This window comes from Simochromis diagramma, unplaced genomic scaffold, assembly GCF_900408965.1.
Source record: "Simochromis diagramma unplaced genomic scaffold, fSimDia1.1 OVJJ01000617.1, whole genome shotgun sequence".
Classification (NCBI taxonomy): Eukaryota; Metazoa; Chordata; class Actinopteri; order Cichliformes; family Cichlidae; genus Simochromis; species Simochromis diagramma.
The window spans coordinates 89246-665961 of NW_024386953.1; the positions used below are offsets into that span (position 1 = coordinate 89246).

General features: G+C 42.2%; 11 protein-coding genes and 3 long non-coding RNA genes across 28 annotated transcripts in view; 6 read left to right on the plus strand and 8 right to left on the minus strand.

Moving 5' to 3' along the window:
- Nucleotides 1-27672, minus strand: part of tmem94 (transmembrane protein 94) — a 38728-nt gene extending 11056 nt beyond the window's left edge. The window contains exons 1-23 of one of the 7 annotated variants that reach the window (XM_040038593.1): nucleotides 27532-27672; nucleotides 24622-24719; nucleotides 24112-24445; nucleotides 21287-21406; nucleotides 19828-19955; nucleotides 16723-16859; nucleotides 16298-16503; nucleotides 15428-15579; nucleotides 14516-14618; nucleotides 14328-14414; nucleotides 13980-14096; nucleotides 11293-11349; nucleotides 9716-9823; nucleotides 7821-7994; nucleotides 7496-7717; nucleotides 6843-7155; nucleotides 5426-5599; nucleotides 5136-5238; nucleotides 3258-3466; nucleotides 2741-2922; nucleotides 2199-2331; nucleotides 245-360; nucleotides 34-133 (exon numbers count right to left, since the gene is read on the minus strand). In XM_040038593.1, the coding sequence (XP_039894527.1) occupies nucleotides 34-133; nucleotides 245-360; nucleotides 2199-2331; nucleotides 2741-2922; nucleotides 3258-3466; nucleotides 5136-5238; nucleotides 5426-5599; nucleotides 6843-7155; nucleotides 7496-7717; nucleotides 7821-7994; nucleotides 9716-9823; nucleotides 11293-11349; nucleotides 13980-14096; nucleotides 14328-14414; nucleotides 14516-14618; nucleotides 15428-15579; nucleotides 16298-16503; nucleotides 16723-16859; nucleotides 19828-19955; nucleotides 21287-21406; nucleotides 24112-24135 (2965 nt within the window). In that variant the 5' untranslated portion in view covers nucleotides 24136-24445; nucleotides 24622-24719; nucleotides 27532-27672. The remainder of the gene's footprint in view (nucleotides 1-33; nucleotides 134-244; nucleotides 361-2198; nucleotides 2332-2740; nucleotides 2923-3257; nucleotides 3467-5135; nucleotides 5239-5425; nucleotides 5600-6842; nucleotides 7156-7495; nucleotides 7718-7820; nucleotides 7995-9715; nucleotides 9824-11292; nucleotides 11350-13979; nucleotides 14097-14327; nucleotides 14415-14515; nucleotides 14619-15427; nucleotides 15580-16297; nucleotides 16504-16722; nucleotides 16860-19827; nucleotides 19956-21286; nucleotides 21407-24111; nucleotides 24446-24621; nucleotides 24720-27531) is intronic. The other 6 variants (XM_040038589.1, XM_040038587.1, XM_040038588.1 and 3 more) reach the window with 6 other exon arrangements.
- A 17498-nt stretch (nucleotides 27673-45170) lies between these two features.
- Nucleotides 45171-161922, minus strand: myo15b (myosin XVB). The gene is made up of 53 exons (XM_040038600.1): nucleotides 161772-161922; nucleotides 161580-161675; nucleotides 160452-160583; nucleotides 148316-148441; nucleotides 148162-148239; nucleotides 118801-118949; nucleotides 118319-118364; nucleotides 117367-117491; nucleotides 115599-115713; nucleotides 115330-115505; nucleotides 111468-111561; nucleotides 88513-88575; nucleotides 88371-88428; nucleotides 88110-88234; nucleotides 87544-87639; nucleotides 87215-87450; nucleotides 84424-84593; nucleotides 84234-84306; nucleotides 83943-84128; nucleotides 83725-83834; nucleotides 81512-81579; nucleotides 80981-81065; nucleotides 78999-79031; nucleotides 78074-78172; nucleotides 77495-77598; nucleotides 77130-77402; nucleotides 74093-74168; nucleotides 73475-73603; nucleotides 68325-68493; nucleotides 67179-67269; nucleotides 66862-67075; nucleotides 66592-66701; nucleotides 64702-64761; nucleotides 64522-64597; nucleotides 64285-64403; nucleotides 62693-62808; nucleotides 59746-59887; nucleotides 59509-59620; nucleotides 59100-59406; nucleotides 58930-58993; nucleotides 54257-54329; nucleotides 54090-54166; nucleotides 53934-54010; nucleotides 51115-51245; nucleotides 50933-51027; nucleotides 50208-50285; nucleotides 50011-50107; nucleotides 49155-49303; nucleotides 48946-49076; nucleotides 47851-47984; nucleotides 47637-47770; nucleotides 47275-47415; nucleotides 45171-45269 (listed from the first exon to the last, which is right to left on the minus strand). The coding sequence occupies exons 1-53, from the start codon at nucleotides 161811-161813 to the stop codon at nucleotides 45189-45191; spliced, it is 6141 nt and encodes a 2046-aa protein (XP_039894534.1). The 5' UTR covers nucleotides 161814-161922; the 3' UTR covers nucleotides 45171-45188.
- Nucleotides 161923-162405: 483 nt separating this feature from the next.
- On the minus strand, nucleotides 162406-204850 carry LOC120737746. The gene is made up of 15 exons (XM_040038601.1): nucleotides 203945-204850; nucleotides 201106-203473; nucleotides 200728-200904; nucleotides 196030-196094; nucleotides 195867-195930; nucleotides 185712-185821; nucleotides 184941-185015; nucleotides 179582-179675; nucleotides 179405-179508; nucleotides 179225-179288; nucleotides 177427-177540; nucleotides 177175-177336; nucleotides 176986-177099; nucleotides 163424-163482; nucleotides 162406-162503 (listed from the first exon to the last, which is right to left on the minus strand). Exons 2-15 carry the CDS (start codon nucleotides 203260-203262, stop codon nucleotides 162425-162427), a joined length of 3438 nt encoding a protein of 1145 aa, XP_039894535.1. The 5' UTR covers nucleotides 203263-203473; nucleotides 203945-204850; the 3' UTR covers nucleotides 162406-162424.
- On the plus strand, nucleotides 186793-187471 carry LOC120737747. The gene is made up of 2 exons (XR_005696829.1): nucleotides 186793-187060; nucleotides 187343-187471. It is a non-coding gene; the product is annotated as an uncharacterized LOC120737747 (long non-coding RNA).
- An 8966-nt stretch (nucleotides 204851-213816) lies between the features above and the next one.
- llgl2 (LLGL scribble cell polarity complex component 2) lies at nucleotides 213817-263101 on the minus strand. Its single transcript, XM_040038568.1, has 27 exons — nucleotides 262845-263101; nucleotides 237535-237656; nucleotides 233305-233402; nucleotides 231711-231792; nucleotides 231454-231569; nucleotides 230870-231028; nucleotides 228777-228939; nucleotides 228564-228693; nucleotides 228425-228479; nucleotides 228083-228237; nucleotides 224702-224913; nucleotides 224345-224412; nucleotides 224108-224261; nucleotides 223261-223365; nucleotides 222003-222098; nucleotides 221036-221232; nucleotides 219982-220129; nucleotides 219747-219894; nucleotides 219511-219627; nucleotides 219259-219425; nucleotides 218608-218872; nucleotides 217627-217777; nucleotides 216659-216684; nucleotides 216447-216494; nucleotides 216055-216097; nucleotides 215284-215345; nucleotides 213817-215180 (listed from the first exon to the last, which is right to left on the minus strand). Exons 2-26 carry the CDS (start codon nucleotides 237607-237609, stop codon nucleotides 215306-215308), a joined length of 3018 nt encoding a protein of 1005 aa, XP_039894502.1. The 5' UTR covers nucleotides 237610-237656; nucleotides 262845-263101; the 3' UTR covers nucleotides 213817-215180; nucleotides 215284-215305.
- Nucleotides 263102-263322: 221 nt separating this feature from the next.
- On the plus strand, nucleotides 263323-267881 carry LOC120737731 (E3 SUMO-protein ligase ZBED1-like). Its single transcript, XM_040038569.1, has 4 exons — nucleotides 263323-263863; nucleotides 265562-266622; nucleotides 266768-267084; nucleotides 267293-267881. The coding sequence occupies exons 2-4, from the start codon at nucleotides 265685-265687 to the stop codon at nucleotides 267646-267648; spliced, it is 1611 nt and encodes a 536-aa protein (XP_039894503.1). The 5' UTR covers nucleotides 263323-263863; nucleotides 265562-265684; the 3' UTR covers nucleotides 267649-267881.
- Nucleotides 267882-271381: 3500 nt separating this feature from the next.
- On the minus strand, nucleotides 271382-295043 carry galk1 (galactokinase 1). Of its 2 annotated transcripts, none has more exons than XM_040038598.1 (8): nucleotides 294767-295038; nucleotides 294333-294522; nucleotides 294088-294207; nucleotides 293363-293498; nucleotides 293079-293260; nucleotides 292356-292506; nucleotides 292123-292285; nucleotides 271382-271725 (listed from the first exon to the last, which is right to left on the minus strand). In XM_040038598.1, the coding sequence occupies exons 1-8, from the start codon at nucleotides 294929-294931 to the stop codon at nucleotides 271651-271653; spliced, it is 1182 nt and encodes a 393-aa protein (XP_039894532.1). In that variant the 5' UTR covers nucleotides 294932-295038; the 3' UTR covers nucleotides 271382-271650. The 2 variants fall into 2 exon arrangements, with proteins under 2 accessions (XP_039894532.1, XP_039894531.1); XM_040038597.1 differs by lacking the exon at nucleotides 271382-271725 and adding an exon at nucleotides 282644-283350 and having other exon boundaries at nucleotides 294767-295043.
- A 5343-nt stretch (nucleotides 295044-300386) lies between these two features.
- LOC120737760 (1-phosphatidylinositol 4,5-bisphosphate phosphodiesterase delta-3-A-like) lies at nucleotides 300387-331427 on the minus strand. Its single transcript, XM_040038620.1, has 16 exons — nucleotides 331132-331427; nucleotides 328187-328242; nucleotides 327979-328090; nucleotides 324079-324307; nucleotides 323720-323849; nucleotides 319691-319916; nucleotides 318740-318941; nucleotides 316548-316692; nucleotides 313757-313909; nucleotides 311921-312058; nucleotides 311674-311827; nucleotides 305475-305591; nucleotides 305126-305304; nucleotides 304785-304920; nucleotides 302382-302531; nucleotides 300387-302255 (listed from the first exon to the last, which is right to left on the minus strand). The coding sequence occupies exons 1-16, from the start codon at nucleotides 331220-331222 to the stop codon at nucleotides 302113-302115; spliced, it is 2361 nt and encodes a 786-aa protein (XP_039894554.1). The 5' UTR covers nucleotides 331223-331427; the 3' UTR covers nucleotides 300387-302112.
- Nucleotides 331428-333336: 1909 nt separating this feature from the next.
- acbd4 (acyl-CoA binding domain containing 4) lies at nucleotides 333337-344875 on the plus strand. Of its 2 annotated transcripts, none has more exons than XM_040038585.1 (10): nucleotides 333337-333570; nucleotides 334167-334285; nucleotides 336404-336524; nucleotides 339462-339546; nucleotides 340536-340656; nucleotides 342965-343062; nucleotides 343149-343329; nucleotides 344018-344223; nucleotides 344371-344418; nucleotides 344547-344875. In XM_040038585.1, the coding sequence occupies exons 2-10, from the start codon at nucleotides 334210-334212 to the stop codon at nucleotides 344658-344660; spliced, it is 1050 nt and encodes a 349-aa protein (XP_039894519.1). In that variant the 5' UTR covers nucleotides 333337-333570; nucleotides 334167-334209; the 3' UTR covers nucleotides 344661-344875. The 2 variants fall into 2 exon arrangements, with proteins under 2 accessions (XP_039894519.1, XP_039894518.1); XM_040038584.1 differs by having other exon boundaries at nucleotides 333338-333570; nucleotides 344541-344875.
- Nucleotides 344876-345865: 990 nt separating this feature from the next.
- arhgap23b (Rho GTPase activating protein 23b) lies at nucleotides 345866-438843 on the minus strand. Of its 5 annotated transcripts, none has more exons than XM_040038582.1 (24): nucleotides 413691-417619; nucleotides 396074-396265; nucleotides 395079-395109; nucleotides 394495-394587; nucleotides 386265-386343; nucleotides 386097-386157; nucleotides 384416-385646; nucleotides 384233-384310; nucleotides 376741-376849; nucleotides 375335-375374; nucleotides 373537-373674; nucleotides 370929-371237; nucleotides 370787-370848; nucleotides 361743-361870; nucleotides 361540-361652; nucleotides 356265-356417; nucleotides 352385-352463; nucleotides 352101-352174; nucleotides 351921-352010; nucleotides 351717-351842; nucleotides 350321-350365; nucleotides 350032-350125; nucleotides 348602-348633; nucleotides 345866-348517 (listed from the first exon to the last, which is right to left on the minus strand). In XM_040038582.1, the coding sequence occupies exons 1-24, from the start codon at nucleotides 413742-413744 to the stop codon at nucleotides 347657-347659; spliced, it is 4272 nt and encodes a 1423-aa protein (XP_039894516.1). In that variant the 5' UTR covers nucleotides 413745-417619; the 3' UTR covers nucleotides 345866-347656. The 5 variants fall into 5 exon arrangements, with proteins under 5 accessions (XP_039894516.1, XP_039894515.1, XP_039894514.1 ...); XM_040038583.1 differs by adding an exon at nucleotides 348856-348880 and having other exon boundaries at nucleotides 348400-348517; nucleotides 384233-385646; XM_040038581.1 differs by lacking the exon at nucleotides 413691-417619 and adding an exon at nucleotides 438288-438843 and having other exon boundaries at nucleotides 384233-385646.
- LOC120737740 lies at nucleotides 417620-418790 on the plus strand. The gene is made up of 2 exons (XR_005696828.1): nucleotides 417620-417791; nucleotides 417877-418790. It is a non-coding gene; the product is annotated as an uncharacterized LOC120737740 (long non-coding RNA).
- Nucleotides 438844-454286: 15443 nt separating the features above from the next.
- adgra1a (adhesion G protein-coupled receptor A1a) lies at nucleotides 454287-486308 on the plus strand. Of its 3 annotated transcripts, XR_005696831.1 has the most exons (8): nucleotides 454287-454964; nucleotides 455389-455621; nucleotides 471571-471698; nucleotides 472986-473109; nucleotides 474162-474313; nucleotides 476718-476813; nucleotides 476891-478455; nucleotides 486297-486308. XR_005696831.1 is itself a non-coding variant. In XM_040038621.1 (7 exons), exons 2-7 carry the CDS (start codon nucleotides 455619-455621, stop codon nucleotides 478371-478373), a joined length of 1986 nt encoding a protein of 661 aa, XP_039894555.1. In that variant the 5' UTR covers nucleotides 454287-454964; nucleotides 455389-455618; the 3' UTR covers nucleotides 478374-480339. The 3 variants fall into 3 exon arrangements, 2 of the variants coding, with proteins under 2 accessions (XP_039894555.1, XP_039894557.1); XM_040038621.1 differs by lacking the exon at nucleotides 486297-486308 and having other exon boundaries at nucleotides 476891-480339; XM_040038623.1 differs by lacking the exons at nucleotides 454287-454964; nucleotides 486297-486308 and having other exon boundaries at nucleotides 455301-455621; nucleotides 476891-480339.
- Nucleotides 486309-518005: 31697 nt separating this feature from the next.
- On the minus strand, nucleotides 518006-542573 carry si:ch211-214e3.5 (zinc finger protein 518A). Its single transcript, XM_040038557.1, has 3 exons — nucleotides 542173-542573; nucleotides 527274-527341; nucleotides 518006-522783 (listed from the first exon to the last, which is right to left on the minus strand). Exon 3 carries the CDS (start codon nucleotides 522761-522763, stop codon nucleotides 518717-518719), a length of 4047 nt encoding a protein of 1348 aa, XP_039894491.1. The 5' UTR covers nucleotides 522764-522783; nucleotides 527274-527341; nucleotides 542173-542573; the 3' UTR covers nucleotides 518006-518716.
- On the plus strand, nucleotides 541170-555287 carry LOC120737724. Its single transcript, XR_005696825.1, has 3 exons — nucleotides 541170-541295; nucleotides 554406-554415; nucleotides 555275-555287. It is a non-coding gene; the product is annotated as an uncharacterized LOC120737724 (long non-coding RNA).
- Nucleotides 555288-576716: the final 21429 nt, after the last annotated feature.

Below are 576716 nucleotides of genomic sequence, written 5' to 3' on the forward strand. Positions count from 1 at the left end.
CAATATGGTACCCATATATAAGATAAGACTTACTTTCAGGCGTACAGTCTGTGAAGAGTGGCACCAAAAGAGGCACATTATCAATGTTCTTCAAATGAGGACGAACCTGGTGGATCCCACGAGGTAACTTGGCCTTTACAAAATATATGGAAGCAATACATAAAACACAAGACTGAGTAGACTTTGCTTTTGCCTCTGTGGGCTAGAACAGTAGTTTCACTGGTTGTGATTAAGAGCAAATTACCCTGTTACAGTCCTCCAGGAAGCTGGGGACATCGCTATCTGTGGGCTGGAAACTGGCCAGGTCAGAGTGGGCTTCCTCTTCTGGTAGCAGGGGACCTTCTGCTTCATCCCGAGAATCTGTGTTACAGAAAAAATATAGTGTGGCTTCCTCTACACTTATTAAGAAGCATTACTGAAAAAACCCCCAAAAACAACGAAAAACACCAAAAGTACCAGATTTGTACGTTTACTCATACACTCTTAAGATACACAGTATATTGCATACAGTATGTTATATACAGCAGTGGTCCCCAACCTTTTTTGCGCCACAGACCGGTTTATGCCCGACAATATTTTCACGGACCGGCCTTTAAGGTGTCGCGGATAAATACAACAAAATAAAACTAGTACCGGTACTGAAAAAAAGAAGATTTATTCATAACACACGTGAACAGACCCAGGAAAACCGAGTTAACGACAAAAACGATAACAAACTAACGCTGACAACCGATAAAAACCCTGAAAACCACACATTTCACACCTGAGCCTCAACTCTCGTGGCCCGGTACCAAACGACTCATGGACCGGTACCGGTCCGAGGCCCGGGGGTTGAGGACCGCTGATATACAGTACTAAACTGATTTTTTGCTGAGAAGGAACCCAATACACTGAGAGAGGAGACTGCAACTGTAAGTGGTTTTATAGATATAACAGAGATACGGCTGGGCTGCCATAAATTGCTTTACCTCATAGGAAAACACGCATTGCCAGCTGTTTGTCGCATACACACTAAATGTCCCCTCCCTAACTCAGTGGGAGGAAAGAGTGTGAAGCACTGAGAATTAAAAGTAGCACCTCATGGTTCTCAGCCAGAAAAGGGTGGAGGACCCACTCTGGGTCAGGGACGAGTTGCTGACCTAGGTAGAGAAGTTTAATTATCTCAGGGTCTTGTTCACGAGTGAGGAAAGAGGGGAGCAGAGATTAACAGACAGACTAGTGCTTTAGCTGCAGTGATGCAGACACTGTACTGGTGCATCACGGTGAAGAGAGAGCAGAGCGGAAGTGCACAGCTCTTGATCTACCTTCATGAAGTGTTTGACAGTTTGGGTAATTGTGTTCTTTCAGATGTGGTTGTACATTTAGATATTAGTTGCTTTTTTGCATTACCTCGTTCTGGGAGGATATTATGTTGTTGTATCCTGTTACGACAGTACCTAATAATTCTGTTTCTAGCGACATGAGAGACCTCACATTGGTTAATTGGAACGTAAAAGGTCTTGGACACGTGGTTAAGAGGGGTCATGTCCTTTCACACCTTAAATTTTTGGAAGAAGAAATTATCTTCCTCAAAGAAACGCATGCTAGTGCAGCTGAATAGCACAGGTTGAGAGCAAATTAGGTTTCTCAGGTTTTTCAGGCTCCATTTACTTATAAATCTAGAGGTGTGACAATCCTCATTAGTACAAATATTCTCTTTAGAGTGGCTGACCCATATCATAGATGATTTTGGTTACTCTACCAAATGCTTTTCTAATTATTTATGCTCCTAATGTTGATACTCTTTTTTTTTTTTTTGAGTTTTGATATTATTCCTTCATCTAATTCCAACATTGCATTTGGAAGTAGAGTCAACTGTTATCTTGAGCCCATTCTTGACAGCCAACCCACTCCCAATCATTTTCCAGAACAGATTTTAAATGAGTTAATTAAATCAGAATATTTGGTGGATATTTGGAGATTTCCAATTATTCCAACTTTTGAAAGAGCCATGTTTTTTTCCCTTTTGAATATTTATTGTAAATAAGACAGAAGTACTTCCTATTCGATTACTTGTTGGAATAATCAACAGTTTACTTGATTACTAAAATAATTGATAGCTGCTACACTATTAATGACTAAATATATAATCAGCCTTTAAAATTGTTCCCATTACTAATAACACGAATATTAACTAAACTTGTCAGAAACACAGGTACCTTGGTTCAAATCCTCATGCAGGGAGCCATGACTGGGGCTTGATGGAGCTCCATCACAGGGACCGTCTCCGTTTGGTGTCAGAGAGATATGACAGTTCCAGCCTGTCTCTAAACCCATCTTCTCTGCAAACACCTGCACAAATCCAAAGGAGCCGTCTCAAATTTATAGTAGATTATAGCAGTATACTAGACTATATATAGACACTACTATATAGTAGTATCCAGTATTTTAGTAGGTTTTTCCAAACAAATCCGACAATTTTCTTCAGGTCATAAACTGTGACCTTGTGTGAGAGCACACCTGTCTAAAGTGAAACATGCAATGTCATTTGCTGTTAGACCCTCATGAAATCTTTTTAGATGACGGAGAACAGTAATTAGCAGTAATTAAATAAGTTACCACCTTTGTCCTATTTGTGTGTACGTATGTAAATGAGCAAAAACTTATAGATACTTATAGATAATAGAAATACTAAATAAATAAGTTAAAACTAAATAAGTAAGCTTTTAGTTGCAATGATTAAGAGCTTGACTGTACTCACTTTGCTGCGGAGCTCATCCTCCATGGAAAAGTAAACAAAGCGGATGCAAGCAGTGACGAGGGCATCAATGAGACGGACCGTGTCTAGCCTTGCCTGGAACTGGGATGACACCATTCCCATAAAGATCTGCCCGCTTAGGGCCTGAACACAGTCGTCACGCTCCACACCCTCACCTATACCTTCTGTGAGCACGACGGGAAAGAGGAAAGAGAGGGTAACTAAACAATGTAACATCTGTCTAAAGTCAGAGAAATCTCTTTATCCATACAATTTTGCAATTTACAGTCACTTCCAAGACATGTAGAATCAAAACTTACTAACTCACTTGTATGCAGTGATTGCCAAGAAAGTAAAATGCATCTGTCCAAGTCATGGTCTTTGATAAGCAAGTCAAACTACTGAACCTTGGATAACAGCAATTGAGCTTTGCATTGACAACATATTTCCTTTAATTCTTGTACAGTTTTGTCTTGTTCAAATGCAAAACCACCCATTTCATCAGTGTCACAGTCCATACCATCTGAGCTCCAGCTGTTCCTGCAGGAGTTGTGTTTGATGGGAGTCGTGGAGGGCAACTCTAGTCCAGAAAACAGACAGGGACCAGGAGCCAGTTCCATACATTTCCCATTCAGCTGGCTAGACAGAGATACTTGCATGGGTTTATACGCAAAAGCTGAGCAGTAACCTGATAGACAGGCACGTTGGTAGAAGTCCAGGACCTTCTTTCTGTGACACAGGAACCAAAGGATGAAATGAAAACTTTCCAAATTCACTGTGTGCATTTGGAAAGTGTAACTACAGGGAGTGCAGAATTATTAGGCAAGTGAGTATTTTGTCCACATCATCCTCTTCATGCATGTTGTCTTACTCCAAGCTGTATAGGCTCGAAAGCCTACTACCAATTAAGCATATTAGGTGATGTGCATCTCTGTAATGAGAAGGGGTGTGGTCTAATGACATCAACACCCTATATCAGGTGTGCATAATTATTAGGCAACGTCCTTTCCTTTGGAAAAATGGGTCAAAAGAAGGACTTGACAGGCTCAGAAAAGTCAAAAATAGGGAGATATCTTGCAGAGGGATGCAGCAGTCTCAAAATTGCAAAGCTTCTGAAGTGCGATCATCGAACAATCAAGCGTTTCATTCAAAATAGTCAACAGGGTCGCAAGAAGCGTGTGGAAAAACCAAGGCGCAAAATAACTGCCCATGAACTGAGAAAAGTCAAGCGTGCAGCTGCCAAGATGCCACTTGCCACCAGTTTGGCCATATTTCAGAGCTGCAACATCACTGGAGTGCCCAAAAGCACAAGGTGTGCAATACTCAGAGACATGGCCAAGGTAAGAAAGGCTGAAAGACGACCACCACTGAACAAGACACACAAGCTGAAACGTCAAGACTGGGCCAAGAAATATCTCAAGACTGATTTTTCTAAGGTTTTATGGACTGATGAAATGAGAGTGAGTCTTGATGGGCCAGATGGATGGGCCCGTGGCTGGATTGGTAAAGGGCAGAGAGCTCCAGTCCGACTCAGACGCCAGCAAGGTGGAGGTGGAGTACTGGTTTGGGCTGGTATCATCAAAGATGAGCTTGTGGGGCCTTTTCGGGTTGAGGATGGAGTCAAGCTCAACTCCCAGTCCTACTGCCAGTTTCTGGAAGACACCTTCTTCAAGCAGTGGTACAGGAAGAAGTCTGCATCCTTCAAGAAAAACATGATTTTCATGCAGGACAATGCTCCATCACACGCGTCCAAGTACTCCACAGCGTGGCTGGCAAGAAAGGGTATAAAAGAAGAAAAACTAATGACATGGCCACCTTGTTCACCTGATCTGAACCCCATTGAGAACCTGTGGTCCATCATCAAATGTGAGATTTACAAGGAGGGAAAACAGTACACCTCTCTGAACAGTGTCTGGGAGGCTGTGGTTGCTGCTGCACGCAATGTTGATGGTGAACAGATCAAAACACTGACAGAATCCATGGATGGCAGGCTTTTGAGTGTCCTTGCAAAGAAAGGTGGCTATATTGGTCGCTGATTTGTTTTTGTTTTGAATGTCAGAAATGTATATTTGTGAATGTGGAGATGTTATATTGGTTTCACTGGTAAAAATAAATAACTGAAATGGGTATATATTTGTTTTTTGTTAAGTTGCCTAATAATTATGCACAGTAATAGTCACCTGCACACACAGATATCCCCCTAAAATAGCTAAAACTAAAAACAAACTAAAAACTACTTCCAAAAACATTCAGCTTTGATATTAATGAGTTTTTTGGGTTCATTGAGAACATGGTTGTTGTTCAATAATAAAATTATTCCTCAAAAATACAACTTGCCTAATAATTCTGCACTCCCTGTATGTTGACTTCAAGCACAAACAAAAAGCCAAAGACAGACCTGTCTGAGCCTGAGAGGGGGTAGATATCAGTTCCATCCCAGAAGTCAGTGCAGGCCTCCAGGATAAGGTCAGCTGAACCATGTGACAGCATCTGGACATTATCTAACAGTGCAAAAAAGCATTATCAAGAAAGAAAACAACAAAATATTATGGTACTGTTTGGCCAAAGGGAGGATTGGACAGAAACATACAGGAACATGGATTATGTGCAGGTAATAAAGAGATGGTGCTGAACATTTTATTAAAACTGCATCATAAAACCCAAAACAATAATAGTGTGCTGACTCACTGGATGAAGAGTCTCGTACGAACAGAGAGATGAGATGGGAGATGGGAGGCTGGCGTTTGGTGAAGTAATGAAGGCGGTGGGATGTGAACTCCTTGGTCTTCTCTCCAGATGGCAGCTGGTAGAGGGTCAAGTGGTTCTCCTGTTTAAACAACTCTCTCGCACCAGGGGTGAACCCTGACAAACAGACAAAAAGAAGAAAACAATGGTTCTGAATTGTTCTCTGATAGATTTTAATATCGCACTCAATCGATTCGGATGCAGCGATTTATTTAAAATTATATACCAGTGTATGAGAACATAACGTCTTGAGAAAGCTAATTTTTTGTAATTTAATTTGGTAAAGTAAAGTAAAACATATATTCTATGTTCATTACGAGTAATGAACATAGAATATATAATAATAGAATATATTATTTGTATAAAATCTCTCTTTTAACCCCTGTCGTGTAATATGTGTGTTCCTCAAGCTTGGGTCCTCTAGCAGAGGTGGGGGAGTTTGGGGGTTCTGCACACGATTTCAGCTCTGATGTTGTGCCTTGAATCTGCCTGAGTCACTCATCCGGTTTCAGCATTACAGCTCTTAATGCTTCTATTGCTGCTGGGACCACTTTGCACTTTACCCACATAATAATTTAGCCTACATAATCATACCACACACTCGTTACAAATTAAACACACAGATTCGACATTTGGATTTAGTGGTAAAATAAAAAATAAACCCTGGCTTGTCAGACACAGCAGGGTTAAATCAGTGGTTTTCATTTTTCCTGTTGGGTTGATAAAGGCATGTTGCTGTCGCATCATAGACTACTTGTTTCATTTGTAGAAATATGTTTACAACAATGCACTGTGGTCTGAATATTACTAGGCTACTAGGAGTGTTGCGTTTAACCATCTACATCATGCTGTAGAAATTTCTGTTTGAAATTTTTTTCCTCCCGTCTTTTACTCTGCATTTCTGGCAGGATCATTGACAGGGCCACTCAGAGGTTGCTTCTGGCCACATGTGGCCCGTAGGCCGTTGCTTGAATAGGCTGGGCGTAGAGGATCTGTAAAATCCTCTGTGCCACAGGATAACCATTGTTAAACAGGTTAATATCAGCATGTAACCTGTAATGTACTCTTAATTTGATCTGTTATTGTATATTTTACACATGTTTGTATGGGATATTGTATTTGTTTTAAATGTTATATACCTATGTGGTATGTGACTTTTGTTGCTATGATGCCAGGTCTCTCTTGGAAATGAGATTTTTAATCTCAATGAGATTTTTTACCTGGATAAATAAAGGATTAATTAATAAAAAACTTATACATTGTGTTAAATAGCGACCCACAGGCTGTTGGATATAACCAAAAGATTCAGGGAATTCATTACTTGTTTAGTTTATATAAGAATCAGTTCTGACATGCTCACCTATAAGTCTGGAAAGCTCACAGAGCCCCCATGGAACATATACTGGCAGCACCGTGCCGTGGCTCTCCTGCAGAGCCAGGTTTGATAGATGGTCAGAGAAGCGACAGAGCTGCTTGGTGACACTGGCATTGCAGAGGTTTAGCATGATATTCAGGCCCAGTGGCTTCAGGGAGGGCAGGTGGCACTGCCAGGATTGGTCATCAAACTGGATGCTGGCAGGGTTCTGCTGGTCTTGTGACAGGCTCAGCATCTCCAGGTGGTAGTCACACACAAAGTCATCAGCCTCCACTTCAGGACAGCCCAGTGAAAAATCCTTGAGATAAGAGAAAAAAAACCTGAAGCCACATACCAACTTCCTGAGTTCCTACACTTTATTTGTACTGTGCTGGTTAGTTCCCTGTCATTTTAAGTTATTTCTTATTGGTTAGCTTAAATAGGTAGGCCATAGCAGCAGCAGTGAAAATTCAAACTGACAAAAACAAATTTGAATACAACATTTACATCTCAGATAACCCAAAATTTCAGTATTAATGGGACTAACTCTAACGTTTTCACCATCTGTTTTTAAAATTGTATGTATTCATTTTATTTTATTTTATTTTTAAAAAATAAACTGCAACTGAAATATTAGAAATTTCAGTTGCAGTTTGTACCGGTGTCTGGGCATCCTCGCCTCCCTCAGTGTCATGGCTGAAGCTCACATTCGATCCAGAGTGGTGTTTAGTGCAAGTGGGTACAGGCTGGCAGTGCTGCTGAATCTGGAGAGTGTCAGATGAGACTGCTGTTTCGTGCGACATCTCGCTGGGATCTGGCCCCACTCCCAGCTGAGGGGGGGGCTCTTTCTGCAGACAAAGCAGAGCCTCTGCCTCCTGGCCCTACCAGACAATAAAAAGTTTTCTTGTTTTTTGTTGTTTTTTTTATTAAACTCTAAAATTAATTTTGGGGGGCTAAAAGCTTTGCCTAAGAGAACAAACGAACCTCTTCCCTGTCATCATCCATCTCCATTTGGCAGTATGAGTTAACAGACATGTTGTCTCTGAGGTCATCTTGACTGTTGTGTGATGGTTCCACTCGTCCACTAAAGAACAGCACAGTCTCCGGACTGGGATTTGGCCACGAAAGAATACCCTGCTTGTCCACACAACATAGAACCTGCACGCAAAACAAAAGTACAGATTATATAAAACACACACTTACAGAACAAAAAGCTTCCTGAGAAAATAGCTTTCAGTGATAAGAAGAGTTCTAGGCTTTTTAATCTCTATAAAGCGCTGGCTCAGGGAAGCATTGTTTGGTCACTACTTTAGGAATTCCAAAACTGTTCCAAATATCCACACAGAAGAGTTACACACACACTGTAGTATAAGACCCACGTGCCTAAATACGTACAATTTGAAACTGCATAAGGTTCACGTCCTCAAAAATATTTTAACAGTGCTGTGAGAAAGTATTTCGCCCATTCATGATTTTGTATTAGTTTTTGCAATTTCATCACTCTTACATGTTTCAGATCATCAACCAAGTTTAAATGTATTTGGCAAAGATAACCTAAGTTATTAAGGGAAAAAAGCTATCCAAACCTAACTAGTAATTGGTCTTAACTTAATAATAACTGGTTGTGCCATCCTTGGAAGCAATAACTGTAATTATTGTATCCAAAAGATATAATTTAGAATCTGTTCATTATGTAGAGAGACAACACTGGTTCATCCCTTGCATTAGGTGGTTTTTTATGCTTGAATGATTCATAGGTCAGTGTTAATTGGCAAAAAACAAACAAACAAAAATATTCCTCTGAAAATGGTCAGGTACAAGGACTGAAAAAGAAGAAAAAGTCTGAAAGACAATTTCTTCCCAATCAAGAAAGGTGGATGTTCAGGGTGAATCTATAATCATTGTGCATGTCTATTATGTCAGTGTACTCTATTTCCACCTTTATGGCAGCTCGGAGTGGTGCTTCAAATTTTGGTATCAATCTGATGCCGTCACCAATTTGCAAAGTATATGTTCTAATATATTTCTAAAGGTGCTATTGACATGAAATTCTCACCAGATGTCAGTAACAACCCATCCAATCCAAACATGGACAGAAATCAAAACATAGGTTTCCTTAAATTATGTGTAAGAATGAGAAATGACACAGGGAAAGTATTGAACAGACTTACTGAAATGCATTTAACATTTTATACAAAAGCCTTTGTTGGTGATGACACCCGCTGTATGGATAAAGGTTGCTCGGCTGTGTTTTGACCCATTCTTCCATACAAACGTTCTTCAAATCCTGAAGGCTCTCTTCTATCAACTCTGAGCTTTACTTCATACATGTTTAATCAGAATACTTTATTGATCCCTGGGGGAAATTATTTTTTTGTCACAGTGCTCCATTATAAACCAACATTAAGACAAGACAGACAATATGCTAACTAAGAAAAGTACAAGAATTAATTTATTTATATCTCATTAATAAATAGCTGGAAAAGAAACGTGTAGTTGTAGCAGTAAACAGTGTGTTAAGTGGATGCGTTGTTACTTGGATTCGGGTCAGGTAACTGGATGGTACCACACCCGAGAGCAGTTACTGTGTTCACATCTGCACAAACGAACTGCATCAAGCAGGAAAACTAACCCGAGTTTGATTTAAATGGACTTAATACTGCAGGTATGAAAATACCCTAAGTTTACATAGAAATTTGATATGAGGTTAGCCAGCACAGATTAGGTGTTCTGTTCTATGATCATATATCAAAAGCTTACAGAACAGAGCTGCATATAATTTTATTCTATTTTTAATTTGATCTAGACGCATCATGAAATGCATTTTGGGTAGCATTTTTTTACCTAGATGTATTTGTCTAATGGCCTACAATACTCACTGTGACAGATCCCAGTGTATGTAAAAGGCTGGAAGTACAGCAGAGTGTCTGAGATTTTCCCTTCAGGACAGCAACCAGGTGTCTCCATACACATCGGAGCATCTCCTGCTTAAGTGAAAACACACACACAGACACACAGTTATCAAGAGAACTACTTACTACTAGATATCAAAAACCTAAATGCTTAAATACATGACTAAAATGTATGAGTCTTATGAGGAGGGGCAATATACATGTAGGAACACCAATCGCCTTTGGACCTCAGGTCGGGTGCTCCACTCCTGACTAGGGTGCCTGTATCCAGTAAAAAATACATAACAGACCTGCCTTTTCTCTATGCATAAATACCCCCCCCGTATCCCACCCACTAACCCAGATGCCAATATGAAGAGATAATCACTTTATTATTATTATTGTCAGTGGTCATAAACGTTATGCCTGATCACTGCATGTCAGAGAACTGAAGTGTCATTAGGTTCAGATCAGGAGCATGTTTAACAGAGAAACCTTCCTCTTGATGAATCTTCCACTTCTACTAAGCTGTCAGATACCGTAATTAGACTGTCAGCAGAAGTAGCCACCCCAGTTCTCTTTTGTGAATGCAAATTTGTCCACTACACTTCCCTTTTCTATAGACATGTTCCCTACAAGTTTAAATAACAGATTGAGCTGCTAATGTGCAGGATTGACAGCCGCAGAGGAGTTCAAAGTCTTTCATTGAACTCCCCTGCAGCTCACTGACCAGCATGTCTTCCAAACACAAAGTCAAACTTTATTTCATGAAATTAGGTGGAAAATATTTTCATGGTTCACTGTTGATACGGAGAGGACACAAGGAGAGGAAACCTAATTTCCAGTCATGCAGTATAAGCAAAAAAGCAGAGGTGAAAGGTCCAACAAAGAGTCTGTGCCTCTCTTATCCTCAACACTTTCTATCATTTTCTCTGATTCAAACGCCAAATACTAAATGTTTGCAAAAAGACAGACTGGTGGCAGCTGTTACTGTCCAGTTATAACAGAAGACAATGACTGAGTTTGGTTAGAAGCTGTGTAAGGTGGTGGGAACAGAAGTAGTAACCATGGACATGAACACATAATCTTAAACACACAGGATAGATTATTGAAGGTAACTATTCGATGACAAAACAAATTTCCCACGTGTGGGACTAATAAAGGTTATCTTATCTTATAACGGGAGGCATCTGAGTGTAAAATCACATGAAGAGTTGCTTGGTCAAATTGTGTTGACTAATAATGTCCAAACAAAACCATTCAAAGAGAGGGAAATCACATGTACAGCATTTACAAACAGAAAGCAAAGTCAAGTATTTGGATGAAAGCAAAAAGCAAACAAAAAGGACACCGAATCTAATGTCTATGTAAGACATTCAGATGTAAGTGGGACTGAGGGTGAGAGGGGAAGGTGAAAAAGTAGCAAGAGCTATGTACAATGGTTCCACAGAAGGGTTGCAAACACACGGGTAAAGACAGTGAGTGGGTTCGTTCAGGTGGATTTGGGAGCCAAGCAAGTTTAGGCGGGGGGAGAGAATGGGGTGTCAAACAGCATGAGGTTATACCTGGGAGGAAACCATCTCGGTGTAGCTGCTTAGAGTGTCCTCAGAGAACTTAGCAAGCTAGGGCAAGAGAAGAGTCTAGTTAAAACACAGAAGGAGGCTCTCACTGTGCCTCCTCTGTGTGGGATATGGTGTGTGTGTTTGTGTGTGCATGTGCATGTCTGTGTGTGCATGTGCACTGTTATTACTGAACTGAAGAAGAAAAAAATCTGAAACAGTGTGCAGTGCAGACGATCAGAAGTTAGCAAACAGCAGACACAAAAACACTGGATAACCTATATTTGATGAGACGCCATGAACACTGGTCTGGGCCCTAAAGTGATGCCTTCACCTTTATCGTGCAATTTGCAGCAGACTAAATTCGAATTTTTACCAACACTTACATGCATTGCTCCTAATTAGATTCAGAACATGGAGCTGGTGGGGCTGCTATGACTTTGTGAGTTAGAAGTCCAACTTGAAGTCCAAATTCTGACATCTGATGCACCAACACTCAGCCAACATTCCTTTGACAGGTTCAACTACTGAAACCTTCAAAGGCACATTACTTCCATCTTTATGACCAAAGCCTGGTATTGTTATTGCTGTTTAATCACAAACATTTCACCACAAAAAAGCCTGATATCGCATTTTGAAAGGAAAAAATAAACTATATATGACCTAGACATCTACCAAATATTGACTTCAGAAAGATTTAATCTGTGTACCATTTAGATCTATTTTAGAACCTTTGTCAGAAGAAAATTTGGTGAATGGTTGAAATTAGCTTCAAAGCCTCAAAAGATGATTTTTCACCTCTTCAAACAAATTTACACTTAAAGGGTATGTTTTTAAAGGCTATGACTGGCCACCCAGAGTTGTTGTCAGCCATTAGATATTACCCTTACTGTGACGGATAAACTTTTGTCAATACAGGTAAGAGTGTAAGAAAAAGTGTGATTTCATTGACTATTTACTGTGATAGAATTTGTCAGCCATTATGTCACCACAAGACTGTTTATATATTCCTATTTCTTAGTATTTACCCTCAAAACCACCGACTGAGTTGCAGTGCTGCTAGTAGAAGCAACATTTTGACAATAAAAAGGTGAGAAAATCATCCATTAACAGAAAATTAACTCATGCTCAAGTTTAATGCAGATGCAACACAACAGGATCAAAGTTATACTACGTCCACTATAACTTCACAGATGAAATAATGTTCATTTATACTAAACAGCTGTATTGGGGTCTCATCCGTGCACAAACACATGTATCAACAGTGGGGTCATCGAGCAAACTACTGTTGTCAGCCATTACTTAAACTGCTAAAGACAGCGTTCTCAATCACAAAAGCTATTGATGAAATTGATTTTGGAAGAATGAAGTCCATTCCTTCAGTAGAATTTGGAGAAGGAATCCGAAGGTGCATTAAAGTTATTCTTGATACACATGACTGAATTTCATTTAGTCATTTATCGATATCTAAAAGCATTACTCCAACAGTTTTACACTGTAGTTCTACTCAGTGTGTACAACTAAATGTGTCTGTGTCCCTGAAGGACTTGTTGAGAAAAAAGCATTGGTGTTATTATCGGGGTTTGAAGAGTTCTATAAATAATAGTTATGGATTTATTCACCTTTGAAATCCGATGTGTCTGCTTCTTTGCAACCTCTGTTCAACTGTCTGCATGAAGTTAAAATTTGGTTATCACGTAATTTTCTTACACTGAATGAGAATAAGACCGAAATCATAGTTTTTGATAGTCACACTCCGCCAGACCAGTTAGCTGATGCCCTAGGTCCTCTTGCTAGCCATTTCTCACTCACTGTAAGAAACCTCCGAGTGTTCCTGGATAGCGCTTTTAAACTTGAGAAACAGGTCTCCATTGTGGTAAGAAACAGCTTTTACCAGTTGCGTCAGATATCCAAAGCAAAGCTGTTCCTACCTCTAAAGGACCTTGAAAAGCTTATCCACGCATTTATCACATCCAGACTGGGCTACTGTAACTCCCTCTACTTGGGCCTCCAACATGCTTCTCTTTACCGGCTTCAGTTAGTTCAGAATGCAGCTGCGCGCCTCTTAACAGGTACGAGAATCTATGAACACATCACTCCAATTTTAGCCAGCTTACACTGATTCCCTGTTAAATATCGTATAGATTTTAAAATTCTTTTGTTCACTTTTAAAATTCTAAATAATTTAGCACCCAGCTATCTTTCCGAACTCCTCCACTTGTACAATCCCAATAGAGCACTAAGATCGTCCAATCAGATCAAATCCTAGCACAACCTAGGTCTCGACTGACGTTGAGAGGCGACCGGGCCTTTGCAACCATAGCACCTAGACTCTGGAATAACCTCCCTGTTCATATTCGTACCATCTTTTTACTTTGGCTTTTGATTCTAACTAGTTGGTTGTTATCTGGCTTGTTGTGTTGTCACCTATTGTTTCCTGCCCTGTTTTCTTATTGTTTTGTTTTAATTGTCTCATGCTTTTACTGACTGTGAAGCACTATGGTCAGCTTTGTTGTTTTTAATATGTGCTATAAGAATACATTTTGATTTGATGTGTTCTTTTAGACCTGTTACTAAAAGTTAAAAAAAAAAAATAATAATAATCACTGATAATAACTGAAGCCTTTTCTCCTGTCATTGCATGTTACATTTATGCGTGTGTTTGACCGTGTCCCTGTGTGCATGTCCCTTACCAGGCCAGCTGGTGATACACGGCTGAACTCAGCGAGGACCCTGGCCTCTCCGTAAGCATTCACCAGCACCCACATAATAGGAAAGAGCAGGGGCAAAATGGGCAGAACACCCATTAGCTGAAAAAACAAGTCATACACACATTTCTGTCCAGTCTTTTTCGCTTTCAAGAATCTTCTTAGTACAATCATTATGTTTGGTGCCAACACAGAACAAACTGTTCTGAAAGTTTATTATCAATAGTAATCACAAAAAACACCTTTACATACACACTGGTTGGCTGTGTCCCTACATCACGAATACATTACAGTCTTTGCTGTCTGCACATTTACTGCTTTGAATTATTTTACCTGAAGCTGAACAAAATTGTAGCATCTAGGAGTGAGGCTGGGGGCAGTAAGAAGAAAGCGAATAGTGTTAACAAGCAGGAATGCCACCTAGAAGAGGGGAGCAAAACACACATAAGACTGCACATATTTACATGTTCATGTTCAAATACAATGCAGAATACATTAGGAAGAACACACCAACTACTCACCAGTACAACAGGACAGACTAGCTTGGTGATAACCGACTGTACTGTAAATCTCTCATTATCGAGCACAGTGACTGGGCGAGACAGGGCCAACTCCAAATTGTTCCTGTTGGATAAAAGACAGACAGAAATACAAATGATTTTACCAAAGTTTAACAACTTTTTTCCATTACCATTCATTCCCATTGATACTCTTCTTATGTTCATCATCATTCTTCATCTGTGAGATGTTATGGTTTCTTTTCATTACATCATAGTCACATGACAGCAGTATAGCCAATTAACTTTTGTCAATATGGGTACGAGCGCAAATAAAATGTCACAATTGAGAAAAAGTGTGATTTCTTAATATTTACTTTCCAAAAGCCACAGACTGAGTTGCAGTACTGTTTCCTGAAGCAACTTTTTGATAATAAAAAGGTCAGAAGAAAATTAACTCAAGTTTGATGCAGATCCAGGATAACAGGATCAAAGTTATACTTACCTCCACTATAATTTCACAGATTAAATAATGTTCATTTATACTAAACAGCTGTATTGTGGTCTCATTCGGGCACAAACAAATTTATCATCAGTCTTCTGGGTTATCTAGCAAACTGCAAATGGGAAGCATTGCTCCTTTTGGAGAACAGTAACTTTGCTGTTTATTTTTCTGTTATGGTGGGCAGATGAAGATTCGCCCTTTGACCCTTTTAAACAGCACACTGGTGCATTAATGTGCATAACCTAATGTTAACCTAAGGTGAATGTCATGTATGTATGTTTTGCTTCCATCCCACCAAAAGAATGCATATGTACATGAAAGACTGTATAATACTTTTAACATTCATTTTTAATATTTGAGGATATTAGAAGTAATTCCAATATTTGGTTTAAAAAACAAAAACAAAAAATAAACATGGCTATGTTCCCTACCTTATCGTGTCCAGGACTGGAGTACGGACCACTCTGAAGAGGCGGTGTTGCTGGGGGCTCTGGGGTCCTCTTTTCTCATTGGCCCGTGGTGAAGGAGGAGGGGAGAATGGTGGGAATAAATCTCCTGGTTCAAGCACAATGTGCTCATCATCCTGAGGAGGAAAAATGAAAAGAAAAAAAAAAAAGAACAATTATAATTTCTGAGATACCAGATACCGGTCTTACTGACAGGTTAAGGACCTTCTATGGCCCTGTCAGCTCTCCTAGATTTAACTGCCTGTCTGCTGCACTGTCAACCATAGTCTCAAGACTATGCTGCGAGACACAGCAAACCTTTTAGCAAAAGCAAGTACTGATGTGGCATCCTAGAGGAGTTGGACCTCCTGTGAAACATGTGTATGGTGCAGGTATAGTCTCGTGCTTCCAGTAGAAAAGATGAAAACTCAGCAGAGCATCCAGTCAGAAAATGATGATGAGGGGGAAAAAAGGTCAGAGGTCTCCACCTGTAAAACCATTTTTTTTTTTGCCTCCATTTTCATAAACAGTGTAAAAAACAATGTATTAAATAGAATTTTTTACACAAACTAATAACAAAAATATCCTGTCCATCCTTTTTACCACATATCATACAACAATGCATTAGTTTTGTCTAAATGTGGCTGATAAACTTCCAGTTGATGTACTTGTTATTCCTACCAGCAGAGGAAATACCGGGTGAGATTGTGTCTAATACCTAAATACAGGCTTAAGCTGCCGATATAAATTGTGATACGTGTTGCTTTTTAAAGCTTTTGAAAATTGTTATTTACTCAAAAAAATAGATACTATCTTACAAAAGTATACTACAGCTTACAGTAAATACAGACTAACCTTAATGCCTCTAAGCGATGCAAAGGCCTCTTGACCAGGTCTCAAAGCAATGATATCGCCTTCCACCAGTAGACTGACAGGCAGGTTAACCAGCTGAGAGTCACGATAGGTCCAGTGAAGGGACCACGATGGGGATGAGGGTGTGTAAAGGTCAGGGTAGAGAGATGAAGGCCATTTCACTTCACCAACACAGGCTGACAAGTAATCTAGGATAATGAATTACAAAATTGAGGACTCATTTAGAGAACAAAAGAAGAACTAACATGACAGACTAACTCTTGTTAATGAAATAGGATTTGAAGAAGGTAAAACAAAAAACAATTACAACAACAACAAACAAAACTAAACAAATGCGACTTTTACAGAGAATACAAGTTCCTCAATTCTTCTGTGTTTGCAGTAATGCAGTCATGAGCCTTACTCACCACTGAGCTGTGTGATGATGGCCTTTAGGCGCCATATCATCTCATTTCGCTTCAGTCTCTCCTGGCGTCCACCCAGACACAGGTTCAGCACCAAGAGGAGAAGGAGAGCAGCGGCATTCAGGAGCTCTATGCCAGCACTGTGGAGGTGAAGACAGAAGACCACAGCTATGAATGAAAGATCAAAGAATACAGTGATGAAATATCTCTCATCATGGTGGACGAGGGAGATACATTTCTCAATTACCTGGCTGTGCTAAACATTTTTAATGTAAACTAACTAGAATTTCAACCAGTGCTTTTTTTTTGGAAAGGATGCTATCTTGTAAAGAATCCCTCATGTGCCGAGAAGAAAGCTCTCAAAGCACTGACAGCTATGTGGACTTACCGCCGTGTGGAGGTGAAGAATAAGACATTACCACACAGAACAAAAGTTCTGGTAGTATTAGTTAACATTAATGTTAGGTCATAACAGTAAAGCTAACAAAGTACTTTTCTAATGTCAGGTCATTGTGCCAATGTCATTTTCTACAGTTTAAAAGAGCCACAACTGACAGCCTCGGTGCCCTAGAAAAGCAGGGATTGGTGCAATTTGCCTGTAAGGCAGGGTTAGGAGAGGTGTGCTCACATATTGGCACCATGCTCCACAGCCTTCTGGCAAGTGTAAATAAACATTGATAAGTGCATTCGATAGCACAGCAACTTTCTGGCATGAAGTGTGACGTTAGAATCGAAAACACTTAAAGGATGGCTGGAGGGCAAAGAAGTATTGAAAGTAAAAACGGCAGTATTGTTTTTGTTGTGTCCCAGTAGTTTTGAAATCACCTGAAAACTATGGTATTATTGTATTGACCAGCTTATCTCACTATGCGACACATAATAAGACATTTAAATTATTTGCATGTAGATTTCTAAAGTGCCATAAACATTTTTTTTTGCTTAAACTGTGCCTAAGCAAAAATCCTCATCCCATAACTTCTCCCATAGCACCTCTCAGAGGTGAGACAACTTCTATTCCTTTGTGTATGTTTTAGACTCTCTTCTTTGTAGGAAGAGTAAAATTAATGAATCTACAAAATTGTGTGGTGACATGACCAATTTCTTCTTATGGTTCCTTAGAAACAGAGGGTGGCACAACTTCCCCTCTGGCACAAATCACCCCACTTTCCCCTGCACGCTGTACGTCAAACAGACAACGACTTGAAATAAACTGGTGTTAAATATGGTATGAAAACATGTTACTACAACAGATGTTCACTTATTATTAAAATATGACAAATTAACATCTGAAAAAACGAATGAACTGGAACTGAAGAGAGGCGCATTGTGCCATTATGAATGATGCATATTTAACATTGGTTTATGATATGTGCTTTTCTTCTTCCTCTATTTGGAGTATAATGTGTAATGTTCAAAATGCACGATGAGAGGTGCCCGGAGAGTTAAGCGGCATTATTCATTATTGGAGAGTGTGATTAATGCAAGCAAACACCTTTGTTTAGAGCAGTGGTGTCCAAACCCAGGCCTCGAGGGCCGGTGTCCTGCAGGTTTTAGATGTGTCCTTGGATCCATCACAGCTGATTTAAATAGTTAAATTACCTCCTCAACATGTCTTGAAGTTCTCCAGAGACCTGGTAATGAACTAATCATTTGATTCAGGTGTGCTGACCCAGGGTGAGCCCTAAAAGCTGCAGGACACCGGCCCTCGAGGCCTGCAGTTGGCCAAGCCTGGTATAGTTTGACATTTTCCATTAAACAGTTTTTAGATTTAACTTGATAGCTAACTAAGAGTGTTCCTTAGATTTAGAATAGTAGTTAAGTCTAATTTTTTTTCTCGTTTAGTCGACTTAGAAGTTAGTCACCAGGAATATCCATAGCATCAAGTCCCTCTACCTAAGGCAGCATACCTACAGGATGGTGTAGGGTCATGTGATCCAGTGCCTGTTAGTTTTCTCATTGTAGTGTTTTGAGTCACTGAAGGCTTTTTAAGGAGCAGAATGATAATAACCACAATAGTTTAGCCAAGGAATAATCGTGGACCAACTCTGGACTGTGCTGACTAACCTGCAGCCATTCTTACACTTTCTCAAAATTAAAATCATTCACACAAGTGAATCTGGACTCAATATCCAGACCAACTATAGCAAAGTGATATTGCCTTGTCATGTAGTGAATAACTGACAGTGTGTGATGCATGAATTGTTTAACATTTGAGTATCTGATCCCAAATCCTGTGTTGCTTATTTTAAACATTAAAATGACTAAAATATAGTAGTCCCTTACAGCATCAGTTTGTATTTGTTTTTTTAAATTCTGAACTACTCCAACATTTGAGGGTTTGCGCCTTGTAGCTATGCTAATAGCTAATAGCATCAATGAATTTTATAAAGTGTTCACACTAACAGAGCAGAACTACTGAGAGTGTGATTTGGCACTAAACATTATTTATTATATAAATTGAATAGAATTTAGTTGAACTGAAAAATATGGTCAGTCTATTTCTAGAAACTGTTTACAATAAAACGATATGTCGTCCATTTGTCTGGATGATAGGAAAGTTTCTAACTATGCTGCTGAAGATGTTTAAAAATATATAATGGGAAACTGAAATGGAGCTATCAAAATGTCAACACAAGCTTTCAGCCTTTTTCAAAATTTCCTCATTTGTGATTTGTTCCTCAAATGTGGTCTTCAGCCATATCGAATTGAGTAACCCTGCTCTAAAGCATCAATGCGCTTTTTAAACCTCATTCCTACAAAAGTGTTCAAATAAGTTTTACCAGCTAATTGCTATGATTAAATCTCTATTTATTTAACATCAGGTCAATTATAGGCCACCTTTCTTTTTTTCAAACAAAGTCTTAAAAGTCTTTGTCTGGAAGACATAAATGTACACTCTAAGGAGCTTGTTATGATAAACCTTATAGTTACAGCACAATCAGGTGACCATGAACCACCATCTCCCTCACCTCCCTTTTTCTTCGTGTTAAAAAAAAAAAAAAAAAATTCTTTTTTGGGTTTTTTTTGTTTTTCTTCCCACTATAACCAATTAATTGCTCATAACAGGTTGACTGATTGATTGAGGATTCCCAAAAAGAGGTTACATACCTCCCCTTCGGCTGGCTACCATGGCAACAGACGAGTCCCACCACCACCAGCAGAGTGAGAGCAGCACCCGGCCAATGGACACAAGAGTGACGATTACCATGGTAAAGGAAGCTATTTTGCCACTGTTCCTATGGAAATGTCCCCAAAACAAAAGCAAGTAAGCACAACAATATACAACATGTTACATTACAAAGTAGTGTGCCTACACAGAGCACATGTGTATGTACACAGAGCCTCACAAGTATGAAAGGCTTATAAATAAATATATATTTATTTATTAGGGGTGCAATGATACTCGTATCGATATTGAACCGTTCGATACAGTGCTTTCGGTTCGGTACGCATATGTATCGAACAATACAACATTTTTAATTTATTTTATCAACTTTTCTTCTGACGATGCTGTAAGTGGATCTGCGTTCGACTACTTCGCCTAGGCTGCACTGTCCAGTGCAGATCCACTGAGCGCAGCACATGCTAGCAAGACGGAAGCTAAGCTCGTTGCAACATGGCAACTGCCTCAACGCTACCCGAAGTTGAACCTCCCCCACCCTCATTCAGATCTGGCCTTTGGAACTATTTTGGTCTTCAAGTTAAGTATGACCCTGAAGGTAAGCGCGTCATGGACTAAAGTAAAACAGTATGTTGGATGTGCCACGCAATGCTCAATTACATTGGTGGGAGCTAGTGTGTTAGCGCAGTTAGCTCGTTAACATGTTGGCCGTCTAGCCCCACGCACGGGGCGATCCGCGGTAGCTCGTTAACAGAGATTTGCCGTGTTGTGGCGTTAAAGTCATTTCAACGAGATTAACCTGAAAGCACTAGTGGGAACAAAATGAATATGACTGCACATTTACTCCGACATCATCCTAGTGCAAAGACAAGTGGAAGCAGACAAAAACAACAAGCATGCATGCTACAAACTTTACCCGAGTCATTTAGACAGCCGTTAGCACATGATTCTCCTTATGGGGACCTGATATGTTTAATATTCTGCTGAGAATATAGCCCAGAAGAAGCGTATAGTATAGCTTTTATTTTGAAAGAGCCATTTCTCTGTAATAAACTCTTTTCCAAAGATGAGTGATTCCTCGATCAGATAGATTTATTTTTTATCCCTTTGTTGTTTCAGCAACATTAAATTTAAAAACTGTACTTTTGAGTTAAAATATATATTTATAATTGTAATAAATGACAAATTAAAAAAGCATGAACATTTTTTGTATCGAAAAAATATCGAACCGTGACACCGAGTCACCGTGACAGCTCCTTTTTGGCACGAACAGAAAACAGCAGTGAAGTTGTTAACCTCACCAGGTACCGCCATCCAAGGAATAGTGCATACATATGTAGCATAATTTACAGATATAGCCACATATATGGAAAATCCAAAACGGGGAAATAAGGTTCTAAAGTAAGGACCACTGGTTTAAAAGTGTAGACACAAGTGTGTGCGTACCAGCACAGATGTTCGTCTGCATGCAACTCTCTGATGCTGTTCCAGCAAGCTGCTTAACTGGTCCCGGAGCTTCTCAAGAGCCTGGCCAGTTGAAAGGCCCAGAGTCACAGCATCCTCCTCCTGGAAGAACAACAACAAAATAAAACAATCCAGTCATTTTACTGGTCGATTTTAAAAAAGAAAAAAAAATCCTTTGTTTCACCATTAATCTTGATGCTGGGTATCAAAAATTCTAGAAGTCCCACAGGTAGGCTTGATTAGCCTTGGGGGAGTCGGGGAGTGGGCAGAGGGAAGGGTTAGGAGCAGTGTGTGAATAAAAAGTTTACAACATTAAACCTATGTAGCCCGCAATTGTTCACTAAAAAGCATGATAAAACAACAGCGGCAGTGATAATAACGTTGGCATAGTTGAATATGGAGCTGGAGTCTGTTTACACAGCATGAGGCGCAAAGAGGCAGCACCATTACTGAGATGGTGAGCTCAGGTAGATGGAAGAAAGCATGTTTCTAGCGTCCAAAACAGCAGCGCTGTTCCTGTAGTCAACTTTAAAACCTTTAATTTGAAACAGCTAGCGGGAGTCCTTCATCAAATCACCTGATCAACAAAGTCCGACTTGGGAAAAAAACAAAATTTTTTGCTGCTTCATACACTGCTGTTTGTTTTACACAGCAGTAAACCAGTTGTATTAAAATATGCAGATTAACCAAGTCTGACACCATGTTTACATTATACAGCTTCCAGGCTGACGGCCGACAGCAGAAAGTATGAGGGTAAATATGCTGCAAAATGCCAGAGCTTATAGAATAAAAAAAATTGAGAATTTCAAAAACCACAATTATTAGCACAATTATAACTACTGGACATGGGAGTATAGAGGGTGTCTGGGGAGCGTGAGTGTGTGTACGGTGTTCATTTCTGTGTCTCTACATGTTGGATGAGTGTGTGAGTATTTGTATATGTGTGCATGAGGGAGTGAATGCATTCTTGTGTGCCTGTTTGTCTGTGTCAGGTCTTACACTCCACCTCTCTTAGAACATATCTTAGAATATCTCAGGCGCCCTGGGGGTGAGGGCCTATGAGGTGTACAAACAGGTATTCACAGACACACCATATTATTTGGCTGCTGCCTCTAAATATATTTTGTATTATATTAGTACTGTGTGCTGTTCAGTAACATTTATTATTTATTGTTATTTATGCATATGTCGGTTCTTGCTGTTGTTTCTCTGCGGTGTTATTTTTTTCCAGCAGTTGTTGAAGCAGATTGTGATTACAATAACACTAAATAAAAAAGATCCTAACAAAATATCACCATCAAGTGGACCATTAAAGTAAATGTCATGATGGTCCACTAGGGAAAGTAAAGCCATTTTTTGGTCTTCAGACAACAATTCTGCCAGACAGGACAGAATAAACACAATTATTCCACTATTGATTGAAAATTAGCTCTTCTTTATTTGAAAGTTTCAAACTTTCAAAAACATGTTTAGCCCCATTTTCTGTCAGTACAGAACGTTATGACACCAGGTGGGTTGGTTGCAGTCAATAGACACTTTTGTGTTGTCTCCTGCTGCAACAATCAGTTTTATGTTAAAACCAAGGACATACTCTGCACTGAAACAGGGAAATCCACCTGTTAACCATAATGTTCGGGCTTGTAATGCACCTTATAAATGAGGACTGTGTGGAGAAGAGCCTGTTTGAGTCAGGTGACAGGTGGTTCACCGGACCGACAATCCTGATTAAGAAAATTATTTTTCCTCATCTAGTCGATTGTACCAATCAGCTGATGCAATCAGTTCTATTTTATGCAATAAAATAGTCTCTCTTTTCCTACGCACATCAATCTAGTTGACAACAAAACAGCTTTAATACATGCACATCACACCATAAACATGACTATCTTTCTTACCAAAGCACGATCAGGAATCCCATAAGCACGTGTGCTGGGAAAATTAGAGTTTTTTTCCTCTCGTGTCATCTCACTGACTGGATTGCTTCATTTTAGAAATGAGGAAAAGCGAAATGGAAGTGAAGGATAGAAGGATCGATGTGGAGATTTTGTTTGGTTTGGTTTTTTTCCTGCAGACAGCATGTTCGAACGCGTTTCTGCAAGAAACATTCTTGTGGTGTGATGCACTGGTAGAGAGACTATTTTACTGCATAAAATAGTGCTGAACAGATTTTGCACTCATTTTTGAAGCCAGGGGCAGCACAAAAGTGATCCCTTTAGACTGATTTTTTTTTTGTCTTTAATTTCCCCTGAGTTATTGGTTCTGTTACTAGCTAGCTAAAATAAACTAATGTGAGTCTTGACATCAACAACCACCCAATCCGGTGACATGACGTTCCATACTAACAGAAGATGGCACTAAAAATGTTTTTAAAAAGTTGACTTCAAGCACTTATTTCTTATATCCAGCTACAGACAGTGTTACATCTATGTCTGTTTCTGAAAGCAGAGCTATATTGTGCCTTTATACAATTAGTGTTTTGTTTTCACTTTAATGCAAAAATGTTATCACTTACTCCGAGTTAGCAAAATTCTAATATTTTATTAGCCTGTTACACATATACATCTCTGTGTTGTATCCAACACACTTCTGGTATCACAGTGGTTTCTGTTTATATGTCTGCAGAAAAATTGCTCTCTCTGAAGAAGCAAAAAACCTTGGAAAAACAAGAACCCATGGTAGACGATGTTACAGCAAGCCAGTTAATCTCCTGAGGTCACTCTAAACACCAAGGTAGCTATTAAAACAGCATCCACACAGGAAACATTTACGTTCCAAAGGCATTTGCTAATCTAAGCAACCAGACTCACCTGTTTCTTATCCCTTGGCTCCATGGCAACCACAACCACTCTACATGCTCTGCTCCTTGTTAGGCAAAGATGTGGCAAATTCTGTCAGTTCTGCCACACAAAGTCCAGCTCTAGATGCTACACATCTTTGATTCCAGCAGCTGTAGATCAAGTGGCTAAGATGCGCACAGAGAAAGCTAGGAGAGAAAGCAGTTCTCTGCCTGTTAAGACCTCCTGCACTGCGTCCTTTGCTAGTGTGACAGAAGAAAAGTGGAGAACTCTCTCTGGGATATCTGGTTTTGTTTACTTCCTCAGGTGCTGCACAGGAATCGCGTCATAACGTTGATGCAGAGCCCTGTGAATAAAATGCAAAGCACATGAACAAAAACGTATATCTAACTGGAATGTCATCAACATAGATGACATGAATAACACCTTGGTGTCATTTGGTGTATAAAGTCCAGGAAACATCACCCAGTGTTAGCATAACAGCAGTACTGACAAGCAGACTGCACCATAGAATCTACTCACCTTGAACACAAGTAGTTTCAACTGACACAAAACCCCAGAGTCAGCAATCTCGTTGGCAAAGAGTTGAGAGTGGTGAGCCAATCGAACAGGCAGACAGACTGAAGGGTGGAGGGAGCACATCAAAGTGGGTGTGAAGGAATGCCCAATATATTCCCTGGACTTGGACAGCAACAGTCTTTCTGACACCGCCATCAGAGAGTCTAGCTCCACAGCCACAACATTACTGGCCTCGTGGATTAGTTTGTTGAGTGTGTTGGTGTTGGTTGATTGGTTGTAAGGTGAATAAAGTGCTTTAAGTGTACATAATAAAGCCCTGTAGTCTAAACCTCTTTGAGTGGTCAGTATGAGTAGAAAAGCAGTGTATAAATGTGAGAACATTATATCTGGAAACTAATGGGAAGAGAAGAAACATGCTAGTAGGGCTGGGTGACATGAGAAAAATCTAATATCACGATATTTTTTGGCTACATCACGACACATATAGCAATATGTTTAAATAAACTTCAAAAATAAATATTATTTTCAACAATATAGTGCCTAAAATTACACTGGTATACTCATTCAAATCGACCATTCAAGGTTTTCTTCTACTTTGAATACAAAACATTTGAATCAATTTAAATGTTTTATCCTAACCATTTTTTAACCATCAGTAGCACACACACGTTTTTCACAAATGACAATACTGTCACAGTAAGTCTCTTTCTGTGATCAACACCAGACCTTTAACAAACTAAAGATCATAGCAACAAAAAAGGACATCAAGCAATAATTGAATAAAACAACTGAAAATAAACGGATGCTCTTTTGTGCTTGTAACATATAAAAATTGTAAAATAAAACACGCGATGACCTCAATTTACAGTAACTATAGTAACTATTAAAACGACTGACCAAGAATAGTCCAGGGTATCACAGCTGGTTTGTTTAACGTTTTCTTTGGTTTACGGGAGATGGTGACATGCAGAGTTTAAAACATTTTTCATTTTGCAGTGGATGACTTTTCAGCTGGTAGAATAATTTCGTGATATTGCTCTCTTTTGCAGCAATAGTTTTACGGCATGTTTTGCAAATTATTGCATTTTGTTCTGCATCATCCCCGTGAAATCCAAATGACAGCAAGTGTCAGTCCCTCTCTCGTCTGACGCTCCCACTGTCGCCAAATTTTTCCCAATCTGGTAGTATATAAACACGCATGCTCAGCAGTGTGCCAGGTAGAAAACTTTCCAATTGGGACGGGGGAATTAATGATGCATTCCCAGCGTGTGAGAGAGAAAAAAAATTTCACAGTGAATTACATGAAGACAGCTTAATGTTGCCATGGCAATTTATACTCGATGGTTACGATAAAGCCAACTTAACCATTGTACGTGGAAAAAAATTTGATATATCGCCCACCCCTACATGCTAGTGAAGGCATCTACGTGTTTATCAGAGAACCTCTTTTAAACATTTAGATTCACCTAGCCAAGTAGCTGTGAAATAACTCCTGCTACTTATACTGCATCTCCTTGATACTGACATCATCATACTTTTTGGTATAGTTTATTTTTATTCTTAGGCTTGATGTGAAACTTAACATGTAAACAAATGACAAAAGTGAACACTCATCTCTGCACGCATGCCAAATATCTATGATTGTGCAAACTTGTCTCCATAGACGTTATGGATAAACAATGGAAAGACTGTTCATCTGTATGTCCACATCCACAGCAATGCATAATCTCTGCATACTACTGCTGAAACGGTCGCCCCCTCGGCCTTTACCTAAACAACCACTTTCAGCAGCGACCATTTAAGGGGTCACCACAGTAATTGTCTGCCTCTTTGCATTCTCTACTGTCACCAGAGCCCTTTTCGTGTCTTCCTCCACTACATCCATGAACTCTCTTACCTAGCAAATCCACATTCAACATCCCTTGTCCAGTATATTAATAATCCCTCATCTGTACATCTTCAAACCATCTCAACCTTGCCTCTCTTAACTTTGTCCCAAAACTGCTCAATCTGAGTCGTCCCTCTAATATACTCATTTCTAATGCTGTCAATACTTGCACTGAAAATGTTAACATCTTCAGTTCTGCCTGGGTGATAGACTGGCTACTTGTCCTGGGTGTACCTTGCTACATACCCAAAGTCAACTGGGATAGGCTCCAGTTGACTTTACTCCACAAGCCGTGGCAATGAGGCATTGCTAAACAGAATTCTGCCAACATTTTCCCCTATTTGTGAAGTAAATCGTAAACCGTACCTGGCGGTTTCAAAGACTTTTGGTAGATTTTATCCACACATAACGATCGCGTTGACACAAATATCGCCAAAAGAGAAAGACGGAAAAATACAAAAGTCAGAATTCTGAATTTGACTTAAAGTAAAATCGTCGCAAAACAAGTGAAAACTCTTATTTGTCGTATGGCTTTACGGGCTCTAGCAACTTTACAGAATGGGTATGAATAAGCTCACGTACACCTTGAGAGCTGTACTTAAAGCATAACCCCTAACACAGCTCCAGCATGAAAGCTGTAAAAGCATGTCAATTTGCCAAATCACAATACTTCGCACCAATGAAAATCTTATCGTGGAGAACGACAATAGTGGGTGTTTTCACAAGCACCTCTAAAAGGTCAACAAACGTGACTCGAATACAAAGCGACATGTCGTGAGTCACATTAGCTATAAATGAAATATTCTGCTGTAAACAACAGCTATCACAAGACTAGTCTCGATTTGAGCTTTTAATCGATCTATCTTCTTTAAAAGCAAAGCTGTTGTCAGGCCACATATCTCCTTACCTCCATCTCAGAGGCAGATGCTACCGCAACACAGGCGTTGTTTAAACTACACTTCACCGCTGCAATATTCATCATATCACACTGAGTGGGTGTACATTATTAATATATAAGCACTCACCTTTCCTCATTTTCGAGTCTCTCTGCACATCCTGAAAAAACACCTTTTTCTCTCCATATAAACACACTTCTGATGCTTCACTGTGCAGCAGCAGCCATGTTGGAAAGCGTTCAGCTAGGAGGAAGGAAATATTTGTGTACGTGCGTGCGCGCGTGCGTGCGCGTTCTTCTTCTTCTTTTATATTTAAGGCAGCTTGCATCCAACAATGTTGCACTATTGCCATCTCTTGGGCTATACTGCTACGTCACTTTTAGGGTTCAAGGTTCAAGGTTCTTTATTTGTCACATGCATAGTTATACAAGTATAACACACAGTGAAATGTAGCCTGACACGCTCCTCGACATGTGCAAAAATGGGGGGGGGGGGGGGGGGGGCTGTAGAGGAAGAACATTATATATATATATATATATATATATATATATATATATATATATATATATATATAGTATATAGTATATACATTGGGTGAATGTGCAGTAGTAGCAGCAAGCAGGTGAATTCTGTACATTAATATGAATAGACATCTGACTATTTTACAGGATAGACAATATAAACATATTTAAAATTAAAGGAATTTGAAATGTACATTGTTCCTTGGTTTAGTGTCTGGAAGAGTCCTGTCTCAGTCAATTATAGATTATGTGAGAGGGCGGGTGTGTGTGTTTAGGGCACGGATGGCTTGGGGATAGAAGCTCCTCTTGAGTCTCTCTGTCCTTGCCCGGATGATGCGGAACCTTCTACCAGATTGCAGAAGTTGGAACAGTTTGTTGCCAGGATGGGACGGGTCCTTCAGTATCTGCGCTGCTCTAGTCCGGCATCTCCTGGTGTAGGTGTCCTGAAGCGGGGGGAGAGCAATCCTGCAGCAGCGTTCTGCTGTATGGATCACTCTCTGGAGAGCTTTTTGGTCCTTCACACAGCTGTTCCCAAACCACGATGTTATGTTCTGTGTGAGGATGCTCTCCACAGCGCCTGTATAGAAAATCCAGGATCTTTGGAGAGACCCTGAACTTCCTCAGTTGTCGTAGGTGATACAGGCGCTGCCTAGCCTTTTTGGTCTGGACCTGAATGTGGGCAGCCCATGTCAGGTCTGAGGAGATGTGGACACCAAGATACTTGAAGGACTGCACCCTCTCCACTGGAGCTCCATTGATGATAATGGGCTTGTAGTCTCTGTGCTGACCCCTTCTGAAGTCCACCACCAGCTCCTTGGTCTTGCTGACGTTCAGCTGGAGGTGGTTGTCCTGGCACCATGATGCCAGATTCTTCACTTCATCCATGTAGGCCGTCTCATCGTTTTTGGAGATGGCACCCAACACTGTGTCGTCAGCAAACTTCACAATGGTGTTGGAGCCATGGGTGGCCACACAGTCTGAAGTGTAGAGGGAGTAGAGCAGTGGCGAGAGGACACATCCCTGAGGTGCTCCTGTGTTGATGGTGATGCTGTTGGAGAAGCACCTGCCCACCCTCACCACCTGAGTTCTGCCAGTGAGGAAGTCCAACACCCATGCACACAGACGGCTGTTAAGTCCCAGATCCCTCAGCTTTGTGAACAGTCTGCAGGGCACTATTGTGTTAAACGCTGAACTGTAATCAAAAAACATCATTCGCACATAGTTACCCTGTTTCTTGTCCACATGGCTGAGAGTGGTGTGTAGGACGTGGGCGATGGGCGTGGGCGATTTTATTTCCTTAAACTAGCATCCCCCAGGCTTCTACCTTTCTACCTATAAAACCCGGAGAGCAGTCAAATGGTGGAAGTGGAAGCTAAATTGGCTAGTCATTCATATGTATATTAGGCTGTTACCTGGGAATTCTGGAGGGAGGGGAGTGGGGGTGTGTGATTGAGGGGGTGGGGGAGCTGCTAAAAGCTGTGCACTTCCTTTTGTGTTTCATCTTGATGCATTCTCAATCATCCAGGGAAATAAATCTCCAAAAGTCACCAACTTGGAGTGTTTCAGTTTGCCATCTTAGGGAGAAATCAACACACATGGGTGTAGGTCCTTTGTTGCTGAGATTTATTGATAAAAACAGTACAAAAAACCAACCATTTGCACACATATTTACAAATAATAATAAAAAGCGAGTGAGTACATTACAACATTTTCAGCAATCACTCACAATCCTGGCACTGCCATGGTATCTGTAGTCTGCATTTACCACATGTGTATCTGTAGCAGTGAACACATCGCACAGTGGCCTGATTTCTCTTGCATTTGTGTTTGACCTGACACGTTGCTCTTTTTCCATGGCTAGGTGTGGAGGGTTGTGTCCGAAGCAACTGTTCTTTTCTTGCCTTCTTCGCAGCTACATGAGAGCGAGCCAACTCTGTTGCAAGCGCCACCAGGAAGTCCACCCGTCTTTCCTTCGTCCCGGTGCATGCTTGATACAGCACATGTGCATTCAGTGCTGCCATGTCAATCATGTTATAAAACACGGCGACTGGCCAGCGCCGTGTTCCTTTGCGGACAGTGTACTCCCGAACCATCTGGTCCATCACATCCACGCCACACTTTGTTTTGTTGTAAAGGGTGACAGTGTTTGGCTTCCTTTTGGTAGTGTTATCAGTCTGAACCACGCTGTGCATGCTGCTAAGAATATAGACTGTCTTCTTCCGTTTGGCCGCATACGCCGTCAGCGTGGCAGCAGAGGTTGAAAACACCTAAGAAATAAGATAAATTGTTATTTCCATAGCCCTTTTACACACAATGAAACACATAAACATAGAACCACAAAAGACCTGTAACATACCTGAGTGGTGAATTCATTGCGATCTGTCTGTCTAGTGGATTGAGGAATTTCCCTGCGAATCCTGTTGACTGTGCCGAGGATGGTGGTTTTCCGTCTAAGAAGTTTTTGTGCAAGTGAAAGCGATGTGAAAAAATTGTCCGTGGTAACATTTCTGCCCTTGTCTAGGAATGGTTCCATCAGCCTCATTACTACATTTTCAGAAAGTCTCTCCCCAGTGGGACGATTGGGGTCCTTGCCAAGATATGGGAAGACATTGCAAATGTACTTGGATTTTAGGTCGCAAGCCACCCAAAACTTGATCCCAAACTTGTCAGGTTTACTTGCAATATACTGCAGGAAACAGCACCGAGTCTTTGATGGGAAAAGCTGTTCATCAACGGTGATATGTAGACCAGGGTTGTAGCACGTGATGCAGTTGGTGACAAATGATCCCCACACACTGGAAATTGCAGCAAACTTGTCAGTCTTTGCTCGATCACAGCGGGTGGACTTGTCATCAAAGCGTAGGTGTTGCATGATGTTTTGGAAGCGGTTTCGTGCCATAGTTCCAATTATCTGTGGGTTTCCCAGGTTTGCTGACCAGCAGTCATTTACAGATGGAACCCTGTAAACCCCCCGCAAGATCACAATTGCAATAAATGCCATTAGTTCAGGGAGGTCCATGAACCAATGAACATGCTCCGTTTGCTGTGCATGTTGAATAGTCCATTCTTGAATGCTATGAAGCATGTCAAGAGTGATGAAACACAGGAAGCTCTGAAGGCGACTCGAGATACTTCTCCTGGCCTTAGCCGTTGGCTCTCCATCTGCAGTGTACGCTTCTATTGGGGTGAAAGGGAGACGGGTCCCCACATGTTCATGTACAGATACACATGTGGTAAATGCAGACTACAGATACCATGGCAGTGCCAGGATTGTGAGTGATTGCTGAAAATGTTGTAATGTACTCACTCGCTTTTTATTATTATTTGTAAATATGTGTGCAAATGGTTGGTTTTTTGTACTGTTTTTATCAATAAATCTCAGCAACAAAGGACCTACACCCATGTGTGTTGATTTCTCCCTAAGATGGCAAACTGAAACACTCCAAGTTGGTGACTTTTGGAGATTTATTTCCCTGGATGATTGAGAATGCATCAAGATGAAACACAAAAGGAAGTGCACAGCTTTTAGCAGCTCCCCCACCCCCTCAATCACACACCCCCACTCCCCTCCCTCCAGAATTCCCAGGTAACAGCCTAATATACATATGAATGACTAGCCAATTTAGCTTCCACTTCCACCATTTGACTGCTCTCCGGGTTTTAAAGGTAGAAACGCAAAATAATGTTGCCGTGGGGGTTTAAGGTAGAAACGCAAAATAATGTTGCCGTGGGGGTTTAATTAATAATCAGCTCTGCACATTAGGAGAGTCCAGGTCTTACAGTATAATACTCATGTATTACTGTAATCCTTATACAGTAACGTTAGTTAGTGACTGAGCATCCCGGTGACTTTCTCTTGATTCCTGTAATCAGGGTGAATTAGTTACGGATTAGACTAATTTACCGAAAAAGTACGGCGGGGTGCTCGGGTCCTTCGGTGGGTTTGTCCAGTTTACCGAAAAACACCTCAGCTATAATTTTGAAACAGTCGGTCGTGGTTTTGGAAAGTAAACACTTGACCTCTCAGCATCCCCGCTCTATCTGCCATTAGATAGGCAGGTTTCTCCGTGACTGCAGCTGTCAGTCAAAGCTGTTATGTTGACGTTGGACCCCAATTTAACAGCATTATGGTAGTAATTAAAATCAAACTTATGAGAAAGGACACCCCTTGAACACAAATCAGCGTGATGAAAACTACTGATAATGCAAAACAAAATCTTTGGGAACTTTTTTCTTTTATTTTTATTTTAGTCTGACCCCAGTGCCCTCCGCTAACCTAGAGAAGGCGAGGTTTAAGACCTATACTGAAGCCAGACACCAGGGGGCGATAGAGATGTTTTGGCTTCATTTTCGGGGAGCTATTAGGTAGTCCATGTTTTCTGCAGTCATTGGTAATAACTAACTAATAAATTACAGCAACAATTTATTTAAATGAATCAAATTCAGCTACTTTTAAACTTTTACACTTCTTGCAAAGACCAGACTATTATATGAAGAGGGTAATTCTTGAAAATCCCTGGCTCCATTTAATCCTCTGTTGTTTTGCCATGATGCTGACAGAGAGAGAAAGTGTGTGTGTGTGTGTGTGTGTGTGTGTGTGAGAGAGAGAGAGAGAGAGAGAGAGAGAGAGAGAGCGAGAGAGCGAGAACGACAAAAAGCTTGTGTAGGTTTCAACAGGGTAAATGAATGAGAACATAAGGCTTCGGTTTTATTACCCAAATTAAGTTCTGGAAAGTTAAAGTTTGTTACGTGTCATCACTAACTATGAAGTTGTATAAGTAATACATGCTTGGTGTTGTATATAATGGATTTATACTAAAAGCCTTTTGCCTTGTTATTCAAATCTGTTGGCATATTTTAAACATTATTGTAGTCTTGGCCTCATTTTGGTCAGCACCTTCACTCTGCATTTAAAATATAATATATAAAAAAGAAACAGAAAAAAGAAGTCGGTGTGGATTTAAAAAGGCAGAATACTGTGCAAGAATTCCTGTACCAAAAATATATTTTGAACATTTAGATTTTATTTTTTATTATGGTCAATAATATTGAGATTTACTGATTTAATGCAGGCTTTTACAGGCTGGGGGTTTTAACAGAAATGCCCATTAATTTTTGATTATACTTGATGATGATGTAGAACCATCTCTTTCTGATCACCTCCTTACACTGAGGAGCTCTGAGTTTTCACTGAATGAGAAGAAGGAGACCATCCAGTACTTCTTTTATTTCAGCTGAAATCATCTCTGAAAGCACAGCACCAGATACCCAGATTACTATTTCATTCTACAGTTTGGAGCTAAATTAACTGTACCTGACTGGACGCTCACTTGTCTGAGTAAAGCTAGCCAACTGACTTACAAACAAGGGAAGAATTGAACCTCAGGAATGAATTAAAGAAAATTACAAACTCTTAAACATACCAGAGACAATTTCCTGGATTACCAGATATGTAATGATTTATTGAATTGTGATTACCTTATTCATATTTTAACTACCTTAATGTCAGTATTCTGCAAACTTCAGGTGGGTTATGTTTGCATCTGGCAGTAATTATTTGTATGTTCTGTATCTCTTTGTGCTTTGTCCATGTCAGTTTTCTATTGTAAAGATAGCCCATACTTGTTTGAATTTTGAGTACTTTCATTTTCATTTATAAATCCTTTACAAGGCACAAATAGTCCTCATTTTAGATGATCACACAAAATATTTAACTTACAACTGCCTGAATTAACTGTGAATTGCACTATGAAATAAGTATTTCTAAAATCTCTATTAATACAATCACAATGATCTTATATTTTACTCATTACATCTATAAATGTGCATCTGAATACTTTACTAATCACCTATTTAGACTTTCTAAATTATACCAAGAGTTTATCAATCAAGAATAAACATCTGTATTTAAAAAAAAATACCAAGGAGGAGTAATGCTTTATAAATGATGAATTAAGCACTTACTAATACCTTACGGATGCTTAATAGTGTAACATTTTAAAAAAGTGTACCTCACTTCACTACCTACCTTTCCTTGGACTCAATGAAAACTTCAGTGAGGTCAAGGCTAAAAGATTATGAACAGACGCTAGGACGCACTTTTGCAACACAACCATTGTCTATTGGACTGAACGCAGATGATGTGACTGTCATGGTCCGCAGTCCGTGCCAGTTGACCTGCCATGTCTATGTTGTGTTTTGTTGTTGTTCTCTCCCGGTCACTCATTTCTACCTTTACTTGTTGGCGTGTGTGTCCGGGTTTTCCTGTGACACCAGGCCTGGCGAGTTATTCCCGCCATGGGGTCACCTGCAGCTGATCAGCCTCGTAAGGGCAGAGACTTAACAGAGGAGCTGAGCTTCAGTCGATGCTGGATCATTGTGAGAAACTCTGTCAGTGCCTAGTTAACACTGTGAAAGTGTTGTGTTAGTCATAGGAGCATAGGAAGGTACATAGGTAGATAGGAAGTCCTGCCTTTGCATTCCTGACAGAACGATCCAGAGTGGGGAGGAGAATGCCCTCTGAAGGGCTTTTCTCAACAGCCTCAATGAGGATTTGAAGCGTGAATTGTCCGCTGAAGTCATTAGATGCCTTAATCTCCATGTGTGTTAGTACAAATGTATTATCATGGTTGAGATTCTACCTGTGTGGGAGATCTCAGACTGTTAATTTTTAAATTTGATCTCTCTGAGACCTGTGCTGTGAGGCATGGGTTCCCTGAAGGGTCTGTACTTGGCCCATTGCTGTTTTCTTTGTATCTGCTGCCTCTTTGTCTTCTTCTACGTTTTTTAAAAGTAACCTTTCATTGTTACGCTGATCACCTGCAGCTTTATGTTCCTTAAACATTGGAAACTATGCTGATTTGTCTAAATTAGAAATTTGTCCATTTGCAATTAAGGACTTGTTATCTGATAATTTCCTGCTTCTTAATACTGATAAGACAGATTTGATGGTCAATTGATCACAAAAATTGATGACATTGTCATAAATTGCAGGGACTTGGATGTGTGGTTTGACTCGGAGCTCTCCTTCAAGTCTCATGTAAAAGAGACAACAAGGACTACCTTTCATCACCTTAGGAACATCAATATCAAACAAGTTTTATCACTTGACACTGCAGAGGTTCTTGTCCATGCATTTGTGTCTTTGCACATTTATTATTGTAACACTCTTCTTTCTGGGTTACCAACGAAAAGTTTTAGAGGTTTACAGATGATACAAAATGCAGCTGCTGGCATTTGAACCAAAACTGGGAAATTTGAGCACATTTTCCCAGTACTGAAATCTCAAAGAATGGAGATGCCGGTAAACGTAGGGGTGCTGGTGGGCACAATTACAGACGCCTCCCTACTTGGTCATCAGTGTTCTGCAAAACTCATACTCAGCACCCATACTCACCAGTGTAATGATCTCATTGATTCGAGTGTTTGATCAATCAAGTGTTTGATCAATGAAATTATTTTCATTGATCAAACACTCAATAGGAAATTCAAACTCCCATTGACACCTCTTACTGAACCTCTACAGGTTTCTGCCTTAAAACAGCACTAAGCTCACACAAATCACCCATCGCACTAAGGCCATTCAGCTCTCCCTTTCAGGCAGTCATGTAAGTTTTGATTTTTCCTCTGTTCCTACAGTTTACCATGACCTAGCTGAAGTGTTTAGCAAGGACTTGGCTCTCTCACTTCCTCCGCAGAGACCATATGACTGTGGAATTGATCTGCTCTTGGGGGCACCACTCCCCACCAGTCGCCTGTACAGTCTTTGTAAGCCATGGAACCCTACATCACTGATTCTCTGACAGCTGGAATAATCCGCTCTTCCAAGTTCAAGCAGGGTTCTTCTTTGTGGAGAAAAAGGACAAGTCCCTCCATCTATGCATTTACTTTCAGGGGCTGAACAAAATAACCCTAAAGAACAAGTATCTCCTGCCACCACTATCTTCCGCTTTTGAACGGTTACGGGGGCCACCATTTTCATAAAAGTGGATTTAAGGAATGCCTATCAATTGTCCTTGGTGAATGACTTCTTGAAAGATTTCATTAACCACTGTGTTTTTGTGTACCTTGACAATATTTTGATTTTTCAAAATGTCCATAGCTGAACACGAGAGGAATGTTCACCAGGTGGCACAGCAAGCATTCTCCCAAGTCAAACAGAAGTTTGCCTCTGCGCCCATCTTGGTGCAACTAGACTTCTCTCAGCCATTCGTCTTAGAAGTGGATGCTTTGTGTTATCCCAGGACTCCGGGGGTAAGCTTCACCCATGTGCATATTTCTCTTGTCATCTCTCACAGGCTGAGCAGGAACTGCGACGTGGGACATTGGGAATTGCTGGCAATAAAGCTCACCTTGGAGGAATAGAGGCACTGTCTAGAAGGGATGGCGCAGCCACTCTTCATCTGGACGGACCATAAAAACATCCGTACCTGTAAATGGCAAAGTGCCTCAACTCCCTTCAAGCCAGGTTCTTTACTCAGTTCAATCTAACCATCACGTACAGACCCAACTCTCGTAATGTGAAGCTGGATGTGCTCTCTCTGCAAATTTCCTCACTGGACGAGGCCTCCGAATATGATGAGACGATCCTGCCTGCAGCCTGCATCATCGTGGCCCTCAGATGGGAGATCGAGGGTATAATCAGAAACACTCACCCTGGTCACACATCGCCCTGAATTTCATAGCTAGACCACCACCATCCTCAGGTAATACCACCATACTCACTATTGTGGATCCTTTTTGTTTTAAAGCTACCCATTTCATTGCTCTGCCCAAGTTTCCCACCGCCTTGGAGACTTGAAGCTGTTGACTGATCATGTGTTCCACATGATCAATCGGACACAATTACTCAAAACACTGTGTCCGATCGGGGTCTGCATTTCACATCGCGGGTTTGGAAGGAGTTTTGCTCCATTCTGAGCTTCACGCTGGATTGTTGTGAGAAACTCCGTCAGTCCCTAGCTAGCATTGTGAAAGTGTTTGTGTTATTCGCTCGTGTGGATTGTAGTAATGGCTGCCTTTGTGGTTTCCAGAAGAATTGCAGAAACAAGTGGAGAGAGGTGTTTGACCTATTGGACTGCTGTCACACATTTTGTAGTGACTAGGGCTCAAGCTATGAAGCCAGCAGAAACTGACCTTGTGTGGGTGTGTCCTGCTATCCCCCCTACCTTAAGTGCCAGTTTTTTTGTACAGCTGACTCCCATCAGCAATTAAGAGTACTTAGGGCCAGAGAAAGGTGAGCTTTAGTGCCAGAGAGCCTTGTTGGTTTTTGTAGCTAGTGAGCTGTGTGTATATGGTGACTGATTGTTCCTGCTCTGTGGAGAGGAGTGTGTTTTAGTGACTAAACCTTTTTTTAATTTACTTTTCCGTTTATTGACCAACACCTGGATTTTGTTCTCTTCTTTCTTCAAGAGGTGATAGCGGCTTGTCCGTCTCTTTTGGTTTAGCTGGTAATAGGAACATTAATAAAACCATTTAACCATTTTGCCTCCCTGTCTCCTTTTTTTTTTTTTTACCCGGACACCTTTTGTTACTTTCCCTCATCTCCTGGACCTTTTACTATATATATATATATATATATATATATATATATATATATATACTACTTTTCTATAAAGCAAAATTAGAAACAGCACCCAGGAAGTTGCAGAAGTCCCACAGGCAGAAAAGGTGAAAGAAATTTTTGAAACCACCTTTTGTCATTTAGCCTGAGAGGCCTTTGGATTTTAAAAACCCTGGTAAGCCAAGAAGCAGGAACAAGAAATTAAACCAGATGTCAACAGCAATGTGGGTTTCTTCCTGAAAGACAGCATTCTTTATCGCCGGCAGGTTTCCTAGAAGAGTCAGGGATGTGGTACTAAATTTGCGGCACTCTGTGCCATGAGGGTCATTTGGGGAAGCATAAAACCATTGCACACACATTAGGATGCATTTGCACTGGCCAGGCCTGCGTGCAGATGTGGCCTAACATCAATAATCCCCTCCAGAGCCTTTACCAATTATTAGCACCCCATTTGAATGGCTGGGAACGGACATCATCAGACCTGTTGAGAAAAGCAAATCAGGCAACCGTTATTTGCTGGTCATATAATGGTTGCCTGCTTTGCTTGCAGATTAAATTTCAAGTATCTTGAAGTCTTTCCTCTGAAGTGTATAAAAGCAAAATCTGTGGCTTTTTGTCCGGTGCAGTTTTTTTCAAGGTTGGGATTCCCTCATGAGATCCTGATAAACTGTTGAACTAATTTTATGCCATCTTTATTAGAGCAGGTCTACCAGCTTGTTGGTATCAAAAGCCTTAAAACCACTCCTTACCACCTTCAAACAGATTGCCTGACTAAGCCCTTCAAACAGACCCTGAAGCAAATGTTACGCAAATTGTTACCTGAAAACTGATATGTGGTCATCAATTAAGGGGCTCTCTCTCTTTACTAAAAGAGACACGGGACGGTGACCAGAGAGCGGCAGGGGCTACTAATTTTATCTCTTATGATGAAAGAGTGACTTGGAGAAGATGACTGAGCTAGCTCCAAGCTTGTATGGCAGATGCCCACCAACATCAGAAAGTGTGATATGATTGGTCAGTCCGGGAAAGGTAATTTAATCTTGGACGAAAGGTACTTGTACTCCTTCCAAGTAACGATAGCAAACTGCTAGCTAAATGGCAAGGACCTTTTCAGATCCAGTAGAAACTTGGAGCTAGCAGGTATAAGATGGCAACATTCATACCCGACACCTAGAATTAATGATATGATTGAGCGCCTTGGAAGGCCTGATACCTCACAACTCTAGTTCTCTGCAAGGGCTATTGGCAGGTGATAATGTGTTCCTTTATCTACCTTGAGAAATCACCAGTACAACACTTCTTCCTTCAATTATTATTTAGTAAAGCATAGTAAAAAATTATCATGCCCATGGATCTCTTTTGTTCAATAACCACAGGCTGTAGAACAGTTTGCTGCAGTCCATCTTCCCAAAAGAGTACCTCAACTTAACAGTATACAAAGTTTTATATGAGAATGTGCGTCTATCTGATTGGTTAAAACTGATAGGGAGAAATCATAATTTACACTTAATTCTTCCTTCGTTGGTGCCCCAAGCTGGTCCCAGCCTCTCAGCACTCAGCCTTGTCCAATTCAGGGGAGCAGCACCTGTTACGGCCCGTGGCCATAGGAAATCTGTGTTAGCTGCTGTGTTGTGTTTCTTTACTGTGTTTTAAGAATCTCTGCAGGTCCTTCCTCTAATAAAGAGCAGTAGGCTGCTGATTGGACCATGGATCATTGGACTGGGTTAAAAAAAAAAAGCTGTTCTGCCAGCTGCCGGAAGAGAGAGAGAGAAGCGAGCGAGAGTGAACCGATTTGACAGCAGACTCAGACCTGGCCCTTTGTCTAATTTTGTGTATGTGTAAGTGAGCTCCTCGAGAGCCGCCAAATGTGAGTATATGAGTCCAGTGCTTATGTGTGCATAGGCTGAAGCCGAAGGGGTGTGTCGCCTTTTTGTTTTGAACTGTTTTCTTCTGTTTCTGGGCCAGGAAGCGAGGGATAGTCATTGTCATTTGTTTGTTTTGTTTCTTTCTTAGGGTTTAGTTAGTTTTCTCTGGTGGGACTTAGTTGGTTTTGTTTATTATTTTGGCCCGGGCTCACCTTGGAGTTGTGCTTCTTGTCACTTAATAAAATCACCTTTGTTTTTTTTACTCATAACCGGGTTCGTTGTTTGGCTTGGGAACCGGGGGGGGGGGGGGGGGGGGGGGGGGGTTACTTGCTTCTCTCTCCTCAGAATCTTATGTGCGTCTCTACATGCCTAGACTAGCGGCGTAACAGCACCTAAAAGGGGAAGTCTGCTACATGAGTACTAAATGCTTTTCCCTATTCTCTCATCTTTCACCCAATAACACGCTGTCCTAGTGACCGTAAAAGCAACCCTGACTGAGACTCCAGATATTGTTTTGTCTCAAGTAGTCCCAATGACCCACCTTATCATCTGTATTTAGACAGAAAGTGTAGAGGTTTAAAGGTGAAGGGACACTGTCTGCATGTCTAAATTCACAAGCTATTGTTCATTATTATACCTAACATAGGTACCACTCACTCAACGCTCAGGGGAGCTGACCACCTGCTGGACACCATGAAGGCTATTCCAATTCACAGTCCTGCCTTTTGGATTACGTAGAGCCCCTGCAACATTTCAGAGGCTGATGGATGAGGTACTGTGTGTTTTGTCAGAGTTCACTGCAGCGTATCTTGAGGATATTATGACTTATAGCTATACCTGAGACGAACCCCTCAAACATCTAGCAAAGGTACCATCCAAGATGGCGCAGCCACGTCCAGACGCCTTCCTGACCACTCCGCTCCGACTATCTACTTTTCTTGTTTTTTACCTATTTTTTGCTCTGGTTTTCATCCCAAAATCATCTAGTCTTATAGTTTACAACAGCGGATCACTTATAAACATCGGTGCCAAGATTGCACATCTAATCTTGGACACTTTTAAACCCGACCCTTCCTGGCCGCCAGAGATTCTACGCGGCGCGGAGAACAACAAAGGACGGGCCGCTCATCCGAGGCGCAGAACAAAGAAGCGCCGGGGGAAACGCGCTGGTATTAGGAACAGACTGAGACAGCAGGCGCATCGCGCACCACTGCCCAGTATCCTACTGGCCAATGCACAATCCATGGAGAACAAGCTCGACAACCTAAGAGCAAGGGTCACCTTCCAACGTGACATGAGGGACTGCAACATTCTGTGCTTCACGGAGACATGGCTGACCCCCACCGTGCCGGACCAGGCCGTAACTCCGTCGGATTCATTCTTTGTGCTCCGCGCGGACAGAACGGCAGAGTCAAACAAAACCAAAGGTGGGGGAGTGTGTTTCATGGTAAACAGAAAGTGGTGTGATGCCAGGAGCATTTCTACTCTCTCCAGCGGCTGCTCGCCACATCTGGAGTTCCTGAGCATTAAGTGCCGCCCTTTCTATCTGCCCCGTGAGTTCACCTCGGTCATCGCCACGGCGGTCTACATCCCACCCCAAGCGGACACAGGTATGGCTTTGTCTGAATTACATGATGTGCTGAGCTCGCTTCAAAACAAGGACCCGGGCGCAGCCCTCATTGTAGCAGGAGACTTTAACAAAGCGAACCTCAGACAAGTCATGCCAAACTTTTACCAGCATGTCTCGTGTCCAACGAGAGGGGATCGAATTTTGGATCACTGCTACACGCCATACAAGCAGGGCTACAAAGCTGTCTCACACCCGGCTTTTGGGAAGTCTGACCACAACGCCATCTTCCTCATCCCCCAGTATAAACAAAGCATACGGAGGGAAGAAGTAACCACGAGGGAGGTAAAACGGTGGACTGCCCAATCAGAAGCTACGCTACAGGACGCACTCAACGACGTCGACTGGGACATGTTCAGAGCATGCGCAGTCGACATCAACGAGTTTACGGAAGTAGCAGTATGCTTCATCAATATGCTAGCGGAGGAGATTATCCCCACGGCGAGAGTCACCACATTCCCAAACCAGAAACCGTGGATGGACAGATCAATCCGCACTGCAGTAAACGCCAGGACCACCTCCTACAACGCGGGTCTCGCCACTGGCGATATGAGCGCCTACAAAGCGGCCTCATACGGCGTGCGGCGCACGGTGAGAGATGCCAAAGGCCGGTACCGGGAACGTGTGGAGTCCCACTTCCACCAGGGCGACACACGGAGTATGTGGCACGGACTACGCACCATTACGGACTACAAAGCCAGGGACACTGCGCTGATCAACGCTGACTCTGCATTCACCAACGAGCTGAATCAGTTCTACGCCCGTTTCGAGGTTAGCCAGGCGGCTAATGCTATCTACCGCCTGACTACCGAGGACAGTGACGTCATCAGCGAGAGACCGGTGACCAGCATCGCGGAGCATGACGTCCGAGCGGCACTGAGGAGAGTGAACACAAGGAAAGCGGCGGGGCCAGGCGGCATCACCGGCCGTCTGCTGCGCTGCTGTGCTGACCAGCTAGCAGGTGTGTTCACTTACATCTTCAACGAGTCCCTGGCGAAGTCTGTGGTCCCCACATGCTTCAAAAGATCCACCATCATCCCTGTGCCCAAGAACAGCAAACCCTCATCCCTGAACGATTACCGGCCAGTTGCACTGACCTCGGTAGTAATGAAGGTGTTTGAGAGGCTGCTGAAGAACATCATCTCCTCCTCCATCCCAGACACCACAGATCCGCTGCAGTTCGCCTACAGATCCAACAGATCCACAGAGGATGCCATCGCCCACGTCCTGCACACCACTCTCAGCCATGTGGACAAGAAACAGGGTAACTATGTGCGAATGCTGTTTGTTGATTACAGTTCAGCGTTTAACACAATAGTGCCCTGCAGACTGTTCACAAAGCTGAGGGATCTGGGACTTAACAGCCGTCTGTGTGCATGGGTGTTGGACTTCCTCACTGGCAGAACTCAGGTGGTGAGGGTGGGCAGGTGCTTCTCCAACAGCATCACCATCAACACAGGAGCACCTCAGGGATGTGTCCTCTCGCCACTGCTCTACTCCCTCTACACTTCAGACTGTGTGGCCACCCATGGCTCCAACACCATTGTGAAGTTTGCTGACGACACAGTGGTGTTGGGTGCCATCTCCAACAACGATGAGACGGCCTACATGGATGAAGTGAAGAATCTGGCATCATGGTGCCAGGACAACCACCTCCAGCTGAACGTCAGCAAGACCAAGGAGCTGGTGGTGGACTTCAGAAGGGGTCAGCACAGAGACTACAAGCCCATTATCATCAATGGAGCTCCAGTGGAGAGGGTGCAGTCCTTCAAGTATCTTGGTGTCCACATCTCCTCAGACCTGACATGGGCTGCCCACATTCAGGTCCAGACCAAAAAGGCTAGGCAGCGCCTGTATCACCTACGACAACTGAGGAAGTTCAGGGTCTCTCCAAAGATCCTCAGGATTTTCTATACAGGTGCTGTGGAGAGCATCTTCACACAGAACATGACATCGTGGTTTGGGAACAGCTGTGTGAAGGACCAAAAAGCTCTCCAGAAAGTGATCCGTACAGCAGAACGCTGCTGCAGGATTGCTCTCCCCCCGCTTCAGGACACCTACACCAGGAGATGCCGGACTAGAGCAGCGCAGATACTGAAGGACCCATCCCATCCTGGCAACAAACTGTTCCAACTTCTGCAATCTGGTAGAAGGTTCCGCATCTTCCGGGCAAGGACAGAGAGACTGAAGAGGAGCTTCTATCCCCAAGCCATCCGTGCCCTAAACACACACACCCGCCCTCTCACATCATCTATAATTGACTGAGTCAGGACTCTTCCAGACACTAAACCAAGGCACAATGTACATTTCAATTCCTTTAATTTTAAATATGTTTATATTGTCTATCCTGTAAAATAGTCAGATGTCTATTCATATTAATGTACAGAATTCACCTGCTTGCTGCTACTACTGCACATTCACCCAATATATATACTACATTATATATGTTTTTCCTCTACACCCCCCCCCCCCCCCAATTTTTTTGCACGTCGAGGAACGTGTCAGGCTACATTTCACTGTGTGTTATACTTGTATAACTATGCATGTGACAAATAAAGAACCTTGAACCTTGAACCTTGAAGGTATGAGGGCATCTCCAAGCAACTGTGCTAACTGTTAATCCATCAAAATGTGTCTTTGTCGAAGATGAAACTGAATATCTGGGATTTGTCATAGGAAATGGGGTGATAAAACCGCAAGTAAGCAAAATTGGTGCTATTGAGTCCTGCCCTTTGCCACAGACAAGAAAACTTACATCTTTTCTTGGCATGGCAGGGTTCTACCACCGATGTATCCCTATTTATCCCTCTCTGCCAGGGCGTCTCCCCCTCACCAATGTAATAGGCTCTAGGTGTCCTAACTAGATTTGGTGGACGGAGGAGACAGAGGCAATGCTCCAGTCACTGAATAAGAGTACAGACTTGTATAGCCCAAATTTTGTTTTAATCTTCAAACTGATGCTTCAGATAAGGGTCCAGGGGCTGTTTTTCTACAGGGACCACTGGATGAATGACACCGAGTGGCTTTCGTTAGCCGCAAGATGTTCCCAAGAGAGATGAGCTATTCGACGGTTTCTGTCATTTTGAATTATTTTTGTAGTAACTTTGTTTTGCAGTATAATAAAACCCATTTCTTGAAGATTAAACCTGTACCTGTATGTTCTTGGCTGCTTGGTCCTTGATAGTTATAGATTGAAGAAGGCTCTTGGATGAGAAGTAAAATGTCTTCAGAAACTTGAAGTCCAGCAGCCCTCTTTTTTCAAGCTCTTAAGAGTGTTAGATGTATTATTTGTGAATTTTACTGAAATTATCAAAATTTAAAAAAAAATCTAAATTCAATGAATATTTTTTATGCAGTAGTAAAATGTTAAACATTTGATATGTTTTCTATTTTCTATTGTGAATTATGAGTTTATGAGATTTGCAAATAAAATATTCGGTTTTTATTTATATTTTACTTTTTTTCTGGAATTGGGGTTGGTCTTGGCCTGACTTGGAGATGCCTGGATCACCTCATCTAGCTCCTTTTGATGTGGAGGAGCAGCGCCTCTGCTCAGAGTCTCTCCCGAATGACCAAGCTCCTCACCCCATCTCTAAGCGAGAGCCCAGCCACATTATGTCTTCCTAAATACATATCACATTGAAATAAGAATAACTGAGAAAGCTTGTCTTGATGTATACTTAAGTAAAGCTCAGTAGGTGTGCAGTCATGGAGTACTCATTTGTGAATTGTCATAAAGTAAAATATTTATTGCTTTGATTAACTGCAGAGTTGTAAATTTGATCAGAATTACAGCTTTCAGGTTGCATCTGTGATCATTATACTTCATTTATGGAAGCCTACTAGTGAAAGAAGATAGGAAAAAAAATGCACATACGCTTTATTAAGCAGGTAATGTAAATCTTTAATGATGCTAATTTACTTAAATGACATCAGCATTCATTCCAATAATTAATCAACTTTGCATTCCAACAACAGTTTATAGTTCAGATTATGATCAAATTTAAGGCTTACGTTTATTCTAATACTTTATTGTCTCTAACTTAGTATGCTCCTTAATGAGTGTTACGTGTTGCAGGTTTCCATTCATATAACACAGGACAGATATCAGGATCATGTTTCTACTCAGTTTGTTTCAACAATAGCAATAATAAAACAACAATAACAATAAAAAGAACAAACCCCGTCTTTTCTCTCTGTATCTACTGAATCTACTTTGAAATGGAACTGGAGATTGCCGGTCGAATCAGCTCTTCCATTAATAGAGCAAGGGTGTGGCACAACTGTTTAGCCTGAAACAGATATTTAAAAATTAAATTAGACTTGAATGCAAAAATCTTTTGACAACTTCTTTGGTGATGTGTGTCCCTGACAACAAATTAGAAGTTAACCCACTGCACAAAATCATTGACAAGCATTTTGACATGTGAGTAATCATTTATTGAAAAAGTCTTTAAATGAGAGGATTTATAACACTGGAGAAAGTAAATGGATGTTTTTTTTAATGTATTAAGGGATGCTTTGGTCAAATGTTAAAACAACTGATTGAATAAAAGATTAATTGGAAATGCCAAATTATGGAAAACAAATAGTATGAAAAACCCGCAGAAGTATCAGGACATTTTTATCCTCTAATACGACTGTGGAACACACCAAGATGCCAAACGAGGAAAATGCTTTTTTGTTTCAGAAAAATACAGAACACACACAGTGAAATACAGGGAGTGCAGAATTATTAGGCAAGTTGTATTTTTGAGGAATAATTTTATTATTGAACAACAACCATGTTCTCAAAAAACTCATTAATATCAAAGCTGAATGTTTTTGGAAGTAGTTTTTAGTTTGTTTTTAGTTTGAGCTATTTTAGGGGGATGTCTGTGTGTGCAGGTGACTATTACTGTGCATAATTATTAGGCAACTTAACAAAAAACAAATATATACCCATTTCAATTATTTATTTTTACCAGTGACACCAATATAACATCTCCACATTCACAAATATACATTTCTGACATTCAAAAACAAAACAAAAACAAATCAGCGACCAATATAGCCACCTTTCTTTGCAAGGACACTCAAAAGCCTGCCATCCATGGATTCTGTCAGTGTTTTGATCTGTTCACCATCAACATTGCGTGCAGCAGCAACCACAGCCTCCCAGACACTGTTCAGAGAGGTGTACTGTTTTCCCTCCTTGTAAATCTCACATTTGATGATGGACCACAGGTTCTCAATGGGGTTCAGATCAGGTGAACAAGGAGGCCATGTCATTAGTTTTTCTTCTTTTATACCCTTTCTTGCCAGCCACGCTGTGGAGTACTTGGACGCGTGTGATGGAGCATTGTCCTGCATGAAAATCATGTTTTTCTTGAAGGATGCAGACTTCTTCCTGTACCACTGCTTGAAGAAGGTGTCTTCCAGAAACTGGCAGTAGGACTGGGAGTTGAGCTTGACTCCATCCTCAACCCGAAAAGGCCCCACAAGCTCATCTTTGATGATACCAGCCCAAACCAGTACTCCACCTCCACCTTGCTGGCGTCTGAGTCGGACTGGAGCTCTCTGCCCTTTACCAATCCAGCCACGGGCCCATCCATCTGGCCCATCAAGACTCACTCTCATTTCATCAGTCCATAAAACCTTAGAAAAACCAGTCTTGAGATATTTCTTGGCCCAGTCTTGACGTTTCAGCTTGTGTGTCTTGTTCAGTGGTGGTCGTCTTTCAGCCTTTCTTACCTTGGCCATGTCTCTGAGTATTGCACACCTTGTGCTTTTGGGCACTCCAGTGATGTTGCAGCTCTGAAATATGGCCAAACTGGTGGCAAGTGGCATCTTGGCAGCTGCACGCTTGACTTTTCTCAGTTCATGGGCAGTTATTTGGCGCCTTGGTTTTTCCACACGCTTCTTGCGACCCTGTTGACTATTTTGAATGAAACGCTTGGTTGTTCGATGATCACGCTTCAGAAGCTTTGCAATTTTGAGACTGCTGCATCCCTCTGCAAGATATCTCACTATTTTTGACTTTTCTGAGCCTGTCAAGTCCTTCTTTTGACCCATTTTGCCAAAGGAAAGGACGTTGCCTAATAATTATGCACACCTGATATAGGGTGTTGATGTCATTAGACCACACCCCTTCTCATTACAGAGATGCACATCACCTAATATGCTTAAATGGTAGTAGGCTTTCGAGCCTATACAGCTTGGAGTAAGACAACATGCATGAAGAGGATGATGTGGACAAAATACTCATTTGCCTAATAATTCTGCACTCGCTGTAAAAACAGATCAAAAAGTCATTACCTGTTTGAGACGAATGGTGATTTTTTTGGGAGCAGCTGGATTGCCATAGTCAATGTCCACGGCTGGCACCTTGCCTTTTTTATTGGGGTGAATGGTGCGCATGAACTGAACATCAGTCAGAGGAATCCGAAACACTTGCTCCTGCATCAAACAGAGACAACAACAAAACAGCTGATATGATGTATCATACACCTTTTGGTTAGCATTAGCAGAGAGATTTGTGGCTTGACACAGGACAAATTATGCTTCAGACTGGATCTTAGACTTATTTAATGAAAAAAACCCACTAAACTCTATGAAAAAATCATCAGGTTCAGAAAAGAAGAACAGAAGGCAAGACACACTCTTTAAAAGACCAGCACCTGTGTTTTGGAGTGTAGGAACAGCACTCCTTCCTGGTTGATGCAGACCACACATGGAGAAGGACAACCACGCTGGCTCACCTTCTCAGCCAGGAAAGTGTTGGATCCAAACAGGGGCAGAGAACTCAGAATCTCTGAAAAATACAAAATTTAGACAAATATTATCAACAGAGGAGGAAGAGAAAAGATGAGCTAGAGAAGAGATACTACCTACCAATGAATTGTACTTTGGCATGTTGAGGGCTAAGGGACTGCATGGCAGCAATCTGGCCCTGACAGAAAGTGAGGATCTCCTCCACTTTATTACGGAGCCCAGTCTGTGAAGGCAGGTACCCCTTTATTTCTGACCTTAAAGAGAAATGCACAAATCAGTATATACATACATTTACTAACATTACATACATGATGTTAGTGACATGTTTCAAAGAATAAAATTTGCCAGAAAGTTTTTCAAAAGTGTTTCTCTTTATTGTCCGGGAACACTGTATTCAGTGCTTACAATACAAATCAGGACACACCTACTCATTTAGTCATCAAAACTGGATAAAACCCTTTGATGGATACCAGCACAACCCTGGCAAAATCAAGTGGCCAGCGTTGAACTTGGAAACTAAAACATTGCAGTTCCTCTACTGTCTACTTGAGGCTCTAAATATGTGTCATTGCCCCCAGACTCTCATACTGAAATGCCAATCTTATAATTCTTGGGGTCAAAATGTTTTTTGGCTGTTACAAAAACTGTTTTGGTCTCGCTGGACAGTTTTCCTGTTCATAACAGCTGCAGGTTGTTTTTTTAATAACTCTAAGTATCTACTTTTGGTTTGTGAAATTCTAATATATTACTTCTGTGTCTGTAATTTGCCACGATAAAGTTATGAATATAACTTGCTAGCCTCAATTGCTAACGTAGCACCGCACCTTCTTTCTTGACCATTTTAAGTGATGACTGCATGATATTTCTTGAGATATTCGCAATAGTTCAAATCACCCACTGCACTGAAGAATGTAAAATATAAAACATTTTTTTTACCCAATTATGTGTTATCAGATGGCTGTTCTAAAAAATAAAAAATAATAATAAATAAATTAAGTATCATCAAGTATCACACCTCTGTAAAGGAAAAACAACTTTTTATTTGTATTTTTATATTTTGAATTTAACCAAACAAAAATATGTTAATTAGTCAGATTTTTAAAGAAAGCAGAAACACACACAAGATGGAGCTCTTTGAGGCAACAACAGGTGATTAAAGGTAGTCTTTTATAAACAGTCCACTCTTAAACTGATTATTGTGACTGTGTAACTCACAGTGAGAGCTGGTCCTGCAGGCCCAGAGCCAGATGCTGCAGGGCTGACAGCATTGCTATCTGCTGGATTGTTGATGACCCTCCTGTGACAGGAGGAAGCATCAGTTGCCCGCTCAGATAGTCTGCAAGAAGCTACACACAAACACACACAAGCAGTAATGGTTAGATTAGAATAAGATTATTCAAGCTACATTCAAGTCATTATATTACCTGTTGGTAGTGGAAATCCACATAAAGGTCATTGATAAAAGAAAGAGGCATTCTCCACATCACTCTTCTCAGCAACAAGGAGCTTGAGTTGTCCTCCACCAGAAAGTCAAACAGGTACTCCTCAAAATGAAGGGGACGCACCATCCCATCTAAGAAGTGGGGAGCAGAGGAGTAAGGAAGGGGGCAAAAATCTGTTCATCTTTTTCTTAAGTATCCACAAACATCTACACTGAAGGGACAACATAAAAGAAAAACTTGAATGCTTGAACCCTGTAGTGAGGAATCCCGTGCTTGTGCTGTTTTGTTGGGAAATGGTTGGGTTCAGTTGTTCTGCACTGTATTGTTTTGTTTTTTTTTTGTTTTTTTTTTATATACCTTGGTGTTAAGACAATGCCTTTTTTAGGAAAAATATTTCTCATTTCAGGCAACCATGACTTTACAGTAAAAGCACCATGTGGGTACTAATATAGTGAAAACAAACAAGCATTATGAAACATTATTTTAATAATGAAAAAAGGTAAGCAACAGTAGTAAATGTGAGCCTGTTCTACCCTTCTTTTAAAAGTTTTCTGCTGGCATTAAATTTGGAATGAAAAATGTATTTCAAATGAGAAAAACACTTTAATATTATTAATATTATACATACATGCACAAATATTTATACATGAAGGTGATATGCTATGTATAGTTTTTCAAAGATTTACAAATTACCTTTTAGAAATAGGATTGCAGATGTTTTGATATATTTGCACATAATAGCTTTAAAGACAGGAGTTTGAAGTTGTACAGTACAGTACTTTAATTTGAGTTGAACTTTTTTTCTGTGTCAGACAGAGCTGTCATTATTCTGGTTTACCTTGTTGTCTAATGACAAGGATGGAGAACTCTTTGATTTCTTTGAGTTGGGTGATGCCCATTTCTTTACACAACTCCATTACCACATCTTCAGTGACCTATGTGAAGCAATAAAAATTACACCATAGAATATTAATAATAAATAAGATAAAGATGGTTTTACTGATGGATAAATAAATATGTATAAATAAATCTTACACTGAAGTTTTTTATTTGTATGGGAAATTCCACTCCTCCTGGCAGGTGGATAGGAATATAGATAGAAGTTTTGCCAGCCTGAAGAAAATGAAAACACACTCAAAATGAGATCTGCTGAATTAATTACATTCAGTTCATTTAAGGCTTTTTTTTTTTTTGCTGGGTCAGGACCCTACAACCAAGAACAGGGAGAGACCTCTGGCAGAGCCAGTATCAAGGAGGCACAGTCATCTACTGTGGCTGGATTGGGTGTCAAAGGAAAGAGAAGAAAAACAAAAACAAAAAAAGAACATAGAGAGAACAAGAACGACAAATGGAACAAAACATATAAACACATAGAGAGACTAAGCAAAAGTTAATGACATGCAATATTGGAGCATAAACACATGGGGAGTGAAAAAAGGGAGTGTCCAAAAAAAGCACTCCCCCAGCACTCTAAATGAATAGTAGCCTAAATAATGGATGATTCACCTAATCAAAGTCTAAATAACAGTTTTCATATAATGAAAGCTTAATCTTAAAAGAAAAGAAAAGAAGGCATCTGTCTCCCAAAAGCCTGAGCTGGCCCTGATAGCTGAAAGCTCTGCATCTTATTCTACTTTTACAAAGTGTCAGAATCACAAATAAGTCTATAGTCTGAGAGCAAAGTCTGAAATATTCATTATTATATGATGAGGCCAGATCAATCAGAACTTTGTATTGTTTGAGTGAGTAAGTCAACTTGCCAGTATTGCTTCTATCTCGGGATATGAGGGGATATTGCGGCGACCACCAAAGCGAAGAGAGCGCTGGAGGTTATCATGACTCAAAGATGCCAGTTCTGAGGAGGACATCATATTAGTGAAGAAGCTATTGAAACATTAAATTGACATATAAGTTTTTTCCTCATCAAAACAACTTCCCCTACCATGGTATGGGTGCACATAATCCTGAGAGATGTCATCGAGGTAGCGTGTGATATAAGGCTGCAGTGTAGCAGAGCAAGGGAAAAAGCCAGCCACCACACTGAGTAGTTGCCAACCTAAGGAACAGCTGGATCTGCAGATTCAAGATCAGATAATAATTGCAAAGAATACATCAAAGAAAGAAAAATCAACGTTGAATTTTTTTGTAAATAGTGCACTGTAATTATTGCAGATATGTAGCGGTTAGTGGAAGTGAGAAGCATGAATGATCCTGAATCTGTAAGGGATTTTTAAACACTAAAGATGATGCTAAAGAGCCAATTAAAAGAAATAATAAATAAATAAAAAATAATAAAAAGGCACTATTCTCTTTTTAGCTCTTATATATTACAATCTTGCAAAACATGTAAAAGTAGAAGATGTAAAAGATGGAGGCATGTGCACTTATTATTTCCCTCGGCTTACTGTATCTATAAGGTGAACTGCCATGGCATTCACCTTTGTGAGGTCAGTGCTGTGTTGGGATGAGCCTGAGACACTGCACTTTTTTCCCACTTTAGATTGAGGTGTAATGTAACTGTAGTGTGAAACTGTACATGCCCAAAGTACAAGTACAAGAGACTGCCTAAAGCCTTTACCTTTCTTTATTTTCATCTAAAAGATAAAGACAAAACCTCCTTTATCTCTCTATGAATGTGGATTGCAAGTTATTTTTCCTTTTATGCCTGCAAAAATCATTAATTAATAAGGAATTTTATCATAATATAATCCTTAAAACAGCAATATTACCTAAGTCTCTTACTTTGTTTGTATTCCTGCTTTACCATTTGAATTGCTTTTATTATTTATATTACTTATGAAAGAAAAATGACAAATTGTCCTACAAAGCATGAAAATACATCTAAGCATGACATTAATGTAAGAAAATACAAAGCTGTCATCAAATTAATAAGTTGAGAATGAAAAGCAAATAAACAATAAACACCACCTCTCGACTGAAACAATATTCCTTTTAAATATTCAATTGCAGATAAACAGAACTTACATTTATATAAAAAAATTAAACACTGCATGGTTTTCAACAATTATAGTGTTTAAGCTTTTCTCAGATCCAACATTTCACAAAGAATCTCTTATCTTACTAATATTTTTTTTGCCTTTCCATATTTGTTATTTGTTCCAGGAAAAGAAACAGCAGGTGCATTTTGATCTTTATTTAATGGGGATAATTTTCTGTGATATTGCTTAACAGCAAGACAGCTTGTTTAAAATGTGTCGTTGTTTTGTATTTTTCCGTATGTTTTTGTCTAAATATTTTTGATGAACTTGGTGTTTCGGTGGTATTTATCAGAGCCGTCTTTCTAGTCAGCTCCAATAACAAGTCCCAAAGTGCTATCTTGTTGCTGTCTTGGAGGAAGACTAATAAGAGACTAATAAGACTAATAATTCATATTTTGGATTTCTAACTGACTCATAATGAAAGCATCCAGTTGTTCTTCAAGTTGACTTTTATTTTGCTAATAATGTGCTAATGTTGAAGTTGAAGCTTTGGATAACTTGTTAAAGTTCTACACTTCTGGTTAATCTTTGTCAAAATCTGATTCCATTCTACAGTTAGCACTGCAATCCTATAATTCACAATCAATAGTTTAAAAATATATTATTTACCATCTTAAAACACGGTTTTAGGAAATAGTAGAAGATGCAATATAATGTAAGCTCAGTGTCATGGTCCCTGTGCCTCCCCGGCCAGCCCAGTGTGGCTACAAGTGTTTGTTGTTTCACTCTCTCTCTGCTCTCCTCGCCTTGTGCTCTCTCTCTCCTACCTGTCTGCCTGGGCGGAGCTCAGATTGGGCTCCCGCCCTTGGCCCACGCACCTGCAGCTGATCACGGGTGATTTGCAGTTGATCTCTGGCTCTTCTTAAGGCAGGGGCTCTGAGCTACTCGTCACTGGAATATTGAGTAACTCTCGTTAGTATCGCCTGGCTTCTTTGCGATTCTGCTGTTCCCGTGCTTGCCTTCGACTTACCCTCGTCTGTGTAAATAGGTTTACCTGGATCAGCCCTTTTGTGACCCCTGGACCCCGTGAGTGAGAGTGAGCTGCTTGTGTGGAGACTGTTTGGATGAGGAGCAGAGCGAGTGCGAAGAAGTGTGTCTCCCCAGCCTGTTGATCCCCGGGACCCTGGTGTTTCCCCCCACCCCCCCTTCATGTGTATATAGCGCACCAGTGTGATTAATAAAGAGTTGTTGAACCGTGCTTTCTCAGTCTGCGCCTGAGTCCGTTCCACCGCCATGACACTCAGTATGTATAATATTATTTATACCTGAGAATAATACCTTAAAAAGATGATTTCTGGGTTATACAGCACATGATAACTGGCTAGTGTTATGATAGTTGAAAAGAAACATTAGAAGTTAAAGTAACTTCAAGTAACATCAGTAAATTGCATGCATTGAATAAACTTATTAATAAATGTATCATAATGTAACACAGTTATTTAAGCTATTATCAAAGCTCATCAGTTATAAGTGTAGGTAAAGCATAAGACGTGATTACTGAAAATCATGGTAAGTCTTTAATCACCTACCATTCAATGTTACTTAAGTAAAACAGAAAGTGGCAGAAAGGGCAGTGCTGGACAATCTGCCTGAACAGGTATGAATGAGCACAGTACAGCACATAACTTCATGCAAGCTCAGTCAATGTGCAATTTGTAAACAAAAGTTAAATTTGAAAAATTAAAAATCTCTTTAAGAACCCAAATCTGTTCAATCGCAGTTTACGGCTTTTAAATAGACTCTTTACTTTTGATAGGCTTACTTTTTTGGGTTGTTGGTAGTTTGTTTGATAACCTGGCAGAATATTTCATCCCTCAGCAGTTCCTTTTCCTTCCCTAGCTGAACAGAAGTGAGAGAGTCATTACTATTAAAACAAAAGTCCACCCAACTTACAGAAACTGTTTGAATATGCACTCACCAGAAGAATCTGCCTCAGACACTCTGGCTGGCTGCTGTTCTTCCTCATTGGCATGTCTCCCATGTACTCCATCATGTCTGAAAGGACAGACAAATGCGTGGATGAAGAAAGAACAGAAAAAAAAAGTTTCAATGTATAATACCATGTGTTATTGTGGGTACACTCACTTGTGAAACACTGAATAGATAACTCCTTGATTTCAGGGTCATTATAGAGAATGAGAGATTCCTGGATGGGAGTCTGTGTGAAAAAGACACACATCACAGTTAGCTTTTAGTTTTATTATTTCACAAAGCTTCATTAACACTGACTAGATTCAAATATGTATAATAAACATCTTGGAAATGCCATACAGTCTGAATTCATCATGATCAACAGTTATTTTTGCCAAAGCATTGGAGTTACTCATTTGATCCACACAAAGTCTCTATAATATCCCTCAGTGTTAGAGCCATCGATCGCTTTGGAGTGGACAACGCCAAAGAATTTGTTGATTCTGGATAGAACTAGGTGTGATGATTCTAGATCATATCTATTTTATTTGTTAAAATTATGTGTCAATTACTTCTCCCTTCAGAAGATTAAGACACTGTTTTGAAGTAACAAACTTCTTTGACACAATTAACGATCCACATGAATTAACTGATGCATTACATCATATATACAATTTCATGAGAAATCTGTGATTCAAACTAGAAAATTTACTATGTTCACAAATAATAAGCTGTGGCTGACAAAAGAGCTCAAGGTTTGTCTCAGTAAGAGAAAGATTGCATTTCTAAATCAAAGAAAATCATTAATAGCTTTAAATATTTGAGAACATACATCATTTAGTTTCATGGTTAATATTGACTCTATTTGCGAGAAAGTTAATCAGAGATTGTTATTAGAATGTTAAGAGGCTTTGGAGATAAAGTCTTTCCAAAACGTTGTGGCTATGTAACCTTGACTGATAAACTTGATAAACTTGATCCTTATGTTCAGTTTCAGTCTGGTATAGCAACCTGACTGTGGCCATCAAAAACAAAGCCCGGTGGGCCCGATGGTGATTTTTCGTTTTTATGGGGCGATGGGTTTTTTTCCCCTGTTTTTTCCCGTAACGGTATAAACACTGAAAGGTGGTGGATTGGCCAGATGAAGGGAGATGTGAAAAAATAACTCAGTTGTTTGGTGGTGGCTATTGCGGAGCTTCTACAGATTCAGTAACATTAGCAAGTGGTGGAGGCCAGCAGGCGCAACACGCTGGCAGGTGGATGATGGAAAGGCAGAAGGAGCAGAGACCCGAGGCGGTGAACTGAACTTCAGGTAAGAAGTTATGACCTGCAGTCTATCTGGGTCAGATATAAACGAAGTTTAGTTCATTTTCGTTGTGCTGACTTTTTACAGTCAGTTACAATAACTCGTACTGCGTACTAGCTAGCATGACGGATTTTATATACTGCTGGGTGGGTGCTATGATATTATTGATGTTGAACTTGTTTTATCTTATTTTATTTATAAGGTTAGTTATTAGAGTTTCCAACTGTCCTGTAAAAAACGTAATCGTCTCGTATTCAGAGAAAATATTGCGCGTTTGGTATTGAGCTGAAAAGGAACACGGTTTGTCCCGGACTTCAGCTACAATGAAAAAGACACAAAGCTGGAGTTATTCTGTGTCTTTGCTGCACAGCTGCCTCTTCTCCCCTCTCTCTCCTGTTTCTACTTCAATCATGAAACTGATCAGTGATCAGCAGAGATGGGCAGTAACGCGTTACTTGTAACGCGTTACTGTAATCTGATTACTTTTTTCGAGTAACGAGTAAAGTAAGGCAAGTAAGTAACAAGTAAGTAAGCGCATGGCACAACACAGAAGAGCCACCTCCACAGGACAAGACTCAGCAGTCCATCTGCATCTAAAGGTCAAAGGTCACTCTTTCGAGGATGCCAATGTTCACATTTTGGACAGAGAGGACAGATGGTTTGAAAGAGGAGTGAAAGAAGCATCTATGTCCACTGTGAGCGACCATCTTTGAACAGAGGCAGGGATTTACGACACCAACTCTCTGCCATCTATAATCCAGTTTTGAGATCCCTTCCCAGACGCCTTAACGCCCACTCACATCCTGGGCCATCTGACCTCAGGAATTCGCATGATAAGGTGGGGCCAGGTTTCACAATGAGCTCACCCGAAAATCTGGCTGATTGGGACCCACACCCAGTTTCACACCTTGGCTCAGGCGACTAGAGGATCATCAGGGGGTCCTTTTGTCCCTCTGTGGGGGGGATACTCCCACTAGGTTTATATCTGGGACTCTCCACCATTTGACCTTAGAACTGAAGAAGCTTCTCGGATGAGAGGTGAAACGTCTTCAAGCAACTTAAAGAAGTCCAGACGCTTTTCTTTGCAAGCTCCTTTGACGAGTAAAGTAAGGGATTACTATTGCAAAAACGGTAATTAGATTACCGTTACTTTCCCGTAGGAACGCTGCGTTACTGCGTTACTAAAACCGTGATTTTTTGCGAGAATGTCTCACGACAGTGACGTAAGCGAGTGCGCTGTTAGTGACAACAGCTGTGTGCAGATCAACAGTGGATCACATATCGATTGTGGGAGAGAGTATGAGCGTGCAGCGTTTAAAGCGTGGAAGTACTGACCTTACTTTGAGTTTGATTCCATAAAAAGTGACAAAAACATTAGCGTCCATCGTGCGTGGGAAGAAAACTTCTTTTTACAGCGAAAAAAACCCCTAAACTTCCAAGCAAGCACCGAGTGCGCAACGACGTAATGGGAAACTCACAGAGAAACCCGCGGATTCTTCCACTGACCGCCGCGGCACACCTGCACCAGGGTAAACCTCCGCCTACCCCACTCCTGCTTTACAGGTGAAAATAGAGCAACAGGACCGCTGAGTCTTTGACTTTATTTATTTTTTGCTGTGTTTTACTTGCATCTATTTGAAAGACTGAGTGTAAACACAAAAAATATTTTATTTTATGTGCTGGAATGTGCAGAAAATAGGTTTAAATGTTAAACTAATTTATTCAACTCAGAGAATGTTGCATATAATTAAATTTTTGCTTGATGCATAAAGTTAAAAGATTAAAACTGATAAAACAAGTTAAAAAAAAGAGACTTTTCCATTTGATTACATTTTGTATGATGGATTATGTAGAAAAAGTAGAATTGGGCTGAAAGATCTATCGCTTTATCACCTCTTCAGGTTGTAAATCGTGTTTTTAAAAAGTAACTAAGTAATTAATTACTTTTGAAAATAAGTAATCAGTAAAGTAACGGGATTACTTTTTTGGGGAAGTAATCAGTAATTAGTTATTGATTACTTTTTTCAAGTAACTTGACCAACACTGGTGATCAGCTGATCGTCTTTTTCTCTCTTGTTTGTTTATCGTCCACTTTGCGCCAGAAAGAGGAAACCAGTGGATGTCGCGCTAAACAACATCAGCACGTTTAAGCTTGATCAGCTAGAATTTATTTAATATTACTTTCTAGTATCAGCTGATGTTTGCTGGAGCCACAGCTGTAAAGCTGCTGGTCATGATATGGTTTGGTTATGTGGTGAGAGGGAAACATGAAGATGAAACCAGGAGATGTCCTTACTGAATCATCAGAGCTGAACAGGTGATGGAGAAACAGGTTTACCTTTTAGGTGACATGAATGAGTTGAAGGGAAGTTATGAACTGTTTCTGAGAGACAAATAACACCAGGATCCTTTTTTAGGTAGCTGACAGCTGGTAACTGTGCAGGGGCGGGTCTAGCAAAGTTTTGCCAGGGGTCCAGGTAGGGCATTAACAGGGAGAGGGGGGCACAAATAAAATACTTTTCTTTCTTATTCTCATTTAAAATGTCTAGCTTTTAACAAATAATTATCTGAATCTTACTACAAACGTTTTCATCTGATGTAAAATGTATAGAAATCCATTATTGTACATAGTAATTTTTTTTAGGGTCCCATCATAATTTCTTCAGAAGTAGCTAAGTACTGTATATGATGCCAGTATTTTCCCACATTTTCTAGATACTGTATCAGTACTGTGTGTAAAATGCCATCAAAAAGTCAATTAAGTTTTATTCTTTCTCACCTGTCTTTCTGTCTCCTTTCACTTTTTAAAGGTTGCCATGTTATAAAAAATATTTTGCCCTGCCATGCTGTTTATTGATGTGGAAAATGAATGGTTTATGAAAATATATCTAAATCTGTCATCAGTAATCAGTAATGATCATGTCTCACCTCTAGTCTTCTCTGTCTTAATTTCAGGTTTTCACCATGTGTTCTAGATGGTTTAGGAGGTTAACTCGACCAAGCAGTCTACTTTCGGGTACTGTTTTGAATACCAGAATAGGGAGGATGGTGTAGGTTTAGGTTTATTAGATTGATACATATATACCAACAAGACAGTGTACATCACTGTGACAACAGCGTTTGTTTTCATTCAAAGGCTTTATGGTTTTTCCTATAATACCTGGTGGGGCCGTCTCTAGTCAAAATGCCCGGGCCGATTTTTTGTCCCAGTCCAGCCCTTGTCCCAAGACCAATCAGTATACTGAACAATGGCATGCTGTGATGTGTGTTTGTTCTGTTGTATTTGTATGTGTATGTATGAATGTGCGATGATATAAAGTGATTTGACTAATTTGTTCATGGCTTGGTGAATGAAAGACAATTTTCCATTGATGTGGATAATAAAGTTATTCTATTCTATTTTCAGAGATTACAAGGCATATTTTACTGCAGGAAGGCATCTATTATAGGTGTGCATTGACTATTGGTTATAGGATTAGATCTAACTAATTTCACACTAAAACATGTGGTCATATGACATCAGAGGGACTGCAACACTTACCTCTGTGTATTCAATCACTTGTGAAAAATTCCTTCCGTTGGCTGGCAGACCTGTTGTCCCCAGTCTTCGATAAACAAAGAAGGGTGGAACAAAGTTATACTTTCCATGTTATATGACCCCAAACCACTTCAGCATAGTTCACAATAATACTTAGCATACTTTTATCCTACCTGAAGTACTTCATGGCAAAGTCAGCCATCGGTGAGTTCACCTCTAAGTTGAGGACTGAGCCCTGCATTGAGCTCTGTTGTGATCTCTGGAGAGATCCATGCACCAAACCGTGGGGTGAAGCCTCTCTTCCAGGCTGCTTTGAATTAATGCTGCCCATGTGTTTGTTGATGAGAGTCTTCCTCATGCTTTTCCTCTTCTCATCTCTGTGGTTTAGATTGAGACAGTGGTAGTCTGGGGCTGCAGATGGCTTGGTGAGGTCTTCTGGAAAAAGACCAGAACGTCCTCCCTTGTTGCCAAAACGCCAGCCTGGTGAAACAGACAAATCTAATTAGACTGGAAACAATGAAAATAATATTTGTCTTAGTAACTAACATAAACATATGACTACAATTCAAGTCATGACTTTACCTGGCTCTAGCCCTTCCATTGGCAGCAGTTTGATTATATCACCCTTATTGAAGCTAAGTAGACTCTTGTCATCTGTTACAAAACTCTTCAGGGCAACTACATGGTTTGAGTCCTAAAGGGAGGAGTGAGAGATGAACTAAAATTAAAGAGGCTCTAAAGACAAGGAGACTGTGAATATAAGCTGAAAACCTTTAAAATTATAGACCATGGAATGAACTATGATTATAAAAAGAGTACTTTGATGAGTTCCTGGATGAATGACTGAATCATAGCAATGATCTGAGGAGCCCTGCGTGACTGCAACACCAGTTTTTCACTCTTCAGCTTCAGTGCCACTGTGTCTTCACCCTGAAGTTCAGCTGACAGCACCTCTGCAAAACTTTATTCATGAAGACCCACGTTAACATTTAGTGCAATAACCAACAGCAACAATGAATTAAAATATCAAAGATGTATCAAAAACGTCCATAAGGAATAGCACACGAGACCTGTGATAGTTATTACCATAGCAACTTAATCTAGCTGATGAAAACAGTGGAACAATATAGCTGCTGATATCTTGGGAGCGTGAACTTTGGACTGTACTTGAAAGCCACATTATGAAAACGACTGACAGGCAAAGTTAACAATGTTTGTTTTTGTGGCCATGAGGTGTGTTTTTCGCTGAGCTGCAGGGGGAGAGGTGGTGTTGGCCAATTTAGGGGGCAGTTCCAGGTCAGGCTGGCATATTTTGCTAATGAGGATGATAAATAAATAAATAATATTTTAGGACAGTGATTCTCAAACTTTTCACAACAAGTACCACCTCATAAAATATATCGCTTTTAAAGTTATGAAACTTATGAACTTGTGACCGACATTAAAGTACAGTAGTATAGGCCTATTTAAAACCATATCCAGTTTACATGAGACAATTTTATTTCTTATATGAATGTTATTCGTTATTCATGTGACAAGTGATAATAATAACAACTGTAGGTGGGATGTCTGGTCTTTAAGTCAGGGCTCTAGACTAACTTTTTGCCATGGGCGTACCGGTACGCCTAACTTTTTCGGCACAAAAGTTAGGCGCACACAAATTTTATAATAATTTATATAATATAATGTGTTTTTCTGGATACACTGTGCTTTTTCAGCATTCAAAGATTGATGACACCGTGTCAGAGCACTGGCTATGAATTTCAGAAGGATCAGGCCTTAACAGAAAAGTTAGCAATAGTTCTTTTCCTATTACAGCTACATCAACTTCTGTCGTGCCTAGGCTGCTCACTAGGGCTGGGTATCATCACTGATTTCTATAATCCATTCGATTCCGGTTTTCAAAGTCCCGATTCGATTCAACTTAGCCTCAGACAGTCAGAAATATTATAATTCTGATCATTTATCAGTACTGACTTCATCAGAATTGTGAACATCACAGCAGATGCCTTTGTGTGAAAGTAACTGAGAATAAAACACAGAAAAACATGAAGGAGATTTTCCTGGTCTGGCTTTTTATAGCAGATAACCTTAAAAATATTCTGCAATGTTCTGCATATAAAGTTTAAATTTCTTCAGTATTGAATAACAGAAAAAACAGGCTTTCTTGTCCGAGGTCATTTAAGTGAAAAAAAGAAAAAGAAAAGAAAAAGACAGCAGCCACAGTGCTGTAAACAACGGTAGACTGGTGGGTAATAAGCGAATGAATAATACAGAAAACAGAGATTGGAGACGGGAAACTGTTCTTGAAGTACAGAGAGAGAGAGAGAGAGAGCTAGCTGTGCATGAAATGTGATTTTAATAGTCGTGGAAGCAAAACAGCAAAATTCATGACGACATTGATCAAATGTGAAGCGCAGTTTGCTGCTTCTTTTGCTGCTGGCTCGGTGAATTTTGGTTGGAGAGACAAAACCTGCAGCTCAGAATCAGCGCAAAAAGACGTAATCACAGCGCGGACCGGACGCATCAGGATCGCTAAGCTCCGACAGCGTGTCCGTCTACGGGCTGTCGGGTGAGAAAGCCGAGAAAGACAAAGTTGATTCTGATGCGTCGGGTCTGTGTTTGCGTCTTTGTGTGGAATCCGTGTACCTGCTCTCATTTGCTGTTTGGTTGTTGTTGAAATGGTTTTGTGAGCTTTAATCTGAGAATCTGGCGTTTCTGGCAAAACACAGTTATATTTAAAAGTCGATTCAGGATTTAATGAATCGATATCGCTTTATTCAAGCTACTCACCTCCCACTTCCACCTGCACTTTCAACTGGACCACGGCCAATCAGAGAGGTCCCGCCCCTGACTATCTCTGATTGGTTTAGTCCACGATAGGGGCACAATGTGTGTCTGTTGTTGACCACAGGGAAGGTTGCAGATTTTTTTTTTTGTTACCCGAACAGTTGGTCGCACAGGTGCAACCAAATATTTTTTTTTAGTCGCACCACTGAAAAATTTGGTCGCATTTGCGACCAAATTGGTCGCACTCTAGAGCCCTGCTAAGTGATGACGTATAACCCTGCTTCCGGGTCCAAACTACTGTGTTTATTAAGGCTGTTGTGTTTTTAACATGTTTTAATGCTTTGTATCTTGTTCTATTTAATCTGAACAAGCCCCTAAAAAAAGGCAGTGATCACTGTCGGCCTCTCTCAGATTTTATTACCACTATTCATTTTAAAGCCCAGTTTTTAAACCCTTACGATCTAACTACAGCCCTGCCCATGCAGCAGTATATTAATGACTAACCTCATATTGTGGATGGATTATCTCAGTTGTTCTCCTGACTGAAGTTTGGTCTGTTTACAGCATCCTGCCATGTGATTGCATTTGTCCCTAACCATCGGGAATCCTTACGTTAATTTTTATCGAGTGGAGAAAAAAAAAGCGTATGTGGCCGAGCTGTACATTTTAATTTTTCAGAAATCCCTCAGTCAGAACATGGTATAATTATTTAATCTTAAATATTTTTCAGAGACTTTCTGTGTACCACTAGAGGGAGCCTGCAGTTTGAGAATGACTGTTTTAGGATAATAAATAATGAACTTTACGTAGAGATAATTACGTTTTATATCATTTATTTAGCATGTATATTATGGATCCAGATGAGATTTTTTATTTTAATATTAAAAATGGATAGTATGTAGAATGTACATACACAGTGAGAAAGTATTTCAAATAAATACCCTTACTCTGTGAATTTGTGCATGCAAATGCTTACCTGTAACCTCTGAGTAGCCGGAGATGTTTGGGGTTTATCCCCAATGCCCTCACCATCTTAAGGAGACGAATCCCGCGATGAGACACACCCAACACCTGGGCATCCCCACTGTCTGGCTGCATACAAACAGGAGATGCTTGCAAATAAATATCTGTAAGAAGTGTAAAGTGCAATAGATTCTACTGTATTGCACTTTAAACTACACAGCTCATGTCTCAATCAAGACCCAATATCTCAATCATATACCCCTGAACATACTGTATATGTTATTATAATAAAAACATCAAAATGGGCAGAAACAATCCAGAGTAATGTTGAATCTGAATTTATCAATTGACAATCTTATTTTTCATATGGTGCAATCTTCCAGCTGATACCATGGAGATACTCAACCAATCAGAGTAATATTACCTCATGGTGAACCCAGCATACTCTACACACATTTTCCCCATCCAATCTGTTAGGTTGAAATTGTTAAATGTTGTCATTGTGTTACTTAAATTTATAAATCTTAGTTCAATTACTATGGGTGTTTCTGAGATCCTTCCCGTGCTAGCATGTGAAAAGCCGGTTAAAACTGTTCGTCTTGCTTCTTTGCTTCGTTAATAGGAATAAGTCTCTAAACCAGCGGGGCCTGTGGAAGCGCACACCCAACACAATCCCATCCATGTGTTATGCATACAGATGCCAGTAACGTTGTGGTTGCAGTACTTCAGGATCTACTAAATACTAAGGAAGGGGCGCAAAAATAAACTGTTTGAAGAGGGAGATCGTTTCAAATATAATGTGTCAAAACAACAACCAATATCACCAAACAGACAACTTTTCTGTGCAGTTTGACACATAATCTGTCTGTGCTGCATCCGTTTGAATCATATCTATCAAACAGACTCCAATTTGTTCATGTAACAGGGAAGTCCTCGTCACACATAAATGTTAATTATGGAAATCCAAGGGTTTAGTGCTAGGACTAATTACGTTTTTAATGTAGCTAATTACATGGAGTATAACTGGAAGGCACAGCATAAGTTTTCATTGCTTTGCAGACGATACCCAGCTTTATCTATCCATGAAGCCAGATAACACACACCAAAGTAGTTAAACTGCAGGAATTTCTTGAACACATGATGACCTGGATGACCTTAAATTTCTGGCTAGTTAGATGCCCTATTCATATGATCAATGAGGCTGACTGCTAGAATAAGATCTTATCTTAACCACATACAAAACTGTGTGTGATTGACAAAGGCTGTGTGGGAAAATCCTGGTAGATTTGCAGCTACTGAAATATTAAAACATATAAATATATGTTGAAATATCTGCAGGACCTCTTGGTCCTCTTGGACCTCTACATGCCTGAATGCATTGAGTTGCTAATATTTGATTGGTTGCTTAGATAGAATAACCTGAATCTGTACCTGTTTTTGAATAGTATACTAAATAAAGGTGTGGAAGAGTGTATATTGTAGAATACAGCTGGCTAAACACACAAAGAGCAGTAGAGCTCAGAGAAGCAGCAACCGAACTCGACTGATCACAGAACGGACAGTACAGTTTGGATGTTTTTCACTTTGATTTTTTGGTCTGCTCACCTTCACAGGGAACAGACGAGTAAAGTAGTTTTCCCAGTTGTCTCGAGCTGCAATGACAATCCTCTTCTTCATGTTGTTGTCCTGGATGGTGTTTATAGTTGTTCCTATGTTGAAATTTGCTATTGTGGGTGGCAAAAATGGTGTAACTGAGTCATATTCTTTCAAGCCACTGGCGGATAATGATTGGAAAAGCAGCATTGTCGCATTAAGGTTTATGATAAACTGTCAAAATCTTACCCAGCAGATCTTTCATCTTCCTTCTCTCCTCTTTGCTGATCTTCTCGCAGCTGTCAGAGTAAGTGTCCTTGATTATCTAAAAAAAAAAAAAAAAGTAAAAATAGAGTATTACAGAATTCCAAACTCTGTGTGTCTACCATGTCTATCAGATATATAGATGAACAAAAGAAATATACAGACCTGTTCACACAACAGATTAAGAATATAGGGCTGGTTAAACATCTCTCTGGGGTAAAAAACCTGCACATAAAACTTGCAGTTACTAACATGGACTTACAACAACATCCATCCATCCATTCGCTTCTGCTTATCTTTTTCAGGGTCGTGGGGGGTGCTGGATCCTATCCCAGCTGTCATAGGGCAAGAGGCGGGGTACACCCTGGACAGGTCACCAGTCTGTCGCAGGGCCAACACACTTATAACAGCAGTACTTCAAATTCCAAGTGTAGTGAAATGCCGTTTTTAATTGCATTGTGTCATGGTCCGGGTGAGTACGGGGTTTTTCCACTCCGCTGGGCTCCACCTTCAGGCAGAGACTCCAATCAGCTTCCACACCTCGTTCCAATCAAGTCACCAGCATATAAGACCAGCATTCACAACAGACCTCTGCCAGATCTTCTGCTAACTCACGACCCACCTGGAAGTCGCACTTCCCAAACTAAACTACTCACATCTCCGCCTGGACGCTGGTTCTGTCATCTGGTTGCTTCCTTTCCATCATTGGACTACACCTGCCTGCCTGCCTGCCTCCCTGCCAAGTCCCTCACTCCAAGTATATTCTGGACCCTCTCTGGACACTCCTCACCCAGAACCCCTTGGACACCCCCTCCTCGCATGACACTTTAACCTGCAACGCGTAAGCCCTAACCACCATAGTCTAATCCTTCAGCTGTGATTCACTAGACTGCCACTGACTACTTGTCTCCTCTCATTATAGTGACTGCGTACCTCCATCCAAGCCGCTGCCCCTTTTTCCATTCCCAGGATCCATCCATGAAATCTAGCACCTAGTCATAGCACTCAGAGTTTCATGTTCATAGTTTGACCTCATGGTTCTCAGTTCATAGCTTCCACAGTTCATAGCATTCATAGTTTCCTGCTTTGTAAGTTAACTAGGCACTGTAAATAAAGCACTGTGTTCACGCCCGTTTTGCCTCCCTCTGTGTCTGCATTTGAGTCCACACCCACAGCCTGGCCCTCTCGGCCGTAACACATTGTCCGCTTAAATATTAACACATTTTTTACTTTTAGGCTGGACTGCTATAACAATTATTTTCTGGCTTTCTTAAAAAACGCAAATGCGTTCAATTGCTCCAGAATTGTGCAGTGAGCGTAATGACAGCAGTTGTCAGACTGCTGGCTTACTTGTGGTTCCTAAGAACAACAAGAACGGTAAGTAGAATGGGAGGCCGAGCCTTCAGCTTTTAGGCCCATCTTCTGTGGAACCAGCTACTATTCAGGAGCCAGACAGACTCTTCTGCTTTCAACACTAGGCTTAAAACTTTCCTTTTTGATAAAGCAGGTCTGGATCAGGGGACCCTAAATCCTCCCATAGTTACACTGCAATAGGCCTAGTCTGCTGGCGGCTACCCTACTGCACTGAGTGTTTTTTGTGCTTACACACCACTCTATATTTTCAGTAGTTATTATAAATGTCTGACTCTCTTGCACATTGATTATTTTGTCCTGTCTTCCGTTCATCACCCCCACCTTAATTTCGGTTCTGCTGAAGATTTCTTCCTGTTTAAAGGAAGTTTTTCCCTTCCACTGTCGTGAAGTGTTTGGTTAAAGGGGGCAATTTAGTTGTTGTTTTTTTCTGTATTACTGCGTTTTACCTCAAACACCTTGAGGCAACTGCCTGAAGGCGCTTGTGATTTGGCAGAAACAAAATTGAATTTTATGTAAGACCTTGGTCTTTCAAGAAAGGAGTTTCTTCTCTTATAACAATCTTGTTTCCACAAAACCCACTGCATCCCTATTTGATGGGTCCTTCACAATAGTAAGAAGGACCCAAAACAGTACCCATATAAGTGAACCTCCTAATTGTTTTTGTGTGCATGCAAATCTTACTTCTTTTCGCAGGAACAGTTTTCCTGGCATGTTGTAGTATGAGAAGTAAACCCCAGCAGAGAAGCGGTGGAGTTTGGACTGAATGCCTTCGTCCTCTGGCATATCATCATCTATAGTTAATACACAGTAAACTAAAGTTACTGACAAAGATACATACCCTCAGCCATATGAGGGCATATAGAACTGTCGTCGGCCGATGCTATTTATCGGCCAAATATGTCACAGAATAATGCTGATGTATGGGGAAACATGAAGTCAGGGGACACCCACTTATTGATGGAGCAGCCATTGATGGTGGCTCAGGGATGTCCTGAAAGTCTGGGGAAGGTGGTGGGGAGTCAGGGGGAGAAGGAGGAGGGTGCTGGGGCTGCTGGGAGCTGAACAGGTCCTCCAGGGAGCGCTGTTTCTGTCTCATGCTGTTGGAGATGACTCTGCGACCCCTTGTTGATGGTGGAGATGGGGGTGGAGGAGGCAGCCACTGTTTCTACATACAGGAAGGATGTCAAACTGTTAAAGAATTACCTAATTAAGAGTGTAATTGCATAAACAAACAAAAAAGATTTCTAGTTATTTGTTTGTATTCTGACCTTCTGTTGTGCCACTGGTGCTTTGTTTTTAAGCTTAGCCAGAGCTTCCTCTTTGGGGTTACTCTTCTTTACAAATGATTTTGCAAGATGTCTGCAAAGAGGAGAAAAAAGATATGTAGAAAACAAGACAATTCTATTAAGGTTTCATTTACATGCACGCTCTCAACAAGTTTTATTATGAACTGATAGAATATGAGTAAAACGAGCTAGCTTAAGATGTAAAATCTGATAAAAGGAAACAAAAAAAACATTTAAACATTAGTTTTACTTTTTTTTTTTTTTTAATTCCAGGGAAAAGATACCTAAATCTCTGAGTCATAATTAATACTGGCGTACAAACAAAGAGAGCAGGAGGCCTAACATCACCACCAATGCTATAGAGTGGGAAGAAGAAAACCACTGTGTGTAAGATGGGAGACGGACAACCAGTGGGCAATCTGCAGAGAACAAAAGAGCTAAATAATATCTTTAACAGGGTTAGGTTAGTTTATACCATTGTGGTGCCTCCTCCATCACACATCCTGGATTCCATAAACTTCTACTACTTTCAGCGCTTTTCCTCAACTTCCCCATAAAATGAACCCCTTCCCTATTGTAATTTTTGGCTAGGTTAAGTGACAGCAGGAGAAACTACACGAGAGCAAGGCTGCAGTCCCCGATGACATCATCCCCAAAGTTCTAAGGACCTGGGATGGTGACCCTTTTACAACCTGAGTCTGTACACAAAAAGGGAATAAACTGGCTCTATGTCCTTAGGACGCAGAGATGCTTCAAAGTGAACAGCAAAATGTTAGGGATTTTCTTTCAGTCTGTTTTAGAGAGTGCAATGTACCTCCTATGGTCTGTTAGAGGAGTAACATCAGAGCTGGCGACATCAACAGACTGAATTGGTCAGGATAGCCATGTGACTGGACACATTCACCAAAATTTGGTGAAAGCTCCAATTATGTTTAAAGTGATACTCAAACCTCTGACAATCTAAAATGCCTTTCCATTTTCCCCCCAACATTTATACTGACTCATCTTTGGTAGTTTTTCATCACATGTAAGATATAAAGAATGTTCAAGCAGTATCCAGATGATTAAAGGAAACTTCAATTTCAGACTTTAATGGAAATGTGTACACAGAGGATGAAGTGCTCAGACCTGACGGGCTGAAAGGGTTCGGGTTCTGGTTGTGGTCGGCTGTTGAACTGTTTGATGATTTCCCGAATGTTGGAAGTGGGTTCAGGTTGAGGCTTAGTGAGGGGAGTTGGGGTTGGTTTTTCTTTTGGGGGGTCAACTTCCCTTGCAGGTGGGCTTTGTGGATGTTTCACTATGGGAGACAAAACGCAGGAAATGTAAGATATAAACACTAGCAAGCCTTCCTAATATGCTGCTGATCCATAGTGGCACCAAAACAGCCTGCTGAGGTCAGAATTCTGCAGTAAAGATGCCCTGTGCCATCAGTTACCAAGTCATTAGCAGCAGATTGTATTACGGATCTTTTCACATGTAAGTTTTTGGCTCGGACTATTATCTGAACCGAACCCACTTTCTTTGATGGTTCAGTATTTTGGCCAATTTTCATTAAGTATGAAAGGTCATCACTGAAGCTATTGACAGGAACAATGAATTACAGTAACACATCAGTGAAGGAGGAGTTAGAGTTTGTAATTAAAATATGCTGCAACAATACTGTAAAAAGTTCAAATGAAAGTGTACAGGAGAGCAAAGAATCCTGATTAAAAAGAAACAGCAGTATTGTAACACTGTTGCATATAAGGAGAGGTAGCCCTTAGTAGTAAATAATGTAAGAATAATGGTATGTTATGTCAAGTTCTTAGCTGCATGATAAAAATGCTTAAGCAAAATTAAAAACAAACAATGTAACATGCAAACAACATAAGTCTTCACTAAAATCTTCAACCTTTCCTTGTCATCAAACACCGTCCCGCCCTGCCTCAAAACCTCCACCATCATCCCCATCGAGACAGCTGTGGTCAGCCCAAATGACTACAGGCCTGTTGCACTTACGCCTGTAGTGATGAAGTGCTTTGAGAGACTGGTCTGTCAGCACATCAGGGCCGGTCTGCTTCCCACTCTGACACCAATTTGCCTACAGGACAAATCGATCCACCGAGGACGCTATCACCATAGCGCTCCACACTGCGCTGAGTCACCTGGAGCACCGAGGAAGCTATGTGAGAATGCTCTTCCTGGACTTTAGCTCAGCATTCAATCATATCATCCCGGAGATCCTGGTCCAGAAACTGTCTCACCTGGGACTCTCCACCCCCATCTGCCTCTGGATCAAGGACTTCCTGACAAATAGACCACAGTCTGTCAGACTCGGCCCCCACCTGTCCAGCACCATCACACTCAGCACCGGGTCTCCACAAGGATGTGTTTTGAGTCCCCTCCTGTTTACGCTCTACACATCCGACTGCTCCCCTACCCATCTCTCAAACACCATCATAAAGTTTGCGGATGACACCACAGTGGTTGGACTCATCGCAAGGGGGGATGAGTCGGACTACAGAGATGAGGTCAACAGACTGACTGAGTGGTGTTCAGTTAACAACCTCCAACTGAACACCACGAAAACTAAAGAACTTATCTTGGACTTCAGGAAGGGCAGAGCAGACCCGGTCCCACTCTACATCCACGGGAACCGTGTGGAGAGGGTACACTCCATGAGGTTTCTGGGCGTGCACATCTCTGATGACCTCTCCTGGACTGCAAATACCACGGCGGTGGTAAAAAAGGCCCAGCAACGTCTCCACTTTCTGAGAGTGCTCAGGAGGAACAACCTGGAGGAGAGGCTGCTGGTGACATTTTACAGAGCCACCATAGAGAGCATCCTAACGTACGGCATAACAACATGGTATGCAGGGTGCTCAGCTGCGGACAGGAAAGTACTGCAGAGGGTCATCAACACAGCCCAGAAGATCACTGGCTGCTCTCTGCCCAGCCTGGAGGTCATTGCAAACTCTCGGTACCTCAGCAGAGCTGGCAATATCATCAAGGACTACTCTCACCCCAGCAACCAACTGTTTGAACTATTACCGTCAGGCCGACGGTACAGGTCACATAAAACCAGGACAAACAGATTCAGGGATAGCTTCTTTCCCAGAGCTATCACCGTAGTAAATAAGCACAAAAACAATTGAACCTATTCCATACCGTCACTGTCATTATATTATGCTGCTATTCATACTGTCATTATATTAATGTTGCTATCCTGTATATATCGTACTTACTATTGTTTGAGTACTTGCGATTGTTTTATTGTACTTTTTATATTTATTATTGAAACTTGCACCAAGGGAGTGGCACTCCAATTTCGTTGTACTCTGTACAATGACAATAAAGGCTATTCTATTCTATTCTATAAACCTTGGCTCAGACATTCACGTGTAAAAAGACTTGAATCCATAATGTTTTTGGTACAAAATATTATTATTTGCTATCATTTTACCATTTATTTGGTAGTTAGTTTGGAGATTACCCTAAATGATCTGAATTAAAATGAGCTTTTTAGAGGAAGGATCAAGATAAAGATTCAAGATGGCGCCGAGTATGGCAGCCTCGTCGCGAGCTCCCCCAAGCAACAGCTTTTTTCTGTGTTTAATTTTACTTTTCCTTCATTTTTTCGCGAGTAGCACATGTCTCCTTGTGTACGACCGACAAACCTTACTGGACATAAAAGACGGTCTTTCTTATAACTTTCCGGAGTTCAAGTTTTGCAACACGGACCCTCCGTTTGCAGACCCCCCATTCATCTCACCTGAGACGCCTTTGTTCTCTGGCCCTGGAGGCCGCAAACGCCGACGCAGAGGGAGAAGATCTGGCGTTCTGGTTCGACTGAGACGGCGCACTAACAGACCACCGTTACCCAGTTTATTACTGGCTAATGTGCAGTCTCTGGAGAACAAGCTGTGCGAGCTTCGGGCACGGATCTCATTCCAGCGAGAGATGCGGGACTGCTGCGTGATCTGCCTCACAGAAACCTGGCTATCGGACAAGGTACCGGACTCCGCAATACAACTACCGGGGTTCTCCGTGCATCGCGCGGACAGGTCACAGGATCTTACTGGGAAAAGCAGAGGCGGTGGTGTGTGTTTCATGATCAACAACAGCTGGTGTGATTATGCGAACGTGCACCCGGTCAAATCCTTCTGCTCACCGGACCTGGAGTACCTGATGATTAAGTGCTGGCCATTCTGGCTACCGAGGGAATTTACAGCAGTGATTATTACGGCTGTTTACATTCCCCCACAAGCCGACACTGACCGAGCACTCAGGGAACTGTACAGCGCGATCAGCAGCGAGGAAACCGCACACCCAGAGGCAGCGTTTATCACAGCCGGAGACTTTAATAAGGGAAACCTGAAGAAAGTCTCACCCAAACTCCACCAACACATCCATTTTAACACTCGTGGAGATCGGCTACTCGACCACTGCTACACCTCTTTCCGGGATGCGTACAAAGCCCTCCCCCGCGCCCCATTCGGCCAATCAGATCACCGCTCCATCCTGCTCCTGCCCGCCTACAGGCAGAAGCTGAAACAGGAAGCTCCAACCCGGAGGGCGGTGCACTGTTGGACGGACCAATCGGAGTCTGCGCTGCGGGACTGTTTTGATCACGCGGACTGGGAAATGTTTCACGTGGCTGCTAGGGACATTGATGAATACACAGACTCAGTCTGCGGATTTATCAGGAAATGCGTGGAAGATGTCGTCCCATCCAGAACAGTTAAATCCTTCCCAAATCAAAAACCCTGGATTAACGGAGATGTTCGCGCGGCACTGGCGGCACGGAGCACCGCCTTTGCCTCCGCGAACACATCGGACTACAAACACGCACATTACCAACTCCGTAAGACGATCAAAGCAGCCAAACGTGAGTACAGGGACAGGGTGGAGCAACAGTTTGACAACCCTCGGAGTATGTGGCAGGGACTAAACACGATCACAGACTTTAGAGGGAAAACCAGCACACCGCAGACCACGGCCTCTCTGTGTGAGGATCTAAACGTATTCTACGCTAGATTCGACACAGCGAACACCATGAGACCGGACAGTGTGCACACCGCGGATGACGTCAGTGCGCACACTGTGTCTGAGGAGGATGTGCGGAAGTGCTTCAGGAAGGTGAACGCACGCAAAGCTACTGGTCCGGACGGGATTCCCGGCCGCGTCCTCAAGTCATGCGCGGCTCAGCTGGCTGGAGTGTTCACGCACATCTTCAACCTTTCCCTCTCTCTGTCTGTAGTCCCAGCCTGCTTCAAAATGGCCACCATCGTCCCTGTACCCAAATCCTCCACCATCTCCTCATTGAACGACTGGCGACCTGTAGCCCTGACCCCCGCTGCTGTGGAGAGAGTGAGCGGCTTCCGGTTCCTTGGTGTACATCTGGCTGAGGATCTTACGTGGTCAGTACACACAAACAAAACAGTGAAGAAGGCGCAGCAGCGCCTCTTCTTTCTCAGGAGACTGAAAAGATTCGGCATGAGCCCCCGCATCCTCAGGACCTTCTATCACTGTGCCATTGAGAGCATCCTCACTGGATGCATCACCACCTGGTATGGCAACAGCACCGCCTACAACTGCAAAGCTCTCCAGCGAGTAGTGCGGTGCTCTGAACGGATAATTGGAGGTGAGCTTCCCTCCCTCCAAGACATCTACAGGAAGCGGTGCCTGAGGAAAGCGGGGAGGATCATCAAGGACTCCAGTCACCCCAGCCATAAACTGTTCAGACCACTTCCATCAGGAAGGAGGTTCTGCAGCATCCGGTCCCGTACCAGCAGACTGAGAGACAGCTTCTTCCATCAGGCCGTCAGACTGCTGAACACTTCATAGACACCTCAGCTTCACTACTGGAACTTTAACATTATGCACTCCATACTGTACAGTAATGCCACTGTTTTGCACATGTCTCACTCTGTATATTTTATTTTATATATTTTATTTATTGTTTACTCTATTTAATTTGTAAAATATGTGTACACACACACACACACACACACACACACACACACGTAGGAAAATATTTAGTATACACATCCAGAAATGCATATACTATTATATATTGTACATATATTTATTAGTTTCAGATGTAGCCATTCTTGTATTTTGCTTGTTTACATTATTGTATTTTGCACAACTCTGTTGCTTGTGAAGCTCGCACACAAGAATTTCACTCACATGTGCTGTACCAATGTACCTGCACATGTGATGTGACAATAAAAGTGATTTGATTTGATTTGATTTGATCAGTTCAGAGAACCCTTGAACTTGTAAAATCCTCTTACCTTCTGGCTTAGCTGCTACAGGTGGGGGCAAAGGAGAAGTTAATGGAGGTGAGTGCTGTTGCTGTCTGGTTGTGCTTGGGGCTTGACGTGTCTTTAGGGTTTTAGGGTCTTTAGGGTTGGGCTGAGTGGCTGTAGGACAGCACAAGAAAATGGGATTAAGAAAAACCATGACTTAAAAAAACACTACAGGAGCAATCACTGAAGATGCAAATTGAATTCTATAAATAGAAAAACAATATTTAAACCTCCTGTAAAACATAAAAACATCACAACATGGACCGACTAGTCAAAAGCAACTCCATAAAGATTGCAGCCTAAAATAATTTAATGTGTATATTTTGACTTGAGGACCTTCTTAACAAAAATAAACAATAGGCTAAACCCCTGGCTTTACAAAGTCATGAATCAAGCATTCAAGAAAATAAGGAATCAAGAAAAATTCTTGGGCATGAATCTGACCAATACATTAGAGATAAAAGCGTGGTGAAAGGGAAAAGGTTATTGCAGAAATTTATAAATGTTATACATGACTTGTTGGCAAATAATCTGTCAAACATATATCTTGTGAATGATATTAAGTCATTTGAGCAAGAAAGAACATTTTGCTGTTGAACTCACCAATCTTCTGGAAGAAGTCCCTCTTATCTTTGACAGAGTATAGCTCATCTGCATCTAAGTTTACTTCTGTTTCTGGCTGTAAAAGTAACATTTAAATGATAAGGAGAAAGAAGTGCATAATGACATGACAATATTGTTTCACATTCACAGAGTTTGAGGTAAAAAATCCAAATTGAAAGACTAAAGCAAACACTGTCTGTATCCTACGTTGTAAGTGTATTGACCAGCTGTTTTCAGAAACAAGTCAGTTATCATTTCAATTGAATAATATGTATGTATTTGCAAGTCATTTATAAAAGATTGTACACTAAAAATTTTGGGGGGATTTTTGATTAATAATCTGCTTTATAATCTGCGAGCTCCAGTTCAGTCACATCTATGCGTATGTTGTAGAGAATCCCTCACATTACACTGCTCCCAGGATCAACAGTTTCAAAGTACGGACAGCTACCTGTAATTTCAGTCTGGACGGGTAAACAATGCTGCCATGTAGGAGGTAAAGAACAAGAAACAGTTCATAGTTAAAGCAAAGGAAAGCAGTACATAACTAGCTCAAATAAACTACCACATGGAAAAATTATGTTTTGTTCATTTTGACATTTACAGTGTAGGGCCAGAAAAGTATTCATTTGTCACTTTAATGTTGTGTCATAACAGTAAAGTTTTCACAATGTCAGTGAATCATTCCTACAGTTTAAAATGCAGCCGGGGTTACTGTGGAGAAGCAGGGATTGGTGTGATTAGGTCATTCCCTAAAGTGGGGTTAGGAGAGGTGTGTTGGCGCAATACTTTACGCTCTTCTGGCAGCTGTAAATAAATGTAGATTTGTGCATTCGACAGCACAGCAACTATCTGGCGTTTTGTTAAACTGTGATTGATGGCAAAGGAGTGCAAAGGACTGCAGTACTGTTTTTCCCTCTAGGTGGATGCATCCCCCTAGCTCTGACGCCATGTGAAAACTATGAGTCTGTGGGTGTGGGCAGGACTGGATACAAATATTGCGGGAGCGGGTGGATGTGACAGAGAGGGAAAGTGGGAGTGGGCAGTAATGCTCAGAAATTCAAGGGGGCAAGCATTTTTTTTTAAAAATGTCACAGCAAGTAACCAACTGAATACAAGTACCACACTGACAGTGTTTTGAAAAGTAGATGCTCACACAATATGCTATAAACTATACTAATATATATATATATATATATATATATATATATATATATATATATATATATTAGGGGTGCAACGATACACAAAATTCACGGTTCGGTTCGATACTTTGGTGTCACGATTCGATATTTTTTCGATACAAAAAAAACCTTCATGCCTTTTTAATTTGTCATTTATTAAAATTATAAATATATATTTTAACTCAAAAGTACAGTTTTTAAATTTAACCCTAACCCTTGTGCGTGTTTTTTATTTTGACAGCGAATGCGCACCTGCGGACCACTTATGTGCAGCCCTGGTTATTTAGCTCGTCATATTGCAACCACAGAAATTCTTTTGTCCATGAAACCATAAAGCTGCACTTTCTTTTTGCCTTATAGTCTGATTTGTCATAACTTCTCCGTTTTGTGGTAAGCTTTTCTTTGGCTGTCACTTCTTCACCCTGACCTGTCTTATTTGGCTCAGCAGAACTAAAATATATATCTGTCTGTGAAGGTTCTCAGTCATCCAGGTCATCGTAGTCAAATATATATCCTGCTGCTTTTACACACGCACTCACATAAGCTCAGCGATCCTCTGCGTGATAAACCTCTCACATGTTTAAGCTGCGGGAGATTTCACTTGTCATGTTTGCATAGTAAGCTAACAATTAATAAGACGATGTCAGAGGAATTGGTGCACAAATTATCATCACTCACAGATCAGTGCTGTGGCTCTCTATACACAGTTCGCGCAATTGCAAAGTGAAAGCAAAAAAACAAGCGCAAATTCAAACGCGATTTCAATATGTCACATATTGACAGTGGCTCACCGATGCCAATGACATAATTACCCAGCTACATTTCTGAAAGAATGCAAAAGCATTGACATATATTTTACCTTCCTACAATAGCCCGACGGGCAGGGCAGAGATAGATTTTGGTAGCCCGACTGAAAAAATCGCTTGCCCCGGGACGTCGGGCTAGCGATATTGCGAGCCCTGTATCTGATTGAGGAATCACTCATCTTTGGAAAAGAGAGTTTATTACAGAGAAATGTCTCTTTCCAAAATAAAAGCTATACTATACGCTTCTTCTGGGCTATATTCTCAGCAGCATATTAAACATATAAGGAGAATCATGTGCTAACAGCTGTCTAAATGACTCTGCTAAAGTTAGTAGCATGCTTGCTTGTTTTTTTTCTGCTTCCACTTGTCTTTGCACTAGGATGATGTCGGCATAAATGTGCAGTCATATTCGTTGTGTTCCCACTAGTGCTTTCAGGTTAATCTCGTTGAAATGACCTTAACGCCACAACACGGCAAATCTCCGTTAACGAGCTACCGCCGATTGCCCCGTGCATGGGGCTAGACGGCCAACACGTTAACGAGCTAACTGCGCTAACACACTAGTTCCCACCCATGTAATTGAGCATTGCATGGCACATCCAACATACTGTTTTACTTTAGTCCATGACTCGCTTACCTTCAGGGTCATAAGTCACATGAAAACCAAAATAATTCCAAACGCCAGATCTGAATGAGGGTGGGGGAGGTCCATGTTGCAAGGTGAGCTTAACTTCTGTCTCGCTAGCTTGCCCTGCGCTCTTCCTTCTGACGATGCTGTCTGTGTTGAGCGCTCAGTGAAGTTCGACTACTCCGCCTAGGCTGCACTGTCGAGCCTAGGCGGAGTAGTCGAACGCAGATTCACTGAGCGCTCAACACAGACAGCATCGTCAGAAGGAAAGTTGATAAAATAAATTACAAATTTTGTATTGTTCGATACATATGCGTACCGAACCGAAAGCACTGTATCGAACGGTTCAATATCGATACGAATATCGTTGCACCCCTAATATATACATATATATATATATATATATTTTATATAAATACCTCTGCCTCAGGCTGACTGTAGTTTTGGGTGATTTTAGGCGCAGATGCTTTGGACTGGACAGGTGGAGGTGAGCGAGACTGAGGAGGAGGTGAACTTGAACGGTCCTTAGAACGCCGTTCTGATCTACGCCTCCGTTCCCTCTCATCCTCCTGCCTTCTTTCCTGTTCCCTCTGCCTTTGTTCCTCCCTCTTCAGTCTCTCCTGCTCCTTCTTCTGCTGCTCCTGTGCCTGCTGCTGGGACAGAGTCATTGCCTGCATGGTCATCTGCTGGGCCTGAGAGGACAGGGGAGAAATTTAAACTTTGGCCTTACGAGGGATGAAGGGGTGATAAAGGACATGAACAAAATGATCATCATAGTGCTGACCATGAGAAGGGCTTGCTGGTTGATTAGAGCCTGTTGCGTTGCTGCTGCCATCTGCATGGGGTCAGCAGCAGGAGCAGGCATGGGAGCCTGAGGCATCATCATGGCTGTGTATGATCAATTATGACAAATTGTTACACATATTTAAATACATATATAAAACTCTGCAAACACAGTGCTTATAAACTGGTTCATGCATATATAATTTTGTTTTTTTGCACTTCCAGTTATTTGCTCCACCAGAGCAGTCTTGTGATGACAAATGTTGGACTTTGACCACAAATGTTGATGGTCAAAGTGCGACCTGACGTAGCGTTGGCATTTAATTATTTTGTGATGATTATGGAAAGATTATGCAGAGTGAGTCATGACAATCCCATGCAGGAAGAATGCACACAGTTGTTGGTACCAGTTGTTTGGGGGGGGGGGGGGGGGGGGGGGGGGGGGCAGTGGGTCCAGGAGGCAGTGTCAGAGGAGGCTGGTTGGCTGTCCCTTAGGAGGTGGTAGTTGACCTACCAATAATCTGTGTCATCATATGAGCCCAGGTCTGAAAAAAATGAATAAGAAATGTTGGAGAATTACCTGGCATGGTTGGCATGGTTGGCATGACTGACATCGCTGGCATGGCTGGCATCATGGGATTTGCACCATAACTGGGCATTGCGGGGTTGACTGGTGCTCCTATACATACAGAAAGTAACATATGGAGAATTGAAACATTTTCTGTAATTTATTTGAATCCATAACTTAAAAAAATCCAAAACATAAAAATTAAACTGCATATGAGTATTCTAAAAGATAACCAGTATAAGCGATATACATATATATTATACATACACAGATATGAGATATGAAACTCCACATGGAATAAACCAAGAAACAGCATTAACCAAATCAGCTTTAAAATGGCTTTAAAAACAACAACAAACAGAACAACAATGTTTATTTTAACTGCTTAATATATACAGCAGGTACGTTTAGGCCCAACCTGACCCCTGATCAAAATCGTCACCTATTAGATATCTCCAAATTGAAATCAGACAGCACTAGACCTATAAAAGATATTTTCTAGTTTGTGAAACTATGCTTGTTTAGTGTATGTCTACAAAGCAAGCTAATGATATCCCCCTTTTTAAGAGGTTAAAAAGATCAAGAATTATCAAGAATTACTAAAATTATAAACAGAATGTGAAAAAACTACAAATTCAACACTACATATATCATGTTGTATGTCAAGAAGGGATAATGGTTCACCGCTTTTCAATGTTGAAGGATAGGCAGTAAACTAATGAGGCTTGCAGTACTGTGTTCAGTTACATTAGTTAACTATACTGAAGTGTGCCTTCTACAGGGTCCCCTAACTGCATATCAAATGGAGATCTTAGAACAAACCTGGCTGGCCTAAAGACATTCATAATCAATGGTATGACAAAAAGTGAATATTTTCTCAATGATGAAAGAAGTGAAGGCTTGATTCTTTATATCAGAAATGTAATTAATTACTTACCCAAAGGATAGCTTGGCATTGTCATAGGCATACCTGTAAAAATGGTGTTTTAGTGTGCAGTCAATAAAAATGGCACATAACAAGCTAAAATCCTGTCTTTCAAAAATGTGTATAAGATATATGACGAGCAGCAATACAATTTCAGTTCGTGTGTCCTAGTAATCCCAGGTGCCAGGGGCGTCTGTTGTCCCCTAGTCTCCCAAACCAAATTGTTCCTGGGTGAGGGGTCAGACAAAGAGTAATTCAATCAACCCTTATGAAAAGAACTAAAACAAGGGACCAGGCATCTTGGATGAGAGATGAAATGTCTTCATGAAACTTAAAAAAGGCCAGTTACTTTCTTTCCAAGCTCCTTCAACTGGTTACATATAGTAGATCTCATCTCAACTCACTTACTTGGGCTCCATAACCAATCTCCTGGAGAGGGTTTGGACTCTATTCCAGTCTGGAGTTGCCCTTGAGGAATTGGCCTTTTGTTCTTTTCTTCTCTTTTTTTGCCTTTCCCATCTGGCAGTGTAGCAATCAGAATTATTGTCTGAAGGCCAAGAAAAATGCCCAACAGATTCAACATGACTTTCTGTTAGTCTTGAATCAATTTTGGCACCATTCGGGATCTCATTAAGGGAAAGCATTGCTCTACTCACAGGGTGTTTGATGGGGTGGGGGGCTGCTGAACTCAACTGAGGATATGGTCAAGTGGTAAAAGGAAAACGTTGAGGACCTCTTTAACCACACTGACATGCCTTCTGTAGAGGAAGCAGAGTCGCCCATCACACTGCTACCCACCTGGCAAGATGGGTAATTCATGCCCCCCAGGGGGCCGAGCAGAAAGGAAAGATCTTCCATTTGTTGAACCCTGGTCAATGCAGTTTTTTTTGTCCTGGATGCAGAACACTCAACCAGCTCTTTGTCCTGTTTTTTTTTTTTTTTTTTTGCATACTCAGGAGTATGGGGTGTTCTAGCCTGTTGTTGTGAGCCAAAGGAGAAATGTGAGCTTGGTCCACATTTCTGGCAATAGGTTTGACTCATTTCCAGTGGTTGTTGGACTCTGCCACAGCTGCCACTGGGTAAATGATTCTTTTTATAATTTTATGGACATAATTTCTAGGTGTAGGTGGATGTGGATCTGCTGTCTTCATCGGGCTTCATTGCAAGTAGAGTTGGCCTCCAGCTTGCACTGGAGTTGTTTGCAACCTAGTGTGAAGCACCTCCAAATCTGAGGCCATGGTCCTCAGTCAGAAAAGGCTGGAGCGCCCACGCCGGATCATCAATGAATTGCTGCTCCAAGTGGAGTAGTTTAGGTATCTTGTGGTCTTGTTCACGAGTGAGGAGAGAGTGGAGGAAGTGAGTGATAGAAGGATTGGGACCAAAGATGGATGGATGCAAACGATGTACCGCTTCATCATGGTGAAGAGAGCTGAGCATAAAAGCAAAGCTCTCAATTTACTGGTCAAGCTACGTCCCCTGTCTCACTTATGGTCACGAGCTTTGCGTAGTGACTGAAAGAATGAGGGTGCGGATACAAGCAGTAGAAATAAGCTTTATCCTAAGGGTAGCTGGTCTCTTTTTTAGAGATAGGGTGAGGAGTTCAGTCATTTGAGAGGGGCTAAGAGTTGAGCTGCTGCTCCTCTACATTCAAAGGAGCCAGCAAGATGGTTCAGATATCTGACTAGATGCCTTCTGGTCACCTCCTGTGTGAGGTGCTCTGGATATGTCCCACCTGGAGGAGCCACTGGGCCAGACCCGGGATACACTGGCAAGATTACATCTCTTAGCTGGCTTGAGAATGCCTGGGGTTACCCTGGATAAGCTGGAGGTGACTTGGCAGAGGGAGGTTTGGCTTTGTCTGCTTAGGCTGCTGCCCCTACCCCTAAGCAGATCGATTTTACCTTTTAGTGTGAACATTATGAACAATCTACACATTTAAGAATGTTTTGTAGTTCAACTATGAAGTAAATACATGTGGCGTGTGAATTTCCTACCTGCTCCATACATGCCAGAGTGCATCGGTCCAATCCCCCCTCCCCCTCTCATCCTGCGATTCAGAATAGCTACTCTTTCCATGTCCTACACACACAAACACACAAAAATGAGCTGTGTATCACATTATAAGTGACACGGCAGCCACAACTACACGTGGAGTTGCTGGAAATAAGCCTTAACAAACTCAGTAACAACATAATAACGTTCTACAATATATAAGCATATCTCTGAACTAAACACTAAAAATGCATACTACACAGTTTAGCCTGCACATACTGTCTAGTATAAATTACATCGTTATATACAAGCTTTAAATTTCTAATTTATCAAATGAGCAGTCTTTACCTTAAAGCATCTCTCTTTTTCTCTTTATATCTTTCCTTTCTTACATTGTTTTTCATATCAGAGAAAGTAAAGTTATCATGCATGAACATTTTTTTCTCTGGGAAATACTAGCCTAGTAGTCACTGTGCCCTTAGCTAGAAGACAAAATTATAAGCCAAACTGCAAAGAAACACAACACAACTCACTGGAGGTCCATTGTCCAGTACGGGTTCAAATATGTCATCAACATAGGCCTCCATCTGTCGACTGCGCCCTGAAGATGGAAAGAATTTCTCATTAGTTAGAGTAAAAAAAAGGACCTTTGTGTTGTCTTTGCTGGTTGCCTGTACGACTACTCCTTTATTTTTCAACCAAAAACTAAATATCAACATAATATTTTTTATACTACTTTTTGACACAATCATAATCATAATAGTATTTTTATTTTGTTTTTATTTTGTTATTCAAGTTCATTCATGAGGATGAAAGGAATTGGGCTCGCTGGATAGACCCTTTGTTGTTTGCAGTGTGGGAGGCTCCCCAGGCCTTCATTGTGTTTTCCCCCTTTCCCCCCAAGCCCAGTTAAAAATGAGATTTAGTATGTCCTGGACCTGAAAAGCAAAGCTGCAATCATTGTCAATGTCAACAGCACCTGTACAACAGAGGGGTTAGACTCAGGCAATTTTCAATGGGAGACAAAGTGCTTGTATTATGCCCTTCTTCAAGCTTAAAGACACTCGCCAAGTGGCAAGGACTCTTTGTGGTCACACGGTGAGTTGGCGATGTTGACTATGAGGTGGTATGGCTGGTGAATGAGGTGTCATGGTCTGATGCCTATCTCATGGCCTGGGTTGGGGCTGCTGGACTCCTTAACTGGTAAGATCCGGCTCAATTTTTCACAACACTGGATTTAACCGAGGGCTACTGGCAGATTCCCTTGTCTGCAGTATCCAAGGAAAAAACAGCCTTCTCCATGATGTTATCATCCATAGTAACAACCGGCATGTGTACTGGGTAGCTGTGGTCCTGGAGTCCCTGATGTAGGCGGGGCTCATAGCCAACCCAAAGAAGTCTGCGTTTGGATCAAGGGAGGCACAGTATTAGCGTACCATTTGGGAGGCGGGCAGGTGTGCCTACAGGTGGAGAAAACAGTAGCCATTGCATCTTGGGGCTGGCTGGTTACTACCGCTGGTTCGTGCCTGGATTTGGGGAATGGACCAGACCCTTGACTGACCTCACGTGAAAGGGTGCCCCAGATCTGGGCCAGGGGATAAAGCAGTGCAAGGCGGCATTTGTACAGATGAAAACGGCCCTTCACTGGGAGCCACTGTTTCACACACCTAACTTTTCTGAATATATTTTGGTTTGTAGTGTATAGATTAGTGCTGTCAGCGTTAATCTTGTTAATGCCATAACCGCATGTGGCAAATCTCTGTTAGTGAGTTAATGCGGATCACCCCGTGCGTGGGGCTGCACGGCGTCAACGTGTTAGCGTGTTTAGCTAATTAATGCGTTAGCACCGTGCAGCCCCAGCACTAGTATAGATCTTTTTGCAGTGTGGTGTCTATTCAATATTAAATAATTAGTGTGGACATACTTGTTATCCCCCAGCCATAATAGATATAGATAGAGACAGAGGGAGGACAACCTATCTGCTGGTTTAAAGTGATGGTTGCAAAATAAAGCTTACTATCTCACTTGTATTTTTTGTGGCAGTTTTTTGTTGTCGTCAGTTCTTTTATATATCATTATCATGTTTAGTGAAACATTTTCTGAAATGCTATGTGGACACATTTAGAGCTAGATGGACTGCATGGTTTAGAAAATAAAAAATCTTTCTGGTGAGACAAGTAATGAACTGTGCCTGTGTGCACTTGCAGACAGCCGTTCCTTGCATGATCTGATATTATCATGTTGCTGCCATTACTGGAAGCAGCCAATCACATGTGAAGTCATAGTGGGAAACACAACAAAACATAAATTAAAATTATAGGTCTTTTTTTGTAGAATGTTTCTCTAACTGATATCTTTGTCCTGTCTTACCCCCTTCAACCAGAAATGGTTGTAGCAGATAGCCGCCCCTCCCTGAGCCTGGTTCTGACAGAGGTTTCTTCTGGTTAAAAGGGAGTTTTTCCTTCACACTGTTGCCAAAGTGCTTGCTCATAGGGAGTCATCTGTTGTTGGAATTGCCTCCGTTTTCTCTGTTTTATTGTAGGGTATTAACCTTACAATATAAAGCACCATGATTCAGCTGTTGTGATTTGGTACTATATAAATAAATAACATTAAACTGAAAGTGGTTAATTCCTAAGAGACAAACTATAGCTAAACATTTACATTAGTAGATGGCTCTGTTTGGTCTTCCTGACTGTGTTAATTAGATAACTAGTGTACTAAAATTTCACCATATAATACTTACCTTCCTGTGGATAATCTCTTCTCCACTGGTTTCCTTCAAAAGGAGGTAGACCAGGAGCTTGTATGGGTGGTGCTGGTGGTATAAAGTCATCTTGATCGGTTGTTAACATCCTATAGAAAAACAGTTGTCATAAGTGGCACTGGATTCTTTAAAAGATGCCCCCGACCCTCCAAGAAAATGAAACAAACAAACCCCCAAACAATTGTTCACTATTTTACCTATCTCCCTGGTTGCTGAACAGGTAATCAGAGTAAGTAGAGGTGGGAGTCCCTTCTGGTGGGAGCACTTCAGCTTCAGCTCCAGCCAGCAGATCCATGACAAAATCTGAGCCAGCTAAATCAGACCAGCCGTCATCGATTGAAAAAAGAGACACTGACCAGCCCTGTACCACTTCCGAAACACCTCTATGGCACAAAACAACACATTACACAAAATTTTAAGGAAGATGCATGTAAATGCAAACATTAGTTAGCAAAGTGGGGGAAATCACATATGTTTACAACTTATACCTGAAATGAAGAATCCACGACGCTAGCTGCTCTCCTGTGGTCCAAGACTCCACTTCAGTTACAAACTTCTCATCTGAAATAAAACGCCAAATGGTGTTGTGAGTTTATTAAAGCTGATATTTTTGCACTGCCTTTAGGCCCACTGATCCAGTTTCATGGTACAAAAATGGAAATGTTCAGTTAGTCTCACCATTGTAGGTGTGAACGTCTACCAACATGGTTCCCTTTCTCTGGTTGGACGTCCATTCCAGCTCGGTGGGTGGGTACATCCGGCAGGTTGGAGATGGAAGCTTCATAGATGTCAGCAGTTTATGTTGGCACAGTGAACGGTACTCCCCTGGACCATAGTCAGATACATACCTGCAGGGGTTAAAGTGGGTTGTAACAATCTAGAACAGCATTCAGTGACTGAGTAACAAAATCTGACAGTTTAATAAAAAGTACTGGGAAGCAAGTTTATTTGTCATGTGCTGCAGTCTCATAGTCGTTTAACCTGATGCGACAGAGGAAGTTATGATTATGGTCTGAAGTTTAAATACCTTCATCATCATGGACGTGAATGACATCATAATTTTAGGCTTTTAATGGTTTCTTTGAATCGTTCTTTGATTTAAAAAAATAAAAATCAGGTGCAAAAATGTGTTTCAGTTTTATTTGGTATTTTCTTAAATCAACACAGAGTCAAAATTATACAATCAGGCTCAAATAATTTATCCGAGCATGTTCATCAGTTGTAAATAAGATGTGCCACCACTTTGCAAAAGTCTGAAGAAGATCCAAACTGTCACCCTCAGATGAACAAAAAATGGTTAGGATGTTCAGGAACAACCAAAGCTCAAACCTGTCATGAACAAGAAAGTACTTGATGATCAGAATCACTGTCCAAAGTGAAGCGAGTTTTACTCTGTGAGTATGGTGCTAACACAGCTTCTTGCTGTGTTAGCACCATACTCAGCACGCTCAACTGAAATTGCAAATGCGTCCTGGATAAATTTTTCACAAATTCATTCATAGTTGTGGATGATTACTATACCTTTCTAATGTGATGTTGTTGTCCCTGGCTCTCTTTCTCTCTCTCTCCCCCTCCTGCTCTGTTCCTGTGCTACTGAGTGTAACTACCGCCCCTCCCCCCTCTGCCCAGCGTAAAGCACAAGGCTCGCATGCTGAGTGAAGCGGAAAAAAAGTGCGAGAGAGAGGGTGAGAGAAAGAAAAAAAAAGCCCCACGGCTCGCGATTAGGAGCCGGCTCGCGTCGTTCACGTCAAAGACCCGGCTCTAAGAGCCATTTCGTTCACGACCGACCCATCACTAATACCATCAACACTGACACAAATACAAGAAAACAGCCTTTGAATAGCTGTCCACTGTAGTGACCAGTATGTGTGAAAGGGTTGAAAATCTGTCTTGGTCTTTGGTTGATTAGTTAGAATGACTCGGGGGTGTTGATTCATTTAAACTAACATAATCATCCTGCTGTAACCAGGTTCCTGTAAGGCAGAGTAAATCAACTTATTGATCAATTATTAACTCATGTACTAACAGACACTTGGAAGAGAGAGGCCTAATGTTTAATAATCCACATTGTACTGTTTTACTCTTTGGCGCTGTTGAGGATGCTGTATTGTTCTTTCTTTGTAATTTTTTTTATGTTTAAGTCTCTTTTTTTGCTGGTTTTTAGTTTGTTTTTTGTCTGTTTGGAAGCTGACACAGTCTCTAAGGCAGGGGTGCCCAATCCCGGTCCTCGAGAGCTACCGTCCTGCAGCTTTTAGATGCATCCTTGTTCCCACACACCTGAATCAAATGAATGGCTTGTTATCAGGCCTTTGCCAAACATGATGGCATACTGAAGAGGTAATCAAACCATTTGATTCAGCTGTGTTGGAGTAGGGATGCATCTAAAAGCTGCAGGATAGTAGCTCTCGAGGACTGGGATTGGGCAGCCCTGCTCTAAGGGGATGGGGTTTTAGGTGGATAACAGGAGAAGCTGAAGAGAGGCATGTAAGACTGCAACTCTGCTTCCTGGTTTCAACTCTGGATAGTCATGTTTTGGGGGGTTTAATAAATCTGGCCAGATTTCTAGAAATGAGAGCTGCTCCATCCAAAGTGGGATGCATGTTGTATCTCCTAACAAGACCAGGTTTCCTCCGCAAAGCTTCCCACTTAACTATAAAGTTAAGTAAACCCCACCTAAACACCTTTCTCTATGTGATTATAGCAGCTACCCCAAGATTCAGACCTCAGCACCATCCAGTGACAACAGACAAATTATCCTGCATGTTCACTCATTATAGTAACTCCAAAGTTAACTGATGAGTACAAAAGTACAAAGGCCGAAGTATCACATGATGTAGTCTCTGTGAAAGCTTTTGTGAAAGCTGTTTTTTTTTTAAAATAAAAGGTAAAGAAATAACATCAAAGGGATTAATGATCATTATATAACTTTGTCACTATATAGAGCATAAACGGTAACTCAGTTTGGTGTTTAGGAAAGCTGCTGATCTCAGACCTGCACAGCTTCAGCTGCATGAAGAGAACATTATAATTTCATACGACATCATTAAATAAAATCTGACGAATGGTTAAATATCCTCAAATTTATGTTGAACTAAAAAATTTTAATGTGGAATCTTTCACATTATTTTTTTTGCCTATATTGTGTTATTTACCATAAAGTTATTTAGAGTCATTCATGCCAGAGTAGCCAGTAATGGCTAAGGGTAATGTGTATATTTTAAATACATAACTTTCCACAGGACTGAATGTGACATCATTATGCATAAAGTCAAGAGCCTATGTGTATTATCTAAAGATGATGTGAGTACTAACTCCAAATCACAACAACAGTCGCCTTGAGGTGACTTCAAACCAACAGATCTGTCCCTTCATTTGATAGGGTGACAGGGACATCAGCATGTCAACTCCCCCAAATTTTTCAAAACACAATATTTGAGTTACGGTTACTTTTCATTTTTGCATCGCCTACTTGAGTAGATGTTTGTCCAGTGATGGTGATGGTGTGAAAGCACTTAGGCAGCAGGCCATCAGCAACCAGCCCCTCAGGCTTTGCTGCTCCTCCTTCAGGCTCCAAGTATGGTAAACCAGCTGGACCAGGATCTCATCCCTCAAGGCTGGCAGGCTTTGGCCTTTCTCCACTATGTAGTTGCCTAAAATTTGCTCCTGCCAGCTGCTAATATCTACATCTCCTGTGAAATGCAAAATCTGTAAAGACACGATAACAAAAAATTAAGTTAACGACAAAAGATCATATTTAATGTATTTAATGCCACATAGACTCTAATGAATTCAAAATACCAGTTTGTAAATCTCCAAAGCAGTTCTGGCATCTTCAGGTTCTTGAGCTGTAAGGGGTTTCTGAAGGGGATATCCCTGAGGCTGGCACCATGTATCCTGAGGGAGACATGAGTACGAACAATAAATGTAGCTAATGTTTTTTCAGTACATGCATGCACGAGTGGACTTCTTTGCATGGTAAATTTTTATAGAAGTGTGTCAAAAAATATTTTTCTAATATTTGGCGATTACATCATAAAACTGGAGTTGTCCTGATTTATTTTATTATTTAAATACTTTTAACATGAGTATTCCTTTTTTTAAAAAAAGAAAAGGTCCCATTGTCTAAATATCCACAAGGTGTTCTATGTTTTAATTAAAAGAATTAACTGCTTTTGTAAACAATGACTGCCACAGAAAGGATGTCTTTAACTAAATATCTAGATACCTTGGTCCTGATAGATTGCTTGTTGCCTCCAGAGCCCAAGTCAGATGAGAGGATTTAAGACTGAGGTGAGGTGATTAAATTATTGTAAGTCAATGTAATGCTTTCGGATGTGATGTTAGGGAGCTCATATTTTACTCACCTTTAATACAGACTTGGCATAGCGTGAGAATGGGTAGCTGTCAACATCAAGAGGCAGGTTGAGCTTATGTTCTGCTTTCACCTGTGGAGGTGAGACCTCTGTGACTCCTGATCCCTGCTTCTGCCCTGTGAGAAAGAGGCACAAGTGCATTCGCAAGCTTCATTGGATGAATGGATCCATCAAAAATTGTTAGTACTGTTTATGTTCATATTGTGACTTCTTCATATAGATTCTGTAGTTTGATTTTTTTATGACTATAACCTGCTGTGCTGTGGAGTCTGGCGGACAGCTCAGCAGGGATCTCTAACATCCTCACATCCTACAAGGAAAGCAAAATGTCAGAGAAACAGTTATTATAGAATGGAATTTACAAAGTACGTGGGTCGTCATTTTATTTTCTCACCATCTCTTGAGAGACAGACTTTGCCCTTGTCACGGCTTTCACTTGGCTTCTGTCATGTAATTCCTGAAATCAGCACACAGAGACAATGTCAGTTAGTTGTTAATGTGACCATGAACAAAAATAATTTCAGAACATACACCCAGAGTCATACTAAACAATAGCTTTCTTCACCTTAAGCTTGTTTCTGAGTTATCCAAGCAAAGCTTAATAGCACTTCATCGCACCCACAGGCACACGTTCTGTCAGACCTATTCTTGGATACATGTCTGGTTATATACTCACTCCACACCCTGAGGGCTGTTGCTCCTCCTTGTACCAAAGGCCACACAGAGTCCAGTAAGTTCAACTTTTATCAGGAAGTTTACAGCTTAGTAGTCACCGTAACAGTATTGGTCCGAGAGGGTTCGTTTATGACATAAGCCAACCCATATCTCTGACTTTTCCAGTGTTTATAGATATGTTTGTACATTTTTATTTCACATCCCAACTGTTTATCCTGCTCTTCATCTAGCTTGAGACAACGGAATGCCTACTAATAAAATTAGGTGCGGTAATAGCCCATGGGTGTGGATATATATCAACTTGCAAACATGATTTTTGTGTATATATGTGTATATATATACACACATGTATATATATATGATGTATAACAGTTTACTGTGCCATTCGACCGTTAACGAACCTTAAACTGTTGTTGAAGAAGATGATACATATTAAATAAATACTTGCAATCAGGCTAATAAAACAATTTATTACATTGTTTATTACATTTATTAAATCTTATAATCTGGGCTGGGTCACTGGTGGTTGTTTAACTGCTGTATCAGTGTGCATCTTGTCATACCCAGTACGACCAGTACTCATATAGTGCCTTTCTAATCTCATTCAGATTTAACACTCAGATAATTTCAGACTAGACATACAGTATATTTTTCATACCCTACTGATAAATATAAATTCACATCTTTCTGATGCATTACTTTAATGAAAATGTTGATCTTTTGTCTTTACCTGAAAGAAAACAGCCTTAGCATTATTTAGCATCGGAACAGTGACTTAACAAGTGAGCACAATCCAGCTATCTGACGAGGTAACTGAAAGCCTTTGATGAATGAAAAATACGATAAAAAGATTGATATCACAGAATGTTAAACTAAGGTTTAATGGTACCAGGGGCCTTAGGGATCTTAAGCATAAAAAAAAGTACATGTATGATTGGATGTGATTGGGTGAATGACGCATGTCATATAAAGCACTTTGAGCATTCAGGTAGAGTTGAAAAGCGCTAAACCAATCCATTTACCATTTACCATCAGGGATGTCAAACTCAAATACTGCCCACTTTGATCTTAACTGGGCTGGACCAGTGAAACATCCCATTCTGTTAGTGTAAAGACATTTAACTCATTATTTAATCACAGAGATATTTTAATATAAGTTAAAGAAGTGTACGTTTAACAATATGGCTCAGCATGTTAAAAGTGAGAAGAGTAAAAGAATAAAGACAAAGAATAATAACTTACAGTGAAAAAACGTTTTCAGATTAGTGTATCTATATGTACATATATATATATATATATATATCATGACAATAACCAAGCTTGAATTACTGGGAGCTCATCGCCTAATCCTGACAGCTCCACTGTTCATAGTCCAAAGCTCATAAAACACAAAGCAGCACGAGAGCAATATGACAGAAACAAAGACCAAAAAGAGGAAAAATATCAGCTTACTGCTATTCCAGGCAAGAAACAAAAGATGATCCACAGAAAGCAACAGCTGAGAGAGGCGTCTCAGCTGTTACGATAACAAGTAAACTGCCTGTATCAGATTTCCAAATTTTCCTGGTGTAAACTATGCCTTGAGGGAACAAAAATGCCAGTTACATTTGGCATCTGATCTAACTTACATGGTTAAAGAGAAAAGCAGCCTACCTGTTAGAGATACGAAGCATGAAGTCTAAGAGACACGCTTCAAAAGGCGGAAGGAGAGATGCAGTGCTGCTTCGAATTTCACTGAGAGGGTTTGAAGTCCAAGAACGGAGGTGTAGGTGTGGTTGTGTACACGTGACAAGGCTATCACAAGATAAGAAAGCTAGTTAAAGGAAAGGAAAGAGACTGCTTTTTATGAGGAAAATATTGATAAGCTGAAATATATAAGCCAATGAGAAAATCCAATACAACCTTGTAAAGGCAGGTATTGTAAGCCATAGAGTTAACTATAAACCTTCCTTTTTTTCAGAAATCCCCTATAATAATGTATCTAAAATTAAATACATGTATGGCATAATATAGGAAAACAAACATACACATTGACCATACATGGGATATAATATAGTCCATAAATGATTGACTATATTAAACTGTTCCAGTACGCAGAATCGTGGTTGCGTCATGCCTCATTCCTGCCACAGTGGTGCTGAAACCCAGGAGGCAGCATGAGGCTAGAGCAGGGAGATATGACCAAAAATATTTATCACGATATACATTTGAAAATTTGCGATAACGATATAACTGACGATATAATTGACACTAGACAAAACACTTTACAACTCCACAACTTTATTAGTGCAAAAACCCCAAAAAACCCATCAATGTATTTTCACAAAATACATTGAATCCACAAAACTTAAAAAACTTAAAAAGATGTTATACACACACAATACGGTAATATTATGTTGAAGCACAGTACGTATCACTCCGCGGGGCTCCTGCCTACGATAGCCGTAATGCTCCAACAATCCATCAAGCGGGGCGGTTTTGTAGCTTAGCAAAGTCGTACCGAAACATTTGACAGATTTTCGAGCGCCGTGTACATAAAATCGTTTCGAGGTCAGTAAACACAACCAGAATTCATACATAAGGCACACAGGGCACATAAGGGGCTCTGTCAATTTTCAGAAAAATCAAAGGATTGATTTTAAGTGTACCGTATTTTCTGAAAAACACGGTAATAACGACGGCCCGCTAGCACGCTCTACCAAAAATAGTGCTTTGTTGTGTATCTGACGGACGAAAGCTAAACCAGTTCCACACCACTGAAGTTGCAGCATTTTTACAAACCAGTTCTGGTTCATCTGTTTCATTCAACGATCCGCTTTCACTCTTCTCATTCTCTGTCGCCGCCATGCTTTTTCCGCCATGTGTGTATGAAAACAAAGGCACTGCGCATGCGTGTTTTACCCATATTCTATCGCGATATTTCATTTTCTTATCATTGCCCAACATTATACCGGTATTACCGTGAACGGTAAATGGCTCAGCCCTACATGAGGCGACCACAATTCTGCATACTGGAACATTTTACTTCATTAACCGGTTGCTGCTCACACACTTCTACAGCTGCAGCTCCCTAGCTGCCATCCACACGTAGCCACAACAACAACAACACAACACCCTACACTGCTTTTAAGCTGGCAAGGCGTGATTGCGATGCCGTCTAGATGCATCCGCCTTCTCTGCTACGGCACCGCTGACCACACCCGGCCACATTGTTCTTATAGGTTAGTCCAGCCTGTGGTGGATAGGCATAGCTTTGGTGTTGGTAGTGGTAGTGATTATTATATCACCTGTGAGCTTATGGAGGGAGTTTTTTTGAGTGGGTGGGTGATGGGTGAAGTCGACTTTTGCTGACCGCTCAAGTCTTGAATGTTGTGATCACTGATGTTCGGGTGGATTTTTAAAGATTTTGATAACAAATAAAAGAGACTTAAACTGAAACTTGGATTTATGTTTGAACAGCGGGTGCGTTAAAATTAGTCCCCTATTCAGCTGCTCAGTGACTCAAAGGTTTGACAGTCGCCAGTATTTGTCAGCAAAAACGTCAGCGACAGAGCCTCCCGCACAGTGGCGGTCCTAGCCTGTTTGGTGCACTGGGCTGATTCTGATTGTTTCAGGATGCAGATGTGCCATTATCCAATCACACATCTGCTTACCTGTATCTTTTGCTCGTTTCTCCTCCTCTTCTTTTCTCTTTTTTCTAAACTGAGCACCTGATGGCTTTGAACTTTTCTAATCCATCTTCCATACAGGCAAGTTTTAATTTTGCACTCCAGCATGAACACCCATCCCCCAACCCGAGGATCACCACAACATAACCTAATAGACCTACACCTCAGTTCACAGATTCACTTTGTCTAGGGTTTATTTCTGGGATTTCACACAACCCAGGATTCAAATCGTGAATACATAATGGGCTTGGACTGACAACATTATGAATGAAATGTGCTCTATTTGGAATCAGGTTTGGTTAAACTGTCAGCAAGGAATTTGCATTTGCACTGTTAAATTTTTATATAACTTTAATGCACATAAAAAACAGCTGCTTGTTGAAGTGAAAATACATTGATATTTTTTTTGGGGGTTTTTTGCACAAATAAAGTTGTGGAGTTGTAAAGTATTTTGTCTGGTGTCAATTATATCGTCAGTTATATCATTATCGCAAATTTTCAAATGTATATCGTGATAAATATTTTTGGTCATATCGCCCTGCTCTAATCACAAGCTGCATCTGTTGTTGGAAAACCTGAAAATTATAAAAGATTAATTGTTCTAACCGAGAAAGTTCTTGCAAACAAAATTGAAACCATCCAAACAGATCGGAAAAAGCAGGTAAACAAAATGAAAAGGGTCATTATGTCTTTTAAAGAGCTAATGAAATAAATTTATAAATTATTCACAAGTTGAATTGTTTAATTTAACTATGAGTTAAGAGACCTGTTTAAGGATGGTAGGCATTGCATAAATCTCTTCTTTCATTAATCTCATTTGATTAGAAAGATAATTAAAATACATGGTTCTTAAGCATTGCTAAATACAATAAAGGGTTTATGGAGGGTGTTAAAATATGTCTGTCTGAAACTGACAAACGTTCAGGCAGGCCGTCACCTGACAGGGTACAGTCACAGGAAACACCCCTAGGAGAAGTGAGGGTTCAAGAGCACTTTGGAAAAGAACCTCAACTGTCTCTTAATCTCCAGCATGATGTCTATGATGATGTGTTGCCATCTGATAGTGTGTCAAACCAAGGCAGTAGGTTGAGCTCAAAAATATCATCTACTTCATCTGCATGTCTCAGAGCAGAAGCTAAAATGGCTGCCTTGTTGCAGCCAGCATATGCTCAAAGAAAAACATTTTCTTGACGAACAGGAGGAACAATTGAGGAGAAAGATGGAACAAGGTTTCCAAGCAGCTTGAAGCAGATAATAGCTGCAATTGTTGCAAAAGTGAATGTGCTGAGAACTGGATCCACTGTGGAGAGCACTGGTTCATGGAAATCCAGTGGAATAGAATCATATTTAAAAAAAAAAAAAAAAAAAAAAGAGTAACAGGCTTGAAATCAATGCAGACACAGAGACTTTTGTTCCAGAGATGCTTATCTGAATAAAGTTCACTCATGGCCACTGATTAGATCAGAAGACAGAAAGGCTTTTCAGATGTATTGTTTGCTTATACATACAGGGAATGCAGAATTATTAGGCAAATGAGTATTTTGTCCACATCATCCTCTTCATGCATGTTGTCTTACTCCAAGCTGTATAGGCTCGAAAGCCTACTACCAATTAAGCATATTAGGTGATGTGCATCGCTGTAATGAGAAGGGGTGTGGTCTAATGACATCAACACCCTATATCAGGTGTGCATAATTATTAGGCAACTTCCTTTCCTTTGGCAAAATGGGTCAAAAGAAGGACTTGACAGGCTCAGAAAAGTCAAAAATAGTGAGATATCTTGCAGAGGGATGCAGCAGTCTCAAAATTGCAAAGCTTCTGAAGCGTGATCATCGAACAATCAAGCGTTTCATTCAAAATAGTCAACAGGGTCGCAAGAAGCGTGTGGAAAAACCAAGGTGCAAAATAACTGCCCATGAACTGAGAAAAGTCAAGCGTGCAGCTGCCAAGATGCCACTTGCCACCAGTTTGGCCATATTTCAGAGCTGCAACATCACTGGAGTGCCCAAAAGCACAAGGTGTGCAATACTCAGAGACATGGCCAAGGTAAGAAAGGCTGAAAGACGACCACCACTGAACAAGACACACAAGCTGAAACGTCAAGACTGGGCCAAGAAATATCTCAAGACTGGTTTTTCTAAGGTTTTATGGACTGATGAAATGAGAGTGAGTCTTGATGGGCCAGATGGATGGGCCCGTGGCTGGATTGGTAAAGGGCAGAGAGCTCCAGTCCGACTCAGACGCCAGCAAGGTGGAGGTGGAGTACTGGTTTGGGCTGGTATCATCAAAGATGAGCTTGTGGGGCCTTTTCGGGTTGAGGATGGAGTCAAGCTCAACTCCCAGTCCTACTGCCAGTTTCTGGAAGACACCTTCTTCAAGCAGTGGTACAGGAAGAAGTCTGCATCCTTCAAGAAAAACATGATTTTCATGCAGGACAATGCTCCATCACACGCGTCCAAGTACTCCACAGCGTGGCTGGCAAGAAAGGGTATAAAAGAAGAAAAACTAATGACATGGCCACCTTGTTCACCTGATCTGAACCCCATTGAGAACCTGTGGTCCATCATCAAATGTGAGATTTACAAGGAGGGAAAACAGTACACCTCTCTGAACAGTGTCTGGGAGGCTGTGGTTGCTGCTGCACGCAATGTTGATGGTGAACAGATCAAAACACTGACAGAATCCATGGATGGCAGGCTTTTGAGTGTCCTTGCAAAGAAAGGTGGCTATATTGGTCGCTGATTTGTGAATATATTTGTGAATGTGGAGATGTTATATTGGTTTCACTGGTAAAAATAAATAATTGAAATGGGTATATATTTGTTTTTTGTTAAGTTGCCTAATAATTATGCACAGTAATAGTCACCTGCACACACAGATATCCCCCTAAAATAGCTAAAACTAAAAACAAACTAAAAACTACTTCCAAAAACATTCACCTTTGATATTAATGAGTTTTTTGGGTTCATTGAGAACATGGTTGTTGTTCAATAATAACATTATTCCTCAAAAATACAACTTGCCTAATAATTCTGCACTCCCTGTAGATGCTGCAATGCAATGGAAGAGGTTACACTTGCCAATATGCTTGCTGTGATTAGAAAACTGCCATGTAAATTAAAAGACAAATGGTGAACAGTAGCATGTGACATCCAGGAGAGGCAACATCACAGAGCTGCATTCACTGACATGGTTTCCTTCCTTGAGCGTCATGTTAAAATTGCTACAGATCCTGTCTTTGGAAATCTATGTGATGCTCCATCAACACATCTAACAGCCAAGGGCAGTGATGGACGTTTCGCCATTAAGACCATGCTCGTTTGGACAGTGAATGGGCCACTTAGTCAAGAATGCTGTGAATTGGCCAGGATGTCAGTCAACAGTTACAGCCAACAGAGCTTTTGCTGTTACACTGGACAAGCTATGGAAACAGCAGTTCAAGATGGACTTCCCTCAGAGCAGTCTTGATGAGCAGATTGGGCTATCCAAGGAAGACTCAAAGTTCTTGGACTTATCAAATGGCATGGCTAGCGTGCTGACAAGATTCAGAAAAGAGCCTGTTGTTTTGATGTCTGACATCAAAGTTGTTTCACCAGGTGTATGTGCCAGAGGAAGATGCTGACCTATTGAGATTTACACTGATGGCTGTCATATACTGGGTTGCCTGTGTTGAGGGGGTGGGCATTGCGGCTTTACGCCACCCTGACATGCTTCGCGGCAGGGCTGTCTATGTGCAGTTCTACTCCTAGCTGCCGCACCCGTTGTTGTGCTGTGATAACCCATGCTGGATATACGTTCAATAAAGCAGCATCATAAGAAAGCTACAGAGTGGTCGTTCTACAATGGTATCAGAAGTCACCCGAACCATTGCCGGAATAACGCCATAAGGGAGGAAACAACGAATGGCTAAGTTTAATCCCCCGACAAGCTTCCCCTTCGATAATCCGACGGAATGGCCCGACTGGAAACAGTGTTTCGAGCGCTACAGGATTGCAACGAAACTCCACAAAGACGGAGGACAAGTACAGGTGAGCTGCCTAATCTACGCGATGGGCAATGAAGCAGAGAACATTTCCAAGTCACTCACCTTCGCTGCTGAAGAAAGTCGTGACGACTTCGCCGTTGTAATGAGGAAGTTCGACGAGTATTTTTTCTCGCAGAGGAACATTATACATGAGAGAGCATGTTTTCACCAGCGTGTCCAGCGGCCAGGCGAAACGGCGGAGAGTTTTATCCGAGCCCTGTATGACCTCTCAGGGCACTGTGAGTTTGGTGCATGTAAAGAGGAAAATATCCGCGACCGTATTGTGGTCGGGATACTAGACAAGGACCTCTCCCGCAGGCTACAGCTGATGAAGGACCTCACGTTGGCGCAAACGACCCAGATCGTCAGACAGTCAGAGGAGGTCGCAGCGCAGGTCAGCTTGCAGGGAGATGTGGGAGGCTCAGTACAGGAGGTACGGGATAAATGGAAAAGCATGGACTGGAAATCACAACAACAACAGCGGGTAGGCTACCCGCGGAAAAAAAATGGTCGGGGTGTGACAAGAAATGCGGTAAATGTGGGAAGACAGTCAAAACTGAATAAGTCTGTCAAAAAAGAGCGCTATATCTTGCCTACCCCTGAGGAAACAATGTCCAGGTTGAGTGGGGCAACGGTCTTCTCCTCGCTGGATGCAGCCAGTGGATTTTGGCAGATCCCGTTGCACCACGAGAGTTGCAAACTAACGACTTTCATCGTCAGGCCAGACCCTGAGAAAGTGAACGCCATTCTTCAGCTGCCATCACCAGAAAATGTGCAAAAGCTTAAACGGATCTTAAAAATGGTTAATTACCTGGGCAGATATATTCCTGCGCTTGCCACAGTATGCCAGCCATTGTACGAGTTGCTTAAAAGCAAAAACAGTTGGACCTGGGGCCACCCACAGCAGGCAGCAGGCCTTCGAGAACATTAAGAGACATCAGCACCTGTTCTTGCCTTCTATGACGTCAACAGACTCACAGCCGTATCTGCCGATGCCAGTAGCCACGAGCTTGGGGCTGTGCTGCTTCAGCTTCATGGCGCAGAGTGGAAACCTGTTGCCTACTGCTCTAGACGCCTCACAGAGGCTGTGTTCCTGGCAAAACACTTGTCATCGCCGATACGTTGTCACGGAGTCCACAGACTCGGGCTGAGGATGACACTAGCACTCACAGTGAAGTGGACTGCTACATAGCCACCGTGTTACAGGGCATTCCATCATCCCCAAGCCGAATGGAAAGCATTAAAGCAGCCACTGCAACTGATGTTGAACTACAGACTGTCGTCATGTACATACGCAGGGGTTGGCCTGCATATTGAGCTAGTGTGCCACTGAACATCAAAGCGTACATGAAAGTGAAGAACGAGCTATCAGAGGCTGACAGCCTGGTCATACGAGGCTGCAGGATTGTCATTCCAAAGTCACAGAGAACAGCCATTCTACAAAAACTACATGAAGGGCACCAAGGCCTCACCAAGTGCAGGGATAGGGCTAATTCATCTGTGTGGTGGCCGGGGCTCTCCACTGAGCTAAAGAATGCAGTGCCACACCTGTCTGGCGCAGAGGCCAACACAGACAAGGGAGCCGCTCATCTCCACACCTTTGCTGGATCATCCATGGCAAAGGATAGCCCTGGATCTCTGTGAACACGACCGGAATAATTACCTTGTTGTGTCAGACTACTACTCACGTTTTCTGGAAATACTGCATCAACCAGTGGCGAGGTTGTTCAGAAACTGAAGTCGACCTTTGCTAGGTTTGGGATCCCTGACGAGGTGGTGAGTGACAATGGCCCTCAGTTCTCCAGCTCTGAGTTCCAGGCCTTCGCGAGGGAGATGGATTTCGCCCGCATAACATCTAGTCCCCACCACCCACAGGGAAATGGTCACGCGGAGAGGGCAGTACAGACCGCAAAGAAAATCCTCCAGCATGATGACCCACTAATAGCACTAATGTGCTGTAGGTCTACTCCCTGTGCCACTACAGGCTTCAGCCCAGCGGAACTTGGGAGGAAGATCAGGACAACCCTGCCCACCTTGGAGGAGAATCTTCAACCTAAATGGCCCACCAAAAGAGAGGTTAAACGAAGGCACGCTAGTCAGAAGGCCGAGCAGGCGTTCTACTACGACCACCGCCATGGTACTAAGCCCCTACCTCCACTCCATCCACAACCCCAAAACACATACAAACCCCAAAGCACGTACAAACTCCAGAACACGTAAAAACTCCGAAGCACGTACAAACCCCAAAGCACGTAAAAACTCCAAAAGATGTACAAATTCCAAAACACGTACAAACTCCAAAACACGTACAAAACACAAGAGAAGTGCTCCAGGATGCTAGGCGCAGTGTTGAGCTTTTGTTACCTAGTGGCTACACAAGCCAGGAAGTACCAACAACCGGATTTGGTGTGTGGTAGTAACAGGTAAATGAACATTTTTTTTTTAATTATTTGAATATATATGAGTGCTTGTGTATAAATACACAAACAATACACATATGCTTTCAATTGTGTAATTTTAGTGATCTAGGTAGCTCTGTTTTGGAAGTTCAGTTAACGCTAAAAATGTGTTTTGGAGTTTTTACATGCTTTGTCTCTAGGGGCCACCGTATATATTTATATATAAACATATATAAATAAAACCACAGGGTTTTTTTACATTAGTAATTCCTTTTGTGCATAATTTTATATTGTTGTTAATAATAAATTAAAGCAACAAAACAACCTGAAGAGCCGGATGGGAGCCGGATGGGAGCCGGTTGGGAGCCGAAAGAGCCGGCTCTTTTTAGTGAGCCGAGCCGAAAGAACCGGTTCTCTAAAAAGAGCCGGAAATCCCATCACTACCATCCAGGGGATGCTGTCCTTACTAAGCTGGACAAGGAGAAGGCTTGGGCAACACCTGCCACTGTCTCCAAGGAGAACGTCACTCTGAGGTCCTATCTCGTTGCCACACCCCAAGGTGCGGTGCTGCAACGGAACCACCGCCATCTCCTCCTCGAACCATCTCCACGGGCTATGCCACAACCCCTTCCACCACCCACTGTGGACACTGAGGGGCTGCCATCCCAGTGCGCTGGTGTCTCCACTCCGGACTAGGGGCCCCAATGCTTGCACCCACTCACACAGACGTCCCGGATCAGGTACGCACAAGGTGCGGCTGGGTACGCAGGCCAGTCAAGAGGCTGGATCTGTAGACACTGGGGTAATGGGAGGGAAGGAAGGACTGGAGAGTGGGAATGCTGTATTGTTGCTGTTTTGCACTTATGTTTTGAGCTGCAACCAATGCTGCTGTTACCTGGTTGAGTTAATTACCCTAAAGGTTTAACATGTTTAATAAGTCCTGGTTAGACTACACGCCTTTGGAACAGAGGATCGCAAGTTCGATTCCTGCCTGGGGCGTCTGTATCCAGTAAGGGTCCTAAGGCTAGACCCCCTTAGTCTACCGCAGACATGAGCGAGACAGATAAGTATGAAGGCATGCCGGCTCGGACGTCGCCCGGATCAACAAGGTCCGCGTCAGGTGTTGAGGAACCAGGGCACCCTGACAAAAAGTGGGCTACTGGAACAAGAAGGCATCGGTGGGCAAGAGACGAAAACAGGGCGTTGTTGGAATGCTACTACGCAAGTAACCCCGGCGGAAGGGGCTACATGAATAGGATGAGGGACCTATGGATTCTTCGATACCCAACATCTACAATGACGGCGAAACAACTAGTAGCTCAGTGTTCCAACATTCGAAAGAAGGGACTGCTCTCACAGCTAGAGATTGACGAGGTACAACATAAATGCTACGGCAAGGAGGAGTCAGGATGCCAGGTCAGGGGGGAGATATCATCACCCCCACCCAAGATTGGGTACATAGCCCCAAGTGCGATAGGAGAAGGATCGTTAAGTGCGAGAGGAACTGACCTGAAAAATAGGATCATGGCCAAGCTTGAAACCTGGATCCCCCGTAGCCGGTTACCAAGATTATGTGAAGTACCCTCAGAAGGTCTGCTAGATGATGTTAATGCAGCACTACGGACGATACCTACAGCCACGATTACCGACACTAACAAGCTGATCTACAATACGGCAGCAGTGATCAGTGAGATGCTTGGCTACAAGTTGAACAGCCACAAGGGGCAGTACGCTCCATGGAGAAGGAGGCTAGAGGGCAAGATCAAAGTAGCACGGAGGGAGGTTAGCCAACTAACGGAGTTGCAGAAAGGTGCGGCAAAGAAGGTGCATAAGAAATACAGCAAACTGTCCATACCTGAGGCCTTGGAAACTGCCAAGCAAAGACTCACAGCCTTGGCCAGCCGCTTGAGGAGGTACACCAGAGAGATAGAAGGCAGGAGAATATAGAGCAGGGCGATATGGCCAAAAATATTTATCACGATATATATTTGAAAATTTGCGATAACGATATAACTGACGATATAATTGATGCGAGACAAAATACAACTCCACAACATTACTCACGCGAAAAGACAACCTTCCATTTATTTTCACTTAAACAAGAAGCTGGTTTTTATGTACATTAAAGCTTTATAAAAATTTAACAGTGCAAATGCAAATTCCTTGCTGAAAGTTTAACCAAAAGGCATTTCCAGTAGAAATGGGCTGACATATCCTGAGCATAACCATGTATAATATCCACTGAAGTTAAAAAGAGGTGCTTTGCAACATTAAACTGCAGTGTGCACTACGTATTTTTCAGACCATAAGGTGCACAGAAACAAAGCAGTCAGATAAATCAAACTTTATTAAACTCATTCTTCTTGCTTCCTCCACTTCTGTACCATTGATTCATTAATGTTGAATTCTCTGGCAGCTGCTCTATTCCCATGTTGTTGCAGTATATTAATGACTAACCTCGTATTGTGGATGGATTATCTCAGTTGTTCCCCTGACTGAAGTTTGGTCCGTTTACAGCATCCTGCCATGCGATTGCATTTGTCTCTAACCATGAGGAACCTTCACGTTAACTTTTATAAGTGGAAAAGTGTTAGTGTTCGTCCTCCAGCTTCACTGTTTATGTTATACTAACATAGCTGTGTCGCTAGCGATCACGTAGCACATCATTATATAGCAGCTAGCCCAACTTCAGTAACCCTACAAACGTCACTGCTGTTTAGTTTCCTGTCTTCATTTATGTTGGAAGTGATAGCAGAGCTGTACGTTTGATTTTTTTCAGAAATCTCTCAGTCAGAACATGCAATATCATGCTTAGGTAACTAGCGAAACTAGCGAGCTAACTTCCGCTAGCTTCCTGCTAACTTCTAACTCTGTTAAATGTAATACATTTTGTTTTCATGGATGCCTGGAAGTTAAACTTCATAGTTACACCTGGTAAAGCAGCAATGCTGATCGTTTTATTAAAGATGAAAGAATTTAGACAGTTTTTAACTCTCAGTGATGCTGCAGTGTTCGTTTGACCTGAAGAGAGGGGTTTAGGACCCAGATTACTCCCAGATTTAAGAGCATCTTAGTCCGACAAATACGACAATAACAACAGCCAGCTTGCATGTTCTGAAAAAAAATGTGCTTTGTCGTGTATCTGACGGACAAACACCAAACCAGTTCCACATCACTGAAGTTGCACCATTTTTACAAACCAATTCTGGTTCATCTGTTTCACTCAACAATCGGCCATGTGCGTATGAAAACAAAGGAACTGCGCATGTGCGTTTTACTCATATTCTATCGCGATATTTCATTTTCCTATCGTTGCCTAACATTATACCGGTATTACCATGAACGGTATAATATGGCCCAGCCCTAGGAGAATAAACCAGCTGTTCTCCACAGAACCAGCAAAGGTGTACTCTCAGTGGCAAGGGAACAATAAGAGAACAGCACCACCAAGGCTGGAGACGGAGCAATACTGGAAGAGCATATGGGAGAAGGACGCAACCCATAACGGCAATGCTCAGTGGCTAGTGGATCTGAGGGCAGACCACAGCGACCTCCCTGAACAGGGTCCAGTAACCATCACAGTGGCAGATATCCAAGAAAGGGTCTCCAGTATGAAGAGTTGGACAGCACCGGGGCCCGACATGGTTCACGCCTACTGGCTGAAGAAGCTGACTGCACTCCACGAGCGTCTGGCAGCACAAATGAACCAGCTGCTAGTTAACGAGAGACACCCGGAATGGCTAACCAAAGGTCGGATGGTCCTGATCCCCAAGGACCCCAAGAAGGGACCGGTCCCCTCCAACTACCTGCCTCAGTACTACATGGAAGCTCCTGTCAGGCATCATATCGGCTAAGATGAACAGGCACATGGGTCAATACATGAGCGGGACACAGAAAGGAATTGGCAAGAATACCAGAGGCGCAAAACACCAGCTACTGGTAGACAGAACAGTCAGCCGAGACTGCAAGACCAGACTGACCAACCTGTGCACTGCCTGGATTGATAACAAGAAGGCCTATAACTCAATGCCCCACAGCTGGATACTGGAATGCCTAGAATTGTACAAGATCAATGGGACCCTAAGAGCCTTCATCAGGAACTCAATGGGGATGTGGCGTACAACACTAGAGGCCAACTTCAAGCCCATAGCACAAGTCACCATCAAGTGCGGGATCTACCAAGGAGATGCTCTGTCCCCACTGCTGTTCTGCATAGGCCTGAACCCCCTCAGTGAGATCATTAACAAGACTGGCTACGGATACCGACTACGGAACGGAGCAGTTGTCAGCCACCTCCTGTACATGGATGACATCAAGCTGTATGCCAAGAGTGAATGAGACATCGATTCACTGATCCACACTACCAGGCTATACAGCAATGACATTGGAATGTCGTTCGGACTGGAGAAGTGTAGTCGAATGGTAACAAAGAGAGGGAAGGTAGTCAGAACTGAGGGGATTGAACTACCAGAAGGCAACATTGCAGACATAGAGGACAGTTACAATTACCTGGGGATCCCGCAGGCAAATGGGAACCATGAAGAGGCCGCTAGAAAGGCTGCAACCACCAAGTACCTGCAGAGGGTCAGGCAAGTCCTGAGGAGTCAGCTGAATGGTAAGAACAAGATCCGGGCCATCAACACCTACGCCCTGCCCGTGATCAGGTACCCTGCTGGGGTAATAGGCTGGCCAAAGGAGGAGATAGAAGCCACTGACATAAAGACAAGAAAGCTCCTTACCATGCATGGAGGGTTTCACCCCAAGTCCAGCACCCTGAGGCTGTACGCTAAGCGGAAGGAAGGGGGCCGGGGACTGGTGAGTGTCAGCACCACAGTCCAGGATGAGACAACGAACATCCAAGAATACATTGGGAAGATGGCCCCAACTGACCGAGTGCTCAGTGAATAACTCAGGCAGCAGAAACCCAAGAAAGAGGAGGGAGACGAGGAACCATCATGGAAGGACAGGCCCCTGCACGGTATGTACCACCGGCAGATAGAGGAGGTGGCTGATATCCAGAAATCCTACCAGTGGCTGGACAAAGCTGGACTGAAAGACAGCACAGAGGCACTAATCATGGCAGCACAAGAACAAGCTCTGAGCACAAGATCCATAGAGGCTGGGGTCTATCACACCAGGCAAGACCCCAGGTGCAGGCTGTGTAAAGATGCCCCAGAGACAATCCAGCACATAACAGCAGGGTGCAAGATGCTAGCAGGCAAGGCATACATGGAACGCCATAACCAAGTGGCCGGTATAGTGTACAGGAACATCTGTGCCGAGTATAACCTGGAAGTCCTGAGGTCAAAATGGGAGATGCCCCCAAGGGTGGTGGAGAATGACCGAGCTAAGATCCTGTGGGACTTCCAGATACAGACGGACAAAATGGTGGTGGCTAACCAACCGGACATAGTGGTGGTAGACAAACAGAAGAAGACGGCCGTAGTGATCGATGTAGCGGTTCCGAATGAAGGCAATATCAGGAAGAAGGAACACGAGAAGCTGGAGAAATACCAAGGGCTCAGAGAAGAGCTCGAGAGGATGTGGAGGGTGAAGGTAACGGTGGTCCCCGTGGTAATCGGAGCACTAGGTGCGGTGACTCCCAAGCTAGGCGAGTGGCTCCAGCAGATCCCGGGAACAACATCGGAGATCTCTGTCCAGAAGAGCGCAGTCCTGGGAACAGCTAAGATACTGCGCAGGACCCTCAATCTCCCAGGCCTCTGGTAGAGGACCCGAGCTTGAAGGATAAACCGCCCACAGGGGCGTGCTAGGTGTGTTTTATATAGCTCTGACTTGTATTATCCTGTAACTCTCTGTCTGCAAAATACAGTATATAATGACCAATGTTGAGCAATTAATTATATAGTTACTTCTTCAAAAAAAGCAACTCAGTTTGGCAAACAACAAAGTTTATAGCAGCTATTTATTTTTTTAAAAATGCAGCCGATGCTTTTTTAAACAAACATTTCAAACTATTTACAGAACAATCAGCTGTTCTGCATCAAATTTGATGCCACACAAATTTTTGTGCCACTCCAAAAAATAATTTCTGTCCACTATGAGTTAAGGAGAACAACAGCCTGATACCTGCAGGCTTGACAACAGGAGATGTATCACTCCTGTAACACCTGTAACATTCAGCAGTCGCCTCATTGTTCTGACACACACAACAAAACTATTGACTACACTACACAGTCACTACACAAGTACAGTACACGAGTGCAGGATGGGCGTTCTTTTGTTTGGGGCTACGTCCTAACTATGCCCTTCGCAAATGTGTTGAGGACAACATCACATTTGTCCTCATTCTGTATAGTTTTTTCTGTGGATGACTGCCTTGCTTCAATAGGCTCTGAAGAAGAAGCCATCAATCTTTACTCATACCTCAGACACATCTGCGCCAGGGCGGGCTTCCACTTAATAAAGTGGATAAGTAATAGCCACAGCGTTCTGACAGTAATACCTGAGGAGGAGAGAGGAAGGAGGAGGAAGTTAAGAACCTAATTTTGGACAAACAGCCACAGCTCAGTTGCAAAACTGATACCTACCATTGTCGACTAGCTACGGCTACACAACAGTCGCTCAAAGATACACAGTTCTTTCATAATGGGAAAGTCCAGAGCAGCACCTTTAAAACCAGTCACAATCCTCCACATGGAATTGACAGCGGCAGTGGTAGCAGTTCGCATGGCTAGACTGTGGAGGATTGAGCTAAGGCTACCTCTCCTACAATCAGTGTTTTGGACAGACAGGACCGCAGTGTTGAAATATATAAATAACAAGACTTCCAGGTTCTGAAGTTAGATTCTCAAGGCTTCTAGGGCCTCCCAATGGAGATATGTGAACACAACACATAACCCTGCAGACCTTGCCTCCAGAGGTATGAAGGTAGAGAGTTTTCCACACGAAGACCCTGAAGTCAAGGTGTGTGCTGCTGTCGACATCTCACAAGCACATTGATGATGATCGTCCTCTGATCTTTTTGACCCGTCCTTCCTCATCCTGGACTCGTCTCGTCAGGGGGATGGGTTGGATTTTGAGGTTCAAGACACTGCTGTAGCATCACAGGAAGAACAATACACATTTCCACTTTGAATCTGATACAACTGAGTCTGAAGGTGGTCATCATAATATTGAGTTCCACAATGGCTTTCTTTCAGTGGGAGAGATTGAGGATGCTGAGATGCAAACAATCAAGTTTTGTCAGAAGAAAAAAAAATGCTGAAGAAATTTCCTGCCTCAAAAGGGGAGAGAGTGTGAAACGAAGCAGCTACATATATAAGTTGAATCCTGTTCTGGAGGATGATGTGCTGTGAGTTGGCGGACGTCTCAGTAGGGCTGTCATGTCAGAAGATTCCAAGCATCCTGTCATAATCGTTAAAGATCTTCATATTTCTAATCTCATTCTACAGCATATTCATAAATAGGTGGCTTTACGTCTACCAACAACTGCTCACACTGCCAAACCAATTCACCGGACAATTATATCCACGCTCTTTGGTTCTGTCCACCAGTTCAGAAGTTTTGGCGCGAGATATGTGAAGACTTATCAAAGTGTCTGAAAAGTAACATTCCAACTTCCCCCTTAGTGTGTTTTTTGGGCAGCTTAGATAATGTCACTTCAGAAAAGAATATAGCCCATATGGTCTTCACTGCCCTATGCATAGCCAAGAAAACAGTCCTCATGAACTGGAAAAATAAAAGTAATCTTAATTCTAACCAATATAGAAATTATCTATTAGATTACATTAGTCTTGATACAGCCTCTGCCACCACATCAGATCAATTGCTCTGGGCTCCTTCGATCAGCTCCATCACCTAGTGGGGGTGGGGGGTCATAGTTTGGTCCCGCCTTCACTGTTGTGATTGGTGTGGGGGTAGGGACGGGCTTAGGGCGTCGGGGGGGTTCCCCGGAGGCATCTTCCTTGGGGGGCTCAACCCGGGGTAGCGGTCATGTCCGGTTAGGGGCTCTGTTGGCTCTTAGGTGACGGTTTCCTCGTGGCTGCGTGCAGCGTCAAGCCACCTGGGGGGCTCTTCAACTGGTGGGGGAGGTTGTCACATCTTGCAGGAGCTTTCCTCTCTTCAGGAACTCTCTCTGCAGGAGGGGGAGATACAGGAGAGGTGGAGGAAGATCTCAGCCTGGGCGTCTATTGTCTTATGTAGTCTGGAAGATGAGTGGATGGTGGGGTGGGTGCAGTTTTCTCTGTGGTGGGGTTGGGTGGACTGTCCCGGGCTCTGTGGGGCCGGGCGGCACTGCTGCACTGGGCCCCGGTCCGGATGGGCCTGGGCCCCCTTTCCCTGGCGGGTCGCGGAGTATGGGGGTGCCTACTGGGGTCAGCAGGGGAGCTGGCCCCAGGGAGGGGTCACTTGCCCCTCCCTTCCTTCCCTCCCCATCTCCAGCTGCCTCCCTCTTCCCGCTCCACCACAACCACCCAAACATGCAGGGCCTTGGAGTAGGGGTGTGTCACCAGGGTGCAGAGGAGGCAACCCCCCCTGTCCCCTTCTGGCTGCCTCTGCCTCAATTTTATCCCACAACTTAGACATTCACATTACTCACACTCTCATTAAACATACATATAGGATCTTGGGGGTGGGCACGCTACACGGAATCCAAATTACCATCAGGGTGTACACCTCACCCCTGGCGTCGTTGCTCACCTCTCAATTTTAAATACACGTAGACATTGAGAGCTAGCAGGAGGGGCTATGCGCTTACCTGCTGCTCTCTGGCAGGTAGCTCCATGCCCTCCTGGGTTTTAAATGCACCTTAGAACACACATGCATCAACACTACAATGAGCGGATGGAGGGAGGTTTGGAGTCTTTTCTCACCCCCGTTCTCTGCGGCCTGCTGGAGCGGGGGGGCTAGGAGGAGTTGACCGTCCGACTGGGGTCTGGAATGTGGGGCCTCCCTGCTGCTGCGGAGTCGGGGCTGTCTGCTTCTCCCCACCGGAGGGAAAAGGGTAACACCACCTGGATCTGGGTGCAGTTCCCCCCTCCAGGGGCAAGGGTACCTAGACCCGGTTCGTAGAGTACACTTGGGGAGTGTGATTGTGTGTACAGCGTCTCTTTATGTCTGTCTCCACGTTGGTTGAGTGTGGAGTAAGTGCATATGAGAGCATGAGGGTGGGAATGGATGTTTGTATCTGTGTGTGCCTGTATGTCTGTGCTGTGTCTATATGTCAGGTTGGGTATCAGACGCCACCTCTCTGGGGACATCTCAGGCCCTCCAAGGTTTGGAGGCCTATCTCCCCCCACCACTTCCCCTGCCGGTGGTGGACTCCCTCAGACATCGGTGCATTGTTGGTTCTTTGTGTCCGGGGATGGGCGTCCAGGTACACACCAGCTCACTCCTTGGCGGCCGCTTATCGGGGCCTGGAGCCTGGGGCTCGCTCGGGCCACTTCGGAGGTGGGGTGCCCTCAGCCTCTCGGCCTGGGGCTCGGTCACTCAGGCACAGCTGGCTGCCGGCGGAGCTCACGGGCGCGTCACTGCAACCCCCCCTGGCTTCTGCTCCGCGGCTGCTGAGTGACCCCTCATCTGGGACTCTCCTCAGCTCTTTCTGGGATAAAAATAAATAGGTGGGTCATGGTGGAAGGAACCACATACTTTCGAAGCTGCATCAGAAATACTGAATTCCTGGTGCTGGTCCTTGAATTAGAAACCTTATGTCGAAGTGTGTGATTTGCAGAAGGTTTCATGACTTGCCTGAAAGCAGAGTGACCCCTGAAAACCCCCTATTTAGCTTTATTGGAGTGGACTATTTTGGACCAAATGAAGCATGGGAGAAGTCTTGTGAAGCGGTAAAGAGTTATCTTTACCCGTTTGGCGGTTAGAGCAGTACATATTAAGGTCATGTCATCTCTTGACACTGACTCTTTCATTAACACTTTACGATGTTTCATTGCAAGATGAGGTCAGGTTCAAGAACTGTGCTCCAACAATGGAAACCAACTTTGTGGGTGGAGAGTGCGAGCTGAGACGAGCTATGGAATAGTGGAATCAGGAAAAGATCTCTGATGTGCTTTCTTTGAAGGGAAGTGAAATGGATCTTTAATCCTCCAACTGGATTGCATCATGGCGGAACATGGGAGCGGTTGATTCGTTCCATCAGAAAGGTCCTTCATTTCACCCTGGAGACTCAGCATTTGTATGAAGAAGGACTCCAAACTGCAGTCGCGAAGATATGCCTTCTTCAGGAGTCCAACTTCAGTAACTCTACAAACTTCACTGCTGTTCAGTTTTCTGTCTTCATTTATGTCAGAAGTAATAGCAGAGCTGTATGTTTTAATATATATATTTTTTAATTCCTCAATCAGTACAAGGTATATTGCGCTTAGGTCGAAACTAGCGAGTCAACTCCCTGCTAACTTCTAACTCACTAAATTTCATAAATTCTGTTTTCATGGTAACCTGAATTTTAAACTTATTTGGTACACCTGGTAGAGCAGCAACACTGATCATTTTATTAAATATTAAAGAGTTTTGACAGTTTGTAACTCTACACAGTGCCACAGTGTTCGTTTGACTTTGGGACCTGAAGTGGAGTTTGGAACTGGAAACGACTAATGATGTCAGATTTAAAGACCAGATTAGGGTGAGGACCCATTAGGTGATTAATGTATATGGTTTGTTTAACCCTTGGATGCACAACCTACCAATACCTAAACTCTTCCACGAGTGGGGTCAAAAATGACCCCAAATAGAAAGAATGCATTTTGCTATAAACTTGGTTGTTATCCTTCAAAATCTTTAAAACAAAGACTTGTAACATTCTCATATTTGAGGTATTCCTCATAAAACATGTTTGTGACACGAGACCCTTTGCATTTTTATTTATTTTTTTATTAATTTTAAGAAACTGCAGTTTTTGTATCTTTGTATTACTTTTGTATGCTTGCTCGGCATATACTGCAGAAGCTGGGTCTTCCCTCTGAAAGGCACAAGTTGTTCATCCACTGTAACACAATCACTGAGGATGAATTTCTGCCTGCAGTTGACCAGGAACAGGCCCCATATGTAGCAGAAAGCTGCCATGTGGTTTGTTTTCAGTCGGTAGGCTCTGGTCCTCTTGTCATCAAAGTGCAAGAAACAGTGAATATGTTCAAATCTTTGAATTGACATAGTGGCCTTGTACAATGGGTTATGCAGAGGACTCCCAAAAAACACACCGACTGGTACATCCCAGTTCTTCTCACTTCCTGCAAAAATAGTCAATCAAATGCAGGCCAGGGGCTTATGTTTGATTACATTTTTCCACTCTTTTCCCCTGTCTGTGGCTACTCTTCGTGCCTCCATGTTTGTGCATGTCAGCACCTCTTCTATTATATTATCAGACATGAACATCTTCCATCCATCTATTGGGGAGACAGTACTAAACCCAGGTGCAAGCCCTGGCTGACTAATTCAGAATATTGTGGCTAGAGCAGTAAGAGGGCCTCATTCTGTTAGACTCAATATCCATCTCCTCTTCAGAGGACTCATCAGAGGACTCCTCTGTATCTGACTGGCCTTGTTCAGTGGGGGGGAGAACAATAGTCTGGGTCCTCTATATCTTAGATGTCAGATACTGAGTCAGTGCCTCCAATGGGCTCTTCATCCCATCCGTCCTGGATCATTTGTAGGGCAAGGTCCACAGGGATCCTAGCTGGCCTCATTGCAGCCATGTTACTTTAGATATTAAAAAAAAAAAAACATCAGAAAGGACAATCTTTGAAATGCACAGGAAACTATAAACAGGGCTGCCCATAAATGGTCCGCAGGTGCGCAATCGCTGTCAAAATAAAAGACGCGTACCAGATAAGAAGTTGGAATGCGCGTTTGCGTACATTAGATGTTCTGGAGGACAGACATTTGTTCAGAACTCTTAAAGATGTCGAAGAAGCAAGCTCCGTAAGCAATTACTTTGGTGTTCCTCCACCACAAAAGAAGCGCGTATTCTCTGAATTTCAGGGAATGCTTTTATTTTGACAGTGAATGTGCACCTGCGGACCACTTATGTGCAGCCCTGACTATAAATCATGTGTGTTACTGTGTAAAAATGAATTCTTGATCCATCAGAAGTGTAGGTGGAACAGTCAGAGTTGCTAAGAATGAAAGTTTCATAGAAGATTCCATAGGAACTGCTTGGGGTCATTTGTGACCCCACTTGTGGAAGAGTGGGGTAGTGATACAAAAACTGCATTTTTTTTTAATTAATGAAAAAATAAATAAAAATGCAAATGGCCTCATGTTACAAACATATTTTATGAGGAATACCTGGAATATGAATATATTACAACTTTTCATTTTGGAGATTTTGACGAATGACCCCACGTGTGCATCTAAGGGTTAAAGCCTGACCAATACTGTAGAGGAGTACTGATTCTTGTGAATTTTAGACTGATGCCACAGCAAGATGAGCTAAAATATTTTTTTCAAATACTTATGAGCCTACCTCTTTTGAGGCTGGTTTTGCATGAGAATTACGACAGATTATTCCATAAGAAAGTCAGAAATCATGAGACTGCCAACAAACTCAGGCATGGCCTTCTCAGTGAGGACCTCTCTCTTTCTCTCTTTCACACTTTCTTTCTCTCATGTATACCTTTCTCCAGTGATGTCTCTTTATGGTGTTCCTGGTTATTAGCATCAAAGCCCAGAACTGAGTGAAGGACTGCTTCAAACGTTTGTAGTACTTCCTAAAAGCAGGAGAAGAGCAGCAGCACACAAGGGATTACATTTGTACATAACTGAAAGCAATGTCCTAAACCCCTTTAAGAACTATACCCTTTCACTACCTCTATGAAATGCATCTATACTGGTTTTCTGTACAGTGGGTTAGTGCAGTTTCAAACTACTCTTCACTCAGTCTTCCTGTGAGAATGTCAATGTATTCAGAGACACAAAGCTCCTACAGTTAAATGGTTAAAGTTAAAGGTTCTGTTCGGTTTCTTTAACCAGACCTGTATTTAAACATCCACACTGATATAGCTTCAAAATCAACCCACTAACAACTTAAAATATAAACAGTGGATTGCATGTTGACCTAGACCAGTTTTAATGTTTACACTGCTTCCTGTGTGAAAATAAAAATTTTAGTGGACAGGTTTCCAAATCCTTTTCCTCTTCTGCCTTAACAACAGGTTCTTTATTTCTAGCTCACGCACGGTGTCAATGCGCTAACGTGCAGTAGTGATGGGATTTCCGGCTCTTTTTAGAGAACCGGCTCTTTCGGCTCGGCTCACTAAAAAGAGCCGGCTCTTTCGGCTCCCAAACGGCTCTTCAGGTTGTTTTGTTGCTTTAATTTATTATTAACAACAACATAAAATTATGCACCAAAGGAATTACTAATGTAAAAAAAAACCCGTGGTTTTATTTATATATGTGTATATATAAATATATACGGTGGCCCCTAGAGACAAAGCATGTTCAAACCCCACAAGGCTGCCTGCTGGGATTGAAACGATGGGAAGAGGCGTGAGTTTCTCAAAATGGGCTCATTGAGTGCAGCACGGATAAGATCTTGGAGAGGCTACGGCTGATGTCAATACTCAAAATAAGATCTCTGACTGCAGACTGGATATATCTCGGAAGGGCTAGCCCGGAATAACATCTCTGGGCACAAATTGGATGATATCTCGGGGAGGCACACTGCCGTGAGTTCTTAGAAATCGGCTCCTTGAGCACAAGAAATGACAACATCACAGAACTCAGGTATGGCGAAGCTCGCGGCTCTCCAACGGGAGATTGAGAGACCAGTGTTGGACTGTAGAACTGCTTTGAAATTCATATGAGCTGTTCGCACTAAAGTAAAAAGCACCATCACTTCATGCGGATAGCCCCTTTGGCGCCAGCGGCAAGGCTGGAGCTGAACAACAACACCCTGATAACGACTGTGTTTAGTCTGTTCGTTCCCATTGCATGCAAGGCCACCTGGGTTGGCTGGTAGACTGTTTACTTAGCCTAGCAGGGTGAAGGACACTGTCTCAGCTGAACTCTGGGCACGCACACACATACACTTACACTGATAAGCACACACTCATCCCCCTCCCTTTCCAAACGCCTTCGATGCTTGTTTCCTGCGGGGGAACACGGCGGGTCCATGTGCCGCGCTGGAATGGTAGCGCTGTGCAGGACGGCTGCTGTGTTCGCTTCGGATTACTCCTCACCCCCCACCCAATCCTGTGGCTTGTCATGTCTTTCACAATGTTGTGCTGTGGACATTTATGTGCTTTTGTGCAGAGGAGTTTTTTTGTTTCCTGTTCTCATGCTGTCCTACCGTGGAAGCACAGCATGAGGAGAGGTCTTTTTTTTTCCTCTTGTACTTTCCCATTGTAGTGTACATTTCAGTGTTTTTCTGTAACGCTACCGATCTCCGACTAGTATCCCCATGTAATGTCTGTGTTGTGTGTGTAAGGTCGGGGGGGGGGGGGGTCCCATTTCACTGCAGGGCAACCTGCATGTGGCGAATAAAGCTTTGATTGATTGATTGATATTGTTTGTGTATTTATACACAAGCACTCATATATATTCAAATAATTTAAAAAAAATGTTCATTTACCTGTTACTACCACACTCCAAATCCGGTTGTTGGTACTTCCTGGCTTGTGTAGCCACTAGGTAACAAAAGCTCAACACTGCGCCCTAGCATCCTGGAGCACTTCTCTTGTGTTTTGTACATGTTTTGGAGTTTGTATGTGTTTTGGAGTTTGTACGTGCTTTGTCTCTAGGGCCACCGTAAATATACTTCTATTTATTCACTCCACATAAAATGTAATAAATATATCATATAATATAAAAACCAACTTTTTACATTTCAACTTTTAACTATTTACATTTTCAGCTTTTTCCTTTTAAACAAATTTAAAGTGAAACAACACAAAACACTGCAAACCACAATACAATTAAATATAAATTAAAATATGAAAACAAAAAGAAGATGCACATTCTCTGTCATATGGGCCTGTATGAATAAAATTTCTGAATCCTTTATCATCTGCAACTGAAAATAGTTGTGGATGATTACTATACCTTTCTAATGTGACATTGTTATCCCTGGCTCTCTTTCCCTCAGCTCTGTTCCTGTGCTACTGCGAGTGTAACTACCGTCCCTCCCCCCTCTTCCCAGCGCAAAGCACAAGGCTCGCGTGCAGAGTGAAGCGGGAAAAAAAGTGCGAGAGAGAAGGTGAGAAAAAGAAAAAAAAAAAACAATAAGGAAGCAGACTCGCGTTGTTCACATCAAAGAGTCGGCTCTAAGAGCCGTTTCGTTCGCGACCGACACATCACTAACGCGCACAAGGCAATCGACATTAAGTCGCTAACAGGGATTTGGCGCGTTAATGCGGTTATGGCATTAACGTCATTTTAACGAGATTAACACTGACAGCACTAGTACATATGTGTATATATATGTGTGTGTGTGTATATATATATATATATATATATATATATATATATATATATATATATATATATATATGTATACATACATATATCCATATATATGATCGCTAGTATATAAACACACACACACACACACGCACACACACACAGAGAGCGGTGTGAAAAACTGTTTGCCCCCTTCCTGATTTCCTTTTTTTGTTTTTCACACTTGATTTATTTACACACAAATGTAAATATTAGACAAATATATCATTATGATTAATGGGGAAAAAAATTAAAACCTACATGGCCCTGTGTGAAAAAGTGAAAGCCCCCTAAACCTATTAACTGCTTGGACCATTGCTTAGCAGCAACAATTGCAATCAGACACTTGCAATAACTGGCAATTTTAGATTGGCAATTTTAGAGTGCTGTAGAGAAATTTTGTTTTTTCTTGAGCCATGGACTTGCTGGTATGTTTTGGATCAATGGTAGCCAAACAGCCCCAGACAATCACACTACCACCACCATATTTTACTGTTGGTATGATGTTCCTTTTCTGAAATGCTGTTACTTCTACACCAAACATAATGGGACACACACCCTCCAAAAAGTTTAACTTTTGTCTTGTCAATTCATAGTGTATTTTCCCAAAAGTCTTGGAGATCATCAAGACGCTTTCTGGCAAAACTGAGACAAGCCTTTACGTTCCTTTTGCTTAGCATTGTTTTTGGAACTCTGCCATGTAGGCCGTTTTTGCCCAGTCCCTTTCTTATGGTGGAGTCAGGAGCACTGACCTTAACTGAGGCAAGTGATGCCGGCAGTTCTAAGGTCTTTTACCACAATTGCCACAAGCGTTATAAGTGGGGTGGGGGTCACATTTTCACACATGGCCATGTAAGTTTGGATTTCCCCCCCTTAATATTAGACACCTTAATTTGGAAACTGATTTTTACTTAATTGTGTTACCTTTGTCTAATATTAACATACAAAAACGTATGGCATCAGGAAGGGGCCAAACACCACTTTCTCAAACACCATTGAATGTCATAGATTGCATAGATTTCCCCTCTCCCTCAGTAGACCTGGCCTGGTGTCCTCGAATGTGGCTCTGGATGACAATGGCTTTCTGTTTGAAGAATCTAAAGTTCTTCCTGCAGAGGAAACCCCTTATGTTTCTCTGGATGGTGACGGCAGCCCATGTTTGAGTGCTGCTCCATTTTTCTTCCAGCTGCTGGTACAGTTGCTCCTTAAGGAACACCTAAATGTAGTTGCATATACAGTAAATGAAAATCTGCTTTACCTTTCTAATTAAAAACAAACTAAATGGTGAGATGATTGAACAATTTGTCACCTTGGTGAGTCCCAACTGGTACTGTCCCTCCTCAGCACCCAACATTTCCAGCAAAGCCACTGTCTGATCTCTGTCTGATATTTCATTTAACTCCTGGGCCTTCAGAACCCCATACCTGGATCAGAAAGACATGACACCTTTAAGACCTTTAAGCACCTTGTCCAACATTTGTGCACACACTCATAATGCAGTGGATGCATACACTGCAAAAACTCAAAATCTTAACAAGTAGATTTGTCTTATCTCTAGTCAAAAAAATCTAATCACACTTAATATAAGACAAAATCAGGTAAAGAGTAACATCTAAGAGGAAAAATCTGTTGATGGAACAGTGAAAATTTTCTAGTTCAAGCTCCATAGTCTAAAAACAAGTTAATATATATTACTATTTATTATCTTATTGTTAGGGCTGTTTTTGTTTTTGTTGTGCATCTGCACCTTATTGTTGTCAATGCCTACGCATTTTTTTGGGACAGTGTGAAACGTAATTTCAATTCCTTTGTATGGCAAGTACATTTGAAGAAATTGACAATTTAAAGTATTCTATTCTATTCTATTCTATATATCTTACTGAGATGTTACTCTTTAGCTGGTTTTGTCTTATTTTAAGTGTGATGAGATATTTTGACTAGAAATAAGACAAATATACTTGCTAAGATTTTGAGTTTTTGCAGTGTAGGGGGCAACTTGCAGTCAGTATCTTGCCCAAGGGTACTTGCAGATTAAAGAGCCAGAGAGTGAACCACCAATCTTCAGATTGGGAGACAACCCCCTCTACCACCTGAGCCACAGCCCTCCAGAACAGAACGTGATTTAAACATATCAGATTTAATTTGCCACCAATCCTTATCGATCATTTGATGCCAGTACCTAAAAAATGTTTACATTTTATTTCTCATGGAGAGAGCAGGAACTTTCAAATTTGCTAAGATTTATGGAGAACCTTTGGTTCGAGGCAACCTGGAGGGAAATTAGTGTTTAAGGAAACTACAGTCATGGAATTTACATTCACTTAACACATGGAATTTAGTAGTTTATAATATTATATTAGATCATAACAAGAGAATAGCTGACACATGTCATCACTAAATATGTGGTATGAAAACAAAAAGATCAGAACTGATTAATAAAAAGGTTTAAAATAGGGACACAGCTTTTTAAAAAGTGATCCCAAAATTGGGAGCGGCGGAAGACATTTTTAGATAATTTACGAGTACAACATTAATTAAAATAAAATACAAGTAATGATATGAGGAAGAGAATGGATGGATAGAAGTAACAGTCCTATTAAAAAAATCCTACTTAAGTGCATGCCAAAGTTCTTATGATTAACAGACACTAAACAAAAAATTAAATGTCTTTAGTTTTAGTCTTTGACAAATGGATTAAATCTGTCAACAATAAGCTTTCTGCATATGTTTATGGCAGTGTTTCTCAAATTTTTTGTTATTCCCCATTTTGGAAGCCGAATAACATTCAGGACCCACTTCTCCCTTCACATTTTCTTTTGTTTGTTTATTTTTATTTTAAAAAATACAGTCATTCATCTTAGATTCACTTGTGTTTTTTACTCTGGTTTTTCACACCACTGTTTTATTGAAATTGAAACACTCTGAATTTTTGTTTATAAATTTAAACTGAAAAGAGTGAATAGTTGCATGTAGTTTGAGCTACATTAACGTTCATGAATGATCATCTGCTTGGAGGAAAGTGAGAAGCAAACTATCTTTTAGCAATGAGCTCAGCACTGTATGTATGTTTGCAGCACCTTGAGACAAAGTAGGAGTACTGAATCCTTATTGGAAAACCTTCTTTCCGGATGTGGATGGTCTCCAGCAACCCCGCATGCCTCAGCTGTGCTGACACATAGTCCACATCAAAGATACCAGGAAGCTGATAAGAAACATGTGAGAAGTAACACATGGTTTTACATTGTCTTGCAATTAAAAAAATCTCCAATTTCATGAATAGTAAGGGATGTCATAATACTACTTTAAGAGATTTTTATCCATTGTACCAATGTTTTGTTCCGATTTGTGATCCTAAATCTGAATCCTTCTAGAAAAACAAAAAAGGTTCAGAACCCAATTTATCTGGCTCCCACTGGGAACCAAATATTAATAGAATCTGGAAAATGAACTGTGATGACATCTGTGATGTGATGGCATGTCTTGTGAATGAAAAACGGAAAAGGTCTATTTAAATTTTACTGTAAATGTAAACTATGTCCTTCAAAAAACCTATTTATTATGGTCATACAAGCATTACTGCTACATATTGGTAAACAGCAGAGTAGCTGACAAAAACTGGCATCTTGGTTTCATGGTCCCAGTTCTCAACATTTCAATCTAAGCATTACACACCTAGGAACAACTAGTGTAATTCCATGGCAACCTAATCCACAGGTTTCATCTTCAAATTGTTGACCTTCTTTAAACTTCTGAGCCCTGAGTTGTCAGTAATAATGATACCAACCCAAGTCTCTAACCCTAACATAAACCATTACTAGACAAGCAAATAGTACTTTTTGAGGGAAAAAAGTAAACCGAATTCAATTTTTTTGTTCATTATTCTAAATAGGGTGGGAATTAGGGTTAGGGTCCTCAGTGATGATTTAGACCTCATGACTTAGGGCAGTGTAGAAATTGTTCCACATTACACATATGTCACAAGTTAATGGAAAAGAAATATGTGTATTACTGTAAAATTGGTCTTGTTACCTTGACATAGTTTGGCTTCAGACAATGAATGAAGGAAGTTTTGCATCTAGAATATCAAAGAAAAATACAGTCACAGGTTATTCCTAAAGGCAGAGTTAAAATCAAGAAAGCCTGAACTGCAAATGTTTTTAATAATAAATCCTATGTTTTGTGTTGACATCAGTGTCTACTGTTTGTTTACTTGTCAAAAAAAGTTGCTGTATAATCATAACTAAACTTCTATCAAATGAATCTGTCAAAACTATTTAATATATGCTTCAAAAATGATTTTTGCCTGAAAGATTAACAGTGGCTTTTACTGGCATTGACATAGGGTCAACAGTAAATGAAGACAGCACTATGAATGGAACCCATTTGCTAAAACTGTATTTTCTACACAAGCAGTGAAAAAGTATCCCTTCTGATGATACTGAGCTGGCTTCCAAACAAATCCACAGATTTGATAATGATGCTCTGTATCAGCCAATTTCCTCTGTTGGTACCTCTCCAAGCGGGTGGTAAGTTCAGTCAAGGACTGGAGGAAATGCGAAGCAGCAGTAGTGGACTGTTGGCGCTGGCCCCTTCTCTTCCAGCCCAACTCTGTCTGCTGAACATAACTGTCTTGAACCTTCTGGAACAGCTCTGACACCATCTGTGGCCATATAAAAGTTATAATGTATAAATATCCCTATAAAATATGCAATTTATCCGTAGGTACTTGATTCTACATATGAAAAACAGTTTAAATCTTAGAACATTGTAATTCTCACCCATTCTGGTGAGAACTGTTATAAGAATAGGCTTTATATCTAAACACAAAGTGTTCCCTCAGTTGGAAAGCCACCTGTCTCATAACTTTTAGTTAGAGCCTACACCACCCACAGAACATCAAAGATGTCCTTTATTGGACTAAATTTGGTCAGCTCTATCAGTTATGCCCTTTAAAAAAGACTTTAAGACTTTGTTGATATTTGGTTATAAACTAAAAGGATACTGGAATAATATCTAGCATCTGATGAAAAAGAAAGGTGGGCAGTGAGTGAGGATAGACAGTGATGAGCATCAGAACATTTGGATGTTGACCACTTTTAAGGGCGCATTGTCTCTTTTAAGGAACAATAAGGTAAATATCAAACTAGCAATAAGATTGTTTACATTTATCTCTCAGTGCAGCCGACTTTAATCTGTTAAAATTAGATTGAAAATATCAGAAACTGCTAATTTTATGGATGAACGTGTTGCAGCCAATTACTGTATAAAAGATGGAGGACACTGTTCCCATTACTCCCACTGTGCAAAAGCAAAGCCAAAATGTCCCTGCAATCTTGCATTTTTGTATGGACAGTAGTGACTGGGGATACACTCAGTGTCAAACTCCCACCCACACACCCACAGGATGTGACCGTGAACAATTCTTCACAGCTGTGTTACTGCCATAGTCAGTTTTTATGAATAGTAAGTCACTATCCTTATTTTAGACAAAGATATGCCATCAGCAGCCCAGTTATTGTAAATATCAGAATTATTAGCAAATTGACTTTTTTCTTTTGAATTTTTGACATGAAACTGAGGATGATATAAAACAAACTGAAGATTTTAACAATACATCCATCCATTACAAACTCATAGCCTGGTAACACAGAAGTGAATCAAGCTTTGTTCATTTTATTTAATAGCATCACTTAGAATCTACATTACTATCAAAAGCTACATCCACCTTGGGGAAAACAAAATAAGAAATCATTACTTGGCTCCATCACATTATTAGAACAATGACTGCATAAAAGATGGACAACATAGTTCTACTTCCTCCCATGGCAAAAAAATGATGGCAAAATGTCCCATTTTGGGGAAGTCTGTGGAGTAGTGACTTGGGGTGGAGTTGCTGCGTTGAAGATGTCAGGGAGCTGCAAGTCAAATACTCTTAGAGCACAACTTGACAATGTTGTGCTGCAGTGTTATGGTATGGAACCAGCAGACCACAGAAAATGACATGGCACTTTAAATGGTGTAGTAGAAGGTCAGTAGGATGTTATTACTGACAGAGAAGGAGTTCAATTTTCTAAGGAGGTACATTGACTGGTGGAACTTTCTCAGGTTGACCTCAGAGTTGGGGAGAACCTCAGGTGGCTGTTGCAGATGGTCCCCAAGTACTTGTACTCCTTTATGATCCCTACAATGACCCATGGATAGTGATGAAGACAGCCACTACAGGCAGTAAGTTTGCCCACTAACAAAGAAATTATCAATTTATCATTTATGTATTTATTTTGCCTGTCCTGTCCAGCACTGTAGCAAACAGTATTATTGTCTGAAGGCCAAAAAAATGCCCAACAGATTTATTTTTCCAAGTGGACCAGAGGGAAAGAAAAAAAGAGGTAACGAGTTGAGAAGGCTCCCAGTATCAGCTCGTTACCTGTAAAAAACACTCATGGGAGCTAGTAAGCTTGCTCATTGATTGCAGATCAAACACATATTTCCTTCATGAGAATGAGAATTCATTTATAACTTTTCTGAAAAACATTTTGCTAGATTTATTTGATATTGTTCTGTCTCTCACTGTTCAACAAACCTACCATTAAAATTATAGACTGATCATTTCTTTGTTAGTGGGCAAACTTACAAAATCAGCAGGGGTTCAAATCATTTTTCCCTGACTGTATATATTTTAAATATATAAATTTTCTAAATCTAACTGGGGCTCGTGGTGGCCGCGGTGTTCCAATCCGAGACAAAAATGGACGTGTCCTCCTTACTGCAGCTGAACAAGACCAATGATGGGTCGAACACTTCCGCGATACTCTGAACCAACCTGAGCCACCCCAACGGTTCGAGGCCGAAGACCTGGCACCTTCCATGGATCTTCTTCCTGTCGATATCGGACAAATCAGCATCACTGAAGTCAAGACAGCGATTCGACTCCTCAAGAGTGGAAAGGCCGCAGGCCTGGACGAAATCGGCTAATGAGCCGATGTTGTTGCAGAAAGGCGCTTCCGCTTTGCGGGCCATATTTTACGCCTACCCCCTCATCGCCCAGCTAAGATTGCCATGACATGGCGTCCACGCACTGGCAAGCGAAAGCAAGGCCGACCAAAGACCACATGGCGTCGAACATTCATGGACGATCTGAGAACTGTCGAAATTGCCTGGGACGAAGCTGAAGCAGTTGCTGCTGACCGACATCGATGGAGAACACTAGCTGCCCGATGCACCGCCCGGCGTAGGAGGAACTAAGTCTAGGTCTAAGTCTAATTTTCTAAAGGACTGAAATAGCATCATTATGTAAAAGTCAAGAGCGTCCGTGCCTGTCCAGGGATAATCTGAAGTACTTCTAATATATATATGTATGTATGTATGTATGTATGTATATATATATATATATATATATATATATATATTTTTATTTTTTTTTTTTTTTGCCTGTCCCGTTTGGCTCTTTTGCCATCAGAATTATTGTCTAAAGGCAAAGAAAGATGCCCAACAGATTTACTTTACCAAATTGACCATCCCAGCCTTGCCATAATGGTCCATTTGATTCACCTTTTATTGTTTATTTTATTTTCACTTGCTGAATACGGGACAGACTTGACTGGAGGAAAGAAGGGGAGAAAGAAAGAGGGAAAGAGAAACAGCTGAGAAGAGGGACGGGGGAGAAGGGCAAAAAACAAAAACCAACAGAATGGGCAGCAAAAAAAAAAAAAAATGCATATATCGATCACCTGGATCACCTGTTGAGAAAGAAAAAAGAAAACAAGCAGAAGAGAACAAGAGTAATAGAATAAACAACATCACAATGATATATGGGAATATGACAGTAAATACTAAATATTAAACATTATTGTGCAGCACATAAGATCAACAGAACACAGTGTGCTTTGAGGTAGGAGCCAAAAAGGGTGTAGTTTGTGGGTGTGATCACCCGTGTGTACACCTGTGAGCATGGACGCGCTTGTTTTTTTAAAAGGTTCCTTCATGTAATGATCTGCTAGAGGGTGTGGGGGGCCACAGCCCCGTCCTCCAGGGCATGAAGCAGGTATGGAGGAGATCAAAACTCCAGACATCCAGAGGCCCCCAGAACACAAGAGACCAAGGAAGACCAACAGAGGGGCAGCCGCGCCACTGTCCCAGAAAGAGCTGAGGAGAGTCCCAGATGAGGGTTCACTCAGCAGCCGCCGAGCAGAAGCCAGGGGGAGTTGCAGTGATGCGCCCATGAGCTCCGCCGGCAGCCAGCTGTGCCTGAGTGACCGAGCCCCAGGCCGAGAGGCCAGGGGCACCCCACCTCTGAAGTGGCCCGAGCGAGCCCCAGGCTCCAGGCCCCGATAAGCGGCCGCCAAGGAGTGAGCCGGTGTGTACCTGGACGCCCATCCCCAGACACAAAGAACCACCAACGCATCGATGTCTGAGGGAGTCCGCCACTGGCAGGGGAAGTGGTGGTGGGGGGAGATAGGCCTCCAAACCTTGGAGGGCCTGAGATGTCCCCAGGGAGGTGGTGTCTGATACCCAACCTGACATATAGACACAGACATACAGGCACACACAGATACAAACATCCATTCCCACCCTCATGCTCTCATATGCACTTACTCCACACTCAACCAACGTGGAGACAGACATAAAGAGACGCTGTACACACGATCACACTCCCCAAGTGTACTCTACGAACCGGGTCTAGGTACCCTTGCCCCTGGAGGGGGGAACTGCACCCAGACCCAGGTGGTGTTACCCTTTTCCCTCCGGTGGGGAGAGGCAGACCGCCCCGACTCCGCAGCAGCAGGGAGGCCCCACACTCCAGACCGCAGTCGGACGGCCAACTCCTCCTCCTAGCCCCCCCGCTCCAGCAGGTCGCAGAGAACGGGGGTGAGACAAGACTCCAAACCTCCCTCCACCCGCTCATTGTAGTGTTGATGCATGTGTGTTCTAAGGTGCATTTAAAACCCAGGAGGGCATGGAGCTACCTGCCAGAGAGCAGCAGGTAAGCGCATAGCCCCTCCTGCTAGCCCTCAATGTCTACGTGTATTTAAAATTGAGAGGTGGGTAACGACGCCAGGGGTGAGGTGTACACCCTGATGGTAACTTGGATTCCGTGTATCGTGCCCACCCCCAAGATCCTATATGTATGTTTAATGAGAGTGTGAGTAATGTGAATGTCTAAGTTGTGGGATAAAATTGAGGCAGAGGCAGCCAGAAGGGGACAGAGGGGGGGTTGCCTCCTCTGCACCCTGGTGACATACCCCTACTCCAAGGCCCTGCATGTGTGGGTGGTTGTGGTGGAGCGGGAAGAGGGAGGCAGCTGGAGATGGGGAGGGAAGGAAGGGAGGGGCAAGTGACCCCTCCCTGGGGCCAGCTCCCCCGCTGACCCCAGTAGGCACCCCCATACTCCACAACCCGCCAGGGGAAGGGGGCCCAGGCCCATCCAGACCGGGGCCCAGTGCAGCAGCGCCTCCCGGCCCCACAGAGCCCGGGACAGTCCACCCAACCCCACCACAGAGAAAACTGCACCCACCCCACCATCCACTCATCTTCCAGACTACATAAGACAATAGACGCCCAGGCTGAGATCTTCCTCCACCTCTCCTGTATCTCCCCATCCTGCAGAGAGAGTTCCTGAAGAGAGGAAAGCTCCTGCAAGATGTGACAATCTCCCCCACCAGTTGAAGAGCCCCCCAGGTGGCTCGACGCACCGGCGGCACCCTGCGGCAGGGCTGGGCCCCCATGCACCCACCCGCCCACAACCCCGGCAACACACCAACCAGGACCCAAGCCCCCGAGGCCCGGCCAGGGCCCCAGCCCAGAGACGGAGCGCCCCCAGAACCTCACGCCCATCCCGGACCCACCCAGGGCCAGCCAGGCTACCAGGTCAGTAACCCACGTCCGTCAGCACAGACCCTCCCCTAGTCCCGCTGCACGCAGCCACGAGGAAACAGTCACCTGAGAGCCAACAGAGCCCCTAACCGGACATGACCGCTACCCCGGGTTGAGCCCCCAAAGGAAGATGCCTCCGGGGAACCCCCCCGACGCCCTAGGCCTGTCCCTACCCCCACACCAATCACAACAGTGAAGGCGGGACCAAACTATGACCCCCCCACCCCCACTAGGTGATGGAGCTGATCGAAGGAGCCCAGAGCAATTGATCTGATGTGGTGGCAGAGGCTGTATCAAGACTAATGTAATCTAATAGATAATTTCTATATTGGTTAGAATTAAGATTATTTTTATTTTTCCAGTTCATGAGGACAGTTTTCTTGGCTATGCATAGGGCAGTGAAGACCATATGGGCTATATTCTTTTCTGAAGTGACATTATCTAAGCTGCCCAACAAACACACTAAGGGGGAAGTTGGAATGTTACATTTCAGACACTTTGATAAGTCTTCACATATCTCGCGCCAAAACTTCTGAACTGGTGGACAGAACCAAAGAGCGTGGATATAATTGTCGGGTGAATTGGTTTGGCAGTGTGAGCAGTTGTTGGTAGACGTAAAGCCCATCTTGAACATCCGATGACCTGTATAGTGCACTCTATGTAATATTTTGTATTGAATTAATTGAAGACTGGGATTTCTAATTAGATGAAAGGTTTTTAAGCAAATCTGAGACCAGAAGTTTTGGTCTAAGTTAACTGATAAATCTGCTTCCCATTTTGCAATAGGAAGTGATATTGATTCATCTGTTTTAGAAAGCATTCTGTATATTTTGGATAGTAATTTGGGGGTTTTAAGAGTAAGAAATTGAACCACACTTGGTGGTGTTTGTAGTTCAACTTGACCCGGTTTAAATTTCTTTTTTACTATGGATTTAATTTGTTGATATTCTAAAAATCTTTTCTTGTTGATCCCATATTGTGTAACTAGTCCGTCAAATGAAATAAATTCTGTTCCTTCTAGTATATGTTCTAAATATTTGATTCCTTTACCACTCCAATCTGAAAAGTTTATCATATTATTGTTTTGTAATATGTCAGGGTTGTTCCAGATAGGTGTACATTTGCATGGGATTAATGAAGACGCCGTCAATTTTAGAAACTCCCACCATGCTGTCAGAGAAGAGCTGATGTTGATGCTTTTAAAGCATTCATGTTGTTGGATGTTTGATAAATGGTAGGTCTGAGATCTCTAGATTATTGCAAAGTGCTTGTTCTACATCTAGCCAAGGTTCATCTAAGAGGGTATGTTTTAGCCATCCTGAGATAAACTGAAGCCTGTTGGCTAAGAAGCAGTGCTGAAAGTTAGGTAGTTCTAATCCTCCTCTATCCTTGGTCTTTTGTAGTGTTTTTAAGCTTATACGTGGGGGTTTATTTTTCCAAAGGAATTTGGACATACATGAATCTAGAGATCTGAACCAATCTTGTGGCGGTTTAGTTGGGATCATTGAGAATAAATAATTTATTTTTGGCAAGACCATAATTTTTATAGCGGCAACCCTTCCCATGAGTGATATGGGTAGACATTTCCACCTAGCCAGATCATCTTCTACCTTCTTTAAAAGTGGGATATGGTTTAATTTAGTTAGATCTGCAAGCTTGGGAGAAACATTAATACCTAAATATTTTATATTTCCCGATTGCAGTGGTGTAGAAGAGGAATTATGGAGGGAGCAATTAATCGGTAGGACTGTAGATTTTGACCAGTTAATTGAGTAATCTGATATTCTTGCAAAAGAGTTTATCAATTCAATCACCCCAGAGATATTGGTTTGTGAATTTTGGAGAAAGAGTAACACATCATCCGCATAAAGGCTGATTTTATGTTCCACGTTCTTGCATTTTATGCCCTTAATTACTGAATTCTGTCTAATTGCTGCTGCTAGTGGTTCAATAAAAATTGCAAACAGTGAAGGGGAGAGTGGGCATCCCTGCCTGGTGCCACTCAAGAGACAGAAGCTGGAGGATGGCTGGTCATTTGTTCTGACACAAGCTGTTGGGGAATTATATAATATTTTTAACCAGTTTATGAAAGAGGATCCAAAACCAAATTTGTGTAAAGTTGCAAATAGAAATTTCCAGTTAACTCTGTCAAATGCTTTTTCTGCGTCTAAAGAGAATATTGTAGTTTCTAGGTTTTTACTGTATGAGTAGTCTATCAAATTAAGTAATCTACGTGTATTTGTTGATGAGTGCCTACCTTTTATGAAACCAGTTTGGTCAGGATGAATTAAGAGGGGGGTTATTTTCTCCAGTCTCTTTGAGAGAGCTTTGCAGATTATTTTAAGGTCTACATTTATAAGGGATATTGGACAATAGCTTGAGGGATATACAGGGTCTTTGCCTGGTTTTAGCAGGAGATTAATGTTTGCAGAATTCTTCTTCTAAGTACTTCTAATATTACACAAAACAAGGTTTATTATCTTTATAAAGTTGTGGGCTTTTCTGGAGCGGGTCTATGTTGGAGGTCTGAAGAAGATTGAACTTCAGTCCTCCAAATTTTTTTTTTTTTTTTTTTTTTTTTTTTTTTTTCCAAATTTTTCTGACATGATGTCTGTCTCATTTGGTCAACAGAACATCTGGCACAGGACAATTGTGATGAAAGGAGGAAGTTTCTGCAAACATCTTGCTTCTCCCTTACTTGTCTTTCCTCAGGATGGATGTTGCTGTAATGTGATATAATAATATCTGCATCCTGTTGTTAAATGAAAAAGACAAATTACACTTCTATCATTTATAAATCGAACTCTTCATGTCACCAGGCTGGAGAATAGTTTGAATGTATAATGGATGTAAAACTGTTTAAATCTATTTTAGATCCTGTTTTATAACTTTTTTTTAAAGTTCTGAGACAGAGTCCAGCCCCTCTTCTGGAGACTGGCCCCAGAGCCCAAGCCATGCGTTGAGGTGAGCCCAGTACCAGGAGAGGATGCTTTAAGTGCATATGGTTATGCATAGCAGATGTTGACAGATGTTTGATATATATATATATATATATATATATATATATATATATATATATATATATATATATATATATTCACCTTGGTTTCATCTGCAGTACTGACTGTAAAATGCTTCCACATAGCAACACTCTTTTCTATTTGATTGCCCAAATCCATGTGGGGAGTTTCAGCTAAGTTAATGAGTGACGGGAAGCTATGCTAATTAGTCTATAGCCTACATCTTGCTGTCTGCAAAACGAACTTAAACTAAGTTAAACGTACCATATAACTCCCACAAGTGCATAAAATTCGACACAACTACACAAACATCATTTTAGGTTTTTAAACCGAATGTAAACGTTACTCTGTCAACAGCCTATTTGTAAATTACTGAGCAACAGAGCTACGTAACAGAACGAACATGCGAGCACCCGACTGCAGTCGTCAGCGATGCAGGGCAATGGAAAAATCTCCCAATCTTTGCGAAAGTTATAAACTGCCTCCGGAACCCAGTTAAGGTACAAAAAAATCTATTCAACAAAAATAGTGATGCAGTTCAGCCTTTATTCGCTCAGCCGAGCCTCTCTGTTGCTGTGTGGAACAGCCTGTGTCAGTCACCTCTTTCACACGTCACTCACTCATCCGGGCATGCACTGCGGTCTCATAAGGAAACTCAGCTTTTTGATATAAAGTTTTTCTTGTTCCCGAATAGAAATATTTTTTAAAGTATTTGTTCGAAAGAACTATTCGTAAAAAACACGTTATTTGTGGTTTTCCAAATACCGTATTCGGGTTCGGCTCCACCCCTTCCTGGCTCACAATGCACCCGACCCTACAGTGCCTCCTGGACAAACCAGATGCTCGCCCTTGAGCACCCTCCCCGGGCTTGGCTCCAGGGGAGGGCCCCGGTAACCCGATGTTCTTCTCAGAGGGGTCTTCTGAATCACTCTTTGTCTGGTCCCTCACCCAGGACCAATTTGCCATGGGAGACCCTACCAGAAGCCCTCAGCCCTTGTGTGTCCCTGGGATCCCTGGGACACACAAACCCATCCACCACGATAAGGTAGCGATTCGCAGAGGGGAACTTAAAGAGTCATACACTTTAAAGTCTTATTTTTTTTAAATAATTCTTGTCTTTCCATTTCCATATGTCCTGTCAAAACCAGACTAGCTCCTGTTTCAAAGTCGTCCCCCTGGATAAATGACAGCATTCTCTGTCTAAAGCGTTGTTGTCATAAAGTTGAGCGATCATTTAAAGGACCTTTTTGTTTCTTTTTACACTTCAGTCCGAGATGCGAGGGCGGCCTATTTCTCAGACCTAGTTTCAAAGAGCAGAGGTAACCCCAAGGTGTTATTTGACACCATTAGTGATATTGTTGCTCCTGCTCCACCTGCTGTCCCAATTTCCTTCAAATGAAGATTGTGAAATTTTCTTTCTTTGTTGAAAAAAATCAGTAATGTGAGGAGCAATAGTTCTCCTTCTGTGTCTCTGTTCTCTGCTCCAACTCAAGCTAGACCTGTTATTTTAGAAAGATTTTTACCTGTGTCCTTAGTTAGACTGAGTTAGTCAAATTAGTTGATTTGATGAAAGCATCCTCCTGCTCTCTTGATATTTTACCTGGATCTTTGTTTAAAAATGTCTTTCAGTCTATCCGTCCCTGTGTGCTTACAGTTGTTACCTCATTGGTTTCTGGTCAGGTCCCTGCTGTCATTCACCCACTGTTAAAAAAACCCCAAGGTTGACGCTTCTCTGCTTAACATTTTTAGACCAATTTCAGAACTGCCATTCATCGCTAAGATGTTAGAAAAGGTTGTGGCTAAGCAGCTTATAGCTGTTCTGGATGAAGCATTCTGGATAAATTCCCATCTGGCTTTCGTAGAGCTTATCCTACTGAAACTGCACTTCTTAGAGTCTCAAGCGACATCTTGATTAGACGTGTTGCAGGAGAATGCTCTGTTTTGCTGATGTTGGACCTGACCTCTGCCTTTGATACTGTTGACCATCACATTCTACTAGATGGGCTGAGACACTGGGTGGTATTATCAGGGTCTGCTTTGGACTGGTTTGCATCTTATTTGTGTGAACCTCGGAGGAACCTCGTTGTGACTTTTGACTCAGCTCTGATTTTGGATGTGCGTGCTAAATCTCTGGTTTGCTCCTGTTTTTATCACTTGAGAAATACTGCTGACTCCCATTGTGTCACGCTCAGAACTGGAAATTGTCATACATGCATTTGTTTCATCTTGTTTGGAGTATTGTAATTCTTTTTTCAGTTTTTTATGTAACCTCCTTGGAACGTCTGCAGGTTGTTCAGAATGCTGCTGCAAACCTTCTGACCAAGTCTTCCTAGTACTCTCATGTCCCACCCCTGCTGATCCAGCTGCACTGGCTCCCCATTAAATTCAGAGTCCACGTTAATTAATGACTTTGAAATTTAGAGCTCTGCATGGACAAGCACTAACATACATCAGAGATCTTTTACATCCATACATCCCCAGCAGGTCACTGAGGTCATGTGATCAGGGCTTGCTGGTTTTCAAACATACAAGGCTGAAAACGAAAACGAAAGTTAACAGAGTTTTTGTAACAGACTCTGGAACTCTCTCCCTTTGAGCCTGAAATCTGTGGACTCGGTGGTCTCGTTTCTTTTTTTGGTTAATTTTCTTTCTTTTTTTTAAAAAAAAAACTACAAGTTTCTCTGGTGATAGATTCTTAAAATCTTCCAACAAGATTAACTGGCGAAGAGATTCTTGAAGTGAAGAGAGTCTCTCTTCACTTCCCTTGCGTGTGTGTATGTGTGGGTCAAGATGTGACCCTGTGAACGACTCCCCTAAATCTGCTGGCCTGATAGTCCAGCAGTTCACCTAAACAAAAGGCACTTATACTTAAACATTATACATAGATGTGTTTACCATACCATTAAACAGTATGAGAAGGTACGACCTCTCGCATGACCTTAGGATGTGTGTGTATATGCCAGAGCACTCTGGAATGCACACAGCGTCTTTGCAGACTACTAAGGATCAGACCTTCTATGAACATGCAATTGATTATATACCTCTAAGAATATATGATTATATATTTCTAAGCATAAATGAAAATCCACAATATAAACCTTACAGCATCACCAGTAGATCAACTGAAATCTGGTTACACAGGATCAAAATGAGGTAAAGTAGGAGGCTCTTGAGGTTCCACCAAGACGTTTGGGGGAGTTGCCATGGTCCACTTTCTCCAGATTGCTGCTGACGGAGTGAAATAGAACCCTGGTTTTGCCTTTGCTGACTTCTGGTCTGATCATCTCAGTCTGATCAGTTTCCTGCTGTGAATCCCAAGTGTGATTAAAATTAAGCTCAGGACCTGATGGCTAGATACAGGTTCTGAAGTAGTCAAGGAACTCTGGACCATCACAGTGACAGCACCATGTTTGACTTTAATGCTGGTGTTTTTCTGAAATATTTCTTTTACTATAGAAGATTCAGTTTAGTGCAGTGAGGCAGCACAGCTCTTGTTGATCAAGATAATTTTAGGCAAATGCTGAGAAAGGTCTTGTGTTGTTTTTGGGTGGCGCTGTCACTTGGTGTTCGCTCTCTCTGCGGTAGAGTATCACTTCCGGTTCCTGTTCCAACACACAGTGGTGTTTTTGAGTAGCTTATCTGCATTGCAATTTAATTAAAAACTTTTAGATAACTTCTGTTTTCATAGTATAATCTTAATGTGCCTCTCTGTGTACTCACTCCCTAATTTATAGCCAAAGCATTCACTCACTGTGTCTTTGCTGTTTCGCTAGCTTAGCTTAGCTCGTTGACGACTCGCTAGCAGCATGGCCTCGTCGCCTGTCCCTCCTGCACTTTCCTGCTCATTGTGTCAGATGTTTAGTTACTTCTCGCCCTCCTTTAGCAGTAATGATACTTGCAACAAATGTAGCATATTTGCAGCTCTGGAGGCCAGGATTACTGAATTGGAGACTCAGCTTTGCACCGTTGAGTCACCCATAGCTAGCCAGGCCCCTGTAGCTGGTGCAGCCGAAGATAGCGTAGGCCCCGCTAGCTGTTCCCCGGCAGACCCCAAGCAGCTGGGGAAAGAGGGCGGCTGCGTGACGGCGAGGAGGAAGTATAGTCTTAAACAGAAGCCCCAGGTACACCACCAACCTGTTCATATGTCTAACTGTTTTTCCCCACTCGGCGACACACCCGCTGGGGGTCAAACTCTGGTAATTGGCGATTCTGTTCTGAAACATGTGAAGCTAGAGACACCGACAACCATAGTCAATTGTCTTCCAGGGGCCAGAGCAGGCGACATTAAGGGGAAATTTAAAACTACTGGCTAAGGGTAAACGTAAGTTCAGTAAAATTATAATTCACGTCGGCAGTAATGACACCCGGTTACGCCAATCGGAGGTCAATAAAATCAATATTGAATCGGTGTGTAACTTTGCCAAAACAATGTCGGACTCTGTAGTTTTTTCTGGTCCCCTCCCCAATCAGACCAGCAGTGACATGTTTAGCCACATGTTCCCCTTAAATTGCTGGCAGTCTGAGTGGTGTCCAAAAAACGATGTGGGCTTCATAGATGATTGGGAAACTTTCTGGAGGAAACCTGGTTTTGTTAGGAGAGACGGCATCCATCCCACTTTGGATGGAGCAGCTCTCATTTCTAGAAATATGGACAAATTTATTAAACCCCCCAAAATATGACTATCCAGAGTTGGGACCAGCAAGCAGAGTTATGTTAAATAACTCTGCTTGCGCTTTTCTAGTCCCTAAGGACCCCAAAGGACTTTACACAACCTGTCATCCACCCATTCACACACACATTCATACACTGGTGATGGCAGCTACATTGTAGCCACAGCCACCCTGGGGCGCACTGACAGAGGCGAGGCTGCCGGACACTGGAACCACCGGGCCCTCTGACCACCAACAGTAGGCAACGGGTGAAGTGTCTTGCCTAAGGACACAACAACCGAGACTGTCCAAGCCGGGGCTCGAACCGGCAACCTTCCGATTACAAGGCGAACTCCCAACTCTTGAGCCACGATCGCAGAGTTGCAGTCTTACACGCCTCTCTGCAGCTTCTCTCCTCCTGCTACCCCCCCAAAACCCCATTTCCATTGAGACTGTGTCAGCTCCCAAACAGACAAAAAACAAACAAAAAACCAGCAATAAACAACTTAAACATAAAAAAAAAATCACAAAGAAAGAACAATACAGTATCCACATCTGAACCAAAGAGTAAAACAGTGAAATGTGGATTATTAAACATTAGGCCTCTCTCTTCCAAGTCTCTGTTAGTACATGACTTAATAATTGATCAACAAACTGACTCTGCCTTACAGAAACCTGGTTACAGCGGGATGATTATGTTAGTTTGTTATCCTCCATCGTCCACCTGGGCCTTACACAGAGTTTCTGTCTGATTTCTCAGACTTTTATCTGCTCAGCTCAGATAAAATAATTATTGTGGGTGATTTTAACATCCATGTAGATGCTAAAAATGACAGCCTCAACATGGCATTTAATCTGTTATTAGACTCAATTGGTTTCTCTCAAAATGTAAAAGAACCCACCCACCACTTTAATCACACTCTAGAACTTGTTTTAACATACAGCATAGAAACTGAGCATTTAACAGTATTTCCTGAAAACCCTCTATTATCTGTTCATTTCCTGATACCATTTACATTTACAATAACTGATTACACAGCAGTGGGGAGTAGACTTCATTACAGTAGATGTCTTTCTGAAAGCGCTGTAACTAAGTTTAAGAATATAATCCACCCACTGTTATCATCTTCAATGCCCTGTACCAACATAGAGTGATATAATTCTCAAACACGTAGCCTAAAGCAGATAACTCATAAGCTGGAGAGGAAATGACGTGTCATAAATTTAGAAGATCATCATTTAGCCTTGAGAAATAGTTTATTGCTTTATAAGAAAGCCCTCCGCAAAGCCAGAACATCTTACTATTCGTCACTGATTGAAGAAAATAAGAACAACCCTAGGTTTGTCTTAAGCACTGTAGCCAGGCTGACAAAAAGTCAGAGCTCTGTTGAGCCAACCATCCCTTTAACGTTAACTAGTAATGACCCATAATCATCTCACAGATGTAATATTATCTACAGCTATCTTTAGTACCATTGATATACAGGGTGGGCCATTTATATGGATACACCGTAATAACATGGGAATGGTTGGTAAGTCCTGTTTGTGGCACATTAGTATATGTGAGGGGGCAAACTCACTCACTTTTAGTAAACTGACTTAAAGTAAAATGACCTGGATAAACTTTCTTTTTATTTTTTAACATCCCTCTGTATCTTTAGTATCATATTGATTGTAAATAAGGTTAGCATGTTGTTAAAGCAGGCCATACAAAAGGCGTCATTCCTTAAACTTTATCTTTGGGGTCATCTGAAGGCAATTGTCTATGGTGTGAAGATACGACATGTGCAGCACCTGAAACTACGGATACTGGATGCCTGTGCTGGCATTTCTCCTGCGGTGTTGCTATCAGTGTGTGAAGAGTGGGAGAAAAGGGTTGCATTGACAATTCAACACAATGGGCAGCACATTGAACACATTTTATACGTGGTCAGAAACTTGTAAGTAACTCATGAAAGAATAAAGTTACGTTGAAACCAAGCACACCATTGTTTTTCTTGTGACATTACCAATAAGTTTGATGTGTGACATGGCCCTCTACCTATTGAAAAAACAAAACTTGTATCCAAGATGGCCGACTTCTAAATGGCCACCATGGTCACCACCCATCTTGATGAGTTTGCCCCCTCACATATACTAATGTGCCACAAACAGGACTTTAATATCACCAACCATTCCCATGTTATTACAGTGTATCCATATAAATGGCCCACCCTGTACATTTAGACTCTTTTTCTCCAATTGATCTTTCTGAGTTAACTTCAGTAATTACTTCCTCCAAACCATCAACGTGTCTTTTAGACCCCATTGCCACAAAACTACTCAAAGAAGTCCTGCCATTAATTAATGCTTCAATTTTAAATGTTCTGGACACTCGGGTAAAGAGAGGGGCTGAGCTGTCAACTGATCACCACCTGGTGGTGAGTTGGATCAGGTGGCGGGTGAGGACGCTGGACAGACCTGGTGCACCTAAACGCGTAGTGAGGGTGTGCTGGGAACGTCTAGCAGAGGCCCCAGTCCGCGAGATCTTCAACGCACACCTCCGGCAGAGCTTCAACAGCATTCCGAGGGAGACTGGGGACATTGAGTCCGAATGGACCATGTTCAGCGTCTCCATTGCCGAAGCTGCTGCATTGAGCTGCGGCCGCAAGGTGGTTGGTGCCTGCCGTGGTGGTAATCCCCGAACCAAATGGTGGACACCAGAGGTGAAGGGAGCCACCAGGCTGAAGAAGGAGGCCTATCGGGCTTGGTTAGCCTGTGGGACTCCGGAGGCAGCCGACAGGTATCGACAGGCCAAGCGGAATGCGGCTCGGGCAGTGGCTGAAGCAAAAACTCGGGTGTGGGAGGAGTTCGGAGAGGCCATGGAAAAAGACTTTCGGACTGCCTCGAAGAGATTCTGGCAAACCGTCAGGCGTCTCAGGAGGGGAAAGCGGTGCTCTACCTGCGCTGTGTATAGTGCTGGCGGAGCGCTGTTGACGTCGACTGAGAAAATTGTCGGGCGGTGGAAGGAATACTTCGAGGACCTCCTTAATCCCACTGACACGTCTTCCGAGGAGGAAGCAGAGTCTGGGGATGAGGGGTATGACCCGCCAATTTCCGGGGGCGAGGTCACTGAGGCAGTTAAACAACTCCTTGGTGGCAGAGCCCCTGGTGTTGATGAGGTCCGCCCCGAGTTCCTGAAGGCGCTGGACGTTGTAGGGCTGTCTTGGTTGACACGTCTCTGCAATGTTGCGTGGAGATCAGGGGCAGTGCCTGTGGACTGGCAGACCGGGGTGGTGGTCCCCATCTTTAAGAAGGGGGACCGGAGAGTGTGTTCCAACTACAGGGGGATCACACTCCTCAGCCTCCCTGGGAAAGTCTATGCCAGGGTGCTGGAGAGGAGAGTTCGTCCGCTAGTCGAACCTCGGATACAGGAGGAACAATGCGGTTTTCGTCCTGGTCGCGGAACACTGGACCAGCTCTTTATCCTCTCCAGGATACTTGAGGGTGCATGGGAGTTTGCCCAACCAGTCTACATGTGTTTTGTGGACCTGGAGAAGGCATTCGACCGTGTCCCTCGGGGTGTCCTGTGGGAGGTGTTGCGGGAGTATGGGGTGTCTGGCCCATTGCTACGGGCCATTCAATCCCTATACAACCGTTGCAAGAGCTTGGTTCGCATTGCCGGCAATAAGTCGGACTCGTTCCCGGTGGGTGATGGGCTCCGCCAGGGCTGCCCTTTGTCTCCGGTTCTGTTCATAATTTTTATGGACAGGATTTCTAGGCGCAGCCAAGTGGCGGAGGGCTTTCGCTTTGGTGGCCTCAGAATCTCATCTCTGATTTTTGCGGATGATGTGGTTCTGTTGGCTTCATCGGGTGAGGGCCTCCAGCTCGCACTGGAGCGGTTCGCAGCCGAGTGTGACGCAGCGGGAATGAGGATCAGCACCTCCAAATCTGAGGCCATGGTTCTCAGCCGGAAAAGGGTGGAGTGCCCACTCCGGGTCGGGGATGAGTTCCTGCCCCAAGTGGAGGAGTTCAAGTATCTCGGGGTCTTGTTCGCGAGTGATGGGAGAAGGGAGCCGGAGATCGACAGACGGATTGGGGCTGCGGCTGCAGTAATGCGGACGCTGCACCGGTCAGTCGTGGTGAAGAGGGAGCTGAGTGCAAAAGCGAAGCTCTCAATTTACCGGTCGATCTACGTCCCTACCCTCACCTATGGCCACGAGCTGTGGGTAGTGACCGAAAGAACGAGATCGCGGATACAAGCGGCGGAAATGAGCTTCCTCCGAAGGGTGGCTGGCCTCTCCCTTAGAGATAGGGTGAGAAGTTCGGCCATCCGGGAGGGGCTCAGAGTAGAGCAGCTGCTGCTCCACATCGAAAGGAGCCAGCTGAGGTGGTTCGGGCATCTGGCAAGGATGCCCCCTGGGCGCCTCCTGGGCGAGGTGTTCCAGGCATGTCCCACCGGGAGGAGGCCCCGGGGCAGACCCAGGACACGCTGGAGAGATTATATCTCTCGGCTGGCCTGGGAACGCCTTGGTATTCCCCCGGACAAGCTGGAGGAGGTGGCTGGGGAGAGGGAGGTCTGGACCTCTTTGCTTAGGCTGCTACCCCCGCGACCCGACCTCGGATAAGCGGATGAAGATGGATTTTAAATATGATCAACCTATCTCTATTAATCGGCTGTGTACCACAGGCCTTAAAGCTGGCAGTAGTTAAACCTTTACTTAAAAAGCCATCTCAAGACAGCTGTCTTAGCTAATTATAGGCTAAGACCTTCCTTTCGTATCAAAAATTCTTGAAAGAGTAGTTGTCAAACAGCTAACAGATCATCTGCAGAGGGATGGCTTATTTGAAGAGTTTCAGTCAGCTTTCAGAGCTCATCACAGCACAGAAACAGCTTTAGTGAAGGTTACAAATGATCTTCCCGTTCGATACTGTTGACCATAATATTCTATTAGAGCGATTAGAACATGCCTGTAGGTACTACAGGTACTGCGCTGCAGTGGTTTGTATTATATCTATCTAATATACTCCAGTTTGTTTATGTAAATGGAGAGTCTTCTTCAGAATGCTGAACCCACAGGGTTCACTGCTAGGACCAATTCTGTTTACATTATACATGCTTCCCTTAGGCAGCATCATTAGAAGACATAGCATACATTTTCACTGCTATGCAGATGACACCCAGCTCTATCTGTCCATGAAGCCAGATAACACACACCAATGAGTTAAACTGCAGGAATGTCTTAAAGACATAAAGACCTGGATGGCCGCTAACTTTCTGCTTCTTAATTCAGATCAAACTGAGGTTATTGTACTCGGCCCTGAAAAGCCTAGAAATATGGTATCTAACCAGATTCTTACTCTGGATGGCATTACCTTGGCCTCCAGTAACACTGTGAGAAACCTTGGAGTCATTTTTGACCAGGATATGTCCTTCAATGCACATATTAAACAAATATGTAGGACTGCTTTCCTCCATTTGTGCAACATCTGTAAAATTAGAAATATCTTGTCTCAGACGCTGAAAAACAAGTTCATGCATTTATTACTTCCAGGCTGGACGACTGTAATTCATTATTATCAGGATGTCCTAAAAACTCGCTGAAAAGCCTTCAGTTAATCCAAAATGCTGCAGCAAGAGTCCTGACAGGGACTAGAAAGAGAGAGCATATTTCTCCTGTTTTGGCCTCCCTTCATTGGCTTCCTGTTAAATCCAGAATTGAATTCAAAATCCCGCTCCTCACATACAAGGTCTTAAATAATCAGGCCCAGTAGCGGTTTTAGCTACGGGCGACACGGGCGGTTGCCCGGGGCGGCATTGTGGTGGGGGGCGGCATTACAGGCATTGGCAAAAAAGAAGAAGAAGAAATGCTCGTACTCGTGCTGCCCCGACCTCTATGGAACGCCAGGACTGCCATAATAAATTAATTAAATACACCATTAAATAATTAATTAAATGTGGCAATAATTAATTAAAATTGGAATTAATTAAATAAATAGTTATGACACATTTAATTAATTAATTATTGACATATTTAATTAATTATTTACGTATTTCACATTTTAATTAATTATTGACACATTTAATTAATTAATTATTGACACATTTAATTAATTATTTATGTATTTCACATTTTAATTAATTATTGACACATTTAATTAATTATTTAATGATATATTTATTTATTTCATTTTGGCAGTCCTGGCGCCTGGCTCTCATCTTGAATTAATTTTATCTGTCAGCCTCACCCATCAAACTCAGGGGGCGGGGTTAACGCTGCCCATGCAGCTTCTCTAACATTTGATTGGTTGCCGTGCAAAGTAAGTCAAAACAGGTCGATCCTAGATAATCGATTGCTTGTGTAGACTTGGGGCAGCCAGGTATCCCAGAATGCATTTCAAATCACAGGCAGCAATGGTGGTGGTGTAGTTTTAAAATACCCCGTTTTTCTGTCACCAGCTACACTTTTAACAGTGTTTTAGCCGCGAATGTCGCACCGTAACCTTCACATGTCTGGTCAGGTTGTCAACATAGAACATGTTTGCAAAAGTGCTCAGATGTTTTCAGAGATTTCACTAGCTCTGCTAACAATTAGCATGCAGAGTGCACCCAGGGGGTTACGTTAACCGGTTTGTTTACATATTCCACTCTCCGTGTTCCACATGTTGCATCCACATTGCATCTCTTTCCGCCTGGTCTTGTGTCTCTGTGCTTCTGTAACATAAAGAACGAGCTGACATTTTTCTCACGACACCAGCGATCAGCTCAACAGACCCTCAGTTTACCTGCATGCATCCTCCTCCTCCTCATCTGTCAGCTGTTCCCATATGGAAAAGAAATAGTAAAACCATATATGATTTACTCATGAAAGTGGCCACTTTCATGAGTAAATCATATATAAATCATATAAGGCTTACATGATTTACTCATGAAAGTGGCCACTTTCTCATTACTTTCATATTTTTTTTTTAGTAAGTATCCAAAACATACAAGTTTCATTATATAATTTTTCAAGGGATCTTATATGCGTTTTCACTCTTGTATGCTTTTCATACAAGTTTCATACAAGACAGATACAAACTTTATAAGATTTATATATATCTTTTCCATATGGGTTTAACACCTGCTGCTAATTCAAGAAACACGCCTACGTTACCTGGTGATAGTCACAGTTTAACCGGGCAGCCGGTACTCGATATAAAGCAATGTCAGCGCATTTTTCTGCACAAGATAAGGAAATATAGTGTTTTCCCCGAGCGCAGAGCTGCTGGAGCTTGTTTCCTTACAGAGCACTTTATAGGCAAACCAGCTTCATCGGCGGCTGATGTCCAATCACCCGCACACAGCTTTGAAACCTCGCCTGAGTTTTAGCTCTCAGTGGTTAAACGCTTAATACACTCAGGTTTTGTCTGTCGGGTCACGTTTACTTCGCTGTTTTATTTACAACTGAGCGAATCGGTTTGGCTGAGGTTAAAGTTATGTTTCATAACTGCATAGTTTTACAGACCTTTAACGGTTCACTGGCACATGTGTTAGACTGAACTATTCACTTTTCTTTATCTGGTGTGTTTTGGATTTAACAGTGAATCTTGAGAGTAAACTGACTTTTAAAATGTTTTAAAGAAAGAGAAGAGAAGGCGCATTTCCACAGAGAGGAGTTTGCAACAGCGTGTTCATCATGAAGACTGCAACCCAGAGGCGGAGCCAGACATTTGAAACACCCGGGGCTTAGCCCAAAAGGGTAGTATGCATGTGGGATTTTTTTTTTTTTTTTTTTGGGGGGGGGGGGTAGAAATGACTGAAAGATTAATTGGCTCTGTTTTGAGTTTTGTTCAAAAAAGAATGACATCATATAGGGAAAAATATATATCACATGTGCAGGACACCTTAAACTAGTTTTTTAATTAAGCAGCAAGGCAGAACAAAGTCGGGGCTGTATCAAGACATGAGGACTAAACCCCAATTCAACCAGACCCAGAACTGATCCAGAATTAAAACAGGACTACAACAGTTCAAAATCAGGACTACTTGGGACTTAACCAAGACAGAACCAGAATCAGAACTAGATGATAGTAGCACTAAAAATCATCATAGACCTGCACTACACTTATTTTTTAATTCTACCAAAGTACAATATTTAGATTGAGAAAAGTTTATATAATTATTTAACCTTGTTGTGCAAACAAGCCTGCAAAACTTAATAAATATAGAATTTGAAAAATAACAAACCTAAAAAGAAACACTAGGTACGAGATACATGAGTACCTATGATATGGTGATACTTTTGGTAAACAACCATTTGACTAACGTGTGTGTCTCACCTGCTCTTGTTCTTTTTTTTTTTTTTTGATTTATATTTTTTTATTAAGGTTTCAAAAACAGGCATTCACAGTATGTACATCATGTAAGCATACTTCTTGCTTAGGTTATCTGCCTGAGATACCAAAATAGTATTTTAATTTACATCCAAGTCATAAAGAAAGAATATTTACAACTATAGAAGCAATTGAAACAATCACATAATCCAAAATAAGAAAACAAACAAAACCAACAAACAAAAAAAAAACAAAAAAAAACAAAACAAAACACGGATGTATTGGTAGGGGGTGATCCTATAAATATATACTCTCATACATCACCGTTATTGGTTTGTAAAAATAAAATCTGGCCTATGAGGTGTGATATATTTGACCCAGTTTTCCCAGTATGATGTAAATTTCTCCAGCTTGTGGTTAACAGAAGCTGTTATCTTTTCCATGTTATAGATTTCCATTGTGATTTCCATCCATGTACTTATGTTTGGGCTCTCCGGGGATAACCATTTTCTGGTGATATTCTTTTTACAGGCCACCAGTAGAATATTTACTAAATGTTTATCATATTTAGGCCATTCCTGAGGTATATATCCAAAGAACATAATCTTACTCTCGAGGGGTATTTCACATTTAAAGATATCCTGTAAGGCATTATGTATTTCTCTCCAATAATCCCTCAAGATAGAGCAGTCCCAGAAAATGTGGTAGTGATTTGCACTTTGATTTCCACAGTTCCTCCAACAAGCAGGGGAATTATCATCATAATGAGACTTCTGAGAAGGTGTTATAAAGTATCTAATTAGGCACTTCCAGCCAAATTCCCTCCACTTTTGTGAGCTGGTACACATCCACTGATACCTCCATATTGCCGTCCATTCTTCCTCTAATATTTTTATCCCTCCTTCCTTCTCCCATTTTGTTCTAATATATGAAGTCGAATATGGTTTCAAATCCATTAGACCCTTATACAGACATGATACAATTCTATCAATAGTTTCTGAGTTATAGCTTTTTATAAACACTTCCATCAAGCGTGTGTTTGTCATTGTTACATTTCTCATCTTCATGTCAGCATAGTGCCTTAACTGCAAATATCGATAGAAGTCTTGTTTTTCTAATGAAAATGTCTTTCTAAGCGTGTCGAAGCTGAACAATTTTCCATCTTTCATTATACTACACAGGGCTGTTATGCCCTTACCTGTCCAGTCCTTGAATCTAGAATCCAATTCATTAGGCTTGAACTCTGAGTCGTAAGCACACCATTTAAGAACTGTAATATTGGTTTCGAGTTTATATTCCTTTATAATAGTTTGCCATGTTTTAAGGGTTCTTTTCACCCACAGGTTATCAATGTTTTTTATATAGGTTTGTAAATTTTTGTCAGCTAGAGTTGCCTGAATAGGAATAGACAGCATTTGTTCCTCAATGGTTTTCCATTGGGCAGTGTATGATGGGTTACACCAGCATATTATTGCTCTCATCTGTGCTGCAAAGTAGTAGTATCTGACTCACCTGCTCTTGTTCATCTCTGTTCTGTCCTCATTCTCCCTCTCTGTTCCTCTCTCTCTCTTTGTGCTGACAATCATCAAATATACAGTTGAAACCAGATATTTACAAACTCTTCAGATAAAAACACAAACACTTTTTTTTAATTGTAACATCAAATCAGACTAAATGTTTATTTTTTTTTAGATTGATAAATATAAAAAACATATTTGTTAACTTTAAGAGTAAAGAGAGAAACTATCTGTATTTCTTAATTGTAAATGGCACCAAATTGTATTCAAAATTGAGCCACACTTATGGAGCTCCACAATTCTTTTCCTGGTGTTTTGGTTGACATCTCTTGATTTTCCCATGTCACAGAAACAGGCTCTGTGTTTTGCCTTATATGCATCCACAGGTGTGCCACCAATTTACTCACATGGACTCTACTAACCTATCAGAAGCTTCTTCAGCTCAGAATGGAATCGTCTGGAGTTTCTTATTAATTAACAATAAACGTAGTGTACATGTACTCCTAAATTTGATGAAAGTGATAAAAAACAGAAAGCTCTGTCTCTCTTTATTCTGACATTTAACTAATTCAAAATATATTTCAATATTTATCTAAAACAAAAGTTTACTCTAAATTGATGTTGTACAGTAAAAATGTTTTATGTTTTCTCCCTAAAGTGTATGTAAATATCTGGTTACAAATGTGAATATCCTGCTGTGTACTGAAATCCCTCTTGGGCTATGTCCACACGTACACGGGTATTTTTGAAAACTGAGATTTTCCGTTTTCGTTTAAAAAAAAAAATTCCGTCCACACGTGAAGGCAGAAATGAAGGAAAACGCTGCTAGGAACATGCCAAAGCAGCAGGTGGCGCTATATTCCTAACCGTGTAGAAATGTTGGCCAATCAGAAGTCTAGAAGACTCGGTGGGAAAAAGTAAACAAAGCTGGGGCATAGAAGCAGAACCGAGTCGTATGTGTGGAGGGACAGTAACTGTGTGTGTATACTGTATGTAAGCATTTAAACACTGCAGAGACTACAATTAACAGTAACAGTATTGTAGAAATTCATTTCACCAAAACAATAACGTGGCGCACACTGTGACGTCAAAAAATGCGCACATCTTTGACGCTGCGTTTTCTGCGTTTTTCTCGTCCACACGTAAATGCAAAAACGGAGTTTTAGAAAATATCCACCCTGGCCGGAGTTTTTAAAAATCTCAGTTTTTAGTCACCGAAAACGCCGTTTATGTGTGGACGAAAGGTGCAAACGCATAGAAAAATCTACGTTTTCAAAAATACCCGGGTACGTGTGGACATTGCCTTGTTTTGCATAGAAATATACTGAACAACATACAAAGCATAATATATAAAATAACATTTACCTGAGTTTTTTCTTTGAAAGAAGCCTCTAATGTCCATTCTTATATTTCAGTACATAACTGAAACCGATTTAGTCGGGGAGGGTAAGAACTGAAAATATGAAATAAACACACGTAAGCTAAGACTCTCTAAAAAAAATAGCATTTGTTCGGCTTTTCATTTCGCCATTTGTTGATTCACTTGAAGAGCAAGTAAGGTAATATGGGTCAAGTGATCAGTTTGATATCAATCTTTCGTGATACACCGTCATATTTACATTATTTGTACAGTACGAATGATTTGCTTTGGTACCTGCTCAAACTTAAGCTCTCCTTAGTATGGCTGGCACCGTTTCTCCAACAGCGCACTCACAGGCAGCAGCTGCCCCGCCCCCTCGCTCAGTTGCTTAGTGCCTGAGCTCGGATCATACCAATATCAGGGGGGATTCACGCACAGTCGTAAATTCCCACAGTGTGCACTATGTGCTTCGAATATTGTGTGTACTTTTTGTTTTTTACAGTTGTCAGCCAGGCATCTAACTATGAAAAAATTACACTCCAAAAGACTCCGGGCTTCTGACAAAACAACCCGGGCTTAAGCCCAGTAAGCCACCCCCACGCTCCGCCCCTGCTGCAACCTGGACAGAAATATTATATCATCTGTTTTTTAATAGTTATTCAACTGTATTCTAAGCACCAGCTGTCTGTTAGAATATTTAGAGTTTACTTAAATAAAAATAAATGAAGTTAACATATAATTTGTGATTTTTTTTTTCTCTTTTTTTTCTTTTTCGGTCATGTTATGTTTAAGGCTTGTTACAAACTATGAAACACATCGTGCAGACTTCTGGATGTTTTGTTCTTTATGCTGTAGATTTTCACGTCTCTGGAATAGTTGGCAGTAATAAGGATGATTTTCTGTAAAATCATATTGATATGACCCGTGACATATTCGTAGATGACCGTTAGATTAGTCAGCTGGGAAACTCTGTGTTAACTCATGGAGCTGAGGATATCGTGGATATGCTGACCTCGCTCTGTGGTGTACAGGTCCGTTTACCCTCATGATTAATATTCACTATAAAAATATTAGCCGAACATCATGAAGTCTGTATGTGTTTCATAGTGTCGAACAACCTTTGTACAGTTAAAGCCAGCAGTTACTACATGACAGAAACACCAACGTTATCTCTTTTATGCGTTTATATGCAGGTCACGCTGATTACTGAACAAAAACCCAAAGATCAGCTGTTAATCGAATTTATTTGCTTTCTCTCCTCCTTAAACATGTTTTTAATGTTAGTTATAATTCAGAATTGGCGACTGAAACACGTAGGACACATACGAACATCAGGAAATAAAACCCCGATAAATATAACCTCAGTAAAAGAAGTCAGTGTCAGCGGGGGTTATTACAGCTGTGTACCGGGGCCTGAACTTTGTCGGCGGTAATAACAGCTCGATTGCTTGCGAGGCGAGCGGGTCTATCCCACGCTTTGCCGTGAGACTGGGCAAACATCTCCAAATCATCGAAACACTTTTGCAAAGAGGCTGTATCTTGACAAACCGACCGGACACATGAAGATTAAACCAATACATTCTCGGCTAAAAAAAATATTAAAACGGTATTTGGTGACACACAAACAGGGTTTTTCAAAGTTCAGTTCTGTTAGTTTCCACATGCCGGTTGTTGTGTGCTAAAAACAATGGCCACCAGGCCAAAGCAATGGTTTTGACTCGATCAGCGTTAGCCCCGCCCCCTGAGTTTGATGGGTGAGGTTGACAGATAAAATTATTTCATGGTGAGACCTGAAGGAGTCAACTGTGCAATAATTAATTAAAATGTGAAATAAAGAAATAATTAATTAAATGTGTCAATAATTAATTAAAATGTGAAATAAAGAAATAATTAATTAAATATGTCATTAATTAATTAAATGTGTCAATAATTAATTAAATGTGTCAATAATTAATTAATTGCGTGTCATAAATATTTATGTAATTAATTATTTCCGATTGTAATTAATTATTGCCACATTTAATTAATTATTTAATGGTGTATTGAATTAATTCATTATGGCAGTCCTAGGCTTCAAACTTTCCTTTTTGCAAAAGCATATAGTTAGGGCTAGATCAGGTGACCCTGAATCCTCCCTTAGTTACAGTGGGGCAAAAAAGTATTTAGTCAGCCACCGATTGTGCAAGTTCCCCCACCTAAAATGATGACAGAGGTCAGTAATTTGCACCAGAGGTACACTTCAACTGTGAGAGACAGAATGTGAAAAAAAAATCCATGAATCCACATGGTAGGATTTGTAAAGAATTTATTTGTAAATCAGGGTGGAAAATAAGTATTTGGTCAATAACAAAAACACAACTCAATACTTTGTAACATAACCTTTGTTGGCAATAACAGAGGTCAAACGTTTACTATAGGTCTTTACCAGGTTTGCACACACAGTAGCTGGTATTTTGACCCATTCCTCCATGCAGATCTTCTCGAGAGCAGTGATGTTTTGGGGCTGTCGCCGAGCAACACGGACTTTCAACTCCCGCCACAGATTTTCTATGGGGTTGAGGTCTGGAGACTGGCTAGGCCACTCCAGGACTTTCAAGTGCTTCTTACGGAGCCACTCCTTTGTTGCCCGGGCGGTGTGTTTTGGATCATTGTCATGTTGGAAGACCCAGCCTCGTTTCATCTTCAAAGTTCTCACTGATGGAAGGAGGTTTTGGCTCAAAATCTCACGATACATGGCCCCATTCATTCTGTCCTTAACACGGATCAGTCGTCCTGTCCCCTTGGCAGAAAAACAGCCTCATAGCATGATGTTTCCACCCCCATGCTTCACAGTAGGTATGGTGTTCTTGGGATGCAACTCAGTATTCTTCTTCCTCCAAACACGACGAGTTGAGTTTATACCAAAAAGTTCTACTTTGGTTTCATCTGACCACATGACATTCTCCCAATCCTCTGCTGTATCATCCATGTGCTCTCTGGCAAACTTCAGACGGGCCTGGACATGCACTGGCTTCAGCAGCGGAACACGTCTGGCACTGCGGGATTTGATTCCCTGCCGTTGTAGTGTGTTACTGATGGTGACCTTTGTTACTTTGGTCCCAGCTCTCTGCAGGTCATTCACCAGGTCCCCCCGTGTGGTTCTGGGATCTTTGCTCACCGTTCTCATGATCATTTTGACCCCACGGGATGAGATCTTGCGTGGAGCCCCATATCGAGGGAGATTATCAGTGGTCTTGTATGTCTTCCATTTTCTGATGATTGCTCCCACAGTTGATTTTTTCACACCAAGCTGCTTGCCTATTGTAGATTCACTCTTCCCAGTCTGGTGCAGGTCTACAATACTTTTCCTGGTGTCCTTCGAAAGCTCTTTGGTCTTGGCCATGGCGGCGTTTGGAGTCTGACTGTTTGAGGCTGTGGACAGGTGTCTTTTATACAGATGATGAGTTCAAACAGGTGCCATTCATACAGGTAACGAGTGGGGGACAGAAACGCTTCTTACAGAAGACGTTACAGGTCTGTGAGAGCCAGAGATTTTCCTTGTTTGAGGTGACCAAATACTTATTTTCCACCCTAATTTACGAATAAATTCTTTACAAATCCTACCATGTGAATTCATGGATTTTTTTTTCACATTCTGTCTCTCACAGTTGAAGTGTACCTCTGGTGCAAATTACTGACCTCTGTCATCATTTTAGGTGGGGGAACTTGCACAATCGGTGGCTGACTAAATACTTTTTTGCCCCACTGTATGCTGCAGTAGGTGTAGGCTGCTGGGGTACTCCCATGATGCATTGCGTTTTTCCTTTTCAGTCACCTTTTTCACTCACTGTGTGTTAAAAGAACTCTCTGCATTAAATCGTACTTGTTATTAATCTCTGTCTCTCTTCCACAGTATGTATTCTATCCTGTCTTCCTTGCCTGGTTCTGCCAGAGGTTTCTTCCTGTTAAAAGGGAGTTTTTCCTTCCCACTGTCGCCAAAGTGCTTGCTCATAGGGGGTCATTTGATTGTTGGGTTTTTCTCTGTATGTATTATTGTAGGGCAGGGGTGGGCAACTCCAGGCCTCGAGGGCCGGTGTCCTGCAAGTTTTAGATATCACCCTGGGTCAACACACCTGAATCAAATGATTAGTTCATTACTAGGCTTCTGGTGAACTACAAGGCATGTTGAGGAGGTAATTTAGCCATTTGAATCAGCTGTGTTGGATCAAGGATGGATCTAAAACCTGCAGGACACCGGCCCTTCGAGGCCTGGAGTTGCCCACCCCTCTTGTAGGGTCTACCTTACAATATAAAGCGCCTTGAGGTGACTGTTGTTGTGATTTGGCGCTATATAAATAAAATTTTATTAAATTGAATTGAAATGAATTGAAGAATTCCCTTCCTCCTTCAAATGTGAGACACCTAGCTCAACAGAAGGAGCATCATCATCAGAAACATCAGGATCAGTCAGGATATTTAACTCAACTAATTTTTCTAAGATAGTACTCATAATTTTTTTCTTCACCGGAATATGAAAGTGGGCTTCAATGCTCAACAAGTCATCCTTACGACACAACTCCACTTTCTCATAACTCGTAGCATGAATGAAATCTTGTAAATCAAAACCAATGCTTAAATACAAGGCACTGTACAACATTGTATCAAACAAACAAGTTGTCCACAGCTGGATGAGATCCTGGATGAGCCCCCACTTGTGTTACGCCTCCTCATTGACAGGAGGGGGTAGCACAACAACTCCAATAAGTCAGTACAAGTGTTGTAGCAGATTAGAGTTATTTGTGAGAAATAGGTAATTTCCCAAAAAACAGTATAATAACCATAATTCAGAATAATGGGATTTTACTTAAGTTCACATGCGTGTGAAGGCAGACAGACACACACACAATGGAAACATCAGGAAACATGGAACAGTACACAAACGACAGTGTCTCCAGGGTACCTTAAAAAGGAATGAGCATGATTATAAGCAGCCTATGTCGATCATTATGCAAAAATTAACTATGAGCCAGAATTAGCTTCTTTTTGTTAAAACTTTTTTTTTTCATTTATATTCAACTTACTCTTAGCTGCTCTGTGATTTCTCTACAAGTAGAGAGTAGCCATACTTTTATGAATGGGTAGTATATACACCCTGTTTGACTCCAATGTCATGTGGTTTACCTTACTGCGACTCCTGGCAAATAGCTCCACCACTTCTGTCCTAAACTGGTCGTGGTTCTTATTCAGGAAATGATGAACCTGGAAAAAGATGGTTACATTATTTTTTTTAAGTAAACATTAATACGCACACTGTATATAACAGGGTGGTCAATACCTGATAAGTGACAGGTCCAGCATAGTGGTAAATAGTGAAGACTGGCAAAGGGTTCCTGGGCTTGGCATAGTAGGGGCTGTTTCCATGATGGTAGTGGCACTTCTGGAGGAATGTGTGGTCAGTGGCCTGTCAGGGACATACCCCCACAACCATCCCAGAAGAACAATTATGCTTTATTTAAAGTTTAAAACAAAACAAAACACAGATGTAGAGAAAAAGGAAAAAGCACTAGAGATTGTGTACAAAAGATAGGAGCACCTTGAAACATGAAGCTAATGTGAATGCCTTTTTACCTGGATTCTTTTTAACAGTCACCAGGGCAACTGCTCTGGTTGCAAAAAGCTATCCCACAATTCACTGGTTATTCCAGGCAATTCTGTTAAAGGAGGTCTGTGGAATCTCTGCAGAGGCCCCTTTACAGCAGTGTTGATTGTATTAGCGTGCACCTCTTGCTTGCACACACTGTGCAAGCTAGCACCGGACAAAACAGTTATGAAGATTGCACTGTATGTGCTATATGTCATGTATCTTGTAGCCTTGTAGCCTATTGCACTTGTAACTCGTTTTTGTTGTTGTTGTTGTCACATTTAATTTGAATGGATTAGAATATTAATTTATGTTCCATATTACAGTTTGCAATATTATTATATAATTTTTGCATAATTGAGTTTATTATATAATTAAATGCTTCATTATTATTTTTCTCAGAATTTTATGTGTTATATTTAAGTTGTTTACTATGCCACGCTGTGAGAAGTAATTTTATTTCATACCTGACTTTATTTACAGTGGGATGTTTTTAAGAGTAACAAGCTCCTTCCTCCTCTTTCACCATGAATTGCAATGTGTCCACCAGACTTACATACCGCACTAGATGTGAGTGGGAACCACTTAAAATACAGAGTCTTTGTCACATAATGGACTTTTGTTGCATATGGCCAGCCCCTTATGTCTTTCTCTTTTAAAATGTTTGGTTCATGACACCTTTTGTTAACTGTTCACATATACATTACTGCTGTTTCACTAAAAATGATTTTTGAACATTTTCTGAATCATTTGTTCTACGTTATACTGCCCTATCTTGAGGTTTCATGTGCACTATTTTGTTTGCAAGTTAAAATGAGGAAATTTCTACTTTAATCAAAGGAAGGTTTTGCACTATTATTTCATGATTTTGCATACTTGATATTATATATTTAAGTAATTCATTATTATTTACCTTTAGGCATTTAGTATGGGATGCGTAGGAGGTAATTTTGGTTCCTACCTGGCAGTGTTTACAGTGGGACTCTTTACCGGATTGTAACATGGTCTCAGTATCATGTGTGTCAGGGAGACATGTGGGGGGGAAAAGGGGGGGTGAGGTGCACAGTTCTGGACTATATACATATGAACAGTAACTCAGTATTAAAAAATATCAAATATATAAATATCAGAAAAAAAATTGTGTTTTATATTTACAGTGTGGGTTATGGGACATAAATTAAATCTTGCACAGTGGTAAATGGCCTGCATTTTTATAGCGCTTTACTCAGTCCCTAAGGACCCCAAAGCGCTTTACACTACATTCAGTCATTCACCCATTCACACACACACTCACACACTGGCGATAGCAAGCTACATTGTAGCCACAGCCACCCTGGGGCCCACTGACAGAGGCGAGGCTGCCGGACACTGGCGCCACCGGGCCCTCTGACCACCACCAGTAGGCAAACATGGGGTTAGTATCTTGCCCAAGGATATTTGGCATGCAGCCAGGAGGCAGCCTGGGATCGAACCACCGACCTTCTGATTAGTGGCTGACCTGCTCTGCCACCTGAGCTACACCACCATCAGTGGTGATGGTAGTTTGTGTAGTCTATGTATAGAAGTCCTATATGGTACAAAACCACTGCCAAGCAGCTGGGTGAGACAGTGATTGTCATGATCCTGGGTTGTTGACCCAGCATTTTGTGTTTCATTTTGGTTTCATCTTTTGTTTGGTGTTTATTCTGATTCTGTATTAATTCTTTGGGTTGGTTGTCGTGTTTATTATCCCTACCTGTGTCTCCCCTCTGTGCTCCGTTCAGGTCCCTGCGTTTTTTGTTGTAAACCAGTCTGTGTGTTTCCGGTTTTACTTTGTAGGTCTGCTTCTCATTATGTCCATTAGCGTCAGCTGTGTCCACCCCTGCAGGTCATCTCCTCATTACCTAGTGTGCATTTATAGTGTGTGTTGGCTTCTGTTTGTCGTTGGATTGTCTGTGTTTCTTGGTGTAATGATGGCGTGCTGCACTCTCTGTTCTCTGTCTCATGCTTAGGTTTGTCATTTAGTTTTCCCAGTCTAGGTTTTTTCAGTCATTTGTCACTCCTCACTGCCTGTTCTGTCGCTCCACTTCTGTAAATAAACATCACTCTCATCACCAGTCAACTGCCTGCATTTTGGGTCCTTTTCCTCCTACACCACATGGCTCACCCCGCCAGCCGTGACAGTGACAACAACTGGTGCGATTATTCGTAAATGGAAGAGTCATAAAATAAATGGTAAATGGTAAATGGCCTGTATTTGTATAGCGCTTTACTAGTCCCTAAGGACCCCAAAGCGCTTCACACTACATTCAGTCATCCACCCATTCACGCACACATTCACACACAATAACTACCAACCACCCTCAGTTTGGAACTCTATGCAAGATCTTACCTTGTGGAGTTTCAATGGTAATGAGAACTGTGTGGAACCAAGCCAGAACTAATCAGGAAGAACTTGTTAATGATCTCAAAGCAGCTTGGACCATAGTCACCAAGAACCCAGTTGGTACCACACTACGCCGTGATGGACTAAAATCCTGAAGTCCCCTTGCTGAAGAAAGCATATGTACCACAAAAGCGCCCCACATGGGAGGTCAGGCCGTCAGCCAGCCTGCCAAGGCAGGTTTCTCCCAAATATTCAGGTCCCCTCTGGTTCCGTGTTCTTCTTAATCATCTTGTTTACAAACTCCAAAGCCTCATTTGGATCCTCAAATCTATGCCTCCGACTGCTTGACAAGGTGATGTGTAAAGTGGATGGATATCTGAGGCCAAATTGATGTTAAAACAGGAGTGTAACTTCTTTTTCACTTTGGTGAAGGCAGCCCTCCGCTTACACACCGCCAGAGTGAAATCTGTGAAGATGAACACCTTTTTCCCTTTGTAAAGTAGGGGGGAAATCTCCCCACCACAATAATCATAAGTATTTGAACACTCTGCGATTTTGCAAGTTCTCCCACTTAGAAATTATGGGGGGGGGGGTCTGAAATTCACATTGTAGGTGCGTTCTTACTGTGACAGAAAGCATTTAAAAAACAATTCAGGAAATCACATTGTATGACTTTTAAAGATTTTTTTTGTATTGCACTGTTGCACATAAGAATTTGAACACCTGAGAAAATCAGTGTTAATATTTGGTACATAAGCCTTTGTTTGCAATTACAGAGGTCAAACGTTTCCTGTCATTGCTGACCAGGTTTGCACAAACTGCAACAGGGATTTTGGCCCACTCCTCCACACAGATCTTCTCTAGATCTGTCAGGTTTCGGGGCTCTCGCTGAACGACATCAGCGGACCGGGGGGTGGCTTACTGGGCTTAAGCCCGGGTTGTTTTTTCAGAATCTTTTGGGTCTTTTGGAATGTAATTTGTTTCATAGTTAGATGCCTGACTGACAAATGTATAAAACAAAAACTACACACAATATTCGAAGCACACAGCGCACAGTCGTAAATTCCCCCTAATTTTGGTATGATCCAAGCTCAGGCATTTGGCGACTGAGCACAGCAAATGTGAGCGAGGGGGGAGAAGCTGCTGCCTGCGAGTTTGCTGTAGGAGAAGTGCAGACAGGCAAACAGAGAGCTTAAGTTTGAGCAGGTACCAAAGCAAATCATTCGTACTTTACAAATAATGTAAATATGACGGTGTATCACAAAAGATTAATATCAAACTGATCACTTGACCCATATTACGTTACTTGAACTTCGAGTGAATCAACAAATGGCGAAATGAAAAGTCGAACAACAAAGCTGGTTTTTTAGAGAGTCTTAGCTGACATGTGTGTTCATTTCAGTTTTTACCCTCCACGGCTAAACAAACTCTCTAAATCGGTTTCAGTTATGTACTGATGAACACAACAATGGAGATAAGGGGCTTCTTTCAAAGAAAAACCTCAGGTAGATGTTATTTTATATATTATGCTTTGTATGTTGTTCAATATATTTCTATGCAAAATGAGGAATTTCAATACACAGCAGTATATTCACAGTTGAAACCAGATATTTACATACACTTTATGGAAAAAACTGTTAAACATCAATTTAGAGGAAACTTGTTTTGTTTTAGATGAATAAATATTGAAATACCTTTTAAATTAGTTAAATGTCAGAATAAAGAGAGAGAGCTGTCTCTTTTTTATCACCCCAGTATATATACACTAAGTTTATTGTATCTTTAATTAATAAGAAAACTCCAGATGATTCCATTCTGAGCTTAAGAAGCTTCTGATAGGTTAGTAGAGTCCATTTGAGTAAATGGGTGGCACACCTGTGGATGCATATAAGGCACCCCCAAAACACAGAGCCTGTTTCTTTGACATGGGAAAATCAAGTGATATCAACCAAAACACCAGGAAAAGAATTGTGGCCCTCCATAAGTGTGGCTCAATTTTGAATACAATTTGGGTCCATTTGCAAATAAAAAATACAGAAAATTTCTGTCTTTACTCTTAAATTTAACAAATATGGTTTTTATATTTATATTTTATCAATTAAAAAAAACAGTCTGATTTGATGTTTTACAATTAAAAAAGTTTTGTGGGAGAGAGAGGAATTTGTAAAAACAGTACAAGTGTGGACCGTGGAAGCCACCACAGCCCTACAGGACTGTTTTGACAACACGGTTTTGGGTATATGTGCAGAAGGATCAGACTTGGAGGGCCACACATCTGCCATACTCTCATACAACTTTTGTACTGAGAGTGTAACAACAACAAAGACTGTTAAAGTGTTCCCAAAACAGAAGCCATGTCTCAACAGCGAGGTGTGATCTCTATTAAGAGCATGTGACAATGCCTTCAAATCAGGAGATCAACAAGCCTACAAAGAGGCACGCCAATCTCTGCTAAAGGGCTGAAAAAAGCCAAGCGCAAATGCAAACAGCATATCGAGGAACATTTCTGTCATGGAACGGACATATTATAGTTGTTTAGAAGTGTTACTACCACCTAGTGGTAACTAAGCAGGATGTCTTTTTTGTAGAGGAAGTGGTCTAAAGGAAGTAGTGTGCTCTTCTGCTGCTGCAGTGAAAAAAATTGTAATCTGATGGCAATCTCTGCAATCCTGGTGTTAAAGTCCACAATATCGGCTTCATCCGCAAGTTCCTATACATATAATGTGTATTAGTAACTATTTTGGGTTAAATCATATGGAGGCAGGTATTTTTTCAGCAGATGCTTCATTTGTGGTCATGTATCTTTCACTAGAGCAATGTTATTCTCCAGTGTAATGGAACATGTCTTCATTGTGTATTTTGTATTCCTTTTTTTTGTACAGTTTTATAAAAAAGAGAGAGAGAGAGAGTTTATTTTCATCATTAAATCCTGCCAAACACAACAAGCGGCCTGTTTCTTGGAGGATGAAGTGCTGGGAATAAAGAATGTTAAGCTAGCTGTATAGCTGAAATTACTTTGCCTGCAACAAACTTTAGTGAGGACAGCATAATTTCAACAAAACAACTCCAGAAACTAGTGGCAGGGGATCAAGACACTTACTGGCTACACAGATAATCGCACACAAACAAACTCTCCGGATATCACCTTACCCGACACCCTAAACCAGTTCTTTGCTCGCTTTGAGCAAACTAAACAGTGATACCAGTAGCAGGAGGGACAATATCCCCATCCAGCTGGAGCAGCATCAGGTCAGAACCACACTGCGCAGAGTCAATGCGAGGAAAGCAGCTTGTCCAGACAGTGTAGCAGGAAGAGTGCTTAAAGCATGTGCAGACCAACTAGCAGAGGTTTTCACCACCATCTTCAACCTCTCACTGGTACAGTCTGTAGTACCATCCTGCTTTAAGTCAGCCACCATCGTTCCAGTGCCCAAGAAGAACACGGTGAGCTGCTTGAATGACTACCGTCCAATTGCTTTAACACCAATAATCGCCAAAATTTTTTGAGAAACTTATCATGTCACACATTAGGACTGTCATTCCTGCAGACCTCAATTCATACCAGTTTGCATACAGGGCAAACAGGTCAACAGAGTTTGACATAACAGTTCTTCACACAACCCTCACACATCTGGACAGTAGTAACAGTTATATGAGGATGCTGTTTGTGGACTTCAGATCCTCCTTCAACACAGTTCAACCCTGCAAACTGGACACTGGACTTCCTGAGTGACAGACCCCAGGACGTCAGGATGGGAGAGCACACCTCCTCCACCCTCAATCTGAACGTAGGCATCCCACAGGGGTGTGTCTTCAGTCCCCTCTTATACTCATTTTTTACCCATGACTGTTCTCCAATTCACACCAGTAGCACCATTATAACATTTGCTGATGACACTACTATCATAGGATAGTTGAGAACAACAGTGATTCAGTCTGCAGAGAGGCGGTTCAGCATCTGAGCAACAACAATAACCTGTATCTGAACACAGCCAAGACCAAGGAGATGATAATTGACTTGAGGAGAACCAAGCGATTGGAGCACTCTACCCTCTACATCGATGAGGAAGAGGTAGAAAGGGTAGAAAGCTTCAAGTTCCTCGTGGTCTCGGCCAACCTTACCTGGTCCACCTCAAAAACAGCTAATTAACTTCCACCACTCCACCATCAATAGCCTTCTGACCTACTGCTGTACACTCTGGTTTAACTGCTCTACCATGGAGGACAAGAAAAAACTGCAGCGGTAGCTGAGGGCGGCAGAGTGGGCAATAGGCACTGCACTAACCTTCCTCAGAGACTTTTATACTGGCAGACTTCAGCGGAAAGCCGGTATCATCATCAAGGACCCCCTGCACCCTGGACACTCACTTTTTTCCCTCCTTCCCTCTGGTAAATTGCTACAGTGTCACAGGCTGGGTCTCCGACCCAGCACTCTGAGTTTTTCTTTGTATTTTTTGATATGTTATTAGTTTTTGTGTTATTTCCTATTTTGCCTTTAGTTTAGGCAGTTATTGGTTATTGTTCCTGGGTTTTCTATGTTTTGGGGTTTGGTATTTATTCATCACGTATTAGGTCTGTTAAGTTGTGTTGTCATGTTTAGTTTTAGTATTTCCTGTTTTATTCTGACAATGTCATGTGTTCTCTGTTAATTGTATTTAGCTTTTCTCTCCTGGTCCTGTCATTAGGTTTATGGCTGTCAGCTGTTTCCCCATATGTTTCCACTTCCCCTGATTCACCTCATGTCTGTATTTAAGCCCTTTGTTTTCTGCATGCCATTGTCGGGTCGTCTGTTTATTCTGTCCTAGTTCTAGCCTGGTTCTGTTTATTTTGACCTCGGTCTTAGTTATGGTTTTCTTCTGTTATTCATCATTAGTCTTAGTCATAGTATTTGCTGGTTATTTTCCATCACAGTCATAGTTTAGGTTTTGGTCTCAGTACCGTTTAGTGGTTTGTTTCTTAGTGTTTTGTCAGTTTACTTTGGTTTCCTGGTTTATTTCTGCCGTCATCTAATAAAGGATCACTTTTCTGCTCAAACTTTCAACTACTCGTCATCATCTGCTTTTGGGTCTTGTTTCCACACACATCGGCGCACCCCGCCGTGACAGAACGACCCGAACAGTATGGACCCAGCGGATGCATCTCTCGTCGAGTGTCTGGAGGAGACGGCTCGTATCCAAGTGATCCTCGACCGCATCTTTACAGCGCCCGATTTGAAGAGCAAGCTGGTGATGGTTAACGTTGCTGAAGCTATTATGGAGAGGGATCCCCGCCTTCTCCAGCTCCCGGACTCACCTGCCATAGTTGCTGCCTTTACCGAGATAAAGGAGATGCTGCAGGCCCAGGAACTGTCGAGTCAGGAAATGGCTTCCAGCACCCACCAGTCACAACAACCCCACAATCAGTCATCTCCATTGCTGCCTCCGGAACCTGAGTGTGTTCGTGTCGGTTCGCTGAGATTCGCCACAGCGTCACCACCTCTCAGCTCACCAGTTTCCACGCCCTCATCACAGTCTCGCCATACTCCTGTCACAGTTCAGCGTGAGGTAGCACTGGACACCATAGACTTAGACCACGACGAGCGCCAGTCAATATTCTGCGCTCTGTTGGAGGAGGAGCTCCGGTGGAAGCCATGGCTCATTCCGGAGCACGAGCCCTCTTTCCGGGGAACTCGACTGGCTCTCGGGGGACCTCGGAGTTATCAGGGACTTCCACCCATCGCTCCGCCGTCTGCCACTTCAAAGAAGAAACGGCGCGCGCGCGCCACCGACACTCCGTATCACAAACGCAAGTGAGTGATTACATTTTGGCTCCTCATGTTTTCTCTCAGGAGGTTGTTGAATTTGACACTACTTTTCCGGTTAATGAGCCCGGCTATACAGAGACTGTCTGCCCTGGAAAAGCTAGCCATCAGGCTCAGCTAAGCTGGTGTGGGACTGCTATCCAGGCCGGTTTGGAGCCGGAGACGGAGGTACAGCTGGTGCAGCCAATTTCAGTGTCAGCCGGAGGGCCCGGGGAGCCCGTCCAGCCTCATGCTTCATCTGCTGGAGGTTCAGAAGAACCCAGCCAGCTTCATGCTTCGTCTGCTGGAGGTTCAGGAGAACCCAGCCAGCTTCATGCTTCGTCTGCTGGAGGTTCAGGAGAACCCAGCCAGCTTCATGCTTCGTCTGCTGGAGGTTCGGGAGAACCCAGCCAGCTTTATGTCTCGTCTGCTGGAGGTTCGGAAGAACCCAGCCAGCCTCACGCCACGTCAGCTGGAGGGCCCGAGGAGCCCGTTCAGCCTCACGCCACGTCAGCTGGAGGACCCGAGGAGCCCGTTCAGCCTCCTTCTGCTTCACCACCTGTGGCTGCAGCGCCACCTCCTGCGGCTCCCGTGCCGCCACCTGCAGGACCACCACCTGCTGCACTACTGCTTGCTGCTTCTACGCCTCAGCCTGAGGACGACGCCTCGCCTAGTTCTGCCACACCTCGGTCTGAGAACACAGATAAACTCTTTTCACCCAATATAGACTGTGTGTTGCTGCAACTTACACAGCCTCCTGCCATGTCGGCTGGGGGGCCTGAGGAGCCCGTCCAGCCACCACCTGTGGCTGCCTCACTGTCACCTGGTTCTGCCTCTACTACGCCAGGACCAGCTCCGGTCTGTGCTTCGCCTGGTCCAGCTTCAGCCTCTGCTTCCGCTTCGCCTGGACCGGCTCCAGTTTGTGCTTCGCCTGGTCCAGCTTCAGCCTCAGTTTGTGCTTCGCCTGGTCCAGCTTCAGCCTCAGCTTCTGCTTCGCCTGGACCAGCTTCAGCCTCAGCTTCCTGCTTCGCCTGGTACCAGCCTCAGCCTCGGCTTCGTCCGCTTCGCCTGGTCCTGTTTCAGCCTGTGCTTCGTCTGCTGCAGCTCCAGCCTGTGCTTCGTCTGCTGCAGCTCCAGCCTGTGCTTCGTCTGCTGCAGCTCCAGCCTGTGCTTCGTCTGCTGCAGCTCCAGCCTGTGCTTCGCCTGCTGCAGCCTCCGTGTCTTCATCTTCGCCTGCCGCAGCCTCCGTGTCTTCATCTTCGCCTGCTGCAGCCTCCGTGTCTTCATCTTCGCCTGCTGCAGCCTCCGTGTCTTCATCTTCGCCTGGTCCAGCTTCTCCTGCTGCCTCGTCTGGTCCAGCCTCTGCTCCTGCCTCGTCTGGCCCATCCTCTGCCTCTGCTACGCCTGGCCCATCCTCTGCCTCTGCTACGCCTGGCCCATCCTCTGCCTCTGCTACGCCTGGTCCAGTTTCTGCTATGCCTGGTCCAGCCTCTGCCTCTGCTATGCCTGGTCCAGCCTCTGCCTCTGCTACGCCTGGTCCAGTTTCTGCCTCTGCTACGCCTGGTCCAGTTTCTGCCTCTGCTACGCCTGGTCCAGTTCCTGCTATGCCTGGCCCATCCTCTGCCTCTGCTACGCCTGGCCCATCCTCTGCCTCTGCTACGCCTGGTCCAGTTTCTGCTACGCCTGGTCCAGCCTCTGCCTCTGCTACGCCTGGTCCAGCCTCTGCCTCTGCTACGCCTGGTCCAGTTTCTGCCTCTGCTACGCCTGGTCCGGCCTCTGCCGCTGCCTCGCCTGGTCCGGCCTCTGCTGCTGCCTCGCCTGGTCCGGCCTCTGCTGCTGCCTCGCCTGGTCCTGCTCCTGCTTCGCCGTCGCCTGGTCCGGCCTCTGCCTCGTCTGGTCCTGCTTCTGCTTCTGCCTCGCCTGGTCCTGCTTCGGCCTCTGCTTCTGCCTCGTCTGGTCCGCCGTCGTCGGGTCCGGCTTCGGCCTCTGTTCCTGCTTCGCCTCCGGGTCCGGCTTCGGCTTTGGCTTCTGCTTCGCCCTCGCCTGGTCCGGCTTTGGCCTCTGTTTTTGTGTCGGCCTCGCCTGGTCCCGCGGCTGTGTTACCGCCGCCCATGCCACGTTTTGCCCCTCGGAATCGCCAGCCGCTTTCCGGGCCGTCAGCTGGACTTCGTTGCCATCGGGGTCGGCCGCCTGAACTGATGAACTGTGACCTGCTGTGCTCTCGACCTCCGGGTCGGCCCCCTGAACCTTTGACCTTTGACCTGCTGTGCTCTCGGCCTCCGGGTCGGCCCCCGGAACTCATGGATTTTGGACTGCTGGTCCGTTGGCCTCCTGGTCGGCCTCCCGAGCTTTTGTCCTTTCTTTTGTTTTGCTGTCGACCTCCGGGGCGGCCGCCTGGACCGCTTCGCCATTCGCTCCTGTTCTGCCGGGTTCATGGTCGCCCTCCTGAAGCTGGGTCTCGGGCTCTTGTACCCTTGTTGTTTTTGGCCTGTGTGCTTCTGGTGCTTTGTTTTTGGTTTTGTTTCCAGCCCTCCTTCCTGGTCCCCCTCCGCCCGCCCTGGGTGGGTTGTTGTGGTTTTGTGTTTGTTTTCTGGGTGTTTTCGGGCGTCTGGAATCCGCCCTTAAGGGGGGGGCTCTGTCACAGGCTGGGTCTCCGACCCAGCACTCTGAGTTTTTCTTTGTATTTTTTGATATGTTATTAGTTTTTGTGTTATTTCCTATTTTGCCTTTAGTTTAGGCAGTTATTGGTTATTGTTCCTGGGTTTTCTATGTTTTGGGGTTTGGTATTTATTCATCACGTATTAGGTCTGTTAAGTTGTGTTGTCATGTTTAGTTTTAGTATTTCCTGTTTTATTCTGACAATGTCATGTGTTCTCTGTTAATTGTATTTAGCTTTTCTCTCCTGGTCCTGTCATTAGGTTTATGGCTGTCAGCTGTTTCCCCATATGTTTCCACTTCCCCTGATTCACCTCATGTCTGTATTTAAGCCCTTTGTTTTCTGCATGCCATTGTCGGGTCGTCTGTTTATTCTGCCCTAGTTCTAGCCTGGTTCTGTTTATTTTGACCTCGGTCTTAGTTATGGTTTTCTTCTGTTATTCATCATTAGTCTTAGTCATAGTATTTGCTGGTTATTTTCCATCACAGTCATAGTTTAGGTTTTGGTCTCAGTACCGTTTAGTGTTTTGTTTCTTAGTGTTTTGTCAGTTTACTTTGGTTTCCTGGTTTATTTCTGCCGTCATCTAATAAAGGATCACTTTTCTGCTCAAACTTTCAACTACTCGTCATCATCTGCTTTTGGGTCTTGTTTCCACACACATCGGCGCACCCCGCCGTGACATACAGGTCGATCAGGTCAACAAACAGACGCAATAAACGTTTTTACCCACAGGCTGTCCCTGATTGAAGGTTAACTGAGCTGTTAACCCTTTTGGATATTTTCACTGTATTTATAAATAACATTCCCACCTCTATTTATAAACCGTACTTATTATAGTACAATGCAACCTCTAGTCTTTACCTCTTACTCAGTGTGCACTACCACTGATTACATTGCACCTTATATTAAACTGATCACTTGCTCCTTGGACCTGATTCTTTATATTACACCTTACAGCTTATATAACTTGTATACAACTTGTCTATATCTGTGTGTGTGTGTGTGTGTGTGTGTGTGTGTGTGTGTGTACCTGCGGGAGGCAGGTCTGGTCGTCCAGTATGCGGAGGATGCCATGTGGCTTGGAGGAGATTAGCTCCAGACAGGAGTGGAAGTGCTTAAGTGGTACATCATGCCAATGGATGTGTTCTGCACTGTACTCCTCCTGCAGGACACAGACACAGTGATACAAACTGACGTCAATTAAATGGCATGAAAACATTTATAAAAGATGCTCACCATGCTCACACATAAAAAGTTACAAATCCTGATTTTATTTTTAAAAAACATCAGGAACTAATTTCTGCTACATGGATGGCTGCCAATCCCTTGCTCCACTCTCACTGGTGAATAAGACCCTGAGATAAACCCATGCACTTGAGGCAACAACCTCTTCCAAGAGTTGAAGTTCGCATTCTACCCTTTTCTAGCTAAGAACCATGTTCTTGAACTTGAAGGTGCTCATTCCCCCTCCTCTACACTTTGGCTGCAAACCTTGTCAGTGAAAGCTGGGGGTCACCACCTGAAGAAGCCAACAGTACCACATTATCTTCTGAAATTCTTTGGGCCAACAACATGAAGAGCCTCCACCACTTGGCTATGCCTAAATATTTTGTCAATAAAAATTATGAATGTAATCAGTGACAAAGGGCAGTCCTGGCAGAGCCCAACACTCACCAAAAAAAATCCTATTTAATGCCAGCATTACAGACTATTCTCTTTCTGCAGATGTACAGGGTCCAAATAGCCTGTAATAATGGGCCAGACATCCCATACTCTTCCAGCAAACCCTATTGGACACTCCTCACCCCGGCAAATTGGTCCCAGGTGAGAGGCTAGACAAAGAGCAAATCGTACAACCAATCTATGATGTTGTAGGTAAAGCTCTTAAATCTTAAAAGCAAATCTTTTTTTTCTCCCAAAAGGTCAACTGAATTTAAATGTTACATTAAGTTGAAGCATTCAGCAAGTCTTGTGAAATATCTACCAGGGATTGGGGATTTTCTTTTTCCTTTTTTCTTTTGTAGTAATTCAATAATTTAATCAAGTTATAGCATATTATTATGATATTTCTAAATAATTTATTCAGAATATGTAGAACCCGCTTGTAATGGGTGACTCTGATGGTTGATAATTCATGGGCAGTATACAACACACTCACCTGTTCCTGAGTGATTACTGCCTTGTTGACAAAATGCTGCAGATGCTCATTGGCAAAGTTGATACACAGCTGCTCAAAGCTGTTCACTCCCAGGTTCTGCATAAGATCACAGGACCATTGTGAATTTATCTGCACAAGAATATGCTTAATTACTTGGATGTTTCCAGACCAAAGTCCAAACTGGACACTTACCTCAAATCCATAAATGTCAACTATGCCCACGGTGCTGTCCATTTCTGTGGGACTCAGCCATTCATTAATCTGCTCCACCAACCAGTCAAAAAGAACAGAATACAAGGCTTTAGCAATGGCATCTCTAGAGAGGAGAAAAGAAAGGAAAACAGAGATAAAAGTCACTTTACTGCTCTCAGATAGACTGACAAAAAAATTCAAGGATATAGAATTGAAAGAAGTGGGTTTCAACCATGGATGGTATATTAAAAGAAAAACTACTTTTGAGTGAAATTATAGGAAAGATATTGTAATTTTTGAAGCTAGACCCACATCTTGATAGAGTTTAAATATATCTCTGTTCTCAGTTGCAAACATTTTGTCCAGATCTGTGCCCACATTGAAAGACCAAATTATCCTATAAACAGAAACTTAAATTAGTGGTGTATAAACACCCTTGCATAAATACTAAATAGACTCAATGCGTCACTTTGTTTTACCTAGGTGATTGAAACTAAGATGGAATGCTTAGGAAAAAAAAAAAAAATTAAAAAATATAAAAAGTGATTTCCCCCCCTGTTATAACATCAATTAACACTTTGGAAAGCTGAGTTCAATTTCTCCAGCTACACCTAGGCCAGACTCCTGGAGTAGTCCAAAAGATCCTTAAAAGCCTAGACATTATGCCGCGGAGGGGCGGCCATGTACGTCGACCAGTTGGGGTGAGAGAAGGAAGACAGGATAAAAGACATGCTGTGGAAGAGAGACAGAGGTTAATAACAGATATGATTTAATGCAGAGAGGTCTGTTAACACATAGTGAGTGAGAAAGGTGACTGGAAAGGAAAAACTCAATGCATCATGGGAATCCCCGGCAGCCTACACCTATTGCAGCATAACTACGGGAGGATTCAGGGTCACCTGGTCCAGTCCTAACTATATGCTTTAGCAAAAAGGAAAGTTTTAAGCCTAATCTTGGAAGTAGAGATAGTGTCTGTCTCCTGAATCCAAACTGGAAGCTTGGCCCACTTATGGCCCACACTACAAAACACTGCCGTGTTACTTTGTCTCTCTGTGCAGGTATGTGATGTGATGAAATCTAGGATGACCTGATATGTTTGGAATGGATGGTTTGTTGCACTGTGAATTGTATAGTGAAACTGGTGTTACTTTGTCTCTCTGTGCAGGCCAGGGCCTATTATATGCTGCAGCCTAAAGGTAGTTAAGTTACGGAGGCTGGAGTGATTACTGGCCGTCCTCTTACAGGTTGGTGGATCTTAGAGGACAACTGCTACCCCTGCTAAAGTGATCGACGTCTGGAGGTCAACTGACTTTGGCCTTGGACTGTGTGGTTTTTTTTACTTTGTACTCAAATGGGACACTGGACTGTTTTATCTTTTATTTTTGGATTACTAAATTAATAAATTATGCTGCACCTCTATATCTAAAGGAGACAGTTGTCTCCTGGGTAAGGTGTTCCAACCAGGCATGCCCTTCTAGACACAGTAGATGCTGGAGAGATTATATCTATCAGATGGCCTGAAAACGCCTTGATGTTCTCCAGGTGGGCTGGAGGAGAAAGGGAAGTCTTGGAGGAAGAAAATGGATAGATGATTTTATTCTTTATTACTGAAGAATGTGATCAATCATGAAGAAATAGCTTAGTTTTCGTACCTTGATTCTATGGCACTTTCCACAGACAGGGGGCAGTAGATCCTGTCATACGTGGTCTCCTGTGGACAAAAAACTAATCAATAAAAACAAGCTAGTGCTACATATACAACCTGTGACTTGTGGTTTAAATTCTCAGGGTGTTTTCCAAGAACAGAGGTTACCCAGGTAGCTGTATTTCTGCTATTAATTGTGTCACTGCCTAGCTACCACATTTTGAATATGGCCTTCATTAATTGAGATGCTATTGCTTAAGTAAAACCTGGATATTATTATCCCTGGCAACTGACAGCAGACAATAAACTGAGTCACTTGATTCCCTTTTTTCCTGGAAACTCTTTGTGGGGGAGCTGTCATTTCATTTTGTAAAGTACTTTTGTATGTATATTGGTATAATTAGGCATCATATCCATTTCTGCTTTGTCTGGACCTTGTCATGATCCTGGGTCTGCTGACCCAGCGTTTTGTGTTTAGTTTATGTAGCCTTTAGGTTTCCTAAGTTCGTCGTTATCATGCCTAGTTGTTTCCAGTTAATTTTTACCCCTCGTGTTCCCACTATGTTAAGTCTATCATGCCTAGGTGTTTCTAGTTATTTTCCCCTCGTGTTTCCACTATGTTAAGTCTCCCCTGCTTTTCATGTATTTCATGTCTGTGGCTTATGTTGTCAAGTTCAGGTTGTCATGTCTATATCTCACTGTGTTTCCTGTTTTATTGTGAAGAGGTCTGGCGTGTCTGTGTTCATCATGTTCAGTTACTCTCCCCCTGTGACGTAATTATGTTCATGTGTCAGCTGGGTCCCCATGTGTTGCCACTTCCCTCATTATCCTCCTGTGTCCATTTAGTCTGTGTGCTCTCAGTCATTCTTTGTCAGGTCGTCCGTTGTATTCGTCCGTTGTACTGCTTCGTTGTTCCTATGTCTCCGCTCCAGGTATCCCTGTCAGTTCGTTATGTTTAGAGTTTTGTATGTTTCGTTTTAGTTCACCCAGTTTAGGTCATTGTTTAGTTTTCATCGATTCCCTATTATTTTGTACCCTCGTTTCTTGCCTTAATAAACGGCTTGTTTTGTTATTCATATCTCATTTCGGTCTGCGCTTGAGTCCTTCCCTGCAACATATGGTCTGCCCTAGCCAGACCGTGACAGTACGACCTGAACACTATGGACTCAGCAGACCGCGAGCTTTGCGAGCGTCGGGAGGCAGCCTTCGCCCAGCTGGAGGAGGAGCTCTGCTGGAATCCGTGGCGCGCCCCCGACTATGAGCGGATTTTCCACGGGACTCGGCTGGCTCTCGGAGGTCCCAAGAGCTGCCGTAAGTCCCCGCCTGTTTCCAAGCCTCGTCCGCTTCAAGTGGGAGTTTTTCGCGTGGCTACAGGCGCTCACGCTCCAGGCGCTCACGCTCCAGCCTCGTTGTCGCCGTGTTGTGCACCGGGGGCTCAGTCGCTCACTCCGCCGGCTTCCGCCGCTCGAAGGAAGCGGCGCGCCCGTCGCCATAAACTGGACAATGCCGAGCTCACGGTGGTGAGTAACAATGACTATTACCCTCACGTCCCGTCTGATGCTAACAACAATCAGCTCACTTCCGATCCATGGGAAATTTCCCTTATGGATGACGACGTGGACTGGGAGGATCCGTTTTGTTTTACTCCCTCTACACAGGGAGGGATGAAAGACAATTCCCGCTCGCCTAAGCCTGCACATACGGTTAAAGGAAAGACTGTTAATTACGCTACCAGGACAAACACACTCGGTTCCGCTTCCGTCTGCTCAGGTTCTGTCAGGTCCGTTTCAGTTATCCCCGAGTCAACCCGCTTTGCTACCACTAACCCACGGATTTCGAAAGCTGTTAAACCTAGGACTGCAGATGCTAAGACTGCTAAGCATGAAGTGGACAGCGGGTTCATTTTTGATAGATCCGGTTTTGTCGACCCTGTATGTGTTGACCCTGAGCCTGCCGTTTCTACGACTGTTTTTTCTGAGCCTACTCCCGTTCCTGCTCGTGTTTCTCCCCCCGGGGCAGCTCGGGCCCAGCGTACCTCTGCACCCGTGTCTGTTCCTCGGGTGGGGGAGGCCCAGTTGGCTCCCGCTCTGGTTTCCAGGCCGGCTGAGGCTCTGACCCTTTCTGCACCCGTACCTGCTCCTCGGGTGGGAGTGGCTAGTGTCCGGCATGCTCCTGCACCTGTTCCTGTCTCTACTGAGGGCTCAGGAGAATTCGGTCTGCAATCCACACCGCCATCGCTACTGCATGCCTTTCAGTCATTAGCTCAGTCGTTGGCTCTGTTAGCCGCCCGGTCCGTAGCTTACATTCCTGTGCTTCCGTTAGCCCAGCCCTTAACCCACTGTGCAGCTCAGTCATTTGCTCCATCACCTGCTCAGCCTTCTGTCCAGCCGGTGGTCTCTACACCTGCTGGTCATGCCTCGTCAGCTGGAGGGCCCGAGGAGCCCGTCCAGCCTCATGCTTCGACAGCTGGAGGGCCCGAGGAGCCCGTCCAGCCTCATGCCACGTCAGCTGGAGGGCCCGAGGAGCCCGTCCAGCCTCATGCCACGTCAGCTGGAGGGCCCGAGGAGCCCGTCCAGCCTCATGCCACGTCAGCTGGGGGTTCAGGAGAACCGCACCAGCCTCCTGTCTCCGCTAGAGGGTCCGAGGGGCCCGTTCAGCCGCCTGTCTCCGCTGGAGGGTCCGAGGGGCCCGTTCAGCCGCCTGCCTCCGCTGGAGGGTCCGAGGGGCCCGTTCAGCCGCCACCTGCGGCCGCCTCATCATCGTCTACGCCTGGTCCGGCCTCTGCTTCATCGTCTACGCCTGGTCCGGCCTCTGCTTCATCGTCTACGCCTGGTCTGGCCTCTGCTTCATCGTCTACGCCTGGTCCGGCCTCAGCCTCTGCAGCCCCGCCTGGTCCGGCCTCGTCTGGTCCTGTGCCCACCGGGCCTCGGCCAGTACGTTTGACACTGGAGCGCCGCCGCTGCCTTCCGCGCGGCCGGCCACCTGAACTGCTCCGTCGTCTCCTTCGTCGCCGCCGCTGCCTTCCGCGCGGTCGGCCACCTGAACTGCTCCGTCGTCTCCTTCGTCGCCGCCGCTGCCTTCCGCGCGGTCGGCCCCCGGATCGCCGTCGCCTGTGTCGCCGCCATTGCCGCCGCCATTGCCGCCCGCACGGCCGGCCCCTGGAACTGTTTGACTATTGTTCTCCTGTGCCGTCTGCCGCCGGGCCGGCCCCCTGCTCAAGTCAACTATGGACTTCTGGATCGTCACCCTCCGGGTCGGCCCCCTGAGGAGTTGCGAACTGTTTCCTGTGCTCTTGATGGACGTTTTGTTTTGTGGCCTTGTTTCTGGCCCTCCGTCCTGGGCCCCCGCCGCCCGCCCTTGGTGGGTTGCCTTTTGGTTTTGTCTTTTCGGGGTTTTGGGCGTCTGGAATCCGCCCTTGAAGGGGGGGCTCTGTCATGATCCTGGGTCTGCTGACCCAGCGTTTTGTGTTTAGTTTATGTAGCCTTCAGGTTTCCTAAGTTCATCGTTATCATGCCTAGTTGTTTCCAGTTAATTTTTACCCCTCGTGTTCCCACTATGTTAAGTCTATCATGCCTAGATGTTTCTAGTTATTTTCCCCTCGTGTTTCCACTATGTTAAGTCTCCCCTGCTTTTCATGTATTTCATGTCTGTGGCTTATGTTGTCAAGTTCAGGTTGTCATGTCTATATCTCACTGTGTTTCCTGTTTTATTGTGAAGAGGTCTGGCGTGTCTGTGTTCATCATGTTCAGTTACTCTCCCCCTGTGACGTAATTATGTTCATGTGTCAGCTGGGTCCCCATGTGTTGCCACTTCCCTCATTATCCTCCTGTGTCCATTTCGTCTGTGTGCTCTCAGTCATTCTTTGTCAGGTCGTCCGTTGTATTCGTCCGTTGTACTGCTCCGTTGTTCCTATGTCTCCGCTCCAGGTATCCCTGTCAGTTCGTTATGTTTAGAGTTTTGTATGTTTCGTTTTAGTTCACCCAGTTTAGGTCATTGTTTAGTTTTCATCGATTCCCTATTATTTTGTACCCTCGTTTCTTGCCTTAATAAACGGCTTGTTTTGTTATTCATATCTCATTTCGGTCTGCGCTTGAGTCCTTCCCTGCAACATACGGTCTGCCCTAGCCAGACCGTGACAGACCTACCTCAATCCGCTGGAGCTCAGAGTGAGCCTCAGCTCATGTCCGCGCCTGCTGTGCCAGACCCCTGTCGAGCTGCCTATAAGCTCCGACTCATGGCCGTGATTGCTGATTCAGCTTGACCGGATGGCTCACTGGCCTCATTCGGGGCATGGTCTGCAGTGACACTGCAGGGGAGGCAGATGCACCTACATGGCATCCACAATCACACCTCGCCGTCTTAAAGTCTATGAACTCTAACTGTTGTTGTTTTTGTCAAAAGGGTGAACTGCGAGCTGAAAAGCTTCAGCCGGTGTGTAAGAAGTCGTGAATAAAATGAATGTATGGATGGGTCTGTCGTGTGTTCTTTTTAGTGGTGCTGAAACCCATGATTGGGGCACGGCAGACCCAGGATTGGGCCAGCTAGGGAAGGAGCTGGCCTAAATGGACTGGTTCTTATATAGCGCTTTTCTACTCTATCTGAGCACTCAAAGCGTTTTACACAACTCATTCATTCACCCAATCACACCCATTCACACAAGCACTTTTCTATGTTTTTAGCACTGTCTAACTAACATTCATACACACATTCACACTCCAATGGATGCATTGGAGAGCAACCTGGGGTTAGTATCTTGACCAAGGATATTTGGCATGCAGACTGGAGCAGACTAGGATCGAACTACCAACCTTAGTAGGTCTACCACCTGAGCTTTAGCCACCCCACTGAGGGTGGTGAGCTAGCGGCTATGCAGAGGGAGCAGGCAGCGGGAAGAACTCCAGCACCGGACTGAGCGCTGGATGCAGGTGATCGAGAGTCTGGCAACTCGGATCTGGTCCTCGCCGACACCACTGCCACGGCAACTGGTGTCACTCGACTGTGGGGGAGTGGCTGAGGCCCGGACTGCTCTGGCGCCTGTGCCGGTCTGCAGGGTGAGCCCAGCTAGGGCACAGCCTACCTCCGCACCTGTACCCACTCAATGGGTGAGATCGGCTGGTGCCTGGCAGGTGGATGCACCCACTCCCACTACCTGGAGGAAGGCAGCCGAGCTGGAGGTCGGGGCATGCGAGGAGCTGCTCAGCCGGCGCCGGAGGTTGGGGTGCATGAGGGACCTCACCAGCCGGAGGTGGGGGACGAGGTGTGCGAGGATCCTAAGCTGCCTGTAAGCTTTGATCTCTAAATTGCAACAGCTGTGAATAAAGATGCTGAAAAGCATGCAAATGTGGACGGATCCACCGTGGTTCTGTTGTACTAATATTTCAATTTTAGAATGTTATATGTTATAATGTTATTACATTTAGTTATTATATTCTGACTGTGTAAATGAAACAGGTAAACCTCTTCAAGGGTTGGGAGAAAAGAAAGTACTGGCCAGAAGAAAGTGGTGCATCAGAACCTGTTCATGCTAGTGATTCTTCTTCCCTTGCTTAAAACTGCCTCCCAGTGGGAGATCAGTGCATCTTTGTTGTCCAGCCCAATGGGACTTGACGAAAAAGTCCTTAATGTAGCTATAGCTGTGGAGTACAGGACTGGCATATGTGGGCCCATCTTGCCTTCCAGCCAGGTGGACATGGACAATGCTGGTCAGTCCAGGAATTTTGATGCTGCTTGTGTTCCACCTACTGATGTCATGTTTCCTGAGACACTGGCTGACCAGTCCTGTCCAGTCCTGACCCATCAGGAGAGAACAAAAGTCACACTGTATAAGAGAGCTAGATATTACTGTACTGGAACTGTTTGTATGTTATTTCTCCAGGCCTATAGGGGGCGCAGGTTTGCACAGTTTGCTATGTTGAGCCAATTAGTCACTAAAAGAAGTGTGATAGGAAGTGTTTGCTCATGAGTGAAGCAAGACATGGTGTGTTTTCCTCCGATCCAAAGCCATCCACTCCGTTAAATCCCTTTGAGTGGCAATATGAGTAAGTTTCTTAATTGTGTTTACCTTTAAGAGAGGGTATATGACATTATTGAAGTGATTTGGAAACTTTTGATGTGTTTTATATGTCCACTTAAGTTCAACCCAAGCTAATGTTTATGTGACATTTCTGTATTCTGTATCATTTCAGTTTCACACTTTTTTGCATTAAATCCTGTCCAAATACAACACGTGCCTGTTCCTTGGAGGAAGTGATGCAAGAGAGAGTTTAGCTGGCTGTGAATCTCAATATAGGACACTGGGTCACATTGGGTGCAACAGTACAGTGAAATCATAGCGCTCTGCGAGGGACGTCGAGTGACAGTTCTACTCTAACATGGAGAAATCAGAGGCTGAAGGTCAAAACGACGAGGAAGCAAGGTCCACTCGCTCAAGAAGGTCCTCAAAGTCTTCAGGAAAACTGACTGTTAGATCATCTGCAGCATGTTCAAGCAGGTCGTCAGCATCAACCCGAGCCAGTATGGCAGCAGCGCGGGCACAAGCAGAAGCTCAAGCAGCAAAAGCCAGATTAGCTTACGCTGAGAAGGAGATGAACATTAAAGTAGAAAAGGCCCGTCTAGAAGCAACTCTGGATGTAATCAACCTCCAAAAGGAAGCAGATGCAGCCTTGGCTAAAGCAGAGGTAATGGAGTCAGCAGCAGCTCAATTTGACAAAGCTGAATCAGGGGAAGAGTGGCCATTGTCACCCCTACAAGTAACCCCAGAGCAAAAAGTGAGTGAATACATAAATAAACACAGCCACACTGACCTGGTTCCAGACATTACATCTCACCATGATGACAGTAAATATCAGAATGAACAATCCAAACAACCAGTAATGTACACACCTCTTTGTCCCAAACAAGAGCCAGTGCAGTACTCATTCATGCCACAAGATGGGGCAGAGAGACGACTACAAAGAGATGTAAGTCCACAGACTCTCCACGATGCATTACAACTGCAGCACGGATTAAGCTCAAATAATAATGCAGACACCATAGCAAGCGACCTCGCCAGATTCTTAGCCAAGAGTCAGCTAATAACTGGAGGGCTGTCTAAATTTGACGACAAGCCAGAAAATTACCTTAGTTGGAAAGCCACATTCCAGAGCACTGTTAGGGACCTTGGTCTAACTGCCACTGAAGAAATCAACCTACTCATTAAGTGGCTAGGCCCAGAGTCTTCTGAACACGCCAAGAGATTAAAAGCAGTCAACATAAAGCATCCACCTGCCGGTCTGAACATGATATGGTTGAGACTAGAGGAATGTTACGGCTCACCAGAAGCAATAGAAAACTCCCTGTTTGCCCGAATACGAGACTTTCCAAAGCTCTCCAGTAAAGAACCACACAAGCTTCGCGACCTATCAGATCTGCTGTGTGAACTCCAAGCTGCAAAGCTAGATGGTTATTTGCCTGGTTTAAGTTACCTCGACACAGCTAGGGGAGTACATCCAATTGTGGAGAAGTTGCCCTTCCATCTTCAAGAGAAGTGGACAATGTTAGGGTCAAAGTTTAAAGAAGACCACAATGTTAGCTTCCCACCATTCTCATTCTTTGTTGAATTTGTGAAACGTCAAGCAAAAGCAAGGAATGATCCAAGCTTTACCACACCTTTCAACACGACTCTTTCCTATGCCAACCACATGTCCAGCTACAGAAAAGAAAAACCGTTAAGTAACCACAACCAAAGGTCATCGGTTACAGTGCACAAGATGGACATATCATCAGAGGGATCAAAGGTAAAAAAGGCAGATGAAGACATTGAAAGACAGTGCCCCATACATCACAAACCCCACCCACTCAAAAGATGCAGGGGCTTTAGAGCTATGCTGCTTGAGCAGAGGAAGAGGTTCCTCAGAGACAATAGCATTTGTTACCGCTGCCTTGCTTCCACCGGCCACCAAGCCAAAGACTGTACAGTCATGATTAAGTGTGAAGAGTGCAATAGTGAGAAACACCTGGCAGCTCTTCATCCTGCCCCAACACTGCAAATGCCCAGGCCTCCTTCATCTCCTGAAGTGCACGGCGGGGAGCAAGCAAATCCACAAGACCCGGATGTTACTGCCACATGCACAGAGGTATGTGGAAACAAAATCACAGGGAGATCCTGTTCTAAGGTTTGCTTAGTGCAAGTCTATCCCAAGGGTCAGCGAGACAACGCCAGAAGGATGTATGCAATAATTGACGATCAAAGTAACCAGTCACTTGCAAAGACAGAGTTTTTTGACATATTTAACATACAAACCACACCTGAACCATACATGCTGAAAACTTGTAGTGGTGTAACACACACGACTGGTAGAAGAGCATGTGGCTACATGGTTGAGTCATTAGATGGAAAAATGAGTTTCCCTCTCCCCGCGCTCATTGAGTGCAATGCCATCCCCAACAACAGGGAAGAGGTGCCAACTGCAGAAGCTGCTTTACACCACCCGCACCTGAAAGCAATAGCTGCTCAAATACCACCTCTCGACCCAAGTGCAGACATTCTGTTGCTGATAGGACGCAACCTTCTGAGAGTTCACAAAGTGAGGGAGCAAATCAATGGCAGAGACAATGACCCATTTGCACAGAAGCTTGACCTGGGCTGGGTTATCATTGGCGATGTGTGTCTTGGTAATGCCCACAAGCCAAGTAAAGTGAATGTTCTGAAAACCTATGTATTGGACAATGGGCGCCCAAGCTATCTCACTCCCTGCGACAGTCACCTTAGTGTAAAGGAGGACTTCAGTCTGAGCCAAAACAAAGCCATCTCCAGTCAACCGCCATCTGCTCTCTCACACCAAAGGCCCACGGCTGAGAATTTGGGAGACTCTGTGTTTTGTCACACCAGCAACGACAACCACCTTGCTCATTCAGCTGAAGATGTAATCTTTTTGAAAAAGATGGCAGGCTTCTTCAAGGACAATACAAACAGCTGGGTTGCACCACTCCCGTTCCGAACCCCCAGACGCAAACTCCCGGATAACCGGTCCTACGCTTACCAACGGCTGATGTCGTTAAGACGTACGCTCGACAAGAAACCAGAAATGAAAACACATTTTGTGGAATTCATGCAGAAAATGCTAGATAACCAACACGCAGAGCTCGCACCACCTCCCAATAGAGACAAAGAGAACTGGTATCTCCCGATTTTTGGTGTGTACCATCCCCAAAAGCCAGGGAAGATACGCGTTGTGTTTGATTCGAGTGCACAGTTTGATGGAGTGTGCCTCAATGAGGTGCTGCTTTCTGGCCCGGACCTGAACAACACACTTTTGGGTGTGCTGCTTCGCTTCAGGAAAGAACCAGTCGCAGTCACAGCTGACATTGAACAAATGTTCTACTGCTTTGTGGTCCAAGAAGACCACAGAGACTACCTTCGCTTTCTTTGGTACAAAGACAACGACCTTGGCAAAGACGTAGTAGACTACAGAATGAGGGTGCATGTTTTTGGTAACAGTCCTTCCCCTGCAGTGGCAATTTACGGGCTGAGACTGGCAGCAAGGGAAGCAGAAAGCGAGTATGGAACTGATGCCCGAGACTTCGTAGAGCACAACTTCTATGTCGATGATGCATTAAAGTCTTTCCCAACTGCAGCTGAGGCTGTTGATGTCCTACAGAGAACTCAGAAAATGCTTGCCCTCTCAAATCTACGTCTCCACAAGATTGCTTCCAATAAAGTGGAAGTGGTGAGTGCATTCCCCCCTGAGGATAGGGCCAAAGATATCAAAGATCTCGATTTAACAACAGATGAGCTTCCAGTCCAGCGCAGCTTGGGGGTAAGTTGGAACCCCACAACAGACACGTTCACATTCCACGTTCCACAAGAGCAAAAACCCTTCACTCGCCGGGGCGCACTCTCAACAGTGAACAGCTTGTTCGACCCTCTTGGTTTGCTTGCACCTGTAACCATCAAAGGCAGACTTCTTCTCAGAGAGCTCTCCAGCGGCAACCTTGAGTGGGACAGTTCCCTACCCCAAGACATGTACGACGGCTGGAGAAGGTGGCATGACTCGCTACGAAGTCTCACAAACCTGCACATTCCCCGCCCCTACGTCACGTTCTCCATCTCACAAGCCACATTCATCGAACTTTGTGTTTTCTCAGATGCTTCAGTGAAAGCCATCGCTGCGGTAGCATACCTGAAGGTCACACATGAAGATAGGCACAGTGAGGTCGGATTCGTTATGGGTAAGGCCAAACTAGCTCCTGTACCAGAACCGACCATTCCTCGATTAGAGCTGTGTGCTGCAGTGCTTGCTGTGGAGATGTCAGAGCTTCTCACAGTAGAACTAAACGTAAAGATTGATAAGACAACATTCTACACTGACAGTAAAGTGGTGTTAGGATACATTAACAATCAAAACAGAAGATTTCATGTATATGTGAACAATCGTGTACAGAGAATCAAGCAGTCTTCCCTACCAGATCAATGGAGATACGTCCCATCAGAGCACAATCCTGCCAATCATGGCTCTCGGTCTGTACCAGCAGACAAACTCTCTGGTACTTCATGGTTGTACGGCCCAGCATTTCTTCTCAATCACGAGACTCTCTCCCCAGAAAAGGGTCCATTTGAACTCGTCCATCCAGAGTCGGACATTGAAATTCGACGTAACGTCAATGTGTTTGTGACCACAACTGCTCCAGGTGCCTTGGGTTCATCACGCTTTGAAAGATTCTCAAAATGGACTTCCCTTGTCCAAGCGGTGGCCTACCTTCGCCACATCTCCCACAGTTTCAAGTCTAAAGATGGTGGTGCCTGTAGCGGCTGGCATCTTTGTAAGGCTAGTCTCACAGATGAAGCGTTATATGAAGCAGAGCACACGATCATCAGGTGTGTCCAGCGTGAAGCCTATGCAGAAGAAATAAAATGCATCATGGCGAAACGAGACTTACCTCGCAACAGTGCTCTTCACAAACTTCATCCCATCGTCGATGGCAAAAACTTATTGCGAGTAGGAGGTCGACTTGCAGAGTCTGGCTTGCCGAGTCATCAGGCTAACCCTCTTCTGATACCAGGGAAGCATCACATTGCAACACTGCTCATTCGACATCACCATGAAGCCACCCAGCACCAAGGAAGACACTTCACTGAGGGGGCTGTGAGAGCAAGTGGCTTATGGGTAGTTGGTTCTAAGAGGTCTGTCAGCAGTGTAATCCACAAATGTGTCACCTGCAGAAAGCTTCGAGGTAGAACAGAGCATCAAATCATGTCTAACTTACCTGCTGAACGCCTTCAGACGGACCCCCCATTCTCTTATGTTGGCCTCGATGTATTTGGACCGTGGGAGGTTTCAACACGCCGCACCAAAGGTGGTCATGCAAACAGTAAGAGATGGGCAGTCTTGTTCACTTGCATGTCTACACGGGCTGTTCATATTGAAGTGATTGAAACTCTCAGCTCTTCCAGTTTCATCAATGCTCTTCGCAGGTTCTTTGCGATCAGAGGCCCTGCCAAACAGTTGAGGTCAGATTGCGGAACCAATTTCATTGGTGCCTCCAAGGACCTAAAGTTGCATTCCCCAAAATCTGGTGATACAAGTGTGGATGACTACCTACGCAAGCAGAGGTGTTCCTGGGTGTTTAATGCTCCTCACTCATCTCACATGGGTGGCGCCTGGGAGCGTATGATAGGCATCTCACGACGCATCCTAGACTCAATGCTCCTACAAGCAGGAAACCCTACTCTAACTCACGAGGTCCTGACAACGTTAATGGCGGAAGTCACGGCTATTATCAACGCAAGGCCCCTTGTACCCGTTTCCTCGGATCCAGACGCTCCCTTAATCCTGACCCCCTCAGCTCTGCTCACCCAGAAGTTCGATCCGATTCCAACTCCACCTGGGGATTTCACCAAGGCCGACATATATACATGGCAGTGGAAGAGAGTTCAAGCCCTTGCCGACACATTCTGGGCCAGGTGGCAGAGGGAGTACCTCCACATGCTCCAAGGTCGTCAGAAATGGCAGCGCAGCAAACCAAACTTGAAGGAAGGAGACGTTGTTCTTCTGAAGGACAAGCAACTAAAAAGAAATGAGTGGCCTATGGGTGTCATCGTGAAGACACTTCCAGGCAGAGATGGAGTTGTCAGAAAGATGGAAGTGAAGGTGACACGCGACAAGATTGCAAAGACATTCTGTAGACCCATTTCGGACTGTATCCTTCTTCTGAGAGATTGGTCTCATGTGTAAATAGGGTCTAGTGGCAATCTTAAAATAATGCCAGGCGGGGGAGTGTACTGGAACTGTTTGTATGTTATTTCTCCAGGCCTATAGGGGGCGCAGGTTTGCACAGTTTGCTATGTTGAGCCAATTAGTCACTAAAAGAAGTGTGATAGGAAGTGTTTGCTCATGAGTGAAGCGAGACATGGTGTGTTTTCCTCCGATCCAAAGCCATCCACTCCGTTAAATCCCTTTGAGTGGCAATATGAGTAAGTTTCTTAATTGTGTTTACCTTTAAGAGAGGGTATATGACATTATTGAAGTGATTTGGAAACTTTTGATGTGTTTTATATGTCCACTTAAGTTCAACCCAAGCTAATGTTTATGTGACATTTCTGTATTCTGTATCATTTCAGTTTCACACTTTTTTGCATTAAATCCTGTCCAAATACAACACGTGCCTGTTCCTTGGAGGAAGTGATGCAAGAGAGAGTTTAGCTGGCTGTGAATCTCAATATAGGACACTGGGTCACATTGGGTGCAACAGTACAATTACTAATAATTAATGATTGAATACAAGGTGCTATATGATCACAGAGTGAAAAGATGTTAATGAAGAAATGCTCAATGCATCATGGGAAGCTTGCAGAATCCTAGGCCACTTGCAGCATAACTAAGGAAGGGTTCAGGTTCACTTGATCCAGCCCTTACTATAAGCTTTGTCTAAAAGGAAAGCTTTAAGCTTAATCTAAAGTAGAGAGGCTATCCTGAAACCTTCAGGATAGGACACCTTCAGAAGTTGCAACCCTGAAACTTCTGAAGGTGTGCTGTGGAATGCTCTTTCCATGAGCATTAGATGGCCTGTTTGGGTAGGTGGTATACGTTAAAGTAGCATCCACTTGGATGACAGGACCTAAGGTTTCTCATTGCCCAAAGCATTGCACTGCTTCCGTCTGCTTACCTTCTTCCCATAGTAGATCCTGGTAGCAGGTGCTCCAAGGTTAAGTAACGCACATGCACACAGGCACTTGCACTTGGGTATGCCAGTATCTTGACATTATTGCAATGTGGCTGGCTGCAATAAGGTTGTCCAGTTTATCTTAAGTGAGTCATTACCTTTCTTCAGTTTTGTAATAGCCAGTCAAGTGCTAAATAATTTGATCTTGCTTCCTTTAAAGATACGCTATTGGTATCTAGTACTAGCAAAGGTACTGACAATAGATTGTGCTTCATCTTTCCAAAAATAATACTTTCTTGTTCTACTGTCCCTACATATTAAGTGTCAGAAAGAACCAATAAACACCAATAAGAACCAATGATGATGTTACAAGTTAAATTCAGAAGATGGGAGACAGAATAAATCTTATGTTGGTGTTTGGCTACTAACGGTAACTCTGTGAGTGATCACAGTCTGAAGAGCCTCAGAGGAAATCTGCAACAGTGAGCCCACCCTCCTGGCCTCGGCCTCACTGAAGAGTTGAGCCACCTCAAATGAATCACTCTGAAATGACAGGATTGGATGTATGACATTAATCTCTAATCTGTCTCTCATTCTCTCTCCTCCATGAATGCATACCTCATATGAGCTGAAGCAAATGTTGCCAAGCTGTAGGATAGAGGAGAGGATGGCCCAGACAGTGGAGACCTGCTCAGCATGGAGTCCTATGATGTCAAAGCATTGAATCAAAAGCTGAAAGTCCTGTTTGTCCTGCTTCTCCTTCAGCTCACAGGTACCACCCTTTAGGAGGACAGAGGAAAAAAGGCTAGCACATAATGTTTGAAAAGATATGGAAAACTCATGAAAAACAAAGTATTCTGTGTGAAATACTTGGTTTAGGTAGTAATACGTCTCAGCTTCCTGCAGGTAGAGCTCTTGTTTGTCCCAGCCATTCATACCTGCCAGCAGTTCATAGAACACATGGTAATTCCTCTCCTCATTTGCCTACATGGAAAATGAGAGAACAACTAAGAATTAAAGTCATGACTTCTATGTGCTTACAAAAAAACCAACAAAAAACAAACCCCAGAGTAAAACGCATTTTCACATGTTCACTCCATGTAAACAGGAAACACTGATGAAAGATAAATTATAATTTTAAATACTGAGTTAGTTAAATACTGAGAGCCAAGGCAAGATCAAAGGATGACAGACAAACAGGTGGGTGGCGCGATTGCCCCTGCTGTCATCCTCCTTGGGCTCTGGGGAGGCATGTCCTGTGGGTCAGGGCTATATCTTCCCACACCCACTATTAGACATTTACATGGAGAAACCTTATGAACACAAGCGCACTCACACGCACGAGTGTGCACACAGGTATACAAGCAGATACACACAGACGTCACTGTATCTTGGTCAGGTGCTGGCTCTAAACATATATATACATATACATATATATACATTTAATATTTATTATTTACTGTTTTGCATATGGTGGTTGTTACTGTGTTGTTTTTTGCTTATCTTTTTCAGCACATGGTGCAGCAGATTTTTAGTCCGTTTTCTCACTCTCTCAAACAGTCTTCTCCTCTATTTTTCTCTCCCTCTCCTTCTGTTAACTTCCTTCCCAATTTCTCTGTCTCTTTTCTTTCTCTTTCCCATCCCCAGTCCTCTCTGTTCTGATAGTAATAACTTAAAATAATCCTAACAAAAGTCTAGTAAACTATGAAAACTATGACTAAGTGGACCAGTATAACAAAAGTGGTAACCGTCACTTGGGAAAGTAAGTCTGTTGGGCATTTTTCTTGGCCTTCAGACAGTATTTCTGATTTCTACACTGCCGGATAGGACAGGCAAAAAAAAGAAAGAAAGAAAAAACAGAAAAAAAGGAACACGCCTCCTAGGGTGGGGACTGACCAAGTAAGTTCCTGTGGGACTTCAAGACACAGACAGATAAACCAGTGATGGCCAACCAACCAGACAGTAATAGACAAGCAGAGGAAGACAGCCATAGTAATAGATGTAGCTGTACCAAGTGACAGGAAAATCAGGAAAAAGGAACACAGCTGGAGAAATACCAAGAAAAGAAAAGATGTGAAGGGTGATCCCTGTGGTAATGTAAAGTTTCTAAAGACTCGAAATAAATACTGTCTAGTACATCTCATGCCCCTATATAGACTCAGGTATCTGTGCCTAAATAGACCCATTTCTTTTAAACTTCTGTAGCTTTACTGTAGATTTTCATAGTGTAGAATAAACAGCAGTGGGTGAGAACAAAGGTTGCTTTAATTCACATTTAAGCATGTTGAACAAGTGGTTTGATTAAGGATTCTTTAAGGAGATAATTTGTTTTTGTCCCATTACCCTTTAACATGAAAGTTAATTTATATAATGCTTCAAAATATCTGCAAATATAGTGCTCAGATTCAATTTGGCCAGAAAGAGAGAGGGACATACATCTTTAGGATTCCTTCTCTGGGAATCTTGGGAAATTTACTTCTGGCACTGGAGAAAATGTATCCCTTGTGTCATTCGAATTCTTTCTCTGGGCAGTCATAACAATTATTCAGATATTTAAGTCGGGACCAGAGTGGTTGACACACTGACCCATGGCTACTGTGACAGTTTGAATCTGATCAAAATTGTATCTCTTTGAAAAGTAACAACACACCTTAATTAATACTCTCACCTGAAAAACAACCCTGGACTTCTCAAGGAGATATTTGGAGAGTGAGGTCCCTACAACAATTCCTCTGCCAACCAAGAGGAGAGACAAATAAAACAGCTACAACCAGTCATCCCCAGGGCTAGTAACACCAGAAAAATGGAAAAATGCAAATACACAAAGAGTTAAGTTGGGCAAACTCACTGAAGAATGTGGATGTGGAGGTACTTGCCAAAGCGGCTGGAGTTGCTGTTGAGGATTGTTTTGGCATTCCCAAAACTCTCTAGGATTGGAAAGACCTCCATGGGCTATTTAGGGAAGAGAAAGAAAATGGTAAGAAACAGACAAAAATAGCTGAAAGATGAACATACTTTGACCTACCTGTCGGAGGTTGTAATTTCTGCCCTTATACATCGAGCTGAGGTAGTGGACTATACGTTTGGTAGCTTCAGTCTTCCCTGAACCACTTTGGCCACTACACAGAACGGTTAGGACAAATTTACAGACAATTACATAATATGACAAAATCCTACTTTTGATGCTGAAGGAAAATCTGTAGACTATCAGCTGTTGGAACTATAAATGTCAGTATAAAACCTGAAAACATTCAATATCAGTCGAGATGCAGAATTGTAGCTGGAATGGAAGTGGATGACCTACTAACCATGACTCACACCACTACAGAGGCAGGTGTAGCTCAGGTGGCAGAGCAGGTCACCTACTAATCGGTGGTTTGATTCCTGGATTCTAGTCTGCATGCTAAATATCCTTGGGCAAGAGACTAATCCCAAGTTGCTATCCAGTACATCCACAAGAAAAAAATCTTAAAATAAAGGTCCTACAGGGTGGGCCATTTATATGGATACACCGTAATAACATGGGAATGGTTGGTGATATTAAAGTCCTGTTTGTGGCACATTAGTATATGTGAGGGGGCAAACTCCTCAAGATGGGTGGTGACCATGGTGGCCATTTAGAAGTCGGCCATCTTGGATACAACTTTTGTTTTTTCAATAGGTAGAGGGCCATGTAACACATCAAACTTATTGGTAATGTCACAAGAAAAACAATGGTGTGCTTGGTTTCAACGTAACTTTATTCTTTCATGAGTTATTTACAAGTTTCTCTTTGTTCACAGCCATTGACATGTCGAAGAGGTTAACACATGAGGAGCGGATTGAAATTGTGTTGATATCTGGTGAACGCAGTAACCGGGTCATTGCAGCAGATTTCAATGCAAGACACCCTACGAGACCACCCATCTCCCATGCTACAGTTAGCAAACTGCTTGCTAAGTTTCGTGAAACTGGTTCAGTGTTGGATTTGCCAAAATATGGACGCAAGAAAACCTTCAGTAATGAAGAAACAACAGTGGCTGTCCTAGCTTCATTCAGCAAGAGCCCACAGCGTAGCACTCACCGCATGTCACTGGCGAGTGGCATTAGTCGAACATCCCTTCGGCGGATATTAGCTACTCACAAATGGCACCCTTACAAACTCCAGCTACTGCAGCATCTCAACGAGGATGACCCAGATCGGCGCACAGAATTTGCAGAATGGGCAAAACAAAAATTGGAACAGGACTATGTATTAATAGACCTCTCTGCATTGAATCATATCTGTTATTAACCTCTGTCTCTCTTCCACAGCATGTCTTTTATCCTGTCTTCCTTCTCTCACCCCAACCGGTTGCAGCAGATGGCCCCGCCCCTCCTTGAGCCTGGTTCTGCCGGAGGTTTCTTCCTGTTAAAAGGGAGTTTTTCCTTCCCACTGTCGCCAAAGTGCTTGCTCATAGAGGGTCATATGATTGTTGGGTTTTTCTCTGTATCTATGAAGCGCCTTGAGTCGACTTTTGTTGTGATTTGGCGCTATATAAATAAAATTGAATTGAATTGACCCTCAGTTCACGCAGAAGATTTTGTTCAGTGATGAGGCAAACTTTTATGTGAATGGTGAAGTTAACAAACAAAACCACCGCTATTGGTCTGACACTAACCCACATTGGATGGATCCCTCCAAGACTGTTGGAACAACAAAAGTGATGGTTTGGTGTGGTATATGGGGTACAACGATAGTGGGTCCATTCTTCATCAATGGAAACCTCAAGGCCACTGGATATTTGAAATTGCTACATGATGATGTGTTTCCCTCTTTATGCACTGAAGCTGGCACATTCCCTGAGTTTTTCCAGCAAGATGGTGCACCAGCACATTATGGGTGCCAGGTCCGAGCATTCCTAGATGAACAGTTTCCTGGAAAGTGGAATGGTCGTCGTGGGCCAGTTGAATGGCCCCCAAGGTCTCCCGATCTGACCCCCTTAGACTTTTATCTTTGGGGTCATCTGAAGGCAATTGTCTATGGTGTGAAGGTACGAGATGTGCAGCACCTGAAACTACGGATACTGGATGCCTGTGCTGGCATTTCTCCTGCGGTGTTGCTATCAGTGTGTGAAGAGTGGGAGAAGAGGGTTGCATTGACAATCCAACACACTGATAGCTTCACACACTGGCAGCACATTGAACACATTTTATAAGTGGTCAGAAACTTGTAAATAACTCATGAAAGAATAAAGTTACACTGAAACCAAGCACACCATTGTTTTTCTTGTGACATTACCAATAAGTTTGATGTGTTACATGGCCCTCTACCTATTGAAAAAACAAAAGTTGTATCCAAGATGGACTTCTGTGCTAATCACAGTTTGGCCATAACGAACACCCTGTTCGAACATAAGAGTGTCCATAAGTGCACGTGGCACCAGGGCGCTCTAGGCCGTAGGTCGATGATCGATTTTGTAATCGTATCACCAGACCTGCGACCATATGTTCTGGACACTCGGGTAAAGAGAGGGGCTGAGCTGTCAACTGATCACCACCTGGTGGTGAGTTGGATCAGGTGGCGGGAGAGGACGCTGGACAGACCTGGTGCACCTAAACGCGTAGTGAGGGTGTGCTGGGAATGTCTAGTAGTAATTTTAATGACTCCAAACACACCACCAGGCTGTGTAAGGGTGGTCTGATTAAGAAGGAGAATGATGGAGTACTGTGCCAGGTGGCCTGGCCTCCACAGTAACCTGAGATGGACCGCAGAGTGAAGGCAAAAGAGCCAACAAGTGCTCAGCATCTCTGGGAACTCCTTCAAGACTGTCTACCTGAGGGCACGAGTCAGAACAGGCCGTGGATGGAGTGTGAGGTGTGCCTGATAATGTTTTTTTGCCCTTGATGAGGAGAGTTGTTTGGCCAGTCCCTCAATATATGGCAGCATGACCCTAATAGTCCGCTCAGCTGACCTCACCACTCTTCTCAGCCCCTTTTTGTGTGAAGCACTGCTGTTCTTGTGCCAAAGAGAGACTGCTTGACAGCCTCTGTTGAAGCTGGTGAAAACTTCTGGACTCAGATGCGGCCTCTTCAGCCTCCTCAAAAAGCTGTTGGTTGGCTTTCTTGACCAGGGAGGAAGTGTGCTGGGATTCCAGGAATTTCCAGTGCTGCAGGCTCTCTACTGCAGTGCTGTTGATGTAGAGTGCTGTGAACGTGGGTCACTTCTTCCTTAAGTTGATCACCTTGGCGTTATCCACATTCAGGAGCAAGTTGTTGGTACACCACTCCATGAAAAGCTCCACTGCTTCCTTATAGTAGGTCTCATTGTCGTCCTTGATGAGACCCACCACTGTTGTGTCGTATGCATACTTAATGATATGTCGTATGCATATCATTAAGTATGTTACAAATCATATTATTAAGTAATGATATGATTTGTACCAAATTTTGCACAACAGTCCTGCATCACATTGAAACAGCTTTAGTGAAATTTACAAATGATCTTCTTATGCTCTATAACAGCAGACTCATCTCTTTGGTTGTTGCTTGTTTTGCTAGACCTCAGTCCAGTGTTCAGTACTGTTGATCATAATATTTTATTACAGCGATTAGAACATGCTGTAGATATTAACCCCTTTAAGACCTACCATAGAACCAAGTCCGCCAGAGCTTATATTATATTTTTACATGGTGTGGTGCCATTTTTGGGAGCATTTCAAGTTGCTATACATCAATACAACAATTATAGCCCAGATTTTAATAATATGTATTCATTAAGTGCATAGTAATTACATAAATTGCAAAAAAGTGCAATAAACTACAAAAAAATTGAAAATCGTTTTTGCTTTTTTAACATATATTTCTAGTTAGAGAAATTTAAGAGGCTTATCCTTCAAAACTGTAAATACAAAAACGTTGCACAATATAGTTTCCTACCACAGGAAATTTATTTTGAGTATCTTCATAGTTTTATTTTTGAAATACACCAATTTTTATATACTGCAGGAAAAACGAAAATAAATATTATATTGCAAATTTGCAAAAAAGCAGCATATGCATCAAAAGAAACTATTTCCAGCAGTGCAATATGAGTCCTAAGCATCCCAGAAACGACACAGAAAGTCATAAAGTCAAACCCAACTTTTAAAAACACCAGTATAGGCCCTGAGGCCCTGATGGTAAAAAAAAACTACATTTCCGCAAAAATGACATCACTTCCGGTTTCGGGCAGGTCATGGCGGACATGCAAAAGTTCGCGCTGAGGTCTATTCCAACGTAGGAAGTGTTATGAACAGCTGATCGGATATGCAAAGCATGTTTCTGGAATATTATGTTTTTGTTGCTGCAAGTGCTTTTTATGCAGTTTTTGCAAAGCTATATGTGGAAGTAAACCGTGACCTAGGACAAGCTGATGGCATAAGGTACAACTCCTCCGGTTTCATATGCAAAAAAAATTATTGCGCTAGCTTACGTGGTTGCAGAGCTACCGGGATTTAAAAATAGTTACGCAAAACAGAGCGTGCCCGCTCCGATCGGCTTTAAAGGGTTAAAGGTACTGCCCTGCAGTGGTTTGAGTCATATCTATCAAATAGACTCTAATTTGTTCATGTAAATGGAGAGTCCTCTTCACACACTAAGGTTAATTATGGAGTTCCAGAGGGTTAGAACACATAGCATACATTTTCCTCCTTTGGTCAGCTTATTATCCCAGCGTGGTATCTGATAGCGGATTCTTCATGGTTCCCATTTGCCCGTGGGGTTCCAGCTCCAAGTACCTGGGATTCCCAAGTATTTGTAGCTGTCCTCAATGTCTGCAATGTTACCCTCTGGTAGTGGAATCCGCTCCATTCTTACTACCTCCCCTCTCTTTGTTACCATCTGACTACACTTCTGAAGTCAGACTGACTTTCCAAAGTCATTTCTGTAGACCATAGTGGTGTGGTTCAGTGAGTTTATGTCTAGTTCACTCCTGGCATACAGGTTTATGTTATCCATGTCAAGGAGGTGGCTAACGATTGCTCCATTCCATAGTTGCTATCTGTAGCCAGTCTTATTTACGATGTTGGTCCCTTCTGGCGATCCTTGGGGATGAAGCCTGTCAGACCTTCAGTGCTACTAGTTGTTTCACCGTTGGTGTAGATGTTGAATATCAAGCAGCCCATAGGTCCCACATCTTCTTCATGTAACCCCTGGGATTACTTATACAGATATATTATATATTATAGTATATATATTTTTTGAAAATTCCCCTCTCTCCCCTGCAGGCGGTCTTTATCCTTCAAGCTTGGGTCCTCCACCAGAGGACTGGGAGCTTGAGGTCCCTGCACAGTATCTTTGCTATATATACATATACATACATACATATACACACAGTGTGTTATGTGTGTGAATGACCCAAGTGAAACTGGTATTTTTGTCAATACCTTATCATGATGCACTGTTCCTGTGTGGAGGTCTGAGAAAAGCTGAAGGCTGCGTCAGCTATGGCATAAACATGCCTGAAGCAGAGAAAAATAAAACATCCAAAACATTTTTTAGGAGGACAGAAGTTTACTGCAGTATGAGGAGTATTTGCTTGGTGTGGGCTATGGAGCTTGGAAAGAAAGCAACTAGAATTCTTTAAGTTTTGCAAAAACATTTCTCGTCTCTCTCTCCAAGAGGCTTCTTCCGTTCTAAACTCAAATAGTAGAGAGTTCCAGATATTTAACCCTAGTGGGGGTTGTCACTTAAAAAGGTTGTTGACCCATCATAATTATTCATATTACTCATCACGAGAGCCAAGGTGTGAAAAGAGCCATTGGTCATTACTACCAAAGCTTTTGTTAGAAACCACTGTGAGACCTGATGCAAGATCTGAGTGGGGTTTCAAGTTCCTGGGAAGGGAACTCAACACTGCATTGTAGGTGGCTAACAGTTGGTGCTGCAAGCTACCCTGTCTATTTAGTGATGGTTGTTCACAGTGGACATCTCAAACTATTTGTATTCTCAGTCCAAATGTGAACACTGGCATCTTCAAAAGAGTAACCTTTATCCTTTAGGTAAAGATGTACAGCTGAGTCTTGTACGGTCGAGGTGTCTCTTCCATGTTATGCAATCCATTTACTGAATGGCTATTTGGTTTTTTCAATTTCGCTTTTTTCCAAGCTCCTTAGATGCCCTGGATGACTGAGAACCTACACAAATATATTGCTTACGGTGGATTTCTCTGCTGCTCTTTGCCCTGGTATTTCTGTCTCAGCTCCTCTGTGTAAATGTTAAGCGGCTTGAAGGGGTTCACGGACAATAACATGTTTCCAATGTAAGTCTGCAAAAAAAAAAGAAGGACAAAAACTAAATTACAGACATTTACAATTATTTTTTAAGAGAAAAAACAATTTCATATAATTAGGCTTGCAGGTATTACTAAATGTTTAGAAAAATTAAGAATTAAAGCACTGAAAGATTCCAAGATAAGCTAATGGCTGCTTACTAACAAACTCCAGGTGGGCTGTCATCTGCCTTTTAATAAGGAGAAGCTTCCATCTGGCCACTCTACCATACAGGCCTGATTGGTGGAGTCCTAAAGAAATGTTTGTCTTTCTGGAAGTTTCTGGAAGCAAAGCTGGAGCTCTGTCAGAGTGACGATTGGATTCTTGTTCACCTTCCTGACTAAGGCTCTTCTTCTATGCATGGATGATAGATCATGAATGTGCTCCCTGGGACCTTCAATGCTTCAAGAAATTTCTCCTGACCGTTCCCCAAATCTATGCCTCGATACAATGCTGTCTTGGAAAGCTCAGAATGTACTTGGAGTTGATGGCTCGGTTTGTGACATACACTGTCACCTATGGGACCTTATAAAGATAGGTGTTTGCCTTTCCAGATCACGTCCAGTCAACTGAAGTTGCAACAGGTGGACTCCAATCAAGTTATAGAAACATCTGTCAGATTATCAGCAGAAACAGGAAGCCCCTGAACTCAATTTTGAGTTCCTCATTTTGAATACTTATATATAGGGATGGGTACCGGTATCGGTTCTGACATAAACGGTAGTAACCAGACCGAAAAGCAGCGTACATTTCGGTGCTTTATTTCGGTGCTTTTTTTTCCTGAGATGTCATACACTTTAGATTCTAGCCAATCATTTTACGTTTCCGAGGATAGTAGGCGGGTCCAGGTACGTACGTTCTTTTAGAGCAGAGCTACAGATTAAAAATGCCCAAGGCGAAGCGGTCAAAAGTCTGGCTGTACTTCACAGCAAAATATGCAAACTCAGCAGCCTGCAACAAGTGCTTTAAGCTGATTGTTAGAAAGCCCACTGTTTACACATTATTTGCTTGGTTGAAGTGTTGTGGTTTGTTTATAGATAGTGTTTGCGCTGTGGAAATTGATATGTCCTACGTCATTGAACTCACCATATCTATGCTGACGCTCCTTGAATGCACCACTCTGTGCCGTGTGCTGCTAGTCTGCCTTGTAGCTGCTGATAGCCAGCATTGCTCCTTGTGTCCTCTCATCAGCATTTCGTGGGTTTTGGTTTATTGCTGTGTGTGAATGCCAGAAGGTGGGTTCTGTTTACATGATGTTGTGTATGTCAGATGCTATTGTGTGTATTTTGTTCCCTCGTGACTATGCTAATGTTATCTTATGCTAATGCGCTAATACGCTATGTAAGCTACTAAGCTAGTTAATGCTAATTATAAATCTTGTGTAATTATTGAAGTTGTTATAGATGTGAGTATTGAATACAGTTCCTTGTGCTATCTCTGTGCTAGAATAATGTCTGAGCATGTTGAATGTTTTATGTGTGCTGTACTGATAGTTGCTTTATGTATCGTTACTACAGACCACAGCTGAATAAATCTCCTAAACTTGGAAGCTGCCTCCGTGTTCTTTAACCGGAACACACCCACCATACCTTGCCGCTCTAAATCAAATCAGCTAAACTCCCGGAGACAACATTCTCTCCATTTTACTGATACTGTGATACTGTCAAAGGAGGTAACACCTCGAATCCCATGAAACACCTGGCGACGCATAGCGGTTTTTTTTAAAAGCTGAGAAATGCGCCGTATTTGATAGCTTGCTGCGAGACCTCACACGGTGCACATCTACTGCGGGTGTGGTGCCTGTTATCGGACCCGGAGTTAGCAACATCCCCCAAAAACCCGAAGAGGAGAGTCCTGGCCCCTAGCCCTGCCAGTGTAGCAGAAATGATGACGGATGATGATGGCAGCAGCAGCCGTTCTTCTCTGCGCGAGTAGCTTAATGTTGTTCATGTGTAATTTACGCTGAGTAGGCTAACCGCGTTATCAAATTAATGCATGTAAGGTGAACTAGCAAACATCATCATAGCTACATGCGGCTGTCTTCTTGTTTGATGGCAGATACTCCCTTCACCCTGGCCAAAAAGGCTAAAATGACCAAAGAAAAAGTGGGGAACAGTTAAACATGAGAGGTTTTTGGACAAAGTTTGTGTTTTTTCCATTGATTAAGCACTGCTTCCAGCCAAGAGTGATGCCATAAAAAAGGCTAACATTGTTATCTTTTTACAAAAAAACAGCTGAACATGAGAGGTTTTTGGACCAATTTTGTGTTCTCCATTCTTTAAGCACCGGTTTGAGCATCGTTTAAGCACCGCCACAGTTTCAAAAGTACCGGTTTGGCACCGATATCGGATAAAACCTAAACGATACCCATCCCTACTTATATATAATAATTCCCCGCTCTCCTCTGTGAGCGGTCAATCCTTCAAGCTCGGGTCCTCTACCAGAGGCCTGGGAGCTTGAGGGTCCTGCGCAGTATCTTAGCTGTTCCTAGGACTGCGCTCTTCTGGACAGAGATCTCTGATGTTGTTCCCGGGATCTGCTGGAGCCACTCGCTTAGCTTGGGAGTCACTGCACCTAGTGCTCCAATTACCACTGGGACCACCATCACCTTCACCCTCCACATCTTTTCAAGCTCTTCTCTGAGCCCTTGGTATTTCTCGAGCTTCTCGTGTTCCTTCTTCTTGATGTTGCTGTCATTCGGAACCGCTACATCGATCACTATGGCCGTCTTCTTCTGTTTGTCTACCACCACTATGTCCAGTTGGTTAGCCACCACCATTTTGTCCGTCTGTATCTATGCACTATGTGATCCGATTACCACTGGGACCACTGTTACTGTCACCCTCCACATCTTCTCGAGCTTTTCTGACAGCCCTTGGTAATTTTCAAGCTTCTAATGAAGCTCAGGTGTGTCTCATCTACTAGCAGCTGGTTCATTTGTGCTGCCAGATGCTCATGGAAAGTGGTCAGCAGTGACTCATGTCAAAACCTGACAACTCTTCATAGTGGAGACCCTTTCTTGGTTGTCTGCCACTGTGTTTACTGGAGCCTGTTCAGGGAGGTTGCTGTGGTCTGCTCTTTAATCGACTATTAGACTTGTAGTCAAGACCGCCCAAACCAAGACCAAGACAATACCAAGACCAAGACAGACAGACCGAGTCAAGACCAAGACAAAGTCAAGACGAGACCAAGACCGAGACCGAGACAAAAAAGTCTTTAAACTGCAGCCAGATGCTGCTTCGTTTACGAGTGTCAGGCATATTTATGTGTTTTTGCGATGCACTCGCACAGCCCTCCTCACCGCTGTCTCACTCACTTACTGAGAGGACAGACGCACGCTCCACCTGACTGTCACGTCCCTCACCCTCTCTGTTTTTCACATAATGATATTATCCTATATCCTCGCATGTGATTGGCCACAATATGGAGGGATTGGAGCATAGCTGAGCCACTGTGTGAGAGCTGAGCAGCGAAAGGAAATTAAGTGAGGAGACGGCTCTCGCTCAATGGGAGTCGACTCTTCTGATTCATTACAAAGCACTCTCTAAGTACGGCTCTTAGAGCTGATGCTTTTGCGCATGACACATTATCGAACGTTACGTTGTGTGTCATGGATACTGTTGACTCCAAATCTCCTGACCACTATGTCGATCTGAGACAGCAAGACCGAGACAGCAAGACCAAGACAAGACCGAGGGAACCAAGACCAAGACAAAAGTCTGTCAAGACCAAGACAAGACCAAGACCACGTAAAAGTGAGACCAAGACCGGTCTCGAGACATCCAACTCTATCGACTCGCCACAGTTGTTATGGATTACGTACTTTTTCCATGTGCTCTTCCAGTATTGCTCCATCTCCAGCTTTGGTTTGGCTATGCTCATACTTATCCCCTGCCACTGAGTGTACACCTTGGATGGTTCAGCTGAGTGCAGTTGATTCCAAAAAGTTGGATCTGTTCATCTGGATGTAGCATTTTCAGTGGGAGAAACGTTGCATCACTCATCCAAGTGACTTCTTCAGTCTCAGGTTTCCCCACCCTTATAAACAGTACATTTGCAAGATGACTGAAACTAGCACCGCTGTTGAACAATGGGCTGTGAGGTTAGTTCCTTGATCATTAATATGCAAACTGTCATGACCACTAATCAATGACCAACAAAACATTTCTCCCACTGAAAACGCTAAGTCCAGATGAATACAATCAACTTTTTGGGATTTCCTTACCTGGATGATTCAGTATGCATCAGGACAGTATAGTTAATTAATTGCAAATGCAAACTGTGTGAGCTTGGGTGTAGCCAGAAGCCACTCCATTGACCAAAAGAACAAGCTTACACATACAAGCAGCAGAAATTAGCCTTTCGCTTAGAGATAGGCTGAGGAGTTCGGCCATCCACCCTTCGGAGAAAGCTAATGTCCACCTCTTGTATGACCACTGTTCTGTTCACTATTCTGTTCATGATTTCAATAGACAGAATTTCTAGACTCAGCCAAGTGGAGGAAGGCTTCCACTTGGGTGGTGTCAGAATTTCATCTCTACTTTTTGCAGATGATGTAGTTCTGTTGGCTTCATCCGGTGATGGCCTCCAGGTCATACTGGAGCAGTTTGCAACCGAATGTGAGGTAGCAGGAATGAAAATCAGCATCTCCAAATCTCAGGCCATAGTCCTCAACCGGAAAATAATGGAGTACCCACTTTGGGTCCGTGATAAGTTCCTGCCCCAAGTGGAGGAGTTAAGTATATCAGGGTCTTTGGGTATCAAAGATACAGACCACAAAATGATGACGATATGTTACTTTTACTCAGGAACTCACAAACCTCGCTTATAAAGACAATCACACTTATAGATAAGCTCTCAAATAAACAGTCCTGCATCTGAATTGGAATTTTCAAAACACCACCACCACTCCACTTCAGTCAGGTAACATTAGATATCTAGGTATAATTTTTTCCACCAAGCACTCAGACCTGGTATGGTTGAATCATATTCCTTTATTAAAAACCGTAGAGGATGAGCTCATACATTGGAGAACTCATGCGAAGAGTTGCCACCAGTAAAATGATGATTCTAGCAAAAATAAACTACTTATTTTCTACATTCACACAAGCTTTAACTGCTTTCTAGCTAACATTCACACACATTAATACTCCAATGGATGCATCAGAGAGCAACTTGGGGTTAGTATGTAACAAGGATATTTGGTGTAGAAAAGTGGTAGTTGGAACTACATTACCCAGCAGCCTCTGGGCAGTCTGACTTTGTTCCTAGGCTAACAATATAGGAGAGAGCTGCTGGGAAGGAAATCAAATAGCCCATCCTGTATTTGTTGTGGATGGTGTGCGTCACATAAACGTGAGTTAATCTTCCAGGTTTAAGATGTTTTACCATGTTACTTGTGTGTACTGGCTTTAGTTACCTTTAGCATATGTGCTAGTTAGCACCATCCTGTGTACGTCACCCATAAAACCAGGTGATTCGCAAGCCTTTAAAGCTTTTTCCCTGTTAGTTGCCAGTCTAGTGAGGATGCTTACCACGATGGACGGGGTGGCAGAGAGTGAACTCCACTGTGGATCCCACGTAGAACAATTACTTACCAAACTTCCTCTGAGTTATCGGGATAACTTTGCAGACTACTGCCTTAGCCGAGGGACCCTACGGTCTAGATCAAATCGCACTTATACCCTCTTCCACCTAGCAGAGTGGTTGGAGCGCCCAAGACCCGAGCCATGCAGGTCTCCCGACGGGCCATGGAGCTGTATGCCTCAGAGAAGCCATGGTTGGAGGGGGAAAGTCAGTAGGCACTTGGAAACCAAACAGAAACCCAAGTTGGCCTCTGTTTATTATGGACCTCAACCCACAGCCACAAAACCACCTGCTGTGGCCCATCCAGGTTCAAAGGCTGTTGCAATGCAGAAGAAAAGAGAACATTTCAAGCCTTACTGCCCTTTCTGTGAAAGGACAGAGCATTACTTGAGGGGATGTAATGAACTCTCCAGGCTAGATGTGGCTGTTGTTGTGGACTGGATCAAAGATAAGAATAAATGTTGGAGGTGTGGCCAGAACCATTCTGCTGACAACTGCACACTCAAGAAACCCTGCAGCACTTGCGGTGAGCAACACCTCCTTCTATTAAATGGCCTCGCCAAGGCTAAAGAACAGAACCCCAGTATCCTGACCATGTGTATGGTGGCTGTGGCTCAGGTGGTACAGTAGATCAGCTACTGACTGGAAGGTTGGTGGTTCGATCCTTGGCTTCCCCAGTCTGCATGCCAAATATCCTTGGGCAAGAAACTAACCCCACGTTGCCCTCCGATGCGTTCATCGGAGTGTGAATGTGTGTGAATGTTGGTTAGTTTGCACTTGAGTTTAGAAGTCCTTGTATGAGTGGGTGTGAATGGGTAAATGAGGCATGTTGGGACTCTCCCTGTGCTTTGGGAGAGTAGAAAAGCGCTATGTAAGAATCAGTCCATTTACCATGTGCACTGCATCCAGTGTCATCTATCTTGACCATCCCAGTCACTCTGGTAGAGTGATGTTGAAGGTGGTAAGAGTCCAACTCCATCATGGACACCTTTGCTGTGCTGGATGACGGTTCAGAGAGAACCATAATATTGCCTGCTGCTGTGAAGTTCCTCGGCCTTGCCCAGACAGACGAAGCTCTGGCCCTGTGAACCATCAGACAGGATGTCCTGCAGCTGCATGGGTGAAGCATATCGTTGCAGGTATCCACTAAAACTAAGCCAAAGGTGAGGCATCAAATACCGAATGCATTCACAGCAGAATAACTGGCTCTGGAGCAATCCTGCCCAGTGGAAACACTCAAAAAGAAGTAGAGTCAACTACAAAGACTTCCCCTCAAAGGTTTCAGTCGGGTGAAAGCTATGATCCTGATTGGATCAGATCACCTGCATCTTATCACTCCTGTATGCGCGGTGATCCGTGGCCCTTCTGGAGGGCCAGTACCTGTCTGTACTGAGCTGGGATGGGCACTGCAGGGACCTGCCAAAAGTCTTCCACATCCAGCGGCTGGACAGGCATGCTTGCAATCGTTGTTCATCCCACAGACACCAGAGCTCTACAAAGATGTTGAGAGGCTGTGGCAGACTGACATCCTGCTGTTTAGAAATAAAAAGGAAGTCATCAGGTCAATGGAGGACCAGCAGGCAATAGATATCCTTGAATCAAGGACAGTCCGGGTACAGGTAGAGGGGGTCGAACGATATGCTACTCCCTTGCTTCGCCGCAAAGAGTTTCCTCAGGTGAAGGCACCTCTAGAGGCTTTCATGGCTCTTCTGAGAGCCAGTGAGCGTCGACTACGCAAGGATCACAGCAGAGTGCAGACATACAACCAGGAGATCAAGAAACTGGAGAAGGCTGGTTATGAGGTAAAGTTGACTCCGGAGGAGGTGAATGGTTCCACTGAATTCTGGTACATTCCACACCATCTTGTGCATCACAACAACAAAGCCCGCCTAGGCTTCAACTGCTTCTTCCTGTACCAGCAAACTGCCCTTAATGACCTCTTTCTGCCAGGGCCCACGCATAGCCCTTCACTCCTTGTCGTGTTAATCTGATTTCGCCAGCATCCTGATGCATAAGCTGTGATATAAAGGTCATGTTTCATCAGGTATGCCTGCTTCCTGAAGATCAGCCTCTGCTTCGCTTTCTTTGCAATGTGTACAAGGTGCTTGTCAGCCAATATGACCCTCTAGGGTTTATCATTCCCTATACCACTAGAGGGAAGATTCTTGAACAGTCTATGTGGCAAAAGGAGATGGGCTGGGATGAACCTGTCACCGGTGTCCTTCATGCCGCATTACCTTACCTTACCAAGGTATTATGTGCCACTTGCTACAGTGTCTCCAAGTTGCACCTTTGAGCTGCACGTGTTCTGTGATACCTCAGCGAAAGTGTATGGATCTGTAGCTTATCTAAGGACCACAGATTGCCACAGACATGTCAGCACTTCATTCCTGATGGCCAGATCCTGAGTCGCTCCTCGGAAGAGATTGTCCATGCCTCGTCTCAAACTCAGTGCTGCTCTCACTGGAGTGCAGCTTGCTAAGACTCTTCAAACCGAACTTACCCTACCACTGCAAAATACCATCTTGTGGACTGACTCTACTACTGTGCTGAGTTGGTTGCAGTCTGATTCCTGCTGGTACAAGGTCTTTGTTGGGACTCGAATTGCTGAAATCCAGGAGCTCACCAGTTCTCACCAGTGGAGGTATGTCACTTCAGCGGAAAACCCGGCTGATGACATCACAAGGGGGAAGAAACTCTGTAGTCTTTCATCAGGCAGTCGTTAAGCTCAGGGCCCCCAGTTCTTGCAACAAAGTTCGGCGCACTGGCCCTCCCAACCTACTGGTAGGGCTGAGACTACAGATGAGCTACACAAGGGGATGCTATGTGGGCTTGTCACAGTGGCAAAGTCTACTACTCCAGACCCTGGCAACTTCACATCTTGGGAGGAGCTTGTGAAAGCCACTTACCATGGTCATCACGGGGCGGCTTCTCCTCCAATGACCGCCACTGATCATGTGGAAGCAGAGAAAGCCATCTTAAAGTCAGCTCAATATGACAGTTTTCCTGAGGATGTGATGGCCCTGATGAAGGGAAGAACTCTGGCCCCAAATAGTCAACTTTGTGCACTCTGCCCTGAGTATGATCTGGTTACTGGCCTGATAAGGGTTGGAGGGCACCTGAGATGTGCTGAAGGTCTGGACACCATACACCCTATTGGGCTACCTCCAGAACACCCGGTAACTAAGCTCCTTGTCCAATACTTCGACACAATTCTGTTTCACCCCGGTCCAGAGCATGTCTTTGCAGAGATACGGCACACTTATTGGATCATCAGAGGTTGACAAGTAATCCGGAGACATCAAAGACAATGTGTAGTGCCAGAAATGGCGGGGGAGGCCTGTTCCCACCAAAATGGCTGATTTGCCCACAGTGAGACTCCAGATCCACAAACCTGCTTTTTGGTCAACTGGAGTCGATTGCTTTGGTACCTACACCATCAAGATATCCGGAGGCAGGAGAAGCACTGGGGCATCATCTTCAAGTGCCTAACCACCCAATGTGTACACCTGGTTTTGCTGCCAAGCCTGGACTCAGACGCTTTCCACATGGCCGTGCGAAGATTTGTCTCCCATCGGGGTACACCATTCGAGATATGGTCGGATCATGACACTAATTTCCGAGGTGGGGCTCGAGAGTTAGAGGAAGTTTTCTCTATAATGACGCCCATTCTTCAGGGACAGCTGGCAAAGCAGAGGATAACCTTTCATTATAATCCACCGCATGCACCCCATTTTGGAAGAGCCTGGGAAAGGGAGATAAGGTCAGTTAAGGCTGCATTCCAGGTCATCCTGAAGGATCAGAGTGTGACAGAAGAAGTCCTCCGCACGGCTCTCATTGAAGTATAAGGGATCCTTAATGTGAAACCTCTTGGTTAAGCATCTTCGGATAGTGCTGATCCTGACCCCATTACCCCAAATCTCCTGCTCATAGGGCGGCTGGATGCTTCACTGCCGCAGGTGGTTTACGGACCAGGCCTATATAATGTAGATAAATTACTCACTCGTGAGAAGTCACCCCTGAGAACTCAAAACTAAAAGTCATAATGTGGATGGTATTTGTAAAGTTGTTAGTGATGTACATTAGAAATTGTAAATGGTAAAAAATTACTATTAAATTTATGAACATTATTTTTGATTGCTATTGTGAAACAGAAACTAATATTTACAGTAATTGTTGTTTTGGAATGAAGGGTTTTTAACCATAACCACACCAACATTTAGTAATCATTAGGAAAAACACAATTTACAATTTGTTGTTATCATTATCATTTTTAAAACTATAATACATAATACAAAATAGATGATATATATTTTTATTCCACAAAGTAATGACATAATTTTTTTATTGAAAGCTTGTTCTGATGTGCAGTTTAAAATGCTGATTATATATAATAAATTACAACCTTTTTTCATATGAACTGAGTAAGAAAGACTCAAAATCGTTTAAACTTACATAAATCCGGTCACGATGAAACCTCTTCTTCAAATTCAGAAGCACAGAACTCTCACACACCTCTCTATAACCGTTAGACAGAAAGGTTGAAACTATGCACAATTTAAAATATAAAGAGTGCGTGCGTGCGTGAGTGTGTGTGTGTGTCTGTGTCTGTACTCACTCCAGTTGGGACAGATCGTCCACCTCATCCACCTCTATAGCACACTGGCTGCCGGGGATCATCACCTGTAAAAGCAGACAGCTCAACCCCCCACCTCATCTCCACAGGCATCTTGCAGTCTGGCTAACATTGAATGAAGCTTGTCAGAAAGGGCAATGATCTGCTCTAGAGGCCTTGATGGTTTAAAGCAGTAGTTCCCAAACTTTTTTTGCTGGGCCCCCCTTTGTTTTACAAACCCCCACCCCTGCGCGTGCACAAACACATCCTCCAACCACACGCCCATATTTTGCTCCATTGCGGTTTATTTCACACCTCAAACATGTAGTAAACAATTAAGCAAATAGTAAACTGTAATAAATTACAGGTAGTAATAAAATAAACTACTAACTCTTTTACGCTACGTCCACACCCACACGGGTATTTTTGAAAACGCAGTTGTTTCGTCTACACGTAAACAGCGTTTTGAATCACCGAAAACTGAGATTTTTTTAAAACTCCATTTTTGCATTTACGTGTGGACGAGGAATACAGAGTTCATCATGCAACGTCAAAGGTATGTGCCTTTTTTCACGTCACGCTGTGGCCACGTTGTTGTTTACATGAGATTAATTGCAGAATAGCAGAGACAAAATACTGTTAATCTGACTATCTTCAGGTTTTACACACTTACATTTTCACACGCAGTTACTGTCCCTCCATTTACAAAGGCAGAGGTGTCACGGTGTGATTATTTCACGTGTAGTTGTTTTTTTCCTGTGTAATAACATTGCTATCAATACATTTTTCAAAAAATGCCTCTCTGTGCAAAATAGGTTTAAAAACATAAACAACTGTGGGATACTGTTTGTCCGTGATTTGAACCGGGGAACAAATCATGGCAAGATCAACCTGATATTATTTATATCCCGCTGTATACAGAGCTAACATCGCCAAAATGTCAGGAGTAGTTAGTCATTACAACAAGTGTTTGTGAACTAAAAATCAAGAATATAGGATACTGTTTGTCTGTGATTTGAACAGCCCAGCGCTGCTCCCGACACAGGGAAAACCAATTCTGCAGGGGAGACCTACCTCGGCATTTGTGCAGGTGAAACCAAAGGGCAGATATGCTTCACCATATTTTCTAGTCTTTGGCTTAAAATGAAGTTGGTTTGGAAACATATTCAGCAATGCTTCATCTCCTGCTTTGCGTTTGTGTGGGCGCCCCGTGCTAGCAGTGTCCAAGCGTTGTTTTTTTGTTTTCCCCCCTTTTCATCCCGCGCCCCCCCTGCAATGGCTCTGCGCCCCCCCTAGGGGGCGGGCCCCACACTTTGGGAAGGTCTGGTTTAAAGTGTGATTTGTTTTGGTCAAGTATTTTCGAAAGCTTTCCACAGCAGGCAAAAAATTCAGTTTGCTCAAATGGAAGAGTGTTATGAGGCTGCAACCTCATGACAGTGTGATGCAGTGTGTTATAAGGTCTATTGTATATACAAAGAGCAGGCAATAAATCCACCAGCAGCAAGTCTTTTATTTCTCAGCTTATTTAAACCATCATGGTGGTGCTATTGTGTCTTGTCTGTAAATCTATGTTTTCTAGTAGAGGGGTGATGAGTTATTCTGTTTATTTAGAAGACGAAAACTCCCACTTCATTAAAAAATAAATTATTTGTATTCACAGGAAGCTTTTTAAATGAGAAAATTGCCCAATATAAATTGTGCCTAAATGATCAGTACTCATTCAAGTGTTAGGATATGCATTTGTATAATAGGTTTCTATGCATCTTGATGCATGCTCAATCACCCAGGTAAGTAAATCCCCAAAAGTTGATTCTGTCCATCTGGCCGTAGCGTTTTCAGTGGGAGAAACGTTTCATCACTCATCCAAGTGACTTCTTCAGTCTCAGCTGACTGCAGGTTTCCCCTAATCTTACTACAATCACACTACAGGCAGAAACTTGGGTGTGCCATGGGTTCCCTAGTTTCACCCATTGTGGCCAATTTATACATGGAAGAAGATGAAAAGAGGGCTTTGCTATCCTACCAAAGTCATTAGTTCAGGTGTGTGGATGGCACCTGGGTGAAAATCAATTCACCACATCACATTAACTCGGTGGACCAACACATCAAATTCACCAGGGAGGATATGAAAAGTGGCTCCATCATTTTCAGTTGTTTCCAAAGAGTTGTTCATTCACACTGAAAACGCTTACATTCCTATGCGTGAAACGTAAGACGATTCGACCGTCAGTCGTTTATTTACTTTCCGGCTCTTTGAAACGTCGCAACAAAATGAAACACAATTGTCGTCTAGTTCCACCACTGAACAACAGCTCTGAGTAAACACTCCATCTTCTTTGAAGAAAAGCTATCTGGAGCATAAATTGATACAAACTGATACCAAACAAAACAACTGCTAAACAATGCCGTCCGCCATCTTAGTTGAATTGGTCATATGACTGCATCGTATGACTAAAATGCATCATCATTTTCAAAAACCTCAGTTTTCACAGTCCACACTGTGACACGAAAACGGCGTTTTCAAATTTATTCCCTTTGGAGAGCGTTTTGATAAGCTCAATTTTCCTTGAGTAAAAATGCTGTGTCGGTGTGGACGGAAGGCCAAAACAGAGAGAAAAATATGCGTTTTCAAACAAAAACGTATTAGTGTGGACATGGCCTAGAATGCACATGCATGCATCCAGATAGAGCAGCGGACTTCACCAAAGTAAAATAGGAATTACTGCTCCAGCGTCAGGTTTCCTGCTGTCCCTGTCCATAACAAAACATATTCCAGACTTCAGTAGAGAAGCTCAGATTATCTTCATTCAGGGAGGAGGTTAAGTGGCTCTACACTGAGCCCCTCTCGAATGACTGAAATCCTCACCCAATCTCTATGGGAATGGCTGGCTATGGCTGGCTACTTTTTGGAGGATGATTACTTCCACCGCTAATATCCGCAATCTCACTTTTAAGAAGTGAAATGATTTTCCCTCTCTTCCATGCCTGTGAAGAAATACATTTCTTGATAGTTAAAGTTATTTCAAATTTGGTCAACTATATCTTTGTTGTAACAATGCTTCTTGGCAATAAATCTTATACTATGGAAAGTCTAAATGAAGCTACATTTGTAAGGAAAATGCATTTGTGGGTTGAGAAGCAGATTTGACCATGTGAGTTGCATTCATGAAAAACCTGGCAAATCTTCTCTGTCAATAGCAAACAGCTTAATCTGTTAATGACTTTTATTTGGTGTAGTTTATTGGGTTGAATGATTGAAGTCTGAAGAAACAACTGGCAATTAAACAGTCTATTCATTTAACAAACAGGGGCCTCAGTAGCATGTGGAAAACCCCACAGCCACAACAGCCTGGAACCTCCTCCTCATGATGGACGCTATCTTGGTCACACACTGCTGTAGGATGGCATCCCATTCTTCAACCAGCATTTGTCGCAAGACAGCCAATGTGGTCACTCTGACATGAACAGCACGCCCAAGCTGATCGAAAAAGTCTTCAGTGGGGTTTTCTCGGACTGCAGACAGGCCATTCCATCCTCTTCAATCCTCAAATTCTGGAAGTAGTCTCTGACTAAAGACTCTGTTCATTTGGACAGCAGTTTTAGTGGTAGAAGTATTTCATCACTCATACAAGTGATTTCTTCAGTCTCAGCTTACTGCAGATTTCCCCAGGCTTATAAATATCATAGCTGCCTAATGATTAGAGCTAGTGCCCTAACTACATCCATTCTCTAGTTCTCTGTGAAGGATATTCTTGATCATTGTTTAATAGTCCTGTCAATTTGTATATCAATGATCATGAAACTGATGTTTCGGTTCTCGTAGAGAACTGATTCCCAGCAGTCCAGTTCCTTGGAATTGTTAGTTAGCATGCCTATCGATCCTGCTTATCAGTTCCACTTGCACTCGCATTACAAACAGATGATTTTAGTTGGGTTGGAGGAGGAAAACAGTGGTGCAGTCTGCAGTGTGGATGTGGAAATGACTTTTATTTTTATTGCCCTAAAGACAAGGGTTCAATGGTAAAGTAAAAACCATATTCAGGACAGAAACAACTGCATTATGTTGCTAACACAACTTCACTTCCTTGCAAGCATCAGCACAGAGAGCATGTTAATGCTAAGCTAGCCAAGAACCCAGAGTTCAGTTAAAGTTGAGTGAATGCTGACCTCAGCTCTGCAGCCAGACCCTGAACTTAAACAGATGACCAGTCAAGATGCAGCCTCTGTTTATACCTGATCATGTTTCTAAAGTAGAATCACTGATCATTTTAAAGTCTATTTGCTCTGGTTTTTATTTTTGCTTTGTGTTGTCTGGTTTTTTTGTTCATATATAAATACTAAGAAAAAGTTTAGCATAGAGATTTGTGGTGATGTGTGGGACTGTAGCCTTAGGTTTATATTGTTAAATGGTAATTATAAGACATGCATGCATTTCAGGTCATTTTACACAGTAACATGAAAGTTATTTAATGAGTAGTATAACAAATTAATTTCTCCAGCAAGAAATTGAGTAACTTACTGCATTACTTTAAAGAAAACTGCTCTGTGTAGTATATTAAGGGATATCGATAATCGAATTGGAAATGCTAAATTCTTATTAATCCCAATGCCTTCTCCCCCTTTCAAACTAATAGTAGCATTTAAATATTGCTGTCATGATGAAGTGATTTATAGTTTTATACTAAAACAGAGTATCAATACCTGTATGTTCACTAGTCGACTCTCTAGCATCTCCTGGTTGGGATCTTCTGATTCCCAGCATTCCCTGCCATTGTGGGATGGGATGGGCCGGGCTTGGCCTTCATCCTCATAGACTGTCCATTTGGTTAGCTTCTCCACTGTCTGATGGGGCAACATGTTCTCAGCGCACAACCAGTCCTGAGCCCACACAGAAAACGATTGACAACTAAGCTTGAAAGATGTATTGTCTTGAGCATAGCTTGAGAGAAGTACACATATTGAGTGCTATTGTTGCTGCGTGCAATGATAGCACTCCCTTAATTGTTAGTTTACCAAGATTCTAGCCACATATTAAACAATGCTTGTTTAAAAGTCCACTAACAAAAATGTAACCCATACCTGAGGCTTTCCACTCATCCGTGGGTTCCCAGTCCAATGTACCTTTGGTTTGGAGATAGAACATATTCTCCCCTCACCCATCAGATGAGCTACTTCCTTGTCTGCTTCTTCTTCACACAAAGACCGAACACCTGATCTCTCTGCACTGGACTCTCCATTTGGAAATGGTCGAGTGGCAGAAGTGGGCATTGGAGCTAAACTACCTCTTTGTTCTTCTTGTCCTGAGGCCTGTGTTGGACCACCCAGTGACAAGGACATCTTGGTTATGTTGATTTGAGAGGTGTTCACCTTCCCTCTTGCAACTTCGAACATATTGACTCTATCTTGATTGCCTTTGCTGTTTCTGTCTTCAGCGGTGGACTCATTGAGTCCAGAACTGCTTTTAGGCTCATGTTGAACTGATGTTAATCCTCCAGACAAGGGTTTCTTGATGCACTTTACGACATTTAGATCTGGTTTGACAGGGAGCACAGACTTGACACCTGGCTTTGGAGGTCTGAGCTCTGGGGTTGTGGCTTCTGCTGGTAGAATTGCTGGAGTAGAAGTTTGAAGATCTGCCTTAGGTGCTTCTGTTATATTTTCCTTGCTTAGTTTATTCATCGTCGGGAGTACAACAGCATATCTGGCTTCTACAACTTTCTCCCCACCTAGGACTGTTTCTTCTGTTCCTTCCTTGTCCGTACCCTGGAAGATTGCTCTCTCTTCAACAATTTTGTCCTCAGTGGAGCTCTTGTTTTTCCTGTTAGCCAGGTTGGCTTTACTGGCAACTCCTACAGCCATCTTTTGTTTGAAAATATTCCCCTTAGATTTTCTTAGGCCATGTTTTTGGTTTATGGCTTGAATTGAGAGCCAGCGAGAAATCCCAATTGCTTTAGTCCAAGCAGAAAGATTTTTTCTCCAGTTTAACCCCTGTGGCATTTTCTTTTGAATCCAGCCAGACAGCCTGCACAAACTCTTCATACCCTTTTCCTGTGCGATCAAATGGTCATTAAAATTATTGAATCCCCCATCAGTTGTGCGTGTAACTGTTTCTTCTTTATCAGGCTTTGCCAAAATCGTGGTTGCTTTGCGTTGGAGAGATAATGTCTTGACTTTCCCCAAGAGCAACATCCGTGACTTCCTGTTAATGACACTCTGGCCCTGCTGCTCTTCTGGATCCAGAATGGTTTTGAGTTCTTCAATTCTGGCTTTGGGAAGCATGATTAGATCAACTTCTACAGAAGAATCTCTCCCTCTGATATTTTTTACTTTATTTGTTAACTGGGTCTCACTTTTTGCTGGGTCAGTCCTGATAAGAGAAATACCCATTGGAGGCTGAACCCCTTCTGTTGTGGAACGAGATTTGTACTCTTTTTGTGGCTTCTTTTTCTTCTCCTTTTCTTCCTTGGCTTTTTGTATGGCTTCCTTTTCCAACCTTAGCTTCTCTGCTTTGGCCCGTTGTTTTTCTGTCTTTGCAGCCTGCTGATCCTTTGTCTTTTTAAACATCTTGTATTTCAATCCTTGAGCAGGCTTTGCGGGAGTGTTTCTGTGTTGTCTGACGGCTTTATCAGCAGTTGGTTTTTTAGACCTTTCCCCCCAGGTTATCTTCTTGTCTGCAAATCTGTCATGGTTGATAGTTTCACATAGATAACCTCCCTGCTCGTCTTCTTCTTGTTTTTGTTCCTCTTCTTTTCTCCCCTCTTTTTCTTCTTGGTCCTTAGACTCACTTCTGGTGGATTCACCTTTGTCCTTGTCTAATTGTTTTTTTGCTGACTGTTCTGTATCTCTTTGAGTATTCAACACCTCAGATCGCTCACTACTTTCCTCACTAGCCTGCATCTTAACTGGCTCGTCATCACTACTCTGTTCCTCCGCCTCCTCATTATTACTAATTTCCGTTACCGATGCCTCCATTGAGCTCCCTGCATCACTCTCTGATTCCTCACTTTCTATTACCCTCTCTTTCTCAGGCTTAGCGTGGAACCCATTATTAATCCTATTTTGAATGGCTGGGAATACTTTTGGTGAATGTTTGGTCATCTTTTTTTTCCCACCTGTAAAGTCATTATCGTTCTTGTGTTGTGCATGCAATTTTCCATGTCCTGTTTTTTTATTTTCTTCCTCTGTATGATGCTCCATTTCATTGGAGCCTCTTCTTCTGCTTTGAACTGCTTTCATTCTTACATTGCTTTTAGTTTCATTGGACTTTCCATCCTTTAGTGTTAATAAAATCCATTTTCTTTCTTGAGGAGACTGACATGTTTTAGAACTATTCTGTCTCACATTTATTCATAGAATTTTGTTTGTCTTTGCCTTCTGTTTCATGGAATCCGTTCTAGCTTGGGATTCAAGTTGTAGTATGCAATCAGTTCTTCAGAGTTGAACTAACCTACAAAGTATAAAAACAAAATGTTTTTTTTGTCATTAAAGTTTTCATTTGGAAAATTGAGACTGCAAAAAGAAAGGTAAGAGGTAAAGCCTTACACATTAAATCAAAATTTAAAAAATTAAATAAATATAGATGACTAGATTATCAAGTAACATAGCTGTCAAATTGAGTGAAACCAGGTCCTTGACTTCATCTTTCACTATTGAGACCATATTTCAGGATTTAAGTCCCTGATCCTTTCGACTTACTTGACATTCCTGAGCTAACTTTGTGGGCTAGAATTAATCTTCAGGATAAGGATAACACACAAGGAAGGAAAGTCCATTCAAAGAGGCTATAAATCTTTTCCAAGTTTGATAACAGTAACAGTAAACAGCAGATTTTGTCTGCGCCTTCAGCCTAGATGTGGCTCTATACCCAGTGTCCCTGGGGGTAAAAGCACAGAGCTCATTTCAGTGTAATATAGCTTACCAGGCTTCTCAGATGAAACCAAGGCATAGCTGGGGGGGCCGCAAAGTCCTCTCGCTTTTCCTCAAGAACTAGTGTTACTGATCGAAATATGTGCTGTGCTCAGGAGGAGAGCTGACACACAAATATCCCACCCACTAAAATTAAACCAAGGGCAGAGAGCCACATATGTAATATACACCCAACAACATTGTATGCCTGTGACACAACAATGACAAAGTTGAACTGCTTGCAGTAAAGTGCAGCCACACAAACACAGAGGGCCTTCTGAATTATTTAGTTCTACCTGGCTGATCAGAGCACTGTGCTGCCATTCATATGGACATCTGCTAAATGGTTGGGAGGAAAGGTGAGAAGTGCTGTTTCAAGTGCTCAATGCAGTTTTAGAGATATAAAAGTGAACTACAGCACAGTAACTACTTGGGCTAGTAATAAGTTCGTAAGGAGCCAAAGTGTTGAGCAGCAATAATGACTCAGACACAAGAATAACTGTTGAGTAGCAACTCTTATATTGTTACAATGCATAAAAAAGATTGTCTAATTTGCACAGAAAGAGTACAAAATAATCAAATTGACCCTAATTATCAGAAATAACATGAATAGTGTGCACACTTAAATGAAATAAAAGTGTCCGTTGGGGCCTTTAAAGAATTGTTTCAGTAACACCTGACTTCACTTCCTGGTCTTTGTAAGTGCAGTGTGAACATATGTGTGAGTGTGTACGTGTGCATCTTCTTCATGGTGATTTTCCTCAAAGTGGTTGACTCAACATCTGTTATGACCAGAAGCTCGTCCTGGTCCTCGGACTTTCCTGTTCTCTCTAAACACCTAACCTATAACCCAGGTCTATTATCATATTATGAACTATTTAAAATTTAAATTAAATATCAAAATATTGCATCAAGATGTAAGATATCTTAGCTGTACAACACGCAATAGTCAAATGCATGAAATATGAGAACTAAACATTCAAGTACTCACATATTTCTCTTTTCAGTAATACTGATGGTGAGTAACCATTAACATTCAAAATTTCATACATCACAGCCACATCAAAACCATGTGCAAATAAAACAACAAAGTACACATGCTGAGTTCGGTTTAGAGGTATCAAAGTATCAAGCTTAATTTCTCTAACACTATAGGTCTGCACCAAAAATTACCCCCAGTTATGTTAGACTCACAGTAGAAATGAAATAAATTCTTTCAATAATTTGCATATTACAAAATAGAACATTATTTTACTCTCTTCATCTGATTTTTTTTAAATTAGCATCATTAAACTGGCAACAGGAAAATAAAACAGACTCACTCTTTTATATTTAAATCAGCATAAAATAAAAGACACTGTTCGGAAATACTGCACAATTATTGTGGAGAGAAATAGAACCCAAGTGCAGACACAGATAACCAACTTAACTGAGACTTAACTTTTGCCTTCATTTTGCGTGTGTTTATTTTATCTGAAAAATTAAAAAACTTAAAATGTCTTAACAAAACATTTGCTTTTCATAATATACATGTCATTAAATAATTTTATTTTTTAAAATAATCTTAAAATGTTATCCTACAAAATGTGCAGCAATTTAATTTATTTGTTCTTTTTAGGTGATAGTATGTAGGACCCAGGACGACCGTATACCTGCATCTCTACCAACTTGCATCTCAGTTTCTGTGCACTCCAGCCTCTTCTGTTCCATGTGAGAGGATTTTCTCTTAGGCAGGAGAAATGATCTCCAAGAAAACAAACAGACTCAGCCATCGCATAGCGGAACAAATTACTTGCATGCATATCCTTAAATGCATGCAAGTAAAGTAAATGTTTTTACTTTACAAGTTCATAAGCATTTCCCCTTTCCAGTTCACAATCAGTTCTACGCCCAGGTTTAAAAATGTGTATAAGAAAATTGGCCTAATATAATATTATTTATAAAAACACTTTCCAGCGGTTAATTGCATAACTACCTTGAGGCAGGACCTCACAACAGAAGCACACTCCATAATGTGTTGTACGTTATTATATGTATATTATATGTATTTTTCATCTATTGTATTTACCAACATCAAGGAGTCACAAGCAAAGAAAGACCAAATCATGGCACATGTTTAAACAAGGAATGTTTATTGATCAAATTTTTTTGTTAAGCAATTAAACATAATTTTTCACCCCCAAACAATACATTTTCAAAGCAACACAAAGATGGCCCAACATCAGACCGGATTGTGAACTCCACTCTGTGGAGTGGGCAGTCATAATGAAGCAGTACACTTTAATTTGTAGCTTCAAGCTGTTCTTTATATTTTTGGCCACCAGATGTCCCCAGAGATGACTGTGTTAAAAAGCTTCAAGTAATGAAGCTTCAACACAAGCTTTAATGCTTCAACACAAGCTTTAATGCTTCAGAAAGCTTTGTTTGACCATCACCATGCAAAAGTAATACAAAGGAGCCAAAAACCTGAGTGGAGACGTGGAACATAAATGGTCTATATTTGTATAGCGCTTTTACTAGTCCCCCCTAGGGACCCCAAAGCGGTTTACACACCCAGTCATCCACCCATTCACACACTGGTGGAGGCAAGCTACAGTTGCAGCCACAGCTGCCCTGGGGCAGACTGACAGAAGCGAGGCTGCCAGATCGCGCCATCGGCCCTTCTGGCCAACACCAGTAGGTGAAGTGTCTTGCCCAAGGACACAACGACCGAGACTGTCTGAGCCGGGGCTCGAACCGGCAATCTTCCAATTACAAGGCGAACTCCCAACTCTTGAGCCACGGTTGCCATTTTTACGACACCCTCAGGTCTCAGGAAGAAAGTCGTCAGGTCTCAGACAAAAAAATGTCAGGTCTCAGGTGTCAGGCAAACAGTCATCAGGTCTCAGGGGGAAAAAAAACAGGTCTCAGACTAAAAGCTGGATCCATAAGTTAAAATTTTGCGTTATTTTCTTGAAATTTCGAGTTATTACTTCAAAATTTAGGGAAAACTTGAAATTTTGAGTTACGGATCCTTTTATTCATCTTTTACTTGGAGAAATGACATGGACGATAAGCAGACAAACCAGCAACACACAGAGAAGGACAAAAGGCTTAAATACATAGAGGGATAACGAGGGAAGAAACAGTAGGGAAACACAGCTGGGAGTAATCAAACGGCCCAGGACCGTAACAATTATCCACTTTAGTTCACTCTCATAACTTTAATATTACCACTACTCTCTTTAGCACACAGTGAACCGACAGGAAAAATAGCTTCAGAGCAGCTACAGGAAAATGTTTCTCACAGTTGCTTTGTGTTTCAAAGCCGAACACACCAGTATCAGAACAGCAGCAGCTCTCCAGCTGGATAGTAAGTGGTAAGCCTGTGCTAGCATTAGCATGGACAAGGACGGTAAGAATCTTCAAGTTTTTGACATTAGTTCTCTCCTTCATTCACTCACTCAGCTCCAGGCTTCCAGTAGGTAAGTAGGCTGGCTTTCTGTTTTTTTCTTGTCCCACAGTTTAATTCTGGGTTTTCCCCTTTTTGTTCTCTGTGTTTCTAGGTCTTCTTTTCAGTAGTTGCCTTCACTACCATGGCTGAGATCAGAAAGAAACCCAGGAGAATCACGTGCCTTCACCTCACCTCCCAGTTGACAGGCTGAATGTAGGCTTTGGCTGTATCCCAATTCAGGGTCTGCAGCCTTAAAGTACGCATTTCAAGGCCGATTACGTCACAGCGGCGCGCCGAAGGCTGTCCCAATCCAAAGGCTGCTCGAAATGCGGCCCTGAAATGCGTCCTTCATTTCCCTGAATTTTAAGGCTGTGGCAGTGTAGACTTCGTGGCCCAACATATCCCAGAATGCATAGCGCGGCGGTGGGTGTGGATGATTTTGCCGAAAAAAAAACGGGGATGAGGGGCGGCCGAAGAGTAAACTTTAAGTAAGTACTGAATATCATGTCACTTATTTATGTGCAAATGTTTAATAACGAAGAACATTAAAACATTACTGTTGGCCACATGTTGGCAAAGTTATGTGACATTAGTGACGTTTGTACTAACTTGGTTTTAAAGCCTTTACTTTAAAATATACGCCGTTCAATAGCTGAGCTTAATCAGAGAATGATCAAAGCTCATGTAGAAACAAAGAAATGAACAAAAGATTTTCTCCTTCATTTCTGTCAAACAAAGCTGTATGAAACGTTTCCAGCTGTTAGTATCATGGTTGCTAGCAGAGGCGGAGCCAGACATTTGAAACACCCGGGGCTTAGCCCTAAAGGGTAGTATGCATATGGGATTTTTTTTTTTTTTTTTTTTTTTTGGGGGGGGGGTAGAAATGACTGAAAGATTAATAGGCTCTGTTTTGAGTTTTGTTTAAAAAAGAATGACTTCATATAGTGAGAAATATATATCACATGTGCAGGACACCTTAAACTATTTTTTTAAATTAAGCAGCAAGGCAGAACAAAGTCAGGGCTGTATCAAGACATGAGGACTAAACCCCAATTCAACCAGACCCAGAACTGATCCAGAATTAAAACAGGACTACAACAGTTCAAAATCAGGACTACTGAGGATTTAACCAAGACAGAACCAGAATCAGAACTAGATGATAGTAGCACTAAAAATCATCATAGACCTGCACTACACTTATTTTTTTAATTCTACCAAAGTACACTATTAAGATTCAGAAACGTTTATATAATTATTTAGCCTTGTTGTGCAAACAAGCCTGCATAACTTAATAAATATAGAATTTGAAAAATAGCAAACCTAAAAAGAAACACTAGGTACGAGATACATGAGTACCTATGATACGGTGATACTTTTGGTAAACAACCATTTGACTAACATGTCTGTTGCACCTGCTCTTGTTCCACCTCTGTTCTGTCCTCATTCTCCTCTCTCTCCCTCTTTGTGCTGACAATCATCAAATATACAGTTGAAACCAGATATTTACAAACTCTTCAGATCAAAACACTTTTTTAATTGTAACATCAAATCAGACTAAATGTTTATTTTTTTAGATTGATAAATATAAAAAACATATTTGTTAACTTTAAGAGTAAAGAGAGAAACTATCTGTATTTCTTAATTGTAAATAGCAAAATTGAGCCACACTTATGGAGCTCCACAGTTCTTTTCCTGGTGTTTTGGTTGACATCTCTTGATTTTCCCATGTCAAAGAAACAGGCTCTGTGTTTTGCCTTACATGCATCCACAGCTGTGCCACCAATTTACTCACATGGACTCTACTAACCTATCAGAAGCTTCTTCAGCTCAGACTGGAATCATCTGGAGTTTTCTTATTAATTAACAAACTTAGTGTATATGTACTCCTAAATTTGATCAAAGTGATAAAAAATAGAAAGCTCTGTCTCTCTTTATTCTGACATTTAACTAATTCAAAAGATATTTCAATATTTATCTAAAACAAAAGTTTAATCTAAATTGATGTTGTACAGTAAAAATGTTTTATGTTTTCTCCCTAAAGTGTATGTAAATATCTGGTTACAAATGTGAATATCCTGCTGTGTACTGAAATCCCTCTTGTTTTGCATAGAAATATACTGAACAACATACAAAGCATAATATATAAAATAACATTTACCTGAGTTTTTTCTTTGAAAGAAGCCTCTAATGTCCATTCTTATATTTCAGTACATAACTGAAACCGATTTAGTCGGGGAGGGTAAGACCTGAAAATATGAAATAAACACACGTAAGCTAAGACTCTCTAAAAAATAGCATTTGTTCGGCTTTTCATTTCGCCATTTGTTGATTCACTTGAAGAGCAAGTAACGTAATATTGGTCAAGTGATCAGTTTGATATCAATCTTTCGTGATTCACCGTCATTATTACATTATTTTTACGGTATGAATGATTTGCTTTGGTACCTGCTCAAACTTCAGCTGGCTCCGTTTCTCCAACAGCGCATTCACTGCTGGCAGCAGCTGCCCCGCCCCCTCGCTCAGTCGCTTAGTGCCTGAGCTCGGATCATACCAATATCAGGGGGGATTCACGCACAGTCGTAAATTCCCACAGTGTGCACTATGTGCTTCGAATATTGTGTGTACTTTTTGTTTTATACAGTTGTCAGCCAGACATCTAACTATGAAAAAATTACACTCCAAAAGACCCCGGGCTTCTGACAAAACAACCCGGGCTTAAGCCCAGTAAGCCACCCCCACGCTCCGCCGCTGGTTGCTAGGCAACCTGGGCAGCGCAACGGAGGCTAGAACGTCCCATTTCACAAGCCTCGCACTTCCGGCCTTAGCTGTCTTTAAGTACGCGGCCCTTGAGGATCGTTGAGGCTGCGTACTTTAAGGCTGCAGACCCTGAATTGGGATACAGCCTTTGATTGGCTGTTGAGAGCTAGGCAACACCATGTGGGGTGAACTGAGCAGTGCATTTGATTGCGATAGGAACTGTAACACTTGATGTAAACAAGTAAAATAAAGAAAATAAATACTGTCTCTTCTTTTATCTTTTGTGTCATCTAATTGTGTTTTTTCCATCTGGGTTACATTAACAATATGAGCTGATGGACAGGATGAGAAAGAGCACGGTGAGAAACAGGTTCCTCTACGTGCTATACGCGTAGAGGAAGCATGGATGGAATTAATCCGACATTCCATTATGAAATTACAGAATTTCAGCTGTTGCATGTCCCAGTAAGTTATAGAGAAAACAGATATTTTATCTCAAAGATTTTACAAAGTCATAATTCATGATTATTCACTGTTGTTATACATTATTAACCTGTTTGTTATATGTAATAATCAGTTAGAAATTGTGTTTTCATGTCATTTTAAGGTAAAATGATTACTTAAATGCAAAATGTTGGCCTTTTATTAATAGTGTAAGGTTTGTATTGTAATGTATATAATCGCACAATTTATATTTAATATTAAATTGAACAGCTGATGGGACACAATGACTCTTACTTAAAACAGAGGGGGGCTGGCAATGCTGCAGTCTGCATTTCAGTTGATCAGCCAAACAATAGTGGCAAGCTACTGGGAAGATTCCCAGTAGCTTGCCACTATTGTTTGGCTGATTGTTTGGCTGACATCACCAGGTTGCTGGTCCAGGTCCAGGGCCTGGTCCAGCAAGAAGGAGAACAACTAGTCTGAGGTGATGGAGACTCCTGGTGTTTGGCTCCTGCATATATACATTATTCATTTCTTGGGTGCTGCTACAGATGTAGCAGCACCCAAGAAATGAATAATGTATATATGCAGGAGCCAAACACCAGGAGTCTCCATCACCTCAGACTAGTTGTTCTCCTTCTTGCTGGACCAGGCCCTGGACCTGGACCAGCAACCTGGTGATGTCAGTCAGCATCCTCCTTGGCTATAGACTAAGGATGAGGTGACTTGCAGTCCTTGTCCAATCTTCTTAGACTTCCATGAGGAAGCAGGGTTTCTTCCAGGGTTGCTCCAGACCCCAGCCAGAGACTGAACCCAAGCCTACAACTGCTGTGATTACTTACTTACTTTTCTAAACCCGACATATCAGAGGAAAGGGAGGGATCAGAGGGAAACTCGGGCTGACCAGTACTTCCTCCCTCTACCTGTCTTACACACACTTCAAGTGGTGTTCAGGACATGCAGGCAGGACATGGAGACAGGTAGTCTTTGACATCCTTAAAGATGGGACCAGAACAAGCACTGGAGAAAAGAGATGGTGCAGTTCTTACCAGGGTGGCAGGTATACCTGGTGGTCTGGGCACTGTGTATTACTTGGAAGGTACAAAATGATGGTTAGGTGGACCGATACCTTGGTCTTGGTCGTCACACTGGAGAATCCTGATCAGTGATCACTGAGTAAGCGAAGCACCTGAAAGCAAATCTACTGCACAATCGTAGGGACAATGAGGTGGGAGAGAGAGCCTTTTCTGAATACTAAGTAATTATAAACAGCAATACCTGAAGACAGATCCGAGGTGTCAGATGGCTGAAGGAGACAAACACGATTTTAAACAGTGCTGGTGACAGAAATTGTTCCAACCTAAGATGCTATTATGGGTCCAGTAAATGTGGACCCATAACCAGCTTGCTTGACCTACAACAAGTGGGGGGTTCCAGGGGCTTCAGAAATGTACAATTGAATGTGAGAGACTACTCTGTGAGCGATGTCAGAGAGGTGAGTTCAAACCACTGCCAAACCACCCCCTCAGCCTGTGCTTCAACGATTCTGATAGTTAGTATGACTCGGGGATGTTGATTCATTTAAGCTAACATAATGATCCTGCTGTAACCAGGTTTGTGATTTTTTTTATGTTTAAGTTGTATTTTGCTGGTTTCACATTTAAGTTAAGTCTGTTTGGGAGCTGACAGTTTCTAAGTGGATGGGGTTTTGAGGGGATAACAGGAGGTGTGAAGCTGCAGAGAGGCGTGTAAGACTGAAACTCTGCTTCCTGGTCCCAACTCTGGATAGTCACGTTTTGGGGGCTTTAATAAATTTGGCCAGATTTCTAGAAATGAGAGCTGCTCCATCCAAAGTGGGATGCATGCCGTGTCTCCTAACAAAACCAGGTTTCCTCCAGAAAGTTTCTCAAGTATCTATAAAGCCCACATCGTTTTTGGGACACCACTTAGACAGCCAGCAATTTAAGGAGGACATGCGGCTAAACAAACTACAGAGTACGACATTGTTTTGGCAAAGTTAAGCACCAATTCAGTAATAATTTCAGTGACCTTCGATTGACATAACCAGGTGTCATTACTGCCGATGTGAATGATAATTTTACTGAATTTATGTTTACCCTTAGCCAGCAGTTTAAAATTTAAAGGTAAAAAACTTGGGCGTGTGGCTTGGTAGAGCTCTCCTTCAAGTCTCATGTAAAAGAGACAACAAAGACTGCCTTTTATCACCTAAGGAATAAATCAGACAAGTTTTATCACTTGACAGTGCAGAGATTGTTGTCCATGAATTTGTGCCTTTGTGCTTGATTACTGTAATGCTCTCCCTACTGGGTTACGGAAGAAAAGTTTTAGAGGTTTACAGATGGTACAAAATGCAGATGCTCACATTTTAACCAAAACTGGGAATTTTGAGCACATTATCCAGTACTGAAATCTCTTCACTGGTTGCCTTGCCAGATTTAAGCAGATTTTAAGGTCCTGTTGCTCACCTACAAGGTATTAAATGGTTTGGCGCCTTCATAGCTCTCAGACCTTTTGTACCTCTATGTTCCATCCTGTGCTCTCCGATCTCAGGATACTGGCCTTCTAAAAGTTCCTAAAACCAGAAGAAAAACTACTACGGAGCCTGCTTTTTTTTTTTTGTGGAACAACCTCGCTCAAGATATTAGGCAGGCATGCTTTGTGGTTTTCAAATCCAAGTGTTAAAGATGCGCTTGTTCCCCCTGTCCTACATGTATTAATTCGATGCCTCAAGTTTTTCCTAGTTCTTATTGCTTTTCCCTTTTGTTTTATCAGTTTTTAAACTGTATTGTTTTTATTATTTATATATATATATATTTATTTTATCTTCAAATACCTGTTCAGCACTTTGTTTGAAAGTGCTTTATAGATTTTTATTTATTTAAGTTTTTATTATTATCAACACTTGGATCAGGACAGCTGATTCCTCCTTTATTGTATAGATTTTACCAGAGAGTTATGCTCTGCAAGTACATAACACTGTAGCTAGGCTTTTTAGAGGAAAAGATACTAAAAAGGAGTACTGAGCTTTGGCAGTTCATGAGGGTCAAACAATAGGTTCTGAGTTGACATGTGGTCTCTGAACCAAGCACACAGACTTGAAGACTTGGGGACACTCACAATCAAGTATTGCATTGCAGCATAGTCATTTTGTGCTATGTTTATATAATAAAAAAAAAAAAAATTAAAAAAAAAAGGAGATACTGTGCAGAAAAAAAAGAGCCAGACAGTCATTCTTTGAAAAAACAATTTTATCCTAGAAAACTGTAGTGTAAAGTTATTTAAAAAAAATTAGGGTTCTTTCACTACAAAAATAGATTCTAGACTGATGCTAAAACACCCAGCATTGTGAGAGATAGTACCAAAATATTTCCTTGTGTGATCTAAATAGCAGCCAACCCCAGTTACAACAGATCCACAGGTAAAGAGTCATTTATATATTAAAAATATTTCAGCACAATAGTTTATAATTACATTCCTAAATTACAGTATTTATTACCTGCAAAAGAAAAAATATTAAAATCAGAACATGCACAAAAATTGCAGTAGTGCATCAGTACCTATGCGTGGTGTAAAGAATGTGTAATGCTAATTAAATGATAAGTCAAAATAACACATCAATCATCTCAGGCATTACTGAACATGTTCCACTGATTTTCTGAATAGCATGGAAGCTCATTAACATAAGAAGAAGAAAAAAAACACTAAAAGTTAAAATCATGCCAACTTTGTCGATATCAATTTAAAAAGTTAAGACATGAAAAAATATAAAGACTATGCATGAAGTGAAAACGCATGATTTGTGTTACATCAATGTTGTATAAACAAACAAAACCAACAAAGAACCCCAAACGAATTAAAATAGTATCACCTAATTCAGACTGAAACGCGCGTTTCCTCTGCGTTTCAGTGTCTCAAGAATTTGTCAAGTTTTTTTTACAGCAACTTGTTAATTTAACACTTTATAATTTTGGACACAACATGTTTTTGCAGGTAGAAATGGGCTTTCCTACAACAAATCACAAATCTAAACTACACAAAATATTTATCAATGTTATTTAAAATCATCCCCCAAATTTCTTCTTCATGTCTCCATGAGGAGATGAAGGCCAGTAAGATATACAGCAGAGTACAGTGACTAGATGGTGATGCTGGTAGTGATAAAGGCCATTAGAACATCAAGTGAATTTAAACAAACAATTTTATACCAAACAAAACAGCTCAGTAGCTTCCATGTCAGATGTAGAAGGCTGATTTGAAGGGATCCGGTCACACGCCAGTAATGTGCCTCATCCAGCTTTGGGTTTAAATGGGTGTGGCCATGCTATGGCAGCAGTGTATGGTCCTTAGGCACATGTGGTGTCACTTCCTTCACATTCTTTGCACCATTACTGAGCCAAAGCCCTAGATGTTCAGAAAGCACTTCTGACAAGAGCCTATTGGTGTCTCTATGAAGGGGCCAGTGTGAGCGCAGCATCAGTAAATGGTGGGATGGGTAAGTCTTTGAGGAGAGGGGTCAGGTGTCAGTAGTGTCAGCTAAAATGGAGGCAAGATCTGTTGCTTAGGTCCACTTTAGACATATCAACATGTCGGTTCTCTGTAAAGATATAGCACAAAAACACCATGAACCAACAGATGTGGATTCAAAAATTGATTGCATGTTTTGCATTTGTAGGAAAGAAAGTGCTACAAAGTCTCACCTCAGCTGTTGAGATAGGCTCCTCACGCTACAGCACTTTTCACATTATTCTCCAGGAATGACCTTTGACAAACAGAAAACAGAATCCATTAACACGATTGGTTACAATTGTCCAACTTCATGTTCACCTTTAAAAACCCAAGAGCTATAATCTCAGCATTTTAAAAGTTTATGATACAATTAGAAAAAGACTGAGCAAGTACAGCTTGTTTGCAAGGCTTACTAGGCAAAAGCCTCTTCTCGCTATAAGGAACATAGAACCGTGCCTTAGATTTGCAAGGTTATATTTAAATAAACCACAAGACTTTCGAAAATGGTTTGGATGATTGAGATTGAAGTAAAGATGTATGGTCAAAATGCACAGTGTGATGTTTGTCGTTAATATTGGAGAAATGTTAGAAGAATTTCTGGGTTGAATGAGTTCAATTTTCTCATAACATATCAAGTGAAAATCTGCAAGAAACAAATGTTGGTAGCTTTTTAAGCCAAAGAATTACGTCAGTTTACTTTTAAAGGTTAATTGGGAAAAATATTAATAGAGTCAGAGTTCTGGGATTAACACCAGCAACGCTGCTTTCCAATCACAGTAACAACACAGACTGAAGTTGCTCAGTACATTTCCCCCCCCCCGGAGGTGCACGCTGCAAACAGTTCTTACAAGCAGATCTAGCTGCACACTGCAGTCATTTTTCCAGCCTGAGAATGGCACAACATCTTTTTTTTCCTTATGTAATTTTTGTACAACTACAAAGAATGTGTTTGTGATACTTGCATTTGATCTCCTTCTAGTGACTTCTGGATCTCCTGAAGTACTTCTGAAAAGAAAAAAACAAAACACAAAAAAACAACTGTAACTAACTATTGCTTTTAACAACACCACACTTTGTCATGACTTGGAGCGTTAGCTCAGTCACAACAAGCCAGCTCACTGGGGAAAAAATGAAGTTGTATCAGTCATGTGCTTATATATGGTTCTGAGACATGTAATTTGGATGTTTCAAATGACAATGTGAGTAAGAGGCTGCAGGACCAGCTCAAAACGGTAGCGTATAATTCAATTACAACTGAAGCCAGATTTTCTTTGAACAACTACAATGTCTGAGGGACATACTATTTGACCTTCCAGGTCTATATTTCAGGATATTCTCCTGCCTTTGTACTCACTCTCATCATTCAGCAAAGCATGCTCCATAACATGTTTAGCTGCATTTTCTGCAATAGATGGCATGTCAACACAGTCAGCCATAGACAAGGTACGTGTAAAAACAGACAGCACATTTAGCATAGCACAGAATTATAAAACACCACAGAACACAGACTCATGTGGCACATGCACATTTACTTACAATGATATTATTTGTTTTTAATTGTTTTACCTGCATCCTCACCATCATGTTTGGCTCTGAAAGGACAGAGAAGACAAAAAGTAATGAAAGCTCATTCTTAGGGATGTTAAAACATATCAATTATTGTAATATGTAAAACATGTAATATTAATATCCTGTTAAAATATTCGTTAAAAGGGGACAATGAACTGGAAGTAAAATGAGTACATTTTGCTGATATAGCCATACTGGCTGATTTCGATCTACAGTCACTGGAAGGTTGATGTCACTTATAAACATTAAGAGAAAATAAAAGACACAAAAACAGCATAACTGACTATATTGGAACTAGTGATTTATACATTGGGAGGAGGAGGCAAAATATGTTATTATAATAATAATAATAATAATAATAATAATAATAATAATGGATTGCATTTATATAGCGCTTTTCAAGGCACCCAAAGCGCTTTACAATTCCACTATTCATTCACTCTCACATTCACACACTGGTGTTGAGGCACGCCTGAGTCAGGACTGTCGGCATCTCTCAGCCTCACGCATTATTTTGGACATTCTATGTCCCAAGAGTGAGTTTCACCAACCAGGGATCAGAACGTCAGACAGCCACTCTGACGGCCATCAAATCCACCAGACCAGACCGCTGTGTCTTTTCCTCTTTTTTTATAAATGCAATTTGCACTTCTGTGTTACACAATATCAGTCTTGCTTCTACTGTTTTTAGCTAACTTCATTTTTACTTTTCTTTCTATCTACACACTCTGCACACATCAGTGAGATTTCTATCTAATGTTTATTATTTCTTCACCAGGGTCAGTCTTTACAATCTTTCACTGTCTTTTATATACTATTTGGCATTATTACAATGTATTTACTCCCATTTAACATGGAAGTTGTAACTACCAGCATCATCTAACAACCTGGCTTAAATTGCCCTACAGCAAACTTTTGTATTCAGCAAACACCAACATGATGAAAACAAGGAAACCTATGAGTACCTATGAGTAGATGAAGCTCCATCTGGCTGTGACTGGTGTTGGTTGGAGCAGCCAGAATGAAGTGGAGCCTCCACCAGACAACGAGGCTCCACAACACAGCGGGTCGACAAAGAGAATCTTTCAAACTCAGACGGGGAGATCAGGTAGAAGCCTGAGGGAGAACAACAGCACACAGGAGCTTAGTGAAAGTGGCAAGCGGGGTGGGGGTGGGGGGACCTATGAATGTAGATAAGTGCACTGGCAAAATGACTGTCCATTGAACAACAACAGCAACAAAAAAACATGACAAAAATCACATTTTAGGAAGAAAATCTCACTTCTAAAAACTCATGGCAGCAGTTACTGAACAGCATGGATGTAAGCGGCATGAGGGTTCTTTCCATTTAAAACCAACAAACATACAAACGAAACAATCCAGTTTTCATAATAATCTGACAGTAAATGGATCTTTTAATCTGATTAACTTATCCCACAATACAAGTCTGTCGGCATGTACTAACACAAATCACAAAATATACAAATTGTAACCCCAGTTTAGCACCATGAAGCCAGTACTTTTTCTGTGAGCGAAATCAAAGTCGTTCTAAAATCAGGTCTTGTTGTACAGGCATCTTGAAACACCTCACATTCCTTATTTGGGCAGTTATTTTGAAGCGTGTGTCTAAATTTTTTTTAAAAGCTGCTTTAGAAATTGCTGTTGCAAAACACTAACACATATTTTAACTCTGAATTCTTTGACTGTCACATGTTTCTTTAGCTCTTTGTGGAAAGTCAGCAACTTGTTACTGATCCCCATCTCTTCAAATGGCTATTAAGGCTAAAGACTTTAGGCTAGAACAAAGACATACATGACTTCTGAAAACTGCTTCTAGAAGGTCGAGCTAGAGACACATCTGTATTGTTGATGTTATATTCTAAAGAGAATGTATTTAGAGCCCCAGTAAAACAGAGGAAGAAACGTGTGCGCAGGTGTCTCTATACCTTGGCCGTGCTTTGTGAAAACACAAGAAGCGATTCCACTGACGTCCTCTCGGCGGATGCAGGGGTAATGTACCTGCATCTTGACGTGTGGCAGTGACACCACGTGAACATCGCCCTGATTGGTCAGGACCAACAAGCCGCTTTCACCATAGTCCTCTGTCCGACTGCTGCCAAACCAGGCCATGCCTACCCTTCGCACTCGAGAGCCATCAACAGCAGTCAGCTTTAATTTCATCTTAGCACTAACTTTTGGCAGCGTGAAAACCTGAACACACACAAAACAAATGCATTGGAATAGAGTTTACAAAATTTTAAGAGGATTGAATATTTCTATCCTACACCTCAATAAATAACAGTAATTGTACGGATATTAAAAATTGTGAGCCTAGACCACATAAATGGCATTCTCTTTAGAGCATAGAACAAGCTAAGACACAACAATGCTCAACAAGTGACATGAACCAATAGTAACTGATTTAATTGTTACTTTTGAGGGCTGTAATCTACAGGTCTTTAAAAATACTACCTGAAAACATAATACTTTTAGAAAAATTTACAAGAAACAAGACATTTTAAGACCACCTTTTCTTTGATATTAACTTTTTAAGACATCTTAATGACCCACTGCAACCCTAGTGCTCCAAGTCTAACCTTAAACTGTTCCTCAGACACGACCAGGAGGTGGTGTGAGCCCTGCATATCAGGTGCGCGAGCCAGGTCGTGAGCCACCTCCAGGGGCTCAGGGAGAGGAGCCCCATGTCCATCTAACACCACAATACCAACAACAGGAGCGCGGTGCATCAGCTGAATCTCCTTGGCTGAAAATAAAGGACGCAAATCAGAGACAACTTTACAAGAGGAGGGCAGAGCTGAGCGATCAGGCCACCACAATGTTAAACCTACATAGTTGAGCTGTGACAGGCTCATCTGCTCTATGCTCGACAGAAGGAAGGCGAAGCATGTAGGCAAACACACAGCCACCATTGGTCCCTGCCCATAGGGAGGGTGTGTTATGTGAACCTACAAGAAAATGAGGAGAAACGTAAGGAAATGGAAACAACCCAAAGTTCTGCCCACTATTCATTTCTGTAGCAAGTGCTGTTTACGTACTATAGTACACGTTTAACACGCAAACTCACTGTCAGAGAGGAAGGTGTCAGCAAAGTAGAGCGTCCGTACTAGGCCAGTGAAAGAGTCGTCTGAAGAGCGAGCTTCAATTTTCCTCTGGACAGGAGCCAGCTCCATCTCTGCCAATTCAGCCTCCAGACGAGCATTTGCCTCTTGGAGCTGCTTAGGCAGATATCAATATATATATAACACATGCGACAACGGAGAAACACGGAACAGATAGCAGAGTCCTTTTTATGATTCTACCTTAGTAGCAGTGTTAACATGTTGTTTTCTTAGAGAGACTCTGCTACGTCTGATTCGTCTAAAGGATTGTCGCAGGGATTTCTTTATGCTCTTCACTCTGGACAGAGGACCCTCCATGGCCAGCTGATCGCTGGGGTTTAGTGTGCACCTAAAAGTTTGAAAACACAATATTAGCACATATGATATGCAGACAGCTGCACAAATACTTTGCTTACTCCTAAAATGTAACAAACAAAGACACAACAAGGCTACAGTTTTTCTCATAACATGTACGGTGACTTGAGCATGAGTGACTGATATATTAGGTTGGAATATCCACCTAGGTAAATATTATATCCCTATATCACTTGTACTGTGTTATAACTGAAGATTTCCTTTGAACATGATGGATGACAGCTGGGACCTGGGCCTGATGCATGAGTGATAACTGATGGATCACTGGGTGGTATCTGGGCTGATGCAGTCTCAGGAGTGGGTGGTAGATAGTACTAAGGCCAGCTGCATGAGTCTACAGGTCAGAGTGACCTGCTGAGAGCCACAGAGGGCAGGTGTGTGTCGCTGTCATAGACTGTCTTGAGTTTGTTTGCGTAACTGTTATTATGATAGCCATTATGGTTTAGATTTGTTTTGGATCAGGTTTTATCAGGTAGTGGTTGGCACTGTTGCCTCGCAGCAAGAAGGTTTGAATCCACCATCTGGGTGAGGCCTTTCTGTGTGGCGTTTCCAGAAGACAATAAATGATTTTTTCTCTCTGTATGTATTATTGTAGGGTCTGCCTTACAATATACAGCCTTGAGGCGACTGTTGTGATTTGACGCTATATAAATAAAATTGAACTGAACTGAATTGAATTTTCTACCCAGTAGTTAACGAATGGTTGTATCAGTTTTAAATTTTGCAAGTTTGAAAGCTTGGCTACATCCAACTTGCTTCTTTGTACTACGAAAGAAAATGATGGCTAAAACACATCCACTAACATGAAACAGATTTCCTGGAAGTTGTAAACACAGTACAGACACACATGTTTCACATCTTTCTTAATGCTTCTCCTTACTTGATCAGGACACTGTTCTTCTGTTGGTAGTCATATAACCCAAACCCATGACTGGTGCCAAAGGCTATCAGCTTCCACTCTGAGTGCAGTGTGAGAGCAGTGACCACAGCTGGGGGCTGGCACTGGACAACAGCAAAGGGCTGGAAGCCTGCAGGAAACATCACTGGGTCTTCCTGGATATCCAGCTGAGTGTGGCCCTGTGAAGGAAGACGACTATCAAATGCTGGAATATGTAGTTGACGGTGTAACAATAGAAAGGTTTTATGATAGCCTTCAGAGCACACATAGTAAGCTAGTTATTATTGTAAATGCAGCATTCAAAGCCTTTTTAGATCACCTATTTTTGTATGCTGTATATGTTTCTGGATTCTGCAAAGTATCAACTTTTGAGTTTTGGCTGCTGCTTATTTCTGGAAGTACAACTGACCTTATTTAGACAAGAGGGTGGATTTCTTAGTTATTAATGCTACTTAGCTTGGTTGCAAAGTTGCATTAATTAAATTTTTCATTCAATCATTTTTGTGCCAGACTGCAAAAACACTTTTTGGGGGAGGCATCTGTAGAGAATGAAAACTCTGTTGGAGACAGAGTAGCACTTAGTAAAACTTCTATACAGCATCTCTGAGTGAAATACTAGTATTTCATTAATCTGTTACCTTACCCTTGATAAGTGCATATGTGTATGTGTACAGAACCCATACAGTATATGAATGTAGCTGAGGCCTGCCAGTTTAGACACTGTCACATATAGTGTAATGCAGTAACACTTAGATTAAAGAAACACATGAACAAAAGGAACCTACAAAAAATTTACAGAGCTCATCTTGAAAAAAGTTTCACAATGCAGGGCCTAAAACATACGGGTCACGTTACAGTGGCCAGATCCGTCCTTCATAATGTCTACAGCTGCTGCATGTCACTGTAAAAACATAAACAAACATAGCGAGTAATCAGTTCTGTTCTTTACCTTCCATCGAAATCCTTCTTGGCCTTGCAGCAAATCCACAACTTTAGCCTCCACGGTTTGCTCTGCTGCCTCGTCATTCAACTCCAACATTAGGATCTGCAAAGTCAAAATAACAGTGGGAATAATCACAATAATGTGATATCAACGTAGGCCTACACACACACACACACACACACACACCACTCTGTCTGCGGACAGTCTTTATCCTTCAAGCTTAGACAATAAGGATTGTCTGTAATATTGCATTCACATCTTCTTGTAGAACTTCAAGAGGTACTTTATGCACTCTTAGTTAATCAGCCAAAGAGGGTCCAGTTTTCCAGTTCAGCCATGGTCCTATCACACACAATTGTATGATAAGTTGTACTTGGACCTGGTGACATCACCCCCCTTGAAATGACGTTTTGGCCAACCCTTGGCATAGCATTTGTGTTGTACCTCATTGATCTCTAGTTGTGAGTAGTTTCTTCCAGCTATTTGAACACTGAGCTACTAGTTGTTTTGCTGTTAGTCTAGATGTTGGGTGTGATTCCATAGGTCCCACATCCACTTCCTGTAACCCCTTCCACTGGGATTCCTTGGTAGTAGCATTCCAACAACCCCATATTCTCATACCTTGTGCACTTATGCCTTCTTGTCTTCTGGTTCCTCAACACTGCCGGTATAGCTTTAGTTACACTTCTCTTGCATATATTCCAAGGTAGGCTTGTGTAGCATGGGGGAGTCTTACTGGATACACATGACAAAGCATGAGAGCCAACCTGGAGTTTGCCAAAAAGCACCTAAAGGACTCAAAATTCTCTGGTCTTATAAGAGAAAGATTGAACTTTTTAGCCTGTAAGCCAAAGCACTATGCCTGGAGGAAACTAGCCATTACAATCCCTGCACTGAAGCATGGTGGTGGCAGCATGATGCTTTGGTTGAGGGAAAAGAGTGTTTATGAATATAAATAAATTCAACACTGAGCGTGAAAAAAACTGACTTCTTAAGCTCTACTACGCCTACATATGCAAGAGGGCGTAAGAATCAACAGAAAAATCTAAATTTCTCTCAAACTTCTACAGAAGGTCAAAGGTCAAGAGCAGGCTTTATCATATATACTGACTTACTAGCAAAGTATAATTCTTAAAACTTAACTCTAACTTGACAAGTAAGAGTTTACCTTACTGATGTAAGTTAAGTGCTTAACTTACTCTACATCAGAGATATGACTTAGCCCAACATGACATAGGTCTGTTGTAAAATTCTCAATAGTCACCTGTCCCGCAGTGCCAGCTACAGTCAGATAACCACTATATTTGCAGAGATGGATCTTCTGGATGCCGAGCCTTGGGTCATCACTGTAGGGGTCAAAACAGCCAACCTAAACAGAAACATGACAAGGGTGAAATTTAGAGTAACACCTCTACTTCCAGCTTTGCCTAATATGCTGCTATGCAAGACCTTGATTAACATTCCTCTTTGACATAAATCTTAAAATAAATAACTGCTGTTAATTTAAAGTAAAATAATATGTTAATTTTAATGCTAATTAAGATTAATTATAAATTCATTAGCATGGTTGCCTCAGAGCAAGCACGTCCTGGGTTCTAAATAACCATCTGGCCAGAAGCTTACTGTGTGGAGTGCCCTCCTCCCACAGCCCAAAGACATGCACTTAGTGGGGTTATGTATACATAGTTTACTCAGGAATTATTAAAGTATTCTGATTTTAGTGATTCAAAATTGCCCATTGATAATTTTTTTGCATTTAAGAACACTTTTTCTTAAAAAAACAACAACAAAAAAAAAAATTATACACACACACACGAATTCTAATATTCTAGTTCTAGTTTTGTTGAGAAATGTTATATGCGGTCAAACTTGGAAACCTTGCCATTTATAAAATGCTAACCAACGAGCAGCTCATTTGGAAAGACCTGTGTTTTTTCTATTTGAATATTGATCATTGCTCATTATTCGATTACTCAACTAATTGATGGAATTTGTGATAGAATACCTGAATAATACTTAAAATAAGTCCCAATGTCGTGACATTTCTTTATATTCACCTTAAAATATAAATGAAAATGCTCTTTTCTATAGATTAGATTAGAAAAACATACCTTTCTAAATGGAGGCCATTCTCCTTCAGTCCCTTGGTTCATGTTGTCATTGGGGTCAGCATCTGTGTGGAATACTCCAGCTGTGCTCAGCTTGTACATGGGATAGAGACAGACTCCTGATGCATCCCAGAAACGAACTGTGCCATCCTCATGCCTATATACACAGCAGTGTTAGAATAATTTTTACAACTTCAAAAAGACCTTTCAATAAATGTGAATGAAGGCGACCGTACTAACCCCGTGAGGAGCAGATCTCTCTGTGGAGGATCTGGGGCCAGGTTCTGACCTCCTGTTACTGGCCACGGCTGACACGAAGAAAGAAAATTAGTAAGAAAACAGTAAGAAAACTTGATGTCCTCAACCATCATCTTATATTCAAGATGCACCATTCAAGTTATGATGAACAGCCTTTTAGGGGATTCTTTAGAGTCTCATACAGTGGTAACATTTCCCATCAGTAATAATATTGGCACTTAATGGGGTGACTGTATAGCCTGTGTTTTTACAGATTCACAGAAAAAGTGAAAACCTGTCATGCAGTCAGAGAAATATAAATATGACGGGACATTATTTTCAATTTACAAAGATATTTACCTTTTTTGAGTAGTGTGCATTCTGATGCTTTCCAGCAGCGAAGATCCTCTCCCACAGTTTGAGGGGAATGGTGGAGACATGATGTGAGCATGTTATGGCTGAACTATGAAGGGGGACCAAGTAAGGAGTCTGTATGATGGGCCAGCCCTCAGTCTGCAAGTCAATAACTACCAGCTCCTCCTCCACCAGGACAACCAGGGCACTGGGCTCTCCTGCAGGAAGATACACAGCAGCTAATAAACTGAGATCTGGGATATGCTTGTGTCTCTTGTCAAAACTGCTCTCATTTTTCTGGGCTGCTGTGATGAATAAATTACAATTACACAAGAGAGTTATGTTCAACTTTACACAAACCCTTGTCAATTCAAACTGTAGTAACCTTGCCTTATCTGGCAAGTTGTCTTTGGCTACGTTCACACTGCAGGTCTTAATGCTCAATTCCAATTTTTTGATCAAATCCGATGTTTTTGCCTGCTCGTTCACACTACAAATAAAATGTGACAGCAAACGCGCTCTAGTGTGAACCCTCAAAGCGGCCCGCATGCGCAAAAGAAGACGTCACACACAACGCGCGCTCTGTTCAGACCCAGACCAAACAGTATTGTTTGACCGATGGCCTTAATATAAAGACTTGTTTCGGACTTTACGTTTCCCAATTTTGCTTTAAGTTATAAAGTTATTTTGTTATTTACAAATGGCCTAATAATGATCCTTATTGCTGTTTTAGAGAGGAGTGGTGCTTCAAAAGATAGTTGGAAATTTCTGTCAGAATCTGCAGATTATACAGTACAAATAAAATGTTCACGTTCCTCCAACGTTGTCTTCCCAACAGTTTCACTAACATCTACACTGGATGGCCAGGAAGCATTCATATGATATGGATATGAGTCGCATAGGGTCAAAAAAGTCAGATTTGATGCGCTTTCGCCTGCAGTGTGAACGTAGCCTTTGTCTGTGTGTGGTGTGGTCAGGTGATCAGAGATTGGGAACACCTGGGTACAGTATTGGTTGATATAAGAGTACGCTCTACTTGTTCCCTCAGAAAGAGCGATTCCTCTGCTCCTGAGGATCATGTGCTGTAAAACTGTTTTGTTGTTTTTATCCAAATATTTAACTCACCAAGCTAGCTCATATGCAAAATTCCAACCCTACTGACTGACACATCTCATGTTCAGCTCAGTTAATTTCAAATAAAGCCGTTTATTCTTTTACCTGACTAACTACTAGGGGTGCAACGATACACAAAATTCACGGTTCGGTTCGATACTTTGGTGTCACGGTTCGATATTTTTTCGATACAAAAAAATGTTCATGCATTTTTAATTTGTCATTTATTAAAATTATAAATATATATTTTAACTCAAAAGTACAGTTTTTAAATTTAACCCTAACCCTTGTGCGTGTTTTTTATTTTGACAGCGAATGCGCACCTGCGGACCACTTATGTGCAGCCCTGGTTATTTAGCTCGTCATATCGCAGCCACAGAAATTCTTTTGTCCATGAAACCATAAAGCTGCACTTTCTTTTTGCCTTATAGTCTGATTTGTCATAACTTCTCCGTTTTGTGGTAAGCTTTTCTTTGGCTGTCACTTCTTCACCCTGACCTGTCTTATTTGGCTCAGCAGAACTGAAATGCTTTTACACGCTCACTCACATAAGCTCAGCGATCCTCTGCGTGATAAACCTCTCACATGTTTAAGCTGCGGGAGATTTCACTTGTCATGTTTGCATAGTAAGCTAACAATTAATAAGACGATGTCAGAGGAATTGGTGCACAAATTATCATCACTCACAGATCAGTGCTGTCGCTCTCTATACACAGTTCACGCGATTGCAAAGTGAAAGCAAAAAAACAAGCGCAAATTCAAACGCGACTTCAATATGTCACATATTGACAGTGGCTCACCGATGCCAATGACATAATTACCCAGCTACATTTCTGAAAGAATGCAAAAGCATTGACATATATTTTTCCTACAATAGCCCGACGGGCAGGGAAGAGATAGATTTTGGTAGCCCGACTGAAAAAATCGCTAGCTTCGGGACGTCGGGCTAGCGATATTGCAAGCCCTGTATCTGATTGAGGAATCACTCATCTTTGGAAAAGAGAGTTTATTACAGAGAAATGGCTCTTTCCAAAATAAAAGCTATACTATCCGCTTCTTCTGGGCTATATTCTCAGCAGCATAAGGAGAATCATGTGCTAACAGCTGTCTAAATGACTCGGCTAAAGTTAGTAGCATGCTTGCTTTTTTTTGTCTGCTTCCACTTGTCTTTGCACTAGGATGATGTCGGCGTAAATGTGCAGTCATATTCGTTGTGTTCCCACTAGTGCTTTCAGGTTAATCTCGTTGAAATGACGTTAACGCCACAACACGGCAAATCTCCGTTAACGAGCTACCGCCGATCGCTCCGTGCATGGGGCTAGACGGCCAACACGTTAACGAGCTAACTGCGCTAACACACTAGTTCACACCAATGTAATTGAGCATTGCGTGGCACATCCAACATACTGTTTTACTTTAGTCCATGACTCGCTTACCTTCAGGGTCATACGTCACATGAAAACCAAAATAATTCCAAACGCCAGATCTGAATGTTGCAAGGAGAGCTTAACTTCTGTCTCGCTAGCTTGCCCTGCGCTCTTCCTTCTGACTATGCTGTCTGTGTTGAGCGCTCAGTGGATCTGCGCTGGACAGTGCAGCCTAGGCGGAGTAGTCGAACGCAGATTCACTGAGCGCTCAACACAGACAGCATCGTCAGAAGGAAAATTGATAAAATAAATTACAAATGTTGTATTGTTCGATACATATGCGTACCGAACCGAAAGCACTGTATCGAACGGTTCAATATCGATACGAATATCGTTGCACCCCTACTAACTACATCACCTACCGTTACTTGTTATCACTTTTTAGCAAATTGTGACATAACAAATAGCACTACATGGTTCAAAGCAATTAACTGATGTCATTCACTTTCTGATAGGCCCAAAAACTCTTGACTGTTATTGAGTGTTATTTTTTTCTAATGGGGGATTTGACATCATTTGTCTTTTCTACATTTGGTTTATGAGTATTCCCCCCAAATAACATCAATATCATGATTAATATGTTTTGGCATTTAAACTGTGTTCATTAATGTTTGTTCACTTATTATAACTGCGTCCTTCTACACAGCAACAAAGTAACAAAGTCTAAGTAAGTTAAACACTGAAGCAGTGTTCCCCTGTGTATTTAGTATGTTTGTGCACTCTTTATAGGACCTAACAACATCAGAGACTGGGGAACATAGATCTTCAATGCTGTCAAATACTTTAAGAGTCCCATATTTAAATGTGCTGTAATTTTGTTGCCAGTTTGTTGGTGTGTGTGGCCTGCCTGTGTGCTCCGGTCCATCTCTAATGACGAAGAAGTCGATGATCCTGGAGGTAAAGTCCAAGGCCACGTGGTTTTTACCATGGATCACTGTAATACAGTGTCTGTCCCCATAACTGGCCCTGGGCATACCACCACTGAACAGCAGGAATGGAGGCCTACACAAACACGCAAACATACGTACACACAAGGTTCAAGTTCAGTTCCATTTGTTCAGTGATTAATGTGTAACAGCGGCTCACATAACATATCTGAGAAGTTAAATATTAGAAAGGTGACGACATCACTTTCACTGAAGGAAGCTGACAAAAAGATTTATTTCACCGGTGGATGACGTCATCTTACCCTTCTTCTGTAGGGAGCTGAACTATTTTAGAAATGGCCTTGCAGGGAAAATGTCCTGCAATTATAAAACACAAGTAACCATGAGGCCTAAACCTTTTTACTTTGTGATTAATAAAACAGTGGAGAGCTTCCTCTTTACCATAAGGAATGTCTGATTTCTCTTCCTCGTTCGTGTCCTGCCCCCCCACCATCCATCGACAATAGCTTCCATCGCTGTGTGAACTCAGAATGTACTTTCCGTCCTCAGTCCAACACACACTCTCCAGTTGCTATGGTTAGATTACACAGTATTCAGTCAGTTTATATATTGGCAGCTGGTGTTCTGTTCAGGCGTACGTTACATGACAGGTACCTGTGTGGCAGGAATGTGCTGGATGGCAAGTTTTTTCTCCAAATCCCAGATGACCATGAGGCCACGTCCATAGCCAATGATGACCTGATCTGGATCGACCGGGTTCTCTTGTAAGGCCTCAACGTGTTCTAGATTTCTGCGACCGATGTAGTCATCAGGTACGCTGTACACAACAAGCAGAGGAAATAATTCAAGAGAATATCAGTCTTATTATTGATGCACAGGGGATGACAGGCAATATATTCTATTATACTGTGCAGTGTTGGGAAGGTTACTTTTAAAATGTTACTCCCCAACACTGATACTGTGTGACAGCAGTTTAGCAGTAACACTTTTTTAAACACTTGAAGTGAGCAGACTGATATTTATAATGTACAGAGTGCTCATTTCCACTGTAATACATGCTCTGAAAGTGACTAAAGAATAGGGCTGTTCGATATAACGATATATATCGGATGACGATATAAAAACGTCTATCGTTTCATTTTACGCTATCGTTTGTTTCGTGGTGTCGCAAAATAAACTGTTTACGGCAATATTTTTTTCATCGTTTTGATGGTCACTGTAGTGGCTATATTCATTTCTCTTTCTCTTATATTTAATATAACCACACTACGGACGGACAAGCGCCTGTTTTTATGGGTTGTCGTTAGCAACAACAACGGTAAAACGGGACGATAGAGGTTTTATATCGGGATATGAGATTTTGGTCATATCGCACAGCCCTACTAAAGAATAATGTAAATTTCCAGACACAAACTGTAGCGTTGAGCTTAGGGATGGGTATTGAAAACTGGTTCTTGTTGAGAACCGGTTCCCACTGTTTCAATTCCTTGGAATTGTTTGCCATTTTTGCAAATGATACCCTTATCGATTCCAGTCGCCCCGAATGACGTCACCACGTTGCGGAGCGTCATTTACCTGGCAGGAAACACGGCGGCTCAAACGCTCAAAAGTTTGGTTTTACTTTACGAGAACGGATGACAACAGGGCAACTTGCAAAACTTGAAAAGTAGATATTTCATTTAAGGGAGGAAACACTACGAATATGCAAAAGCATTTGCTCACAAAACACGCGATGACCTTAACTGAATGTCATGTTTTTAATTCCGCTCCGGACTCGTGAATCTCAACCCAGCAGCAGCGGTAACGTTTGCATGCCCTTTCCCGTTAATGCGGCAGGTAAATAATCAACAGTGCATATTATGTTAGCGCGAGCTGCCTTATTACAAAACCTGCCATTACTGTGCGTTTAGGTGACCATGATGAGAGAGACAGAGTCTGACCCAGATGCTGGCAGTTGTCGCTGCAGTCTACCGGTAGCGTCTCCTTTCAGGCCAGGATAGACGAATGTCACCGAGCAGTGACTCAGTTTGTGGTAAAAGGCTTGAACCCATTTGCCACAGCAGATGGCCCCAATTTTCGGTAAGTGTGTTTAATTGTAGGCAGGGACATTACTGGATATTCTTGTGTAGTTGCTACAGAATAATTTATGTTATACTTTGTTATTGCTACAGACGAATATTTATTTTATTATTTTACATTTACAATTTTTTTCCCCCGGGGACCCTGTGACACCCCATTGAAGAGCCGTAGGCTGGATCCTTAAGGATCTCTGTTGGGTTTGTAAGGCCATGTTACTCCTAAATTTCTATCTTGTTCAAAGAGAAGATATAAAACAAATTTCTAAGCTAATCGACCTTAGTGTTCTCCTTTTTTAAAAAGAATCGATAAAGAATCGAATCGTTAAACAGAATCGAAAATGGAATCGGAATCGTGAAAATCTTATCAATACCCATCCCTAGTTGAGCTACAATCTGCTCTATCCAGCATTCAGCCACAAGTGCAAACAGCAGCTAAATACAATATTTTATGTGACGAGAAGGATATTTCTTGTTCCTAGCAGAAAACAAAATTTTAAAACAACAAAACTAACGCAACAATAGGTGCTTTCAAACAGAAAAAACTCCCTCTAGTAACTGTAGCAGTTTCACTTTTTTTTTTATGTCTATGCTGCAGAAACTAACAACTGTCATAGTCCTTAGCAGCATATAGTATGCAACTGTCTGTAACATGTGTTTTAATTTGCCTACCTGCTGGCAATTTGGTCAAGGCTGATGTTCCTCTCTTCCAGCTCTCTGAATCCTGGAACTTCAACTACAAATACATGTCCACCTTCTGTCCCCAACAGCAGCAGCTCACCTGAGGAGTGGGCCAGTACTGCTGTCACTCTGGTCACGCTTGGAGGGGCACTGAGAGGAGGAGGAGGAAGGAGAAAAGTGGCATCACTTGGCAACTTTTTGATCAAAGGCATGGGTAGATGTCCTGTGACCTGTACAACTAAGCAAATTCTACATATTCATATCTCTTCTTTATCTGGCTTTACTTAGCTTAACAAGTCAAATAATAATAATAACAATAATAATAATAATAATAATAATAATAATAATGGATTGCATTTATATAGCACTTTTCTAGGCACCCAAAGCGCTTTACAATTCCACTATTCAGTCACACACTGGTGGAGGCAGCTACAGTTGTAGCCACAGCTGCCCTGGGGCAGACTGACAGAAGCGCGGCTGCCATATCGCACCATTGGCCCCTGTGGCCAATAGGCCATTTCTCAAAAAGTTTACTGTGGAGAAAGGAAAACGATAGGTGGAAATATGTGGTTTACCCAGGTGGTCCAGTCAGCGTGAAGCGTCCTATTTCAAGAAGTTCCGAAAGTCCATTGTGTCCTCTTAGAGTCCACATGTGCAAACTGTTGTCATCCAGCAAAGTAACCAGCTCAACCTGAATAAGAGTCACAAATAATCAGAGATATAATAAAATGTATTCCCTGATACACACTATTGAGAACAGCACTATAGTACAAGCTCAATAAAACAAAATTCTGCTGGCATTCTATGTTGTGTGATTTATATCAAACATTACCTGGTGGGGCATGAAGTGCACCTGTGTGACAGCAGCATTCTCATCATGTAGCCCCATGAACTCCACACCTGGAGCTCCATATCTGAACAATGGTTAAGCACAGACTCCATTTATCATAGTTGCAATCATACTAACATACTAGCACACTGGGAAGAGCTAAGCTAATGCACATTTAGTAAGATGGTCTATTTTACACAGAGAAATCCAAAACTTTAAGTCCTAATTTCAGGGAGGCATCTCAGTGTTTGAGGGGACGCCAAGATACTATGTACAGGGAATTAGAGCCAGAAATCTTCTTGCTTTAGAAGTCACAACTTAGACCTCCTCTCTCCTTTGGGTGGCGCTGTCACTTGGTGTTCCCTCTCTCTGCAGTAGAGGATCACTTCCTGGTCCAACACACAGTGGTGTTTTTGTGTAGCAATTTAATTAAAAACTAATAGATAACTTATTTATTTCATAGTGTAATCTTCCCATGCTTCATCCAAAGCACACACTCTGTGTATTCACTTGCTAATTTATAGTCACAGTATTCACTCACTGTGTCTTTAAGGACTCGCTAGCAGCATGGCCTCTTCACCTGTCCCTCCTACACTTTCCTGCTTGTTGTGTCACATGTTTAGTTACTCCTCAGCCTCCTTTAGCAGTAATCCTACTTGTACTATATGTAGCCTATTTGCAGCTCTGGAGGCCAAGATCACTGAATTAGAGACTCCACACACAGCATCCACATCTGCACCACGAGTAAAACAGTGAAATGTGGATTATTAAACATTAGGCCTCTCTCTCCCAAGTCTCTGTTAGTACATGACTTAATAATTGATCAACAAATTGACTTACTCTTCCTTACAGAAACCTGGTTACAGCAGGATGATTATGTTAGCTTAAATGAATCAACACCCCCCCCGAGTCATTCTATCTGAAACCTTGAAGCAGGCCGAGGAGGAGGTGTGGCAGCAATTTTCAACACCAGCTTATTAATCAACCAAAGACCAAGACAGAGTTTTAATTCATTTGAAAGCCTGATGCTCAGCCTTGTCCACCCCAGCTGAAAAACTCAAATAACAGTCTTATTAGGGCAGGGATAACTCTAGGTAGAGTGGTGGCCCCCATAATCAGAAGGTCGGGGGTTCGAATCCTCTGTACCCTGAGGTACCCCTGAGCAAGGTACCGTCCCTACACACTACTCCCTGGGCACCCAGTGGCTGCCCACTGCTTCACTGAGTGAGTAGGTTAGATGCAGAGAGGATTTTCCCCACGGGGATCAATAAAGTATACATTATTATTATTATTATTATTATTGTTATTATTAGTTATCATCTATCATCCACCTGGGCCTTACACTGAGTTTCTGTCTGATTTCTCAAGACTTTTTATCTGATTTAGTGCTCAGCTCAGATAGAATAATTATTGTGGGTGATTTTAACATCCATGTAGATGCTAAAAATGACAGCCTCAACATGACATTTAATCTGTTATTAGACTCAAGTTGACCTCTCTCAAAATGTAAACGAACCCACCCACCACTTTAATTACACTCTAGATCTTGTTTTAACATATGGCATAGAAACTGAACATTTAACAGAGTGATGGATACAGTTTGATAGCCCCAGAGCGAGTGCCAATGGCCAGCAGCTTCAAGGAGGGACTGTAGCCCAGAGCACTGGGCTGGTGGGGGAATCCATGCTCCACTGTCTGAGGAGGAGAGTGAAAAGATGAGGGTGAGAAAGAACTTTGACAAAAGAGCCAAGGACAGAGACAAGAGTGTACAGAACAATACCAGCTTTAAGAAATGCCCTCATACATCTCAAATGTCAGAATTCACAGCTAATGATTTTAATCAGAGTTTAACAGTCACCAGCAGTGTCTAATATTTATATTTATTTCACTGGCTCCCCAGTCCAATATATCACGCTTTTACTGGATGTTTTACTGGTCTGGAAAATTAAGTCTAGAACCCACGGACATGACCAACTACTATGTTTGTACATTTGGCGTACTCTGCCAGGCTGCGGCCGCTATCAGTCTGTATATGCAGGAGCAAAAAATAAGAACTTGACTCAAAACAAAATGTAAAAATACTGGTGGCAGGGAGTGGTAAAAATATATCCTACGTGACTTGAGTCACATATGCTACATTTAGTACTTTGAGTTATCACATTTACAAAACTTGACATTGAGTCACTGAGATTCAAACTGGTCTAACTTTAGTAGATACACCTATGGTTGCAATTCTGCTTGCATTATCGCATTCACAACAATCCACACCGCCTGCCAACTTGCCGGGCAGGGTAACGACAACCCCTAACCAGCTTTCTACGGCTGAGGGGTAAAAAAAAAAAAAAAAAAAAAAAAAAAAGAAGCATTTACTCATAACTACTAGGGTCATCCACACAGCACAGTAATGTTGGAAGGAAATGATAAAGTTAAAATAAGATTACAACAATGGAAAGAGCACACATATCAAAGTGCCTTACGTGTCGTTGTTTACTGGAAGCAATCTTTAGCCACAGAACAAGCTATAATGGGAATCTGTCACAATGACACCCAACAAACAGCCACTATCACAGCAGCTAGATGTCTTTATGCCAAGCTGGCGAGTCGTATTTGAATTCTTAGTTTTGAAAACACGCCAGGAGGACCAGGAGGAATGAGTGTTTGAGAGCAACATCTCAGATTGGACATGTAAAGGTATACATAAATGTTCCAGTGTTAATTTTGACGCAAATTTTGATTTTGTTTTAGTCACAATTTAGTTTTATTTGATTAAATATCATAAGATTGTTGTAGACTAATTCATTTGACAAAAATAGAAAGTATAAAAGTTTGTTGTGTTTTTAACCGATGAAAGTTGCTCTATGTGCCGCGGTTTGCAAAGTGTCTGACTTTCCTTGACATGAAATGTGTCCATATGATTTAGGGCTGCCACAAACGATTATTTTGATAGTCGACTAGTCACCGATTATTTATGCGATTAGTCGACTAATCAGATCATCATCCACTGGACATAAAACTACAGCTTATTGCACCAGCAGCATCTGCTCTTATATAACTATCATTAGCTTACAGCTTTAAGCTTTTAAGGTGCTAACTAAAAATAAAGACAAGATGATAGTTTATTCAATTTTAATGAAATTTGCAGATTGTTTCGGTAAAGTTTAATAAACTCCTTGCTATCTAAAATATAACAGGACACCGGAGTATATTCTCCAGCATCTCACACTTCTGATAATCAGCTGTCTGCTTTACGTTTATTCAGCTGTGTAAAAACTATAACTTTAATCTCAGCCAAACCGATTTACTCAGGAACAAATAAAATACTAAAAAAAAAAAAAGAAAGAAAAAAAAAAAAAAAAGCCAAACAACAACATTTTTAATTTATCTAAGTGACTCATATATATTTAACCTGAGTCGCGAAAGACGGCGGTGGGTTTGAAAACAATTTGCCGGGAGTCCGGTGTTCTCACGGCACTAGTGACCTAGCCCCCGGCTAGCTATCGAGCTAGTGGGTAACAGACGTCTCCGAAAACGTCGGAGCGCTTTTGAAAATATGTGGTGTCCTGATAAACTGAGCCGATATTTGAGGTTTACACAGCTACATTCTCGCCTGAAAATATGTTAAACGTTTATTTTGTGACCCAGAAAGAATAATAAGAGTAATATTAAAACTAACTAGCTACCGCCATTGTTGGAAACTAAGCTGGGCCGCGCTATGAATTCTGGGACACAGCTGCTTCTTCTTCTTCGGGGTTTAACGGCAGCTGGCATCCTTGTACATGCAGTGCTGCCATCTTCTGTTTCAGTCCGTTATTACACTCTTAAATCCTGCTACTTCTGCGTCTTTTGCGATCTTACAAAGCTTCAAACGACACGTCGACTATTAAATCAGTCGTCGACGATTTTGATAGTCGACGTAATTGTGACTAGTCGACAAATCGTGGCAGCCCTAATATGATTACTCTTCTGACATTTTGTTGTTTTTTCATGAGACGGGGAGCTCGCCCAACCTTGTCTGTCAGCGGCAGATCAAATTGTGCACGTCTAACTTTGCATAAGATAACTTCTAACTGGATCATCATCCCTTCTTTGTACACAACACAATTCATTCTGATTGGACCTCGTCTCTCTTCATCTTGTTTTTATTCGTCAATAAAATTGTCAATAAAATTGTCAAAACATTTTTTCTTTCGCATTAGGTTTTACATATAGTTATTGTCTTTTTTCATCAGAAAAAGACCAAAAGTATCATGATAATTACTAGTCAACAAGCAAAACACTGAAATGAACACCTATGTCTACACATATATAGGTGTTATATCTGCAGGGCACAAGCATCTTTTATGCAGAAAGTGCGTCATCATTATGATTACAATTATCTGTAAAATGAGTGCAGTGTTTATGCGCCACATACAGCCCACTTTGATCTTAAGTGGCCCAGACCAGTGAAACTCTCCTTTCCCACAGTGTAAAGTTACATATTTAACAGTTTTTTTATATGACCATTTTTTAAAACTGTAATCATTAAAAAAAAACAAAACACATTTCTATAGTAGAAATATAACTGTAAAAGCTGTAAAACCTATGACTACAGACATTTCTGCATCTCTGCCATTCAAAGACATTTTGTATACAGTTTTTTAATGTAATATTCAATACTGAACTGTAAATTTAGTCTTTTTCAAGGGAGGAGTTTTTTTTTTTTTTTTTTTCTCCACTGTTTTAATAAAAGCCCTATTTTTATGCATTTACTACCACTACAGAGAACACACACGATTTAAAGCCTGGACAAGTTTGAAACCTTTTGTCCTCCACAATGACCTGCTAGCATTTAAATCCGACTCTCCTGTCTCTCCATGTAACTGGCTACACCACTACACGTGCTGTCTTTGGAACGTCCGCCCTCTTCCTTCTTTCACATAATGGTATGATCCCAGTCTGTCTTTGCATGTGATTGGCCACATGGTGTACCCATCAAAAATAAAGTTCCACCACTGCCTGCATGGATTCTCAACAGGGCTGAAGATTCGGCTTCCACATTAATAACTGACATATAAAATGATCCTGCGGGTTGTATGTAATTGTATCGTAGACAGTAAGTTTGACACCCCTGGTTTAGATGAACTGAAATAATCAGGTGGCACTGCTTTCTCCACTAAGCTTCTTCATTGTCACTTGGTTATTGTTAGTGCATTAGAAAAACCAGAGGGCTATAATATTGTTAATGTTAGGATCAACCTAATTACATCGCTATGGTTACTTAAGCTGGATACCTACGCTGGTTAGAGTTCAAAGTTTGACATTTGTATGGATTCTAAAAGGCACCGCACTTATATTAATTATTTGACATTCTGTCTGAAATGTATATATTCTTAGCTGAGATAAGTCAGGTTCTTAAGTATTTGAAAAATGATAATTTTTGGAATTACATTCTGAACACCAGAGTACTAAAAATGGAAACCATGTATAAAAGTGGTTGTATTCCATAACAGTTAAGTCAATATTTTTGTTAAAGCCTTTGAATTAAAGCTGAGTGCTTGCACTTCAATCACGCCTCTGTTGTTTGATTTAAATGGACCATGGTGGTGTACAGACAAAAATCACAAGAAAAAGAAACTAATATATAAATTTAAAGTGAACAGCTTACTTGATCTTGTTCTGGTTACTTTTATTTTCTGTTTCTGCTTAGTAACCTGGTCACTTGAATGTATATCATGACTGCAGATAGTTCAGAGTCTCCTGAATGATTTTTGTCTTCTTCTTCTCATCACTCACATTGAACCACATCACTACAGATGGCAAACTGTGTGGTATGGTCTAATTTACTTGCCTTATTAAACGCGAAGAGTTCCTGTTTTAGCCGATCCCTCTGGGACTCTTGACCGTGCCGCCTGAACCTTTTCATCCTGTCAATACCGGTGTGCAGCCAGAAGGCCCGCTGACACTTGCTGGCTGGAGGAGACACAGGAGATAGAGGTAGATGATCCAGCTTGAAAGTAAAAGTTTCAGAGAGGAGAAAAAAGGGCATGTTATTAGACAAATCCTCTAGTTCACACCTTTGTTATTCCTTAGTGAAAAGCAAATATTGATATTCTATTTATTTAAAACAATCAAAACAGGTCTTCTTCCATAAGCATGTTCTCCAGCCACAATTCAGAGATGAATAACACCATCAGATACACAGCTATATTAATCAGTCCAGCTGCCTTCCAAAAAGTACAGAGTGGCTCATGTTTTTTCTTGCATCAATACACAACCAGCAGTTTCAAGGAAAAAGGGGTTACTAAGAGTACCAAAACTTTTGCTTCACTAATGTCTATAGAAACCTATTAAACAAAATACATGAGACCTGGGTGTCATAAGGCCCCTGGCTACATGTTTGGTTGTCTGTGAAGTCACTGGGAAATTAGGATTCAAATGTAAATGTATTCATCATTTGTCCCATTTCAGCGACCAAACATTCTTCTCCATCTGAGATTTTGTGTGAAATCATAATACAACCGCTATTTAATGTAGATGCTGTGTGTTACAAGTGGTTCTTCACACAAACGTTGCACAAAACCTTCTGCTAATGCCAGCTATATCTTTTGGTGCTCATAACTTTTATACTTTTTGAGATATAATAATAATAATAATAATAATAATAATAATAATAATGGATTGCATTTATATAGCGCTTTTCGGGGCCCTCAAAGCGATTTACAATTCCACTATTCATTCCCTCTCACATTCACACACTGGTGGAGGCAACCTACAGTTGTAGCCACAGCTGCCCTGGGATAGACTGACAGAAGCTGCCATATTGCGCCATCGGCCCCTCTGATATTAAGCTTTTTATGCCATTTTTGGCCCATTTTGCTGAATGGGACCACATTATCAGTGTGATCACCAGTTTTGCTTGCCGCGCTGAGCCGTGTTTTAGCTCAGTAAGATGAGCAGCCGTTCTCAGACCGGGAGGCCCGGGTTCTTATGGCAACATTTTTTCACGTTCACAGTTAAACTTTTAACTCTTTTCAACATAAATTTTACCCCTTCACCCCTTTTCAGCAGAATTTTCAGTTTTTTTTCACCCCTTTTTAGCTGTTTTGGGCAGAAACCTCTTTTCGGCAGAAATTCTGCTGATTCACCTCTTTTCAGCAGAATTTTCAGCTTTTTGGTCCGTTTTCAGCGGAATTTTCAGTGTCTTCACCACTTTTTAGCAGAAAATTCAACAAGTTCAGCTCTTTTCAGCAGGAAGTTTAGGGTTTTCACCAGTTTTAAGCACAAATTTCACTTTCTTCACCTCTTTCCAGCACAATTTTCTGTTTCCTCATCTCTTTTCAGCAGAATTTTCAGCTTTTTCACTTATCAGCACAAATCTCATGCTCTTCTGCTCATTTTAGCAGAATTGTCAGTTTCTCCTTCTCAATTCAATTTCCGGAAAACCAGTTTAGCTCACTGACATGAGTAGCCGCCTTGAGACCAGAAGTCCCGGGTTCGTACCCTGCTCAGGGCAAATTTTCTGTTCAGCAGACAGTTCAAATTTTTCACCTCTTTTCAGCACAAATTCTAGATTCTTCAGCTGTTTTCAGCAGAAATTCTGCTGATTAACCACTTTTTAGCAGAATTTTCAGCTTCTTCACCTGTTTTCAGCACAAACTTCAGTTTCTTTACCTCTTTTCTGCACAATTTTCTGTTTCTTCATCTCTTTTCAGCAGAAAGTTCAAAAGGTTTACCTCTTTTCAACACAATTTTCAACATTTTCAGGACAATTTTCAGTTTCATCTCTTTTCAGTCACCCGAGAACCAGTTTGGCTCAGTGAGATGAGCAGCCACCTTGAGACCAGGTGGCGCAGGTTCAAATCTGACCTGTGGCTCTTGCCGCACATCTTCCCTCCTCGCACTCTCCCTGCTTTCTTGACGCTCTTCAGTGTAATCTTTCAAATAAAGCACTTTTCAGCAGAGTTCAGCTTCTACACAGTGTTTTCAGCAGATAGTTCTCCTTTTTCTGCTTTTTCAGATTCCACTACACGGCATTCACACTGCATTTTCGCAGGAAATGCAACTTTTTCTAGTTGTCATTAAATATTCTGCCTTTAGGACTTATCATTAGTAGTTTCAAAATTATTTCCTACCATCAGTAAGCAGACAATACCCAATTATACACCTCCTTTAAACCTTGTGAACTAGACAAATTATCCACTCTAATGGACTGTCTTAAGGAAATTAATGGCTCAAGAGTTGGGAGTTCGCCTTGTAATCGGAAGGTTGCCGGTTCGAGCCCCGGCTTGGACAGTCTCGGTCGTTGTGTCCTTGGGCAAGACACTTCACCCGTTGCCTACTGGTGGTGGTGGCGCCTCTGTCAGTGCGCCCCAGGGTGGCTGTGGCTACAATGTAGCTTGCCATCACCAGTGTGTGAATGGGTGGATGACTGGATGTGTAAAGTGCTTTGGGGTCCTTAGGGACTAGTAAAGCGCTATACAAATACAGGCCATTTAATTTTTGATCAATCTCTGTCTTTTGATGCTCATATCAAGTCTGTGACCTGCACCTGCTTTTTTCATTTAAGAAATATTGCCAAACGTAGGACTATTGTCTCCAAAGATGAACAGGAAATACTTGTTCATGCCTTCATCGTCTCATGATTAAATTATTGTAATGCACTCTTTTCCTGTCTGTCAAAGATTTCTTTACATCACCTTTAAGTGATCCAAAATACCACAGCAAGGCTGTTAACCCACACTCATAAATTCACTTACATCACTCCCTTGTTGAAGTCCTTCCACTGGTTTCCAGTTGGGTACAGATATCAGTTTAAAATCCTCACTCTTACTTTTATATCTTTATGAGGAGAGGCCCCCACTTATATTATCAAGCTTCTTCACCCTTGCTCTCAAAACTGGATTCTTAGATACACTGATTGTGGTCTTCTGACTTTTCCATGGGATTGCGCTTTCCAAACCAGTACTGTGGAACAGCTTCCCTCCCCCTCTACGCAACATAGATTCTGTGGTTTCTTTAAAAAAAAAAAAAAAAAAAAAAAAAAAAAACTTGCCACAAAGTACTATTGTCCATAGTGGGCGACCGTGGCTCAGGGGGTTGGGAATCGCATCTGTAACTGGAAGGTCGCCGGTTCGATCCCTGGGCTCTCTGTCCTGGTCGTTGTGTCCCTGGGCAAGACACTTTACCCTACTTGCCTACTGGTGTTGGCCAGAGGGGCCGATGGCGCGATATGGCAGCCTCGCTTCTGTCAGTCTGCCCCAGGGCAGCTGTGGCTACAACTGTAGCTTGCCTCCACCAGTGTATGAATGTGAGAGTGAATGAATAGTGGTATTGTAAAGCGCTTTGGGTGCCTTGAAAAGCGCTATATAAATCCAATCCATTATTATTATTATTAGTACTGCATTGACATCATCTAGTAGATCCTCAGAGGGTACATAATCTTGATAACCAGCTATGATCGAATCTTTCAGGTTAGTTCCTCTCGCACTCAACGATCCTTCTTCCATCGCACTTGGGGTTTGATGCCCTGGATTGGGTGGGGGTGATAATATCGAATTAGCACTTCCAGTCAGAGATTGAGCATGCACCGGTTTATTGTATTTCCAGACTTGCTTTTGGCACAATTTACAGTGCGCGCTAATCTGTTTTTTGTCAGACTTGAAATAGCAGAAATACCTTCACACTACGGAACTTCTATGGCTCTTCCGTTCAACAATCTCTCCGGCATTGCAACCATCATCTGTTTTCTCTTCGGTAACCTTCGGTCACGCTCTCGGTTGATTTTTCTCTAGTCGGCACGGCGCCTGGCTCCTTCCCAAACAAATACACATGTGCGGCTTGGCACTTGTGCTGTACGTAACAAGTCACGTGACGTGACGCTGCGGCTGTGATTGGTTCGGCTCTGCGCTACTTAATTTGCCATCACAAATTGTTCTTTTTATTTTTTTTAAGAGGACAAGAGCGGTGAGGCCTATCGCAATAGTTAAATTTTTCTATCGAGAAAAAGTTATTTCGCAATACATATCGTTATCATTCTATCGCCCAGCTCTACGTGAGAGCAGTTTCTTCTTGCAAATGTTGGAACACTGAGCTACTAGTTGTTTTGCTGTCGATCTGGATGCTGGGTATCAAAGATTCCCCTTCCACTGGGGTTGACTCGCGTAGTAGCATTCCAACAGCGCCTTATTATCATCTCTTGCCAGCTTGTGCCCTCTTGTTCCAGTAGCCCACTTCTCATCAGTATGTCCTGGATATATATGTCAACCACACAGCACCACGCTCTGTTTTGCAGCTATGGAACAGAAAAGCTACTTGGAGTTCCAGATTCAGACAATGGCAAAGCAAAGCTCATACCAGTGGTCAAATGTGTGATCTGCAGTCCATGACAGTCCATTTTCATAACAAAAGTCTGTGCCATGACTCACATGTCTGAGCCAGGTCATTTGCCTCAGTCCAAAGCCAGACATAGTTCTGTTATTGCCCTCAGTGTTCCCATGACTCACATTTCCAACTCAAGCTTCCTCATACTTCCTCAGACTGTCCCAAACAGACTGGGTGGACTCACCAGTCACTTGTTCTGAGGACTACATAGACCTACTCAATGTTGCATCATCCCTTTAAGTGTTTCAGACCAGACCAGATTTCTGTCAGACCAGTATATTCAATGTTTAGAAAGGTCAAGCACGCCAAGACAAGCACTAACACAGCAGTCTTGTGTGGAAAAAAACAAATATAGGTTAAAGTAAACTTTTGTATATTCCATGATTACACATAAATTATTATTTTTAATGTCAATCATCATAGCTTACAGCTCAGGAAAAATCGTAATTCCAGTCTCTCGAATTATTAGAATATTTCCAGAGATCAAAAAGTATTTTCAACTGGTGCTCTTCCCTCTTACTTTTGCTGTTTTGCTTCCACCACGATAAAAATCATACTTCATACACAGCTCTCTCTCTCTGTACTTCAAGAACAGTTTCCCGTCTAAAAATCTTTTTTCTGCATTATTCACTTGCTTGTTACGCACAAGTCTACCATTGTTTACAGCGCTGTCGGCCGCTGTTTTTTTTCCCTTTTACTTACTTCCGAAAAGAAAACCTCATTTCTGCTGTTCAATACTGAACAAATTTTAACTTTTTAAAATTATGCAAAATTGCAAAACGCTTAGCTGTGTCTCTAATAAAACCTCTGTAACTTTGCTCTGCTTCACTTCAGCAGCATCAGGTACTGTTCATATGTTGATTAATGGTTTTCTTTCATTTTTGATCTACTGGTGGTGGTCAGAGGGCCCGGTGGTGCCAGTGTCCGGCAGCCTCGCCTCTGTCAGTGCGCCCCAGGGCAGCTGTGGCTACAATGTTGCTGCCATCACCAGTGTGTGAATGTGTGGATGACTGAATGTAGTGTAAAGCGCTTTGGGGTCCGTAACGACTAGAAAAAGCGCTATACAAATGCAGGCCATTTTTACCATTTACTGCAGAATATTTTTATAAAATCCCAGGCCAGGAAAATCATCTTCATGTTTTTCTGTTTCATCCTCAGCTACTTTGACACAAAGGCATCTGCTGTGATGCTTACACCTTTGATAAAGTCTCGCAAGTGTCAGCTTTCTTTTTATAGATATAAAAATATGGAAATGTACTGATGCATGATCTGAATTATAATATTTCTGACTGTCTGAGGCAAAATTTATGTTGCAAAATATGTTTTTGTAACTGCAACACATTACAGGAAGCTATGGGGGTAGTGTCACTTGTATCATCTGCCAATACTGCACCCAATACTAAGCATAAGAACGTAACGCGAACGGCAAAACAGGAGCACAGAAGAGAATGGAAACAGATTTTTTTTTTTTTTTTTTAAGTGAAAGCATTTCACAGAAAACAAAGTTAAACACAGACTGTGAAAAGCAGAGTTTTCCTTCCAACACAGTAAAATTGCAGTGCACAAGCATTTAAAACACTAGCACCCTGGAGAGTGTGATTTCAATTCTGAATTGGTCCATTTTAGGGAGTTAAGTTAGTGCATAGTGTTTGAATGACTGTTTATGTTAATATTTGTACAGTAATATTGATGTTTGTACAGTAATGTTGATATTAGCTTACCTGTCGGAAACTTCTCAAACGAAGCGAACACCAGTTCAGTTTTGATAACTAATAAGGAGTAGGAGCAGCTACACGGTCTCCTAGTTTGATTTTTTTCTTACATTAATATTAGTGTTTATTCTGAATAACAAACCTAACGTTAGGTAGTTAATGTCTATGCTTAACATAATTAATTGTGATTAGTAACGGTCTTTTCTTTTCTGTTTTGTTCTGTTTAACTAGTGTAGATGAGTTTGTCCTGAAAAAGAGGCTCATGCACCTGTCAAAGACTAAAGTCATGACAGCATGAAAATCAGCTGCAGCTGGGGACATTATCTCAAAGATAAGAGCAAGCCTCACTTCAGAGCATGTCCACTGTAATCGTGAATTCATGAACTGAATCATCTGTAAGCTTTAGAAATGTGGTTTTTTGGACTGAAAGTAAATACCTTTTCGATTTAATTTGAAGCTGTATTTGAACTTTTTTTTTCTTCTTTTAAACAGAATCCATTTTGACACAAATAGTTTCCTATTTGTACATTATGTTTTGTTCAAAATACCACTAGCACTTCAATTTCTATTACCTAAAATTTTAATTTAATTTTATTTCTGAGGGTCCTATTGAGCAATGTTAAAAATACATTTGATTACTTTGTTATTACGTGTGTTAATGCAAAATGTAAGTAATGTAAAGTAAGTAAGTCCTTGACCTTTGCTGTGCCCACTAATAGTCCTTGGAGCTCACCATCACTGCTTGTCCTAAAACCTGATCAATTTTGATTTTGTAATGACTTCTGCAAGGTTAGTGCCGTTACAAGCCAGATTCATTCCCACTTCCATGCATGAATGACTTTACTGAGTATATCATTTTAAGTTAATAACAAAGACAGATCTCCTTTAAGGATACTGGTAGGTCCCATGAACCCAACTCCTGTCTGTAAGACACCTGACAATGTTTTACAATAAACCTTAATGCCATCTGGATTAAGAAACACACCAGCCATTCTCCAGTGGCTGAACACCCTTTTGTGCAGGGCCAGTAATTGTGAAGTTTACTTGCATGTTATAGTGTCCTACTGATCCACCTGGACCGACCACATCAAAACCTTTCCAGATCCTGCAACAATGCAACATCATATCTCCCAGCTCGTCAAACGCATTGACCATCTTTTTGTCAAAAATAAATAAATTAATAAATCTAATGCACTATAACATGATCTAAAACAGTGGTTCCCAAACATTTTTTTTGCTAGGCCCCCCTTTGTTTTACAAGAAAAATGTTTGCGCCCCCCCCCCTTCTCGCGCACATGCACAAACACATCCTCCAACCACACACGCCCATATTTTGCTCCATTGCGGTTTCTTTCACACCTCAAACATTTAGGAAACAATTAAGCAAATACAAGTAATCTGCAGGTAGTAAGAAAACAAACTACTAACTCTTTTACGCTACGTCCACACCTACGCGGGTATTTTTGAAAACGCAGCTGTTTCATCCACACGTAAACGGCATTTCGAAACACTGAAAACTGAGATTTTCTAAAACTCATTTTTTCCCGTTACGTGTGGACGAGGAATACAGAGTTCAACACGCAACGTCAAAGGTATGTGCCTTTTTTCACGTCACGCTGTGCACCACGTTTACACGAGATGAAGTGCAGAATGGCAGATAGTAAGATTAACAGTATTTTGTCTCTATCTTCAGGTTTTACACGCTGACATATACACACACACAGTTACTGTCCCTCCATTTAGAAAGACAGAGGCGTCACGGTGTGATTATTTTACTGAAGTTGTTTTTTTTTTTCATGTGTAATAATCAACATTGCTATCAATGCTTTTTTCAAAAAACGCCTCTCTATGCAAAATGGGTTTAAAAACATAAACAACTGTGGAATACTGTTTGTCTGTGATTTGAACAGCCCAGCGCTGCTCCCGACACAGGGAAAACCAATCCTGCAGGGGAGACCTACCTCGGCACTTGTGCAGGTGAAACCAAAGGGCAGATATGCTTCACCATATTTTCAAGTCTTTGGCTTAGAATGAAGTTGGTTTGGAAACATATTCAGCGATGCTTCATCTCCTGCTTTGCGTTTCTGTGGGCGCCCCGTGCTAGCAGTGTCCAAGCGTCCCCCCCCCCCGCAATGGCTCTGCGGCCCCACACTTTGGGAAGGTCTGACCTAAAAAGAAGCATTAGCAGGACTCTGAAGTGTACCTTGGCACCAGCTCTGTTTCAACCATTGTATTCTCTGATCACAATCTTCTCATATTTTTGACTTTGATTCAAAACAGCAAGATTTCAACATCAAAATTCACTATAAGAATTGCTTAAAAACATCATAGCTCTGTCCAGGTCATGAATAAAACATTTCTTTTATGGGAGAAATGTTTGATTTGTGTGTGTATTGGCTGAAACAGGTGACTGCAGAATGGATTGTGATGTCACAAATGCTGGTTCGTGCCACCCCTGGAGAAGCAAATGACCACGAACACTCCATCTTGTATCACTATGGTCACCACGAGCCTCTCCCCCATGAAGATAATGATTTAGACTTTATTTACCTTTGACTGCAAATTTAACAGGCTTGTCTTCTTATGCTATTCAATATACCATCCTGGATGCCTTTGCTCTCAAGCAGCAAGACACTGTTTGCTTTTCATAACACAGCTCAGCGATATCATCAAATTCCCAGTATATCCGTCAAGCCATCTAAGTTAGGGAGTGCAGCCATGCAAAAACACGCCTATATCCCAGAACAGGAAACTCACACTGCTTAACCAAGCAGAGCTGCTCCATAGCTCGTGGTTCTTAAACACAAAGCTAACATACTGCTTAGTACAAGATGAGTAGCTGCAAATCCATGTCATCCAAAACATTTCACTCGAGATCTTTTGCAATGGCAGCTATGCCAGCACTCGCTCAAGACAGGAACAAGTCTTCTTGAATGATATCTGATCAAGTCACAAACTACAGGTACAAACTAGAGATGGCACGATACCACTTTTTTATGTCCGATACCGATACCGATATCATAAATTTGGATATCTGCCGATACCGATATGAATCCGATATAGTGTTTTTTAATCAACAAAACTGTTTTTTAAAATATCTTGCTGCATTTTGCAAGTCTGCAAGTTCATACTCAAGTTTAAAACAACAACTACACTAAAGCTATTCTGTTATACCTGTATACAAAAAAATATTTCATAGTTCAGCAATACTGATCAATCTAATAAACTTAAACCTACACCATCCTCCCTATTCTGGCATTTTAAAGAGTACTTAGCGTAAATATTAAGCAACCTAACTAATAGGGTTCCAACTCCCAGCAACAACAAAAATAAATAAATAAAAAATAGGGAACCACCCCTCACGCTCCACCTCATGATGCTTAATCGACGTAATCAATCTTAATTTAATGCAGTGTGAAAAAAATGCACAGAAATCAATTATTTTTCAAGAAATATTAAATAGATTCAACATCTTTCTTCAACAAAATTGCAGACTTCAGAGATGGTACCTACTCAAAGTAAAAAGTACTATAGCTTACTAGGGTATATATATTAGACTTAATAGTCACTATATACAGTAATTGACTTCTATTCCTTTTACATCAAATTAAAACTTTGGGTGTCAGATAATTATTTATTAAAAGCTCGACATTTTAAATGAGAATAAGAAAGAAAAGTATGTCTTTGTGCCCCCTTTTCCCTGTTCATTCCCTAACGGCCCCCCTGGCTAAACTTTGCTAGATCCGCCCCTGCACAGTTACAGCCGTCAGCTACGTAGAAAAAGATCCTGGTGTAGAAAGTAATATTAAATAAATTCTAACAACAGCTTATCAAGCTTAAACGTTCTGCTGTTGTTCAGCCGCTGGTTTCCTCTTTCTGGTGCAAAGTGGGCCAAAAACAAAGAAGAGAGACGGACTCACGGCAGAAAAGCCGATCAGCTGATCATTAAGCAGTTTCATGATTGAAGTAGCAGCCGGAGAGCGAGAGGCAGTCGCTCCATATATCGCTTGTTAAGCTTAACGTGGGAATGCTTTACAAACATTCAGAGATGGACTTACACACTTGCTTTACTTCTCTCGGGATAACTTTGTCGGAGATGAAATGCCAGGTTGCTAGCGAAGCTCCAAATGCTATCCAGACCACCGACAGGTCCCGCATGCCACAGCCGCTCTATCACGTGATGCATACTGCTCCGACGTGCTAACGTTCTGAGGTGAGTTACGGCGTGTTGCAAGTTTTGTGAGGTGCTTTCGTGATATTTAATGGATCGGATTACATTTTTTATTTTTCTCCGATATCCGATCCAGTAATTTAGGTCAGTATCGGACCGATACCGATACGTAATATCGGATCGGTCCATCTCTAGTACAAACAGTAATACTCATCCTGTCAACACAGGGGAAGCAGGAGCTGTATGAGAGCTGCTGCTAGGAACTGCTTTCACATGTGAACACACCTATCTCACACAAAGAAACACGTCATAAGACACCAAATCAACTGAACACACAGGACCTCACCTCGCAGTGATCTTCAGCTGGCAATCACTGAACTATTCTCAGTTACGATGACTGGGATGACTGATTACTAAAAGGTCCACTGCTAGTTAGGGGGCTGTGGGGTGTTACTGTATGTCTTTGCTCTGAAGGGGAAAGGGAGGTATAAAGGGTGCATGAAATAGAAACCACAGATGTTTTACTGAAACCTGGAGAAAAAAAAGAACTTTTGCTGGTGAATATGCATGAAGCAAAACATAATTTTTTTGTATTTAAACAGCAGAAAGAGACGGAGGCAAGAGGAGTACAGCACTACAGCAAACATAGCAGAGGTACCTCTCTTTACCCTCTTTAGGTTAGCAAACATTAGATTGCTAGACAGACAGATTGTTAGCTCTGGCTGCCAGGATATCACGTCTCCCACCACCTCACGCATTCCTTCCTATAATGAAAAACCAAAGATTAAGAGGAGGGTGGTCGAGTGCACAAAGTTTACATTAACTAAACTCTGATTCTAAGTGATAGTAGTTTCAGACCTGAGCCATTAAATGACATACTCCTCAGGACAGGGACTTCATACAAAGGTGTTTAAGGTCCAAGTGGGTATATATATATAAAACCAATTCTAAGGGTATTAAAATGTGGTATAGTTCTCGAAGATAAATGAGGGCAACTGCTAAAGACAAATGATACTACAGATCAGAATTATCTGATAATTTTCTAGCGCTTTTCTAGTCCCTAAGGACCCCAAAGCGCTTTACACTACATTCAGTCATCCACCCATTCACACACACATTCACACATTTTGCATCAAAATGATGGAAAAAAAAAAAAAAAAAAAGAGCCTCCAGTTCACACGATCTGCATAGTTATGAAAAGCTTCAACAAGTGAACCTGTAACTACCCCTATTTCTGGCAGCACACACCAAAGGTGTCAGATAGTTAATATTTTGCTCCCACTTAGGTCTCTAGCTGCCACCTAGGCCTTTTGTTTTACTGTCAATAACACCCATACATCCTTCTAGGTGACCCTCATCTCTCATCTACTTGAAAAAGCAGGTGTCTGTTGAGTTAATAAATAAAAAAAATTCTATAGTAACTGTGAATAATAACGGTTCCATCCTTGCCTCCTCCAGCCTATACTCACCTGCACACTTAGGGCTGCACGATTAATTGTTAGAAAATCGCGATCTCGATTCATACTTATGTGCGATCTCATTTCCAAATGACAAAGATTTAAAAAAAAAAAAAAAAAGACGACGACGACGACTGTACCGCATTTTGATCCGGGATGTACTCTGCATGAAAACAAGTGCTCACTCTTCCTGCTCAACAAATGACAAGGGCGGAGCCTTATACCACGTGATACAGAAGCTGCCGTGTGATGCTAAAATTAGCAGGGAAAAAACAACGGAGAGCACGTCAGGGATGACGAAAAAGTGACAGGAGAAAATCCGCCCCGGTCAACCACCCAAACATCAATAACGGGAACCTTATACAGCGCTTCCCTATACCCGTCGAACTCCCGCAGGCACAAAGAAATTACGGAGGCTATTACTTATCACCTGACCAAAGATATGGCTCCCATCAACACTGTGCAAAACGAGGGATTTAGGAAAATGATCAACACCCTAGACAAACGCTACACAGTGCCGTCCCGCAACTATTTTTCTATCCGATTGTTCAGTCTGACGTCACTAGCCGTGTCTGGGCCTAAACTCTGCTGCAGGTCCATATATCAAACGATCACTGTGGCATTACTGAGAGTTGAAAAACTGTCTAAAGTCTTTCATCTTTAATAAAATGATCAGCGTTCTGCTCTACCAGGTGTAACAATTGAGTTTAACATCCAGGCATCCATGAAAACGGAATTTATGACATTTAACAGAGTTAGAAGTTAGCAGGAAGTTAGCTCGCTAGCTTCTATCTAAATACAATATAGCATGTCCTGACTGCGGGGTTTTGGAAACAAATGAAAACGTACAGCTCTGCTATCACTTCCAACATAAATGAAGACAGAAAACTAAACAGCAGTGACGTTTGTAGGGTTACTGAAGTTGGGCTAGCTGGTATATAATGATGTGCTACGTGACCGCTAGCGACACAGCTATGTTAGCATAATATAAACAAGCTAACTTTTTTTCCACTCGATAAAAGTTAACGTGAGTGTTCTCGGTGGTCAGGAACAAATGTAATCGCATGGCAGGATGCTGTAAAAGGACCAAACTTCAGCCAGGAGAACAACTGAGATAATCCATCCACAATACGAGGTTAGTCACTCATATACGGCTGCATGGGCTGGGCTGTAGTTACATCCTAAGGTTTTAAAAACTGAGCTTAAATAAATGATTAGCGGTAATAAAAGCCGAGGGAGGTCAACAGTGATCACTGACTGTTTTAGGAGCTTTTTGAGATCAAATAGAAGAAAATACATAACATTAAACATGTTAACAACACAAAAGCCATATTAAACGCAGACTACTTTAGGCCCGGAAGTAGGATTCGTCACATCATCACTGAACAACCGGATTGTTGCACTACCTGCTCTATACACGCAGTGTCGAGCAACGGTGGAGACGGAATTTCAAGCAGTACAACATTTTGCGGCAACAACAAAACGTGAGACATTTGTTGTTTTTATGTTTATTTATTGTTTTTATGTTCAGTCTCAACTGTTACGAAGTTGATGTGCAGTTAATAAGTGCAATAAATATTTATACTGGAAAAGAGAATCGTGATCTCAATTCTAAGCCAAAAAAAATCATGATTCTCATTTTATGCAAAATCGTGCAGCCCTATGCACACTGTACCACTGTGGAGAGACACACAGCTCCTCCCCCTGACTAACGCTTCAGAGGCCAGTAAATTTCCCATTTCAACAACGGTGAAGTACTAAACAACTGGTCAACGCTCACATTAACATTAGCCTTTTAACTATTAGGAGTTACCCAATAGCCACATAAGTCCCTTTTCCATTAGTACCTACTCGGATCAACTTGCCACAGACTGCCATGATCCGACTCAGATCGACTGGTTTTCCACTACAATCTGGTTCTACCTAACATGCGTGGTTGTCGTCATAGCAATGCATCCGTGCATCCTGCGACGTCATTTAAATGCAACATGAAAGCTACAGAAAAGGTGGACGTTGAAACAAGAATATACCTGGTGATATGGCTTTTCAACAGACTCAAAAGCCAGACATTCTGCTGCCATGATCAGGAAATTCAGGACCAAATTAGAAACAAAGTAATTTTCAGTCTGGAAAAGGTTATGAATCCATTTTGAAACTGTGGGACTCAGCAAACCACATTGAAAGCCATTATGCACAAATAGCGAAAACATGGAACAATGGTAAACCTTCCCAGAAGTGGCTGGCCACCAAGAGCACGCAGACAACTCATCCAAGGGGTCACAAAAGACCCCAGAACAACATCCAAAGAACTGCAGGCCTCGATTAAGGTCAGTGCTCATGACTTTGCCATAAAAAGGGTTATTAGGGTTAGGGCCATGTAGGTTTGGGTCTCTTTCCCCTCTTAATAATAAACACCTTCATTTAGAAACTGTATTTTGTGTTTACTTGTGTGATCTTTGTGAAATATTTATTTGATATTTGTTTGATCTGAAACATTTAAGTGTGACAAATACAATGCCCGGAAGTGGGCAAACAATTTTCCACACAACCACTATACCTATGGTATCAACTTCAAAATCCTAGGTGATTTCCTTCTCTAGTTGTTGCATTACCAAGTGTGGATTATTAATCAAAGAGCAGCCGAATCAGACAGGACTCAGATCTGAGGATGTTAAGAGCTGCAGGCAGATGTGGACAAGAAAATAAACTATTCCACCTTTACAATAATTTATTAAAATGTGTTTCTTATTTAGTTTTAGTCAGTTTTAAAATGCAGGCAGTGAATGGTTCAATCTTTCACAGCAAGATCTCTCATTTCTTTTTCTTCTTTTTTTTAAGCATAACTAGCACTTTGGGCAAAGTTCATTTCTAACTTTTCCATAATGTTCTTCCTCTACAGTAAGGAAATTAGGGATGCTGCGATTTATTAAGTAATTTGAACAATTAGATTATAAATAATCCTTAACACAAATTCTTTGCTTCGATGCTTAGTTAATGCATGGCTCTGTAGCATGCCATTGTCATGTGAGTGCTTCACCCACATTTGCGACTAAAAACATCCTCCCACAGAAGTGTATTTAGGAGCAGCGTGTGAATAAAAAGTATGATAACATTAAGCCCAAGCAGCCCCCAGTTTTAAAGAAAAACACGGATGACACAACAGCAGCAGTGAAGATGATGCCATCATAGTTTCACGTGGAGCTAGAGTCTGCCTACACACACTTGACAAAGACCAAAGAGGCGGAGCCAGTGTCAAGGTGAGCTCAGGTTGAGTGAAAAAACAAAACGTGTTTCTAGTGGAGGATTCTAAGGCAGGTTCTGAAGCCACTGCACTCCTGTCCAATTAGTCCAGACTCATAATCTAGAAATTAACTTTGGCCAAAACAGAGACCTATAAGCAAACCTATAAGCAAAAAGTTGTTCAGTCTGCAGAAAACACATGAATCCACATACCATGGTTGGATGGACTGGATGAGAGTGCTTCAAAACATGCCTTGGAATTCTTCGGTTAAGATTTGAGTATGAAAGTGATGCCAGTGATAAATTAGTACATCCACCGGTGCACAATAGAAATAGTTAAACAGCTACAATGAAGCAAAATTCACTTTCAAAAAGTCATCATTTACATCATTGCAAACATTTGTGACTTTATTAGTAATTTACACATCTGAATTCAAATCGCTTAACTCTGATTAGATTTAGTCGACAATAATCTTAAGTTAATTCATTTGACTAAAATATAAAGTGTAAAAGTTTGTCGTGCTTTTACTGGTGAGTTGCTCCATAAGGTTCACAAAGGCTCCCATTTCCCCTGACATCGCATGTGAAATGTGGCCATATCTCTTCTCGTCTCTTCCTCGCAGTCTTAATTCAGTCCATATAAACAAACAGTACACACAGTACTGCGCTTTGGGGTCCTTGGGGACTAGAAAAGTGCTATACAAATACAGGCCATTTACCATTTACAAGCAGAAGAACTGGTTATAAAATAACCAATGAATTAAGCAAAAACAGCAACAACAAAACAAAAGTGTGTATGAAACATACAACTGAAATAAATACACACAAGACCAGGAGAGAGTACAGAACTAAACTAAGCAGTGTCACAAGAAAATAATCTATTTAAATCGTATGGGTTACATATGTGGGTTATATGTTACGTTACTTTTTTCTCCCTGTTCCAACACACAGTGGTGTTTTATGTAGCTTATCTGCGTAGCCACTTTAATTAAAAACTTACAGATAACTTCTTATTTCATAGTGTAATCTTCACATGCTTCATCTGAAGCACACTGTGTGTATTCACTCACTAATTATATTCACAGTATTCACTTATTGTGTCTTAAGGGATTCGCTAGCAGCATGGCCTCTTCACCTGTCCCTCCTGCACTTTCCTGCTCTTTGTGTCAGATGTTTAGTTACTCTTTGGCCTCCTTTAGCAGTAATGATACTTGTAATAACTGCAGCCTATTTGTAGCTCTGGAGGCCTGAATTAGAGACTCTGGCTACAGGGCAGAGCAGTCAGTGAATTGAAGCAGAGCAGGCGAAGGTAGCGTAGGCCCCGATAGCGCTCCCCTGGCTGATTGTCCTGAGGAGCTGCGAAAACAGGATGGCTGGGTGATGGTCTTAAACAAAAGCCCTCAGTACACCACCAAAACCCCATCCCCTTTGAGACTGTGTCAGCTCCCAAACAGACAACCACCCCCCCCGAAAAAAAACAAACAAACTAAAAGCCAGCAAAAATGACTTAAACATAAAAAACATCAAAGAGAGAACAATACAGCATTCATATCTGCACCAAGAGTAAAACAGTGAAATGTGGATTATTAAACATTAGGTCTCTCTCTTCCTAGTCTCTGTTAGTAAATGAATTAATAATTGATCAAATTGACTTACTCTGCATTACAAAAACCTGGTTACAGCAAGATGATTATGCTTAAATGAGTCAACACCCCCGAGTCATTCTAACTATCAGAAACCTTGAAGCACAGGAAGAGAGGGTGCGGTGGCAGCATCTTCCATGCCAGCTTATTAATCAACCAAAGACCCAGACAGAGCTTTAATCCAGTCGAAAGCCTGTTTCTCAGCCTTGTCCACCCCAGCTGCAAAACTTAACAACCAGTCCTATTTGCGATCATCTATCATCCACCTGGGCCTTACGCAGAGTTTCTGATTACTCAGACTTTATCTGATTTTGTGCTCAGCTCAGATAAAATAATGATTGGGGGTGATTATAACATCCATGTAGTAGCTAAAAATGACATCCTCAACACAGCATTTAATCTGTTATTAGACTCAATTGGCAAATTTTAAAATGTAAAACAACCACTTTAATTACACTCTAGTTCTTGTTTTAACATACGGCATAGAAACGGAGCATTTAACAGTATTCCATGAAAACCCTGCTGTCTCATCATTTCCTAATGACACTTAAATTTACAATAATGAATTACACAGCAGTAGAGAATAGTATCATCACAGTAGGTGTCTTTCTGAAAGTGCTGTAACTAAGTTTATGTGTATCCTTTAACATTCATCCACTGCCATCTTCTTTTATGCCTTGTGCCAACACAGCAGTGCTGTTTAAATAAATTGATTTGGATAAGCAGCCATATGTTCTGGACACTCAGATTAAGAGAGGAGAGAAGCAATCAACTGATCATCACCTGAGTTGGGTCAGGTAGTGAGGGACGAAGCTGGACAGACATGCCACATCCAAATATATAGCGAGGATGAGCTGGGAATGCCTAGCAGAGGCCCTGGTCCACAAGCTTTTCAACTCTCACCTCTGACAGAGGTTCGACAGCCTTCCGAGGGAGACTGGGGACAATGTTCAGCACCTCTATTGCTGAGGTTGCAGCAAGGTGGTTGGTGCCTGTTGTGGTGGAACCAGCTGGTGGACACCAAAGCTGAAGGAGTCCTATCAGGCTGAAAGTAGAATGTTATCAAGTAGGGCTGGGCCATATCATACCGTTCACAGTAATACTGGTATAATGTTGGGCAACGATAAGAAAATGAAATATCGCGATAGAATATGGGTAAAACGTGCATGCACAGTGCCTTTGTTTTCATACGCACATGGCGGCAAAAGCATGGCAGCAACAGAGAATGAGAAGGGTGAAAGCGGATCGTTGAATGAAACAGATGAACCAGAATTGGTTTGTAAAAATGCTGCAGCGTCACTGGTGTGGAACTGGTTTAGCTTTCGTCCGTCAGATACACAACAAAGCACTATTTTTGGTAGAGCGTGCTAGTGGCCCGTCGTTATTACCGTGTTTTTTGGAAAATACGGCACACTTAAAATCAATCCTTTGATTTTTCTGAAAATCGTCAGTGCCCCTTATAATCCCGTGTGCCTTATGTATGAATTCTGGTTGTGTTTACTTTGCTGAGCTACAAACCCGCACTGCTTAATGGATTGTAGGAGCATTACGGCTATCGTAGCAAGGAGCCTCGCGGAGTGATACGTACTGTGCTTCAACATAATATTACCGTATTGTGTGTATGACCTCTTTTTAGGTTTTGTGGATGTTATACATGGTTATGCTGAGGATATGTCGGCCAATTTCCACTGGAAACGCCTTTTGGTTAAACTGTCAACGAGGAATTTGCATTTGCACTGTTACATTTTTATATAACTTGTATTTATATAACTAATGCACATAAAAAACAGCTCCTTGTTTAAGTGAAAATACACTGATCGGTTGTTTTGTTTTTTGCACAAATAAAGTTGTGGAGTTGTAAAGTGTTTTGTCTATTGTCAATTATATTGTTATCGCAAATTTTCAAATTTATATCGTGATAAATATTTTTGGTCATATCTCCCTGCTCTATTATCAAGCTTGGTTAGGCTGTGGGAGTGCAAGGTACAAGGAGTTCGGTGAAACCATGGAAAAAGACTTTTGGACTGCCTCAAAGTGATTCTGGCAGATACAACTTATACAGATATGCAAGGTTGCTCTCAAGAATTGCATTTGTCTCATGTGGTAATGATGTATAGGTTTATGAGTGCATGTGTATTACTGTGTGTATGTTGTACGTATTCAATATGCTGATGGCTTGTGAAGAGAAAATGTTTCAGCATCTGTATTTGCTAAAGAAGGTGTCTATACATTTCCTCAGTTTTTGTCCTCATGCATTAGTTTTTATTTCGTTATCTCATCAGAGAAAAAGGTTGTTGATGAAAACTATCATGAAAATAATTATTCAACACAACACTGCATGCTACAAAGGTGAGTGTTTCATTCTGTACTCTGTTCAAAGATCTATTTCTATCTAGAAGAATAAGGCAGATATCATATAAAAAAATAAAAAAAAAATCACATGATGTTGCAATTTAGCTACAGTGAATTGTCTCCAGCTGTTGTGTACGCTTTAATGACTCAACAATTGTGTTTTGTTTCAAGTACATTTCAATGCAAAACAGTTTTACTTCAGTAAAAGATTATTTTTATAGAATGTGCTAGGGCTGGGCGATATATCGAGTTTTTTTTAAAAATATCGACATATTTTCATACGAGATATAAGATGTGACAATATCGTTTATATCGATATAGTATATGTTACGTTATAATTATACTTGTGGAGCCGCAAGTTTGCCTCTCTTTCGTCCACTTTTGTCTCTATGCAACGTTACTCAGCCTCGCCTCTCGTTCACTGAACACAACTCCCCCTCCCCCATAGCTTCACCTGCAGGCAGCGACAAGATGAACACGGAAAATCTCCGTTAACGAGTTACCGCGGACCACCCCGTGCGTGGGGGTGAACGGCGTCAACGTGTTAGCGAGCTAACCGCGCTAACGACAGGGGCTGCATGGTCTAAAATCCTTTCATTTTCTCAAAAATCGACAGTGCGCCTTATGTATGAATTCTGGTTGTGCTTACTGACCGCCAACTGATTTTATGTGGTACACGCCGCTCAGCAATCTTTCAAAAAATGTTTTAGTACAACTTTAGAGTTAGAGACTTAGAGCTTTTTATTGTCATTGTGCAGTTTCTTGCACAGCGAAATTGGGTAAGCTTTGGTAAGCTACGGAGCTGCACCGCTTGATGGAATGTCGGAGCATTACGGCTACCGTAGTCTGGAGCCTCGCGGAGTGATATGTACTGTGCTTCAACGTAATATTACCGTATTGTGTGTGTATAAGGACCATAAATGACACCTGTTAAGAGACATGGTTACAAAGAGGATTTCAAACTCAAGGCTGTCAGTCACGCAGTAGAACTTGGGAATAGAGCAGCTGTGAAATCTGTCTTTGTTATTATGCTCATCGTCTTTTAGTTTACATTTTGACTGCTCAATTGAGAGCTTTTTGTTATGCACAAAAACAACATTGTTTTCTTTTATTTATGGAGCATTATTATTTAATAAATGCTGATAATTTATTTTTGAGTAATTTCTTCATGTACATCTATGCTGTATGTTAATAAAAGTGCCTGTGTGACATCTGGGACAGAGCTTTGACTAAACTCTTTTTGTGCTTACCTTATGGTTTTTGTGTCAATAGACCTCTCTGCATGGAATCATACTTGTTATTAATCTCTGGCTCCCTTCCACAGCATGTCTTTTGTCCTGTCTTCCTTCTCTCACCCCAACTGGTCGACGTACATGGCCGCCCCTCCCTGACCCCGGTTCTGCCGGAGGTTTCTTCCTGTTAAAAGGGAGTTTTTCCTTCCCACTGTCGCCAAAGTGCTTGCTCATAGGGGGTCATATGATTGTTGGATTTTTCTCTTTATGCATTACTGATCATTTTCATTTGATCAGAGACTGTGATCACCCACCTCAGGTAAACAATGTGAGCTCTCAAGTTGTGTGGCCTGTTTAATCATGATGATTCGCGGCATAAAAACACGTACAATTTTCATTTCTGTTTTCCTTTAGATTTCTTCAGCTTTGATAAATGTAATAAACGTGTCAGTATTTTCACTGCTACACATCAAACAGCCGTTGTTAGCTAATTCGGGAAACGTCATTTTCCAAATTGTAAACAAATGTTTTAATACAACGCTTATGTTTCTGCCAAAGTGTAACTCTGTTTAACGCAGTAACCTGAACCTTTCCATCGTAGATGCTGCAACGTCACTGCTTTGAACCTGACCAATCACATTAGGACTCCTGTTCCTTTGAGCTTTGTCCTCCACACTCAGTTGGTTTGAGCATGCAGAATTGAGCTTCAAGAACAGTTACCTGCAAGAGCCTGAATCTGCTGCATCACTTGCAAATCAGGCAACCTCGTGTACATGTGCGTATTATTCACCATCAGCTGATCTTAAGCTTGAAATCTAAACACAGTGATTCTGTTCTGAAGGTGGGCGGTATAAACGGCATAAACGATATAAATTGGGCCAATGGTTGAGATTTTGACTATACCAGTCTCTACCACGATAGTGCATGTTGATGGTGTCATCAAGCAGCAGCTGTTTTGGTCGAAAGAATTGCAGCGGCTGCAAAAAATATCATTTGCAAATTATGCCGGGCGACAGTAATAGCAAAGACACAAAGCACTTTTGGAATATGGGGAAAGCCAAAAACTGCGCTTCCTCCACTTCCGTACCATTGATTCATTAATGCTGAATTCTCTCGCAGCTGCTCTATTCGTTAACTTTTATTGAGTGGAAAACTGTTAGCGTTCGTCCTTCAGCTTCACAGTCCTAATGTTATGCTAACGTAGCTGTTTTGCTAGCAATCACGTAGCACATCATTATATACCAGCTAGTTCTACTTCAGTAACCCTATAAACGTCACTGCTGTTTAGTTTTCTCTCTTCATTTATGTTGGAAGTGATAGGAGAGCTGTACGTTTGAATTTTTTCAGATATCTCTCTGTCAGAACATGCTATATCATGTTTAGGTGGAAACTAGCGAGCTAACTTCCTGCTAACTTCTAACTCCATTGAATTTAATGAATTCTGTTTTCATGGATGCCTGGATGTTAAACTTAATTGTTGCACCTGGTAAAGCAGCAACGCTGATCATTTTATTAAAAATGAAAGAATTTAAACAGCTTTTAACTCTCAGTGATGCCGCAGTGTTTGTTTGACTTTGGGACCTGCAGCAGACGGAGTTTTGGACCCAGATTACTCCACAAGGCTCCTGACTACGGCAGCCGTAATGCTCCGACAATCCATCAAGCGGTTCATAGCTTACCAAAGTCATACTAAAACATTTTTGGATTTCTGCGTGCCGTGTACCACATAAAATCGGTTTGAGGTGAGTAAGCACAACCAGAATTCATACATAAGGCACACTGTCGATTTTTGAGAAAATTAAAGGATTTTAAGTGCGCCTTATAGTGTGTAAAATACGTTATACAGAAGAAAATAATATATCGAGATATATATCGTTACCGCACACGCTTCAAATTATACCGTGATATGGATTTTAGGCCATATCGCCCAGACCCATCTGAAGTGTTAAAACATTTGGTACCTGAGAAACCAGGAGCTCATCAGCTGTAGTATATACACCTCAACTTTTTAAAAACATATAGTGTTACAAATATTTAATGATTCAATTCAATTTTATTTATATAGCGCCAAATCACAACAAAAGTCGCCTCAAGGCGCTTTATAGATACAGAGAAAAACCCAACAATCATATGACCCCCTATGAGCAGCACTTTGGCGACAGTGGGAAGGAAAAACTCCCTTTTAACAGGAAGACAATGACAACTCAATAGTTCTTGGCAGAAAAAAGAAACAAAGCACTGCAGATGGGAACCTCATCCAACACACACTTCGACCCGCAAACAGTGTCGTTACATTACCACAATTGTTTGTAGTTTCAAAAAAGTAAATTGTTAGAATTTAAATTGGTTGTAGGTCTTTTCTTTTATCCAAGAGAGAAAGGTATTGGATGAGCACACATACGCACTGCTTTATGAAAACTAATATCAAAATCTTCACATCTAGAGTTGCTTTGTGTATGTTTTGTTTCAATCTAGAACACTATAAACAATCATTTCCATGAAGTACCAGTGATGTCATAAGCTCTGACTTCATGTTTACCCAAACAATGATCGTGATGAGGATCTACTGACAAACTTCCTTGAGGCCAAGTGTGCAGAGCCTTTCATTCTCAGGGTTAGGCTATCCTCTGGAACAATGTTTACAGTGTCAAGTTTTCAGTTATGTTCTAATAGTGTCTATCGAGCTGGCAAACGCGAAACATGAGGTTTTACATTTGGATATCCTATGCTTTTCCATTAGCAAACCAAAGAACAGCTTCGTTCAGTGCATTGCCCTAATCAATTTAGCAAGCTGACTGTCTGAGCCAAGCAAGGTCTTCGTCTTTGTCATCTCCTTACCTGTAAAAGGTTAGTAAAAATTAACCTCCCCATTCAAAAGTTTAAAAATTCGAAGCCTTTGATGGCAAAGCTTTGTCCATTGTTTCTTTATATTTGCACTGTGTGAACAACTAAAACCAAAATTCCTGGTAATGTTCAGGACTGTTCCTTTAGAAGAGGTGAACACCCTCCAGCTTGCCTCACTTTTGGGAGGGGCCATTTATTTTGCCTCTATAATAGTTTCAGGTGGACTTTGCAATGCAGGTGGAATAACACCAAGCCTGAGAACAAAGGCTTTTGTTTGACTAGTCCTGGGCTCATGCAGGTGGAAGTACACAGCCTGTGCTTCATTTGGCAGTAATCTGTCCAGACTGTACAGTGTGAATGCTGAACAATGGCTGTTCTAATAAAACAGATTCCGATTTTTTTTCTTTTCTTTTTTTGCACCATTTAATAGAACAACTTTTTTGCATATGGGTGGTTCCATTTTGGTGATAACAAGCCAAGTTACTCAATGAAATTCAATGTTGTTCAGTGATTAAGGCCCCAAGCATGCACCTGTTGCTAACTGGAAAGCTGACATTGCACAGAGAAAGCCAGCGGTTTGGACCCATTTCACACCATCTATGCCAACAGCTTTTCATTGCAAACATTTGTGACTTCATGATAAACTGTGAGCACGTGAGTTGAACTTCTTTCCTGTTATGTTTCTGTAACACTTTTATTTTGAATACAAGTAACAAAATATATCGTTACTATTTTTAATATCTTCACATTGTGACACTTCACATGTGATGCATATATGTATGATTAAGTGCACCTACAAGAGAAAGACAAAAAGAGACCATATGACAGCAGAGTGCAGTAAACACTGAGCCGAAATGAGGCAAGAGCAAAGGAAATAATGGAAATTGATTTTTCATGTCTGTCGGTCAAGATGGCATTTATCATTTCACTAAAATACCTTTTGGCAACACCTCACCTCACTCACACACACACACACACTCACACACATTTAGGCAGACCAGAGCAATATAGTAATATGGCTGATGTTCCTTATTAAGTAGTCAGAAATTTTAAATAAATCTTTAGTGTGTAAACTGATGGGGAAAACCCTGCTTCATTCATTTTGTTTTACAAAGTCTGATGTTGTCTTACACATCATTACTAGTTTGTTCCTCATAGTGAGGAATACTTCATATGAATTTGAGCTGATTAGACGAAGCAATCACAGTACATACGCACTGTAGTTCAGGACTTCAGCTCTGACTCGGTGGATACAATGTCAGCAGTTTTATAAATACGAATTATCGTGAAACCAGCCAAACAGGTGAAACCGCCTTCCTCGTACTCCCCCTCCCCAAACACAGTACTTACTCACTCTTGAAACCAGACCGTTGACTCAAAGGGCTTACTAACATACTGACTGCTGAGACACACCTTAGTCAGGTTAGATGTCGCCGTCATTATGCAACATTAGCTGCAACTAGTACTCACCTGGCTGCACATGCAGGTTAGCAAGAAATTCCCCAGTTTCTCTAATACTGCTGACATCTTGCGGGAAACTGCTAATCCATTTCTACCCAATTTTCTTCCGTGTGGACTTGTCTTAATAACTGAATGGCTTCAGGCTGCTGCAATTAGGTTTACTGTAGCTTTAAGAGTGAAAACAAGCTAACCGATGGCGAAAACTACCAATTACATACAAAAGCTGACTGGTGTGGTTATAGTCATTTTTTTTTTATTTAATAAAGAAGGCAAGTTACTGATGTGAGACGGTCATTTCAATCAGTCCACCTTGTATTACATTTTTTAAGACTCGACGACTTGCCGAAAGTTAAAGCGTCTGTCATCGCAAGACTCCATTCTTGCGATTGTAATCGGTATGAAAATTTTGAGAAAAATATACACAAAACTGATTTTGAGGCAACGCTCATATGCCTGTTTTGCTTGGTTTACTTCAGATGGTTAGAAAGCTAACCATAGAAAAACTGGCAAATGACATATTCTGGCTCTACACACAACTTGAGCTAGCTTCAGCTGAAGTGTGTACATACTGAAGAGTAAACAGCATGGAATAAACTGTTAGCCGGACGGTTCACAACAACTATGGGCACAAGGTCTGAGAGCGTGCGGTCCGACTTCCTAACCCACCTGATTCCAAACGGCCGTTGCTCAGCAGAGGTGCACAGTTTACAGCCGTTGAAAGAAATTCCAAATCCGACCAGTTCCCGGTGTATTAGTTACAAAGAGGTATCTCTCCCCTTCCAGAGTCGAGGAAGACGTAGACACGCCGTGAATAAGTATTCCCGGAATCCAGGCGACAGGCTTCTTGTTGAGCAACTATCACATCTAAAGATCTATAAGGAACTAAAACTGGGTTGGCTGGTTTTTGTTTTCCACCGCTGCGGTGGTTAGCCTCAGTATTTCCTGCTAGGCTAAACCTCACTGCTGTGCTAACTCCGCCCTCATGACACATTCAAGCACACCTCGTAAACGTGTGCAGACGTCCGGTCAGTGGTTTGCTTTGAAATTTGGTTGAAAACGACGAACCAAGAGCGGCATATCCAGGGGTGGAAGTAACGAATTACAAATACTCACGTTACTGTAATTAAGTACATTTTTTGGGTACTTGTACTTTTACGAGTAATTTTTCAAGTGTGTAATTTTACTCATACTTGAGTACAACTTACACCATGTAATCTACTTCGCTACTTATAAAATCAAAAGTCACTACTGAGTACGCCCACAATTTGACTTAATATTCAAACCTTTCGTCTGCATTTTTGCAGCCAATAACGCTGTGCAATCGAGACCGCGCCAATTTAAGACGTAAGCAAAGAATAAACTCCGCTGCAGCAGCAGGCACAGGTGTCTAGAGGTGCTAAATGGTGGAGTATAAACTACTTTATAGACGGAAGATTTGGAGACAAAGAAGCCAAAATGGAGACAGAGGACAACACTGTCAACCATGAAAACGACGTAGAAAAGACGGAGGACGCGTGCCCGTGGCCGTACCTGGAGGAATTTTTCGTGTACAGAGGGAGAAAAGGAGACAGCGTCCAGATGCAGAAAAGGAGACAGCATCCAGATGCAGTGCAAACTTTGTTTGACCTCTACAGTCATTTCAGCTTACAAGACTTCAGCATCTAATCTAAAAAAAACACATTGAGGTAAGAGGTTTTACTACGGAGCCCCCCAGGGGACATGGGAGAAAAAAAAAATTAGGGAGGAAAAAAAAAAACTTAGGGAGGAAAAAAAAATTAAGACGGACTTTTGCGAGATCTCGCAAAAGTATTGCGAGCGCTCGCAAAAGTATTGCGAGATCTCGCAAAACTCCAACAATGGCGGCAGCTACTTAGTTGTAATATTACTCTTTCTGGGTCACAAAATACACTTTTAAGATATTTTGAGGCGTGAATGTAGTTGTGTAAACGTCAGATACCTGCTCGGTTTACAAGACATCACATATTTGCAAAAGAGCTCCGACGTTTTTGGAGATCTGACACCCACTAGCTCGAAGCTAACGGGAGGTCGAGACCTACTACAGCCGGGAGAAACACCGCTTTCCCGGCACATCGTGCCTCGACCTCCCGGTCGGCTTCGAGCTGGCGGCCTCCGAAGAATGCGGCTAAAACTTTTGCGAGATCTCGCAATACTTTTGCGAGCGCTCGCAATACTTATTGCGAGATCTCGCAATACTTTTGCGAGCGCTCGCAATACTTATTGCGAGATCTCGCAATACTTATGCGAGCGCTCGCAATACTTTTGCGAGCGCTCGCAATACTTTTGCGAGATCTCGCAAAAGTCCTTCTTAATTTTTTTTTTCCTCCCTAATTTTTTTTTTTTCCTCCCTAATTTTATTTTTTCCTCCCTAATTTTTTTTTTCTCCCATGTCCCCTGGGGGGCTCCGTAGTTTTACAACTATACGTGTATGATATTGCTTTCTTATTTTTCATGTGTGTTAAGGTTACTAGTTTGGCTAAGATATTGTCACCGCCATTGGTTAGCTTGATATTAAAATAAGACGGAGCTAGCTAATGTGCGTGTGTGCATGCATAATTGAGCTACAATTCGTAGGAATGTTTTAGCTTATTATTTGGACAACCACCGTCATTACAATAAATTAAACTTGTAGTCATTTAAAACTCACAGGCCTACAATCAGCTGCCCTATATTTAAAAAAAAAAAACAACTAAAACTTGAACACAGTGCTGAGCTGCATCTCAAATTAATCTTCCAGCTCTCAGCTGACATGTACCAGAGCCCGATTGATGGATCAGTTGATCAGTATCATTGGCCTGATATAGGTCTATCATAGTGACATGGCTCTTAATCAGTAGGGTTATATGTTTCCCAATATGATATCTTTTTTTTAAAGAACATAATGTGGATTGTTTTTATTTGTTAGCTGTATGGGCAGCATTTTTGTGTATGTGATCCCTTTTCTTAAATTAAGCTAGATAGATTGCTAGATACACATATTTTGCTCTCTTAGTATTTTTAGGACCTGACTAATACTGAAAACTTTAGGGTGATACTGATAAAAAGGAGTTAAAAATTTAGATACTGATACATTGGTCAATACTCTTTTTACAGATAGTATACATATTACAGAACTTAGAATGTATACAGAAATTCATGTTTTTTGCAATGATCGTTCAAAATTGGTTTACACTTGTGAATAAATACAGCAATATATCTGCAAAATTTGACCAATTCACCACTCTTTTATACTATGCTCAACAAACAAAGATTAGCTCAAGTCTAGTTGAATAATGTTTTAAAAATGTGTTTTCCTGTAGTGTTAATCACAGTGATGTTATGAAGTAATGTATGAACCTGACGTATGATAATATTTATCTCTACAGAGGAAACATCCATCGAAGATTGAGCAGTACAATATCACTGTGGCATCAACATCTCGACAGCGAAAGACCACAGCCACACCAAACAAGCTCTCAGCAAATACGCAAGCCAAGTTACCAGACCTGATGTTGAGAGCTGCAAACAAACATGTTCCACAAGCAACTGTTGACAAGCTTGTCATCAATTTCATATGTGAGGGTCTACAGCCATTTGCAGTGGTAGAACAGCCATCTTTCAAAGAATTGGTTACCACATTACAACCTCAAGCCAAAGTCATCTCCAGACCCACTGTCCGTGCCAGAATCTGTGAAGCTGCTGATCACATGAAGATGACTTTGGTTGCAGCATTGGATAAAGTCAAATTTGTTGCTACCACTACTGATTGTTGGTCAGCTCATCAGAAAAGTTACCTTGGAGTCACATGCCATTGGATAGAGGAAGAGTCCCTGGAAAGAAGATCTGCAGCACTAGCATGCAAAAGATTGAGAGGGTCTCACACATTTGACATGCTTGCTGGTGCGCTTGATGATATCCATTGCCAATACAAGATTAGAGGCAAAGTTGTAAGAACCACAACTGATAGTGGATCCAACTTTGTCAAGGCCTTCCACATGTTTGGGGCACAAAATGATGCAGATGAAGTTGAAGATGAAGCAGACCCAGAAACTCTTGACCTGACTGACCATATTGACTACCATGAGGCAAGTGCAATTCTTGATGAAGACTCTGGTTTGGAGTATCAACTTCCGCCTCATCAGCGATGTGCATGTCACCTGCTAATCCTTGTGGCAACAACTGATGCTGCCCTAGCAGAGAGCATGAATGACACCTACAAGAGGCTCTCCCGTGCAACCTTTGCAAAATGCCAGGCCATTTGGAACAAAACTGGCCGATCTCATTTGGCTAATGAAGTGGTAGAGGACAAGTGTGAGCTACAGATCATTCGTCCCAATGCAACACGATGGAATTCAACCTACCTTGCCATTGAAAGGATAATACGCATCATTGATGAGAAGGGGGAAGATGCCATCAGGAGCATTTGTGAGGAGTTCAAGGTGAAAATGTGAGTAAAATTGGACACCTACCAATATGGTTTCAAATTTTGTGAATTTTCCTTAATGTATGGTTAAAAACATGAGCAGACTCTTAATATTAAATCAGAAGATCCCTATTATAGTCATGGTGGGTTTTGTTGTTGTGTCTTACAGGTTGAGTCCTGCAGAAGTTGCGTTCCTAAGGGAGTACTGTACCACCATGAAGCCACTGGTGAAAGCTTCAAACATCCTTCAGTCTGAGTCCACTTCCTTTATGGGATGGCTCCTGCCAGTAATCCAACAACTACTGTCCAAACTTAGCAGGCTGGAGACATCAAGCAAGACATGCATGCCACTCATCAGAGCCCTGCAAAATGGCCTTCAAAAGCGTTTTGGAGCGATGATGGAGGATCCGGAGTTGGCTGCAGCTGCAGTCCTCTTACCCAAGTTCAAGACTTCCTGGACTGACAGAGCAGATGTAATAGAGGCTGGTAAGGATTCATGTGATCCCATTTTTGTGTATTTTTACATTTGAACACATGCTTAAGTGAGTATTTCACCTAATACATTGTAAGTTATTGATGGTCTGTCCTGAATACTAAACAATCCTTTTTGAGAATTTGCCGATTTTAAATTTGTGTTCAGGAATAATCACTGAAATTTAAATAACAAAATTGTGTTATCTACTTGCAATTACAGCCTTGACATACATCAAACAACATCTTGAAACGACAGAGCATGAGAGTGAGGATCAGCAAAGAGAGTCATCTGATGAAGATGAATTCTTCTCCAGACCAATCTCCAGAAGGCTGCAAAGTGCAGTTGAGCTTGATGGTTATCTTGCTTGTGCCACAGACAGCATGGAGCTGCTGCACTCCTTCTCAGCCATCAAAAACCTCTCTCTTAAACTGAACACAGCTCTGCCTGCTTCTGCTGCGTGTGAACGACTTTTTAGCTGTGCTGGTCTACTCTTCACTGCCAAACGAAGTCGGATTGCCTCTGTTAATTTAGAAAACCAGCTCTTGTTGAAACTGAACAAAAGGTTCAGAAAGTAAAGTGTGAAAGAAATGCTAAGAGTTTAAGACACTTACCTGCCTGTTGTTCAGTGTATGGGGAAAAGTTTAAATGGTTCTACGCATGTTCAGAAACATTTTTGTCATTGTTTTAACAAACAAAATTCCTTCTTTTATATCTACATTTATTTACAAAACAAGTTACCTTTCTATACCTTGTTCATCTGAAAAATGTGCTTTGAACATAAATATTTATACTGGTGAATCGAGTTGAATGCCTGCTATTGACAACAGAATAAAACATCAATCTGTTAAAAAGTAATTAATACTCTGAGTAGTTTTTGAGAACAGTACTTTGTACTTTTACACAAGTATTTTTTTGACACCAGTACTTTTACTTGTAATTGAGTACAATTTAACCAGTGTAACAGTACTTGTACTTGAGTACAAATTTTGAGTACTCTTTCCACCTCTGGGCATATCTAGCCGAATGTAGGCTGGTAATTGATAAAGTTCCTGGGGAAAATCTGGTGATGTTAGAAGAGACAGCATCTATCCCACTTTGGAAGGACTAACATTCATTTCTAGAAACTGTCTAAACCCTTCAAAACGTGACTATCGAGGAAGCAGAGTTTGTTATTTTTTTATCCATCTACCACCTGACCTTTACTTTGAGTTTCTATCGGATCTGTGCATATGTACATGGTGAAAATTATATCATCAACACTATTATTAGACTCAACTGGCTTCTCTCAAAATGTAAATGAGCCCACCTACCACTTTAATCACACTCTTGTAGTGACATGTGGCATAGGATTACAAATTTAACTGTAATCCTTTAAAACTCCTGTTTGTCTGATTGTTTCCTAACTAGAAAACATCACTGAGTGGAAACAAACTGTGGATAGCAATACTATCAGACAAATACCACTGTTAAAAATTACACAAAGACTTTTACACAGCACTGAATGTTTTACCATAAACACTGTTCAGATATATCAGCCATATCAGCCTGTCAGTTTTTGCATTTACCATACCAATGAAGAAGACTCAGAACAGAATTAAGAGGTTCTAGATCTTAATTCTCAATGAGGAGAGAGACCTCTTTGTAACTAATACACTGGAAACTGGTCAGATTTGGATGGTGTTTTTAGGGAAGGTGTTCTTTGGGTCATACTCAGCATTTGGTGGCGATCATGGCTCAAGAGTTGGGAGTTCGCCTTGTAATAGGAAAGTTGCCAGTTCGAGCCCCGGCTCGGACAGTCTCTGTCGTTGTGTCCTTGGGCAAGACACTTCACCCGTTGCCTACTGGTGGTGGTCAGAGGGCCTGGTGGCAGCCTCGCCTCTGTCAGTGCGCCCCAGGGTGGCTGTGGCTACAATGTAGCTGCCATCACCTGTGTGTGGATGACTGGATGTGTAAAGCGCTTTGGGGTCCTTCGGGGCTAGTAAAACGCTATACAAATACAGGCCATTTGTCGTCCTAAAAACATGGCAAGTCAGGTTGAGGCCAAACAGCTTGATTTTGGTTTCATCTGACCACTTGGGAGTGCTTTCTCTCAAGCCCTCTCTGAACTATGTCAGTGTTCACTGGCAAACTTAGATGGGCCCTTACATGTCCCTTATCCTGAGCAAGGAGACCTTGCAGACACTGCAAAATTTAGATTCATTATGGTGTAGTGTGTTACTAATAGTGTTCTGGGTGACCGATCCCACTTGCCCTCAGCACTTCCTGTGTAGTTTGGGGCTGATCCACCACCTTTCTCATGCTCATCTGCACCACATGAAACAATATATTGTTTTGGGCTTTAGACAGAGGGTCATTTTATATTTCTTTCATTTCTGAATAATTGCCTTGAAAGTTGTCACCTTCTGTCCAAACTTCTTGCTGATGGTCCATTCCAGTCCAATTCAGATCGAACTAAGGTTATTGTACTCGGCCCTGAAAAGCTTAGAAATATGGTATCTAACCAGATTCTTACTCTGGATGGCATTACCTTGGCCTCCAGTAACACTGTGAGGAACCTTGGAGTCATTTTTGACCAGGATATGTCCTTCAATGCACATACTAAACAAATATGTGGGACTGCTTTCTTCCATTAGCGCAATACCTCTAAAATTAGAAATATACTGTCTCAGAGTGACGCTGAAAAACTGCTGCAGCAAGAGTGCTGACAGGGACTGGAAAGAGAGAGCAGATTTCTCCTATATTGGCTTCCCTTCATTGGCTTCCTGTTAAATCCAGAATTGAATTCAAAATCCTGCTCCTCACATACAAGATCTTGAATAATCAGGCCCCATCTTATCGTAATGAACTTGTAGTACCATATCACCCCATTAGAGCACTTCACTCTTGGGCTGCAGGCCTACTTGTTGTTCCTAGAGTATTTAAAAGTAGAATGGGAGGCACAGCCTTCAGTTTTCAGGCCCCTCTTCTGTGGAAACCGCTTCCAATTTGGATTCAGGAGACAGACACTATCTCTACTTTTAAGATTAGGCTTAAAACTTTCCTTTTTGCTAAAGCATATAGTTAGGGCTGGATCTGGTGACCCTGAATCTTCCCTTAGTTATGCTGCAATAGACGTAGGCTGCCGGGGGATGATGCATTGATTATTTCTTCTTCAGTCAGTATGTGTTAACAGACCTCTCTGCATTAAATAACACTTGTTATTAATCTCTGTCTCTCTTCCACAGCATGTCCCTTGTCCTTTCTTCCTTCTTTCACCCCAACTGGTTGAGGCTGCCCCTCCCTGAGCCTGGTTGAGCCTTAAGTTTCTTCCTGTTAAAAGGGAGTTTTTCCTTCCCAGTGTCGCCAAAGTGCTTGCTCATAGGGGGTCATATGATTGTTGGGTTTTATCTCTGTATGTATTATTATAGGGTTTACCTTACAATATAAAGTCCCTTGAGGCGACTGTTGTTGTGATTTGGTGCTATATAAATAAGAATGAAATTGAATTTAAAATTAATCTGTGTACCACATGGGCACACAACCAATCTGTGGGAGCCACAATTCTGACTGTTTGTAAGCGATTAAATACTTATTTCGCTCAAAGCCAAGCAAATCAATTCATTTGATATTTGATGCAATATTTGTGTTTTTGTTTTGGTTATTGGTGTTCTCCATTATAATGAAAAAAACCATAAAATCAACTAATGTGATAACAGAACTTTTTTTTTTTTTATTTACACATCGACTAGGCACAGAACATGAAGCTAAATAAAGTATCCTCGATGAAAAGATATTTCCTTGATGTCCGCAGGTGTTGTTTTCATGAATCCTTAATGTTAGTGTATAGGACAAAAAAATGTATTTTCATGTGTAAAAAAAAAAAAAAAAAAAAAAAGTAAATAAAAATATTTTATCAGTAATACTAATGACTTCTAGTGGGGCTAATGCCTTTTCTTCTTTTTGTGTGCAGACTACTCTCACCTTCTTGTTGTTAATTGTTCTAACTAGTGGTTTGCACCTTGATGTAATTTCTATTCATAAAGGCATCTCTTGATGTAAGATTTGATGATATCTTGACTTGGTTAGATGTCATGAAGCTTTTTTTCTTAAAATAAATAGTAATTAATAAAATAATTGAAGAATAATTTTCCTGTTTGTCTAAATTAACTTCAGCAGTCAGTGGTCATATATTGACCCCATAAAATAAAAGTTTACTGAAACGACCTTCACATTTAAGTGAAATTCATCTATGTGCTAATATTAGCTGACACATTTCAATATAGAATTAAAATGAAAAAACAAGTTAAAACAAAAAAAGTTCTGAAAACATTCACATTTTAGAAACATGGTTTATTAATAGAGATGTGGAATCAATATAAAATCACAAATCGTAAATAAACCCAGCTGGATTTCCATATCAAAAATATTAAGCAGTTGCTACAAGTTATCTTAAGCAAAGTTTTTTTTATAAACATGTTTCAACAATAAAGGCACTTGCCCAACTCTTTTCAATCAACATTAGTGTGTATTGCAGTACACCACTTAATGAAATTAAAGAAAGAAATCAAATTAAAGGAATGCAGAGGTGTTGACAAAGGTCAGGTCAAAGTGAGAACTTGCGTGCCCTGTGCAGGAGTTGTGACATAGAAAGTCGCAGTCCCACTGTATTTCTCCTGTAGAGGAAAAAGGAGAAACACACACAGAGACACAGTATGCACAGTGGGTAAAACTACATAAAACAACAATTATACATATTTTTTGCAACCTTATCTGAGAACATTAATAAGAAGTGTGTGAGAAGCACTTTTAAAAATCACTTTCGCTGACAGTAGTAAGTAAAAACTAAAGTTCACCCCATGAAAGTTCACGGGGTGGTCAAGTGGAAACAGCCAGATTTTGTGTTTCAGCTACACACCTGTCATCATTACTCTGGATGAAACTATTGTACCTCCTACCATTTTACTACTTACATAAAAAGTTTTAATTAGTTAATATTTTAAGTAAGTAAAATGTATCTATATAGCACTTTTCATAGATAAAAATCACAAATTGCTAACAATAAAACCAATAAAACAATGAATTGAAAAAGATAAATCAACAAATTAATTTAAAGCTCTTCTCTATAGAAATATCTTCAGCTGCTTTTTAAAAGAGTCAATAGAAGCTGCACAGTGTACAGACAGTGGAAGAGAATTCCACAGCCTCGGTGCCACTGCCCGAAAAGCCCCATGTGTTTTGAACCTAGTACGTGGGACCAACAGCAACCTCCGACCCCAAGACCTACGTGCTCGGGAAGAAGCATGAGGTTTCAACAGGTCAGAGATATACTGGGGGGCTTCATCATGTAGAGCCCTAAAATCTAAAACAAAAATTTTAAAATGAAACCTAAAATTTAACAGCAACCAATGAAGAGAAGTCAAAACTGCAATAATGTGCGATATCTTGCTAGTGCCAGTTAAAAGTCCTGCCTGAGCATTCTGAACAGTTGAAGGCGATCCAAAACTGATTTGTTGAAACAAGTCAAAAGTCCGTTATAGTAATCCAAACGAGAAGAGATAAAAGCATGAATAATCATGTCAAGTTCCGCCTTTGACACCAGTAGTCTGAGTTTGGAAATGTTTCTTAGATCATAAAACAGTTCTGAACCAGTTGTTTGTAGTGATTCTCAAGTGACATTTAACTGTCAAATATAATGCCAAAATTTCTGAGACATGATTGAACAAAAACTGATATGCTGCTTAATTTCTGAAATCATATTGTCAGGAGCAATAATCAAAGTTCCTGTTTTATCTGTATTTACAGTAGCTTGCAAAAGTATTCGGCCCCCTTGAACTTTTCCACATTTTGTCACATTACAGCCACAAACATGAATCAATGTTATTGGAATTCCACGTGAAAGACCAACACAAAGTGGTGTACACGTGAGAAGTGGAATGAATAATCATACATGATTCCAAACATTTTTTACAAATAAATAACTGAAAAGTGGGGTGTGCGTAATTACTCATCCCCCTGAGTCAATGCTTTGTAGAACCACCTTTTGCTGCAATTACAGCTGCCAGTCTTTTAGGGTCTGTCTCTACCAGCTTTGCACATCTACAGACTGAAATCTTTGCCCATTCTTCTTTGCAAAACAGCTCCAGCTCAGTCAGATTAGATGGACAGCGTTTGTGAACAGCAGTTTTCAGATCTTGCCACAGATTCTCGATTGGATTTAGATCTGGGCTTTGACTGGGCCATTCTAACACATGGATATGTTTTGTTTTAAACCACTCCATTGTTGCCCTGGCTTTATGTTTAGGGTCGTTGTCCTGCTGGAAGGTGAACCTCCGCCCCAGTCTCAAGTCTTTTGAAGACTCCAAGAGGTTTTCTTCCAAGGTTGTCCTGTATTTGGCTCCATCCATCTTCCCATCAACTCTGACCAGCTTCCCTGTCCCTGCTGAAGAGAAGCACCCCCAGAGCATGATGCTGCCTCCACCATATTTGACAGTGGGGATGGTGTGTTCAGAGTGATGTGCAGTGTTAGCTTTCCGCCACACATAGCGTTTTGCATTTTGGCCAAAAAGTTCCATGTTGGTCTCATCTGACCAGAGCAGCTTCTTCCACATGTTTGCTGTGTCCCCCACATGGCTTGTGGCAAACTGCAAACGGGACTTCTTATGGTTTTCTGTTAACAACGGCTTTCTTCTTGCCACTCTTCCATAAAGGCCAACTTTGTGCAGTGCACGACTAATAGTTGTCCTATGGACAGATTCCCCCACCTGAGCTGTAGATCTCTGCAGCTCGTCCAGAGTCACCATGGGCCTCTGGGCTGCATTTCTGATCAGCGCTCTCCTTGTTCGGCCTGTGCGTTTAGGTGGACGGCCTTGTCTTGGTAGGTTTACAGTTGTGTCATACTCCTTCCATTTCTGAATGATTGCTTGAACAGTGCTCCGTGGATGTTCAGGGCTTGGGAAATCTTTTTGTAGCATAAGTCTGCTTTAAATTTCTCAATAACTTTATCCCTGACCTGTCTGGTGTGTTCTTTGGACTTCATGGTGTTGTTGCTCCCACTATTCTCTTAGGCTACGTCCACACGTACCCGGGTATTTTTGAAAACGCAGATTTTTCTATGCGTTTGCACCTTTCGTCCACACCTAAACGGCGGTGTGGACGGTGACTGAAAACGGAGATTTTTAAAAACTCGGGCCAGGGTGGATATTTTTGAAAACTCAGTTTTTACATTTACGTGTGGACGAGAAGAATGGAGAAAACGCAGAAAACGCAGCGTCAAAGGTGTGTGCCATTTTTGATGTCACACTGTGCGCCACGTTATTGTTTCGGTGAAATGAATTTCTACAATACTGTTACTGTTAATTGTACTCTCTGCAGTGTTTAAATGCTTACATATACACACACAGTTACTGTCTCTCCACACATACGACTCGGTTCTGCTTCTATGCCCCATCCTTGTTTACTATTTCCCACCGAGGCTTCTAAACTTCTGATTGGCCAACATTTCTACACGGTAAGGAATATATCGCCACCTGTTGCTTTGGCATGTTCCTAGCAGCGTTTTCCTTCATTTCTGCGTTTACATGTGGACAGGATTATTTTTTAAAACGAAAACGGAAAATTTCCGTTTTCAAAAATACCCGTGTACGTGTGGACGTAGCCTTAGACAACCTCTGAGGCCGTCACACAGCAGCTGTATTTGTACTGACATTACACACAGGTGCACTCTATTTAGTCATTAGCACTCATCAGGCAATGTCTATGGGCAACTGACTACACTCAGACCAAAGGGGGCTGAATAATTACGCACACCCCACTTTGCAGTTATTTATTTGTAAAAAATGTTTGGAATCATGTATGATTATTCATTCCACTTCTCACGTGTGCACCACTTTGTGTTGGTCTTTCACGTGGAATTCCAATAAAATTGATTCATGTTTGTGGCTGTAATGTGACAAAATGTGGAAAAGTTCAAGGGGGCCGAATACTTTTGCAAGCTACTGTAACAGAAAGTAGTTGTTGTTTAGCCATTGTTTGATTTCTGACAGACAATTATTTAAACAAGACAATTTATAAAACTCAGAAGCTTTGAAAGAACAGTATAACTGAATGTCACCAGCGTAGAGATGAATAGAAATAACGTTTGACAATTTGGCCTTGAGGGAGTATATTAAGCAAATAGAGAATCAGACCCAAAACAGATTGCTGAGGTACCCATAAGGCAGAGCTGATATTTCAGACAAAACTTGATTCAGACAAAACTTGATTCATACAGACACTAAAAGATCTCTCAGATAGATACGACATGAACCATTTTAAAACAACACCAGTAATCCCAAGTCCTTAAGCCTATTTATCATGATACTGTGATCAACAGTATCAAAAGCAGAGGTGAGATCCAATATAAACAGAACTGTGTACTCTCCAGAGTCTGCTGCCATCAAAACATCACTATACACTTTAAGTAAAGCGGTTTCAGTGGAGTGCGATTTGTTGAAATCAGACTGGAAAATGTCCAGAACATTATTTTTCTACAAAAAGTAGTTAAGTTATTCGGCTATTGTTTTGTCTAAGACGGGTCGGCAACCTGCGGCTCTTTAGTCCTTATACTGCGGCTCCACGTGGTTTGGGAAAATAAATTAGAAGTATTTAGCTGAATTGTATTTTATTTATGTTAGTTCTTTTTTAACTTTTAGTTCTAAATTGGAAGATTATTGTGATATTGAAATATAAAAATAAAATTATATTCTATTATTTTTTCATCGCTCAAAATAAGTGTCACACTCGTGGAAGCTGGTATACCCGCTGAAAACAAACACCGCTCACACCTCACAGATGACAGCTGTTAAGCTGCCTGCGTAAAGATGAAAGTGACTTCGTACAGCCCCGATTTGCAGATGCTGTGCACAAAGGTTCGGGAGCAGAAGTCCCATTGTAAACATATCACGGCAGACCCGACAATGTTTCCATGAACACGCTTTTCAGCATCTCTTTATTGACCACTTTTCACACACGGTTGCTGTACGCATGCAGTCAGCTGTAGCTTTTCAGCTCGCAGCCCGACACATACCACCAACAACACAACAGCATAGATGGCACAGACGTTAAGGCAGCGAGGCGTGATTGCGGGTGCTGCTCAGGTGTGTCCGCCTCCCCTGCAGCAGCACTGCAGGCCACGCGGCGGGGCGTGGCCTGCAGTGCTGCTGGGGGAGAGAGACACACATTAACCAGGTAAAATACATATTTAGGCAGAATTTTGCAAATATCTATTTTTCATTTTTTAGCAGCATAGTGCTTATTTCCCCAATTATTTTTTAAAAGTCAGGTCAAGGCTCCAAAAGCCCAAAGGCGATATAAGGGTGGCGGCTCACAACAGATTTTGTTTGCTACATGGATTATTCTAGTTCAGCTGGGTGTCTTTCCTTTTGTTATATTAGGTATAGAGGTAAAGCATAAAGGTAAAAAAAACAATATATACAGTGTTATCTTCATTTTAGATGTCACAAAGTATTTGCGGCTCCCAGTTTTGCTCCCTTTTGCGTGGAAACCGGGTCCAAATGGCTCTTTGGGTCTTAAAGGTTGCTGACCCCTGGCCTACTTGTTGTTCCTAGAGTATTTAAAAGTGGAATGGGAGGGAGAGCCTTCAGTTTTCAGGCCCCTCTTCTGTGGAACCAGTTTCCAGTTTGGATTCGGGAGACAGACACTATCTCTACTTTTAAGATTAGGCTTAAAACTTTCCTTTTTGCTAAAGCATATAGTTAGGGCTGGACCAGGTGACCCTGAATCCTCCCTTAGTTATGCTGCAATAGACGTAGGCTGGCGGGGATTCCCATGATGCATTGAGTTTTTCCTTTCCAGTCACCTTTCTCACTCACTATGTATTAATAGACCTCTCTGCATTGAATCATATCTGTTATTAACCTCTGTCTCTCTTCCACAGCATGTCTTTTATCCTGTCTTCCTTCTCTCACCCCAACCGGTCGCAGCAGATGGCCCCGCCCCTCCCTGAGCCTGGTTCTGCTGGAGGTTTCTTCCTGTTAAAAGGGAGTTTTTCCTTCCCACTGTCGCCAAAGTGCTTGCTCATAGGGGGTCATATGATTGTTGGGTTTTTCTCTGTATCTATGAAGCGCCTTGAGGCGACTTTTGTTGTGATTTGGCGCTATATAAATAAAATTGAATTGAATTGAATTAAGATCTTTGATACAAATGTTAATTTTGATATTGGCCTGTAAATGTTTGGAAGAGATAAAATCTAAAACATATATAATATATGCAGCTAGATAGCATAGTGGTAAGACTACATGCCTTTGTAGGCCTACACGCCTTTGGAACAGGAGTCGCAAGTTTGATTCCCACCTGGGGGGTCTTTATCCAGTAAGGGTTCCTAGGCTAGACCCCCACATACTAAACCAAACCATCCAGATTGACAGCAAAACAACTACAAGCTCAGTGTTCCAACTGTTTGGAAAAAGGAACTGCTCTCACGGCTAAAGATTGACGAGGTACAACACAAATGTTATGGCAAGGGGGAGCCAGAACGACAGGTAAGGGGAAAAACTGTAACCCCCACCCAAGATTGGGTACCAATGGAAGAAGGATCACTGACTGCGAGAGGTACTGACCACAGCCGGTTACCAAGATACTACGAGAGAGGATCTACCAGCTGATGTGAATGTAGCACTACAGACAATACCTACCGTGACCATTACCAGCTGATCTACACTAAAGCAGCAGTGATTAGTGAGATGCTTGGCTACAAGATGAACAACAGCAGAGAGCAGTACCCTCCATGGAGAAGGCCAAGATCAAGGTAGCACGAAGGGAGGTTAGCCAACTATTGGAGCTGCAGAAAGGTGCAAGAAGTACAATAGAAGGTAGACTCACAGCCTTGGCCAGCCACTTGAAGAGGTAGACCAGAGAGTTCGAAGGCAGGAGAATAAACCAGCTGTTCTATACAGAACCGTCCAAGGTGTACTCTCAGTGGCAGGGGAACAATATAAGAACAGCACCACAAAGGCTGGAGACAGAGCAATACTGGAAGAATAGATGGGAGAACCCAACCCATAACAGCAATGCTCAGTGGCTAGTGGAGAGCATCACAGCAACTCCCTGAACAGGGTCCAGTAACCATCACAGTGGCAGACACCCAAGAAAGTGTCTCCAGTATAAAGAGCTGGACAGCACCAGGCCTCGACATGGTTCACGCCTATTGGCTAAAGAAGCACACTGCACAGTCCATGAATGTCTGTCAACACAAATGAACCAGCTGCTAGTCGATGAGAGATGGCTAACCAAATGCTGGCCAGTCCTGATCCCCAAAGAAATAACATTTCTAATGAAACATCCATAGGACAGACACATCAATCTCAAAACCTTTTTTGGCAAAAAATTAAAGAGTACTCTTATGAAATGTTCAATTATTATTTAAAAATGTGTTCCATGGCTGCCAGTGGCTGCATTTAGGCTGTGGAGATAAACCATGAATACTTGTAAAGCAGTGTTGGGGAGTAACTGATAATCTGTACCGGCGTTCCGTATTTAAAATACATAATATAAGTAACTGTATTCCGTTACAGTTACTGTTTAAAGTTTGTTTTTGTTATTTCTGGAGTTGTTGTGTTACCCCCTCCTGCCCTCGAGGAGGCATAACACAAGCGGGGGCTCGTCCGGGATCTATTTTCCGGAGCTGTAGACAACTCTGCCGTTTGGTACAATGTTACTGCCTTGTATTTAATTATGGATTTTGACTTACAAGATTTCATTTGTGCGCCGAGTTCTTAGAAGTTTGACTTATGTCATAAAGTGAGCAAGCACGTAAGGCTGAGTTCGACCTCAAACTTCAGATACGTCAGCTTGAAATTGAAGCTGAGAAGGAGGTAAAGTTAAAACAGCTAGAGGTGGAAGCTATGAGGCTCAACTTTAATGCTTTGAAAGGATTGCAACAGCACTGGAATGGCCAAAAGAAATGAGGGCTGTGCTACTGCAATGCAAGCTAGTGGGCAAAGCACTGGAGGTTGTGTCATCTCTCTCTATCAAAAATAGCATGAAATACAATGTACTGAAGAGTCCATCTTTCGTGCTTATGAACTTGTACCTGAGGCCTACCAACAAAAGTTCAGGAATCACAAGAAGTCTAATGGTCAAACATATGTAGAGTTTGCACGTGAGAAGGCAGTTCTTTTTGACAAGTGGTGCACAGCAAGTGAAGTGAAGAAAGACTTTGAAGCTCTTCGTCAGTTAATCCTATTGGAAGATTTTAAGAATCTGCTGATGAGTTCATTTTAACCCATAAAAATGTGTTTGCATCATCCCCTCGTTCAGATAAGGTTTTGATCACACGCTCACCAAAGCCTGATCTTGGTCAGCCTGAAGCCAGAGCTAAGCAACCATTACTTTCCCGTGAGGTACCTGAATGCTTCTATTGCCATAAAAAAGGTCATGTCATTGCTGATTGCCTTGCACTAAAAAAAATAAGACTACACCGCCGCAACCCAAGGGCGTGGGTTTGATTCAAAATGTGTCGCCTCCCAGAACCCAAACATCTCAACATGAAATAGATCCTTGTTTCAAACCTTTTATCACACAGGGTTGTGTTTCTTTAACAGGTGATACTGTTGATGACCAGCCTGTAACAATACTGAGAGACATGGGTGGTTCGCAGTCTATCGTTCGAGAGGGTATTTTGCCTTTGTCTGTTGAGTCATCCTGTCAGTCAAGTGTTGTGGTGTTGTAGGACCTTTACAAAAATCAAAGTCAGGGAACCAATACATTCTATCAATGATGTGTGCTTCTACTAGGTTTCCCGAATCAGTGCCCCCTGTGAAGGATCACCGCTCCTGTCATCAGTAAAGTTCTGGTAGGGTTCTTCTCAGTGTTTGGTCTTCCAAAGGTAGTCCAGACTGATCAGGGAACCAACTTTAAGTCTAGAACCTTTGCTCAGGCATTAAAAGCATTAGGAGTAGAGCACATTACATCAAGCTCCTACCATCCTGAAAGTCAGGGAGCACTTCACCAGATATTAAAGTCCATGCTCTGCAAATACTGTCTGGAGACAGGAAAGAACTGGGATGAGGGTATACCATTCTTATTGTTCGCTGCTCGTGAAGCAGTGCAAGAGTCCCTAGGCTTTAGTCCTGCAGAGCTTGAATTTGGACATGAAGTTAGAGGACCATTGCACATCCTTAAAGAACAGCTAGTTGTTCAAACTAAAACACTAAAGAGCATCCCTGAGTACGTGGCTAAAATTAGAAAGCGCCTTAAATCAGCTTGCGCTATTGCCAGGGACACCTTAACTGCTAGGCAGGTAAGGATGAAAAAACACTATGATTGGAGAGCAGTTGCTTGTCAGTTTAAATCTGGTGATCAGGTTCTAGTTCTGCTCCCCATTCTGGGCTTTTCTCTGAAAACAAGGTTTTCTGGACCGTACGTTGTGGAAAGGAAACTCAGTGAGACCAATTATGTTGTTCAAACTCCTGATCGTCGTCGCAAGACTAGAGTATGCCACATTAACATGATGAAACATTATCTTTCTAGAGAGAATAGAGAGAATGAAGATGATCCCCTCACTCCGCACAAGGTTAAGTCTAGCTCCCCTATAGCATGCGTAGCTTCAGATATAGCCACTGAAAGCAGTGAGGAAGATGCGGTCCGGCGCAAAGATGTGTCACAGGGGACGAGACTAAGTAATAGTGAGATTCTGTCTGACTTGTCCCACTATTTGTCTCACCTGTCACTTAATCAGGTTGAAGACATTCAGAACCTGATTGTGTCCTTCCGGTGTATGTTTGGGGATGTTCCTACCCAGACGAGTTTGATATCCCATGACATTTTTCTTACCAGTCCTGCACCCATTAAACAGCGTGCATACAGAGTCAATCCCATCAAAAGAGAAGTTGTGAAAAAGGAAGTAGAGTATCTTGTTAGAAATGGACTTGCAATACCCAGTTGTAGCCCCTGGAGTTCCCCATGTTTGTTGGACATTAAAGCTGATGGGAGTCCACGGTTCTATACGGACTTCCGCAAAGTGAATGCTGTGACAGTTCCTGACATGTATTCCTCGTCTCTCGTCGATAATTGCATTGATGACATTGGACCTGCCACATTTATGACTAAACTGGATATGTTGAAAGGTTATTGGCAGATTCCTTTAACCAAAAAGGTTTTAGCCAACCATTCAAGTTGGAGGTTGATGCTAGCGTGGTTGGGGTAGGTAGGTAGGTAGGACTTGATCACCCTGTGTGCTACTTCTCATAGAAGTTCACTCATCCACAGAGAAGGAATTCTACAATCAAACAAGAGACTCTTGCCGTTCTGTTGGCTCTGCAACATTTTGAGGTTTATTTTGGATTAAGTGTGGAACCCATAAAAGTCTTTACAGACCTTTTCTGTTTTTCTAGGGTAAGAGCTCAGCTAAGTTTTGGTTTTGTCTTTTTGGGCACAACCTAACTGTCCCTTTCTCCCCCACATTTGTTGTATGAATTTGGGTTATTGTTTATGTGAGAAAGCTGCCATTAAACTTGCTTTTGTTATTACACTTGTACCGAGTTTCTGGAGTTGTTGTGTTACCCCCTCCTGCCCTCGAGGAGGCGTAACAAGGTGATTATTATAATACAATTACTTTGTTGAAATTAATGGATTACAAGGTGGTCTTTTCCTGTTTCATATGTTATGCTGTCCCCTCTCTGTCCCCTCTCTGATTTTGGTAGTTCCACGCATTGCCGGAAACCCAAACAAAACACGAAATTAGAGTCCTATTAATGCTGGTGGCATCAGTTACACAATGGATCCGAAGCCAGCACAACAGAGCCAGCAGTGCATGAACAGGAATGCATTTCTTACTTGGAAATTCTGACACCACTTCATATTTAAAGAGGAAACGGATGGGTGAAATCTGACAATTCAATGCAAACTCTGTTTGGCAGCAACCAAGTTGCACTCAAAAGACTCCACCCCCAACCTAAAAAAACATCTGGAAGGAAGTTCTTTTTAAAAAACGAACGTTAGCCTACTGCAACTACCTTTTGTTAATTGTGGTAGCTATCTGGGTTATGTGCCACTTCAGTATCTTTGATGTACTATCGCTGTGTGACTGTTACAATTGATGAATAGCATTAACAACCTGTGGCTGCAAATAATCGTGCAGTTCTGAAAGCAGTCGATGAACTAACCTGAGATAATGCCAGCTAACAATGTTAACTCGGTGGTGAGTAGCCTTCAGTAATAATAATAAATCACACAGCAATAGTACATTCATGTAGTTGTAAAAAGCATGACAATATATTAAAAGCATTCAGAATACGTTACTCTCATTGAGTAACTTAACGGAATATGTTACAAACTAGATTTGGGGGCATGTGTTCTGTAATCTGTAGTGGAATACATTTTAAAAGTAACCTTCCCAACACTGTTGTAAAGTGAGTCACAATATATGTCACACATTTAGCCGAGTGACTAAAAGGCTATCAATATTATCATTCCTTGGTGTGTGCTCTAGTACTACTCACACTGCACTACTTTTAAAAACAGTTGCCATTTTTAAACAGAGCCCAAACTAAAATTTGAAGTTGTATCCTCAATATCAGAATTTCCACAAAAAAGTACATTTTATTTACCATTTTATTAATAAAGCACATTTTGCATTATTTTTAGTAAACTCTATGATAGCAAAAGAACCACAGATAATGACCTCCTAGTCATAATGTGTCAGTAAATCTAACTCCATGTCATAGAGAATTCCTTGCTTCAAATTTCACTCTAGGACTAATAAAGGCTATCTCATCTTATCCTATAGTTTATTATCTTGGTATGTTCTGGTTTTCCTAGTCACTGTCATCCAGTGCTCACGACTTCACAAGACGAAGTGAAGTGCAGTTAAGAATATCTGCAGGGTCAGGAGAGACTAGATCAACCTTGAACCCCTCAGCAAGTGATATCTTCAACAGCTCCTCCAAAAAGCCTTGCATGTCTGTGATTTCACAGGGACTGTAGTGCATGTTCATCATGTCATCCGACCACGTGACCTCAGGGCTAGACAAAGTTAGGCCCCTGTATTGCTGCTTATCATACTGTTCCTGTGGGAGTTCATCAGGCTTTGGCACCCATTCCAGTTTCAGTCTGTTCTGCCTCGGACGACATAGGTGAGGGCTGTTGAGACCCTGGGGTGTCCTGTAGGAGAAGCGCTCACAAAGCAAACCTAGAAATGCCCTCCAGGTACAAAAGAGGTCGACTGTGAACGCTCGTACAGAGCATGTGCGGAGTTCATAGTTTTCAGGCCCATGGCGCAAGTTAAAATGGAGAACACGGACCTGAAATAAGAGGGAAGAACATACTGACTACATATCCCCCAGAGTATACACAAACAAAGAACCGGTTGTTCCATGGCTACACATGCAAACAGGTGCACAAACACAACCTCTGTGTATGTCTTGTATATACACAAAAGAAGCAGAACAGAACCAAACACAGCCAATCCCTCAACATGACTGTACTCTCTGCTCATATTTCATTCATATTAAATAATTAGTTAATTTTTTGTTAAGCCATAATTTACCAAATTACTATGCAATTTGAATGTGGTATGATATTATGCACCTGTTCTTGACTAACTTATGAAATCGATTAAAACATAACAGTTGTCCAAAACCATAAATAACACCTGTCATCATACTTACACTATTTATTAATTCATATTATTTATAGGGTATTTCCTTTTTTCTCGCTCATACATATGTAGGTGATGACCTGCTGCACAGTTTTGAGGAGATTGTTTTTAATTTTAAACGTTTACAGATTTCACTTTGACTACAATTGTCACATTGAAACTTCTGTCAATATCATTACTGATTAATGGCATAAACATTTGGAAAGTACTAATCATACCCACTATCCTATAACTGGATGATTGAAACTTCGGTGTTGGCTAGTTTTGTTTATTAGGTTAACTTCTTCACTAAAACACTATTTGATACCAGAGCTTTACAAGAAATGGGTCACCTCCATCATATCTGTATGAGCTAAATTAACAATCAAAATGCAATTAAGATGTTAGGCAACATCATTTTCTCATAAATTGTAAAAAAAAAAAAAAAAAAAAAAAAGTACAGTTGTAGCGTAAAAAAAAAAAGTACAGTTGCAATAACTATTGCTACCACAATAGTTATTGCAACTAATTTAATGCACTTCACCAATGCTATGACTGTCCATCATTATATGCAATAAATATGTGAGGGTATTCGGGAGTTTGGGAAATGCACCTTCTTTCTTTCTTTACTGTGCAAAAGTCTTCGGTCAATCCTCATTTCTTTATATTTTGCTTCCAATGACTCATTTTTTAAAGAAGTCTTCAGAAACAGATCTTTCTGAAGGTCTTTCAAAGTTTGTTTGTTTGTTTGTTTGTTTTTTTAAGAGGAATGTATTTTGTGTTTAAGCCACTTAGAAAAATGAAGCAGCCTGTTGAAAACAAAACAAAACAAACGCACACAACATGAAACTATCTGACCAGTTTCTTTCGTTGAATATCAGATAAATGGTGATAATAACAGAGTTCGAAAGGCATAAAATTGTTTTTTTTGTTTTTGTTTTTTTACCCATAAGGCAATTCCACACAGCTCTTCACTAGAAACTTGGCATAGCTTGGCAAGGTGTGGTTCTTAAAGGACAAGAGAGGAAGGCGCAGATTACACAAGAACTGTATTCAAAAAAATCAATGGCAACAAGTCAAGCCAAATCTGACATTCTTGGTTCAAACTGTTACAACGTTTGAGGGAAGGCAAGAGTGAACAGTGAATAAAATAGGAGGTTCTAACACAGTTTGAGGCTGCATTTCAGCCAGTGGTGCTGTAATATATTTTCCGAGCAAAATATAAAGAAATTGTTGCCCATGACTTGCACAGTACTGTATATAGAGTGCAATCAACCAGAAACTGCCTTTTGTGTCATTTAGCATTTATGGAAAAAAATTACAAATTTGGAGGCTATAGGAAATAAATGGTCATTTTAACAAATAATTTGGGACAGTGCCTGCTTTACCATTTCCTAAAAAGCAGATATACTTCTGACTGTCAGGGCCCTGGGACTGGGCGACCCAGGACCCCTGGGCAGTCGTGGACCTGTGTTATTATTATGTATTGTTAGTGTTGCTTCCCCTTCTCTGTGCTTGTACATATGTGTGTGTGTGTGTGTGGGTGGCTGTGTGTCTGAGTACTTGTTTATAGGCGCCGTCAGGCCTGGGGGGTGTGGCCCTGCTAGGGGACTGGCCACACCCCTGCTGCTGATCAGGCCTCGTCGGGGGAGCTACTTAAGAGAGTCTTGGAGCTCCCACCGACGCGGGATCATTGCTTGGGACTCCACGTTAGTTACCCAGTCTAGGCTTTGTCACAAAGTGTATGCCTGCCATTACTGAGTGTCCTGACAGCTGCCGCTATTGTTTCCCGCAGGAGGAGCGTGGAAGGCTTGGAGAGCAGCGAGCACCGGGGGGTGCTGACACGGGAGCAGAGAGCACTTGGAGGACACGACACGGGAGTCTGGGGAAAAACACGGGGATTTATTGTTGTTTGATATCACCCTCTGTAAATAAACGCACTGCTTGAACTTTGAGCTCCGCGCCTGGGTCCTCCTTTCCCACATTCCCCCACGGTCTGCCGTCGCAGCCCGTGACAGAATGATCCCGCCCGGCATGGACCCAGCGGACTCATCGGAGAGATTCAGGAGGGAGGTAACGGATAAAGTTTATAGACTCTGTGACCTTTTGCTGGAGGGGCACGAGGAAAGATTTCATCGCGCCGTGGAGAAGCGGCTGAAAGAGACGGTGTCTTGCTTCCCGTGGGTACTAGATACGCTCAATCCAATCGTCATGGACTTCCTGCTTTCCACCCTCCACCTCCACTCTCCTCCTCAGGCTGCTCACCGGCCCGGCCAGCTGGTGGATTCACAGCCTGAGACGCCGGCCCCGACGTCTACACGGAAACGACGTTCGCGCCGCTGGCGTTCCTCACCGCAGCCTAACCCACGGACTTCTCAAGAGCCAGCTGTGGCGAGTAGTACGGACAATTTTCCATTTCCCTTACCATCTGTGTTTGTGTTTGCAGTGGACGAACTGACAGCGCAGGTAACATCACCTCGGTCAGAGGTCTCCACACCACTCGCTGCTTTACCATCTGCAGCTGTAGCACCACCATCGTTTCATCTGCCTGCAGCCACCATTCTGCCATCTTTTTCACCGCCTGCTACGTCGCCACCCGGACCTGCCCAGCCCGGGCCGGAGGAGCTCGCGCTGCCGGAGCAGGAGCCCGGCGAGCCGGGGGAGCTCTCGCTGCCGGCCGAGGAGGAGCTCTCGCTGCCGGCCGAGGAGGAGCTCTCGCTGCCGGCCGAGGAGGAGCTCTCGCTGCCGGCCGAGGAGGAGCTCTCGCTGCCGGCCGAGGAGGAGCTCTCGCTTCCGGCCGAGGCTGCCTGGTTTTTTCCTAATAGGCGGAGAGTTTTCCCACCGCCGCTTGTTGCTCACCTATTGGACCCACCACTGCAAGGAAGACGGCGCCGGCGTCATCTCCGTCAAACCGAAGCTCACCTCACTTCTGTGGTTTCGGAAGAACCAGCTGACTCTGGACTGACCGCACAAGGAGCCACAGACCCAGTGCTAGAACATGGGCCTACCACTACAGACAATCGGGAGGCTGAGATTCTCCCCAGGGCTTCCCCAGAGGCTGAACTGGAGGCCTCAGTTGCCTCTGGCCCCCTGGAAATTGCTGAGCCAGCGGTAACATTGTTTTCCTCTCCACCTTTCATGTTGGACATATCACCCTCACTTCAATTGGCTGCCCAGCTAGTCGGTCAGTCATCATCTGTTCCACCTTCCACATCCACTGCTCTGCCGCCACATCCACCGCCTACTTCTGCCATGTCGCCATCGTCACCGCCAGGTGACCGGCTCAGCGTGCAGGGGCCGGAGCTCGCGCTGCCCGAGCCGGAGCTCAGCGAGCAGGAGGAGCTCGCGCTGCTCGAGCAGGAGCTCAGCGAGCGGGAGCTGGAGCTCAGCGAGCCGGAGGAGCTCGCGCTGCCCGAGCCGGAGCTCAGCGAGCCGGAGCAGCTCGCGCTGCCCGAGCCGGAGGAGCTCGCGCTGCCCGAGCCGGAGGAGCTCGGCGAGCCACCAGCTGAGGAGGTCGGCGAGCCGGAGGGACCTCCACGTCTAGCGTGCCCTCCACGCCGCCCACGTCTAGCGCGCCCTCCACGCCATCCACGTCATCCACGTCCAGTGCGTCAACGTCAGCGACCAGCGCGTCATAGACCGTGTGCCACACCTTGCTGTTGCTCACCGGAGCAGCGACGTTGCCACCGGACCCGTGGCAGGCCGCCGGAGGAGTAGCGCCGCCACCGGACCTGTGGCAGGCCGCCGGAGGAGCAGCACCGCTGCCACCGAACCCGTGGCAGGCCGCCGGAGCTGCAACGTTGCCGCCATTGGACTCGAGGTAGGCCCCCTGAACTCTTTTGTTGTAATGATGGGCCGCCTGGGACTGTTTTGTGGCATTTTTCCTTTTTTTTTTGCTCTGCTGCGGGATGCGCAGTCGGACTTTGGGACTGTGACCTTGGGGGGGGGGGTTGTTTCTTTGGTGGGTTTTGCTTGTTTTGGTTCTGGCCCTCCGTCCTGTGCCCCCCGCCGCCCGCCCTGGGTTGGTTGTGCTGTGGGTTTTTGGTTTGTGTTTTTGTTTTTGGGTCGTCGGGAGCCGACCCTTAGAGGGGGGGTACTGTCAGGGCCCTGGGACTGGGCGACCCAGGACCCCTGGGCAGTCGTGGACCTGTGTTATTATTATGTATTGTTAGTGTTGCTTCCCCTTCTCTGTGCTTGTACATATGTGTGTGTGTGTGGGTGGCTGTGTGTCTGAGTACTTGTTTATAGGCGCCGTCAGGCCTGGGGGGTGTGGCCCTGCTAGGGGACTGGCCACACCCGAAGCCACACACCTGCTGCTGATCAGGCCTCGTCGGGGGAGCTACTTAGAGTCTTGGAGCTCCCACCGATGCGGGATCATTGCTTGGGACTCCACGTTAGTTACCCAGTCTAGGCTTTGTCACAAAGTGTATGCCTGCCATTACTGAGTGTCCTGACAGCTGCCGCTATTGTTTCCCGCAGGAGGAGCGTGGAAGGCTTGGAGAGCAGCGAGCACCGGGGGGTGCTGACACGGGAGCAGAGAGCACTTGGAGGACACGACACGGGAGTCTGGGGAAAAACACGGGGATTTATTGTTGTTTGATATCACCCTCTGTAAATAAACGCACTGCTTGAACTTTGAGCTCCGCGCCTGGGTCCTCCTTTCCCACATTCCCCCACGGTCTGCCGTCGCAGCCCGTGACACTGACTGAGTCAGGATTCACTAAAGAGGTGCAGTAACAAGGTTTTTTTTGGCTAGCCTTACTGCATATGCACTTGTAGGACTTTTTCTTTCGGTGTGCAAACTTCAAGAAGGCATTTTACTGATGTTTAAGCCATTATTAAATGTGCAGACACTGTCCACACATGTTTGCTGAGGTCAAATTGAGAAAATAATATAATGTCTCATTTTTTATATTTATTATCTTTGTACTACTTTTGAAAAACAAAGGTTATGGACTTTAAATAATTTGCAAACCATTTTGTCCTGTTTCTATTTTTCTGCACTTAAAAACAAACTGTTTGGCTTGTAGTTAGTGGTCAAGAGTAAACATGATCGACTAACCTAATAAAATAAATAAACCTATTATGAGCAGATGAACAGTCTAGCTAACCTCATCACACGTACCTTGGAGTCGACTTTTACTATCATGATGGCTCCTAACGGCCCACCTCTAAGGCCCAGAGGCACCGATACCTCATAGTGACGAATCTCCTCCAGCAGACGGGGTATCTGGAAGAAATCTGCCTCTCTCCTGAGCAGTGCGAGTTCAGTGAAGCCATCTGGCAGATCCAAAGAGCCAGAGCGCAGGTAATTCAGAATGTAGCGAAACACTTTACCGTCACGGTCTATGAAAATGTTGCCGCAGCTGTCCCTAAGCATAGGAACTTGTCCGGTGAACATGGTGCCTAGCATCGAGTCACGGCAGCGAGTTAAAGTGTCTAAGGTTGTTGTATAGATTTCTCCACCGACGTTCAAGCACACAGGGTCCTTAAGAGAGTTCTTCTTGTTGTCATCTGAAGAGTTGAGATCCAGCATCCTGTAGGTGAAGCTGTGCTTTTTATACCTGTGAAGTCAGTGTTGCTTTTGTGAGGACAAGAATTATGCCCTGCTCAGGAATGTCGAGGACTGTGGAAGATTCAAGTATTTCTTTTGTTTCCCCACAAAGCCTTTATTCCTTTGACAGTCAGCAAGCCACAGTAGTGTCCTGGATACAGCCAAGTTCGGAGAGATACAAGAAAATCTGCCAAATCTGATTCAGAAACTGAAGATAAAACTGCCGTTTCAAAATATGAAAAAGGCCGCTGTTCTTTTTCTTCTCACTGCTGCTTCAAAGTCAAAGTGACATCTTTATAGATGCCGGCATTTCCAATGATAATCTGCGGCCGAAAACGTTTATTGATGCATCTCTTATAAGATCCTGAATTGTGTCAACCAGCAGCAGGCCTACCGGGTAACCAGAGTAGCATGCCAATGACTAGACTCTTGGCTCCGTCTCAATGAAACTTGCTTTTATTCTCAGCTCTCATCCACTGTCTCTGACTCTCACACACTGGAGATGTCTGAGCAAGACACAGGGGACTGGGGATTTGTCTGTAATGTCCTCTTAAAGTGATAGCTCACTGAAAGGTGTTTTTATCCACTGTTAACAAATGAACAATGCTCCACACATTTTTCTTCTCATACACTGTCAGGAATGCTAAGATTTACCAGAAAAGAGAATAAAAACAGAAAAAATAGAGTTACCTACCGAAAAACAAACAAAGCAAAAAACTGATTTTGTTCCTATGAAAAATACAATTGCTGAAAGGAAATGCTAATACATTATTCCCTTCTTTGGAGCGCACGATCAGGTGTCAAACAAAACAAAAAAATGGCCCCTTGAGGATGATCCCAAAAGCGAGTCAGTCTCCGTAGACTCTCACGTCAAAATGCCCAGAAAAGATTAGCATGTTTAAAGCCTGGCACAAACAAACTATTTTGGTTTCCATGGACAGTTTCCCCCTTTATAACAATTGTACAGGGTCCTGTACTGTGAGCAACATCTTTCTGTAATCTAAGTTTACTTAGCCTGATATCTGTAGTGAAGACACGTGGTCACACAAACATAGCTATCCTCTCACTTTGTTAACCCAGGGTTTCACTTGGATGTTTTCACACGAAAGAGGCGGTGTTGGTAGTATCTGCTCAGTCACAACTATAGATAAGTGTAATGGCAGCAGAGCGGATAATTTTACAACGATAAAACTACACTATGAAATATGAAGAGGTTAAATACATAATACAGCTGCTACAGACAGCATATGAGAGGAAAAGCACTGCATGAATGCATGATTACTTTATGTGTTCTGGCACATAAGACTGGAAAACAGCTACTACGTGTATTAATAAAATTTAGCGTATGTGAAGAAGAGATGGCAAAAATGCTGACTGTGTCAGACCCTGCACCCTATACATTAGCAGTGTTTGTGGGGCCAACAACTACACACACACACACACCCCTATACTGTAGTGGTCATTAACGTAGCCAGTAATGGACTGTTCATACACCACTGTACACTATATGTCGATGAGCCATAAACCCTCATAGAATGGCATAATTTAATATGTTGTGCAAAAGTCTTGAGCCACCACTCATTTGTTTAAATTTAGATATCTATTTAAATATTTATTATCTCTTTATATATCTGTGAAGGCAAACATGTTGCAAAATGCAAGAGCCTGCATAATAAAAAGTGAGAATGTGTAAAAAAATTTTAATGTAACTTGTGGGGACCAGGATTTTGGTCCCCACAAGGCTAGCTCCCCAGTGCCAGCTCAGATAACAGTTGTTGTTTCAACACACATTGCTACCACTGCTATATCCTCTACAAACTGTCTTGTGTAGATGACTTAGTGAAACAATTAATTCAACCGTCTTGTGACACAACATACATCCTCTATATTGCACAAGGCTGTAACCATCAATAACTTTGCATCTGTCCATTACCAGCTATTTCATTTTGTACAAATCCACTCTTCTAAGTTTGTGTGGTTTTTCTGTCTGACCAGATGCAGCTTTCTGCACCATCTTATACTTATCACCACACTGTGTTTATGTGCTAAAAGAGAAATTTCCTTCCTTGTTACTAAAATTGATTCTGAAGTATGATTTCACTAACTCAGATGGTGCAGCAACTGTGGCAGTTTGTCTTGAAACAACAGCTGTAATGTCCACATTTTGACTTTTTTCTCAAAACAGATGTTCGACTTTAATCTTGAAATTTTGACTTTATTCTCAAAATTATGAATTTAGTTTTTCTTAATGTGGCCCTAACTATATTTCTCTGTGGATTTGTATATTTAAAAAAATGCTACAGTTAATTCTAAGTTTTCAAACAAAATTTAATGATGGCTTAAAACTTTTGCCCCTATAATAAAACTTCAGACTAGGTATGACCATCAGGTTGCTCCAAGTCACGTTTAGCTTAGCACACTTTTAAAACAGCTAACCTAGCTCCATCACAAGGTTAGCTTTTACCGAACTGTTATATTTGGAATTGTACTTTCTACAGATTTTATTTAATTGCATTTCATCTTAATTTCTAACATGTAAGTTTGTTTTTATTTTTAATTTGCAACAAATATTTCTTCAAAGTGATCATTAAAGCACTCCTGATCCTGACTGATTAAATCCACACAGAACTCAAATATACACACATATTGTGTAGTATATCACGGGGCATAAAAAAAAAAAAGCCTTGGATTTTTAAATCTATATATGCCATTAGATAGGTTTGTACTGAAAAGCGTATCACTGACCAATAACAGTGTCTCCTAAGTGTTTGTTTTAAGGTTACCAGCTTTACTGAATATGTAGTTATTTGATTCTACTGGTCGTGGTCATCCTGATAACCACGACTACATGCAGTACATCTTTATACATGTGTGTGTGTTAACCTGTATGTGGTGTATGGTCCTGTCAATGGCCTCAGCGAGTAGCAAAGTCACAGTGCATCCACCGAATCCTCCTCCTGTCATCCGGCTGCCAAAGACGCCCTCCACTTCCATGGCTGCAGACACCAGCTCATCTAGCTCCATGCAGCTCACCTCGTACAGATCTCTGCCACAGGGACATCGAGTTACAACATGCCTAACAGTGACCTATACAGTAACTCATTTGCTATCTGTACCTCAGACTGTTGTGGCTCTCAACCATATGTTTGCCAAACTCCTTGTATTCTCCTCTTTCTAGAGACTTAGCAGCTTGGACAGTTCTTTGGATCTCCTCAATTACATGGCGAGCTCTTCTGTAGGTAACATCATCCATCCTTCCCCTGGCCTCTGAACCGATAAACAATAAACAGGGTTAGCTTTAACTGATGAGTTTAAAAAAACCAAAAAAATATATACAGTCATCTAAAAGTACTGAAATGCTAATAAGTGCTTTCAAATGGCAAACAAGTGGTTGAAACTTAAAGTTATGTGTGTAAAAAAAGTAAAGACAAGTCAAAGGTCAGCAAAATAGAAATGCTTAAAAAGTTCAAAGCAATAATAAAATAAGTGAAACATTTATGAATTACTGTAGTGGTGAAAAGATTTGAGTCAGGCAGAAGGCGATACCTTAGGCATGTTGAATAAACCATGTAATTTTTTTACTTCATATTATTAAAACTCTCAGTTACCGGCTCTCACAGTACATTATTGGCAAATAATTTATTTGGCTTTTGCAATAATTTGAATTCCTACACACTGTATATAATTAATAAAAATAACCTGGACTCAGATAAATACTTTAAGACCTTGTTTGTGGGGACTGTAAGTTGTGGTTTTTAAGGCTTTCAAAGACCTGCCAATGAACTGTAAAACAGTAAGAGAAAATGGATTACAACAGGAAGGAAAAAAAACATCCACACCCTCTAGGTCCTTCATCGTAGCATCCCTCAGACTGTCCTTCCCCAGAATGGAGGCAGCCGTCTCACATTGCCTGCGTCTTACGGGATACTCACTGCAACTCAGAGAGTGCCTTACATTGGAGTTGGTGATGAGAATGACCAGGCCTGGATCTGTCAGAGGAACAGGGGTGGCCTCCAGCGATCTGTCAAACACATTTTTTTTTCTTTTTAATTTGAATGAAAATATAGTAACAATGTCTACCTTGTGTAACCAAAGACCATCACTCACTAGATGCTTGTACTACCTGCAGTCAATGAGCAATGCATGGCCCTCCTTGCCAAGAACAGATACAAACTGATCCATAATGCCACAGGGTACATCAGCATGAGTGTGTTCAGCCTGCTGACAGGCTAATGCTTTGGACACCTGGTTTCCATCATCTATGAGAAAAAGAAAAGTAAAGAGTAGATCAAACGGCTCCAACACCATCGGCCTGTTAGTGAAATCAATAAGCATCGGCTGTCAGTACGAGTATGGTTAGACGTTAAGAGCACTCAAACACTCTAACCATATCTTGGAATACATTTTGTTTTAGCATGAAAGCTGTTATTGCCAGGCCACCATCACTCTAACAAAGAGTGAACAGCAATGGCCCCATCAAAATGTGCCATGTGAGACTGAAAACAAACACACGTGTTGAAACAAGCAGGTAGCAGAGAGGTGATGAGAGGTCAGGACTGTATATCACTTATTCCTTAAGTGAATCTGAAGGCATTTACTACTTGAGAAGTCTTCTTTTGGCATAATGACTTAAATACTACTGGGTAGCTTTATCAAGAATAATACAGCATCATATATCGGCAGATTATTCTAAAATCTGAACGAAATCAAAACAATAAGTAAAATAAATGGTAGAGTATAATAACTGCAAGGACTAAATGTAGTGGAATAGAATAAGAAAGCAGTATAACGCAGAAATACTTGAATTACGTATTCAGTCACTGCCATGTCCTCTAATATGACTCTAACCTGGCTTGAGTTGCTGCAGGAAGGTGTAAAAGGCCACCTCTAGAGAGGCAGAGCTGGACAGTCCTCCACCCAGGGGGACACTGGTGGCTATCACTGCCCTGAAACCTGGGACTGGAGAAGCTAAAACACAAGACACATAAAAAGTAGACTTTTTGGATTTGTTTTTTAAATTTTGATTGTGAGATTCTGCTTGACATCTGTTCTACTTCACTGTGACAGTATAATGTGTTTACAGTCTTGTTTACCCCTGTAATGGTGTATAACACCCTTTACATAGTTGGCCCAGCGGGGTAACCCTGGAGACAATGCAGATCCATCACGAGACAGGCAGAAGTCCAATCGGTGAGGCTCGTCAGCGTCGAAGGCTGCGGTTACCACGGTAACATCCTGGCCGGATATTTCACTACCCACCACCACAGTCACTAAAGGAAGGGCCTGACAGCAAATGCACAAGGAAGTGCTTAGTTTTGTCTTTAGTCTTTGTGTCAAGAAGAAATTTCTTTCCAGAAGTTATTTAAAAAAAGAAAAGAAAAATCACTGTTGCACTATTCTTACTATTACTAACATAAAATCCTTTTATTAAAATCAGATCTTTGCCTGTTTTCGACATGAAAGTGATAATGCAAGACTCAGTTCAACAGATGAAGCTTTCTATTGAGTGGCAGTGTGGAACTGATACCATTGGAAGCACGAGTCCCTGGTTGTAGTCGGTGTGCTCTCCTATTAGGTTCACTCTTCCAGGCGCGCACACCGCCACTCGAGCAGGCTCCTTACCGAACATCTGTCCGTACAGTCGCCGGGCCTCCGAAACAAGCTCGGACACACTCGGAAAGCAACTAGCCATGTAGCAGATTTCTTTAAAGGGTTCAACAAAAATGATGAGCTGTCAGTGTCAACAGACAGGCGAAGTGCTCGAGCAATCATGTGACGCGTCCTTCTGCTTTTTCTTCTTCTTCTTTATCATTTATTGGCGGTTGGCAAACAGCAAAATCGTGAATTACCGCCACTAACTGGTGTAGAGTGTGCCCTGAAATATAAAAAAAAAACCTACAAAAAATCCTTCCAAACAAATTAGTCTGTCTTAAAAAAACAAAACATGACCTGATAACTTTCACTCTTCGAGTTCTTGCAAAGTAAATCTAACAAATCCAGTTTCACTTTCATATAACCGAGCTTTTGAATCAGTTTTCTTCTTTCAGCGTCACATTTCTGGCAGTGCACTAAAACATGTTCCATGGTGTTATCTTCTCTACTGCAGTCACATTTTCTTGTATGGTGTTTTCCTTTTAAAAATAACGTGCTATTCAAACCAGTGTGCCCAAATCCGCCTCTCTCCTGTTCCTTCCTGTGCTTCTCATTTCTCCTGTTTTCTTTTGGATTTTGTAAAACCATCACCTTTTCCTCTCTTCCTCCCATTGCTTTTGCCACCTTTCTTCCATTTTCTACTCTTAATCTCTGTCTGACTGACATAGATGACCAGATCCACTGAAATTCTCTTTGTAGCTTCCTTTGCTGTCCTATCTGCCATTTTCTTTCCTTTAACTCCACGATGCTGGTACCCATGAGAATGTGACCATAAGCCCCATCATATTGACTTTGTGTTTGCTGAATCTCTATCAGAATGCCGGATCTGCTGTCCGAGTGACTGTCTTGCAAACTAGCCAATGATTAACTTGAATCTGAGCATATCACCGAATGGTCTTCTGTCTTCAATCCACTGGACAGCCAACAGTATTGAAACCATTTCTCCCGTGTATACTGATGATCCATCACTGATCCTTTTCCTTACTTTGAAACAAAACTCAAGAACAATAAATGCTGACCCACTTTGGTTGGTCTTCCTTGATGCATCTGTGTACATTTTGACATACTTGTAATACAGACCAATGTATTCCTGTGCTGTATGTGAATTTAAAATAAAACCCCTATCCTTGTTCTTTTTGTCCAATAGTGTGAAATTTACTACAGCATCCATGGTGGTATTGTAGGTAATGGTGCTGTTTCACTAATGCTGATCTTGTCCAGATTAAGTTCAGGTGCTTTCTGACTCAGTGTCGACCCAAAGCTCTTCATTCCTCTTTTCCCCAGCAGGATTGAAAAACAGTTTTTGTTGGATGATGTTGACCATGTCCTTAGAGACTTGTCCAGTAGTTCAGTGTTAGCCGCTCTCTTCTGATTTCTAGTGGCATTTCTCCCGTCTACCTGTACTGCTGCTGTTGGGGTTGTTTTAAATGCACCTGTGCAGACTCACAAAGACTTGCTCCGGCAGCAGAATTATATGCTATACACCCACAATCCAATACTGGTATAATTAACCCAGTATTAACACTACATTATTTTGCAGATGTTTGATGTTAAAGCAATTGGTCTGTAGGTTCCTGGCTTGTATCATCCTTCTCTGGTTTATGTGCCACATGAGCTTTGTGGTAACTTCCCTACCTCCAAACTCTATCCCTAATATTAATTGAGTTATGAATTTTACCAAAGGTTTTTGCCATCTTATGTGCCTTTTCTTCATTTTTCACTGCTGTAACTTCCCCATCATTTAATACTGGATGCCCATATTCTCTTATAATTGTATTCATCCTTCTGATCATTGACCATACCTTATCAATTTCTGTCTCTCTCCCCACAGAATTACAAAAGCCCCTCCGACTGTCCCTCGTTGCATTTTAATGGTTTTTCTTACATTGGCTTGTGACTTTTTCTATTCAACAGGATTCTGATAATTCTGATTTCTTTTTAACATTTTAAAAGCTTTATTTCAGCACTTCATCATATTCCTTTGTCCACCAGTATACAATCTTTTTTGTTCTACCTCCTTTCACTTGACTTGAAAGGAATCCATGTTTATAAAGTCAACAAGAGGAATGTGCTGAGCTCATTGTGGACTCAAATTCTTTGTTGTGAGGTTCTGGTTGGTTTGAAAATGTCATGTGATTCAGCAAATGACCTGCTTGATTTCTTTATTTTTTGATTATTTATGATAACACCATTCAAAGAGGACAGATCTTTGCTCCACCGAAAGAGTTGCCTCAGGGGGACTTAGTGGCTCTCATGTAAAAAGTCCTCAGCAAAATTTTGGTTTCTGTCCAATTAAATAGATTCAAGTTTACTAACTAAAAAAAGTTGTTGGGCAAAATACTTTTTATATGCCAGGGTTACACTATCAATTTCCACCTGAAGGCCACAGTCCAGGGTAAGTACAAGAATTGAAACAACAATCCTTTTGTAGTGAGTAACTGTATTACAAAGTGACTACTTTGGATAAAACATATGAATATTTATTTATAAATAATTAAAAAATAAATATGAACACTGAAATCCTGCTATCATTGCGATACTAACAGGTCAAACACAATTTCTTGATAATAAATGGCTTCACCCAACCACTCCACAAGACACTAATTCTTGTAAACTAAATATAAAGAATGAAAGATTGAAAAAAAAAGTCTTTAAATGTTATACAAAACAACAGAATAATGACAGTGAGACAACAATGCTGAAATCAATACTTATTTACTAGCTGACAGTGATATTTTTCAGTTTGTTGAACACTATTCAGAAGAATTGTATGTTATAAATATCACAAGTTTGATTGGTGTACAGAATGTATGCACAAACACAATATTTTAAATATAATAATAACAAAAACAGTGGAAAAGGTTCAAATTTGAGTTTGTCTGCAATTTCTACAGTTCATAAAACAGCTTTTGATATTTTAACCTACAATGTACAAATGAAAGTGAGGAAAATCCAGAGAAATAATTTAAAAAATCTGGGGTGGCTGTAGCTCAGGTGGCAGAGCAGGTCAGCCACTAATCCAAAGGTCAGTGGTTCAATCCCAGGCTGCATGCCAAATGTCCTTGGGCAAGATACTAACCCCGTGTTTGCCTACTGGTGGTGGTCAGAGGGCCTGGTGGCGCCAGTGTCCGGCAGCCTCACCTCTGTCAGCGCGCCCCAGGGCAGCTGTGGCTAAAATATAGCTGCCATCACCAGTGTGTGAATGACTGAATGTAGTGTAAAGCACTTTGGGGTCCTTAGGGACTGAATAAAGCGCTATACAAATGCAGGCCATTTACCATTTTGTGATCTTAGCAGAATATCAGCATGTTTTTTTGGTTAGTTCTGTTTCAGTTTTGTCATTTAATTGTCTCATACAATGATGGGCCTGACAGTAAATGTACAATTCTTGTCTCAGACATTTCTAAATATCCATTTGTGCTAAACTTATGTTCACATGCCCACGTGGTATCTTAAGTAAACATCGAACAAATATGTGACAAAACTACCATACTCTGACAAATAGATTTTGCATGTCTATTATGTAATCGATTTAATCATTTTAAGCCTTTATGTTTACAGTAAGCTACAGCTTCGGAATAATACTGTCTGTCCACTACCCAGTGCTAAAAACGCTTTCGATTTGAATTAAAAAGTTTTCATATAGTTTGTCTTTATATAGATTTAAAAAAAGTCAGATCAATATATTATTTTTTTAACACCAATACTGATATTTGGAGATTTTAAATCTCTGACATTCCAGTGAATTTCCTGTAGTCTTTTCTTTCAGATGTATAAAACATGACCTGATTACCCTAACATTTATTTGTAGTTATTTATTTACTTGTTTTACACTTCACCCTGCTCAGATCAGCTGTTCCATGTGTTACCAACAGGACAGCCGCAGAGTGTCCTCTTGTGGACACAGTCTGCAACTTCAATGCTCATAACATGGTTGAAGGAGAAAAACAATATTAAATATCTTCCCCTAAATATAATAACGCTGCCAGCCAGCGCAGGAGAAACTGCAGTTAAGTTTCCACACAGGACCTGGTTTGTAATAAATAAAAACTTAAAACTTAAAAACTGTATTTTGTATTTATTCAGGTTATCTTTTTTCTGATACTAAAATGTGTTTGTTGATCTGAAATATAACTGTAAGAAATATACAACAAAAAAGAATCCATGAAAGGAGCAAATACTTTTTCACAGCACTGTATATCATGTTTATCTACAGCAGAGGAAAATGTTTGGTCAATGTGGCAACAGGATATGTGAGGGATACATTTAGTCTAGCAGCATTATCCACCTCCTCCTAGCAGGTCCCAAAGTCTTCCCAAGATGGAAAAATACATAACTTTTCCTGGCCAGACTTGGGCATTCCCTGAAAACAGAAGATCAGCGGCTCTACTCTTTCTAAGGAGAAACCTCCTTTGGCTGATTGTCTCTGAAATCTCATTACCCAGACCTCATGATCCTAGATGAGGATGGAAAAGTAAGGTCAGAGGTGAATCAAAACATGTACACTTTTATACTCTACCACAATGCTCTGGTATGACTCAGGTATCACTAATAATATTACCATAATAATGGTATAATGGATAACAATATAATCCACCTGACTCACACTTATTTTGCACTGGTTAAAAAATGATAAAACAACACTGCAAAACCAATATTTTATCATAGATACATTAATATAGATTACAATACTCTCATATCTTTACTAATAGAAGTATTTTTCTTTCACTTCTTGGTTATGAAATCATTTTTGTTTATGTAATTCAAGTTTACAGATCCAGAACCTCATGTCATACTAATACATAACAAAACAGTATTAATCACAGGGGAAATCAATTTTATTTCAAGTTTAATTCTAATTCTAATGGATGTTGAACATCTGCTTTGCTTTGTCTCCATACTTAAACATGAAGGTCAATATATTCATGTGTTAAAGTGGGATTCAGCAGGTATGGGAACCCTGATATTTGAGTGGATTTTGTGTTTAGGCTGTGGTTAGCCTAAACTGTACTACTGCTCTTATTGGATGGTTGTACGACACCAACTGACAGACAGTTGGTGTCGTACAACCATTGTTGGGAAGGTTACTTTTATAATGTATTCCACTACAGATTACATTACCCAAAATGTATTTTGTAATGTATTCCGTTACGTTACTCAATGAGAGTAACGTATTCTGAATACTTTGGATTACTTAATATATTATCATGCTTTTTACAACTACATGAATGTACTATTGCTGTGTGATTTATTACTATCACTGAAGGTTACTCGCCATACCAATACCAACTAGATTTTTAAATCTTAATATAAATGAGTAACAGTAGGGTGGACATTAGGTAAGGCTGCACTTTTTGCAGCGATCTCGTATAGAAAACTATTCAGCGCGTATATAAAACAGGCTCCGAACCGTAGTAAAGGGACCTCTGGCTAATACGTCGGTTCGCGTCGGGCTCGTAGCCGAAAACTAGCTTTACTTTGTTGTCTGGGTCAACTTTGATATGCGGGCTGCAAGTAGAGGTGACATGGGCCGCGAGATTGAGACACAGTCATTAAAGCCTCTTAATGCATGTTTTGTTTGGGTGTCCACCAGCGAGGAATTACCATAAATAGAGAGGGCATAGCCTAACATATGAAACAGGAAAAGACCGCCATGCAATCCCTTTGTTTCAACAAAGTAACTGTATTCTGAATACCACCCTTTTAAACGGTAAGTGTAACGGAAGACAGTTACTTTAAACACGTAACGCCAGTACATGTATTCCATTACTCCCCAACACAGCGTACAATACCAACTGTGCAAACTTTACTCTTGGCACAGTACAGTCAGACAAGTACCATTCTCCTGGCAACCACAAAACCCAGACTCATCCATTGGATTTCCAGACAAAGAAGTGTGATTTGTCACTCCAGAGAAAACTTCTCCACTGCCCTAGAGTCCAGTGGTCTCATGCTTTACACCAAGTGCTTGTATTATATAATGCTTGGACGCAGCTGCTCGGCCATGGAAACACAGTCCATTATGCTCTCTATGCACTGTTCTCAAGCTAATCTGAAGGCTACATGAAGTTTAGAGGTTCTGGAGCAATTGACTCAGAAACCTGGTGACCTCTGTGCAGTATGCACCTCAGCATCCACTGACCCCACTCTGTGGTTTTATGTGGCCTACCACTTTGTGGCTGAGTTGCTCTCATTCCCAGTCTCTTTTACTTTGTTATAATACCACTAAAAGTTGATTGTGGAATATTTAGTAGCAAGGAAATTTCATGACTGGACTTGTTACACAGGGGGCATCCTAACAGGACATCCTGGAATTAACTGAACTCCTGAGAGTAACTCATTCTTTCACTGCATGCCTAGGCACTTGATTTTATACACCTGTGGCCATGGATGTGATTGGAACACCTGAATTCAATGATTTGGATGCGTGAGTGAATACTTATGTATGTATTAAGCTGATTGAACCTTTGTACTTCCAATTGCCTGCCACTAATGTTACTTCTTTTATGCTTGATCCTCTTCTGTAGCACTAGCTAAATTTCCCTTTGTTTAATTCATCACATGCTATAAGAACCTGTGATGGATACACTAACAGTTATCTGTTACTTTGATGTTTAAAAGTGTGAAATGTCAAGAAATAACTCTTCTCAAGTGTTTTAAATTTAAAGTAACAAACATTTGAAAATGTAAGGAGTAGAAAATATGTATATTGATATACAGATATATTTTGGTTAAGATGTAGGGAGTAAAAGTAAAAGTTGTCACAAAAATAAATACTCAAGTAACGTACAGATAAACAGATCTAAAACAGAGCTAAAAATTCTACTTAACTACAACAGCATGTATATAATGCAAAGTACTTGTACTCTATTAGTTCCCAGCTCTGACTCTGACCCTACTTCTAAGAGTTTATAGTACTTGGGAAGCTTTCTACAAATGAGACATTATTACAATTATTCAGGTAAAACAGACACTTAAATCGACTGCTCTGAAATCTTAGGTGTATCATAAGTCACTGGTATGGATAGTATTACCTAATTGGCTTTTAGCATTGCATAACAATGTTGTCTTCTTAACAAATCTCAAATACAGTTTTGAAACATTTCTATTGCGTAAAAAAAATGAATCAGTTGATGATACCGTGAGAGAAAGCTGTAACCACTGAGTTTTCTCTGATTAACTACCATGGAATGATCATGTGGCTGAAGGGCAGAAGTGGGATTAGGGATTCTTGGTTGGAAAGTGGGTTGGCGATTTTGCTGAAGATTTGGAATTCTGACAGGGAGTGACCTTAATATGTATAAAGAGTGACGCAGGTGAAAGGCTTGATCCATCCATCTTGAGCAGTCGGACATGACGATAACCTGCAGAGTTAAGGGGGTTTAAGATAAATAGAATATGTGGCTATTCATATTGTGTTGATGTTGACGACACACACCCACACCCACACACTCACACACACATATTAACCCATTCGCTGCCACACAAACCTGTGCGGACACTGGGGAAAGGGAGAGTGAATTGTCCCAGGAAGTCATTTCTGGAAGTATAGTCATGATCCTCCACCAAAAAGCGGACCAGAGCCAAGTCAGGGACATGGACGGTAAAGTTAAAGGTGCAGTCCCACCGTGGATTAAAGCCTGTAATGAAGAACATAAATTCACACACTAAGTTTTGCAATGTGTAAAGTGATAGTGTTTCTAAGCTTTTATGCCTGGTGTAAAACTGAGCTGTCCACTTTTAATACAACCTAACATGATTCCGGAATAGAAATCACTGCATGGCTCAAGAACTGTTAGTGAACACCATTCATCACTGCATTTCCAAAATTCAAACTTTACCATGCAAAGAAAATAAAGTAAATGAAAAAAAAATCATAAGATGTCAGAACATAATTAAATTTTTCATCAGATGAAAAGTGTGATACTTAGGACACTCAAGTTTAACATTAGCTGTTATACACTCTCACACTGGTGACAATAACGGGAATAAATAAACATGTTTATTCATGTTTTCATGTGTTAGAGCCCTGATTGCAGTTCAGAAGCTGAGCTTTAAGGTGAGGAAGAGGACCACAGTTTATCCGTAGTTGCATTAACTCGCTATTAGTTTCTTTCACATTCTTACTTCTTCCATTGCTGCTTCTTCTGAGATGATAAAACATACAGTAGTTATAATTCTTAATATCTTGACACTCAAGGTGCAAAACTGAATTAAAAATTGGCTCCATGGCACACAAGCACCTATGAATTATCTTCTTCTCCACATTTAGCATATTACATACGTGGCCAGTCTCTAGCCACATACTTAGGCAGAATCGCAATTTCCATCTGGCCCACTGTTTTAAACACTGCGCAACATGGTGATTTTTTACAAAAGCAGTATATGTAAATTTTATTGAGCAGAGGTGGCAAAAATACACATTGTTTACTTTAGTAGAAGTACAGATACTGGTGTTAAAAAATACTCTGGTAAAATTACTGATTCGATTTCTTTACTCAAATAAAGTGAAAAAGGATGAAATGTACTTGTAGTGGCTCAGCATGGGGGAAAGAAACACAACTCATAATAATTTCCATTGTGCGCTCCAGTAGATTTTCTTTGTATACAGGGTCTGCTCAGCTGATCTGCTGCTGCTGCTGCTGAGGTTCACTGCTCTTTGTGGATTTACACAACTTAATTCAACAAGATGTAACCCAATATTTCATAAGCTATCTTGGCTTATTTCTAACCCCTGCACTAATATATACTGTTTATAATGTCTTTATACAAGAAAGTATACAGGCGGTATGAAGGTGGAATTTAATGAATGAATCTAAGCATCATCAGGTTATTGTAAATTAACACTGACCATGAACATCACAGCCACTGTGCAACAGTCCGTAACAGTGCTTTACTGTAAATTCCTCACAATACTGCTAAGCTAACCTGTTTATCCTGCACTAAACTGCAGAATATGTTCATGCAGCTTTTGAATAATATAATTGTAGTGTACCTCAATTTGTTTTGCAGGAAGTTTCACAATATGAAAATCATAACTTCACATCATACACAGATCCAAGATATTATTTAAAAATTAGGGCATGCCTAAGTTTTAATTTGCAGTTTATCAAATGCCAGTTGGAAAGTACACACGGTGTAACTTCAGCGAGCAGAAACACACAAAACATATAAGCTGTGCACAAACAGTGTGTTTGCTATTATTTGTTGAGCTGATAGAGAAGTTTCATTTGAAATTACCTGAGTTATTCCCTTTTTATGTACCCCTCCTGTGTAGTGCTAGCTTGACACTAAAGTACTGAGACCACAACGGACAGACATCTGCACCAAAAACACCACTTCAGCCCACTTTCACCCCTAGTTAGTAGGGGTTTAAAGTGGTTTGATGTTTGGATTTTTTGACATTTTTATATATAAAGAGTAATAATTGTAATACCTCAAATTTGTTTTCATATTCTTATGGTCCTCATTTTTATTTTAGTTTAGATTATTTCTAGTTGCACAGGGGGAAAAGACATTATGGCCCAGTCTGTTTTCTGTAAATATTGCAGAATAGATAATAAAGTTGACTTCTTTTCTTCTAAACTTCTTTTATAAAGGTGGTCACATTTGCTGCTGATTGGCCACTACTTACTCTCTTAACTTTTCTGAAAGCAATAAAGGTGTTATTACTTTTTCATAGGTTGCCTCTGCATGTTAGCTTCATTTTTCTTAAATAAATAGTGATGTTGTACTATGTCCCAAAGAGAACCCACATGGGTACGAAATTATAACCTGTCACAATCAAACCCAGGAACCTCTTTCGGTGAGATGACAGGGCTAACAACTACACTACCCTTAAAGCTGAAGCCATTTAACTATAAAATGATCTTTTATTGTAAAGACATATATACCATTGTTTTCAACATAATGCGTTTTCTTCTTATTGTTGTCAATAGGAGCGCCGTGGATCTCCACCCACACTTGTGGATCCACAATGGAGCTGGGCTTATCCCATTCTGGTTTAGGCAGCTGCTGAGCTGAAATGACCTGGAATAACAACAAAGCAAGAGAGATCTTTATTTAATTAAAGTATCATTATAGATTGGAGAAGAAGAACCCACTCAAGAAATAGACAAATTTCTTTAATGGGAATCAATATTGAGGCAACTAGAGCTTTCTAAAATCGTTACAATAAGAAACATTTGGTCACCAAGCTTAAAATACTCCTAGACAGATTTAGTTTCTATCTTACCCGAACAGTGAGCATGACAGGTCTGTGGCCAGGACCTCCTCCCACATTCTCAGGATTGAAAGTACTGTCAGGCTGACACAAGAAGGCAGGTTTCAGAATGTACCCACACTCACCATTTTGCAGAAACCTGCCTTGGTTCAAATCCATCTGCTCACCAGGTGTCTGGAAGTTCAGAGCAACTGGAGAAAACAAAACATCAGTGTGAAGAGCTTGCAGGCCTCCCGAGACAATGTCCATTAGTCTACCCACTGGAGGCGCGAGTGTGGGAGAACAGTTAGTGACAGTTCTTTACTTTACTTTCTGTTTGCTTCTCTTAAAAATAGAACAACATATTAAAAAATGCTCTCACCAATTTGACAGCCTGCATTCCACATTTCCTGAGGGTTATAGTTGGAGGAATGGAGGCGCTGGCCTGAGGGGTAGATCCTGCTCAAGTGGTGACTGTTGTGACGAACAAAATACACCCCTGAATTTAGAGAACAAGAAAAGTTCAACACATTTTGCATTGTCGTTATGGTCTTGAATAAGGTACAGTCAACACAGGAATTTCTCTACCCAAATTCTAAGTTTATATAAACTTCTACATCTAGATTGCAGCACACGGTTCTGTGCACAAGTCTCTATCTTTAGATTTTGCTTGCTAGGTGCCCAGGCCTAGCCACACACACACACACACACACACACACACACACACACACACACACACACACACACACACACACACACACACACACACACACACATATCCCAAGTTGATTCTGTTCTGTTGGAGAAACATTTTGACACTCATCCAAGTGACTTCTTCAGTCTCAGCTGACTGCAGGACTGCTGGCCTTTTAAACAAATAGGTTGTGAGGTCAGTTTGTCGATCATTAATATCCAAATTGTCATTACCACTGATAAACAACCACTGATCAAAGCACCATTCACAGAGAGTTGGGGAATGGCTGTAATCACAGCATTGTTAGATGGTGAAAGATGTACCCTTAGCCCCCTTGCTCAATTTAGAGATGGTATTTCCCTTTTAATGTTAATGGCTTCCCTGACCACCCATTTAAACCAGTCCTGTACATCCTGTATCAGGATCTGTACATCTGTACATGCTCATCATTGAAAGAGTGGCGACCGGTCTATAAAGCAATATATATCCTTGGCCCTAATTTTTGTGTGAGGTGCATGAGGTGTTAATAGTGAGAATGACTATGTGAAAAGTAGAGTGCTATCAAAGTTGAGGGGACAGATGGGACATGAGTACAAGACTGCTGGTCAACAGTGCAAATCTACACCTTCCCCCCAATGTCTAAGGTGCATGTAACACTGAGAGGCAGACAGTAGTGATTGTCACCCTCTCTGCAGCCCCACCACCAACCAAGGAAAAGTGACTCCGGACCATTTCAACAGTGCCCCAGAACACGGCTGCACCCAAGGCCAGCACCCACCGACCCTACCACAAAGGATAGTGTAGCTAATGCAGACGGGAGGAGGCAGACCTTTTCTCCAAACTAATTTAATCTAGATTAAATTTCTATATTGCGTAATATACAAATCATTTTTTAATTTCCAATTCATAAGGATAATTTTATTATCGATGTATGGGGCAGTAAGGACTAGATGTGTTGTATATGCTTGAATATCTAATTCACTTATGTCACCTAAGGTGCACAGTTTGGGTGAGGATGGGATGCACCAACTAAACCTAACTGGATAGGTCTTCAGAATATCCTCTGCCAGAACCTCTGGAAAGGCATACAAGACCATACTAGTATTGCTGCCTGTACATTGGGGTTTCCCCTAGTGGACGAGAGAGTTTGTTCCCTGCGCCTTTGGGTCAGGGAACAGGTCCTGACTGTCATCTGTGCTTATGTGCCAAACGACGGTTCAGAGTACCCGGCCTTCTTGGAGTTCCTGGGCAGGGTACTTGACGGTGCTCCACCTGGGGACCCTGCTGTCCTACTGGGAGACTTCAACGCTCATGGGGCTTCAACAACAGTGAGACTTGAAGGAACGGCCTGCCAGATCTGAACTCGAGTGGTGTTTTGTTGTTGGACTTCTGTGCAAATCACAGTTTGTCCATAACGACCACCATGTTCAAATATAAAGGTTTCCATTAGTGCACGTAGCACCAGGGCACCCTAGGTCACAGGTCAATCGGTTTTGTAATCATATCTCCAGACCCGCGGCCATATGTTCTGGGCACACGGGCAAAGAGAGGGTCTGAGCTGTCAACTGATCACCACCTGGCAGTGAGTTGGATTAGGTGGCGGGGGAGGACACCAGAGATGAAGGGAGACACCAGGCTGAAGAAGGATTCCTATCAGGCTTGTGGGACTATGGAAGGAGCTGGTAGGTACCAACAGGCCAAGCAGAACACGCCTTGGGCAGTGGCTGAAGCAAAAATTAGGGTGTGCAACGAGTTCAGAGAAGGCATGGAAGAATACTTTTGGACTGTCTCGAAGAGATTCTGGCAAACCGACAGGTGACTCAGGAGGGTCAAACGATGCTCTACCTGCACTGTGTATAGTGTTGATGGAGTCCTGCTGACTTCGGCTGAGAACATTTTTGGGTGGTGGAACGAATACTTCGAAGCCTTCCTGAATGCCACTGGCACGTCTTCTGTGGAGGAAGCAGAGTCTGGGGACGAGAGGGACGACTCACCTATCTCTGGGGATGAGGTCAATGAGGCAGTCAAACAACTTCTTTGTGGCTGTGCCCCGGGGAAGGAGGAGGTTCGCCCCGAGTTCCTGAAGGCTCTGAATGTAGTAGGGCTGTCTTGGTTGGCATGCTGCTACGATGTTGCATGAAGATCTAACCTAATCCTGTGGGAGGTGCTGGGGTATGGGGTGTCTGGCCCATTGCTACGGGCCATTCCATCCTTGTACAACCGTGGCAAGAGCTTGGTCCGCATAGCCAGCAATAAGTCGGACTCCTTTTCAGTGGATGATGGACTCTGCCAGGGCTGCCCTTTTGTCACAGATTCTCTTCATAATTTTGATAGACAGAATTTCTAGGCATCGCCAAGTGGCGGAAGGCTTTCACTCAGAAGCTCATCTCTGCTTTTCACAGATGATGTGGTTCTGTTGGCTTCATCAGGTGATGGCTCACAGGTTGCACTGGAACGGTTCACAGCCGAATGTGAAGCGGAATGACAATCAGCACCTCCAGATCTGAGGCCATTGTCTTGAGCTGGAAAAGGGTGGAGTGCCCACTCCGGATCAGGAACGAGTTCTTGCCCCAAGTGGAGGAGTTTAAGTATCTCTGGGTCTTGTTCACGAGTGATGGGAGACGGGAGCGGGAGATCGACAGATGGATTGGTGCTGCAGCTGTAGTGTACTGGTCTGTCATTGTGAAAAGAGAGCTGAGGAAAAGCAAAGCCTACCCTCACCTATGGTAATGGGCTGTGAGTAGTGACCAAAAGGACGAGATCGTGGATAGAAGCAGTGGAAATAAACTTCCTCCGAATTGTGGCTGGTCACTCCCTTAGAGATAGGGTGAGAAGTACGACCACCCGGGAGGGGCTCAGAGTAGAGCCGCTGCTCCTCCACATCGAAAGGAGCCAGTTCAGGTGGTTTGGGCATCTGACAAGAATGCCTCCTAGATGAGGTGTTCTGGGCATGTCCCATCAGGAGGAGGCCTTGAGGCAGACCCAGGACACGCTGGAGAGATTATATCTCTCGGTTGGCCTGAGAACGCCTTGGTGTTTCCCTAGACAAGCTGGAGGAGGTGGCCAAGGAGGGGGAGGTCTGGGCTTCTCTTCTTAGGCTGCTGCCTCTGTGACCCGGTCCCAGATAAGTTGAAGAAGATGGATGGATGGAGGGCTAGATGTAAGGCCCATTTGGAACATCCTTTGACCTGTATAGTGTGCTAAGAGTTTTGTATTGTATAAGTTGTGAATTGGGGCTTTCAGTCATTTTGAACGTATTTAAGCGTATCAGTCTCCACAAGTTTTTAATCTTGACTGATCAAAATCAAATAGAGAAAGAAGGGAGGGAAATTAAATCATCAGTGTTTAATAATAACTTACAAATATTACAAAGTGGGTACAGAAATGTAAAAGTTACCCCTATAGGTATTTCTAAGTTGTAAAAGTATTTAGTATTCTCTTTTATATTGAGTATTTTCTGTTCTATTTTCCAACAGATATCTGTATTGTTTCAAATGGTTGTTAGTTTACATATGATAAGTAAAGATTTAGGGGTTTTTTTGTTTTGTTTTTGTTTTAATTCCCACCACGCTGGTGGAGATGTGTTTATGTTAAGGCTTTTAAAGCAGGTATGATTTTAATATTGGAGCTTATAAAAGGCAGATAAGAGATTTTTACTTTTGTGCTTTTGTGCTTGTTCTTGGTCCAGCCATGGGCTGTCTAACAAGCTTGATTTAATCCATTTTGAAACATATAGCCCCCGGAAATTGGGGCTATATGTTTCAAAATGGATTAAATCAAGCTTGTTACTTGAGGCAGTTAAACAACTCCTTGTGGCAGAGCCGCTGGTGTTGATGAGGTCCGCCCTGAGTTCCAGAAGGCTCTGGACGTTGTAGGGCTGGCTTGGTTGACACGCCTCTGCAATGTTGCGTGGAGATCAGGGGCAGTACCTGTGGACTGGCAGACCGGGGTGGTGGTCCCCATCTTTAAGAAGGGCGACCGGAGGGTGTGTTCCAACTACAGGGGGATCACACTCCTCAGCCTCCCTGGGAAAGTCTATGCCAGGGTGCTGGAAAGGAGAGTTCGTCTGCTAGTCGAACCTCGGATACAGGAGGAACAATGCGGTTTTCGTCCTGGTCGCGGAACACTGGACCAGCTCTTTATCCTCTCGAGGATACTTGAGGGTGCATGGGAGTTTGCCCAACCAGTCTACATGTGTTTTGTGGACTTGGAGAAGGCATTCGACCATGTCCCTCGGGGTGTCCTGTGGGAGTATGGGGTGTCTGGCCCATTGCTACGGGCCATTCGATCCCTATACAACCGTTGCAAGAGCTTGGTTCGCATTGCCGGCAATAAGTTGGACTCGTTCCCGGTGGGTGATGGGCTCCGCCAGCGCTGCCCTTTGTCTCCGGTTCTGTTCATAATTTTTATGGACAGGATTTCTAGGCGCAGCCAAGTGGCGGAGGGCTTTCGCTTTGGTGGCCTCAGAATCTCATCTCTGATTTTTGCGGATGATGTGGTTCTGTTGGCTTCATCGGGTGAGGGCCTCCAGCTCGCACTGGAACGGTTCGCAGCCGAGTGTGAAGCAGCGGGAATGAGGATCAGCACCTCCAAATCTGAGGCCATGGTTCTCAGCCGGAAAAGGGTGGAGTGCCCACTCCGGGTCGGGGATGAGTTCCTGCCCCAAGTGGAGGAGTTCAAGTATCTCGGGGTCTTGTTCGCGAGTGATGGGAGAAGGGAGCCGGAGATCGACAGACGGATTGGGGCTGCAGCTGCAGTAATGCGGACGCTGCACCGGTCCGTCGTGGTGAAGAGGGAGCTGAGTGTAAAAGCAAAGCTCTCAATTTACCGGTCGATCTACGTCCCTACCCTCACCTATGGCCACGAGCTGTGGGTAGTGACCGAAAGAACGAGATCGCGGATACAAGCGGCAGAAATGAGCTTCCTCCGAAGGGTGGCTGGCCTCTCCCTTAGAGATAGGGTGAGAAGTTCGGCCATCCGGGAGGGGCTCAGAGTAGAGCAGCTGCTGCTCCACATCGAAAGGAGCCAGCTGAGGTGGTTTGGGCATCTGACAAGGATGCCCCCTGGGCGCCTCCTGGGTGAGGTGTTCCAGGCATGTCCCACCGGGAGGAGGCCCCGGGGCAGACCCAGGACACGCTGGAGAGATTATATCTCTTGGCTGGCCTGGGAACGCCTTGGTGTTCCCCCGGATAAGCTGGAGGAGGTGGCTGGGGAGAGGGAGGTCTGGGCCTCATTGCTTAGGCTGCTGCCCCCGCGACCCGGCCTCGGATAAAGCGGATGAAGATGGATGGATGGATGGATGAAACATATAGCAATTAGTGCTGTCAATAGACTTAATTAACTAATTAATCTCACAATTTTCTGTAATCAATTGTGATTAATCGCAATTACTTGATCAACAGCCTGGTTGCAACTACACTTTTTCAACTTTATATTTAAGCTTGTAACAGACATTTATGCAATATAATGAAACAAATGGGGAATAAACAAAGAATGTATGCTTAAATTTAAAGAGAATTTCAATAGTTTTCTTCAATCTTTTACCACAGGTTCTCTCAGGTGAAATGCAATTTAAAAAAACAACAACTATATACTAATAGGTAAGTATACAGATATATTAGTGCTGTCAAACAATTAAAATGTTTAATTAGATTCATCACAGGGTTGCTGTGGATTAATTTTAATTAATCACGATTAAATATCATTCTGTCCCTTTTCCCTTTCTATTCCTGGCTTCCTTCTTCTGTCTTTCATCTTATAAAACAAACCAACAATATTACTTGCAAAACATAAAGAAATGTGGGGTGTCTCAGTACCTTTGCTACTGTACTTGTACTGTACAAACTATTCCATTTTACTCTAAAAGGCAAGTTTAGACGTGTCCTACCTGAGTCCTTAATATGTCTGAGTGCATCACTTTCGGAGAAAGATGACATGTTGGTTGCTGGACTTTTGGCAGCTTGTTCGAAGCTTTTAAAGGGAACACTGCAAGTGTACACAACCAGGTCTGATAGCTCCGGAGTTATCTTGGAGACGCCTGCCTGACATCACATGCACATACACAGAAACCAACTGAATTAGTCACCATCCAGAAGTGGTCAGAGGTACTGTTTCTAGGATAGTGTCGTACCAACCTTTTTATCCTCCTTCCTTCTGGGTTTCCCTTCTATGCGGCTGGTCTCCTCATCTGAGGAACTGAGGTCTGAAGAGCTGGACGAGCATTCCTCCAACCTCTCCTTCTTCCCCTTCACTAGGACTTTACCTTTAAGAGCCTACACACACACACACACACACACACACGCACGCACGCACACACACACACACACACACACACACACACACACACACACACACACACACACACACACACACAATGTTTGTTCTGGTGGCCCACATTAATAAGAGAACATGTTTTAAAGAATATGTGTCTACTGTTCTCAGAATACAATCACCAGCTCTTCTCCGTTTGTACTCTTCCAACCCTTGCCGATGCCGGGATGTCCCTGATCCCACATCGCTTTGGAGTTCATCACTGGACTAGCCCCCTTAACAGGTAACCCAATTCTAACTATTGTAGACCATTTTTCTAAAGCAGCTAATTTCATCGCCTGCCTAGGCTACGCTTTGTTCTGGAAACCACTCAATTCATCACTGGAAAAAATTCTGTACTTCCTTCTGAGCCCAGCTCAGTCTCTGTTCTGGTTTTCACGCACAGAGTAATGGCCAGGCCGATAGGGCCAATCAGGAGATGGAGACCACCCTCCGCTGTGCTGCCACATCCAACCCTGCACACATTAACCTTTTCTGCCATTGGTCTTTCTCCTTTTGAGCCATTAGTGATCTGCCTATTGATCACGATAAGCGTTACATAATTTTCACCTAGTTAGACGCAGATTTTTCCTATCGTATAGAGAAGTTTTTCCTATTGTGAAGCTCTAAACATATTTGTTACATTTATACACTTGTGATACATAAAGGTAACTGCAGTTACAGCATAATCTTCCCAATAGAGCTCTCTGAGCAGTGCTCAAATTTTAGATAAAATTTAGTAATGTTCACAAACTGAAAACTTATTACAGGCCTAAATAATTGTCTCATGAAAGGGGCTACTTTCACATTTTTCTGTAATGCTTTTGAATATATTAAATTCTTACTGCATAACTATGTTACATGAGAAAAATGTCAAAGGGCTCTGAAAAAATCTCATGAGAGATAAAAGACACATGAAACATTTACTGCAAGTTTTCCCATACCAGGCTGAAACAAAGCTACAAATGTTCTAAGGTTTTACCAGAAGTATCAGAGTTCAGAACAAATGTATTTAATTGTATTAGTTTCAGTTATAATAAAAGATGGTAAGCAGTCTTACCAGCTGTGAAAAATACTGACAGCTGCCAGTGTTACACCTCAGCCTCCTAGTAATTATTGTATAAATGTAAGAATCCTAGGTGACTTCCTTCTTGAGTTACAGTATTCACAAGAATTTTAGAAAAATAGACCTCTGACCGTGAAGGTCCCCAAGATTCAAATTCATTTGAGGTTTTTAGTAAATGAACCTATGGCATTAATTTAAAAATCCTACATCGCCATCTTTATCATGTTTTAAAGTTGGGTGTCCACGCCTGGCAGAGTGATGACGGTACCCTATCAGCCTTTTACAGCTGAGGATTAAAAACTGTAAAAGTGGTTGGAGACTGAAAAACTTTTATAGGACATTGAAATCCAGCCAGCATCTAATTTTAACCATGTCCACCTTCCAATGAAAAGTATCAAGCACAATACATATATCTCTTTGTATGGATCATTTTTATCTTTATTAATCTGATGAAAACTGTAATTGTGAGAACACTCTACATGTGGTTTAATTAACCCAGGAATATTTACATGTCCCACATAAAGTTATGCTTGCCATCAGTGGATTTAGTAGTGGTAATGGGAACTGAACTTTCACTGATTCCTTGACTACTTACCTCTGGAGAAGGCAAATTGTGGGAATCCAGGCCTTCGAGAGGCTTTGTTAGAAATTTGTCTCCCAGAATGGAGTGCAGATGTCTAGCCATAACTTTCTGCTGCTCCAGAGAGCAGTGGTTCTCCAAAGACAGGATTAGAGGGTAGGGAGAGGACTGGGATAGACACAATGTTGGAAAGTCAGTGAGAAAAGTATTTTCTGTAGACCAGAGAAAGATAAGGAAATTATCACTTGGCCTGTCAGCAAAATTGTCACTGTGGCTAATGTCGATCTATAACACACCTTCCTCTTGTGTTAGGGTTGACACCAACCTGTTTTTAGGTTTTAAATGCATAGAAGTTCTATTTAAATTTGTTTATTGCATCAAGCCTTTTTAACTTTGTCAGGAACCTCAATTTAAACAAAATAAAATAAAAAATAATTTCACAAAATTACAAAATGCTTTGGCAAAAGTTATGACCTTTGTGTTGTTAGGGTCGGTTCTGACCCAGTTAAAATGTAAGATTATGAAATAATCAGTGCCAAAACTAAAATCATAAACACACTGAGCTCACTAACACTGTCGGAGAGAAGTTAGGGGCTTCTCTCTCTGTTTGTCTCCTCAGAACAAACAGCCCCTTTTATCCCTACTGCTTGATTGAAAAGGTAATCCAGATGGAAATGTATAAAAATGTAAGACATGTAAAGACGTTGGTGACATGCAGAGTATACATCTCCAATTTGCAGCATGCAAAAATGAGAAGATTTACAATAAGCCAAGCTCTGCATCATATCTTTGAATAGAATTAAGCAGAAGACACAAAACAGCATAGCAATATGGACAAGCCAGTTTCTGAGGAGCAGGATGATAGCAAATTTCAACCACGGGATACAACAAAGATACATCTGATAAGTCTGATAAGGAGGTAACAGGTGCTGAAGCTGCTCCTGCTTCTGCTGAAACATACAAATCCAAAAGTGGTTATATCTTTTGGAGAGCAGTACCTCCTGGCTTACATGGCAGGGCCACTGCTGAAAATGTCACCAAAATGACCCCTGGGATTACCAGGTGTGCCGTGACAAGAATACGTGACATCAAGACATGTTTTCATTTGTTATTGATTTCACCACTTTTCCTAAAAGTCATTATTGCTATTACAATGCTTTAAAGAAAAAACAGTCCATGGCAACATTTGGAATGTCACCGCTGGGAATATCTGGATGCTTATATTGGTGCATTATAAACACTGATAGTTTCTGCATGCATCGCCAGGCAGAATCTTTTTCTTTTGAATGGTATTAAAAGTCCTCAGATTTGACAACAGTGGTACTAGAGCAAAAACTGACAAGCTTGCACCCATCAGAGATGTTTGGGAGAGATTGGTGCATCTCCTTCCACTGATGTTCAACCCAGGGCAGAGGTGACAGCAGATGAACATTTTGTCCCTTTCATGGAAAAATGCTCTATCTGGCAACATAACACCAGCCAGCCTGGCAAAAAAGACACAGAAATCCATGCATAGCTGATGCAAAAACTGCAATGCACGGAATCTACAGACTAATGTGCAATTAGTATCCCTGTGAAAAATCAAGGAAAACTTCTAATCCATAATATGATTACTGGACTGCGAGGACACGTGACAATATCATGTGCGACAATTTCTTTACCATCTATGACCTTGGATAAGGACTTCAGGAAGAAACTTACCATGGTGGACACAATAAAACGAAGGCAAGCAAAACAAAAAAACTTGAACTGACCCCTGAAGGACAGGGCTCCACTTTCTTTAAAATGTGCTTTATAGAGACAACCATTGTTGTTTAATACTGTCCCCAAAAAACTCTTCAACTAAATATGTATGCATTAAACTGACCTGTAACACCACAGATCTTACAATAGTTAATAACATTAAAATAAAGAATAAATAAAAGAAATTATTTTAGAGATATATTCTAGTAGTTGTAATTAATAGTAAGGTAACATAAAAAAATCTCTTGAGGTTCAGTTTACCATTTTTTTCGATTGAAAAGGTATCCTGTAAAAAAGCCCTGTGGGCCACATTAAAACCAATCTTTTCATAGATAAGGAAGCTGAAGAAGGTAACCAACAGGTAACAAACAAATTGGATGATAAATTATTGTTTTGAGGGTATTGTTTTGTCTGATTTGAGGCACGGTCAAAACTGACACGTTAACATAAGAGACAGTAACAGAAAGCTAACACAAGAGGAAGGACAAGCAGTAAAAATCAAAGAACATATACAGCAGCAGCATCTATATCTATATATCTCAAGACATAAGTCAAATCATCAGAATGGACAAACATATATTTACCATCACTAATGATGCATTCAGATGAGCAAAACTAGCTTCTAGAAGTCATTCATGATGGTTCCAAATATATAAATATATATATACATATCTGAACATTGAGAATGTCAGCACAGTGTTAGCATTTGAAGCTTCTGCTGATTGTGTGAGGAATTGTTTTTGGCTCATTGTGGTCTCTTTAATGTCAGGTAATCAAGGTAAGAATTCTATAATCTGTGGACTTCAAACTGTTGACTAAAGCAGCATCCATACAGGAAGCAATCTGATTATTGAGCATTACTTTGCAGCTGATGGTTGGTTGTTAGAACACATTCAAGGCTCCAATTAGCTAGTTAACCTTCTAATATATTTACACTACTGTAATAAGTCAGTCAATGATATCTGCAGTAGTTGCTTAGATTGTTTGAAATACCATACTACACAATTTCTACAGTAAGATTTCATTTTCTGCAGAGGACTCTTGGTTACAGTGAAGTACTCACTTTGAAAGCATACTCATTGATAGTCTCAATTACTTCAACAAAGGGCACTTTGGAAGTAAGTGTGTGTCCATGATAGATAACTGGTTCTCCTTTGTCTCCATCCCAACAGTCCAGCTCCACACACCGACAACCATGTTTTAGAGCTCTAAGAGACAAATTCAAGCTTTGTGAGTAAAGGTGTACCTTGGGTTAAGAAAAAAATTACATCTTAAACACCTTTTATTACATATTTCTGAAGTAAATTTAAAGTAACTTAAAAAATTATGGCATTTAATTACTTTTTGGACAAATGTAACATCAACAAATGACTGTTCTAAGCATATCAAATCCTATAACAAAGGACATAAAGGCAGCAAAATGGCTATATAGTATTTTGTAGAAGAGATTGCTTTTGAAAATTTATATCTGTGATTTTTTTGGCTAATGTTACTTGCATACTTGCATGCCTGCTTACAATGAATATTTGCCAGCTATCTGACATTTTCCATTTTCCACCTACTTCATCAGTAAACAATACAAATGGTGCACCTGTCACGACCTGCGGGATCGGCAAGGCGCTGATCATAATCTCCCCACTCCTGGCTCTCCTTTTCTATCTCTCTCTCCCCCTCTCTCCCCCTCTCTTCCTCTCTCTCCTGTTTGGCTGGGGCGGAACTCATGGTGGGTTCACGCCCTCGGCCCACGCCTTCCTGGATTGGGAACACCTGGGCCTCATCAGACCAGCTGGTATTTTAGAGGGAGGAGGTCAGCTGTTCAACGCTGGATTGTTGTGAGGACTCTAGTCAGTACACGTCGAGCCCAAGTTTCCCATGCCTCCGCCTCAGAAAGTTAACGTGTGTCTCTGTGTTCTAGATTCCCCGGACCCGTCCCCGTGTTTCCCCGTGTGGAGTGTGGAAGGAGTGACTGGTCACTAGCGGAGAGAGAGAGGTTGGCGTGAGCGCGTGTGTGATTCCCCTGTTTTCCCTGGAACCCTGCCTCTCACATCTTGTATATAGCACTATCCTCGCACTGTCTGTAAATACACTTGGTGGAGATCTTGTAAATAAACCGTCTCTGTTAAAACACAACTCCGGAGTCCTGCGAGTGGATCCTCAGAGCAACCCGTGACAGCACCATCAGATTCATGCAGAATAGCTGAGTTATAGCTGGCTGGCTAACTGTATCTTGTTTGGTTAAGTTATACTTAGTAAAAGCATGCGTGAGTGGAATTATCTGGCTTGCCAAATTAACTCACCAGCTGTAATGCGCCATGACTTTAACTTATGTATAATGTTGAACAATGCCATGGTACAAACATTTCTACACTAAAGTATAATTGCCAACATGGGGTTGGTTAGCCAGCTAGTTAAAACTTGTACATGTGGGTTCATTTGTCAATATGGCAATGGTAACTTTTGTTAACAGTACCAAATTCCCAGGTATATACACCAACATTATGACCACCTGCCTAATATTGTGTTTATACCCTTTTGCTCACAGAAAAGCCCTGACCTGTTGAGGACTCCATTGCACCCCTGAAGACACGTTGCAGTATCTGGCACCAAGATTTTAGCAACAGATCGTTTAAGTCCTGCAAGTTGTCAGTTGTGGCCTCAATGGATTGGGCTTGTTTGTCTAGAACATTCCAAAGTTGGACTGAGATCTGGGGAATTTCTGAGGTCAGTATCTTGTCCAAGGACACTTTGGCATGCAACCAGAGACCACCCTTCAAATTAGCAGACCACCTGCTCTACCTCCTAAGCTACAGCCACCCAGGATGAAGTGATAGTCTTGACAGTCTTTTTCACTTCACTTGTCAGTGGTCATAACAGCTGAGAACAATTCTGAGAACAGAGCAGATATGCGAAGAAGCACTACGTAGTTTATCCACCTATTCCTGACACTAATCTTGATCTGAGTTATGATGTCAGTGGGCTTAGCTAGGCAGCCCAGACAACACCATCCAGCTGTTTATAGGGGACTGACAAGTACTTGCTGCATTTTGTGTGTTATGATTGGTTTTTACAAAAATTCTAATTCACCTTGTTCAGAATTTTGTGAGACAATTTAAAGTATAATAATTTAGTACAAACCTCTCCTACAATAATAATAGTATACTGCCTTTGTCAATAATAGCGAAATAGGTAGGTTACCAAATTAATAAATGTATTTGCACACAGCCTAGTTCACAATCACTGCCCTGTTGCTGTTACCGTATGTAAGGCTCTGTGCTGCTGTTCCCAGTCAGCTGGTCCTTAGTGAGGTAGGTGTTGTGGGACGAGGAGATGAAGTAGTGCGACAGTGGGTGTGCCATGTCTTGGTAAACTCTAGCGTGTTCTGGGTTAAACACACAGTTTTCCTTTGACAACATGTACATGGTGAAACCATTGGGAGTCATGAAGCTATTCTTCTGGGCTGCAATGGGCAAAGAGAAACAAAGTTTAAAAAATAGGGTATTAAATAAACATCATTTTTATTCTTATAATTAAAAATAATAATAAAAATGCCTTAATTTTTTGTAGCACAGAAACAGAGGGGGAAGACATTCAGAAGGGATGCGACTGGCCAGGAATCAAACTGGTTAACTGGTTGCTGATTTATCCATGTAGACTGCATCCTCTTCACTCATTTACAGCTTTTCAACTCTTTTTATATCAGTGTCTGAATTAATCTTCATGTGCCTATTATTAGTCAATTGATACCAGGAAAATACAGTAGACACATAGAGGAGCAGTCTGGAGCAGCCTATGTATACTCAGTATACACAGACTATTCTATAAAGACTTGAATCTCCTTCGGGTCTGATGTAAACTGAAACACTTCAGCTTATCTGATCACTTACCTCACCAATCCTTGTGTTTTCATTTGCTCTAGCCAGAATGTGTTACTGCTTATCCCTCAGACAGACTGGGAATAAATATAGAATTACCCCATCCCATTGTGATATTCTGTTCTGTCCTATTAGACATCTATGTGAAATGTTGTCAGGTCAGACTTGGTGTATGAATCTTTGAGTTGTGGCCAAACTGTGTTTTCCAGTCAAAATTTCCTTTGTACCACAAATTTCATCCTTTAGCACAGCTGAATATTTGTCAGGTAAGCTTTGCTATTTTTAAAGTATTTTAATTCTCCAATCTTATAATTTATTGTTACTAGTACCGTACCCCACTCATTAAGTTCATAGGTGAGTATGAGGCTTTGGGCATGAACGAGTGAGGCATCCTCCCCCTGGTCCTTTAGGAAATCCCTCAGGTCCACAGCTGAAAGCACACAGCCATTTGCAGAGTAGCGAATGAATATGATGTCCAGTTCTGGCCTTCGTAACAACTCCCTGCAGAAAACTTCAATCTCTCCGTGATCGAGACGACCGTCACCTGACTGGTCACATTTCTATCAGAAAGACGGAAATAATAGCAGTTTGTTAATGTGCAAATAGAACATGATTTGCTGTGGGGGTGTTATCTCTACCCACTTTTGGTCTATATATCCCTGTATCTGCTATATTATTTTTATCCCTGGTGGGGATAGCTACGTAAAAATCCAGTGTTGTGAAAAAGTGAGCAGTGCCTAACCGGTCCAGGAGCTCATCGACCTGGGGCATCGGATAAGGATATTCCACACAGAACCATACAGACCCATCTGTCTTCACCACAAGAACTAGGGGGCTACACCACACACTGTTTGACTCTTCTATCACTTCTATTTTCAGCAATTCTCTATGGACAATTTGCCTCTTGCTCAGGTAACCTGTAGGGCTGTAAACACACCGCCACGCCAGGTCGCTCTATGCATGCCTATGCAAAATGGTGCTCTATGAGCGAAGTACGACGTGCAGAGGTGAGAACACATCTGCAAAACGCTGTTGGATACACCAACATCCACTCTCTGGCCCTGTGTGAGATGTTTATTACAATGGAGAGAGGCAGGAATGTTTGAATTTGGCATCTCTGGCCCCAATTCATCTCTCTCCTCTCCTGGTTTAGATTTAATGCCCAATAATTTGTACAGCTGTTTAAGTGTGTGAGATATGAATGACCTGCCCTGGTCAGTCAGGAATCTCTTTTGGGCTACCAACTCAAGAGATGCCCTGAACAGCGCCTGCGCAACACTCTTTGCAGAGATGGTGCCCAGCATCACTGCTTCCGAGGGTTGCTTTGCATAATCCACCATAACTAATACAAAGTGATAGCCACGTGCCCTTCGGTGAAATGGCCTGATGAGGTCCATGCCAATGCGCTCAAACGGCACTTCCATTATTGGTAGTGAGCAAAAAGGTGCTTTTACGATAGCTGGCTGGTTAACCAGCTAACATTCCTTGCATGACGCATACCATCAGCGCACATCTGCTCGGACCTGGCCAATAAGATTGGGCTATTATTCACTCCAGAGGTTTATCATATCCCATATGCCCTGCAATGGGGTTATAATGAGCCGCCTGGAAAATAATTTCTCGACGGCTTTTCAGCACCAACAACTGGGTGTACTCCTCCTCTGTGTGAGTGTCACAACTCACTTGATAAAGCCTATTGTTCAATAATACAAAGTGTGGGTAGGCCTGCGCGGCTTCAGGGCACACCAGGTGACCATCAATTTCTATCACTTGGTCGAAGGCTGAGTGTAGGGTGTCATCATAAGACTGCTCCAGTGGGAAATCTCCCCTCGGATGAATCACTGGTGCTGGCGGATCCTCATCGTGGCATTGTGCAGCCTACTAGCCCAGGCGAACAGCTGATCCCCCGCCTGCCACAAAACCGCCTGCAATGGTCCTCTGGGGAGAGCCCAGGCGAACGTCCTCAAAACGCCCCCCTGACACAGGGGCCTGCCCCCCTGTGTCACTCTGGGCCACTCCAGATAGCAGCAGCAGTAGCCGTGGAACCCACTCCACAGCAGGCCACTGGCATGCCTCAGCACTAACCTGGAACGCCTCCATGAGGACCTGGGGATCATCCCCGTCCCCTATCCGGTGCATGGCCACCGTGAGAGGAGGGGATCGCAGCGGTGCGGCTGCCCTGTCCAGTCTCTCCCGCACACTTGTTTGTTGCTCTGCCTGAGCCCAAAGCTCATTCAGCTGGTCTTTGTGCACTGCCGCCTGCTCTTGGTGCATCACTATATCTGCCAAGTAGGTGCAGCAGCTGCACAGGTGCCGCAGACTGCGGGACCACCACTGTGAAATGAATGGACCCCACGTAGCCTCAGGTGACAGTTTTATGGTGTTATTAACAATACGTTATCCTTTTTCCTGACGTCAGGAGGTCAGCTTTTCAGCTGCTTCTCCACTCCACACTCAGCTCCTCTCTTGAGCCCCTGCGTCACTGAAATAGGGACAGTCTGATTACTGAGTGGCAGCAGCTGCCCTGCCAGCCACCCTGGCACTGCCCCTTGAGCCCACTTAACCACCCCCACACTGCAGCGGAGCCAGAGGAAACACCCCCGCCATATGCACACTCCAAGTGTGGGATGAATAACTAACCCAAATTGAGGAGTCTACAGTGGCTTGCAAAAGTATTCGGCCCCCTTGAACTTTTCCACATTTTGTCACATTACAGCCACAAACATGAATCAATGTTATTGGAATTCCACGTGAAAGACCAACACAAAGTGGTGCACACGTGAGAAGTGGAATGAAAATCATACATGATTCCAAACATTTTTTACAAATAAATAACTGAAAAGTGGGGTGTGCGTAATTACTCATCCCCCTGAGTCAATGCTTTGTAGAACCACCTTTTGCTGCAATTACAGCTGCCAGTCTTTTAGGGTCTGTCTCTACCAGCTTTGCACATCTACAGACTGAAATCTTTGCCCATTCTTCTTTGCAAAACAGCTCCAGCTCAGTCAGATTAGATGGACAGTGTTTGTGAACAGCAGTTTTCAGATCTTGCCACAGATTCTCGATTGGATTTAGATCTGGACTTTGACTGGGCCATGCTAACACATGGATATGTTTTGTTTTAAACCACTCCATTGTTGCCCTGGCTTTATGTTTAGGGTTGTTGTCCTGCTGGAAGGTGAACCTCCGCCCCAGTCTCAAGTCTTTTGCAGACTCCAAGAGGTTTTCTTCCAAGATTGTCCTGTATTTGGCTCCATCCATCTTCCCATCAACTCTGACCAGCTTCTCTGTCCCTGCTGAAGAGAAGCACCCCCAGAGCATGATGCTGGCACCCCCATATTTGACAGTGGGGATGGTGTGTTCAGAGTGATGTGCAGTGTTAGTTTTCCACACATAGCGTTTTGCATTTTGGCCAAAAAGTTCCATTTTGGTCTCATCTGACCAGAGCAGCTTCTTCCACATGTTTGCTGTGTCCCCCACATGGCTTGTGGCAAACTGCAAACGGGACTTCTTATGGTTTTCTGTTAACAATGGCTTTCTTCTTGCCACTCTTCCATAAAGGCCAACTTTGTGCAGTGCACGACTGATAGTTGTCCTATGGACAGATTCCCCCACCTGAGCTGTAGATCTCTGCAGCTCGTCCAGAGTCACCATGGGCCTCTGGGCTGCATTTCTGATCAGCGCTCTCCTTGTTGGGCCTGTGAGTTTAGGTGGACGGCCTTGTCTTGGTAGGTTTACAGTTGTGCCATACTCCTTCCATTTCTGAATGATCGCTTGAACAGTGCTCCGTGGATGTTCAAGGCTTGGGAAACCTTTTTGTAGCCTAAGCCTGCTTTAAATTTCTCAATAACTTTATCCCTGACCTGTCTGCTGTGTTCTTTGGACTTCATGGTGTTGTTGCTCCCAATATTCTCTTAGACAACCTCTGAGGCCGTCACAGAGCAGCTGTATTTGTACTGACATTAGATTACACACAGGTGCACTCTATTTAGTCATTAGCACTCATCAGGCAACGTCTATGGGCGAAATTCAGGATTTTGTTCACAAGTGAGAGGAGTGCGGAATATGAGATCAACAAACAGACTACATGGCAGTCCACTGTAATAGAGAGAGAGCTGAGCGTAAATGTGAAGGTGTCAATTTACTGGTTAGTCTACGTTCCTACCCTTTCCTATGGTCACAAGCTCTGAGTACTAACTAAATAAAGTCATCACCATTTGTATACAATATAACTGAAAAACCCACACTGCGCGCCAAGAGGGGAAATCAATACTCCAGACAGAATGGCTATAAACCCCTAAAAGTTAGCTTTAATTTAAATGATTGACTTTAATTACTTAAATTAAGCAGTGTGTTCTGCTACCTGGAAGAGGCTGCGAGCATACTGGTCATTCAAGTCAATATTGATCATCTGCAGCAGCATCTGAACCTCATCGTAGCTCATCTTGTCGTCGCGGTTTCGGTCAGCCCGACTCATATAAGCATGAATCCAGGTGACACTGTCAAGGAAGCACTGGTGAGCCATATGGTGTATTTTAACATGAAGTTTCAGTGGTTACCTCTTATAGTGCTAACTCTCTAGTTTGGATCTCTTGGTTCCCAGTGGTCAACAAATTATTATTAAATAATAATAATAATTATTATTAAATGTACACAAAGTAGTGCTTCTATAAATCCAAATGAACAGGGATGTATGTCCACCCCCACAAAAATCAAGGATATTGGTCAAGTTTCTCCTTCTGGGTCATGTTGTCCATCCTCTCCTGCAGGGTACGGATGCCACGGGCCCAGCACTGAGCTTCTTCTTGGCTTTGGCAGAGGAGATCCAGGCTTTTACGAGACCCTTTGAAGACCACTGTTAAACACTGGTTTTCAGGTACTGAGCCAACCATCTGTCGCAATGTTTCTGACTGGCAACCTTCGTGCACACACTCCACTTCCATGATGGAGACTGGAGGATGAAGAAAGAAATAAAGTGAGCAAAGAATTATTCAAATATATTCACACCTTGTGATTGTCATGGTCCTGACAGAGAGTTTTAAGATTTTTTTCTTTTATCTTTGTTTATTATTTGTTATGATACACTGTGTAGTGAGCAGAGAATTGGACCCAATATGCAGGACTCAGAAACAGAACTGAACTCAAAAGGCAGCTTTATTCCTGGACATGCAGGAAACCAAAATGCAAAGAACTTAAGTAAGCAGATACTGGTGAACATTAGCTAGAGAACTACACTGAGAAATAGACAGGGCACACAGCTATGGGAAGATCACAACAAGTAACAGAAGGAAACAGGGGGCTTAAATACCCATGAGATATGGGTAAAGGTGAAACACCTGGAGAACACAGCTGAGCAGAATCCACTAACAAAGCAAGGAAGGCAAAGCAGAACATAACACACACGAGACTATAACTAAACTCAGAAGCACAAGAGAATAATATATACAGAGACAACTCTTTTGTAATTTCAAAGAAATGAGCACATCCAGAACCAAGCTCGAAGACCCAGGACCATGACACTATTAGGTTTTCCACCCAGTTCTTGGTTTGTTTGTTCTTTAGAATTTGGTTCTTTGCTTATTCTGGTTTCCTTAGTTTCCTCTTATGTACTGTTACCACACCTTTGTCTCTGTGGTTAGTAACTTCCTGTTTTAATTTGGAAGTCTTTTGCCTTCTGTGTTGTGCTTATAGTTTTACTTCCCCTATCACTGTTTAGTTTCACTGCTTTCTTCTCACCGATCTGTTTTCCTAATTTAGCCCTCAATGTGCTCCGATGTGTGTATAACCTGTCTTTCACTTTAAGCTGACTGTATCACACTGTTGCCTACTTATGTATTTCCCTGTTATTTTGGATTTTGTTTCATGTATTTCTGTTTACTGTTTGTCTCTGCATTTATAGACCTTTTCCGTCTTTTTCAACCAAATGGCTCTCATTATGTTTTGAACCTTGTCCTGTCACATTTTGGATGTGGGTTCTAACATTCTGCACTTCACTAAGATGACAGAACAAGGCAACCAGAACATGGATGCAGAAGATATAGCAATCCTTTCCAAGGACCTGAAGGAGGAATTTAGGAAGCTTTTTGGAATTTCTACCTAGATTTTTGGATCTACAGATATTAAAAGTCTGTGGGCTGAAGGCCAGCATGCTGATGATGCTGGTGCCATTGCCAGCCCCCATCACAGCCCAGTCTCAAAATGGGCTCTGCCTCTAGGGGACTCTCATCCCTACCATTGATAATGGGCTCCAACCAAGCTTTTGGAGGGGTCTCCTCTGCCACTGTCAGCCTCCTCCCAACCCCCCCTGAATGATCATGACCTTTATCACCAGCTGCCATTCACCCCCTCCAAAGGGTCTCCAACCTGGGTATTGCTGGCTGTCATCACTGGCCACCGACTGCCAAAACAGGCCTACTGGCCACCTCCTCGGCCATTGCTGGGCCCCGGGCTCACTCCGAGAACTGTCTCTCTTCATTTGGGTAAACCCATAAAACTGCTTCTCTGCTTTGCCCTGCAGCCAGGCCAACCCACAGGACTGTCTTTGTACCTTGCATCACCTTTGGACCAGCTCTCTGAACATATTTACCTTTCCCTTTGGTCTCCTCTGCCTCTTGATTCTGCACGTAGGCCTTTCTTTTCCAGCTTTTGGACTCTATGTTTGTTTTAGTAAGACACTTGTTTGTGTCTAACAAGCTTTTTTTATTTCCACATGTCAAGTCCAATTACAACCATCTACAAGTTTTTTGAAATACATCTGAGAAGATTATGGAATGAAGAGTACAAAGATTTAGCTTCAATGTGGGGATGAAATGAATCTTATTTAGAAGTGTAACATACTAGAGGTAAAACATCTCTGTAATGATCTTGGATATCAGGAGTAAACCACAGAACTGGCACACCAAATCCAGTGCCAATTAAAGGCCCTGTACTGTACTTGGGAGTGGCTGAGTCATATGTTAACTACACAGCATCAAACCCACAGGCTCCAAGGCGGACTCCCGCCATATGTTTTGCAATCCCACTATTTGAACTAGAGAAAGGATCTTATGCTCAAAATAGATGAGCTCTATAATCAGGGCAACATGTGTGACCCTCAGATAGTGAAGGAGGGAGTACAAAGTACAGAGCAGCAAACTGTATTTAAAATGACCAAAAATAGATACAGTACATGGACATTTTACCTTACACACCCAGCCACCACTGAGCAGCCACTTGTTCTCCAGAAAGAAAGGCTACAGCGTATTACATAGGTTATATGTAATGTCATAGTTCTCTTTTCATATGAGCTAATCTAGTTATTTTAATCACTTTAGCTAAACATAATGATGTTGGTCAGCATGTCTGCATAGTAACCCTTTATAATAACAATGATCAATAAACAGAAAAATGTATAGTTAATTAAACTTTACTTCACTGTTAACAAATAATTAGACCATGATTTTTCTTTAGATTATTTATTTATGTATTAGATGAATTTAAAAATGGGAGAAAAACATCTTTCTACCACAGGCCATGATCTATTGATGATGATTAAATCTTGACCAAAACTTGAGACATATTTTCGGCTCACGCATTAGTGATCTTTAAAAAGAAGCAGGTGTGATTATTTATCAAAGTATCAATGGCTCGATTCCTGTTTCTTTAGACAACATATCATATTGTTCCTGGACAAGATAGTGAACCCAAATTGCCCCTGAAACGTCCACTGGAGTGTGTGTAATAGATAAAAAGCCATGCAATACAGTTCTGAATGAGCGCGTTTGTGAATTTTGTGAACAGTGCTGTTAGTGTTTCGCTAAGAGCATCAAAGCACTACATTAAGTGCCATTACAAGTATTTGCCCCCTTACTGATTTCCTAGTTTTTGCATATTTCTAACACTTACACATTTCAGATCATCAAATACATTTAGACAAAGATAAGATATTGATAAATCACAGATTTGTGTTTGAAAAGTTTGTATGCACAATTTGCACACTGATTTTTTGTGTATGCACTGCTGAGCCCCACTGACAAACACACTGAGAACTCCACTTCTGGCTTAAAAAAACTCAAAATGAAGGTTTTGGAGTGGCCAAGTCAATGTCTGGACTCAAATTAAGACTGAGATGCTATGGCCTGACCTTAAACAGGTCCTCCATGTTCAAACATTTCCAACATAACAGAATTAAAAACATTTTGCACGTAAGAGTAAGTCAAAATTTCTCCACAACTGTGTGAAATAGTCATTCCCAGTTATTCCAAATACTTGATTGTGGTTTCTGTTGTCAAGGAGCGCACAAAAAGTTATTAGGTTTGGGGGACAATTACTTTTTCAGACAGGTACAGACAGGTTTGGATGGCTTTTTTTCCATTAATAAATTAAATGATTTGAAAACTTTATTTTGTGTTTACTCGGCTTATCTTTGTCTTACAATAGAATTTGTTTGATGATCTTTGTGTTTTATAATCATCAGCACTGTATAATATATGTTATATGAAAATAATCATTTATTTATTCTGTGATCATGTAACAGTGTGGACTACAACTTGTTATAGTTTAATATTTCATTTACAACTGACAATTCAAATTCATTTAGTGTCAATAGTGTGATGCTGCATACAACATAGTACAAAAACTTACAGGATTGTTGTTCCTTGGCCCAGCTGGATGTTTTGTATGATTGACACCAAACGGTGACACCATCTTCCAGCAACTTCAGAATCCGACGCTTCTGCCAGCGAGGCGAGCGAACCTTCCCATGTAATGATTTCATATGTTACAATACATGTAATATATAGCATTCACAAACTACTTCTAACCGCTACAAATGGTTTATAATTATTGATACCTTCACCATACTAGAGCCCTGCAGCATCTGCCTCACATCTTCATCATTTTGCACTCCTAGAAAGCATAGAGACAAAATGATGGTCGATTAAAATTATGTTATATACACTATATTTATATACTGTATTTGGGTGTGTATAAAATAGCAGTGAGCATACACCTAATTATAATACGATTCAAATTCAGTAGCACTGGGATAGGCTGAAGAAAGAACAGGGAGGGCATAAAGAGAGGAAAAAGAGATCAGAGTTAAAATTAGACGCTAGTGTGTATACATCTGCCACACCACAGCTGCTCGTGTGGGTGCACTGTAATTGAAATATATCTTGGGTGGGTGGACAGAGAAAAATGGAAGGAAAAACTATAAAGACAACACTTGGAGCCATTATAAACTTGGGCCCCCCCAAAAAAGTAACACCTCCAGAAATGTGCCTCATAGCTGAATGGATGTGTAATTCTGCTAAAGGAGATTCTTTATTATACAGTTATTCATTATAAAAAAAAATATGTGTGCATTTTGCACCAGGCCACGAGCAATCCTTGTAGGGTTAGTTCTTATAACTTGGACATAGTTCTCTCCATTTGTATGTCAATATTTGAAAGTACAAACTGTCAAAATTCTTGGTATCCCGTTTGTGGGTTCTTTTGTAGAATCTCATGAACTCTACGGCATGGAAGGAACCTTTCAGTGACGTAAGTGTATGGTGATTAGTCTAGAGCCCATAAGGTGGACTGCAGTCTGAATCCAGATCCAAACACTATTCTGTATGGACCCATTAGATTTGATTCTTGGTACAAGTTTTCTTTTATGCATGTACAGCATGGTTATTTTAATCTGTACTGCTATTTTCGTTTTTTGGCAGTCAGTGTGTGCACACAGCAAACATAGACCAGTCACATGGATTGTAAGTCATTCCATGTGATGTTACTCAGCCAATCAGGTCATTTTTTCAAAGCAACGTTCCAAACTAGACCTTTTCTTTTTTAAAATTAAGGACTTTATATGTAAGACAACTCTTTCAAGAGTTCTTTATTTTATTTTGAATGTAAAAGAACATTATTTTATTTTATTCTATTTTAGTTTATTATATAGCACTTCAGTTCATAGTGAAAACATATAATACACCCTGCTGAAATACAACTGAATTGAATGTTCTTTATTTTACTGGAGACCCAGTTGTTGACCACATACAGCCACTAATACAACTATTTTTAATATATTGAACTTAATTATAATGTTTTTGTTATTCTGGAGCTTCTTTCGAGGGGATTTTCTCAAACTCGACCTCCTAAAATTTTGTCTAGATGTAAGCATACGGCACATCTGTAAGTTATTCACAGCGACTTCACTCGTTCCACATGGTGATGTGTTAGCCTTATTCTAACATGGATTGAATAAAATTTTCAGCTCAAAATGATATACCCAATACCCTATAATGACAGTGAAATGTTTTCTTTAAATTCTTGGAAATTTAAAACAAAAAACTAAAAATATAATACAGGCATAAATATGCACAGCCTTTGCTTATTGCAATTCTTGATGATGATAAAAGTTTGGCACACCTGGACTTCTTTAAGTTTCTCTTTAAGTGAAGAGATTTCACGTCTCATCAGAGAAACTTCTTCAATTTTAAAACCAAATTGTGCAGAGTCCCAGGTATTTAAAATGTACTGGGAGTTATTCCAGGTTTCTTGACCTACTATCATCCATGTGCTTCATCACATGAGCCATAGTTTGAAAAAAGGCATGACTAGGGCCTTTCTACCCTGACTGCTCAGAATGGCTGGGCGGCAGATACAGGAAGTGTCCTGGTGATGCTTCTTCCATTTATGGATGATGGAGGCCCCTGTGATTACTGGGACCTTCAATGTAATATAATCCAGTCTTGGAGGTCTACAGACAAGTCCTTGTCTTCACAGCTTAATTTGTCCTCTGAAATCTGCCGTCAACTACGGGACCTTATATTAGAGAGCTGCCTTTCCAAATCATGTCCAGTGAACTCCATCCCCCTAAATGGTTGTGACATATGGACACTCCTTTCTCAACTTGGTTCTGCTGCAGGTTTCTTCCTATTAAAAGGGAATTTTTCCCTTCCCATTGTTGCCAAAATGCTTGCTCATATAATTGTTGGGGGTTTCTCTGTTTTCTCTGTATTATTGTAGGATCTTAACCTTACATTATAACGCGCCTTGAGGTAACCTGTTGTTGTAATTTGGCTCTATAGAAATAAAATTGAATTGAAATGAATTGAATTGAATTGAATTGGACACACCACGGGTGGACTCTAGTCAAGTTGTAGAAACATCAGACACATGATGACACAGGATGCATCACAAATACTTATGTACATGCTATATTTTGGGTTTTTAGTGTAGAATTCTAAGGTGAAAAATGAATTTAATCCATTTTTTTTTTAAAAGGCTGTAAATACCGAGCTATAGCACATGAGTGGCTAAAGTTGTATTACCCTGGGATCCAAATTTTTTGTTTGAAAAAAAAAAAGAAAAAAAAGAAAAATCATAGAAGTGAGAATGGGCTCAGTTTATGTTGCTCAATTCAGTGGCACATATTTAAATGTGAAAACTGTACATCTATAACAACAGAGTCACCTCCTTATTTTTTAACTGGAATTGAATAAGTCAGGAAAATATTTTTAAGTTAATTATCGGCTCACTGGAATACGGTAATTTCAGTAATTTTACTATCTGGATAAACTAGAGCAGCGTGGAATAGTATACCTCAAGTACCTCAATTTGTACTAGGGAGCAAAGAAAATTTTTCAAGCACTGCAATCTGAATGTGAAGCAGGGTTAACGGGTTAAAGCAGGGTTACCGTCTAGCAAAGCCATTTTCTCAGTCGGAGGGAGTGGGGGAGATACCGGTACTCTTTCAGTAAAAATACAGAGCATAATAAACGCACAGGCTGCTGTAACAAAAACTCTCACCCAGATTCCGCAGAGGATCAATGGCCTTTAATTCGGACGTCCCGGCTCCGTTCTTGACCTGGGGGATTGCTTTCTTTCTGTTGCCCAACATACTGTAAAGAGGCTGCGCTTTATTTAGCTCTCCGTGCCTCCCTCCGTCCCTGCGTTGTGTGTGTGACCGAGGTAGGAAGTTGACAGTCTACTGGCTCGGCTGTCAAGACAGTGTATACAAATCACAGAGCAGAGTGCTCCTCGTGGTTTTATCCTGCCGGAGGAAAACAAGAGACAAGACAAACCTTTGCAATGTCATTGTGGTTGGATTGTAAAGCATCTCTTCCTGGATGATTTTCAAAATAAAAACTTTGCGACGCGCAAACGGGGTAGACCTACCTGTTTCATGTTATTTATTTATATTTATAAAAGACGACTTCTGGACCCACGTAGTCTCTTGAAGTATTTTTTTTTAATTCGGGTACAATAAAAACAAAAATAGTGTAGACAGAGGCATAATTAAGACCTTGTATAACCATTCTCTGCTTGTCATTCTCTGCTTGTGTCTACAAGATTTAGTAATTTTTATTTGAACATCAATTAATTTTTATTGTTATATTTTATTTATTTAATATATTATAGCATTACTTCACAGCAACAGTTGTGTCTTTTCCCAGTTTGTGAGCTAATGTCACTGTAATATTAGAAAGAGAACAACAGCCATCACCAAATTCGCCATGGATAGCACTTGGTGATGGTGCGATACAAGAACTACCTTTAAACAGGAAGATAGACAGACAGAGTCAGTCCAGTTCTTTCTTATTGTATTGCTTAACAGAATATATCTGCACCTATTTATCCATCAATTTCCAAATTCAGCGTTGGGAGTGGAGGAGGCGGGAGAACATGCAAATGTTTTGTCATGTTGTATTCTACTAAGAAAGCTACTGAGACACATTATTGCAGATTCATCATGATTAACTAAATAATCGAAGCATTATTTTAAATTGATCAGAACTGCAAGGTGAACGTTTCCTAATCACGATGCCACATTAGTTATTTATTCGTATTTCCCATGTATTATCACACCTTACCAGAAATAATATTTTTTGAAGCTTTTAACCTAAATCTGTGATTTGGACCTTATTATGCCTTTGTTTTGAAAGCACACGTCGATATTTCCGGGGATGTCTTCGTGAAGATGACAGCAAAAATTATTTAAACGGATTATAGACCGTGGACAGACGTGAAATTTGAGATTTCCTCGTCCGCCCCATCTACTAAGATCCAGTTTTAAAAGGGACCACGGTACAAGTGATGCATTCACTGATGTTAAGGATCAGCCCTAAAGCTGATCCTTAACACAGTCCTCTGTTAGGGCAGCGGAGGGCTATTGTATAATAATTAATCCACAAATCGGGCTGCATGTCCCGCGTTGACTGCAATACATGAAAGTGATGGATGCAAATTGATGCCTCCTAGACTAATTTCGTAATTGCAGGATAATGTTTTAAACAATGCTAACGACAATAAAAAAATCTTTTGGTTTATTGATTACTTTGTTTCATAAACGGTTATAGAGCAGGATTAGTTCACTTTGTGTGTCCATGTTGATTAATCCCATCCGCAGTGGAAGAAGTGATGGTAGAGGACTCAGATTTTACCAACTGAAGCCTGTAAACATCAGTCCCACTTAAGTAAAGTAACTATTATCATTCAAATATAATCAAGTAAAGAAAATGTTTGTCATAACATGTTCCTTGAATTATACATTATTATTATTATTATTATTATTATTATTATTATTATTATTATTATTATTATTATTATCGTGCCATACATTAATATGTATGGGCAGCATTTACTGTCAGAATTCATATATATATATATATATACTACTTTTAATAGTATATAGTTTCAATAGTTTTACTATTACTAATATAGTAATAATAATAACTATTATTACTATATTATTATCGGAGATGATGGTGCTAAAAAAGGGGGTGGAAGCAGAGATTTTCATTGAGAGTGACCAGGATGGACAAGAAAAGAAATAGGTATGTCACTGGGATAGCTCAGGTTGGATTTCCGCGGTTTGGATACAAATTTAGAGAGGCATGGTTTAGTGAAGTGGAGGGATAGTGGCTCTATTGGACAAAGGATGTCCAGTATGCCCATAATCAGTATGGAGCTACCAGGCAGTAGGAAGAGAGGACGCCCTCATTGTCACGTGATTTGACACGGAAGTCATTTGTGTAAAGCGCAGACTGGTGAGTAGCTGCAGTTGACGGTAGGTCAGCCCTGTGGCAGGTGGCTAGTGAGCAGTTTTGTGAACAAACGTTACCGTCAGCGTAGACCAAGATATAGCAAGCTTCATCTTGTTGCCAGCTCTGTCAGTCTTTTGGCCGAGGTTGCCGAGCTGTCTTTCTCCGGTGTGATCATGGACAGCGGCAGGACGTAGTCAGTAAGGTAAGACAGCTAACTCATACTAAGCTCGCTTGCAGCCAAAGTTCACTGTAGCAGCACTGTATATCGCTGTCTACATATCAAACGAAATTGATACTTATCAGAAAATTCCAGCAAATGCATTACCAAGTGAAACAGCATTAAAAGTAGTTACTAAGTTACGAGTGACACATGTATGTGACCGAAACTTTAAACTTAAATAAAGTACAAGTACAGTAAATGCTCTAATCTACATTTCACCACTGGTCCTGTCAGTGCTCTTATCCAGTGCTTTTGCGCATTGTATGAGTAACAATACTTTATTCCAATAACCATCGGAGCAGAGAGGGGGCATTGTGATTATAATCAGTGACTAGTGTTCACTCGTGCTAAGGGGTCAAGGCAAATATAAACATTACATTAATAGCCAGCATTAATTAATTATGACCTAATTACCTATCAGTAACTGAATTAATTTACCCCCCAAAATAAAAAATGCCCAGAGTCACAGATTAATTTGATTTACGGTATATTTTTGTTAATATTGGATTTGACTCACTCTCATAACTTATTTTTCCTTATACTTTTACTTCCACATCTGTGTATATATTCTCCCTCAGCTACAGCTCCACTCATGCTTCCTGTGTCATACCAGTCCCAGCCATGATAGAGCCTGTGGTTGATCACCAGAAACGCTTTCAGGCTGCAGTGGATGTCATCCAAAAACTCCCCAAAAACGGTACATGGAATCTTTCAGTCATTACTGGTTCCACGTAATTGAGGGCTGTTGAGCAATCACATATATTGTGTAACTACTGTTACAATAGCATAGATGTAGTTATTTTATTTTTAGGAATGAACTGTACCAGAAACACATGATCCAAGATCCTTGACTAGAGATCCAAAAGGAGAATTGCGAGTGTTCTGCCTCCACAGAGCACGTGCTCAGTAGAGATTTAGCCGAGTTTCATATTTGTCGTGTGCATCTTTTTTGTCATACTCTCAGTATTTCTCATTTTCCCAAAAAATTCTCATAAATAGTTTCACCTGCGCTCATTTAAAAGAAAAAAGTTTCACAGCACCAGTTTAAAAAGTTTACAATTTTGCAAAAGTTTCAAATGGATTCACTATTGGATGAATTTTTGATAGTAAATCATTTTTTGAGATAGTATTTATTATATGAACTACACTTAGTGCCGCTCTTAACACGGTATAATAGAATTAATTACACGGGGGAGGACAGTGTTCATTCTGTAAAATTCAGTTGAACACATTTTGCATACAAGTTGACTAAATATTTCCTTAAATGTCTTTTCAAATTCCCTCCCCCTCATGTCCACCTGCCTTGGTGACTCCTCGTGAATAAGTGACGTGAATGTGGTGATAGTCCAGCCTAGAAGTAATAAATGCATGAACTAATTCTTTATTATCATTTTGATAGGATATTTCTAACTTTAGAGATGTTGCACAAATGGAAGAAAGCAGTCCTACATATTTGTTTAATATGTGCGTTGAAGGACATATCCTATTAAAAAAAGACTCCAAGGTTCCTCACAGTGTTCCTGGTAATGCCATCCAGAGTAAGAATCTGCTTAGATACCATATTTCTAAGAGTTTTAGGGCCAAGTACAATAAGCTCAATTTTATCCGAATTTAGAAGCAGAAAATTAGAGGTCATCCAAGTCCTTGTGTTTAAGACATTCCCGTAGTTTAACTAATTGCTTTGTGTTATCTGGCTTCATGGACAGATAAAACTGCTATCTGCATAGCATTGAACATGTTTGCAATGCCTTCTAATAAAACTACCTATGGGAAACATGCATAAGTAAACAGAATTGGTCCTAGCACTGAACCCTGTGGAACTCCATAATTAATCTTAGTGCTTGAAGAGGACTCTCCATTTACATGAACAAATTTGAGTTCGTTAATGCAGCGCAGTACCTTTAGTACCAACAGCATTCTCTGATTGCTGTAATAAAATATTGTCATCAGCATTACTTAATGCTGCACTGTGCTCTAGCAGAACAAACACACAGAGTCCACTTTCAGAACTTATAAGATCGTTTGATACCGTCACTAAGCTGTTTCTGTGCTGTGATGAGCTTTGAAACCTGTCTGAAACTTAATAAATTAATAAATCATTCCTCTGTAAATACGTTAGGTATTTTACAACTACATTCAAGAATTTTTGAGATAAAGGAAGGCTGGCAGCTGGATCAAGTAATCGCTTTTTAACTACTGCCAGTTGGAAGGCAAGTAGCCAGTTAATAGAGTTAGGTTGATCATATTTAAAATTGAAGCATCAATTATTAGGCAATTCCTACAATCTGAGGAGCTTGGAAAGAAAAGTGTCTGGACTTGTTTAAGTTTCCTTGAAGACGTTTCACCTCTCATCCTAGAAGCTTTGCCAACTAGACCAAATAAATGGAACTGAAGAAGTCTCCAGAAGAAATATTTGATTACACTCAAGAAAAGGATGTCAGTACTCTGAAAGATTTGGTAAAAAAAATGCACAAGGAAACTCATGATGCAGCAGAATTAGATGTCAGATTCAAAAATTGGGTAGAGAATGGAATCACTTCATATTGCATTATATGATCTGATATCCAGCAGGTAGTACATGTCTGTACTACCTGTCTGTACTACCTGTCTGTACTACCTGCTGGATAACCAGTGATTTTAACAAAGAGTATTTATCATTTCTCCATTTTCTTTCTATTTTGTATGTATTGCTGCACATAAAAAAGGGCTGTAATCTTTTAAATGGACCTTGATTACAAATTTATGTAGTATAGTTTGGTGTCCAGTCCTGATGAGTGGAGAAATAAACCTGACAAATAGTTGTGCTGTTTTGTAGGCTCCTACCGGCCTTCCTATAAGGTCATGCTGCGCTTCTACAGTCTGTACAAGCAAGCAGTGTGTGGTCCCTGTACAGTGCCTCGGCCTGGCTTCTGGGACCCAGTGGGCCGCTACAAATGGTGGGTGTGTGTATACACATGTGCATGACAAAAAATTCAGTAGTTCAATATTTTGTGTCAGTTAATTAAGAAAGTGAAAATTTAATTTTGAAATTTTCTGTTTTAATATTAATCATTATTGCCGACCACAAAAAATATCAAATATTATAATATTTTATAAAACCCGAATTTTCCATCCACCAGCTTTTCTTTTTAATTAAAATCTATATTATCTGTATTAAGCACCTTTCAAATATTTGGACCCACTTTAACAACGAATCAATGATTTCTTGGTAGACGCATCATGAAAATGATGCAAATAAATAAATAAATAAATCAGGTCATTTCACTTTGATGGTTATGCATTGATTATACATTAAGGATTTGTTTATTTGTAAACATTTTAATCTGCTTTACCAGATATCACTGCCAGGCAAGCTCAGACCAAATCAACAAAAGTCAGTGTTGTTAAACTATCTGAAACAAGTCGATCTGAATCACTTTAACAAAAGTCATTCTGTGGCTTGTGCCGCAGAATTCTTAGCGTGCAGTAGTTAGTGTCTACTACAGGAACAATTAACGGGGTATACAAGACTTTCAGTGAACTTTGTACACAAACATGTGGGTGTTCAGGCAAAATTTTGCTCAAGGTCACATTTGTCATTTTATGGGCAATAGAATTTGAGTTGTGCTAGATCATGAGCCAATATGAGCTACTGTATGATTGATATTCTGATTTAACAGTTTTAATCAAGTGAGTTTTCTGTAAATTGCCCACAATTATAGTGAGTGGGCAAATGTTGCATTATAGAACAAAGGCATGATGTCTGTATTTTTTTATTTTTTTTAAAAGGAAAATAGTGTGATTCATAACATTACACATTACTGAAAGATAGGAGGAAAATGAGTTTTTTGCTCCCCCTGTGTATCCACCAGGGGGAGCAGGGATAATTGAAGCTTGTTCATTTACAGCTTCCATTTTAAATTTGCTTAAAGCTTCTATAATTATAGCAGAATTATGATGTTGAATGTTCCATTAAACAGAATCGGGTTATACAGATACTGCCTTGCAGCAAATAAAGGAGATCTTGTGCACACCGAGCCTTTAAATAACATGAACATTTTTTTGTGAGCAAACAAAAACTGTTGAAAAATGTTTATTTTACCAAAGTTGCCACATGTAGGGTTTTCCTCACTACATTTGGCAAGTTCTGTTGAAACAACCAGTTAAAATCAATCTTTGACTCACTGTCCTGCCTTTTAAATATAAATAAGTGTAGTGACCTTTATACATAGACATTCCATACAGTACTGCAAAAACTAAATACATTCATTTTTTGGCAGTCAGTAAAAAACATCCAAAACAAATCCGCTCATGTGGGTGGCCGCATGGCCAGCGGCACAGACAAATCAGTTCAGGCAGGCGACTGTTTGGCCAGCGGCGGCACCGGTGCTGATCTGGAGATGCATCAAGAGATGCTGCACTGTAGACCGGCGGAGATGATGGGATGCCTCTAGCAGCTTGGCAGGTTACTGGCGGCGTGGCTTGGCATAGCCCTCTGGTGGAGACAGAGCAGGACCAGCAGGCGTGAGAACCTCTGGCTGAGGCGAAGCAGAGCACTCGGCTGGCTCTGGATGCTGTGGCTGGAGCTCAAGTTGAGGACTGGGCCGCCTGTCCCTTGGCACCGTAACAGGTGGAAGAATTGGCCGGACCTTAGCTGTCCCTACCTGAGGAACAGGTATGGGTGCAGGGACAGGTTGGGTGTCAGCTGTCCTTGCCCTGGGAGCAGGAACGGGCTGAGAGACAGGTGTGGATATAGAAACAGAATGACAGGAATAATCGGATTTAAAGGTGCAGGTGTCCTTAATGACAGACTGACATGGTGGAGCATTTTTTTGGAAGCAGGTTGATGATGAACATTTATCTGATAGTCCAGTCCAGGTTTACAACAAACAGTCAGTGGCTCTTTAGCTGAGCAAACAGAAGTCTTAATCTGTCTTAATTTGTGGCGAGCAGGAGGGAAAAAGTCAGTTTCACTCACAACTAGAAGTTGCTGCTCTGAATGAGAAGAACTGTGGTGGCGAGAGCCTTGCCTCCTCTTGGCGGTGACAGTAGGAACGCTGAATGACGGAGCCTCTGCATCACGGCGAGGTGGTAGCGCTAGTGAGTGAGGTGGCAGGTGGAGGAGCAAGGCGCGGAGAGGCGAGAGAGTGAGAAGATCGGCGGGTGACACCCACTCACCGTGGCAAAGGCTGGCGTACAGGCGAGGCAGCAGGTGGAGGACCACGAGCCGAGCCAATCCGATCCAAGTATCCACTAATGGAAGAAAGGCTTTCTTCCCAGTCTTTGGATTGGAAGCCAGAGTCCCCAAAGAGAACCCACACTAACATGGGGAAAACATGCAAACTCCACACAGAAAGGCCCCAGGCAGGTGGTGGAGTTGAACTCTGGACCTTCTTGCTGTGGCTTTAAAATATTTCATTTTGCATGTAATAAAAATGGAGTATATGAAATTTTACAATTTTAAATGAAATAATAAAAGAAATTCAGTTTTTCTGATATGTTTTTTATGCACTTGGAAGTCGCTGTAGTCAGGTTAGTTTTTGGTGGCAGACACACACTTTGAAAAAAACAAAAAACAAATAAACAAGCCAAGTAATCAAGTCACTTAAAAATAACAAAGGAAATAGTCTCGCATTAAAAATCTTGCTAAAATTTGAATTTTAGAAGTTTTTTTGTCCAACTGATTAATAACGTCTTTCTTTGTTTTATGTTGTTAAGTAAATTGCCGATATTAAAATTACTGATATTGTCTACTAATTACAAAGTTACTAATAATTGTAATTCCAAAGTTAGAAAACATTTTGATAAGTGTTTTTTTTAACCACATTGTCATCTGATATGCTGTCGTCAAGTGTATTTCTTCCAGTGACTCAAAAGTTGTTTATCTGTGTTAGGGATGCATGGAACCAACTGGGAAAAATGAGTAGTGAGAGCGCCATGGCTGCCTATGTGGACGAGATGAAGAAAGTTGCACAGGAGGTACATTTATTTTATACATATAAACAAGCAAATTCACACAAGTTAATTAGAGGCTTCCCAAACAGCCTGCTTTTGTTTAGCTGTTTTTTTTAGCTGCTACAAGGGAAGGATTTGGTGCTTTATGTCAAACAGATAAGAAAACTGCATAATAAACACTTTTCTAAAGACAATATGAAAACATTGAAATTTACCAAGCAATCCAAGTAAAGTAATTGCATATACAACAGTTATTTATCAAAACAATTCAAATGAATGCAGTTATTTAAAAATAAAGTGCAAAACAGACAAAAACTAACTGAGACATACAGTATGTGTCCACCGATCTCAGTGCAACATGCTTGAAGACAATTGTATGGTGTCTCTCAGTCAGAATGCGGGGTTCTAAATAATGTGACAGGGTATGTTTTTTACCCTTTAATAACAGTAATATGACATTTCACCGTAAATAATAATACAGATATGTTGTTTTTGAACTCTTACCTTACTGCTGGAGATGAATGAGATGAACTTCCACAGTAGCAACTGTTACACAGTGCAGCACTCTTTTCCTCCCGCCAACACGAGACTACATACATAACAGGGCAGCAGACACAGAGCAGGTGGGTGGGACACACAGCAGCAGGCAGCTTTCCCATTGGTTGAAACATACTGGAGCCTGTTTATTCTGATTGATTGGGCAGGCTGTCCATCTTTCCTCACCTCTATCGTTTCTTAAAGAGGTACCCTCATTTTATGTGGGTTAAACAATGTATGTTGAAACTGGATACAAGAATAAACAATTAGCTGAGACATTACCACTACTTTGGCTCTAGTTATCTGGTAATAAGGAGTAACAGTCCCTTACCAGAGTTAATAGAATGGACTGGGATTTTTATCGCACTTGTCTTTTCTCACTGATCACTCAAAAATCTGCTTCTGTTTAAATGTCTCAGGGACTTGCAGTGAAGTAATGAATCTCCTGATCTCTAAGTCTTCTTATGTCCCTGTAGGTCATTGACACCATGCCCATTGATGAGAATACAGCCTCACTCTTCAAATACTTTGAGCCTCTCTACCTGTTCATTGATGACATGCCCCGACCTCCAGAGTCACTGCTGAAACTCAGAGAAGGTCCGTGATTACGTTCTGTGTAATGAGACACTTACAGGTTTGGGTTAAAAGGTTCAGCTACTGAGAATCTAATAAGTTATTAAGCACTAATGACTTCAGATAGGAAGCCATTAGTACTTCGTTTCAAATTACACACTATCATTTGTTTCATGGTGTTGCAAAATACACTGTTTACGGCAATATTATTTCATCGGGGCACAGAGGATACCAGCATGGCCAGAACCAGTTAGCTCCAAACAGAAGGACCAGTCAAAACAAATCGAGCACCTTATTTCTAAACGAGTGGCTACCTCTGTAGCATGGACATGGTTTGGTTATGAAAAGTCTGACACGGACCAGAAAACTATAATCTGCAAATTATGGCGCAAACCGGTCCCCACCACAGACTCAAACACGAACACGACAAACCTCTTTAACCACCGACGCAAGAATCACGTGAAAGAGTGTGGAGAGAGTTTACGGATGAGAAGCAAAAAAGAGCCGACAGGTGCTCAAAATAAACCTTAGACTCAAACGTTAGAACAGGCTTTTCCCCGCAGCACGCTGTGTAATAAATACTAGTTTAATTACATACTTACCGTTACAACTTATGTCTAAAATTGTATAGTTTCATGCATTGGTCAAAACACTCAACTCCAGATACATGATGCCCAGCTGAAAACACTTCAAGTCGAGTTGTCCAGGATTCACAGAATTTACAGAAAATGCAATATTTGGTGACATATATCGTTATTGGGATGAGAAATGTTTTATATCGGGATATGAGATTTTGGTCATATCGCACAGCCCTACTTTGAAACCTGTGGCCCTAATGCATAACCAAATAAATAGCTTTAATAAAAACACCTCTAGTGACTTCTGCATGATTCTCAGGGTGTATGTTACTGTATGTCAGCATGTCAGGAGTACCATATGTAATGGTATGTAAAGATTTGATACCTCTGGCCTAATTTTGACTTTTGGGGGGAAGCTTTGTCGAATTTATGACGTAATCTACGTGAGTGACGTTGTTCCTAGCATGTATGCTAGTGCTGGTGCATTATGTGTTAATTATTGTGTGGTCATGTTTCGGTGTTTTTTTTGTGGTCCCAGCTGAAAAAAAAGAAAATACTTGAAATATTTTTATTAAAATTTTTTTCCCCTCGTTCATTGTTGTCGTCATTTTTTGCGGGGATGCAAACATATTTGTCCCTCTAGTACTTTTCCATTCCAATAGTTTCTCCCTCTAGGAATTTGCTGACATTTGTGGATCCTTATATTGATGCTATGATTATTATTTGTTATTATGAGGTGATGATTGGTATTCTTTTCCTAAGAAATTAAAAACCGGCGAAAAAGTAGCTGGAAATGCACAGGAGGACTCAATGGTGCTGAACAGGCTAAATACAATAGTTGCGGGTTGTACGGACCTGACATGACATGACAGACTAGTGCTTCTGCCTTGTAGCTAAAGTTGTAAAATGTAGCTGTGCAAATTGTGGACTTTAATAAGTCAAACTTTAGACTTGACACGGTCTCGGTCTTAAAAAAGTGAACAGTGAGGGAGCGAAGTCTGGTCTCTGTGGATCCTTTAATGCCTCCACTGTAAGTACAGTGGGATTATGTGGTTATTATGGATATATCATCATATGACCAGTTCAGGTGTTAAAAGCTTTCACCCAAATTTAACAGTGTCAAAGGTAAACTGTCTGGCAGACAGGCAGCTCTCGGACACCTGGGCTGGACTCTAAATCAATTATAAACCAGTTATAGAGCGAAACCTTTGTTCACATACAATCAATCCTTGATCTTATCACAGATCGTCATTGTATTTTCCTTACAAGTGCTCGTCCTGCTCACTTCTCCCACAGTGGAGTACTGGACCTGGCCTTTCTCACTAATCCTTCGACATTAACCTGGACCTCTAGTACAGGAATCGGCTAATTGTATTAATTTGATTACATTTCTTTAATCAGTTGTCTTTTTCTACTTCAGAGCTTGTGGGAAAATCTGGTGTATTATGTCATATTTAAGCAGAAAAGTCTCAACTGCTTACAAAAGCTTTTAATCTGTACTTGATGGTGTAGACAGTTAAATCTCTGAATTTATTAAATACTAAATAAATGTAAATAATTATCTGTGTATTATAAAGTGAAGTGAAGAATCAAGTTCTGTTTTGCCATTTTCACTTAAAAGATTCCACAAATGATTTTTTATTTTTTCTATTAGGGCTGAAAATGTGTTTCCTGTCATGATGTTGGTTCCAGCAAAATGCCTGTTAAACCCAGCAAACCAACACAAACATGAATACATTTGATTTTACTTGCAGCTGAATCTGCAGTGTTGGAGGTTATGCCGCTCACCAGTGATTCAGAAAGTGAAATTTTCTCTGATTCAGTGGATTCGTTGGAGCTCCATAACGTCAAGGTATGAGGCACATCTGCCAGTTAATAACACAATGTCTTAATTTTAAGAAAACATTAACTAACTGAATTAACTGTGTCTGCTCACAGACCCGGTCAGACAGCTTTTATAATGACCACGTGCCCCTAGAGTCCTCTCCAGCTCAAAGCCAGAAGCAAGGCCGAAAGGTTGGGGCAGGTCAAGGTGGAGAAGGAGCAGAGGATGGGATGGCTCCAGACAGGAGGAGTCGGCACACTGGGCAAGAAACTTCTCAGCGTGATTGGAGAGAACGTAAGCTGCTATGTAATTTCTAAAAGCGTTCAATTTATTATTGGATAAACTGGGTGGCTGTAGCTCAGGAGATCGAGCAGGTCATCTACTAATCGGAAGGTTGGTGTTAGATCCCTGGGTGGCCCCCTGATCCAGGGGGCAAGACACCAATGCATCCATTGGAGTATAAATTTGTGAATCATAGATCGCAAGCACTCACACATAGATAAAAAGGGTTCGTGTGGGCGTGAATGGGTGTTAATGCAAGTTGTATAAAGCGCCTTGGATGCAGTTCACTCTTGTTAGTTAGTACGAGCTCATTAGAACAATGACGTTGTCAAAGTCATGTAGTTTTGTGCGATACAAGCTGCTGCTCTTTATAGATTGACATAATAACTTATCAACAAGGCCTATACTAGAAGAGCTAGAATTATCAGCTAGTTACTAAAGAGATATCACAGAAATGTTGTTAAAAACACAGCTAAATGTTATCATGTGTTGCGCAGCCCAGGCTTTGTGGCGTATTGTCTGGTCATGCACCTTTGTTGTGGCGAATCCTGTTGTTCAGGAGAATCCTGCAGGAGCTTTCTGCGCTGTAACGATAGGTATAAATGAAATACCCATCGTTGCAATGAAATAACATCTTATCCTAAAGATTGTTATAATAAATAAATGAATAAAGAGACAGTTGAAGTGTTATGGTCCACAGGTGCTCCACAGGGAAGTCTGGGATGGTCCCCAGGTGGCGGAAGTGGGCATGGACGTGGAGGAGGGCACGGTTCAGAAGGTGGTGCAGAGATGCTGCATCAGGCTCACCTACAACAGCAGATCATCCTGGCTCTTCAGAGGCTCAGAGAGGACATGAGGAGTGTGATGGACAGATTGGAAGTGTTGGAGAGGCTTGCTGCCACACACGTAAGCTTTCCTATGTCCCAACACTTCAAGTGTACTTTCTTTACCGTAAAATGTAAAGGATAAAAGCTCTTAATTACAGGCTTACAGGAAATTACATAGCTGAAGTTTGGGAGTCATTTCAGTTTACTGCTGTGTTGTGTGTGGCAGGCTCACAATTCAGACTTGAGATCACACCTGCAGTGTTCACCACAACAGGTACCAGGCTCTGATTGTACTCATCAAAGAATATCGTCCCATCATGCATGCTCATGTAAACAAACATGTGGTCACAAAGCTTTTTTCTCACATGCTGTGGGATTTTGTCCCCCACCCCTTAGGAACAGATGTCGTGGCCGTTTGACATGTCTGGGCAGACTGTCGTCTTTTTGCTGCTGTGGCCTTTTGTTGCTCACTGTCTGGTCTACCTGCTGAGGAAGAAAAGTCGCATGTCTTCATGAAGCAGCTGATATTCAACGTAAGACCAGTGAACAAGTCCACAATATCTGTGAAGGAGTTTAATGGGGAGAAGTTATCCTCTACATCATTATGTGATTTGATGCTCACCATGGATTCATCCTTCAAAAATATCACGTCATTTACGAGCATCCTATAAATGTGTTATATATGATTCTTGGCACATTTTTCAATAACTGTAATAAAATATTGTTCAATACTTGTTGGATCTCCCTTAAGCCTTCCCACTCTGGGTGCCCCAGGATGTAGTGCCTTAGTTGTAGGCAGAGTAGGCACAGAGACCCATACAGGTATGAAACAGGTAGAGGAGTCTAGGTGGTATGCGTCAGTCGGTTTGTATTGCTACAAACAGAGACAGTGGAAGAATCGCCCTTCTATGTGCAGTTCTGTAGGTTCACAGTGTAATTCACATTTAAAGTGAATTACACTGTGAACCTACAGTCTTACTGGAAGTGTCTAAAGAACCTTAGATCATTCAAAAAGTTTGTTATTTTTATTTTGTTTTTATTTTAAGAAATCCTGTCTGGAAGCGTTTGCAGTCAAAATTATGAACATGTTTCTTTCCCAAGATGATCTCTATAAATTCTCTTTTGGCTTCTCTTGTTCATATGATTCTTTTTATGTGTTTGTTTTTTCAATTCTGTTAGTGTTATTTCAGTTATTATATATGTAGTATGACAAGGTCTAAGGCGGGAAAAAAGTTAAGGTGGTATGGGCATCTCACAAGGGCGCATCCTATGCAAAGTGTTTCGAGGCCAAGAGACGGTGAAGAGACTACATCTCGGGATGCCTCGGTGTCCCCCTAGATAAGTTGGAGGAGGTGGCTTGGGAGAGTGAGGTCTTGGTGGCTGTGTTTAGGCTGCTGCCCACCAAGACCTGGCTCCACAAAAGTGAAAGAAAATGGATTTTGGATGAAATTCAGGTAAGAAAATCCCCAAATGGCTGCAATCACAGCTTTGCAAGAGTGATGAAAACATTTCTCCCACCGATGCTACATCCAGTTGAACAATAAACATGTTGGATGGTGTATGGAGTAAGATGCACAGGGCTTTTTGGGGCGAGTTCTTCTTTCATTCATTTTACCATGAATCTATGGATTCTGCATTTAAGCTGAGAAGCATTTATTTTCGATTGACTGTATATTTGGTGCCTCAGTCTGTTTCCTTTCTAGACAAACATGAGTAAAGTATGAGCTTTCTCTTTTTTATTTTGGACTAATACAATCATCATCATCATCCTTCATTACATTTGGTCTTCAATGGCCAATGTGTTGTAAACTGGAAGAGTGCCCAATCCTACATCTCCCACATTGCAACTGGGCAGTATCTTTTTGGAATTTCTCGAACTGCTACTGTAACCTTTCACTTCCCCTCTTTACTTTTCTGAGACAGAAAAAATGCAGTGCTTCTTAGTTCCCAGCATGATGAGAAAACTGTCCCGAATTATGAAATAAATAGAGCTGCCCTTTTTTATTAAAGGTCAATTATTTTTAGTTATTGAAGCACAAATATTACTAATACAAATAATTTAATATGTATAATATTTATATACACAGGTTAACAAGACTTTGCGTGGACCAATTTTGCAACACTTGTACAGAGTTACATGCACCAGGGCACAGACAGAGAAGACAGACGGATTCTAGATATACAAACATGGAGTCTGGTTTGACCACAGCTAATGTCAGTTTAGGTCACACAATTTTTTTTTAACCATTCCAATTTTTCATTCTTGAAACTTGTTTTTACAAAACTCAAGTTCTGGGAAGGAATCAAAAAAATACTGAAGCTGTGAAAAAGAACAAAAAGCTAACTTCACTCAGATGAGACTGTGTGGTTTTGGATTTAAGGACGTGGTTTGCTTGCTGCTTTTAGCTGCTTTCTTGTCTCTGTAACACTGACATTAAGTATGAGTTCACAATATGATAAACAACAAATATTTATCATGTTTGCACACTGCTGACACTGTATGATTACACAAACAGAGAAAAAAAACACAAAAATTGGCATGACTTCACATAGCTGCCCTGAAAACGTATGACGAAACAGGTTTTATTATAGCTCTGGCCCTCCTCATGCAACACACACACACATACTGGGAAACACAATAGTCTTACTGTACACTTAAGGTTTGCATATTTGTATTTGTTTTGACCATGCAAGTATTTTTTAGTCTAAAAAGTCCAATCATACAGCGAGAGACTAAGAGTGGCGATTAGTCAAAACCAGAAGGCAAAAAGAACACCTGCAGAGAAAAACAAAGATGAATTCTTTACTGTGACTTGTTATAACTAGAGCAGCAACAGCTCTTCAGCTAAATTTCAAATGTCTGCTGTGGTTTTCTCTCAAATGTATATTACCGCATAGCACTTTTACATTTATACTGTTGTAGGTTTCATTCCAAAAGGTTACAGCCTCTTTATTTATTGCATGCAATAAATAATGAATCTAGAGTTCTGTAGTGTGCAAACCATTATTTCTTCATCTCATTTCTTCAGCTCTGCACCTGCTCCATTGACAGAGGAAGATGTGCGTGGACTTTTTTTTGGTTCACAAGATTATGAATGCAGCTTTCTCACTAATGTAGCTAGCCTCCATCTTTTATATGGTTTATATGAAGTGTCTATGACATCAGTTGTTGTCAGGAGTGCTATTTTTTTCCTCATTTTTGAAGAAGTGTATATTTGATTTGATTTTAAGCAGTTTTATTTCTGACCATGTTTGTAGGAGAGAAAAATCCGCAGCAGATGGGAGGGAGTGCAGTATGTGAAAATAAGATAAAGATCCTAGTACCGTGCATTATTGTTGTCACTTTGGAATGACATTGCAATTGCACACAATGACATTTTTTTCCAATGACACATTACATCTCCAATAGAATATTCTGGAGACAGTTTTCCTGCTTGTGGACAACTGCGACACAGTGTTAGTGAGTAAAGGCCAAGTGCTTGGTATTCATTAGTGTGGATGAAGCAGACTGGTTAAACTACCACTGTGTGGCGACGCCATGCTCTCAGCTTGTCCTGCAGGTCTAGGCCTGATCTCCTTAGGATGACAGTGGAATGTCCTGAGGAACTCTGATCTATCCATCCTGACGAAGAGGAGATGAGAGAGGGAACCTTCTGTGCACAGTGAGGTAGGGACCTGGGACCTGGCTCTCCCTCAGTCATTCTGACTACCTTCACCCTATCATCTCTACATCCTCTTACATCCTCATTCCTGCCCAGCTCAAGGTCAAGATTCATGGACACAGCCCTTGTCCTCCCACCTCTAGTTTTCCTATAGCAGATTGGTGCTGACTGGTGCTGAGCAGTTCCACTCTGGCTGCTGATGTTGCGTGACCTGGTGGGTAATACCCAGAAAGGAATGGTCTGATATCCTCTGGCCAGACTGTGATTAAAATGGGAAGGAGGGTTCCTGAGAGGTGGTGATTTTGAGCATGCGGTGTGGATCTGACGGGTTGAGTCAGATCCTCTATTTGGATAAAGCTGTGATGGTGGTAAGTTGGTTCTTTGGCTGTTCCTCCTTTTTGACATCTTTGCATCACTGCCTGCTCTTTTTGCTTTAGCTTGTTCTCCTCCTACAAGTGAGATCTTTCCCTCTATCCTTTTCTCAGTGTTAAGGATGGTTTGTTCTCCCTCGACTTCATCTAGCTCTCCTCTTTCTTCTTTTTCCCCTACCCCTCCTTCTTCACCATATTTGCTGGCTTTGGCTGGTTCGTGCGCAGAAATCTCATCAGTGTTTCTGCTCACCGTGTGGATACTTGGACTTTTTTTATGTTTGTGGGTGACGGCAGCGATGACGGACTTGGTGTTCGGATCTTTTTTGGATGCAGAGGAAAGCTGAAAGGTTACCACTTGTAAGTATTTGTAATTATGTTTTTCTATTGCAAAATGTGATATCCTATTCCAAGAATTAGCACCTACCTTTAACTTAAGAGAATCGCTGGTGGTGGAACCTGATAGAAAGGAAAAAGTAAGTTAGTTAATGTCATCATTGGATGGTAGTAATGTTAGGATGGTCACAAAATATAAAAACATGTAAATAAAGAGAAATCACAGCACAAGCTGCTTTCAAAAAGGCAAAGTGGAGATGTTGGAAAAAACAATAGTTGTGGAAACAAATGGTTAAATGAATCCAAAGAAAGAGCAAACACACAGGAAGGAAGACCTGGTCCTACCGAAGAGGTTGATCCACTGTCTCAGCTAGAAAAAAGCACAGAAAGGCCCAGAAGAAGAGAACAGAGGAAAAAGTAGGAAACATTGTCAGTATCTACAAGCACAAACAGAACAGAGGTCTGCTGAGAAAGAAAAATGCTGTCAGTTGATGAGGCTACAGAATTATGAATAAGGAGGGAAAGTTAAGACTTTCCAACTGAAGCAGTGAGGCTCTTTTCTTCAAGTTGTATGTAAGCAGTGTTTCCACTGCTCATCTGAATTAACCATAAATTGGCAAGAGTCTGTGTTCAGTGAGGAAATAGTGAACTCAGTGATTTCTACTAAAGCCCGTCTAATGTTTCAACATTTCTGTGTTGCTAGTGTTGAATGCAGTGGCATTAGGTTGTCAGTGTCTGAACCCCTGCATACTCTTGCTGGGTATTTTTGTGCACCAGGAGAAACCAGGACCCAATGGCAGTCAGGGTGCCTTTATCTAGTCTTTGCCTAGAGGTCTGTGCGTTCTTTCATGAATATGCCTCCCCTGACTATGACCCATGACCAAACTGGTAATGCTGAGCGATGTTACGCACAGCATAACGTTGGCCACGTCGTCTCCAGGCTATTTTATGCCTGTCAAAAGTGACCAGGTGAAGATGCTGCCCTCTGTGAAATGTACAGGGCACCATTGGTCGACCTATCAATTCTGGTATTCTATAGCAAATGCCAGTTGGGTTCCATGGTCCCAGGCAGTGAGCAAAATGCTGAAGCATTAAGACTTCTTTTCACTGGATCTAAGGGACTCGGCCCAACTGCTGAAAAACCACACACCATAATCCCTCCTCCACCAAACTTTACATTTGGCACAATGCAGTCAGACAAGTACCATTCTCCTGGCAACTGCCAAACCCAGACTCTTCCAGTGGGCTGCCAGACATAGAAGCATGATTTTTTTACTCCAGAAATTGTCACTCCGTCTCTACTGCTCTAGAGTACATCCATTACTTTGCATTGTGCTCGGTCATGCAAGGTTTGGAAGCAGCTGCTAGGCCATGACAACACATTCCATTAAGCTCTCTACCCACTGTTCTTGAGCTACTCTTAAAGCTCACGAGAATCTAGCTGCTTCACAATGTGCGTACAATTGAATCTGTCTGTTGGTGAAGCATTAAAGGACTCTTGCAGCAGCCCCCACTCCTCACCTGATGCCTCTCTTGGCATGCCCGGCTTGCCAATGTTGGTCAGCAGATGGTCAATGTTGGGCAAAGGCTGTATGTCCCAATTATCATCTGGGGCCTACAGTCACACACACACACACACACACACACACACACACACACACACACACACACACACACACACACACACACACACACACACACACACACACACACACACACACATCCAGCAGACATAAAAGAAGTGACGACATCTGAATGCATACAGTCATTCATGGTGTTTTCTGTTCATTTGGGTGATAAGAGCCCATACCTTCTCTTCTTTATCAAGCTCTTCATTACTGAAGAACCAGTCATACTGTTGGAGAAAGGAAACAGCTGGTATCAAGGAAATTCTGCTGCACTATTTTGAATCATATTTATCAAATAGATTCTAGTTGCTTATGTAAACAAGGAGTCCTTTATAGTCCTATATAGATTTTATAGTGGCATATTATTCTGATAGAGCACTTTGCTCTCAGACAGCAGGCTTACTTGCGGTTCCTAGAATATTTAAAAGCAGAATAGGAGTCTCCCATCTCTCCTGTGGAACCTGTTCCCAGTTTGGATTCAGGAGACAGACACTTTCTGCTTTTAGGATTAAACTTAACATTTCTTTTCTTTGTTTCTTTCCTTTTTACCAAAAGCAGGTTAGGGCTGGATCGGTTTACCCTGAAACATCCCTTAGTTATGCTGCTATACGCTCAGATTGCTGGATGATTTCCCATGATGCACTGAGATCTTCTCTGTGTTTGCTTATGTGCCACTATCAAACTATTTGTAACAAGTGTCACAAGTGTTATGTCCTGTTTGCTTTTTGCAGTCTGCTTGTGTTCACCATCCAGCCAGCTGCAGTAGATGGTTCCCCCTCCCTAAGCCTGGTTCTGATGGAGTTCTCTATCTGTTAAAGGGAATTCTTCCTTTCCACAGTCTAGGGAGCTTGGAAAGAAAAGTGTCTGCACTTCTTTAAGTTGCTTGAAGACATTTCACCTCTCAGTTTGAGGGTCAAATGGTGGAGAGTCCCAGATTTAAGCCTTGTGGGAGTGTCCCCCCAAGACGGACAATGGACCCCGTAATGATCCTCCAACTAATCACACGAGCCAAGGTGTGAAAACGGGTTCAGTTCAAAATCAGCCAAAGTTTCAGGTGAGCTCATTGTGAAACTTAGCCCCACCCTATCATGTGATTTCCCAGACGCCTTAACGCCCACTCACATCCTGGGCCATTTGACCTCGGGAAATGAGTCCAGACGCTTTTCTTTCCAAGCTCCTTAGACTACGATGACCTGGATGACTGAGAACCTTCACAGACATATTCCTTTCCACAGTTCCCAAGCGTTTGCTTATAAAGGATTGCTTGATTATTTTTTTTCTCTAATATTGCAGGGTGTTTGTCTTATAATATAAAGCATCTTCAAACAGAACTTGCACTATATAAGTAGAACTGAACCACTAAAGCAACTTTCACATACCTTTCTTGACACAAAGAAAATTTGCATCTCTGGCTACAATTGAACCAACAACCTTTTAGTTGCTAATTGAATGTACAGTATTATCCACTACACCACTGGAGGCAGAACCGAATGCAGCACTACTGCATGGTGGTAATGCATAAAACACAACTGGCTATTCACAGAGGTGCAACTGGAGCAAGCAGCTGGTGGTTCTTACGTGCAGGATAAGGGTCTCTACTATTTTGTAGCGATCAGGCATGTGGGTGACCATGTCTGTCATGTTGTCCTCTGATGTCCTCACCAGAGTGGGTCCAAACACCAGGGCTAGATTTCTTGGCTCCATCTGGAAATAATATTAAAACTTAATTTTAGCCCACAAAAAAACCACGATTCAATTGATGGGACTGAAGGTAAAGGTTACCTTATTCTTTTCAGAGTGATCTGCTACCTTCTTGAGGTGACCCAACAGAAACTTAAGGGTGTGATAATAATGATCTGGCAGGTCATGGATCTAGAAAGAAGCAATGGGTACATATAGAGAGAGTTTTACTATCAAAAAGACAGAAGTATGTTCACTTCTCTGTTCTCTGCCCTCTTTTACCAGTTTGTTCATTGTCTTTAATCTCTCTTCTCCATCTTCAATCCGGTTGGCATCAATGAAGTGATTGTATTTATCTGTAGGCAGAGATAATGGATGACTAACTAACTACAAGTGATATTCTAAAATTCTGAAAATCATATGCCAACAAATTCAGTGGCTTTGTAACTTGCCACTGAAGAAAAAATGCAATCTTTTTTATTTTTATCCAAGCAACAGAACATTATTCAATACATACTCGTTAAAGATTCTTTGACATTTCACTGTAAACAAATGTCTGGACTCACCATCAGTAAAAAGAGGCTCAGGCAGTTTTCGGAAGAATGTTTTAAGTAGGCTGCTGATAACATTCAGGTCTTGCCATCTCTGTGAGGACATGAAGAGGAAGCTTTAGGATTATAGTATCCCACATAGCAGACAGGTCTGGCCCGGATCTGGTATCAAGCCGGCACTGCTGGCTGACTTCTGGCATGATAAGACGTATGTCATCCAGATATGGGCCAGGCCTGGCATAGATGGCACTGTCTATGTGATGGCATGCCACATCTGTCTCGATTGTGGTTTGGGTTATGTGGCCCAGGCTCATAGCAAACAGGTCTGGCCTGGATCCGGCATCAAGCTGGTACTTCTGACTGACTGGTGTCATGGCAGAGTGTATGTCAACCAGATGTGGGCCAGGTCTGGCAATGATGGCACTATTTATGTTCCTATTTTGCTATTTTAGTTAGAAGACCCAAATGCCATTTGCAGTACTATACTGCTATGGTAGCCAACGTTTCAAATGCACATTTAACAGGTTTGTGAGTGTACACTTTAGGCAAAACCTAGTGAGGGTTTACTCATGTTTACCACTGGCCGGCTGTAGTTCAGGAGGTAGAGCAGATCACCTGCTGATTGGAAGGTTAGTGGTTCAATCCCTGGTTCCTCCAGTCTGTATGCTGAGTGTGAATATGTATGAATGTAGTTAGGAGAAGATGTGTTAATGTGGCATGTTGTATAGAGACTAGAAAAGCACTATTTAAGAATTCACTGCCTGGGCCCTATTTCAGGAAGCCGGTTTAGAAAACTCAGAGTGAAAAACGATACTCAGGGTTGAGTAACCCCGAACTGTCCAACTTGGAATATTCGGTTTCAGAAAGGCTGATAACAATTAGTTCAGTCAACGCGGAGTTGCTTTAACCCCAAGTTAAGCGCGCGCACGAGGATACATAAAGCCCTGATTAGTGGAGCACAGATTAAGCGAGTCACCATGGAGACGGAGGGAAAGAAGGCGCAGTCAATGTATCTTACAGCGCTTGAGGCCGAAATTCTGATGGCAGCATAGGCCGATAACATGCAAATTCTGCGGAAAAAAAGTAACACAGCCTCAGCTGCAAAAGAAAGGGAGCATGCATGGCAAAACAAAGCCGACAGAGTCAATGCGTGAGTGTTAATTTAAACATTGATCTAGGGATTTCCACCCATTTAACACGTTATTTCATTATATTTTATTTTATTTTTTATTTTATACATTTGATTTTGTGATGTGATTTGAGCGCAGGTGCAACCCAACAGGCCCCAAACGTTCCTGGCAGCAAGTAAAAATGAAATATAAAAATATAGTCCAAACAGGTAAGGTGTAATTGTATTATGAGCCATAGTGCTTGGTCTGTTTGTCCGATGTAAATCAATTGCAGTTAGAGGCTACATTAATTTCCCCTCTGTAAGCACTTATTGAAATTATCTGAGCACATTACAAGTACATATTTGCTTACTCTGTATGCTCAAATGTGACCCGTTATAGCCAACAGAAAAAGAAGCGGAGGCCCGAAAAACAGGTGGGGGTCCTCCACCACCACCACTCACAGAGGCTGAGCAGTTGGCTTCCACATTTGTGATAATGTTGGCAGCATCACATATGATCTTCACAGTGCAGAGAACACAAATTAGCATCCATTACTATAATGAAATAATTTGTTAGTGTGAAATGCTACAGGGAACTATGTACCTGTACATTAATGCTGTGGAAAGACTTCCTGTTCACATAGTCTCCTTCATTTACTGAAGGAGCAATGATTGGAATGTGAGTGCCATCTATACAGCCAATCACGCCTGGGAACCGTGAACATAAATGTAAAATTTAAGTAGTAGTTCAAATATCACCACATCATGAATTAAGTTTTGTTCATCCTGCTACCTGCAATTTTGTGGAATCCCTCTTTGATAAATCTTGTGGGTCTATGACCGGGGAACACCACAAACGAGTACAGGAGACGTTTCAGTGCAACTGTAACATTCCTGACTGCCCGACAGACGGTAGCCTTGGAAACGTGCTCAGCGTCACCAATATTATACAGAAAGCTCTCGTTTGCAAAAAACCGAAGTGCAATACAAATAATAAGTACAGAACTGAGAGAATGTCTGCGATGTGTCACATGAGCAATATTAGGCCTGAGGATGTTATTCAAATAAATTATAGATTGTGCTGAAAAACGGTAACGTTCACACAGAAAATCATCAGGAAATGATAAAATGTCCGAACGCGCTCTAATCACTCTCTCCCGGCGGAGAGCTCTGCAGAGAATTTGGGCTTCAACATCTACTGGCTCTTCAAGGGAGGGGCACGCCACGTCTGACACTTCCTACAGTCAGGTTTCCGACAAAGAGGCGGAGAAAGTCAGGGTTAGTTGAAGTAAACCTGCTAGGGGGCAGGTTAGCTTCACGGAGTGTGTCGTCATAGTAACTCACTCAGAATTAATCTAAACTCGCTTTGTGAAACCGAAAACCCAGAGTTTTCGTTAACTCAGGGTACACTTACTCAGAGTTTGCACTAAACCGGCTTCCTGAAATAGGGCCCTGAACAGAGTTTCGTCATGCTACTTTTGCACTATTATGTTCTGGCACATGTTGTTATTACATGGCTTGATTAAGGTACACATTAGGCTGACATCTGGGGCCAGAGCTGAAACTGTTCTGGGCCAGCACAGGACCACCAGTGTGTCTGCAACTGGCCTTGTGCTGGCCCATGTGTGGGCCACTCTGGCAAAACATATCTGGGCCAGCAAAGCGCCATCATTCTTTGCGGTATGTGGGCCATGTGTAAGCACACTGTGTGGGCCAGATCTGGGCCATACCAATTTCGCTATGTGGGAATTACCTAATCTATCAAAATTACACATGGGTTTACTGTAATAAAATCTGTTTCAAATATGGCATAGAAAAATTTCTTTTCTATTCTATTGGCGGCAATCTGTTCTTTAGGTCATCCCAAAAAGGTATTCTTTTCATCGGGACATAGCGTTTTCAGGGGACGAAATGTTTTGTCACTCATCCAGCTGACTTCTTCAGTCTCAGCTGACCACAGCTTTGCCTAACCTTAAGCAGTACATTTGCACAGTGACTGAAACTAGCACCACTGGCGAACAATGGGCTGTGAGGCCAGTTCCTTGATCATTAATATGCAAATTGTCATGGTCATTGATCAACAACCACTGATCAAAGACCATTGATCAATGGTTATTGATCAGTGGCCATGAGTACAATTCACAAAAAGTTGGGGAATGGCTGCAATCACAGCATTGTAAGATGGCAAAGGTTTACCCTTTAGATCACCTCCTCAATTCAGAGATGGTCTTTCCTCCCTGGTGAACTTGATGTGTTGGTCCACAGAGTTTGTTCACGGTGCTGATCACATTAACTCGGTGGACCAACACATCAAATTCACCAGGGAGGATATGAAAAATGACAGGTAGCATGATCATTGATCAGAATTTAACAATTTTTCATTTAGGACTTGATAGGTTTGGATAACTTTTTTCCCCTAATAAGTTAAAATAAATGTCCTTGGGTTGTCTTTGTCTAATATTAAAATTAATTTGATGATTTGAAATAATTAAGAGTTAGAAAAAAAAGGTGCTGCAGTTACTCAAAGGGAAGACAAAAGAAATAAATTCAGCTCCTGTCATTATAGATTATAATCAGCTCCTTAGATTATAGTCTTTACTGGTATGTACTTTCAGTCTGACCTGCCACAGTCAGACTTTATCTTTATTGTGTTAAAAATTTCCTCTATAGTTTTCTAATAATTTAATCTGTTTCAGATGTAAAATTTTGAACATTTAAAAAACTCATCATGATGTAACATTAGTTTCTGTAGTCTGCTAAGCAAAGCAGGGCTCGTTTCCATACCTCTTCAGCAGTGTTCAAGTCCATGCCCTTGTTGAGATGCTCCTGCAAGTTAGACACCATGGCATTGTTGCCCGGTACACGGTATATACCAGTGTACTCCAGACCAGTTGCCTCTACAACACCACAACACATCTCCACTATTAGAGGAACAAACTGATAAGAGAAAGCAAGGGAGACAAAAGAGGGAAAAATAGACAATAAAAAAACTATTTCAACAAACAGATTTTCACCTACAACCTCAGCATCACATGACAATCACACTCCGTCTGAACATATACATCATTTGAAATAAGTTATTTCTGGAACAGTTGCTTTAGTGGCTTGTCTCTGTCTGTTCCATTGATCTTTTTGGGAAAAGTGGGGACCTTGGACAATAAGATGGACAAGATTAGTGAGCAAATTAAGAGAATGACAAAATACAGTGTTCTCTGCTCTAACAGTGCCTTCACAGGGTCCAGTTTCAGCTCAACAACCGAGCCTGCCTTTTTGATTATTTTATTTAACTGGAATTATTAAACAAAAGGCAACGTTTTCAAGCATAGCAGAAATCCAAAAATGGAGCAGAAAAGAAAGTCAATAAATCTAAATACAGGGAGTGCAGAATTATTAGGCAAATGAGTATTTTGTCCACATCATCCTCTTCATGCATGTTGTCTTACTCCAAGCTGTATAGGCTCGAAAGCCTACTACCAATTAAGCATATTAGGTGATGTGCATCTCTGTAATGAGAAGGGGTGTGGTCTAATGACATCAACACCCTATATCAGGTGTGCATAATTATTAGGCAACTTCCTTTCCTTTGGCAAAATGGGTCAAAAGAAGGACTTGACAGGCTCAGAAAAGTCAAAAATAGTGAGATATCTTGCAGAGGGATGCAGCAGTCTCAAAATTGCAAAGCTTCTGAAGCGTGATCATCGAACAATCAAGCGTTTCATTCAAAATAGTCAACAGGGTCGCAAGAAGCGTGTGGAAAAACCAAGGCGCAAAATAACTGCCCATGAACTGAGAAAAGTCAAGCGTGCAGCTGCCAAGATGCCACTTGCCACCAGTTTGGCCATATTTCAGAGCTGCAACATCACTGGAGTGCCCAAAAGCACAAGGTGTGCAATACTCAGAGACATGGCCAAGGTAAGAAAGGCTGAAAGACGACCACCACTGAACAAGACACACAAGCTGAAACGTCAAGACTGGGCCAAGAAATATCTCAAGACTGATTTTTCTAAGGTTTTATGGACTGATGAAATGAGAGTGAGTCTTGATGGGCCAGATGGATGGGCCCGTGGCTGGATTGGTAAAGGGCAGAGAGCTCCAGTCCGACTCAGACGCCAGCAAGGTGGAGGTGGAGTACTGGTTTGGGCTGGTATCATCAAAGATGAGCTTGTGGGGCCTTTTCGGGTTGAGGATGGAGTCAAGCTCAACTCCCAGTCCTACTGCCAGTTTCTGGAAGACACCTTCTTCAAGCAGTGGTACAGGAAGAAGTCTGCATCCTTCAAGAAAAACATGATTTTCATGCAGGACAATGCTCCATCACACGCGTCCAAGTACTCCACAGCGTGGCTGGCAAGAAAGGGTATAAAAGAAGAAAAACTAATGACATGGCCTCCTTGTTCACCTGATCTGAACCCCATTGAGAACCTGTGGTCCATCATCAAATGTGAGATTTACAAGGAGGGAAAACAGTACACCTCTCTGAACAGTGTCTGGGAGGCTGTGGTTGCTGCTGCACGCAATGTTGATGGTGAACAGATCAAAACACTGACAGAATCCATGGATGGCAGGCTTTTGAGTGTCCTTGCAAAGAAAGGTGGCTATATTGGTCGCTGATTTGTTTTTGTTTTGTTTTTGAATGTCAGAAATGTATATTTGTGAATGTGGAGATGTTATATTGGTTTCACTGGTAAAAATAAATAATTGAAATGGGTATATATTTGTTTTTTGTTAAGTTGCCTAATAATTATGCACAGTAATAGTCACCTGCACACACAGATATCCCCCTAAAATAGCTAAAACTAAAAACAAACTAAAAACTACTTCCAAAAACATTCAGCTTTGATATTAATGAGACAAAGCTAATGTTGTTTTCAAACATGAAGAGATTTCCTCAAACTGTCCCTTTGGTGTCCACTCTTGAGGGAAACCTCATAGAAGTGGTGCATACGTATAAATATCTTGGCTTTTTAATTGATGATTCTCTGACTTTTAAATCTCACATAGACAATCTTGTGAAAAAACTCAAACTAAAACTGGGATTTTTCTTTCGAAACAAATTTTGCTTTTCTTTTGAGACAAAAAAGCGTCTTGTAAATGCCACATTTTTATCTGTTTTAGATTATGGTGATCTGCTGTACATGAATGCTTCCGCCCAGTGTCTTCATAAGATTGACTCAGTATATCATGCCTCTTTACGGTTTATTACAAACTGTAGGGCCTTGACCCATTGTTGTGATCTGTACGCTCGAGTGGGATGGCCTTCGTTGTCCTCCAGGAGGTTTGTTCACTGGTGCATCTTTATTTATAAGGCCCTGCTTGGACAAATGCCCACCTACATTTGCGATCTGCTCACACGGAGGAGTACTGTTTCTTACAGCCTTTGTTCAAGTGATCTTTTTATGCTCAATGTTCCATTTGCCAGAACTGAACTGGGAAAGAGGGCTTTTACTTATGCTGCCCCTTTCACATGGAACATGATGCAAAAAGACTGGAAGATAGCAGATCTTATTTCATTAAATGCTTTTAAGTCCAGATTGAGAGAGCCAGAGAAAAATGTTTTTAAAATGTAATTGTTACTTATAATATGTATGTAACTTTGTAATTTTAACATGTTGTCGCCTCTTGGCCAGGACTCCCTTGAAAAAGAGGTTTTTAATCTCAATGGGACTTTTCCTGGTTAAATAAAGGTTAATAATAAAAAATTTGGGTTCATTGAGAACATGGTTGTTGTTCAATAATAAAATTATTCCTCAAAAATACAACTTGCCTAATAATTCTACACTCCCTGTAGAAGACACACCAAAAAGTTGAAAAGGTGAAACTCTAAACCAGAAGTAAAAGAAGAAACAAACTGAAAATGAATAAAGAGAACTTAAATGACCAAACAAACATACATACTTGGTAAAAGCACCTGACACTATTACTCACAGACACCTCATCAGAAATACTCTCAGCAGAAGACAATACAATAACACATGGGTCATCAAATGGTAATGTCTCTTGCTTGCTTCTCTATGTGAAGGCTGTCTCTGGAAAGGACCCCTTCAAAGTCAGTGTGGATTTAATATGTGCTTGTATACCAGTAGACTTACCTTTGTCCCAGCCATCACCCTGCTCTGCGGCCCTTCAGTCAGTTCACTCTAACTTAGATTTCTGCTTGTTAACAAACTCTGCTAACTTTGATTCCTTGTGTCATCTTTAGAAGGCTTTTTCCCCTCAGAGAGCCCAGGTGGTGGAGCACAAACAGATCCTCCACCATCTTGCTACCAAATAAGAATGAGTGCTTTAACAAGTAACAGTATGGCACAGATTCTTTGCTCTCAAAATTAATTGCCTTTCACAGTTTACATCTCTCAGAAGCATCAGAGAGTCACTATCACACCGCCATCTTTGTCCGTTCCTCTCAGTCCACAGAGAGAGCCTCGTCTCAGTTGGAATCCTTCTCCAGTCAACTGGAAAAAGGCTGAGATTTTTTACTAACACAATGATCTCTAGAATTCAAACAGCTGAGCTGAAAACATTACTTCAACAGCACAGCGGCACTTGAAAGCAGGCCACTTTTAAGGAGTGTTCTTTCTCCTTATACAATCTTTTGATTTCTGCTAAGCTCCTCGATGATGACTCTTTTGAAGTGTTAACAGACTCACGGGCCGAGTAGGGTTTTTACCTCTACTCAGCCCATGAGTAAGAATGAAGTGTCTACAAAGACACTGTGTGCTGAGCCCCCTCCTCTTCACTCTGCTGACCCATGACTGCACTCCATCATATAGCTCCAACCTCTTCATCAAGTTTGCGGACGACACAACGGTGGTGGGTCTCATTAGCAACAGGGATGAGACAGACTACAGAAGTGAGGTGAGACGCCTGGCCACGTGGTGTGTTGACAACAATCTCTCTCTGAATGTGGAGAAGACGAAGGAGATTGTTGTGGACTTCAGGAGAGTGCACACCCAACATGCTCCTCTGACCATTGACGGAGCGTCTGTGGAGAGAGTGAGCAGCACCAAGTTCTTGGGTGTGCACATCACAGAGGATCTCTCCTGGACGTACAACACCACAGCACTGGCCAAGAAATCACAGCAGCGTCTCTTCTTTCTCCGCAAACTAAGAAGAGCAGGAGCACCAGCCCCCATCATGTACACTTTCTACAGAGGCACCATCGAGAGCATCCTGTCGAGCTGCATCACTGTGTGGTTTGGAGCCTGCAATGCGTCCTGTCATAGAACCCTCCAACGCATAGTGAGGGCTGCAGAGAGGATCATTGGTGTCTCTCTCCCCTCCCTCCAGGACATTTACAGCACCCGTCTCACTAAAAAAGCCCTTTGCATAGCGGCTGATCCCACGCACCCAATGCAAAGCTTCTTCAAGCTGCTGCCGTCAGGGAGGAGACTGCGGAGTCTCCAGGCCAGGACCAGCAGACTGAAGGACAGCTTCATCCATCAGGCTGTCAGGAAGCTTAACTCCCTCCCGATTCTGCCCCCTCTCCCCTCTTCTCCTCCATGGTCTCACTGAACTCTGTCACACACACACACACACACACACACACACACACACACACACACACACACACACACACACACACACACACACACACACACACACACTCTCTGACTCACTCACTGGCCTGCACCAGTTACCAGTCACTTTATGGAGCATTGGACTGCCATTACCTCATAAGACTTTGTTGTTACACTATCTCTTACCGCATACTACTAAATCTCCATTTGCACTATTTGCCTATTTGCACTACTATGCCTCCTTACTTGAATATTGTATATTGCATAGCTTTTTTTTGTTATACGTAAAATTGTATTGTATTTATTTAAATTTTTACTTTTTAATTATTTTATTTGCATTTTTTAATCACTAGGGTTTGAGAGTAACGAAATTTCTATTCTCTGTATGTCCTGTACATGTGGCAGAATTGACAAATAAAGTTGACTTGACTTGACTTGACTTGACATTTATAGGTCTGCTCCACTTTAACTTGACAGTTCGATTTTGGGATTATTTAATGATTCTGCTTGTAGCCAAGCAGTTTTTTTTACTATGAATATTGACTTACCTTATGGTTGACAGCAGGCTGACAGTCCTCGAGACGTACACCAAAAGCCTTTGGAACACCTGTCTTCTTGGCCTTCTTCATGATGTTGATGCTCCACAGTGCCTTGTTATCATCTGAGTCACACAGATGCAGATAAATGGATACATAATTAAGTTAAGCATTTTTGCTGCTTTGATTTGTCATATATACTGAAGAACACAAACCAGAGTCATGTTTAGACCCTCCAGATCTGGAAGCTCTGTTCACTGAAGTGTTGTCAGTTTTTGCCAGAAAGAAGGGCGGCATCATACGATGGGCTCTGGGAGAGGAGTCTAGCTTACTACCTGTCAGACTACACAAAAGAGAACAACAAAGTTAGGCAATTTTTAACCTCATCGTGTTGGTTTAGGTGTAGATGTTAGTTTAAGTGGATGTAACAAGGTTAACAGAAGTTGTTAGGTTTGATGTGTTTTCAAAAGATATTAATAAATAAAAAGGTGCAGTGGGTTTGATACACTATATTGCCAAAAGTATATATCCATATTTACAAGTATATGCACTTGAATGACATTGATTGCCAGGATAGCTGTAGCTCAGGCAGTAGAGCAGGCCATCTACTAACTGGAAGGTTGGTGGTTTGATCCCTGGCTGCCCCTAGTCTGCATGCCAAGTATCTTTAAGCAACATGTTAACCCCAATTTAATTCATGGAGTTTCTATTATGTCAGCCCTCTTTGCAGCTATAACAGCTTCACCTCTTCTCAGAAGGTTTTCCACAAAGTTCAGGAGTGTGATTTATTAGAGTTATTTGTGACCCTTCTTGCAGAAGCAGATTTGTAAGGTCATACACTGATAACGGACACGGAGACTTGGCTTCTCTTTCTAATTGCTCCCAAAGGTGTTCTGTCGAGGTCAGTACTCTCTACAGGCCAGTCAACTTCTTTCACATCCCACTTGCTCATTTATGTCTTTATGGACCTTGCATTTTGGACTGGTCCAGTTCCCACAAAATTGGGAGAATGAAGTTGTCATGACGTGGACACTACTCCAGTGGCACTTAAAGTAATGGGAAACAACTTTATCAAGTGACCAACGCATTTTGGCTTGTGGCCTTCATCAGGGTCATAAAATGTCAACGTTTAAATAAAAAACAGGAAACAGAAAAAAATGGAAAAAAATCCAAGTGGACCAATTACACCTTCACATGAAGTTGTCCAAATGGTATCTGGGTGGCATGGTGGCGTGGTGGTTAGGACTGTTGCCTCACAGAAACCTCAGTTTGACTCCACCCTCTGGCAAGGGCCTTTCTATGTGGAGTTTGCGTGTTCTCCCCATGTCTCCATGGGTTCTCTCCAGGTACTCCAGCTTCCTCCCACAGTCCAAAGGCATACAATTAGTAGGGTTGCATTAATTGGTGATTCTAAATTGCCCACAGGTGTGAATGTGAGTGCGAATGGTTGTCTGTCTGTCTGTGTTAACCCTGCATCAGACTGGCAGTCTGTACAGGGTGTACCTTGCCTCTCACCCTGTGGTAGCTTGGATAGGCTCGAGTCCTCTGCAAAGTATAAGAGAATGGATGGATAGTCATGTGGCACTGAGAGTTCCTTTCACTGAAAAACAACCCCACACCATATTCCCCCCTCCACCAGTCAGATAAGTACCATTCCCCTGGCAACCACCAGACTCCTTCATCAGATTGCCAAACAGACAAGTATGATTCTTCTTTTTTTTCCTTTTTTTTTTTTTTTTTTTTTTTTAAGCAGATTTATTTTACCAAGTGGATCATCATGGCCTTGCCATATTGGTCCATTTGATTGACCTTTATTATAATTATGACTTTATTTTATTTTCAGTTGCTACAAACGGGACAGACATGACTGGGGGGTAGGACAGGGAGAAAGAATGAAAGAAAGAGAGGGAGAGAAAGAAAACCAAAGGGGAGAAGAGACGGTGAGAAGGGGGGGAAGAAAGAAAAAAAAACAAAAAAACAAACAAAACACCTGGGTCACCTGTATGGAGAAAAAAAACAGAAGAGAAAGCAAACAACAAAGAGCAACATAATAAAAAAAAACCCAGCACCATCACAATAAACTAGCTAGCAGTAGATATCAGTAGATACTAAATAATAAACGATATTGTGCAGCACGCAAGATAGACAGCGCACAATGTGCTTTGAGGCAGCAGCCAAGAAAGCTGTAGTCCGCGTCTGTGAATACCCGTGTGTACACCTGTGTGCATACCTGTGTGGATCAGCATGCTTGCATTCCAAAGGTTTCTCCATGTAACGATCTGCTAGGGAGTGTGGGGGGCCACAGCCCCGTCCTCCAGGGCATGAAGCAGGTATGGAGGAGATCAAAACTCCAGACATCCAGAGGCCCCCAGAACACAAGAGACCAAGGAAGACCAACAGAGGGGCAGCCGCTCCACTGTCCCAGTAAGAGCTGAGGAGAGTCCCAGATGAGGGCTCACTCAGCAGCCACCGAGCAGAAGCCAGGGGGAGTTGCAGTGACGCGCCCGTGAGCTCCGCCGGCAGCCAGCTGTGCCTGAGTGACCGAGCCCCAGGCCGAGAGGCCGGGGGCACCCCACCTCCGAAGTGGCCCGAGCGAGCCCCAGGCTCCAGGCCTCGATAAGTGGCCGCCAAGGAGTGAGCCGGTGTGTACCCGGACACCCACCCCCAGACACAAAGAACCACCAACGCACCGATACCTGAGGGAGTCCGCCACTGGCAGGGGAAGTGGTGGTGGGTGGAGATAGGGCTCCAAACCTTGGAGGGCCTGAGATGTCCCCAGAGAGGTGGTGTCTGATACCCAACCTGACATATAGACACAGAAATACAGGCACACACAGACACAAACATCCATTCCCACCCTCATGCTCTCATATGCACTTACTCCACACTCAACCAACGTGGAGACAGACATAAAGAGACGCTGTACACACGATCACACTCCCCAAGCATACTCTACAAACCGGGTCTAGGTACCCTTGCCCCTGGAGGGGGGAACTGCACCCAGACCCAGGTGGTGTTACCCTTTTCCCTGCGGTGGGGAGAGGCAGACCACCCCGACTCCGTAGCAGCAGGGAGGCCCCACACTCCAGACCGCAGTCGGACGGCCAACTCCTCCTAGCCCCCCGCTCCAGCAGGTCGCAGAGAATGGGGGTGAGAGAAGACTCCAAACCTCCCTCCGCCCGCTCATATGTAGTGTTGATGCATGTGTGTTCTAAGGTGCATTTAAAACCCAGGAGGGCATGGAGCTACCTGCCAGAGAGCAGCAGGTAAGCGCATAGCCCCTCCTGCTAACCCTCAATGTCTACGTGTATTTAAAATTGAGAGGTGGGCAACGACGCCAGGGGTGAGGTTGTACACCCTGATAGTAATTTGGACTCCGTGTATCGTGCCCACCCCCAAGATCCTATATGTATGTGTAATGAGAGTGTGAGTAATGTGAATGTCTAAGTTGTGGGATAAAATTGAGGCAGAGGCAGCCAGAAGGGACGGGGGGGACGGGGGGGGGGGGGGGGTAGCCTCCTCTGCACCCTGGTGACATACCCCTACTCCAAGGCCCTGCATGTGTGGGTGGTTGTGGTGGAGCGGGAAGAGGGAGGCAGCTGGAGATGGGGAGGGAAGGAAGGGAGGGGCAAGTGACCCCTCCCTGGGGCCTAGCTCCCCCGCTGACCCCAGTAGGCACCCCCATACTCCGCGACCCGCCAGGGAAAGGGGGCCCAGGCCCATCCAGACCGGGGCCCAGTGCAGCAGCGCCTCCCGGCCCCACAGAGCCCGGGACAGTCCACCCAACCCCACCACAGAGAAAACTGCACCCACCCCACCATCCACTCATCTTCCAGACTACATGAGACAATAGACGCCCAGGCTGAGATCTTCCTCCACCTCTCCTGTATCTCCCCCTCCTGCAGAGAGTTCCTGAGGAGAGGAAAGCTCCTGCAAGATGTGACAATCTCCCCCACCAGTTGAAGAGCCCCCCAGGTGGCTCGACGCACCGGCGGCACCCTGCGGCAGGGCTGGGCCCCCATGCACCCACCCGCCCACAACCCCGGCAACACACCAACCAGGACCCATGGCCCCGAGGCCCGGCAAGGGCCCCAGCCCAGAGACGGAGCGCCCCCAGAACCTCACGCCCATCCCGGACCCACCCAGGGGCAGCCAGGCTACCAGGTCAGTAACCCACGTCCGTCAGCACAGACCCTCCCCTAGCCCCGCTGCACGCAGCCACGAGGAAACAGTCACCTGAGAGCCAAAAGAGCCCCCAGCCGGACATGACCGCTACCCCGGGTTGAGCCCCCCAAGGAAGATGCCTCCGGGGAACCCCCCGACGCCCTAAGCCTGTCCCTACCCCCACACCAATCACAACAGTGAAGGCGGGACCAAACTATGACCCCCCACCCCCACTAGGTGATGGAGCTGATCAAAGGAGCCCAGAGCAATTGATCTGATGTGGTGGCAGAGGCTGTATCAAGACTAATGTAATCTAATAGATAATTTCTATATTGGTTAGAATTAAGATTATTTTTATTTTTCCAGTTCATGAGGACAGTTTTCTTGGCTATGCATAGGGCAGTGAAAACCATATGGGCTATATTCTTTTCCAAAGTGACATTATCTAAGCTGCCCAACAAACACACTAAGGGGGAAGTTGGAATGTTACATTTCAGACACTTTGATAAGTCTTCACATATTTCGCGCCAAAACTTCTGCACTGGTGGACAGAACCAAAGCGCGTGAATGTAATTGTCTGGTGTATTGCCTTGACAGTGTGAGCAGTTGTTGGAAGATGTAAAGCCCATCTTGAACATCCGATGACCTGTATAGTGCACTCTATGTAGTATTTTGTATTGTATTAATTGCAGACTGGGATTTTTAATCAATTTAAAGGTTTTTAAGCAAATCTGAGACCAGAAGTTTTGGTCTAAGCTGACTGATAAATCTGCTTCCCACTTTGCAATAGGAAGGGATATTGATTCATCTAATTTAAAAAGTGTTCTGTATATTTTAGATAATAATTTGGGGGATTTAAGAGTAAGGAAATGTGCCGCACTTGGTGGTGTTTGTAATTCAACTTGACTGAGGTTAAATTTCTTTTTTACTATGGATTTAATTTGTTGATATTCTAAAAATCTTTTCTTGTTGATCCCATATTGTGCAACTAGTCTGTCAAATGGAATAAATTCTGTTCCCTCTAATATATGTTCTAAGTATTTAATTCCTTTACAACTCCATTCTGGGAAATTAATCATATTATTGTTTTGTAATATGTCAGGGATATTCCAGATAGGTGTACGTTTGCATGGGATTAATGAAGACGCCGTCAATTTTAGAAACTCCCACCATGCTGTCAGAGAGAAGCTGATGTTGATACTTTTAAAGCATGAAATCTCTAGATCATTGCATAGTGCCTGTTCAACATCTAGCCAGGGCTCATCTAAGAAGGTATGTTTTAACCATTTTGAGATGAACTGAAGCCTGTTGGCTAAGAAGTATTGGTGAAAATTAGGCAGATCTAATCCTCCTCTATCCTTGGTTCTTTGTAGCGTTTTTAAGCTGATACGCGGGGGTTTATCTTTCCAAAGGAATTTGGAAATATATGAATCCAGAGATCTGAACCAATCTTGTGATGGTTTGTTAGGGATCATCAAAAATAAGCAGTGTTGGGACTAACGCGTTATTAAGTAACGCGTTACAGTAACTACGTTATTATTGTGGTAACGAGCACGGTAACTAGTTATTATGCCAAAATCAGGAACGCGTTAGTCGTTACTGGGATTTAGATAGGGTCGTTACTCGTTACTTCGTGTGGTGGCTATCGCGGAGTTTCCACAGATTCAGTAACATTAGCAAGTGGTGGAGGCCAGCAGGTGGATGAAGGAAAAGGGACGCAGAAGGAAAAGAGACCCGAGGCGGCCGCCGGTCCAAGTGTGAACTGAACTTCGGGTAAGAAGTTATGACCTGCAGTCTCTCTGGGTCAGATATGAACCAAGTTTAGGTGGAGTTTATTTTCATTATTCTGACTTTTTCCGTACTGCGTGCTAGCTAGCATGACGGAGTTTCTATACAGCTGGGTGGTGCTATGAAGTTAATGATGTTGAACTTTATTTTGTTCATAAGTTATTAGAGTTGCCAACCGTCCCGTCTGGTATTCACAGAAAATATTACGCGTTTCTTATTGAGGTGAAAAGGAACAGTTTGTCCCGTAATTCAGCTACAATGAAAAAGGCACAAAGCTGGAGTTATTCTGTGTCTTTGCTGCACAGCTGCCTCTTCTTTCATTCTCCCCCTCCCTCTCCCGTTTCTACTTCAATCATGAAAACTGATCAATGATCAGCTGATCGTCTTTTCTCTCTTGTTTGTTTATCGCTCACTTTGAGGAAAAGTGAGCGATAGAGGAAAGAGGAAACCAGCGGATGTCGCGCTAAACAACAGCAGCACGTTTAAGCTTGATCAGCTATTGTTAGAATTTATTTAATATTAATTTCTAGTATCAGCTGATGTTTGCTGGAGCCACAGCTGCAAAAAAGCTGCTGGTCATGATATGGTTTGGTTATCTGGTGAGAGGGAAACATGAAGATGAAACCAGGAGATGTCCTTACTGGATCATCAGAGCTGAACAGGTGATGGAGAAACAGGTTTACCTTTTAGGTGACATGAATGAGTTGAAGGGAAGTTATGAACTGTTTCTGAGAGACAAATAACACCAGGATCCTTTTTTTACTTAGCTGACAGCTGGTAACTGTGCAGGGGCGGGTCTAGCAAAGTGTTGCCAGGGGGGCAGGTAGGGCATTAACAGGGAAAGGGGGGCACAAAGAAATACTTTTCTTTCTTATTCTCATTTAAAATGTCTAGCTTTTAAAAAATAATTATCTGAATCTTACAACAAACGATTGATGCATATATACCATCAAAACAGTGTACATCACTGTCACAACAGTGTTTATTTTCATTCAAAGGCTTTATGATTTTTCCTATAATGGTGGGCTGGTCTCTAGTCAAAATGCCCGGGACGATTTTTTTGTCCCAGTCCAGCTCTGTATGCAGCTCATCTGCAGTCTGGTGTTACCTACATCTTCCTATTCAGAAGGCAGAATTTCCGAGTTCTGAGTACAATCGAAAGCACCACGACTGCAGTTTTTGTGTTGGATGTAAAAGGCGCACATGACTCTGTGACGTAGGCTAGAATCATGGCAGCAGTCAATGACGGTCCAGGCGTGGGATTTCTCTCGTGGAAATATGCACATTATCTTTTTCTTTCTATTGGTAGGTGGCACAGTGCACTTGTGGCAAGTAAGCAAGCTAGAAGACTGGCAAAGTTATGGAAGCAACACATTAACAAGAGAATTCTGAGTAAAACCAAAGTTACTTTCCCTAGTAACTAGTTACTTTGAAAGTAACGAGTAACTTGAAGTAACTGAGTTACTTTTGAGAGAAGTAACTAGTAATGTAACTAAGTTACTATTTTAAAGTAACTTACCCAACACTGAAAATAAGTAATTTATTTTTGGCAAGATCATCATTTTTATAGTGGCGACCCTTCCCATGAGTGATATGGGTAAAGATTTCCATCTAGTCAGATCGCCTTCTACTTTCTTTAGAAGTGGGATGTGGTTTAATTTAGTTAAGTCTGAAAGCTTAGGAGAAACATTAATACCTAAATATTTAATATTTCCGGATTGCAGTGGGGCAGAGGAAGAATTATGGAAGGAGCAGTTAATGGGGAGAACTGTAGATTTTGGCCAGTTAATTGAATAATCTGAAACTCTTGAAAACCAGTTTATTAGAGTAATTACCTCAGAGAGGTTGGTTTGTGTGTTTTGCAGAAAAAGCAACACATCATCCGCATAGAGACTGATTTTATGTTCTATGTTCTTACATTTTATGCCCTTAATTGTTGTAGCCTGTCTAAATGCTGCTGCTAGAGGTTCGATAAAAATTGCAAAAAGTGAAGGGGAGAGTGGGCATCCCTGTCTGGTGCCCCTCAGGAGACAGAAGCTGGAGGATGTCTGGTCATTTGTTCTGATACGAGCTGTTGGGGAATTGTATAATATTCTTATCCAGTTTATGAAAGAGTTTCCAAAACCAAATTTGTGTAAAGTTGCGAATAAAAATTTCCAGTTAACTCTGCCAAATGCTTTTTCTGCATCTAGAGATAATATTATGGTTTCGATGTTTTTATTGTATGTAAAATTGTATGACAAGTATGATTCTTCACTCCAGAGAACACGTCTCCATTGCTCTAATGTCCAGTGCCGGCGTGCTTTACACTACTGCATTTGATGCTTTGGATTGCACAGTGATCGAATTCTTGGATGCAGCTGCTCAGCCATGGAAACCCATTCTATGAAGCTCTCTACACACTACTCGTGATCAAATCAGGAAGGCCAAATGAAGTTTAGAGAAAGTTGGCACCCTCTATGCACTATGTGCCATCTGCTGACCCTGCTCAGCGATTTTACATGGCCTACCACTCTGTGGCAGCGTTGACGTCTTTGTTATGAAACCAATAACAGTTAACTGTTGCACAAATGGCATCCTATCATGGTACCATGCAGGAATTCACTGTGCCCCTGAGAGTGACCCTGTCATGGTCTGGCAGTCCTCGCCAGTTAACCTGCCCATGTGTTATGTTTTTTCTATCTTCATTGTCAAGGCTCCCCTCCCGGTCCCCTCCTTTATGTGTATGTGTTTTTGAGTGTGTGCGTGTGTTTCCAGAGTGGCGGTTTACGCGCATCATCAGGCCGGAAGGTTATATATACGAAGAGCTGGAGTTTTCACCATTCACGCAACGGTCTACGAGCACTGTGTGGGAGTCAGGAGCACCACAACGGAAGCCACGCGTTTTGGAAATTGTCACATTACTATCACTATTCAACTATCTTCACTATAAATAAACTCACTCTCTCTTTTGGAAAGTCCTGCATTTGGGTCCCGTTCTTGGCCTGAACCTGACAGACCCATTCTTTCATTCTTTGTAGAAGCAGTCTACATGCCTGTGTACTTGATTTTATACACCTGTGGCCATGGAAGTGATTGGAACACCTGAATTCAATGATTTGGATGGATGAGTGAATACTTTTGCCAATATTTTGGGAAATGCTCTGTATATTCCAAATTCTTTTCATGATGACTACAGTTTTATTTGTAATTTTGGGAAATTGCAGTTTAAAGTATGATTTGTGGCAATCTTCAAGCCCAGAATTACAGTGACTTCTAATTACTGTAAGGCGCAGACTTTTTACTTAATATAATTATTCATCCTGACCTGTGTTTCTTGTAGTCATTCAGCTTCTTGTTGATGAGAGCCTGTCTTGAGAAACCAATCTCCTATAAAGAATGAAAGCCACAAATTAGTTTGGTGTATGTGTTTGTGCAGCCAGTGCAAACTAACAAAATATTATTCATACCTCGTTATCTGTTTTGCTATTCTCCCTAATAACCTTGATCCATGCCAGCATGTCATCGTTATCCTCGGCCTGAAGCAGATACTCGCAGAAATCCTGCGTGGTCAACCTCAAGGTGTGTTTCCGCTTGGTTTCACTGTAGGCAATGTCAATCAAGCAGCAGCGGATGCTGATTGGACAATGTTCAACCTGACCGGGTCCTGCTCCTGCCCCGTGAATCACTGCATCTCGCTTGTCTTTGTAAAGGAAGAGTGAATGGGAGCGGAGAACGGAGAAGGCGCGTCTCCACGGTCGCATACTCCCACCAACTTTCTGTCATGAAGAAAGATGAAGAGAAGGCATAACCTTCAAAAAAAATGTACCGTTTAGCAACTGAAACTACCTGATTGGCTTGCTGAAACTCATTTCTTCACATGACACTGGAAGGTGTATGTCATATTTTAAAGAACTTAAACATTTAGCCAGAGTTCTTTGCCTGATGCTGGTTTGACAACATAAAGATGACCTATACAGTATTGTACAGAGTTTTGTTTTGATGCTGTGTCTGATAGGTGTATTAATACAGGGAGTGCAGAATTATTAGGCAAATGAGTATTTTGTCCACATCATCCTCTTCATGCATGTTGTCTTACTCCAAGCTGTATAGGCTCGAAAGCCTACTACCAATTAAGCATATTAGGTGATGTGCATCTCTGTAATGAGAAGGGGTGTGGTCTAATGACATCAACACCCTATATCAGGTGTGCATAATTATTAGGCAACGTCCTTTCCTTTGGCAAAATGGGTCAAAAGAAGGACTTGACAGGCTCAGAAAAGTCAAAAATAGTGAGATATCTTGCAGAGGGATGCAGCAGTCTCAAAATTGCAAAGCTTCTGAAGCGTGATCATCGAACAATCAAGCGTTTCATTCAAAATAGTCAACAGGGTCGCAAGAAGCGTGTGGAAAAACCAAGGCGCAAAATAACTGCCCATGAACTGAGAAAAGTCAAGCGTGCAGCTGCCAAGATGCCACTTGCCACCAGTTTGGCCATATTTCAGAGCTGCAACATCACTGGAGTGCCCAAAAGCACAAGGTGTGCAATACTCAGAGACATGGCCAAGGTAAGAAAGGCTGAAAGACGACCACCACTGAACAAGACACACAAGCTGAAACGTCAAGACTGGGCCAAGAAATATCTCAAGACTGATTTTTCTAAGGTTTTATGGACTGATGAAATGAGAGTGAGTCTTGATGGGCCAGATGGATGGGCCCGTGGCTGGATTGGTAAAGGGCAGAGAGCTCCAGTCCGACTCAGACGCCAGCAAGGTGGAGGTGGAGTACTGGTTTTGGCTGGTATCATCAAAGATGAGCTTGTGGGGCCTTTTCGGGTTGAGGATGGAGTCAAGCTCAACTCCCAGTCCTACTGCCAGTTTCTGGAAGACACCTTCTTCAAGCAGTGGTACAGGAAGAAGTCTGCATCCTTCAAGAAAAACATGATTTTCATGCAGGACAATGCTCCATCACACGCGTCCAAGTACTCCACAGCGTGGCTGGCAAGAAAGGGTATAAAAGAAGAAAAACTAATGACATGGCCACCTTGTTCACCTGATCTGAACCCCATTGAGAACCTGTGGTCCATCATCAAATGTGAGATTTACAAGGAGGGAAAACAGTACACCTCTCTGAACAGTGTCTGGGAGGCTGTGGTTGCTGCTGCACGCAATGTTGATGGCGAACAGATCAAAACACTGACAGAATCCATGGATGGCAAGCTTTTGAGTGTCCTTGCAAAGAAAGGTGGCTATATTGGTCGCTGATTTGTTTTTGTTTTGTTTTTGAATGTCAGAAATGTATATTTGTGAATGTGGAGATGTTATATTGGTTTCACTGGTAAAAATAAATAATTGAAATGGGTATATATTTGTTTTTTGTTAAGTTGCCTAATAATTATGCACAGTAATAGTCACCTGCACACACAGATATCCCCCTAAAATAGCTAAAACTAAAAACAAACTAAAAACTACTTCCAGAAACATTCAGCTTTGATATTAATGAGTTTTTTGGGTTCATTGAGAACATGGTTGTTGTTCAATAATAAAAGTGTTCCTCAAAAATACAACTTGCCTAATAATTCTGCACTCCCTGTATATTTATTATCACAGGTAAATACCATATCAGGATGCACCGTTCAACAGCAAATCTCACAATACAATTATGCTTACTTGAGGGTATATGGAAATTTGCCCAACCAACTTGAAGGAGGCTTTTGAAGAGGTGTGTGTGTGTGTGTGTGTTGGTCCATTTGGTGTAAATTTAGTTTGCGTTGTTTTCAATAATTCAAAACTCATTCATGGTGGGTGTTGTTGGTCTTTTCCAGGGCCGATAACGTTTATGTCTTTTGTGGAAAGACTTTCTAGGTGTAGCCAGGAGGCAGGTGTTTTCTTTGGTGATCTCAGAAACCCCTCTCTCCTTTTCAGCAAACACTAAGTGGAAAGTCGGAATAAGTGTCCTTACATAAGAGCTGGCCATCTCTTTTTAGCTTGCTAACACCTGGACACGGACAAGCATTAGAAAAGACATCCTGCATAAATGCAGACACAGTGGGGTTTTTTCTTCTTCTTTTATTTTTACCTTTCCCTTCTCTGTCAGAATCTGTTTGTAGTGCAGCCAGCCCTCCTTGTGAACATCACTGAAGGTGATGATACCCAGCTCAGAGGTGGAGTGGCGCTTGGATCGGGCGTCCTCTTGGGCTTGCAGACTTTCCAAAGACTGAAACACATTGTGGAAGTATTATGTTTCGATCTAACAAGACTGGTCCATCTTCAAAAAGCAGGATGTGGAGACTTTCACTCAGTCTGGCCTTTTCTACATTAAGTGCTGTGTGGAGAATCTGACAGTGACAGAAAAACTATCTGGGTTTTTCCTAACCAAAAACCTTGGATGATGAGTGAAGTGCAGGCTCTGATAAGAACTCTTAACTTTGCCTTCAAGCTTAGGGACAGTTCTCTGTGCAGCACTGCCAGAGCCGAACTGAGTAGAGACATCAAACAAGCCAAGGAGGCCTACGGAGGATACAGGACTTCCTCACTTATAATAACCTCTAGTATCCAAGCCCTCACCAACTACAAAGGCCAGAGTCCCCCAACCCGTAACAGCGGCCACAAACTCACAAAGGAGCTCAACACCTTCACTCGGTTTCTTTGCCCCCCCCCACCTCGCGGCTCATGCCACTGTTCCCACCTGTCTGAGAGCCCCCATCATCACTCACATCCAAAGACTGGTATAGACAGCCTTATTGACTACAGGCCTATAGCCCTCATGTCTGTATTCATGAAGTGTGTTGAGTGGATAATGTCACAGCACATCAAAAACTCTCTACTCCCCTCCCTCAACCCCCAACAGTTTGCTTACAGAGCAAATCAGTCCACAGAGGATGCCATCACCATCACCCTTCACAGAGCACTGAGCCATCTGGAGAACATGAAGAGCTATGTGTGCATGCTCTTCATGGGCTATAGCTCAGCATTCAACACCATAATCCTAGACATCCTCACCACCAAACTGAACCATTTTCAGATCCCCCCCTGCCACCTGCTCCTGGATCAAAGACTTCCTCACCAACCAGCCTCAATAACTCCATTTCTGGGAACCCACATCTCTGCTGATCTCACCTGGACTCACAACACCAACACCCTGGTAAAGAAGGCCCAGCAGTGGCTGCACTTCCTCTGTGTCTTGAGGAAGAATAATCTGGACCAGAAGCTGCTGTTGGCCTTCTACTGCTCGTCAGTGGAGAGTGTGCTTTCCTACTGCCTGGGTGTTTGGCACGCAGGGGTTGCCTACCCTCGGCCATTGCCAGATCCTCCTGTCTCAGGAAAACCAGAGCCATTGCACCCCGCTCACCACCTGTTTGACCCGCTTCCCTCTGGTTGGCACCACAGGTCAGTCAGGTCCAACACCTTCAGTCTAACAAACAGCTTCTTCCCCTGGGCCATTTGGACTGTTGACAAACCCCCACACCCCACTCTGCCCACTCACCTCACTAATCTGAGCCATGGTCTGAGTAACTCCCACCACAGACTCTACTCAGACCAAGTATTTAATTTTCTTTGCACTATTTCCAAGCACTTTGCAACTTTGTGTGCCTTTTTCTTATTTTTGTACATATCCCTCTTGATTGTATACATTTCTCCTGTTTGCCATTTATTCCTGTTGCTATTTATATTTTACTCCGGCACAGTTGGTGTGGAGCACCCACAATTTTGTTGTACATGTACAATAAAAAATAAAGAGCTATTCTATTCTATTCTATTCTTATGGAACTTACAAAGACAGTGGTTACTGGGTTCCTGTAAACATCAATGAACTAAATATAGAAAACACATATGACAATATCCAGGTCAAGAATTTAAAAATGAGAGTGACTCACCCCATCCGTGAAAAAGCTCTTTACCCTTTTTGGTAGTTTACTGTGGAGCAGACAGCAAACGAGTTACAGATATAGACGGTATATTGCAATAAAATTCAATTTTTTAAAGTTTTATTGATTACTCTGTATTATTTGGTTGAACTAGAAGATTAACTTTTTTCACAGTACGTCAGACTTGGCATGAATGTTTGCATGAACACTTCATTACTCATTCCTTTGAGCCTTTCTGATTTCACTATTGTGTCAGAATCACTGGATTCATGATGTTCCGTAAAAATTTTGAATCAGCTTAGACCAATGAGCAAAATTACCTGCACAGAAAAAGTTGTTCAGATCCTTACATGCATATGAAACTGACTGCCATTCCATTCTTAAGCCATAATGTTTAATATAATGTCAGCACCATTTGTAGCTATGACAGCTTGAACTTTTTAGGGAAAGCTTTCCACAAATTTTAGGAGTGCATTAATGGGAATCTGTGACCATTCCTCCAGAAGTGCATTTGTGATGTCAAACAGTGATCAAAGGAGCTTGCAAAGAAAAGCATCTGGACTTCTTTAAGTTACTTGAAGACCGAGAAGCTTCTTCAGTTCTAAGTTCAAATGGTGGAGAGACCCAGATATAAACCTAGTGGGAGTATCCCCCCACAGAGGGACAAAAGGACCCCCTGATGATCCTCTAATCGCCTGAGCCAAGGTGTGAAACTGGGTGTGGGTCCCAATCAGCCAGAGTTTCGGGTGAGTTCATTGTGAAACCTGGCCCCACCTTATCATGCGAATTCCTGAGATCAGATGGCCCAGGATGTGAGTGGGCGTTAAGGCGTCTGGGAAGGGATCTCAAAACTGGATTATAGATGGCAGAGAGTTGGTGTCGTAAACCACCGCCTCTGTTCAAAGATGGTCGCTCACAGTGGACATCTATGTCCACTGTGAGCGACCACAGGGAGCACCGAGTCCAGACTACATATCTGAACTAATTGTTAAGTACACTGCTGTTCGCTGTCTTAGCTCATAAGCTCAAAATCTATTAGTTGTCCCTTGTACAAGACTTAAGCCAGTTATATAGGTACAGTTTGGGAGGATGGTTCTTAAAAAGATAGCAGGCCCTGAGGAGTTTAACAGGGCTCATTCCAGCTCTGTTAAAAAGTTAATTTCTGTTGACGTACTTTTGTTATTTATGTTATTATTTATTTCTCTATGACATCAGCTGTGTTTTAATTGTTGTACAATTTGACTTTTACTCTGTAAAAACCACTTTAACCTCCTGACCTGGACATTCATTTATGTCCTATGTAGTGGACACACAAATCACAAAAAAAGTTCAACTGAGTCTCTGAGGTGGAAAATGGCCTCATATCTGGAATGACACAAAGCCATCAAATTTCATTTCCAGGATTCTTGACTTACGAGAAGACAGGGCTTTCTTCCCTGAAGGTGTTGAGACCCTCATCACAGGACCTGGATCTCTCAGTGGTGATGGCGAGTAGGTAAGAGGAGCGTCGATTTTTAATACTACCTGTAAATACGCAAGGTAAGTCAGAGAGAAAAAGAGGAGAAGGAGACAGAAGCCGAGGTTACAACAAGAAAGCCAACAATTGACTGAGACACTGGTCGATGAGTTAATGAGTAAACATAAAATATATAGTGTGGAGTAAAAAAAAAAAAAACCTTTTATACTTTGCTTTCACATAGCATGGTATTTTAGCCTGCCTATGGAGTGCCAGGACTGCCATAATGCATTAATTAAATACACCATTAAATAATTAATTAAATGTGGCAATAATTAATTAAAATTGGAATTAATTAATTAAATAAATAGTTATGACACATGTAATTAATTCATTATTGACACATTTAATTAATTATTTATGTATTTCACATTTTAATTAATTATTGACACATTTAATTAATTAATTATTGACACATTTAATTAATTATTTATGTATTTCACATTTTAATTAATTATTGACACATTTAATTAATTATTGACACATTTAATTAATTATTTAATGATATATTTATTTATTTCATTTTGGCAGTCATGGCGCCTGGCTCTCATCATGAAATAATTTTATCTGTCAGCCTCACCCATCAAACTCAGGGGGCGGGGTTAACGCTGATCGAGTCAAAACCATTGCTTTGGCCTGGTGGCCATTGTTTCTAGCACACAACAACCGGCATGTGGAAGCTAACAGAACTGAACTTTGAAAAACCCTGTTTGTGTGTCACCACATACCGTTTTAATATTTTTTTAGCCGAGAATGTAGTGGTTTAATCTTCATGTGTCTGGTCGGTTTGTCAAGATACAGCCTCTTTGCAAAAGTGCTTCGATGATTTCGGAGATGTCTGCCCAGTCTCACGGCAAAGCGTGGGATAGACCCGCTCGCCTCGCAAGCAATCCCACCGACAAAGCGCAGGCCCCGGTACACAGCTGTAGTAACCCCCGCTGACTTCTTTTACTGAGGTTATATTTATCGGTGTTTTATTTCCTGATGTTCTTATGTGTCCTACGTGTTTCAGTCGCCAATTCTGAATTATAACTAACATTAAAAACATGTTTAAGGAGGAGAGAGAGCAAATAAATCTGTTTAACATCTGATCTTTGGGTTTTTGTTCAGTAATCAGCGTGACCTGTGTATAAACGCATAAAAGAGATAACGTTGGTGTTTCTGTCATGTAGTAACTGCTGGCTTTAACTGTACAAAGGTTGTTCGACACTATGAAACACATACAGACTTCATGATGTTCGGCTAATATTTTTATAGTGAATATTAATCATGAGGGTAAACGGCCCTGTACACCACGGAGCGAGGTCAGCATATCCACGATATCCTCAGCTCCATGAGTTAACACAAAGTTTCCCAGCTGACTATCTAACTGCCAACTATTCCAGAGACGTGAAAATATACAGCATAAAGAAAAGTGTAAGAGACTCAGCAGCAGATTAGAATAACAGTTATACATTTAATAAATCACCAAATGAATCCAAGAAACGAGCAAACCTGTTCCGACAATTTGAGTTTGTATTCCCTCAGCTGCAGACTCGCTGCTGTTTAAATGTTTGAAAAGGAAGATTAGATATAAAAAACGTCAAACATAGACTCAGTCTGCCTTCACATTTGATATGAGGCCAGCACGTATAGTGGCTGTGTCCTGTTTTAAGATCATACATGTAAAATTGTTGTCTGACCTCCGTCGATCCAGCCGCTCAGAGTCCGTGGTTACCATGGTTACTGCATAAGCAGCTATAATGTTAACAGCTGGCTGGAAACCTACACCAGCATGGGTGTTTATGTTTTTCATTGCAAAAGAACTGTCTGAATGGTTAACTGAAGTTAACTTGGATAAATTATAGTTAAGGAGTTTCACAGATAACGCCCACGTGAGCTGTGCGACTGTTCACCTGAAATCAGCAGGCTATTACTGAAATACACGTGCTATATCATAAACTATGATATAAATAGGGAGGTCCTATTAACATGTTTAGTTTTAAAGGACACCTTCCTGCCTTTAGTCTCCTTCATGAGCAGTATTAGTTTTCTTCTAACATCCAGAAGTCTGCACCATGTGTTTCATAGTTTGTAACAAGCCTTTGACAGGTAAACATAACATGACCGAAAAAGCAAAAAAAAAAAAAGAAAAAAAAAAGAGAGAGAGTGTTGACATAAGAAGAGAAAATGCTCTCAATTATGGAGACAGGCAAATGGTTCATTTATGTTTGATGTGTGTTTATTCCTCCCTAAATATCGTCGGTGAAGTTTGCCATGCACGTCAGATTTTCCTGCGCATTTTTATACCTCTGCCAACAGAGAGAAAAAAAAATCACATTCTAACAGACAGCTGGTGCTTAGAATACAGTTGAATAACTATTAAAAAACAGATGATATTTAGATGATAGTTCAGTCTAACACATGTGCCAGTGAACCATTAAACGTCTGTGAAACTATGCAGTTATGAAACGTAACTTTAACCTCAGCCAAACCGATTTGCTCAGTTGTAAATAAAACAGCGAAGTAAACGTGACCCGACAGACAGAACCTGAGTGAATGAAGTCCAGCGTTTAACCACTGAGAGCTAAAACTCAGCTGAGGTTTCAAAGCTGTGTGCCGGTGATTGGACATCAGCCGCTGATGAAGCTGCTTCGCCTATAAAGTGCTCTGTAAGGAAACAAGCTCCAGCAGCTCTGCGCTCGGGGAAAACACTATATTTACTTATCTTGTGCAGAAAAATGCGCTGACATTGCTTTATATTGAGTACCGGCTGCCCGGTTAAACTGTGACTATCACCAGGTAACGTAGGCGTGTTTCTTGAATTAGCAGCAGGTGTTAAACAGCTGACAGATGAGGAGGAGGATGCATGCAGGTAAACTGAGGGTCTGTTGAGCTGATCGCTGGTTTCGTGAGAAAAATGTCAGCTCGTTCTTTATGTTACAGAAGCACAGAGACACAAGACCAGGCGGAAAGAGACGATCGTTCGGTGAAAATGAGAATCTGCGAATGCAACATGTGGAACACGGAGAGTGGAATATGTAAACAAACCGGTTAACGTAACCCCCTGGGTGCACTCTGCATGCTAATTGTTAGCAGAGCTAGTGAAATCTCTGAAAACATCTGAGCACTTTTGCAAACATGTTCTATGTTGACAACCTGACCAGACATACTTCGCGACATTCGCGGCTAAAACACTGTTAAAAGTGTAGCTGGTGACAGAAAAACGGGGTATTTTAAAACTACACCACCACCATTGCTGCCTGTGATTTGATCTGCATTCTGGGATACCTGGCTGCCCCAAGTCTACACAAGCAATCGATTATCTAGGATCGACCTGTTTTGACTTACTTTGCACGGCAACCAATCAAATGTTAGAGAAGCTGCATGGGCAGCGTTAACCCCGCCCCCTGAGTTTGATGGGTGAGGCTGACAGATAAAATTATTTCATGATGAGAGCCAGGCGCCATGACTGCCAAAATGAAATAAATAAATATATCATTAAATAATTAATTAAATGTGTCAATAATTATTTAAATGTGTCAATAATTAATTAAAATGTGAAATACATAAATAATTAATTAAATGTGTCAATAATTAATTAAAATGTGAAATACATAAACAATTAATTAAATGTGTCAATAATGAATTAATTACATGTGTCATAACTATTTATTTAATTAATTAATTCCAATTTTAATTAATTATTGACACATTTAATTAATTATTTAATGGTGTATTTAATTAATGCATTATGGCAGTCCTGGCACTCCATACCTGCCATGCTAACAAGGTCGTATGCTAAAACAGTGCTTTAGATGTGCAATCTTATTAGACAGAAAGTATGTTCTTCTATAAAGAAGCATGAAGTTTAATACAAAAAACTGGAACTTACTATTATAGTCACGTGTAGTCACTTTTGGAAAGCAGTAGATGACCTGTTCAGTAACTTTTTTTTCTTGCTCTCCTACTGAGCCTGAGATCTGGACTCAGTGATGTCTTGTGAAATGTACCTAAAACTCATCTAGAACTCTTTTTAGGCTCTTTTTAGGCTCGCTTTTGTGTAATTTTTGTTTTGATTTGTTTCTTTAAACATTTTTGATGTGAAGCACTTTGTGATATTTATCTCGTTCTTAACATTACTTAAGAGTCTAATCTAGAAACATTTTTTCACAAGAAGCTAGACTTGTTACACATTGTGACAAACACTTGTGACACAATAATAAGGTGACCATTACTACTGGATTAGATAATTATTTGCAACAATATGGATACAAAGTGTCTTCACCTCTTCCAGCTGACACACTTCATCACACAGCACTGCTGCAGACAGACAGGCACTCTCCTCCCCTGAGTAGCAGCTGAACTCATGAACAGGAGTTGATGTTCGCATCACTGAATAACACTTAATGGGGTCAGTAAAGCTCCTGTTGTAACAACAGTGAGTCATAAATAGAATCACTAAATGTCAGCCTGGTCAGCACACACAGCAAACATAGGTTTTTAACGCTTATCAATTATTCACTAGCCATGTTAGCTGTCTTTTAAATTTCATCAAAGTAGCAGCTAGTTGCTATGGCTAATAATAAAATTTGTTCCAGTGAATCTATATGCATGACAATATTGACAAACAACGTGGTATTAGGGAGACTTTCCTGATTCCAACATTTTGTTTGGGCTTTTTTTATTTGCTGCCAGGAGGATCTTAAAACTATGGAAGCCCGTTTCCGCCACTAAAAAAAAAAAAAAAAAGCTAGTATCCATAACTCGAAATTTCGAGTTATTATCTCGAAATTTCGAGTTATTATCTCGAAATTTCGAGAAATATAACTCGAAATTTCGAGAAATATAACTCGAAATTTCGAGAAATATAACTCGAAATTTCGAGTTACTTTTCTCAAAATTTCGAGTTAGCTCTGCCAATCAAAAATATACGTGAATGAGGTCGCTTTCTTGTTACCCGGAAGCATATGGCGCAGGACCGCGCACTCAAAAACGGATCCCAACAAATTAAAGTATGTTTGCTGATAGTAACACCATGTGATTCAGCTAATAACACAGGGATTTCATCATTTGTGAAGCCAGGCTGAAAACACTCAGCAATCTGTGCATTCACGACTGGATGTAATACCGGTAGCTTAGCTGTAGCATTTGTAGCTGAGGGCTTCAGCTTCCGGGTAACATGGAAATGATGTCATTCACGTAGATTACTGATTGGCAGCGCTAACTCGAAATTTCGAGTTGCTTTTCTCAAAATTTTGAGTTAATATGTCGAAATTTCGAGAAAATAACTCGAAATTTCGAGAAAATAACTCGAAATTTCGAGAAAATAACTCGAAATTTCGAGAAAATAACTCGAAATTTCGAGTTATGGATCCTTTTTTTTTTTTTTTAGTGGCGGAAACGGGCTTCCATATAAAACAGTATTTGTTGGTAAAAAAAAAATAAAAAAAATAAAATATATATATATATATATATATTTTTTTTTTTTTGAGTTAAGCAGCAAACAATGTTCAAATTCAGCCTCATTGTTAGGTATGTTCAGCTTAAGATGGTTTATGGTCAGGCAATTTTTTTGTGTAGGCTGTAAGGTAGGAAAACTGGAAAATCACCCATGGAAGCTATTTTTTTTAAATTCTTATTGTTGAGTCATGAACACGACCTTAACTGAGGCAAGCGAGGCCTTTTTGAATTAACATGGTGGTCTGTTGCAAACGTCATAGATTGCTTAGAGTCAGACCTACTTTTTAGCTGTTGTTTTTTTGTGTCTTCTTGTTTCAGCCAAAGTTACCATCTGTTATGATTCGGCACCTCTGATACAGCGCATCTATGCAGCAGTGCATTCAGGACTGGTCAGCGCTTTGTTTTTTCAAACTTTTGAAGCCAGACGAGCCAACAGCACCGGAGGGCTACGCGATCTTCAGAGCCAGGTATAATGCACAGGAGCGTGGCAAGATCCACGGAAGAATGACTTCACACAATTTAAATTATTTATTTAAATATCACATTTAAAAATGTGATATTGTGATATCATTGCTGTTGTCCCACGATACCTGTGGAATCGAGGATTGTTGTAAAACAAAAACAGTGTTGAGTAAAACTAGAGGGGAGGAGATACTAGCAGCTGGTGATGTGCAACCTAAATGTAAACACGACTCTTGTGTTTGCTAGTTGCACTCCATATGATAGGAAGAGCAGATGATGGATGAAAGCTACTGATGCTGATGGGCTTTAGGCAGCTGGTTAAAAGCTCGGCCATGATTCGACATCACAAAAAACATTTTTCAGTTTCAATTTTGTGACAATTATGTGACAATATTGTGGCTCCTGTAAAGCCTGAAAAGATAAGAGGTTAAGTTACTTCACTTATTATTGAATTTAACTGTAAAGCAGTTATTTTATATTTTTACTTCGTTTTTCAGGGGGAACAACCAACCAACCAACCAAACAAACAAAAACCTACCTAAGTAATTTTTAGGCCTACATTTGATTTATGCCTTGCCACTAGGTGTACTGCTGCTGCTGACACCATGGTTAAATAGATTAGGCAGTGTGTAACTCATTAAAAAAGGGTGAAAATAAATGCCCTGTATTTATTTATCGTGGCTCAAGAGTTGGGAGTTCACCTTGTAATCGGAAGGTTGCCGGTTCGAGCCCCGGCTTCGACAGTCTCGGTCGTTGTGTCCTTGGGCAAGACACTTCACCCGTTGCCTACTGGTGGTGGTCAGCGGGCCCGGTGGCGCCAGTGTCCGGCAGCCTCGCCTCTGTCAGTGCGCCCCAGGGCGGCTGTGGCTACAATGTAGCTGCCATCACCAGTGTGTGAATGGGTGGATGACAGGTTGTGTAAAGCGCTTTGGGGTCCTTAGGGACTAGAAAAGCGCTATACAAATACAGGCCATTTACCATTTACCATTTACTCACACATATAAATGTGACCTGGTGCTCTATGCTGCAAACGTCAGTGAAACATTGTTGTTTTTTTTGTTTTGTTTTTTACTATATTGACAAAAATACTTTTACTGCAACTTTTCTTGAAATATTGTGATAGAATTTTGATAAATGGTAAAAAGACTGGCACTCACAGTGCTTTTGAGACAATGCTGCTGAGCTATTTGCCTAGTTGACAGGATCTTAAAGATTATTTGTGCCTTCAGTTGCATTTTTTGTAAGTTTTGTGAACTAACCCTCAAGTTTTAGTTTTGGATCAAATATTAAAGATCTCTTTGATATATTTTATTTCTCTCCATCTGTCAGCAGGCTAGACAAGAAATGTTGAGAATAACGAATAATGACATAAAATAGCACTTTTAACATTGTTGTAAATATCCAATTTAAAAGCATTCATTATAACCTTTAAATTTGTTACAATCTGACACCGTATAACTATGCAAGTTTGAGGAAAGGTTACTAACCTATGAAGGGAATAGAGGATAAGGAATCAAATACATTCTGTGCCAGGTTGCCGCTCGACCTGCGGTTGGGAATAGTCTCTGCAGGAACAGGAGAGGTGCAGAGTGTCAAACCAGGCAGCTCTGTGGACTCCACAGGTGTGTTGTAGTTCGAATGTTGCAGAGTCTGAATGGGTGTATGACGACCTGGAGGCAGCGTCTGCCTTAGGACCACCTCTTGAGTCACGGATACAGGGGAGATGACTTCTCGGTGCTCCCCAAGCTCCATTATCTCCTCCTCTGATGCAGACTGAGGGGTAATGAACTTGGACCCTACATCAGTATCAGCAGGGCTGTCTCTGGTGGCAGGCCTCCAGTCAAGGTGAGGGCTGCTGTAGCCAGGCTCTCTAAAGGAGTGGGCTTGCTGAAAGACATGACCAGCTTTGTGGGAAAAAGTAGGGCTGTAGCTTTTGTAGCCCACTTGCTCTTCCTCTCTTCCTCTCCTTTTCTGGGGCTCTGCTACTTGCTGACCTGACTGTCTCTCACTGGGAGGCCCTGTAGAAGAAGTTGTGATAGATGATTTTCCTGTGCTTTGGTGCTGAGGTTCTGAGGTTCTCAGGTCTTTCTGTATGTTGAATTTTATCATGTTGGAGCTTTGTGAAGTCTGTTCAGAATGTGGACTGACCAGAGCGGAGGCTTGGGCCAGTGTTTCCATAGAACGTCCGTAGTTGTGCTCATATTCGGCATAGGCTGCCAGCAGGGTCTCTGAACAGGACTTCTTTGCTGGTCCCGATGAACTACCACAGCTGCTGAACCAACAGGAATAGTGGGCAGCAGCAGCTGCCTGGTGATGCAGGAAGGTTTCTTTTCTCCGTTGCTCTAAAGAAGCCACAGCAGTAGCTGATGGTTTGGGAGTAACTGTTAAGCCCAACCCCAGCTCAGCTAAATGATCCTGAGATATACTGCGATACTGGGGTGAGATGCATTCTGTGCCATGAATGTGGCTATAGTCTGACAGTTGCTGGTGGTAGAGGGTGCCAACATGAACATGGGCAGGAGCTTTCCGAGGTGGAGGTAGAGTTGCAGAAGCGATGGCTGCATTGTGGTTAACAAAGTGAAAGTCCAGTGCGGTAACGGCAGATGAGGACCGTCCGCGGTGTCCCCCCAATGGGGCAAATCGAACGCTTGGATCCTCAGGACTCCTAAACCAACACTCGGGGGGAGTAGAAGCAGCAGGGCGGCGGTTGTCTAATGGTGGGGTGACAGGGCTGGTTCGACACTGCCAGTTGTCAAGGGAGCTGTAAATGTTGCGGCTAGTCTGTGAGGAAGTAGAGCTGGGCTTGTTTGACGGATAGTAAGGAGGTGGTGGCTCTGGGAGGTTTCGGGCTTTACCTGAGTATGGCTCATTGCCTTTCATGTAGGCGTCCTTGGAGTATGCCTGAGGACAGCAGGGGGGAGGAGACCATGTAAAATCAAAATACAGGATGAACAGCAGGGGCAGCAAGAGGGCAGAGTGGGCAGAGTCAGTCAGGATGCACTATGCAGCACTTTTTCTGGCTTTTTGTCTGTAAATCTTTACCGTACAACCAACATTGGAACCCAGCTTGTAAAACTTCAAAGTGTTTTCAACAGGTTCTTTGTTGGGTGATCTATTTTTATCTCATCCCCTTCTCTTTTAACAGAATTAATTAATTACACAGTTACCTGTGCATGCCAGCTGATAATGAAGTCCTTTCTGTCCATGCACAAACATTTGAACAGTTTCTGAATGAACTGAAGCAGAAATTTAAACCCCTGTTGTTACACTGATGGCTAGCTCACTGATGGTTACACAAGTCACAAGGGAAAAGAAGAGAAGAAGAGAATATTAAAGAAAGACTATACTCACACTTACCAACTGCAACACATCCTCATCTTTTGGCATAATAGAGAGCTCCAGAATGTTTTCACTACAAAAAAAATAAAATAAAAAATACCATAAAAAATGAGTCTAATCCTTGATAAAGAATTTAGATGTAATCAATGAGATATAAAAAAAATAAAATAAATCTCCAACCTGTTTTGGATGAGTGCTATAACCTGAGAGTAGGTTTTCCCCAGAATGCTCTGCCCATTCACCTTCACCAGTCTGTCCCCTGGAAGACACAAAGGCACACACACTAAGAGAGGAAAGGAAAATAAAAGTTGCATGCACAGGGTGTGTGGTTGGGTTACTAAAGGACCTAAAGTGTTCCCAGAAAATATCTCCCACACTATTAGACCACCAGCAGGCTGAACCATTAACATGAGGCAGGATAGATCATTGCTTTCATGTTGTTTAAGCAAAATTCTCAGATCAGGCAACATTGTTGCAATCTTCTGTCGTCCAATTATGGTGAGCTCATGCCAAAGCATCAACTCCCTGTTTGTAGCTGACAGGAATGGTGCACAGTGTGGTCTTCTGCTGCTGCTTCAAGGTTTTGCGCATTTCGAGATGCTCTCTTGCATACCTTGTTTTAACGAGTGTTTATTTGAGTTACTGCAGTCCTAACATCTCAACCCAGTCTAGCCATTCACCACTTTTTTCAAACATTGGCATTAAACTCTCTAGTTGTTGTGTGGGAACAGTTTCTGATTGTCAGCCGTTCAAATTTCAGCTAATGGTCTTGACCGTATCCACGTGCCTATGTGCTGTGTTGTTGTTTTTACGTTAGCAATCAGTTGAACAGTGGCACTTGGCAAATGTCTTAGTAGTGTGTATATATCACTCCTCTAGTCTTACTAACCAATCAAAGGGCTTTAGACTACATTTATTTGCATCAAATAGGTAAATCTACTGGTTCTTATATATAGCGCTTTGCTGCCTTCTACCTGAGCACCCAAAGCACTCTATCCAAGATGCCTCACTCACCCATTCATACAAAAACTATATTTCTATGATTAAGTGCTTTCTATCTATATTTCACACAGAGATTGTCATGGTCCCCGTGTCTGCCCAGCCGGCCCCGCAAGGCTACATGTGTTTTGTATTCTTTCTCTCCCTCTCTCTCCTCTCTGCCTGGGCGGAGCTCACTGCGGGCTCCCACCCTTGGCCCACACACCTGTTCGCGATTAGCTGTCATTACCTGTCCACTATTTGAGGCTGGGACGCACATCCTCTCGTCGCTGGATGATTGTGTGAGACACGTTAGTGATCCTCTCAGCTCCTGTGAATCTTTGCTTAAGTGTTTTGTGACTTGTGAGTAATTTCCCTCTCCTGTGTGATAGCCGCAAGCCTTTTCTAATGATGGTGCGAAAATCGCTTATTGTCCAGTTGCTCCAGGATCGTGCTCTGACCTGGGCACAAGCTGTGCTTCACGTTAACCCTGAAATCACTTTTTCTGATTTTCTCGATAAGTTTAAAAGTGTGTTTGACAGGGAATCCAGCTGCTGCTGGCCAACACTTACTCGCGCTCAAACAAGGTAAGCGGAGCATGGCCGATTTTTCTATTGATTTTTCTACTTTGGCTGAGCAGATGAAATGGGGAAAACAGGCTCTTAAAAGTGCATTACTTGCTAATATTAATGATGGGATAAAAAATGAACTGATGCTTCGTGAACTGCCTTCCTCCCTAGATGCTCTTATGACCCTGTGTATTTGGGTGGATGACCGAGTATGCGCACACCAGAGTGCACACACACGCTCGGGTCATGAGCCATTGGGTTTTCATGGGACCTCCACAACAGCCAGCGGGCTGCGCGACTCCGACACATGTTTCCGAACCTCTTTCATTTTCCCTCTCGTGCAATCACACGGAGAGGATTTGTTTTTTTTTCGTTTAAAGCGCCACTCACCCCACTAGTGCTGGATCACCCCTGGCTTGTACTCCACAACCCGCACATTGACTGGGAAAAAGGTGACATAATGGGATGGAGTGTGAATTGTCACATGAACTGCCTCCGGGCAGCCACTCCACCCGTCCCACTTCCGCCCACTGACTCACCGGACCTCTCAGCGGTTCCGCGGGTTTATCATGATTTGCAGGATGTGTTTTGTAAAGATCGTGTGCGGTCCCTTCCCCCCCACCGCCCGTACGATTGTGCTTTCGATCTCCTTCCCAAAGTCCCGTTGCTGTCTAGCCGACTGTACAGCCTCTCCCAGCCTGAGAGAGATGCTATGGAACATTACATCACAGAGTCGCTTGCAGCGGGGTTGATTCGCCCTTCCTCTTCCCCTGTTGCGGCTGGTATTTTTTTTGTGGACAAGAAGGATAAGTCGCTGCGCCCATGTATTGACTATCGGGGCCTTAACCAGATCACTGTAAAGAACAAGTATCCTTTGCCGTTGCTTTCCTCTGCTTTTGAGCTGCTTCAGGGCATGACTGTCTTTACCAAACTAGACCTCCGCAACGCTTACCATCTGGTGCGCATCAGGGAGGAGGATGAGTGGAAGACTGCATTCAATACACACTTGGGCCTCTTTGAGTATCTCGTGATGCCTTTTGGTCTGAGCAATGCTCCTGCTGTGTTTCAAGCAATGGTTAATGATGTGCTTCGTGATTTTGTTAACTGCTGTGTTTTTGTATACTTGGATGACATTCTGATCTTTTCTAAGACACTCACTGAGCACCAAGTTCACGTGAGGCAGGTCCTGCAACGCCTCTTGGAAAACTGGCTCTTTGTGAAGGGGGAGTAGTGCGAGTTCCACGTGACCTCGGTGGCTTTTCTGGGCTATATCATCAAGAGGGGGAACTTAAGGATTGACCCGGAGAAGGTGCGAGTGGTGGTGGAGTGGCCCACACCTCCAAATCGCCGGCAACTGCAACGCTTTTTGGGATTCGCAAACTTCCACAGACAATTAATCCGTGATTTCAACAGAATCGCTCTCCCTCTCACTAAACTCACCTCTCCAAAAGTTCCTTTTCAGTGGGATTCTGCCGCTCAGCAAGCCTTCACCCTGCTCAAAGAGAGATTCACTACTGCACCGATTCTCTGGCAACCGGACCTCACATGGCAGTTCGTTGTGGAAGTGGATGCATTGGACTCCGTAGTGGGGGCAGTCCTGTCCCAACAGGAGGACGGTAAGCTTCACCCCGTCCCTTCTATTCTTGCTGTCTTTCTCCCGCAGAATGTAACAATGACATCGGGGACCGGGAGCTCCTGGCCATCAAGCTTGCTCTGGAGGAGTGGAGACATTGGTTGGAGGGAGCAGCGCAGCCGTTCGTCATATGGACGGATCACAAAAATCTGGAATACCTTCACTCGGCCAGATGTCTCAATTCCCGGCAAGCCAGGTGGGCGCTGTTCTTTACTCGTTTTGACTTTACCATCACCTACAGGCCAGGGTCACGAAACGTGAAGCCAGACGCCCTGTCCCGGCAGTTCTCCGTCACGGGGGAGGAATCGGGCCCCGGACCCGTTCTCCTGGCCACCTGTGTGATTGGAGCCGTTTCTTGGTAGATTGAGTCAATAATCCAGGAGACGCAAGAAACCGAACCAGATCCGGGAACCGGGCCGCCTGGCCGCCTCTTCGTTCCTTTAGCCGTCCGCCCTCAAATTATCCAGTGGGCTCACACCACCCGTTTTTCGTGCCATCCGGGGGTCCTCCGCACCATATCCTTCCTCCGACGCTACTTTTGGTGGCCCACCATGGCTAAGGATGCCCGGGAGAATGTATCAGCCTGTTCAACGTGTGCCCAGAACAAACTTTCCAACCGTCCTCCACCGGGTCTTCTTCAGCCTCTTCCCACACCGGCCCATCCATGGTCGCACATCTCTCTGGATTTCATCACGGGTCTGCCGACCTCTGCGGGTAACACCACAATACTTACCATTGTTGACCATTTCTCTAAGGCTGCACACTTCGTTGCCCTCCTGAAGCTCCCCACTACCCTGGAGACGGCTCGGCTCCTCACCTCCCATGCGTTCAGGTTCCATGGGATCCCTGAGAACGTCATCTCGGACAGAGGGCCGCAGTTTACATCCCGAGTATGGAGGGAGTTCTGCTCCGCGCTGGGGGCCAAGGTCAGTCTTTCTTCCGGATTCCATCCACAGAGTAACGGACAATTGGAGCGGGCCAACCAGGAGCTTGAAGCTGCCCTCCGCTGTGTCGCCTCACATAACCAATCAACCTGGAGTGAACAGCTTCCGTGGATTGAATACGCACACAACAGCCACATCTCTACCGCCACGGGCAAGTCTCCTTTTGAAGCGTCCCTGGGTTACCAGCTGCCTTTGCTGCCAGCGATCGAAGGTGAGCACACCTATGTCTGTGTCTATATGTCAGGTTGGGTATCAGACGCCACCTCTCTGGGGACATCTCAGGCCCTCCAAGGTTTGGAGGCCTATCTCCACCCACCACCACTTCCCCTGCCAGTGGCGGACTCCCTCAGGTGTCGGTGCGTTGGTGGTTCTTTGTGTCTGGGGGTGGGCGTCCGGGTACACACCGGCTCACTCCTTGGCGGCCGCTTATCGGGGCCTGGAGCCTGGGGCTCGCTCGGGCCACTTCGGAGGTGGGGTGCCCCCGGCCTCTCGGCCTGGGGCTCGGTCACTCAGGCATGGCTGGCTGCTGGCGGAGCTCACGGGCACGTCACTGCAACTCCCCCTGGCTTCTGCTCCGCGGCTGCTGAGTGAGCCCTCATCTGGGACTCTCCTCAGCTCTTACTGGGACAGTGGCGCGGCTGCCCCTCTGTTGGTCTTCCTTGGTCTCTTGTGTTCTGGGGGCCTCTGGATGTCTGGAGTTTTGATCTCCTCCATACCTGCTTCATGCCCTGGAGGACGGGGCTGTGGCTCCCCACACTCCCTAGCAGATCGTTACATGGAGAAACCTTTGGAATGCAAGCATGCTGATCCACACAGGTATGCACACAGGTGTACACACGGGTATTCACAGACGCGGACTACAGCTTTCTTGGCTGCTGCCTCAAAGCACATTGTGCGCTGTCTATCTTGCGTGCTGCACAATATCGTTTATTATTTAGTATCTACTGATATCTACTGCTAGCTAGTTTATTGTGATGGTGCCGTTTTTTTTATTTATTATGTTGCTCTTTGTTGTTTGCTTTCTCTTCTGTTTTTTTTCTCCATACAGGTGACCCAGGAGTTTTGTTCTTTTTTTTTTTTTTTTTCTTTCTTCCCCCCCTTCTCACCGTCTCTTCTCCCATTTGGTTTTCTTTCTCTCCCTCTCTTTCTTTCATTCTTTCTCCCTGTCCTATCCTCCAGTCATGTCTGTCCCGTTTGTAGCAACTGAAAATAAAATAAATTCATAATTATAATAAAGGTCAATCAAATGGACCAATATGGCAAGGCCATGACGATCCACTTGGTAAAATAAATCCGCTTGGCATCTTTCTTGGCCTTAAGACAACAATTCTGATGGCTATAGATCCAAACGGGACACAAAAAAAAAAAAAAAAAAAAAAAAAAAAAAAAAGGAAGGTGAGCACACCATTCCCTCTGTGCAGGCTCACCTCCGTAGGTGCTGCCGTGCCTGGCATGCGACTCGGGCCGCTCTACTCTGCACAGCAGAACGGAACAAGGCTCTCGCTGACCATCAGACAACAGGTATGGCTGTCTACTGGTTTTGTGCCATTACGGACCGAATCCAAGAAACTGTCACCCCAGTTTATTGGTCCTTTTCCCATAGACGCCATTGTCAATCCTGTGTCCGTCTGTCTCAAACTGCCGCGCAACATGCGGATTCATGTGTCCCAGGTCAAGCCGGTGCTCTCCAGCCCGTTGTGCCCTCCAGCCCGTTGTGCCCTCTTTACAGGCCCCCGCCACCACCCCCGGCTTGTGGATGGCCAGCTGGTTTACAACATCATCCGCATCATGGACTCCTGACGCCGGGGTAGAGGTTTTCAGTACCTGGTGGATTGGGAGGGCTACCGGCTAGAGGAACGTTCCTGGGTGCCTCGGGCGGCTATCCTGGCTAAGGATATGCTTCGGGACTTCCATCGCAGGCATCCAGGTAAGCCTGGTGGGTCGTCGGGAGGCTCCCATTGAGGGGTGGGGTACTGTCATGGTCCCCGTGTCTGCCCAGCTGGCCCCGCAAGGCTACATGTGTTTTGTATTCTTTCTCTCCCTGTCCCTCTCTCTCCTCTCTGCCTGGGCGGAGCTCACTGCGGGCTCCCGCCCTTGGCCCACACACCTGTTTGTGATTAGCTGTCATTACCTGTCCACTATTTGAGGCTGGGACGCACATCCTCTCATCGCTGGATGATTGTGCGAGACACGTTAGTGATTCTCTCAGCTCAGCTGTGAATCTTTGCTTAAGTGTTTTGTGACTTGTGAGTAATTTCCCTCTCCTGTGTGATAGTTTTCCTCCCCGGACTTGTGACCATCCTGCTGTGCAAACATGTGTGAGTTTGGGCGTGAAGACGAGAACGAGTGTGAGAGAGCTTCCCCTTGGACCTTTGGAACCCTGGATTTCCCCCCTCACTGTATATATTCTGCACTGGTGTTATAAATAAACTGTGTTTGGAAACGTCAACCTGCTCTGTGCTTGAGTCCCTGCTATCAACCGTGACAGAGATGGATATATCAAAAAGCAACTTAAAAATATGTGGCATGCAGACTGGAGCAGGCAGGGACTGAAACACCAGCCTTCCACTCAGTAGATGACCTGCTCTGCCTTCTGAGCTACAGCCACCCAAATTTGGTAACTTTTGAACCCATTTATTCATTGATAGTGTGTTATTAGTCTCTGAACAAACTTTTTAAGTCTTACTACTCTATATTGCGAAGACAGGTAAAGACAAGAAATTTCAATCTGTCCATTCATCCATTTTCTTCCACTTATCCAATTCAGTTGGATGAGTGGACTGCAGGCTATTCCAGCTGCCATAGTGTGAGAGGCGGGTATACCCTGGACAGGTTGCAAGTATTTGCAGAGCTAACATAGGAAGGATGACAACCATTCACATTCACACCTATTTGTAATTTAGACTCAGGAATTGACCTAATATCACTGACTGCACGTCTTTGGACACTGTAGTTCTCTTTCTTTCTGTTCTTGACATTGTTCCAAATACAAAATTAACATATACATGATATGATAACATACACATATAGGTGTGAATCTGTCATAAAATTACATTGTTATATGTTATTATAATAATTCAGTTTTAGATTATACCATAATCTTTTAATAAGATTTATGACTATGCCAGTAAATTTTATCCATGTTGACATGTACGACCCCAGACAGATAGGTCCAAGACTAAACAACTATTCAGATCGTTACTGAGAATAGATCTGAATAGTTTTATAGGCTAATGATCGTGTACTTCATTCTATTGTCAAAGCTAGTGGTGGGCTATTATCGCATATTTTGGCTGGCTGTATTAAGATGTTGTAATTAGGGCTGGGTATCGTCACTGATGTGATTGACTGATTGAATTCTAATTCACAGTGTCCCGATTCGATTCAATTCAGTTCAATTCAATTCACTTCAATTTTGACTCAAACAGTTAGAAATATTATAATTATGATTATTTATCAGTACATATCCATAATTTTATATCTATGTAAAAAACAAAGCTGATGCTCATGAGACTTCATCAGAGGTCTTTGTCTCAAAGTAACTGATGATAAAACACAGAAAAACATGAAGGAGATTTTCCTGCCCTGTCTTTTTATAGCAAATAACCTTAAAAATATTCTGCAGTATATTGTGCATATGAACATTACCTGATGCTGCTGAAGTGAAGCAGAACTAAGGTACAAAGTTTTTATTAGAGACACAGCTAAGAGTTTTATAATTAGGTATAATTTGTAAAAGCTCAAATTTCTTCCGTACAGCAAGTATCCTTTGAACAGCAGAAATTTGAGGGTAATAACCAAGCACATAATGGAGGAAACAGAGATTTTTGATGGTAAACTAGTCTTGAAATAAACTGAGAGAGAGAGCTGTACAGGAAGTGTGATGGACTGATGACGATGTTCTTCTGCTGCTGGTTCAGTGAATTTTGGTCGGAGAGTGACGAAACCTGCAGCTTCAGAATCTGCGAGATGTCCCAGCGGCATGTCTGCGTATGTGCTGTTGGGTTGCGCTTTGTGTTTACATGTTTTTGTCGAATCCATTACCTGCTCTTTAATCGTTTGCTGTTTTAGCTGCTTGGTGGTTGTTGAAATAGTTTTGTGATCTTTAACCTGAGATTCCGGAATTTCTGGCAAAATACATTTATATTAGATTGGAACAGACAATCCAAAAACATAATGCCTCTAACCAAAGCTGTTACCGTCTGTTTTTAGGTAGCTGGAAATTTCACATTTTTAACCACAGAGTGAAGTGTGTAATTCATGTTGTGAAGATGCATGTATCCTACCTGTACACAGTCCAGCTTGTTGGGCAGGACCATTTTCTTTCACACTCTTCACGAAGATCGTGTCCATTGGCTCCAACCAAGACCTCTGGCAACCTGGTTAAAGTACCATTAAAGCCCACAGTGTTATATCAGATCTAAGTAAATGCAAAAACAAACAAAATAAACCCGTATCCTCATTGTTTGTTGTTTGGGGAGCTGGTCTCCTAATAATTGGAAGGTTGGTGATTTGATCCTTGGCTGCCCTAGTCTGCATGTCAAGTATCCTTGGGCAAGACATTAACCCCTAGTTGCTCTCTAATGGATCACATGTGTGTGAATGTTGCACTTAAACTTCTATGAATGGGTGAATGAGGCATGCTGTATAAAGCGCTTTGAGTGCTCTGGGAGAGTAGTAAAGCGCTATATAAGATCCAGTACATTTACCACATTACAAAACATAACACAATAGGGGCCCAAGGACATGCTGAGACACTTAGAAATAATATTGATGTGATTCATTATATAAATCCAACCCCCTGTAAATGTGTAAACATTTGGAAAAAAATGGGGGGTTGATTAAGTTAGCAGAAACAGCAAACACCTACCTTTTCCATTTCCATTTCCATTCTCTTCATCCTGTGAAAGAAACAGGGCAGGTGTTAAGATAAGAAAGACCACAGGGCACTGCTTCAGGTCTGGCTGCTGCTTCAGGTCTGGCTGCTGCTTCAGGTCTGGCTGCTGCTTCTCTGCCTCCATGGCATTCTGCCTGAGTTTCCCATAAACACACTCACACATTAACATGCTGCTTTCTGTCAGTTGGATTGGTGGTCTAATTGGTCCACGTCGGGCTTTTGATACTATGCTGAATTATTTGATTCTTGACCTTGGCACCTAAAGCCCTCTGTAAATACACTGAGCCCTGCTGCTACACCACACAAAAATGGCTAAACAATAAAAAATGTTCTAAATAAATTACTACTACTACTACTACTACTAATAATAATAATAATAAACACTGATTTAGTATTTTAGGACAACTCCTCACTCCCCTTTTGCCACTTACCAAATGACATCATTAACATGATATTAATGATGTCTGTTAGTAGCTAAGAGAATGTCACTAGTCCTAATAAGCTAAAAAAAAATCCCAAAACAAACAAGGTATATGATATAGGTATATGGGGTTGAGTTATTCAGATTCAGACTTTTTAAGTTTAGTTTTGATTCCAGAAAACAATCAGTGCAAGAGAAGTTGCTAAATGTGCTAGAATAACATAGGTAGTCTTACCAGAATGTTCAATAGTTGTTCCACACCTCATAAGTTACCAAAGTTTTATTTAACAAAATTCGATTGACCCTGTGAGCTCAAATTACTGTCAGGAAACCCCAATCCTAAATAACCCTAGGCAATCAGAATACGGAGTGTTGGTTTTAATAAAAATTCTAACATACATCAAAATATATTCACATTTTATTAATAACAAGTCAGTTTTGCCATTTTTCAAAATATGGCTTAAACCTCAGAGAGTTAATGTAATGCAGATTTCAAATACAAGAAAAGTTCAAAGTTGAAGTGCATCTAATGAGCGCAGTATTTTACCTTAAGGTTATTGAGGAAGGACTTTGGTGGGTAGACAATAAAATGCCGCAGAGTAAAGCCAAATCCCTGTGAGTTCTTCTGCAGAAAAATTGTCCGTGGGCCGTGCCACAATACGCCCTCCACCTCGCTTGATGATAGTGGCCGACACCTGTTCTCATTGGATGACAATATGCCATCTCTCTTCTCTTTAGCCTATAGAGGAGATGGAATAAATGTTTAGATCAGTAATCATTGGCTTCTCTTTTTCTCTTAAAAGGAAATCAAGACGGATGAAATGTTACTGTGTGAACTTTGAAGTGATGTTTATCACAAGTATCATTTTCAGGCCACAGAGTTGAACACATTTAAGGAAGCGTGAGTTGGTGGATGCGGGTGGTTCAGTAACTGAGGACACTGCCTGATCTGACCATTATAAAATCCAACCAATTGCAGGATGCATCATAGTTTTAACAAAGAAACTTTACCAGTGACCTCACATATGATTCCACTTTTTACTTCCTGCCAACAATGGAAGAGTTAAAAATATATACCTATAAATAAGTCTTTAAACAACAGGAACATATCAGGGCTTGTAAACACACATCTGGAAAATAAGATAAACAACTGACAAAGGAGGTAAAGGGTTCAGAAGGTGAACGGTTTTACGTTTTACATTCTACATTTCTCCAGGACTGTAGCCCAACATCAAATCAGTTCAAGCAGGCGATGCACTATGTGTACTACATGATGTTTAAGGTTCATAAGGATATCCTGCATGTAAACATGCCTGGCCACTAAAGGTAAAATACACATCATCATTTGATTGTTAGGTTTGGGGAAATGAGTGAGAGCATAGCACATCATCTGATGCAACGTCTATTTGGCAGAAAGTGTAACTGAATATAGAGATAAGTTTAGGTGATTACCAATGATTTCCATTTACTGCTAAACACATTGGAAAGGTCACATGGAAATTTTTCACAGAAGACAGTGATGGTGATGGCTATTAGATGGCGATTTTATTTAGTTTCATATAAGAACTGGAATGTAATAACTTTTATATGCATACTTTAAAAGCAATGCAACACTAGCACACTCTACAGCACTGAGCAGGTAGTTTCTGCTCAGGGCTTTCCATTGTTCACAGCCTTTCAGAACTCTGCCATGACAGAACAACAACAACAACAATAATAATAACTTTATTTGTATAGCACTTTTAAACACAAAAGCACTTCACAGTTTTAAAAAAAGCCACATACAGAAGTTTAGTAAACATGTTCAAACACGCATACAGTTGCAAACTATGACCAAAAATAAAAGGGAAAAGATTAAGGAAAGGTTAAGGACTGCTGAAAATTGGGTTTCAGCAGTCATTTTAAACAAATAACAGAGTCAGCCAAGCTAGTAACTGATCTCCTCTGATTGTAAAATTAGAGTGAGGGACAGTAAGAAAAGCCCTGGTTAGAGGATCAGAGAGGCTGGCTGCAGTGAAGGTCTCAGACGTTCTGCTGCTTAAGCAGGGGCCTATCACTGTAGAGCTTTATCTCACTGGAAGTCAGTGAAGGAGTCCGAGAATAGGTGTAAGGTATGCTATGAACCTGTAAACTTTAACACTAAAACTCCTGATTATTACTGGGTTGTAGTGGAGACACAGCTCTTGTTGGTGGCCATGATTATCAACATGAATATTCAGTGGCTCAGTTTGATGCAGAAGCTGAAGTTTGTTATCTGCACACATTTTAGGTCCATAGTGAACCTGCAGAGGAGTACAAATGGTCAAAAGTCTTTGAGTGATCTAAGCAAAGCAATTGCACTGGAACTTGTTCACAGATGGACAAAAAAAAAATCACCCATCTAAAAGACTGAATTTAAGTAATTCCAATCACTTCCATTGGCCACAGGCAATGTTCCCTCTAAGCTGCGCGCGTGCGCATTTGCACACTGCTGGCACGGTCTCTGCGCACAGAAAATCTGCGTTGCGCACAAAAAAAAAAAAAAAAAAAAAAACTAACCTGAATTGAAATTAAAATTAATACTTTAACAATCCTGTTTTGCAGTGTTAGTCAGTGACTGGCTGCTCCTGTATGGGATTAGAACGATGCCACCTTATCCCATAGTCCAGCCAATAATGCGATTCACATTCGTATATACGCAGCTAATCAACGTGGTTGACAGGCTATGACAGCGTCCTTATGTGCCGACACTGGTGTTTTAGCTAGCAAAGCGGCGTGGCTGATGTGGAGTGAAGCCACGTTAATGACAACGTGTACAACCATTGGAGATGTGAGCAGGACAGACGGAACAATTGACGGAAAAAGTGTGGACTTTATACCAGTTTTTAAATTGCCTTGGATAGTAGTAGCACAGAGCACAGAGGATGCAGTCTCCATCGCACTGCACTCTGTCCTCTCACACCTGGACAACAACAACACCTACGCCAGAATGCTGTTTATAGACGTCAGTTCAGCATTCAATACAATCCACCCCTCACAACTCATCAGGAAACTGACAGACCTGGGCATCAGTTCCCTCATCTGCAAATGGTTACTGGACTTCCTGACCAACCGCCCCCAACATGTCCGGCTGGATAACCGCTGCTCATCTACAATCACGATGAACACCGGTGTACCACAAGGCTGTGTGATGAGCCCTTTCCTCTACTCCCTCTTCACCCACGACTGCAGACCTGCTGATGGTTCCAACACCATCATTAAGTTTGCAGATGACACCACGGTGATTGGCCTCATCAGTGACAACGATGAGGCCGCCTACAGGGAGGAGGTGGATCGTCTGGCTGAGTGGTGCGACAGAAACAACCTGCTGCATAACACCGAGAAGACCAAGGAGCTCATCGTGGACTACAGGAGGAATGCTGACCCACATCCACCCATCCACATTAAGGGGACGGCTGTGGAGCGTGTGAGCAGCTTCAAGTTCCTGGGAGTCCACATCTCCGAGGATCTCACCTGGACGACCAACTGCTCCAAGCTGGTCAAGAGGGCTCACCAGCGCCTCTTCTTCTTGAGGACTCTGAGGAAGAACCACCTGTCCTCAGACATCCTGGTGAACTTCTATCGTTGCACCATCGAGAAGCATCCTGACCAACTGTATAACAGTCTGGTACGGGAACTGCTCTGCCTCGGACCGGAAGGCGTTGCAGAGGGTCGTGAAAACTGCCCAGCGCATCGCCAGAGCACCACTTCCTGCCATAAAAGACATCTACAGGAAGCGGTGTCTGAAAAGGGCTGGGAAAATCATCAAAGACCCCAGTCACCCATCACATGGACTCTTCACCCTCCTGCCCTCTGGGAGGCGCTACAGGAGCCTCCGGACTAAGACCACCAGGTACCGGAACAGCTTCTTCCCCACAGCTGTCAGACTCCTGAACTCTGCCTCCTGACATCTGACCCACGTTAACACATGGACTGAACGTACACACACACACACAATGGACAACTGTACCCTCAAACACACAATAATAACATGGACTGAACCACCACTCACAACCACTAGCACTTTATATAGCCTCTGTAGGAATTATATCTCACTTATCTTAACTATACTACTGTATAGCTCTGTGTAAATAATCATTCTGTACATTCGATAATTTTTAACCCTACAACTGTTTACAACTTGCATAGTTCCCATTTCTGTATAGCTGTATATCTCAGATTTCTGTAAAGTTATTTATTTCATATTCTGTATAGTTTTTCATATTTATATCCTGTTCATAGCCTGTACATAGCTTGTACTTACTACAGCCTGTACATACTTATAGTTATAGAATATTCACAACATACTTCATACCGTGTACATTATAACATGCCATAATAGACCCATGTCTGTAATATACTCACATATCTATATTATTGCTAATATATATTGTAATATATCTATATCACTAAAGCACTTCTGGATGGATGCAAACTGCATTTCGTTGCCCTGTACCTGTACCTGTGCAATGACAATAAAGTTTAATTCTATTCTATTCTATTCTATTCTAAATTGTGTTGATCGGCCACGTAAAACCAGAGTTATGATAAAAATATATGCAAAGTTTGGTTTTCTTCCTGAATACTATCGTTGTTTATATTTACTGGAAGAAGAAACAGCAAAGGAAAGGAAAGCGCTTGAAAGCACTCTCCGCCTGTGAGCAAAAACAGCCTCCCTCCCCCAGCCTTTCCTATTGGTCGAAAAATGTACCATGTCGACCAATCAAAACATGATATGGCAACATGGCATTTAGTTGTTTAGGGAGGGGGAAGTTTTAGGAGTGACGGCGGTGTTTTGAGATGTGAGCACAAATCTTGTGTAGTTAGTGTGTAGTTAGTGTGTAGTGTGGTCAATAGTTTTGTTGTGTGTGTCAGAACAATGAGGCGACTGCTGAATGTTACAGGTGTTACAGGAGTGATACATCTCCTGTTGTCAGGCCTGCAGGTATCAGGCTGTTCACTCCTTTATCTCACAGAAATTATTTTTTGCAGTGGCACAAATAATTTGTGTGGCATCAAATTTGATGCAGAACACCTGATTGTTCTGTAAATAGTTTGAAATGTTTATTTTAAAAACCGCCTTGGCTACATTTTTAGGTAAACAGCTGCAAAAAACTTTGTTGTTTGCATAACTCAGTTACTTGGTCATTATATACTGTATTTTGCAGACAGAGAGTTACAGGACTCTCTCCCAGACCACAGACTCATACTCATAACACAAGTCAGAGCTTTATAAAGAAAAAAAAAGAAGTTGTTTTTTCAAAATTGGAGTTCAAGTTATTTTTACTTCCAATAGTGTTAACATACTACAAAGGTCATGAACAAGATTTATTTTTTAAATTTTCATTGTAAGTGGGCTAAAACAATTAAAAGTAGTCTAACATAAATGTAAATGCTGTAATTTGACTATTTTAATAAACCACGTGACTTGGATGGATTCGATGCTGGCGTGACCACGTCTGCTGTTGCTTACAGTGGTCCAAGTGTCCGCTCAGGGAGTTTGTGTGTTCGCTCAGACATATGAAAAATTAGAGGGAACATTGGCCACAGGTGTATAAAACAAAGCACCTGTGTAAACTGCTTCTACAAACATTTGTGGAATTCACTGAGCTCTCAGGATCTGCCACCTGTGCAACAAGTCTAATTGTGAAATTCCCTTGATAATAAATATTTCACAGTCAAGTTGGGAATGACAGCAACTCACCCAATAATTCAATTCAATTTAATTTAATTCAATTCAATTTTATTTATATAGCGCCAAATCACAACAACAGTCGCCTCAAGGTGCTTTATATTGTACAGTAGATCGTACAATAACAGATACAGAGAAAAACCCAACAATCATATGACCCCCTATTAGCAAGCAGTTTTCCGACAGTGGGAAGGAAAAATTAAGAGGTGGGTGGTGGGTTTCCATGGCCGAACAGCTGCATCAAAGCCTTACATCACCAAACGCAATGCAAAGCGTCAGATACAGTGTTGTTGCCACATATTCTCTGGATTGACGAATCACACTTCCCTATCTGGCTATCCAATTAATACATATAATAATTTATTTTCACAAGTTAGGTTTGTCCCTTAGTTTCAGTGAAAGAAACTCTTAGCGCTTCAGCATAGCAAAACATTTTCGACAATTTCAAGCTCTCAACTTTGTGGGAACAGTTTGGTGATGGTCCCTTCTTGTTTCAACATGACTGCACACCAGTGCAAGTCCATAAAGACATGGAGTCCAGTCTGCAAACCAACAAAACACCTCTGGAATGAATTAGAGCAGAGACTGTGACCCAGGACTTCTCATCCAAGATCAATGTTTGACCTCACAAATACACTTCTTGAAGAATAGTAAAAAAGTACCATAAACATCGCTGCAAAGGGTGGTCCAACATCTCACTAAACTCTACACATTAAGAGTGGGATCACTCAAGTTCACATGTGTGAAGGCAGATGAGTGAATACTAGTGCCTATCACTAAAACAGTGATAAAGACTGATCTTACTTGTGTTGTGCAAGCTTGTGTTCCTTAACTGGCCTTTAAACACCCACCAGGTCATTGGTAACCTACAGTTGTGGTCAGAAGTTTCCATACACTCATCATGGCCATGAATGTCATGGCAATTTTGGGCTTTTCTCCCTATGAGAAGATGTTGGAGGTGTTGAACCTAATTCAAGAAAACTGAGAGGACAGTCCAAGCCCAGGCAAGAATAACATTTTATACATTCTGGACCTGAGTGAAAAGCTACACATGTTGGGGAGGTTAGTATGGAAGAATGTCAACAGCGCCTGTACAACACAGGGACAAGGCTCAGACAATTTTTTCCGAGATAAAGTACTAGCATTTCTCCTTTCATCCAGCTCAAAATGACTTTTCAAGTGGCAAGGACCTTTGTCGTCACACGGCAAGCAGGGAATGTTGACTATGAAGTCAGCCCTTCACCTACGCCAGGTGGTTGTACGATGCTGTAGCCAGATGGCTACTGTATGGTCCCACGCCAGGAGAGGCTCGGCTGCTAAATATAACTGTCCTCGAACAGTTTGTGGAGGGGCTCAAAAGTCACTGACCGACGAGCCTCGAAGTTGTCATGATCCTGGCCAAGTCTGGCTGACCCTGGCAGTGTGGCAGGGACATCAGCAACTTGGTTGGCTGCTACGGAGGATCGATCATGTCTCATCATGTTTCTTGTCTAATCCTTTTTCATATGCTGTCTCTCCGCAGGTCCCAGTGGTTACAGTCACTGGGCCCTGCCCATCAGCAGTGCTGGAGGTGCGAGCAGGCGGGACACATTGGCCGAGAATGCCCTCTCATGGAGCTGTGACAGGTGTTCTGTGACGCTGGCCCTCCGACACGTTTCCCTGGTCCAGTAGAGAAGCACAGTACTCTGGTAAGGTGCCAGTGGGGTAAATTTTAGGCTATGCTGGACTCAAAATGTATGCAGATCCAGGTCCACCAAACCCTGGTTCATCCGGGGGCATGGTTGGAAGTGGAATGGGTGGAAGTCACTGGATTCAGGCCATTCAATAGCAGAGGGGCAGAGTGTGGTGAAGACAGAGCCAATGCAACTCTCTCTCACTTTCTCTCCACTTTACACCATAGCTTCCTGTGAAAGTCCTTGACGCCCCACCCCCCACCTGTCACTTTCACTCACAACCAGGTTCAGAGAGAACTGAGAAGACTCCACTCAGGCAAGTCTGCTGGACCAGACGTGATGAATCCCCGCATCCTAAAGCCCTGTGCGCTCAGCTTTGTGGAATCTTTGATAAACTCTTCACGATGAGCCTGTGATTGCAGAGGGTCCCAGTGCTGTGAACACATCATGCCCTCATTCCTGTACTAAAGACACCCATCCCAGTGGCCACCAGGATTACAGACCTCTGGCGCTGACTTCCCACGTCATGAAGACCCTGGAAAGCCTTATCCTCATCAGCTCTTATCCTCACATCAGGATCATCAGTTCGCTTACCAGTGCCACCTCGGAGTTAACAACGCCATCATCTACCTGCTCAGTCATTTCTATGCCATTCTGGATAGGCCAGTGAGCACTGTGAGCGTAATGTTTTTCAACTTCCAGTGCATTTAATGCCATAAGGCGGACCCTCCTGGGTGATAAGCTGACAGCGATGGAGATGGATGCCTGTCTAGTGTCCTGGATTATTGATTACCTGACAAGGAACACCACAATATATGCGTCTTCAGCATTGTGTGTCTGACAAGGTGATCAGAAATATCAAGGGACCACAAAGGACGTCTTTTCCCCTTTCTTATTCACCCTCTACACCATGGGCCTCAAACTCCAGGCCTCGAGGGCCAGTGTCCTTCAGGGTTTAGATGTGTCCTTGATCCAACACAGCTGATCTAAATGGCTAAATTACCTCCTCAACATGTCTTGAAGTTCTCCAGAGGCCTGGTAATGAACTAATCATTTGATTCAGGTGTGTTGACCCAAAGTGAGATCTAAAGCCAACAGGACACCGGCCCTCAAGGCCTGGAGTTCAAGGCCCCTGCTCTACATCATGGACTTCAGCCACTCAGCTACAGAGACCTGCCAGCTTCAGAAATTTTCTTATGACTGTGTGGTGGTTGGATGCATCAGTAAGGGTTATCAGATAGGGTACTGGGCTGTGGTGGACTCCTTTGTCAAGTGGTGCAAGCAGAATCATCTGCAACTCAACGTGACAAAGACCAAGGAATTGATTGTGCACTTTGATTTTGGACCAGACAACCAGTGACTTTCAATCTAGGGGCTCAATGTGGACATTGTGGAGGGCTATAAATACCTCACAGTACATACTGACAATAAACTGTACTGGTCTAAAAACACCACTGCACTCTACAGAAAGGGTCAGAGCTTCTCCTATTTTCTGTGGTTGCTTGGGTATTTTAATAGCTGTTGAATAATGCTGAGTCTGTTGTGGCCGGTGCCATCGGCTCGTTATAACCTGCTGATGGAGGTCCTGTTTGGCATGAACCTCATTGGGCCATTTCACCAGAGTGCACAAGGATATCACTTTGTATTAGTTCTGGTGGATTATGCAATGTGCTATTTTTCAGTGCTGCTGAACAATATTTTTGCAAAGAGTGTCATGCAGGTGCTGTTTCAGGTCATTCAGCATCCCCAAAGAAATACTGACTGACCAGGGCACATTGTTCATGTCTTGTACTATAAAGGAGCTGTATGAGTTACGGTGAAGTCTATTCGGACCAGCGTCTGAATAAAATTCTGAAAGAAATCAGAGTTTTATTCCACAAAGATACCTGAAATCCTGCGTCTGCATACGGTGCAGCTGTACCCCCAGACAGACGAAACAGCAGCTATTGCATCCTACCCATGTCCCAAGACCAAAAAGGAGGTGAGGTTCTTGGGGCTAGCTGGTTATTATTTATTAAAAATTCAGGTACAATACAGTAGAAAAAGACTGTATGGCAATCAGGTGGGCGGTCAACTCTCTTTGCTATTACCTCCTGGGATGCTGATTCACCCTCTGTTCGGCTCTTGCCCTGCTGTAGTGGCTCTACCGCAGTGGGTTCAGGGAGAAGTGCTTAAGGGAGGCTGGCCAATGTGGCTGGTGGCCATTGTCTAATCATGCCTAAGACCTCGAAGGGGACAGGAACTGATAGTGGACAGCTGTGAATGAGCAGATATAACAATTTGAACAGTCACCTCGAGATTCTTTACATTGTAAGGTAGAACCTATCCAACAATCAAATGAACCCTTATGATCAATTGCTTTGTTGACAGTGGAAAGGAAAAACTCCCTTCTAACAGGAAGCAACTTCCAGCAGAACCAAGCTCAGGGAGGAATGGCCATCTGCTGAAACCAGTTGGGGGTTAGGGTAGGAATACAGGACAAAGACAGGTGGTCGAAGAGAGCCAGAGATTAATAATAACTAAGGATAAACTTAGAGTGATGTATAAACACATAGTGAGTGAAAAAGGTGAATGAAGAAACACTCGCTGCATCATGGGACGCCCCCAGCAGCGTAGACCAATTGCATTATAACTAAGGGTCACCTGATCCAGCCCTAACTATGTGCTTTGCCAAAAAGGAAAGTCTTAAGCCTAATCTCAAAAGGAGAGAGGGTGTCTGTCTGCTGAAACCAAACTGGTAGCTGGTTTCACAGAAGATGGGCTGAATGGGAGGCTGAAGGCTCTGCCTCCCATTCTACTTTTAAATACCACTGACCTGGGGTCTGAGAGTGAAGTACTCTATTAGGGTGACACGGTACTATGAGGCCTTTAAGATAAAAAGGAGCCTGATTATTCGACCCGGGGCATTGTTGCAGGCATAGTGGGTAGAGGTCAGGTGTGTACATGGGGACATCCATGAATATCCCATAGTGCTCCTGCAAATTAAATACAAGGGCAAAACGCATAGAGTAAAGGCTGCAGTTAGCCCGTGCCTGATGCATTCCTTAATTCTGGGGACAGATTGACTGGGGTTTAGTAACCTGTTGGGGCAGTGTGTGTCAGGATGTGTTCATGACCTTTAGCGGGGTGTGGTGTCTGCGCTGTGCTCAGCGGTGACGCGGGGGCAACTGATGGTGACTTTGGGGAGGAGGAGATGGCAGGGCCTTGTGAGGCCTCGCCGACTCCAGTGATTCATTCCACTAAAGATTTTCCGCAAGAGCTGTCTTGACACCCTCTGCTCAGGGTTAGGGGTTAGGGACCGAGTGATAAAAACTGATGGTCACTTGGTGCGCCCTGATGCAGCGTGGACCTACCCGCATTTTGTGTTGATTAAAGACAGGCTGCATCTGCGTGATCTGCTTGGCGCCTGATTTTACAGGCTGGGCATCCGAGCGGATGTGCACCGATAGTGCGCTTCCTGCTCAGAGTGACAGCTGGTTAACCAGCAGGCCTTTCCAAAAGTGCCTTTGCGCCTACTACTATTAATGGAGGTTCCGTTTGAATGCATTGGCATGGACCTCATCGGGTCATTTAACTGGAGTGCACACAGATATAGCTTTGTATTAGTTCTGGTGGATTATGCAATGCAATATTCCACGGCAGTGCTGCTGTGCACCATTTCTGCAAAGTGTGTGGCGCAGGCACTGTTTCACGTCATCTCCTAAGTCAGTATCCCGAAAGCGAAACTGACTGACCAGGGCACGTTGTTCATGTCTTGGACACTAAAGAGCTGTATGAATTACTGGGCATTAAATCTGTTTGGACCGGCATCTACCACCCTCAAACTGACGGGCTGGTGGGGCGGCTGAAAAAGACTTTAAAATCCATGATTCGTAAGTTCATTCACGAGGATGAACGCAATTTGCTGCTTATGCCATGCCGTGGGTTGACAAACTCCTGGAGCGGTTAGACACTGCTCGCTTTTTCACAACACTGGATTTAACCAAGGGCCACTGGCAGATTCCCTTGTCTGCAAAATCCAGGGAAAAATGGCCTTCTCCACTCCCAATTTGTCACACTTCCGTTTGGCTTGTTTGGAGCCCCAGTCAGTTTCTAGCGCCTCATGGACTGGGTGCTGCAGCCGAACGCTGCATGTCTGTTTAGATGACGTCATCATCAACAGTGACACCTGGGCGCTGCTTTGCAAATTATAAATATGGCATTCCGTTCTGCCATGATGGATCATTGGAGTCTAATTGCCAAATAAGTAAATTTCTATATCTCAATTATTTATGTCAAATTCTTCCAAATGATCTCTCCTCATTGCAATAGGTCAGGGCTGTTGATCTGCTAATAGGGTAATTTTTAATGCATTTAACAGGTGAGGTATTCCGTAGTAGTTTTTAAGAGATAAACACTAGGGAGTGTCTAGTGTCTACCAGTGTTTCCCAATTTAGATCCCATACCAGTGACAGAGCATCAAATTTAGGTTAATGTCACTCAAAAATGACCAAAAAAATTAAAATGATAATAAAAGATAATAACTCAACACAATTCATAATTACTAGACATTTTGGGACAAATATGAGCTGGAACAGGTAAAACATTAAGTGTTCTGTTATAATATTTGCTTGATTCAGGTAGTAAAGCCATAATAGTCAGAACGGCTACTATGTGAGGTACATGGTCGAAACATGCTGACTCTACTAATGATGTAATATTGAAAGGCCAAAACCCTCTTGTTGGTGAGTTGATATCTACGTGATGGTATTGATGGTATTGCATGGTATTGGAATGATGTCTACATGATCATTGGTCATCACCCCAAACCTTTAAACCTAATCCTGTTTTAGATTAAATGTTTTGGGTGCTAAATAACATGAGATGTTTGATGTTTGATTTTAAACTGTTATTTTAGAACTTATTTAAGAGTATTAGTAGATATGGGACACTTTTTCTTCAAAAACATTGTTCTTAAACAATTTTGTACAGATAGCAAATGAAATCCAACAGATAGCGCCCCACATAGTGTGTCAAGTTTAAGATTTTCATGCACAAAACTAGTCCTTTAACCAATAAATCAAATTTGTTAATACTGCTTTATCACAACTAATTACCCAAGACAAGCAACGGCGACGTATGACCCTCCGGTATGCACTTCTTCTTGTTGATGTGATGGGTGTTTGACAAGGGGAGGCATGAGGTAAAACATCCCTTAAAACAGCCAGCCAGATACAGCGAGGTTCGGCGTCGCTACAGTCAACCCCGACAGAGCACTGGAATCGCCACTTGTGGCCTGCTGGAGCTGGTGCTACACTCGACACCCTCAACATTAGAACTTCCACATTCAAACAAACATGTATTGTCTTTGTAGCAAACACATAAAAACACACCAAAGCTTCAGAATGTGAGACTGAGATTTGCGTTCATCTGTGCAAAGTCTCTACTTGCTGCATTGTGACCAGAATAGTAAGCTAAATTGGTGGTAAAAAACAAAACAAAAACAGTTCTACACAGTGTTAACTACTGAAGCGGCACCATCAGAACTGGCAAAGCACAAAGTCTGTAAGTCTACTCATCTGGTCATGTTTCAAAGGTCTTAAAGATCGATGTTCAAGCTATGCAGACGCAGTCCAAACTTCAAGTATAATATGGTGTTCACTTTTCTTCAATTTTCTCTTGAGCAAGTCCACAGTGTTCTTTTTTTTTGGTGATCAAAACAGGAAATATCACTTCTTCTTGCCCTCTATATCCTCTCATTTAGATATGACGTTCTTTGTATAAAAGAACATCAGTTCCAGGTTAATTCTAGTTGTAAAATAAGCTGGTACTTCTCTTCAATTTCAGCTCGTCCTCTTGAAAGCTTTCAAAGTAACTGTCCAAATGCAACACACTCAGTTCAGTGATGTAGTGGTTTGCTGTGTGTAGGTTGTTCATCACTCATCTCTGGATTTCAGAAACAAGTCCATCTCAAATAAGTAATGCAAAAATCCCACGGTGCTTATAAGATATTCTCCTCTATTCTGGCACTAGAGCAGTATTGGTGTCTAAGTATAGTCTTCCCCCCTCTCCACTGTGCGTCTCTTTTCATTCTCTCTCTGCCTTGGGACTATTTGCTGACATGCCAGCTCTCTCTCTCTCTCTCTCTCTCTCTCTCTCTTCTCCTTCTTTTTCTCTTTCAGTCACATTCATCTCATTCTTTAGCTTAACAGTCCAGGCCACTGGTAGAGAAAAGAGAAATGCTATTCTCTCTCTCTCTCTCTGCCTGTCAGCTTCTCTTAAACTCACAACTGGCTAGCTGATATTGCTCTTCAGAACACATAAAATGTGGGTCTATTTTACATTACAATTATTATTAATTTATATGGGACAGAAAAATCATCAAAAAAAAAAGGTGAAGCAAAAACGACAAACATTCCCTGAGCGCATGTTCTGAAATATGATTAGTTAGGATTGGTTGCTTTTTTCTAGGGTATTACATATACAGTGCTCCGCACACAGTGTCCTTTGAACATATAATATAACTAGTAGGTATTTTTATTTACTACACTATGGAACAACTGTATGCTAAACATGTAAGCTCAGTGTTGTATTAGCGAGTAAAGTGACATTGTGTTTAATTTTTACTAGAGGTAGCTGTATTAAGCTTGTTTCACTATTGTGGTTTCATTTTAGAAATTGGTTTATCATACATTTGATTTTTCACTAATCAAATCGCTCATCAATTCTCCTGAAACCTTAAAGGATCCTCTCACAATTTTCATCGATGTTGCCTGCTGCTTTAACGGGGAAAAAAAGACAAACCTGCTTGGATTGTTGTTAAATAATGCTAAACTGGCAAAGATAGTGTGCAAATTCATGACATGTCATTGTTGCCTAGATTGCTTCCCTTCTATTGAGTTTAATTCAATTCAGTTTTATTTATACAGCACCAAATCACAACAACAGTCGCCTCAAGGTGCTTTATACTGTAAGGCAGACCATAACTTCTATGCTCACATGTTAATTATTGTTTTAATAATTGAAAGTCTCCTCCTTTAAATAAAAGTTTTGGATTTAAGGAACTGCCCATGTACACAAATGGTACACAAACTCTTGAAGAGTGCAATACAAGATTTGACACAAATACATAAGTGTAATAAGTTTAAAGAGAAATCTGTAAGTAAGTGTAAAAAAAAACACGTGTATTGTGCATCAGTGTTTTTGATAACACAATGTTGAGTAAATGTGGGATTCTGAGAGAAGGAATAAATGATTACAACTGAACCACCAACTTGCATCAATGTTAGTGCTTCTAGAAAAACTAAATGTGAATGCCAGCTTGTGTGTGTGTGTGTCTGCACGTGTCCATCCTCCTCTAGGCTTTACCAAACAGCTCTAACAGTGCTGTCAGGCCCACAGTGCTCGTTTTATTAACACCTGAATACAGTTAAGACTGAAAGCAAGAGAAAGGGCGAATGAAGATAAGGAAACAAAAGTGTGATGTAGAGACACTAAAAGAGGGTGACAGCCATGCAAACATCATACAGCAGACTCTGTATCTTCATCTCCTATCCTCTTCTGGCCTTCACTTCCCCTTCCAATGCACTCATAATGATTTCTTTCTTTTTTATTTATAGTTTTTACTGATGCTAGGAACTTACAATCATGAGTCTAGGCAGAACAAAAATAACATAATATTATGTGTGAGTCATAGTAATGTGTGAGTCATACAAGAATATGCATGTGCTCTGCTTGTTTTTTTATGACCCAGTCGAGGAGTGGCTGTGAGGAGAGGATGCTCCCTTGAGGCTGTGTGACTTTCTCTTCTGTTTCATCAGATGATACGTGAATTCACAGCGCATACCACCAAAGCACATTTAAAAATATTCACACACTAACTGCATCAGTGCAACAGAAGACTGTAGCCTGGGCTTTTCAGACATGCACTAAATGCCGTTACTGCTTAAATAGCTGGCATCCATAGATACTAAAGGCTGACCCTAACTAAAGCTTGATGTTATCTTTAGTTTCAAACCTCTGTTGTGAGACAAAGAAGACAACCAAACAAACAAAGATGCTTTCTGATCTCCACTCTTAGGTCATTCCTTACAGTATATGAAAAACATTAGCCTTTAATAGCAAAAACCCATCCTACAAGCAGTTTTTGCAACAGATCCAATGAATGTACAAAATTCCACCAGCAGGGAACAGCAGTGCACAGTGCAGAGTTAACTAAAACATCAGTAACAACAATTCCAGAGTGGCATGTTTTTAAGGTCTAAGGTGTTCACTTTGAGCATAGGGCAGCTTAGCAGTCTGACTGCATTCGGTTAGAAGCGGTTTCTGAAGCCTCCATCCAAAGGGGAGGAGAGTAAACAGTTCGTGTGCAGTGTGGGTTGGGTTGCGTAGGATACAGACGGCTCTTTCTCTACATCTGAAGCTGTAGATGTCCCCAGTGGGAGGTAATTTGCACCAGATAGTCCTCTGCACAAACTTCACCATCCTCTGCAATGCCCTGTTATCTGCTACAATGCTGCATTTTTAGGTAATTAGTTGCATATAACTTTGCTGTTTGCAAAATTTGTACATAGGTTTTTGAAATTTACAATTTATATTTGCATTTCAAGTTATGAAAATGATTTGTTCAACATGTTTGTGGTCTTTACAGTACCAAACATAACTTCTTCATACTCTGATTTTATTATTTATTTTTGTAATTTTAGATGAATTGTGTTAATACACTATTCACGGTGTCAATGCGTTAGCACGGTTAGCTCGTTAACGTGTTAGCGCAGTGCAGCCCCACGCATGGGGCAATCTATGCTAACTTGCTAACGGAGACTTGCCGCGTTAATGGCGTTAATGTCATTTTAACGAGATTAATGCTGACAGCACTAATACATATATATCTATATAATGTAAACAATTAAATGACAGAAAAACTTTAAAAAAACCCGCTATCTACCATAAAGATTTCTCTTATATTCTTACGTGTACATGTCTGGGATTCTTATTTAGATTCATTTATCATGTATTTTGTACAGTCTGATGTTGAAAGAATTCACTGAAATTTTGTTCTGGTGTGCACTAACTGGTGTATGAGTTGACTGACAAAAAAGTGTTTATTCTTTTCTATTCTATTCTATTCTTGGGGGGCTGTGGACCATGGACTGTCTTTCCCTGTCCACCTTTTGCTTTCAGGGGAGGGGGGCTTGTTGCAGTCTCTCACCCTCATTTTCAAGTATGTCATGACAAACGCCCATACACACACTTATGTTCTTGTCTTGCTCTCTCTCTCTCTCTCTCTCCCTCTCTCACTCACACACACACAGCAAACTTGTATGTTCATTTGTGTACCTCCCTTTGTTTTGTCATATAATCTGTTTTGTTACAGATGCAGCAGACCTAGCATGTACTCAACTCCCTTAAAATAAGTTAGTAAAATAATTAATAAATAGTATCCACTAATAAATGATATTGTATTAAAAGATACTGCTACTTAACAGATGTAACTTCTGATGAAAACAGTCGAGTCACTTCCTTTAAGCTGAAAGTTCGACCACCATTGTTAGAATTATCTCTTGTGTATGACCCTGATGCTAACTGGGCCGTGACAATAATAGGAAAACACACCCACAATAATAAGCTCTGAAAATATTAAAAGTTAGGGGAGAAAACAACTCACACAATCTGAGCAAAGAATAATGTGCTGAGTGAAGGGACACAACAAATGTCAGAATCATGATTAGCAAATTAGTTTCTAAAAAGGCTCATGAAATGTTTCTGAGTAAATGTTTCTGAGTAAATGTTTCTGCACTAACAGAAGACCAAAGCTTACAATGTGCCTTTTGTTGCCAAATATGCATATGTGGGCTGGCACATGGAAATACATGCATTCCAATTCCATTGCTATGTGCCCACACCCCATACCTCCATTTTGCAAGATATGTGAAGTATGATGTGTAGAACGGTGTCAATGATGAGTGAATAAACTGTGGTGTAGACATTCACAGGAAAGTAAAATACACAGATTTTGAGTTTCTTACAAAACCATGCACTTACAGTCATAACGTTTTTTATGAGTTAACATTATGTGGTTTGCAGTTTTGTTTTTAATTTTGGGAATTTGACAAGTTGCGTAAGACATGGTCAAGAGCACAAGAACAAAAGTGCACAAAAAGTCATGTCTGCAGTTTGTCTGTCAATGCTGTGACGTAGCTATTGTGGAAACTATCCACACCGCTCCTAATAAAACGAAACATTTATTAATTGTGTGTTTAACCCAAGACTGTCAAATGTGTGGGCCACTGGGCCAGCGTGGGGGCTTTTTAAAGTCAAATAATTGATGTGAAATCATTTAACTTTTCAGCTTTACAGAAGAATGCACGAATTTTAGCAAGTAAGGCTTAAGTTCCTAAGATATGTGAATGGTCTGTCCACTTTTAGATTCGCTAAATTGTAGTGCATGTACAATGATAAATAATTAAATGAAAAAAATAATGAAAATAACGAATATCATTCATATCTTTTTTTTTTAAACACCTCAGATTCTTCATCATATACATAGCATGTACTTGTTTACATGCTCTTGAGATTAAATTGGGCTCAAGCAGGAAAATGAGTTTAACATCCTCGGTTTAGACTTTTTACGGCAAAAAAGCTCTGATTCGTCTAGTATACGATTATACTAAGTAGCATCCATTTGTGGGTAGATTTACCGTCTTTTTGGGATGGTTTCCCCCCGACGGGAAGAACTGATCAATATTATAATAATAACATTATTCCAGTCACCAGAAAAACAGTTATTGTATCTGACTTACTTCAGGGTCTGAGCGAGGTGGAATTCCAACAACGCAAAAAGTAACTCCATTCATTGGCGTGTCAGCGTCGGGAGTGCGTAAACCGACAAAAAGACATACTCTGCTGTCAACATTTTTGTCTTAAATCGTGCTGGGGTGTAGAGCAGACTGGCTGTGCTCTTCTCTCCAGCAGTCCCCACAACGTAAACAGTTCAGCTAAAAGCATGTGGCACAGCACAACCGGAAGTTTGAACTTCAAAATAAGTATGGGTACATGTTTACGCATTTTCTTCAAATTTATTTTTGCGTTTCAGGCATTGCATATAGGAAGACGATTCTTATCATAAATAATACGCTTTACTTAAATAAAACATTTTATTTAAAATCTAGTAGAACCACTAACATTTTTAATATTGCTCAACATTATTGCTCAACATAAACCTTAGTGGGCAATTACAGATGACAGTTCAAACTGCATCCTACTGGATTTATGTGCGTCAAATGTCAATGGTATCAATTCCGTCATCCTCCAAGAACTGCGTGGAGTTCGTGAATAGCTTAATTTCTTGAAGAAAGGTAGGAGAGCCGCTCCATTTATTATTTTTATTATTTTGGTAAATTAATTGCTTTTTTGAGGGCCTTAACATGCTCACAAACTCAGACACAGTCTAGTATTTTACTATTTATTTATGTATTTTATTGGTTTTGGACATAATGGCTCAGTAGCACCCTCTACAAAAGTGAAAAAACTGACCCAACTGGGTGTCATGCACATGTATGAAATCTGGTACATGCCAAGACAGGACTAAAAGTCCACTGGGTACATGACTCAAACCCAACAGGAAGTCAGCCATATTAAATTGAAGATGAAATTGTGGCGCTAACTTGACCATTTCCAGGAATTATTCCTTTTTGATCTCTTCTGAGGGATTTTATCCAATCAACTTCATATTTGGTCAGTCTAAACTACAGATGTGGGCCATATTCAAAATTGTGGTGCCTTTGTGTGTCCACACTGCATTTTAATCATCCTCCATGAAAGTTTAATTGGTTCTTATTCACAAATACATTGTCCAATCTGGACCAAACTTCTCCACGTGTGATAAGGCTCCACCCCTGAACATATTTCAAATGCAATATTTGCCAGTGCCAGTTTCAAGGTGGTCAACCACAGCAACCTCAAATTTGTCCAGGAAAGCGTTGATGAGTTGTGCTTAAGATGCATGGAAAACTGTGAGTTGTCATCAAATTAATTGCGACATTTTTCCATCAATTCATCAATTCAATTCTACCATTCTATTGTATATAGTATTTTATTTTTATTTTATTCTATTCTATTGTGTACAGTTGTGCACAGTATCTTATTCTTATCCTATTCCAGTGTTTTTCTAATTTTTGCTATGTAACTTTGCACTTTCTACTTTCTGCTGTAACAAAACAAATTTCCCATGTGTGGGACTAATAAAGGTTATCTTATCTTATCTTATCTGATCAAGCACGAAATTGCTGTAACTCACAGACACCTTGTTGAATCTCTCCCAAACTTTACAGCCTTGATGGGAGTTCCACCCTGAACCCAGGGGCAGGCTAAGCTCAAAAAGTCTTGAAACTTGTTGCACCTCCATTTTGATGAAGACTTTCATTTTTTATGGCTCTGATCATTGGATATTGCAAAATAGCTCCATAGCACCACCTACAACATTTTTAAAAAGCAGCCCCTACATTAAGTTTCATCTATGAGTCTGAAATTAGGCAGCCAGATCTAAGATGTACAAAAGTCCTAAACCCAACAGGAAGTCAGTCATTTTTAATTTAATGTGCAATTTTGACAATGCTCAATGGCAACTCACCCAGACATATGGTGCGTGCACCCTCTGATTTCAACTAAAATTTGTTTCATTGAATTGTATCAGACACCTTTCTTACACTATGCTGTGTTGTGGACTCTAGTTTTAGAACTGTAAGTACTGAAGAAGTGTCTGTAACTACAGTTAGGGTAGGTACATATGTCAAGATAATGGCGTCTGAAGTGAAAAGTATATATCTGTGTAGTGTCCAAAATCATAGACAGTGTAACAACATACAGCCCCAGTTGTGCTGCTGTGCCAACAGTCCCCTTGGGACAGAGAGAAGAGCATGCACTACTTGTGCACTAACATGCTCTCAATGAGTCATTATATAAGAGCAGGACACAGAGCCCCAAGGGAGGGTGAGAGTGTAGATAGACACTTCTACACCCTCTATTGGTGTTACATTGCTCTCGCACAAAGTCAGACACAGTATATAAAAGAACGCTAAAGAAAAATGCTTCCACAGGGAGCCTATCATACAAAGTGGCTGCCAGCCTATGCTCGAGTTACCAACATGTGAGTCCAGTGATAATGAGTTGGTTTAAATGATTTAATGAAGGCAGTGCTTTGTTCAGTCGCATTTTAAAATTTAGTTTAAATTAAAGCTTTTAAATTAAAGCTCCATATGTGACATTCTGTCACATATCATGGACAGGAACAAGAGTGTGTTAATAACAATTACACAATTAAAGTGTTAATAACACTGCTCCAGCATACATGAGATGATAACGTGGTGTCACACTGAGAAATTGGATATTTTCTTGTTTATTTATTAACAAGCAAACAGAAAAGTTATCTGTTATGATGATGAATAACAAAAAATTGGCACCTTACTAATGTTACCTCTTTTTCCACAAACAGGAGTAAACACAGGAAGTCAGGTAGAGCTGGTCCTCTGCTAATTGAAAAGGTTGGTGGTTCGATCCCTGGCTGCTCCAGTCTGCATGCCAAATATCCTCAGGCAAGATACTAACCCCAAGTTGCTTTTTGATGAATCAATTGAAGTACAAATGTGTGTGAATAAAGATAGAAAAAACTGAGAAAAAGTGCTTGTATGAATGGGTGAATGAGGCAAGTTGCGTAAAGCAATAGAGCTGCTCCATTTACCATCAGGGATGTCGGACTCATTTTATTCTGTCGCCCACATACAGCCAACTTTGATCTTAAGAGGGCTGGACAGAAACTGCCCTTTCTGTCAGTGTAGACATCTAACTAAACATTTAATCGTGGAGATATTTTAATATAAGTAAAAGAAGTGTAATTTTAACAATACATCTCAGTTTCTCTACATAAGATATTTGAGAAAAAAGTTCTTATCATGTGGCATTGGTGCTTCTTATTGCCCTGACTGTATTTATAAAACAAGAGTTTTTAAACTATGGAACCACTATAATAAAAGAGAAATCTTTAAAGTAGATAGTGGAAAAACAGAAGTTTTTCTGTCATTTAATTGTTTATTTTTTACTTAACTACTTTTGTGTATGAATGGCATGTGGATAATTTATTAATAGGAAAAGCTGCAAAACTTTGGACATACAATTAAAAGTTTAAAATCTATGCACTCTTACACATTTTCTGAAGTCTACCAGTGGGCCACATTGGAGTCTTTGCCAGACTGATTCTGGCCCTCAGGCTTTATGTTTGATGTTAACTGATGTAAGAGGAGCAGAAGCAGAACCAGTAACAGGTAGTCTAGCATGCTAAACTCCCATTGGTCTCTTGTCAAAGACCAGAACATGCGCATTAACCACCCCCTTCAAAAAAGACAACTTTAAGCTGGGATACGGAAGTGAGATGCACTGTGGATTTGTATAGAAAAAAGGCAACCCTGCTTTTTATAGTAGTCAATTGTGGCCACAGGATGGCAGCAATGTCAAGGGTGCATGCAAAGAAATAAGAGGGATCACTTTAGATTTAATTAATATCTAGATTTTAAAAGGCAGCCGCTACTTGTCTTGCTTGTCCTGATAAACTGTGAAACTTTGAATAATGTTAGTACTGCTAGTACTGCTGTCGTGGTCCTCCAATCCCCATTTCCGACTCGTCTCTCACTTGTTCTTCCTCTCTCTGACTGTCTGTGCTGTGTGTTGTGTGTTTGCTTTTGCACTAGCCACACCCCTGTCTTAGAGGCCGGCCTTCCTCCTGCTCTACGCCTGCCAACACCTGGGCACCTGAGCTGATTATCTCACCTGTTTGTGATCTCGTGATCAGTTGCTCCCTACTTAGGCTGGAGGAAGACATCCATTCATTGCTGGATTGTTAACAAAGAGCTGTAAATGGGATTAGTGCTACTGTATGCAAATGTTTTTCTGTTTTTGCATGTGGAGAGACTGCAACTTGCTTTCTGCTTCCTTTAGTGCAGGATAACTGGACCTGAGGTGTGAGTTACCTGAGAGTAAGAGATCTAGCAAGATAGAGGAGTGTGGATCTGTCTGACTAGCACCCTTTTGTACTGCAAAGTTGTGGATCAGACTGCTTGGAGTTTATCACTAACAAGTGGAAGTTCCCAATCTGAGTCCAATCAGAAAATCATGGATATGACAAGTTCATACTTTCTTACTTAATTACCCTCCTGTCATTTGATGCTGCTGTTTGAATTCAGTTTGACTCAGTACAGTTTCTCTATCAGCTGACACAGATCCAGATGAATAACCACATCTGTTAATATCTGTTTCAGCTGTTCAAGGATGGATGCAGAAATGTTTTCTGCATTGACTATTCTTTTCAGATTTTACTTAAGCTCTTGATTGTATTGTTTTTCTTTCCTTTTTTTAAACTATTGAATTCCTTGTTTCTACTTAATTGAGCTTATGCTTTTGTGAATTTGTTTATTTAGGTTAATGGTTGTAACACTGTCATCCCATAACTTTTCAAAGAGAACATCTTTTCAGATAAGAAGCTCAACTAATGAAAATGAAGTATCTCATGTATTGAGTCAACTGAAATAATGATTGCAATGATTTCACGGGTAAACTTACTAAAATGTTTCACAAGCCGAAATACAAATGCTCTGAGTCAATAAAGGAAAAATGATACATTCAAATTGTTCTTGGACATATTTGTATAGATCTTTGTTTCACTTTGGTACACGTTGCTGACATTTCAGAAGCTTTAGCATGTAGCACACAAAAAAGGTCAGGAGAAAAGTATTAACAGTCCCAGTCCCATCAAGCACTATAGGTTGCATTTAGAGTACATGCTAAACAAGCATAGTCTAAGAAACTAAAAGATGTTACGTAACAAAAACAGTAAATTTACACACGAGCTTTAGTAAATGGTAAATGGCCTGTATCTGTATAGCGCTTTTACTAGTCCCCCCCCTAGGGACCCCAAAGCGCAGTCACCATATATTCCTTTTGTTTGTGGCTCTCTTGTTGTTGGCATATTGAAATATTACCAAAGACCATGACACAGATATTTATTGAAATTCCTGTATCACATCTTCCATAACAAGAGATTAACAGCTTTGTTGTTCCAAAACAAAGGCCCTAAATTTCCTTTCCAACAGTCTGTGTGTTCATGCACATATGGGGTCAGGCTGCAGTGCTAATCTGCTTTTGCTCTGAAAAGGGTTTCATCCTCACAATGGGGGGCCCTGCACAGAACCAGTATCCCACCATCCCATCATCCCCCAGTCTCTCAGCTTATGCATTTTGTGACCCTCCCAACCTGCAACTTTAGCCCATCATGAACTGAACTGATAGTATAAAAGATGGATGTAGGCACTGCAGTGTCATCCATTAGCATTTTGGCTGTTACCATGTTGTGGTTTTGGAGCTAGAGGTTAACCTCTTGAGTGCCAAAGATCTTTCTGTGGTTCCTGCTCCAGAATGAGATGCCCAAAATGAATAGAGTATTTCTCTGCGATTGCAAACTCTGTATAAACAATCTTGGTATCAAAATAAAGATTGTATGCATGAATCCTGAAGTGCTAATTTATCATCTAAGGCAAGGCTATTTAGAAAGTTAATTCTAAAAATGGGTGTGTAGAATGGACTGACACTAATTAAAGTTTGTTTAGAGCAAAGTAACAATACAATTAAGTTCACAAAAACTGAAGCACAAACTTGTAGGAGAACTACAGAATACATCAAAAATGCTCCACACATGCACTCTAAAGACTGGAAAAAATGTGGCCTATGGAAATTATTTTTCAATAAACCCAACATGGATGCTTGATAAAATCAGTTGATATACAAGTTGATATGTTACAATGTTGTTCTAACCTTCCAGGAATCTATTTGTTTAAAGTAAACACATCCATACCTCCAGTGAAATGTGTAAAAAAAATGTCCCAAGGCTGAATTTATTCACACAACAATCTCTCTGGCTAAAAAATTGAGCCAATGCTGAAGTTAAAAAAACAAAAACAAAAAAACAACACAGTTCCCAATAGGGGCCAGCAAGTCAAACTTTACAGTGTTAAAAAAAAAAAACTGGTATGAACAATGATCGATGTAAACACTTTACTTTTAGTTTATGGGCTTGCTCTCCATTCTGAATCATACTTAATAAAAATATTTTTCTATTTTGCAAATCTTGGTCATACTATCCCATATGGAAAAGAAATATGAAAAACTTATAAAAGACTTGCATAAGATGTGGCCTACTTCATATAGTGAATCATATAAGGCTTATATGATTTACTCAGGAAAGTGGCCACTTTCTCATTACTTTCATATATTGTTTTAGTAAGTATCCAAGACATACAAGTTTCATTTATATAATTTTTCAAGGGATCTTATATCTGTTTTCACTCTTGTATGCTTTTCATACAAGTTTCACACAAGACAGATACAAACTTTATAAGATTTATATATATCTTTTCCATATGGGATGTTTCAAAATGGAAATGACATGCTAATTTGCTAACAGTTTTTAAAAGTGTGCAGTATCAGACCCGTCCCTCTTTTTACACCCGTTTTTGCAGCCAAGACGGGAGCAATGGAAATGCTTTGAGGCTTCATATTGGTGCTTCAGAAACAAACACATGATATCACAGTGCCAACTTCCATCTCATATATTTATATATCTATGAGTCTATGGGTACAAAAACCAGCTTTGACCTCTGTGGAGAGTTCCCCTCTAATTAAATTACATTTTCCCCTTAAGGTTCAAAGCTAAGGGCTCACAGTTAGCCTCATGTATACTAATTTAATAGTGTTTGTGGTATTGGTGCTTTTTGGAGCACTGCTATCATGATATGTTCTCGTATGGACTGTCCAAGAAGCTTGTGCTTCAGCTTTAGTGACTAAAACTTTATTATTTTATTAATCTTTTACTTGGCACTAATTAGCAGATACAGCTCACAGCTGTGTGAGCTTCACCCTTTTATCCAAATTTGATCACTTCTGGCTCTACAGGACAAGACAGAAAATGCAAATGTGTAAGCTTAAACTGAAAAGAAAGAAAGAACAAAGACGGATTAGAGCAAAGAACGAATACTATTAATATTATTCTCAGAATAAAAAACATTTTGACAGCTCAGTAGAGACAAAGTACAAAGCTGAGGAACGTTTGGTTGTCACAGTCTCTTTGTCCTCACTGCTTGACTCACCACTCTCTCTCTCTATAGTGCTCTACCTCCTCTCTGTCTTTCTCTGTGTGTGTGCGGTTTGGTTGTAGTGCAGAAATGGGACCCTGCCTGGCTTCCCATCTTCTCCCTACAAAATGAAGAAATGCTCCTAATTCTGATGTCCTCGTTTGTTGCCGCTTCTAAAGGCGGTGGCAGACCTTCAGTCTTTGCTGGATGGTTGAATCACTTGAAGTTTGGCTCCTCCTCGTAGGGTGTGGCCATATCATACTGTTCACGGTAATACCGGTATAATGTTAGGCAATGATAAGAAAATGAAATATTGCTTTAGAGTATGGGTAGAACGCACATGCGCAGTGCCTTTGGCAGAAAAAGCATGGCGGCGATGGAGGATAAGCGAAAGTGGATCGTTGAATGAAACAGATGAACCAGAACTGGTTTGTAAAAATGGCACAACTTCAGTGGTGTGGAACTGGTTTGGCTTTTTTCCATCAGATACACACCAAAGCACATTTTTTAGTAAAGCATGCTAGCGGGCCATCGTTATTACCGCCTTTTTCGGAAAATAAGTCGCTCTTAAAATCCTTTGATTTTCTGAAAAATCGACAGTGCCCCTTACAATTCTTCTATATGAATTCTGGTTGTGCTTACTGACCTCGAACCAATTTTATGTGGTACACGGCGCTCAAATATCTGTCAAAAAATGTTTTAGTACGACTTTGCTAAGCTACGAAGCCGCACCGGATTGTCGGAGCATTACAGCTACCATAGTCGGGAGCCTCGTGGAGTGATACGTACTGTGCTTCAACATAATATTACTGTATTGTGTATAACCTTTTTTTTTTTTTTTTTAAGTTTTGTGGATATTATACATGGTTATGCTGAGGATATGTTGTCTGTGGAAACTGGAACCATCACAACTGTTGATCTTTTATATAGCACCTGCTAAACTGCTTAACTACCCCCCACTGACCAGATCAATATTCCAAAATGTTTAATTGACTTGATGCTATACTCTGGTAAAAGTATTTATTTTTTTGAGCAGTGTTGTATTTTCAAATTAATATGAAGGAAAAGGAAAAACTGCTCATGTTGCATGATAAGTGTGGCACAGTCTTTCTTAGTTTTAGTGTTGTCTGTCACTTCAGTAAAACACTGTAAAACCATAAAGCTTCAATGAAACTAAACAAGTGTTTTTGAAAAAAAGTAAAATGAGAAAGATGAATAGGGGAGTAGAAGTAATCTTTTGAAATTAAACAGACATTTATCTGCCTGTGTTCACTTGTGTTCAGTCATGTTGTGGCCTGGCACGGCAACAGAGAGGCGGTGAGTGTGGAGGTTGGTAGGTTGGTTGGTTAGGTGGTGGTGGGGGGGCTCAAACCCATCTGTCTATTTACAGCAGCATGAAGAGATTTCGCTAAATACCTAATCCATCTTATCTCCAGTGAAGCTGAGGATTGTCTGTGCAGTGGGGCAGGCTGACCACTAGAGAGCAAGCTGACTGTAAGCTGAAGACAAATTAGAAGTTAGGTTGTGCAAATGAGGAACTTTTGTACGTGAACTATTTCTCCCATGTTTACAAATGCCATATGAACAGCCATCATACCATATACTAGTTTTCGATATAAAAACACATATCTCTATCCAGGTTCATTGGTGGTCCCTGTGTAATCTCATGCAATCTGAATAAATTAGAACTGCTACCTTCAGAGAAAACTCTGCTTCATAGGACAATCCCCTCCCATCAGTGTCATCAGTGTCATTGCCCTGCAGCTATAGAAAGGCCATGCACTTGCATTACTTGAATTATATGTATTCTACAAAGTGGACAGCCAATGAAGATCACTGAAGATAAGCTTTTTGTCAACATACCCATTTTCCCTCAGGCCTTCAGCCATGCAGTGAAGCATACTATGCCATAAATCAAAAGTCACTCACTAGTTTTGGATAAATATGGCCATAAGCCAGCATCTAATCTTAGCAAGCTGCTCACATAAACTGCGTAGGTGCAACACATGAACGCACATTACTGCTGAGTAGGACATCGTAATCATAGTGATTTAACCATAATGAATTTCAACAGGATATCCATTCATGTACTTCTGTACTTATATAAGATCATTTGAATGTATTTTCAAGAGGGCATGTGTCAGTCTCACAAAGCACAGACCATCTAACCATTACACAACAGTCTTAATCTACTGGATTTAAACCCCTCAACAGGCTGCCAGCTCATACATACAAAAAAGTCTTATCTTGCCTGTGCTGCATCCTGTCACACACTCAGTTTCAAATACATTCCTTGTATTACTGCAGAGGAAAAACATTTTTAACCAGAGACGTCTAAAAGCAACAACAAATATACTCAGGTGTCATTAATAATACACAGTTGATCTTACACTGATCACAGTGCAACAATATTATTTTAATATATTATAATATATTTTACAGTTATTTACTTAGACTTGGCTCCACTATTGAGACTACATTTATCAAAGGTTTCAAAGCTCCAGCTGGGTAAACATATCATCAGTGGTTTGCTTTAGTGTAGAAGCCGAATCACTAATAAAAATGATTTGATGGTACAGTTTCAAAGCAAATAAATTCATTTTTTAAAATATTAAATTCAGTTTCAGTTTAGTGTCAATCATTTTCAAACCAATGCATTGGATTTCAAATTCAGTTTTTAAAACTATCTGTTCAAGTTGAGCAATTCAATCTGAACAATGCAAATCACATCTGAATAGAACTTATTCAAAAATAAACAATGTTCTGCCCAGAGATTAAATGCATAAAATAGATTTTGCCTGTGCACTAATTTTTTAATTACTTTTTCTTGTATGCTATTTTAAGTGTTTTTGTATACATACATGTTTCAGCATCCAGGATTTTAAAAAGTCAATTATGCACTTTGTCCTTGCCGTCAACAACAATGGCTTCTGCTGATGACAGAAAATAACATCACCTGACATGTTGCTTTGATGAAAAACAAAATAACAAATGTGCACTTAGGAGAGAAAAGATGTGTCAGAGATCATGTCAGTTAATGATTTAATTTAATACAGTAGTAGACCAAGGGTTCCAAATTTTAAGTGACATGAAATCACATGTTTAAGTATGCATGTAATGATAATTTAATATGGTAACATCTAATCTATAAATACTTGTTATGCAGTTCAGATTAGATCTGGATAGTAAAATATTCAAAGCCTCTCAAACTGTAAAGAGTCTGACTTACCAGACCTACACGTTGGTAGTTTGGTATGCATTACTCCACTTCAATGATGAGTTTTGTATTCTCATTCAATGCATCTATGTTAGTATTGGCTTTCATTAATATATAAACAGTGTTGGGAAGGTTACTTTTAAAATGTATTCCACTACAGATTACAGAATACATGCCCCAAAATGCATTTTGTAACGTATTCCGTTAAGTTACTCAATTAGAGTAATGTATTCTGACTACTTTGGATTACATGATATATTATCATGCTTTTTACAACAACGTGAATGTACTATTGCTGTGTGATTTATTACTATTACTGAAGGCTACTCGCCATACCAATACCAATTAGATTTGTAAATCTTAATATAAAATGAGTAACAGTAGGTAGGGTGGACATTAGGTAAGGCTGCACTTTTTGCAGCGATCTCGTACAGAAAACTATTCCGAGTAATACATTGTGTACAGTCGAGTCTTGATAGCTCACTTACAACTGGGCTCGTCAGGCACTCTTTTTGGCTGTAGTGGTTATTATCATATTTACATGCTTCCATCTCTTGTTCCTGTTTCATATATCTTTTATTGGAAGCAAGTATCACAATTGTTGCAGGTTAATAGGACTTATGCCCCCTTTTTCTCTAAACAAATAATAAATAAATAAACTCCATCTCTCGTTTCTGTTCGGTGACAACTCGTACTTTTCCACTCTCCTTCTTCTCCCCCCGTCACGCTCACAGACACATAACGGGTATGGCAGTCCATTCTCCCTGCAGCATGGACTACACTACCCATGAGGCTACATTCTTTAGGGCTATGCCTGTAACACTCTGGCTATTGCCTTCATAGTAAATCATTTTTTGAATTATAATTTTTTAAAATATTTCTTCACGCCATTTATGCGGGCCGCAGTAGAGGTGACATGGGCCGTGAGGTTGAGACACAGTCATTAGAGCCTCTTAATGCGTGTTTTGTTTGGGTTTTCACCAGCGTGGAATTACCAAAAATAGAGAGGGGACAGCCTAATATATGAAAAAGGAAACTGCTGTGTAGTCCCTTTATTTCAACAAAGTAACTGTATTCTGTATTCTATACCACATTTTTAAACGGTAACTGTAACGGAATACAGTTACTCATATTTTGTATTTTAAATACGTAACACCGATACATGTATTCCGTTACTCCCCAACACTGGATATCAAGTCTACCAGTCTGCAGTCTATAAACTAACCTCAGCTAACGCCAGCTAACAGTGTTAGCTTGGTGGTGAGTAGCCTTCAGTAATAGTAAGAAATCACACAGCACACTTGATGATAACTTGTGCTGTTGGCTTGAAGTTGGCCGCTAGTGTTTTTCACTGCATTCCCACTGAATTCCTGATGGAGGCGCTTAGGGTCCTGTGGCGGGGGCGTGGTTTGCTGGCCTGCTGCAGAGGAGGGGTGACACAGTGAGCTCTCTGGGCGGGGAGGGAGCAGGTGTACAGGACTGTTTGAGAAGTCTGAGTGAGTGAGAAGCAGCAGATGATGCTGGGAGAGAGTCGGAGTGGCTGCGTCCGAGGTGGGTGCCAAAAACCGCAGATTATTTCTCAATAAAAGACAGTCTAAGCATAAACCAGTCGTGTGTGTGTGTGGGTCCTGTGTTGCAAGTGGTCCCGAAACCCAGCTGTGCGCTGTCATGTCGGGCCCCCCACCGGATCAGCCTGCCGTTCAGCCCGCCGCCCAGCCTGCTGCCCAGCCACCTGTGCTGGACAGGTGGCTGGGCAGCAGGCTGCATCTGCCCCAGAATCTACAACGGCTGGCGTTGTAGATTCTGGGGCAGATGATGCAGGATCTGGCAGCTATGTCTGCTCGCCAGGCTGTGGCGGCGGCCCAGGACCAGCAGCTGGCGTTACCTTGCCAACAAGCGGCACAGCTGGCGGCGGCGTTGCAACAGTTGATGGGAGGTCCGGCCGCGCCGCCTCCACCTCCCCCACTGTCTGTGACGCTGCACCGGATGGGTGATGGGGAGGATCCCCTGACGTTTGTTGAGACATTCCAGGCCACGGCGCTTGCCTGCCAGTGGCCTGAAGAGGAGTGGGCTCCCAAGCTGCTACCGCTGCTGTCAGGGGAGGCGAAGACGGTGGCCTTCAGTGTGCCCCTGGCGCTCTGGACTGTCTATGTGGATGTCTGCAGGGCGGTGCTGGATCGGCCCGGGCTCACCCCGGAGGACTACCGGTGGCGGTTTCGAGCAAGCTGGATGTCATCTCCTGGGTCGGTATTCCAAAAGAAATATTGACTGACCAGGGCACGTCGTTCATGTCGCGCACGTTGCGGGAACTGTACGGATTATTGAGCATTAAATCTATTTGGACCAGCGTCTACCACCCTCAGACTGATGGGCTGGTAGAGAGGCTGAATAAGACTTTAAAATCCATGATTCGTAAGTTTATATGCGAGGATGAACCAAATTGGGATCGCTGGCTAGTCCCTCTGTTGTTTGCAATTTTCACCGAGAGACAAAGTGCTTGTATTGCTCCCTTCCTCCAGCTCTAAATTCCTCGCCAAGTGGCAAGGGCCCTTCGTGATCACACGGCAGGTGGGGGACGTTGACTATGAAGTTGCCCGGTTGGACAGGGGAGGGGCAACACAGATTTACCACCTCAACCTCCTCAAAGCATGGCGGGAGGTGGAAACCGCCGCTCTAGTAAGCCTGGTTAAGGAGCGAGATGAGTTGGGGCCGGAGGTGCCAAATTCTACCATTCCCGCCTCCCTCCATTGTGATGACCATCTCACACAGGCCCAGAGAACGGATGTTGCTGCCTTGCAACAGCGCTTTGCTGATGTGTTCTCCCCCTTTGCTGGCCGTACAGCTCTCATAGAGCACCATGTTGAAACGCAGCCTGGCGTGACGGTGCGTTCACGGCCCTACAGGCTGCCGGAACATAAAAGACATAAAAGACAAATGAGATGCTGAGGCTGGGTGTAATAGAAGAGTTGCACAGTGCTTGGTGTAGCCTCATAGTTCTTGTAGTGAAGAAAGATGGGTCTATACGGTTCTGTGTGGACTACTACAAGGTAAATGAGGTGTCACGGTTTGATGCGTACCCGATGCCCCGGGTCGGCGAACTCCTGGACGGGTTGGGCACTGCTCGTTTCTTTACGACACTGGATTTGACCAAGGGCTACTGGCAGATTCCCTTGTCTGCAGAGTCTAAGGAAAAAACGGCCTTCTCCACTCAGTACGGCTTGTACCAATTTGTCACACTTCCGTTCGGCTTGTTCGGTGCCCCAGCCACCTTTCAATGCCTCATGGACCAGGTGCTGTGTTCACACGCTGCGTATGCTGCTGCCTACTTGGATGATGTGATCATCTACAGTGACACCTGGGCGGAGCATGTGCAGCGGGTGGCCGCGGTCCTGGAGTCACTGAGGCCAACCCGAAGAAGTGTGCTGTTGGACGGAGGGAGGTACAGTATTTGGGGTACCACTTGGGGGGCAGGCAGGTGCGCCCCCCAAGTGGAGAAGACGGTGGCCATTGCGTCCTGCTCATGCCCCAAGACCAAAAGGGAGGTGAGACGGTTCCTGGGGTTGGCAGGCTACTACCGCCGGTTCATTCCACGGTTTGCAGACCTGACTATCCCCTTGACCGATCTCACCCGGAAAGGTGCCCCAGATCTGGTCCAGTGCTCGGAGCAGTGCCAGGCGACGTTTGTGCAGGTAAAAAAGGCTCTCTGTGGGGATCCGCTGTTGTTCACACCTAACTTCTCCCTCCCGTTTATTCTGCAGACGGATGCCTCAAACAGGGGGCTGGGGGCCGTTTTGTCCAAGCAGGTGGGGGGGGGGTGGCGACCGTTCCATTCTCTTCATCAGTTGTAAACTCACGGATCGAGAGACACGCTAGAGCACCGTTGAGAAGGAGTGCCTGGCGATCCGGTGGGCGGTCGGCTCCCTTTGTTACTACCTCCTGGGGCGCCCATTCACTCTCTGTTCAGACCACGCCCCGCTGCAGTGGCTCCACCGCATGAAGGATGCCAACGCCCGGATCACCCGCTGGCATCTGGCTTTGCAGCCGTTTAAGTTCAAGGTGGTCCACAGGCCGGGTACGCAGATGGTCGTGGCTGATTTCCTCTCCCGGGTGTGGTCCCGGCCTGAGTTGGGTGGTGGGGAAGCTGTGGCGGGGGCGTGGTTTGCTGGCCTGCTGCAGAGGAGGGGTGACACAGTGAGCTCTCTGGGCGGCACGGAGGCGGCGAGGGAACAGGTGTACAGGACTGTTTTAATGAGGGAGATGTGTCTTTTGTGTGTCCGCAGCGAGAAGCAGCAGATGATGCTGGGAGAGAGTCGGAGTGGCTGCGTCCGAGGCGGGTGCCAAAAACCGCAGATTATTTCTCAATAAAAGACAGTCTAAGCATAAACCAGTCGTGTGTGTGTGGGTCCTGTGTTGCAGTTCCTATTGATTTTGTACGCGTCTAGGCTTTCCAGGATCCATGTATGAAACATTAAGTCGAAGGCTTTATTGTAGTCAGTCTAGGCACTGCGCACGTTGGTCAGATAGTCTCAACTGGCTGCTCTGTCTACCAGTAGCTGATCTTTTACCTTTCTGATATTCATGGCAATTCTTTTCTGTGCCACGCTCATGTACTGAGCCACATGCCTGTTCATCCTAGCAGCTATGATGCCTGGCAGGAGCCTCCATGTGGTACTGAGACAGATTACTGGTCTCTAGTTGGATGGGAGTAGATCCTTGTGTAACCCTGGTAAGATTTACAGCAATCAGAAGTACAGAGTTCTTTGAATGCATCGTAGTTCTTGTCTGATAGTTTAATTTCCGGGCTTGCCCTGAAGGCATCATCTGCAGCTCGGTGCGCGTGAAGGTGTGGTGTAGAGGAAAAAGGACGGCAAGGAAAAACTCCATGCTGCCACGAAGCACTGTTTTCCAGTTAAAAGGAAAAAAAGAGGTTCAATTAACATTTGTGAGAGAGCTGCCGTTAGCGGTGAACCACAGACAGGTACCTACCTCGAAGGAGTCGGAGTGTTTCTTCAAACTTTTTGAACTATTCTGACTGTTTTTTTTTGAGGAACAGTTCCATGTGTGCCAAGTGAGGAGCTGGTATCGTGGGTCTAAGACACTGTTGCTGCTGTGGAGGCCTTCTGTGTGTCAGGACGCCGACACGTTGATACCTGCCGTACCAGGAGGGCGGTAGGGAAAAAACAAAAGGAAGCCCACCTGAGAAAAAAACTTATCATTTTCTTTTGCTACTTTTTCCCCACCTGAGATTCAGGTCGTTTTCAGTTCTCAACCCAAGACCGTGGGTGACTGAATAAACTGACACCATAAGGAACTGGACACTCACATGTTATTTTCTTTTCTTTTTCCTTTTCTTTGGGGTGTTGAAATATTGTTTCTTTCTTGTCTTACATCTATTTTGATTGTTTCAATTATTTTTGCGATGCATTTGAGATGGTTACTGCATTTGAAGGTATCCCTACATTGAGGATGAGCAAAGGGAACTGATCCAAAGAAAAATATATATAAAGCAAACTTTGTTTCACAAACCTGTGGTTGTGCGTGTTATGTGGGTTGGAAATCTTATTGCTCTTACAGAGTTGCTACCGCCAATCTCCTTCCCAAACCTAGATTCAGATATTATAGACATTGCATGTGGGCGAGCAGTATAGATCATCTCTTATAGATAGAGGGACACATGTCCAGGTTACACTTGGTTATCAGGACTGTACAGCCTTTGGTTAGGCATTCTTAGTGTGTCTCACCCAATGACAGCTGGTTCATTGCTGCCAGACGGTCATGGAGTGCAGTTACCTTCTTTACCCAGTAAGTGTGGATTATGTCAGGGCCTTGTGCTGTACAGCTCGTCATTCTTGAGACCTTTTCTTGAATGTCCGCCACTGTGTGGTATCTAGATCCTGTTCAGGGAGGTTGCTGTGGTCTGCTCTTAGACCCAGTAGCCACTGAGCACTGTTGTTATGGATTGCATCTTTCTGCTCTATGTTCTTCCAGTATTGCTCCAGTCTCATGTGTTCCCCTGCCACCGAGAGTACCCTTTGGATGGTTCAGTGACTTCCATCTCTCTGGTAAGCAGCTGGCCAAGGCTGTGAGTCTTTGTTTGGCAGTTTCCACAGCCTAAGGTATGGGCAGCTTGCTGTGCTTCTTAGGAATCCCTTTCTTCAGCACACATTTCTGCAGTTCTAATAGTTGGCTAACTTCCCTCTGTGCTGCCGTGATCTTGGCTTTTAATTCAGTTCAATTCATTTTTATTTATATAGTGCCAAATCACAACAACAGTCGCCTCAAGGCGCTTTTAGTCTCCTTCTCCGTGGAGGTAATTGCTCCTTGTGGCTGTTTATCTTGTAGCCTCGCATCTCCGTGATTACTGCTGCTGTGCTGATGGTTGCAGTAGGGATTGCCATAATGCTGCATTCACATCTTCTAGTAAACCTTCAGATGATACTTAACATAGTCTTGGTAATCAGTCATGGAGGGTCCCAGTTTCCAACTGAGCCATGATCCCATCTATCAGGTCAGCTGCTTTCGCACTCATTGCCTACAACACATCAGTTCTTGGGGTTTGGTACAGGATCTCAGTGGGTGAGGATGATCATAATTCCCCTCTGACCTAATATTCTGGCTCCCCCTTGATATAGTATTTGTGTTGTACCTTGTCAATCTCTAGTTGTGATAGCCGTTGCTTCTTCCGGATGTTGAAACACTGAGGTACTAGTTGTTTCACTGTTTGTGTAGATGTTGGGCGTCAAAGAATCCATAGATCCCACATATTTTTTAGCCTTGTCTTTTATCCTGTCTTCTTTCTCTCACCCCAACCTGCCGCAGCAGATGGCCCCGCCCCTCCCTGAGCCTGGTTCTGCTGGAGGTTTCTTCCTGTTAAAAGGGAATTTTTTTCTTCCCACTGTTGCCAAAGTGCTTGCTCATAGGGGGTCATATGATTGTTGGGTTTTCTCTGTATGTATTATTGTAGGGTCTACCTTACAATATAAAGCACCTTGAGGCAACTGTTGTTGTGATTTGGTGCCTTATACACACAATGAGTTGAGATCAGGAGTATCTGTAATTGATTGACTGATTGTAAACTGTTTACTCCATGGACACACAGCCAATCTATGAGAGCCAAAATTATAGAAGAGGATTATATTTTGGTTAATGTTCTGCATCTCCCAATAGAATGAAACAACTATAAAAAGAATCATAAATGGATATGTTTATTTCTTTGTGGGTGAGCAAACTGATATATTCAGCAGGGGATCACATATTTCCCTGACTGTGTTCTTGCTGGAGGAACCTCAGGGAGAGGCACTCTAGAGGAAAGTTATTATCAGGTCAGCAGTAAACATTGAGGCACACACACAGAGCCACCACAAAAATAGGCTTTCTATATATCTCTCTCTCATATATATATATATATATATATATATATATATATATATATATTTATTTATTTATTAGGGGTGCAACGATACACAAAATTCACGGTTCGGTTCGATACTTTGGTGTCACGGTTCGATATTTTTTCGATACAAAAAAAATGTTCATGCCTTTTTAATTTGTCATTTATTAAAATTATAAATATATATTTTAACTCAAAAGTACAGTTTTTAAATTTAACCCTAACCCTTGTGCGTGTTTTTTATTTTGACAGCGAATGCGCACCTGCGGACCACTTATGTGCAGCCCTGGTTATTTAGCTCGTCATATTGCAGCCACAGAAATTCTTTTGTCCATGAAACCATAAAGCTGCACTTTCTTTTTGCCTTATACTCTGATTTGTCATAACTTCTCCGTTTTGTGGTAAGCTTTTCTTTGGCTGTCACTTCTTCACCCTGACCTGTCTTATTTGGCTCAGCAGAACTAAAATATATATTGTGCTGCTTTTACACACGCACTCACATAAGCTCAGCGATTCTCTGCGCGATCAACCTCTCACATGTTTAAGCTTGCTGCGGGAGATTTCACTTGTCATGTTTGCATAGTAAGCTAACGATTAATAAGACGATGTCAGAGGAATTGGTGCACAAATTATCATCACTCACAGATCAGTGCTGTCGCTCTCTATACACAGTTCGCACGATTGCAAAGTGAAAGCAAAAAAACAAGCGCAAATTCAAACGCGATTACAATATGTCACATATTGACAGTGGCTCACCAATGCCAATGACATAATTACCCAGCTACATTTCTGAAAGAATGCAAAAGCATTGACATATTTTTCCTTCCTACAATAGCCCGACGGGCAGGGAAGAGATAGATTTTGGTAGCCCGACTGAAAAAAATCGCTAGCCCCAGGACGTCGGGCTAGCGATATTGCAAGCCCTGTATCTGATTGAGGAATCACTCATCTTTGGAAAAGAGAGTTTATTACAGAGAAATGTCTCTTTCCAAAATAAAAGCTATACTATCCGCTTCTTCTGGGCTATATTCTCAGCAGCATAAGGAGAATCATGTGCTAACAGCTGTCTAAATGACTCGGCTAAAGTTAGTAGCATGCTTGTTGTTTTTGTCTTTGCACTAGGAGGATGAATATCGTTGCACCCCTAATATATATATATATATATATATATATATATATATATATATATATATATATATATTAGGGGTGCAACGATACACAAAATTCACGGTTCGGTTCGGTTCGATACTTTGGTGTCACGGTTCGATATTTTTTCGATACAAAAAAATGTTCATGTCTTTTTAATTTGTCATTTATTAAAATTATAAATATATATTTTAACTCAAAAGTACAGTTTTTAAATTTAACCCTAACCCTTGTGCGTGTTTTTTATTTTGACAGCGAATACGCACCTGTGGACCACTTATGTGCAGCCCTGGTTATTTAGCTCATCATATTGCAGCCACAGAAATTCTTTTGTCCATGAAACCATAAAGCTGCACTTTCTTTTTGCCTTATAGTCTGATTTGTCATAACTTCTCCGTTTTGTGGTAAGCTTTTCTTTGGCTGTCACTTCTTCACCCTGACCTGTCTTATTTGGCTCAGCAGAACTAAAATATATATCCTGCTGCTTTTACACACACACTCACATAAGCTCAGCGATTCTCTGCGCGATCAACCTCTCACATGTTTAAGCTGCGGGAGATTTCACTTGTCATGTTTGCATAGTAAGCTAACAATTAATAAGACGATGTCAGAGGAATTGGTGCACAAATTATCATCACTCACAGATCAGTACTGTCGCTCTCTATACACAGTTCGCGCGATTGCAAAGTGAAAGCAAAAAAACAAGCGCAAATCCAAACACGATTTCAATATGTCACATATTGACAGTGGCTCACCCAATGACATAATTACCCAGCTACATTTCTGAAAGAATGCAAAAGCATTGACATATATTTTTCCTTCCTACAATAGCCCGACAGGCAGGGAAGAGATAGATTTTGGTAGCCCGACTGAAAAAAATCGCTAGCCCCGGGCTAGCGATATTGCGAGCCCTGTATCTGATTGAGGAATCACTCATCTTTGGAAAAGAGAGTTTATTACAGAGAAATGTCTCTTTCCAAAATAAAAGCTATACTATCCGCTTCTTCTGGGCTATATTCTCAGCAGCATATTAAACATATCAGGTCTCCATAAGGAGAATCCTGTGCTAACAGCTGTCTAAATGACTCGGCTAAAGTTTGTAGCATGCATGCTTGTTGTTTTTGTCTTTGCACTAGGATGATGTCGGTGTAAATGTGCAGTCATATTCGTTGTGTTCCCACTAGTGCTGTCAGCGTTAATCTCGTTGAAATAACCTTAACGCCACAACACGGCAAATCTCCGTTAACGAGCTACCCTATACAGAGGGGCTAGACGGCCAACACGTTAACGAGCTAACTGCGCTAACACACTAGCTCCCACCCATGTAATTGAGCATTGCATGGCACATCCAACATACTGTTTTACTTTAGTCCATGACTCGCTTACCTTCAGGGTCATACGTCACATGAAAACCAAAATAATTCCAAACGCCAGATCTGAATGAGGGTGGGGAGGTCCACTTCTGTCTCGCTAGCTTGCCCTGCGCTCTTCCTTCTGACCATGGCTGTGTTGAGTGCTCAGTGAATCTGCGTTCGACTACTCCGCCTAGGCTGCACTCTCGAGCCTAGGCGGAGTAGTCAAATGCAGATTCACTGAGCGCTCAACACAGACAGCATCGTCAGAAGGAAAGTTGATAAAATAAATTACAAATTTTGTATTCTTTTTTTTTCTCCCCTTTGGTTTTCTTTCTTTCTCTCCCCCTCTTTCTTTCATTCTTTCCCCCTGTCCTATCCCACAGTCATGTCTGTCCCGTTTGCAACTGAAAATAAAATAAATTCATAATTATAATAAAGGTCAATCAAATGGACCAATATGATGATCCACTTAAAATAAATCCTCTTGGCATCTTTCTTGGCCTCAAGACAACAATTCTGATGGTTATAGATCCAAACGGGACACAAAAAAAAAAAAAAAAAAAAAAAAAATTAAATTTTTTTTTTTTTTTTTTTTTAAATTGTATTGTTCGATACATATGCGTACCGAACCGAAAGCACTGTATCGAACGGTTCAATATCGATACGAATATCGTTGCACCCCTAATATATATATATATATATATATATATACATACACACACACACAAAACACAGTCCATCTTAACGTAGCTGTCGGTGTGCAAATGTAATGGCACAGACTGTAGCACTGAACATGCAGGCTGCAACATGCTAATGATGTCATGTGTAAGCCCAGCGAGACAGCCGCACAAAGATTTTCAGGACATGCTGATTGAACTAACTTACTAAAAAATCTGAGTCAAGAGATCAAGAGAAATCTGAACCATTCACAACCACGTACACTGCAGTAACTAAGTATATAAACTAGATATTTTAAAAATCAGATCAGTCAGCTGTTCTATTTGCCAACAAGACGAATAGACAAGACTAAAACATCCCATTTCCAGATATTTTGTTACCTGTCTGTATGTGCTGCAAGTCTCTCTCCTGCATCGAACTGCACTCTGCCTTTTTTGGTTTGTTTTATTTCAACTAACAGCAAACATTTAAAATATGCAACACAGGGGAAAACAATATTTAAAAATACTTCTATAAAGATCAGGAAAATATTTGCCAGTAGATGACAATGATGGATAAAGAATTTGGAAATGGACCAGTTTGTACAAACCACTCCACAAGCCACATTCAACCCCTCACATTCTCAGTATTTTCTCAACCCCAGATAATTAACCACAAGATGAATGTTTATTCTATTTTTCAGTTATTTGATGAAATATTAAAGCCTGGAATCCACAGCGTTCCTTTCTTGAAGTATGGCTTCAGAGTGGCATAGATAAAAAGCATAAAATACATAATACATAAAAAGCTGTTAATCACACAACTTACGGTGTCCTATCACACCACCCCATACATACTATGAAGACTATAAAGAGCAGACGAGTTCAAACAGGGCCTGAACTAAGCATGACTGGGAACTGCAATTCTAATTTGTTGCTCCCACTTTCTGCTTTTCTCTTTTTTGTCTCCCCCATGTCCAATCATTTTTCATTTTTCCCTCTCCACTGCAACCACTCCGCTTCTTCTCTGCTGAACAGGTCATCAAACAGACAGACAGCCCTGCTCACATTCACAGCCATAGTTATTTTAGCATCATCAATTAACCTAGCCCCAGTCTTTCGACTGTGAAATGAAACCAGAGTACCTGGTGAGACCCCACACAAGCGTGATCAGAACAGACAAACTCCACACAGAAAGCCCAAAGCTGGCCTTCAGCCAAGCAGCTTGACTTCAGTGAGTCACACAGTAAACCTCATGTATGTTGACCAGAGTTTATACATTTTTCCCCCCAATCTTTCACGCTAAATACAGGATACGTATTTTTGAACCTTGATTATATTGGGGAAATTGAGTAAAGGTGTACTGTACTGAGCATTTCCCATCTGTACTATTTAGTATACTAAATTTTGGATAGTTGTAAACTATGACTATTTATGCACCATATAGCTATAGCATCTGCAGCATCCACAAGAATTAAAATAAGAATTAAAATTAGCTTAACAATTAAAATAGGCAGGTCTCACCAGCACTCACATTCTGTATTGAACTGGCTAATATTCAGTATTGTATTTAACTGTTTAATACCAGAGCTACGCAGAGACAAATAGGTACCTATTTTTTTTTTTTTTTCCATCTCACACTTGTTTAGTTCATTTTGACTTCTCAAAGTGAACGGAACTATGCCTTCAATGAACTTTGCAGAGGACAGTATATTGTATACCATTAAAAGTGTAATTAAACATTTCCACAGGCAACAATAAATTCACCCTAGACAGGGAATATATTAACCATATACTTTCAACTAAAGGGACTAGAGTACATTTGTGGCAAAAACTGTAATAAAAGTCTAATGTAGTTGTAAGTTGGAGCCTACTTGTTTATGATTGAGCATGATAGTGTTGGAAAATTGGTTTAAACCCTTTTCCTATTTGTTCCAGTAAATGTGTTTGAGCAAGAGCAGGATATCCTGACGTTTACACACAACCTCCACAACCACAATGCAGCTCTTACACTTTGGCCAACTACATCATTTCTTCATTATGTTGCTGTGTAGAATGAGCTGCTCCACCCTCACTCATGATTCAAATGTCTGATCTGTCTCGAACCTTAAAGGACACATTGTCTCTGTATCTTCAGACAGTCAGGTCCTCACAGAGCCTGCATGCACTATATTTCTTTGCTTTCTGTCCCTGGCAAAAAATGTCTACACATGTATAGAATACACTGAATAAATGGAATCACTTGAGTTGATTGAGGAAAAACACATAACCCTCACTTTTTTTTCTTAAAAAACAAACAAACAAAACGTCACTACGTTTTGCTAAGATTTCACTGTCTATGGTCGGCTCATCATTGCTAATTGCATCTTGTACTATCTTGTCTTGCATTTGGACCTTAGGTAAGTCGATGTGTATGAAAAAAACACATAGAAATGTAGACTGAACATACAGGTTCACCAGGTCTAAATGACAAAAAACCAAAAAAAACTTTACATCCTACAGTCTTTTACCCAGCAGTCTTTTATGTTGCATGTATAAAAAAATAGCTTAACATAACCAATAGCTAATAGCCAGTTAGTGCAGCTGGCACGATACTTTGTGTTAGTCCCAGGGTTACAAGATTTTCAATAAACAGGCTAGATTAAATTCATGAATTTAAATTTTAAAGTAATGGTTCATCTGATGTTTCCAGTGTTTCTTTTAATATTATCAACACTAATGTTAAGATCTATTTTTGCATCTGGTCAGTCATGCTGTTGTGACATATGTTTGCAGAAAAGCACTTCAGTCTGTGACAAGAGCAACATAGTTTGCACAAGGAGTAGGACTTTCACCCTGGAGACTCAGGCTGCTATCCTGTGTGAAAGTCAATGACAAGTAATTTTTTCTTCTTTAAAGTCACAGTTTGGTAAGTTTAGGAGATAATATCATTTTGGTTATATAAACCCTGTCACAGCATTAGACCTCAATAGGAAGATGATTATCCTGGAGGAACATTATGCTGTTGTAGGAACATCAACAATAAACATTAGGTAATGTGAAAAAAAACCCACATGGGATTGTCACGTCAGTCACCTTTGTCAGAGCGTGCCAAATGTAAAATACACCGAATCAAAATATCTCTCCAATAGATGCAAATACAATGTATTTTTTCCAGAATTTTTCACTTTTGGAGTTGAATGCCTGAGTTTCCTTTTTGCCCAGTGGGCAAGAAATATTCTATAATTTTGTGGAGTGGTATCTATACATCAAAGACTCAAAAACTCAGACTTTTACCAGGGAGGGTAAAGTTGCAGTTATTATTTACCAGCACAGTTCTGCTCTGAGCAACTACTACCTACTGTGATAGAGAAATAAAGAATGGACAAAACTTCACTTTGCGTGTGTGAATATACAACAAAGTAGATGTCTTTAAAATGCATGAATAGCTTTGTGTGTGTTTATGAGGGAGTCTCTCCTCACCTGGGCCATAGTGTTCAGCAGGATGTCAGCTAGCTCCTGGTCCTCACCATGGCTTGCAAAACCTCAGGCCAAGTCTCAGTAGATGGTGTTGGGGATTTGTAGGTGTGGGGGGTTTACTTTACACACACATCACCCTTGTCGCTGCTGTGTTGCAAACCCACACGCTCACACGCATCACCTCCTCATCTGTGACAACACTGTCCTCTGAAACGCTCGCTGTTGGTAGCACATTACTTCTGCTCCTCTGCTCTTGTTTTCCCCCTCCTCCTCTTTTCACCCTTTCGAGTTTTTAATCCTCTTCTTTTCTCCTTTTAAATTGACACAAGTAGAGAATATGATAGGAGAGCTTGTATTCCTGTATTTCTGTCCGCTCTGCTCCTGCCTTGGTGGTAATCTGGACTCACATTGCTTACCGCCTTTCCTCCTTCTCTTAGTCGCTCTTCACTCTCTCTCTGAGCTCAGGCATTTTTGCCCTCCCTCACTGTGCTCGGCCTTAGTGAGAGACGGAGGGAAACGGGAGGGCTGGAAGGATCAGAGGGATAGAGTGTGATTGTGTGTACCACATGACCCAATAGTGTAGTAGGATTCACCCAGCAGCTGTCGCACTCATCCCTTCAGTGCCTCACTATTAGCATCTTGTGCTTCCATTGATAAATGCAAGATGCTGACAACCAAATAGGCTCCGCTCCTACTGTAAGGTGAAGAACAGAGAAGGATTGTTTCATGATTATTTAGTTTTCTATACTTTAATGTTCATCGGTGTAATTTTATGTGAAACAGCTTGTAAATTTAATCTCGATTTAAATTATATAGTATTCACTGAAAAAACTTGAAATACTGTTGTAACTACTAACTGTGTTTATAATTGCAATGGCGTACTTTTAGTTTTTGGTAATAAGAACTGAGTTTTTCTATAATCTTTTATAGATGATGATAGGTCTACAATGTTTAAAGAAATATTGACACACATTTTACCTTAAAAAACTGTTATGAAACAATTATATCAACTGTAATATCAGTTTTTCTTGCCTAAATATCTTGTGTATTCAGTAGATCTTTAAAGTTAAAATTGGTATCCCTTCATACAAAATTATGGACTTACATTATTTTAAAAAGTGCCCATAGTTATAATATACTGTTAATTATAGATAATATCAAGTACATTTTTTCTGTTTAGCTGGGATTTTAACATAATATGTTCATTTGATGTATTAAATATTAAAATCTTAGCTTTACTTTTAAAGATTAATTCTTTCAATTAAGAGAAAATGTTTCATGCTGTTGCATTTGGACATTATTTCAAATTAAATATCAAAGTTAGGCAAAGTTAGCTAAACAGCACTACGTCCATCCATCCTTCAATTTTCTACCACTTAATTGGATTTGGGTTGCACGGACACCACTTTGAACCACCTCTTTCACCTCATCCAGAGGGACACTGAATTGTTCCCAAACCAGCTGAACTCAATGTACCAAAGACGGACTGCAATAAAGTTGTAGAAACAGCTGACAGATGATTAACAGAAGGAGGATGCACCATAACTCAGGTTTGAGGGCAATGGCAAAGGCTCTAAATACTTGTAAACATGTTATATTTTTGTTTATTTTTAATACAGTTGCAAGAATTACAAGCAAATGTTTTTCAATTTGCTGTTGTGGAGTGTGCAGAATTTTGAGGTAAAAGAATTTAATACATTTTGTAACAAAGCTGTAGTAAGACAAAATGTAGAATTACTTTGAAAATTTTCCCAGAGCACTGTCGTACTGTTTATAGCCATGAACACAACATTATCTCATGAAGCACTGATGATGCTTCAAGAGATACTCAGTGTTGCAGACTAAAATAGGTCCATCCAAGGGGTGAACAAACAAAATTCAACCACTCAAGCCCGGTTGAATCTGCTTCCAAAACATTGTTGGCTGTTTGAATACAATTAAGTTTATTTTAAACTTAAGACAAACAAAACAACAAACAAATGTGAAATCTGTATACAGAGATTATTTCTGTGTATAGGCATCTCTAGACAAGCAGTACTTTAATGATCAGTTTTATAATAACTATGTGATCAACTAGATCGTATTGTAAACACAGCGACAATGCGGTTTATAAGATTCCTTTTTTCTTTTAACAAAAAAGAACTAAAAGAAGACTGACATAGTGGAAATGTTTTTAACATACACACCAGCTCAACATGTACATAACCGAATTCTGTCCTTGAGGAATGAGGAAAAGGACATCCTGTGGCGTTTCCCCTGAGCTGTATAGCTGGAAACTCCCACCCCACAACAACAGGAATGGGTAGGCTGGTCAGCCACAGCAACCCACAAACTTCATAGATCACTGATTAATACTGTTTGAAAAGTTTAGTATCCAAAAATTGGCCTTGGAAAAACATCCATTAGATTTATTACATTTTAGAATCTTTTCAGGGTATTTTTCTTGAACTCAGGTATCAGGATTTAGCACTAAATGTAAAAAAAATTGTGTTTAATAGTCTTGCTTTTATTAATTTGTAATTTTACCAGTAAATATTTATGTGGATCAAATAATAAAATGTGTTCAACATTATGTTACATTGAGTGCAGAAACTAGGGAAGGTGAATGGCTCCATCTGCTGTACAATACATACACAAGCTGTACATGCAAAACAACTTGTATTTATTTGAGTCTCATTGAGCACACAAAGTAATCCTGGCTAGGTGGAATTTTCTTTATATACCTCTCAGAAAAATACCTCAGTCACCTTTATCTATAACCAGCTTGTCGTTGAGCGCTTTGAGTGCCCCTGTAGACTAGATAAGAACCAATCATTTATCATTTATTCGTGGGCCAGAAGGTCCATGCCTGTTGCACTACTATCCCATCCCCAGAATCCGGTTGCACAGAGTATGTAGAGAAATATTCTGTTCAAAATGGGTAGTGGACAGAGACTGCAGATTGGTGGATGAAGGTCGGTTTATCAGAAGTTTATATTGGGATAGGCCTCTACTGACTTTTAGCAAGGAAATATTAGTTAGTGAGCAGAGGTGTATCCGTATCCCAGTGAACTCAGCGGCCACGTGCACAAATAAGCCAGACAGAGTTTCTTCTTTGCTCGTGCTGCAGCAGTTTATTTGCTTGCGAAATTTTGCTGTCACGGATCACTTTGACGGCGGAGCCAAAGGGCATCGCGTTATGTTTGTGCCACTACTCTGAGCACACGTAAAAAAAATTTGGGTGCACGTAAAAAATATTTGCAGGTGCAAGTGTTGCATTTTGAGGAGAAATTTATTTTGAGCGAAGAAAAGCGAAATCTGAGTGAACAAAATTCATTGCTGCGTGCAAAAAACTGTATTTCAGTGTTTGCTATTATCCACACACACACACACACACACACACACACACACACACACAACAGCAGCCCCTCTCGCTCAGTTTTTGCATTTGCGCTCGCTCGCAATGTGTTGCTTGCGCTCTCAACATTTCTGCCCGTGCGCGTTCAACTCTTTCTGCACACCGTTATATTTGTGCCACAAAACCAGCCAATCACAGACTTGGATGCAAAAAAATCTGATTGGCTGTTTTGGTCTCCAATCAGCTCGAAATGATGAAATGCAATATCCCAGAATCCATTTCGTCCAAAACGCAAACGAGGCAGTGGTGGAGGAACACAGAGTGGCGGAGTTTGAAATATTCCTCTTTCTGGGTCACAAAATACACTTTTAAGATATTTTCATGCGAGAATGGTGCTGTGTAAACTTCAAATATCTGCTCGATTTATCAAGACATCAGATATTTGCAAAAGTGCTCTAACGTTTTCGGACTCTGCATATAAAATAATCAAGTTTGAAGCAGGCAGGTGATAGGATAAAACATAGTCCACAGTATGTCCACATGCTTGTGTAGGTTCAGCCACCCGCTGTGTGAGATTAAAAGAATCTATTAAATTTAAAAAACCATCGCTTTATCAGGTCAAAACACATGGATGTTAAAATCTCCAACAATAAGGACATGATCATATTTAGGCATGACTTCAGCTTGTCAGGGTTCCTGGGTCATTGACCCAGTGATTTCAGTTTGTTCATGTTCAGTTTATTTTGCCACATCAATGTTGTTCTCACTTCCTGTTTTTCCCGTATCAGCTCGTCTCTCATGTCGTTAGCCAGATTATGTTCAGCTGTGTACTCACCGGTCTCTCATTATCATCCGCATCAGTCTGTGTATTTAAGTCCTCAATTTCCTCCAGTTCTTTGTTGTGTCATTGATGTTGATGTTTTGTTGTCGTTTCTGCCTGCGTTCAGTTCAGCCAGCCATTCAGTCTTTCAGCTAGTCAGTCTTTTCGTTCCTGCCCTGTTCCTCCACTCTTCATAATAAACCATCTCCAGTTCTTCACTACAGGGAGTGCAGAATTATTAGGCAAATGAGTATTTTGTCCACATCATCCTCTTCATGCATGTTGTCTTACTCCAAGCTGTATAGGCTCGAAAGCCTACTACCAGTTAAGCATATTAGGTGATGTGCATCTCTGTAATGAGAAGGGGTGTGGTCTAATGACATCAACACCCTATATCAGGTGTGCATAATTATTAGGCAACGTCCTTTCCTTTGGCAAAATGGGTCAAAAGAAGGACTTGACAGGCTCAGAAAAGTCAAAAATAGTGAGATATCTTGCAGAGGGATGCAGCAGTCTCAAAATTGCAAAGCTTCTGAAGCGTGATCATCGAACAATCAAGCGTTTCATTCAAAATAGTCAACAGTAGTGATGGGCAGATGAAGCTTCATGAAGCACTGAAGCTTTTCATCCAATTGGTTCATCCCAGCGCAAAGCTTCTTGAAGCTTCATTTGCTCTAGTAGGACACCTACTGGACGTAAAAATATTAGTTGGCATGAATTTGAAGAGTGTGGCCTTTTGCACACAGCCTGTAAATGTCAACAACAAAAGGAGTGTGTAAAACATGTATATTGTAGTGATGCAGTATACTGTGTATATTTATACTGGCAGTATGGAAAATGATTATTTGGAAATGCTTAAAATGGAAATGATCATTTATTGTGAGGTGAGGTGTGGACAGTAGTTGTGCTTTTGTAACGTTGAGGTATGGACAGCTACACACTGAGGCTTTGAGCCTCAGTCCTGCCTGTTCACATTTTATTCTGTAAAAACTAAATTTTCACTGCTTTTATGACCTTTTTAGTGAGGAGAACATAGCTAGGATTTAATGATTTAACAAATCTTTTAAATCCTTTGTCCTCCACAATGCTAAATGGCTGGGAGTCCTCAATCACCATGCTAACCAGGTCTTCATCTATTTGAGATTGTTCTCCTGAGGAAAGACAATAAAGACAAAGCACAGATATAAATATCACACACGTAACTTATTACAGTTGTATAATATTGTTATATCATTTAGTAACATTACAGCATGCTATAGTATCATGGCATTTGATGGCTCACCTGGTCTTGCTCCACAATCGGTGTTTCCCTTATTCTCATGCAAAGCTGTGTAGTGCCTAAGCATGGATGGGGTGTTGTTGTTATATCCCAGCTCCCTGGCACATAGCAAACACTTCACCTTGTACAAAAGTAACGACAGCTTAACATTAATTGTATTGCACCATCAGTATTATGAAAATACATCTTCTGTAGAAATTTACATACCTTGTTGGGAGGAATGAGATCAAAATGTTCCCACACAGGGGAGGACATCCTCCTCTCCTTAGCTGGCTCCATTCTCTCCTGACTTTCTCTCCTCACTCTCATAAACCTCCAAACTGTCTCTAACTCTCACTAACCGCAACTCTCCATCAAACACCCACATTTTTGAATGAAGTCTGAGGGGTTTATATCGCTGTCATATCTCGCGGCAAAGTTCGAACCACTTCATGAACCAGTCACGTGGCACAGCCGGGCAGCGAGGCTTCGGACGTCATCATTTTCAGCTCCTCCCATAAATGAAGCAAGCCTCGATACGCGCATCGCGGAAACGCCCCCTCCATTACTCGACACAAGCTTCGAAGCCTTGATACAGAACGTCACATCACTACTTTTCATCCAATTGGTTCACCCCAGCGCAAAGCTTCTTGAAGCTTCATTTGCTCTAGTAGGACACCTACTGGACGTAAAAATATTAGTTGGCATGAATTTGAAGAGTGTGGCCTTTTGCACACAGCCTGTAAATGTCAACAACAAAAGGAGTGTGTAAAACATGTATATTGTAGTGATGCAGTATACTGTGTATATTTATACTGGCAGTATGGAAAATGATTATTTGGAAATGCTTAAAATGGAAATGATCATTTACTGTGAGGTGATGTGTGGACAGTAGTTGTGCTTTTGTAACGTTGAGGTATGGACAGCTACACACTGAGGCTTTGAGCCTCAGTCCTGCCTGTTCACATTTTATTCTGTAAAAACTAAATTTTCACTGCTTTTATGACGTTTTATATCGCTGTCATATCTCGCGGCAAAGTTCGAACCACTTCATGAACCAGTCACGTGGTACAGCCGGGCAGCGAGGCTTCGGACGTCATCATTTTCAGCTCCTCCCATAAATGAAGCAAGCCTCGATACGCGCATCGCGGAAACGCCCTCTCAATTACTCGACACAAGCTTCGAAGCCTCGATACAGAACGTCACATCACTAGTCAACAGGGTCGCAAGAAGCGTGTGGAAAAACCAAGGCGCAAAATAACTGCCCATGAACTGAGAAAAGTCAAGCGTGCAGCTGCCAAGATGCCACTTGCCACCAGTTTGGCCATATTTCAGAGCTGCAACATCACTGGAGTGCCCAAAAGCACAAGGTGTGCAATACTCAGAGACATGGCCAAGGTAAGAAAGGCTGAAAGACGACCACCACTGAACAAGACACACAAGCTGAAACGTCAAGACTGGGCCAAGAAATATCTCAAGACTGGTTTTTCTAAGGTTTTATGGACTGATGAAATGAGAGTGAGTCTTGATGGGCCAGATGGATGGGCCCGTGGCTGGATTGGTAAAGGGCAGAGAGCTCCAGTCCGACTCAGACGCCAGCAAGGTGGAGGTGGAGTACTGGTTTGGGCTGGTATCATCAAAGATGAGCTTGTGGGGCCTTTTCGGGTTGAGGATGGAGTCAAGCTCAACTCCCAGTCCTACTGCCAGTTTCTGGAAGACACCTTCTTCAAGCAGTGGTACAGGAAGAAGTCTGCATCCTCCAAGAAAAACATGATTTTCATGCAGGACAATGCTCCATCACACGCGTCCAAGTACTCCACATCGTGGCTGGCAAGAAAGGGTATAAAAGAAGAAAACTAATGACATGGCCACCTTGTTCACCTGATCTGAACCCCATTGAGAACCTGTGGTCCATCATCAAATGTGAGATTTACAAGGAGGGAAAACAGTGCACCTCTCTGAACAGTGTCTGTGAGGCTGTGGTTGCTGCTGCACGCAATGTTGATGGTGAACAGATCAAAACACTGACAGAATCCATGGATGGCAGGCTTTTGAGTGTCCTTGCAAAGAAAGGTGGCTATATTGGTCGCTGATTTGTTTTTGTTTTGTTTTTGAATGTCAGAAATGTATATTTGTGAATGTGGAGATGTTATATTGGTTTCACTGGTAAAAATAAATAATTGAAATGGGTATATATTTGTTTTTTGTTAAGTTGCCTAATAATTATGCACAGTAATAGTCACCTGCACACACAGATATCCCCCTAAAATAGCTAAAACTAAAAACAAACTAAAAACTACTTCCAAAAACATTCAGCTTTGATATTAATGAGTTTTTTGGGTTCATTGAAAACATGGTTATTGTTCAATAATAACATTATTCCTCAAAAATACAACTTGCCTAATAATTCTGCACTCCCTGTATCTACGAGTCCTGCATTTGAGTCCTCTTTCCCTTCGCTCCACACCCCGACTCCTGACACAGCTAAGAAATCTGAAAAGTCACAATAAAGCACACCTAGAATGCAGCAGCTACAAGCATGGTGTGTAATAAGAGCTTTTAGATTCACACAACATGCTAGCAACAACCTTATCTGTTTATCACACGTGTTCGACCAGTGAGCTACTTATCAAAGACAGCCTGTCACCTTCTCCTCTCCAGTCCACCCCACAGACTGTTCAAAGAACCTGAAATATTATCTGGATGAACTATTACAGTGGAGCCTGAACCCACAGTGAGTTGAACTCTGCAGCCAGATGTGTACAGCTGTTTCACTTAAGCACACTCAATGGCAGCAAAATAAACACATTTTATATTTGTTCACATTTTATTAAATTAAGTTTACTCACTAGACTAAGAAACAAGTTTATCTCTTTCCATATGATTGGTACATGCTTCTGAGTATGATGTTTTGTTTAAATCATAGAAGTTATGTAATACTGTACAACAAAATAATAGAACAGCAGTGCAGCAGCTTCAGAACTTGCCTTAGAATCCTCTGGTTTAACATATTTAAACCACACCCACGACACCGGATGTTTAAGCTGCTGCCATCTGACAGGAAATTCAGGCTATTTCACATACAGGGGTCAGTTCTACAGGCAGAAACATGGGTGTGCCATGGGTTCCCCAGTTTCACCCATCGCGGCCAATTTGTACATGGAAGAAGTGTAAAAGAGGGCTTTGCTATCCTAACCTGGAACACCACCAAGTCATTGATTCGGGTATGTGGATGACACCTGGGTGAAAATCAAATCTCAGGACGTACCACATTTCATGGATCACATTAACTCGTTGGATCGACACATCAAATTCACCAAGGAGGATATAAAAGTGTCAGGTTAGCCTTCTTAGACTGGGAGATTTCCATCAGTAATGGAGGACATCTAAACGCTGATGTGTACTGGAAACCTACACATACGGATCAGTATTTAAGGTTTGACTCTCATCATCCACTGGAGCTCAAACTGGGTGTCATCAGGACGCTACAACACAGAGCAAACACCATCCCCACTGACACAGCAGCCAGGGAAGCAGAAGAACATCACATCAAGAAGGCCCTGAGTAAATGTGGTTATCCCAGCTGGACTTTTGTCAATGCTGGGAAGGGGCCAAAAGAAAGCTCCAGCCGATCCAGGAGAGAAGGACAACTCCTGACTAAGCGAAAACCTGTAGTGATCCCGTATGTGTCAGGAGTATCGGAACAGTTGAGACGCATTTTTTCAAAACACAGCGTCTCTGTGGCTTTTAAACCCCAAAACACGCTGTGCCAAAAATTGGTCCACCCCAAGGATCGGGTCCCCCGACACAAACAGAGTAACACAATGTACGCTGGTAAGTGCCAGGAGGATTGCCAGGATTTATACATCGGGGAAACCAAACAACCTCTGACGAAGCGGATGGCACAACACAGAAGAGCTACCTCGTCTGGCCAGGACTCTGCAGTCTATTTACACCTACAGGCCAGTGGACACTCTTTCAAGGATGAGGATGTACACATCTTGGACAGGGAGGAACGCTGGTTTGAGCGCGGAGTCAAGGAGGCCATTTACGTGAAAAGGGAAAGACCATCTCTGAATCGAGGAGGGGGCCTAAGGGTAGATATTTCACCATCTTACAATGCTGTGATTGCAGCCATTCCCCAACTCTCTGTGAATGGGACTCATGGCCATTGATCAGTGGGACTTGATCAGTGGTCTTTGATCAGTGGTCTTTGATCAGTGGTTGCTGATCAATGGTCATGAGAATTTGCATAATTATGATGAAGGAACTGACCTCTCAGCCCTTTGTTCCTTCAGTGGGCTGGTTTCAGTCATTATGCAAATGACTATATAGATATACCGTTTATAAGATTGGGGAAACCTGCAGTCAGCTGAGACTGAAGAAGTCACTTGGATGAGTGATGAAATGTTTCTCCCACTGAAAACGCTACGTCGAGATAAACAGAACCAACGTTTGGAGATTTTCTTACCTGGATGATTGAGCATGCATCAAGACGTTTGCTTTAAATCCATCACAGCACAGCAAACTTTTCATGCAACATTTAAATCACACAGTTAGTCTACCTCAGGTTGTTTTGCAGCATGTGTCACCATATGAAAAACATAATGGCACATGTACAGACAGGATAGTCTTGGGGTGGCTGTAGCTCAGGAGGTAGAGTAGGTCATGTACTGATCAGAAGGTTGGTGGTTTGATCCCTGGCTCCTCCAGTCTGCATGCCAAGTATCCCTGGGCAAGATACTAACACCAAATTGCTCTCCGATGTGTTCATTGGCATATGAATGGTAGTTAGGAAGCACTAAGAAACTTAGAAGACAGTGCTGGTGGGAATGGGTGTGATTGGGTGAATATGGCATGTTGTATAGAGCGCTTTGAGTACTCTGGGAGAGTAGAAAGGGCGCTATATAAGAATGAGTCCATTACCATCCATCCATTTATCTCCCCTAACCTAGCTGGGCCCACGTCCTCATTTTAAGTTTGACAGCGTTTTTTAGTAGATGGAGGTGAATAGCTTAAACATGAATTGAGCTGCGGTTTGGGAAAGGCCTCGGAAGGGACTGGCAGCAGCTCCCGGGTCTGGCAGATCTCCAAGGAAGGCATGCCCTAGGTAGGCAGGCTAGCGAAGATAAGTAGCCCATGGCCTCAACAAGGTGGTTGAGGATTCCAAGCTCATGGAGTGGATGAGCTCGGAAACAACAGGACCAATTCTGTTTACATTATACATGCTTCCCTTAGGCAGTATCATCAGAAGGCATAGCATACATTTTCACTGCTATGCTGATGACACCCAACTCTATCCATGAAGCCAGATAACACACACCAATGAGTTAAACTGCAGGAATGTCTTAAAGACATAAAGACCTGGATGGCCGCTAACTTTTTGCTTCTTAATTCAGATAAAACTGAGGTTATTGTACTCGGCCCTGAAAAGCCTAGAAATATGGTATCTAACCAGATTCTTACTCTGGATGGCATTACCTTGGCCTCCAGTAACGCTGTGAGGAACCTTGGAGTCATTTTTGACCAGGACATGTCCTTCAACGCACATATTAAACAAATATGTAAGACTGCTTTCTTCCATTTACCCAACATCTCTAAAATTAGAAATATCCTGTCTCAGAGTGACGCTGAAAAACTAGTTCATGCATTTATTACTTCCAGGCTGGACGACTGTAATTCATTATTATCAGGATGTCCAAAAAACTCACTGAAAAGCCTTCAGCTAATCCAAAATGCTGCAGCAAGAGTCCTGACAGGGACTAGAAAGAGAGAGCACATTTCTCCTGTTTTGGCTTCCCTTCATTGGCTTCCTGTTACCGTATTTTCACGACCATAAGATGCACCGTACTAAAAGGCGCAGTCTCAGTTATGTGTGCCATTACTGTATTTAACACACACATAAGGCGCACTGGATTATAGGGCGCATACAAGTACCGTATGCGTATTTAAAAATAAAGCGGGAGCAAACCTGAGTTTGGTACCTTACTCACATTTCTATTACCGGTAATCGTCATCATCAACAACACACAAGCATACAAGTATGCATATTTAAAAATAAAGCAGGAGCAAAACAAAGTTTGGTACTCACATTTTTATCATCAATCAAACCCATCGAAGTCCTCATCCTCTGTGTCTGAATTGAACAGCTGCGCTAAATCTCCATCAAACATGCCAGGTTCACTTTCTTCACTGTCAGAGTCACTTTCCGTGCCGTGCGGCTCCTCGGAAATGATGCCGGCTTTTGCGAAAGCTCGAACAACAGTGCCAGCAGACATGTTAGCCCAAGCATCTACAATCCATTGGCAAATTGTGGCGTAACTCGCCCGGCGCTGCCTTCCACTCTTGGTGAAACTGTGGTCCCCATCGGTCATCCATCGCTCCCAGGCTGCTCGCAGCCTTACTTTGAACGGGCGGTTCACACCGATGTCCAGCGGTTGGAGTTCCTTTGTCAGGCCTCCCGGAATGACAGCAAGCTCACAGTTCATTTGCTTCACAAGTTTTTTCACATCGGCTGTGAGATGGACACACATAGAGTCACAGATCAACAGCGATGGTGATGCGTGGAAAAAACCACCTGGTCTCCTTACATACACCTCCCTCAGCCACTCTTTCATCATTTCCTCATCCATCCAGCCCTTTTCATTTGCCTTAATGATGATTCCTGCTGGAAACTTCTCTTTAGGCAAAGTCTTTCTCTTAAAAATCACCATAGGCGGCAGTTTCTGTCCATTAGCATGGCAGCCAAGCACAACAGTAAAAGAAGACTTTTCATACCCCGTTGTGCGTATCGCTACCGTGCTGGTCCCCTTCTTCTCCACAGTGTGACTCACCGGGATGTCGAAAGTGAGCGGGACCTCGTCCATGTTTGTGATGTGGCTGGGCTGGATGTTTTTGTCGCCGATGTGTTTGCTGCAGTAGGAGCGGAAGATGGCCAGCTTTTCCTTATAATCTGCTGGAAGTTGCTGCGCTACCGTAGTCCTGGTCCGGATGGAAAAATGGCACCGTTTCATGAAACGAAAGCACCAAGACGGACCTCCTTGGAAATGTTCAATGTTCATCTCTTCAGCTAGTGAAACTGCTTTTAGCCGAATGGTGACCGTCGAAACGCTTCTCCCGCTCGTTCTTTGCTCGATGATCCACCGCTCGAGTCTTTCCTCCAACTCGGGCCACCTTGCCTTATGTCCGCGGAAACTCAGCTGCGTTTTCTTGACCTGCCGGAGCTTGTTTTCTAGCTTCCTCCATTTGCGAACCATCGATTCGTTAATCTTAAATTCTCTCGCCGCTGCTCGATTTCCATGTTCCTCCGCATAGCTGATGGCCTTCAGTTTAAACTGTGGTTCATAAGCGTGTCTCTTTGCCATTTTCAGGGTTGTTAAAACAACAATGTTCCACATAATGCACATACCTGTCCTTTTAGACAGGTATGTGCGATTGTCCGGTATATACGATCAACGCCCACACTTCACCCTTTAGCGTTCTCATGGTGTTCTCTACTATGTCCTCCTTACAACACACAGGGCGCACTGCGCTATAGGGCGCGCCGTACTTTTTGAAGAAAATCTAAGACTTTTAAGTGCGCCTTATGGTCGTGAAAATACGGTAAATCCAGAATTTATTTATTTATTTATTTATTTAGGACAGTGCATGTTAATGAACATAAATGTAAAAAAAAAAAATTACATTAATGCAAACATACCAGATTATAGCCAAGGGCTAATTTCCATCTGTTGTCCTTAAGCATAAAAAATAGACATAATAATTCATAAAAATTCATCATTCATTCATAATAAAACTCCCTCACCAAACTTACACATACACACCATTCTGTTCCCAAATAAAACATTAAAATTATACAACTCATACATGATCACACACTTGATTTGTCCATAACCAGTTTTTAACCTTTGCCTTAAACAAATTGAGTGTAGAGCATTATTTGAATTGAATTCAAAATCCTGCTCCTCACATACAAGGTCCTAAATAATCAGGCCCCATCTTATCTTAATGACCTTGTAGTACCATATCACCCTATTAGAGCACTTCGCTCTCGCTCTGCAGACCTACTTGTTGTTCCTAGAGTATTTAAAAGTAGAATGGGAGGCAGAGCCTTCAGTTTTCAGGCCCCTCTTCTGTGGAACCAGCTTCCAGTTTGGATTCGGGAGACAGACACTATCTCTACTTTCAAGATTAGGCTTCAAACTTTCCTTTTTGCTAAAGCATATAGTTAGGGCTGGACCAGGTGACCCTGAATCCTCCCTTAGTTATGCTGCAATAGACGTAGACTGTTGGGAGATTCCCATGAGGCATTTATTATTTCCTTTTCAGTCACCTTTCTCACTCAACATGTTTTAATATACCTCTCTGCTGAACCATACTTGTTATTAATCTCTGTCTCTCTTCCCACAGCATGTCTTTATCCTGTCCTCCTTCGCTCTCCCCAACAGCAGATGGCCGCCCCTCCCTGAGCCTGGTTCTGCCGGAGGTTTCTTCTTGTTAAAAGGGAGTTTTTCTTTCCCGCTGTCGCCAAAGTGCTTGCTCACAGGGTTTTTTCTCTCTGTATGTATTATTGTAGGGTCTAATTTACAATATGAAGCGCCTTGAGGCAACTGTTGTTGCAATTTGGCGCTATATAAATAAAATTGAATTGAATAGGGAAGAAAACATGGCATCCCTGTGCCAATAAAAGCATGCTGCTGCGTTTTGTGAAAGAGGGATAGAGGGAAGAGAACCTGGAATCCTGGTGCCAGAAGGGCTCATTACTGTTTTGTAGTAATAAACCCTTCTGGCAGACAAACTGGCAACTCTGTGGTAGGAAGCTTGCTGCATATTACGAATGATGGATAGAGAAGAACCTGGAATCCCAGTGCCAAACTTGCTTCTGCACTTTGCGGAAGGAGGGATAGAAAACATCAAACCGATTTTAGCCTAAACAAATGAAATGAAAATATGAACCTGTTTTGAAAATTGAAGTTGAGTAGAAAGTACAGATGTTTGTTTATAAAAGTAGGGAGTAAAAGTAAAAAGTGATCAGAAAAACTCCTTAAATAAAGTAGAGATACCTGAAAATTATACTTCCCACCTCTGCATGTGAAGTTAGTGATTCAGACTTGGATGACATTGAAAATTAATATTCTATACATATTAATTTCAGAAGATCATTAAAAGTGTTGTTTATTAAGTAACTGATAACATGTATTTTAATACTTTAACACTGAAAAATGTACGTTTTCTCCTTTTTCACACACTGAAATTTACATGTTTTAACAACACTAAAACACATTTTATCAGATCTTTGCATCAAAATAACACATCTTTGTGTGTTAAAAAAGAGCCGTTTGGATCCAACTCCACTTATAGGCCTATCTCTAAGCTTCCATTATTATCGAAAATTCTGGAAAAAGTAGTTGCAGATCAACTTACCACTTTTTTAGAAAAACATGATATGTATGACAAATTTCAGTCAGGTTTCCGTAAAAGTCACTCAACAGAAACCGCATTACTTAAAGTCTCTAGTGACATTATGATGTCAGCTGACTCAGGAGCATCCTCAGTCATGGTTTTGTTGGACTTGACATCTGCCTTTGACACCATTGACCATACCATCCTGATTAACAGGCTCCGGGACATAGTCGGTGTGTCCGGTCTGGCTCTGGAGTGGTTTCGGTCGTACCTCTCCAACAGATCTTTTAGTGTTTTTGTCTAAGGATCTGACATGTGGGGTACCACAGGGTTCAGTTCTGGGTCCTGTTCTTTTTCTTTTGTACATGTTACCTCTAGGACTTATAATTATTCAGTTCCCTGAGGTGTCTTATCAGCCGATGGAAGTCCATAAACTGTCCTCTTTAATTAAATGTTTAGCTTCCATTGAACAGAGGCTTGGTGACAACTACTTACAGTTGAACTCTGAGAAGTCAGAAACATTAATTATTGCCCCCGACAACCAGATATCTCTAATCAAACAGCATCTTGGTTCTCTTGGCTCATCTGTTCACCTGAGCCTCAGGTACCTTGGTGTGATGTTTGATTCTGCCATGTCCCTAGAACAACACTCTCGCCAGTTGATTAGGAATTGCCTTTTTCAGCTAAGAAACATCTCCAAACTGCGAACTGTACTGTCTAAATCTGACTTAGAAATGGTTATTCATGCTTTTTCTGTGTTTGAGCAAGAGGAATATTGACCGTCTCCAGTTACAGAAACGAAAAAGAGAGCACATTACACCAGTGTTACGTTCATTACACTGGCTTCCGGTACATTTTAGAATTCATTTTAAAATCTTGGTACTGACTTTTAAAGGTTTGAAGTGTGATGCCCCTGCCTACATTTCTGATCTTTTAGAACCCCACGCTCCCTCTCGCAGCCTGAGATCATCTAATCAAAGGCTGTTGGTAGTCCCACGAACTCGTTTTAAGACTAGAGGTGATAGATCTTTTAGAGCGGTGGCCCCCAGGTTGTGGAATGCTCTCCCTCCGTCATTACGTTGCCTTGATTGTATTCTTTTTTATTCTTTTAAAAAGCAGTTTAAGACTCATTTATTTAGATTGGCTTTTAATTAGATTTGTGCTGTATGTTTGATTATTAATGTATTTTATGTATTTCTGCTTTATATTACTGTGAAGCACTTTGTGGTTTTTATCCTGTGAAAAGTGCTATATAAATAAATTGATTTGATTTGATCTAATCCCACAAAAGAGATCAAAGTTAAAAGAGCAGACACATGAAAAACTGACACAACATGCATTGTCCCTGAGCAGATGCAGCACATGTTAAAATTTAACACACTATGTAGTGTTTTAACACATCCTTTCTAAGAGTGTAGATGAATTCAAATACTTGGAGTCATCCAAAGCAATCAGACAGTGCAGAGAGAAAGACTAAAGAACAAAGCAAACTATGAGGAACACGAAAAGAGAAGCTGAGGCAGTGCCTGCGTTGTTCTAAATATTGGTGGGGGTGGTGTCACGTTTTGTTGTACGTGTACAATAGTTTCTTGCTATATCAATAAAGGCTACCTGACACCGCATCCGCCATCACGTTACCATAGCTGTGTCGGAAGCTGTTGATTATGAGTTTATGGATGATAACACCATAACGTCTTCCTCCGCCTGCACTTTTGTTTTTTCACCGGCTCTTCCCCGCCTAGGCTCTCCACGTCACATGCGGCGCATCGTTGCAGGCGAATGGAGCCGAACCACTATCTTCAGTGACCTGGATTGTGGAGGGTCTCGATTCTGCCCAGCTCAGCGGAGAAGATAATACTGCAGGTAAACCCAGTATTTTCTTTTCATCAAATAACCACCTCAAATATTACATCTTATCTGTTTTTTGTTTTTGTTTTTTTTGCGCATGGAAGGCTTCGGCTGTGGTAACAAATAAATTGTGTATGAATAATCACAGCATGAGCACACATGCACGCAAACACGTACAGTCCCGTCATTGTAATCGCCACGTTTTTAGGCAGAAGAAAACATTAGGACGCTGTATTAGTGCCTCTTTATAATATGTGCCGCCAGTGCCATTGCTGCTTTAAGATTCATCATTATTTATTTAAATAATCATTACATTTAAAAAAACAAAACAAAAAAACAACCGTTTTCATGATCGTCTTATATCTCACCGCCAACATTCGTGGTTACAAAAAGATGTAAAGGCAGATGAATCTTGTCTCTGATCTGCTCCGCCTCGCAGATGGAATCTTGACGTGAACGATGCCGCTGCAGGGCAGCGCTGTGCCTGGAGCGTCCGCCGAGCTGAAGGAGGAGCCGGCTTGAGAAATTCCAGTAACACCCTTAACTACACCTGGATTACAGCAAACTCACCTCACTGTTTGCACATCGATCTTCCACATGGATATGGAGGGAGCAGGATAGCGGGAAGATGAGACCAGATCTTCGCAATTTAATGCACCAACGTAGCCAATGGTAAGTTTGTTTTTTTGTTTGTATTTTTTTCAGGTTCAGGTTACCACAAAGCACGTGCAACACGTACACTGTATACTGTATAGGTTAATCAGTGTGTAAACAAATTCTGATTAAACAAGATCATGTGTTTATGTCAGATGCAGAAAAAAATCCTTTAAATGCATTAATAATAAACAAGCTATTTTATTTACTGAATATGAGTACACTGAAAAATGAAGCAAGTAAATTTACTAATGTAATATCATCTTGAACATGCATATTTCCATTTTATATCACTAACAGAACTATCACACACTATACAGTACAATAAGAATGTAAGTAAGTATGCACTGAATCTCCTTGTACTTTTTAAAAAGGCTAAACAATATGTTTTTAAGTTTTCAAAAAGGGACTCTGCCTCATACAGTAGTTTGGTACGCTGCCTACCATTCCCTAACGTGAAACAGAAACCGGATGCAAGTGGGTATGGACACTGAGCTGTTACAGGGCCTGTCATACCTTCTGGGTTGACCCATTGAGACTGATTTGGGTGATTTTCAGTGGAAAATATGTCAAGAATCACACTCTGAATTTCCAACATGTTATCTTTCAGAATGTTGTTTGACATTAAGTGACTGAACCTCAATCTGTGAACACATTTTAACATAAAATGTTCAGAAACTGACTGTCTGCAGGCTGCATTTAAAACATCATTTAAAACACATTTAGTTCAATGTCAGAGTTCTAAAGTTATTTCACCCTCATCTTCACTCAAATACTCACATCAACCCCCAGCTCCAACTGTGACACACCTTTTTCGACAAATGATTGATCATTGATCAGTGTGTAACATACAGTAAATGTTTGCACTGGCAGTGTTGTTGTCCACAGTGTTGTTGTCCACAATGTCAATGCGTGGACTATAAATTTAATTCAGAGCTGATTATAAATCTGTGATGTTATTGCTGTCTGCAGTCCTTTTACACTGGTGACTGTAAAAATGTTCACGTCAAGTACGCAAAATATAAAAGTAATTGAAATTGGGGACTTTATGAATGAGGAAATGAATCCAAGTGTCAGTCAAAGGTTCAGGTGTAGCAGGAGGGAGGGATGGAGGGTGGGAGGTCAGAGAAAAACTCTAGGTTTTGGTATCACAGAGTCTGTTAGGTTCACCCAGTCTGTTACTCTGTAACTGACTGTGTGAACTTAAGTCTATTCACAGATTGTTGCAAAAAGAGGCTGGAAAAATAAGCTATACTAAAAAAGAAATATTGTGGAAAATTCTGCAACTAAATAGATGAATTGGAGCAGGTCAGTAACATGGTTAAGTTAAGAAACACATATTAGACAGGGAAGAGATTCTCAGAGGTAAAGATGAGCTGTGTGTGGAGATGAGAGAGATGGATGTGAATATTAACAAAAAAACAAGCCTTTATTTAGGGCTACACACAACTATAAACAAAAGGCAAGGGAAGACTGAGGTAAACTAAACTAAACTAACAAAACAAAAGCAGAAACACCTAAACACCAAAACACTAGATATATCGAGGAAAACACAAAGACTGGAAAACCTGAAACTTGGAAACACAAGGGAAGACAGGCAGATGGGCCAACAACACACGGAGGAGAAGAACTAAATACACACAGGGACAGGAAACAGGAGGGAAACACAGCTGGGGCTAATCAGAAACAACGAGACAGAGAGGAAACAAAAGCTAATGCCTTCAAAGTTTGATTAATCCCCAACACTAACTTAGTCTAATACACTCAAATAAAAAACTGTCATGAATGCTGGATTTAGCTTGTACATGTTACATATGTGAACAGCAGTATGCAAAATCCAAGTAATAAGAAAACATTAATTATCTTATCCAGATGAATGTTTTGTATCTTTCCTAAAAAACACTTGACTCTGACACCCTGAAAAATTTTGTTTTTACATGCACAAAGGCAAAAAAAAGCTAAATTGCAATATCTTATGTAATGGCACAGTGTCTAGTTGGTCATCCGAGACAAGTGGAGTGTTATGCAGAGCTCTACTGCTGCTGTGTGTGCATGCCTGTGTGTGCGTTTTTTCATATTATGGGATCTGCAAAGGATTTTATCAGTCATGCGCTGTCTAATAGATGAGTTGTTCAGTGGCGCGTAATGAGAGAGCATGCTGTCTGAGAGAGAGAGAGCGAGAGAGAGCGAGAGACAGAGGAAGAGAGATGAGAAGAGGAATCATGACAATGTCTCAAAAATATAAAGGTTTGGAAGGCAAAGAGAGAGCGAGTTGACACTGTCGTGAAGATGGGGCCAAATTAGCTTTTGATTTCTGTTTCTAAAGGACTTTTCAGTTTGAATTATACAAATGCAGGAGTGTATTCCAGTGAAAGAACATAGATGGTTTAAATGTTTGGAGCCATGTTTTTCCTCCTAACAGAGACGTGTGCTAAGCCTGCCCAGGACATGCACATCGCTTACTGTCTGTGAGTCACTTTTTCAAAGCCTCCTCCACATTCCTTGCTCCTCCAGGACTAAGTGATCTTAGCTTGGTTTAAATAACACCAGTATATTTGTTGGTCTGAAGTAATCTAAATGCGAAATGTGTTTTTTAATCAATCAGATTAAACGATGATACAGATATCATTTTGACTGATTGCACTCATCACATTTCTTATTGTCCAGATTCACTGTCCAGATCCGAGAAAACTGCACATGAATTACAAAACAATCAAACAGAACTTCTTTGGACTAAAATATTGTTTAAACTTGCCAACAGCATGCTAACATGCTAATGGCTCAACTAAGACCTCCATGTACAGATTATGACATGATTAGCATTTTTTTGCAGGTCATATTTGCAGTTGGGTTAGAAAATCAGCACTGCTCAGTGTTAGTCATTGTTAATCGTTAACATTGACTAGGTTACTGTTAGAAATATAACACTGTCAAAAGTATTAATTTAACACTCAAAAGAGTGGACACATATAGACACTTTCTAGTGTCAATTTAACACGGGAGATTTTGCAGTGTTTGTGTCAGATTTTATGAGGACTTTAGATTTCTCGTCTACCATGCAGGAACTGTAATGTTGTTTGTCAGTTCTGTGAATGTCTTTCTGTAGATATTGTGAGAAAATCTCAGTGTTAACACACTCATCTCCAAACATCCTCCAGGTCATTGGTTGTTCTAGCGTTAGTTGTGACATTAAAGTTAGATTCACTCGCTGGGCCCACGCCCTCATTTTAGGTTTGACAGCGTTTTAGTAGATAAAGGTGAATGCCAATCTCTTCACATTAGAAGCAAGCATAATCAACACGGTCCACATGTTATTTCAAAATATTATAGATTCAACTCATCAATCCCTATGGGGTTTGCTAAATTATGTTTATCTAGAACTCCTCTCTGTCTCTAAATTTTGGAGAATTTCATGCTTGGTGTCACAGTTTAGGAGTTTGACCATAGGTGACATTTATGGTGTTATCACCCCTATCGGGGCTTACCTTTCCCACTTTTCGATGATATTCCTCCCTCGACCATTTGACATTACCCTCCTTTGGCGGCGAAAAACTGATGGTGTGGCCACGTGGGTGCTATGGGAAACAAAAGCTCAGGACAAAACAGTTATCAGTCACGTGCTTCATACAAATTTTGCATATATTTTGATTTCATGTTGATTCACTGAGTGTAATGGCACACTTTAATTTGAATTTAACAAAGTTCAACACAATGGCTTTTCTTTATTTTGTTTGCTAATGTCATAATTTTTAAAAGGAAAACAATTCTTTATCATTTTGGACTGGATTGACTCGCTGTAATCCTTTTAGACTCAGGACTTACCATCTAATGTGGTCAGTGTCCCATATAAGTGAATTTCTCCAAAGCCCATTATAATCATGGAAAAGCACTTTGCACACCGGTGGGTCACACCTGTCAGATTTCTTATCTCAGTGCACTGTAACAAAAGCAAAAACAAAAATAATCCATAAAATAATAACACAATAACAAATACTAGGGCCAGTTCCAAACAGGTCCAAGCATAAAACTGTCTCTCTGATAGAGTAAGAAAACAACCCAAACCTCACTGATAAAATCAACCTACTGTTAAGAAAAATCAACAGATAACTCACAGGAGTTCCTCATGAAACAATATTGTTTGGGAATTAGAACCTCAGGTGCCGTAGCATGCAGAGTTGCATTCACTGCTCCTGGCTTTAATTAGTTAATTAGTTATTAATTAGTTTCTGATACTTTCTTGGTCTGAACTCAGACTTAAGTGTCACTCCGTGACTCACCAATTGCGAGCTCTGTTACAATCGTCCACAAATCTGCCCAGGTCTTTCCACCTGCTGTCACTAGACCTATCAAGGGGAAATGCAACTTCTTTTGTTCCTCCAGGAATTAAATCTCAATCATAGAAAATGCAGTGCCCCGAATTAAACACTACACAGTTAGTTTATCTTTTTCACTCTGTATCACTGCTCCTCATATCTCTCACCAGGCTGTGTGAGGCACAGTGAACAATTCAGTCCAGGCCTTAAGCAGCCATAAACATCCTGAGGCATGCAGTCACGTGCAAGAAACTCCACTCTCTCACTACACACAGACAGACACAGCAGAAATTATAGACCTTGTTTGTTAAATGTACTCTCTGGATGTATATGTGCTCTCTGGATGGCATAAAATATATTATATTATATTAATATTATATTTATTCCCAACAGTTTACATTTTTGCAAAAACTCAAATCCTCGATTTACATTACTTTGCTTTGTGTAGGTTGAAGATGTGTAAAGTGTGAAGGTTGATCTATAGGCTCTGTAATCAGCAAACTGTGTCATTGGCCACTTGCACAGCAAGATGGATCCAAAGATGATCACATTTTAGATTACAGATTCAGACCGGATCATATCCAGATCCAAAACGGTACTGAAGTATCCAAAATCTCTGAAAGTTGAGACATTTGTAATATATTCACCTTTTCCTGTGGTTGTCAGGAAGCCATTTTCTACCATTGAAAGCTAATATTAAATATAATTATAAATGCATACAATGGGAACATTATATACGTAAACATTTTTAACCAATAATGGCAGAAATTATGGAATTTTTCATTATTTCTCATTATTTTTTATTTCTTTATTATTATGAGTACTGGAATTATAGAAAAAATGAAATGAGCAGTAGGAAACAGGTTTTTTTATTTAATAAAAAACAGAGTTGAGGGAAAGTGTTGCTATCTGGGTAACTAATGTCAGAGGTCCATCTGTAACTGCATCTAAACTGTTTCTCCAGATTTTTTCACTTTCTGTCACTGACTTTTTGTCCCTTTCAGGTTACAGCTAAATAATTAATACTTATTTAAATCAAATAATGAATTTAAAATAAAATTAGGATTCAAGCTTCATTTAACGATAATGATAAATTCTAATTTATCATCTAATGATAAACTCAACTTGCCTAGGCCTAATTCATGATAGCAGACACTGTAATAAAATATATATTTGATGACAAACCTGTGATCCAACTTTTTTTGGTGGATGTTGCTTGGAAAACATGACTCTGTCCTGACTGTTTTCAGAGATGTGTTGCTGCCCTCAAATTCAAACAGTAAACATTTGATATGATTTCTATTTCTATTGTGAATAAAGTATGAGTTTATTCGTTTATCAAATCATTGCACTCTGTTTTTATTTACACTCAGTTTAAAGTCAGAGTTTTCAATGACACAAAGTTGATTTCCTTTTTAAAGATGGCTACATCATCAAGTTATGCTGAAAAGACATAACCAAGACCAAGTTATGTCTTACTTGCAGCACCAGTGTTGCTTTTTATTGTTTTATTTATCATATTCTATCTCTGTCACCTGTTCCTCTCATGTCTGTGGCTGCAGTATGACACACCCATTTTATGTGGAAAAGGAGTCAAATGATGTGCGAAATGACACATTTATGTGAGCATGCACAGAGTCTGAAGCAGAGAGCCTGGGTTAACAAAGAAAGTTGCCAAGCATCATTGTAATACCTGTTGTCTGTGAATGGGCTTTTAGGGTTGACAGTATCGCCGAGGCAAAGAAAGCCTGGCTGTTTTGAGCTTGCTTCCTAGTAAGTTCTTCATATTTACTCTGCTCTATTTGCTGTCTATTTGTGTCAGCATGTGCATATTTACCACAATGTTGCGTCAGTGAAGCACGCAGTCAGAGTGGCCTTGTCATCCTAACAGACCAGCACATAGTTATGTACCATGAACGTGACATGAATAAAAGTGCAGTTTGCTATTAATGAAAAAATAATGTCTTTGTGTTAATTCGTTTTCATTTTTCAAAAGATACTGTTGCCATGTTGTACATGTTTCATGATGTTCACTGAGTTATTTTAAGGTAGTGATGTCAGTGCAGTCAGGCAGCACTGCAGCTACAGCAAGGAGCTGTGCAATGACTTAGAGACTTATAGTTGTTTCACATCTTATTGAATCAAAAAACAATAAACAAACTAGAACTCAAAGAATCGTTTTTAATTAGCTTTGGTCAGGCTAAAAGAATTAGCATTAAATTAAAGACTAATTAATGTTCACAGCTTGACTCTGGATTTACTTAGTATTGAAACCAGCTCTACAGAGGTCACACACCTCAAATTCTTTAAGCAGTTAAACATACAAAATTTTCATTATTGATGAATATTAATCGTGTCGAATCAATCAATCAATCAATCATTTTTAATGTTTTATAAAAAACTTTGATATGCAGAATGTCCTTTTTCACAGATATGAGTTAATTGAGCTGTTAGAAGAATGATGGGTAAGACAGTCTATTCCATGTAAATGAAGACCAAAAAGAAGTGAATTACAATAATCAATCCAGGAAGTAACAAGGCTGTGGACAAGAATGGCAGCGGCATGTGGGGTAAGAAAAGGACGGAGACGATTAATGTTGCGCAATTGAAAATATGCAGACTGAGTAACATTATCAATGTGTGAATTGAAAGATAAAATACTGTCGAGGATGACACCCAAACTTTTCACAAAGGAAGAAACGAAGACCGGTGAGTTATCAGAATCAGAATCGTGTTTATTGGCCAAGTATATGTGCAGACACATACAGGTAATTTGGTTCCGGTAGATGGTGGCTCTCAAGCACAGCAATGTAAATCACACACACACACACACACACACACACACACACACACACACACACACACACACACACACACACACACACACACACACACACACGTGTCTATATATACACATTACACATACATACACAAAGCTGTGTAAACCAACTATAAATAACGAATCTAAACTTATATACATAAAATACAGAAATGAATGAGGTGGAATGAATACTACAAAATGTACATAAGGTGCAGCTGCAGTCTGGCAGTGTGACAGGTCAACTGTTAAGAAGGGAGATGGCGAGGGGAAAGAAACTGTTCCTGTGTCGGGTGGTCCTGGTCTGCAGGCTTCTGTACCGTCTGCCAGAGGGCAGCGGATCAAAAAGTCTGTGTCCAGGGTGTGAGGGGTCTGTGATGATTTTCCCTGCCCGTTTCCTGGTTCTTGAGAGGTACAGATCCTGGATGGAGGGCAGGGGCGTGCCGATGATCCTTTCTGCTGCCCGTACAGTCCGCTGCAGTCTGTTCCTGTCCTGTTTAGTGGCTGCTCCATACCAGACTGTGATGGGGGAGCACAGGACAGACTCAATGACCGCAGTGTAGAACTGGATCAGCAACTCCTGTGGAAGACTGTACTTCCCCAGTTGTCTCAGGAAGTACATCCTCTGCTGGGTCTTTTTGAGGATGGAGTTGATGTTGGTCTCCCACTTCAGGTCCTGGGAGATGGTGATACCCAGGAACTTGAAGGTCTTCACAGTTGACACAGGCTGCTATCAATAGCAATAGAGAAACTGTTGGTTCTGGATAATGTTGATTTAGTGCCGACCAAGTGGAGCTCAGATTTATTACTATTGAGTTTGAGAAAATTAGAAGAGAGCCATGAATTTAGTTCAGCTAAGCAGAGGGTGAGGGAGGATGGGGGAAGAGCAGAATCAGGTTTAGTGGACAGATAAAGCTGGGTGTCATCGGTGAAAATGGATATTGTATTTATGGAAAATATGTCCAAGCGGTAGATGGTAGATAATGAAAAGAAGGGGCCCCAGGACAGATCCCTGGGGCACGCCAGTGGTCAGAGGAAAGGGCTGAGAAGTAAAGGATTTGAGTTGAATGAACTGAGTGCAATCAGACAGGTACGATTTAAACCAGGCTAGTGGAGTATGGGAGAGACTGATGGAGGCTAACCTACTGAGGAGAACAGAGTGAGAAATAGTGTCGAAGGCAGCGCTCAGATCGAGGAGAATAAGAATGGAAAGTAAACCGGAGTCAGCTGCCATAAGAAGATCATTGGTTATTTTTATAAGCGCTGTTTCAGTGCTATGGGAGGGGCGAAAACCAGACTGGAACTGTTAATACAGATTATTATTAGTTAAATGTGAGTGGAGTTGTGTGGCAACTATTTTCTCGAGAATTTTTGAAAGGAATGGCAGATTGGAAATAGGCCGAAAATTCTCAAAATTATTGGGATCTAGACCAGTTTTTTTCAATATTGGGGTGATGGTGGAAAACAAGTCACAAAATGGTCACTTGAGCTTAACTTGTGACTGTCATCTATTAGCTGGGAGTGAACGTGATATAAAATTACATATTACTCAACTTACATATAGTACTGAATGATGACACAAGTCTTGATTACTGGAAATTAGCTTCCTAAATGTCACACTGCTGCCTGCTAATTTTTGTAGTTAGCTTTGCCCCAGTTCTCAATTATGTTGATGAATCTAATCCACTGACCTTCTTCTAGAGCAGTGGTTCTTAAACTGTTCACAATGAGTACCACCTGATAAAATATATGGCTCTTGAAGTACCACCCTTATCACCAACATTAAAGTACAGTAGTATAGGGCTATTTAACACCATATACAGTTTACACAAGACATTTTTATTTCTTATATGAATGTTATTTATTTTAACTGTCATAAACAGGATGTGACAAATGATAATAATAACAGCTGTACTGCATTAAAACACTCACAGCAGGTGGGATATCCAATGTTGAAGTGATAATGTATGAACCCTGCTTCCGGGTCCAAACTATTCTGCATTTAATAAGGCTGTTGTGTTTTTACCATGTTTTACTGTTTTGTATTTTGTCCTATTGTATCTAGACAAGCCCCTAAAAAAAGTCAGTGATCACTGTCGGCCTCTCTCGGTATTTATCATCACTATTCATTTTAAAGCTCAGTTTTTAAAACCTTACATGTAACTACAGCCCAGCGCATGCAGCAGTATGTTAATTCAATTCAATTCAATTCAATTCAATTTTATTTATATAGCGCCAAATCACAACAAAAGTCGCCTCATGACTAAGCTCATATTGCAGTTGCTCTCCTGACTGAAGTTTGGTCCGTTTACAGCATCCTGCCATGCGATTGCATTTGTCCCTAACCATCGGGAACGCTCACGTTAACTTTTATCAAGTGGAAAAAGATTAGTGTTCCTCCTCCAGCTTCGCTGTGTTTATATTATGCTAACCATAGATGTGTTTGTAGCCACCACACAGAACATCATTAAATATACCAGCTAGCCCAACTTCAGACAGTAACTCTACAAATGTCACTGCTGTTTAGTTTTCTGTCTTCATTAATGTTGGAAGTGATAGCAGAGCTGTATGTTTTAATTTTTGCTGTGGTGGTTAAACTGTGGATTTTTTCGCTTCACGACCCTCCTTCGTAGTTCATGTACGTTGAAGCTCTTCGTGGCATTTCAGCCGACGACACAAAGTGTGGTGGCCTTGCTGGATCCGCCAAGTGATGAGCCTCCTCCAGGATCCCCCCAGCCAAGGGAAATACACCGCTCTCAATACACCGCTGCTGCGGAGCTACTCCCTCTCCGATGCAGAGCGGGCCGTGAAACTCCTCTTGCTCTCGGGCTGGGTGATGGTACCGCTCTCGAGCTCATGGGGACTGTAATAGCCTGAGACTCAGGAATCATGGAGACATGTTTAGCTCACGGCTGTACTTTATTCGGGGGACCGGGACCTGGGCCCCCACAGACCGGAAAAACACCAACAACCACTGTTGCCCCCTAGTGGACCCAACCCGGCCACAACATAACATTCCTCCCCCCTTAAACTGAAACTACACCGTAGTTTAAAACATCACAGAACACACCCATAACGAAAAACCCTTAGTCCAACAGCCATGTGTTAACCAATAACAATTCACTGTAATCACGGCACAAAGTCTCTCAAGTACTCCGGCGGTCTCTTGGTTCGTTGCGACCGCCGCAACTCCATGGCCGGTGATTCGGGTGAATCACTACTCCCCAGAGAGGGCGTCACCACAGGAGTGACTTGTACCTCCTTGTGTCTCTCCTCCTCCACTTCCAGCTCCGCGCTGCTGTGTGGGTCTGCCTCCGGGGACTCACCCGACTGGCCTTCCAGCGATCCTGCAGCCAGGCCCAATTCCATGTGGGCAAACAGCTGATCAACGTGACGCCTCACCACTGTCCCATTGCCCAGCATCACCAAGTAGGAGACAGGCCCCGTCATCTCCTGTATGAGTCCTGGAATCCATTTGGGTCCTCTGCCATAGTTTCTGGTATATACAGCATCTCCCCTCCCAAACATGCGCTCCTTGGCATGTCTATCATGGTACAGTCTTTGACTGTCTTGTCTTGCCTTCACCCTTTGCTTCAAGTCAGGGTGTATTAGGTCGAGCGTACACCTCAACTTCCGGCCCATCATTAACTCCGCAGGTGACTTCCCTGTTGTGGACTGCGGTGTGATTCTGTAGCTAAACAGCGCCCTGTTTAACTTGGTCGCCAGGGTGTCTCCCGTACTCTTTTTCATGAGTCCTTTGAATGTTTGCACTGCTCTTTCGGCTAACCCATTGGATGCTGGGTGATATGGAGCGGAGGTGATGTGCGTGATTCCATTCTTTGTCATGAACTCTTTAGTTTGCGCACTTACAAAACACTGAGCATTATCTGAGACTACCATCTCAGGAAGTCCGTGTGTACTGAAACAGTTTCTCAGGCAGTCTATGGTGGCCGCAGCTGTAGCGGATTGCACTGGATACACATCTAACCATTTAGAGTGGGCGTCCACTATTACCAAGAACATTTTACCCAGAAACGGGCCCGCATAATCGATATGTATCCGTCTCCAGGGCTTTTCTGGCCACTCCCAGGGGTGTAAGGGTGCCTCTTGTGGCCTGTGTCTAAGCTCCTGGCAGTTACGGCAAGACCTCACCTTGTCTTCAATGTCATTCTCCATATGCGGCCACCACATGTAACTTCTGGCCAGGCCTTTCATGCGGCTCATACCTGGGTGTGACTGATGTAGCTGTTCCAACAGGGGGCGTCGACCTCTCTCTGGTATCACCACCCTCGACCCCCACAGCACGCACCCATCCTGCACACTCAGCTCCTGTTGCCTCTGCCTGTAGGGTTGAAAATCATGATGCTGCGTATTGGGCCATCCCCTCAATACATACTCACGTACTCTGGCGAGTACTGGGTCTTTGGTTGTCCATCTCTGCAGCTGCTCAGATATCATCACTTCCTCCTGGTCCTGATCTACCATTAACACTTGGTCCTCCGCCGCCACTTCTTTAGGGAGCAACTCTGGAAGAGGTAGACGACTCAGACCATCAGCATTACTGTTATTTTTGCCTTCTCTGTATTTAATAACATACTCATAGGCTCTCAACAACACCGCCCATCTCATGATCCGCTGTGATGCCATCTGAGGGACGGCCTTCAGCTCATGGAACAAGCTAATCAATGGCTTATGATCTGTGATAATCATGAACTTCCTTCCGTACAGGTACTTATGAAAGTACTGTACACCAAATATCACAGCTAATCCTTCCTTATCCAGCTGTGAGTAGTTCTTCTCTGCTGCGTTCAGTGTGCGTGATGCAAAACCAATGGGCTTTTCCTGACCATCTGGCATGCGGTGAGCTAGCACTGCTCCCACTCCATAGGGGGACGCATCGCAAGACAGTATTAATTCCTTCTGTGTACTAATACACTGCTCAACTGCAACAGTTCCTTTGATTTGCCGAAAACCTTCTCCTGTGCTGGTCCCCAACACCATGGCTCCCCTTTTCTCAGAAGCTTGTGCAGAGGGGCCAACAGTGTGGACAGGTTTGGCAAGAACTTATTATAGAAGTTCAACAACCCCAAATAAGCTTTGAGTTCTGTCACTGATTTTGGGGGTGGTGCCTCCTGCACTGCTTTCACTTTTGCTGGCATTGGATGCAAACCGGTCTTATCCACCCGGTGTCCGAGAAATGTCACCTCCTTCTCCATGAACTGACATTTGCTCCTTTTTAACCGCAGGCCCGCCTCCTCCAAGCGCTGCAGTACTCCCTCCAGTGTTTGCAGATGTTCTTTGTCATCCTTCCCCGTCAGTATGATGTCATCCAGATACACCGCCACATTGGTCAGACCTTGTAACACACTCTCCATGGTGCGCTGAAAAATGGCAGGGCTTGAACTCACACCAAACGGCAACCTGGTGTATGTAAACAAACCCTTGTGTGTGTTTACTGTGACATACTTCCTAGAGTCCTCATCCAGTACCACCTGTTGATATGCATGACTCATATCTAACTTGGTGTATTTTTCTCCTCCAGCTAGCCCTGCTATCATGTCCTCCATTCGTGGAATGGGGTATTGTTCTACAGGTGACACCTTGTTGACAGTCAGTTTGTAGTCACCACAAATCCTGGTGCTGGCGTCTGGCTTCAGTATGGGTACAATGGGTGCGGCCCACTCTGCGAATTTCACTGGTTGGATGATTTTCTCCTCCAACAGTCTCTCCAGTTCCTGCTCCACTTTCTTTTTCATCGCAAATGGGACTGAGCGGGGCTTATAGAAGCACGGTTTGGCATCCTTAGCTACATGTATCTTTGCCGCAAACCCCTTTAGTGTCCCCAACTCATCCTTAAACACTGGTTCATGTCTGGCCAGTATCCGCTGTAAGGCATCCTCTCCGCCTTCGATCTTATGTACAGCTTGCCAGTCTAATTGGAGGGCCTTAATCCATCCCCGCCCCATCAAATTAGTTCCAGCACCTTCAACCACCACCACATCCAGCTTTTTTTTACTGTCTCTGAATTCCACCTGTACTTGGGCTGCTCCCCACACGGGTACCTTGTGGCCTCCATATGTTCGCAGCTTGATTCCACACTTGTTTATTTTGGGCGCCTTACTGCCTTCAAAAAGCTTCCTAAATGACTCCTTCGACATGATAGTGTAACCACAGCCTGTGTCCACTTCAAATGTCACATTTTGTCCATTTACTTTTAGCTTTTGTCTGATGGGCTCTTCCCTTGGAATGCTAACCTCCTCATGCACATTATACATGGTCACACTTGCCTTTATGTGGTGCATTTCAGCTCCTTCTTCCTCACTCTCCACATTCTCCTCTTCCACGAAATGTGCGTTTTTACCTTGTCTGACACGCCCGCTTTTCCGCTCCCTTTTCATTCGGCAGACCTTTTTTATGTGTCCCACCTTTCCGCAGTTGTGGCATTTTTCTGAAACAAACCGGCAGTCCTTGGCCACATGATTTAATCCTCCACATCTGTAGTACGTCCTGCCTAGCTGTTGTGACGTTGTACCACTGTCCTCCATTTTGTTCACCACTCCTAATCCTTTAGTGAGCCGCGACTGTTCCATCATGCTCTGTAAATCCCCAATGTCTCTGTTAGCAGCCTCCATGGCTTGAGCAAACTTCAGCGCCCTTTCAAACGTTAGCGACTCCTCTGCTAACAATTTGCGCTGTATTCTGTCGTCGTTTACTCCACATACTAAACGATCCCGCAGCATCACCGTCAGTGAGTCTCCAAAGCTACAGTCCTGTGCGAGCTTCCTCAGCTCCGCTACATACTCTCCCACACTCTCCTCCGGCCTCCTATTCCGTGTGTTAAACCTCCACCGCTGCACAATTTCACTCGGTTTAGGATGCAGATGATTGTTCAACACTTCCACCAACTCAGCATAAGAGCAATCCCCTGGCTTGACCGGGCTGAGTAGGTTCCTAATCAGGGCATAGGTTTGTGCGCCCACGCAACTCAACAGTACCACTCGCTTCTTCTCCTCCTCCTTAATGTCATTCGCCACAAAGAAGTACTCCAATATCTCACAATATTCCTCCCAGGATTGCCGCTCTCCGTCGAACGGTGCCACCGAGCCCAAAGTGGTAGCCATTATTCCACACCGAGGGTTATGCTCCGCTTCCAACAGATGCTAGCGCTGTACCTCTCGCCAACCTCCGTTCCGCAGTCACTTACGACGTTGCGACTTCACAGCAAACCCTGGCTTTCATCCTCGTCGCCATATGTAATAGCCTGAGACTCAGGAATCATGGAGACATGTTTAGCTCACGGCTGTACTTTATTCGGGGGACCGGGACCTGGGCCCCCACAGACCGGAAAAACACCAACAACCACTGTTGCCCCCTAGTGGACCCAACCCGGCCACAACATAACAGGGACCACGCTTTCCTTGCTAGGAACAGATGACGGCGGATTCCTCTTCACTCACGTATTCTTCCGACAGATGCCGGTGCGAGGTGGCCTCTGCAACTCCACGCTGTTGGCTGTGAAGGATTAACGCCCTCACGCAGAAGAAGCGGATCGCATTCTCCTGGCTACAAGGAGCTTCGGCATCCGGGCGATAGTTCCAAACTCACCGATGGTATCTCCCGTGCCCGAACCGATTCTCCCGGGAACCTCCGACTCATCGATGGTGGCTGGGATCGCAGCACCGCAGAAAAGGGCTGTGTTTTTACCATCAGCCTGACAGCGCCATGGTGCTTTTGCAGTTTTAAGCCCCAGGGAAACGAGCCCACCAGCGCTCTGTAGTGGTCTGGCGATAAGGAAAAGCTGCTCTTCATAGAGGACTCACACTCGGGGAAACGTTTTCTGGTTTACTTCAGCTCCCGGCAGAGCCTTGGGAACTCTCTTGTCGTCTTTGCATACATCCACAATGGTACATTATTTAATCTTAAAAAAAGTTGGAGATTTCCCGCGTACCACCAGAGAGGGCCCAAGTACGCACCACCTGTCACGATCTGAGGAGACAGACCGTGCGGTGGTGCGTGTGGTGAACCCAGGTGCGAACACAAGAGAGTAGACCGAAGTAACTTAAACTGAAAGCGAGCCTTTATTATGGCTGAAGAAGGATCTCAAACAAAGCAGAAATACCGTGACAAAACTGAACTAAACTGGGGAACGGATACTGATAAACTATGAAGACTCAGAAAGCTATGGCTAAGAATACAAAAGACTGGGCATGAAAACATGGAGGGTGGGAAACACAGATGACGCGACACAGACTGCATGAAACACAGAGACTAAATACACATGAGGGATGATCAGGGGAAGTGGCCACACATGGGAGCACAGCTGACACACATGAACCTAACGACAGGACAGGAGAGGTGAAACTAAATACACTGACATTGAATACAGACTTTCAAAGTAAAAGAGGAAACATGGAGATTAGACATGACATGAACTAAACATAACCACGCAGACATGACGCATGAACCAGGGAGACTGAGTACAGGGGGAGATGACATAAACAACTAAGAAACAAAGGGCTAAACAGCACCCTAGAAATTAACTAGACAAACTAAGCTAAAGCATAAATGAATACAAAAGATACATAAAACTCAACACTGGGTCACACGACCCAGGACCATGACACCACCGTTTGAGAAAGACTGTTGTAGAAGATCCTTTTTCTTCAAGGTCCTTTAATATGCTGATAGGGTGATACTGAATAAAACATTCAGCACCTTCCTATTCAAAGGATACTTTTTATGTAACGTCACTCTCACTTAGTATGTGCAAAACAGAAGCAATTTAACTTTTTTTTGCCATCTTTGACAAAACATAGATTGTGCACTTCTTTTTCAGGATCTAAAGAGAGTGCTATCCTTCCCCCCATACCCCGGGGATTACCTACATCCAGTGGTGTATGCCTGCACCGCAGTTATGCTGCTCTGTCTGCTTGTCTCCATCATGACTTACATTGTCCACCACAGGTGAGACCTTATTACAAGATAATTTCACACTTTTCATTGCAAAAAATATTCACATGCCTATATGTATGTTGTGACTTTATATCATAAAGGTGTCTGTATATCTCATAATGTTTCTTTATCCTCATCTTGTGTCTGTTAAAAACACCCACCTTCATCCAGAATGAATGTGCAGAAGCAGACAGGTTTCAAGTACAAAGTAGAACTGTCCACTTCAATTTAAACCTCCCAAAACTTTTGTGTTGCTCTGCAAAAACAGCATATCAATTAAGATCAAGGAGCTGAAGCTGAAGGACAATCCATCTGCTCTGATACAAGGCTGGATTTTTCCGTTAGAAATTGATAGGGACTTTTAGAGATTGAGTTATTTTATGAATGAACTGCACAGCCCATCCTGTTACAAAGGAGAAATTTATTACAAACACGTTTGGTTTATAAAACTAGTATTTGGTGCATTTGGTTCTGTCGTCATGACAGAAATGACTTTATTTTATATAAAAATGTGCCATTACCTAATTCTAAAAACTTGTGTTACACAATTAACATTTTTCTACCATAGAAAGCAATTATATGTATCAAAAAATTTATTCATTACAATAATTACTGATTTATTTTTTTATTTTTTTTTAGCACTAAAGCGCTAAATTACTTAAAATGTCATGTCCCAGGTCAGTTACCAATATCAAAAAATCAAAAAACTTTTTATGTTGTTTCTTACTATTGCATGTGTTTACTTATAATATTATGCACATGTTATTTTTTCCTCCCCAAATTTTGTCCCAGGTCAAAAAATAAATACATAAAAAAAACCCTCTAACTGACACCATTCAGTTCATCTTTAACCCAATAAATCCCAACAGTACAGTCTCTTAATACCTAAAGAGGGTTTTGTGCTGGTACAGAATTTTGAAGGACCAGATTTACTAATAAAACTGAGAACTTGAGATATCAAATGGTCTTTGATGCAGTCTGCAAGCAGCCAAAGCAATGAAAAGTTGCTGTTTAGTACAACGTTTTGTGATTGATTTCTCCTAATGACAGTCAGCAAAGAAGAAAATACATTTTTCCCTATTGACCAGATGTTATGTGGTGCTCACTGACCGGTCTTCAGACCTGTGAGACTGAAGCCTTAGTTAACATATTCTTTTATATGTGGATTTAATACTTTAATGCTTCTAAATTATAGTCCAAAGGTGACAGTGTGGCTCCTGTGTTCATTCCCACAACCTTCTACCTAATTTAAGCTAAGACACTATCTTTCTGATGTTTAACTTTTCTCCTTGTTTACAGTGTGATCCGAATCAGCAGGAATGGCTGGCACACACTCCTCAACTTCCTCTTTCACATAGGACTGACATTTGGTATTTTTGCTGGTGGAATCAATCAAATCAACTTACCTTTTGTGTGTCAGATTGTAAGTGTTGTGTTCTTGGTTTCTTACTGTGGTGATGTTCTGTTAAGGGCACTTAACTCTTAAAAGAATGTTAGCTTTTATTTTTTTTTTTGAATCTGAAGATATTGGTTATTTTATATTAGACTGGCTTCCAAATTGTGTGACTGAGTATAACATGAAAAGCCCTCTAGTCGGTTAAAGTCAGGTTAAATGTAAACACTTCACTTTATTAGGTACACATTGCTAGCACTGGCTTGGATCCCCATTTTACCCTGGGAACTTCCTTAATTCTTCATGATTTCACAAAGTACTGTAATTATTCCTCAGAAATATTGGTCTCCATAGACATGTCAGCAATACACAGTTGCTGCAGACTTCTTGGCTACACAACCGTAATGTAAATCTCCTGTGTTCAGAGATGCTCTTCTGTATAACGTGGTTGTAATGAAAATAATTGTAATGGTTTTTGCGTTACTGTACTTGGAGCTGATAGGAAGGCACACCTGTTCTATAAACCTCAGGGATGGTTTTATGGAAAAATAGACACATTGGCTGTAGCTTGCCAAGTGTTACGATCATCTCTCCAAAACTTTTATGGTTGAAAGATACAATAAAAGGGCAGCTTTATAGTTCCACCTCTGGTACTGAATATTTTTTACATTCAATATGAATGTAACTTTTTTTGATTAAGTAGCATAATTTAAAAGATTGTAGCTGATATAACAATGCCTCCCATTTAACGGCACACACACATAAACAAAGTTATTTTTAGATCATATGTTTTCATGAACCTTCAAAGGTTCTGCTTCTGCACCGTTTTGCTGTTTTATCACCAAAGTGAATCTTGAATTAATTATAATCACAATATGACTGAAGCTCAGTGCACGCATAGTAATGTGATTCTGGTTCTGGAGCTTTTAATTTATTCAGTCCTTAGACATTGGAACTGTTCAGTGTGCAGCATATTGAACACCTAATAGAGTGCATTTTTGTTCTATGATGATTCCCAACTACACTCTTAAACCTACTCCAGTTCACTCAATTTTTATGATGTCTATTTCAACCTGTGTTAGGTTGGCATTGTGCTCCACTATGCTTCTCTGTCTACCATGCTGTGGCTGACCTTCACTGCTAGAAACATCTGTAAAGATGTTTCCAAAGACCCACTTCAGGCACAGGAGAGGAATAGGGCTTCCCAGACTCGTACCAAACCAGCCATCATCAGGTAAGCTGTAAACAGGTGCCTGCGGGTACAAGCAGGGCTGAGCAATGTTCATCAGTCATCAGTATGTGAATGAATCATGACTGTCCTTGGGTCATTTTCTCACTTTTACATTTTTCTGACTTTTATCATAGCTAATTACTAATTTTTACAGTGTTGAGACAATTGCTTCTTATCTGGTCTTGCATATTTGAGAATACTGTTGACAGCAAGAGCACTCAGAGAGTGCAACTCCCCCCAAAGGGCAAAGGCTTTACTAAAACTTCTATGTCTTATGATGTTTTTATTACAACATGCTGCCTGTTATGGCATCGCTGTGACATCACAGGGTGTCATATTGAAAAAAGCTCTCTTTCACTTGATACATTATTCAAAAAATTTCTTGAAATTTTTCTTGAAATTTTGACCTGATTAAAATAAAATAAATAAATAAAAATTAAATAAGCTCTAGTTGTTAGTGGTATCTAGCTTCACACAGTATTTGAGGATACCAGCAGCACAGAATATTTGAAAATGATATTTTCTACCCCTCAATTTTATCTGCACCTCAGAGGGTTTTGTCCAGCAGTTAGGTGCTCGTGTCACATATGTCCCCACATATGTGACATGCTCGCCTGCACTATGGAGAGGGGATCGATATGTGTGCATCTGTGTCTTTGTTAGTGGGTGGGTATGAATGAGTGAATTGCCTGTGTCTGTATGTGTGTGTGTGTGTGTGTGTGTCTGGGCCTGGCACACACAGACACACATCTGGAGTCAGGATGTGTTTGACCTAGTTCAGCACAGAGATGGAAAACAAGAAGAAGCAGTTAACCTGACTCAGTCCGACCTAGTTTCTACATCCCGCTTATTACCCTAAAGCAATTTTGAAGCTACAGGGAGAGCTCTATAATGGTACATAGTCACATTACTGCTATGTTAAACTAAACACTTGGCTGTCCTTATCATGGTAATGCTGTCATGCAAATGATTAGCAGATGGAGTCATTACCATTTTCACAACGTTCAGTATCCTGTGGAAAGCACAAAAACACCCAAAATGTTTTGCTAGCCATTCTGAACTAAGATGTTTATTATTATTAGTCCAGGTGTGGACAACAGTCTAAGCACAGATGCCCAGGTCTCCTCTTCTCAGCCACATTCTTCAGCTCTTCCAGAGGACCACTCAGGTGTTTCCAAACATATTTTATTTTATTCCCGCCACATGTTTATCCCAACGATCAAACCAGCTGAGAGACATAATCTCTCCGGTGTGTCCTTGGGCTGCCTCAGAGTTTCCTCTCATTCCCGAGGAACACCTTGCCACCTTGACTAGGATTCATCCCAAACTACCCTTTGCTGTGTAGGAGTTTTAGCCCTACCTTGAGCCCCTACTGCATGGCTGATCTCCTCTCACTATCACTGAGGGTGACCCACACTTTGCAGGACCTCCATTTTAGCCACCTGTGATTGCCCCTGCCTTATACTCTCAATCTGTTCCTCAGCATGTGTTTCAGGTCCTTGGTGGGTGGGGCCTCACTTGGCAGTGCCACATGAGAAAACCTGTGACCCATATTTCATTGTGTCTCTCATTCTCCTACCTATGCATTGTGACTGGTCATGTGTCAGATGGCGGGGGGGATTTACAACAGACCTATCTTCAAAGTCATGTGCACCCACTGATCCTACTGATTGCGCACGTCATATTAGTTTTGTATTTAAGTAATGTCAATTTGCTTAGTAAATAACTTTCTGTACACTGCTGAACAATGTGTCCAGCCTTTTGTCATGGTGTTACGAGCCAGGTTTGAGACACACTTGTGTTTTCAATGTCAATACCCTCAGTACCCACATCACCTTAGATAAGGGTACAAATATCAATCGTCATTAAACACACATACACACACACACACACACACACACACACACACAATTATAAACATATATAATATCTCTCTCTCTCTTGCTCTGTCTTTATAGAATACATATACATATTCAATTCAATTCAATTCAGTTTTATTCATACAGCACTAAATCACAACAATAGTGGCCTCAAAGCGCAAATATTGTTGATCCTACAATAATACATGCAGAGAAAAACCCAACAATCATATGACCCCCTATGAGCAAGCACTTTGGCGACAGTGGGAAGGAAAAACTCCCTTTTAACAGGAAGAAACCTCCAGCAATACCAGGCTCAGGGAGGGGCGGGGCCATCTGCTGTGACCGGTTGGGGTGAGAGAAGGAAGACCGGATGAAGGACATGCTGTGGAATAGAGACAGAGGTTAATAACAAGTGTGATTTAATGCAGAGAGGTCTATTAACACATAGTGAGGGAGAAATGTTCAGTTTCTATGCCATATGTTAAAACAAGCTCTAATTCTTCATGGTGAAATTACCATTCCAGTAATAACATTTTTTTTTTCAGATTTTATCTTGTAAGTGATGGAATCCCTATCATAATAGTTGGAGTTACAGCAGCATTTGGTATGGATAACTATGGCAGCAGAGATGATGCACTGTAGTAAGTATACTCAGATTATTATTTGTTGTTAAATATAGAACATTAAAAAAAAAAACTTTCTTTTTTCATTTTTTTAGTTGCTGGATGGCATGGGAACCAAGTCTGGGTGGTTTCTATGCTCCCATGAGTCTTCTGGTCTTAGTCATGTGTGTGTACTTCTTGTGGACTTACGTCCAGCTGAAGCGCCACCCAGAAAGGAAGTATGAGCTGCGGGTTTTAAGTGAAGAGCAGCAACAGCTGTCATCAAATGAGTCGCACCATCACTGCCACACTGACACTGGGTCTGCTGGGGACTGCCAGCCCTTTGCTGCTGGCGTGTCAGTTCTGGCCAATGAGCACTCTTTTAAATCTCAACTCCGGGCCACAGTCTTCACCCTCTTCCTGTTCCTGGCTACCTGGACTTTGGGAGCATTGGCTGTTTCACTGGGACATTTCCTGGACATGATATTCAGTTGTCTCTATGGTGCTTTTTGTGTCACTCTGGGACTCTTCCTTCTCATCCAGCACTGTGCTAAGCGTGATGACGTGTGGCACCGTTGGTGGGCTTGTTGCCCATCCAGATCAAAGACAGAGGATGGACCTGGAGAAGGACAGAGCCAGAGGCAGGAAGTCCATCAGCCACACTGCCATTTGAATTCCCCACTCTCAGTGAAGCAGCAGATGCTTTCTCCTTACCCTATTCAGAGTTCTCACCACAGAACAACACCACCTCCCCAAAGCCCAACATTAAATCACACAGGTCCATGCTGTGTGGCTGTAATGACTCCTGTTAGCCCTTCCCCCATCTCACCTCGTGCTGACCAAATGCCTTCACCACGTCCACAGTCACTTCCTGATGAGCTCCCTCATCCAGCTCTTCCCCTGCAGAGTTGCATTGCTGATAGAACAAAGACACGCTCTTTCAACCGTCCACGCCAATGCTTCCAGGATTACCGGTCTCATATCACTTCCACCAGTATGGATGGGAGTGTGCACAGTACTCACCTGGACAGTCCTCATAATGTGCACCACATTGAAGCCTCACCACTGGTTTCTAATAGTCCACACCCAGATCTCCAGCTTCCGTACATCAGCCCTCATTTAGATAGCCAACTTGTAGTGTCCTGTCACAGCTTGGAACGCCAGACCTCCTGCCACAGCGTGCAAGACTCGGTTGCTTCCTGTCACAGTCATGCCCACAACATGCATGACAGTATCTCTTCCTGCCACAGCCTTCTTATGCCTTCTCATGGGGTCGACACCAGCCAGTGGCACATGTACTGCTCAGTCGATGACTCTTCCAGCACAAACTGTTGTGAGAGAGCTGATCCCATCACCTTGCAGTATGAACAAGACCCTGACAATTTGAGCTGGATGTCAAAAACGGCAGACAAAGAAAAGATCTGTCTAGAGCTGGAACAGAAAGGTTTCCCAAGGAACACCCTACCTCGGCAGCATGGCACTGTGAACCGACGAGGACCCATTGGTCGAAACAGGAGTCTGCAGGAAGATAGCCTGTTTGGTTCAGATGCCACAGGAAACATACGGACAGGCCCCTGGAAGAATGAAACCACCGTATAGTCTTGAAATCCTTGGAGCAGTCAAACCTGCCAGCAAATGACTTTTTGTTTGGGTCCCTTTGCCTTCCAGGCCCTACATCCCAGTAACATTTCAGATCTCTTTATGTCAAAGTTAACATTTTATTGTTTCAAAAATCAGATCTGAATAAACACACACACACACACACACACACACACACACACACACACACACACACATATACACAAAATGATCAGTTAATGTTAAATATTTTTTCTGCTCCATGAAATTTAAATTGCAATCAGTATTATATATTGATCCTAAGGAGCAGCCTGAAAACATATCAGTGTTACTGAAAGAAGTTCACATTCCTCCTATAGTCCAAGGATATGCAGACAGGCAAGAAAAACTCAGAAAGGCCAGTGAAAGTCATGCATCGACTACACGTGATCAAAAAAGAACTGAAGGGTTATTTTTTGAATGAAACACCCAAACTTTGATACAAGACAGCAGTGATAGTAAGATTTATTGGATCAGTTCATTTACCACAGATATTGATTAAGAGACCTGATACAAGCAAAAATTTAAAAAGTGAAAATCCTTAGAATTCTTACCACTCAACAGATACTGTGAAATGTTTCAGAGCATAAAAACTTACTTTTCTTAAAAAACAAACTCTGGAAGGTGTACATCTCTCAGTAACTTTACTGTTTGAGAATTCAACAATCTTGTTATCTTGTTATCTTGTTATCGTGTATGCCCTGCCCTTCCCAGGCGCCTCTAATCCTCCTATTGCTCTTGAACAGTTCAACTTTATTTATACAGTGCCAATTCACAACAACAGCTGGCTTAAGTCACTTTATATTGTTGTGTCTTACAATACAGATGTTTTTAATATTTTCCTTGTGATTGCTTTGGTTGCTACCAGATTGCTGTGGTCGCCTGTAGTTTGCATGCATCAGAGGTGAATTGTCTCCATTTCCAACATGTGTTGCACTTTTCACAGTTTTACTACCACTTATATCAAGTACTTAGCAAGTGTTGTCAGACAGGTCTGGCTGTTTGGCGACTGTGGCAATCTGTTACTGAATAAAACATTTGCAAGGAGGCTTTTTTGTGCAGCACTGTATACCTCTTTGTCACCAATTTTAGCTTGTGAGAGCAAGTTAGTTCCCGCATTTGCCAAGTGGTCGGGCAATACATGACTGCGAATAACCTCTACTGGGAAATTTTGTCTAACAACCAAGGGATGAAATGTAGCTTCCAATCATTCACTAGTGGTGTGTGACTAGGGCCTAAAGATGTGCAGGTTTGCATGGACACAGATATTAGTGCATATTGTATTAGAAGGAGCTTGTTTTTCAGAGTGCAAAGTGTTGTGAGAAAATATTTATTTGAATTAAGGTTGACTTGCAGAATTCAATTAATTTCATTCTAAAAAAGCACATAGTATTTCACTACTGATGTGGTGAAATAAAATCAATAATAATAATAATAATACTAATAATGATAATAATGAATAATGATAATGTGTCTGTGAGTGTTCATTCCTTTGGAATAGAGTATAACTTCCCTGAAATGAAATGTCTTTTCTCAACAGTGCGCTTGCACAAAACCCTTTTTTCACTTTTCAATTAGGATATTTTGGATTCATATATCCAATACCAGACAGAAGTTGTTTTTTTTTTAAGTACAGCTGTTACTGAGACGTTGTTGAGACTGTCTAATGTTCTTCTAATTAGTGTTCTTCTAATACAGGTCAGCTCTTACGCACAGATTTCAGGTTTGCAGGATGGAATATGGTTTGCAGTTTTATAAATCCTGGGATTCACCCAAGTCTTAACCTATAGGACCACACGCAGTCCTCAGCAATTTCCATCAGAAAAGTTATTCCTTATATTATAAACATCCTTCAGCAGCTGTGGCTCACGAGGTAGGGTAGGTCATCTACCAATCAGAAGGTCAGTACCTTAATCGTCAGCTCCTCCTGTCTGCATGTTGAAATAGGCAAAATAAGGAACTTCAAGATGTCCCCTATACATCTGTGCGAGTGTGTGCGTGAATGTTAGACAGATTCTGGGTTAGATTCTGGGTTACAATCCCTGGATCTCCATGCATTCTGCATGGCGTTTCTCCCACAGTCGAAAAAACATGCTGTTTCCCTTGGCTTGCCTAATACAGTCCCAGTGTGGGGAGTTCATAAGGAAAGCCAAAGCCCTCAGTGTTTGTGGGGGCAAATGTTATTATGAAACCAAATTAAAGAAGCTCTTTAAGATTCTTACCATTCTAAATCCTTTACAGGCAAATCACTCTGGAATTTGGAGAGGCTATCATCCACATCTTCAAACAAAGTGCAATATACAGTATTATGCAAAAAGGCAGTAGATGGTCATGATTGCACCTTTAAATACTTGGATCACTGGACAATTTTTTAAAGTTATATATTTGTTAATGTTATATTTCTTATTGCATTTACAAGATATTTACACGTGGAAACCCATGGAATCAGAGTGAGCATGTGTGTTTTCATGTGTGCAACAGTGCATGAGTAGGTACATAGAAATTTAGTGTGTTTTTGCTACATCTGTTTATAGGACCACCCTTGCAGAATGAGTTTAGTGAATATCTTGGTGAAGATTCATTTATAAAGTCTATGGGTTTTTTATTGAGACGCTTTATTTATACTGCCAAACAGAGTCAAACAGACTCTGGCCTGACAAGTATTGCACTAATGTGTGACCCTCACATTGTGAGATAATGATTCCAAAAAGTACAGTGTGCTACAAAGCACAAACTTTGTGCCAGAATTATGTGCCAATTTTCACTGTGATGATAAACTACACACAACACCTTCTCAAAGAGTGATTACATAGTTTGTAGCACCATATCAACTCAGGTTTTAAAAGATCATCAGCAATCCTTTAAAGCAGAACACAGACTTCATTCTATATGATTCCCCAGTGAGGTGTTTCATAAAGTAGTGTTGGCAGTTGAGCAAAGCCTTCTTCAGTAATTCAGGTTCCGTTTGAGTTTCACAGAACAGATAAAATAACCCTCCAGAACAGTCCAGTTCTGGCAAAATAAGTTTTAACCCCTAATTCACCACTGGTGCTGTGTAAATACCTTATTAAGAGGTATGATTCTACAATATGACCGAGAACATTCCAAAAGTCAGGAAGTCCACTTGGTGACACTTGGTGAAACTAGATTCAGAGTGGGGCACTAGTCATCTGCATGACCGATTTGGAGTGAGGGGGAAAGGAAAAGAATGAACAATTTGGACACTGCAATGGGGAAAGAAAAGAGAGAGAGAGAGCATACAGACCATGAATTAAATAAATGAAAAAACACAAACTATGGGTGGCAGTACCTGAGACAACCAGGTGGGGTTACATGAGTGTTCTCCAGAAGTACAGCTGATTTCTTTCTGAGTAAGAGTTGAAAAGATAGTTTTAACCCAATGTCCATATTAAATATGAGCTAGAGTCCAGATGATTTACAGCCTTGGTTAGAATTTGTAATAACTGTCATTTTTGTCTATCAAGGGACAGAAATGACAATATATGTAATACCCTGTGTTTCCTTGACTCATTACCGAGTGGTGAGAGGTGTGTTTTTTAGAATTTAGACTGCATATAAAAGGTGGACTTGAAGCCTCAAGGTTAGTTTTGGTGCAGCAGCCATCTTTGTTTTTTGGAGCGAAAATAACTATTTGTAAGAGAGGGCAGAGTGCCAAGTTGACAGTGACAACATTTTGTGTCCTTTGTGTATACTTGGTTTAATTTTTTAGTTTGCACTTGCACTTTTACTGTTTCAGTGTGTTTCAGTTTATTTTAGTGTTCCATTATATTTTTTTGTCATCTTCTTTCTCTCTGTTAGTTACTTGCTTTTCTATTTTGATAGCATTGTCTCTCTGTTGCTTTGTAGTTTTACGTGCTTTGTCTCGTTGTTCCTTTTCCTACTGCATTCCCCACCTGTTTCTTCTCGCCTCATTATCTTCATATTGTGTCACTCTCCCCTTGTCCTCTGTTGCATTGTGTATATAGCTGTGTCTTCCTAGTGTTCCTGGATGTTTGGATATCCTGGCTTAGTGCCTTACAGATCCCAATATTTATGGACTTTTTCATTCCTGGGCTTAGAAGCTTAATGTTTTTCCTGTCTTCTGCATTTGGGTTTGTAAATTTTCAAGACACACAATGGGTCATGATAAAAAAAAAGCCATAAGGCCTGCTTTTTTAAAACCAAATTTTTATCTATGAAACACCTCTCTGGCTTGTGTTATTTAGCATGTGGCACATTTTGTAGAAATTAGAGCGCATAGATCTTTTCAGTTTTATCCAGTGAAGATCATTTCACTCATATTCTGCTTTTGGGGTGAAACTGGTGTTGATTTGAAGAATTTGAGTCATACCACTCATAATGTCACATGTTGAAGGTTAAACACATTTTCACTTTTATGGCACCATATCCCACTCTGATCGAGTGACACTAACTTTTAGCCTGATGTCGATCACTGTGCATGTGTTGTGTTGTCCTGTCCCAGTGTTTCAACAGCTTTAAGTGTCTTCCCGGGTGGGGTAGGAGGATAGTCAATGTTAAAATGCCACTGACACCAGCTGTCAAATGTGAGATCCTTTTAATGTCACATGAAATAAAAAATAAACAAATGGATAAAAGGGGATGCCAATCTGAGCACTGAGTGTTGCCTGAAATAAAGATTTACTGTGACATGCCTTACGAGTAATTGTTCTTATTTTGTGCAGGGTTCTCCCACTGAGGATCCTGTGCTCATCTTCTCATTATTTTGTATTAACTTTTAAACAACTTAAGAAACCTGTGGAAAAAAGACATGACACATGAGGGATGCTTCAGACAAAGCTGACTTGATAAAACAACTGATGCTAGATACATGTTGCACAACCAAGCTATCCAGCTCATTGCCCCATATTGGCTTTTACTGCAGAAAACAAATGCAATACAATGTGCTTTGTGTAGTTAAATTATTATGGCACAAAAACACTACTGTCTCAAACTATACATAATTTACAACGGTGAGTCAGATTATCTAATGAAGTAGTCTGACAAGTCAGCTTGTTTGCATCTCCACTAAGTTATGAGTTTGCTAAAATATGGTTGCATGTTGTAACCATGAATTTTATCACTGTATCTTGATTTTGGTCACTACATCTCAAACACATTTCTGGATGTAGAAAAGCATAACACAGGTGTGGACCCATCTATATGTGTCTGAATACAGCAATGTTTTACAATAATGTCTGAATATAATAATGATTTTCTTTTTAAAAGCACTTATTTAGGTCTGTGAATAAGCTGTAAGTTTTATATTTAGCACAAGAGTTAGGAGAAAAGGAGATAGCAATAGTGTTCTTCAATATTTAGGGGGCACTGCTTGTCAAATCAAATGCACAGCAATAATTATTTATTAATTATTATAAAATATTTATATTGTGAAGAAATATTTATCTTATTTATGATGTTGCGTTGTAAATGACAATCAGTTGAGATTTTTTAAAAAGCCCTCACCTAACTCCTGTGTTTGTCTCAGCATCTCTGATACATAATGTATCATCATCGTCTTCATCCATCACATCCCCCACACAGAGCGCTCCTCTACAGCCGTAGCTGGGCTGGACTGACCCACTCCAGCAGCAGAGAAGTCAAAAAAATTATGCGGATGTCTCTGATGTGAACATGACCTATTTTGATGTCCTACTGAGATCTGCAGACATGGCTTTCTTCCTGCTACCCTGTTCTACTACCTACACCTGCCTGGACAGCCTGGTATGTGTACAGCAGCTCTTTCTGGGTGTGATGCGGCTTATAAACATACATTTTTAGCTAATTCTAACAAATCTGCTGCACAAATGTCCAGTCTTTCTGTTGCCAGCTTGGAAAATAAAGCAGTCCTAGTATCATCAGAGCTGGGGTTAACTGTCTCTAGGGTGAAAGCCACAGCTTTAACAGACTCTGGGATAGCTGATACGGGGTTAACAGGCTCGGAGAGAGTTAATCCAGGCTGAGAAGAAGCAGAAAAAACACAGCCCTTTGTTTTGTCAGAAGTCTTAAAAATACCAACCTGGAAGAGGCCAGTTACGACAAAGCTAGGTAAGCTATGCGTATTAGCTCTCATTGGCACACCCCGAACAACCCCAGAAGAAAAAGACTCAAAGCTCAAACCTGAAACATTGTCCTTTCTACTCACCACAGTCGGCCGCTCTGATATCCCGAGGTCCGACTGTGGTGAGGGGCGTTGACGGCGTGAGCGCCATTTCCCTTTCGAAGGCTGGGCAGAACAGCCTCCGTCGGGCCAGGCAGCGAAGCATTAGTTGCTGGGTGGGTGGTAGCAGCTGGGGGGTGAAGGTGAAGCTCGTTCAGAATGACATTCTGTGCGGGTGAAGAGAGCTGAAAAGCCAGGGGAGACCGGAAACCAATCGCTGTAGCCGGTTAGCCACAGCTTGGCGAAATTCTTTCTCCTCATGCTCCAGCCACAAATTAATCAATTTGTCCACAGAGTACACAATATCCTCACGGAGCTCGTCGGGTGGGTCGAATGCTGCTTGGTCCATGGATGGCTGGTTCATACTGTCAAGGCCAGCGGGGCAAGCCGTTTGTAAATTATTAAAGGACCCAAAATGCAAGCACTGTTTCTGATGAGAGTGAGCTTTATTGAAGAGGATGACAAACAACAAAAAAAGGGTGAGGGTGGCGAGAACAGAACTGACAAACCTAAACTGGGTAAACTAACAAAACTAACCCGGAACCGGAACAGAGATGACGCAGACCAGAGAACAAAACACCATATAACGCAGCCGAACCAGCAACTAACAGAGGCAGACACAAGGCTTAAATACACAGAAGGATAACGAGGGAATGAGACACAGAAGGAGGGCACAGCTGGGAGTAATTAGACATGACGGGACAGGGGAAACGAAAACTGAACACACTGACATCAGACACGGACCTTCAAAGTAAAACAGGAAAACACACACAAGCAAAGACACAGACTCAGAGACGCGGGCTTAACACAGAGACCTGACTACACTAGATGGGATATACAGGCAGGGATGACACAAAACAGAGGGAGCAAAGAATAAACACTGGGAAACCAAAACACAAATAGTCATAATTCATAATAAAATCAAAAGTAAAATTACAAAACCAAAAACACATGGTCACCGACCCAGGACCGTGACAAAACCTATTATCCTGATTGGATCACATCCTGTTACTCCTGTTTGCCCAGTGATCCATCGACCACCTGGAGGGCCTGTAGAAGTCTGTACTGAGTTGTGGGTGCTGCAGGGACCCGTCAAAAGTCTACCACATCCAGCTGATGGAGAGGCATGCTTACACTCGTCTTTCATTACACAGACACCAGAGCTCTACAAAAAAGCTAAACAACTCCTGGACAAAATGAGACAACTACTGGCTACTGGAGGATTTGAGATACAGCAGTGGGCCAGTAATGTGCCGGAGGTGGTGTCCCACCTGCCTAGTACCTCCGGCTCTGACAGTTGTGATCTCTGGCTGACTTTTAACCAAGCTGATCCACAAGAGTTGATGTTTGGGTTACGTTGGCATTGCCCTACTAATACCTTGGGGTAGAAGCATTGCCCAGTCTTCTGCATGGCACCAACTCTCCGCAATGTGTACAAGGTGCTTGCTAGCCAATATGACTCTCTAGGGTTTATCATTTCCTATACCACGAGAGGGAAGATTCTTGTACAGTCTATGTGGCAAAAGGAGATAGGGTTGGGATGAACCTGTCACCGGTGTCCTTCTTCTCACCTCGTTAGAATGGGAGACGGGACTACCTTACCTGCAGAACATTACCTTACCAAGATGCTATATCCCCCCTGCTACAGACTATCAAAGTTTCACCTTTGAGCTGCATCTGTTCTGTGACGCCTCAGAGAAAGAATATGTATCTGTAGCTTATCTAAGGACCACAGATTGCCACAGAAATGTCAGCACTTCATTTCTGATGGTGAGATCCCGAGTCGCTCCTTGGAACAGATTGCCCATGCCCCATCTGGAGCTCAGTGGTGCTCTCACTGGAGCGCAGCTTGCTAAGACTCCCCAAACCAAGCTTACTCTACCACTGCAGAACACCATCTTGTGGACGGACTCTACTATGGTGCTGACTTGGTTACAGTTTCAGTCTTGCCATTACAAGGTCTTTGCTGGGACTCAAATTGCTGAAATCCAGGAGCTCACCAGTTTTCACCAATGAAGGTATGTCACGTCAGTGGAAAACCTGGCTTATGACATCTCAAGGGAGAAGGAAACCAAAGTACAGAGGTAAGCTCTCAAAAGATGGCGCCGGTGTGTATGGCTGGCCGTCTTCCTCCTCCCTGCTTTAGACTCCTTTTTCTCGACTTTTGCATAGTACTACTCATTCTTTTAACATTATGTTCATCTGGGGTTTTTTTCTGCTCTTGCTCTTGACGAAGGCGGTCGCACTTTTCTCCTCTTCCTTAGCTTCCCTGCTTAGCCTCTTATGTCCTCATCTAATCTCGTGTTTTTTTGTATTACTTTTCCCTGGAACACTCTCTCACAGTCTGTTCTCTAAAACCTAAAAGAGGAATTATGGATTTGATCAACTGGTCCCTAAATGCAATTGACACCCCTTTCTCAAGCTTGGGTGAGCCTGAGTGCTGAAGATATCTATCTATTTGGAACCATGATAACAGGGTTCTGGCTGATCGGAGCTGGCTTGGCCCTGACTTATTGAAGAATTAAGAAAGCGGAACCGGCTGTTCAAACCCCCACAAGGCTGCCCGCTGGGATTGAAACGATGGGAAGAGGCGTGAGTTTCTCAAAATGGGCTCATTGAGTGCAGCACGGATAAGATCTTGGAAAGGCTTACGGCTGCCATGAATACTCAGAATAAGATCTCTGAGTGCAGACTGGATTATATCTTGGAGGGGCTTGCTCGGAATAACATCTCTGAGCGCAAATTGGATGACATCTTGGGGAGGCACACTGTCGTGAGTTCTCAGAATTGGCTCTTTGAGCACAAGAATGACAACATCACAGAGCGTAAGTTTGATAACATCATGGCGAAATTCGCGGCTTTCCAACGGGAGATTGAGAGACCAGTGTTGGACTGTTAGAACTGTTTTGAAATTCATATGAGCTGTTCACACTAAAGTAAAAAGCACCATCACTTCATGCGGATACCCTTTCGGCGCCAGTTGCGGTTGCAAGGCTGGAGCCGAACAAAAAAACACCCTGATAACGACTGTGTTTAGTCTGTTCCTTCCCATTCCATGCAAGGCCACCTGGGTTGGCTAAAAGACTGTTTACTTAGCCTAGCAGGGCGAAGGACACTGTCTCAGCTGAACTCTGGACACGCACACACATACATATACACTGATATGCACACACTCATCCCCCCTCCCTTTCCAAACGCCTTCGATGCTTGTTCCCTCCTGGGAACACGGCGGGTCTGAGTCCGCGCTGGAATGGTAGCGCTGGGCAGGATGGCTGCTGTGTTTGCTTCGGATTACTCCTCACCCCCCACCCGACCCTGTGGCTTGTGTCATGTAATTAATATCCTTAGGATCCTTATTTTCTTATTATATTGTTTTATGTACTTTAATAATGAAGGCTTGTAGAGCAAGGCCACTTTTGACTCACAAACTAAGTGCTCAGCCAGACTGAAAAACAGGAAGTTTTAGTGCACAGGCATATTAATAGATAAGACACAGAAAAGAGGAACTTTGCCATATAAGCAATGTTTGAAACTGTGTGACGTGTAAAGTACCAAAATAAACCTATATGAGGCACAGTTTATGATTCTAATGTCAGAGATCCTGCAACTGGCGTTTGGGCTGTGCAGGGGTCTCTCTCTTCCGGAAGATGATTGAATAAAAAGAAATATAAAATGTTTTGACCACTATGACTCAGGTTTTCTCTGTTCTATCATGGGGACAAAAGAATCGGGGTTTAATACTTGTCACGTGTTCCATAATGTTGTGTTGTGTGCCTTGATTGATTGATTGATTGATTGATTGATTGATTGATTGCAACGCACCAATTACCTATGACCGGCAAATGCTTTTGGACCTTCGTTTTTCTCAATCTCATGACTCGGACCCACGATGGACCTTGGGAGGCGCCAGATTGATGCGCTCGGTCTCCTCCACCAGCATATCCTGCCTGCCTTTATCCACCCTACGCAAGAAACGCTAAAAGAAGCGGGGTAAACGGAGCGGCATTTGTGTCCGCCTTAAGGCTTATTTTCGAGCTCAGGCTATGGCTGATCCATATGCTACCACGGACCTTCTACCTACCTCTTCCTGCTCCCGGCACCGGCTTTCTGTTCGATCACTCAGCCGTTGGTGGATTTCGTCGGGCAGCAAGACTACCCCGCCCTCCCATTGGCATGCCTACCCGTTCGGACCTGGATATCGTCTTCCAGAGGTGGTGTGTGCCGCAACAATCTAAGTCATCTGCGCCGCGCTATGAGCAGAGACGCAACTATGACGCGGATGGCTCTGCTGAATGTAAAGTCACTCGTGAACAAGACTTTTATTTTAAACGACTTTTTCCTCTCTTCGGGGCTTGACATCTTGTTCCTGACAGAGACATGGATTCCCCCTGATGATTCCTTCTCCTTCTCGGAGCTTCTTCCCCCTGACTGTTCCTTCTTTAGCTCACCAAGGCTTACGGGTAGAGGTGGTGGCTTAGCCTCAGTTTTTAAAAATATACATAAAGCTCGGCAGCTGCCTTCTCCTACCTATGGTAGCTTTGAAGTTCAATTGTTGGAACTGGTCAATTCTTCTAAAACCTTGTGTGCCTGGTTTATCGACCGCCGAAGTATAATACATTTTTTATTCATGATTTTACTGATCTGTTAGGATCTATTTTTGTTGACTATGACTGTGTTCTTATTACTGGTGATTTTAACATTCATATTTGCTGTAAGGATGACCTTTTAGCCACAGACTTTCTTACCTTAACTGACTCTTTTAACCTTGTTCAGTGGGTTAATGAGCCAACCCACTTCAAAGGCCATACCCTCGATTTGGTTTTCTCATATGGCTTGGATTTGTATTAAGCATATTGATAACGTTGGGATCTCTGATCACTTCCCAGTTATCTTTGATATTGATCTGTGTAAGATTGAACTGTATCCTGAGAATCCCCGATGCCCTATGCGTATTATTAATCATGAATCTGTGACAAATTTTTCTTTGGCTTTCCTCAACTCTGCCTCTACTTAACCAGCTTTGACTGCTCCAAACATGCTACGATTGACGACATCGCTAATTCTTTGCTGTCCATGTGTTCTTCCATCCTTGATACTGTAGCTCCGATCAAACTGAAATCTCCTAGAACTAATTCTCAACATTGGTTTAATGATTCTACGCGTGCCCTGCGGTGTGTATGCCGCCGAGCCGAGAGGAAATGGAAGAAAGATAATCTCCAGGTATCTTTTGATACTTTGCGTTCTAGCCGCCTGGAGTTTCAAAATGCTGCTAAACGTGCTAAAGCGGCCTTTTTCTCTGATATAATTGTGACCAATGGCCATAACCCTCGATTGCTATTTAAAATCTTTAATTCAATTATTTCAATTAATCCCTGCCTTGATATGCCGATGGTCCCATCCTCAGCAATTTCTAAAATACTTTACTGATAAAATTCTATCTCTCAAATCCTCGCTCCCCCTAGTGGTGAGCCCTGCTCTCACTGGAGAATGTGCTTCAACTTTTCATCAGTTTGAGCCAGTGTCACTCTGTACACTTAATATGCCTGTGCACTAAAACTTCCTGTGCAGATTGCAATAACTTCCCCTTTCTAAGATCTTTTGCCAGGGAAACCTGTCTGAACTTAGTTTCACTCTGTCTGTTGCTCATACTCTACAAAAAACATGCAGTTTCCTGTCAGCCTGTGACCTAGTCTCAAAGCTGGCCTTGTTCTATACATAAAACAATCTAATGAGCAGATACGCATTAAAACATATTTATCTATTTCGTAACATAGTGCAGGTGGAGCCCTGATGACTTTGACTAAGAAAATTGTCGGGAGGTGGAAAGATTACTTCGAGGACATTCTTAATCCCAGTGGCACGTCTTGGGTAATGATGAATTAATGATGAGTTTTTATGGACAGAATTTCTAGGTGCAGCCAAGTGGTGGAAGGCTTTCACTTAGGTGTCTCAGAATCTCATCTCTGCTTTTCGCAGAGGATGTGGTCCTGTTGGCTTCATCAGGTGGTGGCCTTCAGCTCGCATTGGAACGGTTTGCAGCCAAGTGTGAAGCGGCGGGAATGAGGATCAGAACTGCCAAATCTGAGGCCACGGTTGTCAGCCGGAAAAGGGTGGAGTGTCCACTCCAGGTTGGGGAGGAGTTCTTGACCCAAGTGGAGGAGTTTAAATATCTCGGGGTCTTGTTCATGAGTGACAGGAGAAGGGAGCCGGAGATTGACAGACGGATTGGTGCTGTGGCTGCAATGATGTGGATGCTATACTGGTCCGTCGTGGTGAAGATAGAGCTGAGCGTAAAAGCGCAGCTGTCAATTTAATGGTGAACCTACGTCCTTACCCTAACCTATGGTTAAGAGCTGTGGGTAGTGACCGAAAGAACGAGGTCGTGGATACAAGCAGTAAAAATGGCTTCCTGCGAAGGGTGGCTGGCCTCTCCCTTAGAGATAGGGTGTGAAGTTCAGCCATCTGGGAGGGGCTCAGAGTAGAGCCGCTGCTTCTCCACATCGAAAGGAGCCAGTTGAGGTAGTTCGGGCATCTAACAAGGATGCCTCCTGGGCGCCTCCTGGCTGAGGTGTTCTGGGCCTGTCCCACCGGGAGGAGGCCCCGGGGCAGACCCAGGACACGCTGGAGAGATTATATCTCTTGGCTGGCCTGGGAATGCCTTGGTGTTCCCCCGGACAAGCTGGAGGAGGTGGCTGTGGAGAGGGAGGCCAGGGCTTCTCTCCACAACCCAGCCCCAGATAAGCAGAAGAAAATGGATGGATGGATGTCAGAAAAAGAGAATTGCACATGGACTGACTGATTCTTATATAGCGCGTTTCTTCTCTCTTGGAGTACTGAAAGCGCTTTATATGTCTGTGAAGGTTCTCAGTCATCCAGGTCATCGTAGTCAAAGGCGCTTGCAAAGAAAAGCGTCTGGACTTCTTTAAGTTACTTGAAGACGTTTCACCTCTCATCCAGCGCTTTATACAACACGTAGCATTCACCCATTCACACAAGCACTGTTTTCTATACTTTTCAGTGCTTTCTAACTAACATTAGACATTCATACACATATATACTCCAATCGATACATCGGAGAGCAAGTCCGGGGGTAGGGGATTAATTATTGCACATGTGTGTGTTTGGTCAGCTGTGAAGTCATTTTTGTGGAGTCTGACAGCAGTAGGAAGGAAAGACCTGCGGAATCTCTCTGTCCCACATCGTGGGTACCGCAGCCTGCCACTGAAGGAGCTGTTAAGTGCTGTCGGGGTATCCTGCATGGGATGGGAAATGTTGTCAAATAGGGATGACAGTTTAGCCACCATTCTCCTGTCACTGACCACCTCCACTGGGTCCAGAGAGCATCCTAGAACAGAGCTGGCCCTCTGGGTCATTCTGTTCAGCCTCTTCCTGTCCCCAGCAGAGAAGCTGCCACCCCAGCAGACCACACCGTAAAAGGTGGCTGAGGCCACCACAGAGTCATAGAGGGTCTTCAGGAGTGGGCCCTTCACTCAAAAAGACCTGCGCCTAGAGGGTTTCTGAATTGTGAGTCCAGTCCACTTCAGATAAACACCAAGGTACCTGTAGCTATCCACAGCCTCAACGTCCATACCTTGAATGTTCAGTGGAGGATGTTTGTGTCTGCGGAGGTCTACCACCAGCTCCTTGGTTTTTCTAGTTTTTATCTGGAGGTAATTTAGCTGGCACTAGTCCACAAAGTCTTGGGTCAGTTCTCTGTACTCCCTGTCCTCCCCATCAGTGATGAGGTTGACTATTGAAGAGTCATCAGAGAACTTCTGAAGGAAGCACTAGGTGGAGTTGTGGGAGAAGTCTGCAGTGTAGATGGTGAAGAGGAACGGAGCCAGAACCGTTCCCCTGTACTGCAGATGACCCTGTCTGACACACAGCCATGAGTTCTAATGTACTGTGGTCAGTCGGTGAGGTAGTCCAGTATCCATGTTGTGAGGTGATGGTCCACTCCTGAGTTTCCAGCTTGTCCTTCAGGCCTGGAGAAATCAAAGAACATGATTCTCACAGTGCTCCCAGCAGTCTCCAGGTGAGAGAGGGAACGATGTATTAGGTGAATGACGGCATCATACACTAAATGCCAGGTTGGTAGGTAAAGTTAAGTGGGTCCAGTGATGAGCTCACCAGGGGCCATAGCTGAGCCAGGACCAGCCACTCCAGGGTCTTCATCAGGTGGGATGTCAGAGCCACCGGCCTGTAGCTGTTGATGTCCTTGGGACGTGGAGTCTTAGGCACTGGTGCAACACAGGAGATTTTCCAGAGCTGTGGAACTTTCCCCAGCCTCAGGCTCAGGTTGAAGATGTGCTCCGTTACCCCATGGATGATAGACTAAAGGCAGTGAGTGTTAGAAGTAACACATGTGGACTGTGGTAGCAGGTCACTCAGACTTGGTAGTAGTAAAACAGATTCATTTACAGTTCAAATAATGCAACCACAATACAAGGACGAGGGAGCATGTTGACAGAGACAATCAAGTGTTCTTTGGGGACGGAGAGACATAGAAGAAGTTAATATAAAGGCAACAGTCAAAGAGGAGATGAGAGTTACACGAGGAATTAAATCGCAGACCTTCCTTGTCACATTTACTGAGGACTCAGACTGGGTGCGTGTAGCTGGTGGCTACTGAATATGGGGTTGGCGCAGGTTAGTGAAGGTGTAGTCGGGCAGGGTAACTGAAATCCAAGGGAGGTAAATCAAAGAACCACAGTAAGGCAAACTGGCATGCGTGCTTCTCAGGCTGTGGATGGCCGGGTTAAGTGCAAAGCAAGCTGGCAGGGAAACACGTGAGAATGACTCCCATAAACACTTTAATTACCGCAGATTTTATACATGAAACATGACTGACTTGTTACCACCTGTGCCTGAGACCATATTCCGACACCAGACATCTGCCATGCTGCTCCTTAAATAGCCTAGCTCATGACGCCTGATGCACCACAGTTGTGTGAGTGCAACTTCGATTGTACGATTACAGTTTATGACAAAGTGGATGACAAAAGGACCTAGGGAGCATGGGGCCAGTTTTTTGGACATGCACTTGAGAGAAATGTTCATTGTTGATAACCAAACCTGTTGACCGATGGTGTAGTGTGGAGACAGGGTTCTTCTCCGATCTCCGAGATGAAAGGTTCTTTTCATAGTCCAGAGCAGTGCCAGAGTAGCCTGAAGACAGATTTACTTTAGCTCCCAAGGCAATGCAGAATGCCTTCCAAATGTCAGAAACTAACTGGGGACCTCTGTCAGACACAATGTCCAGGGGGATCCTGTGCTGTCTAAAAACGTGATTAACAAGCGTGGTGGTTTCTAGGGCCGATGGAAGCTTAGAGAGAGGCACAAAGAACCTGTTGACTATAGTTAATATGACTGAATGATTTAAGGAGAGTCTAAAGCTATGTGTGACCATGAACAACTTGGAACCAGAAAGTAATGTAAAAAACCAGGAGGCACTTGATTATGGCTCTTGTAGCGTGCAAAGGTCTCACGTTGAGGTTAGTGTTGCATAAGCCGGGCTGGTAGGATATAAAGTGTGGAAAATACATTATTAGATAATAGGGCTTTTATCAGTTAATCTAAAAGCTATTGAACCTGCAGGGCCTTAGAAAAAGTATTCTGCTTGTAACTTGTAGATGTGCCTGCTTAGCTATAGTTAAGTACAAGATGTGCTCCGGATGTGCCCCAGACGGGTATGAAAAGAATAGAGCAACAGGAAACATTTGCAGTCTAAGACGACTGAAATAGTTCTTTAAGACATACAGATAGAGGAAGTGTCTAAAGGTCACTAACTGTAATAGGCATATGATATGATATGTTATTTGCTTACGCACAAAGAGGCTGAACCTGATATACAAAAGCAGTGTGGTGTGTTTTTTAGTTGAGATCTATGCAGACGGTGACGTTGTGTACTTCTCCCACACGTGTTTAATAAATCATTTTTGACTTTACTTGGCTGGTGTATTGGTGTTTTTTTTCTCAACCCTACATCAAAGAATCAGAACAGAAGTTAAACCGGTTGAAAAACAACTGCAACCCAGTCTCCCTGGAGTTCAGTCCCTTGGCTGTAAGGGTAAGGGTTATTGCGATCAGTCCAGACTATAAATGGCTGTTCAGATCTCCCCAACCAATGCCTCCACTCTTATAGGTCTAATTAAATTGCTAGGAGTTCCCAGATACCTGTGTCTCCAAAATAAACTGCTTGAAGGTGTCGGGATGGATAAGAATGGGAGAGGTGCTGAAAAGCTCTTTTAATTTTGAAAATGCTTGATGGGCCTCGGGTGACCACTGGAAGGCTTGAGTGGGAGAAGTGAGTTTGGTAAGTGGGAGTGTTATTTGGCTGTAGTTTCTAATGAAGTGGCAATAGACGTTAGCAAAGCCTAGAAATCTTTGAAGTTGTTTACATGTGGAGGGAGTCGGTGATACTACTATTGCCTTAATTTTGCAGGGGTCTGTCCTTGTTGTATTCGCACCCGGTAATAGGTGTTTCAGAGGTCCAGTTTTGTGAAAACAAAAGTGGAAGAATTTAGAGGCAGACCACATTTGTTTTAAACAGCTATTTCATTAAGCCCCTGAAAGCAAATATAGGGCCTGAACGTCCTGTCCTTTTTTCCCCACAAAAAACAAGCCAACAGCTAGGGGTGAGGAAGATGGATGAATTAAGCCACCCCACAGTGACTCCTTGAAATATTTTTTCATGGTCATCTTTTCTGGACTGGTGAATTTGTATAACTGGCTGACTGGTTACAGAGCAACCACCTGATGCTCCACAGGTGTGTTGGGGAGTTTCGAGGATCAGAGCCCCTCCCGCCTGCCCCAAAAGGGAATTGACAACAACAACAAAACCCATGCTATCCCAGCTCCTAACAGTGAGATTGGCAGTCAGTAATCCAGGAGATTATGGTGCACAAATTTGTTAAGCCAAGAATATTGGTTGAACAAGGAGAGTGGAAAACTCACGATGATTTTCTAATAGAATAAGTTGCACTGACTCATTATGATCTGTCATATTAGAAAGTGATTGGACACACACACACACACACAGATATATTCCCCTCTCACCTCTATGGGCGGTCTATCCTTCAAGTTCGGGTCCTCTACCAGAGGGAGCTTGAAGGTCCTGTGCAGTGCCTTAGCTGTTCCTAGGACTGCACACTTCTGGACACAGACCTCCGATGTTGTTCTTGGGATCTCACGGAGCCACTCGCCTAGCTTGGGAGTCACCGCGCCTGGTACTCCAATTACCACTGGAAGCACTGTTACTTTCACCCTCCACATCTTCTCCAGCTCTTCTCTGAGCCTTTGGTATTTCTCAAGTTTCTCGTGTTCCTTCTTCCTGATGTTGCTATTTAGTTCTTCTGTTTGTCTAGCACCACTATGTCTGGTTGGTTAGCCACCACCATTTTGTCTGTCTGTATCTGGAAGTCCCACAGGATCTTAGCTCGGTCATTCTCCACTACCCTTGGGGATGTCTCCCATTTGGACCTTGGGACTTCCAGGCCATATTCGGCACAGATGTTTCTGTATACAATGCCGGCCACTTGGTTATGGTGTTCTATGTATCCTTGCCTGCTAGCATCTTGTACCCTGCTGTTATGTGCTAGATTGTCCCAGGTGCATGGTTAAATTCTCCCAATTTGATCTTTGGGCTGAAGGAAGAACAACACTCGGTGTATAAATGCTCAATCAACAATCATTTTATTCCATACAATTCTTATTATCCCATACAAACACTTTTGAGCATTAACCATCTGGAGGGGAGATGTGCATGAAGAGGGTCACAGCAAAATCTCAAAATGTCGGACCATTACTCAAACTCTTATAGCCTCTGGTGGCCCCCACCTAGTCATAAAAGCCTAAACATCCACATACTTTCTATCTCTCAGTGAGCCAGAGTTATGACCTTGGCTCCCTGTTTTTCTCCTTCCAACAAAGGTGGGGGAGAAGCTCTCGTGCAGTATGCGCCGTTCTCTCTACAATCTGAAAAGCAAGGCCCTGATTCCCTGCAAACAGTATTCTCTTTATAACTCAGCAGTATGAAATGTTATAAAACAGTGTAACTCATTCACAGCAAATCAGCCGTATAATGTAATACAAATCAATGTAATAAATCTACTGATTTTCACATTCTTCCAACTCAGTGCAATGCAAACTAAAACTACATAATGATTACACAATCTATAATAAGAAGTATAATTTTACCTACAGCACTATCATGATTCAATCGTTTTGATTAAAGGTATAATGTAACATATGACAGTATAATAATCTCACAGCATCTTTACATAGCCTGCATCTGGGGTCTTGCCTGGTGTGATAGACCCCAGCCTCTATGGATCTTGTGCTCAGTGCTTGTTCCTGTGCTGCCATGATTAGTGCCTCTGTGCTGATTTTCAGTCTAGCTTTGTCCAACCACTGGTAGGATTTCTGGATATCAGCCACCTCCTCTATCTGCCGGTGGTACATACCATGCAGGAGCCTGTCCTTCCATGATGAGCCCTCCTCTTCTTTGGTATCTGCTGCCTGAGGTATTTATTGAGCACGCAGTTGGTTGGGGCCATCTTCCTGATGTATTCGTGGATGTTTGTTGCCTCATCCTGGACTGTGGTGCTGACACTCACTAGTCCCCGGCCCCCTTCCTTCCGCTTAGCATACAGCCTCAGGGTGCTGGAGTTGGAGTGAAACCCTCCATGCATGGTAAGGAGCTTCCTCGTCCTGATGCCAGTGACTTCTATCTCCTCCTTTGGCCAGTTAATTAACCCAACAGAATACCTGATCACGGGCATGGCGTAGATGTTGATAGCCCAGATCTTGTTCTTACCGTTCAGCTGACTCCTCAGGACTTGCCTGACCCTCTGCAGGTACTTCGTGGTTGCAGCTTTCCTAGCGGCCTCTTCATGGTTCCCATTTGCCTGCGGGATCCCCAGGTATTTGTAGCTGTCCTCTATCTATGCAATGTTGCCTTCTGGTAGTTTGATCCCTTCAGTTCTGACTACTTTCCCCTCTTTGTCATCATCTGACTACACTTCTCCAGTCCAAACAACATTCCAATGTCATTTCTGTATATCCTGGTGGTGTGGATCAGTGAATCGATGTCTCGTTTACTCTTGGCATACAGCTTGATGACATCCATGTGGCTGACAACTGCTCCATTCTGTAGTCGGTATCCGTAGCCAGTCTTGTCAACGATCTTGTTGAGTGTGTATAAAAGGCCCAAAGTTCATAGGATAATTCAATTGATGTTCATAAGTTTATATAAGTTTATCTGCTGTTCATTTAATATTCAATCTTCTGTCAGTTTGGGCCAGCCCACCGTCTGGTGACATCATCCAGTTAGTAAGGTGGGCACTTTAATGTCGGTTCTGTAAGAAGCTTTTCTGTCCCCCACTCGTTACCTGTATGAATGGCACCTGTTTGAACTCATCATCTGTATAAAAGACACCTGTCCACAGCCTCAAACAGTCAGACTCCAAACTCCGCCATGGCCAAGACCAAAGAGCTTTCGAAGGACACCAGGAAAAGTATTGTAGACCTGCACCAGACTGGGAAGAGTGAATCTACAATAGGCAAGCAGCTTGGTGTGAAAAAATCAACTGTGGGAGCAATCATCAGAAAATGGAAGACATACAAGAACACTGATAATCTCCCTCGATCTGGGGCTCCACGCAAGATCTTATCCCGTGGGGTCAAAATGATCATGAGAACGGTGAGCAAAGATCCCAGAACCACACGGGGGGACCTGGTGAATGACCTGCAGAGAGCTGGGACCAAAGTAACAAAGGTCACCATCAGTAACACACTACAACGGCAGGGAATCAAATCCCGCAGTGCCAGACGTGTTCCGCTGCTGAAGCCAGTGCATGTCCAGGCCCGTCTGAAGTTTGCCAGAGAGCACATGGATGATACAGCAGAGGATTGGGAGAATGTCATGTGGTCAGATGAAACCAAAGTAGAACTTTTTGGTATAAACTCAACTCGTCGTGTTTGGAGGAAGAAGAATACTGAGTTGCATCCCAAGAACACCATACCTACTGTGAAGCATGGGGGTGGAAACATCATGCTATGGGGCTGTTTTTCTGCCAAGGGGACAGGATGACTGATCCGTGTTAAGGACAGAATGAATGGGGCCATGTATCGTGAGATTTTGAGCCAAAACCTCCTTCCATCAGTGAGAACTTTGAAGATGAAACGAGGCTGGGTCTTCCAACATGACAATGATCCAAAACACACCGTCCGGGCAACAAAGGAGTGGCTCCATAAGAAGCATTTGAAAGTCCTGGAGTGGCCTAGCCAGTCTCCAGACCTCAACCCCATAGAAAATCTGTGGCGGGAGTTGAAAGTCCGTGTTGCTCGGCGACAGCCCCAAAACATCACTGCTCTCGAGAAGATCTGCATGGAGGAATGGGCCAAAATACCAGCTACTGTGTGTGCAAACCTGGTAAAGACCTATAGTAAACGTTTGACCTCTGTTATTGCCAACAAAGGTTATGTTACAAAGTATTGAGTTGTATTTTTGTTATTGACCAAATACTTATTTTCCACCCTGATTTACGAATAAATTCTTTACAAATCCTACCATGTGGATTCATGGATTTTTTTTTCACATTCTGTCTCTCACAGTTGAAGTGTACCTCTGGTGCAAATTACTGACCTCTGTCATCATTTTAAGTGGGGGAACTTGCACAATCGGTGGCTGACTAAATACTTTTTTGCCCCACTGTATGTCTGTCTCCACGTTGGGTGAGTGTTGAGTACTTGCATATGAGAGCATGAGGGTGTGAATGGATGTTCGTATCTGTGTGTGCTTGTTTGTCTGTGTCTATATGTCAGGTCGGGTATCAGACGCCACCTCTCTGGGGACATCTCAGGACCTCCAAGGTATGGAGGCCTATCTCCCCCCACCACTCCCCCTGCTGGTGGCAGACGCCCTCAGACATCGGTGCATTGGTGGTTCTTGGTGTCCGGGGATGGGCGTTCAGATACGCACCGGCTCACTCCTGGTGGCTGCTTGTCGAGGTCTGGAGCCTGGGCCTCGCTGGGGCCACTTCGGGGGGTGGGGTGCCCTCGTCCTCTGGCCCTGGGGCTTGGTCCACTCTGGCAACACTCGGTGGGGACAACACTCGGTGTATAAATGCTCAATCAACAATCATTTTAATCCATACAATTCTCATTATTCCATACAACACTTTTGCGCACAAACCATCTGGATGGGGAGATATGCATGAAGAGGGTCACAGCTAATCTCAAAATGGTTATGGTCATTACTCAGACTCTTATAGCCTCTGGTGGCCCCCACCTAGTCATAAAAGCCTAAACATCCACATACTTTCTAACTCTCAGTGAGCCTAAGTTATGACCTTGGCTTCCTGTGCAGTATGTTCTGTTCTTTCTAATCAGACAAATAAGGCCATGATTCTCTGAACACAATATTTCTTATAACGTAGCAGTATCATGCATCATAAAACAATATCATTCATTCACAATAAATCAGCAGTCTAATGTAATACAAATCAGTTTAATAAATGTAATAGTTATCACCTTCTAAGTCAGGAGAATAATACAAACTAAAACTACATAATAATTTCACAATCTTTAATTAGGGGTATAACGTGGCATAAGATAATATAATAATCTCACAGAAAAATTAGAACATGTTTAACTGAATTACACATTACCTGGCGGAGAATCACCTGTATGCATCTGTATGTCTGTAGCATATATCAACAGTATTCTATGTTTAATACATTTTATTTGTGACAGTGCATGTTAATGAACATACATGTAAAAAAAGAACTTACATGAATGTAAACATACCAGATTATAGCCAAAGGCTAATTTCCATCTGTTGTCCAAAAAACATTAAAAATGGACATAATAATTCATAAAATTTCATAATTCATAATTCATACATAATAAGAACTAAACACATGACAGTGGTGATAGGAAGTTGATTTTTTGTCAAGAAATTTTAAACTTCTTTTATAAATATTTTCAATAATTTTAAGTGTTGTTGGACAAGCAAGTGCTCAGGACGTCAAACAACAATCTATATGAGAGATAATCACTGAGTAAAAATAAGTTTTTGCAACATTCATATTTTAGTTACTAGTATATGATTAAAATTTCGATTATTAAATTTAAGTACCTGGGACACTTTATGTGACTCTTAAAGGATAATGTTGGGTCTAGAATGACCCCAAGATATTTAAATTCTGGAGCTAATTCAAGCTCTACTCCATCCAGAAATATGTTTGATTGCTTCAAATTTAAGGGACATTTTGTGAAGTACATGCAAACAGTTTTTGAGGTGTTCAACATTAGGCATGAGTCCTCCAGCCAGCTATGCATTAATGCTAAAGCAGCAGTAAGGTCCTTTGCCACCTGCTGGACACTATTTGCTTGCGTATATATAACTGCATCATCCGCATACATTTGAGCAAATATATTTGGACAAACTTCAGGTAAGTTATTGATGAAAAGAGAAAACAAAGGCCCAAGAACGGATCCTTGAGGGACCCCTGTATCGCAGTCTAAATATGGAGATTTAACCCCGTCCAACACTACACACTGTTTCCTGTGTGAGAGATATGAGGCAAACCACTGAAGAGCCTGACTGGAGATATTAAACTGAGTCAATCTGGACAACAATATCTGATGGTTTACAGAGTCGAAAGCCTTCTTCAGATCTAAAAATACAGCTCCAACACAAGGACTCTTGTCCAGCAAGCTCTTCAAGTTCTCCACTAACAGACACAGGGAACTATCTGTGGAGTGATGTGCCCGAAAGCCAAACTGCAATGGATGTAATGAGGGCTGGGTGTTTTCTAGGTGAGCAGTGAGGAGTTTAACCACCCACTTCTCAGCTATTTTAGATACGACCGGGAGTATGCTTATGGGGCGATAATTAGCCATGTCAGTCTTCACACCTGCTTTGAAAATTGGTGTAACTGCAGCAATTTTCCAATCTGTTGGAACAATGGAGTGTTCGAATGACATATTCAAAACATGAGTTGTTGGACGTACAAGCAGATCCATATGTTCCTTTAGGAAATTTGTATTAATACCAAATGCTTCAAGTGCTTTGGAATTTTTTAAACCTGTAATTAGTTTAACAACTTAAGTGTCTGAAATATGAGTGATGGTGAACAAATTTTGACCAGCATCATTCACATTATCAGAGCATACGACTGGGTCTCCTTAGCAGATGAGATAAAGAAAGTGTTTAAGTTACTGGCAATAGATAGAGGCTCTCTAACAATGGAGTTATTTACATAAAGTTCAATTGTATTTTTGTTTTTGTTTGAATGACGGCCAAGTAATTTATTTAGATGTTGCCAGCTAATTTTACAATTACCTTTGCCTCTTTAAATTGTATTTATAAAAAAATTAGCTTTGGCCTGTCTCAAAGTTGTTGTTACCTTATTCCGCATTGAAGTAAATCTCTGTCTATCCAGAGTTAGACCTGTTATCAGAACTGTTTTAGTAATTGATCTCTTGTTTTCATTAGATTTTTGCACTCTTTGTTTAACCAGGGCAAATTAAATGTTTTCTTTATTTTTTTGTCGACCTCTAGTGGAGTATGTTGATATAACATCCTTGACAATGTCAGTAAAATGACTGCTACAGAATTGTGGATCATCACTACTCAATAAAGGCTCCCAGTTAACTGATGCTAATGCTTCTGCTACATTTTGTCGCTGACTTCTTGGTATAAATTCATAAAAGGATCTCCTATTAGAAGAACTATAAAAATGATGATTCTTAACCTGTGATTTTATAAGTTTTCTAGAAAATAATATGAAATTGTGATCTGAAATACCAGTGATGAGATTATAAGATTTAATAATTCGCTCGGGCTTATTACTGAAGACCAAGTCTATTTTAGTTTTAGAGTGTCTCGTTATTCTTGTGGGTTGTTCAATGTGTTGAGTATAGTTTAAAGTCTCCATTATTGAGTGTTTTTCTGTCCTTTTCACAGTCCCAGTTGACATTAAAATCTCCCATTATATTTAAGTAATATCTGTAGTTGTTCATAAAAATTATTTTTTGCTGAAGGAGGGTGATATAAACAGATCAGGGTAAATGACATTTCTGGAGAAAGAGTGATTTTAACAGAAATGTGTTCTATGTCAACATCTTTTGGTGAACCAAGTAAAGAGCAATCCAGATGTTTTTTTATATACACAAGTATTCCTCCTCCTCTTGTTCCAATTCTATCCCTTCTGAATACTGTGTACTCTGGAAAGACAACCGCAGACTCTAGAGAAGAACTTGTGAGCCAAGATTCAGAAATACCCAAAATAGAAATATTGGAATTGCTTAGAATATGTTCCAGTTGCTCATGCTTTGGTATCATACTGCGGATGTTAAAATGTCCACATAGAAGCCCCTTTGGTTTATTTTTAATGTCCCCAATTACTTTAGCCTGATTAAAAGTCTTGCAGACCTTTGTTCCTCTGTAACTTTTAATAGCAGGATTTCTTGCCTATTTACTGACAATGCCATGAGCATTTAATGATGGAAAAACCTTTACCAGAGACTGTGGTTGAGGCACAGCAACTGAAGTGGAGACCCAGGCAGCCAAAGTGGAAGCCCAGGCAGTTAAGGTGGAGGCCCAAGCAGCCGAGGCAGAGGCCCAAGCAGCTGAAACGAAGGCCAAAGCAGCTGAGGTGGAAACCCAAACGGCAAAAGTGGAGGCCTGGAAAACAGGGGCGCATACTCTATATCACCAGCCAAAAGTAGCATAAAAGCAAGTTTCAGAATCTCCAGGGACAATTGTGATGTATTTAATTGTTCATGTTTACCTGGGGGTGGTCTAGCATGACCAAAATCCAAGAATCTTGTGAACAAAAGATGTTGACTCCATTTGGCTGGGAAAATGATATTATTGTCCAATTTTCTTGGACATGTCGAACTCCATAGAAGATAAAAATGTATAAAAACAAAAAGACAAGTTGATGTCAAGATCCAGGGGTTTTTAGATGTTTTTTCGGTGATTTTTTTGGCAAAAGCTTAGGGCCTACCAAGCTGTGTGTCTGCACCCTAGCTGCCATCTTTGGAAAGATGTAAGCTCATGAATTAAAATACATATTACTTTGCATCTTTTTCTGCCTCACAACACCAATGAATCCTGAACATGATTTGGTTTCTATCACTTTCACATCTGGTCTGTCACATGATTGTCTCCTCAAAACACTTCCGGTGTGTTTGATAGGATCATGGCCAAGCTTGAAACCTGGACCCCCCGTAGCCAGTTACCAAGATTACATGAAGTACCCTCAGAAGGTCTGCTAGATGATGTTAATGCAGCACTACGGATGATACCTACAGCTACAATTCCCGACACTAACAAGCTGATTTATATCTACAATACGGCAGCAGTGATCAGTGAGATGCTTGGCTACAAGTTGAACAGCCACAAGGGGCAGTACCCTCCATGGAGAAGGAGGCTAGAGGCTAAGATCAAAGTAGCACGGAGGGAGGTTAGCCAACTATCGGAGTTGCAGAAAGGCGCGATGAGGAAGGTGCCTAAGAAGTACAGGAAGCTGTCCACACCTGAGGCCTTGGAAACTGCCAAGCAACGACTCACAGCCTTGGCCAGCTGCTTGAGGAGGTACACCAGAGAGATAGAAGGCAGGAGAATAAACCAGCTGTTCTCCACGGGAACAAGCAACACCTACGCCCTGCCCGTGATCAGGTACCCTGCTGGGGTAATAGGCTGGCCAAAGGAGGAGATAGAAGCCAAGACAAGACAAGAAAGCTCCTTACCATGCATGGAGGGTTTCACCCCAAGTCCAGCACCCTGAGGCTGTACGCTAAGCGGAAGGAAGGGGGCCGGGGACTGGTGAGTGTCAGCACCACAGTCCAGGATGAGACAACGAACATCCACGAATACATCACGAAGATGGCCCCAACTGACCGAGTGCTCAGTGAATATCTCAGGCAGCAGAAACCCAAGAAAGAGGAGGGAGACGAGGAACCATCATGGAAGGATAGGCCCCTACCACCGGCAGATAGAGGAGGTGGACAAAGCTGGACTGAAAGACACGGAAGCACTAATCATGGCAGCACAGGAACAAGCACTGAACACAAGATCCATAGAGGCTGGGGTCTATCACACCAGGCAAGACCCCAGGTGCAGGCTGTGTAAAGATGCTCCAGAGACAATCCAGCACATAACAGCAGGGTGCAAGATGCTAGCAGGCAAGGCATACATGGAACGCCATAACCAAGTGGCCGGCATAGTATACAGAAACATCTGTGCCAAGTATAACCTGGAAGTCCCAAGGTCAAAATGGTAGATGCCCCCAAGGGTGGTGGAGAATGACCGAGCTAAGATCCTGTGGGACTTGCAGATACAGATGGACAAAATGGTGGTGGCTAACCAACCGGACATAGTGGTGGTAGACAAACAGAAGAAGATGGCCGTAGTGATCGATGTAGCGGTTCCGAATGACAGCAATATCAGGAAGAAGGAACACGAGAAGCTGGAGAAATACCAAGGGCTCAGAGAAGAGCTCGAGAGGATGTGGAGGGTGAAGGTAACGGTGGTCCCCGTGGTAATCGGAGCACTAGGTGCGGTGACTCCCAAGCTAGGCGAGTGGCTCCAGCAGATCCCGGGAACAACATCGGAGATCTCTGTCCAGAAGAGCGCAGTCCTAGGAACAGCTAAGATACTTCGCCAGGACACTCAAGCTCCCAGGCCTCTGGTAGAGGACCCGAGCTTGAAGGATAAACCGCCCACAGGGGACGAGCGTGGATTTAAAAAAAAAAAATGTATATTTGTATATATATATTTATACATACAGAAAAATGTGGTATTACTTTGCATTAAGATTCACTTTATTTAGAACAGAGCTAAAGTGTTTTTTAAGGTCCTTTGCTGCCCTCCAGTGACTTATAGAAAATACTGGGAGACTGATGTTGTCAAGCATTTTTGCTGAAGTCAAATTCAATATAACCATAAAAAAACTCAAAACAACAAAAGCTAATATGTTTTTTATACTCTATTATAAATACAATATAGGTTTATGAGATTTACTAATCATTGCATTCTGTTATCATTTATGTTTTACACAGTATCCAAGCTTTGTTGGAACTGGGGTTGTAATTTAAAGACCAGGACCAAATGCTCAGAAAAACCATAATATGAATACTGAAAATCTGTGTGATCTATGCTATTAAAATTATTAGTAATATAATAAGCAAGTCAACCTATAAAGCCACAACTGACACTTCAGTGGATATATGCCACGGTTGCTTTCTGTTTATATGGGCATTTTTTTCATTGAGTTAACACTTGTTCTGCTACCTGATGTGTTTTGAGTATGTCAAACCAGAAGGACTAAATCATGGCCGGCTGGACAGATTGTGTCTTTTGGTTGGCTTAGAAATGCCTCATGCTGCAAAAATAAATATGCACTTAAAGGTGCAAGTCATGTCAGAAGTATGGGGACAATTTCACAGCACACAACTGGGGGAACCATTGATCCAGCATGATTTAAATTCATATAAAAGCAATAAAATACAATCTGCAGTGTCTGTGCAGAATGTAATAATTTCTGTTAATTGAGGAAAAGTTTGTTAATCAAACACAGTAAATCACAGGGAACATTGCCATCATCTTAACAGTTGAAGGACTGCAGTAGCTGGTTACAGTTAGATGCTGTTTTAGACTTCTTGTCTTGATGCATGCGCAATCATCCAGGTATGGAAATCCCAAAAAGTTAATTCTGTTCATCTGTACGTAGCGTTTTAGTGGGAGAAAGCTTTCCTGACTCATCCAAGTGACTTCTTCAGTCTCAGCTGACCACAGGTTTCCCCAACCTTTAGAGAGTACATTTACATAATGACTGAAGTCAAGTTATCTTTATTTATATAGCACATTTAAAATACATCAAGTGTCGGCCAAAGTGCTTAACAGAGGGATAATATAATAAAAAGAATTAAAATAGGTAAAAGGAAAAAATTATAGAAAACACTGTAAGACATCCATATGTTTGTAAAAAAATATGTGTACATACAAATATGAACATACATATTCAAAAATGTACACATTCACACACAATGACACATACGTGAACATAAAATACATGTATACTGAAACTAACCACTGATTAACAATGGGCTGTGAGCTTTCCTCTCTTCAGGAACTCTCTCTGCAGGAGGGGGAGATACAGGAGAGGTGGAGGAAGCTCTCAGCCTGGGCGTCTATTGTCTTATGTAGTCTGGAAGATGAGTGGATGGTGGGGTGGGTGCAGTTTTCTCTGTGGTGGGGTTGGGTGGACTGTCCCAGGCTCTGTGGGGCCGGGCGGCGCTGCTGCACTGGGCCCCGGTCTGGATGGGCCTGGGCCCCCTTTCCCTGGCGGGTCGCGGAGTATGGGAGTGCCTACTGGGGTCAGTGGGGGAGCTGGCCCCAGGGAGGGGTCACTTGCCCCTCCCTTCCTCCCTCCCCATCTCCAGCTGCCTCCCTCTTCCCGCTCCACCACAACCACCCACACATGCAGGGCCTTGGGGTAAAGGTGTGTCACCAGGGTGCAGAAGAGGCTATCCCCCCTCTGTCCCCTTCTGGCTGCCTCTGCCTCAATTTTATCCCACAACTTAGACATTCACATTACTCACACTCTCATTACACATACATATAGGATCTTGGGGGTGGGCACGATACACGGAATCCAAAGTACCATCAGGGTGTACACCCCACCCCTGGCGTCGTTGCCCACCTCTCAATTTTAAATACACATAGACATTGAGGGCTATCAGGAGGGGCTATGCGCTTACCTGCTGCTCTCTGGCAGGTAGCTCCATGCCCTCCTGGGTTTTAAATGCACCTTAGAACACACATGCATCAACACTACAATGAGCGGGTGGAGGGAGGTTTGGAGTCTTCTCTCACCCCCGTTCTCTGCGAACCTGCTGGAGCGGGGGGGCTAGGAGGAGTTGGCCGTCCGACTGCGGTCTGGAGTGTGGGGCCTCCCTGCTGCTGCGGAGTCGGGGCGGTCTGCCTCTCCCCACCGCAGGGAAAAGGGTAACACCACCTGGGTCTGGGTGCAGTTCCCCCCTCCAGGGGCAAGGGTACCTAGACCCGGTTCGTAGAGTACGCTTGGGGAGTGTGATCGTGTGTACAGCGTCTCTTTATGTCTGTCTCCACGTTGGTTGAGTGTGGAGTAAGTGCATATGAGAGCATGAGGGTGGGAATGGATGTTTGTGTCTGTGTGTGCCTGTATGTCTGTGTCTATATGTCAGGTTGGGTATCAGACGCCACCTCTCTGGGGACATCTCAGGCCCTCCAAGGTTTGGAGGCCTATCTCCCCCCCCACCACTTCCCCTGCCAGTGGCGGACTCCCTCAGACATCGGTGCATTGGTGGTTCTTTGTGTCTGAGGATGGGCGTCCAGGTACCCACCAGCTCACTCCTTGGTGGCTGCTTGTCGGGGCCTGGAGCCTGGGGCTCGCTCGGGCCACTTCGGAGGTGGGGTGCCCCCGGCCTCTCGGCCTGGGGCTCGGTCACTCAGGCGCAGCTGGCTGCCGGCGGTGCTCACGGGCGCGTCACTGCAACCCCCCCTGGCTTCTGCTCCGCGGCTGCTGAGTGAGCCCTCATCTGGGGCTCTCCTCAGCTCTTTCTGGGACAGTGGCGCGGCTGCCCCTCTGTTGGTCTTCCTTGGTCTCTTGTGTTCTGGGGGCCTCTGGATGTCTGGAGTTTTGATCTCCTCCATACCTGCTTCATGCCCTGGAGGACGGGGCTGTGGCCCCCCCCACACCCTCTAGCAGATCATTACATGAAGGAACCTTTTAAAAACAAGCGTGTCCATGCTCACAGGTGTACACACGGGTGATCACACCCACAAACTACACCCTTTTTGGCTCCTACCTCAAAGCACACTGTGTTCTGTTGATCTTATGTGCTGCACAATAATGTTTAATATTTAGTATTTACTGTCATATTCCCATTTATCATTGTGATGTTGTTTATTCTATTACTCTTCTTCTCTTCTGCTTGTTCTCTTTTTTCTTTCTCAACAGGTGATGCAGGTGATCGATATATGCATTTTTTTTTCTTTCTTTTTTTTTCCTGCCCATTCTGTTGGTTTTTGTTTTTTGCCCTTCTCCCCCGTCCCTCTTCTCAGCTGTTTCTCTTTCCCTCTTTCTTTCTCGCCTTCTTTCCCCAAGTCAAGTCTGTCCCGTATTCAGCAAGTGAAAATAAAATAAACAATAAAAGGTGAATCAAATGGACCATTACGGCAAGGCTGGGATGGTCAATTTGGTAAAGTAAATCCGTTGGGCATCTTTCTTTGCCTTTAGACAATAATTCTGATGACAAAAGAGCCAAACGGGACAGGCAAAAAAAAAAAAAAAAGGGGGGCTGTGAGGTCAGTTTCTTGATCAACAACCACTGATTAAAGACCACCTTTACAACCAATTGTCTGTATGATCAACTCAGTCACCTATAACATCTCAAAATGTCGGGCTTCGATCCTCAGTCTGTTAGTAGTCAGGTCTAAACACCACATCCAGAACACCTTGGATTTTGTTGAGAAGGTGAGAAATGTTATTATGGAGACAGATGAAACAATGGTCTTGTATGAGATTACATCTCTCTTCACTTGTGTTCCAGTCACTGAAGTAGTGGAGGAAGTTTGTCAGTGTCTTGAGTCATGTTCAATTATCCAGGTAACTAAATTCCAAAACGTTGATTCTGTTCATCTGGATGTAGTGTTTTCAGTGGGAGAAACGTTTCGTCCAGATGAACAGAATCAACTTTTTGGGATAGTTTGTAAGAGATTACAGAATTACCCAGACCTCAGCAACAGTCTCAGTACTGACCAAGTGTTTTTTTCTCTCGTGAACTGTTGTCATTCCGCATATTTCCCATACAAGGGTCAGTACTACAGGCAGAAATATGGGTGTACAATAGTTTCCCTAGTTTCACCCATTGTGGCCAACTTGTACATGGAAGAAGTGGAAATGTTTGTTCTGTTATCCTGAAACACCACCAAGTCATTATTTCAGGTCTGTGGATGACAAACCTGGATGGAAATCAAATCTCAGGACGTACCATAATTCAATAATCACAATAACGCGGCAGACCAATACATCAACTTCACCAAGGCGGATATGTAAAATGACAGGTTAGTCTGCGACTGTCAGATCTCCATCAGTAATGTGAGACATTTAAAAATGATGTGTACTGTAAACTAACACATACGGAGGAGTATTTAAGGTTTGACTGTCATCACAAACTGGGTGTCATCAGGACACTACAACACAGAGCAAACACCATCCCCACAGACACTGTGGCCAGGGAAGCAGAATAAGATCATATCAAAAAGACCCAGAGTAAATGTGGTTATCCCAGCTGGATATTTGTCAAAGCTGGGAAGGCACCAAAAGAATTGCTCTTGGCGATCCAGGAAAGAAGGAAAACTTATTTACAGTCTTTAGCGGGTTCACCTGGCTGCGGACCGGCAGATGCTGGTTCTGGAGCGGCTGGTTGGGGCCGCTGCTACGCCGAAGCCTCCACCGCTGTCGGTGGCGATGCCCCGGATGGGGGACGGGGACGACCCCCAGGTTTTCCTGGAGACTTTTCGTGCCACGGCGGAGGCCTGCCAGTGGCCACAGGTGGAGTGGGCTCTGCGTTTGTGTCCTCTGCTGTCGGGGGAGGCTCAGACGGCGGCCCTGAGTCTGTCGCCGACCTCGAGGACCAGCTTCCAGGACGTGAGCTGGGCGGTGGTGGACAGGTTGGGGCTCACCGCTGAGGATCATCGCCGGCGGTTCCGGGCCTGTCGGCTAGCCGCGGCGGATCGGCCGTTCGCTTGGGCCCGGCAGCTGCACGACGCGGCGGTGCGCTGGCTGCAGCCGGGATCGTCGGAGGGCGAGACGCTGCTGGTGGACAAGGTGGTGCTGGAGCAGTTCGTGGAGGGGCTGCCTGCGGAGATGGCGAGATGGGTCCGGTGCCACCGTCCCACGAGTCTGGAGGTGGCGGTGACGTTGGCGGAGGACCACCTTGCCGCTAGAGCGGGGGAGCCCGGGGACAGCGGCCGGAGGCCGAGCAAACAAGCCCCTGTGCCGGCACCGAGGCGCCGGGTACCTGCGCCAGGGCAGGCAGAGCGGGCGCCGGCGCTGAGCCCCACTAATCCTTTTGCTGCGTTTGTGCCTTCCCGGGGATCAGACATGAGTAGTGCCGCCCCTGAGCCACGGAGAGCAGCACAGACGCCGGGCAGGAGTGCTGGAAGTGCGGGCAACTGGGACACCTGAGGAGGGACTGTCCTCTGATGGAAGTGGGGCAGGTGTTCCGCGTTGCCGGTACCCCAGCACCCTCTCCCTGGTCCAGGAGGGACATACAGCATTCCGGTAAGGACTCGAGGGGGTATACGCCATGCTTTGGTGGACACGGGCTGCACGCAGACCCTCGTGCACCAAGGCTTGGTTCGCCCCGGGGCATTGCTGGAGGCGGAATGGGTGGAGGTGAAGTGTGTTCATGGTGATGTTCACAGGTATCCCATAGTGCCGCTGTTATTAAAGTATAAGGGCAAAACGCATAGAGTAACGGCTGCGGTTAGCCCGCGCCTGTCGCATCCCCTAATTCTGGGCACGAATTGGCCAGGGTTTCATCATCTGTTGGGACAGTATGCGGGGATGCGATCACGACCGTTAGTAGCATGTAGTGTCTGCGCGGCGCTCAGCGGTGACGCGGGGTCGTCCAACACTGACTCCGGGGAGGGGGAGACGGCGGGTCCTTCATGGGAAGCCCCGCCGGCTCCGGAGGTTTCCCCCACGGGTGATTTCCCACTGGAGCAGTCTCGTGATGACACCCTACGCTCAGCCTTTGACCAGGTGATTGAGATTGATGGTCACGTGGTGCGCCCTGAAGCCGTGCGGACCTACCCGCGCTTCATTTTATCAAAAGATAGGTTGTATCGAGTGAGTCGTGACACTCGTACGGAGGAGACACACGCCCAGTTGTTGGTGCCGCAGGGCCGCCGGGAAACGATTTTCCAGGCGGCTCATTATAACCCCATGGCAGGGCATATGGGATACGAAAAAACTCTGGAGCGAATAACGGCCCGATTTTATTGGCCGGGCATCCGAGCGGCTGTGCGCCGCTGGTGCGCGTCCTGCCCGGACTGCCAACTTGTTAATCAGCCGGCCATACCAAAAGCGCCTTTGTGCCCGCTCCCACTCATAGAGGTCCCGTTTGAGCGCATTGGCATGGACCTCATCGGGCCGTTTCATCGGAGTGCACGCGGCTACCGCTTTGTATTAGTCCTGGTGGATTATGCAACGCGGTACCTGGAAGCAGTCCCGCTGCGCACCATCTCTGCAAAGAGTGTGGCGCAGGCACTGTTTCAGGTCATCTCCCGAGTCGGAATCCCGAAAGAGATACTGACTGACCAGGGCATGTCGTTTATGTCTCGTACACTGCGGGAACTGTACGAATTACTGGGCATTAAATCTATTCGGACCAGCGTCTACCACCCCCAGACGAATGGGCTGGTGGAGCGGCTGAATAAGACTTTAAAGTCCATGATTCGTAAGTTCATTAACGAGGATGAACGCAATTGGGATCGCTGGCTAGACCCTCTGTTATTTGCAGTGCGGGAGGTGCCCCAGGCCTCCACGGGATTTTCTCCCTTTGAATTGCTGTTCGGCAGGAAGCCGCGTGGGGTGCTCGACCTGATTAAAGAAAGCTGGGAGGACGGTCCGAGCCCCGCCAAGAATGAGATTCAGTACGTGTTGGACCTGAGAGCGAAACTCCACACTTTGGGGAGGTTGTCACGGGATAATTTGCTCCAGCAGCAGCGTCAGCAACGCTTGTATGACAGAGGGGCTAGACTCAGGCAATTTTCACCGGGAGACAAAGTGCTTGTATTACTCCCTTCTTCCAGCTCGAAGTTGCTCGCCAAGTGGCAAGGACCCTTTGTGGTCACACGGCGAGTCGGGGACGTTGACTATGAGGTCGCTCGGTCGGACAGGGGAGGGGCCACGCAGATTTATCACCTCAATCTCCTTAAAGAGTGGAGAGAGGTTGAAACCGCTTCTCTGGTAAGCCTGGTTAAGGAGAGAGATGAGTTGGGGCCGGAGGTGCCAATTTCCATCATCCCCGCCTCCTTCCCTTGTGATGACCATCTCACACAGGCCCAGAGAACGGACGTTGTCGCGTTACAACAGCGTTTTGCAGATGTGTTCTCCCCCCTGCCCGGCCGAACGTCTCTCATTGAGCATCATTTTGTAACGCAGCCTGGCGTGACGGTGCGTTCACGGCCCTACAGGCTTCCTGAGCATAAACGGCAAATCATTTAGAGAGAATTGGCGGAAATGCTGAAAATGGGAGTGATAGAAGAGTCGCACAGCGCCTGGTGTAGCCCCATCGTTCTTGTGGTGAAGAAGGATGGGTCTATACGGTTCTGTGTCGACTATCGCAAGGTGAATGAAGTGTCACGTTTTGATGCTTATCCCATGCCCCGGGTCAACGAGCTCCTGGATCGGCTGGGCACGGCCCGTTTTTTCACGACACTGGATTTAACCAAGGGCTACTGGCAGATTCCCTTGTCTGCCGAGTCCAAGGAGAAAACGGCCTTCTCCACTCCGTACGGGTTCTACCAATTTGTTACGCTTGTGTTCGGCTTGTTCGGAGCCCCTGCCACCTTTCAGCGCCTCATGGACCGGGTGCTGCGTCCGCACGCTGCATATGCTGCTGCCTACCTGGATGACGTGATCATCCACAGCGACACCTGGGCGGAGCATGTGCAGCGGGTGGCCGCGGTCCTGGAGTCCCTGAGGAGGGCGGGGCTCACGGCCAACCCGAAGAAGTGTGCGGTTGGACGGAGCGAGGTACAGTATCTGGGGTACCACTTGGGGGGCGGGCAGGTGCGTCCACAGGTGGAGAAGACGGCGGCTATCGCATCCTGCCCGCGCCCCAGGACGAAAAAGGAGGTGAGACGGTTTCTGGGGCTGGCAGGTTGCTACCGCCGTTTCGTGCCAGGGTTTGTGCAGCTGACCAGCCCCTTGATCGATCTCACCCGAAAGGGTGCTCCGGATCTGGTTCAGTGGACGGGGCCGTGCCAGGCGGTGTTTGTGCAGGTGAAAAAGTCTCTCTGTGGGGAGCCGCTGCTTCACACTCCTAACTTTTCCCTCCCTTTTGTTCTGCAGACTGATGCCTCGAACAGAGGGCTGGGGGCCGTTTTGTCCCAGCAGGTAAGGGGGGCCGACCGTCCCGTTCTTTACATCAGCCGGAAGCTGGCAGAGCGTGAAAGATGGTACAGCACTGTGGAGAAGGAGTGCTTGGCTATCCGGTGGGCGGTCGACTCCCTTCGCTATTACCTCCTGGGGCGCTCATTCACCCTCTGCTCGGACCACGCCCCGCTGCAGTGGCTCCACCGCATGAAGGATGCCAACGCCCGGATCACCCGGTGGTATCTGGCTTTACAGCCCTTTAAGTTCAAGGTGGTCCATAGGCCGGGGGCGCAGATGGCGGTGGCCGATTTCCTCTCTCGCTCGCGGGGGGGAGTAGGTTCGGCCGGACGGCTCCCCGGACTCAGTCGGGCGGTGGGGGTGTGTGGCGGAGGTGTGGTCCCGGGCGCGGCTGCAGGGGAGGAGTGGTGCAGTGGGCTCAACGGGGCGGTGCTGGAGATGCCGGTGAGAACAGCTGATGGCGATTTGGACTGATAATGGTTTCCTTCCCTTTTTATAGTGAGACAGAGAGGAGCGGAGGGAGAGGGAAATCAGCTGGGACTGACAGCTGTCAGACTGTGTTCAGTCATAAACGGGGAAAATTGTAAATAAATGTGGAACCTGGTGATAAAGACCTGTGTGTGTGTGTGTGTACCTGTGTATAGTGCATTTCACACTGACTTTATGTGTTTTTGGTCTTATACACACACAAGTTACCAACATTTTTGCATTTTAAGAAACTACACTTGCACGCTCCCACATTTCTGCAAAGTTTACCCTTGTCTTATATTGTCATTTGTCAGTAGGCTGCAAAACAGTGGTGGGGCACCCTGTGGCTCCTTGTCAAAAACGGCAAAAATATTCTCTGCTCAGGGAATTGAAGGGGAATGATAAAACAGGAAATGCTAACACTGTGGTACACTCAAACTCAGGCCTGGTCACCTGTTTGCCTGTCGGTGACCTAAAGCAACATAGTCAATTCTGATAGTTGAGAAGGAGACTGACCATCAGTCAGCTCGCTGCAAAACATTCCCATCAGTAGCCAGCAAGCTGCAATATATGGATATCAAGAAATGTTAAAATTAAATGGTCCAGAAATGAGCCACCCCACATCCTAGATGCTATCTAGAATGCGGATACGCCCCTCCTCCTTTCTTCACTTCCCCTTAGTGCTGCCCAATTCTTGGCCTCTAGTCTCCTTTTTCATGGAGGGTACTGCTCCTTGTGGCTGTTCATCTTGTAGCCAAGCATCTCAGGGATCACTGCTGCCATGGTATAAATCAGCTCCGGGGTTTTGGTGACGATCGCAGCAGTATCAACTCAATTTATTTTGAGTTGTTGCCCATCTTAAGGGCGATCATACCAAAGCCAGTTACTGCGGTCACAAACATGACATTTGTTCAAAATCTCGTCAGAACAGTGCATGAGACCAGGGGATTTGCTAGGAAGCATTCCCTGAAAACCCTTATAGATATACAAACAAAATGCATGGTATTTGATAGGTGCGGGCAGTATGACAGATGTTCTGATAGTTAAACATAATTCACATGCTAGAGAGAGTTCATTAAAAGTGAAGCATAATACTGAGTTCTGGTTATACCTTGGGGGTATTAATTTAGAGTCATTTAGATTAATGTAGTTAATCCACCACAGGTAGCATAAATAGAGCTAATTAGCCTGGAGGTTGTTATCATGTAATCTTTATTTTGTACCTATTTGATATTAATTCAAGGTATCTGTGTACTTTTGCATGGGCATATTTTAAGTCATCGCATATGTAGTAGAGGAATTTAAGATTAACAGTTGCAGGGTAAGGTGAAAGGACTAAGACAAAATAGTGAAAAACACAAACAAGGGGGAACTGTTGGGGTTATTGTTCTTTACCTTTTATTCTAGATAAACAAGCACACACATACACACCTAAACACAAATATAACCTAATATAGGCACGAGCACACAGACAGAGATATGCACCCCCACCTATACACACTGACACACATCACCTCATATCAGCATAGAACACACAGGATTGACACAGGCGTCAACATACTGTTAGACATATAAAGAACTTTCATCTTTGGGCATGTTTGAGGTTCAATGTAGAGTTCTGGTTTCTGTAATCATAAAGTTGTTATAAGAGGTGAGCATACATCATATTACATGTGGACTTGCAATGTCTCTGTAATGGCACCAGCAGGTCAGGTCAGGAAGCACCCACCAAAGAGTAGTGATGCCCTATCTTAGAGATAACTTTATGTGTTATCAGATGTATGGAGGTATAAATGTGCAGAGGCTTTTTTAATTAATTAATAAATTTTTTAATCAGTGGTGCCATAAGGGTTAGGATGCGTGTTTTAGGGTTAGCACCTTGTATCTTTTTTATGTACCATGTGGACACTCCAGAATGTTATATTCAGATTAGACAATCTGCAAAGTGCCTGAAAATAAGTGGATGGATCTTTGTTGGAAAAAAAAAAATCAAAGTATTTGATATATGAAGCTAAAATTCCAAAGCAATCATGCATGTTCAAGAATCAAGAGAGTTTAGAAAACATTCTAAAAACATGATGATTTGAAATGGTGATCCAGATGTTGAAAATGAAAAATATGCACATTTTTAACAAAAATTTTTTTTCTGAGTTATCAGTACCATCTCGAATCCTCTGATCTGATATTTGTTCCATTTGCCAAAAAAATTTAAGTGGGTTGAAAAACATTTCTTGAAAAGTTGATATTTGAAGCTTTAGACAACATTTTTTGAGACTGTAGACAATAATTTTTTTATGCAAATCAGAGAAGGTCAAACAGAAGGCCCTATGCTGATTTGATATTGACCCTGCTGTCATTTTCTATTTTTATCTATTTTAGTCTGATGTTACTTACAGTAAAAGTAGGTTTTAGGCATACATTTGTACAACCTTTTCTTTCACAAAATGCTTTTCATGTGATATCAGCCCAGGGTGTTAACTTAAAGAAGCTTATCATGAATGAGAAAAAAAACCCCAAATAAAATAAGGATAAGTGATAAGTAAGAAGGATCAGAGCTTTATTCCATTACTATTTGAAGCTTATTTTATTCCGATTTGCCACTTTAAAGTAATACGTAAACAATCCATATAAAACACTATTTTTAAATTCCTTGAAATTTTATGTGGAAAGATTACTGAACTAGATCTAAACAACCGGGGGTATAATTGATAAAAAAAAAAATAAAAAAACCCTCCTTAAACAACACAAACAGGGCGAACAACAACATGAATAAAACAGGTTTTGGTCTGCATCTTGGACCCATTACCTCCATCACTAATGAACTAACAGACTATATTAAAGAGGCCAGTCATTTTGGAATTTTTGGAAGTGAATGTCAAACTTGACTGTCAAACCATGCAACACTTGACTGACATTTTTAGCTTTCTTGGTAGCAACATAGTGCACCAAAAGCTTTTTTGGCTACGTTCACACTGCAGGTCTTAATGCTCAATTCCGATTTTTTGATCAAATCCGATGTTTTTGTCTGCTCGTTCACACTACAAACAAAATGTGACAGTAAACGCGCTCTAGTGTGAACCCTCAAAGTGGCCACATGCGCAAAAGAAGACGTCACACACAACGCGCGCTCTGTTTAGACCCAGACCAATAAGTATTATTTGACTGATGGACCTTAATATAAAGACTTGTTTCGGACTTTACGTTTCCCAATTTTGCTTTACGTTATAAAGTTATTTTGTTATTTACATATGGCCTAATAATTATACTTATTGCTGTTTTAGAGAGGAGCGGTGGTTCTAGCTGCAGATTTCTGTCAGAATCTGCAGATTATACAGTACAAATAAAATGTTCACGTTTCTCCAACGTTGTCTTCCCAACAGTTTCACTAACATCTACACAGGATGGCCAGGAAGCGTTCACAATGTCTTCTCGGGTGCTTCTCCAGCGCTGATAATTGGCGTCTTGTCTTGTGTCAGTGACGTAAAAGACTGATTTAATGCGACATGACCATTCAAACAGCAGCTGCTTTCTAAAACATCAGATATGTATCTGATTCAGTACCATATACGAAAATGACCCAGGTTGGATTTGAAAATATCGGATTTGCACTGTTCACACTGTCATACCATGATTGGATATGGGTCGCATAGGCTCAAAAAAGTCAGATTTGATGCGCTTTCACCCGCAGTGTGAACGTAGCCTTTGAAAGACCGAAGAAATAAATGCATAGGCTGAAAGAAAAATCATCCTAATGATTTGTCATTAAATTTAGACTCAAACAATGACTCACAACAATTTATTCTCTTGGGTGTTTTAGACAGGTAACTATGAAAAGGTGCAGCTCATGTTATGATGTAAGTATGGTACAGGGAAATCCTGATAAGAAAACTGTAAACATTACAGTATAGAATGATACACTTTTCAATTATAACTATATTTGGGACGGGGGGGGATCATTCACACCAAGAACTTTTCCCCCCTTCCTTCACAAACATATAATAATGTAAGTCGTTTATAAGGTTTATTGTTAACTATACAAATAACAGCTTCATGTCCTTGAGTACAGAATAATAAAAAATACAAAAGTCCCTTAAACTAGAACTATGATTTACAAAAATGACACATGACAAGCCAAATGAATTCTAAAATTACCTGAGGAATTCAATCCAACTCGACATACAACCTTTGCTTATGTTTCTTTTGTTCAGCCAGTGCTCTTAACACAACCCTAATTACAGTGTACCATTTTCACAGTTCAATTAGACATCTGCATGTATGACAAATCATGCATGCAGTGCATCATTTACCAGAATATGCACCTATTAAAAGAAACTATGACTCAAGAATATATATTTAAATTTACAGAGAACATACAGAGAACAAACTAATAGTGGAAGGCTGTTAATGCGCAAATATACAATATACAACCAGCAGCAGAACAACAGTTCCACTCAGGAGAACATGTCCACCCATCTCAATGTGGTAGAAAAATTTCAGAATAGTTTATTCCAGTCTCTAGTTGCCTCCATGAGATGCCTCTGACCGTGGCCAATCCAATCCTCTTGACTGCTGAAGAGCCGACCACAAAACCAGCAGTCAAACATTACTTGCTCTTCTCTACAACCTGATAAAGTTTTTACAACCTCATACTTCTTTTTGCTTTTTTTTTTGAGTTTCAATTTAAGGAGGAATCGCTCCCGGACAGAACTTTGAACCGGTCGAGATTTTGGATTGTCGAAATGAGATGCGTCTTTGGTTGAGGAATTCTTCCCTTGGGTGCCAAGCTCTAAGAGTGCTTGGACTGTTTTTTGAGACAGAGAGACCTTAGTGACAGCACCTTTGTACCTATTTACTACCTTCATGATGTTGGCCACTTCAGGAATGTCAGCATCTGGATGATTGAGCACCACTACAGGCTGGTTTCTACTAGGGCATTTGATCTGCTGTAGAGAATTCAATGGGGCAAGTCTAAGTGTCCGTTCTACCTCTTTGGCTACAGGTTTCCATAACAGAGTCTCTTTCTCAGTTGGTGGTTTACTCAGGAATCTTCTTGCCTTGTGCACTGCTCCTGGAAGTTCGTCAAATAATGCTTTCCTGCGCCTTTTCCTTTGGCTTGGAGGCCGAATTGGCCTTGGGGCGAGGACAGGTTTCTCTGAGTCACACAGTTGTTGTGCCTTTATAGTTGTCTGAGAAGGTGCACTGCAGGAATCAATGACATCTTTTTGTTTAGTATTGTGAATGGTGATCAACTTTTTTATTCCAGTGGAAGCAGCTGCATTAGTTTTGTTTGTCGACACCAGGAAACACTGAGTCTGGGGTCTGGTGGCCAAAAACAAAGGTTGATTATTTGAGGTGGGAGTGCCATTTGTAAGAAGGCTACTAGTGGGTGTGACAATTTTAAATATAACTTTGTTTCCAGAGCCCTCATTCGTCTGGCTGCAATGAGTTCCATTGTTTGGCTCTTGGTTGTTCAAAAGTAGGCTTGATTTGGGTTGAGAAATGTACCGCAGCAAGAAGGCTTGCCGACCAGTCTGCAGTGCGCTGGGTTTGTCTGCACTACTCACTGGCATCGCTAGCACTGGCCGTGAGTTAAGTGGGAGCTGGGCACTTGCCAGTCTGAGGGCAGGAGTATTAGCGGCCTGGACAAAAGGAACAGACCTTTGTACTAAGTAGCACGTTGACTGAGACTTTGCAGTTTTGTCTGAAGTTGTATTTTGTGATGTGCTTGAAAAGAGTACAGGGCATTTTAAACCTGCACTGTTAATAAGGTAGTGATTTAAACCGGTACCAAAACCTGGTTGAACACCAGAAAGAAGAGCGGTCCCTTTTTCAGCAGTTCCAGGTTTTATTGCTTGTACACCTATCCTTTTGCTGTCTGGATTTAGACCTGTGGTTTTACTTGAACTTTCAATGTAAGACACATTGATTTGAGGCTTTGCAGAATTTGCTATGAGTTTAAAGCCTGGGGTAGCCTTGACCTGCACTGGCATTGCAAATTGGTTCTCACTAGCCCTAGTCAGGAGTACTGGCTGATTAGCCTCTGGTAGCTGAAGAATTCGCACAGTTCTTTTTGTCGGTTTTAAAGAATCATTGTTTGCACTTGAAGAACCCGTTCTTTCCTTGTTAAGCTGTTGAGTAATGATTGCATCAGAATGTTCTTCCACAAAATTGGGAGCAAGGGATGTTAAACTACTTGTAGGCTGTCTTTTAGATATCGGAATGGTCTCTTCCTCAATTTTGACAATATTGAAGTCTTGGAGCACTACATCGGGATTTTCTTCTGTCAGAGGACCATCAACATTAGATATACACTCATCAACTTCAGTGTCACTATTTGCACTTTCTGTGGATTGTTCTGGTAATCCTGCTGATGTCAAGTTGAAGTGTGATGATTTAGAGGTATGTCTTTTATTTGCCGAGTTATCATCCGAATTATTCTCCAAGTTTGGGGTGATGTTTGATGAAATGTTGAAAGCATCCTTCGAATAATTGTGAAAAGTAAATACTTCTTGGTTTGGTGAGTCCTGAATACATTTCTCCGAGCCAATGGCATTTTCTCTGCAGCTAACTGAATTTGGTGGAGACAGCTGTGATGGGCAACACGATGTATGTTTTGCATTTTCCTGTCTGTTTTTATGTACAATCTCAGTTCTAAACCTATCATTTTTATCTGATGAAATGTGAAATGACTGATGTCCATTTTCCATAGTGTTAAAAGCAGAATTCCCTTTGTGCTCATCAGTTAGGCTGCAAATGCTGTCAGGTGTGGATAGCTCATTTACTGCTTTAGGCTCCTCGTCGATTTTTCTAAAGATGGGTTTGGGAAGCAGTGTATCTTGAGCAAACTTTGAAGGTGAAGATAAACCACTGACCTTAACAGAACACACTGTTGCAGGGTGGCTGGAAACACCATGGCAGTTACAAGGACTGGAAGTTTGGGTAACTGACTTACTTTTCAAGTTCATTTCTTCCATAGAGCTTGTTTCATTTGGATGATGTGCCTGATCCAACTCATTTCTTGTGGGACATGAGACATCTGCACAATTTAATGATGTATCTAATATAGCATTTGTTTGTTCTCCAACACTTGCAATATGTGGAGTTGAACTAAGGGCACCGACTGATGTTTCCTCCTCCTCAATTTTTACTTTAACTGCCAAAATATCCTCTTGATCTATCTGTATGCAAGATCCACTTCTTGGTGAAACAGCTAAGCACTGTGATGTTGAGCTCCTGCTATCAGAGCAAAGCTCATTCTCAGAGTTTTTACTTTTATCAAACACAGAATTTAGTGTGGAGAACCCCCCTTCAGCAACGGAATGGTTCTGATCTTGCTTTGTTGTTGGGATTACTTTGAGAACTAAATGTTTTTTTCCATCGACCATCTTGAATCCCATAACTTTGGTTGTACAGTTAGGGGGGAGGGAGATTTTGTTCTTAACCATTAGAACAGTCAGTCCATTAGCATTGTTGTGACTTCCACTATCAGAGGCTGGACAATTGTCACATTCCTCCAACGTGATTGGTGTTGACTGTTCTGTATTATGGGAAACTTTGCTCAAAGTTTTGTCCTTTTTTGCTACAGTCCCATCAACAAAGTGCTGGGTGTCCTCTAAGGATTTGTCTGGCTTAATTAGTTTTCCACTTTGATATTGTTTCGATATCCTTTGAGTCTCCTGTGACTCACTATTCTTTTTAAGCATCAATTTCAAGTTCAGAGATGAATTTGCTGGTGAGCCATTGTCTTCTATCGCCTTCCATGCATTTTTTCTTTCCGTCACCTCTTTGTGAACAGCTGCCATGTGTTTTTTAAGGTACTCACTTCTTGCTGCACCATATCCACAGACTTGACATGTGAAAGGAAATGTACCCGTGTGAGCTTTCATGTGCTTCTGGTGATCCTCTTCATTCAAGCTAATATGTTTGCATTTCAAACACTTCCAGTGACTTTCATTATGATGATGGATATGCTGGACAAATGTCCCTGCATCCACAGTTGTAAACTCACACCAGTCACAGCTGAACTGTCCATTTACACTGTGGCACATGATGTAGTGTCTAGTAAGCAAAAGAAGAGAGTACTGCACATCATCATTACAAAGTTCACATGTAACCAGAGTATTTCTGTGCTCAATCCGATGGCGCTGAAGAGCAGGGAACTCATTTGTGACAAAATCACATAAATCACAAGGGTATGTAGGAAGGGTTCCTCTGTGAACTGCTCTAAAATGTTTAAGAAGGTCATTGGGGCTAAAAGTACAGTTATCTTTACAAACTGAGCATCCAAAACTCAAAATTTTGCCAGAGAATACAGCCCCTTGTTGAATTTTACAATGGGCTTTGTTAAGAGAGTTTTTATCTTTCCTAGTGGAAGTCCCATTATCCTTAATGGCAGATTCTTCTGCATTGCTGAAGAGCGACCCATCTGTTACATCTCTGAAATGTTTATACAGAAAGTCTTTTACTTTTTCCTTTTCATCCTCTATTACAGATCTGTTGCAGTTTTTTGGAGAGTCATATGGTAATCCATCTTCTTCCATTGTTGCAAGTATGAAGGTTTCTGTAAGACATCAAATATATTCTTGATTAATACAAGTAGAGAGATGCACCAACACACACACACACACACACACACACACACACACACACACACACACACACACACACACACACACACACACACACACACACACACACACACACACACACACACACACACACACACACACACACACACACACACACACACACACACACACACGCTAATCTGGGACTGGGTAATGGCAGCTTTGCTAACTGCTGCAACCACGTTTAAAAGAAACTTTGAATTTTGTATTTATACCTGCTGTTATGGCAGAGGAAGCCAGAAGTCGTCAAAACGATAAGCCAAGACTTGATTTTTTCCACAAACAGTTTTCAAAGTGTTCCAAAGTCTCCCCCTGTATATCTGTATGTCTTTGAGGTCCTGAGGTGGAATATCATTTAAATCGCAGTATGAAATCAACATCATCATAAACATGTCTTCAATCCACATGCAGTAGATCTGGTGTGACATGCCAAGTTACAAAAATTGAGAGGTGCACGACTGGCTGACACACCACAAAGTGTTGTGTGTTCTATGCCCGCTGAGATATATGTAATCTCTCCACTGTGTCCTAGGCCAACCCCAGGGGCCTCCAGAACACCTCACCCAGAGGAGTACCGGTTCTACTCTGAGGTCCTCACCCTTTCTCTAAGAGTGTGAGGAGCTCAGCCAACCGAAAGAGCCCAGCCAACCTTCAGAGAAAGCTAATTTCTGCTGCTTGTAACCAGTAAATTCACAGCTTCACTTTCACACTTAGCTCTCTTTTCACCACGACAGACTGATGCCATGACCACATCACTGCAGCTGCAGCCCCAATTCGTAATCTCCTGTTACCCTCTTCCCTCACTTGTGAACAAGATCCCAAGATACTTCTCCTCCACTTGGGGGCAGAAACTTGTCCCTGACCAGGAGTGGGCACTCCACCCTAATTCAGCTGAGGACCATGGCCTCAGACTTGGAGGTCTTACACATTTACCTGTAAACCACTCTAGTGTGATCTGGAGGCCAGTACCCAACTATATCATCCACAAAAAGTAAAGATGAGCTTCGGAGGTTACCAAGGCGGAAGCCTGCCACCACTTGGCTATGCCTAGATATTCTATCCAAACAATTTCTAAACAAACTAATGACAAAGGGCAGCCCTGGAGGAGTTCAGCACCCACTGGAAATGAGTCAGACTTTTTGCAGTCAATGTGGACCGAGCTCTAGCTGTGCTTGTACAGAGATTGAATGGCTTGTAACAATCAGCCAGACACCTCATACTCCCATAAAACTCCCCACAGGATACCCTGAGGGATGCAGTTGAATCCAAATCTACAAAACACATGTAGACTGGCTGGACAGACTCCCAAGAAAAGCCCAGCCACTCGCCTAAATGACTGTAGACCAGTTGCACTCACTCCAATCATTACAAAGTGCTTCGAGAGAGTGGTGCTGGCCTACATCCAGAGCAACATCCCTGACACTCTCCCCTGCAGTATGCCCACTGGCCCAATAGGTCCACGTCAGACACCATTGCTGCTGCCCTTCACTATTCCCTCGCCCACCTGGAAAACAAAGGCTCATACCATCAAGGTACTTTTTGTTGATTACAGCTCTGCCTTCAATACTGTCATCCCACACAAACTCACTCACAAGCTGGCAACACTTGGCCTACACCCCACCCCTATGTGACTGGCTACAGGACCTTTTGACTGGCAGGCCCCAGTCCGTCAGGATTGGCAACAGGACTTCAGCCAGCATTATTGCTAACACTGGAGTTCCACAGGGTTGCGTCCTCAGTCCCATCCTCTACACCCACGACTGTGTCGCCTCCAATAGGGATAACACCATACTGAAGTTGGCGGATGACACTGCAATGATTGGTCGCATCACTGGAGGAGACGAAGTGCCTTATAGGAGAAAGGTGGCCGGTATGGTGTCATGGTGTGAGGACAACAACCTCACCCTCAAAACCGATAAGACAAAAGAGATGATAGTGGACATGAGGAAGAAGAGGAGGCCTCACCAGCCGTTGTTTATCCGGGAAAGTGAAGTGGAGAGGGTGAGCAGCTTTAGATACCTAGGCATCTACATTACTGAGGACCTCACCTGGACACTGAACACTACACAGCTGGTCAAGAAGGCTCAGCAGTGGCTGTATTTCCTGAGGAGGGTGAGGAAATTTGGTATGTCAGCCAAGATCCTCAGCAGGTTCTAAGGCTGCACTGTGGAGAGCACACTGACCAGCTGCATCACTGCATGGTACAGCAGCACTGCTGCCATGGACTGCAAGTGCCTGCAGAGAGTGATAACAACTGTGGGGAGAAGATCATCAGGACCCCGCTGCCGTCTCTGCAGAGCATCTACCATCGCAGAGTCCAGAGGAGAGCTGCCTCCATCCTCAAAGACCCCATACACCCTCAGCACGGACTGTTCACACTTCTGCCCTCGGGACGAAGGTTTAGAAGTGTGAAATCTACAACATCCCGACTCAACAACTCCTTCTTCCCCACTGCTATCAGAGTCTTGAACAGCTGACCTATTTTAACAGTAATAATAATTTTTGCACATCAGGTCATCTCACATAACCAGCATATTAAGCTCATAGCTCTTTTGCACATAAATCTATTTGACACTTATTTTTTGTCTCCACTTATTTATTCCTGGTATTTGTATTTAATCTATGTGTACATATTAACCGGCATCTGCATATGGACAGCAGAGAAAGAATTTCACTGTACAGAGAAATGCTTTTTCTTTGCACACATGACAATAAACCCTTTCAATCTTGATCACTCGAATATCCTCAAGAGGATAAAGAGTGTTGTCCTTAGTGTTGGGCAATATGAGGAAAACCCAATATTGCAATATTTTGGGATATATCGCGATACACAATTAATATTGTGATGTGTCTTGAGCCCCAGCACCCTCGGATCATGAATATTTGAATCTCTTAATTTTTAGTCCTCTCCCCACACAGTTATATCCTCGAATTTTATACTCTTAGTGTGGTTATATTTATTTCAGGATGGCATCAAATAGCAGTTTTTTTTAAAGTACTGGTATACAAATAGCAAATAAATCCAATACTGTGACATCACTGTGACCGGGGCGACCGTGGCTCAGGGAATTGGGAAGCTCATCTGTAACTGGAAGGTTGCTGGTTCGATCCCCCTGCTCTCTCTGTCCTGGTCGTTGTGTCCTTGGGCAAGACACTTTACCCTACCGCCTACTGGTGTTGGCCAGAGGGGCCGATGGCACGATATGGCAGCCTCGCTTCTGTCAGTCTGCCTCAGGGCAGCTGTGGCTACAACTGTAACTGCCTCCACCAGTGTGTGAATGTGAGAGTGAATGAATAGTGGCATTGTAAAGCACTTTGGGTGCCTAGAAAAGCGCTAAATAAATGCAATCCATTATTAGAATAGAATAGAATAGAATACTTTTATTTGTCAATTTCTTCAAATGTACTTGCCATACAAAGGAATTGAAATTACGTTTCACACTGTCCCATGCGTAGGCATTGACAACAATAAGGTGCAGATGCACAACAAAAACAAAAACAGCCCTAACAATAAGGTAATAAATAGTAATATAATAATATAAATAGTGCTAAAAGAATACTAAAAATATATATATAGCAGCAGGTGTGTGCAATTGCAATGCAAGTCAGGAATGTTTTCAGTTCTTGGTTCAGAGAGTATTATTATTATTATTATTATTATTATTATTATCATCATCATCATCATCATCACCACTATGGTAAATGGTAAAATGGTAAATGGCCTGTATTTATATAGTGCTTTTACTAGTCCCTAAGAACCCCAAAGCACTTTACATATCCAGTCATCGACCCATTCACACACTGGTGATGGCAAGCTACATTGTAGCCAAAGCCACCCTGGGGCGCACTATCACACAATGTGTCTCAAAGCTTATTAATGACATTAAACCTATATTTCTTTGGACATTTGCTGCGTTTTCACTTATTTTTCCACTTACCTATGAATAATCATCGGCATGATATACTGCCCTGAAATTCATGTTAAGAAATATTTTAGAGTTTACGTGGTGTAAGTAAAATACAGCTATATAACTAGCAAATTCCTTACATTTTTGATGTATCAATTCCAATTACAGATACCATTTGTTTTGTTTTTTGAGCAGAAAATGCATTCAAAAGCATTTCAAGAGCCTGGACATCATCAACATTTATGAAGCACTGTGGGATTGTCCAGGATGACTCAGATCTTAGACAGACAAACCATCTAAATTCACATTATGCTATTTGCATCTCCATTATATAGTCTGTGGATCGCAATAACGATTACTCCAAAAAAATTCTTTTGCAAATGAGAAAATTATTTCAACAAAAACTGATAGCACTGGGAGACAAACACAAACCAACAAATAAAACATGTCATGCCTGAAGTTAACAGCATTACTCAGGTAAGAATTAATGACATTATATAACCAGTTATTGTTACCTGTGCTCCTTTGGGAAAACCTTAACCAGTGTTCTGAAGAAAAGGAGTTTGTAGTGTGATCCCAATGTCTGGAAGACAGAGGCATACAATCACAAAAACAATTTCAACAACAATCCTTACTATTAACTGTAATAGTGTTATTAATAACCATGCGTGCTCTGTATATCACAAGTATACATCAGTTGTTTAAGTTTCTTTTGGGACTTCTTCACATTAAAAAATATTTTATAATAAGAAAAAACAATTGTCCTACTGACCATGAACTGCTGTTTGTATTCTTCTACATGGCATACAGTATAGGCAAACATGACACCCCACAGGTAGACAAAGTGAAACACAAATCTAATCTCTCTCTTTAGACCTACGTCTATGTTTGTGCGTGCATTATTCTGCATTACCCCACCGCCAACTAATTCATCTTCACATCCTCCCTCTTGTCATTGTTCATACAGCCCCAGGGTGGTGGACATTAGGTGAAGACCCCCCAAAAAACCAAAAAAAAAACCAAAAAAAAAAAAAAACCAAACAGCTGCTACAATCAGAAATCTACTGAACTGCTTTGTCCAGGAGTGTTGTCTATTGATTGAATCCTGGCTCCCGTCAAAAATCCCAGATGACTCAGTGGAGCTACTGGGCCGGACATTACAACCCCAGGACTGCAATAATGTCTCCAGTAAGGGAAGGGGCGGTGGACTCTCTGCTTATATGCTTCAGGGCTGGTACCATAACAGCAGAATTATAGACAGTCACTGCTCACCGGACTTAAAACACCCTGATAACGACTGTGTTTAGTCTGTTCCTTCCCATTCCATGCAAGGCCACCTGGGTTGGCTGGAAGACTGTTTACTTAGCCTAGCAGGGCGAAGGACACTGTCTCAGCTGAACTCTGGACACGCACACACATACATATACACTGATATGCACACACTCATCCCCCCTCCCTTTCCAAACGCCTTCGATGCTTGTTCCCTCCTGGGAAAACGGCGGGTCTGAGCCCACGCTGGAATGGTAGCGCTGGGCAGGATGGCTGCTGTGCTTTCTTGAGATTACTCCTCACCCCCCACCCGACCCTGTGGCTTGTCACGTGCTCCATAATGTTGTGCTGTGGACATTTATGTGCTTTTTTGTGCAGAGGAGTTTGTTTGTTTCCTGTTCTCATGCCGTCCTCCCAGGAGCCCAGCATGAGTGGAGGTCTCTTTTTTTCCTCTTGTACTTTCCCATTGTAGTGTATATTTCAGTGTTTTTTTTTCTGTAATGCTACCGATCTCCGACCTGTATGTGATGTCTGTGTTGTGTGTGTGTGTAAGGTCGGGGGGGGGGGGGTGTGTGTGTGTGTGTGTGTCCTATTTCACTGCAGGGCAACCTGCACGTGCCGAATAAAGCCTTGATTGGTTGATTGATGGATAGATTGATAGACATAAGGAAACAAACTTCTCCAAGCACCTGGGTCATTAAAACATGGCCAGATGATGCTCTTCTCCAGCAATAGAACTGTTTTGATCTGACAGACTGGTACATCTTCGAACAGCACAACCTGGAGACCTTCACTCAGTTCTCTATACAGCACTGCCAGAGCCAGGCTGAGGAGGGGCATAAAACAGGCCAAAGAGGCCTACATGAGGAGTATTCCTAACTGACAACCCCCACCATGTGTGGCGAGGCATCCAAGCCCTCACCAACTGCAAAAGTCAGAGACTCCAACTGCCAACAGCATCCTCATGATCATAGAAGTGTTCAACACCCCCCTGGATTATGATGTCAGGAGGACACAGAGTGCTGAACCCCAGGAGAGCTGTCAGCCAGCCCAACACTGTGGGAAAAACCTGTGCGGACCAACTGACAAGGATCCTCATCAGGTTGTTTAACCTTCCTGACCCTATGCCACCGTTCCCACCTGTCTGAAGGCCTCCACTATCATTCCCATCACCAAAAAGACTGGTATAGACAGCGTCAATGCCTACAGATCTATAGCCCTCACGTCTGTAGTCATAAACTATTTAGAGCTGGTAGTTCTCAGCACATCAGAGGCAGTCTTGCCCGTCCCTTTCTTCATGTGTTCAATAATTCTTTTCCTGTGTCATGTAATTGGGTGTATTATTATACATAATTTATGGACATTGCATGGGTGGATTGGATGGTAAGAAAAAAATATATATACACAAAATTGGTGACATATTCAAAACTTAAGTTGTGGGCAAAATACAACCCGGGAGCCACATATGCCTAGGCCGATTATGTCACAGCAAGGAGACAAAGGCTGTCCAAATTTGTAGGCTGCTCCAAATGCAGCCCACAAATGCGTCCTCCTTTTCCCCAGATTTGAAGGACGGGTCTGTGTATCCTTCATGGTCCACCCTATTCCAGGATTCATTGTGAATCAAGGGTTGAAGAAATTTTTGGGGAAAAATGGCGGATGGTCGAAGAAAAGCGGTCCAGAAATAAACTTTTAAAAGTAAATACTAGGTTTTATCTCACCAAAATATCCAGCCAACCAAATGTTAGCATAGCAAAGAATCTTAAACAGTTATATTCAACTAACCTTCGGCTAAGTTACGTGATGTTAGTGATATCACCACTTAATGCGGCTTGGGTCATATGAGCTTTGGTTGGTTAATCAGTTCAGTTTTCTACTGAAGCTGGGTCTGTTTGGCAGTGTGGAGACAAACGTACTTAAAAATTAATAAAACGAGCAGACGGTTCACTCTTTAAGCTAAGTGTATTTACAGGGATCAAACATCTAATCCGTGAACTGTGTTAAGGAAACAGACTAAACCATGCTGTGCTGAAGCTTATAGTTAAAAGAGGTCTCATCCTGTATAAACCACTAATAATAAGACAGACAGTACATTGAGAGGTCCTCCTTCTGTTCCTGTGCCATTTTTGTCATGCTTATATCATACAACCTGAGCCTGTCACCTTTGTTATAAGCCCAATATTTCTGCAGGATTTTATGTCCTTTATCCAAAATATATTTAGTTAAAATATTTCTTTTTTAGTTGGATTGTACTTGTGGAGCTCTTTTAAATAAAAAGCTGAAAGAATTGTGAAAAGTTGTAAATTCAGAAAGGGTCTAAGTATTTTTTTAAGGATGTCATGTTTCTGTATCATCTCCTGTTAGACCCTCTTACCCAAAAATCAGCATATTTAATGCTCTGATACCTTCAACATCTTAAATTATATTTAACATTTTTCTCTTCCAATAAATATTCACTGCAAAAGTTTGTCTTCGATTTTATCTGAAACATATAATGTTTAAATCTTTTTAGTTTATTTTCGGGATATGGGATATTGTCCTTAAATATAACTAAAGCCTTCAGACAATGGTCGCTGTATATTAATATTTGTCTGTTAGACAGTCACACAGGTATAAATGACAGAAGCTTGACGTCGTAGGCTAGCCCCTTCAATTTAATGGCCTTGCATTTCCGGTCTTCGCGGCCTACCTGGTCTACGTAGGCTGGGTTTTTCGAAGGATTTGGACACAGCGCATGTGTTCATCTTTTTTTGTTGCATAAAGAAACGGCGGGTGGAACCATCAGACCAAAGCACAGATTTCCACTGGTATAATGCCATTCCTTGTTTTTCTTGGCCCTACAAATCTCTTCTGCTTGTTGCTTTTCCTTAATCTTGGTTTCTTAGCAGCTATTTGACCATAAAGGCCTGATTTGCACAATCTCCTCTGAACAGTTGATGTAGAGATGTGTCTGGTGACTGAAACTATCCTCAGCAGCAGAGGTAACTCTTGGTCTTCTTTTCCTGTGAGCTAGTTTTGCTGTAGCGCCTGTTTTTCGTCTGCACTTGGGGACACATTTAAAGTTTTATCAATTTTCCACACTGACTAACCCTTCAGTTCTTAAAGTAATGATGGACTGGTGTTTTTCTTTACTTAGCTGACAGAATTCATATGATGGCAAGAACCAAAGAGTTGTCAGATACGGCTGTCATCTGTGTACCAACCCGACTTCTGCACAACATAGTTGATGGTCTGAACCCTGATAGTTCCAACCTCATTAAGAAGGCAAGAAATTCCACAAATGAACACTGGCAAGGCACATCTGTGAAGTGAAAACCATTTCAGGTGACTACATCATGACGTTCATTGAGAGAAGGCCAAGGGTCTTCAGTGTTGTCAACAAAACAAAAAAACAAAACAACACACACAAAAATCAAAGGGTTGCTACTTTAATTGACTGTAATTGACTTTTTCTCCACGAGGGTTTTTATTGTGTTTACCCTATGAAGAGTACAAGAGCTGTTGTTAACTCCAGGAAAACATGGTTTTTACAGCTGACAGCAAAATCCTGACTTCTGTTATCAACATTAAAATGTAGAGGCTTCCTTTGCTGAACTTTATAATCCCAGTGTTAGCCACATATAGATTTGACTTTGGGCAGGGCATTCTTTTTTCTTTTTTTTTTTTTAAAGAAATAAATCTAAGACAATGACTAGGACTAGGCGATATGACCCAAAATTCATATCACGATATTTTTTAGCTGGATGGCGATATACAATAATATTATATATATATATATATATATATATATCTTAGGGGTGCAACGATATTCGTATCGATATTGAACAGTTCGATACAGTGCTTTCGGTTCGGTACGCATATGTATCGAACAATACAACATTTGTAATTTATTTTATCAATTTTCCTTCTGACGATGCTGTCTGTGTTGAGCGCTCAGTGAATCTGTGTTCGACTACTCCGCCTAGGCTGCACTGTCGAGCGCAGATCCACTGAGCGCTCAACACAGACAGCATAGTCAGAAGGAAGAGCGCAGGGCAAGGTAGCGAGACAGAAGTTAAGCTCACCTTGCAACATTCAGATCTGGCGTTTGGAATTATTTTGGTTTTCGTGTGACGTATGACCCTGAAGGTAAGCGAGTCATGGACTAAAGTAAAACAGTATGTTGGATGTGCCATGCAATGCTCAATTACATTGGTGTGAACTAGTGTGTTAGCGCAGTTAGCTCGTTAACGTGTTTGCCGTCTAGCCCCATGCACGGAGCGATCGGCGGTAGCTCGTTAACGGAGATTTGCCGTGTTGTGGCGTTAAGGTCATTTCAACGAGATTAACCTGAAAGCACTAGTGGGAACACAACGAATATGACTGCACATTTACGCCGACATCATCCTAGTGCAAAGACAAGGGAAGCAGACAAAAAAAGCAAGCATGCTACTAACTTTAGCCGAGTCATTTAGACAGCTGTTAGCACATGATTCTCCTTATGCTGCTGAGAATATAGCCCAGAAGAAGCGGATAGTATAGCTTTTATTTAGGAAAGAGACATTTCTCTGTAATAAACTCTCTTTTCCAAAGATGAGTGATTCCTCAATCAGATACAGGGCTTGCAATATCGCTAGCCCGACGTCCTGGAGCTAGCGATTTTTTCAGTCGGGCTACCAAAATCTATCTCTGCCCTGCCCGTCGGGCTATTGTAGGAAAAAATATATGTCAATGCTTTTGCATTCTTTCAGAAATGTAGCTGGGTAATTATGTCATTGGCATCTGTGAGCCACTGTCAATATGTGACATATTGTAATCGCGTTTGAATTTGCGCTTGTTTTTTGCTTTCACTTTGCAATCGTGCGAACTGTGTATAGAGAGCGACAGGACTGATCTGTGAGTGATGATAATTTGTGCACCAATTCCTCTGACATCGTCTTATTAATCGTTAGCTTACTATGCAAACATGACAAGTGAAATCTCCCGCAGCAAGCTTAAACATGTGAGAGGTTGATCGCGCAGAGAATCGCTGAGCTTTATGTGAGTGCGTGTGTAAAAGCAGCACGATATATATTTTAGTTCTGCTGAGCCAAATAAGACAGGTCAGGGTGAAGAAGTGACAGCCAAAGAAAAGCTTACCACAAAACGGAAAAGTTATGACAAATCAGACTATAAGGCAAAAAGAAAGTGCAGCTTTATGGTTTCATGGACAAAAGAATTTCTGTGGCTGCAATATGACGAGCTAAATAACCAGGGCTGCACATAAGTGGTCCGCAGGTGCGCATTCGCTGTCAAAATAAAAAACACGCACAAGGGTTAGGGTTAAATTTAAAAACTGTACTTTTGAGTTAAAATATATATTTATAATTTTAATAAATGACAAATTAAAAAGGCATGAAAATTGTTTTTGTATCGAAAAAATATCGAACCGAACCGTGAATTTTGTGTATCGTTGCACCCCTAATATATATATATATATTTTATAGCCATGAGGTAAGAACAAAAAGAGAGTTCTTAGTCAAAGCTGTGTCCCAGATGTCACACAGGCACTTTTATTAACATACAGCGTAGATGTACATGAAGAAATTACTCAAAAATAAATTATCAGCATTTATTAAATAATAATGCTCCATAAATAAAAGAAAACAATGTTTATGTGCATAACAAAGACAGACAGATTTCACAGCTGCTCTATTCCCAAGTTCTACTGCGTGACTGACAGCCTTGAGTTTGAAATCCGCCTCGTAACAGTGTCTCTTAATAGGTACCATTTATGCTCCCCATACACAACACAATACATTACGTTGAAGCACAGTACGTATTACTCTGCGAGGCTCCAGACTACGGTAACCGTAATGCTCCGACAATCCATCAAGCGGTGCAGCTCCGTAGCTTACCAAAGTCGTACTAAAACATTTTTTGACAGATTGCTGAGTGCCGTGTACCACATAAAATCGGTTCGCGGTCAGTAAGCACAACCAGAATTCATACCTAAGGCGCACTGTCGATTTTTGAGAAAATGAAAGGATTTTAGGTGCTGCATGTCGTTAGCGCGGTTAGCTCGTTAGCACGGTTAGCTCGCTAACACATTGACGCCGTCCAGCCCCACGCACGGGGCGATCCGCGGTAACTCGGTAACGGAGATTTTCCGTGTCCATCTTGTCGCTGCCTGCAGGTGAAGCTATGGGGGAGGGGGAGTTGTGTTCAGTGAACGAGAGGCGACAAAAGTGGACGAAAGAGAGGCAAACTTGCGGGTCCACAAGTATAATTATAACGTAACATAGACTATATCGATATAAACAATATTGTCACATCTTATATCTCGTATAAAAATATATTGATATTTTTAAAAAAAAAAAAAAAGCTCGATATATCGCCCAGCCCTAACAATGACACATCTGGATCACTAGTATGTACAGCCTGGGGGCACTCTGTGTGATGTGATGGTTAGTAATACTGGAGCAGCAGAGGAGACAGTCCTATCTCCATTCCTGATTACCTTGTACACCCTCAGATTTCAAATTTGAAACAGTGAAACATGCCACCTGCAGAAGTTCTCTGATGATACTTGTGCAAATTCCCTGCTGACTCGGCCTCAGGATGTCTAGAGGCAAGAACCAAGCGCACCCAAATGAGCGCACCAGTGATCATGTGCGCATCACGCAGAGGGAGAGTGAGGGACGAAAAACAGCAGCAGAGCATGGCAGTTGTATCGCAGTTTGTGTGATTCCGTGTGCGTTAATGAGACTACAACCATGCTTATAGTTACCGATACTGCACCTGCCACAATTATAAGTGCATATCTGGCTGTATCATAGTTGGATTTATCCTGGCAAGCCCTGCTGTAACCAGTTCTTCTGTGAAGCTTCATTAAAGACGGTGAACTAAACTCCTGGACTGCTGCAGTCTTTCTGACCGAAGACTTAGGCCAGACTTGTATACCCAGCACTTCCAGTATATATATATATATATATATATTCTACAATACTGTAGTGGTTTGGTGTATTAAGGGTGGGCAGGAGTCTGAGTACAGGGAGTTGGTGAGAAACTTTGTGGAGTGGTCTGGAAGAAATCACCTCACTTGAGAACGTTAGCAAGACAAAAGGTTGACTTCCGGTGGGGGGGGGGGGGGGGGGGAATGCTGCGTCTAGGCCAATCAAGATCATGGGTGAAGAGGTGCAAACAATGACAGCTACAGGCACTTTGGCGTTCACCTGAATGACAGACTGGATTGGAGGACCGACAGTGATGCTGTGCACAAGAAGGTGATGAGCAGACTTTATTTTCTAAGATCGCTTAGATCCTTTAATGCAGGGGTCGGCAACCCAGGGCACGCGTGCCAGGGTTAACTGATGGCACAACCAAATGCCCGATGGTGATTTTTCGTTTTTATGGGCTGATGAATTCTATTTTTTTTGGTAACGGTATAAACAATGAAAGGTGGTGGATTGGCCAGATGCTGGCAGATGTGTAAAAATAACTAAAATAGAAAAATAGAAACCACCACCAAAGTTGTTTGTCGGTGGTTTCTATGGCGGAGCTTCCACAGAGGCCAGCAGGTGGATGAGGGAAAGGGGAGGCAGGAGGAGAAGAGACCCGAGGCAGCCGTCGGTCTGACTGTCAGGTGAACTGAACTTCCGGTAAGAAGTTCTGACCTGCAGTCTATCTGGGTCAGATATAAACCAAGTTTAGGTGGAGTTTATTTTCGTTGTGCTGACTTTTTACAGTCAGTTACAATAACTCGTACTGCGTACTAGCTAGCATGACGGAGTTTCTATACAGCTGGGTGGTGCTATGATGTTACTGATAGTGAACTTCATTTTATTCATAAGGTTAGTTAGTAGAGTTGCCAACCGTCCTGTAAAAAATGGAAACGTCCCATATTCAGAGAAAATATCACGCATTTCGTATTGAGCTGACAATGAACATGATTGTCCAGTATTTCAGCTAGAATGGAAAAGCTGGATTTATTCTGTGTCTTTACACTGTCAGCTGCCTCTTCTCCTCTCATTCTCTCCCCTCTCTCTCCTGTTTCTACTTCAATCATGAAAACTGATCAATGATCAGCTGATCGACTTTTCTCTCTTGTTTGTTTATTGCCCACTTTGCGCCAGAAGGAGGAAACTAGCGGATGTCGCACTAAACAACAGCAGCACGTTTAAGCTTGATCAGCTGTTGTTAGAATTTATTTAATATTACTTTCTAGTATCAGCTGATGTTTGCTGGAGCCACAGCTGTAAAGCTGCTGGTCATGATGTCGGTTTGGATATGTGGTGAGAGGGAAACATGAAGATGAAACCAGGAGATGTCCTTACTGAATCATCAGAGCTGAACAGGTGATGGAGAAACAGGTTTACCTTTTAGGTGACATGGATGAGTTGAAGTTATGAACTGTTTCTGAGAGACAAATAACACCAGGATCCTTTTCTAAGTAGCTGACAGCTGGTAACTGTGCAGGGGCGGGTCTAGCAAAGTGTTGCCAGGGGGCCAGGTAGGGCATTAACAGGGAGAGGGGGGCACAAAGAAATACTTTTCTGTCTTATTCTCATTTAAAATGTCTCACTTTTAATAAATAATTATCTGAATCTTCCAACCAAAGTTTTTATCTGATGTAAAATGTATAGAAATCATACATATACCAACAAGACGGCGTAGCTCACTGTCACAACAGCATCTGTTTTAATTCAAAGGCTTTATGGCTTTTCCTATACCTGGTGGGCCGGTCTCTAGTCAAAATGCCCGGGCCCGTTTTTTGTCCTAGTCCAGCCTTGGGCACGACATGCAGTGAGTTAATCTGAGAAGGTGCATTTAAAAAAAAAAAAAAAAAAAAAATGGCCAGGCCAGTGGTGCACATCGCAAATTAGCTCGAATAAACACATTAGTTGTGCTGCTTCTTAATGACAGTATCTTAGCTAACAACCCCAACTACCAGATTCAATTTGTAATTGGCTAAAAATAACTTAGCCTACTGGTGAGAGGGACGTTGCTAGCTGGCAGTTTTTTCAAGCGATGTTGAAATTTCCACATTCCGACACTTCAAAATGCTTCAGGAGCTGTCCGCTCAGCACAGCATCAGCACCACGGAAATACACGGATACATCCGTACTCGAGACAGTATGAATGCTGGACAGTGGGAGACCAAAGATCACATTAACGTGTGTGTCTCTGTATTAACAAACATGCCATATTGGCCCAGTTTATTTTTCTTATCATTGTTGTGAGGAGACCATAAATAGCATTTGTATTTTCCGTTGTACAGTTCATTTGCTGTTATGGATAAAAAAAGTCTTTTTTTGTTTCAAAATAGCTGATAACTATTCGCTGATAGCTGCCAACATCTGCAAACAAATATAATTCTATAAAGTTGTTCTATATAGTGTGTAACTGTTAATATGGAGTGTTATTAAATTTATTGCTAATGCAATCATATGGCACATTGACTTATGAGGAAATTTTACATGGCACTCATCAGAAAGGTTGCCTACCCCTGCTTTAATTGTGGGGGGGGGGGGGGTGTCAGCAATGCCATCAGAATAAAGAAGGCTGGAAGCATCATTGGTCAGAATTTGGAGATGTCTGAGTCAGTTTGGGACAGGGAGGTCATTCAACTAACTGCACTCCATCATGGACAACCCATTACACCCACTCCACTTCATACCTCTGAAGTGGAGCAGCAGAACTCCTTCTCGCTCAAACTGACTGAAAATAACGGCCACGCTCTGCATGGACAAGCACCAACATACATCTGTGATCTTTTACATCCCCAGCAGGTCCCTGAGGTCATGTGATCAGGACTTGCTAGTTGTCCAAAAGGTGACAGAGCTTTTTGTAACTGTGGCCCCAGACTTTGGAACTCCCTCACATTGAGTTTTAGATTTGTGGACTCAGTCATGTCTTTCAAAAACACACCTAAAAACTCATCTTTTTAAACTTGCTTTTGGTTGATTTTTTTTTTTTTATGTTTTAGCTTCTGTGAAGCACTTTATGATTTTATCTTGAAAGGTGTTGTATAAATAAATTTTACTTACTTATAGAACACTTCGGGAAATTATTTGTACCATTCTCTAAAAAGCTTTATAATTTAATTTTGTGACAGGTGAGGACATCGGTTAGGCATGAGATCCCAAACAAATATTTTTGTTTTATACATTCATGCAGCTGTTTTTCTTAGATTTATTGTTTACATGTTATTTATTAATGCAATTTGCACTTCCCTCTTGTAAAATGTCAGTCTTAGTTTTATTGTTTTTAAACCATTTCATTTTTACTTCCCTGTTTTTAATTACTAAAATTCCTGCACAATCTTAGTATAAGGCCCTTACCAGGTGCCTGTGAGACTTAAACTGTGTTGCTTCTTTGTTGTATGTAGTAGACTGTACAGAGATTAAAAACACATCATGTTTAAAAAAAAAAAAGTTAACTCAAAAGCTGACAGTCCAGGCAGAGATTGGAGCGTGTGTTATGCTAGTAGCAGCTAATGCAGCCTATAAAAGAGAAGTTGCATCCAACAATTTACTTTTTTGCACAGTGCAACTGTTAAAACGAATGCATTCTTCAACACTTGTAATGAACTCTTTTAAAATCCAACAGAATTCTTCTTCACTTATTCCTGATATACACTACCAATCAAAAATTTGGACACCTTCTCATTCAATGTTTTTTCTTTATTCTTACATTTCTTTATTATTTTTTTTCTTCTTATGTAGCAAAGAAGAAAAAAAAAGTATAAATAACTCTACATACATCTTCTATTTTAGATTCCTCAAAGTAGCAACCCTTTGCGTTGTTGACAGTACTGCAAAACCCTTGATGTTCTCTCGATGAGCTTCATGATGTCGTCACCTGAAATGGTTTCATTTCACAGGTGTGCCTGTCAGGGTTCATTTGTTGAATTTCTTGCCTTCTTAATGAGGCTGGAACTATCAGGTGTGTTGTGCAGAAGTCAGGTTGGTACACAGCTAGCAGCCCAATTTGGCAACTGTTAGAATTCACATTATGCGAAGAACCAATCAGCTAAGTAAAGAGAAACTTCAGCCCATCATTACTTTAAGAACTGAAGGGCAGCCAGTCTGGAAAACTGCTAAAACTTTAAATGTCTGTGAAGGTTCTCAGTCATCCAGGTCATCGTAGTCAAAGGAGCTTGCAAAGAAAAGCGTCTGGACTTCTTTAAGTTGCTTGAAGACGTTTCACCTCTCATCCGAGAAGCTTCTTCAGGTCTGAAGAACTTAATGATAACTTAATTTTGTGACAGGTGAGGACATCGGTTAGGCATGAGATCCCAAATATATTTTTGTTTTATACGATCATGCAGCTGTTTTTCTTAGATTTATTGTTTACATGTTATTTATTAATGCAATTTGCACTTCCCTCTTGTAAAATGTCAGTCTTAGTTTTATTGTTTTTAAACCAGAACTGAAGAAGCTTCTCGGATGAGAGGTGAAACGTCTTCAAGCAACTTAAAGAAGTCCAGACGCTTTTCTTTGCAAGCTCCTTTGACTAAAACTTTAAATCTGTCTCCAAACGCAGTCACAGAAACCGTCAAGCACTACGATGAAACTGACTCACATGAGGACCGCCCCAGGAAAGGAAGCCCACCTCTGCTGCTGAGGGTTAATACATACAAGACACCAGCCTCAGAAATCACAAGTTAACAGCACCTCAGATTAGAGCCCAGATAGATGCCACACAGAGCTCCAGTAGCAGACACATTTCTACATCAACTGTTCAAAGGAGACTGTGTGAATCAGGCCTTTATGGTTAAATAGCTGCTAAGAAACCACAACTAAGGAAAAGCAACAAGCAGAAGAGATTTGTGTGGGCCAAATTTCTATGTTGTAGATACATATAAAAGATATAAAATATATGAAGCAAGATACACGGAATTATGTAGCAAAAAAAGTTGATAAATATGTCTTATATTTTAGATTCCTGAAAGTAACAAACCCTTTGATTCATTTATTTTTTTGACACCACTGGAAACCCGTGGCCTTCTCTCAATGAACATCATGATGTAGTCACCTGAAATGGTTTTCACTTCACAGATGTGCCTCGTCAGGGTTCATTTGTGGAATTTCTTTACTTCTGAATCGGTTCGAATCATCAACTATGTTGTGCAGAAGTCTAATTGGTACACAGATGACAGCCGTATTTGACAACTCTTTGGTTCTTGCCATAATATGAATTCTGTCAACTAACTAAAGAAAAACACCAGTCCAAAACTTTGAATGTCCCCAAGTGCAGACGAAAAATAGGCGCTACAGCAAAACTATCTCACAGGAAAAGAAGACGAAGAATCACCTCTGCTGCTGAGGATAGTTTCAGCACAGTCACCAGACTCAGAAATTGCAAGTGAATAGCACCTCAGATTAGAGCCCAGATAGATGCAACACAGAGTGAAGACACATCTCTACATGAACTGTTCAGAGTAGACTGTGCAAATCAGGCCTTTATGGTCAATCAGCTGCTAAGAAACCACGACTAAGGAAAAGCAAAAAGCAGAAGAGATTTGTTTGGGCCAAGAAACACAAAGAGTGGACATTAGACCAGTGGAAATCTGTGCTTTGGTCTGATGAGTCCAAATTTGAGATCTTTGGTTCCACCAACTGTCTTTGGCGACGCAGAAAAGGTGATTGGATGGTCTCTACATGCATGGTTCCCACTGTGAAGAATGGAGGAGGTGTGATGGTGCTTTGGTGGTGACACCATTGTGGATTTAGTCAAAACTCAAAGCACACTTAACTAGGATGGCAACCACAGCATCCTGCAGCAACATGCCATTCCATCTGCTTTGCGTTTAGTTCGACCATCATTTATTTTTCAACAGGACAGTGACCCCAAACACACCTCCAGGCTATTTGACCAATAAGGAAAGTGATGCGCCAGATTGCCTGGCCTCCACAGACACCTGACCTAAACCCAATTGACATGGATTGGGATGAGATGGATCAAAAAAGGAAGCCAAAAGAGCCAACAAGTGCTCAGCATCTCTGGGAACTGCTTCAAGACTGTTGTAAAACCATTTCTGGTGACTACCTCATGAAGGTTATTGAGAGAATGCCAAGAGTGCGCAAAGCAGTAATCAAAGCAAAGGGTCGCTATTTTGAAAAATCTAAAACCTAAAAAATGTTTTGAGTTATTTCACACAGTTTGGTTTACTACATAATTCAATATGTATTCATTCATAGTTTTGATTGCTTCAGTTAGAATCTACAATGTAAATAGTCATAAAATAAAGAAAATCCATTGGATGAGAAGGTGTGTCTAAACTTTTGACTTTTACTGTATGGGCAGTGGTCTAGGGAAAATAATACAAATTAATGTAACCTTGTTACTGCCACTACAGGGTTACATCAGTGTGCAGCTGACCAGGTCTCACTCAACCTTGTGGATGAGGAAGCCATGTTGGGAGGAAAAATGGCTGCCGTGATTTTATGACTTAGTTACTTCAGTCAAAAAAGGAGAAAAAAGAAAACCTTTTTGTATTAACACTATACTGTCACATACTTTAAAAAACGTGTATATAGCCCTAGCACAGAGCATGGAAAAATGGTATCAAAACATAATATGCTATACATATAAACCTAGTCAACTTTAATTATGCATTATAAAGTGGACACATGAAAGTAATTCTAATGCCATTTAAAGTGACCAGGATTTCGTTCAACATCATGAATGCAGAGAGGTAGGCTGCTCTATGCTCACAACCCCTTGATGGGCAGATATAAAAGAAGCTTGGGCATGAGAAAAAAAGTTGCATCGTGTCAAAACTATATAACATAGGTAATATAACACGCCGATATGTACAAAATATGAAGCTGTACCACAGCTAGAAAGTTCGACATCTTAATATAATTTCTGCGTACTTTTCCGGGTAACTTGCTCTATAGTCGTTTAAGTTTAGGAAACGCGAGGGAGAGCTGCACCAGTGGGAGAATTAAAGGCTGCAAGACGAACAACAACAAAGGAGTCTGCGGTGTACGCGGTGACAGTTTAGCGTACTGTGCCCGATTTTTTTAAATTATTTTTTCCCATTTAGTCGGAAATATACGAGCCACTTCACGACAGGGTTAGTGTCGGTGGAGTTTAATAAGCAGTTATTTTACACCAAAATAAAGCCCCCACCCACGCAAAGACATTCAAAGTTACGGGAAACCAGTTATTTCTTACTATGAACTCGACGGAAGTTCAGGCGGCGTCCCGTCTACGTCCAGCATCATAAAGACAATGTTCAGCTTGAAAAAATACACAACAGAAACATTTTCCTTCTTCCTCTCCTCTCTGTGGATCCACAGCGACGGCGGCCATGACAGTCCATCCGGGTACTGCTGTGTTCTTGACACTCACGTAGAAGCGGATGAATATGTATTGCTTGTAAAGACAGAACTAGTGCCATAAGGGAGGATTTTTTTTTTATTCGTATAAAACACCGGTAAAACCGTTTGCACTAAAATGGAAATTTATTCCACTATACGAGACGCCCGTAGAGGAACCTGCAGCATGAGCCTTACGTCATCTTTGGCCTCTGTGTGTGTGTGTGTGTGTGTGTGTGAACCAGATAGGGGGAAGAAGAAGCAACGAGCAGCAATGGCGGATACACGCCATTTCCTGTTCAGTGTGTTGCTTGTTGCTTGAATACCTTTATTTTCTCCGACACTAGAATGTTTTATGTATAATTCTAAATCTGCAGATGAATCCGTCTCTTTATGATCTCAGTATGATGCACAGATTCCATGTAGGTTATTGACACAGCAGCCCATACAGACATGCAGTAATGGATGAAGCTGAGAAGCTTACAAATGGTTACTTCGTTGTCCGCCTGGCACAGGAGCACGGAGCACTGTGTACCGAGCATGTTTCAGATATTACTGTACAGAAGCTCAGTGTGAGGGGTATAAGTGTGTGGGACTAATTTGTGTCAGCAGAAATAGGTGGATTATTTATTTGTTGATAATTTATGTATGTATGATGCACACTAGCTACATGTATGAGAATATAAACAATTTATCAAATAAGACCAAATTATTATCAGCATTAATATACAGTATATTAGGGGTAGGGGAAAAAATCGATACTATGTAGTATTGTGATATTTTGCTTGCTAATAATGTATCGATACAGGGACAGCAGAAATCGTAATTTTGTTACAAAAAAGGTTTTTGTGCTCTGACTTCAGAGCATGTTGATCCTTTTTCTGAGCAAGAATCCTGACACTGTCCAAATGTGTTTAACTTTTTTTTGGCAGCAATAAACATGACAGTTTACTTATTTTAATTTAAGACATGTTTTATTTTAATTAAGTTTAAAACTTTTTTTATTTAATGTAAAATTATATTTTGTTTTAATTTACTTTCAAATTCTTCAGTTGCTGAAGGGGCTGCATAGTTTTCATAAATAGCATAGTTCAGAATAGCTATAATTGTACCAGATGGTTGCATTCAGTTAAGTTGGACTAGACTGTAATACAAACCGTTCAGTTTGTCAACAATAAAACTGAAATGAGAGAAAGACTGAGACTGAGACTTTGATATTAGATAAAATGAATATTGATAAAGTTTACCTTTATGTACAGAATCTGAATATCGCAAAATATTTTAAAAATTGCAATAATATTGTATTGTGCGTTAAGTATTGTGATAATATCGTATCGTGGGATGTATGGTGATTCCCACCTCTACAGTATATAATATACAGCTTTAAGGTGTTAAGGAGGATGACTGTTGTTTATAATTTTTAAAGGGTTTTCTTTAGTTAGAGGGCTCTGTGACATTTCAGATATTCTTCTTAATCTCACACTTGATTCTGTCAGACTGTAAGCTTTTCTGTAAATTAGTTTCTTGGAAAACAAAGTTACAAATTAACCACAAGCTTAGTAGTTTTTGTTTGTTTTAAGCCATTTAACACTGACCTATTAATCATTTCAGCAAGGATCTTATTTTAAAACTTGTTTCTGTCTTGTTTCTTTATATAACAAATAACTTTCATTTAGTTGAATATACAAAAAAGAAGCCAAGAATAACAATTTGAAAGACCAATATAATGATTCCCAAAGAGTTATTTCTAAAAATGTATTTATTAAATTTATTAAAATTTATTTTACTAGGAACTTTGGAAATATGTGTAGAGAGTTTTTAAAACACTAAAAAGGCATGATCACCCATTCTTCAGGAATAGTTCTTTATTCTTCCTGAAGGACATTCTGCCTCGTTGGTGTCTGACCTTCTCTGATGAAGGGTCAAGGGTAACCACGTTTTAAGGACTGTGTTTTCCTTTTCCTTCCCTTTGCCTTGGAATGTGTTCTACCCAGTGTTGAAGAGTCCTGATTACCTTAAGTTTGTATTTTAGAGTGTGGTGGGAGTCAAAGAATAAGTACTGGTCTTTGTGTGGGCTTCAAATAAACTTTAATGTTGGGAAAAACATTGTCATCCTTTATGCATCAGGTTTATCCATAAGACCCACCTCGACAGGACAAAATTCAGCTGTACATCTGCACCTGAAGTGTAAAGGCCATGCTTTTGAGGTTGCTGGTGTTTGCATTTAAGACAGATGTTTTGAAGGAGAAGTCCGCTATGAGTGGCCATCATTGAACAGAGTGGGTGGCTTATGACACCCACTCTCTGCCAACTACAATGCAGTCTTGCTGTAATTAGGTCACATGACAGGGTGAGGCAAGGGCTCCCAGTGGTTTCACCCAAAACCTCTGGTGGTAATGTCCCATGACTCTTTTCACACCTTGGCTCGTGTGATGAGGCACATGACTAACAGTGAATCAACAACCCTCTTAAAGGACAACCCTCGCTAGGGTTGAAATAGCTGGGACTCTCCCCCAATTCGCTTTAAGAACTGAAGAATCTTCTTAGATGAGAGGTGAAATGTCTTCAAAAAGAAGGCAAGTTGCTTTCTTTCCAAACTCATTAGAATCTTCTTTGGATGTTGACCTCCTTTTGTTCTGATGAGCAGTTCATAAAGATAGCCTCATAGGTAACCCAAACATTTAAAACAAAATGTTATTTTATATTTAGGACAGTACTTTCATACAGGGTAGAAAATTGGGAAGTTGAGAGCAGGCTGGTCAGGTTAGTATGAGATTAGGGTAAACCTTATAAAATAAAATAAAAAATAATTCAATTCTAGTCTTTGTAATTAATTTATGGGATTTAAATAGATGCCCTGCGACAAACTGGCGACCTGTCCAGAGTGTACCCTGCCTCTCGCCCTATGGCAGCTGGGATAGGCTCCAGCACCCCCCGCGACCCTGAAAAGGATAAGCGGAAGCGAATGGATGGATGGATTTAAATAGATATGTCTTTTTAGCTTTTATCAGCTGTCTCAGTTTACTCCATTTACTTTCATATTGTTAACAAAACTGAATGTGGAACAAGAGTTGAAACATATCATACAAGTATTGTACAAAATCAGCACAAACATTGCCTAAATAACTAAACCTCTAACTGGACCTGGAATTATTCTAAATATACACTAGGACGCCGGGCATTAATAAAACAATTTATGGGGAATCCATGCAGAGCCCTCGAACACAAAGTTGTGTTTGCTTCAATGGAGTATTATTTTTTTTACATCAATGACAGATCACAGAACCCGGAAATAATTAGAAGATGTAGCTGGATGTTTTTGTCAGTGCCACCATCTAAAAACCATATGTCATAGGATAGTACTGAAGGCTCTGTAGAAAAGAGGAGTGAAAGTGAATAAAGGCAAGGCAGAATGCAATGAATGCGTGAATGACAACGATGAAATTGTAATGGATGATAGAAGGAATAAAGGTAATGAAGGTGAATGAGTTTTAATATCTGAGGCCAACCATCCAAAGTTGTCACGGCTGCGCTGTGTGTGTGTTCCTCCTCCAAGGGTGTGGCCAGCCTCCCAACGGGACACACCCACCAAGCCTGGTGGCCCAGGAAAACCAGGACTCCACACACATGCACACTCACAGGAGAAAGGGAACCCAGAGATACAAGCACAACAGATAATCATGTTACACACCAACAAGCCCAAAACTGCCCATGGGCCCTGGGTCATCAGGACCAGGTTCCTGACAGTACCCCCCTCTAAGGGCCGGCTCCCGAAGGCCCAAAACCAACAAAAAAAATATATAGGACAACCAACCCAGGGTGGGTGGTGTGAGGTCCAGGACGGAGGTCCAGAAAAACAACTCCGCCAAAACAAAAGCAGTCTGAGCCCAAGTAGCCTCCCCCCCCCCCCCAAAAAAAAGAAGAAACCAACCACAGTCCCAGTGGGCAGAAAATAGTTCTGGCAACCTGCCATGGGTCCAGTGGCAGCGAAACAGCAACATAGCGGCTCAGGTGGCCGACCACAGGTCCGGTGGCAGCGTCGCAGCTCTGAAGACGTGCCACGGGTGCGATGGCGACGTTGAGACAGTTCTGGCAGCCTTCCAAGGGTCCAGGGGCAGCAACGAAACAGTTCAGGTACCCGCCCATGACGGGGAAGCTCCTTCGCTGATGGCTGGGGGGTGGTTGCTGGATGTGGACATGCTGGACGTGGATGTGCAGGCCGTGGATGTGCAGGCCCCTCTGGTGCGCTGAACTCCAGCTCGGACTGAGTGGGTCCCTCCGGCGCTTACCTCCCGCTCAAACTGAACGGGTCCCACCGGCATGCCCACCTCCGACTCGGGCTGAGCGGGTTCCAGGCGGCATAGCGACTGCTGGCGGCGGAGATGACGATGATGAAGCAGGCAGGTTAGGTGATGGTGACGTAGGAGCTGCAGACGGACGAGCAGAAGATGGCAGCGTTGCTGCCACAGGCATTTTTGATGGTGGTCGAGAGGCAGCTTCAGGCGTTTGAACAGATAATGGGGGAGCAGCAGTTGCAGATGGTAAAGCAGAGAGCGGTGTGGCAGACAGTGGAGCAGACGGTGGAGTTGATAGCTGGACGAGCTCCGCAGACCCTCCAGCGTGAGCAGACACAGGACCAGAAGGTGCGGAGTCCTCTGGCTGAAGCGACGCTAACTGCAACTGCACAGGGCACACAGCTCGCTCAGGGATGCTGTGGCTGGGGCTGTGCAGTGCAGACCGTCTGTTCAAGTAATGGCAGTGATATGCAGTCCTCAATTGGCTGAATGAGCTCTTCAGAGCATCCAGCAGAGGATGAAAGTGGCTGAACCGGTGACTGAGCTACTGACTGAGCTACAGGCTGGGCTAGAGCAGGCTGAGCTACAGCAGACTTTACTACCTCCAGGGGTCCTGAGTGCTTTGGCTCTGAGTCAACATTTTCACAGTCCACCGACTCTGGAGTATCCTTCAAAAATAGTCCACTCACACTTCAGTTATTAACTGTTTCTGACACTCCCCGCTGGAAGGAGGCTGTGGTCCATCAGAACCAGCATGCATAAGAATACTTTCTTTCCCCAAGATGTCAGACTACTTAGTTAATGTGTTACAATACCACTTTACTTAAGCTATAAAAACTTTGCACACAGAACTCAGTAAAAGCCCTTTCCACATCATGTCCTATCTATATTTTCTACTACCCCCGCTCATAATTGTACATATTTTTTATTTTCTAATTGTATTCCATATCTGTAGTTAGTTATATTCCTTGTGTGTGTGTGTGTATTTTTTAATTATTTTAATATGTATACACACACACGACATAATCTGTTACTGTACCACAGTTTTTTTTGGCTTTGTTTCTTTTTTGTACCCAATCAAAAATAAAAAAAGTTGGTCCCCTAAAAGAATGACAGAGGCACAGTCACAATGTTTTCTAATCCTTCCTTATAGCAAACTTTAGAGTTGAAATTGTAGAGTAACAAAGACCAACGCATGCTCAAAAGATGGCGCCTGTGTGTTTGGCACGCCGTCTACCGCTCTTTTTTATCTGTCTGTTTTTATTGTTTTGTAATAATAATTATTGTGCAACATGTCAGTTCAATACTGTCTTATGATCGTCAGACATTATTGAAAATAGGCTCATCCACCAAAGTTTCAGTTCGGTTTGGTAAAGTTAGCCAAGGTTCTCTGCGTCCCTACCTGGAAGCAATGCCATCGTGCTGGCATCCCCTACCACCGCCATCAGATATGCAGAAGCGACGCAGGAGACGGGGTACCCGTGGAGGTCGCCTCGTTAAGCTGTGAATCCCGATTTCTTAACTTCCTCACAATCTCCGCTCCGTTTGTCAATCTTTTCCACGACTCTTGGTACCATCGCATGCTCTGGCTCCTGTGGATTCCTGGTTGATTCCCGTTGTCGGCTCTATCGGGAGTAGCCCTGTCAAATCCTTCCTTCTTCGGCATCTGCTTTGGAGGGGAATAGACCGCTCAAACCTTCGACCGGTGGATCTGGTTGTCACTGTTGCGGAGGTCTCCGAACCAGCTCCCCTCAGGTTGGGTTTAATAAATGCCAGATCGGTGGCAAATAAGACCTTCATTTTGAAGGATGTAATATTTGTGTGCAATAGTTTATCGGCCTCCTAAATATAACAAGGAGTTTTTATCGGAGTTTTACTCACTAGTTCGCTTAGGAGATTAAATGGCGAACATGTCCAGGCTTCAAGGGGATTCTCTGTCTCTTTTAGATATGCGTGGATCCATTCATGTATAACATACAGTGGGGCAAAAAAGTATTTAGTCAGCCACCGATTGTGCAAGTTCCCCCACTTAAAATGATGACAGAGGTCAGTAATTTGCACCAGAGGTACACTTCAACTGTGAGAGACAGAATGTGAAAAAAAAATCCATGAATTCACATGGTAGGATTTGTAAAGAATTTATTTGTAAATTAGGGTGGAAAATAAGTATTTGGTCACCTCAAACAAGGAAAATCTCTGGCTCTCACAGACCTGTAACATCTTCTGTAAGAAGCTTTTCTGTCCCCCACTCGTTACCTGTATGAATGGCACCTGTTTGAACTCATCATCTGTATAAAAGACACCTGTCCACAGCCTCAAACAGTCAGACTCCAAACTCCGCCATGGCCAAGACCAAAGAGGACACCAGGAAAAGTATTGTAGACCTGCACCAGACTGGGAAGAGTGAATCTACAATAGGCAAGCAGCTTGGTGTGAAAAAATCAACTGTGGGAGCAATCATCAGAAAATGGAAGACATACAAGAACACTGATAATCTCCCTCGATCTGGGGCTCCACGCAAGATCTTATCCCGTGGGGTCAAAATGATCATGAGAACGGTGAGCAAAGATCCCAGAACCACACGGGGGGACCTGGTGAATGACCTGCAGAGAGCTGGGACCAAAGTAACAAAGGTCACCATCAGTAACACACTACAACGGCAGGGAATCAAATCCTGCAGTGCCAGACGTGTTCCGCTGCTGAAGCCAGTGCATGTCCAGGCCCGTCTGAAGTTTGCCAGAGAGCACATGGATGATACAGCAGAGGATTGGGAGAATGTCATGTGGTCAGATGAAACCAAAGTAGAACTTTTTGGTATAAACTCAACTCGTCGTGTTTGGAGGAAGAAGAATACTGAGTTGCATCCCAAGAACACCATACCTACTGTGAAGCATGGGGGTGGAAACATCATGCTATGGGGCTGTTTTTCTGCCAAGGGGACAGGACGACTGATCCGTGTTAAGGACAGAATGAATGGGGCCATGTATCGTGAGATTTTGAGCCAAAACCTCCTTCCATCAGTGAGAACTTTGAAGATGAAACGAGGCTGGGTCTTCCAACATGACAATGATCCAAAACACACCGTCCGGGCAACAAAGGAGTGGCTCCATAAGAAGCATTTGAAAGTCCTGGAGTGGCCTAGCCAGTCTCCAGACCTCAACCCCATAGAAAATCTGTGGCGGGAGTTGAAAGTCCGTGTTGCTCGGCGACAGCCCCAAAACATCACTGCTCTCGAGAAGATCTGCATGGAGGAATGGGCTAAAATACCAGCTACTGTGTGTGCAAACCTGGTAAAGACCTATAGTAAACGTTTGACCTCTGTTATTGCCAACAAAGGTTATGTTACAAAGTATTGAGTTGTATTTTTGTTATTGACCAAATACTTATTTTCCACCCTGATTTACGAATAAATTCTTTACAAATCCTACCATGTGGATTCATGGATTTTTTTTTCACATTCTGTCTCTCACAGTTGAAGTGTACCTCTGGTGCAAATTACTGACCTCTGTCATCATTTTAGGTGGGGGAACTTGCACAATCGGTGGCTGACTAAATACTTTTTTGCCCCACTGTAACAGTCTGATCATGTCTATAAACCCCCTGCCCAAGCCAAATTTCTCCATCACAGCAAACATATAAGTCCACTCAACGTGGTCAAAAGCTTTTTCTGCATAAAGTGACACAACAAGTCCTTGTGTTTTGGTTACATTGGAGTGTTCTATAATATTCAGTAATTTTCTCATGTTTGTAATTGATTCTCTATTCTTGATAAAGCCCGTCTGATCTGCCTTAATAAGCTTGGGTATATAATTTTCTAGTCTGCTAGACAATATTTTGGACAAAATTTTGCTGTCAACATTTATTAAACTAAGTGGGCGATAGGAAGCACATTGATCAGCTGGTTTGTCCTTCTTATGGAAGAGCGATATGTTCGCAGAGTACAATGTATTGGGAAGACTTCCCAATACATAGAGTGCAGATAGATATTTAAGAGGGGTATAGCTACTTGATCCTGGAAAACTTTATAGAAGTCTGGACCAAAACCATCTGGACCAGGGGCTTTCCCTCCTTGAAGAGATTTAATTGCTGTCAGCACCTCTTCTTGTGTTATTTGTTCACCAAGACGAGCTCGATCGCCTTCAGACAAAGTTGGTAAATTGAGTTTATGTAAAAAAATTTGGGTATCACTTAATGTGGCTGTATTTTCAGATATATATAATTGTTTATAGTAATTTTCCATTAATTTAACCAGTTTATTATTTTCATATTGATTCTCTTTCATCTTTTAGTGATGTTATAGCAAGAGATTCTAGTTTCCCAGCAGCTAAACATGCCAATAACCGTCCAGGTTTATCTGCCAACTCAAACAGCCTATGCTTAGCATAGAATATACTGGCCTCTGCTTTTTCAGTCAGAAATTGATTCAGATTGATCTAGTGGCTTCTATTTTTTTCAGTACGTCAGGTGAAAAATGTATTTTGAGGGAGTGTTCTAGATCTGCTTATTTTTTTTCCAGGTCCATTTGATGTTTTAAAGATTCTTTCTTTTTCGCTATACTGTATGAAATTACAGCGCCTTCATTGTATCCCAAAGGACAGAAGGATTTGTGTTTTCATTATCATTTGTCCGTAAAAAAAGATCCACTTGTTCTTTTATATAACTCCGAAACATAGAATTATTTAAAAGTGATGGATTTAATCGCCAACTATGTAGAGTTGGGTGAGCTTCAGGAGGTGAAATATTTAAATGAACATCTGCATGATCAGAGAGTATACGTGTGCCAATATCACAAATGCTAATTCTGTTGAGGACCTCCCTCGAGACAAGGAAATAATCAATACGGGAATAACTCTTATGTGGATTAGAATAAAAAGTATAATCTTTTTCACCTGGATGAAGAGTTCTCCAAACGTCTATCAGCTGCAAGTCAGAACACAGTCCCTTGATAGCTTCTTGCTTTTTGGATACTGAATTGTTGGGTGGTGGATTTTGATCCATTTCTGGGTCTATGCAACAATTAAAATCTCCTGCCAGAACAGTAAATGTTGTCAAATTGACAGATATTTCTTTTATAAGTTCTGAGTATAAGTTTTCCAGATATACATTCGGAGCATAAATACGGCCTATCAGAACAGATTCCCCATATAAACGTCCTATTATAATAACAAATCTACCCTGATCATCTTTAATACACTTTGTAAGAACAAATGGGGTATTTTTATGAATTGAAATTGCAACCCCTCTCTTACTTGATGAAAAAGAAGAAAAGTACACCTGCCCCACCCATTCTCTCTTTAGTTTTAGGTGTTCCACATCTGAGAGGTGAGTTTCTTGCAGGAGAGCAATGTTAGTTTTCTCCTTCTTAAACCAGGTCAAAATTTTCTTACGTTTAATAACATTGTTTATCCCTTTAACATTCAGGGAAACATACTTTAGATCACTCATTGCAGGATCAGTTTACTTAGATTATGTATTGTGCTAGCGACAACAGAAGTATCAGCCTTGTAGTTTAACTTATAAAACAGATTATGCTCAGATCTGCTCAAACACCAACAAAATATAGAGAAAAACAAAAATCTGGGTACTGAAAAATAATATTCCTGCAATAAACATTTATATCGTCCCAAAAACAGGGTTAGACCAGTCCCAGAAAATGTTCCTTGCTCCCGAAGATTGGGAGGAAACTTCACCCGTTGCGGGCGCACCTTGTGGAGAGATGATACACCTTGCTTCCACGTATGCGCCTAGCAAAACCCCAACAAGACTTCCAATGTACCAATAGGTGTTGCCACATTTCTTCTACTTCTTTTCTTCCCAGAATATCATAATACAACACTGAGTCACTGAGTGTAATAGTCAACTGTTCGTCAGACCACTTGAAACAAGGGACAGTTATTATTTTCTGGGTAGACCTCATGATTACTCACGTAATGCTCCTATTGCTGATGCCACTTTCAATGCCTCTTCTGCAGAGTCAAAGGAAAATCTTCTGTTTTCGTATGTGAAACGCAGGGATGCAGGAAACAGCATCCTAAATCGTATTCCTTTGGTAATCAGCATCTGGCAGACCTCGTTGAAGCTTCTCCTCTGCTGTCGCACATTTTGTGGAACATCCTGACGAATGGTTATCAGTGCTCCTTCAAAGAAAGTCTGTTTGTTCTTGCCACTTAAGGCTAACACTTCCCTTTTATCGGTCAGGTAATGGAGTTTCATTATAACAGCTCTTGGGGAACCTGATGTTGGCTCCCCTAAGCTTCTGTGGCAGCGGTCCAGTTGGATCTTTGTCTTCATATTAAGAAGAGAGGGAAGCCACTTTTCAAAATATGTAATAGCATTCGTCCCTTCCACACCTTCCTTGACACCAAATATGCGGAGATTATCTCTTCTACTCTGAGCTTCTTGATCATCTAACCGGTTCGTGAACGTGCACATCTTACTTTTGTGAGTGTGGACCTTTTGTGAGTGTGGACGCGCCATCTCTTTGCTCTTTAAATGCTTTGCTTCTTTTATTGATTTTTATGCTGATTTTTTCCCTTTTTTCCGTATGAGGTTACCTGTGATAGCTTCTGGACACTTATAGATCATTAGGACTAAAGTGTTCTTAACAGAAACAGCAACATTTTTATAGTTACCTTATCCTCAGCGCTCCGTGTGTCTGTGGCCTAGACACAGCTGAAGCCTGATTACAGCCTCTGGGCACCGAACAGCCTCAATAGCCTGGAAAGGTGCTAACCGCTAGGCTAACTAGCAACAAGATGCCTTCCCTCTCCACAGATGACTACCACAGCCTCCTACAGAAGATTGCAGTACTGGAGACAAAAATTCATCGCTTAGAAGTAAACGTGGAGGTAAATGGACTGTGTGGAAATGAAACAACCTTGCCTTTGATTCAAAACAATGGCGATGAGCAAGCTAGTACACAGCTAAGGAGCACAGATAACATGACCAAGAAAGTAGACTCTGTGCATTATTATAAATCCTCAAGCGATAATCCCCCATTGGACTGTCTTGGTGCAAAACCAAGACATAAATCATGTCTCCTGGAAGGGGGAGGACGTATCACGGGCAGAGCACAGCGAGCTGAAATCTCTGAAACCGACTGGCCTTCACTTCCTACGAGACAGAGAAGCTCTTCTACCCCTGTATACGAGAGGAAACAGGACTGGACAACCATGAATAGGAAGGTTAACAACAAACCTCCAAAACAACTGAATGTGAAACTGCAGAACACATTTGCTCCACTATCAAAGGACCCTGAATCTATATCGGACAACCATCCATCTAAAAGTAGCGAAGTAAGCTCTGAAAATCTGTTGAAAAGTAAAAGGCCACAGGGAAAGCTAAAGGCTAGGCCTGAAACTCTGATTGTGGGTGACTCTGCCGTAAAGGATGTACAAAGGATGTGCGGTAAGAACACTAAAGTCCTCTGCTTTCCTAAGGATATGGTCAACAACCTGAAGGAGAGAATTCTTCAAATTGCAGATGAATATCCAACTGTGACAAACATTGTTCTGCATATAGGGTCAAACGATGTGTGGATTATGCTTCTGCAACCATGGGAAACCGAGGATTACTGACACGTCAAGGGAAGAAGTGGTAAAGAGGGTTATATTTTCCTGATGATTGCCTGACGTGATTAGTTTGACAGGAGCGGTCTGGTGAGTGATCATAGCGAATACCTCATTATTTAAAGCAGAGGCTGGAATTGGAGGCTCGTGATGAGTGAGAGGCAGATTCAATGATTTAGCCACCTCAGTGTCTATTAAATTTTGCTCTGACACAGAGTCCACGATAGCACAAAAAGAGTGAGCCTTAGCACTAGTTATTAAAGAAACTGACAGCAAAAGACAGGGTTTATCTCCTCTGAAAACACTGCCCACCCGTAACCCCGAACTTACCGGCGGGCCCTGGCTTTTGGCCGGACCGGGTAGACAGCAATGTGATGGCCGCTTCCTCCACAGTAAAAACACTCTCCGGCTCGGGAACGCTGTCCCCACTCCTCAGGAGTGACCTGAGCGGAGTATGGGAGTGCCTACTGGGGTCAGCGGGGGAGCTGGCCCCAGGGAGGGGTCACCTGCCCCTCCCTTCCTTCCCTCCCCATCTCCAGCTGCCTCCCTCTTCCCGCTCCACCACAACCACCCACACATGCAGGGCCTTGGAGTAGGGGTATGTCACCAGGGTGCAGAGGAGGCTACCCCCCTCTGTCCCCTTCTGGCTGCCTCTGCCTCAATTTTATCCCACAACTTAGACATTCACATTACTCACACTCTCATTACACATACATATAGGATCTTGGGGGTGGGCACGATACACGGAGTCCAAATTACCATCAGGGTGTACACCTCACCCCTGGCGTCGTTGCCCACCTCTCAATTTTAAATACACGTAGACATTGAGGGCTAGTAGGAGGGGCTATGCGCTTACCTGCTGCTCTCTGGCAGGTAGCTCCATGCCCTCCTGGGTTTTAATTGCACCTTAGAACACACATGCATCAACACTACATATGAGCGGGTGGAGGGAGGTTTGGAGTCTTCTCTCACCCCCATTCTCTGCGGCCTGCTGGAGCGGGGGGGGCTAGGAGGAGTTGGCCGTCCGACTGCGGTCTGGAGTGTGGGGCCTCCCTGCTGCTGCGGAGTCGGGGCGGTCTGCCTCTCCCCACCGCAGGGAAAAGGGTAACACCACCTGGGTCTGGGTGCAGTTCCCCCCTCCAGGGGCAAGGGTACCTAGACCCGGTTCGTAGAGTACGCTTGGGGAGTGTGATCGTATGTACAGCGTCTCTTTATGTCTGTCTCCACGTTGGTTGAGTGTGGAGTAAGTGCATATGAGAGCATGAGGGTGGGAATGGATGTTTGTATCTGTGTGTGCCTGTATGTCTGTGTCTATATGTCAGGTTGGGTATCAGACGCCACCTCTCTGGGGACATCTCAGGCCCTCCAAGGTTTGGAAGCCTATCTCCCCCCCCACCCCCCCACCACTTCCCCTGCCAGTGGCGGACTCCCTCAGACATCGGTGCGTTGGTGGTTCTTTGTGTCTGGGGATGGGCGTCCGGGTACACACCGGCTCACTCCTTGGCGGCCGCTTATCGGGGCCTGGAGCCTGGGGCTCGCTCGGGCCACTTAGGAGGTGAGGTGCCCCCGGCCTCTCGGCCTGGAGCTCGGTCACTCAGGCACAGCTGGCTGCCGGCGGAGCTCACGGGCGCGTCACTGCAACTCCCCCTGGCTTCTGCTTGGTGGCTGCTGAGTGAGCCCTCATCTGGGACTCTCCTCAGCTCTTACTGGGACAGTGGCGCGGCTGCCCCTCTGTTGGTCTTCCTTGGTCTCTTGTGTTCTGGGGGCCTCTGGATGTCTGGAGTTTTGATCTCCTCCATACCTGCTTCATACCCTGGAGGACGGGGCTGTGGCCCCCCCCACACTCCCTAGCAGATCGTTACATGGAGAAACCTTTGGAATACAAGCATGCTGATCCACACAGGTATGCACACAGGTGTACACACGGGTATTCACAGACGCGAACTACATCTTTCTTGGCTGCTGCCTCAAAGCACATTGTGCGCTGTCTATCTTGCGTGCTGCACAATATCGTTTATTATTTAGTATCTACTGATATCTACTGCTAGCTAGTTTATTGTGATGGTGCTGTTTTTTTTATTATGTTGCTCTTTGTTGTTTGCTTTCTCTTCTGTTTTTTTTTTTTCTTTCTTCCCCCCCTTCTCACCGTCTCTTCTCCCCTTTGGTTTTCTTTCTCTCCCTCTCTTTTTTTTCCATTCTTTCTCCCTGTCCTATCCCCCAGTTATGTCTGTCCCGTTTGTAGCAACTGAAAATAAAATAAATTCATAATTATAATAAAGGTCAATAAAATGGACCAATATGGCAAGGCCATCATGATCCACTTGGTAAAATAAAAAAAAAATAAAAAATAAAAAATAAAAGGAGTGACCTGAGCGGCCGATCTGCATATGCTCAGGGGAAGGAGAGCGAGGACGGGTGGATGCTGTTACCGGAAGCGGCAGGGTTAACACGGAAGTGGTCACGGGCCGAAACAGAGACAGATAGGGCTTGGAACATCTCTCTGTGTCTCTTTCCCTCAGTCGATTATCGATCTGAGTGCAAGAGAGGCGAGCACATCGAACGTGGCTGGCTCGTCGTGTACAGCTAGCTGATCTTTCATCTGTTTGTTAAGCGATGCTAGAAAAATACCCTGCAGTGCAGCGTCTGGCCAACCTGCTTCCGCAGCGGCGGTGCGGAACTCAATCGAATATTCCACAACGCTGCGTCTCCCCTGACGGAGTCCCAACAGCCTCTTAGCTGCAGTGCCCTCAGAGATCGGGTGAGCGAATGTCGTCTTAAATTCCTTAAAGAACTCATCATAAGGGCACGAGGCAATCAGGTGAGAAGACAAAAACGCCTCAGCCCACACAAGCGCCTTACCCCTTAGCAACCCTACAAAATGAGAAATCTTGGCAGCTTCACTGGGGAAAGCAAGCGGCATGCGGCTGAAGAACAACGAAAACTGAAAAAGGAACCCCCCACACTACCCCAAATCTCCGTGGAAGGGTTCCGGTGGAGGAGAGGAAATGCCCCTATATACAGCAGCGGGTGCAGGCAACGGTTCCAGGTGACTGGGGGGAACAGGTGGATTCGGCTCACTGATTTCTGACAGCCTGGTGAGTATTTCTTCTTGCTTTTCACTAATAGCATTACACTGGTCCACTAGGGGCGTCAATGTCTGTTCATGCCGTCCTAACACCGCGCCCTGTTTATTTATGGCTGCGCGAATTGGGTCCGCTGAGTCCATTATTGGCCAGTTCGTTCTGTCACAAACAAGAATGCTGTGGACTCAAGAGCAGACTCAATTGCTCAAACTATGTACAATTTTATTGAAGGGAAAAAGTACTTAAGCAAGGCTGGGTCTAGCAGAAACTATATGCAGGAACTGAGGGAGACCAGAGGACGGAGAAACGGACATGGAACACAAGGAGAACACGGGCAGGTACTACTGCAAACACAGGAGAGAGGTTTTACTGATCTGGGAAACAATTAAAGGGCTGAGGTGAGTGGTACTAGTGGAGAGTCTTGTGCTTACTTGGAAACACCGGCTATTAGGCAGGGGAGGGGTTGCCGTGGGAGCATCCCAGGGATTGCTGAGAATGCGGGGAAGCTGGTCCAGGTTCTAGGGTGTCCAGGGGAGAGAGATCCACCGTTGAAGCACGGGCAGGAGGGCAGGCCAAGGAGATGGTGAGTATGTAGTCCTAGGGTTCTAGGCAGACTGGAGAACAGAGTAAAAACACAACCAGCGCTGCTGATGAGCACGACGGGTGATGTATCTGGAGAACACTGGGGAACACTGGAGACAGAGAACACGTTAATCCCAGATCCAGGCAGACAGATGCCAAACACAGTGGGGGGCAAGTTTACCACTACTGGTAGCAGGACGAACTGGCGAGGAGTGGCAGGCAGCGCTGGCTTAAAAACCCTCCAGATGGAGGCCCGGAAATTGGAAGCAGGTGATGAGCTAGCCAACTCCACCCCAGGGGATCGGCAACAGGAACCTGCACCACACCCGACCAGATACTCCCATGGCATATGACAAAACCCAAGGCCAGTCCTTGGCTAACCAAGACTGCCAAAAACTCCTATTTTTCTCAACTTAGTCCTGTTAATTCACATAACCCTTGTGTTTTGTATAATACCATAAACTCTGTACTGAATGCAGAGGATCATGTTCTTTTGCAGTCTTCCGAGTTTATGTGTGATAAGTTTCTTAATCTCTTTGTGGATAAGGTTGCCAGTTTGAGACCCTTCACTTAATCTTCTGTTTACCTGGCTGTGCATGTTCCCTGTTCAAATTTGCTTATTGCTTTCCAACCAATTGTTCTTTAGAAGCTTGTGTTAACTGCTAAACCGTGTGGTTCTCTGAATTATGTCGCTCATCCCCGTTTTCTAAAAAAGGTGTTTCCTACTGTTGGACCACATATTCTGAACATAATTAATACCAGCCTCTTGTCAGGTCAAGTACCAAGCGAGTTTAAGCATGCAGTTATTCATCCCTTACTCAAGAAGCCAGGCTCACATATTTCAGTTATGTCAAACTCTAGACCTATCTTTAAACTTCCTTTTCTGCGTAAGATCTTGGAAAAGATTATTCACACTCCGCTGATGGATTATCTAAATAACTCTCAAAAGTTTGAAGTTTTTCAGTCCGACTTTAAGCCGTTTCACAGCACAGAGACAGCTTTCATAAAGTTTATGAACGATATTCTGGTAGCGATGGACTGTGGTAAACATGCAGTGCTTATACTACTGGATATGACTCCCGCTATTCGACACAGTGGATCAGGACCTGCTGATCTCTCGATTACAGCATTGTGTGGGCAATTCTGGCTTGGCACCCCTGTGGATAAAATCATATCTCTCAAACAGGAGCTTCTGTGTTAAGTTGGGTTTGTCATCGTCCTCTGCCTCTGCTGCGGCACGGTTTGGCACAACTGGTAGAAGGAATTTTGAGCACATTACTCCGGTTCTGGCCTCCCTGCACTGGCTTCCAATTGAATTTAGAATTCATTTTAAACTCCTTTTATTGGTTGAGCTGAGCAGCTGTTGCTCTCAGTCCCCAAATCACGGCTGAAACTGAGAGGAGACCAAGCGTTCTCTGTTGTGGCTCCAAAGCTTTGGAATAATCTTCCTCTTCACATTAGTCAATCGACATCAATGCTGGTTTTTAAATCCAGATTAAAAATGCATTTTTATGCCTTTGACTCAGTGGTTAACTGACTTGTATTTACTTGTATTTTATTGTTATTACTATATTTATTATTTTATCGTATTTATTATTCTTATTTATTATTGTATCTCTTATATTTCTGTTGTTCAGCACTTTAAAAACACACAAGGCTGACCAAAGTGCTATATAAATAAAGTATGATGATGATGTGGCTTTATTTGCTGTTTTGTATCCAAAGGGGAAAAAAAAGAAAGAAGATTGTCTTCAGAGAATACAATGGTTCTCTGAACACAACAGAACAGAGCTGGAGTCAAGGAACACTGCAAAGCCAGCCGTAAGGCTAAGACCTCTTTTTCACTCTTACTGTATGCTGGTGTATTTTGAAATTTTTTGAACAGTAACAGACTGGATAGTTAATGCCATGATCATTCTTCTACAGAACCACTGTGTAGTAGCACTAGTAGTGGGCATGTAAGACCTGCTAGTGCCTTCTTTGCGTCAGTATATTTACCTTTAACCACAGTTCGAGGACAGAAGGGAAATATGGGCCAGATCAGGCAGGTTCGAGATATGTATGAGCCAAGGGTGTCTGATAACAGAGGAGTTGCACACAATAGGTATGGAAAAGAGATAAAATTTTAATAAGTTGTGCACAATTAAACAAAAGTAGAGCACGTTTTTTGAAAATAAAATAGACCCAATGTTATATTGCCTTTGTGTCCTTTTTGGGAGGAGGAGTTGGCCGTCAGATTGGGGTCTGGAATGTGGGGCCTCCCTGCTGCTGCAGAGTCGGGGCGGTCTGCTTCTCCCCACCGCAGGGAAAAGGGTAACACCACCTGGGTCTGGGTGCAGTTTCCCCCTCCAGGGGCAAGGGTACCTAGACCCGGGGCTTAGAGTACGCTTGGGGAGTGTGATCGTGTGTACAGCGTCTCTTTATGTCTGTCTCCATGTTGGGTGAGTGTGGAGTAAGTGCATATGAGAGCATGAGGGTGGGAATGGATGTTTGTATCTGTGTGTGCCTGTATGTCTGTGTCTATATGTCAGGTTGGGTATCAGACGCCACCTCTCTGGGGACATCTCAGGCCTTCAAGGTATGGAGGCCTATCTCCCCCCACCACTTCCCCTGCCAGTGGCAGACGCCCTAAGACATCGGTGCATTGGTGGTTCTTTGTGTCTGGGGGTGGGCGTCCAGGTACACACCAGCTCACTCCTTGGTGGCTGCTTGATGGGGCCTGGAGCCTGGGGCTCGCTCGGGCCACTTCGGGGGTGAGGTGCCCTCGGCCTCTCGGCCTGGGGCTCGGTCACTCAGGCACAGCTGGCTGCCGGCGGAGCTCACGGGCGCGTCACTGCAACTCCCCCTGGCTTCTGCTCCGCGGCTGCTGAGTGACCCCTCATCTGGGACTCTCCTCAGCTCTTTCTGGGACAGTGGCGCGGCTGCCCCTCTGTTGGTCTTCCTTGGTCTCTTGTGTTCTGGGGGCCTCTGGATGTCTGGAATTTTGATCTCCTCCATACCTGCTTCATGCCCTGGAGGACGGGGCTGTGGCCCCCCCACACCCTCTAGCAGATCATTACATGAAGGAACCTTTTAAAAACAAGCACGTCCATGCTCACAGGTGTACACACGGGTGCTCATACACACAAACTACAACCTTTTTGGCTCCTACCTCAAAGCACACTGTGCGCTGTCGATCTTACGTGCTGCACAATAATGTTTAATATTTAGTATTTACTGTCATATTCCCATAGATCATCGTGATGTTGTTTATTGTATTGCTCTCGTTTTCTTCTGCTTGTTTTCTTTTTTCATTCTCAACAGGTGATCCAGATGATTGATAGATGTATTTTTGTCTGCTTATTCTGTTGGTTTTTGTTTTTTGCCCTTTATCCCCATCCCTCTTCTCCGCTGTTTTTCTTTCCCTCTTTCTTTCTCCCTTCTCTTTTCCTCATTCAAGTCTGTCCCGTATCTAGCAAGTGAAAATAAAAAATAAAATAAACAATAAAAGGTGAATCAAATAGACCATTACGGCAAGGCTGGGATGGTCCGTTTGGTAAAGTAAATCCGTTGGGCATCTTTCTTCGCCTTTAGACAATAATTCTGATGGCAAAAGAGCCAAACGGGACAGGCGGGGGGGGGAGAAAAAAGAAAAAGAAAAGAGAGTTAATATGAACCATTTTGAATTCTAGCATTAGCCCACTTTGTTTTCATTTTTTGCTTTCCTCTTTCTTTTCTCCTGCCTTTCAGCTTAATGTTCTGCACATATCCAAACCATCTCAGCCACGCCCCCTCCATTTGTCACTTTGGTTTGGTGGTCTCAGAACCGTTTAATGTCTAGAACACAGATCATCTGTTTTTACCACCAATATGTAGTTTTTTCTCAAAACCTCTACAGAAATGCAGAGTTGTACCTGGAATAATACATAGCTTTCAAACACAGACACACCAAAAGTTGCTATGTGACCCTTAAAGACATAAAAGTATTATGACAATTTGCAGAATCTTCTGGTCAGAACTAATATAAACCACCTTTCAGAGAGATGATTTGTCATAAAATTATCCTGTGAGTTAGTAGATTAGTTTGTGATCACTCTTTCTCATTCATTCAAGACAAGTCTCTTGAGCCAGATCTGAGATGGTGGAGCAGCCCTAGCTAATAGTAATCCATGACAGTGACCCAGGTCATTAAAGTGACTTTGTGGAGATCTCCCAAGAAAAGCTGATGAACCTCTTGGTAATGTTTGGAGTGATCTATGCACAGCTAGTGCTACTACAATTATTACCAAGGGACTGAATAACAGTTTGTAGATTCAGAGTACAGTAGTCTGGAAGCTGGTAAACTATTCCCAAACTTAGAGACTCAAGAGACTGGATCATTGTATCAGAGCACAGTGTCTTGGTTTGTTTGTTTGTTTTTTTTAATTTTATTTATTTATTTATTTAATTCATTTATTTCATTATATTTGCAGTAACTGGACTACAAGAAATTTCTTATAGTCATTGTCTTGAATATGAATTTTAACCAATCAGGTATTGAAAAATAACTGAACCAGCAAGTGGTATATGTGTGGTATGTGAGTTTTAACAAGTGTAATTAATCAGATCTGGTATTCAGATGTTCAAAAGTGCATATCATGTCTTTAGCATTTGAGATTCTTTTTAAAATGACTGTTTTTAATATTTTGTGAATGTTAACAGTGCAGTGTGTTTGTGGCGGTGGCCATGAAAATACTTTTTTAATTTAAATTTAGCAGTACTCAAGTACAATTCAGGCAGTTGGTTGCCTTAATTATTTTACTTTTTTGTGACATGTTTTTGAGTTTTAATGTCCAGATATATAACTTTTGTTTAATTGACAAGTATTACAAATGTGAACAATAAATATTGAGTTTTGCTAAACTGAAAAAGTGACTCTGCTGTACTCATCCCTTATAAGTTATGTTAACTTATTCCCATGAGAGAACCTATTCCCATCTAGAACCTAAGGTTTTCACCTTGGGTTCTAGATTTTTATATTGAATTATTAAACATTTTACTTTTATTTTATCAAAATGCATGTCAGGTGTAATCAAATACCGGAGTTCTGGTAAGCTTCAACTTTCAAGTTCATCAAATTCAAAAACTTAAGGCAGGTGTAGCACTTACGTGGAGTTACATAAAGTACCAATGGATAATTACCAAAGTAATAAGCAATTTGGGCTAGTATCAGAAGACCGAGAACAACTCTTAGAGCTCTGGTACACGAATGGCAGAGAAACCAGACAAACACAGTTGTGTGGCTTTTAAAAATACTTTAGTGATGTTAAGCCTTGTAAAATAAATTTGTAAACAACACAGTATTACAACAGGTTTTAACAGAATGTCAAGTATAAAAATTTCCCCCAAAGTAGCAAAAAAATAGAATTAAATAAAAATTGTGCACAAGTAAAAGAATTAGTCTTTTTTTAAGTCCAAATGGTACCGGTGGGGCCCATGAAAAACAGGTGTATTCCAATAGAATGTGTGTGATTGTCTGTCCTACCGTACTACTTGTACAGTAGAGGATTGTAGTCCATCAATGTGCAAATGAGTGTGCGTGTATATGTATATCGTCTCCTAGGATCTTGGGTTGACTCGCCATCCAGTGAACACTGGAACACTCTGGGTTCTGGAATCGCTGACCTGGTCTTTGGATTCGTCCCATATAAAAACCTGACCTATAAACAATGGCCAAATATATGTCACGTGCCCTTTAAGGATAACTCTCACAAATTAAACTAAAGTAGTGTCACAGTGCAGTAACTACTATTCAGATCAGCTATCATCAATTCAATCATCATCAGCTCAGTCACGTTGTACAACATTAAAATATCAAGTTTCAAAGGTCAGAGTATCAATATCCAAAATTTCACAGTATCAAGGTTCAATACTTATTTGTAACCTGCAGTAACATTAAAGATTATCTACAAGGTTGCAAACATGCAGGAATTATAGTCACCATATAATTCACTTTCATTGTAAACATTAATTACATCCATCAAAATAACTCACTGTACATATATATCTAATCACAAATAAATAAGTATATTACCCCTTTTAAGAAATGGAATAATATGCAAATGCTTATCAGAAATTGAACAAAGTGCAAATAATCAATTTCAATAACACGTAAACACAAGGACTCAGTCCACAAATAGGAGTATTAAAATAGACGTGCTTAATCCCGCTTGTACCATAGGCCTACTAGTACAAGTGGAAATACACTAAAAATTACCTCCAAGTGTTCAATACTGAGTATTGTAAAACAACTGATTGACATCAAAATTTAAACAGGAAGCAGGATAAAGTCTGCTTACAATTATCTCTCATAAAGTTATTTTTAGCTGCTTTAACCATTTACAGCTTTTCACATGTTAATGACTTAGTTAATGATCTAACTAGCATAACAACAGTGCGTTTCAGAGACATCGAACAACTGTACCCACACTCCGCACATCACGTGTCTGATTAGCCACATTTAGCTTACCGCCGTCGAGTGGATGCTCAGCATTTACGTGGAGCCACAGCTCAGTAAACCCTCCGGTTTCGCTCTGCCCTTGACAACAACAAGTGCAAATACATAATTTGTGAAAAATATCAGTTTAGATGGTATTTTTTTAACTCGTTAGAGGTTAATTTCTCCAGCTTACCGATAACAAAAGTTTTAGTCCGTCTGCTCTGTTCGGCTGTAGAAGCAAGAGACTGAAAACTTGGGAGCTGGTACTAAGGAGGGACAAGAGCTGCCTAGAGCTTCACCGATTGGCTGACATGTGAGGAGTGGGGTAAAACAATAGGCTCTCATCAGAGCTCATCAACCCTCTGAGAAAACTTAACCCTTGTTTGACCAGAGCATATCATATATAATCTGCATCCCTTCTATGTTTAAATAAATATTTTGATCTCATTTCACTTTCATTAACAGGGACAGTAAGAACAGAACAATGAACATTAAATGTTTTAATTTTTCTTCTCTTTTTGTTTTTTTTTTGTTTGAGATGGTTTTAGGAACTGGGTTACACCCTCCCCTCTTGAATTCATGCAAGTCCCTTTGCATGTCTACTGTGAACTGCATCATCTAAGAACAATAATTCAGCTTTAGCATTTAAAGAGTCAATGAAAGCTGTGGTTAAACCCTGAAATAATGATTTGACCACAGTGACAAGGGGATTTCCCAATTCAGCATAGTCTAGCCTTTTTGGTGGCTGGCGACTTCTTTCTGATCTTAGGACAGGAATTTCTTTGCTTGTTTGTTCATCTCTCTCTTTGTTTACTGTTTCCCTGTCAAATATCAAGTCCTCTCCTTCCTCATCACTCCCTAACATGTCCGAAAGAAGTAGGATTTGTTCATCCCTCATGTCAGGGTGATCCGTAGAAGGCAAGTCTTTTTCCTTTTCAGGTTCGTCATTTCCAGGTAAGTCTCTTTCCTTTTCAGGTTCGTCATTTCCAGGTAAGTCTCTTTCTGTTTCAGGTTCGTCATTTCCAGGTAAGTCTCTTTCTGTTTCAGGTAAGTCTTCCTCATACGAGGCTTCTCCATAACTCGCGATCTGATTGTCATAAGGTTGGTTATGGTCAGCATGACTGGCTGGAACAACATCAGAGATGGTGTCTGCACAAGCTGGAGTATTACCAGCCAACTTGTCTTGATCTGCCGTCACATCATCTTGACCAAGACTTGATTTATGGGTCAGCAGAAGATCTCGCTTGACAATGTACGCCGAGTCATTTGGCACTGATCTATCTGCAAACCAGTGGACTGAAACAATATCATCCTCGTCCGAGGGGTGATCTGCTCTTTCATTGTCTTTCTGAGTGGTCCGTCGCGTTCTGGGCCTTTTCTTGGGTTCTGGTTGTTCAGGTTTCACTTCCTTGGCTGCAGAGAGGAACCCACAAGGGAGTAAGAGGTCTCTGTGTAGGGTGCGTATGGGGCCATCCCCGCCCTCTGGTTTAACAGTGTAAACGGGGAGGTCTCCAGCTCGTTTCACCACCACATAGAAGGTCTGCTCCCATTTATCGGTGAGTTTGTGTTTTCCTCGAATCCGTATGTTCCTGACCAGCACTCGGTCCCCGATTTCTAAGGTAGATGTGGTCACATGTTTGTCAAATCTGGTTTTGTTCTTTTCAGCTACCTTTGCAGCACTCCGTGTAGCTATTCTATAGCTCTCCTCAAGATGGGATTTGAGGTCCTTAACATATTGGGAGTGTGACTTGTTTTGTTGTTCTCTCACAGGTAAACCGAAAGCCAAATCGACGGGCAACCGTGGCTGACGCCCAAACATCAGCTCATATGGTGTGAATCCAGTTACCTCGTTCTTGGTACAGTTGTACGCATGAACTAAAGGTTTTACAAAATCCTTCCAATGTGACTTGTCTTTGTTCTCCAGAGTTCCAAGCATACTTAAGAGTGTTCCGTTAAAACGCTCCACTGGGTTGCCCCTGGGGTGGTATGGCGTAGTCCGAATCTTCTGTATGCCTGCTACTTCACACAGCCCCTTGATCAACTGAGACTCAAAATCAGGCCCTTGATCGCTGTGTAATTTTTCAGGAATGCCATAGTGTACTATGAAATGGTCCCACAGACACTTTGCGACAGTCCGAGCTTTTTGGTTCGATGTTGGGATAGCGACTGCATATTTAGTAAAGTGATCTGTGATGACAAGAACATCTTTCACATTACTGCTGTCTGGTTCAATGGATAGGAAATCCATGCAGACTAGCTTGAGGGGTCTTGTCGTCATGATATTCACCAAAAGTGCAGCCTTCTCAGGTAACGTTTTCCTGCGCACACACCTGTGGCAGGTCTTTATCTTTTTCTCCACATCTGAGGACATTCTTGGCCAGTAGAACCTGGCTCTGACCAGATCGAGTGTGCGCTCTATTCCCATATGACCCATATTGTCATGTAGGCTTGTCAACACAGACTCTCGCAGGTCTTCAGGTAAGACCAACTGGTAATGTTTATTACCGCCTTCTCTTCGTGTTCTGTAGAGAATGTCATTGCACAGCTCAAACCTGTTCAACTCTCTCAGCAACAGGACTACGTCTGGAAGTTCTTTCCTCAATGTGGGAGGGGGTTTCTCCCCACTCTCCATCTGGGTAATAACATGTCTGATGCACCGATCAGATCTCTGGCTGTCTCTGAGATCTGCCGGTGACAGGTGGGGAATGATGTGTAAGCCTCCCAATGTTTCTTCCTGCTCAAAGCTGTCAGGTACAGCATCTCCAGAAATGGCAAGACTTTCGACAAGGGTTATACCTGCATCATCACCCAAAGCTTCAGAGGTGGTTGAATGATAAACAAACTGTCTCTCACAGATAGCATGAACAACGTCCTGATCGACTGAGTCAATATTGTCTGGATCTGACAGATGTTGTTTTGTGAACTGGCATATCCGGTCTCTCTCTTTTTGAGATGTAAGGTCATCAGGTAGCCTGCCATGAGGACGACGCGAGAGTCCATCGGCATCTCCATTTTGTTTTCCAGAACGATACTGGAGTCTGAAATTGAAGGTGGAGAGGGCCGCCAACCACCTGTAACTGGTTGCATCGAGTTTTGCTGAGGTGAGGATGTAGGTCAGAGGGTTTGAGTCTGTGACAACGGTGAACTGATTGCCATAGAGGTAGTCACTCAGCTTCTCTGTTACAGCCCACTTTAAAGCCAAAAACTCGAGCTTATGTGCTGGATAGCGGGACTCACTACTTGACAAACCTCTACTCGCGTAGGCGATAACTCGCAGCTGTCCCTCCTGCTCCTGGTATAAGGCTGCTCCAAGGCCCGTAGTGCTCGCATCCGTATGAAGGATGTAAGGCAGCTTTGGGTCAGCAAAGGCCAGGACTGGAGGCGACGTTAGCTTGTCAATGATAGCCTCAAATGCTTTCTGGCATGCAGGGGTCCACCGTCCATAAAACGGCTCCTTTGGATCATGATACTGATTACTCCTCCCTTTTGATTTACAATGCTTCCTCAGTGGTGGATAACCGGAGGCTAGATCGTTCAGCGGTTTCACAATACTTGAGTAGCCTTTAACAAACCGTCTGTAATATCCACAGAACCCAAGGAAGGATCTCAGCTCCTTAAGGTTCTGAGGGACTGGCCAAGTTTTAAGTGTGGCTGTCTTTTCTGGGTCAGTTTCTACTCCGTGTTGAGAAACAACATGCCCCAAGTACCGAACTGAGGACTGGAAGAACTTGCACTTCTCGGGAGACAGCTTTAACCCATACTCCTTTAAGCGTTCCAGGACTTTCATGAGTCTGGCTTCATGCTCCTCAAGGGTTTTGGAGAAAACTATGAGGTCATCCAGGAAAACAACAACTTCCTTCAGATTTATGTCTCCCATGCATCTCTCCATAAGCCTCTGAAAAGTACTTGGCGCGTTTGTCACTCCCTGTGGCATACGGTTGAACTCCCAGAAACCTAGTGGACAGACAAAGGCAGTCTTGGGCTTATCCCTCTCTGCAACTTCGATCTGATAATAGCCGGACTTAAGATCGAGTGTACTGAACCACTTGGAACCTGAGAGTGCGGTGAAGGTGTCGTCCAGTCTTGGGAGGGCGTATGCATCTTTCACTGTTTGTAAGTTTAACTTACGGTAGTCAACACACAGACGTACCTGACCGTTCTTCATCCTGACCACAACAATTGGCGAGGAGAATGGGGACTCGCTCTCGCGAATTACTCCAGTTGCGAGAAGCTCTTGCAGATGCTTTCGAACAGCCTCTATGTCGTGCGGGTGAATCGGTCGGGCTCTGTGTTTGAATGGTGTCTCATCTGATAGCTTAATGTGGTGTTTGACCTTGTCCGTCCTTCCAAAATCCAGATCAGTCTGGGCGAAGACCTCTGGCATACTGCTCAGCTTTTGAGTAATGCGGTCTTTCCAGTCAGAAGGGATAGGAGAGTCAGCAAAGTCAAATGTCACACTAGAGGTCCTGGATGGTTCACACTCTGATGGCTCACTCACAATTTGTTTGTGAGATAGGACAGTCTGTATTGCACTGAGTTCTGCAATCACACTCTTTGCTGGGATGGTAATGTCATGCTCTGACTCATTGGAAACTACTACAGGTAGCTTGCACAACTGGTTACTTGGCAAGTCAAGGAGACAGGTTTGCACCAAAAGCCCCCCAGGCAGGGAAGATACTGAAGGATATTCCAACAGGGCAGATCTCTCAGTGTAAAATTCCTTGATTGATACTGTCCCCTCAAGAACGACTGTTTTCCCAGCTGGGATGATCACTTCATCCTTGCCACGCATCCTCACTAATCCAACGTTTTCATCTGAACCTTGCTTTTGCCGCAACTCCAGTACTTTGAGTACGGTTCTGTACCCATGAGGAATGGGATGGTAGCCCTCTGGATTTGCCTCTCTGTACATTCCATACACTACATCAAGAGTGTTTGTTCCAATCAATACACAAGACTTCGTTAATGTCCCGGTGTCTGGGACTACTAGAGCTAGCGTTTTGACTTCTAGTTCAGCACCAAGAAAGTCTTTAGGAAAGGTGATTCCAATCTCAACATAACCCAGGTAAGGTACAAGCTGCCCATTGGCCCCTTCGACCTCCAGAAGGTCATGTAGTGGCTCTATCTGTTGCTCAGACAAATACTGGTCATAGTAGGACTTGGTGACAGTGGTCACTTGAGAACCTGTGTCAAGGAGACAACTGCACACCTTACCTTGATCGTGACTTGACCTGTACTCTTTGTGCCTATGAGCCTCTTAGGTAGTCTGAAAGGTTGTTCTCCAACATGGGATTGCCTCAAAGTGGCCTGTGCTCTTGGTTTAGCTTGACTTCCAGATTTAGCGGGACGATGTTGACCTGCTTCAGTCCCAGTTTGCCCCACAACTGAGACTGCGTCTAAAAATCCTGGTCAGCAGATGGAGTGTTTTGCATCTCCCAAATGCGACGCTTCTCTCTCAATTGCTTCCTCTTATCAGCGACAAGAGTGGGGTCTGGGTCATTACTGCAACTTGCTGAGATGTGGCCATCCTGACCACACTTGAAGCAGTACCATGGTTTTGGCTGGGTGCTCTGCCGCAAGTTGGCAGGCTTCGCACTTGTGACCTTGATGCTAGGTGTTGCCATAGCCATCTCACGTAAATCACACTCAGCCTTGTCCTTAGGCTTCGAGCTTTTCTTCTGTTTCTTTGCCATCAAATTAGTAAGCTGACTCTGTAGGGATGCAACTTGCTTCCTCAGATCTGTCAACGGGTCAGAATCAGATTGAGTCACTGCCTGCAGCTCACTACAGGTGCAAGTCTTTTGACAGTGTGCCACAACCCGCTGCCGGGTTGAGCCAAGGTGTTTCTTCATCCGTGTAGCTTTAGCTGCCAGTCTATCTTCTTCTGTTCGGAGCATTAATAGAAGTTCTGAGAATGTTGGAGGTTGGCTTTTCTTGTTTTCAAGATTAAGATCCGAGAGCAAGGTGTGATCCCAACATCCACGACAAAACTGCTTGAGAATGTGTTTATCGGCATCCCCAGCAGAGACTCCTCCCCTCTTCAGAGTAAGGTTCAATGCGCCCTGAAGACGGAAGAGGTACGCAGAGGCCTTTTCACCAGGATCCTGAAGAGTGTTCATGAATTGGGCGAAAAGCTCCTCTCCATCTTCCACTGTTCCAAAAGCTGTATCCAACAACTGAAGGTAAGTCTCAGGTGTAGCTTCTGGGCTCAGTCTGTTGACAACGTCAGCTGCAGGGGACAACAAGCTCTCAAAGATCTTTCTAGATTTTTGAAGTTCAGACATGGCAGGGTCTTTCCTGAGAAGTTCGACATGTGAACGCCATGTGTCATAATCTGTCTCACCGCTGGGTGTGGGGATCCTGCCAGAGAATGACCGGAGTCTCATTGGAGAATATGAATGTGCAATCAAGTCATCTTTCTTCACGATGTGTTCCACAATGACTTTCTGAATTTCAGGTGGGTTGAAACTGTTTGCCGCACTAAATGGGCTCTTTTTGAAATCAACAGGTAGGTGTGGCTCCGCACCACCTTGAATCAATCCTACCTGGGGTGGATCTTCAGAAAACTGCTGGCGTGCAATCTCAGAAGTTTCAAGAGAGGGGTGAAGCTGGTTCTCCCTGTTTGGATCATCAACTTGCATGGAGGAGAGCATACATTCATCATCGGTCTCTGAACTCCCAATGATTTCACTGATCTCTGTCATCATTGACTTCAGTACCTCTTCAAAACTTTTGCCACTCAGTTTTGCCACCTGCTTTATTTCATCTAAGTAGGACTTAGTAGCACTGCCACCCACCTTGGCAGTGTAAACGCTGGAGAGAGCTCTTACATGGTATTTTACACCGGGCTTCCCTTCAACTTCATATGTGTATGGCAAAAGATCAGTTAAGGCATCAATGGAGTTACCACTTTGGTACTCGACGATCAGGTTTTTGAAAAATTCTGAGTTTGTATCTACAACTGGGACGGCTCTAAAGGTACCATACTGCTTCAAAAAGTCAAGAACCCCTTCATCATCCGATGAATTGAGTGTACCACTAACAATTACTGCATTGGGGACTTTGATACCTGAGCTCAATACAAAATCCATCTTGTGGCAATAGCAAAAGATGTTTCAATGACAATACACACTTTAAGGAGGTTTCACTGCTGATATTCATGCACCAAAGAGCTCCTGGCTGGCTTGCCACTTTTGTAGCACTTACGTGGAGTTACATAAAGTACCAATGGATAATTACCAAAGTAATAAGCAATTTGGGCTAGTATCAGAAGACCGAGAACAACTCTTAGAGCTCTGGTACACGAATGGCAGAGAAACCAGACAAACACAGTTGTGTGGCTTTTAAAAATACTTTAGTGATGTTAAGCCTTGTAAAATAAATTTGTAAACAACACAGTATTACAACAGGTTTTAACAGAATGTCAAGTATAAAAATTTCCCCCAAAGTAGCAAAAAAATAGAATTAAATAAAAATTGTGCACAAGTAAAAGAATTAGTCTTTTTTTAAGTCCAAATGGTACCGGTGGGGCCCATGAAAAACAGGTGTATTCCAATAGAATGTGTGTGATTGTCTGTCCTACCGTACTACTTGTACAGTAGAGGATTGTAGTCCATCAAAGTGCAAATGAGTGTGCGTGTATATGTATATCGTCTCCTAGGATCTTGGGTTGACTCGCCATCCAGTGAACACTGGAACACTCTGGGTTCTGGAATCGCTGACCTGGTCTTTGGATTCGTCCCATATAAAAACCTGACCTATAAACAATGGCCAAATATATGTCACGTGCCCTTTAAGGATAACTCTCACAAATTAAACTAAAGTAGTGTCACAGTGCAGTAACTACTATTCAGATCAGCTATCATCAATTCAATCATCATCAGCTCAGTCACGTTGTACAACATTAAAATATCAAGTTTCAAAGGTCAGAGTATCAATATCCAAAATTTCACAGTATCAAGGTTCAATACTTATTTGTAACCTGCAGTAACATTAAAGATTATCTACAAGGTTGCAAACATGCAGGAATTATAGTCACCATATAATTCACTTTCATTGTAAACATTAATTACATCCATCAAAATAACTCACTGTACATATATATCTAATCACAAATAAATAAGTATATTACCCCTTTTAAGAAATGGAATAATATGCAAATGCTTATCAGAAATTGAACAAAGTGCAAATAATCAATTTCAATAACACGTAAACACAAGGACTCAGTCCACAAATAGGAGTATTAAAATAGACGTGCTTAATCCCGCTTGTACCATAGGCCTACTAGTACAAGTGGAAATACACTAAAAATTACCTCCAAGTGTTCAATACTGAGTATTGTAAAACAACTGATTGACATCAAAATTTAAACAGGAAGCAGGATAAAGTCTGCTTACAATTATCTCTCATAAAGTTATTTTTAGCTGCTTTAACCATTTACAGCTTTTCACATGTTAATGACTTAGTTAATGATCTAACTAGCATAACAACAGTGCGTTTCAGAGACATCGAACAACTGTACCCACACTCCGCACATCACGTGTCTGATTAGCCACATTTAGCTTACCGCCGTCGAGTGGATGCTCAGCATTTACGTGGAGCCACAGCTCAGTAAACCCTCCGGTTTCACTCTGCCCTTGACAACAACAAGTGCAAATACATAATTTGTGAAAAATATCAGTTTAGATGGTATTTTTTTAACTCGTTAGAGGTTAATTTCTCCAGCTTACCGATAACAAAAGTTTTAGTCCGTCTGCTCTGTTCGGCTGTAGAAGCAAGAGACTGAAAACTTGGGAGCTGGTACTAAGGAGGGACAAGAGCTGCCTAGAGCTTCACCGATTGGCTGACATGTGAGGAGTGGGGTAAAACAATAGGCTCTCATCAGAGCTCATCAACCCTCTGAGAAAACTTAACCCTTGTTTGACCAGAGCATATCATATATAATCTGAGTCCCTTCTATGTTTAAATAAATATTTTGATCTCATTTCACTTTCATTAACAGGGACAGTAAGAACAGAACAATGAACATTAAATGTTTTAATTTTTCTTCTCTTTTTGTTTGAGATGATTTTAGGAACTGGGTTACACAGGGGTTGCCAAATTTTTTCTTCTTCTGGTTTACACTGTGGTCCTGTTTGCTGACCATACAAACATTTTATATATACAGTATATATATATATATACACACACACTAGGGGTGCAACGATATTCGTATCGATATTGAACCGTTCGATACAGTGCTTTCGGTTCGGTATGCATATGTATCGAACAATACAACATTTGTAATTCATTTTATCAACTTTCCTTCTGACGATGCTGTCTGTGTTGAGCGCTCAGTGAATCTGCGTTCGACTACTCCGCGCAGATTCACTGAGCGCTCAACACAGACAGCATAGTCAGAAGGAGGAGCGCAGGGCAAGCTAGCAAGACAGAAGTTAAGCTCCCCTTGCAACATGGACCTCCCCCACCCTCATTCAGATCTGGCGTTTGGAATTATTTTGGTTTTCATGTGAGGTATGACCCTGAAGGTAAGCGAGTCATGGACTAAAGTAAAACAGTATGTTGGATGTGGCATGCAATGCTCAATTACATGGGTGGGAACTAGTGTGTTAGCGCAGTTAGCTCGTTAACGTGTTGGCCGTCTAGCCCCATGCACGGGGTGATCGGCGGTAGCTCGTTAACGGAGATTTGCCGTGTTGTGGCGTTAAGGTCATTTCAACGAGATTAACCTGAAAGCACTAGTGGGAACACAACGAATATGACTGCACATTTACGCCGACATCATCCTAGTGCAAAGACAAAAACAACAAGCATGCTACTAACTTTAGCCGAGTCATTTAGACAGCTGTTAGCACATGATTCTCCTTATGCTGCTGAGAATATAGCCCAGAAGAAGCGGATAGTATAGCTTTTATTTTGGAAAGAGACATTTCTCTGTAATAAACTCTCTTTTCCAAAGATGAGTGATTCCTCAATCAGATACAGGGCTTGCACTATCGCTAGCCCGACGTCCTGGGGCTAGAGATTTTTTCAGTCTGGCTACCAAAATCTATCTCTTCCCTGCCCGTCGGGCTATTGTAGGAAGGAAAAATATATGTCAATGTTTTTGCATTCTTTCAGAAATGTAGCTGGGTAATTATGTCATTGGCATCGGTGAGCCACTGTCAATATGTGACATTGAAATCGCGTTTGAATTTGCGCTTGTTTTTTTGCTTTCACTTTGCAATCGTGCGAACTGTGTATAGAGAGCGACAGCACTGATCTGTGAGTGATGATAATTTGTGCACCAATTCCTCTGACATCGTCTTATCAATCGTTAGCTTACTATGCAAACATGACGAGTGAAATCTCCCGCAGCAAGCTTAAAAATATGAGAGGTTGATCGCGCAGAGAATCGCTGAGCTTATGTGAGTGCGTGTGTAAAAGCAGCAGGATTTATATTTCAGTTCTGCTGAGCCAAATAAGACAGGTCAGGGTGAAGAAGTGACAGCCAAAGAAAAGCTTACCACAAAACGGAGAAGTTATGACAAATCAGACTATAAGGCAAAAAGAAAGTGCAGCTTTATGGTTTCATGGACAAAAGAATTTCTGTGGCTGCAATATGACGAGCTAAATAACCAGGGCTGCACATAAGTGGTCCGCAGGTGCGCATTCGCTGTCAAAATAAAAAACACGCACAAGGGTTAGGGTTAAATTTAAAAACTGTACTTTTGAGTTAAAATATATATTTATAATTTTAATAAATGACAAATTAAAAAGGCATGAACATTTTTTTTGTATCGAAAAAATATCGAACCGTGACACCAAAGTATCGAACCGAACCGAACCGTGAATTTTGTGTATCGTTGCACCCCTAATATATACATACACACAGCAAGCTGTCCATACCTGAGGCTTTGGAAACTGCCAAGCAAAGACTCACAGCCTTGGCCAGCCGCTTGAGGAGGTACACCAGAGAGATAGAAGGCAGGAGAATAAACCAGCTGTTCTCCACAGAACCAGCAAAGGTGTACTCTCAGTGGCAAGGGAACAATAATAATAAGAGAACAGCACCACTAAGGATGGAGACGGAGCAATACTGGAAGAGCATATGGGAGAAGGACGCAACCCATAACGGCAATGCTCAGTGGCTAGTGGATCTGAGGGCAGACCATAGCGACCTCCCTGAACAGGGTCCAGTAACCATCACAGTGGCAGATATCCAAGAAAGGGTCTCCAGTATGAAGAGTTGGACAGCACCAGGGCCCGACATGGTTCACGCCTACTGGCTAAAGAAGCTGACTGCACTCCACGAGCGTCTGGCAGCACAAATGAACCAGCTGCTAGTTAACGAGAGACACCCAGAATGGCTAACCAAAGGTCGAACGGTCCTGATCCCCAAGGACCCCAAGAAGGGACCGGTCCCATCCAACTACCGACCAATAACCTGGCTCAGTACTACATGGAAGCTCCTGTCAGGCATCATATCGGCTAAGATGAACAGGCACATGGGTCAATACATGAGTGGGGCACAGAAAGGGATTGGCAAGAATACCAGAGGCGCAAAACACCAGCTACTGGTAGACAGAACAGTCAGCCGAGACTGCAAGACCAGACTGACCAACCTTTGCACTGCCTGGATTGATTACAAGAAGGCCTATGACTCAATGCCCCACAGCTGGATACTGGAATGCCTAGAATTGTACAAGATCAATGGGACCATAAGAGCCTTCATCAAGAACTCAATGGGGATGTGGCGCACAACACTAGAGGCCAACTCCAAGCCCATAGCACAAGTCACCATCAAGTGCGGGATCTACCAAGGAGATGCTCTGTCCCCACTGCTGTTCTGCATAGGCCTGAACCCCCTCAGTGAGATCATTAACAAGACTGGCTACGGATACCGACTACGGAACGGATCAGTTGTCAGCCACCTCCTGTACATGGATGATCAAGCTGTATGCCAAGAGTGAACGAGACATCGATTCACTGATCCACACTACCAGGCTATACAGCAATGACATTGGAATGTCGTTTGGACTGGAGAAGTGTAGTCGAATGGTAACAAAGAGAGGGAAGGTAGTCAGAACTGAGGGGATTGAACTACCAGAAGGCAACATTGCAGACATAGAGGACAGTTACAAGTACCTGGGGATCCCGCAGGCGAATGGGAACCATGAAGAGGTCGCTAGAAAAGCTGCAACCACCAAGTCAGGCAAGTCCTGAGGAGTCAGCTGAACGGTAAGAACAAGATCCGGGCCATCAACACCTACGCCCTGCCCGTGATCAGGTACCCTGCTGGGGTAATAGGCTGGCCAAAGGAGGAGATAGAAGCCACTGACATAAAGACAAGAAAGCTCCTTACCATGCATGGAGGGTTTCACCCCAAGTCCAGCACCCTGAGGCTGTACGCTAAGCGGAAGGAAGGGGGCCGGGGA

Excerpts from the sequence above, each read along its gene's own strand:
- adgra1a (XM_040038621.1), top strand. Across the intron at positions 473,110-474,161 it reads TACCTTTTGTGTGTCAGATT|GTTGGCATTGTGCTCCACTA; the intron begins GTAAGTGTTGTG and ends AACCTGTGTTAG. Across the intron at positions 474,314-476,717 it reads ACCAAACCAGCCATCATCAG|ATTTTATCTTGTAAGTGATG; the intron begins GTAAGCTGTAAA and ends TTTTTTTTTCAG.
- si:ch211-214e3.5 (XM_040038557.1), bottom strand. The coding sequence starts at position 522,763 with ATGGAAGAAGATGGATTACCATATGACTCTCCAAAAAACTGCAACAGA.
- myo15b (XM_040038600.1), bottom strand. The coding sequence starts at position 161,813 with ATGGACAGCACCGTGGGCATAGTTGACATTTATGGATTTGAG. Across the intron at positions 88,576-111,467 it reads AGAGACATCACTGGAGAAAG|GAATTACATGACAGAAGCCA; the intron begins GTATACATGAGA and ends TGCTGATTTCAG. Across the intron at positions 59,621-59,745 it reads TCATCCAGGAACTCATCAAA|GACTCAAACCATGTAGTTGC; the intron begins GTACTCTTTTTA and ends TCCTCCCTTTAG.
- arhgap23b (XM_040038579.1), bottom strand. The coding sequence starts at position 413,744 with ATGAATGGAGTTACTTTTTGCGTTGTTGGAATTCCACCTCGCTCAGAC. Across the intron at positions 356,418-361,539 it reads AGCCTGCTGTCAACCATAAG|TTTGTTCCTCTAATAGTGGA; the intron begins GTAAGTCAATAT and ends TTCTCTTATCAG. Across the intron at positions 348,634-350,031 it reads CATGCCAAGAGAGGCATCAG|GTTCCACCACCAGCGATTCT; the intron begins GTGAGGAGTGGG and ends CCTTTCTATCAG.
- llgl2 (XM_040038568.1), bottom strand. The coding sequence starts at position 237,609 with ATGAAAAGGTTCAGGCGGCACGGTCAAGAGTCCCAGAGGGATCGGCTA. Across the intron at positions 228,238-228,424 it reads CAGCTCCCTACAGAAGAAGG|GCCTCCATTCCTGCTGTTCA; the intron begins GTAAGATGACGT and ends GTGTTTGTGTAG. Across the intron at positions 216,685-217,626 it reads GGAGCTTCATCTACTCATAG|AGCCAAACATGATGGTGAGG; the intron begins GTACTCATAGGT and ends CTGTCCTTTCAG.
- LOC120737731 (XM_040038569.1), top strand. The coding sequence starts at position 265,685 with ATGTTGAGAGCTGCAAACAAACATGTTCCACAAGCAACTGTTGACAAG. Across the intron at positions 266,623-266,767 it reads GAGGAGTTCAAGGTGAAAAT|GTTGAGTCCTGCAGAAGTTG; the intron begins GTGAGTAAAATT and ends TGTGTCTTACAG. Across the intron at positions 267,085-267,292 it reads AGCAGATGTAATAGAGGCTG|CCTTGACATACATCAAACAA; the intron begins GTAAGGATTCAT and ends TTGCAATTACAG.
- LOC120737746 (XM_040038601.1), bottom strand. The coding sequence starts at position 203,262 with ATGAAAGCAGTTCAAAGCAGAAGAAGAGGCTCCAATGAAATGGAGCAT. Across the intron at positions 185,822-195,866 it reads TTCATCGTGACCGGATTTAT|ACTTACATTGGAAACATGTT; the intron begins GTAAGTTTAAAC and ends TTTTTTTTGCAG. Across the intron at positions 177,337-177,426 it reads CGTATTACTACCTAAACCAA|GGTGGTACCTGTGAGCTGAA; the intron begins GTATTTCACACA and ends GTCCTCCTAAAG.
- LOC120737760 (XM_040038620.1), bottom strand. The coding sequence starts at position 331,222 with ATGTTGGGCAACAGAAAGAAAGCAATCCCCCAGGTCAAGAACGGAGCC. Across the intron at positions 319,917-323,719 it reads ATGCTCGCAGCCTCTTCCAG|AAATGTGACCAGTCAGGTGA; the intron begins GTAGCAGAACAC and ends TCTTTCTGATAG. Across the intron at positions 313,910-316,547 it reads TCAATGAGTATGCTTTCAAA|TCCTCTCCCTACCCTCTAAT; the intron begins GTGAGTACTTCA and ends TGTCTATCCCAG.
- acbd4 (XM_040038584.1), top strand. The coding sequence starts at position 334,210 with ATGATAGAGCCTGTGGTTGATCACCAGAAACGCTTTCAGGCTGCAGTG. Across the intron at positions 340,657-342,964 it reads ACTGCTGAAACTCAGAGAAG|CTGAATCTGCAGTGTTGGAG; the intron begins GTCCGTGATTAC and ends TTTTACTTGCAG. Across the intron at positions 344,224-344,370 it reads AGAGGCTTGCTGCCACACAC|GCTCACAATTCAGACTTGAG; the intron begins GTAAGCTTTCCT and ends TGTGTGTGGCAG.
- galk1 (XM_040038597.1), bottom strand. The coding sequence starts at position 294,931 with ATGGCTAGTTGCTTTCCGAGTGTGTCCGAGCTTGTTTCGGAGGCCCGG. Across the intron at positions 294,523-294,766 it reads AGGGACTCGTGCTTCCAATG|GCCCTTCCTTTAGTGACTGT; the intron begins GTATCAGTTCCA and ends ATTTGCTGTCAG. Across the intron at positions 293,261-293,362 it reads GCATTGCTCATTGACTGCAG|ATCGCTGGAGGCCACCCCTG; the intron begins GTAGTACAAGCA and ends TGTGTTTGACAG.